The 473,980-nt window shown below is 48.9% G+C and overlaps 4 protein-coding genes across 11 annotated transcripts; all 4 read right to left on the reverse strand.

Annotated features, from left to right (window-relative positions):
* Positions 1-2,366: 2,366 nt before the first annotated feature.
* Positions 2,367-20,582, reverse strand: PARK7 (Parkinsonism associated deglycase). Its single transcript, XM_076072908.1, has 6 exons — positions 20,427-20,582; positions 17,112-17,213; positions 15,696-15,755; positions 14,311-14,380; positions 6,720-6,806; positions 2,367-4,422 (listed from the first exon to the last, which is right to left on the reverse strand). The coding sequence occupies exons 1-6, from the start codon at positions 20,514-20,516 to the stop codon at positions 4,262-4,264; spliced, it is 570 nt and encodes a 189-aa protein (XP_075929023.1). The 5' UTR covers positions 20,517-20,582; the 3' UTR covers positions 2,367-4,261.
* A 4,607-nt stretch (positions 20,583-25,189) lies between these two features.
* Positions 25,190-244,076, reverse strand: TTLL10 (tubulin tyrosine ligase like 10). Its single transcript, XM_076072790.1, has 15 exons — positions 239,335-244,076; positions 50,627-50,780; positions 47,759-47,965; positions 47,075-47,264; positions 44,093-44,890; positions 37,550-38,323; positions 36,675-36,793; positions 35,680-35,800; positions 35,124-35,209; positions 34,424-34,592; positions 33,360-33,531; positions 32,995-33,135; positions 32,502-32,618; positions 30,185-30,278; positions 25,190-29,593 (listed from the first exon to the last, which is right to left on the reverse strand). Exons 1-15 carry the CDS (start codon positions 239,533-239,535, stop codon positions 28,725-28,727), a joined length of 4,212 nt encoding a protein of 1,403 aa, XP_075928905.1. The 5' UTR covers positions 239,536-244,076; the 3' UTR covers positions 25,190-28,724.
* Positions 244,077-246,555: 2,479 nt separating this feature from the next.
* Positions 246,556-335,008, reverse strand: LOC103091722 (tyrosine-protein phosphatase non-receptor type 11). The gene is made up of 16 exons (XM_032968302.2): positions 334,714-335,008; positions 303,884-304,006; positions 296,564-296,758; positions 286,969-287,161; positions 285,627-285,743; positions 285,000-285,113; positions 280,240-280,336; positions 276,089-276,168; positions 274,697-274,855; positions 273,864-273,995; positions 271,737-271,891; positions 269,793-269,860; positions 268,240-268,391; positions 267,525-267,634; positions 266,104-266,203; positions 246,556-264,550 (listed from the first exon to the last, which is right to left on the reverse strand). Exons 1-15 carry the CDS (start codon positions 334,725-334,727, stop codon positions 266,125-266,127), a joined length of 1,788 nt encoding a protein of 595 aa, XP_032824193.2. The 5' UTR covers positions 334,728-335,008; the 3' UTR covers positions 246,556-264,550; positions 266,104-266,124.
* Positions 335,009-348,165: 13,157 nt separating this feature from the next.
* On the reverse strand, positions 348,166-459,853 carry LOC116950497 (agrin-like). Of its 8 annotated transcripts, none has more exons than XM_032968296.2 (40): positions 459,475-459,843; positions 457,925-458,186; positions 440,145-440,385; positions 407,782-407,826; positions 406,801-407,016; positions 404,582-404,827; positions 403,182-403,412; positions 402,383-402,589; positions 399,544-399,771; positions 397,524-397,727; positions 396,973-397,176; positions 396,302-396,453; positions 395,979-396,087; positions 394,507-394,596; positions 394,149-394,313; positions 391,817-391,960; positions 388,479-388,600; positions 387,260-387,365; positions 386,321-386,767; positions 385,954-386,073; positions 383,081-383,199; positions 382,383-382,488; positions 381,274-381,393; positions 377,665-377,820; positions 376,875-377,073; positions 374,494-374,709; positions 372,722-372,981; positions 371,883-372,017; positions 371,078-371,174; positions 370,309-370,473; positions 367,610-367,721; positions 366,217-366,228; positions 364,393-364,509; positions 363,311-363,503; positions 362,880-362,970; positions 356,261-356,284; positions 355,330-355,362; positions 354,522-354,746; positions 353,853-353,956; positions 348,166-352,921 (listed from the first exon to the last, which is right to left on the reverse strand). In XM_032968296.2, exons 2-40 carry the CDS (start codon positions 458,141-458,143, stop codon positions 352,764-352,766), a joined length of 6,138 nt encoding a protein of 2,045 aa, XP_032824187.2. In that variant the 5' UTR covers positions 458,144-458,186; positions 459,475-459,843; the 3' UTR covers positions 348,166-352,763. The 8 variants fall into 8 exon arrangements, 6 of the variants coding, with proteins under 6 accessions (XP_032824187.2, XP_032824184.2, XP_032824185.2 ...); XM_032968293.2 differs by having other exon boundaries at positions 459,459-459,843; XM_032968294.2 differs by lacking the exon at positions 459,475-459,843 and adding an exon at positions 458,852-459,153.
* Between the last annotated feature and the right edge of the window lie 14,127 nt (positions 459,854-473,980).

A 473,980-nucleotide genomic window follows, 5' to 3' on the forward strand; every position in this document is an offset into this window, starting at 1 on the left:
AAAACCCCGAAACAAGCATCGCAAGAACTGGGGACGGATATAGCTGAAGTCAGTGGAAGCAAGAGGACGTCCGAGCGAACGGTGAAACTGATGGGTGTCATTCTGGAGGCAGCGGAAGTAACAGAGAGAGAGAGACACACATAGGCACACAGAGAAACAACGCCTCTGTGTCGAGGCCTTAAATAGAGAGAGGGGGGGCAGTCTATGTGGCTCCGTGTCTGTGTTTTGTCTCTCTCTCAAATTTAGCAATCTTTGGAAGAACGTAATCAACCAGGTAGGGTGGTGACTGTTGTTAGCCGACTGTGTTGTATTGCATTATATTTCTAAGTTTCCTAGGTTTGTTTTCTCATTCATTCGTACCTGATGACGATTGCTTGTGTATTCTATTATTATATTTATTTTATTTCTACGTGACTTTACCGAAAGAACCAAAAAGTAAAAGCATGGTTGTGAAGAAAGGAATGGGACCCCTTTTGTCAAATGTTCACCTCTCTGCATAGCCCGGAGCCTGGACCCCTCTGGCATGAGGGTCCCTGTGCAGTGACACCATCTGGCACGGGGCCCCTGTGAAAGATGGAAGCATGTCATGCGGACCAGACAAAAGGCAGCTCTCCGATGTGTTTTCGAGTTGTATCGCGTGTTGCTCACCACGATGTCCAACAATTTTGCTCCACGCACGAGGGGCTTCTTCCTATGAAGCTAAACATTTTTTCTTTATATTACCAGGTAAGGCCCCACTGAGCTACGTAGCTCTTTTTTGGAAGCAACCTGGCCGCAAATGATAGCTTAACGAAGTGGTTTATCACGTGTAAATTTATAGCAGCCAAATACTCTAAACACGTGTGTTGATTCTAATTGTAGAGCGAAAACCTGGAGGACCTGGACAAAAATCCACGCGACCACGGGGAGAGAGACATGCAAACTACATATATACAGCAGGCGTTCGGGTCGGGATCGAATCCACGACCTCCTGTATACCAGGCGAGGTAGTTAACATCTCGCCACCGCGGCGACCCAATTCAAATCATTTGCTAAAGAAGCTACCAGCGCGTCAAGCAAAACGTCGGACATCGTGCCGAACAACACACGGAGACAAACTGAAAATGCAGGCGGTGAGCTACGCGGCACAACCGCAGCAATCCAGCCAAGTCGGACGTCCTGACGGGAGAAAACGGTGCAAGCACTCTCCGTCTACAAACCCCAGTTCTCTGCTGCAATGCAGCAACATAAACAGCGTGCGCCGTGCATTACGATGGGCGCAGCGTAGACACCCTCCCCCCCGCTACTCCCACCACGATGACAACACGCGAGTGAGTTTACGCTTCCGAGTAGATGCCGCATGATGAACGTGGCTCTATGCGGCATCGCCAGGATTTACGAGAGGCTGGCGCTTGCCAGACACCCCTGGACCCCCCCCCCCCACGTGTCTGCCTTGAGATCCACGGCTGAGAGAATTCCGCACGTCATAAGCGCGCCCACCCCCTCGTGAAAAGGGGACTCTCTCAAATATCCGCGGACGGATTACCCAGGTCGCGGATATAACCGTGACTCGCGAACGAATAAATGAGATGTCTTTACGAGCACTCCGATTCAGCTCTTCGTGGTTCCTTACTCGTCGTGGGTCGGTCATATTCGGTGCCCATGGCCATGGAAACACGTCGGCAAGTAACGTTTTTAAAAGACGCAGCAATGAAAACAGTCGGCGCAATCTAATGTCCCCGTTCCACGCAGCCAAATACTTTCGTATGCCAATTCACATAAATTTGTCAATTATCTGTTTTTGTTGTGTCCAACCCCTTCCCTCATTACCCCAGATTATTGCGAGTTGACTCCAGTCAAACGTTCTGTACGAGGACCCTCCTGAGGGAGTGTTAAGGGCCCGGTAAGATTCTGCTGGGCAAAGACTTGAATTCTATTATTTATTGATGCAATAAATGGCAGCTTGGGGTGCACTCTGAGCAAGTGGATGCATGTTGGCATCTCGACTGACATTGGTTTTTATAGATTTCCATACGGGTTTTATGCCAAAGCCAGGACAGCAGGTAAGGATGTAAAAAAAAAAACACAAAGCGCTGATGTTGCCTAACAAATATAACTGAACTGTTCACTATGCGCTAGCGATTCCTCTAAATGTTTTTGAAAGGTTCGCCCGTATGAATGTATAGGACGTCTTTCGCACCGTACATAGCCAACCGTGCTAACACGCCCCTGCTGGACATCTGTTCAAAGTTGGCACAGTTTATTCTAATGTAAGAAAATACAAATAAATCTTGATTTGAAGCTTTCGTGACTGCAGGAATCCATACTCTTTGGTTCTTTCAGTAAAGTCACGTGACTTGACCAAAAAAATAAAAAAAGGCGAGTAGTTTTTGTTGTTTTTGCACGACTCTTTATTCAGCTCAGTTTTTTGCTCAGCCAGAAAGACTTCCGGACTCGTCGGACAACAGATGCTGTGGGCTTTCATGAACATTTCCATGTGATTTGTTTTTTTTATTATTAAAAACATATATACGGGTGTACAGTGGATTTTTTTGTATACATTTATTTCTATACTTGTTTGTCATTTTCACACAGAGCCAGGTTCACATCGTGAAGCCAAAAGCAAAATAAGCCTTTTGGCTATTTGCCCCATTCTCGATGATAGGCACAAAAACAAGTACCTTAACCAAAAACAAGTACGACGTTCAGAGGAGCTTTCGCAGACGCGCAAATCTGGAGCTTGATGTCACTCTGAAAGCCAAAGGGGATGGCATAGCATTATCATTAACAGTTCACTAAATATTTGTGTCGGTTATCCAGCATTTTTATAACCACACACGTCTTGTGAAAGCCATAACCTTAGGGTGGGGGGGCATGGGGGCAAAATCCTCGCGTACATTTATATCACATTCATTGTTCATTTTAGTGCAATTTGAGGAACTTTCACGACAGTACCTGTGGGTATCGATCTTATCGTTAACGACAGTAGAATCGCTGGTGAATGCATTGGGGATTTCAGAGGCGCTCATAATGCATTCATAACATCTGAACTGGAATATCGCTGATAACAGTGCTTCACGATTTACGATGTCAAAACATTTCTTTAGATTGCCTATATCAGAGAGCGATTTGTAAATAAAAGACACCATCACGTTCGTCCATAACGATCCGATATCTTGCTAAAGTAGTGAATCAGTGGAATCACAATGTGGTTATCTTTATGGTTAAATCAACAGTACGACCAATCTTGGATTATTTATTGAAGTGTTACTACGGGTGATACAGGCGCGATAGCTGTGAGATGTGCATACAGCCACCAGTGTATTCATGCCTGTGGGTGCTAAACGTGTCTGTGTCACGCACAGTTGTATATATTTTTTTAGCTCCCTCCGGCTAATGACTATCAATGTGCCATAGCACGCGCCATAGCCATACCCCACTCATGTAGAATGGGGGGAATTTTTTTTACCGTTTATGAAAGGTTCTCCCGATGTTTTATGTTTACTTGGTACTCCAGTAAAACGTTTTCAGAACCTATATATTTTTATTATTATTCATTACATGATTGTGTCACTCCACTGCTGGATGAAGGCCCAGGACCGGTTCAGATATCGCTCGCCACTAATGTTGTCAGCCGGCAATCGAACTCGGGTGATCGGGCGTAGGGCACGCAATGGCTACGTACGGTGCGAAAGAAGATGAACGTATATACAAGCATACAATGCGTTTACCACTGTGTTTAGATTGCAGAATTTATACTCTAGGTAAGTTGCATTTATTGTTGAAAAATCGGCAGCAATTTTTGTTGTTGTTGTAATATACTACTCATATACACCAATGTCTTAGTATTTAATTATTTATTATAAGTGGCATGTTTACCTTTCCCATAAGTACGTTGAATTTCTTTACACTCCTATCAGTTTTTGTATTGTTGTAACTTTCTGACCCACCCCCTACTGGACATCTCCAAAAAAAGAGCTTCATGGCTCATCGGATTCCTCCTACAGTCTAAATAAAGATTCTGATTGTGATTCTGAAGTTAAAATGCTATTGCTGCTGCTGTTGACATCTACTTTCTACCGACACACTGTGATCCCGAACGCCACCAGCTTCGGTTAAACTGAAGTCGCCGCTGCTGTTGTTGTGGTCGTTGTTGTTACCGACATCACAGCTGCTCGTCACCACCAGGCAACGGCATCGCCCCGAACCGCCCGCCCGCCCGCCCCGGCTCTCGCCTCCCACCCAACGACGCTCGGCCCGGCGCCTCCGCGAGCCTCCGGCTCTAATCCTTGAGGACGAGCGGCGCCTTCACGGCGCTGGCGGCGTCGGCGCTCAGCAGCGCCTCGACGATGAAGAGCGCGAACTCGAAGCTGGTGCCGGGCCCGCGGCTCGTGATCACGTTGCCGTCCCGCTCCACGCGCGCCTCCGAGTACACGTAGTGGCCTGCGGGGCGAGAGGCACCCCTCCCGCACCAGGGAGTTCAGGTCTTTGACTATATTGTCTCTACTACCGGACCGTTTCTTTTTTTTCCCCAGTATCCCAAGATTGTGCGTGAGAACCGATTAGTTTATAAATAAGTTTAACACGTAGGCTTTCGCGTCCAATATCATCCATGTTTTTTTTTTTGGTTAGATCGCGTAAATATAAATGCGTCGTTAAAACCCGCCACACCCGACACGGCCAACTAGTAAGGGTTGTCACGTAAACAGAACGTGGCCAATTCGTCACGAGTACAGCACACCGGTGTGTTGGAGAGCAAAGCCACAACATTTTAAATCAGAGTACGACGTTCCGCCAGTAATTACAACGAGCTTCATCAGGTGACAGCTAATTGTAATTACTGGTGAAATGTCATACTCAGATTATAAATGTTGTGGATTAATCTCCAACACACCGGTGTGCTGTACTCGTAACGAATTGGCACGTTCTGTTTACGTGACAAACCTTACTAATTGGCTGTGTGGGGTGGTGGCGGGTTTAACGACACATTGATGTTTACGCGATCTAACCAAAAAAACCCTATGTTATATATTAGATTATATTTTTTGTAAATTATGTGCAACTGAAATGCAATGTTACTTTCAGGCTGATGGCACAGACAAACACAGTATGAAGGAGACAAAACAAAAACAAGATACAAATATGATGCCAAAACCAATACAAATAGGAATTCTGGAATTAAATCATGAGCCCGAATCATAACAATTCATACAATATCTGCGGGGAGTGGCACATTACACGCACACAAATAATAACCATTATTATACACATTGGGTTATGACTTTAATCAGCGCAGCCCAGCTCTAAACGCTACAATTGTGTACACGTGTGGCCACTCTTGCTGGGGCATACCGGGTCTCCGTCTAGTGCCGAGCGATACATTACTCATGAAGTGGGCTGACTCCACAAGTAACCACACACGGTGCATAATCATTTCATTCACAGCCCCTTTGCGAAATCACTGATAAGCGAGGGTTTCTCCACACCACTTCGGCCGTCAGGATTGTCTGACCGTACTTCACCGTGCTGGTCAGGGGGTGAGGGCGGGGAACGAGGGGCAGAGCCAGTACAGCAGTACAGCAGTACAGCCGGGGATCCAATTGAAGTCGTTGGGTTCATAATGCAGTTGCGCCACCCATCCTCACCGGCACACAGCGCAGGTATGATGTTTATTCACCTACAGCTTAGAGCTCAAGGAGACAATGCATAATAATTGTACAACCCTTGTCTATCCACTGCTGGATGGAGAACTCCACCAATGCGGTGTACATTTTAAGCGCTGTTTTGACCATATTTCACCACAAAATTAGGACTCACGATTCACTCCCCCTCGTTATTAAATTAAATGTTATGATGCAGGGTTGCGACAATTCGGTTGAGTATTTTACGTGTTTTTGCTGTGCAGAATGTAGCGGTCTATAGCGGTTTTACACGAGCCCATTCTATGCAAGGTAAAAAAAAATGGACTCTTACACAGGCGGTTTGACATATTTATCGTGAGAATCCATTTGAAAGCAATAAAATAAAATAAAAATTTTCGACAAATATTTTTACTCCTGGACCCCATTCTCCATTGCAAAAAGAATCCTGTGCTCCAAACTTCTAGGGGCCATTCCCCCAACTGCGAGCCGATGTCTCACAGACGCAGGAAATTCCCTTCAAGCACCTCCTGCCTCGCGACAGTTCAATCGCGACATAATCGGCGATAAAAGTCTAATTGTACCTCGATGTATACTTACATATTTTTGGCCGCCTTTGTCTCCCCAGGGACGATGTTTACACACCGCAGCCAGGTACTCATTTGAGGCCGAGGTGACTCACAGGAGGCCCAAGACCGGTTCAGATAATCGTCACTGGTGTTGGCCGTGAGCGGTAAACGAACGCGGGATGCTAGCTTCGTAGCGCAGCGTAGCTCACCGATGTCTCACAGACGCAGGAAATTCCCTTCAAGCAACTTCTGCTCTCGACATGAATCTCACGACAGTTCAATCGCCACGTAATCGGCGATAAAAATCAAATTGTACCTCGATGTATATTTGCACGTTTGGGGGGGGGGGGGGGGGGGGGAGGGGGTAACAAAATCCAACTCACTGTACGAGCATATTATAAGTGAAAAGACGTAAGAGACTGTGTCAATTTTGATCAGCTTGGCTGCTTCGGAGACAAACGATCAAATATGTAGGAAGTGGAGCGTGAAGTACGCACGCGTGCACACACGCTCACGTCGCCCCCACACTCACCGCCCTCCATCATCTTGTCCTTGGCGAGCGGGTGAGTGGTCACCTTGCTTCCAAACGCTATGCCGTGTGCTTTTAGTGCTGTGGGGCCTGCGGAGACACACAAGAGGAGCACCCCCCCCCCCCCCCACCAAGACTAAAACACTTCACTCGCACACAAAGACAAACAAAGATTCCCCGCGTAGCCTTTGACAGACGGTTGGGGCAAGTGCTGTTAGCGAGCACCTAGGAAGGCTGGCACAGCACATGAGGGAGACTGGTGAGTGGCAAACACCCCACGCCCGGGCCGCCTTTGTCTCCCTAGTGGCAGTCTCATTTGAGGTGGAGTTGACCTAGAGGAGGATCAGGACCGGTTCAGATAATCGTCACCAGTGTTGGCCATGGGTGGGAATCGAACCCGGGTTGCCGGGTTCAGAGCGCAGTGCGCTGACTGCTCAGCCACCGCTGCCTACTTGCACACCTGCACATGCGCGCGTATATACACATCCACAAAGATCCCCCGTTAAGCCTTGAACAGACTGTCGGGGCAAGTGCTGTTAGCGAGCACCTATGAAGGTCGGAACAGTACACGAGGAGGTGGGTGGCCAGCACCACACCCGACCGCCTTTGTCTCCCTAGTGGCGAAATTTACATACCGTCACCGGTACTCAATTGAGGCTGAGTCGACCTAGGGGAGGCCCAGGACTGGTTCAGACATTCATCACGGGAATCGAACCCGCGTCGCCGGGTTCGTAGTGCAGCGAGCTAACCGCTACACTACTGCTCCCCATATATACACACACACACACACGAACACACACGCACCTCACCAGCTATGTGAACCAAGCCATCGGGTATCACACACACGCAATGTGTGGCTGTTTCTAATGGCTTATACTGTCAAGTTACCATGTTCTCAGGGTTATAATACTAATTTCACTCATGCAATACTTAAAATTCCTCAGCAACTCAAAGCATCTTACATCACGTCTCATCTCAAACATTCAAAGGGCAACCCCAGTGGCAACTGTCCCTGTGCAGCATGAGGCGACCCAGCACCGGCCTGCAAGTGGGCATTAGTTTGCTAGTCGGGTGCAATGACTGCTTCATCTACTCCCAATCGAGTATTTTGCGGGGAATTTTTCTCGTCATATAATCATTTAATTTAAAATAGCGTCATTCATGCTAACTGAATCCACACAACAATTGCGTCCCCACGACCGATTTGGCAAAAATTTGGACCATGACACCAGCACACGATGGCCTACTCATTTCGAATGGCGTCACAGCATCTTTAAGGGTCACTGTGAAGCAGTACCCTAACTGTTAATACACACCGCAGTATTAACCAGGGTGACCTGCCGGATTCAAACGTCCGCATGAAACGGTGAATGCACTGCTGCCGGGGACCACGTCACCGCAAATCTCCGCAAGCGGTCTCCCTCTCCCAATACCGGCCCGCACTCCATCACGGCCTTTGTAAAGAGTGGTCTACTGCGCGTCAGTCATGCGAAATTGGGCTCGACACATTTATAAATGTTAGCCCTCTGGGAAGTGGCCGGGGTGGCTTAGAGGTCAGAGCACCGAGATGCAGTGCGGCCGCCTGTGACTTGACGGTCTCAGCCCAATCGGCAAAATTACCAGACACTTAAAAAAAAAAAATCGCATTCAATCTTATTCTGCAAGTTAGCGAAATTCCAGCTCTGCTAATTAAAAATAATGTTTTTTTTCTGTCATGCGGCGAACACTATTCTCAAATGCAGAGCCGGTGGGAAAGTACTGCCGAGTGCTGTGTAGTGGGGTCTCAGAAGCGGCTCTATGGCACCTGCTTCTGTGGGCCAATCTCTTAACATGGCGGGGTTTCTTCGCTGCTATGCGAGAAATCCGAGGGGACACTTTGTCCCGTGACGTGACACCAATCGCACAAGTCAGAAAAAAGTTGAGGAAAATACGAAAAGTAGAAATGTAGCCCCCCCCCCCCCCCTGTGCTTGACAAGGTCGATTTAGGAAAAAAGTACAAATGTGTGATTTATATGAGTGGTCAGTCATGACCGACTAAGACCATCAACTCCCTTCTCTGGAGAACCTGGTTTAATCATGGGTGACTGCTCATTTGGGTGACTGCCAAATTCAATGCCAGGATCTTAATGTGCTGACTCGGTGCTCCTACAAAGCCACGGTCAGCCCCTGGAGCCACACAGTCGCTTGTATCCAATTATTTTAAAAACCTCTACAGGACGCACAATTTGAAAGTGGTTTAGTTAATCACAGCGTTGCTCTGTGTTGTGTGGCTACAACTGAGATAGGAAGAGCGATGAGACGTAAGAAGAGAGGCAGGTGTCAAACTCACCAACTCTGTACTTGTTGTTACGGCAATTGATTTTCTTGTGATCAACAACTATCAATCGGTGGAGAGTAGCACTCAACCTGAGTGCTAAACACCACTAGGAATATGGAAAATAAACAGACATCTATTCATCCTTCCGCATTACATACAATGAGGGAAAAAAAGTATTTGATCCCCTGCTGATTTTGTACGTTTGCCCACTGACAAAGAAATGATCAGTCTATAATTTTAATGGTAGGTTTATTTGAACAGTGAGAGACAGAATAACAACAACAAAATCTGGAAAAACGTATGTCAAAAATGTTATAAATTGATTTGCATTTTAATGAGGGAAATAAGTATTTGACCCCTCTGCAAAACATGACTTAGTACTTAGTGGAAAAACCCTTGTTGGCAATCACAGAGGTCAGACGTTTCTTGTAGTTGGCCACCAGGTTTGCACACATCTCAGGAGGGATTTTGTCCCACTCCTCTTTGCAGATCTTCTCCAAGTCATTAAGGTTTCGAGGCTGACGTTTGGCAACTCGAACCTTCAGCTCCCTCCACAGATTTTCTGTGGGATTAAGGTCTGGAGACTGGCTAAGCCACTACAAGACCTTAATGTGCTTCTTCTTGAGCCACTCCTTTATTGCCTTGGCCGTGTGTTTTGGGTCATTGTCATGCTGGAATACCCATCCACGACCCATTTTCAATGGCCTGGCTGAGGGAAGCAGGTTCTCACGCAAGATTTGATGGTACATGGCCCCGTCCATCGTCCCTTTGATGCGGTGAAGTTATCCTGTCCCCTTAGCAGAAAAACACCCCCAAAGCATAATGTATCCACCTCCATGTTTGACGGTGGGGATGGTGTTCTTGGGGTCATAGGCAGCATTCCTCCTCCTCCAAACACGGCGAGTTGAGTTGATGCCAAAGAGCTCCATTTTGGTCTCATCTGGCCACAACACTTTCACCCAGTTGTCCGCTGGATCATTCAGATGTTCATTGGCAAACTTCAGACGGGCATGTATATGTGCTTTCTTGAGCAGGGGGACCTTGCGGGCGCTGCAGGATTTCAGTCCTTCATGGCGTAGTGTGTTACCAATTGTTTTCTTGGTGACTATGGTCCCAGCTGCCTTGAGATCATTGACAAGATCCTCCCGTGTAGTTCTCGGCTGATTCCTCACCGTTCTCATGATCATTGCAACTCCACGAGGTGAGATCTTGCATGGAGCCCCAGGCCAAGCGAGATTGACAGTTCTTTTGTGTTTCTTCCATTTGCGAATAATCGCACCAACTGTTGTCACCTTCTCACTAAGCTGCTTGGCAATGGTCTTGTAGCCCATTCCAGCCTTGTGTAGGTCTACAATCTTGTCCCTGACATCCTTGGAGAGCTCTTTGGTCTTGGCCATGGTGGAGAGTTTGGAATCTGATTGATTGCTTCTGTGGACAGGTGTCTTTTATACATGTAACACGCTGAGATTAGAAGCACTCCCTTTAAGAGTGTGCTCCTAATCTCAGCTCGTTACCTGTATAAAATACACCTGGGAGCCAGAAATCTTTCAGATTGAGAGGGGGTCAAATACTTATTTCCCTCATTAAAATGCAAATCAATTTATAACATTTTTGACATGCGTTTTTCTAGGTTTTGTTGTTGTTATTCTGTCTCTCACTGTTCAAATAAACCTACCATTAAAATTATAGACTGATCATTTATTTGTCAGTGGGCTCAAATACTTTTTTCCCTCACTGTATATTATTTATGTCCATCAGCCCATGCACCTTCCAAATCAACGTTAAACAGCGGCATGTGTTTAAACAAGCCAACTGTGAAACGAATTTTCTCCCAATTTTTTTTGCCCAAACATCATACAGACCTTAGAATTTGGTATCAGTAAGCCATGCGCTCAGAATTGTAGAGGTTTAAATCAGCATCTTCGGATGGATGAACAAACAAACAAGAGATATTTCCCAAACAAATTAACAAGTAGTCTTAAACATATATTCCATAGTGTCACACTCAGGTCACTGCTGAATGAAGGCCTCCCCACACACCATGTCAGTCACGGGGGGCTGATTGACCATAGTTCCCCACGCTGGCCGGTGCGGGCTGGTAAATGGACACACGCGGACTTTTTCAGATATTGCTCGCCACTGTAGGTTAGCCGTGGCCTGGAGTTAAGCCCAGGTCACTGAGTTCAAAGCCCAACGAGTTTACCGCCGGTCCACCGGATTTATATTATGCAATGAAATACCCAGTGGCTTTAAACTAAAAAAAACTAAACTATTTTTTTAATTTTAAGAGGTAAGGCCCACTTAGCTATATAACTCTTTTTCAGTAGTGACCTGGCCACAAATGACAGCTCAACGAAGTGGCTCATCATGTGTAAATTTATAGCAGCCAAATACTTAAAAAGAGTGTTGATTCTAAATGTGGAGGGAAAAAACGGAAAAAATCCATTCGACCATGGGGGGTGAACAAGCAAACTTCAAATATCTGGGTCGGGATGAAACCACGACTTCTTGTATACCAGGCGAGGTAGTTAACATATCCTAGCTACCATGGCGCCCCTTTAAAAATCATATCACCATGAGACACTGAAGCCAAACTTAAGTCCAAGCCAGTGAGAACTGCGGACATCCGGCCTGCATGAATATCTCGCTATGCTTTATAATTATTTTAGGCTCCAACAACCATTTCCATTACAAGCTGCCTTGGTAATTCCCAGCTTGGCAGGTACCTTTGCGCATTCAGCCAGCTGCCGAAAATATTTTGTATTGCTTTCACTGCAATATTTTTTACATTATGCTGCGTATACTGAGCCAAAATTAATTATTGTGCTTTCCAGATGGTGTAATGGTTAGCGCAACTAAAACTTGCATTCCAGAGGTCACCGGTTCGATCTCACAGCGAGGCAGCTGAAATAACGGGCAGATTATTTACATCCCCCCCCACCCCCCGCCTCTGTCCACCCAGAGGTCGCACGTAGGCGGGGTAAAGTTTGGGCAATCCCATGTCTTCCGAGAAGAAGTCTCGCTTGCATTTGGAAGAGTAGGCCAAGATACCGTCTTGAGGGGCTCTCGAAGAGCTGTCTCTAGCGGAGGCCCCTCCACCAGCAGTGGCTTGAGCAAGAAATTGCCGCACGGCAAAAGCCATGCTGCTAGCATGCGAGCACCTAGATATTATTTATTTCATTTACTTATGTATTTTTAATATTGGCAGCAAACACAAGATGGTGCAGCCCGCACCATGCATGCTCAGCCGCACTTGTATGCCTGATGTTGATTTTGGCTACACGGTTACCAGCTAAATTTCGATTTAAAGCTTTCGTGACTGCAACGATTCATCTTCTTTGGTTCTTTCGGTAAAGTCACGTAGAATGAGAATAAAATAATAAATTGATAAAATAAAATAACACAATAAAATTCTCACGACGTTTCGGCCACAACACAAGCGGCCTTCATCAGGTGAAGGGACGAGACTGTCTGGAGGACATCGCTGGAGCGAACACAGCCAAGCTCAGATCGCGACCTTGGATGAACTCGTTCGTCTGAACGGGGCTCGTAGCTATCCGTGGTGCTAAAAGTTGAGGGTAAGAATCCACCCATTTTTTCGCCATATAGCATTGTGATATATAACGACTTATTGTTGGTAGCTAAGCTGATTGGAGAATATATAGAGTTTATTGCTAACATTGAGGTAATTTATATTTTAGTTTTTTATTGGTTAACTATATAGTATTCATTATACAGTGTAGTGTATACCCAGTTACTGTTAATAGTTCAGCTTATTGAAGAATATATTGAGTACATTTATTCTGTGGATGTGTATGCTTTGACTTTAACATAGCCATTTCTGTGACCAGTCACAAGCTAATCACTCATCTATTTCAATGCTAAATTCTATGCTAATTCCGTTGTCAAGGGGTGCCTCTGTGGATGTGTATGCTTTAACTTTAACATAGCCATTTCTGTGACCAGTCACAAGCTAATCACTCAGCTATTTCAATGCTAAATTCTATGCTAATTCCTTTGTCAAGGCGCTCTGTTTCTGCTCACACAGCTTAAAGGTCGCGGCCTGAGCTTGGCTGTGTTCGCTCCAGCGCTGTCCTCCAGACAGTCTCGTCCCTTCACCTGATGAAGGCCGCTTGTGTTGTGGCCGAAACGTCGTGAGAATTTTATTGTGTTATTTTATTTTATCAATTTATTATTTTATTTTCATTCTACGTGACTTTACCGAAAGAACCCAAGAAGGTTACCAGCTACTCATTTGAAGTTGAGTTGACGGATGAGAAACCCACGCCAGGCTCTGATACAAAATTTGCGAAAGGATTGTGCTTCGTGGCACATGGTGCCAACCCAGGATCGTGGTAGAATACACAGGACCACAATGTGTCCCACTTCAGTCTCATTACGTTCATACACAAAGATAAAGATCACCAGTGTAGCTTTCAACAGCCTGGGTGCCGCGGTGGGAGATGTTAACTACCTCGTATGATATACAGGAGGACGAGCGTTCGATACCGACCCCTGACGCCTGTATATTTCGAGTTTGCATGTTCTCTCCGTGGTCGCGTTGATTTTTCTCCAGGTCCTCCGTTTTTCCCTCCACATTGAGCGCTTAGAGGATTTGTCTGCTATAAATTTCCACATGGTGATAAGCCACTTCGTTGAGCTATTAATTGTGGCTCGGTCGCTTCTGACAAAAAAAGCACGATATAGTTTAGACTGTTGGGGCAGGACCATTAGCGAGCAGCAATCAAGGCCAGCGCGGCGCACAAGGGGGTTGGTGTGTAGGACCCACACCCAACAGCCCGCCTCCCTTATCCTGATGCTTACACACCGCAGCAGGTACTTAATTAAATGCCGAGTCGACCTACGGAAGGCTCGGGATCAGTTCAGGTATCATTTGCCACTGAAATGTTAAGCAAATAATGTGGCGGTACTTCGTTGGCAGTGGTGCATAAGCAGAGGAAAAAGAAACAAAAATAATCGACACATTTTGTTCACAACTTTGGCCTTAACCGGAAAAAGTATATTATATGGAACGTTTCCAGCCATGGCCCTTCTTCAAAGCACATAGAGGCCTGAGAGGTTGGCATCTCTGAGCTTATCGCAATGTTATTTGAGGCTGACAATTAATTACACCTAGGTCGCCGGTTTCGTAGCATAGCACACTAACCGTTGCTCCACTGGTCCCCACGCATTCACACTCACACATGCGCAGACACTCAACACATGCATAGCGTGTGTGCGTGTGTGGGTGGGCCAGCCGAAGCAAGACGTCATTACCTGCACAGATGGCAGCGATAAGTCCCTTCCTGTCCATCTGGGCTTGCAGAACCAATTTAACCGCCGCCGACTGCACACCACAAACTTAGTTTGCATCAACTCTCATCACCACCACCATCACCGCCATCATCATCATCATCAATGTCACCGTCATGATTGTCACCATCATTGCCCAATCACATAAGAGCACTTGCCAACCTCAGCCGTCCTTGGAAACAACCCAACATCAACATCAAATCGATTTGTTTTATCCACCATGACAGGGTGGAGAGGTGGCTGGGTTGGTGGGAATGAGAGAGGACATCAGACATTGGTTCTTGAAGCCATTCACACCACTCCCCCAGTCCAAGACCCTATGCTCGTCAATCAACGTGGCGTGAGCACACAGGTGAATGTGGAGAGAGTAAAAACTGGAATTTGGGAACCACTCCACGGCCACCCGTATTGGAGGGGATAATTTAGAGCCCTATTGTCAATCCACTGCTGGATAAAGGCCTCCCCATGGGTGTTGTTTGACCATACTTCAACGCCCTGGTCACTGCGGGTTGGTTAAGGTGGGAAATGGCCCAGGACCGGTTCACATACCACTCAAGCTGATGTCAGCCATAGCCGGGAATCGAACACAGGTTGCCGGGTTCATTGCGCATTGCGCTAACCCACTGGTAGCCCATTAGCGCAACCGTTATATTTGCAGTGCGGTATCAGGTCCACAGGCCATGCTTGTATAGGCAAGCAGAGCAAGTGAACAACTATTATTGTCAGCGTGACAACACTGGCGTGTGGCAGGCTGCTTAGGCACCCTGAGGAGTCACCCTGGTCTCCCTGGCGCTACACCACTGCCCAGTGGCTCCTGCACTGCACTGCGAATACCAGTGGCATGGGTTTGCTTACCGGAAAGGGTTGCGCTATGCCAGAGCAAAGTGTGAAATCCACTTTCCGTGGGGCTCATCTAGAAATTGCTCAATGTAAACTCTGTAGGCAGTCGGCATGTAACAATGCACGATTCATCGATTAACATCCATTTTCTCACACTCAAATCGTGCATATAAGACTCAATTATATTAAACGTGTAAGAGATTGCTTCGTAACATTGCATCTGTGTTGGGCATCAACCCTCCATTATGAGGATGACACGAGATAGATATAAATTGGTTCATTTGACCTCGCCCCCTCCTGCCTCCGCAGCAACTATAATTGCTCCCATTAACTACAATTAATATAAAGAAATCAATTCTCTAATTGGGACAATTATTCAAACCGTGGCGGGCGGGGGGAAAATCGTTACATAGCTAGTGCGGTGTGCAAAGGTTTTGCAACGGGAGAGACAAAAAGCGAAAATTATGCGCATGGAAGCGGTTGTTTTGACTCCCGTCGCTCCCTCTCACCTCCGCGAGATTCTGAGCTCCCAGGTTTCCCCCTGGCAGCACCACGACGTCATAGGGACCCTGCGGCAGCACAGCGACACAGAAACAACGGGCGGGTGACGACAGCCGATCGGGACGTCTGTGCAACAACATCTCATTCGGGCGAGACGCACTCACACCAATGATCAGAAACAGAAGTTTATTTCCCGAGTGAAGCCCGTTTGAGCTGAGAAGCTCTTTTTCAACGGCGACTTGGCCGTAGAGGCATTCAAAGCATTAAAACACATAATTATGTTGTGAAATGACATTCACACATACAATTTTTGTGGTTTTAATGGAGTCGGTTTAAATGAAGACAGAGATGCCAAGAGACGAAACTAGGCGGTTCCAAAACTTTGGGCCAGCCACATTATATTCCTGTGGTTCCACCAGCATGATGAGATGAAGACATTCGCATTTTTGACTTTCATAAAAATAAAAGTACACCACCCTGTGTAAAAAAAAAAACACGGCCATGGAAGACGGCTTCACAGAACTACTTCTGAAGGCACTTCCAATGAATCTCTTTATCCACATTAGGGGGCACGCATTATACATGCCCAACAAAGAGTGTTTGCCGCGTGATTTTGAGGGTGTTCCAGACTGCAGGGACAGTAGAGTAGTAGGCGCTACCTTCCATTGAGCACGTATGAAAATATATGTACAGTCGAGTACAATGGAGAAGGGAGAGCTAGGCAGGGGCGGTTCCATTTGGAGGAATCGCAACGAATCTGGCCAGATTTAGGCTATCCAAGGAGTCAGCAACCAAAATAAGAAGAGCGATTTTTTTGTATTTGGTAATATTTCAAGAGCCGCCAATGCATGTGAATGAGACGGTCCTTAATAAACAAATTCCCCTGCACCACCAATGAACACGTTTGGCTACGTACGGTGCGAAAGAAGTTCAACATATGTTACGAAGCGGTCCTTGGAGAGCTGCGTGTGGCTCCGAAGCTGCAGGTTGCCGACCGCTGGGCAATCTGATTCTTTAAGTAATCGAATATGCTCCAATGATTACTCAACGCAATTGGATAAAATGAAACAGTCGAAAATAAACGTTTCACCTCTGTTCTCACGTGTGCTGCTGGATGGGAGGTGACGGACGGGGCTAGGTGACATCACCGGCATCATCAGCCGCGTCACGCTGGGCGGAACTCATGAGGGGGTTTCCCACCTTCAGCAGGGCAGGATGTGGGGGCGGCCATCATTTGTGAAGGGGCCCAATTAACGGACCGCAACCTTTGTATTGATAAAGCAACGTAAATCGACTCATCGTTCCAGCTCAACAGCTAGCGCCCCCGGCCAACACGGCCCGGGCTTGCGTGGCCCTCCCAACGGAAGGCCACGGGTGACGGTGGAAGTCAAGTGAAGAACATCGTGGGAACAGAGAGAAAGCACCTCGGCCATTGCCTTCTCCAGGCTGGTGTCCGGACAGATGACGACGTCACGGCTGCACTGCACCGGCTCGGGCCCCGCCAGCCCGGCCAGCGTTACCTTAATCTGACATAAAGGGGGGGGGGGGGGAGAGAGGAAAGTGTTACGGTCGATCATCGATTATCCAGCGAGTAATTATCCGGTTTCCAACATTATCCGCCGGTCCCGGGTCGATCTGGCGAAACCGGCCAAGACGCTCCCAAGGCTGTACCAGTGCGGCGATCGCCAGAACACATGTTGTTGAAACGAGAGCGTAGTACGTACATCACCCCATGTAGAGTCTTTGATACTGCAGTGGTAACTACGGTACAGTAAATACAGTAATTTTTTACAGTATGATACGTTTTCGTCTATTTGTATCTTTATTTATATCAATTTCACACAGCAAACAAATTTAAAACACGAAAAAACGTATACACATCTAAAAACATTTCTATTTTAAATAATGATGTGATTATCCGCCGATTTTGAAAATCTGGCACCCCTTTCCACCCCGGATAATATAATCGATGGTCTACTGTAATCTGATCATTTTTCGTTTCAGTTGTAGTCTTAAGTCTCGTTGACGACATCCTGTGGAATTTCACTCACGTCATAAAGTCTGCGTGTTTCATTTTAAAGGGATAAAAAACTTTGTTAAACAACCTTGATTATTAAATGTTTGCATTAATTGCCAAGGAATATCTTCCCCACACCTTCGATTAGCATGATTGGCTATGTATGGATGCGAAATAAGTTCAACACACAATGTTACCAGGTCAACCAATGAGTGAGCTCAGTGAAGCATGTTATATGCATATGTAGCCAATTACCACGTTTGGTTTCCTGCAGTCTCCAATAGCCCGTTACTTATTTATCTTAAGACTGCATTTCAATTGCCGGCACATTAATCTCATCTTGTCAGTCTTACTTTGGTTTATGGTGGGCAGTCGTAGTCATCGTCGCACTCGATGATTTTTATTCACTCAAATTCACCGTTGAAAAAAATGCAGAACGCTTAGTTAACAAATATTTTCCTCATCAAATTGGTGTACATAATTAACAGTAGCGAGGGGAGGGAGGGTCAAGGGGGGAGAAGAGCAGAGAAGGGCACGTGAGGGCAGTGGCATTCCGCTACCGCTCAGAATAACACACGTCAGGGCAGAGCTGGCTCGACCAACCACATGACAGCGTGCTGCTTGGAAAAGGAATTCCAACTTTGCGGGCGGCGCCAATGGTGGCGATGGATCCTAATTTTAGTCAGCGGGGTGTGAGCGAGGTCTTGTAAGAGGCGGATGCATTGAGCAAGGAAGAGCGTAGCAAGCGGATTTTTTTCAGGAAGCAATGCATTTCAGGAGAAATTTTGAGCTTTTTAAAAATTGTCACTTTTCCCCCAATTTTATCCAGACTGCATGAGACAAAGTCTCGATGCGGACCTCTCGCAAAGCAGGGCAACCCTTCATGTCAGAGAACAGCGCCGCGGAAGCGGACATCACAGAGTTACCTCCGAGATCCCTGCAGGTGCATTCTGGTCCGCAAAGTAGAGAGCGGGCAGGACTTTTCCACCCGCTCTGCATGTGCGAGTGAGGTTCGCCACATGTCAAATGGATATTTAATTGCTCTTCCCGCGGTCGCGTGGATTTTTTCTTCCGGGTCCTCCGGTTTTTCCCTCCACATTTAGACACATGCATTTACATTATTGAAATGGTTTTGCTGCTATAAATTTCCACTTGATTACGCCAATTCTTTGAGCTATCATTTGTGGCCAGGTCGCTTATGAAAAATAAGCCAAAAGCTCAGTGGGCCTTACCTCGTAAGTTTAGTTTTATTTGACCCACCCATACTGGACATCTGTGAAAAAGAGCTTCATAGCTCATCGGATTCATCCAGTTTAAATAAGGATTGCGATTTGTTTACCTCTCCTATACTTTGCACTCTTATCGTGTTTTTGCACTGTCTGTTGTTGTAACGTTCTGACCTGTCCCAACTGGACATCTGCGAAAAAGAGCTTCATAGCTCATCGGATTTATCCAGGATAAAGAAATATATCTGATCCCGATTTTGAGACGATTGCCCAGCCACCTCTCTCGCATCTCCCTCCTCCCTCGCCTCTCACGTCTCCACTCGGCTATCTCACGCCACCCACTGGCCACCCTCACGCATTTCCCAACTTCCGACGAAAGATCCCAGAAAAGATTTCAAAATGTTTTGGGCATTGGACCGGCTCAATGTCGCAGGCATATCGTCTCGGGGTTGGTTTTTTTCTTGTACGCGTATATAAAAATAGTACTTACATCGCTCTACAAATATAGCGCGGGGTTGGCTGCGCAGTGTGGGCGAGAAGTCCCTGAACCCCTTTACCAACTATCCTAAACTAAAATCCTGTTTCGATTTAAAGCTTTCGTGACTGCAATGATTCATCTTCTTTGGTTCTCATTCTACGTGACTTTACCGAAAGAACCAAAGAAGATAAAATCCTGTTTTATATTTTACCAGGCAATGCCCCATTGAGAAACAGTGTACAGCTCTTTTTCAGAAGCGACCTGGCCACAAATGATAGCTCAACGAATTGGCTTATCACGTGGAAATGTATAGTAGCCAAACACTCTTAAAAACGCGTGATGTTGGTGATAAATGTGGAGGCGGGGGGGAAAACCGGAGGACCTGGAGAAAAATCCACGCTAACACGGGGTGAGAGAGACACGCAAAACTCCAAATATACAGCAGCAGCAGGCGTCAAGACATCGAACCTATGGCCTCCTTAGACCGGGGGCGAGGTAGTTAACGTCTCGCCACCGTGCAGTAATAATAAACGCATTTTAAGACGAGGTTATTGAGGCTTCCCGTCCACCGTGCAGTGGACAGTTCCTGCGGAGTTTCTGGATAACCCCATCAGCCGTGATCGATCCACTGCTGGACGATGAAGGACTCCCCAATCCTGGACGAAATGCGTTCAAACGGCAGCCTCTCTTAAAACGCACGCCGCTTAAGCGTCGCGCTGCATTGCAACGTTCCGTCAATGCAAGTTTAAGAAAATAGAAAACGTATAAAACGTGAACAAAAATTGTTTTTTTTTTTTAAAGGTCGTGCGCCGATCTACACGTGGGGCCAACACTCGCCCGCCGGCGTCCCCCCACCACCGCGACTCACCCCCGCGGAGTTTCTAGGCGACACCGAGGCCTCGCCATAGGCCGTAGGTGGGCAATTCGCAAGCGGGTACATTAGCGTCGTTGCCCGCCGCGCTTTGTAATATGCTAACAGCGCAACAATGCAACAAAACAACGGTGTGGGGGGGTTTACCCCGGCTCGCCGCAGCACGTCTGTCGGGATGACGGTCTCCATCTCCTCAGCTCCCTTCGCCAGGATCACGAGCGCTCGCTTCGCCGCCATTGCTGATGCGTGCAATCGATGGATCGATCCGAGTTGCACCCGAATCGGTGCGCGTGCAGAATGTCAAAGTCTCTTGTGTCAAATGTCGATTTAAAGCTTTCGTGACTGCAAGGATTCATCTTCTTTGGTTCTTTCGGTAAAGTCACGTAGAATGAGAATAAAATAATAAATTGATAAAATAAAATAACACAATAAAATTCTCACGACGTTTCGGCCACAACACAAGTGGCCTTCATCAGGTGAAGGGACGAGACTGTCTGGAGGACAGTGAAGTGTTTAGAATGTCAAAGTCTCTGTGTCAGTGAAGTGTTTAAAATATCAAAGTCTCTGGGTCAGTGAATTGTTTAAAATGTCAAAGTCTCTGTGTCAGTGAAGTGTTTAAAATGTAAAAGTCTCTGTGTCAGTGAAGTGTTTAAAATATCAAAGTCTCTGGGTCAGTGAAGTGTTTAAAATGTCAAAGTCTCTGTGTCAGTGAAGTGTTTAAAATGTAAAAGTCTATGTGTCAGTGAAGTGTTTAAAATATCAAAGTCTCTGTGTCAGTCAAGTGTTTAAAATATCAAAGTCTCTGGGTCAGTGAAGTGTTTAAAATGTCAAAGTCTCTGTGTCAGTGAAGTGTTTAAAATGTCAAAGTCTCTGTCAGTGCAGTGTTAAAATATCAAAGTCTCTGTGTCAGTGAAGTGTTTAAAATGTCAAAGTGTCTTGTGTCAGTGAAGTGTTTAAAATGTCAAAGTGTCTGTGTCAGTGAAGTTTTAAAATGTCAAAGTCTCTGTGTCAGTGAAGTGTTTAAAATGTCAAAGTCTCTGTGTCAGTGAAGTGTTTAAAATGTCAAAGTCTCTGTGTCAGTGAAGTGTTTAAAATGTTAAAGTCTCTGTGTTAGTGAAGTGTTTAAAATGTCAAAGTCTCTCGATGTCAGTGAAGTGTTTAAAATGTCAAAATCTCTGTGTCAGTGAAGTGTTTAAAATGTCAAAGTCTCTGTGTCAGTGAAGTGTTTAAAATGTCAAAGTATCTGTATCAGTGGAGTGTTTAAAATGTCAAAATCTCTGTGTCAGTGAAGTGTTTAAAATGTCAAAGTCTCTGTGTCAGTGAAGTGTTTAAAATGTTAAAGTCTCTGTGTTAGTGAAGTGTTTAAAATGTCAAAGTCTCTCTATGTCAGTGAAGTGTTTAAAATGTCAAAATTTCTGTGTCAGTGAAGTGTTTAAAATGTCAAAGTCTCTGTGTCAGTGAAGTGTTTAAAATGTCAAAGTCTCTTGTGTCAGTGAAGTTTTTAAAATGTCAAAGTATCTGTATCAGTGGAGTGTTTAAAATGTCAAAATCTCTGTGTCAGTGAAGTGTTTAAAATGTCAAAGTCTCTCTATGTCAGTGAAGTGTTTAAGTGTCAAAGTCTCTGTATCAGTGAAGTGTTTAAAATGTCACTGATTCTGTGTCAGTGAAGTGTTTAAGTGTCAAAGTCTCTGTGTCAATGAAATGTTTAAGTGTCAAAGTCTCTGTGTCAATGAAATGATTAAGTGTTAAAGTCTCTGTGTCAATGAAATGTTTAAGTGTCAAAGCCTCTGTGTCAATTAAATGTTTAAGTGTCAAAGTCTCTGTGTCAATGAAATGTTTAAGTGTCAAAGTCTCTGTGTCAATGAAATGATTAAGTGTTAAAGTCTCTGTGTCAATTAAATGTGTAAGTGTCAAAGTCTCTGTGTCAATTAAATGTTTGTGTCAAAGTATCTGTGGCAATGCATAGTTAAGTGTCAGAGTCTACGTGTAAAATTTCCAAGTCTCTGTGTCAATGAAATGTTTAAGTGTCAAAGTCTCTGTGTCAATGAAACGTGTAAAATGTAAAAGTCTCTGTTTAAAATGTCAAAGTCTCCGTGTCAATGAAACGTGTAAAATGTAAAAGTTTCTGTTTAAAATGTCAAAGTCTCCGTGTCAATGAAACGTGTAAAATGCAAAAGTCTCTGTTTAAAATGTCAAAGTCTCCGTGTCAATGAAACGTGTAAAATGTCAAAGTCTCTGTTTAAAATGTTAAAGTCTCTGTGCCAATGAAACGTTTAAGTGTCAAACTCTCCGTTTAACTGTAAAACTCTCCGTGCAATAAAACATTTAAACGTCAAATTCTCCGTGCCAATAACACGCTTAAAGTGTCAAACTCTCCGTTTTAAATGCCCAACTCTCCGTGCCAATGAAACGCACTGAAAACCGTGCGCGGTGCCGCACCGCAAAAGTCGCGCGCGCATCGCGAAGCGCCGCAGATTAAAATGCCGATGTTCAGAATCAGAAACATTGCTTTGACACTGAAGGAGTCCGAAAACCTATAAACGCTATTTTTTTTTTACACAGATTGTTCCATTGAGGTGCGGGTAAGAACGTTACGACAAACACTGCATAAAACCCCACGACAGAAGTGCAGGATATAGGTCAGGCCAGCAAATCACAAAAACATTTTTAAAAATTCTTTATTTTACCAGGTAAAGCCCACTGAGTTATTCACTTATATTTCAGGAGCGACCTGGCCACAAATTATAGTGCAACAAAGTCGCTCATCATGTGCAATTTTACGGCAGCCAAATAATCTAAATGTTGGAAACATTTTTATAATTTTGCACGAAAACTGCTGTTAGCGAGCACCCATGAAGGCCGGAACGGCACACGAGGGGGTTGGTGGCCAGCACCACGCCCCGGCCGCCTTTGTCTCCCCAGTGCACATGTGTACACACCTTCCTTCCTTCCTTCGGGGTTGTCCATCGTATCCGATGATGACCTTCCTCCTCCGCCTCTATTTATGGGATTTTGCGTGACTGTAGAGTCAAATCCTCGACCCACAGCGTCCGCTACAGGCGGAGCAGGTGAAGTCGCTGACTTGCACGTGTAGGTGTGGTTCTGGCTCCACCTCTCTCAAGACGGCTTCTCCGGAGCTCACTTTGGTCCCCTTCGAGTTGCGACGCTCCCCGCTGGCAGAGCTGGCGCCAGGCGGAGAGTCCTGCTGGGTAGGGCTCAGGCTGCACTCTTTTACGGCCGTCTTCAGTCGACCCATGTGGCGCCTTTTCTGGCCACCAGGTACTCAGTCAAGGCTGAGTCGACCTAGTGGATGCCCAGTACCAATTTAAATATTCGCCACCGTTTTAGACTCTCGCACGCGCGCGCGCGACAATAAACACACGCGAGTTTGGGACGATCAAAAATTGGCTCAGTTTTAATTTAATCTCGCAAACCGAGCTTATTACACATTGATAAATTGTCCCGCATAGCAACACTGCTACAGAAGCACCAGGGGTCACACGGGAAGCACCGCTGCCATAGCGCGAGCACCTGGATTAGAATGCAAGTACATCAACAAGAACCACCAAAATAGAGGGGGGGGGGGTTTGGGGGGATTAGATCGCGTAAATATAAATGTGTCCTTCAACCCGCCACCATCCGACACAGCGAATTCGTAAGGTTTGTCACGTTAAACAAAATGTGCCAATTCGTTATCAGTTCAGCACACCGGTGTGTTGGAGAGTAAACACACTTTAACGTTCACAATAAAGTACCGTGACGTTTCGCAGGTAATTACAACAACCAGCATGATCAGGCGACAGCCAGAATTAGCGGGTTCAACGACACATTTATATTTACGCGATGTCACCCCCCAAAAAAAACCTCTATTGTGGATAATATTGGTCGCGAAACCCTACATGTTAAGCAACAACAACAAAAACCTCTCCAAGCCGGACTCGAGTAAGCCAAATTTTGGGGGAAGCCGGAAAACCCAGTAAGCATCAAAAGTTGGGGACGATGTTGAGCCGATGTTGAGCCACCGTTTGTCCAACAGATCCCACCACACATGTCCAACGCTGGCCCCCACGTTGCAATAAAGCAATGTTCTCATTTAAATAAACTAAAACGCTCGGTAGTATCCGTCCGGTCCGCGTTTGTAGCTCAACGCTAATCACATGTAGGACATTCAAAATGAGCTTTTTTCATCTCAAAATAAATGTAAGAGAGCTGTCCCCGATCGTCGCTAATAAATTAAAGGTTGACGTGCACGTTTTGTTCCCGAGCTCTAAATGAATGTTGCTAGGAATAATCAAATACAAATCCTCGCCCCCCTCCCCACACCCACCACAATTTAGTCCGGCTTGGAGATCTGCCACAGGTCCTGGCTTATAGCATCACACAGGCATCTCAGCCGGGTGATAATACACACACGCCTGGATTGCAACACACGAATGCGGCTCATTACTTGGGCACGCGGATTACAGCAATAACATCTGGATTACAAGAGGCACTTTCACCTGAGTTGTGACACAAACGATTTCATAATTTCCCATCGAAGAGGTATGACGACCAAAATTGTTCGCTAACAGCACAGGGCAACCAACGAAGTACTCCGAGGTCAAGGGTCATTTCCCTGGGGGCGATTGGGCTTTTTGCCAGTGTAGCTCCCACGCTTTGGAACGCTTCGCCTTTGCTATGGAGACAATCAGAATCGTTGGATATATTTCAGTCTGTCTTTGAAAACTCACCTCTTTAAACTGGCCTTTAACCCCCCCCTAGTTCTGGCCGCTAACCATGGTTCTATACTCTTTGGTTCTATTGGGTAAAGTCACGTAGGTGAAAATAAAATAACAAAAAATCACGACGTTTCGGTCACAACACAAGCGGCCTTCATCAGGTGAAGGGACGTGACTGTCTGGAGGACAGCGCTGTCCTCCAGACAGTCACGTCCCTTCACCTGATGAAGGCCGCTTGTGTTGTGGCCGAAACGTCGTGATTTTTTGTTATTTTATTTTCACCTACGTGACTTTACCCAATAGAACCAAAGAGTATGGATCCTAGCAGTCACGAAAGCTTTAAATCTAGAACCATGGTTCTGTTTTTTTTTTCCTGCTTTCCATTCTTGGACGCATTGGGTTCTACGGACGAAATGCAATGAAAATAAGAATCATAATAATTATGTAAATATCCACTATCGATCCAGTTAAAGGCGCAGCTCTGCAATTGCTTGCTCACGCCACTGCTGGCGGAAGGGGCCACCACTTAAGAGGGAGCTCTAGAGTCCCCCCCACCCCCCCCCCCCAGGGTATTTGGCCTACTCTTCCACACAGATCAGACTTCTCGGAATAGGTGAGAGTATCCACACTTTGACCCCACCACGATTGCCGAACGTCTTCGCCGTGGTGCACCCAATTATTCAGTTATTAAACTGCCGGGCGGACAGAGGCAGGTGGGAGGGTAGTGAGGAAGCTTGCACCGTTTGTTTCAACTGCCACGCCAGGAGATCGAACCGGCGACCTCTTTCATTGCAAGTCCAGCGTGGTCACCATCGCACCACGGCAACAGCAGCAGCAGCAGTGGCATACTCCGGTTTATGAACGATTCGTGAACATTATATTCTGTTACATTTTGGCTAACGGAGCAAACCAAACTTTATAAACGTGACAGAACAACCCCCCCCCCCCAAGAAACAATACAAACGAGACGGTAAAACATATAAAAGCAACAATCAATCCTTCATGGGAACTCACGTGTGCTGAATAGCGACAATCCGTTGACTCGCTGGGCAGCGTAAATTGTTAGGAGTCTCACTCCATCCTGGAACGTGTTTAATCTGGCTTCTTATCCGACCTACATTTCATTGCATCTCAACTTGATTACTGCAGCTCTCTCCCCTGCGGCATCCTAAAATCCCTCATCTCAAAACCGCTCGGAGTTTGCTGTGTTTGGAACTCTGGCTCGTTGTGATGAAACATAAGGACGCAAAGACGAGCCCAGCCGGGCCGGCGGTCCACCCGTGGCTTCAGGACGAGGAGAGTCATCGTGCCAGCCACGGGGTTTTCAAGTCTCGGTGTTCGTGACGTGTGCAGGGTGGACTCGCTGAAGGAAGTGAAACGCGCTGGCAGTGGCATCGTCAGTTCTTTCTGACGTAGAGACCCACAGACTCACATCGAGACCCACAGACTCACATCGAGACATACAGACTCACATAGAGACCGATACACTTGCACAGAGACCCATAGATTCGATAAAGACCCATAGACTCACATAAAGACCGAATACACTTGCACAGAGACCCATACTTACATACAGACCTACAGACTCACATCGAGACCCACAGACTCACGTCGAGACCCACAGACTCACATCGAGACCCACAGACACATCGAGACCCACAGACTCACATCGAGACCCCCAGACTCACATCGAGACCCACAGACTCACATCGAGGCCCACAGACTCACATAGAGACCGATACACTTGCACAGAGACCCATAGATTCGATAAAGACCCATAGACTTACATAAAGACCGAATACACTTGCACAGAGACCCATACTTACATATAGACCTATAGACTCACATCGAGACCCACAGACTCACATAGAGACCGATACACTTGCACAGAGACCCATAGATTCGATAAAGACCCATAGACTCACATAAAGACCGAATACACTTGCACAGAGACCCATAGACTCACACAGAAACCGAAAGACTCACATAGGGACACAAAGACTCATAGATACTCATAGACTCACATAGAGACCCATAGACTCACACAGAGACTCATAGACTCATAGAAACCCATAGAATCACAGAGAGACCGAAGCTAAAACAGAAATCCATGGACTCACACAAAGACCCACAGATCCATAGCGACACGGAGACTAACGTAGAGACCCAGTGCTGGTGCACCACCAAAGACAAAGAAGACCCCCCCGTATAGCCTTAACAGATTGTTGGGGCAAGTGCTGTTAGCGAGCACTGGTGCACCACCACCACCACCATTTGCGTTCCCATTATCAGCGAATCCACCTGCACGCGTTAGCATCCGACGCTGGGAAAAACGCGAGGCGGAGTGAGTTGCCTGCTACTCGGGCTGGATCAATCCCCGCGCATCTGGAAACGCCCGCGCGTCGCACCCTGGACATTGTAACACCGCCTCCTACACATTCTAACAGGCCTCATTGAAATAAATTAACAATACACACACACGCGCGCGCTACATATCAATTAAGCGCTATTGCTGTTATAATTCTATCAATTGGCGATTAGTCCATTGAATTTCGACCAGGACCACACTTTTTGGTCAATTACTCCGTTAATATAATTAGTTGCAACTCTAGCGGATATACAAAGACAAACGATCCCCCGTAGAGCCAACTTAAGCCGTTGGAACAAGTGCTGTTAGCGAGCACCTGCGAATGTACACCCACACATCCACACACACTCACACCAACAAACATACCACGTTCCCACGTGTAGCCAACATAGACTGTTGGGGAAAGTGCTGTTAGTGAGCACCTATTAAGGCTGGCACGGTGCACGAGACGGTGGTGTAGACAGCACCATACCCACCCGCCTTTGTTTACATGAAGCACCAGGTACTCATTTGAGGCTGAGTCGCCCTAGGTGAGGCCCAGGATTGGTTAAGGTATCAATCGCCACGTTAGCCATGGCCGCGAATCGAACTCTGGTCACCGGGTTTGTAGTGCAGATTGGAAACCACTGCACCACCACCTCAACACATCAATAAACCTTCACAAAGATCCCCATTATAACCTAAATAGACTGTTGGGGAATGTGCTGTTAGCGAGCACCTATGAAGGCCTGCACAACACAAAAGGGGGTGGGTGGCCAGCACCATTCCCGGTCACATTTGTCTCCCCAATGCTATTGTTTACACTCCACACCAGGTACTCATTAAGGCTGAGTCGACCTAGGGGAGGCTCAAGACTGGTTCAGATATTCATCACTGATGGCTGTAAGCGGGAATCGAAAGTGGGTCGCTGGGTTCGGAGCGCAGTGCACAAACCACTGCACCGCCACTCCCCCACCTAAACACAAAGCTCCCTCGAATAGCTTTCAACAGACTATTGGGGCAAGTGCTGTTAGCGAACACCCTAACCCCGACACACAAAGACTCCCCGTATAGGCTTAAAAGACTGTAGGGCAAAGTGCTGCTTGCGAACACCTATGAACAGCCCTAACAAAGACACCAACACACACATGCACCTACAATCTTGATATGGCTACTGTAATAATAATAATAATCATGGCTTATATATAAAAGAAAAAGATTTGCAGGACGCAGAAATTCGTAGACTTTTTCTTTTTAAATCGAGTTGCAGCTTCCCGGGAAGGCTCAAGGCAGAGGCCATGCGGCTGCGATGATCCGGGGTGGCTCGGAAGCCACCGCGGTGACCGTTCGCACTTCCCCGATCGTCGCGAATTCTCGAGGTCAAGCTCCTCGCTCTGACAGCTGCTTCTTCGCGGTGGTGCCAGACGAGGCGTCGTCGGGCGATGGAAGCGGAGGGAGCCTCTGCGAGTCGACCTCCTCCTGCTCCTCCTCCTCCTCCGCCTCCTCCTCCTCCGCCTTCCGCACGGGGAGGCTCAACGCCGTCTTCCAAGTGGCGGAGGCCTCGTGCGGGAGCGACGTCGTCAGGACGGAGATGGTGGCGGCGAGGGCAGCCACGGACCGGACGCCACCGCGCGCGCTCAATGACGAGAGCGAGGCCGCCGGCGCCCTGGACCTCAGCGTGAGAGCCCAGCGATGGTGCCGGGGGCCGGGCGGTGTGGGTCGCGGCGCAGCGGCGCTCTTGAGCGGCCGACGTGCCGACTTCGAGCACCCCACGCGTCGCGTAATGGCTCCCAAGGTGCCGCCCCCTCCCTCCTTCTCCTCCGCTTCGTCTTCCTCGTCATCCTCCCTGTCTTCATCATCGTCATCCTCCACTCCCTGAGGTCTCAGACTCAGCTTCTGCAGCGGAGGTGCCGCCACCTTTGCGATGGAGATGTTGTAGCGAATTCTCGGCTTCGGCGTGCGCGGTTCGGGAAGCGCAAAGTTTCGTGCCGCCGATTTTGTCGCACGACGCTGCTGCTGCTGCTGCTGCTGTTGATGCTGCTGCTGCTGCTGCTGATTTTGCTGATGCTGCTGCTTTTGGCGAGGCACCAGCAGGCCGAGGTTTAGGTAGGGCCTTGACGACGGCCAGCTCGGGCGCGAGTGCGGGTCGCTGGGATCCCCGTTGTAGAGCAGCGTGAAGTCTCGGCGAGTCTGCAGCGGCATGACGCGCTGGCCTCGGCGCACCTTCTCAAACGTCTCCAACGCCAGGTCTAGGGGCACGTCGACAATGTCCACATTTTAAACATCACACAGAAATTGGTAATTTTGGGAACGACTATCGGATTGTATCTGTGAAACACAGCAGCGTCTTAATTCGGGGTGATAGCCTGCGCTACAAGAACGGTGGAATTAAACGCTACGCAAAAGTAAATAGTGAACCATTATTAATTAAAAGTCCACATTAACCGTATCGTTCGTTTTGCAATCACAAAGCCATGGGAATCTGACATCGCGATAATCGCCATATCGTGAACACGTACACAATATCGTATCATGAAAAAAAATCACATCATGGCAATTCGGGGTGGAATGATTAATCAGCGTTTGTAACGATGCATGAACCCAATCCGGCTCGCGATTCCACTCAAGCACCGATTCCTCTTTACCCGTCGCGGCGATCGTCGTTGGCCACCAGCGGCAACAAGGATCACGCCCGGAGGGCATCACGTGTGACAGGCGACGAAAACGCCATCGGATTCTCATCGCGCGCAGTTAGCTGACACTCGCGTAAGTTGGCTGGCACACCGACGCCGAACGGCAACGCATCGACGCGCCGTTTCCTCCTTCGCAGGTGCACGTACCCAGGGTCTCGTTGACCACCTGCGGGATGACCTCCTTGAGCACCATGCAGTTGGTCTGCAGCGCGGGGTTACAGTTCATCTCCAGCAGCCATACCTGCCGGTGGGGTGGGGGGGGGGTATGATGGGAAAAAATTAGTGGGTGGGGAGGTAGCGCGGGGCAGCAGTGTCGAGGTGGAAGGAATGAAAGTCGAGCAGAGGTCTGGGTTAGAGCACCATGTTGCAATGGACAGCGGTACATATGTTTAACTTCTTTCGCACCGTACAGTGAGGGAAAAAAGTGTTTGATCCCCTGCTTATTTTGTACGTTTGGCCACTGACGAAGAAATGATCAGTCTATAATTTTAATGGTAGGTTTATTTCAACAATGAGAGACAGAATAACAAAAAAAATCCAGAAAAACGCATGTCAAAAATGTTATAAATTGATTCGCATTTTAATGAGGGAAATAAGTATTTGACCCCTCTGCAAAACATGATTTAGTACTTGGTGGAAAAACCCTTGTTGGCAATCACAGAGGTCAGACGTTTCTTGTAGTTGGCTACCAGGTTTGCACACATCTCAAGAGGAATTTTGTCCCACTCCTCTTTGCAGATCTTCTCCAAGTCATTAAGGTTTCGAGGCTAACGTTTGGCAACTCGAACCTTCAGCTCCCTCCACAGATTTTCTATGGGATTAAGGTCTGGAGACTGGCTAGGCCACTCCAGGACCTTAATGTGCTTCTTCTTGAGCCACTCCTTTGTTGCCTTGGCCGTGTGTTTTGGGTCATTGTCATGCTGGAATACCCATCCACGACCCATTTTCAATGCCCTGGCTGAGGGAAGGAGGTTCTCACCCAAAATTTGACGGTACATGGCCCCGTCCATCGTCCCTTTGATGCGGTGAAGTTGTCCTGTCCCCTTAGCAGAAAAACACCCCCAAAGCATAATGTTTACACCTCCATGTTTGACGATGGGGATGGTGTTCTTGGGGTCATAGGCAGCAGTCCTCCTCCAAACACGGCAAGTTGAGTTGATGCTAAAGAGCTCCATTTTGGTCTCATCTGACCACAACACTTTCACCCAGTTGTCCTCTGAATCATTCAGATGTTCATTGGCAAACTTCAGACGGGCATGTATATGTGCTTTCTTGAGCAGGGGGACCTTGCGGGCGCTGCAGGATTTCAGTCCTTCACGGCGTAGTGTGTTACCAATTGTTTTCTTGGTGACTATGGTCCCAGCTGCCTTGAGATCATTGACAAGATCCTCCCGTGTAGTTCTGGGCTGATTCCTCACCGTTCTCATGGTCATTGCAACTCCACGAGGTGAGATCTTGCATGGAGCCCCAGGCCGAGGGATATTGACAGTTCTTTTGTGTTTCTTCTATTTGCAAATAATCGCACCAACTGTTGTCACCTTCTCACCAAGCTGCTTGGCAATGGTCGTGCAGCCCATTCCAGCCTTGTGTAGGTCTACAATCTTGTCCCTGACATCCTTGGAGAGCTCTTTGGTCTTGGCCATGGTGGAGAGTTTGGAATCTGGTTGATTGATTGCTTCTGTGGACAGGTGTCTTTTATACAGGTAACAAGCTGAGATTAGGAGCACTCCCTTTAAGAGTGTGCTCCTAATCTCAGCTCTTTACCTGTATAAAAGACACCTGGGAGCCAGAAATCTTTCTGATTGAGAGGGGGTCAAATACTTATTCCCCTCATTAAAATGCAAATCAATTTATAACATTTTTGACATGCGTTTTTCTGGATTTTTTATTGTTATTCTGTCTCTCACTGTTCAAATAAACCTACCATTAAAATTATAGACTGATCATTTCTTTGTCAGTGGGCAAACGTACAAAATCAGCAGGTGATCAAAAACTTTTTCCCTCACTCTATGTAGCCAACCGTGGCAATCGGAGGTGCGGTTAGTGTGCTGTCAAGGCTAACCACATAGCCTGGGACCGGTTCAAACTTCACCTGTTCTCATCAGTAGTAATGTTTTGCCGTTCGACCCTATGGTACAGGGCAGGCAGCCCCGTGTCTGTTCACTGATGGCTCTACCCCGTGGCAGTGACGCTCCTACGTGATATTGTGTACGGAGGAGCGGGGGCAGAATGCACCGCTAGAAGGGATGATGAGACTAACGGTGGAGCGGCAGCCAAAGGAGAGAACACACCCACGGAGATGGAGCGATGAAATCAGCTCGTTGTGCAGACAAGTGGCGGATTCCAGGAGCGGGCAATTGCCCTCATCGCTCCATCCCTCCCTGCTCTCGGATAGTTTATAGATCCGCCTTTGTGTGCAGGACGAGATGCGATCCACCAACCCCACCCCGCCTGGCCACGGTACCTTGAAGTCCTCGTCGATGAGGAAGTCGCAGCCGATGAGGTCAAAGAGGCCGAGTTTGCCCTCCAGCTTGGATTTGGTGGCCAGGAAGCAGTGGGTCATCACCTGCTGCATGCGCTTCTGTTGTGGCATGGGGTTTGACAGGTAGGGGGGGGGGGGTTGGAGTGAGATGAACCACACCAGGCCTAGTGTTCAGGCCTAGTGTCAAGCTTAGCATTAGGCCTAGTGTCAGGGCTAGTGTTAAGCTTGGCGTCAGGCCTAGTGTCAGGGCTAGTCTTAAGCTTAGCATCAGGCCTAGTATTCAGACCTAGTGTCAAGCTTAGCGTCAGGCCTAGGGCCAGGGCTAGTGTCAAGCTTAGTATCAAGCCTAGTATCAAGCTTAGCGTCAGACCTAGTATTAGGGCTAATGTCAAGCTGAGCGTCAGGCCTAGTGTTAGGCTTAGCATTAGCTCGAGTGTCAGGGTGAGTGGTAGGGCGATTGTCACCGGGCCCTCACAGTGAAGGTGGTGAGGACCCAGTCCTTGGGCAGCCCCTTGTGTGGGGCGCAGTGCTCGTTGACATGGTCGTTGAAGCGGCTCATGGTCCACACAGTCTCCTCCTTCACCTCCTGGTACACGGGGCTCTTCTTCTGCATGTACTGCCAGGGGCCGGGGGTCACGCTTTACAAATTAGGGGCCAAGCCAACTGAGCAAAAACAAATTATATTTTGCTGGCCACCCACCCTGTGATAGGTGGCCACCCACTCCCGGCATAGATGCGCCGCGCCGGCCTTCATTGGCGCTTGCTAACAGCACTCGCCCCAACAGCCTTGTGAAGGGTCACGCGTGCGTACGCGCGTCGTGCGTGCGTGCGTGAGCTCACCTGGTTGGTGAGGTGTGCCGTGAGGTCGTTGGACTCGGGACTGTAGCTCTGGCAGCTGAGCCGCGCATACCCGTGGCGGAACAGGACGATGGGCGGTGCCGCGCTGGCGATGAGCATGTAGGAGCGCACGTCAAACTTGCGTCCGTCCAGTAGCAGCGGGTTCGTCACGTACCTGCGGGCGGCAAAACCGACCCCCGACCCCCGACCCCCAGCCACCACGCACGTTCGACACAATAATCTCATCAATCTTTAATAATCCATCTGCTTTTAATGCTGTTTTTTTTCGTGTTTTAGTTTGTTGTCCTTCCCCCCCGCACACTACGACTATGCACGGTTGCCTACTTACGATGCAAAATAAATTCAATGTGCATACGTTGAATTTATTTCGCATCGTTTAGTACGTTTGGTTTTCCAGCCATTGTCACTGGCGCGAGTCCGTCGATCGCGGATGGGCCTCATCGCCCATCTTCGGACCCTGGTGGAAGACGGTCATCATCCGCGACTGCGAGGGATTGCCAAAGGAGGAGTTTACGGAGCAAGGCGCTGCTGTGTTTCACAGACACAGTCTACAGTAGTTCGACAGTCGAGGGCGATGATCCTCTGTGTATGTGTGTGTGGTGTGAGATCCCAATTGAGTGACTGGCGGTGTAATCACTCGAATTTGGCAACTTCGAACCGTTTCGAATTACACCGTGAGACCTTTAATGACCACCGCGAAGCAGGCTCGGTATTTTACGTCTCAAAGCAATCCCAGCGGTATTAAGCCGGGAGACCTGCCGGATTCAAACCGCGAACAACGCTGAGGTGGCCGGGTTAGGGTTAGAGGTCAGAGACATTGAGTTGACTCTGCTGAGGCTGTCACTTTAAGTGTGAATGAAGAATGACTTCCAAAGTAGTTCTGAGACATCATCTTCCGCTTGTCGGTATGCTGACAACGCCCAAGTCGACCGAGCTCCACGTTTGACCGACCACTCTCACGTCTTTGTGGTGCGTGAGCTCGCAATGGGTGTGAGTGGTGAGCGAGTGGCGAGCGTGTGACGAGTAGTGAGCGAACGAGCGCTCACCTCTGCACGATGCGGGCCTGCGGCACGTGGGCGCGCGGCGTGCGGGGCCCCGCGTCGGCGTCGAGGAGCAGCCGCTCGCGCAGCGCCGCCACGTCGCCTGCCGAGCGCAGCAGGAAGATCCCGCGGCCCTGGTTGAGGCCTGTCGGCTTGCAGATCCACTTCTCCCCCTCTGCTCGCCCCGCATACCCGTGGAGTGGGTAATGAGAGCGGGCGGTTTGTACGAGCCGCGCGAGCCCCGCCGGGAGATGCGGCTCCCCGCCGGGCCGACCTCTACCTGCTGGCGGTGCCGCACCTGGCTTTTGTTCCCACGGGGGCGAGGAGCGGACGACGTCGACCGCACGTCGACCGCCTCCGGCATGGCACGGCACCATCCGTTCGGGCGGCCGCTTCGTCGGACCAGTTGCGACGCGCCAGCCTGACCACGTCGGGACCGAATCTCCCCGACTTTACCGGGCCCCGCTGCCCTGGGTTCCAACTGAGCTCTGTGCTGCACGATTCAAATCACTCCGCTAAATTCACAAAGCACTCTTTCAGCAAATGCCTCTCCTGCTAAGCGTTTGAGGTCCGCATGCGCCGTGACCTGCGCTCCTCTGTCAGACACGATTTGGACATCTGGACATTTGTGAAAAAGAGCTTTATAGATCATAAGATTCCTGATGATCAGCTCGGGCTTCCAAACGCGACGCAGCGCAGCGCTCACCCTGGTAGGAGTCGAAAAACTCGTCCCGCTCCCCACGCACGTCGAGGCGCAGCGTGTGCGGGAAGAAGTCGTCCATCTTCAGCATCCTGCAATCGCCAGACCAGTCGCCAGACCAATTAGCAACCGACCAGTCAACTAATTGAGTAACCAATTCATCAAACAATCACCGAGCAATCGACCAAGTCATCAACAAACTAATAAACCAAGCAAACAGTCAATCAACCAATCACTAATCAATCAAGACCAATCAATCAATTAATAAAGCAACCCAATCACATAGATCTCACATTGCCTCATATGGACCTCACATGGACTTCACATGGACTCACGTGGGTCTCCTGTGGACCTCACACGGACCTCACATGGACCTCACGTGGACTCACATCGGCCTCCCAAGGACTTGCATAGACCTCACACGGACTTCACATGGACCTCACATGGACTCACATCGGCCTCCCAAGGACTTGCATAGACCTCACATGGACTTCACATGGACTCACGTGGGTCTCGTGTGGACTCACATGGACCTCACAAAGACCCACGCGAGTGGGCTCACCTGGGCTGGGAGGTGACTTGCAGCTTGCTGATGATGCGCTCGTAGTCCCGCAGGCTGCACAGGAGGCCGATCTTGCTGGTGAGCACCTTGTTGTTCTGGATTTGGTAGAGCAGCTGCTGCCCTGTGGGCGCAACGATACAGCGCGATGATACAGTGCGACGATACAGCTCGGTGATACAGTGCGACGATACAGCGCGATGATACAGTGCGACAATACAGCGCGATGATACAGTGCGACGATACAGCGCGATGATACAATGCGACGATACAGCACAATGATACAGTGCAAGGATACAGCACGGTGATACAGTGCGACGATACAGCGCGATGATACAGTGCGACGATACAGCGCGATGCCACGCGGCTTCACGTCATGCACGCACCTTGCAGAGTGCAGTGCAGCACAGTCCGTCGTTCTACTGTATGGAGAGTCCTCGCTTAACGCGCGGTGTTCGCACGTTAACTCGTTTTCGCTACAACGCGGTTCTTCCATGAGGGAACACTTTTTCACACAACGTGGAACGCGCGCCGTTATAACGCGAAACGCACACCCCGTTATAACGCGGTTTCTGAGCGGTCGATGACGAACTACTTTCTTGAGCTGCGTGGCTGAGCGATTCAATACAGTACGCGGAATGATGCAGTAATGCGGCGGTGTAACCTCAGTTATTTGTTTCGCCATCTCGTGGTTGTGCGTACGTCGTGTTTCGCCACACTTTATCGTTACATTATGGGGAAGTCGTTTTTCGCTTCACGCGCCACTTTTCAGGAACGCGCCTATCACGTTAAACGAGGACTTACCGTATACTGGTCCGGAGTTGTGCGGAGTGTTGTGGCATGGAATGGGGTGGTGTGACGCGATACGTAGTGGCGTGACGCAGAGTGGTGTGACGCGGTATGGAGTGGTGTGACGTGGTACGGAGTGCTGTGACGCAGAGTGGTGTGACACGGTGCGGCGTGGTGTGACGTGGCGTGGAGTGAGCGTGGCATCGCACCCTCGCGGAAGGCCGTGTATGCGGAGCGGGACTTGAGCTCGCACCACTTGAGGCGGTAGTCCTCCCTCGTGCGGTCCAACGTCCTCTCCCAGCCTCGCCTCAAGCAGTACTCGCTCACCCTGCCCCACGCACACAAAGACAAAGACTCCTCCGTGTAGCCTTTACCAGCCTATTGCGGCAAGTGCTGTTAGCGAGCGGTACCCACGAAGGCGAGTGGCGCATGAGGGGACGGGTGGCCAGCACCACGCCTGGTCGCCTCTGCCAACCCAGTACTTATGTTTACACACCGCACGAGGTATTCATTTAAGGGCCAGGTTCAAATATTTCCCACTGCTATTGGCCGTGAGCGGATATTCAAATCAGGTCCCCGGATTTGTAGTGCAACCAGTGCCGGATTAAGCTAGTGCGGGGCCTGTAGCATATGTTATAAAGGGTCCCTAAATTAAAAGCACATAAATATTAAAACACACATTTTTTGCATTAACCACAATACCTGCAGTACGCCCCTTTTGGCGTCATGTGGTCGAGCACCAATTGGGTCGAGGCTCAAAAGAAAGCCGTCCCTTGGTGTGGACCAATCAGTTTCAAGGACAATGCATATATTATCATAGTGTGTTGTTTGTTTGAATTTTGACTGCAGGTATTGTGGTTAATGCAGACATGAATCCTTGTAAAAAGGTTTCAGTTTTGTTGCCAGAAAAAAAAGGGGGAAAACCCTGTTATTACATTTTGGTACTGGCAAAGGAGGTCTAATGATGAGGGTTAAGAGTGTTAGGGCCAGAGCATCGGGGTTAGACTTAGAGTTAGCAGCATGTCTAATACGAGTGCTCAGGTCAGGGCCAGTATCCATGGTAACGGAAGTGCCAGGTGCTCACAGGGCCGCTCCGTTGTTCCCTCCGATGTAGAAGAAGGGTCCGGAGCTCCGCGTGTCTCCCAGGCGACCAGGGCGGCCCCCCTCGCCTCCTTGACGGCCCCCCTTTCCTCCTCCCTGACTCCCTCCCTTCCCGCCCTGACCTCCTCCTTCGCCACCCTGGCGGGTCCCCTTCCCTCCTTGAGCCCCTTCGTTGTCTCCCTGTTTCTCCCCCTCTCCTTGATCAGTCCCCCGTTCTCCAGGAGTGCCCTCTCCTCCAAGAGTCCCCTCTCCCCCACGGCCTCCTCCTCCTCCTCCTGCAAGAACAATTCCCTCCCCCGCTGCTCGCCGAAGCCTCTTCTCTGCTCTCCGCGGGCCCCGCCGTGCCCCAGGGTGTTCCGGCCCCCCCGTGGACCCCTCCCCACACGGGTCGTCCCCGTGGGCGCCGACCTCCGCCACCCGACGAGCGTAGACCACGGCGCCACCTGATCCCGTGCCACGCACAGACACACACACGGGCGGCCTTACAATACGGATGCGCAACTGCGCAGGCGTCGAAGATCTCTTTTTTTTTTCCACTGCAAAACCGAGCTGCGCCAGGGCAGGCAGCCCCGCCGCGGCAGCCTTCCGAGGCAGCCTGGCGCGGCTCAAGGGGTGCCGGTTTGTTTTTTCCACTGCAGAAGCCGCGCCGCCGACGTCACTCGCAATCGAACGAGTCGGGACGCGGCGAAGCCGTGTCCTCACGGCGTACTGATTGATGTCACACAAAGCGAACACGTCATTAGGCCCGCTGCTGGCCCTGCTTGGCCCCCGAGCCAGAGTAAATAGTCTTGTTAGGCGAGAGTATCACGGTTTGGTTCTGGCTCAGTACGACAACTAGCATGTGGAAAATCGCCCGGACCGTGATGGTCCCCGTGCTGGCTCTGTTGTGGTCATGCCAGTTGAGGAGCGTAAAAGCGACCGCTTCTGAAGATGTCGTTTGGCACTCCTTAACGGGCACAAACCAAGTGTCAGCGTCGCACTAATCGTCTCCTCGGGGGGAACATTTTTAACCCGACAACAAAACACTTGTTTCTTTTGCGCGCTCTGTCACTTCACATGCTCACGTGCGCACGCCGCCAGACAGCTTACACAGGAAGCAGCCTATAAGGCCACGGTCTGCTCGTACGACTCCAGGTGCAATCGATGCCGGCAATCATCACCGGCAATGCATCGACCGCGAGCGCCGATGGTAACTTCGGTGGGTTAACGGAATGGAGAGACAGAATTCTCTCTGGGAAACCAAAGTAAACATGGATCAAAAGTGTGTATGTATGCTGAACAATGATTGGTCTACAGGTTGTATACGAACCAGATAATTCGGTATAGGATAGGCCTAGTAGTTGATATGGTGATTAGGGATGAGTAGGCCTAGTACTAGTTTCTAGGTGATTAGGGATGGGTAGGCCTAGTACTAGTTGCTAGGTGATGAGGGATGGGGTAAGCCGAGTACGAGTTGCTAGGTGATTGGTGGTGGGGTAGGTCTAGTACAAGTGACTATTTAGGTAACAGCCATTCCCTTATGCAGGCGATTACCAGTCAGTTAGCCAGTCACTCACTCAACACAATACAATATATTACTTATCAGAAAAGCAATCAGAATGTCTTCTGTTGCGTTTGTCCAGATCCCACTCATTAATGGATTTTGAAGCAGTCAGTTTTTGTCAGGTGCAGAAAGAGTGACGTCGTCAGGCAGCACAGTCACGTGCGCTCCGTCTCTGATCTGATTGAAGGTTACCTCCCCCGTTGCCCACTAGGGGGCAACAATGAAGATTGCCGGCGACGATTGCCATCGAATTGCCCTCGTGCACCATGGCCTGAGCTGCTCACCTGTCACGAACTATTATGAACACTTACCAGACATACAACAAAGACAAAGGCCCGTCGCTTATTAACCTCCGATTAGCATGGTTGGCTATGTACGATGCGAAATAAGTTCAACATAAATACATTTGCAGACTCTCGGGGCAAGTGCTGTTAGCGAGCACCTATTAAGGCCGGCATTGGCACACGAGGGGATGGGTGGCCAGCACCACGCCTGGCTGCCTTTGTCTCCCTAGAGGCTATGTCTACACCCCTCACCAGGTATTCATTTGAGGCTGAGTCGACCCAGGAAAGGCGGCAGGACCAGTTCAGATAATCGTCACTGGTGTTGGCCGTGAACAGGAATCGAACTCGGGTGGACGGGCTCGTAACGTGGCGCAGCGCTAACCGCTACACTACCTACAAACACATCCACACACGTGCACACGCTAATCCAGCGGTTCTGAACTCCTGGGCCGCAAAATCTTTTCACGGATGGCACAGACTGCGGCATGGATACCGTGCAGGAGAAGTGTTAACTGCACGCGTGGAATGTAAAGTGCCACGTGAAACTAAAAAAAACATTACTAACACAAAACACCATTACACTAGAAAAATATATTTTTTTATTTTACCAGATAAGGCCCACTGAGATATATAGCTCTTTTTCAGAAGCGACCTGGCCATCACAAATGATAGCTCCAGTGCTCTTCGTGTGGAATTTTATAGCAGCCAAAATGATCTACAACGTGAAACAACGTGGGAAACGAATACCATTACGAACACCACGTTGGCTAGAGGCGATCCCTGTCTCTGGTGTAGCTTTAGTAACCTGGAGAGGTCGGGAGGCACGAGGGGCTTGGGGGGGACCCGTCGCTGGGAGGGATGATGACCGATGGTCAATAATATGAAATGGAGCGGGCAGCTGAGAAACGGGATGCTTCCGAGAGATCTCGTCCACCGAAGAGACGGAGCGATGAAATCAGTTCGTGTCCAGGTGCTCAGATGGATTAAAACATCGCAGGATCGTGATAGGAGGCGGTGTCTTAGGGGAGGCCTTCATCCAGCAGCGATTTGACCATGGCTGATGGTGAGGCTTTACCCTTTCTGGCATGAATACAGGAGGTGTTAAGATGTTCAAACATCCAAATTGATCCCTATTACAAGGGATCAAAGTCTGCATGAACCACACATAATTATGGTAAAAAAAAAAACAATTATGCTTTCATCATGTACGCATTGTCCGTGAAACCGATTGGCTCTGTCTCACCGGCGCTATAGAGCAAAGGCCGACAAACGGCGACCAGTGCAAGGACAATGCCATCGCCATAGGATGCATGCTTCGGGTTAAGCAGTTATATCTACAGTGAGGGAAAAAAAGTATTTGGTCCCCTGCTGATTTTGTACGTTTGCCCACTGACAAAGAAATGATCAGTCTATAATTTTAATGGTAGGTTTATTTGAACAGTGAGAGACAGAATAACAACAACAAAATCCAGAAAAACGCATGTCAAAAATGTTATAAATTGATTTGCATTTTAATGAGGGAAATAAGTATTTGACCCCCTCTCAATCAGAAAGATTTCTGGCTCCCAGGTGTCTTTTAGACAGGTAACGAGCTGAGATTAGGAGCACACTCTTAACGGGAGTGCTCCTAATCTCAGCTCGTTACCTGTATAAAAGACACCTTCCACAGAAGCAATCAATGAATCAGATTACAAACTCTCCACCATGGCCAAGACCAAAGAGCTCTCCAAGGATGTCAGGGACAAGATTGTAGACCTACACAAGGCTGGAATGGGCTACAAGACCATTGCCAAGCAGCTTGGTGAGAAGGTGACAACAGTTGGTGCGATTATTCGCAAATGGAAGAAACACAAAAGAACTGTCAATCTCCCTCGGCCTGGAGCTCCATGCAAGATCTCACCTCGTGGAGTTGCAATGATCATGAGAACGGTGAGGAATCCGCCCAGAACTACACGGGAGGATCTTGTCAATGATCTCAAGGCAACTGGGACCATAGTCACCAAGAAAACAATTGGTAACACACTACGCCGTGAAGGACTGAAATCCTGCAGCGCCCGCAAGGTCCCCCTGCTCAAGAAAGCACATATACATGCCCGTATAAATGAACATCTGAATGATTCAGAGGACAACTGGGTGAAAGTGTTGTGGTCAGATGAGACCAAAATTGAGCTCTTTGAATCAACTCAACTCGCCGTGTTTGGAGGAGGAGGAATGCTGCCTATGACCCCAAGAACACCATCCCCACCGTAAAACATGGAGGTGGAAACATTATGCTTTGGGGGTGTTTTTCTGCTAAGGGGACAGGACAACTTTACTGCATCAAAGGGACGATGGACGGGGCCATGTAACGTAACATCTTGGATGAGAACCTCCTTCCCTCAGCCAGGGCATTGAAAATGGGTCGTGGATGGGTATTCCAGCATGACAATGACCCAAAACAAACGGCCAAGGCAACAAAGGAGTGGCTCAAGAAGAAGCACATTAAGGTCCTGGAGTGGCCTAGCCAGTCTCCAGACCTTAATCCTATAGAAAATCTGTGGAGGGAGCTGAAGGTTCGAGTTGCCAAACGTCAGCCTCGAAACCTTAATGACTTGGAGAAGATCTGCAAAGAGGAGTGGGACAAAATCCCTCCTGAGATGTGTGCAAACCTGGTGGCCAACTACAAGAAACATCTGACCTCTGTGATTGCCAACAAGGGTTTTGCCACCAAGTACTAAGTCATGTTTTGCAGAGGGGTCAAATACTTATTTCCCTCATTAAAATGCAAATCAATTTATAACATTTTCGACATGCGTTTTTCTGGATTTTTGGTGTTGTTATTCTGTCTCTCACTGTTCAAATAAACCTACCATTAAAATTACAGACTGATCATTTCTTTGTCAGTGGGCAAACATACAAAATCAGCAGGGGATCAAATACTTTTTTTCCTCTCTGTATGGGACCTTTTGCCAGTGTCAACATAGTGACTGATAAAAAGTACAACTGTTGTTAAGTTGCGTACGAGGAAAAAAGTCTTAAACAAATACAAAAATACGTTTTTTGTTTTATAATTTAACTATTTAATCGACACATGAAAAGATATCATTGTAGATCCAAATGTGAAAAAACACTGCGAATTAAAAACAGGAGCCAGCGTTGGTTTCTTTACGTTTATTGAAGTTTTACAAACGCACTACGGACGTCAGCACGTAGCGCGTGTAATAGCGAGAGTCCGTTCGTCGTCGAGCGGATGACATTGTTATTATGATTATTTTAGCGTTTGACTCTTTTCAACTTTTGGATCTACAATGGGTCGCTTCAATGTCACGCAGACAGCTCGCACACCTGGCCTCCAGGTTGTAACCTCGCCGCACACGTGCACACAACGGCCTCACGGGTTGACGCTGGACGGATGACGATTGATGGTGATGATTACCATGGTCGCGATGATGATTATGATGCTGATGGTTACGATGGTCGCGATGGCTATGATGGTGATGGTTATGATTATGATCATTACGATGTTGACGGTGAAGATGGCGCTGTGTGGTGGATGCTGGCCAGGCTACGAACTCGCAGTATAGCCAACCGGTAGCCGTGCTGCTGTGCCACATCAACCGAACCCGGCTACTCGCCAAAAAGGGCACTTAGATTCATCGATGCGAGTTCCACGTGGCGCACCATTGTTGTCTGTGACGTCAGGATCTCACCAACAAGAACAATGCATCTCTCTCTCTTTTACGATCAGAGGAAACAAGAAGATGCTCGGCGTAGTCGGCACTTTGCTTCGGTCATCATTTCGTTTTTTTCAATGCTTTGCTTTATGTAACCACCCCCCCCCCTTTTTTTAGATGAAAGATTTCACAAAAAATTTCACGCTCTGCTCTCCTTACCCCTCCCATCTCTCTCTACCCCCTCTCTCTACCCCACCCCCCCCCCCCTCTCTCTCTACCCCCTATCTCCCTACTCCATGTCTATGTTCCCCCTATGTTTTCTATGTAATATTTGTAATATTATTATTTGTTTCTCTCTCGCACCCTTTATCCAGCCGAGCCACATCACGCAGCTCCAATCACCAAGAAACTATCGATTCTGAATATATTTTTTTCTGTAAAATTGATTGGAAGCTCATCAGACAGAAAGTGCATGTAGGCTAGATACGAACACGAGTAATATAACAACAATACAACTATGCAGAAACTGACTCATTGGTAGGTTGCCACCTCTCTGGGTTTTTACCTGGGTATGGCGTGGGTTTGTATGTATGTTGAACTTCTTTCCCACCGTACGTAGCCAACCATGTGGACAGCCCAGGAATAGGCGTCTGTATTTTTGTGGGGGCAGGGATTAATTTGGTGCCGGTACTGCAATGAACTTGATTGCAGTTTCATTGCAGAGTGCTGATAATAGACGACGTTCTGGCTGGGAAACATGTCCACGTTTTGGCCCGCGTACGTATATGTATGCTGAACTTCTTTCGCACCGTACGTAGCCAACCCTGCTAATCGGAGGTGCGGGGGGACGGGGAAAAAAAGGTGGTGACTGTGCAGCAAGAGGCGCGGTGTGTGTGACCCATCCCGCCTTGCGCCGTCACGTGGCGTCGCTCAGACCGCCGACGGAGCCGATGGTCGACGCGCACCGCGCGAGGGCCCGTCTAGAAATCGCCGCTCCTGCGCGTCGCGACCACGATCGTCCCTCGGGCCGCGCGGCCCGCGGTCACAGAACGACGAAGAACAAAACGACGAGCGCCTCGAGCGTCAACGCCAGGGCCAGCGTGACGGTGGCCAATCCGAACTCGTCACCTGGGAGCCCCGTGCGGCCGCCCCCTGCGGCCTCCGCGGCCCCCTGCGGCCACCCCGGCGTCTCGCCCTCCTCCTCTGCCGCCCGCGCCCCTCCGCCCACCGCCGCCATGGCCGCCACCGTCTCCCACGTTCGCCGGCTCGCGCGGACCCCCCGCGCGTCTCGCCGGCTCCGCGTCGCCGATTCTCTGCCGCCGTCGACGTCGCCGCCGCCGCCGCCGCCTTCACCGGCGCCGGCACGCCGAGCGGGCACCGGCGCCGCGGACGGCTCGCAGGTTGATGCCCGCTGATGCCGCCGCCGTCTCTCCCGCGAGGACCCCACCAACGTCTGCTGCTTCTCCGCGGAGACTTCCTGGAGCGGCAGCAGAGCGGAGGAAAAATCCTGGAGGCCGGAGGAGGACTCCTCCTCCTCCTCGTCGTCGTCGTCGTCGCCGTCGTCGTTGTTGTTGTTGTTGTTGCTGTTGCCGTGCGGCGGAGAATCCGCTGGTTTCGTCGTGACGAGCCATTGGTCATGCGACGGTGGTGGTGGTGGTGGTAGTGGTGGTGGTGGTGAATTCTCGACCCCGCGATGTTGTTGTTGTTGTTGTTGTTTTTGTTGTGGCCCTCTCTGGGCCACGTGGCCCACGTCCTCGCGCTCCGCGCCGTCGTCTGGGCAGAAGATTGACTTGGGGCCGGGAAAGTCTCGGCGACAGCGACCCCACGCGTGCTCGCTGCAGTGGCTGCAAAACCAACGACACAAATAAACAACAACGACGACACTGGTTTGTCATTTATATGCATTCATTAATCGCCCCCCCCACTTCATGCAAGAAGGGCACACAAATGACGTCATCACATCTATCTATTTAAGGAACGAAACAGGAGGATTTCTCCACAAATCTGGCTGTCGCCTGATGAAGCTAGTTGTAATTACTGGCAAAACATCGTACTCAGATGGTAAATGTTGTGGCTTTGCTCTCCAACACACCGGTGTGCTGTACTAGTGTAGTGACGTGTATGGAGTCACTGTAGTGTAGCGCTAGTACCGACAGAAGAGTGGTACTGTACGTGTTGAGTCTCTCTCTAGCACCGGAGTGAGTACAGCACGGAAGGGCTCCCTAGGGGGCATAGTCCTGGTGACAGTGAGAGAGAGAGGTCGGGTGAGGACAGGACACTCTGGGTCAATCCGAGAGGGCACATGACCGGACGAGGTGGCAAGGGGGGCCCAAAAGGGGGGTGAGAGGGACACGTGATGTAGGGGCCAGAGTCTTCAGGAAGGATCAGGAAGGGGGCGTGGCCAAGGGCGGAGCCCGGCCACACCGCGGCCCATAAAGGCCGAGTCCTGAGCCCCTGAGGAATGGAATCCGCCGGCCACATCTTCGATCTTCGGGATTCGCGCAAGACATCGGGGGCCAGGCAGCGTGTTAGTTGAACTGGCCGGCTATATAGTATTCCGTGAGGGGTTATGTAGTTACCCGTGGTGGTCACCACCCTATGTCGTTATCCTGTTGAATGGTTCTGTAGTTACCCTGTTGGGTCCGGCATAAACGTGTTGCCTCCAAGTTTGAGTGTGCGCCTCAGTGGAACCCACTGCACTAGTGACGAATTGGCACGTTCTGTTCACGTGACAAACCTTACTAATTGGTTTTGTCGGGTGGTGGCAGGCTTATCGACACTTTTATATATTTATGGGATCTAACCCAAAAAAACCTCTATTATGAATTTCAACGACTGTTAAAACCTCTATTATGGATTTCAACGACTGTTAAAACCTCTATTATGGATTTCAACGACTGTTAAAACATCTATTATGGATTTCAACAACTGTTAAAACGTCCCCGCAGTTCTCTCCGGGTCCCACCGTGTGTCCGGTCCAAGTCTCCGACTATGAGCACAGTCGGCTCTCCTGTGCGGCTCTGAAGAAGGGCCGTCGTCCGAAACGTCACGGACGAACGCGTGCGTTCTGATCGACCGAGGCTCGATCGGCGATAACGGCAGTGGCGACGTCGCCCATCGAGCCGCTTCAGGAAACTGATTTCCCAAAATTTCTGCTCTGGGAGCGAAACGTCGGACAAAATCCAGCCGAGTGCTGATGAACCCCCACTACACCCCCCCCCCACCCCCGACGCTGTGGCGATTCGATCCATTGCAGCCCTGTCGCACAGCGCCTGGCATCATAACATCGCTGTCAACCAATCTCGGTTTACCCTGTATTCTTGTTACATTGAAATTGAGTTGTTCAGGTCCATACGGCGTACAGCGGTTTCACTACGGGCAACAACAACAATAACATTGTCTATTTGTGTTTCTCCCTTGTGATGGGACTTTGTAGGATGCACGTTGAGATTTATAAGGGCACGGGGTGACCAATTAGGTCTGAATTGGTCTGTAATAATGGTAGGGCATTAATATGGGGTTGACAGGTATGTAGTGGTGAGTGTAGTAGTGGTGAGTGTACAAGTGGTGAATGTAGTGGTGAGTGTAGTAGTGAGTGTACTCGTGATGAGTGTACTAGTGGTGAGTGTAGTGGTGAGTGTACAAGTGGTGAATGTAGTGGTGAGTGTAGTAGTGAGTGTACTCGTGATGAGTGTACTAGTGGTGAGTGTAGTGGTGAGTGTAGTAGTGAGTGTACTAGTGATGAGTGTACTAGTGGTGAGTGTCGTAGTGACGATTGTCCATTTGTTTGTCTTTCTCCGTCGTGATGAGATTTTGTAGGATACACGTTGAGATGTATAAGGGCACAGGGTGTGTGTGTGTGTGTAATAAGGTCGGCAGCACTGATAAGTGGTTGACAACTATGACATCAGCCCCCCGCCCACCAACACAAACAATCGGTGCGATGTGAATGAACGAATCGGTGGGGATGACTGCGAGGGGGGTGGGGGGTTGTCGTCCTCTACCCCCCCCCACCCCGTGACGCGCACCTGACGCACACTCCCTGCAGCCACGTGCTGATGGAGCGGAAGTGATAGCGCGCGTCGCCGTACGCCGCCGAGTCGAAGCGGTAGGAGGGGAACTCCTGCACGTGGCCGCGACGCCAGCGGGCAGCCACCGTCCGCTCGCCGTCGCCCGCCCACACCTCCACGTGCACCACGCCGTGCGGGTGCCGCTTGGCTGCGCACGCACAAAGGCAAAGGTCTCCCGTGTAGCCTCGACAGACTGTTGGGGGCAAGTGCTGCTAGCGAGTACGCCCCTATGAAGGCCGGCACGGCACACGGGGGCGGGGGGGGGGGGTGGTGGATGGCCAGCAACCATGCCCGGCCGCCTTTGTCTCCGCAATGGCGATGTTTACACACCGCACCCAGGTACTCATTCGAGGCTGAGTCGATGTAGGGGAGGCCCAAGACCGGTTCGGATAATCGTCACCGGTGTTGGCCGTGAGCGGGAATCGAACCCGGGCGGCTCCGGGTTCGTTCGTGCAGCGCGGCGCTGACCGCCACACCGCCGCTCCCCGCCAGGCAAACATCCGCACACCTGCACACACGCTGATCCAGCGAATCGCAACACGCGCGCGCACACCTGCGCACACCAAGACGAACATTCCTCCCATGTAGCCTCAGCAGACCGTCCCCCCGGGTCCCGGGTCCGCTCGTCCCGCCGCCCCGTACCCGTGGGGTCGAAGTAGGTGGCGGTGGTGAAGACGAGGTCACCGGGCTGCATGTCGGCGGGGCCGCTCACGTCGATGGGCAGCGTGTCGTACAGGTAGGCCTGGTTCCACGGCCCCACCGAGAAGCCCAGCTCGGCGCGAAGGTCCATCAGCGCCCGCCGCACCAGCCCGCAGCGGTCGAGGAAGAGTGGGGACTCGAACTCGGGGCCTGCAGTGGGTACGGAGGGCGCGGGGCCAGCGAGCGGCGACTTCTCGAGCGTATCGTAACGCGGGGAGGGCTTTTCGGCGGCGGTCGGGCCAGGTTAAGCGAGGATAGAGATATGCGGCAGAAATGGAGATGCCGAGAAACGCGGAACTTAGAGAGGGCAGGTTCCGAACACTCCGGGGGCAGCGGCTTACGTCGGATGCTTTCGAGCCAAATTGTGCGCGAGAATCTTGGGAGAGCTGTTTCGCGGGCGCCGCGCTGTTTCGTTTAGCACGGCCGCGTGCGTGGATGAAATTACATTGCCATTTTATATACACAGTGTGTATAATTGTATATACACACCGATACGTGCAGAATCAGTGAGTGTACGTTTGGATTAATGGTCCAGACTCGAGACCCTTCAAAGCCACGCAGCTCACAACATTCAGCAGGGTGTGGCGCTATAAACTTAAATGTATTATACACTTTTACTGGTAGGAACCTCCTGGTGACACTAGCCCACAGGGGATTATTGTGTCCATCCGTCCGTCGTGCATCCAAAAATGGGAGGGGTGGGGCTGGGTGGAGAGGGGAGGGTGGGGAGGGGCTGGGTGGGGAGGGAGGGGCTGGGTGGGGAGGGGCTGGGTGGGAAGGGAGGGGCTGGGTGGGGAGGGGCTGGGTGGGGAGGGTGGGGCTGGGTGGGGGGTGGGAGGGGTGGGGCTGGGAGGGGAGGGGCTGATCACCCCGTGGTGCCCTTATAAAACTCAACGTTTAACCTACTCACGCCGGCTTGTGCCCACCCCCACAGTCGGGCATATTTGCGGAATACACCACGTGGTGCCGCCGTGGACCCTGGCCATTGACCGAGCAACCCAACGTTCCTACCAGCTCCCTCAGCAGGAATGTGTTTCCATTAGAGGCTCAATTTGGGTTAGATCGCATACAATATAAATGTGTCGTTAACCTTCCGCCATCCGGCACAGCCGATTAGTAAGGTTTGCAACGTAAACAAAACGTGCTACTTCGCTACTCGTACAGCGCTAACCGGTTGTGTGCTGGAGAGTAAACCCACCACGACATTTTACAATTCGAGTCCCGTCACGTTTCGCCGGTAATCACAACAATCAGCATCAACAGGCGACAGCCAGAACTGTGGGAAAATCCTCCTGCGGTTTCGGTCTTAAATCGAGAGGGTGAATGTGATGTCGTCACTTGTGAACCAATCAGGTGCGAAGACCAGAGGAGGGAGTTCAATGCATTCATTCTTGATTTGAAGCTTTTCGTGACTGCAGGAATCCATACTCTTTGGTTCTTTCGGTAAAGTAACGTAGGTAGAAAATGAAATAAATCACGACGTTACGGGCGCAACACAAGCGTCCGTCATCAGGTGGGAAAGGATGCGCTGGAAACGTCGTTATTTATTTAATTTAATTTAATACCTACGTGACTTTACCGAAATAACCAAAGAGTAACGTATTCATGTAAACTACAATGGATATATGAACCTTGTGGCGGTACCCCAGGGTACCATAGTACGCCGGGCTCTAGCATAATGTCCGTGATGCAGTGACTTTTAGTCTGCTGATGGTCGGCGATGCGGCAATCGACTCATCTCGACGAGCTGTACTCACGATGCACCGCTACAGTGCGTCCTCCCTGCGTTTCGACATCGCGAAGTGTGGCACTGATGTCGGATTGATTCGTACCCCAGTCGCGGAGTGAAGAACACCCCTGGGAAAAAAAAGTGTCCTAGAAATAAAATATTTAATTGCCTCGGCCAGTTTGTATTATTTGGTACCCCGGGGTACCTCCATAAGGATGATATACACTTTTTATATTTTTTTTACCAGATAAGGCCCACTGAGCTATATGGCTATTTTTCAGAAGCGACCTGGCCACAAATGATAGCTCAACAAAGTGGCTTATCACGTGGACATTTATAGTAGGCAAATACTCTAAATATTGAGGGGAAAACCGAAGGACTCGGAGAAAAATCCGCGCGAGAGAGACACGCAAACTGCAAATATACAGCAGCAGGCGTCAGGGTCGGGATCGAACCCATGAACCTCCTGTAGAGCAGGCGAGGTTGTTAACATCTCCTAGCCACTGTGATGATGATGAGAGAGAGACACGCAAACTCCAAATATACAGCAGGCGTCAGGGTTTGGATCGAACCCACGACCTCCTGTATACCAGGCGAGGTAGTTAACATCTCAGCATTGCGGCGCCCTGATGTGACACAAAGACAAAGACCCCCCATATAGCCTTAACAGACTGTAGGGGCAAGTGCTGTTAGTGAGCACCTATGAAGGCCAGAACGGTACACGAGGGGGTGGGTGGCCAGCACCACGCCCGACCGCCTTTGTATCCCTAGTGCCGATGTTTACACACCGCACCAGGTACTCATTTGAGGCTGAGTCGACCTAGTGGAGGCCCAGGACCGGTTCAGATAATCGTCACTGGGTGTCGGCCGTGAGCGGGAATCGAACCCGTGTCGCCGGGTTCATAGCGCAGCGCGCTAACCGCTACACCATCGCTCACAACAACAACAACAACCGCCATTCGCCACTAAGTGGCGGTGACGTCACCACGACGCTTGTGCCAGGCTATGTGCACCGCTCACACACACACGCACACACGCACGCACGCGCGCGTGGGTGCGGGTTGGCCTGAGCGGGTACCCACTGCCGGGCCGGTGGTGCCTCTGCGCGTAGGGGATGCCCGTGTAGGAGCGCACGCGCTCCACGAACAGCGACCGCAGCCACGATTCGCGCTCGGGGTCCCCGCACGGTCCCGGGACCCTCGCGGGCATCGGCGCTCCCAGCAGACGCAGCTCTGCCTGCGTGGGGTTGGGGGGGGGAGGTGCAAGGGATGGAGGTGACATTGAGGGAGGGGAGGGGAGGGGGGGCAGGGAGACAAGGTCACCGGTCAGCATCAGCTCCAGGCACCGTTTTGAGTTGGCCGTTGCACAAACGCCAGAGTCGAAAATTCTCCTTTCGCACGTTCGCAAGTCGATTTGTTCGTAAGTCCAAGTCGATTCCAATCACGTTGTACGGCGTGTACACTAAACGCGGGGAATGGCTTTAAAAAGTTGTATAATCTGTCGACGTGGACGCCACTGGTTCTTCGTATTCTGCAAGTGTAGATGCCACTGGTTCTTCACGTTCTGCAGATGCAGATGCCACTGGTTCTTCACGTTCTGCAGATGTAGATGCCCCTGGTTCTTCACGTTCTGCAGCTGTAGATGCCACTGGTTCTTCGTGTTCTGCAGATGTAGATGCCACTGGTTCTTCGTGTTCTGTAGATGTAGATGCCACTGGTTCTTCACGTTCTGCAGATGAGGATGCCACTGGTTCTTCACGTTCTGCAGATGTAGATGCCACTGGTTCTTCGTGTTCTGTAGATGTAGATGCCACTGGTTCTTCACGTTCTGCAGATGAGGATGCCACTGGTTCTTCATGTTCTGCAGATGTAGATGCCACTGGTTCTTCGTGTTCTGTAGATGTAGATGCCACTGGTTCTTCACGTTCTGCAGATGTAGATGCCACTGGTTCTTCGTGTTCTGCAGATGTAGATGCCACTGGTTCTTCGTGTTCTGCAGATGAGGATGCCACTGGTTCTTCACGTTCTGCAGATGTAGATGCCACTGGTTCTTCACGTTCTGCAGATGAGGATGCCACTGGTTCTTCATGTTCTGCAGATGTAGATGCCACTGGTTCTTCGTGTTCTGCAGATGTAGATGCCACTGGTTCTTCTTGTTCTGCAGATGTAGATGCCACTGGTTCTTCACGTTCTGCAGATGTAGATGCCACTGGTTCTTCGTGTTCTGCAGATGAGGATGCCACTGGTTCTTCACGTTCTGCAGATGTAGATACCACTGGTTCTTCGTGTTCTGCTTATGTAGATGCCACTGGTTCTTCGTGCTCTGCAGATGTAGATGCCACTGGTTCTTCACGTTCTGCAGATGAGGATGCCACTGGTTCTTCATGTTCTGCAGATGTAGATGCCACTGGTTCTTCGTGTTCTGTAGATGTAGATGCCACTGGTTCTTCACGTTCTGCAGATGTAGATGCCACTGGTTCTTCGTGTTCTGCAGATGTAGATGCCACTGGTTCTTCGTGTTCTGCAGATGAGGATGCCACTGGTTCTTCACGTTCTGCAGATGTAGATGCCACTGGTTCTTCACGTTCTGCAGATGAGGATGCCACTGGTTCTTCATGTTCTGCAGATGTAGATGCCACTGGTTCTTCGTGTTCTGCAGATGTAGATGCCACTGGTTCTTCTTGTTCTGCAGATGTAGATGCCACTGGTTCTTCACGTTCTGCAGATGTAGATGCCACTGGTTCTTCGTGTTCTGCAGATGAGGATGCCACTGGTTCTTCACGTTCTGCAGATGTAGATACCACTGGTTCTTCGTGTTCTGCTTATGTAGATGCCACTGGTTCTTCGTGCTCTGCAGATGTAGATGCCACTGGTTCTTCGTGTTCTGCAGATGAGGATGCCACTGGTTCTTCGTGTTCTGCAGATGTAGATGCCACTGGTTCTTCGTGTTCTGCAGATGAGGATGCCACTGGTTCTTCGTGTGGCGTCGACATGACATCCGGGCAGGTTCGTTCCTATCTCTGAAAGTTGGTACGTCGAATGTCCGTGAGTAGAGGAGTCCCTGTGTGCCGAACTTCTTTTGCACCGTACGCAGCAAACCGTCACGGTATCTTAGCGTCCAGACGAGGTCATCTCCCGAGCAGGGGCTGTTCATCGCACGCGTCTCCTACCTTCGCGGCGTTATTGTGGGGAGTGGCTTTTCAATTCGTAATTTTTCATCTCTTTGTGATTTGCTCACCTCGCCCCCCTCCCCACCATCACCGCTCCCCCCCTCCACCACCACCACCACCGCCGGCGTGGCTCCATTAGAGGTGCAGGGCGTGGGGGGCCATGCCAGCTTCTCACGGCGGGGGCGGGGCGGGGGGCCGGCACCCCCACGCGCAGCCGGCCCCGCGTGCGACTCAACGCAGCTGCAGCGACAACGCCGCGCGCGCTCTGACCACTGAACCCCCCCCTCCCTCCACCCCTCCCTCCACCCCTCCCTCCCACCACCCCCCTCCCTCCACCCCCCCTCCCACCACCCCCCTCCCTCCACCCCCCCTCCCACCCCCCCCTCCCTCCACCTCCCCTCCACCCCTCCCTCCACCCCCCTCCACCCCTCCCTCCACCCCTCCCCCCCTCCCTCCAACTTTGTCAAACCAACTTGCAACTCGAGATATCGCGAGATTCATTTATTTATTATCCTTCCCCGCCCCCCAAAGACAAAGATCCCCCGTGTAGCCTCAACAGACTGTTGGGGCAAGTGCTGTTAGCAAGGCCCAAAGACAAAGATCCCCCGTATAGCCTCAACAGACTATTGGGCAAGTGCTGTTAGCAAGGCCCAAAGGCAAAGATCCCCCGTGTAGCCTCAACAGACTATTGGGCAAGTGCTGTTAGCAAGGCCCAAAGGCAAAGATCCCCCGTATAGCCTCAACAGACTGTTGGAGCAAGTGCTGTTAGCGAGAAGCAGCACCTATGAAGGTACGACAGACGAAGAGGTGAGGCTGGCCAGCACCACGCCCGGCCGCCTTTGTCTCCCGAGTGACGACGCTTACGCCACACCGCGCACCGGGTACTGATTTTGAGGCCGAGTCGACCTAGGGGAGGTCCAGCACCCGCTCAAACATTCGCCCCCTGTTATTGATGGTGAGCGCGAATCGAACTCGGGTCACCGGGTTCGTAGCGCAGCGCGTCAACCACCACCCCCACCACCAACCCTCCCATCATGATGTCACGTTCCTCTCTCTCTCTCTCTACCCCGATGGGCTCCCTCCACCCGGCAAACAAACGCAGGAGACAACTTCGGACAGCAGCGGATGCTGCAGCTGCTTATTTCGCATGGTGGCGACACTCGCGCGCACGCTCTCGCGGTCCCGACACAAAGGACAAAGATCCCCCGTATAGCCTTGGCAGACTGTGGGGGCAAGTTCTCTTAGCGAGGTCCAAAGATAAAGATCCCCCGTATAGCCCGGGCAGACTATGGGGGCAAGTGCTCTTAGCGAGATCCAAAGACAAAGATCCCCCGTATAGCCCGGGCAGACTGTGGGTGGCAAGTGCTCTTATCGAGGTCCAAAGACAAAGATCCCCCGTATAGCCTGGGCAGACTGTGCGGGCAAGTGCTCTTAGCGAGGTCCAAAGATAAAGATCCCCCGTATAGCCCGGGCAGACTGTGGGTGGCAAGTGCTCTTATCGAGGTCCAAAGACAAAGATCCCCCGTAAAGCCTGGGCAGACTATGCGGGCAAGTGCTCTTAGCGAGGTCCAAAGATAAAGATGCCCCGTATAGCCTGGGCAGACTGTGGGTGGCAAGTGATCTTAGCGAGGTCCAAAGACAAAGATTCCCTGTATAGCCTGGGCAGACTGTGCGGGCAAGTGCTCTTAGCGAGGTCCAAAGATAAAGATCCCCCGTATAGCCCGGGCAGACTGTGGGGGCAAGCGCTCTTAGCGAGGTCCAAAGACAAAGATCCCCCGTATAGCCTGAACGGACTGTGGGGGCAAGTGCTGTTAGCGCGTAGCACCTATGAAGGCCGGCACGGCGCACGAGGTGATGGGTGACCAGTACCACGCCCGGCCGCCTTCGTCTCCCCGGTGGCGATGATGTTTAAGGCTGAGTCGACCTAGGGGAAGTGTAGAGCAGGTTGACGATGCCAATTGGGAACGACGATTCGCATCCATGGGCAGGAATTGAACTCGGCTTGCGAGCGCCGCGTCGTACATACACGCACGCGTGAAACAAAGATACCCCGTGTAGCCCACACAAGGCTATCGACGCTAGTGCTGTTTGCGAATGCCTATTAAGGTGAAGACGGCGCACTAGGAGGTAGTAGTTTTTTTTCCGGCCCCAAGCCCGGCCACCTTTGTCTCCCCAGTGCTGATTAGCGGGGGGCGGGGGGGGGGGGTGAGTTGACTGCAGTTGAGGTCTGGGATCCGTGGCTTCATGGGCCCGGAATCGATCCCAAGTCACCAGGTTCGTCCGTGCAGTGCGCTCACCCCCCCCCCCCCCCCCCACAGACAAAGATAAAAAGACAAAGATCCCCCGTATAGCCTTAACAGACGGTTAGGGCAAGTGCTGTTAGCGAGCACCTACGAAGGCCGGCACGGCAACACGAGGGGGTGGGTGGCCAGCACCACGCCCGGCCGCCTTTGTCTCGCCTGTGGCGATGTTTACACACCAGGTTCGTAGTGCAGCGTGCTAACCGCTACACCACCGCTCCCCCCCACAGACACACACAGGGACACGCATCTCACACGGTGTCAGGTTCAATGCTTGGGGTGGTGTTGGGTCTAAGGGTGTTGGTGTGTTAGGTCGGTTAGGGCCCGTGTTAGGTATCATAGCAACAGTGCTAGTGTGACTGTAGGTGTAATGATTAGGGTCAGTATTAGTGTGACTGTAGGTGTAATGGTTAGGGTCAGTGTTAGAGTCACTGTAGGTGTAATGGTTAGGGTCAGTATTAGTGTGACTGTAGGTGTAATGGTTAGGGTCAGTGTTAGTGTGACTGTAGGTGTAATGGTTAGGGTCAGTGTTAGGGTGACTGTAGGTGTAATGGTTAGGGTCAGTGTTAGGGTGACTGTAGGTGTAATGGTTAGGGTCAGTGTTAGGGTGACTGTAGGTGTAATGGTTAGGGTCAGTGTTAGTGTGACTGTAGGTGTAATGGTTAGGGTCAGTATTAGTGTGACTGTAGGTGTAATGGTTAGGGTCAGTGTTAGTGTGACTGTAGGTGTAATGGTTAGGGTCAGTGTTAGTGTGACTGTAGGTGTAATGGTTAGGGTCAGTGTTAGGGTGACTGTAGGTGTAATGGTTAGGGTCAGTGTTAGGGTGACTGTAGGTGTAATGGTTAGGGTCAGTGTTAGGGTGACTGTAGGTGTAATGGTTAGGGTCAGTGTTAGTGTGACTGTAGGTGTAATGGTTAGGGTCAGTATTAGTGTGACTGTAGGTGTAATGGTTAGGGTCAGTGTTAGGGTGACTGTAGGTGTAATGGTTAGGGTCAGTGTTAGTGTGACTGTAGGTGTAATGGTTAGGGTCAGTATTAGTGTGACTGTAGGTGTAATGGTTAGGGTCAGTGTAAGGGTGACTGTAGGTGTAATGGTTAGCGTCAGTGTTAGAGTGACTATAGGTGTAATGGTTAGCGTCAGTGTTAGTGTGATTGTAGGTGTAATGGTTAGGGTCAGTGTTAGTGTGACTGTAAGTGTAATGGTTAGGGTTATTGTGAGAGTGACTGTAGGTGTAATGGTTAGGGTCAATGTTAGTGTGACTGTAGGCGTAATGGTTAGGGTCAGTGTTAGTGTGACTGTAGGTGTAATGGTTAGGATCAGTGTTAGTGTGACTGTAGGTGTAATGGTTAGGGTCAGTGTTAGGGTCACTGTAAGTGTAATGGTTAGGGTCAGTGTTAGTGTGACTGTAGGTGTAATGGTTAGGGTCAGTGTTAGTGTGACTGTAGGTGTAATGGTTAGGATCAGTGTTAGTGTGACTGTAGGTGTAATGGTTTGGGTCAGTGTTAGAGTCACTGTAGGTGTAATGGTTAGGGTCAGTGTTAGGGTCACTGTAAGTGTAATGGTTAGGGTCACTGTTAGAGTCACTGTAGGTGTAATGGTTAGGGTCAGTGTTAGTGTGACTGTAGGTGTAATGGTTTGGGTCAGTGTTAGAGTCACTGTAGGTGTAATGGTTAGGGTCAGTGTTAGGGTCACTGTAAGTGTAATGGTTAGGGTCACTGTTAGAGTCACTGTAGGTGTAATGGTTAGGGTCAGTGTTAGTGTGACTGTAGGTGTAATGGTTAGTATCAGTGTTAGGGTCACTGTAAGTGTAATGGTTAGGGTCAGTGTTAGTGTGACTGTAGGTGTAATGGTTAGGGTCAGTGTTAGGGTCACTGTAAGTGTAATGGTTAGGGTCAGTGTTAGGGTCACTGTAAGTGTAATGGTTAGGGTCAGTGTTAGAGTCACTGTAGGTGTAATGGTTAGGGTCAGTGTTAGGGTCACTGTAGGTGTAATGGTTAGGGTCAGTGTTAGGGTCACTGTAGGTGTAATGGTTAGGGTCAGTGTTAGAGTCACTGTAGGTGTAACAGGTCGCGTGCGAGAGAGCGGTGATGCAGAAGTCGCTGTCTGCGGTGATCGTAATGAGCCACAACTCACCAGCGACAGTTCCATATCACCAGCTCACCTGCCGGCATTGGCAGCAGTAGCTACACAACATGTTGCCTGTGAGATTATAATGAACAAAAAATCTCCATCCGTAGCGGTGACCAGAAGATGGGTGCCACTCAAAGCAAAGAGCATAACTCTGGCGTCCCTACAGAGAAAGAGAGGCGGAGGGCAGACAGAGAGACAGACAGAGAGACAGACAGAGAGACAGAAGAGAGACAGAGAGACAGAGAGACAGAAGAGAGACAGAGAGAGAGACAGAGAGACAGACAGAGAGACAGAAGAGAGATAGACAGAGAGACAGAAGAGAGACAGAGGAGAGACAGAGGAGAGACAGACAGAGAGACAGAAGAGAGACAGACAGAGAGGCAGAGAGACAGACAGAGAGGCAGACAGATAGACAGACGAGAGACAGAGATACAGAGGAGAGACAGAAGAGAGACAGAAGAGAGACAGACAGAGAGACAGACAGATAGACAGAAGAGAGACAGACAGAGAGACAGACAGAGAGACAGAAGAGAGACAGACAGAGAGACAGACAGAGAAACAAAAGAGAGACAGAAGAGAGACAGACAGAGAGACAGAGGAGAGACAAAAGAGACAGAAGAGAGACAGACAGAGAGACAGACAAAGAGGCAGAGAGACAAAAGAGAGACAGAAGAGAGACAGAAGAAAGACAGAGGAGAGACAGACAGAGAAACAAAAGAGAGACAGACAGAGAAACAAAAGAGAGACAGAAGAGAGACAGACAGAGAAACAAAAGAGAGACAGAAGAGAGACAGACAGAGAGACAGAGGAGAGACAAAAGAGAGACAGACAGAGAGACAGACAGAGAGGCAGAGAAACAGACAGAGAGACAGACAGAGATACAGAGGAGAGACAGAAGAGAGACAAAAGAGAAACAAACAGAGAGACAAAAGAGAGACAAAGGAGAGACAAAAGAGAGACAAAGGAGAGACAGAGGAGAGACAGAGGAGAGCTGCAACTCCAGGCCCCGACAAAGCCGTGACTCTGCCCCTCCGTCTCGTCACGAACGTCGCTTTGTGCGACGACTCCCCTGCAGTGGCTCAGTTTTGTTCTCTCTCTTGCCGATTCTGCCTGCTGCAACCAGTTCACAATCCTGGGGCCACCGCCGAGTGAGACAGAAAATGTTCAGTGGGCATCACCAAAGCTGACATTTTTGTCCCCTGCTGGCCAAACCCGTGGCCCTCTCGCTTACGGACGACCTCTGGAGCGAGCCCGTCCCGTGCAAAGTTTGACTTTGTGTGGGAGGAGGAAGGGGGGGGGGTGTGCTTGGCACGATTAAGCTCTGCACAGATGGATTCAAGAAATCGCCCGCTAACGCGCTGCCACATACTGGCCACGGGCAGCTCGCCGTCCGTGCGTAGAAAACGCGGCGCGTCCCCGGAGCAGTCTGGGATCCGAGCACGATGCGCTGGCTCAAATCTAACGCGTTATTGTATGTACGTACGCACGCACGTTGAACTTCTTTCGCACCGTACGTAGCCAACCCGCGGGCCGGGGGGGGGTGGGGGAGATACAACGAACTGCACACGCAAAAAAATCAGTTCGTAAGAAATTAGTTTGTCAATCCAAACGACTTCAGAGTGCACAGCACCCAGTGGCTTCCCGGTATCGGATACGGAAGAGCGTTCCAGACGGCCGCAGAAGCGTGCCTGAAAGCGCCGCGATGACGCGGGTCGAACGTCTTTGTTCGACGTTTTTTACCGATTTTGGCTGCCCAAAACTCAGTGCAGATCGCGCGCCACGCCCAAGCGGATGGGGTCATGGTGGTTTTAAAATAAAAAAATATATATATTTATAAACGTCCGCGCGAGTTCTAAATATGTAAAAAAACAATCCCTCCGACGTGAAGGCCACAGCGCGTTGAGTGAATGTTGTGTGTCTGTGTGTCTACTTGACACGCAGTCGGCTTTCGCGACCAATATCATCCATGACACGGGTTTTTAGTTAGGGTGGGATCGCGTGTCTCTCTATGTTGGGAACGGCGGTGTAGCGGTTAGCGCCACGAAACCCAACGACCCGAGTTCGATTCCCGCTCACGACCAACACCAGTGATGATTATCTGAACCGGTCCTGGGCCTCTTCTAGGTCGACTCAGCCTCAAACGAGTACCTGGTGCGGTGTGTAAACATCACCACTGGGGAGAACAAAGTCGATCGGGCGTGGTGCTGGCCACCCACCCCCTCGTGTACCGTGCAAGGCCTTCACAGGTGCTGCTCGCTAACAGCACTTGCCCCTACAGTCTGTTGAGGCTACACGGGGGGATCTTTGTCTTGTTTGTGTGCGTGCGCAAAATGTTCACCTCCTCGGCGACGCAGCCGTCAAGCGCAGCGGGGGGGCTAGGGGGAAGTGGGCCTAGGGTGGCGATTGCCTCCCACACAGAGGCAGGTGAGACACGTTGGCAGGTATGCAAAGTACAAAGACAAAGATCCCTCCCCCCGGTGTAGCCTCGGGGGCAAGTGCTGTTAGCGAGGACATCCCATCGGCAGCACAGCCGTCTATGATCGCATAAACTAAACGAACTCAACTTTTTATCTTACCAGGTAAGGCCCCACTGAGATATGGATAGCTCGTTTTGTTTTCTGAAGCGACCTAGCATGAAGATGATAGCTCAACGAAGTGGCTTATCGTCGTGTGGACATTCATAGCATGAGCCAAGTACTTCGAAAGGCGTGATGATGTTGATTCTAAAATGTGGAAGGGAAACACCGGGAGACGACCCGGGGAAAAATCCACGCGACCACGGGGAGAGAGACACGCAAATTCCAAATATACAGCAGCAGGCCTCAGGGTCGGGATCGAACCCACGACCTCATATCTACCACTCATTACATTACAAAGCGCTTGCCACAAATGAACCACAAAGCCTCGCTGGATCTCGTCAAGGAGCGTAAACCATCGGGCCAGCTCCGGTCATCCTCACAGCGGCGGCGGCGGCTCTTGGCTTTGGCCATTCGGCAAAGACGGCGGCCACCGGATCGCGTGGCGCTTTCGGATGCGCTTCTGCAGGCCGTCTGGAACGCACCTTCCGATATTCGGAAGCCACTGGAGCTTTTAAATGATCTCGATTGAAAAACGGATTTCTCCATATCAACTGCTTTAATGTGTATTCTTAGCTCTTTCGGTAAAGTCACGTTGAAGGGAAACAATAAAATAATAAAATATATAAAACAATAAAAATTTCTCACGACGTTTCGACCATAACACAAACGGTCCCTTCAACGTGACTTTACCGAAAGAGCTAAGAATATGAATTACTGCAGTCACGAAAGCTTTAAATGCTTTAATGTGCTTCTTGTTTCATGTCCCCCCCCTGCCGCCCGGCACCTCCGATTAGCACGGATTAGGTGCGAAATAACTTCAACATACAGTAGTGCAATACATGAATACAAGAAACGGTTTCGACATGAGGCGTCTCGTCGACACAGATCAGGGTTCTGCTCTGCTCAGTGTTTAACGAAGTCAAAAGGGGTGATCACCCTCCTTCCCTGTTACTTCAGCTGGTTTCAGCCGAGCCAAGGCGCACAGTCGCTCGTTCGCGCACGAACTATTACAGCGCGCACGCACAGGTGAAACCACTCCAGTGACGTGCGGTGAGGTCAATGGCTGGGCAGGTACTGGATAGTGTCAGAGCCAGATTCACACACGGAGGGGGGCGTGGCCTCACGGAGGGGGGCGTGGCCTCACGGACGGGGGGCGTGTTAGAGACGTCCCCCTCAGTGAGGCAGATGTGATAGCTGCCTCCCCTGGTGCTTTTTCATTGCAGTTTCATGACGAGACCGGCGAGCCTAAATATATTTATACACATACGTGAAGTAAGTTACCTGGAGTATGGAAGACGAGGATATGAAATGAAGGGGTCTACAAACATTACATTGGTGACATACTGAGATAGTAACAGGCACGCGCTTATTGCCCGCGCTCCACCCAGGTACTGAGGGGTTGCGCAATCAGAGGGGAGGCTGACCTCGTCGCTGCCTCACCTCTCGTCTCTTCCTGTATTTACAGCGGAGCTCCGCAAATTTTTGGCGGTTTGGACGATAAAAAAAAGATTGTAATCGTACAGAAATGACATTTATAACACATATCAGTGGAAAAAAATCTTCATATTTATTTCATTTGATTATTCTTTTTTTTTACTTTTCGTAACAGCTATTTTCATTGGAGTACGACAGGTGAGGTCCCTGCCTCCCCTTGCCTCCCCTGACCCGCACGTCCCTGAACCACGCGGCATGTAAGAGGGCCCTTGTCGGGACTCGGAAGCCTAAGCGGGGGGTCTGATGAGAAACTGGGTGCCGAGCCCTGAATGTGCGTGCACCTGGGGGCTCGCCACGTGGTGTAGGTGCGGGCCTGGTGAAGGTGGTGCGCCGGGTGTAGACCACCACCACCACCACCCCCCACCGCTGGTGCGATGTCTACACACACACATATCGTTGTTTACACACCGCACCAGGTTACTCGTTTGAGGCTGAGTCGATCTAGGGGAGGCCCAGGACCGGTTCGGATATTTCGTCACCGATGTTGGCCGTGAGCGGTAATCGAACTCGGGTCGACGAGTTCGCAGCGCAGCGCTGCGCTACCCGCTACACTACCGCGCCCCACAAAAACCGCAGTTCGCCACGAGGCGGCGGTGCCGTCACCACGGCGCTTGTGCCAGGCTAGGTGCACAAACACAGATTCACACACGCAGATTTACTGCCATACACCTGCCCACTGACACATTCACACACACAGCAATTCACACTCACCTACACACATATTCACACAGCCACAAAGATATTAACTGTCTCACGCACCTGATCACTCACACTCACACAAAGTGATTCACTCTTACACACAACTCACACAGTAACTTACACTCTTACACAAAGTGATTCACTCTTACACCACACAGTAACTCACACTCTCACACAAAGTGATTCACTCTCACAAAACACACAACTCACAGCTGCCCACTCACTCACACACAGTAACTCACACTCTCACACAAAGTGATTCACTCTCACACAACACACAACTCACACCTGCCCACTCACACACAGTAACTCACACTCTCACACAAAGTGATTCACTCTTACACAACACACACAGTAACTCACACTCTCACACAAAGTGATTCACTCTTACACAACACACACAGTAACTCACACTCTCACACAAAGTGATTCACTCTTACACAACACACACACAGTAACTCACACTCTCACACAAAGTGATTCACTCTTACACAACACACACATTAACTCACACAAAGTGATTCACTCTTACACAACACACACACCTGCCCACGCACACAGTATCTCACACTCTCACACGCACAGTAACTCACAATCTCACACAACACACAGTAATTCACACTCTCACACAAAGTGATTCACTCTTACACAACACACACACAGTAACTCACACTCTCACACAAAGTGATTCACTCTTACACACCACACACATACACACATTAACTCACACAAAGTGATTCACTCTTACACACAACTCACACAGTAACTTACACTCTTACACAAAGTGATTCACTCTTACACCACACACACCTGCTCACTCACGCAACACACAGTAACTCAAACTCTTATACAACACACAGTAACTCACACTCTCACACAAAGTGATTCACTCTTACACCACACACAACACACAGTAACTCACCCTCTCACACAAAGTGATTCACTCTCATACAAGACACAACTCACACCTGCCCACTCACTCACACACAGTAACTCACACTCTCATACAAAGTGATTCACTCTTACACAACACACACACCTGCCCACGCACACAGTAACTCACACTCTCTCACACACAGTAATTCACACTCTCACACACACAGTAATTCACACTCTCACACAACACACAGTAATTCACACTCTCACACAAAGTGATTCACTCTTACACAACACACACACAGTAACTCACACTCTCACACAACATACAGCAATTCACACTCTCACACAAAGTGATTCACTCTTACACAACACACACACAGTAACTCACACTCTCACACAAAGTGATTCACTCTTACACAACACACAACTCACACCTGCCCACTCACTCACACACAGTAACTCACACTCTCACACAAAGTGATTCACTCTTACACAACACACACAGTAACTCACACTCTCACACAAAGTGATTCACTCTTACACGACACACAATTCACACCTGCCCACTCACACACAGTAACTCACACTCTCACACAAAGTGATTCACTCTTACACAACACACACATAGTAACTCACACTCTCACACAAAGTGATTCACTCTTACACAACACACACAGTAACTCACACTCTCACACACAAAGTAACTCACAATCTCACACAACACACAGTAATTCACACTCGCACACAAAGTGATTCACTCTTACACAACACACACACAGTAACTCACACTCACACAAAGTGATTCACTCTTACACCACACACAACACACAGTAACTCACACTCACACAAAGTGATTCACTCTCACACAACTCACACCTGCCCACTCACTCACACACAGTAACTCACACTCTCATACAAAGTGATTCACTCTCACACAACACACAGTAACTCACACTCTCACACAAAGTGATTCACTCTCACACAACACACAGTAACTCACACTCTTACACAAAGTGATTCACTCTTACACAACACACACACCTGCCCACGCACACAGTAACTCACACTCACACACACAGTAACTCACAATCTCACACAACACACAGTAATTCACACTCACACAAAGTGATTCACTCTTACACAACACACAATTCACACCTGCCCACTCACTCACACACAGTAACTCACACTCTCACACAAAGTGATTCACTCTTACACCACACACAACACACAGTAACTCACACTCTCACACAAAGTGATTCACTCTTACACCACACACAACACACAGTAACTCACACTCACACAAAGTGATTCACTCTCACACAACACACAACTCACACCTGCCCACTCACTCACACACAGCAACTCACACTCTCATACAAAGTGATCCACTCTTACACAACACACACACAGTAACTCACACTCTCATACAAAGTGATTCACTCTCACACAACACACAGTAACTCACACTCTCACACAAAGTGATTCACTCTTACACCACACACAACTCACACCTGCCCACTCACACACAGTAACTCACACTCTCATACAAAGTGATTCACTCTTACACCACACACAACACACAGTAACTCACACTCACACAAAGTGATTCACTCTCACACAACACACAACTCACACCTGCCCACTCACTCACACACAGTAACTCATACTCTCACACAAAGTGATCCACTCTCACACAACACACACACAGTAACTCACACTGTCACACAAAGTGATTCACTCTTACACAACTCACACCTGCGCACTCACTCACACACAGTAACTCACACTCTCAAACAAAGTGATTCACTCTTACACAACACACACACAGTAACTCACACTCTCACACAAAGTGATTCACTCTTACACAACACACACATTAACTCACACAAAGTGATTCACTCTTACACAACACACACACACCTGCCCACGCACACAGTAACTCACACTCTCACACACACAGTAACTCACACTCTCACACAAACAGTAATTCACACTCTCACACAACACACAGTAACTCACACTCTCACACAAACAGTAATTCACACTCTCACACAACACACAGTAATTCACACTCTCACACAAAGTGATTCACTCTTACACAACACACACACAGTAACTCACACTCTCACACAAAGTGATTCACTCCACCACAACACACACACACAGTAACTCACACTCACGCAAAGTGATTCACTCTCACACAACACACACACACAGTAACTCACACTCACACAAAGTGATTCACTCTTGCACAACACACACATTAACTCACACAAAGTGATTCACTCTTACACAACACACACACAGTAACTCACACCCTCACACAAAGTGATTCACTCTTACACCACACACAATACACAGTAACTCACACTCACACAAAGTGATTCACTCTCACACAACACACAACTCACACCTGCCCACTCACTCACACACAGCAACTCACACTCTCATACAAAGTCATCCACTCTTACACAACACACACACACAGTAACTCACACTCTCACCACCCCTTACGAAGGAGCACCCCCCCCTCTACCCCCCAGAGCGTGCGAGGCGACACGCGACACGCGTGGTGCGAGCGAGCGAGTGAGCTGGGAGCAGGGAGGGCAGCACCAGAGCCTCGTAATCACCGTCACTCGCCACGTGGCCTCCACTTACAGCCACCCCCCCCCCCCCCCGCGTGGAGGCTGAAGGGGAGGGGGGGGGCACGAGGCGGGGCGGCCGCAAACAAAGAGCGGAGGATGTCCCCCCTCCCCTCGACCCCTCCCCCCGCCCCTCCACCCCCTCCACCCCCTCCCCTCGACCCCTCCCCCCGCCCCTCCACCCCCTCCCCTCGACCCCTCCCCTCCACCCCCTCCCCTCCTCCCCCTCCCATCGACCCCTCCCCTCGACCCCTCCCCGCTCCTCTCCTCCCCCAGCACCAATTAACATTTTAGCTCCCCATACTTTACACCACCTCTCTCTACAATAGCGCGTGAATTACCCCCCACCCTCTCTCTACAATAGCGCGTTAATTACCCCCCACCCTCTCTCTACAATAGCGCGTTAATTAACCCCCTCCCCTCTCTCTACAATAGCGCGTTAATTAACCCCCTCCCCTCTCTCTACAATAGCGCGTTAATTACCCCCCACCCTCTCTCTACAATAGCGCGTTAATTACCCCCCTCCCCTCTCTCTACAATAGCGCGTTAATTAACCCCCTCCCCTCTCTCTACAATAGCGCGTTAATTAACCCCCCTCCCCTCTCTCTACAATAGCGCGTTAATTAACCCCCCACCTCTCTCTACAATAGCGCGTTAATTACCCCCCTCCCCTCTCTCTACAATAGCGCGTTAATTAACCCCCCACCTCTCTCTACAATAGCGCGTTAATTACCCCCCTCCCCTCTCTCTACAATAGCGCGTTAATTAACCCCCTCCCCTCTCTCTACAATAGCGCGTTAATTACCCCCCTCCCCTCTCTCTACAATAGCGCGTTAATTAACCCCCCACCTCTCTCTACAATAGCGCGTTAATTAACCCCCTCCCCTCTCTCTACAATAGCGCGTTAATTACCCCCCTCCCCTCTCTCTACAATAGCGCGTTAATTAACCCCCACCCCACCTCTCTCTACAATAGCGCGTTAATTAACCCCCTCCCCTCTCTCTACAATAGCGCGTTAATTAACCCCCTCCCCCCACCTCTCTCTACAATAGCGCGTTAATTAACCCCTCCCTCACCTCTCTCTACAATAGCGCGTTAATTAACCCCCACCCCTCTCTCTACAATAGCGCGTTAATTAACCCCCCCCCATCTCTCTACAATAGCGCGTTAATTAACCCCCCACCCTCTCTCTACAATAGCGCGTTAATTACCCCCCTCCCCTCTCTCTACAATAGCGCGTTAATTAACCCCCTCCCCTCTCTCTACAATAGCGCGTTAATTAACCCCCTCCCCTCTCTCTACAAAAGCGCGTTAATTACCCCCCTCCCCTCTCTCTACAATAGCGCGTTAATTAACCCCCACCCCTCTCTCTACAATAGCGCGTTAATTACCCCCCTCCCCTCTCTCTACAATAGCGCGTTAATTAACCCCCACCCCTCTCTCTACAATAGCGCGTTAATTACCCCCCTCCCCTCTCTCTACAATAGCGCGTTAATTACCCCCCCTCCCCTCTCTCTACAATAGCGCGTTAATTAACCCCCCCCCCACCTCTCTCTACAATAGCGCGTTAATTAACCCCCCTCCCCTCTCTCTACAATAGCGCGTTAATTACCCCCCCCACCTCTCTCTACAATAGCGCGTTAATTAACCCCCCCTCCCCTCTCTCTACAATAGCGCGTTAATTAACCCCCTCCCCTCTCTCTACAATAGCGCGTTAATTAACCCCCTCCCCTCTCTCTACAATAGCGCGTTAATTAACCCCCCTCCCCTCTCTCTACAATAGCGCGTTAATTAACCCCCCCTCCCTCTCTCTACAATAGCGCGTTAATTAACCCCCCCCCACCTCTCTCTACAATAGCGCGTTAATTAACCCCCTCCCCTCTCTCTACAATAGCGCGTTAATTAACCCCCCTCCCCTCTCTCTACAATAGCGCGTTAATTACCCCCCTCCCCTCTCTCTACAATAGCGCGTTAATTAACCCCCCACCTCTCTCTACAATAGCGCGTTAATTAACCCCCTCCCCTCTCTCTACAATAGCGCGTTAATTACCACCCTCCCCTCTCTCTACAATAGCGCGTTAATTAACCCCCCTCCCCTCTCTCTACAATAGCGCGTTAATTAACCCCCTCCCCTCTCTCTACAATAGCGCGTTAATTAACCCCCCTCCCCTCTCTCTACAATAGCGCGTTAATTAACCCCCCCTCCCCTCTCTCTACAATAGCGCGTTAATTACCCCCCTCCCCTCTCTCTACAATAGCGCGTTAATTAACCCCCCCTCCCCTCTCTCTACAATAGCGCGTTAATTACCCCCCTCCCCTCTCTCTACAATAGCGCGTTAATTAACCCCCTCCCCTCTCTCTACAATAGCGCGTTAATTAACCCCCTCCCCTCTCTCTACAATAGCGCGTTAATTAACCCCCCTCCCCTCTCTCTACAATAGCGCGTTAATTAACCCCCCCTCCCTCTCTCTACAATAGCGCGTTAATTAACCCCCCCCCCCACCTCTCTCTACAATAGCGCGTTAATTAACCCCCCTCCCCTCTCTCTACAATAGCGCGTTAATTAACCCCCCCCCCACCTCTCTCTACAATAGCGCGTTAATTACCCCCCCACCTCTCTCTACAATAGCGCGTTAATTAACCCCCCCTCCCCTCTCTCTACAATAGCGCGTTAATTAACCCCCTCCCCTCTCTCTACAATAGCGCGTTAATTAACCCCCTCCCCTCTCTCTACAATAGCGCGTTAATTAACCCCCCTCCCCTCTCTCTACAATAGCGCGTTAATTAACCCCCCCTCCCTCTCTCTACAATAGCGCGTTAATTAACCCCCCCCCCCCACCTCTCTCTACAATAGCGCGTTAATTAACCCCCCTCCCCTCTCTCTACAATAGCGCGTTAATTAACCCCCTCCCCTCTCTCTACAATAGCGCGTTAATTAACCCCCTCCCCTCTCTCTACAATAGCGCGTTAATTAACCCCCCTCCCCTCTCTCTACAATAGCGCGTTAATTACCCCCCCACCTCTCTCTACAATAGCGCGTTAATTAACCCCCTCCCCTCTCTCTACAATAGCGCGTTAATTAACCCCCTCCCCTCTCTCTACAATAGCGCGTTAATTAACCCCCCTCCCCTCTCTCTACAATAGCGCGTTAATTAACCCCCCTCCCCTCTCTCTACAATAGCGCGTTAATTAACCCCCTCCCCTCTCTCTACAATAGCGCGTTAATTAACCCCCCTCCCCTCTCTCTACAATAGCGCGTTAATTAACCCCCCCTCCCTCTCTCTACAATAGCGCGTTAATTAACCCCCCCCCCCCACCTCTCTCTACAATAGCGCGTTAATTACCCCCCCCCACCTCTCTCCGCCCGAGCCTGTCATCAGCGAAGCTCACCGACTCAGACAGCAGCGAACATTGATGACTCGTCCATGAGGTTTCCCGCGCTCTCTGCGGAAGTCGTAGGAGTGGTAGATGCGTTCCAAATAATAATAATAATGACAATAATAATGACAATAATAATGATAATAATGGGGCGCGCAAAGCGAAACCCCCACAAAAGAGACAGCTGCCTGTCGAGTAGCGCACAGGGAACACACACAGTACACACACACACACAGTACACATAGTACACACACACAGTACACACAGTACACACACACACAGTACACACTCACACAGGGAACACACACAGTACACCCACAGTACACACACACACAGTACACACACCACACACAGTAGACACACACACACAGTACACACACACACAGGGAACACACACAGTACACCCACAGTACACACACACACAGTACACACACACACAGTACACACACACACACAGTACACATAGTACACACACAGTACACACAGTACACACACACAGTACACACACACAGTACACACACACAGTACACACAGTACACACACACAGTACACACAGTACACACACACAGTACACACACCACACACACAGTACACATAGTACACACACAGTACACACACACAGTACACACAGTACACACACCACACACACACAGTACACACACAGTACACATAGTACACACACAGTACACACAGTAAACACACACAGTACACACATAGTACACACACACCACACAGTGCGCACACACCCACAGTACACACACCCACAGTACACACACAGTACACACACACCACACAGTACACACACCCACAGTACACACAGTACACACACAGTACACACACACAGTACACACACAGTACACACACACAAACAGTACACACAGTACACACACATACACAGTACACACAGTACACACACACACCACACACACACAGTACACACACACAGTACACACACCACACAGTACACACACACAGTACACACAGTACACCACACACACACAGTACACACTCACAGTACACACATAGTACACACACACCACACACACAGTATACACAGTACACACAGTACACACACAGTACACACACCACACACAGTACACACAGTATACACAGTGCACACACAGTACACACCGCACAGTACACACAATACACACACATAGTGCACACACACAGTGTACACACAGTACACACACAGTACACACCACACAGTACACACCACACAGTACACACACATAGTGCACACACACATAGTGCACACACACAGTACACACCACACAGTACACACACACAGTACACACACACAGTACACACAGTACACACACACACAGTACACACCACACAGTACACACACAGTACACACACAGTACACAAACACAGTGCACACACATAGTACACACGCACTTATATGGGACTCTCGTTTTTAACGGAAAAAGTACGGATAATAATGCACTGTAACATGCTAACAAATGTAATGTTAACAGCTTCAATAAGTCAAAGAGCCTCCCCACTTGTTCGCCACCGCTGTCAACGCGTGGCCTGGAATCTTCTCCAGGTGACCTCCAGAGCTGGGAGGCAGCGGCACGTGTCACGTGGCGTCGTGGCAAAGTCTCAGAGGTGTTCACGGTTTTAACACCGCGAAATCGCACAAACGTAGAACCCGCGAAGAGCGAGGGAGCCCCGCATTTCCCGCCTTGCGCACAGTGGCAGCAGGCAATGCGTTCAGGCGGAGCTCGATGCCAAACGTCGAAGTCCTGCTGCTGGTAGCCACGACGAGAGGGCTTGATCAGAGAAAGAGAGAGAGATAGAGAGTTCGTGTCGTGTCCGCTGTTCCGTCTCCTCCGTTGAAGGAGTTTCAGGCCGAAGTGACTTTCCTCTGTAGGTCCATAGCCCCGGGTTGCATGGCCCACAGTCTCGCAGCTGTGGATTGTCTTTAATGCATCTCGACGGGTCTCTGTGAATCTCTATGAATCTCGATGAGTGTCTGTGAATTTTCCATGTGTCGCATTGAGTCTATGCGTCTGTATGTGTTTCTATATATATGCGTGTCTTTCTACGTGTATCTATGCGTCTCTACGTATCTCGATGTGTCTCTATGAGTCTATGCGTCTCTATGTGTTTCTATATATATGCGTGTCTTTCTCCGTGTATCTATGGGTCTCGACGTATCTCAATGTGTCTCTATGGGTTTACTGTGTGGTTCCATAGCTCGGGTTGCATGGCCCACAGTCTCGCAGCTGTGGCTTGTCTTTAATGCAAATCTCTATGCGTCTCGTTGAGTCTCTATATGTCTCTGGGTCTCTATGCATCTCTATCTTTTTGCGGAAGGCGATACGTTCATGAGCTGAATGCCAATGTTGAGGTCTGCTGCTGCTGCTGGGCACAAGGAGAGGGCTTCACGGAGCGCACACTCCGGTGATTTAGCATATTAGTCAGGACAAAAACCCGCTCGATAGTTGTGTCTGTTTAACCGCTGCCTCTTGGGGGTGGCCACATATTTTTTTCCAACTCTTCTCACTCCTGAGTTGGTGGCCTGAACAGCTACAAGAACAACGACTGTAGTCGACGCGGCCATGAGCGTTCAACTCTTGGGCCAGTCGCCTGGGCAAGGCTGGAGGGAGAACATTATCCGCGCAATGTGGTGTGCACACGGGGGCATGCGGGCAGGCGACGCGTAAGGATGGGGGGAGTTGGTGGTCTGGTGGTTGGTGTGATGCCGAGGATAACCAGACAGCCCGGGACTGGTTCAAACTCCACCTGTTGTCGTCGGTGGCAATGTTCCTGCCGTTCGACCCAATGGTACAGGGCAGCCAGCTCTGATGTCCGTACACTGATGGGATTTACCCCGTGGCAGTGGAACAAACCTGTCAACCCCTTATATATTTTTTTTACCTTATTACAGACCAATTCACACCTTGTTGGTCACCCCGTGCCCCTTAAAAATCTCAACGTCCATCCTACAAAGTCCCATCACAAGGGAGAAACACAACACAAATAGACAATAGTTTTCGTTGTTGCCAGTATTGAAACGGCTGCACGCCGTATGGACTTGAAAACTCGATTTCCCTGACACAAGAATACGGAGTATAAACCGGATGGGTTGACAGGGTATGGTGGCGCTCCACATGCTAAGCCACTTTTGTTGTGCAATCATTTGCGGCCAGATCGCGTATGAAAAAGAAGCGAATAGCCCAGTGGGGTTTACCTGGTGAGATAAAACATAGTTTAGTTCTATGCTATTTGTGTTAATGTTTTTTAGTGATTTGGTTACCTTTCCTATACTGTGCACTCCGGTCGTGTGCTTGTGTACTGTTTGTCGTCTGTTTATTTGTCGTTTTGTACCGTTCATAGTTTTGTACTGTTTATACTGTTTTGCACTGTACTGTTTGTACTGTATTATTTGTACGGTATTGTTTTGTACTATACTGTTTTGTGGTGTTTGTACTGTTTTGTACTGTACTGTTTTCACAGTTTGTACTGATTGTCGTTTTGTATTGTTTGTCGTAAGTCACGTTATGACCCGCCCCTACTGGACATCTGTGAAAAAGAGCTTTATAGCTCATCGGATTCCTCCACTATAAATAAATATTCCGATGACATGGTGCAGTCAAAACCAGTTAAAATCCTGGTCGGAGTGGTTAATGCGGCCCATCATCGCCATCATCATCCCTCTGAGAGGGGGGGGGGAGGTCTATCAAATAAGTCCCGCTTTTGTTAGGACAGGGATATCCTGGCTCCCGCCACAGGAACGTGGAATCTCCACTTACTGGGTGCGCAGAAGGAACGAGCACTGCCCTCAATCTTGGGAATTTTCTGTAGTTTTCCATGCGCAATAACTGCTGACCGGGCTGAGACCTGCGCTTAGGGGCCGTCCATAAATGACGTCACGCGATTTTGGACGATTTTTGACCCCGCCCCCCTTCGTCACACGGCGTCACGAAAAAATCAGACCCCCCCCCTCAAATATGACGTCACAAAGCTCTGCCCCCCCTCCCAAAAAATAAAACACGCTTCAAATCGCTTTAAACTATTGTCGTTGTAGTGCATATTTAATGTGGCGCTGCACTCTGATGTTGGAGGAGAAAAAATTATGAAAAAGTCTATTTAATTCAGTAGAACGTGTTGTCTATATTTATTTAAAGTTGCGCATTTTGATGTGACGTCACATTTCTCAAACCCCCCCCCCCCTCCTAGTCACACATCGTCACAAATGTCTGACCCCCCCCCTCCCCCTTAGGTGTGTGACGTCATTTATGGATGGCCACTTAGATCGTTGGCCGGGGTTCATCACAGGCTGCGGTTGAGACCCGGAGTCAAATCCAGCCTCCCGACACGGCTGGCCGGGCGGCCTCTCTGCCCTGTGAGACTATCGGGGCACCACCCCAAACCTCTTTCACCTTCGAGAGAGTTCTAAACGCGAGGATGTTTACCACGTGATTGTGTTCCGCCGCCCCCCCGCCCCGCCACCCCGGGGTAATATTTGCGTATCATGTCTGGGATATTTACCGACAAGCATCAGCCCTGATAAAGCAGTGGCAGGCCAATGGTTATGACACGTGCAGTTATCCGACTCTCAGATAGATAGCTGTGGTATCTCAGCTGGCTTGTGGTATCTCTAGAGAGGCTATCATACCCCGCTCCAACGCCCCACCCTGTTATTATTAAGGCAGTATAAAAAAATACATGTACATGTATAGAGAGTGTACAGTACTCAAGTTCAGTGAGCCGGGTCACCAACGACTGGCATAGAGACCCATACGCCTTCTATGGAGACCCGTAATCTTACAGATGGACGAAGAGACTCTAACAAAGATCCAAAGACTTGGAAAGAGACCCGCGGACTCATAGAGAAACCCAATCGACTTACAACGAGGCACATAGGCCCACAGGGACCCAGGGACTCATTCATTATGGAGACCCGTGGACTCATAGAGACCCAATCGACTTACGAGACCCGTAGGCCCAGAGAGACCCATGGACTAATTCATTATAGAGACCCGTGGACTTCGACCGAGAAGCGTCATCTTTTTTTGTATTTAAAGCTTTCGTGACTGCAGGGATTCATATTCTTGGTTCTTTCGGTAAAGTCACGTAGAAGGGAAACAATAAAATAATTATTTTATAATTGTTTTATAATGATTTTATTGTTTCCCTTCTACGTGACTTTACCGAAAGAACCAAGAATAAGCGTCATCTTACACAGGGACTACAAACAGAACCCATGGCAGGCAGCCCGTGCCACCACAGCATGTGCTGCCTCCCTGCCACCGTTCACCACTCCTTCAGCAAAACCTGCCAGACCAGCCAGCCCACACCACGCCACTCACTCACTGTGTGTGTGTGCGCATGTCTCATTCAGAGGGAGCGGTGGCGCAGTGGTTAGCGCACCGGCGCCACGAAACCGGCCCGCGCACGTCCGATTCTAAGCTCGCGATCAATAATAACAGTGGCATCCCCTAGGTCGACTCAGCCTTCAACGAGTATGCACTTTGTGCCGTGTGCAAAGAAGAGCATTGGGGAGACAAAGGCGGCCGGGCGTGTTTGCTGGCCAACCCCGTCACGTACTGTGTAATTCATAGGTGCTCGCTAACAACATCATTTACCCCAACAAATGAGTGCCACGCTGACGAGATGTTAACTACCTCGCCTGGTTTACAGGAGGTCGTGGATTTAATAACAACGCTGACGCCCGCTGGATATTTGGAGTTCTCGCCGTGGTCGCTGTGGATTTTTTTTCTCACTCCGGGCCCTCCGCTTTTCCCCCTCCACATTTTCGAATGAACATCACGAGCTAAGAGCATTTGGCTGCCGCTATAAATGTCCACGTTGACGACGAGCCACTTTGTTCGAGCTATCATTTGCGGCCAGGTGGCTTCTGAATAGCTCGATGGGCCTTACCTGGTAAAGTTACAAAAAAAATCCTTATATTTTGATTTAAAGCTTTTGTGACTGCAGTAATTCATATTCTTAGCTTTTTCGGTAAAGTCACGTTAAAGGGAAACACCTGATGATGACCGTTTGTGTTATGGTCGAAACGTCGTGAGAATTTTTATTGTTTTATATATATGTATTTTATTATTTTATTGTTTCCCTTTAACGTGACCTTACCGAAAGAGCTAAGAATAAAAATCGTTATAGTTTCAAAAGTTAGCAACAAAATAGTTAAGGCTATACGGGGGGGGGGGGGGGGGGAGGGGGGGGGGGCATTCCCAACCATCTCCCTTCGTCAACCGGCGCATGACCAGCGTGGCAGCGAGGGTGAAGTATGGACAAACAACAACCTACCCACTGCTTCACCTGCCGGGCCGGCTAAGGGGGCTAAGGGGCTGCACGTGGCAGTGGTATTGCTCACCCACGACAGCACGCAGGGGGGGGGTGGGGGGCAACCAGAATCTTTGTTTATCCCGGAGAAATCCGATGAGCTGCGAAGCTCGTTTTCACAGACGTCCAGCAGGCGCGGGTCAGAAAGTTACAACAACAAATACAATAATAAGCGACAGGGGTTCAAAGTTTAGGAAAGGTGAGAAAATCACTAAATAATAAATGCGGAAAATAGATGCAAGTACAGTGCATAAGTTCAAATTTCATAAGTACACCAATACCCAAGCCTGCGATTAAAATAATCGGATCCATGCGGCGATTTGCAGGCGTCGTGAGCGACCGAGGCTCCGGAGGAAACAAAAATACGGGCGGGGGAATCGTCAATGTATGAACTTCTTTCGCACCGCACGTAGTCAACCGTGCTCATCGGATGTGCGGGTGGGAAGGAGAGCAAACTGAACAATTTACAAAAAAAAGCAGTTTCTTAAATGAGTTTTTTTCAACCTATGAGTCAAGCTGCTGGAATGGCTACGAGAGAGAGAGAGACACGCCACGTGGGTGAGACCCAGAGGCGATGGTTTTCAATTGACACGGCCGCTTTTTGGTGCTTTCATCTTCTGCTGCTAGGGTTGGGTTTCTCTGTGTCTCTCTCCCTCCCCGAGCCTCTGCCTTCTCCGTCATCCACGACGACGACGAGGACGACGAGGTGGAGGAGGAGGGTGGTGGATGGAGGTGGAACCCCGTGGAAGCGGCTCCACGGTGGGGGGAGTCCCCGAGACGCAAAAAAAAAGTCGCGCGTCTCCTCCGCACGCAGCGCCAGGACGACAAATATAACAACAGCAGCGATGATGATGATACTGCGCATGCGCCTGCGCCGACACCACCCGGGGGCTCTTTGCGCCAGTGCAGCTCCGAGGCTCAATCCGAGCCGCTGGGAGATGTCTTTAAGCCCCGTCTCTTTAAATCAGCAAAGACAAAGGTCCCCCGTGTAGCCTTAACAGACCGTATGGGGCAAGTGCTGTTAGCGAGCAGCACCAATAAAGTCGGAACGGCACACGAGGGGGTTGGGTGGCCAGCACCACGCCCGGCCGCCTTTGTCTCCCCAGGTTCTCATTTGAGGCTGAGTCAAACCTAGGGGAGGCCTAGGTCCGGTTTGAGGCTGAGTCAAACCTAGGGGAGGCCTAGGTCCGGTTCAGATAATCGTCGCTGGTGTTGGCCGTGAGCGGGAATCGATCCCGGGTCGCCTGGTTCATAGCGCAGCGTAGCGCTAACCACTACACTACCGCTTCCCATTTTAAATCAGCACCCTCCAACGCCTAACCTCCCCTCTCCCTCCGCCTCGTTAAACGAAACTATTTGTTTTTATTTGACAAGGTTAAGGCCCACTGAGCTATGAACTTCCTTTTTACAAGCGATTTGGCCACCACAACTCGTTGCTTTACAAAAAGAGAGTGGCTTCATCGTCACCGCGTGGAAATTTATATCGAGCAAAAAAAAAATACACCCGATACGCGTGATGCTGATTCTCAATGTGTTGGAGGGGAGAAATCGGGGGACACGGAGAAAAATCCACGCGACCACGGGGAGAACTGCGAACTCCAAATATATATAGCAGCAAGCGTCAGGATCGAAGCCACGACCTCCCTTGTATACCAGGCGAGGGAGTTTATATCTCACCATTGCGGCGCCCCTACTTGTTCTGGGCGATGGCCCTGCAAGTTTTCTTCGTGTCCTAGCTTTTCACACAAGGCGCGCATGGGTGCAATCTGCGGACGAAGCGCGCAACTTTACCAATGCGAATTACTACAATTGTTATCCGTTTTCTTGTTTTTTTTCTCGGTGAAGTCACGTAGATAGAAAATAAAAATTAAATAATGAAATAAAAAAACTTTATCCGACGAAATAGATTTAAAATCGGATGAAACATTCGCAACGAAACTTCGTTTTGTGTGCTCCGTTTCACCAGCCGCCCAACACCTCCCGTCCAGCGGCACACAATCCAGGCTCGACCATTCGGCGAGATTGTGGGGCGCCTTTTACGTGAGTTTGAGCTTGGGCCGAGGCTAAACGAACGCCTGGACTTATTTTTTTTTTAAAGCAGTGAAAGCATATCGAGACAGAAAAAGTCTTGGCTAAGGGAGACGTGGGGTAAAGATCTACCTGGCGGTCGATCGAAGGATAACACTCAGCCTACCACTCGCCCACCTTCATATTTTATATAGAGTTGTTGTTGTTGTTGCTGTTGTTTTTACTACAATCGCCGTGGAACCACAAAACTGTCAGGCATCAGCAGCAGCAGCGAGGCGGTTAGCCAACAACGGCGCTACCAACAACTGCCCAAGCTCCTGCAGTCCTCTGTATATATGTTAAGATGTTTTTTTCTTAATCCTACATTCCCTTCATATTTACCCAAAGCCCAGGCACAACGCCATGCCTCCCACTCTGTACAGTTTTGTAAGAAACCGCCGTTGGTGGAGCTACGGATAGATTCGTATCGATGAACACGCTGATGCTGCCCAGCACCCTAGACGTCGTGGAATCGCGCGTCAACACGCGTCTTGTTGAAATCGCGTGGCTTTGCGTGCGCGCAATGGCTCGGCTGCTCCCTCCAGCCGCTAGAGGTCGCTAGACCCAACATAAAATACACACAAAAATAGATGATTTAATCGATCATTTTCTTTGATCGCAAGAGGGCGAAACGCTAATAATGATACCCAACCTCGTAAACTCGAACGATATACCGAGGCCTTCATGTCAACCGGCTCCGTCCGGGTTGACAAAATCTCAAATATTTGCACACCCGGCACACCACGTCCAGTATACATCTCGCTCTGGCTGTGACTACTTCCAGTCTACCGTGCCAGGCACACAACACGCAGTGTCTTTCCGACGGGACGCGTGCCATCTACATCGCAGTCAACCCACACGGTTTATACCCCGTATTCTTGTACAGGGACATTGCGTTTTCAGGTCCACACCAAGGTCTGAATTGGTCTGTAATAAGGTAGGGCACTGATAAGGGGTTGACGTGTATGATTATATACAGAGACCCATCGAGATCCATAGAGATGGATAGAGACCTATAGATACATAGAGACCCACAGAGACCCACGTAGATACAGAGACCCATAGATAGAGCGTAGCCTTCAACCCATCACGGTTTACCCACCCGTATTCTTGTACAGGAAAATTCAGCCGTTTCACTACGGGCAACAACAACAACATTGTCTATTTGTGTTTCTCCCTTGTGATGGGACTTTGTAGGATGAACATTGAGATGTATAAGAGTCACGGGGTGACCAATAAGGTGTTAGTTGGTCTGTAATGAGGTAGGCGGCACTGACACGGGGTTGTCAGCTTTGCATTTACCTCTATCCTATCGCAACAAACGAGCTTCAATATATTCGCTGAAGCCCCTGGCACAGAGCTGTAATCACCGTGTGCTCGATCACCTTCCCGTATTAGCAGCTGCGGGGCGCAACACTCGCTCCTTCAAGTCCCAAACTCAGAACATTTCACCGTGACGATTCACGTTCACGATTCTCATTCAAGTCCGATCGCATCCATCGATGGCGCGTTTTGTGTCGACCGCCTCGCGTGTTTTTTGTTGTTGTCGTTTTCCTTCCGTCTCCTCCCTTGTTTATTTCCGGCAGCCCAACGAAATGTAACATTTTTGTAAAAAAAAAAACCCCACCATCACCCAAATCAATTGGCATTATTTGTCCGTGGTGTGACAACGTCGCTTCGATCGGCGCTGCCGGGTGGTGGGGAGGCCGAGAGGAGTCAAAGTGCAACGGTTCAAACGAACCACAACTACCGCGCTCGTCTCGCAAGGGATCCGTAAATCATGATCGCGCGACACTCCGGTGTCATCCTCGCCGCAGCAGCAGCAGCAGCGGATTTTGGCTCGGCCATCGAGCAAAAACGGAGGTCACCGCACCGCGCGGCGCTTTGAGATGCGCTTCTGCGGCCGTCTGGAACGCTCTTCCTTCCGATGATATGGGAAAGCCACTGGAGCTGTGTACTTTGAATGAATCTAGATTGAAAACTAATTTCTTTAGAACTGCTTTTTGTGTTGAGGTTGTTTCCCCGTCCCCCCCCCCGCTCCCCGCCTGCTCACCTCCGATTAGCACGGTTGGCTACGTACGGTGTGAAAGAAGTTACATACAAAGTGATAGCTCGACATTTATATTATACACTGCATGACGACCAATCCTGTGTATACATCAATGGCGATTCACGTACATTGGTCGTGGAAGCCTACGTATGATACTAATTTGCATATCATTTGCAACGAATTAATGAAAACATTTTAAAACATAATAATTAGCGAGTGAGGCAGCCGCCAATGGAGGGAACACGCCAGAGATGACGTCTCAACTGCGGAGGTGGAGCGATTAGATACGACGCCTTGTGCGCTGCTAGCGTGCTGCAGCTGCTGCAGCTGCTGCAGCTGCTGCAGGTGCTGCAGCTGCTGCAGGTCCTGCAGCTGCTGCAGGTGCTGCAGCTGCTGCAGCTGCTGCAGGTTGCAGCCACAGCGGGTACGTTGAGAGACGGAGCGGCGGGGGCGTGGCGTGGGCGGGGCGTCACCTAGCAGTTGATAGCTCATGGATGATGGTGGTGGTGGTGGTGGCGATGCTGCACATCATCACGTTATGTGTCTCGCGGCCGGATGCCAATGTTGAGGTGTGCCAGCCACGACGAGAGGGCTTCAGTGTCGCGAGTCGGACCACACACGTGTCCAGAGCGGTGTGCTGGGCACAGGAGTCATCTCAGTCAGTCGACCCGTGACCTCCTGCCAGCGGGCGTACGACACTTCACGTGGCCTTAACGTGCACCTAGCCTGGCACAAGCGCCGTGGTGACGCCACCGCCACTTAGTGGCGAATGGCGGTTGTTGCTGCTGCTGTTGTTCTTCACTAATTTTCAGAGGGAGGGGGGTGGGGCAGCACATTCGCCGATAAGACATCGTCAGTATGTGAGGGCCGTCGCACATGATGAAACCATTGGGGGTTTGACAGCAGCACGACGACGCTGATGATGATGATGGGGTGGTTGTCACTCGTTGTGTGTTGTCAGGGGCCGCACTAAAGGCCGCCTGGGGCCGCAAAGTGGCCCCTGGGCCTTGCAGTGAACAACGCCGCTTCAGATGATAATCAAAACCCTTCTTACTGGCGTGTGACAGAATTCAGAATCAGAATTTGTACTTAGACTGGTTAGAATTCGATGAGCTATAAAGCGCTTTTTCACAGATTGTTCAGTTGGGGCGGGTCAGTACGTTACATACAACAAACAATACACGGTAAAGTATGAAACAGGAGCATATTGTGTGCGAGTGTGTAGGTGTGGGGAGCGGTGGTGTAGCGGTTAGCGCGCTGCGCTATGAACCTGGCGACCCGGGTACAATTCCCGCTCACGGCCAACACCAGTGACGATTATCTGAACCGGCCCTGGGCCTCCCCTAGGTCGACTCAGCCTTAAATGAGTACCTGGTGCGGTGTGTAAATATCGCCACTGGGGATACAATGCGGTCGGGCGTGGTGCTGGGCACCCACCCCCTCGTGTACCGTTCTGGCCTTCATAGGTGCTCGCAAACAGCACTTGCCCCTACAGTCTGTTAAGGCTATACGGGGGATATTTATCTTTGTGTAGGTGTGTGTTGAGTGTATGTATGTATGTGTGTAGGAGAGCGGTAGTGGAGCGGTGAGCGCGCTGCGCTACGAACCTGGCGACCCGGGTTGGATTTCCGCTCACGGTCAACACCCAGCGACGATTATCTGAACCAGTCCTGGGCCTCCCCTAGGTCGACTCAGCCTTAAACGAGTACCTGGTGTGATGTGTCAGCATCGGGAGACAAAGGCGGCCGGGCGTGGTGTTGACCACCCACCCCCTCGTGTGCCGTTCCCGCCTTCGTAGGTGCTCGCTAACAGCACTTGCCCCAACAGTCTGTTACAGGCTACACGGGGGATCTTTGTCTTTGCACTTGCAAGATTCAGTCAACCCACGGCACCGGGGTCTGTCCCGCGAACCTGGCGCGAGCAGCGAGCCTCCCACACTCCACGTGGCCTCGACGTGCACCCAGCCTGGCACAAGCGCCGTGGTGACGTCGCCGCAACTGAGTGGCGCCTCGTGTCAATCGTTGTTGTTGTTGTTGCGATGTTGTCGTGACAGCCGACGACGTACGCGGTCGACTTGCATCGATTGCGAAAAACACGAATTGGCGAAGAGGTTTTTAAATAATTGTCTTTTAATCATATCCAGCGAGTGTAAACGACATTATGTCACCGTCGTACGAAGTTATTGTCCTTAAGCGAATGGTGGAACGATCGTCAAGAAGAATAAGAGTAATAACTTGATTTGAAGCTTTCGTGACTGCAGGAATTACTCTTTCGTTCTTTCGGTAAAGTCACGTAGATAGGTTCAAAGAAAATAACAACAACAAAAAAACGACGACGTTTTGATCGCAACACGAGCGCGGTCGTCATCAGGAAAAACGTTTTGACGACGACCGATCGTGTTGCGATCGAAACGTCGTAGTTTTTTGTTGTTGTTATTTTCTTTGAACCTATCGACGTGACTTTACCGAAAGACCCCAAAGAATATGAATTCCTGCAGTCACGGAAGCTTCAAGTCAAACGGTTTCTATTTGGTGTTTGAACATCTTAACACCTTCTGTTTTATTGCCAGAAAGGGGTAAAACATATTCTTATTTATTTTGCATCGTAACATTGGGGGGAAAACGCCATGCCGGGGAGGAATGTGAAACGCGTGCGATAGGAACGGAACGTCCCAACCCGAGAGACGGAGCGATGAAATGGGCTCACGTGTAGAGCAGGCGCTGGACGGATTCATCGCAGGATGGATCGGGAGAGGCGGCGTCGGATTGAGGGAGGAGGCCTTCATCTAGCAGCGGATTGATCATGGCCGATGCTGGTGGTGGTGAGCGGTGGTGCAGCGGTTAGCGCGCTGCGCTACGAACCTCGAGACCTGGGAGGACCGTCCATAAATGACGTCACGCGATTTTGGACGATTTTTTAACTATTGGACGATTTTTTTTTTTAACTATTGTCATTGTAGTGCGTATTGAATGTGGCGCTGCACTCTGATGTTGTAGGAGAAAACATTTATGAAAAAGTATTTAATTAAGTAGAACGTGTTGTCTATATTTATTTAAAGTTGCTCATTTTGATGTGACGTCACATTTCTCAAACCCCCACCCCCTCGTCACACATCGTCACAAATGTCTGACCCCCCCCCACTCCCCTAGGTGCGTGATGTCATTTATGGACGGCCCCTGGGTTCGATTCCCGCTCAGGGCCAACAACAGTGACGATTATCTGAACCGGTCCTGGGCCTCCCCTAGGTCGAATCATCCTAAAACGAGTATCACGCCCGGCCGCTTTTGGGGAGACAAAGGCAGCCAGGCGTGGTGCTGGCCACCCACCCCCTCGTGTACCGTGGCGGCCTTCATAGGTGCTCCCTAACAGCACTTGCCCCAACAGTCTGTTTAGGCTATACGGGGGGTCTTTGTCCTGGTGACGACTGGCAGAAACCAAACGCGTGTAACGCCCACGTCGCCAATTCACGAATCCCATTCACAATTGTCTCAACGTGCAGGTGTCTTCTGCTCCTTGCATAACAGGCCGTATATTTGTATTTAACGAATTTGACGTTTGTTTAACAATTATTTATAATACTGCACTGTATTGTGTGTACAATGCACAGCATTGGTGGCTGAAGCAAGGGTCATTGCCCGAAACGTCAGCCGATTATGCATTTTGATTCTCTGCGGGGGCTGCCTTGTGAGCAGCAGGTGATGACATTGCGGCAAAATTCGTTGTACTGTACTATGCTCCCCGCATCTAACATGGATGGGCCACTGTGCTAGCGTCCAGTGGAGGGCCATGGATGGGCCACTGTGATGGCATTCAGGAGGGGTCATGGATGGGCCACTGTGATAGCGTTCAGTGGAGGGGTCATGGATGGGCCACTGTGATAACATTCAGTGGAGGGGTCATGGATGGGCCACTGTGATAGCATTCAGGAGGTGTCGTGAATGGGCCACTGTGATAGCGTTCAGTGGAGGGCCGTGAATGGGCCACTGTCATAGTGTTCAGAAGAGGGGCCATCGATGGGCCACTATGCTAGTATTCAGTGGAGGGGTCATGGATGGGCCACTGTGATAGCGTCCAGTGGAGGGGTCATGGATGGGCCACTGTGCTAGCATTCAGTGGAGGGCCATGGATGGGCCACTGTGCTAGCATTCAGTGCAGGGGCCATGGATGGGCCACTGTGATAGCGTTCAGTGGAGGGGCCATGGATGGGCCACTGTGATAGCGTCCAGTGGAGGGGTCATGGATGGGCCACTGTGATAGCGTTCAGTGGAGGGGTCATGGATGGGCCACTGTGCTAGCATTCAGTGGAGGGGCCATGGATGGGCCACTGTGATAGCGTCCAGTGGAGGGGTCATGGATGGGCCACTGTGATAGCGTTCAGTGGAGGGGTCATGGATGGGCCACTGTGCTAGCGTCCAGTGGAGGCCCATGGATGGGCCACTGTGATAGCGTCCAGTGGAGGGGTTATGGATGGGCCACTGTGATAGCGTCCAGTGGAGGGGTTATGGATGGGCCACTGTGATAGCGTCCAGTGGAGGGGTTATGGATGGGCCACTGTGATAGCGTCCAGTGGAGGGGTCATGGATGGGCCACTGTGATAGCGTTCAGTGGAGGGCCGTGAATGGGCCACTGTGATAGCGTTCAGTGGAGGGCCGTGAATGGGCCACTGTGATAGCGTTCAGTGGAGGGCCGTGAATGGGCCACTGTGATAGCATTCAGTGGAGGGCCGTGAATGGGCCACTGTCATAGTGTTCAGAAGAGGGGCCATCGATGGGCCACTATGCTAGCATTCAGTGGAGGGGTCATGAATGGGCCACTGTGATAGCGTCCAGTGGAGGGGTCATGAATGGGCCACTGTGATAGAGTCCAGTGGAGGGGTCATGGATGGGCCACTGTGATAGCGTCCAGTGGAGGGGCCATGGGCGAGGCTGGCAGGGGAGTGGGGGGCAGGCGTAGGGATCTGGGGAGAAGGCGGGGGAAGGTGATGGGGGCCAGTCGAGAGTTATGTATAGTGGCTAGTGCGGCCTAATAGGAGTAATGTGACGGCACCACGACCACCGTTACTACCACCACAAGACGTTTATACCACCAATAAACGGAGTCAATCCACGCCGACCCCACAAGCCTCAAGTTTTACCACCCACTCTCACAGAGGGCCCCATGAAAGACTGCAGGCAATAAAAACCAAAGTCCACGTCAACCAACCACCTGTTACACCTATGGGTGTTTAAAATTAATTATGTAATACGAATCTAACGCATTCGTTAACAAAGACTGCTCTAAAAGTAAAAAAAAATAGGAGACGTTTTGGGTAACATCCCCTTTTTCATAGCATTGTACGAAACGTTGTGTGTGTGTATATATATTCGTATTTAGGGCAGTGTTGACAAAATGCGTTGAGCAGGAGCGTCACTAAACACTTCGATTTTTTTTAAACAAAAATATCATTCTCTGGATTATAAGGCGCACTTTGCCCTAGGTATTTAAATAAAATTGTAAAAAGTTAGGAGGGGGGGGGGAGTGCATCTTAAAATCCGGTAGGTGTTTGTGCGTCCAGTTTCTGTCCAGAGTCTGCTCAGGCGGGGGTATGGAGCTTCGTCTCTCGTGACGAGATCTGGATCACCGGGCACAAGTTTGAGCGCGTCTTACTTTCCGGTACGTCTTGTAGTCGAGGAAATAATATTATGAAGAGCTCGGTGGATACTTTCCATCCATTTTGAATTCACCATTCAAAAAGGCCTTCCAACCGATGTTCGTTGCATTTTTGTAATTTTTAAAACCATACTTCACCACGCTGGTCGTTGGGGGTGGGCCCAGGACAAATCTTTTGGCTCCAGGACCGGTTCATCAGGTTCGGCTCAGGGTGGTCGACAAACTTGCGGCTCTTTAAGGAACGATTCGTGACCGTTGTTTAGTTAAGGACCACCAGCTTCGTATTCACCGGCATTGTTATTGCAGATCTTGAAAACAAAATTAAGAGTTTCATTTTTTTTCATTTCCCGAATTCGAGAAATGCTCTTCTCGTTATTTCGTTTGCCAACTCCCGACGGGTGAGCGTCACTCGCCACTGATGTCAGCCGCGAATCGAACTTTGCGTAATGGGGTGGGGATACGCGGTCGTGACTTAAAAAAAGCTTGACCAAATAAAATAAGCGGCCAGAGTCAATGCGTTTGCTTGTGCAGATGGATGACGGTCTGCGTGCTATTAGCGAACGCACACACACAGTACACACACCGTACACACACACAGTACACACAGTACACACACACACACAAAGGGCGATGATTGATTGAGCCGACTTTATTTCACCAGGTGAGAAACCATTGCGACAGCAGTCACGTCTCTATTTTTGTAAAGCGGGGGGGAGGAGGGAAGGGAGGAACTCGAGTCAACACGAGATTCGCTCTCTCACTTTCATTTTCTCGGTACCAGCCGCGTTCTTTCTCAAAGACGTTCGACAATCTTTGATCTATCTTCTTTGGTTCTTTCGGTAAAGTCACGTAGAATGAGGATAAAATAATAAATTGATAATAAAATAACACAATAATATTCTCACGACGTTTCGGCCACAACACAAGCGGCCTTCATCAGGTGAAGGGACGAGACTGTCTGGTAGGACAGCGCTGGAGTGTTTAATCTTTGATCTTTTCGTCCATTTAGCGCTCTGTCCGTCACGTACCGTGTAACGTTTTAATTCGCCGTCTTCTCTGGCTCATTGTGATACTCGTAATTTCACCACTCATAATTGTTTCATTGAAATCAACGTACAGGAACACACAAAATTAGAGCTAAAGGCGCAGCCCTGCAATTTCCTTGCTTCCGCCACTGCTAGCACAATGGGGCCTCCACCACCGGAGGGAGCTGTGGAGAGGTAGGTACTGCTCACTAACAGGACTTGCCCCAACAGCCTGTTCAGGCTATGCGGGGAATCTTTGTCTTTGTGTAGATCAGCGCTTTTCATTGCAGGGCCCGCTGGCCACTGGCGACCCTCTGGTGGCCCTTTAGCGCAGCCCCCCGACAAGACCCGATGTGACATCACCCCCCCCCCTTGCAGGCGGTGTGGCGGCCCTCACACTGACGATGTCTTATCGGCGAAAGTGCCCCCCCCCCGCCCCCATTGAAAATGAGTGAAGATCGCTTGCGTAGATTAAGCGCAATCGTCACGAATCTCACGACAGCGCAACAACGTGGGACTCTCTCCGCTGAACAAGCGGCAGAGTCTCTCTGCTCGTTCACGCTGCCCAGAGATGGTTGTTGAAGGCTACCGGGCAAGCAATTGAAAACGTAACGGATGACCCATCTTACCGATGGCAGACCGTCTCGCATGGACTGGTCGGCTCAATAACGCCACGTACGTAACCGCCTACGTTTCTCATCATCTCTAGGACGTATACACTTACAGGCGTTTGGACAAAGCTGTGGCTCAATCACCCGTAAGATTACTAATAATAATAACCACAGGTCTTCCGTGAATGAGCATAGACTGCGCGCGTTCTCTCGTGTATCTTGTTGCTGTGTAACGTTGCTCAGTCGTCTTTGGTGGACTCGGCACACCGCCGGCGACATTACCAGACAGTATTAGATAGGATCAGCAGAGGAATCTAAGCTTGCCTGGTAAGGATCGCCGGCAGCACGCAAACGTATTTGGTATTCTCCCAGCGCGACTGCCACAATAGGACAGCAGTTGGTCGAGACCGGTTCTTGTTCTGGTCTTGGAAGAAGAGTGCGTCTGTGTGTGTCTGTGTGTCTGTGTGTCGGTGTGTCGGTGTGTGCACTGGGGAGACAAAGGCGTCCGGGCGTGGTGCTGGCTACCCACCCCCTCCCTCGTGTGCCGTTCTGGCCCTTCATTAGGTGCTGCTCACCAACAGCACTTGCCCCAACAGTCTGGGTCTGTCCCGTAACCTCCAGCCAGCGAGCCCTCGACAACTCGCGGCCTCAGAAGTGCAGCAGCAGCAGCAACAACAGGCGCGCGTGTCGCCTTTAAACAGGAGAAAACATTATATAAGGAGGCGACGTTTCGGCCAGATGACCTTCACAGGGCATAAATAAAACGGACGGAAGATGCGAGTCTTCAGCGAGGGGCTTGAACGGGGAGAGACACCAAGCAAATGTACGGATGTCGACGAGAACATTCCAGACCCCCTGAGCACAGCAACACAAGCAGAGACCCCCCCACCCACCACCCACAGGTTTCTTAAGTTTAAATCGGGCGGAATTACGTCTTGGCTATGAGAAAATAGGACACGAGGAGGAAAGAGAGTATAGAGCAAGATGAGTGGGGAGGTCAGGGGGCCGCACCAAAGGCCACCAGGGGCCGTTGCCTGTGGCCCGCTGGGGGCCCTGCGATGAAGAACCCTGCTCACGATACGTGGAGGGGGCTCCACTCGCTCTCAGGGTCACCCAACGAGCCATCGGTCAGAAAGGGCCCGGGCTGACGCGCTTGGCTGCCTTTGTTCCTATAAAAGCGGAGAGGCCATCTCGAGTCGACACATTGTGCACAAGTCTGTATACCGTGTACAAGTTTGTGTTAAAGCGCCAGTCACGCTTACTTCGCTAAAGGCCCCGGGCAGGTCGGAACAACAGAGGGATGCTGCTGCTGCTGCTGTGTGTAGCACACGCCTCTAGGTGCGCGCTAAAAGCACTTGCCACAACAGTCTATAAAGGCTATACGGGGGGGGAGGGGGTTCTTTGTCTTTGTAGCACACGCCGAGACGACGCCACGCCACACGCGGTGGCACAGTTGAGTGGACCCATCGATTAAAAGTCGATTGCTTACCTATTGCCCAAACAACAAGAGGCGAGACTGGGGGGAGGGGGTTGGGGGTTAAACCAAACAGAGCGAGAGAGCGGTGGGGGAAGGTCCAATATTTAGAGCGAGAGTCAACAAAGACCGCAGATTAATTAGGCGGAAAGACGGCTAAAGACACACATTAGACAAGGACACAGCCTTTAAAAAAAACACAACACACACAAACGCAAGCAACGTGCGCAAAAAAAAAAAGATACAACTTAAAAAAAAGCGATCAGTGTTTGTTGTAGTTTGGATGCTAATTTGGGGAGTTTGGCGAGATGTTAAGGAGGCGGCCAACGAGTTGACGAATACGAAGACAAAGAACCCCACCTACCCAGCCGCCCGTCACATCGCCGTCGCCTCCCAAGAGATTGTTGGGGCAAAAGCGCAGCTGGCGAGGAGCGCCCGTGACGGCAGGCGCGGCGCACGAGAAGATTGGGGCGGTCAGCATCGTGCCCGTATTAAAGACTAAAGACACATTGCTCGCGGGAACTAATACATTGTATACGTTCCATCAAGGCCCTCGAGATCTTTCCCATCACCAGCTGCTCAGCACTCCCAGGCCTAGGCTGCGCTCTTTTGTCTGATAGGTGCTTTTGTGAGCGTGGCACCCACGCTACGGAACGCCTCGCCACTTGAAATCAGGGCAATCCGAGTCGGTAGGTAGATTTAAGTCTGCTTTGAAACCGCATCTCTTTAAAGTGGCCTCCCCCCTCTTTAGTTTGGTCGGTTGCCCTGGCTTCCGATTTGGTTTCCCGCTTTTCATGCGTTGCGCACTGAGATCCAAGGATGGAATGCCGCATTACACAATTATTACTACTACTACACAAAGACAAAGACCTCCCCCGTACGGCCCCGTTTGGTAAAATCCACTGCTGGATGAGCACCCCACCCCACTACAGCGTACGAGGAAGGGTTGTTTGACCATTCTTCACCGCGCCCGTCGGCGGTGATGTCATTGGTTAAGTTGTGGAGGAACACAGACGGGGGGGGGGGGATATGGATAGATCGTTTAATGTTCCACCACACAAGTAAAAATGTAACGCGACACAAAATGTAACGCAGTGTACCGTGCGGTAAATGTATCGTGAACGGAGTGCGACTTCCGGTAATGCAACGCAACAGCAAAACGTAACTTGCGGGGCGGCGATCTTTTGACAAACCCGAGAAACATCATTACCAGACAGTGTTAGAGCGCACGGAAGCAAAATCTACCACTGTCAGGTAAGACGCGTCTCAAGCGTCCGATTCAAAACCATCTCCACTCTCCTCGTTCGGCATGCAGATCCTCCGGCATGCAGTCTGGAGCAGGTCGGGGTTTGGTCCTCGTCAATGCGTCTTCGTCGTTGTTCACCGTCAATGCACCACGGAGCTCGATTGTAAACTAGTCTGGGTTGAGCCGGCTACACTCGGGATTTTTCCGGGTATAACAAATGAGCATTGAATTGCATCTTCAGCAACATAATTATCATCATTTCAAATCTTCAGATTCATCATCATTTTCACTACACTTCAATCCCGACCACGGGAAACTCACGTGAGACAATCGCTGTTGTTGATGTTCAATTCTCACCCCGGTGTTGTCGAGTTTCTCGTCAAACGTGCAACGCACCACGTTAAATAATTATGCAGATTGTACGTTATCAGCTTGGTAACTGCGCTATTATTGTACACGCCGATAGTTCACAAGTACAGGTGTACGAGCATGCGTGCACATTACATACCGCGTTGGACGCACACTCACAGGCGCCTCTGTGTGTGTGTGTGCGCGGCTGTGTCAGTGCCAGAAGCGTTGACAGTGGACGGACAACATCGTGGTCGAAGGACCTGCTGATAAGAACGCACGCGCTATTGGACGGAGCGACGGACCGATAAAGAGACACGGACGAACGAACGGAACCGAGCGACTGATCTTATTACGGACCCCAAAAACAAGCTAACGTTCGTAAACTAGCTCGAGATTGACAACTCATTGCCTTAGAACGACTTTTTGTGTTCAGTTTGTCGTCCTTCCCCCGCACCTCCGATGGGCGCGGTTGGCTACGCACGGTGGTGCGAAAGAAGTTCAACATACACACGTAATGGCGACGTTTCAGTCAATGACCCATCTTTATAGCACAGGCCATGCTTCTTCGTAGCACGTGGTATGAAGGGCCAATGGCTGAAACGTATATGTAGTATATATATTTTTTATCCGTAGTATATATTTATTTTGAAAAGGCCACAACGTGTTGTTATTGACGAGTTGTTTGTTGTTGTTTGCGCACCACTGCCAACGCAGCAGTAGCTGCATCGACGAATTAATGGATAATTGCGGACCAATCAAAAGAGACGGTGAAGAGAGTTGCAACAAAGAACCCCCATATAGATCTCACGAGACTGCGGGGGCACGTGCTGTTCGCGAGCACCTATGAAGGCCGGTACGGCACACGAGCGGGTCCCGGTGGCCAACACCACGCCCGGCCGTCTTTGTCTCCCCAGTGGCAGTGTTTGCACACCGCATCGGGTACTCATTTGAGGCCGAGTCGACCTAGGGGAGGCCCAGAACCGGTGCAGATAATCGTCAATGGGTGTTGGCCGTGAGCGGGAGTCGAACTGGGGTCACCGGGTTTGTAGCGCAGCGCGTTAAACCACTACACCACCGCTCCCCACTAAAGTCACGTAGAGTACTTACATAGACAAGCGCGTGTGTACGTGTTAATAATCTCTTTTTAAACAATTATTTAAAAACTCAAAAAACAAATACATAACCCCCCAACACCCAACCGCTTAAGATAAACATCTGATGAAGGGACCATGAGCGGTTGGGATAAAACTGGCCACTGACGCTAGCCGTGAAATCTGCAATGAGGTCGCCAGGTTCACTGGAGTGGAACAAAGAAAGACAAAGATCCCTCGTGTAGCCTTAACAGACGGTGAGGGCAAGTGCTGTCAGCGAGTAGCACCCTATGAAGGCCGGCACGGCACACGAGGGGGTGGGGGTTGGCCAGCACCACGCCCGGCCGCCTTTGTCTCCCCGGTGGCGATGTTCACACACCGCACCAGGATACCCATTTGAGGCCGAGTCGACCTGAACTGGACCACCGCTCCCATCACACGCACGCGCGCACACATCCATTATCATACCGAGGACGAGTGTTAGCAGACGTGGGATTGTTACTACAAAATAACACCCACAATACAACTTCATAACCACGTCAACGGTGGGGGTTTGTCCTAACCTGCCGTCATAGGAACGGTGAATTTCCACCCAGGCATTTGAACAGAGGATACAAACGGACGGACTATTGACATTTGTTATCAGGGTCAGCAGTATCTCTCTCTCTCTCTCGTCGTGCCCTTCACCTTATCTGCTTGCGTATCTTAGCCTATCTGTTGTTATGTGCCGGGCCGGCCTTCAATTCGGTGCCAACAGCACTTGTCCCAACAGCCCGCGTGGGTTACACGGGGAGGGAACTTTGCCTTTGTTATCTATCAGTGCGCGCGATTAAATAACTTACACATGTACGCCTTTATCCCAATTCGCGTCGCTTAATACAATTAAACGTTGTTTGGGGAAAATATTTAACAAAAACAATGAAGTTATCAAATGTGACATTTTAACAGATAACCCCGCGTGTTTACAAGCCGGTTATAATTTGCCGAACAAAAGGCAATGGGGATATTTGCAAGGGAAATGCGATTTTCACGTGTGGTGTTTTGACAAGACGGAAAATAAGTAATAAAATAACGCCATGAAACATCACGGCGCACTTAGTCCACTAGTGGCCGCTTCAGTAAAACCCATCGTCTTATGTGAAACGAACAGTGAATCCGCATATCCTATTAGTTTTTCTTCACGATTATAATAAATATTCAAGGTTAATTACACGCAATTAAATTGTGAATAAATAAATAAAATCCGACGAGGCCATTCCACGGATGAAGGCGCGGTCACTCAATCACCATCTGGCCCCGACTCGCTGGCCGAAACGTCTAACCCGGTTGTAGTACGAACGAGGAACAACGCAAGGGCACAGAGCTCCACTCGATCTCACCTGTCCAGCCTGCCGGGAGACGTCTCATCCTCCAGGACACACAGACAGAGTAGACATGGAGAAGAACACACAGACACAGAGGACACATCCAGGAGATAGACGCACAGGCAAAGCCACAGAGAGACAGACACAGACGCGGAGACAGGCAACCACAGATACTGCAGTCGCACAGACGACGAGAGACACAGAGAGAGAGAGAGAGCGAGAGACGTGGAGGCAGGGATACTCAAGAGGCAAGACACGGAAAGAGAGCGAGAGACTCTGAGACAGAGACGCGCGGAGACAGAGAGACACGAAGACAAGACACACGCGGAGACGGAGAGACACGAGGAGACGGAGAGACACGAGGAGACGGAGAGACGGGGCGAGGAGACGGAGAGACACGAGGAGACGGAGAGACACGAGGAGACGGAGAGACGGGGCGAGGAGAGGCGCGCCACTGAGTGTGCCCTGGCCAGGTGAGCGCCGCCCGTTCACCTGCGAATTCCGCGACGAGGCGGCGAATGTCGGCAACGCCCCGCGCAAATATGCCGCGTAGCCTCCCCTCCTCGCTCTCCTCTCTCCCTCGCCTTCACCTCCACCCATCTCATGTCTATCCCCTCCTCTACTCCTCCTTTTTCTGTGTCCCAAACTACCCCCCCACCACCACCACCACCCATCTCTCTTTCTTCACTCACCTGAACTCCCCGACCTTAAAATTAAAGTGCCGTCATAGCCGAACCGCCCCCAACACCCCCCCCCCCCACCACCACCCCCCACGGTCACGAAATGTCAACCGACATCTTTTCAATTTCTCGGCTTTTGTTTAATTTTCTCGCCCACTCCCCTCCCCGTGCGTCTATTTATTTATTTATGGTCACTCGCTCGCCCTCTCTCTCGCTCTCTCTGTGGAGTTTGTCGGAGTGTTTCGCAACACGGCAACACCGCGCCACGCCTTGACGGATTGTGCAAGCGTGGGCATAGGTGTGGCGACACACGTACAAAGACAAAGACACCCACACCCCCGGTATAGCCTCAACGTACTCGAGGGGCAAGTGCTATGAGGGAGTTAAGCAGCGTGCACCTATGAAGGCCGGCACGGCACACGAGGGGGTGGATGACCAGCAGCATGCCCGCGCACGCAGATTTAACACCACGCACACGCAATGGCAGGCACACACGACGCACCACGCGATGTCACTTACTCTTTGCGTACAATGGACACACCGCAGGAAACACAAACACACAAAAGCCTTGACAGACTGTTGGGGCAAATGCTGTTAGCGGAGATACCTATGAAGGCCGGCACGGTACACCAAGGGGTGGGTGGCCAGCATCACGCCCGGACGCCTTTGTCTCCCCTGTGGCGATGCTCACTGCAACACCGCACCGGGTACTCATTTGAGGCCGAGTCGACACAAACGTACAGACGCTACGACACACAACCAGCTCAGGCAGTCGCGTGCCGTGCCCTTGTGGTTGACGGTCACGTCACCCTGCCAGTGACGTCTCACCCTGCCAGTGACGTCTCACCCTGCCAGTGACGTCTCACCCTCGCAGTCACGCGAACGCGTTTCGCTCAAACTGCTTCTCCGACCGTTTACCCCACGTTGCCATTCAATTTTTTTTGCCATTTCACAAAAAGTTTAGTTCACGATCAAATCGAGCCATGGAAAGGTGGAGGTAGCCACAGTCCCGTTCCCTCGCCCCCACCCCTAGCCGTCCCCCTCCCTCCCCCTCCCGCAGTCTGTCCCCTTTATTCGTGGCTACAAAAAACAGGCAACTACAAAGCTCAAAACGCGGCGTTTGTACTTTCTGATCGGCTCAGGCTGCGAGTCCGGAGCTGCGGTGCGACTCTTGAAAGCTTCGGCCAATGAGAAGAGGGGAAAAGATAATCTAAAGTTGTGGCGTCTCACCACCGCCTGTGGCGTCACCCCCCATTCGTCGTTTTCATTGGCCGAGCGAATGATGGGGGTGGACTAAGTTTGTCCGACACTGCGTGCCCTCACCTAGTAAGCGCTTTATAGATTATATAATTTATTTTTTGTTGAGTTACATTTTTTGTATCCAGGAGAGAGCACTTTAACGAATTAGCATTCTACGGGGTCACGCTAAGCGACGTCTGCCCTCGACTTCATAATGGAAGGGTCGACGGAGCGACGTCACCGCAGCGGCAATTCGGCACGATGGGGTGGCAATTCAATGCACTAGTGGATTGTTTTTTTTCTTGTCCAATCTCAAAACTTGACGGATACAAAAAAATGTAGCGGCCTCTAGTGGCTGCGGGAGGTCACGCGAAACCCAACGCGGACGAGAAGAATCCAAAGAGTAATCGGTCAGTCGAGTGATCTTTCTATCGCAGGGATAAAAAAATAGTAATAATCTACCACTCATCTCGAAACTTTGCGAGTAAAATCTTGTGATCGTTCATGAATGTTTAGCGAGATAAAGTAAACCTTGCCAACTGTGCTCAAGTTTAGCGTCATGTTTCCCTCACCCCTTTCACAAAAATGGAATGTTCCACGCCTTTCCACGTGGCACTGTTAACCCCCCCCCCCGCCAGACGTTTCCATCTGAAACTTTCAACATCTCCCGCACCCCCCTCCTCCGCCCACTCATCTCGATCTTCCACCTCCCATTGTCTCCCTTTAATCTTTTCCCACATCTCCTCACATCGCACGCGGCTTTCCCTCCACGTGCCTTCGCCCGTCTACCATTTTCTCTCTCTCGCGTCCTGTCCCACCGTCCCGTAACTTGTAAACCACCTCACCCCCGCGGCTCCCATGGCCTCAAGCTCTCAATGTCCATCGAAAGAAATGTCAAATCAAACAGGTTCTGTGTGCGTCTCCGCAGACGGCTCGATGAATTTTGCTCGCCGCGATCTTGCACCATACAACGTACGGCAGTTTGCTGCCAGTTTTATTATTTGTTTATTACCCCCCCTCCTCCTCTCCTTTTACTCAAACATTTAAAAAAAAACCTTTACGGGCCGCTCGTTGACCCGCTCCGAATGCGTTATCCCAAAGCTGCCGAACCACCACCATCGGCAGTTCCACACTTTACAAAAAAACTTCGCAGCGATGTCAGTTTTTTTCGAAAGTAGATAAGCAGATATAATGTCATTCACATATAATCTCGTCTCTCCACATACTTACAAAATTATATTTTAAAAAGACTTACACAACCCCATTGCGACCTTTTCCAAGAGTGCACAATATTAGGAGCATTGATTTCAATACAAGCAAAAACTCTGGATGCCCGGTTTTGACAAACTGTCTTCATCAGCAGAGTCGAGCTTTGTTCAATAAATTACTGTTGGACTGCCAGATGCTTATGATAGGCAACCAGTTTGGGACATTTCACCATCTCATCCGCAGTCAGGCTTTCTGGAATCAATTGTGAGTGAACTGCCAGATGGTTATAGGCACATGGGATCCCATTTCGACGCAAAGTTCCTTAAATACACAAAGTATGTAAAAAAAACCACAACAATTTAAATCGCACAGTAGTAGCCATAGAAACGTGTGATACAACACAAATGTTCCACGCAAACGTCGCGTGGAACCTGTGAAAGGCCCCGACGCATAGAGGCTCGTTTTGCAAATGGCGGAAACCCTTTGTTCTCGCGCCACACAAAAGCATCACGAGACTCCCATAGCAACCGCCGGCCAATCGCAGAGCTCCCCCTCGCCATCGCGGCGAACGGGCTCCAGCCAATCGCGTGGCGGGGACAAAGGTTCGCGCGAGCCGTTCAAATCGTTCTGCCGTGTTGAATGAGGCTCTAAAAAAAAAGGTGCCAAAGGCGCAGCCCCTGCCATTTGCTTGCTCATGCCAACGGCTCTTTCAAAATCGGAGGATACTCCGAGAGCCTCCCCTCGGCGGACATTCGCCTCGAATCTTCTACGACGAGGAAGACTCTCGTTTCTCTACCCCTTCCTGCGTACCGAATGGCCGGGGGCGTTCAGCAGCCCTGCACGCCATTGTCGCGAGGGCTCTCTGTTGGCCACGAGAGGGCTTCACGGGAGACTTGAAGAAAAGGTGGCAGCTTGAGAATTTAAAATCAAATGACGAAGAACGCCAGCCCTCCCCCCCCGTCGCCGTCCTCTCTCCACCTGACCATCCCCCCCCCCTCGCCCTCCTCGGAGACTCCTGACTAAAAATGGGACAGCGGGCTCCCTTTTACCTGTAGGCTACTCCCCAACCACCACCACCTGTCAGATGGTACCGCTGCATTGGGGAGTATCCGGCACAAATGGCTAGGTCGGATCGTACGAGTCTCGTGGCGCGCGCTCTGTAAAAACAGACCTGCAGCTGCGTTACATTTTTTTGATTATAATAAAATAATCAAAGCAATTAAATGTACGAAGAGGGGAAAATAAAAAGCATCTCACTCCCCCCCCACACACCCAGACTTCCTCCCACCATTGCCGTTGGACATTCTTCGCAAGTGATTGTTGTAATCTCAGGTTCACGTCGGTTCTTTTCACGAGCCGACATGCGGATCGCCTTTTTTTTTTTACACCCACTGAGCACCTCGATGTCGTCGGCAAGGCCCGCGGGCCTTTTGATCCAATGCCACTTGAGGAGGGAGGAGGGCCTCGTCGTCCAAACTCTGGCGACGAGGCTTAATTATTGCGATTCGATTCAAGAATGGTCTGTTCCTGCGTGTCTCGTTTTAACCGTCTCGTTTGTAAAATTGTCTTTAAAAAAAAGTCCAGTCTCGTTTTGTATACAGCCATTCGCATCTATGTAAAGTTAAAATAGCATTTTCGTACCGTTAGCACGTATCGCCAAACACACACACACCGGTTCTTTCACACGTGATTCCATGCGTGTACCGCGAGCCTCAAGCATCAATATTAACCTACGACCGATTAATCGATAAGAGCCCTACCACCAAACAATTTACCTGGGAAACCCTTCTGCAGATTAATCGCCTGTGTCATAGAAGTGCTCAAATCAAAATTGTTGCTTTTTTTGACTGGGACCATTATACATCAGAATATTTATCCCTGGCGGATAAAAATCCCGTGAAGGAGACAGCTAATTAAGTTACGCCATGAGCAATTTTAACAATGGGTTGCAAATGGGAGGGGGGAGGGGGGTCTCTATTGCAACGTTCTTGAGTAGAATTGTCATACAGAGATAAATGGGAGACTACGATTGGCAGTGTGTTGGGAAAGGATGCGTGGATCATAGGGAGAGATTGCTTATTAATCTTTTAGTCTCTCCCCCTGTAACTTGTCCAACGTGTGTACAATCTGGTGCCACTGTATACAATAAATAATTTCCGTACAGATAGCACTGTACGCGTCTGTAGACGGGTTGGCACGCAAATTTAAAGCAGTGGTAGTAGAAAAAAAACCTAAGGCATTGAATGCACTTTGACCTCTACCATTGTGAAAAAAAAGTTTTTAAAATCAGACTTGACACAATCTGCCACAAAAGCCAGGCAAGCGGCTTGCTTTAATAGCTGGTGGGGCTTTTGGCTCGCTCGGTTTGGAATGTTGTTCCAAACTAAACTAAACCTCGGCTACCATGAGCCACAATCTATCCCATTGCCGAAACCCACCACCGGAGCCGTCGCCATTCACCGGCTGTCACGCACACGCCACGATCCACAGAGCCCCATGAAGTGCAGGCCGACCAGATCCCTCCATTGCTGCATCTTTACAGGAGACGTGCGCCATTGACCAGCGTGGTGAAAAATGTACGCTCTAAACGACCACCACGACTAGACAAAGCTTGTGGTGCAAAGTCTCTCATCCAGCAGCGGATAGCTGACAGGGCTGTAAGTCCCACAGCTAGCCGTGTTTACGACTTATGGGTTGCCATCTCTGGGAGGTACAAAAAACACAACCCTGGACGTTTCACGGGAAGAACAATGATGATCTCACGAATGCGAAAGATTTGGAGATCTACTTGTAAAGCCTTGGAGTGGTGCGTTAGTCGTAATAATCATCATCAGTACGTACCTAACAAACCACCGGGACTTTTCAATGTCCCGGAAAAAAAGACTTCAGAATTCCCAGAACAACTTTGACAAGAAAGACCATTTCAGGAAAACCAGGGACGGGTGGTAAACCATTGTTCTGACCAAATTAAGTCCGTTTCTTCATCGCCGTACCACCTTGCAGCTCTCCTACACCACCCCCTCCCTTCGCCTATCCTCCCTACCTCCCATGACAAGGTGAGCCCATCGCAGCTAACGAGCAAAGCGAGGGTTCGTGTCCCGGAGTCGCGCCCGTGACCTTTAACGGAGCGTAACTGCATAGCGAAAGAATGCGGCCGGGCAGAGTCGGCACAGTGGGCGAGGGTGGGGGCGGGAAGGGCAGGGGTGGGGGGCCGGATGGGGGATGGTGCTGGGTAGGCGGGGGGGGGGGGTCACCAGTGCAGGTATAGACACAGCAACCACCTTTGTGCGGCAAACCCCAAAAAATCTGGAGCCAGGAACCGCCCCATTCAGCTCAGGTGACGGCTTAAAATTGAGCGTTTTGTCTTACAGAGGACCTCACCAAACCCAGCCCCCCCACCACCACCACCACCCCTTTTCTCCATGTCCCTTTCTGCCTCATTCATCAGTCCTCTGGACCCACAAAGCTGGTATTGCGGTGGTTTAAAAAGTAAAAAAAAGACGCATTTCTCTCTCGTATCACACGGCCACCGAGGTTTTATGTTTTAAACAATTAGCTTTGGCAGAGGCTCGCCATTTATAGTTCACCCACACCACGTGTTGTGCACCGTGCAAATGCGTACCGCACGTTACACATTACGTAATTAAATACGATTCGTTAATAATAAACTTACACTCCCCCCCCCACCGCTCCTTATAATCCACTGCTGGATGAAGGCCTCCCCCCAGTGACTGCCGTGACGGCCAGAATCGAACCCAGATCGCCAGATTAATAATGCCGAATGCGCTAACCACTGCCCCACCGTTCCCTCCACCCAGGTGCGAGCAGATGTCAAAATATAAAGATCCCCCGTATAGCCTCAACGAACTGACGGGGCAAGTGCTGTTAGCGAGCAACTATTAAGGCCGGTACGGCACACGAGGGGGGGGGGGTGGGTGGGCAACACCAGGCCCAGCCGCCTTTGTCTCCCCAGCGACGACGCTTACACCGCACCAGGTACTCATTTGAGGCCGAGTCGACCTAGGGGAGGCCCCGAACCGCTTCAGATAATCGTCACCGGTGTTGGCCGTGAGCGGGAATCGAACTGGGGTCGCCGGGTTCGTAGCGCAGCGCGCTAACCACTACACTACCGCTCCTCACAACCAGCACGACACACACACATCTATATATTTTCTCGTTGCCTCCACCTGCCCGCCCACCCCCGCCACCCCACAATCAAACAGTCCCCAACCCCACTGCCCCCAACCCATAAAAGGTGATTGCACAAGAGTCTGAAATGGCAGCGGCAGTCAATAAAGTTGTGATTTATGGTCCAGGCTTTTACGGTGTCCCGACCGCGCAAAGTCCGAGGGCGATAATCCAGGCGGCGGAGAGTGGAAAGGTGGAGAGAGAGAGAGAAAGGGCATCGCACACCTCGGTGATAAGACGGGGGGGTGAGGGGGCTGAGGGTCAGCTGACACCCACCGGGACCCAACGGTTTTCCAAGCCGCGCGCACACACCAAAAAAACCCCTGCGATTGGCTTCGCGGTTTGTCCCCAAGAAAACTAACATCCATTGTCATCGATTTAAATCGAGGACGCACGCAAGCCTGCCCTCTCTGCCTGGTCCCGTCCGATTAGGATGAATAAATCACGACGAGACCGAGAACTGCAACGGGGCGATGTGCACGAACGATGTGCACGCTCGATCGAGGCGACACGTTTGCACGGGTCTCGTCTCGAGTCTCGTCTCGTGTCTCTCTCTCTCTGTTGCTTGCGTCACTTGCACATTAAAAACGGGGCCTTACTCGCACCCGTGCCTAACTCGTCCATTTCTTTTTTTTAACGTGGCGCCACTTGCTCTCAAATAAAATGCTCCGTTAAAATGTTTTATTATTATTATTTCGCGCGTTTCATTGACGACCGTCAAATCAACCGCGTTAAGTTGCACAATATTCCTTAAATGTTTGAGTCTTTGTTTTTTTGTTCCCGCCGCTGCCGCTGCCATGCTAGGGCGCCACGGATTCTCCTCCCGTTGTAAAATAGCCGAGGCAGAAAGTCGCGACACCACGGGGAACCCGTTCTGTCGTCCGCCTAGAAAAATATAAAAAAAAAAACTCAACTTAAAAAGAAACGGGCAGCAAACGGAATGGATGACGAATGAACGTGGCGGCCTTTCGGCGCGGCGAGTAAAAACCGCCACGTTCCATCTCAAAGTGTAAACTTCCTTTTCATTTCACCCCTCTGGCCGACCAATCACTATTTGATGAATAACGCTTATTTAACGTCAACATTCATTCAACCTCTCCCGCCCCCCCCCCCCCCCCCCGATATAAATGTGTTTAAACCGTTTCGAAACATCGGCGGGGTGCTGGTGGCGGGGTGCTGGTGGTGGGGTGCTGTAGTGTAACATAGCGAGAGAACATCCACACGAGCCCAGCAGGCGTCCGTCGCCAGCGTCTTTGCGCCAACGCGGCCACGACAAAAAAAAAATCGCGGCCGCCGTGCGCGGCATCGAGGGTGGCACCTCCCCTCGGCTGCGGGTTTTGTGGGCATTCGCCGAAAACCCCGCTGCCGCAAGGCTCCCGGTGCGGAACGTCGGACGCCGGGCCGAACAATGCGCGGCGCGGGAGGTCGCTGCGCAGTAAAACCGCGACAACCGACGCAAGTTGGAGTCATCATCATCATCGTCGTCGATTAGCCATGGTCAATCCACTGCTAGATGAAGACCTCCCCAACATAATCAAAGATCCCCACCGATTAGTGCTTTTAGAGAGTTGCGCCTACGATGGCTGGCACGGCACACGAGGCGGTGGAGCCGGCCAGCACCGCCTACGTCTCTCCCCAGCGGCGATGTTTTACACACCGCACCGGGTACTCATTTGAGGCCGAGTCAAATGGAGCGGAGGCCCAGGACAAGTTCGAAATATTCTCCACACCATCGCCACCTCCTCACACAGGCAGCGGACATGGAGGTGTTGTTGTTGTTGCGGCTACTACAAAACAGACCCGGCAAATAATAACATCTTTATGGAGAAAAAAAATGCAGGACTGAGCGAATGAGGTGCGCTGGGCTGGTCGTCGTTGTTGTTGTCGATTGTTGTTGATGGGTGGGCGGCCACCATCATTACCAGGCAGTATTAGAATTCAGTTTGACCCAATACCACCAGGTAAGATGGCAGCAGCTCCCCTGGTTTCCCCCCTCCCCAGGCCGACGAGCCACCCCACCCCTCCTTAACTCATGTCGGAGGTGGTGAGATCGTGGACCCCCCCCACACACACCCCACCGAGGTAAAGGTGCAGCCCCTGCAACAGCCACAGGGCAGGGCACTCCCCCAACTAACTCGTCCACGCTGTGGGGTCGAAGTCTCGGAAGAGACACGACATATATACACACACACCGACTGCCACCGCTCCGTCGCACGTATACACTTACGTGCACGCACACTTGGGCACGTGCACGCACTGAGGTGGGAGTGCCCACAATATACCCCACCGCACGCGAGCTGGCCGGATGAATAACCGTGGTCCAACCCATTTATACGGCTGGGTGGACACAGGCGAGTGGAGGGGTAGGAGGGTGGGAGGAGGAGGAGGGGTGGGAGGTACTAACAAACTTGCCCCATTGTTTCGTCAACCGCCAAGAGCCAGAAGAGGTGGTGGTGGTGGGGGGGGGAACTCAGACTTCCAAAGCTCAGGGATACGTGGACACCTGGTTTCATCACAGGTGACAGCCACTTTTGACATTAACCTCACGAGCCACCCACCGGGCATCGACCTATCGACCTCTACCACCTTGCACGCGGGCTGACATCGGCTCGCGACAAGTACAACAAACACGAGGGTGGTGGTGGTGTGTGTGTGTGGGGGGGGGGGGGGGCGTCTCCGTCAGTCCCCCGGGGTTTTGTAACTGGGCTACGTTAGGGGTTCCGGGGCTAGATGTGCACCGGTGATGGAACGGTCGCCAAGCATGTCCCCCCCACACACACACACACACCTTTATTTTATCATCTTGGGAAGAAGCGGTTTTTTCCCCCTCTTTCTTTCCTTAACCGGAAAAATAAAATCTGTTTTACCAGCGACGCCTGGCCATCGCTGGTTGGGCGAAGAGCCACTCGGGCAGTCAACGTCCCCCGTTTCACCGGGCGAGGGCTCACAGACGCCGTGGACACACGACTCGTTACGAACCTGGACACAATTTTTGTTCAGGGTGCTTGGCTGTATACATGAAGACATTTACATTGCGTTTAATAACACCACTTCATCCTCACGTCTACCTGAAAAGCTAACGCTGGAATGAACGTTGCCATTCAAAGCGTGGGATCTATTTTTTTTATTCACACCGTTTCGAAACCGCAATTCTCCTGCAGCACTCAGTCCCCTATGACACTTAAAAACGGAGGCAAACACGGCAAAAGCAGTAAAAGCCGTTTGTGTTCCGTTTCTTGTCATTTTCCCCGCACCTCCGCAAAATAAGTTCAACATACAAATCTCATGCAAGTTCACTTGCATGAGATTTGTATGTTGAATCCAGACAGAGGGAGGGTGGGTGCAACTTCCCACACCTCAAAAAAGACGAAATGTTCACACCATGGACACCCAAAGGACATTTAAAATTCTCAAGATGGAAATTTGGCCAGGTTACTTGACAAACCCACATTTAACGCGATGGAGTTGTTTTGCATCGCCTCGTCATTTGGCGATTGGGCGGCCGAGACCATAAACTCACGAGAGAACCCGGCTTCAATTCATCCGAAACGTCGTTTAAAACATCACGATTAGGCGGTGCCGTCTGAAGCCACCGCGGAACCAACTCGAGGCGGCAGCGGCCACCATCTCAATGCGCGACACGTTTGCTCCTCTCACTCCGTAGCTACTCGCAGGACCCGCAGGGATCATGGGACACACGCAAGGGGTGGGAGGTGGTGGGGGGGGGGTGGTGGTTCGGCGAGTAGGGGGCGGCTGGAGCCAGACACGGTCGCGCTGTCGCTGGAATTTTGTTTAGTCGCCGACAGCGACTGCCTTGAGGTGGCCTTTACCAGATGCCAATCTCCATCTCGCACCCTGCCCCACCGCGCACCCTGCCCACCGAACCACCCCATCGGCGTCCAAGATGCGTGGGATGTCAGCGGCTGTTAAGGGGGGGGGAGGGGGACGGTCGGCCTTGTGCGCAAGTGTCCCCATGCAATTTTAATGACCGACAAAATACAAGCCACGCGCATATGCGCGCGTGGCTTTTCTTGTTCACAGGGTGGCTAAGTACAGGGCCCGAAGGACCAAACTGCCAAGGGACCAGCAATAAAACAGCACTATTCAGGGATGTAGTTGACCAAGCGGTGTGGTGGTGGGTGGGTGGGGGTTAAAGTTTCATGAATTCAGCGAGGTGATAAGAACTTGAGAAAATGAGAGCACTGGCAGGTAGGAATGTCTGCGACCAACGTACGAAGCACCGCCCGCGTAAGCTCGCCCGCATCCGTTGAGGCTATAAGGGGGGGGGGGAATGGAAGTCCAAAGAAGGCAACTCGCCCGAGAGGACGTCTACTCCGCGAGTGGTGCGGGCCCAGGGAATGAGGTGGCATCGTTACGTCGCGAGACTGACGGACGGCAATGGCTTGCGGGAAGGGGCCTTCATCATCCAGCAATGGAGAAACAATGGCTGGCGGTGACGATCTGACCTGTACAGTGTTAACTTAGAGCTATTTTTCTTTTTTGAACAGTGGTATTTGGAGTTTTAGTTATTTTACAACGCTTTGTGGCACAACTTCTGGCTTGTCGTGACAATTTCTCGATGACAACCGTAATTTTTTTTAGTCTAAAAATTTCACCCGCCAATTTTTTCCCCCCCAATAGTCACTCATCGGCCACACAAACAGACACACAGACACAACTTTGCAAATGCGAGGCAAAAATCTTGAAGACCTCGCCATCCCCGACCAATGGAGAATCACCCGCATTATAGTTGCATTTGAACGTCAGTTGAGGCGGTAACACCTTGCCCTTCCTACACCGCCCCCACCCTCAAGTCACCCCTCTATCGCACGCCCCCCCCCCCTTCCCACAAGCAAGTGTGCGACTTGAGACGAGCCCAACCAAATTACGTGGGCGGGGAGACGTGGCCAATGGCGAGGCTGCACGTGCAGGAGACGTGAGCCCGGAATGTTCCATTGTTCAAAAGACGTGGAGAAGGGGGGGGAAGCCAGCAAGGTAAGAAGGGGGGATTTAGAGGTTGCGCTTAAATATATCTGGGGGGGGCTATCTAACAATGCATCTATTAAAATAGATTAATATGCTGATGAAACTATTAAACTATTCTTAAACAATTTTTAAAAATGTATAGCAGGTAAGGCCCACGGAGCTTTATAGCTGTTTTTTCATAAGCGACTTGGCCACAAATTATGGTTTAACGAAGTGGAAATTCAGAGCAGTAGCCCAAAACGCACGTTTCGAAACGTGGAGGGAAAACGGAGGACGCGGAGATAAAATCCACGTGACGACGGGGAGAGAGACAAGCAAACTTCAAATATACAGCAGGCATCGTCAGGGTCGAGATCGAGCCCACGACCTCCTGCATACCGAGCGAGGTAGTTAACATCTCACCACGGGGAGAGAGAGCGAGAGACACGCAAAGTCAAAATATACAGCAGGCATCGTCAGGGTCGGGATCGAGCCCACGACCTCCTGTAGACCTGGCGAGGTTGTTAACATTTCGCGACAGCAGCACGATTCCGCCTCCAAATTCTATACACTCATAAAATCGTCAGTGTACATATATTATTCGATTCGTATACATGGATATATAAATGTGTTCACGTGACACCCTCTGCAGCCACGACACCCAACTGCTTGCCACCTATCGCAGTGTGGAATCGTGAGATGCGGGTTTTTAGTTGGGTATCGAATCGGTATTTCACAAAGTCTAACATTGTATTGTAATCCATTCAGGTTGTCGTGCAAACAAATATCGTAATAAAGTATACACACACACACGTGCACAAAATCGTCCTGACGCTGATATAGAAAAAATGGGACGTAATTTTCACTCCATCTGGGGGGGGTCTGTAAAATCGGTTCCACTCGGGAGAGGCCGCCACGACAGATGATGATTAATAAACGCGCGTACGGGGATAATCGAGTTCTTAATCGAATCGCATGACGATCAAGATAATTGGTGGGTGGTGTGGAACAATTAATCATTAAACCACACAGCGGTAGCCTTCCAGTCCAGCAGTGGATTGAGGCTGGATAATGCCGATACGGCGTATTAGCATAGAATTCGAACAACATTGGAGTGACATTCATATACATCTACAAAATATGGTGGTACTGTATAGTTAAAACACTCGAGTTTACTACACACCGTGCCAGGTGATCATATTTTCAGGCAGAGTCAACCTAGGAGAGACCCAGGACAGGTTCAGACGAGCGTCACCGCCGGTGTTGGTGACCGTGAGCGAGAATCGAACTCGGGGGGGGGGGGGGTTTCCGCCGGGTTCGTGGCGCTGCGCCGCGCTAACCGCTGCGCCACCGCTCCCCCCACGTGTTCCACCACGCACCAAGCCAGAGGGCTCCGCTGGGCGCGCTGACTCCGAAGATTTCGCGGCACAATCCTGGCGTGGCTTTTAATTGTGTTTGTTTGTCGGTTAAAAGTTTCGCAAGCAAATCGCCTCCATCATAAAAAAAGCAGACACAAAACTAACGGTTGTTACTTTAAAAAGAAATCCAACGTAAAGACTGACCCTATTCGTTTTAAACGCTTTCGCATCGTACGAAGAAATCTTTCCGTGTCATTATTTTTTCGGTTGAAAAATCACGACGGCACCCACCCCACCCGCCCCTTCCGGGAAGGTGAGCGCCGCGAATCCTCGCGCCCCGCACGGGGGACCCTCAAGGACATTGTGCAACTGGTTTTTTTCGAGAAGAACAGAAAAAAATGGCAAGATTAACTTTCCCACGGCCCTGCTCCCTCCTCCATCTACTTACATCGGCTGCGCCCTCCCTCCATCTCCTCCTTCTCCACCCATCCATCGGCTGTGCCCTCTTCATCCCCTGCACCCATCCATCGGCTGGGACCTCCCCCTCTTCCTCCTCCCTTCACCCATCCACCCACGCAAAACGTACCTCTCCCTCTATGTCGGGGCCCCCAAATGCAACAAACTGAAAAAAAACCGTGTCATTCCCGCTCAGGGATTGGTCCGAATCCGTGGCCAACCGGGAGCGCCGCGCCCATCACCTGCGCCGCATGGACGCGCGCACTGGCTCCATTTTGTGAGCAGTGCATGGGGAAAAAAAAGTGGCCACCTTTGTGTTGTGCGTGGAGCCGAATTCTTGTAACCGATATGTTGCACAGACAGCACCCGCCGCCCCCACCTCCCTCTCTCTCTCTCTCTCCCGTGTGCCGCCCCCACCACCACCACGACCATTAACGGCCAAACCTCTGAGCTCAGACAGTGCCACGGGGACACATCGATACGACTGCACGGACTGCACCTTTTACCCAGAAAATGCCTCACCAGGGAGGGGTACTCTGCTGTGACAGTTGGGATGTTTGATCAGTTCCATTTTTGAGAAATGCTCCTAAAAGCTGCTCTTCGGGAGACATCCCCAAATAATCCAATATTTAGGCAAAAAAAGTACGAAACACATTCGTCAAAAGTCAAGATAACTGGATGGGTGATGGCCTTACCTTGTCCCGACTTTACCCAACAATTCAAAGACGATCCCCCTCTCCCGTGAGGCTTGCAGATTACAACACTCCAAACCGTGAACCGCATAAACTTCGCATCAACTTTGAATGTGGCGAATATCTACAATTCACCAAACTCAGACAGAGCGAGCGAATGGCTAAACCACAACAAGCGACTCTCTCCCAAACGGTTGCGCTACGCGAGCCATTGAATTTGAAAAGCCTCACACGGTGCCTCGAAAGAACACGCGTGGCCCATGCAGGTAACTGGGTGGACAGGCCTTGCCCCTTACCCCAAAGAAGGCATCACGGAGTCGCAAGGCCTACACTGTCAGGAGGGTATCTGCTGTGACAGTTGGGACGTTTGGCCAATCCCATTTTTTTTAAGCAACCAAAAAAAAACTGAACGCATTCGTATTTAAAAAAAAAAATGTGCTAGTGTATATTTAACAAAAATTATTAAAACATACATATATTTTAAAGCATATAATATTGTCCTTGTGCACCGCTGCCAATGCAGCAGAATTGCCAAACTTTTTCAAATATATATAGCGAGCGCCTAGTAGCGCTGGATGAGTTGCAGAAAAGTACGCGAAGGTGGAGGATGGTGGGGACGAATCCCACGCACGTTGTGTGCGTCCATCGACCGACCCATCGATGGCGCTCACGCGAGTTCGCTACACTCACTGCAACGCGAACTCATTTTGGAGGGGGAGTTGACCCGCAGGGAAAGTCCTTTGCCAGGGGTCAGGATCCCAAGTGCGTCGCGATCCGACAGTTCGTCACAATTTGGCATCGTGGTTCGGATTGAGGATTTTTAAATGGAGGATGAACAGCAAAACGGACACGAATTTTCTCTCTCCCGAGGTTCCCTCGTCGTGGCCAGCAGCCCTCGACGTTGGCATTTAGCTCCTCCTGAACGCATTGCCACCCATGGTGGGCAACAATAAAACGTTGCGGTGAAAGTTGCGCCTCCAGCGGCTGCAGGGGTCACGTGGGAACCCCGTTCGGGGCCGCAAGAGGAATCGGTTCGCAATGCACATCGATTAGATCAGTCATACCGTGAGCATAAGAATGGACTCCAGTAATCGATTAATTGATCGCGATATATGGATACAATTTCACATCCGATGAGTCTAAATCTTGACATAGAACACACACATTACATACAGACAAAGACCCCCCCTCCCATCGCTTTAACAGACTGTTGGGACAAGCGCTGTTAGCAACCACCTAGGAAGAACTGCATGGTACACGAGGGGGTGGGTGGCCAGCACCACGCCCGACCACCGCCTTTTGCGCTCTACACACCACACCAGGTTCTCATTTTAGGCCGAGTAGACCTAGGGACAGCACACATCGAGTCGAATCAATGATTGGCCCACTCCAGGGAACTGGTCCGTCCCCGTCCATTCGTCTAAACTGTAGAGTCTTAAGTAACAGACTCCCGATAGCAAGCTACGAATGAACGAATGACCTCTGACTCTCAAGGTCAAAAACAAACCACGACTGGAAATGGTTGGGCTTTTCGGGCATTTATGAAATCATTCGCTTGAAATGTATCTAACAAAAATGTTTCGGTCTAAAACTTTGGGAGTCGTTAGTTTCGTAAAAGTAAAATATGAAGTGAACCCCTTCGAACGAACGTGGCTGAGCAACTAACTCGTCTCTGTTGGAAATTTTAACTGGGAAAGTTGCACGGGCCTTGTTCTGCTCAAGTTAACACGTGGTAAGATTCTATAAATATGAATTAAACTTTTATTTCTAGTTTACCAGGTAAGGCCCACTGAGCTATAGAGCTTTTTTTCAGAAGCAACCTGGCCACAATTAATAGCTCAACAAAGTGGCTTATCGCGTTGCGACTTTAAAGCAGCCAAATACTCTGAACGCACGTTTCTACATATGTATACGCGGTATCGGACGTGTTAATAATGTACGAGATTTAATTAATGCACTGCATCCTCCGTATATGTTGTTAATACCAACAGCTAAGGTTTACAAGCAAAAAAAACACCCACTAACGCACGCGATAGCCATAGCGATTTGCTTAACCAAAACTTAAAAAAAAATCAAATCTCCCCACCTCCCCCACCACCCCACCCAACTCGCCCCCCCCCACCCACCAGCCAATCGTAATATGCAAATAAGGCAGCAGCGTTAGTCATAAAAGGGGGTCGTCGTAAAATGACGGAAAGCAACCGAACGACCACCCCACCCCCACCCCGAAGATAACCGTTAGCGAGACAACCCGAGGTCACCGGTTGACACCTGCGTGTGTGCGTGACATCCACGTACACACGCGCGCGGTGTGTGTGTGGGGTCCAAAATCCAAACCCCCCCCACCACCACCCACCAACCCACCCCTTAATTAACCCTGCTACGTCCAATCCCTCGCTGCCTCTTTATCACAGCCCCCCCCCCACCCACCCTCTGGCTTATCTGCACGCATTGACCACCCAATCGGTGTGGGCGACGTGGTTGGGTACCTGACCCGGGGCTAGGAGGGCATAGTGAGAAATTGGGTTACATCGATGGAACCGTCATGCTATGAAGGGTAATTTTCCCCGAAACGTGGGGAGCTGTAGTGTAGTGGTTAGCGCTACGAACCCGGCGACCCGAGTTAGATTCCCGCTCACGGGCCAACACCAGTGACGATTATCTGAACCGGTCATGAGCATCCCCCCCTAGGTCGACTCGGCCTCAAAGGAGTACCTGGTGCAATGTGTAAACATCGCCACTATGGAGACAAAGGCGGTCGGGCGTGGTGCTGGCCATCCACCCCCTCGTGTGCCTTTCCGGCCTTCAGCGGGGCTACTCGCTAACAGCCCTTGCCCCTACAGTCTGTTAAAGGCTATACGGGGAATCTTTGTCTCGTCACGTATTATATATGTATTTATTTCAAATCCACAGTGTTGTTGCCAAGCGCGTTAGGTCGTGTGTTCACGTTCTATTATTACAGGTAGGTGGCGAATCGCCGGTTGTAATTGATTATTACGCTTACGATAAACGACTGACATTATTCTTATTACTATTGCTTATGGTGAACCATGCAAATTGAAATTTTCTTGCAATGGCATCTCCGGGGGGGGGGGGGAGGGGTAACGCAACGAACGATGCAGAATAATAAAAAGAGACTAAATGGAACCAGGACGCAAGCAAACCCCAGGCAGGCGAGTCGTTACAATTTTTTTTTTAACGAGCAAAAAAAACTCCAATTGGCGATTTACGGCAAACCCGTTGAAATTAATTCACGGCCATCGCCAACGATATGCAAATGGGTAATCGTAAACATGGTCACGGAGCTGCAATGAGACGGAAGCAACGGAGCGGTGACGAGGAGGCAGAGCGGATTCCCTAGGCAGTGCGGCCGAGGTCGTACAAACCGAGGCCAAGCACCAAGAGCAAAGTTCTCGAGTAACACACACGCTTCCGCGACAAATATCACCCATGATAAGCTTTTTCTGGGGTTAGATCGCGTAAACATAAATGGTGAAACGAATTGGCATGTTCTGTTTACGTGGCCATCCTTACTAATTGGCTGTGTCGGGGTGGTGGCGGGTTTAATGACACATTTATATATTTACGCGGCTTAACCCCCCCACCCCCGCCCAAAAAAAAAAAACTACATTATGGATATATATGCATTCCGCCTGGCGAGCACATCTATTCTTGAAAATAAACAAAAAAACTCAACGACATTCGTCCAATAAACAACCGTGGGCGTTACAAATAATATATACAATAATATACGCACGCGACGTTTCGGGCAGATGCCCATTTCTTCGACAACTCGTTCGCCACGCACGCAAGCACGTGGCCGAAGCGCGTCACGGAGGAGGGACGGCGAACCTGACGCAGGCGGGCGTGACCAATCACCAACGCCCGCCGACACGTGGCAGCCTCCGAGACACACGATTGACGTTTAATTTAGCGAGTGAGCGAGCTGTGACTCGTGTTGCCAACTTTGTACTTTCCCCTCCTTAAATCGCAACTGTGGCGCGGCAGCAGCAGCATCATCATCATCATCGTGAGGATGTCAATCGCGTTAACGCCGCGCCCAAGCAGGCGGAGACCCTCCCTCTCGTGCTCTCTCTCTCAGGGCTCCCTCGCAAATGAAGCCAGCGCTAACCTCTCGATGGGATGGCAATTATTGTTCACGTGGAGAGAGAGAGGGGGGGGAGATACAAGAATTGATAAATGAATGCATGCACGCATGAGCCTTATGATTAATGCACTCAGAAATGCGCCCCCGATATCCGGACACATCTCGGAAGCTAAACAGGGTTCAGAGTGGATAGCGCGTGGGTGGGTGATCGCCACCACCACCACCATCACCCTGCAAAATGCAGGTGCTGTAGGATGCTGCCGGAGGGAGTAGCGCAGCTAAACCGACTATTCGACTGGACAATGCTCCAACGTCTACAGAGTATTACTCACTACTCCCTGCCTTCGATCCACACCGACCAGAGTGATGTTTGATCAAAGGACCTCCAACGAACCGCACATGGCATGGTGGAAGGCCTTCCTTAACAAAAGAGCTCTACATGTACACACACAGGTGCAAATGAATGAAATGAATGACTTAAATGAATGAATGGAGGGGATGTACCCGCTCGCTTATCCCGCATTGGCCTACTGACGACACAAAAAAACCGCCCGACACAAAACAAAAAGATTCCCAACGGTCGCCTCCAACTCAAAGGTGGGCCCCGGTTTAAATTCCTAGCAAATGGGTAGGTTGGTGGGTGGGTGGGTGGAGGAAGAATGGTGGGGGGGGGGGCGGCGCTTCAGAACAGTACTATCTACGCCCCCCACCTCAACTCCTACCCACCAACCCGACCATCCTCCACCCCCCCCCCCTAACAGAGTAGAAAGCTGCTCTCCTCAATCTAGGCTACAGGTGTGCCACATCGACATACGTGGTGCACAGGAGGTAGTAAAATCACAATGTCACGCCACCAAATACGTACGCAGAGCGAACGAAAGAGAGATCAGTTAAACTTTAGAGACCAGTAAAAAAAAAAGGTGGAGAGTGCTTAACCAACCACACTACGAACTCACGGTGGTCCGAGTTTGATTCCCTTTGCCCGGCCACGGCTAACATCAGTGGCGAGCGAGATCTGCACCGGTCCCAGATTCCTCCACCGCCACAAAAAACGACATTCAACGAGGCAAATCAGCACTGACCGGCGTGATGAAGTATGGTCCCAAAAAAAAAAAGCCATCGCCGATGGGGCGGCCTTAATCCAGCAGTGCATTGACAACAGCTGTAGATTAGTGGTATTGCTATAATTATGCGATTAAAATTCTACACTCAAGTCGTCCACAGAACCCTGCCCCCACCACCAACCTGACAGCAAATTGGCAGAAAAAATGCTGATGAGCAAGTTTTGCCTCCTTTGCTGCGAGCAACGCAGCCTCGCCCCGACTCTCACGACACTCGCTCCCGCCCCTGGAGCAGTCAGAATATTTAATTATACTGGAGGAATCCGACGAGCTATAAAGCTCTTTCACGGACGTCCAGTAGTGGTAGGTCAGAAGGTTACAAACAAATAACAAAAAAAGTCAGGAGCGCAAATTATAGGAAAGGCTTAACACACAAATAAAACAAGTGTTTTTTCGTACGTCCAATGAGATATTAACTTATTTTTTAAGAAGCGACCTGGCCACAAATGACAGCTCAATGGAGTGTCTCACCAAGTGGACATTTAATCGCAGTGAAATAACCGAGACAATCAGAACCGGGTTCTCAATCCCAATCACGTAATCATCAGCATAATCACTGTCGGTGAGCGCAACACCAAATTGCACAATTCATCACCGAGTCTGAATTTTAAGACCAGAAATCCCGCTCGGGTCACGGTGGGAAGAAGTCCACCGCTCCCGGCCCAAAACAGCCCCCATCTAAAAGGGGGATGCGGCGGTCATACAACTCACCGTTCATCATCACCACCACCACCACCACGATCCATGGGCAGATAGCCCGTAGGTGTCCACCGCACATTTCGTAAATTGTCCTGTGCCAATGCTCAAGTAGTGCGCCACATCTTTCCAGCACCAATCTCTCACGATGTCGCCGTCGTGGTGGTCAAGCTATGATCTTGCGAGATCTTCCTCTCTTTCCGGTTCCTTACATTTTTTTCCCCCCAAACAACAAAACACTTTTAAACGGTCCTGTTGTTGTCCATCCTTACACGTGTGCCAGTTTCCTTCTCGTCGCTGCCTGCAAATCAGGTCTTCTACAGCTCACCAGTATTAAATAATCTCAATCTATGACTTCGCTATGATAACTTTGAAAGTGGAGTGAGGGAGGGAGGATAAGTCCCCCTGCAGCTACAGGGCCGAGCCCAAATCTTATTGACGCAAGGGTTTTACTTGCTGCTGGCTTTTGACGAGATTTTCCAGCCTCTTGTGCGTATCGAATGCTGCTGCGCTCTAGTTGCTCTGCCTTGCTTGTGTACCTATTTGCTTTCGTTAAATCCAGAGTCTACGTCGGCCAAAAATAAATAAATATATACCAGTGAAATAACCGAGTTAAAAATAAGAGGAGCTGTGTCCGTCCAGTCTCTTCTCGCCTGGGTAAGAAAAAAAAAACGACAAGATATTTAAAATTAAATCATCACCTTACGGAACCCTACATCCAAGCAGCAGTATTCAGGTTCACGAAAGATCGTGGGCGGTTTGGGGAACGAGGGTTTCATCCAGCAGTGGACCGATCATGGCTGATGATGATGATGGCGGTGATTGCTACTACGTAACATGGTCGAGGTCGCGCCGTCCAGAAATATGATGGCAGATTTTTTTTTGCTGCCAAAATAAAATAAACGGGAGTCGCAAGAAAAATGAGAAACCATATACGAATGAAAGCCCTGCGCAGTAACTCGGCAACAACGCGCGCACAAGTTCGACTCCCATAAACCAGTCTTCTTTTTTTTTTGGCTTGATTTAAAGCCGTCAGCAGTGTTTTTCCGTTCTCTTTTTTTCTTCTCCTGATCGAGTTTAATTTAAAGCGGCCAACCCCTAAAACAAATAATAGCTCTGTAGCGTGCGTCAGCCGCCGCCTCTCCTCGTGGCCCCAAGGGAACTGTGATGTCACTGGGGCTGGGCGCGCAGACAGGTAAAGGTTGCGGGGGCGGGGGGAGAAACTCGTACGTTTTGACTTAAAACTTTCCTGACTGCAAGAATTCATATTCTTTGCTTATTTCGGTAAAGTCACGTAGATAGAAAAATAAAGTGAATAAAAAAATTATAAATAATAAAGTGAATGTGTTTTTTTTATTCACTTTATTTGTATTGTAATTTTTTTTCTATCTACGTGACTTTACCAAAAGAACCAACTAATATAAACTCACACGTGGCGCTCATGCACACCCACCTCATACCAGTCTACAACATACCTACTCGCACAGTCTACAACAAAGACTCCCCCCCCCCCCCCCCGTAAATCCTTTTAAGACTATTAGGGCAAGTGCTGTTCGCGAGCAGCGCCTATGAGGGCCGGCACGGCACACGAGGGGGTGGGTGATCCAGCACCACGCCCGGCCGCCTTTGTCTCCCCGGTGGCGATGTTTAACTACACACCGCACCAGGCACTCGACTCGACAGAACATCCATCCGCAGGTGACGATGTGAGTCACAGAGGGGGGCGGGGTGAGGGAGGCGCCTTCGTCTAATAGTGGATTGAGGAAGGGTTTCGCGGTCGATCGATTGTACGACACCGATTGATTGTGACGCTGCTGCAACGTTGCAGCGTCGCGACACGAGACTCTGGCGGGGGGGGGAGGGGGGTTAGTCACGCGGGGAGGGCCAAACTGCCGCGAGTAAACAGTCGACTGGGGGAGGGGGGGGGACACTTCAGAATGTTGAGAATCAGAATATGTATTTATACTGGCGACGAGCTATGAAGCGCTTTTTCACAGACGTCCGGCAGTGGCCACACACGGTAAGAACGTCACGACGACAAACAATACAACAACTAAAAAAACACGACGGTAGTACGTACAAAGCACAATACATCCCAACAGATCATCAAAACACGTACGAATAAAAAAAACAAAACCCATCCTCCATCATACCAGACAAAAGCCCACGTGGCCCATTAACGTATTTTGTTCTAGAAGCGACCTGCCCGCCACAAAAAAACGATGGCCCCAAAACAGAAGCCGACGCGACGAGACGAGTCACGTGCTCACGGCGAGCGAGCAGAGCTCGCCCCAACACGCGCTCGGGTGGCGTGCACCGCGCCCGACCGCCTTGGTCTCCACCGTGTCCGAGGCCGAGTCCACCATGGGGGAAGGCCCAGGAGTCTGTTGGGATAATTATCGTCGCCGGCGTTGGTTGTGCGTGGCCCTGAGCAAGATCCCACGCTAGAACCCAAATGGCTGGGGGGCTTTAAAGCACAGCAACAGCGGCAGAAAACTTGCAATAGCACCGGTGAGCCTTAAAATAATACATAGGCGACGTTTTGGGCAATGGTCCTTCCTCGGAGCACATGGATTGTGTGATTTGAGGAGGGGGGAAAAAAACCCCCATTGGCAGTGGTGCACACGTAACAGTAAAACTCAAACACGTAGCACACACGCATCCATTACACACTTTGCGCATCCAATGTAGCGTGTACAAACGTGTAATAGCTAGTCATATTAACATACACATTACCAGCTCACATCTATGAATAACAATGTTAACGTTACAATAACCGTAGTGTCATGTGTGCGTGTGCATTGGCGCGTTTTACAAACGATTGTGCACATTACAAACATAATTAACAATATTCGGCTCCAGTGAATCTGCAATAATGTATTTGCATACACTATACATACAAGTTCGTTCATATTCATACTATATGTTTGATTACACGCATTTACGAATATTAGCGTTTCATATTGTATATACAGTACGTGTAAACGAATATGTGATATATTAATATAACATTCGTTAATGATTAATATACTACATATATACTATTCTTAGCTCTTTCGGTAAAGTCGCGTTGAAGGGAAACAATAAAATATATATATATAAAACAATAAAAATTCTCACGACGTTTCGACCATAACACCGAAAGAGCTAAGAATATGAATTACTGCAGCCACGAATGCTTTACATCAAAATGTACAATATACTGTATCCGTTGTTCCAATGAACGAGACTGCACACATAACATGAACCAATATATATAATAATTTCATACAACACTATCTAATAATTGTGCATTAATGTAGTATGAACTTACGTAGTATACTCGATATAGAAAAAGGGATTTGAGAAAATAATTTTAACTTGTATTGTAAACATACTTCACGCTTTGCGGCACGCAGACAGTTGCATTATTATTTAATAATATATTCATCACTATCACCGTATAATTAAAATTTATGCTGCATGGATATGTCACAGAAGTGATTACACACACATTCGTTAAAATAATGCAAATAGAAACTTTATGCTATTGACATCACAAGGGGTAGGGTTTCAGGCAGCTCATATAAATATTCACAATAAACGCAGAGTTCAAACAAAACCAGAACAATAGCCTGAGCAAGAGTGATTTTGCTCGACAGCGGACGTGCAGAGCAGGTGACCCTACCTCGGGATTGACAAGATTAGCCCTCAAGTGGCACTGCATTCGCGACTCCAGCATTTTTGTGCGGCCTAAATAACAGCGACTTGTGCGTTATTTAAATAATCCAATTAGTGGGGGGTTATTATCGATCAATGAATGCACTCGTAGCGGCCATGGAAATAAATGGGTGCTGGAACCGATAAAGTTTCGCTAGACCCGATGTGGAGGCTTCCCCCATGGTCGACTACTTTTGTTTGTTATAAATCCAGGACCGGTTGAGTGTCACCATCACGATCTCTGGAGGTTGGTCAAACACCCGGATATCATTGTCCGGTATTTACCAATCGTGCCCGAATCTCTGTGTTTGTTATTGCTGCTGCTGCTGCTGCTGTTCGAGTGAAGTTAATGCACGGGGTGGGGGAGGGGTGGAGGCTTGCGAGTGATCGGGACACGCACAGAGGTCGCCAAGTTGCAGCTACCTTGGGGGCAAAATGAAAACAAAACTAAAATAAATCCGAACCCCATCTCTCATCCACCCCCCCCCCTCCTCGCACAGACAAAGATCCCCCGAATAGCCCTTGGGGCAAGTGCTGACAAGCGAGTCGCACCCATATAAAAAGGCCGGGACGGTACACGAGGTGCATGGGGGCGTGGCCAGAACCACGTCCGGCCGCCTTTGTCTCCCCAGTGCTGATTTTTTTTACACAGCGACAGGCGCGGCGGTGCGTTGCCGTTGCCCCCCCCGCAAACGAAACCGGAAGCATCACATCTGACACCGAGGCCGAAGCGCGCCGCCCCCCAAAGCACGGCGCCCAGGGCAATCGCCCCGAAAAATCACCGTATACCCGAGGGACGGCTCTACCGCCAGGTACCGATTTTACGGCTGAGTCGAACTCGGGGAGACGACACCGGCACGGTTTAACCAGTCGCTGCCACCTGTTGGTTTTGGCCGCCAGGGTTCGTGGCGCAGTGCGCGGACTGCTGCGCCGCCGCTCCCCAAAACAAAAGCACGAAACAACACCTCCACAAAAAAAGCTTGCAGCGTCAGAGCAACAACAACACCGACCAAAAAACCGACAATGATTTGTCCAAAACTTCGAGGATTTGCGAGGGCACGGTGGGCTCCAATTGTGAGCCGTCCACCTCCAAACCTCTCTCTCTCTCTCCGGCTTCAACAAAGCACTCGACAAACCAGCCCCTGAAATCAATTCCCGAGACTCTTGAGGATCAACACAAAGATCCCCCCCACTTCCTCCTCCTCCTCCTCCACTCGCTCCCTACCCCCAAACGGTTCGTGGAGACCCCTGCGGGGCTGTGTTCACACACAGCGCAAGAAATACCGCCGTAGTAGGTCGGGGTTAGGGGTAGGGGGTAAATCGATAGCAGAGGTTAGCGAGTGGGGTTATATGGTCAGAGGAGCGGTTAGTTTCGACGTACAGTGACATATCCGCGCGAGGGGGTAAAAGCGGGTACCGGTACGTTCGATGCACGTGGATATCGAGAGCACAAGACTGGGTCTCGGGGTAAGCTAAACACGTTTATTTTTTATTTTTTACCAGGTAAAGGCCCAGCGAGCTATTAGCTTCCTTTTCAGAAGCGAGATGGCCACAAATAAAAAGCTCAACGAAGTGGCTTATCCACATCATTTGGGCGGTTCTTAAGAACTAAACTACCCCGAACACGTTCCACGTCGTCACACCCCTGAAGCTAAGCAAGGCCCGCGCCAGAGCCGTGGTGTGGATGTACGGGGAATAATAGGTGGTATAGGTTTCGCCGTACGTGCAATGGTTCTTGAGCGTGACCACATTACCACTCGCGCCTTAACCCAACACCTGTCCACACATCCTCTCGAAACCCCCATGCACTGCCTTCCTCGCTTTACCCCTAAACCCTGACACACTTTACCACCCAAAACCTTACAAACAACAAAAACCCACCCCAGCTAGAAGTGGTCCCCCCACGTTAACCCTCTAACCCTCCCAATGCAACCTCTGCAATGAACCTCGTCCATCACAACCGAAGTCGAAATCGGCGACGTCGATATCGCCCCTAGAGGACGGCGATCGGTTTGGTGTTTGGGGTGACGTGGCAGGCGAGGGCCCATCGCGAGAGCGGGCTACCTCCAACACTATGGACCGTGGAGTCAACCCATAGGCGATACACAGACTCGTAGCGATGCATAGAGACCCATGCAGATGTACGGAGATACATTGACAGGCCACGGCTGTGGGATTGTGGCAACGGCAACACATTCTATGGGCCAGAGAGACTCATGGCCAAAACACAAATATTCATAGACATCCATGGAGATACATTCAAGACGAACATTAGTGCGATTGCGGCCATGCAGCCCACACTACGGACCGCATTGTAAACCCAATGCGCTCCTTCAACGGAGGAGGAACAGCGGAGACGACACGAGCTCTCTCAGTCTCTGCTGTAGCCTTCTCGTCGTGGCGAGCAGCAGCAGCAGCAGCGGCAGGACCTCTGCATTGGCACCGGGATCCTGAACGTGTCGCTCGGGTGCCATCGCGCGCAATAACGTAACAGAGGCAGGGCAACGAAACCCCACTCGCAACGCACCGAAGTTTACGAAACCAAATTCAGCATAACCAATTGACCGCAACGTTATCCTTGAACAGTAATCCCTACTCGACGGCTACATTACTGGCAACCCTACAGAACCACTAACCCCTAAGCTCACTCCGCAATAATGACCACAACATAGCCCCCCACCCCCGCCCCCCATTAATCCTATACCCCCCCCCCCCCCCTTGACACTGCTCGCCCGGTTCCTACGCAAACACAAACCCCGATTTATACTCATAATCCTAATCCAGTGGAGTTTGTATTTCCATCAAGCAATCTCGCACACATGCCCACGTAATTTACGCAGATAGCACACAGACGAAGAGCGCCCCGTAGGACCTGGAACAGGTTGTTTGGGGGGGGAGTTGCTGAGCGAGTCGCACGTTGTGGGCGTGGCCAGAACCACGCCCGGCCGCCTTCGTCTCCCCAGGGGTCATGATCAATAACGTATAGCGAGTGATGTAGGTGTAGTGATGTAGGTGTAGTGATGTAACACGTAGGCTTTCGCGACCAACATTATTCATAATAAAAGGTTTTTGAACGTGACACTTTTTTGCTGATTGGCCGTGTCGGGTGGTGGAGGGTTACGACACATTTATAAATAACGCGATCTAATCCAAAAACCTTCATTATGAAGGTGTAGCGATGTAGGTGTAGCGAATGGTGTAAGTGTAGCGAGTGTAGGTGAAATGAGTGGTGTAGGTGTAGCGATGTAGGTGTAGCGATGTAGGTGTAGCGAGTGGTGTAGGTGTAGCGAGTGGTGTAGGTGTAGCGAGTGGTGTAGGTGTAGCGAGTGGTGTAGGTGTAGCGAGTGGTGTAGGTGTAGCGAGTGGTGTAGGTGTAGCGAGTGGTGTAGGTACAGGGAGTGGTGTAGGTGCAGGGAGTGGTGTAGGTGTAGCGAGTGGTGTAGGTGTAGCGAGTGGTGTATGTACAGCGAGTGGTGTATGTACTGCGAGTGGTGTAGGTACAGCGAGTGGTGTAGGTACAGCGAGTGGTGTAGGTGTAGCGAGTGGTGTAGGTGTAGCGAGTGGTGTATGTACAGCGAGTGGTGTAGGTGTAGCGAGTGGTGTAGGTGTAGCGAGTGGTGTAGGTGTAGCGAGTGGTGTAGGTGTAGCGATGTAGGTGTAGCGATGTAGGTGTAGCGATGTAGGTGTAGCGAATGGTGTAAGTGTAGCGAGTGTAGGTGAAATGAGTGGTGTAGGTGTAGCGATGTAGGTGTAGCGAGTGGTGTAGGTGTAGCGAGTGGTGTAGGTGTAGCGAGTGGTGTAGGTGTAGCGAGTGGTGTAGGTGTAGCGAGTGGTGTAGGTGTAGCGAGTGGTGTAGGTGTAGCGAGTGGTGTAGGTGTAGCGAGTGGTGTAGGTGTAGCGAGTGGTGTAGGTGTAGCGAGTGGTGTAGGTGTAGCGAGTGGTGTAGGTGTAGCGAGTGGTGTAGGTACAGCGAGTGGTGTAGGTACAGCGAGTGGTGTAGGTGCAGGGAGTGGTGTAGGTGTAGCGAGTGGTGTAGGTGTAGCGAGTGGTGTATGTACAGCGAGTGGTGTATGTACTGCGAGTGGTGTAGGTACAGCGAGTGGTGTAGGTACAGCGAGTGGTGTAGGTGTAGCGAGTGGTGTAGGTGTAGCGAGTGGTGTAGGTGTAGCGAGTGGTGTAGGTGTAGCGAGTGGTGTAGGTGTAGCGAGTGGTGTAGGTGTAGCGAGTGGTGTATGTACAGCGAGTGGTGTATGTACAGCGAGTGGTGTAGGTGTAGCGAGTGGTGTAGGTGTAGCGAGTGGTGTATGTACAGCAAGTGGTGTAGGTGTAGCGAGTGGTGTAGGTGTAGCGAGTGGTGTAGGTGTAGCGAGTGGTGTATGTACAGCGAGTGGTGTAGGTGTAGCGAGTGGTGTAGGTGTAGCGAGTGGTGTATGTACAGCGAGTGGTGTATGTACAGCGAGTGGTGTAGGTGTAGCGAGTGGTGTAGGTGTAGCGAGTGGTGTATGTACAGCGAGTGGTGTAGGTGTAGCGAGTGGTGTAGGTGTAGCGAGTGGTGTAGGTGTAGCGAGTGGTGTATGTACAGCGAGTGGTGTAGGTGTAGCGAGTGGTGTAGCGAGTGGTGTAGGTACAGCGAGTGGTGTAGGTGTAGCTATGTAGGTGTAGCTATGTAGGTGTAGCTATGTAGGTGTAGCGAATGGTGTAGGTGTAGCGAGTGTAGGTGAAACGAGTGGTGTAGGTGTAGCGAGTGGTGTAGGTGTAGCGAGTGGTGTAGGTGTAGCGAGTGGTGTAGGTGTAGCGAGTGGTGTAGGTGTAGCGAGTGGTGTAGGTGTAGCGAGTGGTGTAGGTGCAGCGAGTGGTGTAGGTGTAGCGAGTGGTGTAGGTGTAGCGAGTGGTGTAGGTGCAGCGAGTGGTGTAGGTGCAGCGAGTGGTGTAGGTGCAGCGAGTGGTGTAGGTGCAGCGAGTGGTGTAGGTGTAGCGAGTGGTGTAGGTGTAGCGAGTGGTGTAGGTGTAGCGAGTGGTGTAGGTGTAGCGAGTGGTGTAGGTGTAGCGAGTGGTGTAGGTGTAGCGAGTGGTGTAGGTGTAGCGAGTGGTGTAGGTGTAGCGAGTGGTGTATGTACAGCGAGTGGTGTAGGTGTAGCGAGTGGTGTAGGTGTAGCGAGTGGTGTAGGTGTAGCGAGTGGTGTAGGTGTAGCGAGTGGTGTAGGTGTAGCGAGTGGTGTATGTACAGCGAGTGGTGTAGGTACAGCGAGTGGTGTAGGTGTAGCGAGTGGTGTAGGTGTAGCGAGTGGTGTAGCTGTAGCGAGTGGTGTATGTACAGCGAGTGGTGTAGGTGTAGCGAGTGGTGTAGGTGTAGCGAGTGGTGTAGGTGTAGCGAGTGGTGTAGGTGTAGCGAGTGGTGTAGGTGTAGCGAGTGGTGTAGGTACAAGGAGTGACGAGGCGGTTGCAGGAAGCGCGCGAGGTTGATCAGCGACTGATCGGTCGGGGAGCGGCGGGAGCGTTGGGGGGAGAGGAGAGGGGGGAGCAAGGACGGTGAGAGGGGGGGGGGGCACACCTGGGCGCCGCACACATTCCTGAGGGTGAAGGAGGAGATGGAGGAGGTGAAGGAGGAGATGGAGGTGGTGAAGGAGGAGATGGAGGAGCGAGGGAGGGAGGAGGCGGCCCCCTGCACCCCAGCGCCTCGCCCCCCCCCCGCCCCGCGTGGAGCCACGGGCTCGGTGGGGGTCGCCCGAGCCTCAATCCTCGACAACGCTGCCCCGCCCCCCACTACGAGACACGAAAACCCCAGTCGACGTTTAGAGCAATGGCCCTTATCTATATTTAACTGGAGCGATGCAACTAGTTTAACTCGTTTTTTGTTTTCTTTACGTTACATGGTAAGGGCCCGGGCTGAGCTATTTCGTTCTTTTTCAGAAGCGACCTGGCCACAATTGATCAGCTCATACCAAGTGGATTGTCACGTGGACATTTACAGCAGAAGCGAAACACTCTGAACGCGCGTGGATTCCAATTGTGGAGAGAAACAACGGAGGACCCGGAGAAAATCCACGCGACCTACTGGGAGGGAGAGAGAGAGACACGCAAACTCCATATTTTGGTCATTCTAGATTTGAAGTTACGTAGGTGAAAAATAAATAAAATAAAAATAAATAGGGTTGTGATCGAATCCACAACCTGGTGTAGACCAGGCGAGGTAGTTAACATCTCGCCACCGTGCCGCCTTTGCCCCCCCACCCCCCCCCCCGTACTATATTTTAGTTTCCTTGTAAGGAAGTTTTATCAAAGTGCACGGAGAGAAGAGAGATTGTATGTTGGTGTAGCGGTCAGCGCGCTGCGCTACGAACCCGGCCACCCGGGTTCCATTTACGCTCACGGCCAACGCCAGTGACTATTATCTGAACCGGTCCTGGGCCTCCCCTAGATCGACTCGGCCTCAAACGAGTAACCTGGGTTGCCGTGTGTAAAAGATCGCCAATGGAGAGTCTGTGGTGGTGTAGGCCAGGAGGCCTTCACAGCCCTTGACCCCTACAGTCCGTTAAAGGTTATACGGGAGATCTTTGTCTTTGCCGCTTTGTGCAACCGACTGCCAAAGCGACACCGTACCAAAAAAGCTTTCGCTTCGTAGATTCCAACAGCGCGCTCGCTCGCTCCCTCCTGCCGACGATGACACCCAGAGTCAAAACCCAGTCCGGATTTGCCCGCCCCCCCACCACCACCCCCCCACCACCACCCCCCCCCCACCACCACCACCCTGCTTTTAAAACAAATGCTGAAAAAGTAAATGACCAACGAGCACCATCCAGCAGTGGATTGACAGAGCATGGCAATTACGATTATTAATGTACTGTATATGGTACAGTACTGCATGTAATTAGTTTGACTGATCGCTTCCCCGCCACCCCCAAACCCCCTGCCTGCATCCACGAGAGGCCGCTACATTACCTACGTTTAATAATCAACAATAATAATCAATTCTCTTGAACATTACTGAACGCTGGATTGCGAATAAGTGGTGGTGGGGGGGGGAGGTGAAGAGGTGGAGGGTGGGGCGAGGAGGAGGGCTTCAGAATGGGGGAGGGACTGTGGTGGAGGAGGGGAGGGAACCTCGAGGGGACGCCTGAGGGTGAAGTATGGTCCATGATACACGCACGCGCCAAGGGGCTTCAAAGCCTTTACAACCATCCCCATTGTTAACGATCAATGAGTTAGTCGTGCTGTGAAGAAGGGCTATTTCCCGAAACGTCGTATAGATTTCATACGTGTGTATGTACATATATAAAATGTCCACGTTGACGAATTTATCGAGTTTGACGAGTGGTTGTCCGTTGACGGTCAGTGTTTCTCTGGTATCGGGCACGCGGAGCAACAACGAACTCGTGCCGGATAAGACGCACGTGGTGCATGTAAAAAAAATAAAATTACTCTGCACGGTTAGACATCGTTAAGACCACCACACGACTAAACGTGTCTCTCTAACACAGGAGTCTCTTTGCGTCTACACTGTCCAAGAGGTTCGGGTTGCATGGGCCACAAATCCCACTCCACTCACCACCGTGGGCTTGGCTTTAAAGTGTCCACCGCATAATGACGATAGAATAACTGCGTCGTTATTTCTCGTATAAAGGTTGGAAAGGAAATATATATTTATTTCTTTGAACCTATCTACGTGACTTTGCCGAAAGACCCAATGACTACGAATTCCTGCAGTCACGAAAGCTTCAAGTCGAGACGGCACGTCGATCGTATCAAGACGGAGATATGCACCGTCTATAAAAAAGTGTCAAAGGAAACGAGGTACGATTTGTAGCAAGTTAAAAATCGCCACACGTGCGTGACAATCCACACACACACACAACGTATCGAGGCTGTGTCACGAAAGCAGGATGTAATTAATTATTCATAACCACCTGTTTTTTTTGTGGGGTTAGATCGCTTAAATATAAAAGGTGTCGTTAAACCCGCCACCATCACCACACACACACACATTTATATTTAAGCGATCGAATCCAAACAAAATCCCCCTGGACAACGCATAATATTGGTCGCGAAAGGCTCCTACGTTTTAAAACTAATTAATTATTATTTGCACCAAATTATTCACGGTAAAGCGATGGTGCATCTTGTCAGCGCGTGCGCCACCGATGTTCGGCGCGCGAAATATATATATAAAAAAAAGATATAATATATTTTAAAATATATCAAAATATATATATATATATTAAAATAATATATATAAACAAACAAATCACTCCCCCGGGGGCTCATTCGCGGCATCCAACAATACCAACGAGAAGATCCGTGTTTGTTCGTATTGGGTAAAAAAAAAATGTCTCAATATTTCAAGATCCGCACAAATGCACCGCGTGGGCGAGCCAAAGAGACGATGGCTCCTTACTAAATAAGCGCCACAAAAGCTGCGCTTTGAAGAGCCGCACAAAAGTTGCAGTCCCTTTGCGCAAACCACTGCTCCACCCCACGAGTAGACCCGTAAGTATACAACAAAGACGACGGGGGGGGGCAAAGCGTGGTGAAGTATGGTCAAACCCCTACCCACCCCCCCCCCCCGCCACCCCCGGGACCCACACATTTATCTACGAGTGATACTAAAAATAAACCCCTGTTAATTCTTAACTTAAAGCTCTCGCGGCTGCAGGAATAGATCGTCTATAGGTCTTTCGGTAAAGACACGTGTAAAAAAATAATCACGACGTTACTATCGCAACGCAAGCAAATCGTCTTCAGGTAATTATTTACGCGTTGAAAAATCGTAAATAGCATTGAAATTAACATTCTAACATTGCGTGATAATTCATTCCTTATTATCTTACCAATATCTTACCAATGCAAGGTAATTACTGCATAAACCATCACCCATTATTGTTAGTTACCATTGTAAGCACCGCAAGTTATTAACGGGAAGACGGTTTATACGAAAACTAAATTGCGTTCGGCATGTTAACTTAGTCAATACAATTTTGCTGTGTTCAATTATCAAGTTCAACGGCTAACACGTGTCACACAAGATTATGTAATTGAGCTATCCTGTGACGTTCATAAAAAAACACGATGTCACTATACATAGTACATCTAATTCTCCCCCAGGGTTAATATATAGGAACCCGTTCGATACAACGAACAACCTTTGTGCAAAACACAACGTTAATCTAAACCCCCGCCGAATACAATAAACACGTGGGCACGGTTACAATATATTACTTAAAATATATACGTCTTGCAGAAACATTTTTTGTGCCTGTTATTATACAGTACTAATGAATATATAGGTGTACAATAATTCTTAGCATGCTGTTTATTTCAATTGTTAGCAAGTGTATGTATACATGTGCGTGTATATGTATATATATATGTGCGCGTGCATATGTGTATATGTATATATGCGAGTGTATGTATATATGTATGTGTATGTATATATGTATGTGTATGTATATATGTATGTGTGCAGCACGGTCACTTAGTGGCGAATGGCGGGTATTGGTATTGGCAGCACCTGCCACATTCCTAACAGCACTTGCCCCAAGCATGCTAAGATGCTATACGGGTGATCTTTGCCTTAAATATGTACGGCACGTGTCAAGTTTTTTTGAGCGCGCGGTTCCGGAATTACAGGCACTCCATTAACACAGCACTCATCATTAAATACATTTTTATAAAAAAATATATAAAACACGTACAATACGTGTTATCGTTACTACACAGGTGGGATTGTCGAGAACAGGACGTATTTAATCGTAAAACAGAGCCCATTGAAACGCAGCATTCTTGGAGTAACTCCGTTGCCGTGCAAACCTCTCGCCATCTTTAACACAAACACTCCACACTGCCTTGGCAGGGCATGCCCATTGTGAGCACCACGCTCATCAGGACGATAATAACAGCAAGATTTATTATTATATAATTACTGTAATAATAATTAAGGACTTACAGAAATTGCTCAAGTGTGCCGTGTTGCTCAACATGGCGAAGGGGTTGTTTGTCCATACTTCACCAATAGCGTGTAACCACAATAGGTTCGTGGATAATCAACGCGCCACTGATGTTAGCCGCCGCGGGGTCATTTGTCGCAGCGACGGTGCCCAACCACTGCGCCACCGCTCCCACCACCCCCGCACGTCGACTGCGACGATGCAACAAAGACAAAGGCTCAAGCCGTATAGCCTCCAACAGGCTTGTCGGGGCAAGTGCTGCTCGCTAACAGTACTTGCCCCCACAGTCTAAGGCTACACGGGGGCTCTTTGTCTGTCTTATGTATGAATGTATGTATACATACATACGAACATACGATGGAGGTGGATTATATTTAACAAAGAATATTCACGGAAAAAAATATATATAAATTATGTCTATGTATGGCCACGTGTAAACAATGTGAAATGTAATTTACAGACTAAAGTAAAAAAAAAACATGTCACAATGTTACGGGGCTACACAGATCGATACTGCAGTCAATACATATCTACGTATGGACGTACACACATGAAACACGTGTGTGTACGTATTAAGGTACATCACACAAGATAAAAAAAACACATTGTACGTATAGACAACGCACGGATAAAGTAATTTAAAATAACGTTATTACAATTATTATTTATAAATCATATATGGGATAAATAACATTTAATAAATTAACGTAACATAAATATCATATATAACATCATTAATACTCGTAACTTTAAACATAACATTGGGACAAACGGTGCGCCTCAATACATGTAAAAGCACCAGCCTCTAAAGTAATTTAACATTATTTAAAAAAACGTATTTAATAGCATAGACGGATATTATTGAGCGATGTCAATTCTCAACCAATGTTCTCCAAGTCTCCTCCATCATAATTTAACGACGGGACATTTAAAATATTACATTTAATTTACTAATGGCCGCGATTATCAAAATAGACATTCTATAATTGATATTGAAATTTCGATTTTATTTATAGACGTACAAATTGACAAGTCTTTAGAGTTAATTGTCCGTCGATTGAGGTGTGGCATCCGCGTTCATTAGAGAACACAGCGGGGGGGAGGGGGGTCGTTCGCATCCCACTCCAGAGTGCGTGCGCCGCGTGTGAAGGTCTACAGCGAGTGGAGGAGACTCGCCTCCCACTCCAGAAGCAGGCAACACTGCTGACGCATCGTGACAAGAGACTTCTGCATCGCCAGAGAATCGCCGCGCTCACATGGAATACGTCTGGAGTGGACCAACGTGCCCATTGCGCACCCGCCCAGTCTAGAGTGCCAAGGCCGTCTATAGCAGACGAATCGTCTATAGCAGACGAATCGTTCCACAGCGCAAGACTGCAACGACTAAGGTCTATGTAGCACGGCGGACGAAACGAGTCTACAAGCACACGAGCCTATATCGAGAGCGCAATGTTCTAAACTACTAGATACGAGCACACAAGTCCTCATATATATATACCACGTAGTACATAGGTTTAGACCGCAAGTCTATGCTCAATATTACTATGGTATACAAGTTGCGCGCATGTCTATAGCACACGGGCAGAGAGGGCGAACGCACAAGCACACAGGTCTGCATTACATAATCAGGCCTTCATCCAGCAGTGGATTGACCATGTCTGCCGATTATGACAGTATACCAGCACATCGGGATAACGTATGCATGCAAATTGGTCTACATTCACACTGGCATCCGCATCTAGTGCACGACTATAGCACATACGACGACATAGGCATGCGAATGTACTACACAAGTCTAGATTAAATTCGTCTGTAGTACCTAGAACTTCGTACAGATGCATGCATTCGATTAACAGGTCTATAGAGCTGGACTATACGAGCATCCATGCATATTGTGCACAGGCCTAGATCACACAAGTGTAACGTACACAGGTCTAGATCATACAAGTTGAATGTAAATAGGTCTAGCTAATTTAGGTACGCAAGTCTGTTAGCACACAGGTCTAGAGTACACACACACACACCTATAGAGTACGGGAAAGCATCCACGTGCGTGCATATGGTGCACAGGTGTATATTGTACAAGCTTATAGCGCATCGCTGTAGGTTATGTAAGCACACGGACATAGCGAGTGCACAGGTGTATAGTGCGAGTCTAGAGCACGGGACTGGACCTCGCATCGTCCCGCAGGTTTGTGATGGTGCCTGCTCGTGTACGTGTCGGTGTGCGTGGCGAGTGTTGTGGCGCGTGTCTGTGCGCGTGTCGTGGCGAGTGCCGGCCGAGAGACGCCACGGACTCGAGCCGAGAGAGGCAGAGGTTTACCTGTGGCGATCGCTCACCTGGGAGTCCGCTTCAGGTGCAGCCCCGCGAGCTGATCATTAACCACGACATGAAACAACAACAACAACCACCACCACCACCACAACCGCTCTCGCCCGCAAGCCCGTGGGACTGCAGCCGTTAACGTACCCCCTTTACAACAACTTTCAACAAAATCCATCTACCCAAAGTGATTAAAAAAAAACGGACAAACCTCACCGCGGTAACGCTACCTTTGCTACCGACTTCAGTCGCTTACAAACAAAACAAAAATCTAACAACAAAAAAAATATATGCGTAAAAGTTACTACTTATTTTCTCTCTCCCTCTCTCTTCCTCTTCGCTCGGTCGCGTTTCTTTGTTCAGTCGATGCCACACCGAACATTTTCCAGTCGCAACGCCCCCTGAGCAAGCGCCCGCCATTTCACACACGCACCACCCAATCCGCCCTTCACCTCCAACGCTACATAGATTCAACAAACGAAAAAAAAACCCCCTAAAATGCCACTGCGAACGGACACCACATCCCGGAGGCGGGCATCCCGGTTCGAATCCGTGTTTACGTGTCAGCCAGCTAAAAGCCGAGGCTAACCCGGCCCAGTCAAGGTTTGGCCCTCTACCGATTAGGTCGGGGCCTTGACAACGGTCCGGTGCGATGCGGTTCGGCCACGAAACCCAGGCCAAGCGACAGAGAGTGAGAGAGAGAGAGTAAGAGCTATGAACATTGAGCACAGGCGGACCCAGTGTTTCACGCAGAGAGCCCAGCTCTTTGTAAGCTTTTATCCGCTCCTCGAGGTGCACCGGGCGGGGCCAGACCGCCCGTCATTGGCTGTCCTCACCTGTCAACGTCTACAGCGCTCATTGGGCGCGCGCCTCTAGCGACGATGACGGTGGGAGCCGCCGCTGGAGGTGCGGGGCAGGTACGACAGGTGAGGAAGGGGTTGTGGCGGTGGAGTGCCGAGGGGGGGGGAGGGCGGTGGTGGTGGTGGGTGTGGTAGCCAGATTGGCCCGCCCGCCCACCTGCACGTCTGTGTGTGTGCGCGCGCGCGATGCACAATACGAGCGGTGGTGCAGTGGTTAGCGCGCTGCAGCTGCGAACCTGGCCAGCAGAGTTCGATTCCCGCTCGCGGCCACCAACACCAGCGTGGCGGTTTATCTGGAGCGGTTCCGGGTGCTGAGGCCCTTCCCTAGGTCGACTCGGCCTCAAACGGGTGCCCGGTGCGCCGTGCATAAACATCGTCACGAGGGAGACAAAGGCGGCCGGGCGCGGTGCTGGCCACCCACCTCCTCGTGTGCCGGCGCGGGCCTTCGTAGATGCTCCTCGCTAACAACACTCGCCCCTACAGTGCGTTAAGGCTACCGCCGGGGATCATTGTCTTTGTGTATAATGGGGTCGCGTGTTAGAGGTGTGGCGTGGAACATTCAAAAGGACAACGTTGGGTTTGCAAACGAGACGGCAGGGCTTCGCAGGGTCATGAGGCCTAAATGTGTTTTTTTTTGGGGGGGGGGGGGGGGGAAGGTGACATCTGTCGTGGTGGTTGTCATCGTTGTTTGTAAGAAGGAGACATTTTAAAATAACATCAAAATGCGTTTATATAGCGCGACCACGAGAAGCCGGGGGAACACAGCGAAATCGAATTTACGCCGTGAGCAATTGAAACAATCAGGATGCCGCGACTGGGAGGAGTTGTCTCGAATGGGACGTTCTTGAGTTTAAAGACCCCGGACACAGGAGACAAGTGGAAAGGAAGGCCGCAATCGACGACGTCTTTGACGACAGTGCCGTGACTCGTAACACCAAAGAAAGACAACGATGAATCGTCGCACCCCGATAGCAATGTCTCGCGTCCACCTCGAAGCGATGTCCCCGCAACGACGGCCACCGTGAGGCCGATACGAGCGCCGCCAATGAATACGCCGCTCACATCTCGCCTCGGTATCTCAAGAGCGTCAACTTCGCGACGGGCGATGTTGTGACCCTGCTGTTAGTTGAAGTGCTTTCGGGTTTTTTGCCGGGGGCCGCGTGTATGTAGGTGGAACTTCTTTCGCACCGTACGTAGTCGACCGTGCTAACCGGAGGTGCTGGGGGGGTTGGGGAACAACAAACTAGATACACAAAAAGCAGTTCTGAAGTGCATTTGGCAATCTAGATGTTTAAAAGCGCATGGTTCCCGTGGCTTCCTAATATCGGAAGGAAGAGCGTTCCAGACGGCCGCGGAAGCGCTTCTGAAAGCGCGCGACGCGGTGGCCACTGCCTTTGTTCGACGGCTGAGCCAAAGTCCGCCGCTGCTGCTGCTGCTGCGAGGATGAACGGAGTGTCGCGTGACGATACCATGCTCCTTGACCAGATCAGCAAGGTATTGTTGTTCATTTGATGTCCGACGTTTCGCTCCACGTGCCGGAAGCAACCGCTTCTTTAGGGACTGAGTCCGAGCAGCGAAACCTACTCCCTCGAATTATATAACGTCGCTGGCGGCTGCTGCTGCTGGTGGTGCTGTCTGTCTGCTGAAACGTCGAACATCAACAATGACCCTGCACGCGGTGTGCAACCCGGCAACACGCCAGGCAGACTGTGCGCCTGCACAACCGCGACAACCCATCAAGGTACTGTAGCAAGCATTTGCTTCGAGGTGTTGTACAGAACGTGAACATACGTAAATAAAATCAACATTTTCCTATCGCAGACAAAATTCTGTTCAATCCTATACAACAGACCAAGGCAGGTGAGCACATTTCATTAATTTGATAACGTAAATTAACATTAACAACTCGTCGCTCTGTAGGCCCGATTCCGAATGAGTGCTCCCACGTGGGAATTGTTATTCAAGGGCGAACCCTGGCACCAGTTTCGACGCCGTTGAGTCTCATCAGCACGGCGTGGCCACGTAAATCAACAACCACCTAGTATCCCACGCGCGTGTTATGTTGTTGCGAGCCTTGGAGTGTTTTTTGACTTCACGACGTCTCATCAGCATTGCTGTGGCGTCTAACTAAAGGGCACCAATGTTCGCGCAGTACTATCTGCCCGGTTTCGCTTAAACCGAGTGTCATCAGCAAGGCGCGTAGTCTCCCACGAGCGTGCCCCCACGAAAACGCCAACCAGCACGCGCCTCTTGTGCACTGGCTTTGACTTGACCGCGGCTCGTCAGCAAGGTGTGGCCCACAACCAACAATCCTGATGTGTTTTTGTTGTTTTATTGGCCGTGTTCGGACACGTGCAAAAAAACGTGTTGGCAGATGTTCCTGTGGAGACTTTTCTGCGCGATTAAAAGGGTCATAATAACATAACTCTTATACGTAATTATAATAATTTAATTAATGTTATCATACGACTTATCATACTGTCATTTATATTCTTAGCTCTTTCGGTAAAGTCACGTTGAAGGGAAACAATAAAATAATAAAGTATATATAAAAAATAAAAATTCTCACGACGTTTCGACCATAACGACCGTTTGTGTTATGGTCGAAACGTCGTGAGAATTTTTATTGTTTTATATATATTGTATTATTTTATTGTTTCCCTTCAACGTGACTTTACCGAAAGAGCTAAGAATATGAATTACTGCAGTCACGAAAGCTTTAAATCAAAATTTATACTGTCATTTGTAAGCGTAAGCCATCGCGCACCAATGTGAGAATACGATTTTCTGTAATTTTTTAAATATACCCGCGATCAATTGCAATACAACATATATACAAAGTAAAGTGGTGGTGCACATTAAATATCCTGCACGTGAATATTTATGGCCTGCACACTGCTGAAGCGAGAATGAATCTCACTCTGTACAACAAAAATATCGATAATCGAAACAAGGCGATGGTGAATATCAATGGTTCTCACGTGGTTAAATAAAGGGAAATCGTTTGAATAATTGGTGGGCGGGGTGAGGGGATAAGCGTGGGGGGGGGGGACAGTGGCGAAGCATTTAACGCAGTGCTGCTACAAACGCGGGCACCTAAGTTGGACTTTGGGGCACGGCTAACATCAGTGGCAAGAAAGCAATGTGTGACCCTGGTGTGCGTTCCCACCCGGCCACCCACGCCCACGCCCATTCTCTCCGTCATGAATCATCGACGAGGTCTGCACGTGGTTGACTAAAGGACACTACGTTGAATCACAAAATAACGGGCCCTACACGGCACCACACGCACGGTCACGATTAAAGAACAAAATGGATTTGAAACGCACGCGATGGCAAATGCGTTCTTTGTGAGCTGCAGTGACGATGTCCGATCCGATTAGCGTTTTTTTTTTGTTGGGGGCGCGCTCGTGGGAGGCTACGCGACTTGCTGATGACACTCGGTTTAAGCAAAACCGGGCAGAGTATTGCGCGAACGTTGGTGCTCTTTAGTTGATCTCCCGAGCCGTGGCGCAGGGGTGGTGAGCGCCAATTTCGCTTACGGGCACAAATTAGACCTCCGATGTTCGATTTTTCCCAGACGCGGCGAACATCCGTAGCGAAGCGCCGTCCGATTAGGTGCGGGCCCACCCATCCACCCAGCCCCCCCGCCATCCCCCCAAAATCACATTCCACCTACCGCCCATTTTCTTCATCTGTGAAAAAAAGAGCTTCATAGCTCATCGGATTCCTCCAGTATAAATAAACATTCTGATTCTGAAACCGAACTGACCAGCGTGGTGAAGTATGGTCAAACAATCCCCCATATGACCAAGACAGCGTGGGTGAAGGATTTCATCTCGCATTTGATCGATAAAAGGATTATCCACGAACATTACTGAAAAACACGGGGATTTGTCTCAGTTAACATGAATGAACACACCTCTAAATTTCACCGTATTATCTCTGCCGCTCATTCGAATTATACATCGTGTTCATCCACATCACGGATACGTAAATGCATATTTAAAGAGAACAATATTGCCGCTCGGGGCGAACACAAAAAAATATTTACACGCGCGGAATAATTTTTGTAATAAAAAAAAAATTAATGGCGCGGCGAGTGAAGCGAACACGGATTCATCGATGAGGACAAAAAACTTTTTTTTGTACCCTTTCTGGCAACGATGTGTTAAGATGTTTAAATACCAAATAGACACCTATTATCAGGCATCGAGTCCGCATTAACCGCACATCACAGTTGTGGTCAAATGTGCAAACAAACGTGCTTCGATAAATGTATTCACCGTCCTTGAAATTGACTGGCTTATACACAAGAGGCAGCCACCTTTAATGTCTTGTCTCACCGGTGCTTGGAAGCAAAGGATTTTTAAAAGGCGAACGGTACAATGACGATGCAAACGCCGAAGCATTAATAGCTCGGGTTAAGCAGCTATATCTATAAAAATCATTTTTCCCCCCAGTATCAAGATGATGGAACAATAAAAGGCAGGAATAATAATAATAACAACAAAACAGGAGATGTGAATATGTTCAAACATGCATAATGGCAAAAAGGGCCCCATAGATAAGAGTCTAATGGTTGTCTTCGCGTGATTCCTGGCGTTCTCTTACCCGGAGATAGCCCTCATCGACGGGCAGACTCAAGACCATTTTGCAGGAGGGCGATGGGGGGGGGGTAAATTCCATTCATGAGTTACAGTGAGGGAAAAAAGTATTTGAACCCCTGCTGAATTTGTACGTTTGCCCAATGACAAAGAAATGATCAGTCTATAATTTTAATGGTAGGTTTATTTGAACAGTGAGAGACAGAATAACAACAACAAAATCGAGAAAAACGCATGTCAAAAATGTTATATATTGATTTGCATTTAAATGAGGGAAATAAGTATTTGACCCCCTCTCAATCATAAAGATTTCTGGCTCCTAGGTGTCTTTTATACAGGTAACGAGCTGAGATTAGGAGCACACTCTTAAAAGGGAGTGCTCCTAATCTCAGCGTGTTACCTGTATAAAAGACACCTGTCCACAGAAGCAATCAATCAATCAGATTCCAAACTCTCCACCATGGCCAAGACCAAGAGCTCTCCAAGGATGTCAGGGACAAGATTGTAGACCTACACAAGGCTGGAATGGGCTACAAGACCATTGTCAAGCAGCTTGGTGAGAAGGTGACAACAGTTGGTGCGATTATTCGCAAATGGAAGAAACACAAAATACTGTCAATCTCCCTCGGCCTGGGGCTCCATTCAAGATCTCACCTCGTGGAGTTGCAATGATCATGAGAACGGTGAGGAATCAGCCCGGAACTACACGGGAGGATCTTGTCAATGATCTCAAGGCAGCTGGGACCATAGTCACCAAGAAAACAATTGGTAACACACTATGCCGTGAAGGACTGAAATCCTGCAGCGCCCGCAAGGTCCCCCTGCTCAATAAAGCACATATACATGCCCGTCTGAAGTTTGCCAATGAACATCTGAATGATTCAGAGGACAACTGGGTGAAAGTGTTGTGGTCAGATGAGGTCAAAATGGAGCTCTTTGGCATCAACTCAACTCGCCGTGTTTGGAGGAGGAATGCTGCCTATGACCCCAAGAACACCATCCCCACCGTCAAACATGGAGGTGGAAACATCATGCTTTGGGGGCGTTTTTCTGCTAAGGGGACAGGACAACTTCACCGCGTCAAAGGGGCGATGGATGGGGCCATGTACCGTCAAATCTTGGGTGAGAACCTCCTTCCCTCAGCCAGGGCATTGAAAATAGGTCGTGGATTGGTATGCCAGCATGACAATGACCCAAAACACACGGCCAAGGCAACAAAGGAGTGGCTCAAGAAGAAGTACATTAAGGTCCTGGAGTGGCCTAGCCAGTCTCCAGACCTTAATCCCATAGAAAATCTGTGGAGGGAGCTGAAGGTTCGAGTTGCCAAACATCAGCCTCGAAACCTTAATGACTTGGAGAAGATCCGCAAAGAGGAGTGGGACAAAATCCCTCCTGAGATGTGTGCAAACCTGGTGGCCAACTACAAGAAACGTCTGACTTCTGTGATTGCCAACAAGGGTTTTGCCACCAAGTACTAAGTCATGTTTTCCAGAGGGATCAAATACTTATTTCCCTCATTAAAATGCAAATCAATTTATAACATTATTGACATGCGTTTTTATGGATTTTGTTGTTGTCATTCTGTCTCTCACTGTTCAAATAAACCTACCATTAAGATTATAGACTGATCATTTCTTTGTCAGTGGGCAAACGTGCAAAATCAGCAGGGGATCAAATACTTCTTTCCCTCACTGTATCTAGCTTCGTTGCCGTAGGAAACCCGGACAGGGTAGCCACCCACCTACCCACCTACGGGGGGGGGGGGGCGAGATGACACACTCAGCAGTGCCATCTCCCGGCAACAACGCTCCCACCCCCGTGCCTTCGACACCTGTCAAGCCCAGGTGGACACCCATCCAAAGCACTAAACAGGCTCAACCGTAACTTAGCTTTTCTAGATTTGAAGCTTTCGTGACTGCAAGGATCCATACTCTTTGGTTCTATTCGGTAAAGTCACGTAGGTAAAAAAAATAAAACAACAGAAATTACGACGTTTCGGCCACAACACAAGCGGCCTTCATCAGGTGAAGGGAGCAGACTGTCTCGAAGACTGCGCTGGAGTGAAACTGAGCCAAGCTACAGACTACGATCAATTCCTTTGTCAAGGCACCTTAATCCCTCTCACACAGTTTAAAGGTGCACTGCCGTGGCCGATCACTGTGCTACACCTTTCATCATGCTAAGTCCGCCAATCAAATGCTAATTTTTGATGCTAATTCCTTTGTCGAGGCACCTTAATCCCTCTCACACAGCTTAAAGGTCGCGGTCTGAGCTTGGCTCTGTTTCACTCCAGCGCTGTCTTCGAGACAGGCTGGTCCCTTCACCTGATGAAGGCCGCTTGTGTTGTGGCCGAAACGTCGTGATTTTTGTTGTTTCATTTTTTTACCTACGTGACTTTACCGAATAGAACCAAAGAGTACGTAACTTAGCTGTAGCAAGTTCCCACCAACATCGGGCGAGTGAAGGGTTATTTTAAACTATTAAAACACAAAACGATCAACTATTTATTTTTGTATTTTTCCAGGTGAGATCCACTGAGCTGCATAGCTCTTTTTTTCAGGAGCGAACCTGCCCACAACTGACAGCTCAACGAAGTGGCTCGTCGTCACGTGGAAATGTGCTATAGCCGCCACATACTTCTCAAAGCGTGATGCCGATTCTAAATGTGGAGGGGAGGGGGGAAACAAAAATCAAAGGACCCGGAGACAAAACCCACGCAGCCACGGAGAGAGACACCGCAAACTCACAATATACATCCATAAGAGGTTTTTTTGGTTCATAATCCATAAGAGATTTTTTTTTGGTTCACAATCCATAAGATCTTTTTTTGGGTTCATAATCCACAATAGATGTTTTTTCGGTGAGATTGCGTAAATATAAATGCGTCGTTAAAACCCGCCACCACCCGACACAGCCAACTAGTAAGGTTTGTCACGTAAACAGAACGTGGCCAATTCGTCACTCGTACAGCAACACCGGTGTGTTGGAGAGCAAAGCCACGACTTTTAGAATCTGAGCACGACGTTTCGCCAATAATTACGACTAGCTTCATCAGGCCGAAAGACAGATTTGTGGAGAAGTCCTCCCGTTTCGCTCCTTATATAGCAGGCGCATTGTAATCTGGTCGTGAAAGTGTAAGAGTCATCGTCCACGCCCTGCGCAGCGTGTTCGTGTAACGGGTGTGAAGGAAACGGCGGTGTACGACACACGGGTAGGGGTGTAATGTTCGATGTTACACCTCTTCGAATATTCATCATCATCGTCGTCGTCGTCGTCGTCATCATCATCAGCTCTTGGGCCAGGGTTGAGCTCAAGAACCTTGGACTCAAGACGAAACGCACTGATGTCATCGCTGATATATATCTACACAAAAATATTTGTAAGTCTACGAAGAAATGCTACGGGCGAGCACCTATAAAGGAGGCCGACACGACACGCGAGGAGCTGGGTAGCCAATACCACACCCGGCCGCCTTTGTCTTCCGCAGTGCCGATTTGCACACACAGCACCGGGTACTCATTTAATGCTGAATCGATCTAGGGGAGCCCCAGGACCGGTTCGGAGACAAAGGCGGCCGAACACCGCAACGGTGCACCACCTTGACCCAAAATCATGTTAAGACTATACCGGGGACCTTTGCCTTTGTATGTGTGGAGTGGTGGCGCTGTGGTTAGGGCACCGCGCTACCAACCCGGCAAGTGATATTCGCACTCTTTGGCTCTTTTGGTAAAGTCCACCATCAGGTGGAAAAGCGCCCGAAACGTCGTGATTTATTTTACTTTACCGACAGAACCAAAGAGTATGGAAAGCTTCAAATCAAGATTTGTCTTGATTGAAGCTTTCGATGCTGCCGATGCATATGCACACACACGTCTTCACACACACGTCTTCACACACGTATACATAACGTACACACACACACACGTATATGCGCGCATGCACACGCAGTGTTAGCGAGCACCTATTACTACTCTAATTGATGGTCGGCGCAATAGAGGGTGATGTTGACAGCTTCACACATGCGCACATGTATATATACACTCACTCACACACACACAACACACACGCGCATATATATATACAAAGACAAAGATCCCCCGTATAGCTTCACAGACTGTTGGGGAAAGTGCTGTTTGCGAACACCTATGAAGGCCGGAAAGGCACACGAGGGGGGTGGGTGGCCAGCGCCACGCCCAGCCGCCTTTGTCTCCCCAGTGGCGATATTTTTACGCACCACACCAGGTACTAATTTGAGGCTGAGTCGACCTAGGGGAGGCCCAGGACCGGTTCAGATAATCGTCACTGATATTGCCCGTGAGCGAGAATCGAACTCGGGTCGCCAGGTTCGTAGCGCAGCGCGCTAACCACTACACTACCGCTCCCCACACACAGACACACACACAGATACACACACAAGTCAAGCGCTGTTAGCGAGAACCTATTAAGGTTGCAATTTTCCATTCAGGGTGGAGCTGCTAGCCCCAAAGGTAAAGATCCCCCGTATAGCCTTAACAGACTGTTGGTGCAAGTGCTGTTAGCGAATAGTGGCACGGCACACGAGGAGGGGGTGGGTGGCCGGAACCACGCCAGGGCCGCCTTTGTCTCCCCAGTGGCGATGTCTACACACCGCACCGGGCACTCGCTTGAGGCTGCGTCGACAAATGTTAGGCTCAGGACTGGTTCAGATAATCGCCACTGCTTTTGGTGGCCGTGAGCGGGAATCGAACCCGCACAAAGAGCGTCCACGAAGTCTTGGGGCATGGAGACTGTTGGGGTTCGGACTGAACGATTTGGGGAAAATATCTAATTGCGATTTTTCTGACAGATATTGCGATTTGATTTGCGATTAACATTTTTTTTAAAGTCAAGCTTCAGTTCAATATTCACTGTGTAATAGATTTAAAACACGTTACCACATGATACCATCAAAACATCAAACTGCTCGACGTATTCTAATGCAAGGATGAGAACTTAAAATATATGAATTGCTTCCAACATGTATTTATTAAAAATGTTTTAATTGAAATAGTGCAATCAAACATAGAACAATTGTTAAGTTAAATAAATAAAGTTACAATAATAATAATAAAAAAAAACAATTCCAATAAAGTACTAGGACTTTTCAAATCGCAAAAAAATCGCAGCCTTTGCGATTTTGCTAATCGCATTGTTTCAAATTGCGATTTCGACTTGAAATCGATTAATCGTTTAGCCCTAGTTGGGATCGTGTGCTGTTAGCGAGCACCCATCACACGATCGACATTTGAGTCAGAAGGGAAGGTCTTTTTCACAGCTTTCCAGCCCCAAGCCGGAGTGAGCAATCGCGGATCACTCAAGGGGCAGTTAATTACACAAGTCCTGCGTATATCTTTTAAACAGCCATACGTGAACCCGATCATATATAAACGCGAACAAATCAACAAAGCAATACCGTACAGCGACACAAATATAACGGCACTCGTTCAAAAATCATCCAACGGACGAACGCGCCCCGGTCAAAACATAGTTTCAGGGCACATTCGCAGGTGACAATCGCAGGCCACAATTGCCAATGCGGCTGTATAGTTGACGCTGAGTATGGAGTTGATAATAACACGGTGCAACACGATTTTTTGTCCCTGGGTAGTAAAGTGTTATTTTCTAATTGCTTATGCCTAAAAAGTGTAGAAAATGGCTATTATTATTCACCACAAACTTTGCCTTCGTGACCAGGACTTTATGCGAAGGAAAGACACAAATTTCGCCCCGTTTTCTCATTGAAAATAGGTAAATGTCTAAATATCGCTGCCCCGGTCACAAAAGCAAAGTTTGTGGAGAATAATAATAATAATAAGCCATTTTCTGTACTTTTGAGGCATAAAAAAAATTAGGAAATAACACTAACTACCCAGGGACAACATGTTTTGTTTGTTACACAGTGTTATCATTGTGTTTATTTGTCACTGAGTCTCGATAGTCATTTTCACGAGGATCCTCGCATCGGCATCGTTTGGCCCAATTCCCATGTGTTGAGAGCAGCGAGGTGGGGAAAACTCGCACGGAGGGAAGAGGACTGCAATGTCCGCACAGCCGGGTTCACGAACCCACGTGCAGTGGCGCCGTCTCATGGCCATTTTTTGTTTACCATTTAAAAACAAAACTGCCTCGCCGAGTCTTAAGACAGCCCTGCGTTGCAATGTTTGGCCAACTTACTGCCATTGAAATGAGCGGTGTTTTGTGAACGGTGTGTCTGGTGCGAGGCGCGCGCAGATGGGTCAGGGGCCCATTGTCGATACCTGCCGTGTCCTGGCGACGATTTCGTAGGCCCACATAGGTTTGCGTTTGTGGAGCTTCACAAATCTCTGCGTGATCCACCAACCCTTACCTCCAGGCACTGGGTCATGTGGTGTAGCTAGTAGACGACCCGTTAACCACGTGGTGTAGCTAGTAGCCGACTCGTTAACCACGTGGTGTAGCTCTTAGCCGACTAGTTAACCACGTGGTGTAGATAGTAGCCGGCTCGTTAACCACGTGGTGTAGCTCTTAGCCGACTAGTTAACCACGTGGTGTAGCTAGTAGCCGACTCGTTAACCACGTGGTGTAGCTCGTAGCCGACTCGTTAACCACGTGGTGTAGCTCTTAGCCGACTCGTTAACCACGTGGTGTAGCTAGTAGCCGTCTCGTTAACCACGTGGTGTAGCTAGTAGCCGGCTCGTTAACCACGTGGTGTAGCTCTTAGCCGACTAGTTAACCACGTGGTGTAGCTAGTAGCCGCCTCGTTAACCACGTGGTGTAGCTGGTAGCCGCCTCGTTAACCACGTGGTGTAGCTAGTAGCCGTCTCGTTAACCACGTGGTGTAGCTAGTAGCCGTCTCGTTAACCACGTGGTGTAGCTAGTAGCCGCCTCGTTAACCACGTGGTGTAGCTGGTAGCCGCCTCGTTAACCACGTGGTGTAGCTAGTAGCCGGCTCGTTAACCACGTGGTGTAGCTAGTAGCCGCCTTGTTAACCACGTGGTGTAGCTAGTAGCCGACCTGCTGCCGGGCGTGCCTGCTGTGTGCGTCTCCGTGGCGATGCTGCGATCTCGGGGAATAGCTCGGCCATAGCCCCCCGCCCCAAACACCCCCCCCCCCCCACGACGTGAGCGCACGAATCCAGTCAGACCGGATCCCCCTCCCCGCTGCCGGTGTCCCTCCATCTCCCTCCCTCCCTCTCATACCCTCTCCCTCCCTATCCCACCCTCTCCTCCCTATCCCCCCTCTCCCCCTATCCCTCCCTCTCCCCCTATCCCTCCCTCTCCCCTATCCCTCCCTCTCCCCTATCCCTCCCTCTCCCCCTATCCCTCCCTCCCCCCTATCCCTCCCTCTCCCCCTATCCCTCCCTCTCCCCCTATCCCTCCCTCTCCCTCTATCCTTCCCTATCTCTCCCTCCCACCCTCTCACTCCCTATCCCCCTATCCCTCCCTATCCCCCTATCCCTCCCTATCCCTCCCTATCCCTCCCTATCCCTTCCTATCCCCCTATCCCTCCCTATCCCCCTATCCCTCCCTATCCCCCTATCCCTCCCTATCCCTCCCTCTCCTCCCTATCCCTCCCTCTCCTCCCTATCCCTCCCTCTCCTCCCTATCCCTCCCTCTCCTCCCTATCCCTCCCTCTCCTCCCTATCCCTCCCTCTCCTCCCTATCCCTCCCTCTCCTCCCTATCCCTCCCTCTCCTCCCTATCCCTCCCTCTCCCCCTATCCCTCCCTCTCCCCCTATCCCTCCCTCTCCCCCTATCCCTCCCTCTCCCCCTATCCCTCCCTCTCCCCCTATCCCTCCCTCTCCCCCTATCCCTCCCTCTCCCCCTATCCCTCCCTCTCCCCCTATCCCTCCCTCTCCCTCTATCCTTCCCTAGCCCTCCCTCTCCCTCCCACCCTCTCATACCCTCTCCCTCCCTATCCCCCTTTCCTTCCCTAGCCCTCCCTCTCCCCCTATCCCTCCCTCTCTCTCAACCTCCCTCTCCCTCCCTCCCATCACGGTGGTCGACACGGCCAGGTGATGGCGAGATGAGAAGCCCCCGCCGCGCCCTCTATCGCCGGATGTCGTCCTCCTGGCACAGCGAGAGACAAGTTGTGTGACGACCCCCCACATCGCTGGCATCGTGAATGGTCGCGTGGGCTAGTGAGACGTTAACTACCTCGCCTGGTGTACAGGAGGTCGTGGGTTCGATCCCGACCTTGGACGCCTGCTATATATTTGGAGTTTGCGGGTCTCTCTCTCATCATCATCACGGTGGCTAGGAGATGTTAACTACCTCGCCTGGTATATAGGAGGTCGTGGGTTCAATCCTGAACCTGACGCCTGCTGTTGTATATCTGGAGTTTGCGGATCTCTCATCATCATCACGGTGGCTAGGAGATGTTAACTACCTCGCCTGGTGTACAGGAGGTCGTGGGTTCGATCCTGAACCTGACGCCTGCTGCTGTATATTTAGAGTTTGCGTGTCTGCGTGGATTTTTCTCCGGGTCCTCCCGTGTTCAGAGTATTTGGCTGCTATAAGTGATGATGAGCTACTTCGTTGAGCAATGATTTCTGATAAAGAGCTATGTAGCTAAGTCTGCCTTAACGAGTTAATCGTTTCTTTATAGCTATTATCATCATCATCATTATTACAGTCGTCGTGATCGACATGAATAACCATTGTCATCATCATCGTCCTGATAATTTTCATCAGAATTATCATCCGTCATCGTGATCGCGAAGATTGTTATCATCATCATTCTTTAACGTCATCCACACGATCGTCATCACAATAATTGCCAAGGACGTAACACCCAAGATCATCGTCATCACTTCCCATGACTGTTATCATAATGGTCACCCACCATCGTGATGATCAAGGTCACCACACGGTTCGCGTCATCAGCATCCATGACAATTATCATGACCATAATCATGATCACAAATATCAACGTACAAAACGGTTATTATGATGATCGTAATTATAAACATGATCTTCAACGTGATCGTGATTACGGCCATCGCGATCAACATGATTGGCATCCATTGTCATCACGATCATCACGATGACGATCATGATTACGATCATTATCATGATCACATGAACATTCTGATAATCATCATAATCACCATCATCCGTAATAATAAATAATTTGTATTATCACAATCACAATGAACCATCATCATAATCATTACGATCATCATTGTGCTCTTACACATGACAGTTTAATCACAACGTTAATAATCACAATACCAATAGATTAATGCGTTACGCATGATTAAATAATACCCATATAAAGTGTACTATTACTGCATAGTACATCATTGTGTTGTATTAACCCCGAGATATTTACGACTATAATGAGCCAACAATGTCTGTGTGTCCCGCACGTGACGTCACTCCACGTCGACCAGCCCCCCTCATTAACAATCATGAACAGGTGACATCCTCCACATGGACACCCCCTCATTAAAAATCGTGAGCGGGTGACGTCACTCCACATCGAACAGCCCCCCACATTAATAATCATGAATAGGTGACGTCTTCCAAATGGACACCCCCCCTCCATTAATATTAATGAGCGGGTGACGTCACTCCACATGGGGCGAGGCGCCTCCTCCCCCCTCTTCAGCGTCAACTGACAACCCTCACTACAAAGGCAGAACCCTCACGTCACGTGATCTCCGTAACGCTGTTGAGACATCGAAGTAAAAAGGACGTCATGATGAACAAGGGTTTATAACCTTTTAAATGAATTAAGTCTGTGTCACCGCGCCCTTACAAACGTCACGTGATCTCCGTAGCGCTATTGAGACATCGAAGTAAAAAGGACGTCATGATGAACAAGGGTTTATAACCTTTTAAATGAATTAAGTCTGTGTCACCGCGCCCTTACAAACGTCACGTGATCTCCGTAGCGCTATTGGGACATTGAAGTAAAAAGGACGTCATGATGAACAAGGGATTGTAACCTTGAAATGAAATCGGTCTATGTCACCGCGCCCCCTTACAAATTGCACACCAATGGATGCAATGAATATATCACGTCGCGTTCTGCTTTTCGCTCGCAACTTTCAGATTTACTGCAATACACCCGTCCTTGGACGGGCAAACAATTCTAGTAGACATATGACCATTAACAATCGGTGCCAGTTTTAATAAATAATCGGAATAATTCGTGGGACGATTGATAACCGCCGGAACCCGCAACGGCGTGAGGCTTGAGGGTTCTCATCCTGCAGTGGATTGAGCAAAGAGCGTTGTACGTGTACATCAGCAGCAGCAGCAGCGTTGTCATTGCCGATATTTTTTTCCAACTTGGGACATGTCAGTTCATCACGCAGGCCGTCGCGACTAATATTATCCACAAGAAAGGGCTTTTTTTTGGTTAGTGCACGTAAATGTGACGTGTAATAATAGGGTGTTTTAGATTTAAAGCTTTCGTGACTGCAAGGATCCATACTCTTTGGTTCTATTCGGTAAAGTCACGTAGGTAAATAATAAAACAACAATAATCACGACGTTTCGGCCACAACACAAGCGGCCTTCATCAGGTGAAGGGACGAGCCTGTCTGGAGGACAGCGCTGGAGTGGAAGAAGCCACGCTTAGATCACGACCTTTAAGCTGTGTGAGAAGATAAAGAAGACCAAGCGCCTTGACAAAGGAATTCGCATATAATTTAGCATTGAAATGGCTCATTGAAATAGCTAAGTTAAAGTATACACATCCGCAGAGGTGCCCCTTGACAAAGGAATTAGCATAGAATTTAGCATTTAAATAGTTTAGTGATTAGCTAGTAACTGGTCACAGAAATAGCTATGTTAAAGTCAGAGTATATACATTCACCGAGGCACCTAGTACTCAAACAGGAGAATTTAGCGAAACACAACCACGCTCAGACATCGGACCTGTGTGCGAGCAAAGAGGTGGTGTATGTGCCGGTGGACTTGCAGTTTGGCGAGGGGGAAGGGGGGAGGGGGATTTTACCTATTGATGGTGTGAAAATGGGAATTTATAAGAGCTGCGAAAGTTTGGGGTACCACTACTCGAAAAATATACTGTACCATTGAAATTAGTTTAATGTTTAGTTCGATTTAGAACATCTTTCCAATGGTTGCTTAATTTGAAACCATCCTCTCGGTTGAAATTGTGTCTGTGTTTGTAGATCTGAATTGCTACATCGGTGAGACAAAGCGACATGTCTCTGACCGAATTCGCGAGCACAAATCAGATTTGAAACACGGCAAAACTAATTCTTCTGCCGTAGCTGATCACTGTTACAACGCTGTGGGGGATCACGATATAATTTTTTCCGATACCAAGGTTCTTTGCAAACCCACGGGCTTTTATCAGAGATTTGTTCATGAAGCAATTCAGATCTACAAACACAGACACAATTTCAACCGAGAGGATGGTTTCAAATTAAGCAACCATTGGAAAGATGTTCTAAATCGAACTAAACATTAAACTAATTTCAATGGTACAGTATATTTTTCGAGTAGTGGTACCCCAAACTTTCGCAGCTCTTATAAATTCCCATTTTCACACCATCAACAGGTAAAATCCCCCTCCCTCCTTCCCCCCCCCCCCTCGCCAAACTGCAAGTCCACCGGCACGTACACCACCTCTTTGCTCACACACAGGTCCGATGTCTGAGCGTGGTTGTGTTTCGCTAAATTCTCCTGTTTGAGTACTAGGTGCCTCGGTGAATGTATATACTCTGACTTTAACATAGCTATTTCTGTGACCAGTTACTAGCTAATCACTAAACTATTTAAATGCTAAATTCGATGCTAATTCCTTTGTCAAGGGGCACCTCTGCGGATGTGTATACTTTAACTTAGCTATTTCAATGAGCCATTTCAATGCTAAATTATATGCGAATTCCTTTGTCAAGGCGCTTGGTCTTCTTTATCTTCTCACACAGCTTAAAGGTCGTGATCTAAGCGTGGCTTCTTCCACTCCAGCGCTGTCCTCCAGACAGGCTCGTCCCTTCACCTGATGAAGGCCGCTTGTGTTGTGGCCGAAACGTCGTGATTATTGTTGTTTTATTATTTACCTACGTGACTTTACCGAATAGAACCAAAGAGTATGAATAGGGTGTTTCCCCTTTTTCTCCGGCAACAAAACTGAAACCTTTTTGCGAGGAATCATGTGTGCATTAACCACAATACTTGTGGTCAAAATGCAAACCAAACTGTTTCAGTTTCAAGGACAATGCATATATTATCAGCGTGTTTTTTGTTTGCATTTTGACCACAAGTATTGTGGTTAATGCAGTAACATGATTCCTTGTTAAAAAGGTTTCAGTTTTGTTGCCAGAAAAAAGGGGGAAAACCCCTATTATTATATTTTGATACTGCTAAAGGAGGTCTAATGAAATATAAAGTGTGTCGATAAACTCGCCACCACCCGACACGCAGCCAATTAGTAAGGTTCCGTGCCACGTAAACGCAACGTGCCAATTGCGTTACTAATTCGGCACACACCGGCTGTGTGCCGGAGAGCAAACCCGCCACGACATTTTACAATTCGAGTACCCGTGCTGTTTCGCCGGCAAATTACAACAACCAGCATAATCAGGCGACAGCCAGAACTGTGGAGAAGTCCTCCTCCTGTTTCGGTCTTAAACAGTCGCGAGTTCGAATTCCCCGGCCAAACGCCGTACTTTCGTAACTGCAGGAATGCATACTCTTTGGTTCTTTCGGTAAAGTTACGTAGGTAGGTATGTCGTACTTGATGTTTGCAAACGCCGTGGGGTTTCCTCTCCAACGCGCGACCGGTGTCTGCCGAGCCTGTGACGAATTGGCCACGTTTTGTGAAGGTGACAAACCTCACCGATTGGCTGTGTCGGGTGCTGGCTGGTTCGACGACGCATTCATATTTACGCGATCGAACCCAAACAACAGCTCCACTATGGATCTGGTCCATGTTGCATGTAAATGGGTGCACCTGAAGCCACTAGAGGCCGCTACATGCACCACCACAATGTATCGCTATAGCGTACGCATTGGAGGGGAGCGGAGTGATTCGATATTCAGTGAGGGGAAAAAAGTCTTTGATCCCATGCTGATTTTGTACGTTTGCCCACTGACAAAGAAATGATCAGTCTATAATGTTAATGGTAGGTTTATTTGAACAGTGAGAGACAGAATGACAACAACAAAAATGCAGAAAAACGCATGTCAAAAATGTTATAAATTGATTTGCATTTTAATGAGGGAAATAAGTATTTGACCCCCTCTCAGTCAGAAAGATTTCTGGCTCCCAGGTGTCTTTTATTCAGGTAATGAGCTGAGATTAGGAGCACACTTTTAAAGGGAGTGCTCCTAATCCCAGGTTGTTACCTGTATAAAAGACACCTGTCCACAGAAGTAATCAATCAATCAGGTTCCAAACTGTTCACCATGGCCAAGACCAAAGAGCTCTCCAAGGATGTCAGGGACAAGATTGTAGACCTACACAAGGCTGGAATGGGCTACAAGACCATTGCCAAGCAGCTTGGTGAGAAGGTGACAACAGTTGGTGCGATTATTCGCAAATGGAAGAAACACAAAAGAACTGTCAATCTCCCTCGGCCTGGGGTTCCATACAAGATCTCACCTCGTGGAGTTGCAATGATCATGAGAACGGTGAGGAATCAGCCCAGAACTACACGGGAGGATCTTGTCAATGATCTCAAGGCAGCTGGGACCATAGTCACCAAGAAAACAATTGGTAACACACTACGCCGTGAAGGACTGAAATCCTGCAGCGCCCGCAAGGTCCCCCTGCTCAAGAAAGTACATATACATGCCCGTCTGAAGTTTGCCAATGAACATCTGAATGATTCAGAGGACAACTGGGTGAAAGTGTTGTGGTCAGATGAGACCAAAATGGAGCTCTTTGGCATCAACTCAACTCGCCGTGTTTGGAGGAGGAGGAATGCTGCCTATGACCCCAAGAACAGCATCCCCACCGTCAAACATGGAGGTGGAAACATTATGCTTTGGGGGTGTTTTTCTGCTAAGGGGACAGGACAACTTCACCGCATCAAAGGGACGATGGACGGAGCCATGTACCGTCAAATCATGGGTGAGAACCTCCTTCCCTCAGCCAGGGCATTGAAAATGGGTCATGGATGGGTATTCCAGTATGACAATGACCCAAAACACACGGCCAAGGCAACAAAGGAGCGGCTCAAGAAGAAGCACATTAAGGTCCTGGAGTGGTCTAGCCAGTCTCCAGACCTTAATCCCATAGAAAATCTGTGGAGGGAGCTGAAGGTTCGAGTTGCCAAACGTCAGCCTCGAAACCTTAATGACTTGGAGAAGATCTGCAAAGAGGAGTGGGACAAAATCCCTCCTGAGATGTGTGCAAACCTGGTGGCCAACTACAAGAAACGTCTGACCTCTGTGATTGCCAACAAAGGTTTTGCCACCAAGTACTAAGTCATGTTTTTCAGAGGGGTCAAATACTTATTTCCCTCATTAAAATGCAAATCAATTTATAACATTTTTGACATGCGTATTTCTGGATTTTTTTGTTGTTATTCGGTCTCTCACTGTTCAAAGAAACCTACCATTAAAATTATAGACTGATAATTTCTTTGTCAGTGGGCAAATGTACAAAATCAGCAGGGGATCAAATACATTTTTCCCTCACTGTAATATGCATCTTCGGTGTAATGTAATGTCACGAACTCACACGCACTGAGAGTCGTAACCACACAGTCGTCTCGTCCCCGAAATATGAACAGATGCAACAACACAAATTATAAATATAATTAATATTAATAAGTATAAGCATACAGGCATCACAATGATAATCACAACAAATATTACAAGAAATGTATTTCATTATACGTAATTATCATAATAAGTATGAATAATTATTGTAAAAAAGTACGAATGTATGACTGTCATGAGAATAATAATAATGTATAACTATTGTTGTCGAAGTCGGGCGGAGCGCGGCCCAACGCGAACTCGTCCCCAGGCAGAGCCCCTGGGAATGGCGCAGTGCAAACCTGGTGACGGTGATGGTGATGATGGTGATGATGATGGTGATGATGGTGATGGTGATGATGATTGTGATGGTGACGGTGATGGTGATGATGATGGTGATGATGATGGTGATGATGATGGTGATGATGATGGTGATGATGGGTCATGATGATGGTGATGATGATGGTGATGATGATTGTGATGGTGACAGCGATGGTGACGGTGATGGTGACGGTGATGGTGACGGTGATGGTGATGATGATGGTGATGATGGTGATGATGGTGACAGCGATGGTGACAGTGATGGTGACGGTGATGTGCATCACAGCGCATGTCAGTAGCAGTCGCGATGGAGAAAACGATAAGAGGTGACTCAACGTGTCGTAGTAGACTTTGATTTCAATCAGCTGAGTAATTTTTCCTTATTGTTATTGGAACCCCAGTGACTCGACTAACGTGTCTGTAAATTCGAATTTTACGTAATGATGTGTTTATTTCGAAATGCCGATTATATGACGCCTGTGTTTGGCGTGACAGTGTGTCGTGATACAGTTTAATATCGCAGCACTGACATAATTCACGTAACAAACACATTTTTTTTGGCCTGACGTGCATCAATTCACCTAGGTGTAGTTACTAATGTATAGGGCAACATTCCCAACATCAGCGACTCAACAATACAATGACATAATCTGCATATTCGGGGACTAGTACAATGTACATGATTACATCGACGATATTTATTCGCATGCCGACGACACCTGCGTGGCGTCGCTTGTGTCGAAGCTTTTGCACGTACACGTGTTAAATTTCTTTCGCGCCGTATGTAGCCGACCCTGGTCCATGGGTTCAACGTGGTCTGCCCTGCCACGAGAGGCCGCTACTATCTAAGTACAAACGCCGAAATGGAATCTACGAGAATAAAATCCATTCGCGACCCCTGGATCGTGACGAATGAGTCACGGTGGGAGGGGGTGGATCACTGCACCACCTTACGGTATTACATTGGGCTCTCCCATCATCGCCTGCTCCAGCAACCCCGCTACGACGATGCAAGCCCGACAACGAGACGACATCACTGCGGAAACATGTCGGGGGCCAGGGCTCGTCAGCGAGCGCCTATTGAGGCCGGCAGGACAAACAGTCGGGGGGTGGTGTGGCTAATAAGGGCGCGCCACGGTGGCGAGGAGATGTTAACTACCTCGCCTGGTCTACAGGAGGTCGTGGGTTCGATCCCGACCCTGACACCTGCTGCTGTATATTTGGAGTTTGCGTGTTTTTCTCTCATCATCATCATCACGGTGGCGAGGAGATGTTAACTACCTCGCCTGGTCTACAGGAGGTCGTGGGTTCGATCCCGACCCTGACACCTGCTGCTGTATATTTGGAGTTTGCGTGTTTTTCTCTCATCATCATCATCATCACGGTGGCTAGGAGATGTTAACTAAATCGCCTGGTCTACAGGAGGTCGTGGGTTCTTCTACGGGTCCTCCGGTTTTCCCCTCCACATTTAAGAATCAACATCACGCGTTAAGAGCATTTTTTGCTGCTATAAATGTCCACGTGATATAGCCACTTCGTTCAGCTATCATTTGTGGCCAGGTCGCTTCTGAAAGAAAAAAAAACGAACGCTTTCTAGCTCAGTGGGGCCGTACCCGGTAAAAAGTGTATAGCTTAAATAGTTGTTAATACAGAACGCACGCCCAAGAGCAAGCCTTAGTCTCCCGGTGTTTATCGCTCTTCGTGTTGCCCTCGACGCCGCCTGCAGAACCCATCATCACAGCCCATCATCGCAGCCCATCATCACAACCCATCATCACAGCCCATCATCACAACCCATCATCACAACCCATCATCACAACCCATCATCACAACCCATCATCACAGCCCATCATCACAACCCATCATTACAACCCGTACATGAACTCAAATCTGTCCCACCCCCCCTGCCCCCCGGACATCCGGCGAGACCACCACGACCGAAACAAATCCGCCAATGTCCCCAAGGGCCACTTTAGTTCCTCTAACTCCCTCCCGTATGCTTGGAAGTGCCTCCTTATTGCTACAAAAAAAAACCCAAATCCATTGGTTAAAACTTTGTTTGGTGAAAACTAGTTCCGCGTTGCTATTCGCATCGACAGCTTGCATCCTTCCCTGTGCCCCCTCCTACCCCGACTTGCGTCCCCATTGGACCAAAACTCGGAGCTTACTCGCACCTCCACCTTATTTTTTTCCGGCACCTCGTGCTCCCAAATACGCTCGCACTGTTTTTTTTTCTACTTGCGTGTGTCTACGTCACTGTTTTAGACTAGAGTACAGAGTTCACTCGCACCTGCACCTTACTAAAACGATCGCGCTTACTTTGCACCTTACTAAAAAAATCGTTCACCAGCATCTTAGAAAAAATTTGAGCTTACTTTCAGATTACAAAAAATAGAGCTTACTTTCACGTTACCAAAAATAGAGCTTACTTGCACATTACAAAAAAATAGAGCTTACTTGCACATTACAAAAAAATAGAGCTTACTTTCACGTTACAAAAAATAGAGCTTACTTTCACGTTACCAAAAAAGAGCTTACTTTCACATTACAAAAAATAGAGCTTACTTTCACATTACAAAAAATAGAGCTTACTTGCACATTACAAAAAAATAGAGCTTACTTTCACGTTACCAAAAAAAGAGCTTACTTTCACATTACAAAAAATAGAGCTTACTTGCACATTACAAAAAATAAAGCTTACTTGCACATTACAAAAAATAGAGCTTACTTTCACATTACAAAAAAATAGAGCTTACTTTCACATTACAAAAAATAGAGCTTACTTTCACGTTACCAAAAATAGAGCTTACTTTCACGTTACCAAAAATAGAGCTTACTTTCACATTACAAAAAATAGAGCTTACTGCACATTACCAAAAATAGAGCTTACTTGCACATTACAAAAAATAGAGCTTACTTTCACGTTACCAAAAATAGAGCTTACTGCACATTACCAAAAATAGAGCTTACTTGCACATTACAAAAAATAGAGCTTACTTGCACATTACCAAAAATAGAGCTTACTGCACATTACCAAAAATAGAGCTTACTGCACATTACCAAAAATAGAGCTTACTTGCACATTACCAAAAATAGAGCTTACTGCACATTACCAAAAATAGAGCTTACTTTCACATTACAAAAAATAGAGCTTACTGCACATTACCAAAAATAGAGCTTACTTGCACATTACCAAAAATAGAGCTTACTGCACATTACCAAAAATAGAGCTTACTTGCACATTACAAAAAATAGAGCTTACTTTCACATTACAAAAAATAGAGCTTACTGCACATTACCAAAAATAGAGCTTACTGCACATTACCAAAAATAGAGCTTACTTGCACTTTACAAAAAATAGAGCTTACTGCACATTACCAAAAATAGAGCTTACTTTCACATTACCAAAAATAGAGCTTACTGCACATTACCAAAAATAGAGCTTACTTTCACCCGCACCTTACAAGAAATGGAGCTTACTTGCACCTTACTAAAAAATATATAGAGCTTAGTCTGCACCTTACAAAAAATAGAGCTTACTTTCACATTACTCAAAAATATATAGCTCGTTTTGCACCTTCACTTTACAAAATAATAGCTCATTTGCACCTTAAAATAGAGCTTACATGCACCTTACACAACAATATTGAACTTACTCTGCACCTTACTAAAATAAATAGATCGCTTACTTTCACCTTACTAAAAATTACAGCGCTTGTGCCTGCAGCTAACCCTAGCACCTCTTGCTCTCATATTATATTTGCAGTATTTTTTGTTGTATATTTGCACGTGCTGCGTTTGTTAGCTGTGCAATGTTGCTCAACCGCACAATGACGCTGGTTTGTTGTTGTTGTTTGTTGTTGTTGTTGCTGTCGTGCTCACGAACCGCCACTGATCTCTTTCTCACTCTCTCTCTCTCTCGCCCTTGCTAAATATCCGTGCAACAACCGGCTAAACGGGACCCACCCGTGTCACAAATGCACTGAAACCTAAGAAGAGGCGTTCACCCTCTCTGGCAATAAAACACGAGTTGTTTACAGACGTTCAAACACCGAGTATATATTTTTTGCAAGGATAGCCCTTGTCTCACTACTGCTGGTAAGACTAGGCCATAGAGAAGACTGCTCGCTGTGGTGTAGGCCATCAGTTTCAAAGACAATGCCCATTTATTATCAGAGCGTGCTAGTTTGCATGATCACCACGGGTACCGTGTACGGTTAATGCAGTAACTCGATTCTTTGAAAAAGAGATGTTCTATTTGGTGTTTGAACATCCTGCACACCTGTTGCATTGCCAGAAAAGGGTAACACCTATTCTTATTTTCCACACGTTGATATTGGTAACAACAAAAAAAGGGTGCCACCATAAAAAAAACTGAAACCTACATTGTTTAGGCTGAGTCGACCTAGGCGAGGCACCTGCAGGAGGTGAACCACTCCCACGTGGGTGAAACAGGCGACGCGAGTCACGAACATCAACTTCAATTGACATTTTTTTTTATGTGTCAAAAATGGGAGCGGCTCGGGCAGGAAGTTCCAGTTTTTTCTCCTTCATGACGATGATGATCATGAGAATGTCAACCCGCGTCTCCCCAACCCACCCACGCTCACCCCACCCAAACACCCACCAGCTTCACGCACTCGATCATCGAATTCACCTCCCACCAGCTTACCGGCCCACCTCACTAAATACTACTCACTCACTCACCGGCTCACCCACAGACTCACTCACTCACTCACCTGCTCACCCACCTACTCACTCACTCACTCACCTGCTCACCCACAGACTCACTCACCGGCTCACCCACAGACTCACTCACCTGCTCACCCACCTACTCACTCACTCACCTGCTCACCCACCCACTCACCTGCTCACCCACCGATTCACCCACCGGCTCACCCACCGACTCACTCACCTGCTCACCCACCTACTCACTCACTCACTCACCTGCTCACCCACCTACTCACTCACGCACCTGCTCACCCACCTACTCACTCACTCACCTGCTCACCCACCCACTCACCTGCTCACCCACCGACTCACTCACCTGCTCACCCACCGACTCACTCACCGGCTCACCCACAGACTCACTCACCTGCTCACCCACCTACTCACTCACTCACTCACCTGCTCACCCACCTACTCACTCACTCACTCACGCACCTGCTCACCCACCTACTCACTCACTCACCTGCTCACCCACCCACTCACCTGCTCACCCACCGATTCACCCACCGGCTCACCCACCGACTCACTCACCTGCTCACCCACCGACTCACTCACCTGCTCACCCACCGATTCACTCACCGGCTCACCCACCTACTCACTCACCTGCTCACCCACCGACTCACCCACCTGCTCACCCACCTACTCACTCACTCACTCACCTGCTCACTCACCGGCTCGCCCACCTACTCAATCACTCACCTGCTCACCCACCTACTCACCCACTTACTCACTCACTCACCTGCTCACCCACCGATTCACTCACCGGCTCACCCACAGACTCACTCACCTGCTCACCCACCTAGTCACTCACCTTCTTACCCACCTACTCACTCACTCACTCACCTGCGCACCCACCCACTCACCTGCTCACCCACCGATTCACCCACCGGCTCACCCACCGACTCACTCACCTGCTCACCCACCGACTCACTCACCTGCTCACCCACAGATTCACTCACCGGCTCACCCACCTACTCACTCACCTGCTCACCCACCGACTCACCCACCTGCTCACCCACCTACTCACTCACTCACCTGCTCACTCACCGACTCACCCACCTGCTCACTCACCTACTCACTCACTCACCTGCTCACTCACCGGCTCGCCCACCTACTCAATCACTCACCTGCTCACCCACCTACTCAACCACCTACTCACCCACTCACCTGCTCACCCACCGATTCACCCACCGGCTCACCCACCGACTCACTCACCTGCTCACCCACCGACTCACTCACCTGCTCACCCACAGATTCACTCACCGGCTCACCCACCTACTCACTCACCTGCTCACCCACCTACTCACTCACTCACCTGCTCACTCACCGACTCACCCACCTGCTCACCCACCTACTCACTCACTCACCTGCTCACTCACCTGCTCACCCACCTATTCACCCACCTACTCACCCACTCACCTGCTCACCCACCGATTCACTCACCGGCTCACCCACCGACTCACTCACCTGCTCACCCACCTACTCACTCACTCTCCTGCTTACCCACCTACTCACTCACTCACCTGCTCACCCACCGACTTACTCACCTGCTCACCCACCTACTCACTCACTCTCCTGCTCACCCACCTACTCACTCACTCTCCTGCTCACCCACCTACTCACTCACTCTCCTGCTCACCCACCTACTCACTCACTCACCTGCTCACCCACCGACTCACCCACCTGCTCACCCACCTACTCACTCACTCACCTGCTCACCCACCGACTCACCCACCTGCTCACCCACCTACTCACTCACTCACCTGCTCACTCACCGGCTCGCCCACCTACTCAATCACTCACCTGCTCACCCACCTACTCACCCACTTACTCACTCACTCACCTGCTCACCCACCGATTCACTCACCGGCTCACCCACAGACTCACTCACCTGCTCACCCACCTAGTCACTCACCTGCTCACCCACCTACTCACTCACTCACTCACCTGCGCACCCACCCACTCACCTGCTCACCCACCGATTCACCCACCGGCTCACCCACCGACTCACTCACCTGCTCACCCACCGACTCACTCACCTGCTCACCCACAGATTCACTCACCGGCTCACCCACCTACTCACTCACCTGCTCACCCACCGACTCACCCACCTGCTCACCCATCTACTCACTCACTCACCTGCTCACTCACCGACTCACCCACCTGCTCACTCACCTACTCACTCACTCACCTGCTCACTCACCGGCTCGCCCACCTACTCAATCACTCACCTGCTCACTCACCTACTCACCCACCTACTCACCCACTCACCTGCTCACCCACCGATTCACCCACCGGCTCACCCACCGACTCACTCACCTGCTCACCCACCGACTCACTCACCTGCTCACCCACAGATTCACTCACCGGCTCACCCACCTACTCACTCACCTGCTCACCCACCTACTCACTCACTCACCTGCTCACTCACCGACTCACCCACCTGCTCACCCACCTACTCACTCACTCACCTGCTCACTCACCTGCTCACCCACCTACTCACCCACCTACTCACCCACTCACCTGCTCACCCACCGATTCACTCACCGGCTCACCCACCGACTCACTCACCTGCTCACCCACCTACTCACTCACTCACCTGCTCACCCACCGACTTACTCACCTGCTCACCCACCTACTCACTCACTCTCCTGCTCACCCACCGACTTACTCACCTGCTCATCCACCTACTCACTCACTCACCTGCTCACCCACCTACTCACTCACTCACCTGCTCACCCACCGATTCACTCACCTGCTCACCCACCTACTCACCCACCGATTAACTCACTCACCTGCTCACCCACCGATTAACTCACTCACCTGCTCACCCACCGACTCACTCACTGGCTCACCCACCTACTCACTCACTCACTCACCTGCTCACCCACCGATTCACTCACCTGTTCACCCACTGATTCACTCACCGGCTCACCCACCTACTCACTCACTCACCGGCTCACCCACCTACTTACTCACCTGCTCACCCACCTACTCACTCACTCACCTGCTCACCCACCTACTCACTCACCTGCTCACCCACCTACTCACTCACTCACCGGCTCACCCACCGACTCACTCACCTACTCACTCACCTGCTCACCCACCGATTCACTCACTCACCGGCTCACCCACCGACTCACTCACCTGCTCACCCACCTACTCACTCACCTGGTCACCCACCGACTCACTCACCGGCTCACCCACCTACTCACTCACTCACCTGCTCACTCACCTGCTCACTCACCGACTCACTCATTTACCTGCTCACCCACCGACTCACTCACCGGCTCACCCACCTACTCACTCACTCACCTGCTCACCCACCGACTCACCCACCGGCTCACCCACCTACTCACTCACTCACTCAACTGCTCACCCACCGACTCACCCACCGGCTCACCCACCTACTCACTCACTCACCTGCTCACCCACCTACTCACTCACCTGCTCACCCACCTACTCACTCACCTGCTCACCCACCTACTCACTCACCTGCTCACCCACCTACTCACTCACCTGCTCACCCACGTACTCACTCACCGGCTCACCCACCTAATCACTCACCTGCTCACCCACCTAAGCGCCTCCCCGCTCACACGCCAGCTCACTTGCTTATTCGACTAGCGCATCCAGCTCACCACCTCACCCCAAACACTCAAATCACCCTAGATGGAGCAGCGGTTGTAGCAGTAGCAGCAGTGGCTGTAGCAGCAGCATCAGCGGCTGTAGCAGCAGCAACAGCAGCAACAGTGGCTGTTACAGCAGCGGCTGTAGCAGCAGCAGCAGTAGCAGCAGTGGCTGTAGCAGCAGCAGTAGCAGCAGTGGCTGTAGCAGCAGCAGTGGCTGTAGCAGCAGCAGTAGCAGCAGTGGCTGTAGCAGCAGCAGTGGCAGTAGCAGCAGCAGTGGCTGTAGCAGCAGCAGTGGCTGTAGCAGCAGCAGTGGCTGTAGCAGCAGCAGTGGCTGTAGCAGCAGCAGTGGCTGTAGCAGCAGCAGTGGCTGTAGCAGCAGCAGTGGCTGTTACAGCAGTGGCTGTTACAGCAGTGGCTGTTGCAGCAGTGGCTGTTGCAGCAGTGGCTGTTGCAGCAGTGGCTGTTACAGCAGTGGCTGTTACAGCAGTGGCTGTAGCAGCAGCAGTGGCTGTAGCAGCAGCAGTGGCTGTAGCAGCAGTGGTTGTAGCAGCAGCAGTGGCTGTAGCAGCAGCAGTAGCAGCAGTGGCTGTTACAGCAGCGGCTGCACTCAGGGGCACCTTTAAGTGGTGACATTTTAATGAACCAACCCGGACATACAATACATTAACAATTTATGAATTACTTTGAAGTTAACTCGTTCTGCTTGTATTCATTTGCTGTTAAACTGCAGCGACGGGTCCCTGAGTGTTTACCGGTTGCTCACAGTGTAGGGGCATGGACGCAGAGAAGAATAGGAATGAGGGGAACCTTAGTGAGTAGGTGAGTGAGTGGGTGAGTAGGTGAGTGAGTGAGTTGGTGAGTAGGTGAGTGTGTGGGTGCGTAGGTGAGTGACTGAGTGAGTGAGTAGGTGAGTGAGTGGGTGGTGACAGGGTGCCACTCAATACACACAGGGTCACAGTAGAGGCATAGACGCAGAGAAGAATAGGAGGGATGGCATCCTGGGTCAGTGAGTGAGTGAGTAGGTGAGTGAGTAGGTGAGTGAGTGAATAGGTGAGTGGGTGAGTGAGTAGGTGAGTGAGTAGGTGAGTGAGTGGGGGAGTGAGTGAGTGGATGAGTGAGTATGAGAGTGAGTAGGTGAGTGGGTGAGTGAGTAGGTGAGTGAGTAGGTGAGTGAGTGAATAGGTGAGTGAGTGGGGGAGTGAGTAGGTGAGTGAGTAGGTGAGTAAGTGGGGGAGTGAGTGAGTGGATGAGTGAGTAGGCGAGTGCGTCGGTGAGTGAGTAGGTGAGTGCGTCGGTGAGTGAGTAGGTGAGTGGGTGAGTGAGTGGGTGAGTGAGTAGGTGAGTGAGCCGGTGAGTCGGTGAGTCGGTGAGTCGGTGAGTGGGTGAGCGAGTGGCTGAGTGAGCGAGTGGGTGAGTGAGTGAGTGGGTGAGTGGATGAGTGAGTGGGTGAGTAAGTAGGTGAGTGGTGGCGGGGTGTCACTCAATACAACAGCACCGAGTCACTTCACTTGAGAACTCCTGTTTCACCCCAGGTGGCTTAAAACCCGGCTTGGAACCCAGGTATATCAGCGGTAGCAGCTCAGCGCTCTGACCTCTGGGCCATCAAGCCACCACAGGGCCCCCCACCGCTTTGTTCGCATGGCAACGCGGCGACGACAGCACTCTGTGTGCTGGGGGACGTGAGACACGCACGGGTTTAATCGCTCGTGTTTGTTAAAAAGTGTGCAATGACACGCACTCTTACGGAGCGACAAAAAAAAGTGTTTCCTTGGTGATAAATGTACGCGTAATTTAAGACGCGCAACTCCCCTCCCCTCCCTGCACCCTCAATCACACGGGTGTTCAACGCTGCTCGTACGTTGCGGTGCTTTTGGAAATTCCACGTTCCTATGGAATGGGCACAGTCTGCCCACGTTTTTAGATATTCGCCACTGACCTTTAACAAGACCGGGAATCTAACGAAGGTGGCCGGGGTTTGAAGTGCAGTCCGCTAACTACATACCTGTCAACCCCTTATCAGCACCCTAGCTTATTACAGACCAACTCAGACCTTATTGGTCACTCCGTGTCCCTTATTAAACTCAACGTTCACCCTACAAAGTCCCATCACAAGGGAGAAACACAAACAAATAGACAATGTTGTTTTCTTTGGTTCTTTCGGTAAAATCACGTAGAATGAGAATAAAATAATACATTGATAAAATAAAATAACACAATAATATTATTCTCATTCTACGTGACTTTACCGAAAGAACCAAAGAAGATGAATCATTGCAGTCACGAAAGCTTTAAATCGAAATGTTGTTGTTGTTATTGTTGCCCGTAGTGAAACGGCTGCACGCCGTCTGGACCTGAACGCCTCAATGTCCCTGAACAACTCGATGTCCCTGTACAAGAACACGGGCTATAAACCACGTGGGTTGTTGACACGTGACGTGACTACGACGCGCAATTCCGCACTCCACCCGACGAACGTGCACACACACACGCGCCACGCATGTCGACGATGACGTCTCCATCTGTCAATCCACTGCTGGATGAAGGCCTCCCCCACAGCCGCCTCCCTTTGCAGGGGGCTCGGTTTGCTTGGCCATGCCTCGCCACGATGGGCGCCGCGTGTCGGTGAGCCGTGGCGTGCTGGCAACACCAAACACAAAGACCCCCCCCCCCGGAAATCGAACTTCGGTCCGCCGGGTTCATCGTGCAATGCGCTAACCACTGCACCACCACTGCCACTACGCACAGTGCACACGTGTACACAATGCACACACGTGTACACAATGCACACACGTGTACACAACGCACACAAGTACACAATGCACACACGTACACAATGCACACACACGTGTACACAATGGACACACGTGTACACAATGCACACACTGTACACAATGCACACGTGTACATAATGCACACACGTGTACACAATGCACACACGTGTACACAACGCACACACGTACACAATGCACACACGTGTACACAATGCACACGTGTACACAATGCACACATGTACACAATGCACAGGTATACACAATGCACACACGTACACAATGCACAGTGTACACAACGCACACACGTACATAACGCGCACACGTACACAGTGCACACACGTACACAATGCACACACGTGTACACAATGCACACGCGCACACAATGCACACGCGCACACAATGCACACGTGTACACAACGCACACAAGTACACAATGCACACACGTACACAATGCACACACGTACACAATGCACACACACGTGTACACAATGCACACACGCACAGCCTTCAATAAATCAACCACTCGAATGTAATCCAGCTAACGAAAGAATACTGTTTGGCTTTACACGGCGTAATGTACACACACAATAACCCTGCCCTACACAAACCTTTAATAACGTGTGTGTTTGAGTCCATATGTGTGTGCGTGTAGGTCGATGTGTGTGTGTGGGTTGATGTCTGTGTGTGGGTCTAAGTCGATGTGTGTGTGCGTGTGTCTTTTTCGCCCGGGCAACGCCGGGTACTTCCCGCTAGTAACCGAATAAAACCCTCAGCAAATAGAACTGAGTACATAAAACATCATGGGGCCTCCTTTGCCAGTACCAAACATACGAGAATAGGTTTTCCCCTTTTATTCTGGTAACAAAACAGCCGTGTTAAAATGTTAAAACACCAAACTGAAACCTTTTACAAGGAATCGTGTCTGTATTAACCACAATACTTGTGGTCAGAATGCAAACAAACAAAAAATACTCTGATAATAAATGCATTGTCTTTGAAACTGACTGGTCCACACCAGAGACATACAACTAAAAAAGGGTAACATCATTGTACAAGGCACGCGACCTGCACAGACGTTTTTATACTAAACCCAAAATAGTCAACCGGCTGAAGAATCAATGATGTCCATTCATAATGTGTATATCATTATCATCGCCGTAATAATATGGGGGGGGGGAAGGTAGCAATCGACGAGCGGAATATGTCAATTAATCCTGAACCGCAGCATATGTAGTACAGCACAGGTTCCACTTGCTGCGCTGTTATATTCTAAACGAACACGACGTATAACACAGGGACATCTGGGTATTATAGAACACGTGAATATCCACACCACCGTGAGACCGATAGCTCCCCCCCCCACGCCCGCAAGCTGATGTATAACGTCACGTACAACATTTATATATCGGCGCTCACGACTGTGCCACAAGGCGCACGTTTAAACATCGGCCACACGCCACTCCGCCCAAACACAACCAGCGCTTGCTATACATTTTTTTTTAAATTAAAGTGGGCGTTAAAACAACAACACGTTAACACATATAATGACGTTTTTTTTTCCGTCATCCCCTTTTAACCCCCCCTCCCCCCTCTCCCTCTCCTCCCCATCCTCTTTCTCCTCCTCCCATTCAATTGTGGCAGCGGGGATGTCAAGGTGTGCCGTGACAGACGCTGACAAGCCAGATGCTTTGTAATTAAAAGGCAATTGCTGATCGGGTTTCAGCCGCTCCACCAACACCTGCCACCGCACTCGCCCAACGCAACACCCCGGTCGGACAGCACCCACGCGGGCACGCATCGCCGTCACCAGGGCCCCACGTGCTCCGATTCTGTCCCTTGTCCGCACCTGCACCCGCCTCTCTCTGCCGGGCATCCCGGCTGCATCACGATGCAATGGCGATTCATCAATTGACATTGATCCTTGCCATCACCCCGCCTCCCCCCCCGTCAAATTTTTCGCGTGCTATCGGCGTCGCATCACGAGACGAAGAATCCATTGGGAACTCTCGCAGAGCAACTGCCCGGGCCTTCGTCTTCAGGGGGGGCGGTGCGCGGAAGCGGACCGCAGAGAGCTGCATCTGAGATCCCTTCAAATAATAATAATAAATAACAATAATACATTTTATTTGTGAGCGCTTTTCTGAATACTCAAAGACACTTTACATAAAATCATAAAAGCAGCAAAAACAACATCAAATGGTAATAAACACCAAAAACACATCAAACTTAGCTAAACATTAAAAGCAATTTTGAAAAGGTCAGTTTTTCAAGTGACCTCTGTTTCACACAGGAGCGGGCAGCTCTCTCCCACCTGCTCTACCATTGATAGCAACGTTCGTCACACGACAAAGCAACTCATTTGTTTACTCTTAATGCTGGAATGTATATGAATTAAGTGCAAAAACAAATTGAATGCGATGGGGTTCTTTTTTTTTCTTCCAAACAGTCATTTGTGACCGGGCTGAGCTCAGCGAATCCCTATACGTGCGAGTGTGGTTATGTTCAAAGGAGGCTGTAACCTGGTCTCAAACCCAGGTGGCCAGCGGTGCCGACTCAGTACTCTGACCTCTTGAGCCATCAGGTCAACTCAGTGTCCGTTCTGAGGGCTAACCATGGATGCACGGAACAACGCGTGCGGGCCAATCGGTGTCTTTGAGCTTTGTCCGAACGGCATGAAAATTGCATGCAAATAGCATGGCGATATGACACACAAAGGTTGATGGAGTAAACACATCTACGAATCGGACATTAATAAAACAAGGCATCTGGGCAGGATGGTATGAGAATCAACAGAATATGTATTTATACTGGAGGAATCCGATGAGTTATAAAGCTCTTTTTTTACAGATGTCCAGCAGGGGCGAGTCAGAACGTTACAACAACAAACAGTACAAAACACGATCGGAGAGCAAAGTCTAGGAAAGGCAAACAGATCACTTGAAAACATACAAATAAACTAAATAATTAGTTTTATCTTATCAGGTAAAAGCCCACTGAAGTATTAACTTATTTTTCACAAGCGACCTGGCCACAAATAATAGCTCAACAGAGTGGCTTATCACGTGGGAATGTCAAGCAGCAACATCATCCAAATAATCTCGATGCATGCTCATACATTCATGGGAACGTTTCTCCCGCTACTCGAATCATCTTTGGTCTCAGCCCGATCACGAACGACCATGATTGCGTGGGACAGAGGTCGCTTGAGTGGATCTCAGAGGATTGCTCTACGATGTCCGCTTCTGCGAACCGTTCTCATCCTGAACACGGTCCTGGTGTGACTTGTGCGAAATGCAGCCACCACAGAGTATGACATAGCACACTGATCGCCAATATATTTAGCTGTGTTTTCTTTGTCGTAATTACTCTCAGCAAAAAAAATATCATTATTCACAAACTGCACTTAGGTAAATGATCGTTCTTGCGGTGACAGTGGCGATCACAATTAATTCCTCCAGTTGTATTTGAACGATTTATTCACGTCGAAGACAACGACAATCCTACTAACAACTACTACTACTACTGCCGCGACCACAACTGCAAAATGACGCATCCATTGTTCTGGGTTATCGGCACGCGAATTGACGACAGCTGTCACGACGTAATGACGGGCTGACGACATCACGTGAACACGACTGCCATCCACAACCACAGTGGGCCCTGGCGAAAGGCGGCGGCGACCACCGAATCCGCGAACCCGAGACGCGCTGGGATAGGCCCGTGCGCAATTGTTTGTTCACAGGCGGATACCGTGTGTGATAAATACATACATACATTTACATTTTGGTTCCTTTAAATTGGCTTTTTAATACAGATTTTACTTCCAAAAATTAAAAAAAACACTGCGAGCATATGCCCGCTAAAAAAATAAAAAGACGTGTGTGCTGGTTTTGGAGTATGCCTGCGATGGGCACGGTTGGCTTCGTACGGCGCGAACGAAGCGCAACATACATACAGCACACACATCTTCGGAGAGCACGGGAAGATAAGGCGATACGGAGAAATGCGTATGTATGAACACAAAACCACGTCTTGGGTCTCTGAATCCCGTCGGCGCGTTCGGGCCTCGTTTAACGCTCGCGTGGGGCGCCGTGAGTGCCAGGTGACACACCACGACGAAGATGACGGCGATAAACGGGAAAAATACGGTAGACACGAGACAAAGAGAAGGGTCGACTAGTGGCCATGCATTCTGACAATTCATCGATTCACCAACGCAGGTTTATTCGCGAGATCCCTGTCACGCATCTCCCTCCTCCTCTTGAACACACTCACAGCATCTCCCTTGTCCATGTGTTTATTATTTATATTTAATGACTTGCTTCGTTTTCCAATATTTTGGACTCCTCTCGCGTGTGTTGTACCGTTTGTTGTTGTGACTTTCTGACCAGCCCCTACTGGACCATCTGTGAAAAAAAGAGCTTCATAGCTCATCGGATTTTTCCAGTCCAAATACAAATTATGATTCTGACCATTGGTCTCTTGCATACTGGGCGATACATACATAGTTGCCCCATTCACTTTATACATGTATAGTAACCCCACTCACTGTATACATGTATAGTTGCCCCAATCACTGTATACATGTTCAATTGACCCACTCACTGTATACATGTATAGTTGCCCACTCACTGTATACATGTATAGTAACCCCTCACTGTATACATGTATAGTAACCCCACTCACTGTATACATGTATAGTTACTCCACTCACTTTATACATGTATAGTAACCCCACTCACTTTATACATGTATAGTAACCCCACTCACTTTATACATGCATAGTTACTCCACTTACTTTATACATGTACAGTTGATCCAATATATTTATACATGCATAGTTGCCCCACTCACTTCATACATGTATTGTTTACACAATATATTTATACATGTATAGTTGTCCCACTCACTGTATACATATATAGTTGCCCCACTCACTGTATACATGTATTGTTTACACAATATATTTATACATGTATAGTTGCCCCACTCACTTTATGCATGTATTGTTTACACAATATATTTATACATGTATAGTTGCCCCACTCACTGTATACATGTATAGTTGCCCCACTCACTTTATATCGACAAGTTACACAACAAAGCCACCGTTTATTTTAAAGACTCCGCGTGTATCCCACCAATCTGAATGTTCGTATTATTGTTGTTGGTAGTGGTGGTGTACACTCAGCAATCGCTTCCACAGCATCAAACAAATGATTTGGTGCTGCTGCTGCTGCTGCTTTGGCAATGGTGCATAAACAAGCAACAGCAACAACAACAACCTCAACGCATTCCTCAATAACAACAACAATGTGTGGCGTTAACAGAAACATCTACAATCGGCGACGTTTCGGGCAACAACCCTTCTACACAATATTCATATTGGCAAGAGAGAGGGGGTAGAGAGAGAGAGAGGGAAGGGGTAAGAAGGAGGAGAGCAGAGCGTGAAATATTTCGTAAAAAAAAGAGAGAGCAAGAGGGTCAAATGGGGTATCTATAAACGGATCGCCCTTAAGTACCTCCGATCAGCACGGTTCTTCGCACGTGCGGTGCGAAAGAAGTTCAATGTACACACACACATATACCACCCGCTCGTATGCGCCATGGCGGCCCTAAATAGGTGCTCTCTATTTAATTATGTAAGAACTTAATGTCTATTTAATTGTAAATGTAATTATATTTTTAAGGCCATAGTGTTATTGACGAATGTGTTAGTTTTTAAAATTGTTAATTGTGCACCAATGTGAACGCAGCAGCGTCGCCAAATAAGTCATATACAGTATATAAAGTGTATATACAGTATACATGTTATCCACTATCAGTATATAAAGTATACAGTGTATACATTTAACACGCAGGCTTTCGCGACCAATATCATCCATAGAGGGGTGTTTTTGGGGGGTTAGATCGCGTAAAAATGTGTCGTTAAATCCACCACCACCCGACACAGCCAACTAGTAAGGTTTGTCACGTAAACAGAACGTGGCCAATTCGTCACTAGTACAGCAACACCGGTGTGTTGGAGAGCCTAGCCACAACATTTACAATCTGAGTACGACGTTTCGCCAGTAATTACAACTAGCTTCATCAAACCTCTATTATGAGTGTCTACATCATTTGGTGATACAAGCAGAGTCTGTCTACAAATACCACAATCCGGACAACTGCACAAGTCCCGGGCAATCATTAACGAGTTACAAATACATACAAACAATAAAATCTAACTATACCGTGAATCAACGCGAACTGTCTTCGATGCAGAGCGCGCTGCGTTCCCGCTTCTGGGGCCGTCTGGAACGCTCTTCCTTCCGATATCAGGAAGCCACTGGAGCTATGCACTTCTAAATTGTCTAAATTCAAAACTCATTTCTTTAGAACTGTTTTTTTGTGTTTAGTTTGTTGTCCTACCCCGCCGCACCTCCGATTAGCACGGTTGGCTACGTACGGTGCGAAATAAGTTCAACAACCTTACAAAGACACCCCGTATAGCCTTAACCAGACTGTTGGGGCAAGTGCTGTTAGCGAGCACCTATGAAGGCCGGAACAGCACACGAGGGGGTGAGTGGCCAGCCGCACGCCCGGACGCCTTTTGTCTTCCCATTGGCGATGTTTACACACCGCGCCAGGTACTCATTTGAGTCTGAGTCGACCCAAGAGAGACCCACCACCCGTTCAGACAAGCGTCACTGGTGTTGGCCGTGAGCGGGTTCGTAGCGTGCAGCGTGGCGCTGACCGCTGCACTGCCGCTCACGTAGACTTAAGCGCGAACGTGAGAATCGAATCATCGCTTCAGGGCCGAAATCCTCGGCAGATCACCGCCTCGACATCCCACGCCTCTCCCGAACGCGCACCCTACCCCCCTCCTCCTCCTGCTGCTGCTGCTCTGCCCTTGCAGTCCGACGCCCACGCCATTCTCTTGCATGCGCCGGGCTGCCTCGCAGCAACAGTGGGAATGCGTGACAGCGATTGAGGGTGCTTTCGGGGATCACGAAGGGGCGATTGTGGGGAGGGACGGGAAGGAGTGGAGGGGCGAAGGAAGAGGATGGGGACTACATCTGGGTATGCAATACACAAACCGGGCAACAGACACACACACACACAGGGCTCAATTGCAGCCGGGTCTGCAAAAATATTTACGGACCCGAGACACCACATCCAGTATACATCTCGGCGCTATCGCTGTGTGGGCTGTATCGGGCATACCTACGTTGCGATCTGCCAGCCACTCGCAAGATGCTGAGTGAGAAAGTAATGCAGATAACCCACCACCCACCACCCCCCTAACGACACAAACAAATTTTTCGATTTAAAGCTTTCGCGACTGCAAGGATTCATCTTCTTTGGTTCTTTCGGTAAAGTCACGTAGAATGAGAATAAAATAATAAATTGATAAAATAAAATAACACAATAAAATTCTCACGACGTTTCGGCCACAACACAAGCGGCCTTCATCAGGTGACGGGACGAGACTGTCTCGTCTCTTCAAACACAGCCTGCATCGGAGACTTTCACGCGACGTGCAAACCGTTTAGTCCAGGGGCCGGTAATGAGAACAACAAGAAGAGCCATTTTTTGTTGTAATTCGGATTTTTTGTTTCTCCCAGAGCCACCAAGCACGTGGAATACGAGACGGTGGACCTTAACAACTAAATACATATCGCCACGAAGCAGTCCCTTCATGAGAGCCGCGTGCGGCTCCGGATCCGCAAGTTGCCGACCCCTGGTTTAGGCGGAGCGAATGAAAAACGATGATTCATCGATGATTGTTGATGTTGAAATTCGTTCGCGCCGTACGCAGCCAAACCGCGCTATTTGGAGGTGCGGGGAAGGACAACAAAGCGAACACAAAAAGCAGTTTTGAAGAAATTCGTTTTCAATCTAGATGTAGAAAATGTTTCTGCTGTTGGCATAATTGTTCGATATCTTTGTTTTAATTGAAAGGGTAGTCCCCTCCCCTCCCTCCCTCCCCTCTCTCCATCCCTCCCTCTCCTCCTCTTCCACCACCTCCACCATAATTCCCTGGGCTCATTCTGTGCGACTAAACGTCCGTGCAATCTGATCTCCTGCCATGGCCCTGCGTCAACACGGTACTGAATCATGAATACAGTTGGTCGTCTAAGTTGTATCTGAAATAAAAAAAAAACCGATGTGATGCATATGTACGTGTATTATATATAGACAATATAAACATGCACATTCAGCCGTGTCTGCAAAATATACAAAAGGTATTGTCTACGAATGGCAGCCATACAAGTTCAATTCCGGACGAATATCTGAACTGGTCCTGGGCACCCCGTAGGCCTGCTTGACTTTAAACGAGTACCAGGTGTGGAGTGTAACCATCGGCACTGGGGAAACAAACACGGCCGGCCGAACGTACCAGACCTTAATAGGTGCTCTCTAACAGCACTTGCCTCAACAGCCTGTGTAGGTTACAGAGGGATCTTTGTCTTTGCTTGCAGTGAGTGGTGAGTTGTCGCTGTTTGTGTGAGCGTCAGGCTTTGTTGATTTGAGTGACAGTTAAAGAGCCGCTGCGTGTGGTGTCGTTGTCTTTGTGTGCATTGAGTCGGGAGCGGTAGTGCAGTGGTGAGCGTGCTGCGTTACCAACCCCGCGACCCGAGAACGAGAGGGGAGAGGTAGGAGAGTGCGTGGAGGGGAGTAGAGTGAGATGAGAGGGAGAGGTAGGAGAGTGCGTGGAGGGGAGTGGAGTGAGATGACAGGGGAGAGGTAGGAGAGTGCGTGGAGGGGAGTCGAGTGAGATGAGAGGGGAGAGGTAGGAGACTGCGTGGAGGGGAGTAGAGTGAAATGAGAGGGAGAGGTAGGAGGGTGTGTGGAGGGGAGTAGAGTGAGATGAGAGGGGACAGGCAGGAGAGTGCGTGGAGGAGAGGAGAGTGAGATGAGAGGGGACAGGCAAGAGAGTGCGTGGAGGAGAGTAGAGTGAGATGAGAGGGGACAGGTAGGAGAGGTAGGCAGGTGCCAGACCGTGGAGGATCTTGGAGACTGTGTGATCTTGGAATTGATCAATTCATCATCGTCGTTGTCATTATTATGATTATTGGACGGCAGCTGCACATGAATGTGGTCAAAATAAACAGGCGGCCGTCCACCTGCGATCAAACCAAGCACAGGTGCCTCTCTGTTTGCCGAATGAAAGCGCTCTCTGCCAATATCAACAGCGTAAACATCAGCCCGGCAGATGAACACATGAGCTCATCTCGAGTCCAGCAACTCATTTGACAAGTTATTCCAGTCGGCAATGTGGGTGGGAGAGTGTCGCCCCATAGTGTACTGTATGGATATCAGAGGTCACTTGAATAAGGAGGAGGGGGGAGGGAGGGAGGGAGGAGGGAGGCATAGGAGGGAGGCATAGGAGGGGGGTGCGGGGGGAGGAGGAGGGAGGAGGAGGGGGGGGGGGATGTGGAAGAGGGAGGAGGGGGCAGGAGGGGAGGGGGGAGAAGGAGACATCTCAGGGGTAGCTCCGTGATATCCACTTCCGCGGCCCATTCTCTAACACGGAGGAGGATTGCTCCACCGCTCTGCGAGAGATCCGAATGCATAAAATAAATAAATAAAATGCTTCAAGAATATAAGTACAAATTGCATAAGCATATAAACATCTATTTTTACTTATTCGCTGTAATGAGTTTTATAGATATCAATACTTTGTATCGACTTATGCAGGAAAAAAGGCAAATGAAGACAAAGATCTCTCCCCCCGCCCCCCCCCCGTGTAGCCTTGCCGGACTTTTGGGGCAAGCGCTGCTAGCGAGTAGCACCTCCTGTGAAGGTCGGAACGGCACGCCAACGGTGGCCAGCACCAACCACACCGGCCAGTGTGTGCGCGCCCAAGCTGTACTGTACTGTGCGTTGAACTTCTTTCGCGCCGCACGTAGCCAACCGTGCCGATCCAACGCGCCGAGCTCGAACCTAAGCGACGGAATCACCTCTGCGGGTGGCAGATGGATCCTTAACATCGTAGAATCACGACAGGCGGTGGCGGCTTAGTGGGGGCGGTGGTGGTGGGGGGGGGGGGGGTCGGTCGGCGTTCATCCAGCAGTGGATTGACCAAACTAAAAACAAGTGGGGGGAGGGGGGGGGGGCTGTAGCGTGGCGTCACAAATCCCGCACGGCTGCGACAGCCGACGCGCTCCCTGCATAGAACATCGAAGCCCCCCGCCCGTCCGTCACGAGAGGATAATTCATCACGGATCGTTGACCCGACGCTGCGCTCGTAACGCGACACTTGCTTGCGCTGGGGTTTTTTTTCGTAGGGGTTTTTTTTCTCTTTACGTTCTGGTTTTTTTGTACCCCCCCCCCCCCTTCTCCCCCTCTCCTCCCTCCCCCCCAGTTGCACAACCACGCGGCCACGCGGCCACGCGGCCACGCAGGGCGCGCGGTTTCGCCCTCCGCCCGTTTGTGGGTCACAGCCGCTCGCTCAGCGCGGCCGTGGAGTCCGGGGAGCGACGCCACTGCCGCTGTCGCTTGCTGCCCGCTGCTGGAACTAAATAAATAAGTCGCGATTAAAGAGAAAGGAGGGCCAGGAGGGCCAGGGGGGGGGGGGGAGAGGGCAAGATGACCACCGCACAGCCGCTGGCACGGATGCTGTCGATGCCAATCCGAAACACGTCGGCACATTCGATGTGATAGAGAAGCCGCGCGCTCGCACTGCCGCGAGCTGTCGGTGGCGCCGGGATACGTGCAGGGTGGCCCAAGAGTCAGGTCGCCACAGGTTTAGCGCATTCATTTGAACGCGTCTCGAAGCGTTGGTTTCGTTGTATTATAACGCAACGTTTGAAACGACTTTCCACGAAGATGATGGCAAAAAATAATGCGGGATGTGTTAAGATGTTCAAACACCGAGTAGACAGATTGCAAGCCACCAACCCTAAATAAACCACACATCATGCTTGTGTAAAGGTGTTAACTACGCGCTGTTGCGTAACCTGCATTGCCACCAGGGCAGTGCAGCATTACCCCTGGGTACAACGGTTGGGGTCAGTCGAGGTGAAACGGATCGTAGCCAGGGTTTGGTACGAACCAATTAGACGGTTCCACGTGGGAATGTATGATTGGTTCTACCTGGCCACGAAGGAGTATAAGACGGGTGACCCAACGGACCTCGGGGAATTCTCTCCCTGCACGAAGACAGAAGAGTGGGCTGAAGCCTAGCTAGGACCCTGGATCAGCCTTCCAGCCCTTCTAAGGGCTAAGGCTCGGCATACCCAGTGGTCAGGACCCACCGGGCCAGCAGTGGGTCAGATAGCCTCCCCTAGGTCCTATCCGGAGGACTAGGATAGCAGTAGACGTGTGAGTCCCGCCAAGTCCGGAGGCTGTACCTCCTTAGGTATCAAGGAGGTTAGCGGTAGACGTGAGTCCCGCCAAGTCCGGAGGTTGTACCTCCTTAGGTATCAAGGAGGTTAGCGGTAGATGTGTGAGTCCCGCCAAGTCCGGAGGCTGTACCTCCCTAGGGTATCGGGTGAGGGGACCGAATATCCCTCTGTGTGTGTTAAGCATTGTATAAGGAAATAATACAATAAACAGAGTGTGCCTCCTAAAGAAGTCTGCTCGTCCTTACAACACTACAACTGGTGTCAGAAGTGGTTGGAAATGGAAACCAGAAGTTCAGCCCACGCGCGGAGCCAGAACGAAGATAACGCTGTCTCACCTGCAAGCACCGCCAGCTCCGCTGAAAATGCTGCCGCGTTGACGGCCGCCCCGCCACCGGTTGAGCAGCCAGTCGCTCCCCCTGCCATGGGGGACAGACTCAGCACACGGCAGCACACGGCCGTCTCGTTCAACTCCTACATGCCGCGGCCTCCATTCTCGAAGAGATCAACTTGGAGGTCGCGGGCAGGCCGAGTCAACCGCCGGCAGACGTTCCCGCCATTGTCTGGGGCGGACATTTTGATTTTCCCGCCGGAAAACCACGTGATCCCGCCAGAAGCGGAAGCCAGGGGCATCCTGGGAATGCGGGGGGCCAATCACAACCCGCAACGTCATCAGCACGCGACGCTGCGAATTCAAGTTCCTCAGCGGACGCCGCATCATCACTGTACTGACACAGTACAGTAGACTATCGGCCGGGAAATCGCCGATCTCCGGCTCGAGACGGTGCAAGCTGAGGGGGAGACGACGGCCGCCCTCCAACAACGCCTGCCGATCTTCCGAGAATTCACATCTGAAGGGGGCGACTGGGCGGCGTTCCAGCGTCGCTTCCTGAGCCACCAAGAGACGGTGGGCTGGTCGGACGCACAGGCGCTCCGAGCGCTACCGGCCACTCTGGACGACGACGCTCTCGCCTCGCTCCTCACCATCCCCAGGCACAAAAGGGCGACTCTTCAATCGGCCCTCCGACGGATGTCCGACGTCTACGGGCCTCCATCCGACGTCTGCAGCCCATTTTACGACAGGCGACGCCACCCTAAAGAGTCTCCGTTGGCATTCCGGACCGCTCTACTGGCGATGGCAAGAGCGGGTTACCCTCGCATGGACGACGAGGCCATCGACGCCATCGTTCTCCAGAAGATGCTGGAGCTGGCGCGCGAGCTTCGCATCGTCATCCAAGCGGTGGACAACGACAGTATGTGCTCGCTACGAGCCGCTCGGTGCATCCACACACATCTGCTGCTCCACACGGAATCGACCATCGCCGCCTCGGCTTCGACGTCGGAGCCTGCCAGCAGGGACGCTGAGTTCTCCCCCGACCGGGCCTTCATGGCGACCAGGTCAACGGGCCGGCGATCATCCGACCACGCTGGTCGCCGCAACGACCAGCAGCGGGGACGGCCTTCTCCACGCGGCAACATAACGTGCTTCAACTGTGGCCGACGAGGCCACATCTCCTCTGACTGCCGTGCGCCTCGACGACGCCCCTCCGCATCCCGGGGCCAGGACTACAGGACGTCCACGGCATCGCGGCAAAACCAGGCAAGTTGCGACGCCTCTCACGCTCGGCCCTCATTCACTCCATACACACCGCAACGCACCATAAGGGCTCGCGATTTGGCATGTGATGGGGGGTATTCTGGCGTTTGTTCGCGGCCACTCGGACCTGGGCAGTGGTCTAAGTTGGCCCATAGGGTAGTCGCGGCGACGGCAGGTTCGTCCGTGGTTGTCGGATCAATCGAGGGTGTGGAATTTCGCGTGTTGGTCGATACTGGTGCGTCGGCTACGATCATTTCGGATTTGATTTACAATATACTGCCCGTACGATGCCGCCCCTTGGAACGGGTTTCTATCCCGTGTTTCGCCGCTAATGGTAATTTGCTGGGCATTATCGGGCAAATTCGGGCTCAAAATTCGATTGGAGACATTAAATTGGCAGGGCCTATTTTGGTCTCTTCTTCCCTCGCCGTGCCGTGTTTGTTAGGCACTGATTTTCTCACGAAAATGCCTATTAAGATCCTTGTAGATCAAGGCTGCATCGAACTCCCGTCGGGTCGACGGATGGCGTTCTTGCCCACACTCTCACATCCGCGCATGGCTAGTGCCTCGGTGCAGGCGTTTGTCGCGAGCACAATCCGCATTCCGCCAGGGACACAAATGCTCGTGCCCTTGCAACTTAAAAAAACGCTAGCCCCGTAGGCCTCGGCACATGGCATTTTGCTGGGGCCTTCAAACGCAGCTGCTAAGGGGTTAGATTTGGTGGTTGCACAGACTCCCGTAGCAGCCGACAGTGAGTCGTTCTTGCAGGTTTTGAATGTCAGATTGTCCACAACTGTCATTCCGCAAGGAACTGCGCTCGCTCACGCGACCCCGGTGCCGTTGGGGACCGGAGTCGCGGGACACGTGCGTGACACGCCGCAGGTCCCACCTCCTTCCGAATCGGATGAGAGATGGTTGGACGCGCTCTGCACAGACACGGGTGATCTGTCTCGTTCGCAGCGAATTAAATTGCGCGCTCTTCTGCGAGATTTTTCCGATGTCTTCAGTAAATCTAAATTTAATATTGGCTGCACCAAGCTGCTGCGTCACCACATTGATACTGGTGACGCTGCCCCGATTCGACAAAACCCGTTTCGGCTTAGCCCGGCGGAGAAACAGCATGTTAAATCAGCTGTGGATGACATGCTGGAGGCCGATATAATGTCTCCCTCCACTAGTCCCTGGGGTGCTCCAATAGTGCTGGTCAAAAAGCATGATGGCAGTCTCCGTTTTTGCGTTGATTTTCGGCGCCTAAATAAAATCTCGGTAGCGGACGCCTACCCTCTCCCTCGTATGGACGAGTCATTGGATGCCCTGGCAGGGGCGCACTATTTCTCCACCTTGGACCTTCTGTCGGGGTTTTGGCAACTCCCCCTCGACGAAGTGTCAAAACCTAAGACTGCTTTTCGGACACCACAGGGCCTTTTCGAGTTTAATAGATTGCCCATGGGTCTCCACTCGGCCCCAGCGACGTTCCAGAGGCTCATGGAGCTGGTCCTCACTGGGCTCCAGTGGGACTCATGTCTCATTTATCTTGACGTCATCATCTTTAGCCGCACGTTCGGTGAACACATCGAACGGTTGCGTGCTGTCTTCTTGAAAATGCGGGCCGCTAACTTAAAATTCAAGCCGCAGAAGTGTCACCTTCTGTGTGAGTCTGTGCGCTATCTGGGCCACATAGTTAGCCGCTCGGGCATCTCTACCGACCCTGAAAAAACGAAATGTGTTCAACATTGGCCGACCCCTACATCTGCGGGCGATGTTCGTAGTTTTATTGGTTTTGCGTCATACTACCGCCGGTTTGTTGCTGGCTTCGCGACGATTGCCAAGCCGCTCCATGCCCTTACGTCAAAAGGGGTGGCGTTTCATTGGGGGGACGCAGAACAGGCCGCGTTCGACTCCTTGCGGAATGCGCTCGTGACGGCACCGTCCCTTGCGTACCGATTTTTCCGTGCCATTCGTGTTGGACACCGACACTAGCAATACGGGGATTGGGGGTGTTCTGTCCCAAAAAGTTGATGGCATTGAAAGGGTTGTTGTCTATGGTAGCAGAGTCTTGTCTCTTGCTGAACAAAGATACTGTGTGACCAGACGTGAGCTGCTGGCCATTGTTTTTTTTATTCAGCAATACAGGCCGTACCTGTATGGTCAGCATTTTACCGTGCGATCTGATCATTCGGCTTTACAGTACGCTCTGCGGGTTGACCAACCGTCCGGGCAGCTTTCTCGGTGGCTCGAAGTCCTTCAGGACTACGATTTCAATGTCACTTACCGTAGGGGTGCACAACACACGAATGCCGATGCGTTGTCTCGCCTCCCGCTGGCTCAAAAATGTGTGTGTTTTTTGGGCTCGGGCCGTTGTAAGCCGCCACTGCCTGCACAGGTCGCACCTCTCACAACGGTGTCAGCCGCACTTCCCGCCGCCTCAGCGCCAATGTTGGATCATGCAGATCCAATGGCCAGTGACGATTTGCTGGGGCTAACTTTGGCCGAATGGGGTCAGCACCAGAGCGATGACATGTCGTTACTGAGGTTGTGTCGCCACGCGAATAATGCGGCTCCAAGACAGGGCAAATTTAATTCATTCGTCAAGAAGCACGGCTTGTTGATGCATTGGGATGCTGACTCGTGTCAACATAAAATCGTCGTGCCGTCCGCCTTGCGATGCAAAGCCGTATGGGCGGCGCATGAGCGTTTATTGCACCTGGGTGTTCATAAGACCATTGGGTTGTTGCGGTTGCAATTTTTCTGGCCGGGCATGCTGCGCGACGTCACTGACATTTTGCTGGGATGCACCCAATGTCTGCAACGTAAACCGCCGGCTAAACCGGCATGTCCACCCCTGCAACCCATTTCGGTCTCTCGTATGAGTTGGTGGCTCTCGATATTTTGGGCCCTTTTCCTACTACGCCACGGGGTAATAAGTACCTTCTGGTTGGGGTAGAGTATTTTACACGGTGGCCTATGGCCTGGGCCCTCCCCAACCAGTCGGCGGCAGCCATTGTGGACGCCTTTGTTCAGGGCTACATCCTGGACAAGGGCGCACCAGAACGGTTGCTGACCGATCAGGGAAGAAATTTTTCGGGAGCCTTGCTGAATGATGTGTGCTGCCTGTTGGGCACTAAGAAAGTGCGCACTTCGCCCTACCATCCCCAGACCGACGGCATGGTGGAGTGCCTTCATAGAACTCTCACCGCTATGTTATGCCATCAGGTCGATGAATTCCACCTCGATTGGGACTTGCAGGTTCCGGGGGTCCTCGCCGCATACCGTATGGCACCTCACGCGGCGACGGGATTTTCCCCGTTCTTTCTAATGTACGGCAGGGATGCCTTTCCTCCCACCGACGTTCGGCTGGAAATCGAACAGCCACCGCAAAAGTCAAAGCTCATTGACCACTTGCGATTCAACCTCCGTAAGTTGGCCGAGGCACGGGAGGCCGCTATTGAAAATTCGGCTTCTCGCCAATGGGTGAATTTGCGACTGCGTGACCCTCGGACGTACACGCATCGGTGGGCACCGGGAGACAGGGCATGGCTCCACTGCCCCCAGGTGTCGGTGTCCACGTCGGCCAAACTCCTCAGACCATGGCGAGGCCCGGTTGAGGTAGTGGAAGGCCTGCGTCCCCCAATGTGTTAAAATTCGCTGGAGATGACGTCGCTGGTGCGTTCACCCCTCTCGGTTGAAACCCTTCGTCACGCCACGCATCCCACCACAACACACACGACACGGGGGCCGAGTGTGCGACGCGTCCGACAAGCCAGATGTTGCCCCATTGGTGCCTAATCCACAGCGCAGGCTTGTCATTCCTCCTGCAGATGACACGGGAGTGACGGCTCCATGCAGGCCACGTTCGGCCTCAATGGACCGTGGAGCAGCAGGTGTCCCCGTGGAGATGCCTAAAGGCCCACCGGATGCTCTTGCTCATCCTCCTCCTTCCCTTGTGCCACCGACAAAGCCTGCCATCCCCTACGATGGTCCCGCGAAACACACGCGCGTGAAATCTCGCCGGTTGTTATGATGTTCTTTGGCATGTCTAGTGCCTTGTACATACGTTATGTTATTAAGGGAGGCATTTATAGGGGTTTTATTGTTCTTGTTGTTCGTGAGGCACACTCACAATTCTTCTACCGTTGGTAATTTCGGAGTTTCCCATTGTTGCAGCCAGGATGGCTGGAGCTTCCGAAGGAGGGGGTGATGTAGAGGTGTTAACTACGTGCTGTTGCGTAACCTGCATTGCCACCAGGGCAGTGCAGCATTACCCCTGGGTACAACGGTTGGGGTCAGTCGAGGTGAAACGGATCGTAGCCAGGGTTTGGTACGAACCAATCAGACGGTTCCACGTGGGAATGTATGATTGGTTCTACCTGGCCACGAAGGAGTATAAGACGGGTGACCCAACGGACCTCGGGGAATTCTCTCCCTGCACGAAGACAGAAGACTGGGCTGAAGCCTAGCTAGGACCCTGGACCAGCCTTCCAGCCCTTCTAAGGGCTAAAGCTTGGCATACCCAGTGGTCAGGACCCACCGGGCCATTAGTGGGTCAGATAGCCTCCCCTAGGTCCTAGCCGGAGGACTAGGATAGCAGTAGACGTGTGAGTCCCGCCAAGTCCGGAGGTTGTACCTCCTTAGGTATCAAGGAGGTTAGCGGTAGATGTGTGAGTCCCGCCAAGTCTGGAGGCTGTAGCTCCCTAGGGTATCGGGTGAGGGGACCGAATATCCCTCTGTGTGTGTTAAGCATTGTATAAGGAAATAATACAATAAACAGAGTGTGCCTCCTAAAGAAGTCTGCTCGTCCTTAGAACACTACACTTGTGGTAACACGTGCAAACACACATAGAGCTCAGGTGAGGTTCAACGAAGCGGCTTATCACGTGGAGATTTATAGCAGCCAAATACTCATGATTCTAAATGTGGAGAGAAAAACCGGAGGACCTGGAGAAAAATTCACGCGACCACGGGGAGAGAGAGAGAGAAAAAACATGCAAACTCCAAATATACAGCAGCAATCGTTAAAGTCGGGATCGAACCCATGACCTCCTGTAGACCAGGCGAGGTAATTAACATATCCTAGCCACCGTGACGATGATGATGATGATGATGAGAGAGAGAGACGCAGACTCCAAATATACAGGAGGCGTCAGGGTCGGGATTGAACCCACGACCTCCTTTAGTCCAGGCGAGGCAGTTAACATCTCTGCGCCGCTGCACAGTGCTCGCTGGCTCTCCTAGAGAGAGCTGGAGGAACCACAGACGGCGAGCCGCTGTGCGTAGCGTGCTCGGCGTCGAGGTGTCGCGTCGCAACTCGCGACGCGGTGCCAAGAGAGCAATTGCAATAAAGCCGGGAAACTGAAAAGGAAGGAAAAGAATCACAAAACGTGCCGAGGACTGACGGCGTGGATAAGCCAGAGCGTTCAGCCTGTGCAGGGCGACTGTGCGCGGTGTTTTCAGGCCGACTCGAGTGTAAAATATTCAACGCACGTCTGTAATCCGGCACTGGGGCAGGCAGGCAGCCCGGGTAAATCATTCAGACATGATTTTTCCGTGAGAAGCCATCCCTCCACCTCCAGAACTACGGGATCACCGTAGAGCAGAGGTCCCCAACATTTTTAGCACCCCCCCCCCGCGCTCCCCCCCGTTGTTTGGATGTTTGAGTTGATATTTCTTATATGTCTACTACGGCGGTGGAGGTAAGGTGTGAGTGCTCCCAGCTCTTCTCAGACGCCTGGACAGCTTTTGTAGAGAAGGCCAAATCGCCTACGGGTACAGGCAGGCCCTTCCGTGAGCAGTGGCATGTTCCTCTCGCTTAAAGATCACCATCAAAACGTGTTTATCATCATTATTGTTTATTATTGTTATTTTGAGCCAACGTGAGCGACTGGCAGGTAGAAAAGGACAGAGATCGGAATCTTGATTTAGACTGGAGAAATGGAATCTGATGAGCTATGAAGCTCTTTTTCACAGATGTCCAGTAGGGTGCGGGTCAGAAAGTTGCAAGAACGGACAATGCAAACAAAAACCCCGATAGGAGTGCAAAGTGTCGGAGAAGGTGAGCGGCTCACGCAAAAAAAAAAAAAAGTTTTAAAGACGAAATCGCTAAAGCATTTCAATTCCTGCCGACTTTTCAACACTAAAAGCAAGCTTGGGCAAGGCAGCTAAACAACAACAACAGTCCCAGAACCACAGCAAGACAACAACACACGGTCCCTTAATATACCGCGGAGCAGTTTTATTCTTAGTTGCGACTCATCGGTTCAGTGCAGCCGTCACAATGCTCACCCGCTGCACTCTCGCCTACGGTAAAGTTGTTGACGTTTCTCCCTTCGAAATAGTCACCTGCAGTGCCTCGCGTGGAATCTCGTCGTAGAATTCAACCGAACCAAAGCGTCCCACCCACCCCCCCCCCCGAGCGGGGGGACATTCGCGAGACAAAGTCCGGAGGCTCTCGCCATGGTGGAGAGTTTGGAATCTGATTGATTGATTGCGTCTGTGGACAGGTGCCTTTTATATAGGTAACAAGCTGAGATTAGGAGCACTCGCTTTAAGAGTGTGCTCCTAATCTCAGCTCGTTACCTGTATAAAAGACACCTGGGAGCCAGAAATCTTTATGATTGAGAGGGGGTCAAATACTTATTTTCCTCATTAAAATGCAAATCGATTTATAACATTTTTGACATGCGTTTTTCTGGATTTTGTTGTTGTTATTCAGTCTCTCACTGTTCAAATAAACCTACCATTAAAATTATAGACTGATCATTTCTTTTTCAGTGGGCAAACGTACAAAATCAGCAGGGGATCAAATACTTTTTTCCCCTCACTGTATGTGTGTTCAACTTATTTCGCACCGCACGTAGCCAACCGTGCTGATGGGAGGCTGCGGGGCGGGGGGGGACGGAAGGACAACAAACCACACACACGACAAAGCAGCTCTAAAGAAATTAGTGTTCAATCCGGGTGATTTAAAAGTGGAACTCTCGAATAACTTCCTAGTATCAGAAGGAAGATCGTTGCAGACGGCCGCAGAAGCGCACCTGAAAGCGCGCGATCCGGCTCCCGTCTTTGTGTGGCAGATGCGACTTCCTTTATTTTCCCGCTGTCTACAATAAATATGTATTCAGTGTGAAATGAAAGGCCCTGGTTTGTTCAAATAACGTAGGTTTTTTATTTCTTGTTGGGTAAGATTGCGTTAAATGTGCCGTAAACCCACCTCCACCCGACACTAGGCAATTAGTAAGATTTGTCACGTGAACAAAAAAAACCTTCAGCACAGCGGTTGTGTGTCGGAGAGCAAACTCACAACATTTACAATACGAGTCACACGCTCCGACTGGTGATTACAACCAGCTTCAAACAACTTTACGTTCCCGAAATACACTAAGAATGTATGTATATTTCTCGAATTACGACGAATAATATTGGTCGCGAAAGCCTATGCGGTGATAATCGCCCCGGTTTCTACCGCCGTACAAAGTCAGCTACGTCGAAACGCGGAGACCCAGCATCGACGAGAACGCGACTGGGAACAAAAATTCTCAACAAAAAAAACCGAGCCGAGGTTTTTTTTAAAAAAATAGAAAGTCCAATCGTTTCAGGTGAAACACCTAAACTCGCCACGTCGGCCTTCGCTCAGGTGACATCATCGTCATCTTTGTCGTCGTCGTCGTCGCTGGGTTACGCCACCTCCCCCTCTCCTCTTCCCCCTCCTTGCCCCTGCTCGCCGTGACTGCACCCACTTCGGCGTCGAAAAAAAAATGAAACTTCACGTGGGAAGCGCAAAAAACTGCGCGCGCGCACACGCACGCACGCGCCAGTGAACGAATCCCGAAGCACCCCCTAGGTCGACTCGGCCTCAAACGTGTCCGTGATCGCAGTGCGTAAAACATGTTCAAGCTGAACTACTTTCGCACCGTACGGTAGCCGCCAACCGTACGAATCGAAGGGCAATAAACTAAACGCGATAAGCAATTCCAACGAAGATGAGTGTGAAATCGACACCAGTTCGTGGCGGAGACAAAGGCTCGATGGGGCGTGGTGCTCCAGACACTCACCACATCCCCGTCGGTGCTGCGACTCACTCGCTAACAGCACTAGCCCCAACAGTCGGTTAAGGCTACATACTGGGTGATCTTTGTCCTTGACACAAAGAGCCCACTGTTAGCGAGCACCTATGAAGGCCGGCACGGCACACGAGGGGGTTGGGGTGGCCATCAGCACTCCCGGCCGCCTTAGTCTCCCTCGTGGCGATTTTTGCACACCGCACCGGGTACCAATTTGAGGCTGAGTCGACCTAGTCAAGGCCCAGGAACCGATTCAGATAATCGTCACCGGTATTGGCCGTGAGCGGGAATCGAACTCCCGGTCGCCAGGTTCGTAGAGCAGCGTAGCGCTAACCACTACACTACCGCCACCCCCCACCCCCACACATACACACACAGACACGTGTGTTATTCCGCACACGTTCTAGAGAACGGGTTCGGCCCGTCTGCCTTGCCCGCCCGTCACACACACACGCGCGCGCTCACACAATGATGGGCGCGGTGGCGTCGCGTCGATTGTTCGGATTTTGGTGACCTCTGCTGCTGCCCGCATTCGCGTTGCCTGCTGGGAGACAAAAGAGGACTCCCCCCCCACCCCCCCCGCTGCACGGGCGGGCTTCCGCCAAAGATGATTTATGACAGAGACGAGGTTATGGGTGGGGAGAACCCACAGGAGACGGAAGACAAGAATCATCTAAAAAAACGAGGATGATGATGATGACACCAGACCCAGCATGTGTCTACGTTGAACGTCGTTCGCACCATAGGTGGCCAACCGTGCTAATCGGAGGCGCGAGGGAAGGACAACAAACCACGGGTCTCTGTGTGATCAGAACGATGGGTCTCTGTGTGATTCTATGGGTCTCTGTGTGATGAGAACGATGGGTCTCTGTGTGATGAGTCGATGGGTCTCTGTGTGAGTCGACGAGTCTCTGTGTGAGTCAGTGGGTCTCTTTGTGATGAGTCGATGGGTCTCTGTGAGTCGATGGGTCTCTGCGTGAGTCTATGGGTCTCTGTGTGAGTCTATGGGTCTCTGTGTAATGAGTCGATGGGTCTTTGTGTGATGAGTCGATGGGTCTCTGTGTAATGAGTCGATGGGTCTCTGTGTGATGAGTCTACGGGTCTCTTTGTGATGAGTCTATGGGTCTCTGTGTGAGTCGATGGGTCTCTGCGTGAGTCTATGGGTCTCTGTGTGAGTCTATGGGTCTCTGTGTGATGATTCGAAGGGTCTTTGTGTGAGTCTGTGGGTCTCTTTGTGATGAGTCTATGGGTCTCTGCGTGAGTCTATGGGTCTCTGTGTGAGTCTATGGGTCTCTGTGTGATGATTCGATGGGTATTTGTGTGATGAGTCGATGGGTCTCTGTGTAATGAGTCGATGGGTCTCTGTGTGATGAGTCTACGGGTCTCTGTGTGATGAGTCTATGGGTCTCTGTGTGAGTCTATGGGTCTCTGTGTGAGTCTATGAGTCTCTGTGTGAGTCTGTGGGTCTCTTTGTGATGAGTCTATGGGTCTCTGTGTGATGAGTCGGTGGGTCTCTGTGTGATGAGTCAATGGGTCTCTGTGTGATGAGTCTATGGGTCTCTGTGTGATGAGTCTATGGATCTCTGCTCTTTGAGTATATGGATCTTTGTGTGTGTCGATGGGTCTGTGAGTCGATTGGTCTCTGTGTGAATCTATATATGTACGTTGAACTTCTTTCGCACCGTACGTAGTCAAACTTGACAATCGGAGGTGCATTACCGGCACGTCGTGATTAAACACCGCGGAGCGATGCAGCAGCAGCAGCAGCAGCAGGGGAATGTAAATCTTGTTTTCGTAGTGGCGAGGGATATACTCAAGACCCACCAAGTTGGCAGGCTGTAGACACGAATGTCTATGCCGTGGAGAAACAGCAACGGCGCTGTTGTTCACAAACCGGCGATCCGAGGACAATTCCTGGCAACCATGACCAACGCCGCCACCACCAGCCCGTACTGACTGGAGTGGTGAAGTATGGTCAAACAACCCCCGTGACTGGACGCGGCGTGGCGAGGTCTTCATTCATTCGCTGCACGGATGATGGGACCGTTCAGTCGCCAGTTTCCCGGCTGCTTTACACGGGAGATACGTGGTGCGTGAGCCCAGCAGCAGCAGCAGCAAAAACAAAGACAACAAGACATCGCTGTTGTAGGGAAGAAGTACTGGGTCCCCAATGAACTCCGCAACAATTACCAAACGAGGTATTTAATGGTTGTCGACGAAGCACACGATAATCAACAAAACGGCGAACACGACGAGCCAGAGGTGCCAGAGAGAAGTCAGGTACAGGTGGTACAGGTGCTAAGCAGTCTCTCTATTTTAGTCTAACAGTGGCAACATAAATAAATACACGGGAGAGACAGAGCCATAGTCCATGACTACCTTCGCGATTACCACTTGATTCGAGGAGGCCTATCAGGTCATTCACTCGCATATGGCCGTACAAATAATGGGTGACTGCTCGTGCTTTTCGGTACCAATTTGAGCTGTGGCCCCATAGACTGATGAACAGACATAAGAGCCAGGCGAGTTTTACAAAGTAAGAGATCGTGTGTGTATGTACACGTACGCTGAACCTCCTTCACATCGTACGTAGCCCAACCCCGCGCTAATGGGAGGTGCGGGAGAGAAGTGCATTGGCAGCGCCTTTCAAAGGCGCACGGATCCAGGTGATGTTGAGTCGAGCGCACACCTGAGCCCCCCCCCCCCCACCCACCCACCTCTGGGTCCCTCGCGAGCGGCCACGTCGCCACGGCAACGCAGCGAGGTGCTAATCCCGCGGGACCACCCACCCACCCACCCCGGCCCGCGCGCCCTTCCTCGCACCCCCGCCAATTAGCGGCCGGTCGCTCGCTAACGACGCGCGCCTCACTAACGAGACCCTCACGTGGCCCTCTTGCCCTCCCCACCACCACCACCACCGCCGCCGCCGGACCGGCGAGACCCCCCCGCCCCCCCTGCCCCCCCCCCGCCCCCCCCCCCGCCCTGCCTGGCTGAGTCGGCGTGGGAGGTACCCCCCCCCCTCCCTCCCCGTGTGGTCCCACGCTGCTCACTCATGCCCCTGCTTGCCTGCCCACTGAGCGCTAAAACGAGCAGCGGTGATGGTGGTGGTGCCGAGGGGGGGTGGGGAGGGGGTGGAGACAAAGGCGGCCGGGCGTGGTGCTGTGGCCGCCCAAGCCTCTTCCTAGTGTGCCTTCATAGGCGCCGGCCTTCATAGGCGCCGCAGCTGCTTACTCGCTATCAGCACTTGCCCCAACAGTCTGTTAAGGCTACACGGGGGATCTTTGTCTTTGGTGGGGGAGGGGGGGGGCATGCACGTTGAGTGAGAGGTGATGCGCTGGTTTCAAACATCAGCATCGTCATCATCCAGGTCAATCCACTGCTGGATGAAGGCCAGCCCAAGGTGCTACCACCTGAGTCAAACAAAACAAAGAATCATGTGACCTCCTTTGCCAGTACCAAAATATGAGAACAGGTTTTCCCCTTTTTTTCTGGCAACAATACAGGTGTTGAGATGTTAAAACACCAAACTGAAACCTTTTACAAGGAATCATGTCTGCATTAACCACAATACTTGTGGTCAGAATGCCAACAAAAAACACTGATAATATATTGGCATTGTCTTTGAAACTGATTGATCCACACCAGAGACAGCTTTCTTTTGAGCCTAGTCTCAAAACGGTGTTAGACCAGAGGACGCCACAAGGCGTACAGCACAAAGACAAGGTTTCAGTTTGGTGTTTTAACATCTCAACATCTGTTTTGTTACCAGAAAAAAGGGGAAAACCTATTCCCAATACAAAGAATTACTCTTTAGTGCTTTCGGTAAAGTCACGTAGACATAAATTAAATAAAATAATAATAGAATTTAATTTCTAAATGATAATATATTTTAAATAATAATAGAATTAAATTTAATTTATTTCAACGTGACTTTACCGAAAGAACCAAAGAGTAATTCCTGCAGTCACGAAAGCTTCGAATCTAATACAAAGAATATCAATAGCAACGCTCTTCAATATGAGCAGTTCAGTCGGTTTACTTTTAGACACGAGTGAACGTTTTTTTTTCCTTCAAGGGAAAACTATTTGAATACGTGTTGTTATTGTTGTTATTGTTGAGGAATACTGGTCTTCAGTATGTCTGTTGTCTGCTGTTGTCTTGGGCCACCATCGGAGATCAGGCTGACAGCGTGCAACACAATGACTGACATGTTCAATCTCTTGTCGTCTAAACATATGCCATCATCCTTGGGCTGGCCTGTCAATGTACAGTGAGGGAACAAAGTATTTGATCCCCTGCTGATTTTGTACGTTTGCCCACTGACAAAGTAATTATCAGTCTATAATTTTAACGGTAGGTTTATTTGAACAGTGAGAGACAGAATAACAACAAAATCCAGAAAAAACGCATGTCAAAAATGTTATAAATTGATTTGCATTTTAATGAGGGAAATAAGTATTTGACCCCTCTGCAAAATATGACTTAGCACTTGATGGCAACACCCTTGTTGGCAATCACAGAGGTCAGACGTTTCTTGTAGTTGGCCACCAGGTTTGCACACATCTCAGGAGGGATTTTGTCCCACTCTTCTTTGCAGACCTTCTCCAAGTCATTAAGGTTTCGAGGCTGACGTTTGGCAACTCGAACCTTCAGCTCACTCCACAGATTTTCTATGGGATTAAGGTCTGGAGACTGGCTAGGCCACTCCAGGACCTTAATGTGCTTCTTCTTTAGCCACTCCTTTGTTGCCTTGGCCGTGTGTTTTGGGTCATTGTCATGCTGGAATACCCATCTATGACCCATTTTAAATGCCCTGGCTGAGGGAAGGAGGTTCTGACCCAAGATTTGACGGTACATGGCCCCGTCCATCGTCCCTTTGATGCGGTGAAGTTGTCCTGTCCCCTTAGCAGAAAAATACCCCCAAAGCATAATGTTTCCACCTCCATGTTTGACGGTGGGGATGGTGTTCTTGGGGTCATAAGCAGCATTCCTCCTCCTCCAAACACAGTGAGTTGAGTTGATGCCAAAGAGCTCCATTTTGGTCTCATCTGACCACAACACTTTCACCCAGTTGTCCTCTGAATCATTCAGATGTTCATTGGCAAACTTCAGACGGGCATGTATATGTGCTTTCTTGAGCAGGGGGACCTTGCGGGCGCTGCAGGATTTCAATCCTTCACGGCGTAGTGTGTTACCAATTGTTTTCTTGGTGACTATGGTCCCAGCTGCCTTCAGCTCATTGACAAGAGCCTCCCGTGTAGTTCTGGGCTGATTTCTCACCGTCCTCATGGTCATTGCAACTCCACGAGGTGGAGATCTTGCATGGAGCCCCAGGCCGAGGGAGATTGACAGTTCTTTTGTGTTTCTTCCATTTGCGAATAATCGCACCAACTGTTGTCACCTTCTCACCAAGCTGCTTGGCCATGGTCTTGTAGCCCATTCCAGCCTTGTGTAGGTCTACAATCTTGTCCCTGATATCCTTGGAGAGCTCTTTGGTCTTGGCCATGGTGGAGAGTTTGGAATATGATTGATTGCTTCTGTGGACAGGTGCCTTTTATACAGGTAACAAGCTGAGATTAGGAGCACTCCCTTTAAGAGTGTGCTCCTAATCTCAGCTCGTTGCCTATATAAAAGACACCTGGGAGCCAGAAATCTTTCCGATTGAGAGGGGGTCAAATACTTATTTCCCTCATTAAAATGCCAATCAATTTATAACATTTTTGACATGCGTTTTTCTGGATTTTTTTGTTGTTATTCTGTCTCTCACTGTTCAAATAAACCTACCATTAAAATTATAGATTTCTTTGTCAGTGGGCAAACGTACAAAATCAGCAGGGGATCAAATACTTTTTTCCCTCGCTGTATCGATTGTCTAAAAGCCCAACTCACAGACTGGCCTGCCAGTCTCTCGTCGAAACTCTCCATCACAATGCGGTCCCATCAACCAATCGATTGCTCAAGGACTTCATAAACAAAAACAACTTCGGAAGCAGGCAATATTTTCCAAAGATCGTACATCTGGTCTTTCAATCTGTTCTCTTCGTGATGTCATCGAAGACTGGTCTCTAAGTCAACGAGAACACCTTCCACACACCCTCGTGCTCATAAACAAACCCACGGTAATTAACCTGAATATGGCGCCACGGTGGTGAGATGTTAACTACCTCGCGTGGTATGCAGGAGGTCGTGGGTTAGATCCCCACCCTGACGCCTGCTGCTGTATATTTGGAGTTTGCGTGTCTCTCTCATCATCATCATCACGGTGGCTAGGAGATGTTAACTACCTCGCCTGGTATGCAGGAGGTCATGGGTTAGATCCCGACTCTGACGCCTGCTGCTGTATATTTGGAGTTTGCGTGTCTCTCTCATCATCATCATCATCACGGTGGCTAGGAGATGTTAACTACCTCGCCTGGTATACAGGAGGTCGTGGGTTAGATCCCGACCCTGACGCCTGCTGCTGTATATTTGGAGTTTGCGTGTCTCTCTCTCTCTCTCTCCGTGGTTGCGTGGATTTTTCTCCAGGTCCTCCGGTTTTCCCTCCACGTTCAGAATCAACGTCACGCGTTTAGAGAATGTGGCTGCTATACATTTCCACGCGATAAGCCACTTCCTTGAGCTGCCATTTGTGGCCAGGTCGCTTCTGAAAAAGAGCCAGAGAGCTCAGTGGGGCCTTTACCTGGTAAAATAAAACAAAACAGAATCTGTTTGGACAGTACAGTAGAATGCGCAAGCGTCCGCTGGTCGCACTCCGCACCTCACCCACAGTGCGTGTCGCACGGACAACCAACTTCGAGGACGTTCCCGCAAAAAAAGTGTCGCCCTTTCCCAATGAACAACATTGTATACTCTTTGGTTCTTTCGGTAAAGTCACGTAGGTAGAAAAATTAAATAAAAGAAAAAAATAATATTTCGTCAGGATCAACTTGTTTTATTTTTCTACCCACGTGACTTTACCGAAAGAACCAAAGAGTATGGACTCCTGCAGTCACGAAAGCTTCAAATCAAGATTGAACAACATTTTGCTGGCGAAACGCTTAAAAACCGTAACGTCCAGTACAAACCAAGGAAGGGGTGGGGGTGGTGGTGCCACCATCGACCGAAAGAGTGACTCGCGTCTTATTGGGGAAAATCGTCCGCAAGCGAGCGCGAATCCCCGTTGAATTTACGCTAAAAAAAAAAACGTTCCGCAAGACGCCACCGTCCCCTTGCACTGACGACGCCTGCGGCTTGACCGCGGCGACGTCACCCCACAGGGGGCAAATAACGCTCCGATGTCGTCGCTTCTATAATGCCGAATCCTCGGGGGGGGGGGAGGGGGGGGGGCGCGTGTGCAAGGTCTGTGTCCCGTGCAAATGCGCGGGTGGTGTTCGCTTGTTCAAATTCTGTTCAGGATCAACTTGGCATCATCATCATCATTACATCATTACATCATCATCATTACACACTCTGGACTTTGTCCGATGAGCCCACCACCTCGTCAGGTGCCAACCTATAGACGTCCACAATTAGCCGTTTGAATTGCGATGATTCCCTTGGTACATTCATAAACCGAGAACGTTTGCGAAATATTCCAGCACACGTTTGCGCATCTGCACAGGAATTCCTCGACGAGTTTGCAAGAAAAGACACAAAAAAAATTAGCTCTACAGATCTTTTTCAGAAGCGACCCGTCCACAAATGATGGCTCAACCGAGTGGCACGTCACGTGGACATTTATAGCAGCAGCCAAATACTCTAAACGCAGATTGCTTCTTAAATGTGTGACTTCCTCCATCCAGGGATTTTCTTAAACATCAGGATTTGTCTTTCAGAATTTAATTTATAATTTAATATTTTTCTTTAAAAAAAAAATCTCATTTGTACCACCCCGTATATGCATTTTCTTGTTTTCTCGTCCGTCTCGTTTGCACTGTGTGTTTTGCTCCACGAGCCCCATGCCGTGAACGCATCGTTCCCAAATGTTCATGCAAATTTTACTTTGATGATGTCACATTGGCCCCAGAGCAACGTGGGCATACTATTTGCACAACGTAAATCATCACGTCTTGTACCCACGATTCAGTGTAAATGGTGATTATATATTTTTTAAGCATACCTACAAGCGATGCGAATTTCTACTCACGTCCCAACTGTGCTCAATCCGCTGCTGAATGAAGGACTAACTCCCAAATCCGCAGCTCCATCTCTTGTGACACTGCAACGTAATAATCAACCTAGCACCTACACACAAGCTGACCTTTGCCTTACATGTATAGGCAATGTGTGGAGCAAGCAGATACGGACCAATATATATGGATTTGACCCTATATGCTTATACAGTTATCTCCATGAAGAAACAATTACAAGTGACCTCCAGGTTAACTGCAAACGTGGGCTGCTTGGAAAATATAGATACTTGCACAAGCGACTTAATGCACGTATTGTGAGCCAGAGGATCGATATCTATCGATGAATCATAGCCCTACTTCGACGTATTCTAAAATGAGGGCTCAGTTCGATATAAACCTTATAGAGTATTTACAGAAATTAGTTGGCATTGGCAGTGGTGTACAAGCGTAATAAATAACAAGAACACAAAAACAACACGTTCGTCAAAAATAGTGGCCTTAAAAGGGAAAATATACAATAGGCAACGTTTCGGTGAATGGCCCATGGTCATGTTGATGTGCTATGAAAAAGGGCCATTACCCCAAAGCGGTCGCCTATTGTGTTTTACGTTTCCTTATGAAGGCCACGGCGTTATTGACAAAATGTGTCTGCGTTCTTTGTTGTTTGTGCTTGAGCAACCTCTGCCAATGCACTTCTTCACAGCACATAACAACATAACTAATGTTGCTCCAGACGTCACCTAATATACATGTTTCTTCCTTTTAAAGATCACAATGTTAACGGCGAGCGTATTTGAGCCTTTCGGTAAAGTCACGTAGGTATAAAGTAAAATCAATCACGACGTTTCGGGCGCAACACAAGCGTCCGTCATCAGGTGGGAGAGCCATGGTCTGCTGCTGAGGCAGACTGTTTTAAAAGGTCTGAAATGGGTGTAGCCCAAGGGTCATAAAGAAGTGGCAGTGATGTTAATGTGAGAGATTAGCGTGATGTTAACGTGATAAATTAGCGTGTAACTGTAAGATAGAAGAGCGGCCTCCTAAAGAAGGGCACGGAAGTGGCTATGTTAATGTGAGAGATTGGCATGATGTTAATGTGAGACATTAGCATGATGTTAATGTGAGAGATTAGCATGATGTTAATGTGAGAGATTAGCATGATGTTCATGTGAGACATTAGCATGATGTTAATGTGAGAGATTAGCATGATGTTCATGTGAGACATTAGCATGATGTTAATGTGAGAGATTAGCATGATGTTAACGTGAGAGATTAGCATGATGTTAATGTGAGAGATTAGCATGATGTTCATGTGAGAGATTAGCATGATGTTAATGTGAGAGATTAGCATGATGTTCATGTGAGAGATTAGCATTATGTTAATGTGAGACATTAGCATTATGTTAATGTGAAATCGAAGAGTGGTGCAATCCAAAGCAGCACTTCGGTGCCCTCGTCGAGGAGGCCGCTCTCCTATCTTACAGTTGCACGCTAATTTCTCACATTAACATAACTAGCCCCGCCCACTTCTTTATAACCCTTGGGCTACACCCATTTCAAACCGTTTTAAAACAGCCTGCCTCAGCAGCAGACCATGGCTTTCCCACCTGATGACGGACGCTTGTGTTGCGCCCGAAACGTCGTGATTTATTTTATTTTATACCTACGCAACTTGACCGAAAGAAGCAGAGCATGGAGTCCTGCAGTCACAAAAGCTTCAAATCAAGATTGCATTTGAGCCTTTTGTTATATTCAGAGATGATGTGAGCACCAGGAAGAAGAAGAAGAAGAAGACGAAGAAGAAGATGCGGATGCAGACGCACACACGACCGCATCGTACGGGTTTCTCTCGCTTTACGAGGTCGTAGATGCGTTCCAAAACAAACCAAAATAAACAGGCGCGCAAAGCGAAACGTCGCGGCGTGAGGCCGCACAGTCACCACACAGGCACCGCACGAGGTGACAGCTACACATTGCTGTCCCCGCGTCCGACCGCATAGGCAACGATACGTGAAATGTGCACAAAGCGAACCCGCGTGACGCGAGTGGAACGTGCACGAGTGTGAGACAAAGCAAAGGCGATCTCCACGTTCGTTGAGCAAAATAGTTCGACGGTTGAGTTTGCAAGTGCGCGTTTTGAAGTCAATGTTAATTTTTTTTCTTCATAAAAGCTGGTACGGGCGTTCGTGAGTACGGTGTTCGTAAGTCGATCACTCTCTGTACAAAGAATTGACCTGGATCCTACATAATGGCATTTGGGTGGCATGTCTTCCTTTGCAGTGGAGGGAATGTTTTTGCAATGGGGACTCCCAGCTGGATAGTAAAACGGCACTGCGACTGAACCTGGCTATGTACGGCAAGGGCTGGAGTTTTACGGTAAAAACACACACACACACAACCAAGTGAGGATTCGTGAGTAATCGAAGACCACCATCTTCAACTCAACCGTGACGTACATGTAAAATTAAATAATTAAGTGTGAAATCTTCACACTTCTTCACTTTTACCACTGCTAATGTCTGGACTCATCACATTTAAATTCGGCACAAATTAGCGGTGGAAGTATTCACGCCTCCCCTCCCCCGCCACCATCTTCTCCCCCCCCACCTCCCACAACCCAGACCCCACTGCGATTTGATGAGTCGTCATTATCCAACTGAATCACGTTTTTGTTTTAACACTGCACTGAATATTGGCAAGTGCCTCCCGTGGCTGGCGGGTGACTGACCAAAACCACCACGTGTGTGTACATATGTTTGGCACCGTACGTAGCCGACCTCGATAATCGGAGGTGCGGGGGAAGGACAAACAAACTAAACAAAAAAAAAGCAGTTCCTAAGAAATTAGTTTTAAATCCAGATGATTTAAAAGTGCATAGCTCCAGTGGCTTCCTAATATCGGAAGGAAGAACGTTCCAGACGGCTGCAGCAGCGCGTCTGAACGTGCGTGCGATGCGGTGGCCGCCGTCTGTGTTCGATGGCCGAGCCAAAAGCCGCTGCTGCTGCGAGGATGACCGGAGTGTCGCGTGATGATGGTTCATGCTCTTTGACGGGATCAGCGAGGTAACTGTGGTTCATTTGTGGCAAGCACTTTGCGTGTAATCAGTGCGACCGTATATTGTATTCTATATGAAATATATAGTGAGCCACAATCCTTTTTCCACTGCTGGTCGGCGGCCTTATGCGGAGAGACAGGCACGCGAAGGCGACATTGTCTGCTTATTTATTTAGGATAACGGTAGGTGACTCAACTTATATTGCAGATATGTATTACGATGCACATAAGGCCAGGTTCTACTGCTTAATGTGAAGCACAGTGAGTGGAAGTGGCGAGCCCCACACACGGGCTCATACTCGGACAGGCAGAGACCCCACTGCAACAGCTCCGAATGTCCCGAGCATCTCCATTATATATGGTCCGAGGCCACGCCCCCATTCCTGAACCTTCTCTCTGGTCCTAGACCACTCGTTCTACCAGCTGACTCGACTGTCTTCTTATGTCACCTGGCCACGCTCCGAGTCCATTCGCACTGCAGGCTGACTCACCTGTCATTATCTCCCGTGGCCACTTGCCCATTCGCACTGCAGGCTGACTTCCTCTCATTCCCTCCCGTCGCCACTAGTCCTTTCGCACTGCAAGCTGACTCCCCAGTCATTACCTCCCGTGGCCACTAGTCCATTCGCACTGCAGGCTGACTCCCCGGTCATTAGCTCCCGTGGCCACTCGCCTATTCGCACTGCAGGCTGACTCCCCTGGCATTATCTCCTGTGGCCACTAGCCCATTCGCACAGCAGGCTGACTCCCCGGTCATTACCTCCTGTTGCCACTAGCCCATTCGCACTGCAGGCTGACTCCTCGGTCATTACCTCCCGTGGCCACTAGTCCATTCGCACTGCAGGCTGACTCCCCGGTCATTACCTCTCGTGGCCACTAGCCCATTCGCACTGCAGGCTGACTCCTCGGTCATTACCTCCCGTGGCCACTCGCCCATTCGCCCTGCAGGCTGACTTCCCTGTCATTCCCTCCCGTCGCCACTAGTCCTTTTGCACTGCAAGCTGACTCCCCAGTCATTACCTCCCGTGGCCACTAGTCCATTCGCACTGCAGGCTGACTTCCCTGTCATTACCTCCCGTGGCCACTAGTCCTTTCGCACTGCAAGCTGACTCCCCGGTCATTACCTCCCGTGGCCACTAGTCCATTCGCACTGTAGGCTGACTCCCTGGTTATTACCTCCCGTGGCCACTAGTCCATTCACACTGCAGGCTGACTCCCTGGTCATTACTCCCGTGGCCACTAGCCCATTCTCACTGCAGGCTGACTCCCCTGGCATTACCTCCTGTGGCTACTAGTCCATTCGCACTGCAGGCTGACTCCCCGGTCATTACCTCCCGTGGCCACTAGTCCATTCGCACTGCAGGCTGACTCCTCTGGCATTACCTCCTGTGGCCACTAGCCCATTCACACTGCAGGCTGACTCCCCTGGCATTACCTCCCGTGGCCACTAGTCCATTCGCACTGCAGGCTGACTCCCCTGTCATTACCTCCCGTGGCCACTAGTCCATTCGCACTGCAGGCTGACTCCCCGGTCATTACCTCCCGTGGCCACTAGTCCATTCGCACTGCAGGCTGACTCTACTGTCATTACACTACGAAGATGCGTTCAGGATCACGATTTGATTCCACGAATATATTTCATATACGTTTATGTGTTAACAATTTGGTGAATGGTAGCGGCCGCTAGTGACTTGCAAGGGAGTGGTACGAACCCACGACATGCACTGTACATTTGCTAATGTATAAAATATAACAAAGAAACACGCCGATTATTTCACACGTGATTAGACGCCGTTCATCGGGAACCGAATAATTGATACGAATCGATATTAATCTACGGATCGTTACACCTCTGTTAGAAAGTGCAGTATCCAGGTGACCAGCACAGCTGCAGTATAACAAATACCACGCTGCATGTTTGTACAGAGACAATGCAGTCTCTATGGGTGCAGCTCATTGTTTGTAAGCTATGTAAATAGCGTGCGCGCGTGTGCGGTTGCATTGCGTGATATGCTACAACCTGTCAATCATAACAGCCTGTGACCAAACCACGCGAAGACTGCCCAATCCACTCGACTCTATTAACGAACTATTCGCTTTTTAATTAATAAAGAATTAAAGCTTTCGTGACTGCATAAATTACTCATTGTTTTTTTTCGGTAAAGTCACGTATGCAGCAATACCATAAAATTGTATTAAACGTCGTGATTGATTTGTTTTAATATAATTTTATGGTATTCCTACATACCTGACTTTACCGGAAAAAAACAATGAGTAACTTTTTTTTATTTTTTCATTTTACCAGGTAAGACCCACTGAGCTGCATCGCTCTTTTAAAAAAGCGACCAGGCCACAAACAGCATCAGACCTTGACATTGGTATTCGGCTTCCTCGACGCATTGCCGCCATGTATGTTGAACTTCTTTCGCACCGTACGTAGCCAACCGTACTAGTCTGCACGTCCATAATCATCAGGAACGCACCCTGATCTGGCCGAATTATGGAAGCTAGCCAAGCAGGTTAGCACCTGGATAGTAACTGCGATGGGCGACTAACAACGTAGAATCACGGTGTTGCAGTTGGTGAGCAGTAACAACAATCTCCGTTGTTGTACCGTACTTGTATGCTCCCATGTCTATGCCCCGTGCCGTTTTCACTACCACCCCCCCCCCCCCCCCCCTTAAGTGTCCAGCGCGGTGAAGTATAGTAAAACAACCTCCACGACCCACAGGGCTATGGGGAGGCTGTCATTTAGCAGTGGACTGACAACCAGGGCTGTACCGGGTACAAAAACAAAGACCCCTGTATAATCTTCTATGGATTGTCAGAGTAAGTGTTCTGATCGAACGCTTATCAAGCGCATTAAGGGAGTGAGCCCGGCCGCCTTTGTCTCCCCAGTTGATGTTTGGTTGTTTATACTCCGGAGCAGCTGAGTCGACCTAAACGAATCTCGGCACTGGTTCAGATATCACTCGCCATTGATGTTAGACCATGACCGAGAAATGAATTAGGGTCGCCAGCATCGCAGTGCCACCCATCTACCCATATGTACACACAAAACAAAGACACACACACACGTATCCTGTAAGTGTGTGACACATGTACAAAGATAAAGTACCCCCGTATAGCCTTAATGGCCTGCTGGGGCAAGTGCTGTTAGCCAGCACCTATGAAGGCCGGAAAGGCACACGAGGGGATGGTCGCGCCACCACCACTACCACCACCACCCTCCTCCTCCTTCTCGTCTCAATCACATTTCCCCCTTTTCAACCGAGACCTGAGCACGCTCGAGGGTTGTCTCCAATTGGAATAGCCCCACGGTGTGACCTTGTTTAAAGAACGGGGACAGCCAGCGGGGGGGGGGGGGCAGCATACAACACCTGGCAGGGGGGTGGGGTCCCACGGGATGTTGAACAAACTTTAGACCAGAGGTCGACAACCAAAATAACAACGAGAGCGATTAGAAAACCAACAAAATTCGAATTCGATAAACTAAAAAGCCTGCAATGTTTCAAGAGCCGCAATGCGTGTGAACAGGAGACGGCGGGTCCTTAATAAATTACGTCACTTAACAGTTCCTTAAATGAGCCGCAGGTTGCCGACCCCTGCCCATGGTGAACTGGACTTCCATGGTGAACTGGATTTCCATGGTGAACTGGACTTCTATGATGAGCTGAACTTCAATGGTGAACTGGACTTCCATGGTGAACTGGATTTCCATGGTGAACTGGACTTCTATGATGAACTGAACTTCAATGGTGAACTGGACTTCCATGGTGAACTGGACATCGATGGTGAACTGGACTTCTATGATGAACTGGACTTCTATGGTGAACTGGACTTCTATGGTGAACTGGACTTCTATGGTGAACTGAACTTCCATGGTGAACAGGACTTCGATGGTAAAACTGGACAACGATGGTAAACTGGACTTCCATTGTGAACTGAACTTCTATGGTGAACTGGACTTCCATAGTAAACTGGACTACGATTGTAAACTGGACTTCTATGGTGAACTGAAATTCCATTGTGAACTCAACTTCCATGGTGAACTGGACTTCGATGGTGAACTGGACTTCCATAGTAAACTGGACTTCCGTAGTAAACTGGACTTCCATTGTAAACTAGACTTCTATGGTGAACTGAAATTCCATTGTGAACTCAACTTCCATGGTGAACTGGACTTCGATGGTGAACTGGACTTCCATAGTAAAATGGACTTCCATAGTAAACTGGACGTCCATTGTGAACTCAACTTACATGGTGAACTGGACTTCGATGGTGAACTGGGCTTCCATAGTAAACTTGATTTCTATAGTAAACTGGACTTCTAGTAAACTGGACTTCCATTGTGAACTGGACTTCGATGGTGAACTGGACTTCCATAATAAACTGGACGTCCATTGTGAACTCAACTTACATGGTGAACTGGACTTCGATGGTGAACTGGGCTTCCATAGTAAACTTGATTTCCATAGTAAACTGGACTTCCATTGTGAACTGGACTTCGATGGTGAACTGGACTTCCATAATAAACTGGACGTCCATTGTGAACTCAACTTACATGGTGAACTGGACTTCGATGGTGAACTGGGCTTCCATAGTAAACTTGATTTCCATAGTAAACTGGACTTCCATTGTGAACTCGACTTCGATGGTGAACTGGACTTCTATGATGAACTGGACTTCTATGGTGAACTGAACTTCCATGGTGAACTGAACTTCCATGGTGAACAGGACTTCGATGCTAAACTGGACAACGATGGTGAACTGGACTTCGATGGTGAACTGGGCTTCCATAGTAAACTTGATTTCCATAGTAAACTGGACTTCCATTGTGAACTCGACTTCGATGGTGAACTGGACTTCCATAATAAACTGGACGTCCATTATGAACTCAACTTACATGGTGAACTGGACTTCGATGGTGAACTGGACTTCCATAGTAAACTGGACTTCCATTGTGAACTCCACTTACATGGTGAACTGGACTTCGATGGTGAACTGGACTTCCATAGTAAACTGGACTTCCATTGTGAACTCCACTTACATGGTGAACTGGACTCCCATGGTCAGGGGTCGGCAGGCAAAATAACAAGAGCAGCCGTGTTTTTTTCTTCTTCTAATTTCAAGAGCGGCACGCGGCTCCTGTTTTAGACGAACAATAAATGCAACTGCGGCTGTGGCGTGTACTACAACTTACTGATGCGTCTCTTTAGACTTCTCGGATTGCACTGCCGCGTGTTTGTGGGGCGCCACGTCTGACGTTTGGCACCACGTGGCTGGCAGATTCCTAAGCTTTAAAAAAAAAACGATTGCCGAAGAAACTTCCCGGGCACGTGGAGCGAAACGTCGGACAACAAATGCGCAGTGGAACCCGCCAGGCCACGAGAACATCGGCCGAGCTCACGAGCGACGGATGCTGCGATCTCCTTTGCATGGCTCGCGGTCCCTGTTGCGCATTAGGAATGTCTGACAAAACCACCCGTCGCTTAATTACGCACCAGTGCTTGGATATTCTGCAGCCCCCACTCTTTTTCAGCAGGATCCTGCCAAGCAGTTGTTTTGCAGTCGGTGGTAATGCTGCTGCTGCTGCTGTGTAATGACAATTGAATAACGTGGGTGTGTTTTATTGGGGCACGATGATGTGTTCGCCAAGACCGGGGTATTTTTTTGGCTATGGGATGGAAACCGCAGAACCTGGAGGAAAACCCAAGCACAACAAACTCTACACAGAAAAAGGTGCCCGAGTTGGGAGTCGAACCCAGGTGGCCTTCTTCTCGTGAGGGACGAGTGGTGTTACCACTGCGCTTTACCCTACTTTGACGGTGACCCAAGACGAGAGGACCGCAATGCACTTCTTCAGGAACCGCTGATGATGTTTTTTTTCTTGTTGAATAATGCACATAGGCTGCGTGTGTTTACACGGTTTGTCTGTGCTGGTGGCGGTGGTGCTGACTGTGGTTGCGCTAATGGTGCTGCTGGTGCTGTTGAAAGCGGTTGTGCCGATTGTGCTGCTGGTGGTGGCAATGGTGCTGTTGTTTAGAGTGGTTGAGCTGGTGGTTGTGTTGAGAGTGGTTGCATTGCTGATGGTGTTGAGAGTGGTTGAGCTGGTGGTTGTGTTGAGAGTGGTTGAGCTGGTGGTTGTGTTGAGAGTGGTTGCACTGCTGAAGGTGTTGAGAGTGGTTGAGCTGGTGGTTGTGTTGAGAGTGGTTGCACTGCTGAAGGTGTTCAGAGTGGTTGAGCTGGTGGTTGTGTTGAGAGTGGTTGAGCTGGTGGTTGTGTTGAGAGTGGTTGAGCTGGTGGTTGTGTTGAGAGTGGTTGCACTGCTGATGGTGGAGGTTGTGCTGATGCTGGTGGTCGATTCGACATTCGTCGTGTTGATGACGCCGAGTGATGTCAACCACATCGAGTGGCCGGCGAACGTTTCGTGGCCGGCGAACGTTTCGTGGCCGGCGAACGTTTCGTGGCCGCGACGGCGCCGATCGCGGTGGGCTAGCGGCAGCGTCGCTTAACGGTGCTGGCGGTGGAGCTGACGGGAGTTGCCGTGACTGGGGAGGGTCGCTTTGCTGCTCTGGGGGCCCACGGGGCCACCCTCCCACACCCCCCACTAAGAGGGGCCCTGCCCAGGGAGCGGAGATGACGCAGGTGAATGGTCCCTCGAGACCCCCCCCCACACACACAGCCACAGGGCCCTGGCCGCTAATGCCTGGATTATGACGGTCACCGTGGCAACAAATTGCACGACCCCCCCTCCCTCCTCTCCCCCACCGAGAAGGTGCCCAGGAGGATCTGCAAGGGGCACAAGGACGGTGCCTCTAGAAATCCTCGGAAGTTCCCTCATTATCCACGCCGCGGTGGCAAAGATGTTAACTACCTCGCCTGGTATGCAGGAGGTCGTGGTTTCAATTCCGACCCTGACGCCTGCTCTATATTTGGAATGTGCGTGTTCTCCCCGTAGTCACGCGCTTTGTGTATTTGGCTGCTTTACGTTTCCACGCGATGAGCCCCACTTTGTCGAGTTATCATTCATGATGGCCAGGTCGCTTCTTGAGAAAGAGCTACACAGCGCAGTGGGGCCTTAGCTGGTAAAATAAAATAATACAATTTATATTTTAATCATATCCAGCAGTACTTTACTGTTAACGTCTAAATAGAGATTGTTTTTTGTTTAAATCACCAACCATTTTGTGGATCGCCAGTAGAACGGAGTAGCCGCTGACACAGCGAGAGGAATATACTTGACGTGGTGTGCCGGGTATGGAGATATCCTATGGGTCGTTCGTTCAGCTTTCACAGACCCCAGACGAAATTAAGGCATGTGTGCAACGACGATCAATCGATTCGCCGATCACAACGTGGCATCCTTACGCTAAAGGAGTTTCTGTTGTTGTCTGTACAAATGATGTGCTATGGCCATGTTGAGACTCGTGTAACACAGTGAGATGACATGGGGGTGGGGGGGAATGAAAATAAAATATCAATTGACAATAAATATCAACATATTTTTCAATAACACTGCCTTAAGCATAAATCATTCACGTGCTATGATGAAGGACCATTGCCTAAAACGTCACTTATTACGTCATTTTCCTTTTAAGACCACACAATGTTGATGTTGACAGATGCGTTGTTGTTGTCGTGATGTTTGTGCACCACTGCCAACACAGTAGCAACAGCATCACCAACAAACATGTATTTACTCTATACATTGGTTTACACTCTTAACATGTACAATATCACACCATTTAAAGTGCTTTTCTTTCTTTCAAAAACTGATAGAATACATCCGAAATAAATTTTAGTTGCGGTAAATTTAAAACAACATTCCATCTGTGTTGCGTACTCACTAAAATACATTTCGAATGTACTTTATTTATATACAGAATGCATGTAAACTACACTAACACTCCCATTATCCAGAGTGTTCAGTTCGACTCATCATCCTATAACCCGCAAACGTGCGGATAATAGGGAGAGCACTTTTTAAAAAGTGCAACCAAAACAGATAAAGAGGGGGAAAGAAACATGAAAAAGAACAAATTAGCACCAACATAAACATTCGCGTCGTTGTAGAGAATATAAATAACAAAATGTATAAGCAGGCAACACGTCTCCTTCGCATGTACAATTTTGCTGATGAGACACAGCAAGTTGAAACTGGTCCATAATGTTGCTTTTCTTGAATAAATTATGCTTAAATTAAGCACTCCCAGAAGGCCGTGCGGCTGCTGGGGTATATAAAAGCAATTCACAAGTGCAATCTTACACTATGAAGCCAGCCAATGTCTCTGCCTTCCCTCTCTTTGCTCTGCAGAAGGCCCATTGTCCAAAACATCAGCCTGTTAATATACCTAATATATTTTTTACGTACTTTCTAATATGCAGGAGGTCGGGGGTTCTATTCCGACCCTAACGCCCGCTGTCTATTTGGAGTTTGCACGATCTATTCCCCGTGGTCGCGTGGATTTTTTTCTCAGGGTCCTCCGGTTTCCACATTTAGAAACATGGGTTTAGATTATTGAGATCATTTGGCTAATATAAATGTGCACATGATAAGCCACTTCATTGAGCTATCATTTGTGACCAGGTCACTTTTTAAAAAGAAGCAAATAGCTCAATGGGCTTTACCTGGTAAAATAAAAAAAGAGTTTGTTGAATTTTGTGATTTACTAACCTTCACTATACTTTGAGGTTTTTTTTGCATCGTTTGTTTTTGGAACTTTATGACCAACCGCTTATGAACCATCTGTGAATAAAAGAGCTTCATAGCTCATCGGATTCCTCCAGTATAAATATAGATTCTCATTCTGAAATCCACTCCTGGACGAATGCCTCCCCAAATCTGTGTCGGTCACGGGCGTTATTCGACCGCACTTCATGGGTTGACGAAGGAGGATGCCCAGGACCGGTTTGGGATATCACTGACACGCCGATGGCGTTAGCCGTGGCCGGGAATCGAACTCGGGGCACTGCGCAGTGTGCGGATTCATCTCAGCAGCACGTACGCGTGCGTGCGTGCGTACATTTACAGATTACTTACACAAGTTTTGGGAATTTCTTTAAATACCACGGTTGTTTGGCCACAGGCCTAAAGGTCCGAAATGCCACGCAGCCAGCAACAAACGTGCCGTACAAAAACGACCATCGACGCGATTAAGGTGTGCATTTTTCACAAAGGCACATACACACACACACGGCAAATATTAGACAGTCACGTTGAAGGGAAACAACAAAATAATAAAGTATATATAAAACAATAAAAAAATTCTCACGACGTTTCGACCATAACTCAAACGGTCATCTTCAGGTGTGTTGGTTTGCATAAATTTGATTTTTAAACAGCGCATTTATTTATTTATAAAAAAAAAACGTTAGCGCCACGCGCAACGATTAGGCAGGTTATTTATTTTTATTTAAAAAAAACAAAAAAATTCGTCTCCCCCCTCCTCTTTTCAGAATATAGATGGACTAGTCCTGGGTAAACTGCCAAATCGTTGCGCGTGGCGCTAACGTTTTTTTTATAAATAAATAAATGCGCCGTTTAAAAATAAATTTATGCAAACCAACACACCTGATGATGACCGTTTGAGTTATGGTCGAAACGTCGTGAGAATTTTTTTAATTGTTTTATATATATATTATTATTTTGTTGTTTCCCTTCAACGTGACTTTACCAAAAAAACTAAGAATATGAATTACTGCAGTCACGAAAGCTTTAAATCAAAATTTAAATATTAGACAGGTCGCGTTCGTCCGATTTATTTTTTTTGGTCGAACCGGGTGGGAACTCAAAAAACCCCAGGATGAGTCTCATGTTTTTGCCCAAGAGTGGCCCCGTGTCACCAAATACAAAATGCCGTAAACAAACGAACAAAAAAAATACACCGAAAACAAAACCACGTGGCACAGATATCACGGTGCCGTGAAACCCGTGCCTCACGGTGAGCGACGGTCGTTGCTGTTTGTTGTTGTCGGAGTGGCGGTTATCTCTCGAATTCAACCTGAAAAAGCAAAGGAGGTTTAGCCGTGTGGATTAAAGTGCGCGTGCGGAATTTCGGCATGTCCTGTCCTCCCCGGGCCCGCCATTCGTACAAAAAAAAAAGAAAGCCAGGTCGGCCTGTCATTCGAATCCTGGAAAAACATCTTTTATGAATTCATCTGAAAATTCTCATGTTTCTCATTCGACCTCATAGTGCCATTATTCCGCAGTCGCGCCGTCGAAATTTTGCGAACCGCTACCTCCACTATGACCCATTCTGAGAGGTTCCGTTTTAAAAGGTGCCGGTGAATCACCTTAAATCAGCGCCCTCCAGTGCGAGGCCACCACAGGACACTGGCGGGCCCCCGGTGGCCTTTAGTACGGCACCTCGACAATGCACAACGAGCGACAACGCACAACGAGCGACAACACTGCCCATCGTCATCATCATCAGCGTGCTGCTGTCAAACCCCACAATGATTTCAAATGTGTGGAGGCCCTCACACCGATGGTGTCTTCTCAGAGACAGTGCCGCCCCCCCCCCCCCGCCCGCCACCCCCCTCTGAAAATTAGTGAAGAACGCGAGGCCAATACTATAAACGCGATTGACCATTGGTTTCCTTTTGAGGTAAACCGTCGTGCGGGTATAGGGTAAATTTTTAACTAAAAACCCTCCACAACCCAGCGACAGTGCCAATCAATTTTGATTTAAAGCTTTCGTGACTGCAGGGATTCATATTCTTGGTTCTTTCGGTAAAGTCACCACGTAGAAGGGAAACAATAAAAGAATAAAAATATAAAACAATAAAATTCTCACGACGTTTCGACTGCAACACAAGCAATCATCATCAGGTGTGAAAACCACAGCAAGAAAATTTGAAAAAAGTGGCGTTTTTTTTTTACGTTAGCACCACGGAGAGCGATTTGACAGTTTGTTCAGATGGACGAGTCCATCTATGTTCGGAAAAGAGGAGGGGGGAGACGAAAAATAATGGATGCGGTCTGAAAGCCACCTTAAGCGTGATCAATCAATTAAGACCCGAAATGGTTTATCAAATCCTTCCAATGATTGCTAAGCCAGAATCTATCTTCTCGGTTCAAATTGTCTCTATGTTTGTATATGTGGATAGCCTCATGAACGAATCTCTCATTGTAGCCAGATGGCTTGCAAAGAACCTCTGTCTTGGAGAAGTCAATGTCACGTGAACCTACTGAATTATAACAGTGATCTGCCACGGCCGAGGTGTTGGTCCTACCGTGTGGTTTTCACACCTGAGGATGATTGCTTGTGTTACAGTCGAAACGTCGTGAGAATTTTATTGTTTCATATTTTTATTATTTTATTGTTTCCCTTCTACGTGACTTTACCGAAAGAACCAAGAGTATACAGTGCCAATCAAGTCCATAATAGAGGTTTTTGGTTTAGATCGCGTAAATATATAAATGTGTCGTTAAAACCCGCCACCACTCGACACAGCCAAGGGTTGTCACGTAAACAGAACGTGCCAACTCGTTACTGATACAGCACACTGGTGTATATGAGAGCCAAACAACAACATTTACAATCTGAGTATGACGTTTTGCCAGTAACTACAACTAGCTTCATCAGGCGACAGCCAGATGTGTGGAGAAGTCCACCTGTTTCGTTCCTTAAATAGAAGCGTAGATGTGGTGACAAGTTGTCACGTGATTGGCAAATATGCCAACCGGTTTGGCTGATGAGCACGTCCGGACGAGGAGGATGAGGAAATGTTGCAGGCAACGTTTTTTTGACAAATGGCTCTGGTGGGTGGTGGAGGGTGTCATAGCTATACACTGACATCATAACCTACACGAACCAACTCCAAAGGAAACCGATTGCGTATCGTAATAATTGGTCGTGCAAACCTACGCGTGAAGTTAAAATAAAGCAAGTTTCGCTGGCGATTACAACCGGCATCATCAGGCGTTTGCCAGAAGTGGGGTTTGCTCTCCAACACACAACCGGTGGTACTGAAGCACCGTGGAAATACACGTGCACGTTCTGTTCATGTGACGCACACATCTAACCCAACAAACATGATCATAAGTAATATACGTATGTGTGTACGTTGAATTTCTTTCGCAGCAGCGTACGCAGCCAACCGTGCCTATCAGAGGTGCGTTGGAAGGACAACAAACTGAACACAAAAAGCAGCTCTGAAGAAAGAGTCTTCAATCGAGATGATTTCAAAGTGCATAGCTCCAGTGGCTTCCTCATATTGGAAGGAAGAGTGTTCCAGACGCTCGCACAAGCGCATTTGAAAGTGCATGGTCCAGTGACGACTCAGAGAGTCATTCCCTCTCTCTTTCTCTCTCTATGAGTCGTCCCCTCTCTCTTTCTCTCTCTCTCTCTGAGTCATTCCCTCTCTCTCTGAGTCATTCCCTCTGTCTTTCTTTCTCTGAGTCATCCCCTCTCTCTCTCTCTGAGTCATTCCCTCTCTCTCTTTCTGAATCACCCCCTCTCTCTCTTTCTGAATCACCCCCTCTCTCTCTCTGAGTCATTCCCTCTCTCTTTCTCTCTCTCTGAGGCGTCCCCCCTCTCTCTCTCTGAGTCACCCCCTATCTTTCTCTTTCTGTGTTATTCCCTCTCTTTTTTATTTCTCCCTGAGTCATTCCCTCTCTCTTTCTCTCTCTCTGAGTCATCCCCCCTCTCTCTGAGTCATTCCCTCTCTTTCTCTCTCTGAGTCATTCCCTCTCTCTTTCTCTCTCTCTGAGTCGTCCCACCTCTCTTTCTCTCTCTCTGAGTCATTCCCTCTCTTTCTCTCTCTCTGAGTCATGCCCTCTCTCTTTCTCTCTCTCTGAGTCGTCCCCCCTCTCTCTCTGAGTCATGCCCTCTCTTTCTCTCTCTTTCTGAATCACCCTCTCTCTCTCTCTGAGTCATTCCCTTTCTCTTTCTCTCTCTCTCTCTCTCTGAGGCGTCCCCCCCCCTCTCTCTCTCTGAGTCACCCCCTATCTTTCTCTTTCTCTCTGAGTTATCCCCTCTCTTTTTATTTCTCTCTGAGTCATTACCTCTCTCTCTCTCTCTCTGAGTCATTCCCTTTCTCTTTCTCTCCCTCTCTCTGAGGCGTCCCCCCCCCCCCTCTCTCTCTCTGAGTCACCCCCTATCTTTCTCTTTCTCTCTGAGTTATTCCCTCTCTTTGTATTTCTCTCTGAGTCATTCCCTCTCTCTCTCTCTGAATCGCCCCCCCGCCCCTCTCTCTGAGTCGTCTCCTCTCTCTAAGTCGTAGTGCATCTGCGGACGTAACGATGACTCCCATAACTTTTACCGGCCCCTTTCAGCTCCCTTGCTGCCGTGCTTCGGTGGGGGGGTCATTAATTTTACCCTTCAGCAAAAAAATAAAAATAAACCACTCGGCAAAGAGCTCGCGCGTGAGGCCAGCAGGGAGTGTTAGCGGCGATGCGATTTCGGCGCTGCGAATTGGAACACCCCCCCCCACCGCCCGCCCGCCCGGGGGGAATTTCGGTCAAAAAATAGAACGAATAAATGAACGAACGACTCTCGCGAACACTCCGCGAAGGACAACGGGCCGCGAACGGACCCGAGTCTGGCTCTTATAACAAGTCATAGCTCAAATAATAATAATGCTAACAACAATAATCGTTTTGTAGAGCTTTTGTGAATCCGCTGTTGGATGAATGTCACCCAAGGCCAAATCGTTCATGCGGGGGGGGGGGGGGGGCAGCCCAGGGCTGGTTCAGATTTCACTCTCGACTGATGTTAGCCATGGCCGAGACTCAACCTGAGGCCGCCGGTTGTTGTAACAAAGAGTTTATCTTCTCTCTGTCTCGTTCCGGCAGAGAGCTGTTGTTGCGACGTTTCTTCATTTTTTTGCACGTCGATGAAAACTGAGGCACATCGATAAGAAACGCGCGTGAGAGGAGAGAACGCACGCACTCCATAGTGACATCAACTTAAAATTTAAACAACGATTTTTTTTATTTTACCAGGTAAGGCCCACTTGAGCTATTAGCTATTTTTTCATAAAGGATCTGGCCAGCAAATGATAGCCCAAAGAAGTGTGGCTGATCGCGTGGAAATGTCAAGCAGCCAAATACTCTAAACGCGTGCTGCCGATTCTAAATGTGGAGGGAAACACCAGAGAACTCCTAATTTTACAGGTGTGAGGGTCGGGACTGAACCCACGACCTCCTGTATACCAGGCGAGGTAGTTAACATCTCCTAGCCACCGTCGAGTCCCCTTCTCCCACACCTCCGATTAGCAAAGTTCGCTACGTGCGGTGCGAAAGAAGTTCAACACAAAGACAAAGATCCCCCGTATAGCCTTAACAGACTGTAGGGGAAAGTGCTGTTAGCAAGCACCTATGAAGGCCGGAACGGCACACGAGGGGGTGGGTGGCCAGAACAACGCCCGACCGCCTTTGTCTCCCTAGTGGCGATGTTTACACACCGCACCAGGTACTCATTTGAGGCTGAGTCGACCTAGGGGAGGCCTAGGACCAGTTCCGATAATCGTCACTGGTATTGGCCGTGAGCGGGAATTGAACTCGTGTCGCCGGGTTCATAACACAGCGCGCTAACCGCTACACTATCGCTCCCCAACACACGCACACACACACACACCGACACACACACACATACAATGACAGGCCGGCCTCCTGCCGGCTTCCCCTGCTGCCCTGGACAGAGGTCGACGTCTCACACGGGGTGACACGTGACCCACCGCACGAGCGTGCGGAAACACGACCCTGCACGAGCAGCATGCAACGCGTACGACCAACAATAGGGGGGACCAGGTGGAAGGAGCGGGTTCGGTGACCATACTTTACCATGTCCCAGACATTGCAGACTGGCGAACGGAGGAGAGGGGGGGGGGGCACGCTGGACCGGTTTGAATATCACTCGCGCCAATTTTGTGTTAGAAATCTGATTCAGGATCGTCAGCGGTCGCCGCCGCCACCTCCACCGCCGTTGCCCCGCGTCCTCGTCGCGTTCTCGTCGCGTCCTCGTCGCGTGAACGTCGCGTGAACGTCGCTGCGTGTCCGAAAGGGCGGACACAGCGCCACGCGGGCAGGGGGTGACGACGGGCGGCAGGAGATGGATGCGGTTCATTGACCCCTCCGGGCACGTTCCGTTCGCAGGGCAGATTGGTCGCCCTGTCAACGTCGTTCGGGGTACTCGTTATGTTCCGTGCAACGTCAGCTTACGCAGCTGTCGCTTTCCTTTTGATAATTTAACTCATCACGATCATGATGATCACGATGACCATGATGATGCTGGGTGAAGGAGGTGTTGGCGCAGCGGTTAGCTGCCGCTGCGTCATAAAGCCAGCGAGTCGAGAGTTCGAGTCGAGAGTTCGACTCTGGCTCACCGCTCAACAATCACTGCCACGGGCTAACGCGTTGCCCAACCGTGACTGACCGGCGCGGTGAAGTATGGCCAAGCAGCTCCTCGTGGGCCGAGTCGACGTGGTGGAGGGCTTCGTCCAGCAGTGGAGTGACAACGGGCAATTACAATCAGCGTTACATGATCACAAACCGACGATGATCGTCAATCTGCCCATTCATCGTTGCGTCTACCCATTCATGGACACGCCGTGGCCACGGAATCGCCTCGTCCATCGCGGTGCAACTCGGCGATGTGGCGCTGCTGCCACCGGCTCGGCTGGCAGCCTTGGGCGCGAGGGGTGGCACGAGGAGGCACATGAACGGGGTCAATGCCCACGCGGAAGTGGGGGGCATTGAGTCGCGGTGGTTGGCACGAGACCTGGCGCAACCAATTAAATAACCCCCCCCCCCCAACCCCGGTACAATTTCCCATCTCCCCCCCTCCCCCCCCCCTTCTCTCACTTCGGAGAACTTGGGCCCACCCGGTCCACATGCCACGGTGCAGTTGCACCGCCTGCACACTCCTCGATCGCGACGCTCCAAGCCAACTCAGCCTCACGGTGCCCGCCGCCCCGTGCCAGATATTTTTTTTTGTGGCTGATGTTTCTGCGACGAGGAAGGGTCATTGCCCGAAACGTCAACTATACTTTTGTCTCCACTAGTGGCGATATACAGGATTACACATCGCACAAAGTACCCATTTGAGACTGAGTCGACACACAGTATGACCTTGACAGCGAGCACCTATGAAGGCCGGCACGGGACACGAGAAGGTGGGTGGCCAGCACCACGGCCGACCGCCTTTGTCTCCCGAGTGAAAATATTTACACACTGCACGAGGCACTCATTTGAGGCTGAACCGACCTAGGGGTGACTCAGGGCCGGTTCAGATAATCGTCACTGGTGTTGGCCGTGAGCGGGATTCCAACTGGGGACGCTCGGCTCGTAGCGCAGCGAGATCATCCATCTACGCCCCTCCAGTCGACATAAACAAAGATCCCCGCATAGCCTTAACAGGCTGTCGGGGCAAGTGCTGTTAGTTAGCACCTATAAAGGCCGGCACGGCACACGAGGAGGTGGGTGGCCAACACCACGCCAGGCCGCCTTTGTTTCCCCAGTGGCGATGTTTACACACATCGTACCCGGTACTCATTGTCGAGGCTGAGCCGACCTAGGGGAGGCCCACGACCGGTTCAGATAATCGTCACCGGTGTTGGCCGTGAGCGGCAATTGAACCCGGATCGCCGGGTTCGTAGCGCGGCGTGGCGCTAACCTTAACAACAACAACAACAACCGCCATTCGCCACTAAGTGGCGGTGACGTCACCACGACGCTTGTGCCAGGCTATGTGCACCCTGAGGCCACGTGAAGTGTCGAACGCCCGCTGGCAGGTGGTCACGGGGCAGACCCAGGTGCCACGGGTCGACTGACTGAGATGACTGGCTGATGCACCACCTGTGCCCCCTACTGTGCCAACCTGCTGTGCTTTAGCCACCCGGTGCTCCGCTCGCTGTTGTGAGCGTCGCTCCTCCGCCCTCCGTTGTTGTTGGAGGGCGACTGCCTCCAACTGCCCAGTAGCATCCTTCACGAGCCTCCTCCACAGAGGCCGATCTTGACACCGCTGGTACCAGTCATCGGCAAGTCCACTCAGCTCCACGTCCTCCTGTACCACATCACTCCATCTCTTCTCTAGCCCGTGCCGCGCCCGCTTAGCCCCCTCAATCCGGCCAAACAAAAGCTGTTTCGGCATGCGGTGGCTGGGCATGCGGGCTACATGACCCAGCCATCGCAGCCTTGCCTGTCGGAGGAGCTCACCGATGGGACCCTGCCCAGATCTTTCAAGGATTTGTGAGCTCCTCACACAATCCAGTCTGGTTAAACCCAGGATGGATCGTAGGCAGGCCAGCCTAAATGTTTCTAACCGGCGAAGATGTTCCATTAGGGGGGTCCACGTTTCGCAAGCGTAGAGAAGGGAGGGAATGACCGTGGCCGAGAAGACCTGAAGCTTAGTGCGGAGCGACAGACCAGGTAGCTTCCACACAGCGTTACGCAACCGATGAAAAGATATTGCCGCTCGACTGATTCGGAGTGAGACCTCTGCTGTTACCATCGACACACACACACGTACACACGCACGCACGTACGTAGCAAGTACCACGTGCGGTGTCGGTGGCCTCAGCAGTTAATCGCGATGTCATTAGGCGCAGACTTCACGTGGGCTTTTTTTTGCGCACGCGCGCGTGCGCGTGCGTGCGCGTGCGTGCGCGTGTTTCGCCTTGCGTCAACAACGACGGCGCTCGCTCGGGCTGACTTCGTGCAGCGGGCGAGGCTCCTCGCTCAGTGGGTGGAACGGTTGCGTTGTTGGATGGCTCCTGCGGTGTCTGTGCAGCCCTCAGGGCTGGGGAAAACGGTGGTGTAGCGGTTAGCGCGCTGCGCTACTGAAACCCGGCGACCCGGGTTCGATTCCCTTGCTCACGTCGAACACCCGGCGGCGATGAATCTGAGCCGGTTTCTGGGCCTCGCCTAGGTCGACTCGGCCTCAAACCACTACCTGCTGAGGTGTGTGAACATCGCCACTGGGGAGACAAAGGCGACCGGGCGTGGTGCTGGCCACCCACCCCCTCGTGTGCCGTGTCGTGCCGGGCTTCATGGGTGATGTTCGCTAACAGCACTTGCCCCAACAGTCTGTTCAGGCTATACGGGGGGGGGGGGGGGTGGTCTTTATCTTTGGGGGTATCCGTGCATCCCTGAGGGCACCTGTGGGGGGAGTGGTGGTGGGGGGGGAGTGGTGGGTGGGGGTGTAGGAAGCAGAGCCAGGCGGTGGTGGGTGGGGGGCCTCAATAAACAAGGCGGCAATGGCAGCAGCAAGTAAAGACCACACCCTGCAATTATGCTTGTTTTTACAGACTGATAACCTGAGCGCCACACCTGTTCTTACCGCCTGCCACCACCACCCCCACCACCACCAACAACCACAAAGACAAAGATCCCCCGTGGAGCCTCTAACAGACCGATGGGACAAGTGCGGTTGTTGGCGAGTCGCAGCACCTGTTCACAGCCGGAGCCGTGGCTCACGAGCAGCTTGGAGGGGTGGCTATAGCGTCAATCCCGGCCGCCTTTGTCTCCCGAGCGGCGATGTTTACACATCGTGCCAGCTCTTCGTTTGAGTTCAGTTCAGTTTATTTTTGTTCAGCTTATTTATTTTGGTATAGCCCTGTGAGACATTCGGCTCTTGAATCGGGTGCAACCACAACAAACAAAAAAAAACACGAACAAGAAAAACATCTTAAAGTGACCTATGTCGACCTAGGGGAGGCCCAGGATCGGTTCAGATGATCGTCACCGGTGTTGCCCCGTGAGCGGGAATCGAACTTACCTGGTTCGTAGCGCAGCGTGTTCACCACGACACTCCAACCAACAGCCACAATGACAAACCCCTGTTCGTCACGAAGTAGCGGCGAGGTCATCGCGTCACCACGGCAAGAAGTGTCGAAGACTCGCTGGAAGGTCAAGGAACAGACCCAGGTGGTGGCATGGGTCGACTGACTGAGATGACCGGCAGATTGCACCACATGTGCTCCCACTGTGCCAAATTGCTGCGTTTTAGCCGCCCGGCGCTCCTCCGCTCGTTGTTGTGAGCATCGCTCCTCCACCCTGTGTTGTTGTTGTTGGAGGGCGACTGCCTTTAACTAACTAACCCATTCGCGTCGTTCACGAGTCTTCTCTACAGAGGCCGATCTTAATATCGCAAGGTACCGTTTTTCAGCTCCGGATCCTTCTGCACCACATCATCTCTTCTCCAACCCGTGCCGTGCCCGTTTAGCCCCATCTACCTGGCCAAACAGAAGCTGCTTGTGCATGCGGTAGCTGGGCATGCGGGCCACATGACACAGACAACGCAGCCTGCCTGCCGGAGGAGCTCACTGATGTGACTGGGTCCAGATCTTTTAAATGATCTGTGAGCTTCTCACATAATACAGTGTGGTTCAGCCCAGGATGGACCGTAGGCAGGCCAGCCTGAATGTGTCAAACCGGTGCAGATGTTCCTTCAGAGGGTCCAAGTTTCGCAAGCATAGAGAAGGGAGGGCATGGCTATGTCCGAGAAGGAACCAGAGCTTCGTATGGAGCGACAGATTAGGCAGCTTCCACAGGGCAGCGTTACGCAGCTGATGAAACGATAATTCCGCTAGAGTGATTCGGAGTGAGACCTCTGCGGCCAAACCGGAGCTCGTCATAAGCTCACTGCTCTGTGCATACAAGACAAAGGCAGCCCTTGTTAGCGAGCACCTACGGAGGCGGATGAGTAGCCAGCACACGAGGGGGTGGGTAGCCAGCATCACACCCGGCCGCTTTTATCAACGTAGTGGCGATGTTCACACACCACACCAGGTACACATTTGAAACTGAGTCGACCGAAGGGAGACCCAGGATCGGTTCAGATAATTGTTCCTGGTGTTGGTGGCCGTGTGTGGGAGTCGAACTCGGGTCGCCGGGTTTCATAGCTCGCCGTGCTAACCGCTGACCTACCGCTTCCCCAACGTAAGTATGTTGTATGTTGAACTTCTTTCCCATCGTACGTAGCCAACCGTGCTAACCGGAGGTGCGGGGTAGGACAACAACCTAAACACAAAAGGGTTGTTCTAAAGGAATGAGTTTTCAATCTCGATGATGATTTAAAAGTGGATAGCTCCAGTGGCTTCCTAATATCGGAAGGAAGAGCGTTCCAGACGGCCGCAGAAAAGCGTCTGAAAGCGCGCGATGCATGTGACCGTCTTTGTTCGATGGCCAGCCAGAACGATAGAAGACACACACACACATACGCAGCAGCAGCAGCCACCAGACATGACCCCCCCCCCCCCTACCGAGGGCGTGAGTTGCTGCTGCTGCTGCCACTGCTGCCCTACAGTGGCGCATGGCCATGTTGCTGCGTGCGAAGCTCGACTCGGGTATTGAACTCCGCTTCATCGAGGTCCCCTACGCGCACCTTCACGGGACCGTGCCCGCACGCTCCCCGTGACCTCTGAGAGATTCATATCGCGATTCCCTCCACCATCACCCAACACCCCCTATCACCCCTCCACCTCCTCCATCACCCCCCCACCACCCAACCACCCCCATCACCCCCCCCCACCACCCAACCTCCCCAATTACCCCACCCCCCACTCCCCTATACGCGACGTGTAACACGCCCCCATGCTTTGTTTACGGGCTATACACTGGCTCAGAGATTTGTACTTTTTTCCTTGCAGGCGATTGGCTGCGCTCTTCTTTTAAAAAAAAAATAACTCTCTCTCACCTGAAGACGAGTGCTTGTGCTGCGATCGAAACGTCGCGATATTTCTTAAAATAATTTTTCTATCTACTTGGCTTTACCGAAAGACCCATAGAATATGTATTCCTGCAGTCACGAAAGCTTTAAGTCAAAAGGGACGAATCTCTCTGTCTCTCTCGTCCTTTCGGGGTGCCTCGTCCCCCCGTCCCCCTTCTTCTCGCCCATACCTGCTCAATGCATGCGGGAAAAAAATAGATGAATTAGATTAATTATCCGACGTCGCTCGTGTCGTTTGCGAAAAACATGTAGCTCGAGTAGGTTTCATTTGAGCGATTCCAGGGAGACCGCCACTCAGCTAAGCTCCTCTCGTCCGCGGATCATTGTGGATGATAGGATGCATGTGCCACCATCGTCATTTTATAGAAACATCGGGGGGAGGGAGCGGGGCATGGATACGTGGATAACAAGAGGAGGGATTTTTTTTCACCCCAGCAGATTTATTATGCGTGCAGATAATCGGGATAGCGGGTATTTAAGGACTGGGATGAGAAGGATTTCAGCGTCCTCTGTTAAGACCTGACAGGCGCAATGGCCAACAAAGTGAGCGTGATAAATAAGACCATCTGTAAGACAAAAATGAAATCTGCACAGCCCTTGACCCACCGGTCTACATAGGTTACATGTGGCGATCACGCGCTGTAGAAAAAACGCAAATATCCCTCCGCGTAGCCTTCGACAGACGCTTCGGGGCAAGCGTTGTTAGCGAGCACCTATGGAGGCGTTGTTGCGGCCAACGCCAACACCCAGTCGCATTTGTCTTCCTAGTGCCGTTTTAACGCACTGCGGCAGGTTGCTCACTTAAGGCTGAGTCGACCTAGGCGAAGGCCCAGAACCGGTTCAAATTACTCGCCGCCACTGTCATCGGCCGTGAGCGGGAATGGAACTCGGGGTTGCCGGGTCCGCAAGCGCAGTGCGCTCGCCACCGCTCCCCACTGTATTTACTAAATACACGCAGACAAAGCGCGCACACACACACACACAACGACAACAACGACACACACACACAACACAGGCATAAGCCTGTTCTCTGCGGCCCGGGATTACGATGACTAACATCTCATCAATGGCGCAAATCCCCTCTTTGCTCCACTAATTATCACAGGCCGGGCTGACGCTAACGCGGAGCGCAAGCGACTGTAGCCACCGCCACGCCCGTACACTCAGGCCCGGCACTGGCCATAGGGGCAGCAGGCCAAAGGGCAAATGCCCAGTGGGCCGGTCCATTCTGGGGGCCGTTGGGCCGGTCTGCGTGGGCAAATTGCAAATTTGATGAGAGTAATTTTTTTTTAAAATTCAAATATGTTATTACCTTTAATGCGTCACGCTTCTTTGCTTATTTACGCTCTCATTAAGGCATTAAGTCCCCAGATATTCGGCAGCCCCAAAGATTCTTCCTCACCGGCCCATTTGTGTTTCATTCTTTTTTGGACCCAAAACCCAAAATGGGCCCAATGAGGATCGCGTGGAAATGTGGGGCCCGATGCGATCACAAATGCCTGGGCCGATTTGTCGTCCCAGTCCCCTTCACTGCGGCCTATACTCACGACCAAACCGGACAGAGGAGGCCCCCCGTGCATCCCCTCCCCCCACTCGCCCACAGCCGCCTGCCCCCCCTTGCCCAGCACAGAGGCTGCATTCACCTTGGCGGTGGCGGCGGTGTCAGTGCAGTGGCTCAGGAATGTTAATCGGGTAGAAATGTCGGTCACTTCACTTTGCTCATAAACGCAAGGAGAGGCGCCCTTCTCCCCCCCCTACCTTCCCCCCACCACCACGTCCCCCCAATCCCCCCACCACGTCCCCCCCCCACGTTGCCCCCCCCCACCACACCCCCCTACCACTCCCCAAACCTTCCGCCTCCACCACGTCCCCCCCACCTTTCCCCCCCCACCTTCCCCCCCCACCTTCCCCCCCCACCTTTCCCTCCCCACCACGTCCCCCCCACCCCCCACCACGTCTCCCCCACCTTTCCCCCCACCCCCCACCTTTCCTCCTCCTCACCTTTCCCTCCCCACCACGTCCCCCCACCACGTCCCCCCCACCTTTCCCCCCACTCCCCACCACGTCCCCCCCACCTTTCCTCCCACCCACGTCCCCCCACACCTTCTCCCCCCCCCCACCTTCCTCCCCACCACCATTTCCCTTAAAGGCAACGATACACCACCCGGCCATTGACGCCGCACACTCAGCACCGACTCGATTGTTGTTTGCGATGAGCAACATTTCGTTCGATTGCGATGTGGCCCTGTACTCGCAATGGGATATCCGAGTACTCCGAGCAAGTAGTGGCTACGCGGTTTGACATTCCAGAATGTGTGTTTATCCTGGAGAAATCCGATGAGCTGTGAAGCTCTTTGTTTTTCACCGACGTCCAGGAGATCTGCCACTCATGAGGTGTGCGCGAGTTCAACTCGACGTTGTGAAACGATAGGCCTTAATTCGGACTATGTGCAATCCATCTGAAGCTCCTGCACAAAAAAATTACCACGGCCAGCACGTGGTGCGAAACGTCGGACCATCGTGCCGAACGACACGTGGCACAGCCTGAAAAACCACCCCGAGAGCTAAAAAGCCAATAATCGATTCGTTTTCATAATCGATTTAATAATTCGTTTTCATAATCGAGCTCTCGATAGATGCAATTGCATCGTTTGCATGAGAGCAGGTTGTTCAGGAATTATGGGAATGGCATGCAAATGAGGTGCCCATATTCCATACATGTACGGGCTAATGCAGTGAACAACAACATTTGACAAAATTTAACAAAATTGAGAAACAATCCTAAACGATACGGTCAGAATGAGACCAAATTGTTGGAATCCATCGAATCGCTGAGGAGTGCATCCGAGTAATGCCTACGCAACACATTAACACAACGAACAAACACTCTTGATATGGCACACGAAGACTGGGCATATATATACACAACGCTTACTTATTTACAAAATGATGGCTTAATAATATACAGCCCACTGTTATTCCACTCGCACATGAAGGCCTACCCATGCCACGATGGGGTTATTGTACCGCCCTTTCTCCATGCTGGTTACGGCGGTGGAGAGTGGGGGGAGTGGGGGAGTGGGGGAGTGGGGAAGTGGGAGGGGGGTTTGAGGTTCAGGTAACAACACCCGTCACTTGTGTTAGCCCTGGCCGGGAATTAAACTCAGGTGGGGCCACGACTTCATAGCGCCGCGCGCTAACCACCGTGCCACCGCTCCGCCCGATACGTACACGCTGTGAGAAGCGTTTCGGGTGCCATTTATTGTGCCGGAGTTCAAATGCCAGATTGACAAAAAAAATCAACACGTTGACATTTTCGGTCATGTCATGCCTGTCCTTTGCTGTATGTTGTCTGTGACCTACAAGGGAGCGGTGGCGCAGTGGTTAACGCGCTGCGCTACGAACCCGGCGACCCGAGTTCGATGTCCAGCTCACGGCCAACGCCGGTGACGATTATCTGAATCGGTCCTGGGCAACCGCTAGGCCGACTCGGCCTCAAAAGAGTACCTGGTGCGGTGTGTATAAATCGCCAAGTAGGGAGACAAAGGCGGCCGGGCGTGGTTGCTGGCCACCCACCACCCTCGTGTGCCGCGCCGGCCTTCGTATGTGCTCGCTGACAGCACTTGCCCCGACAATCCGTTAAAGGCTACACGGGGAACCTTTGTTGTCTATAACCAAACTACCTCGAACGCGTCCGATCTCGTGAGAAATGTGAAGCTAAGAAAAACTTGAGCCTGGACTGTACTTTGATGGGTGTTATAGGCTGCTGCTGCTGCTGCTGTGGCGAATCGTTGTGACCAGTTCAGGTCAGTGCAGTCAACCCCATTGTTGTATTGTACTGTCACGCACTTCACTGTGCTCCCACGTCTACGCTCCCGACATCATTCACCAACCCCCGCGCACGGACGTGGGGAAGTATGGTCAAACGGTACGGAGAGAGGCTTGCAAGCCAGCAGTGGAGTGACACAAGCGATGCACTCGCTTGTACATTGTGCATTCAAGCTCAACTGGTAGTGTTTGTAATCTCACGCAACGGGGCAAACACCCAGGCACAGTCACCATAATTATTTTCCTAAACACACACACATATTGGCAGCTGAACAAACAGGTGACATTCGTCATCCGTGCCTCGGGGCATGGAGCGCCACGGTAGCGAGATGTTAACTCCCTCGCTCAGTATACAGGAGGTCGGTGTGTGTGTGTGTGGGTTGAGCATGCGGTCCATGCTACGCCGTTCCGCTTTGTGCGCCTTTTTCTTTTTGGAACGTATCTACTACCGCATAAAGCGAGAGAAGCCTATGCTCGAATGGGTGACCCACCAATGCTTAGCCAGGTTGCTGCAGAGGTTGCGAGGTGCTTGGGAAAATGGCAGTGCAGCAGTGGATTGATTGATGATCAACTCTGCGGTCATTCTGTTGTCATCTCTCCTCGTGTGTGGGCGGGTTTCTTACTAGGAGCGCCACGGTGGCTAGGAGATGTTAACTACCTAGCCTGGTATGCAGGAGGTCGTGGGTTCGACCCCGACCCTGACGCCTGCTATATATTTGGAGTTTGCGTGTCTCTCTCTCTCCTCGTGGTCGGGTTGATTTTTGTCCGGGTTCTCCGGGTGTTCTCTGCACATGCAGAATCGACATGCGTTGAAAGTATATGGCTGACATAAATGTCCACATGATGATACGTCGCTATGTTGAGTTATCATTTGTGGCCAGGTCGCTTCTACAAAAGACCTATATAGCTTAGTGGGCCTTACCTGGTAAAATCAAATAAAATGTTTAAAAAGTTAGACATCTGCGAAACACACCCTAACAACGCCGAATCAAAATGTCAGTGTCCCCACGCTCACGTAAGCCCTTTGGACGATGTTCATTCCCGCAGGCTGTCTCACCGAGCCGAACGTATGCACATTCCACATTACTGTAGGTTACTTGAAATAAACCCTTCTGGCACGCAGCCTCTCAAGGTAGTACTTATATTTGGTATTCCTCTCTCTGCCGGGTGACCCGCGAGAAGTTAGAGATATAATTGGTGATTTACGCAGTGATTACAAGGGTTAAACAACACGTGTCAACCCAGCAGCATTTATTTAACACGCCTGACTCTGCTGACGAGGCCGAGGTGAGCGAAGCCAAACCAGCTTGTGCTCGCTTAAACAAGTCCTGCTGGATAATATTGTTCTGGAAAAGCCAAGAGTCCTGTCGGAGTTCTTCTTCATAATAGATTGGTGTTTTTGTTTATAATAGATTGGAGTTCTGTTTTACAATAGATTGGAGTCTTGCTTTATAATATATTGGAGTTTTTTTTATTTTATAATAGATTGGAGTTTTGCTTGATAATAGTTTGGAGTTCTGTTTTACAATAGATGAGACTTTTACTTTACACTAGATTGCAGTTTTGCTTCATAATAGATTGGAGTTCTGCTTTATAATAGATTGGAGTTCTGCTTTACAATAAATTGGAGTCTTGATTTATAATAAATTGGAGTTTTGCTTGATCATAGATTGGAATTCTACTTTATAATAGATTGTAGTTTTGCTTCATAATATATTGGAGTTCTGCTCTATAATAGAATGGAGTTCTGCTCTATAATACCCTCTTGTACTACTAGGGTTACGGTTAGAAGCTAGGATGAGAGTTTGGGATTTGTAGTGCCAAAAAGGTTGGAAAAATCGGTGCCATCCGTCGGTCTCGGCAAGCCGATGACGTCAGCACCGAGGACATCCGTCGACCACCAGTCGACTGGGAGTCGTGCGTCACGAGGGGCTACCCAGTGAACACGGAAACGTTGGGCCGACGTTGGGCTAACGTCGACCCAACGTCGGCCCAACGTTGGGTAAAGACACGCATTCCAGAGCCACGCGGTGATGCCACGCAAACAGTCAAACAGCGGAGGAAGCCAGAGTTTTTTCTTTCCGCTCAACGTTCGTGAAACGTTTATTCCTCATTCCCTGCAGCCTCGTCGTCACTCAACAACAACAACAACAAACTTACTTCTTCCTCGGCCATGGATTTCCTCACCTAAATATCCATAGTCTAAACTCGAACGACACTCGCCAATTGTCATGGCAGAGCAGCCATGAGAAGACTTGTTTATGCACTCCAAAATAGATCTTGGCGATGATGATGAAAATAAATAAGGCTGTGCTTGACCCTGTGTCTGGAATCAAACTCACGTGGCTTAAGGTTTAGGAGACTTAAAAAAAACACCTCCCAGTAGCGTGCTGTAAAGAGTAGGCGGTACTTTATAAAAGCCAGCGACTCAAAAACATAATCCGGAGGGGTGTCGGATATCTGCGCTATCGGATGAAACACACAAAAAAGCAGGGGGGGGGGAAATAAAAGTAATAATTTAAAGGAGAAGCCGCCTTTACGGAAGTTCGACGACGAGAAGAACAGGTTTGGCGCACGCGTGGAGCGAGTACAGTCATATCTCGTGTCGACGACTTCCCCCCACCCCGCTCACCAGCACGGACAACCTCCCCCTACGCCCTCGCCCGCCCGCTCATTCAGCATCTCACGCCACCACAAAGGCCCCCCCCCCCCCTCTCGTATAGTATGAGCAGACTTCTGGGGCAAGTGCTGTTAGCGAGTAGCATCCACGAAGATCAAGTCCCCCCCCCTCCACCCCGGCCCCGATCAAGCTCTGCGGTTCTCTATAGGAACCCCCGTGAAAAAACGAGCTTTATAACTCATCGGATTCCTGCGGTATAAATACAGATTCTTGTTCTATACGGTCAGGTATTTATGGCCAATTAATGATAATTTTACACGTGGGAGGAAACCGGAGCACCCGGAGAAAACACACGCGTGCAGGCGAGGGGGCGACGCTCGATCCCCATTGAGACGGAACAGATGGAGGGTACACCTTTGTTTCGCTCTACCGCCGTCTCCTGGACAGCCGGGGGTATGGCACCTCCTCGACACCCACGGGAAGGGAGTCTCGCAACAACATTCGTGCGGTGATCCACCAATCCTCGCTTGCGCCTCCACAGTGCTGGATGACGTAGAGGCAACCACGTGCTGCGTAGCAACCACGTGATGTCGGTATTCCTCCTGAGTCTTCCGCTGAGAGATAGTCTTGGCACATTGTTTTATATGCACTATATGCAAACCACCCCCCCCCCACCCCCAACGTTTATATATTCATTGGTGTTCGTTTGCGTTCGCTGTTATCACCCAACAGGCTCAAGCAACGAGAGACTCGGGGGGGGAGGGGCGACATTATCGTCCGAGACAGAGATTTGATCTCGGTCGCGTAAGCCCGGCTCGAGAGTCGAACCCACATGTTTCGTCAGACTGTGGGCGGCTCGGCGCTTTGACAAGGACACTGCCCCCATCCCGTTCCCCTACCCCCTGGAGCCACCCGGCCACCTTAGCTCCACGTTTTTGTTCGAGAACAATTCGGCTGGGCGTGGCTGTAATCGAGTCCGAGGTGAGAGAGAGAGAGAAAGATAAAAGAACACACCCGGGCAGATTTTTGTTGTTGTTGTTGTGCTTTAACAACAACCACAAAAAAGCAGCCCAACCTGAGCGACATTGGGGGTCTTCACTCGCCACTCAATTCGTCGCCGTGCGTGGACACCTGCCGCAGCGGCGAGGCGGCCATGTGCTGCTAAGACCCAGTCAGTGGTGCTGGCGGTGGTAGTGGTGGTGCTGGCGGTGGTGCTGGTGCTTCTGGTGGTGGTGGTGCTGGCGGTGGTGCTGGCGGTGGTAGTGGTGGTGCTGGCGGTGGTGCTGGTGGTGGTAGTGGTGGTGCTTCTGGTGGTGGTGGTGGTAGTGGTGCTGGCGGTGGTGCTGGCGGTGGTGCTGGTGGTGGTAGTGGTGGTGGTAGTGGTGCTTCTCGTGGTGGTGCTGGTGGTGGTAGTGGTGCTTCTCGTGGTAATGGTGGTGGTGCTGGTGGTGCTTCTAGTGGTGGTGGTGCTGCTTGTGGTGCTGGTAGTGGTGCTTCTAGTGGTGCTGGTGGTAGTAGTGGTGGTAGTGGTGCTTCTAATGGTGCTGGTGGTGGTGATGCTGCTGGTGGTGGTGCTTCTAGTGGTGCTGGTGCTGCTTGTGGTGCTGGTAGTGGTGCTTCTAGTGGTGGTGGTGCTGCTGCTGGCCGATTTCTGTGCCCCAAGCAGAAATTATGCATGCACTTTTAAGTGAGATGACATGTGAGATGTAGACAAAACATCGAGATGTATTCGTGAGACGAGGAGATGTGGATGAGACATCATATCGAGTAAAATGAGACAGACAAGAGATAACGATGGAGTTAGACGAGAGAAAGGAGAAGTACAGACAGCCTCGGGGTGGGAGATTAGGATTTAAATATGAGCTTGATATTTGATTCACCCATATTTGACCAACCATCCGGGGACTCCTTGAGCTACCTGGGGCCTTCAATATTTGCTCATCTACCCCCCCCCTCCGCTCGCTCCCACCTCCCCCGATTTCGAGTGGGAACATTATGCCAGTGACAGCTGTGAAGGTGACGACGGCGATTGCGGCAATAAGGGCAGTCGCGGCAGTCCGTGGGCAAGGTGGTGGGTTTTATTTCACCGGGCGAGAACGCGTTGAGACGTCGCCTTACCTTTTCTGCAAGGTGGCCTGGGCTAATGAGGGGTTAAACAACGGCAACGGCTCTGAATGTAGCTCGCACTGGGAGTATAGTGTAGTCGTATACGGATGAGGTGGTGGCGGTGGTGACCGGGATGGGCTCGGGAATGCTAATTCGCGATGGACAAACAAATGCGGTTTATCGCACATGACGGTTTTATTCGTACGAAAAAACAACCCAATATCGTTCTGTGTTCACGTGTGTGTGTGTTGTTGTTGTTGATATAATGTGCGCATTTGTGCTCGAAACTGATTGGCCGACACGGTGCTAGAGCCTCCCTCGCGGCCTCGTCTCTCGCGGGTGCTCTCGACCAAAGAACGCCAAAAAGGCGACCGGTCCAAGGTCGATGCAAACGCCGAAGCGTTAATAGCTCGGGGTGTTAAGCAGCTACATTCACGGGGCCCCTTTTTGTTTCCGGTATCGAGATGGTAGAACAACACAGAGTGTTCAGGTGTTGTAAGACGCATCTGTTACACATCACGTAGCACTGCAGCCATCTACGACAACCGGTTTATGCACGGCGTTTGATCGCCCGTCCAAGCACTAATCCAGGCTCAAGCCTTGCTTAACTTCGGAGACGTGACGAAAATCGGGTGCGTTGCGGGCGATTTGCTCGTAGGCAAAGCGAACTTTTAAAATGTGTAAATTGCAACAGCGCACTTGTGTTTTGCTTTGTACATTGTTTTTGTTGTTGTTGCTATAAGCAGAACGAATACATTATAAGAAGGTCGCACTCATTACACACAAAGTGTTTGCCACAAATAAACCACAGTTACCTCGCCGACCTCGTCAAGGAGCATGAACCATCATCACGCGACACTCCGGTCATCCTCGCAGCAGCAGCAGCGGCTTGTGGCTCGGCCATCGAACAAAGACGGCGGTCACCGCATAGCGCGATCTCAGATGCGCTTCTGCGGCCGTCTGGAACGCTCTGCCTTCCGATAAATAAGCCGCTGGGAGCTATGCACTTTAAAATAATCTCGCTTGAAAACGAATTTCTATTAGAACTTTTGTATTTAGTTTGTCCTTTCCCCCGCACCTCCGATGAGCACGGTTGGCTACGCACGGTGCGAAAGAAGTTCAACGTACCATAACGACGAAGCGACAACGTTGCGTTCCCGACGCCTGAACACACCTCGGGAGGGGAGGGACGGTGGGTGGTCCGTCCGCCGAGAAGGGAGCGATGGAGTCCGCTCGCGAGCACGAACTCCGCGCATCGCTCGTTCGTTACGTCGCGAGATGGACAAAGGATGACAATTTACCGTGTGAGACCTGGGTGTGCGACCTGGGGGGGAGGGGGGGGGGTGCTTCGTCCAGCAGTGGAGAGATAGATCGTGGCCGATGATGTCAATGATAATTTAACACGTAGGCTTTCGCGACCAATATCATCCACAATAGGTTTTTTTTTTGGGTTACCAAAGAAAAAAAAACACTCTATTACGGACAATGATGATGATAATTACGAATTAAAAGGACGACGATGCCCCCAAACCGTGCCACTGTACCGCGATGAAGAGACCAACTCGGAGCCATCACTTTTTGTTGTTGTTGTTGTTGTTGTTTTTTGTTTGGCTGCGCGCGCGCGTGAAGGTAGCAACTATCGCGCGTGGCGGTGGCGTCAGCCCGGACCACCAGCAACGGCCTGGGCCGCTTCGGAGGATAGGGCAGAACGATTAATCGATTTCAGATCGAAATCGCAATTTGAAAAAATGCGATTGGCAAATCGCAAAGGCTGCGATTTTTTTGCGATTTGAAAAGTCCTATTACTTTCGTATTGGAATTGTTTTATTATTTTTAATATTACAACTTTATTTAACTTAACAATTATTGTTCTATGTTTGGTTGTTCTATTTCAATTAAAAACATTTTAATAAATACATGTTGGAAGCAATTAACAGTTTTTAAATTCTCATTCTTGTATTATAATATATAGAGCAGTTGATATTTTTTTATGGCATCATGTGGTAATGCTCCATAACATGTTTTAAATCTATTCCACAGTGAATATTGAACCGAAGCTTGACTTTAAAAAATGTAATCGCAATATTTGTCGGAAAAATCGCAATTAGATATTTTCCCCAAATCGTTCGGCCCTATTCGGAGGGCGTCGGCCACCCACCCCGCCAATGATCGGTCGGTCACACAGACTCGCAGGTTGCCTCCTCAACGCCAGGATGCACTCGACTGGCAATCAATAGCCCCGTAGGTGCCCCCACTGCACATTTCGTCATTTGGTTTCACTTTGCCGCCCTGTCTTGTGCCAAATGCTCAAGTGGAGGCCACGCCTTTCTGGCACCAATCTCTCACGATGTCGTCGCCAAGACGTGTCTCTGTTCGGTCTTCCTCTCTTTCCGGCTCCCTTCCATTGTTCCAAACAACAACAACAACAACAACACTTTTAATGTTCTTGTTGTTTTCCATCCTACACGTGTTTCCAAATAGTGGCACTTTCCTTTTCAACACTGCCTGCAACGGCTCTTCTTCTACGTGTTTTGTTTTTACTTTGACGTTGGTCATCATTCTTTGGGTCCAGTTCACGTGCAGTGTCCTCCTGTGGCAATACATTTGGAATGCCAAATATCCCATCTCTGTCAGTCTTTTTCAATGTCCAAGTCTCGCAGGCATACAACACAAAGACAAAGATCCCCCGTATATACTGTAACAGACTTAAGGGGCAAGTGCTGTTCGCGAGCACTTACAAAGGCCAGCACGGCACACGAGGGGGTGGGTGGCCAACACCACGCAGGGCCGCCTTTGTCCCCCCAGTGGCAATGTTTACACAACGCACCAGGTACTCATTTAAGGCTGAGTAGACATAGGGGAGGTTCAGAACCAGTTCAGATAATCCTCACTTGGTGTTGGCCGGGTTTGTAGCGCTGACCGCCACACCACCGCTCCCCAGGCATACGAAACCGCGCACTCTTACGATGTTCAGCTTGGTGGTAAGGAAGTAGGAGGACAAAATATTCACATCCTCCTCCTCTGCTGCTGCCCCCCACACCACCTCGTTGCCACCCCCCCCACCCCGCAGAATGAAACTTAAACTCCCCCCCCCCCTATTCAAGTCCAGACTCGAAGCCTTATCCTTTCCTTACTCTGCCCTATGGCTGACCGTCTCTCTTTGTCTTTACAAAAGAAAACATTGCCATGTGGTTGTTGACAAATGCGATCTCAGCCGAGCGGGAAGAGGGTGATTGATGGTTGCTGAGATCATAAGGCAATAGGCATGCCATTTGTGTAAATGATCGACATGAAGCTCGTGAGGATACAATGCATTTGAGAGAGAAAAACAATAATATACGGAGCAAGACGCAACTTCGACTATTATGACAATGCCCTTTCGCACGCCCTGGCAATCGTGACTTGAAGTTATATTTAGCATATTGTATTAAAGTGAAGAAATGCGTAGGAAAGGTGACTCATTCATCGTTTACATGCACTCGAACCTCGTCCCGTGCTGACGTGTTCTTGCCACGTTTAGAACCGAGATGTTGGGCGAAAGATTCCAACACACGTGTATGTATCTGCACGTCTTATATATCCACAGGAAAGCCTCGCCGAGTCTCCGAAGAGAAAAGTTAAACAAACAAAAGTTTTTTTTTATTTTACCAAGTAAGGCCCCACTGAACTACGTAGCTCTTTTTTCAGAAGCGACCTGGCCACAAATGATTGCTCAACGAAGTGGCTTATCATCACGTGTAAATGTACAGCAGTTAAATACTCTAATCGCGTGTTTATAAATGTGGAGGGATACACCAGTGGACTCGGAGTAAAATCCACGCGACCACGGCGAGAAAGAGAGACACGCGCAAACTCCAAATATACAGCAGGGTGCAGGGTCGGGATCGAACACACGACCTCTTGCATATAAGGCGAGGTAGTTAACATCTCGCCAGCGTAGCACGCCTAAGAAGAACCCCCCCCCCCCACACACACACACGAGGAGGGATGACAATAGAAGGTTCGCAGAGTTAAACATCAATCAATCCACTGCTGCAATGCCATCTCCCACGCACATTCGCAGCCTCGACATGCACCTGACGAAGCACTGGTGGGTCACAGGTTGTCCACCTGCTGGACGAACCACGCATCGTGCGGTAGTAGATGCGTTCCAAAAAAGAAAAAAATACGCGCAAAGCAAAACGGCGTAGCATGGACCACACTACACACACACACACAATGTTGTCCCACGTGCAACCGCATAGCCCTATGCGGAGTGAATTCAAACCGCATGTGGCGAATTTTGAGTAGAATTACGCGCAAAATCGCACAATCCGAACCCGCATAGAGCGAGGGGAAACCTGTACGTAAGAAGCTGGTGATTCGCTCATAGGGTTTTTCGCTTTCGCGTCATTGTCCGTAGCGTGTGCCACGCTGCGTCAGTACGGAGACCGGATTGTCTCCAGGGTGAATTGCGGCTGGCCGTTTACAAAATCACCCTCGCCTTGAATCGAGAACTCCCCCCCCACCCACCCCACCCCCTGTCATCCCGCCAATCTCGCACCCGTCTCTCTTTCTCACCTCGTTTTACCTGCTCACCTTGAGGCTCTCCCCTCCTCCACTCCTTGCTTCCCCCCCCCCCCCCCCCAATAAAAAAGTGTGTGCACTGTGGGGCGACTCTCTCGCAGCGTGACAGAGTCGCAATCGGCCCACGTGATGGCATCACCGCGCGTTCCTCTTCCGAGTCTCTGGGTGCGATTTCAAGCGTGCGGCTCTCCTCGGCTTTCGGTGTTGCAATGACCGTGCCTCTCTGATCCACGTGTGCCTCTCTGATCCACGTGTGCCTCTCTGATCCACGTGTGCCTCTCTGATCCACGTGTGCCTCTCTGATCCACGTGTGCCTCTCTGATCCACGTGCGCCTCTCTGATCCACGTGCGCCTCTCTGATCCACGTGTGCTATGTGTGGGTGTGATCGAGAGCTTTATGACCAAGGCACCGTTGGTACTTTTGTAAAAAAATAAAAAAACACGTGGGCTCCCGCGACCGATATGATTCCGATTACTGTAATTTATTATCGGGCGCACATTGATGAGATCACACCGACTTAATGATCGAGGCGCAAGACTTGAGGGCGTTTTCACAATTCTGCCAACTGCCTGATAACGCCGGTTGCAACTACCAGCAAAAACTACGTATGGCGAACATATTTTGCACCCTACAGATCGCTCTCCAACACACCAGCGGAGTGCTGCTCCAAGCGGTCTGTTCACGTGACAACTTTCGCTAATCAGCTGCCGGGTGGAGGGAGGCTGTTACGACACCTGACCCAGCAAATCAATTATGAATCGCGTCGCTATGTTGATTCTATTGTCACGTCCAGTTCACATCGACTCTTAAGAAAAATAAAAACAACACTCTTGAGTGGGGACCGGGCAGAACCACGTCACCAGAAGGGATGACTGGAGGGCCGGCGGTGGTGACTGACGATGGGCACCGGCAGCTGATCGAGGGGAACCGCGTCCACAGAAAAGGACAAAGGGGGTGAGATGAACTCGCGTCCAGGAGCTAGGTGACTTGTCGCACTCCGTGGTGGACCGCAAGGATACCACAACGGCTTGCTGGGCAACAAAACAATAACTCCTGCTGCTGTTGCTGCTGCTGAAGATGATGGTGGTGGTGGTGATGATGACGGTGACATCACGTGCCGCACGGCAGCTTGCGTGATCGCGTGAACCTTTGCGAGTCCACCCGCTGGGACGTCGCGTCCCTCGGAGCGTGCTTTGTGAGGGCGCTGCAGCAGTTGGCCCGGCAACAGCGCAGCCCTTTTTGAATGGCACGACTCGGAGCAGAGGTGTGAATACACCTCTGGGTGGCGGTCATTTCTCTTGCAGCGACCCCTAGCGTGCGGTTAACCTCAGGTCAGGTTAACTCTACCACGAAGTAGCAGTCCCCCCCCCCCCCAGTGATAGGGCGGCGTGGGGGAGGAATAGGATTAGCTGGCAGACTTCTCAAGTTCATGATACCCCAGGCAATATTTGAGCAACGGTCACTGGCAATCTTCACCGGCGACACATTTGCTACGAACAACTAAAGGCCAATCTTGAACTGAAGGCCACTCATACAGCGCATCGCGTCGACCACGGTTCTTCAACTATATTTTCCGTCGGGCCGCGTGACAAAACTCGGGTGAGCTGCTGGCCACGTGTTGCCACGTGTCATTGTAACGTCTTAACCCTACAGCGAGTTCCTCAACTATGGTCGTTGTGACGTCACGCGGCATTGTGACATCATAATGCCGAGTGCGTGTGGCCGCCGATCTGTTAACTCATACTCTGCGGGTCGCTCTCTTGTTTAGCTCTCTTTCGCCTCACTCATTTGTACCGCTCTCTCTCTCTCTACGGCTCGGCAGAACCACGTTTCTCAGCGGGCCACTAGATGAGCCCAAGGCTCACCAGCCAGTGTACTCATTGACATCTTTTTCTATCTGTACGGGGGGAGGGGGGATAGAGCGTTGTCCCCTCGCGCACCCGTGGGTTTTCTTCGGTTTCCTCCCGCTTGCATAGTAAACAACTCACCGTTACCTGGCCGACAACGTCGTTCAGGACCCTGGTGAAAAGGAGGCCTGCAACTCAGTTGCGGCCCTCCTGCGTAAGTGTGGAAGAAGAAGAAGACGAACAAAGGCTAGACAGTCGGGTCGTCACGAGGAAACGGCCGGAAATCTGTGATAAAACAGCCTCATACAAGGTCATCGGGTTCCTCCAGCATAAGTAAATATTCCGACTCTGAAATGAGGTGGCGGAACCCTCGTTAAGTGAGCGCGAAGGGTCCCCCCCCCCCCTGTTCACTGCCCACACTCGTGCCCCACGCATCCATCGCCAGGGTTACCCGAGTCAAGCACTACTCACCTGCGCGCGCCCTCAATATCGCCACCCCCCCACAACCACCCCCGCGCTGACAAAGCAGTTCGGGAACGTGATCACGTTCGGCTGGCGAGACACGCGGGCGTCTCCACCTGGGGGCGAGGGAAAACGATCCCTCGGTGCGGCATTGTTTGACGCTGTCATGACCACACTTTTGTCGAGCAACAACAACAGAAAAAAACTCGATCGCCCGCTGCCCCTGTGTGTGTACGTGTGTTTAATTTCGTGGGAGCGGTAGTGCAGCGGTTAGCGCACCGGTCTACGAACCCGGCGACCCGCTTTCGATTCCCGCTCACAGCCACCAACACCGGTGACGATTATCTGAACCGGTCCTGGGCCTCCCCTAGGTCGACTCAGCCTCAAATGAGTAACTGGTGCGAGGCGTAAACATCGCCACTGGGAAGATAAAGGCGGCTGGGGGTGGTGCTGGCCACCCACCACATTATGTGCCGTGCCTGCCTTTATAGTTGCTCGCTCACAGCACTTGCCCCAACAAGCCTGTTGAAGCTACACGGGGGATCTTTATCTTTGTGTTTCATTTCCCAGCTCAGGCGATTGTTTTGCGTGTGCGTGCAAATGGGGAGCGGTGGCGCAGCGGTTAGGGTGCCGCGCCACGAACCCGGCGACATGAGTTCAATTGCCGCCCTGCGGCCAACATCAGCGGCAAATATCTGAACTGGTCCTGAGGCCTCCCCTAGGTAGACTCAGCCCTAAATTAGTACCTAGCGCATGGTGTTTAAGCATCAGCGCTGGGGAGACCAAGGCGACTGGGCATTGTGCTGGCTGCCTATTGTCTCGTTTACCATTCCAGCCTTCATAAGTGTTCGCTAACAGCACTTACCCCAACAAGCCTGTTAAAGCTATACAGGGGATCTTTATCTTTGTGTTTAATTTTCCAGCTCAGGCTACAGGAAACACCGACCTCTGTTTGCCTGCGTTGCTGTATCCGCACGCCAAATAACAAACAAAACAATAGCTTGCCGCAGTGCAAATATCGTTAATTGTATTTTTGAATAGAAGCTTCGAGCACGTTGAACGCAGGTGCACGCCGAGGATGCTGGTTAAAAAAAAAAAAACATCCTGGACGGGTAGGGGTAAGAAATATATTCGCGTAACGATTCACACCGCCGGCGATTTGATGACATTTCTCAATATTGCGGGCAGTGATTTTGATTCCAGAATCCCATCTTGAATTGGCTGTGCAGCTTAGAGGTCACAGCCCTGACCCCAGTACCATTGGGATCCTGAACTTGAAACCAGGCAGCATACCCGTCATTTAAAGCGAGTTCTCAAACGTAGCGGGGTGATGGTCTCAGCCCGGGCAACTGCTCCTGTGTGAAAATCGTATATAAGATGTAGTTTTGTACTTAATTTGACTACATGTCAGTTCTGAAATGTATAATATCAGTTTGTTATTTGACAAACTTTACAACAAAAACAAAAAGTGCAAGAGCCATTTATTTTGCCATGTCGGGTGGCGGAAGGCATACGACACACATTGGCATTGCACTCACGTGGCGATGCGACCTCAAAAACTAATTATGAATCATTCACACCGCGAAGGAAAAGCAGACGTGCTTGGGCAGACATACGTTGCTGGCAGGGCGGCCAATGGCCAACGGTCGAGACGGGTGATAGAGCGGCAGCTAAAGGAGTGAAAACCAACACGACGAGCCTGTCCGCTCGTGGGGGCGGTCGCGATACGGCAGACCTTGCACCAGGCCTGGCACTCCTCCTCGGAGCGGGCCAACGAGAGCGGGGGCAGTCACGGGCACGGGGTCTGGTGAGATTACGGCTTATCAAGTGCAGAGGCTCCAGAGCGGTGGAGCCTCCATGGTCCTTTCGGACGCTCGTGGGCACAGGAGTGTAGACACGGATAAAGTGGCCGTGGAAATGCGACCATCGGGGCACGCGGCAAGTTTAGATCAGCCAGCTTGCCAACAGGCGATGTACATCGCGGGGCAAGCATCGAACCGGTTTAAGTGGCATTGCACCGCGGCGTACAAACCACTTGTACACTGCTTTCTTCTGCGCCGTAAGAAAAGGAGAGATTCTGAGAAAGCGCACGAAAAAAACGGTAAGAAAAGGAAGAAAAATCACGCTTATTCGTGGATTCTCAAACGCTTTCCAACGTGCGTCCGCTCTCGCAAGTGTTTCATCGGCAGTGACCCTTCTGAGCCGCTCAAGGACGCGAAGCCGCACGGCGGGGCGACGTGAGATGCCGCGGGATAACGCCACGCGTCGTGACATCAAGGACAGGTGACGGCAGAATCACCTTGGCCGAAAGGGCTAATCCCGTTTTTCGCTGCGATTTTGTCACCAAGCTTTGGGCAACACTTTTATCGAATTAGCCTCATTTGCTGTTTCTGTCGGGTTATTCCTTCAAAGTTGCATTTGCACATTCTATAAGGCTCACAGTTTTAAGGTAGATTCAAAGATGCGCGAAGGGAGCCAGAAAAATTATCCAAGCTCTGCGGGCCCTACATTGGGATGTTTGGCCAAACTGAATTAATGTGTTGAGCAAAACCGGAGCGCCCGGAAAAAAAAAACCCACGCGGGTGAGTGGGCAACCCTATACACCATGTATAAGTGAGGGAAAAAAGTATTTGATCCCCTGCTGATTTTGTACGTTTGCCCACTGACAAAGAAATGATCAGTCTAAAATTGTAATGGTATGTTTATTTGAACAGTGAGAGACAGAATAACAACAAAAAAATCCAGAAAAACGCATGTCAAAAATGTTATAAATTGATTTGCATTTTAATGAGGGAAATAAGTATTTGACCCCCTCTCAATCAGAAAGATTTCTGGCTCCCAGGTGTCTGTTATACAGGTAACGAGCTGAGATTAGGAGCACACTCTTAAAGGGAGTGCTCCTAATCTCAGCTTGTTACCTGTATAAAAGGCACCTGTCCACAGAAGCAATCAATCAGATTCCAAACTCTCCGCCATGGCCAAGACCGAAGAGCTCTCCAAGGATGTCAGGGACAAGATTGTAGACCTACACAAGGCTGGAATGGGCTACAAGACCATTGCCAAGCAGCTTGGTGAGAAGGTGACAACAGTTGGTGCGATTATTCGCAAACGGAAGAAACACAAAAGAACTGTCAATCTCCCTTGGCCTGGGGCTCCATGCAAGATCTCACCTCGTGGAGTTTCAATGATCATGAAAACGGTGAGGAATCAGCCCAGAACTACATGGGAGGATCTTGTCAATGATGTCAAGGCAGCTGGGACCATAGTCACCAAGAAAACAATTGGTAACACACTACGCCGTGAAGGACTGAAATCCTGCAGCGCCCGCAAGGTCCCCCTGCTCAAGAAAGCACATACACATGCCCGTCTGAAGTTTGCCAATGAACATCTGAATGATTCAGAGGACAACTGGGTGAAAGTGTTGTGGTCAGATGAGACCAAAATGGAGCTCTTTGGCATCAACTCAACTCGCCGTGTTTGGAGGAGGAATGCTGCCTATGACCCCAAGAACACCATCCCCACCGTCAAACATGGAGGTGGAAACATTATGCTTTGGGGGTGTTTTTCTGCTAAGGGGACAGAAAAACTTCACCGCATCAAAGGGACGATGGACGGGGCCATGTACCGTCAAATCTTGGGTGAGAACCTCCTTCCCTCATCCAGGGCATTGAAAATGGGTCGTGGATGGGTATTCCAGCATGACAATGACCCAAAACACACGACCAAGGTAACAAAGGAGTGGCTCAAGAAGAAGCACATTAAGATCCTGGAGTAGTCTAGCCAGTCTCCGGACCTTAATCCCATAGAAAATCTGTGGAGGGAGCTGAAGGTTCGAGTTGCCAAACGTCAGCCTCGAAATCTTAATGACTTGGAGAAGATCTGCAAAGAGGAGTGGGACAAAATCCCTCCTGAGATGTGTGCAACTACAAGAAACGTCTGACCTCTGTGATTGCCAACAAGGGTTTTGCCACCAAGTACAAAGTTATGTATTGCAGAGGGGTCAAATACTCATTTCCCTCATTAAAATGCAAATCAATTTATAACATTTTTGACATGCGTTTTTCTGGATTTTTTGGTTGTTATTCTGTCTCTCACTGTTCAAATAAACCTACCATTAAAATTATAGACTGATCATTTCTTTGTCAGTGGGCAAACGTACAAAATCAGCAGGGGATCAAATACTTTTTTCCCTCACTGTAGATGGAACAGATGGAGAGTAGTCCACACTTTTCTGCACCTCCTTCTCCTGGGAGAGCAAGGGTATGTCTAACTTCTTTCTCATGCACCAGTGATCTTGAGTAACAGCACATTTTGAAGTATCAATGCAGGCTATAAATTAGTCCATGGGCCACAGCAGAAATCGGTACCACCTAAGGTAGCAGCACATGTTGAATATTACCCACTTATTTACACGGCCAATAAGCGGTAATGGCTTGATAACCCAACTCGTTTCAAACGTTGATCACACAATTCACCGTTATTGGCCACAAGGAGAAATTTAAAATGCTAGACTTAGTCCACCTAAAGTGGTACCGACGAGTGAGAGACGCCTGGTCTGGGACACGTGGACTGACCAAGTTTGACCAAATCAGTCTTCCTCGAAAACACTTAATATCAGAAGGCACACACCCCAGAAATGCACCATACACAGTACTGTATATATATATTTTTTTAAACCAGAAAATAACGTTCACCGACAACGAACGAACGCATGCACCCCGCGATTGACGGCTTTTCCCAGCTCTCAGACTCGGGCGCACAATGGGGAAGAAGTCTGAGCCCTTTAGGATCGACGGATGACCTCACTCGCTCATTAATATCTGCCAGATATCAGACACTGGGGCATCTTGTTTCACGTTTGTTTTGCGTGTGGCGCAGCGGCTAGGGTGCCGCGCCACGAACCCGGCGACACGAGTTCGATTGCCGTCCCGCGGCCAACATCGGCGGCAAATATCTGAACCGGTCCTGATGCCTCCCCTAGGTAGACTCAGCCTTAAACGAGTACCCTGGTGCATGTGTTTAAGCATCAGCGCTTGTGCTGGCCACGTATTGCCTCGTTAACCGTTCCGGCCTTCACAAGTGCTCGCTCACAGCACTTGCTCCAACAGCTTGTTCGCGCTGCACAGGGGACCTTTGTGTGAGTGAGTGAGCGAAAGCATCATCGCGAACACGTTAGAAGCGGAAACAAGAACTAGAGGTGGAATATCCGATTACCGCCTCCGAGCAATCGATTGTTGTACTCCACCGATGATCGGTTTGATTGCGTGACCAATCGGATAAAACGAAAATAATCGGGGCTGAAGTAAGCGTCTCGCCTCGGCGTTATGTACTCTGTGTATGTTGAACTTCTTTCGCACCGTACGTAGCCAACCGTGCGAATCGGAGGTGCCTCCGTGTGCCACTGGACAGGTGGTGATGGCGGGTGGGGCTCGGTGCGGGTGGGTTTGGGGCCGTCCATAAATGACGTCACGCGATTTTTGACGATTTTTGACCCCCCCTCGTCACACGTCGTCACAAAAAGTCAGACCCCCCCTCAAATATGACGTCACAAAGCTCTGCCCCCCCCCCCCAAAAAAAACATGCTTCAAATCGCTTTAAACTATTGTTGTTGTAGTGCGTATTTAATGTGGCACTGCACTGATGTTGTAGGAGAAAACATTTATTAAAAAGTAAATTTAATTAAGGAGAACGTGCTGTCTATATTTATTTAAAGTTGCGCATTTTGATGTGACGTCACATTTCTCACCCCCCCCCCCCTCGTCACACATCGTCACAAATGTCTGACCCCCCCTGGTTGCGTGACGTAATTTATGGACGGCCCCTTTGCCGCTTTCAGGAGGCATGATGTTGGGCAGCCGACCACGTGTGAACGCATTACGTAGACTGTCACATGGCAAGTCTTTCACGCGCAATGGGATGGAACAATGTATTGTGAGCTTGATGATCGATGTTAATCGCGTTGTTAAACCCCTTACATTGAATTACCCTCACCAACAATCATCACGTCTTCTTCAGGGCTTGCTTTTCACTTTGACACAGCACGGTCAGCCAGTTAGGACTGTAATTCAGATAGTAACAATACATTAGCCTTTCTCGATAAGGGAGAAATGCTCATAAAATATAAAGGTGTCAGATGTACTTGAACTATCATCCACGCTCGGGTGGTGGAGGTTATATTTGATGTTTGTGCCGCGGTGACGAGATGTTAACTACCTCGCTTGGTATACATGAGTTCGTGGGTTCGATCTTGACACCTGCTGTATATTTGGAGTTTGCGTGTCCTTCTACATGTGGTCGCGTGGATTTTCTCCGGGCCCTCCGGTTCATCCCCTCCACATTTAGAATCAACATCACGCGTTTAGAGTATTTGGCTGCTATAAATGTCCACATGATGATAAGCTACTTCGTTGGGCTATCATTTGTGACGGCCAGGTCGCTTTGAAAAAGAGCTACGTAGCTCAGTGGGCCTTACCTGGTAAAATAAAAACAGTCAAACCATGAATTTATTTTAAAAAGAAAAGGTAAAAGTTAAAGGTGCAGCCCTGCAATGTCTTGCAAACCGCCCCTGCTGGGGAGCTCAAGAGGGGAATTTTGGGCCAAGTCTTCCACGCTGACCAGATATCGTGTTATCCCACCACACGCGACTTGACGATTGACTTAACTGTGGTTGTATGTACGTAATTATACTGTTGGGTGGACAGCAATGGGAGTGGGGGGCACGAGGGGGCAGGGGTTGTGGGTAGGAGGCGTGTCCCTTTGTTTCAACTGCCCCTCCCGGAGAAATAACAGGCGAGCTCTCGAATGCAAGCCCAGTGTAGAAGTTACACATTTATTTCTGAAAGTCAATCTTCTTTCCCTTTCATAGGGACATCAAAGCCACCACAATTTCACTTTCCAGGTGATCTGTTACGGTGGCCGCAACTCACTTTGATAGATCAGATCCCATTGGCGCGGGATCTGCCAGAGGACAATACCCAAGTTTCAGTGTGCGTACGATAGCACGCAACTTGACACTCCCTATGAAAAGTAATCAAGGTAGCCCATATGAAACAACTTACATTTTTAAAATATATATTTATAACAAGTTAGCGTATTTTTACTTCTTTCGGTAAAGTCACGTAGAAGGGAAACAATAAAATAAAAATAAAACAATAAAATTCTCACGACGTTTCGACTGCAACACAAGCAATCATCATCAGGTGTGAAAACCACGGCAAGAAAATTTGAAAAAAGTGGCGTTTTTTTTAACGTTAGCACCACGGAGAGCGATTTGGCAGATATTCAGATGGACGAGTCCATCTATCTTCGGAAAAGAGGAGGGGGAGACGAAAATAGATGCGGTTTGAAAGCCACCGTAAGCGTGAACAATCAAGACCCGAAATGGTTTATCAAATCCTTCCAATGATTGTTAAGCCAGAATCCATCTTCTCGGTTGAAATTGTCTCTGTGTTTGTATATGGGGATAGCCTCATGAACGAATCTCTCATGGTAGCCAGATGGCTTGCAAAGAACCTCTGTCTTGGAGAAGTCAATGTCATGTGAGCCTACTGAATTATAACAGTGATCTTCCACAGCCGAGGTGTGGGTCCTACTGTGTTTTAGGTCTTATGTTAGCGTGTTAAATAGTTGGGCAATAAACAATATATACAGTGAGGGGAAAAAGTATTTGATCCCCTGCTGATTTTGTACGTTTGCCCACTGACAAAGAAATGATCAGTCTATAATTTTAATGGTAGGTTTTTGAACACTGAGAGACAGAATAACAACAAAAAATTCCAGAAAAACGCATGTTAAAATGTTATAAATTGATTTGCATTTTAATGAGGGAAATAAGTATTTGACCCCTCTGCAAAACATGACTTAGTACTTGGTGGCAAAACCCATTTTAATGAGGGAAATAAGTATTTGACCCCTCTGCAAAACATGACTTAGTACTTGGTGGCAAAACCCATATTGGCAATCATAGAGGTCAGACGTTTCTTGTAGTTGGCCACCAGGTTTGCACACATCTCAGGAGGGATTTTGTCCCACTACTCTTTGCAGATCTTCTCCAAGTCATTAAGGTTTCGAGGCTGACGTTTGGCAACTCAAACCTTCAGCTCCCTCCACAGAGTTTCTATGGGATTAAGGTCTGGAGACTGGCTAGGCCACTCCAGGACCTTAATGTGCTTCTTCTTGAGCCACTCCTTTGTTACCTTGGCCGTGTGTTTTGAGTAATTGTCATGCTGGAATACCCATCCACGACCCATTTTCAATGCCCTGGCTGAGGGAAGGAGGTTCTCACCCAAGATTTGACGGTATATGGCCCCACCCATCGTCACTTTGATGCGGTGAAGTTGTCCTGTCCCCTTAGCAGAAAAACACCCCCAAAGCATAATGTTTCCACCTCCATGTTTGACGGTGGGGATGGTGTTCTTGGGGTCATCGGCAGCATTCCTCCTCCTCCAAGCACGGCGAGTTGAGTTGATGCCAAAGAGCTCCATTTTGGTCTCATCTGACCACAACACTTTCACCCAGTTGTCCTCTGAATCATTCAGATGTTCATTGGTAAACTTCAGACGGGCATGTATGTGCTTTCTTGAGCAGGGGGACCTTGCGGGCGCTGCAGAATTTCAGTCATTCACGGCGTAGTGTGTTACCAATTGTTTTCTTGGTAACTATGGTCCCAGCTGCCTTGAGATCATTGACAAGATCCTCCCGTGTAGTTCTGGGCTGATTCCTCACCGTTCTCATGATCATTGCAACTCCACGAGGTGAGATTTTGCATGGAGCCCCAGGCCGAGGGAGATTGACAGTTCTTTGTGTCTCTTCCATTTGCGAATAATCGCACCAACTGTTGTCACCTTCTCACCAAGCTGCTTGGCAATGGTCTTGTAGCCCAGTCTTGGCCATGGTGGAGAGTTTGGAATCTGATTGATTGCTTCTGTGGACAGGTGCCTTTTATACAGGTAACTAGCTGAGATTAGGAGCACTCCCTTTAAGAGTGTGCTCCTAATCTCAACTCGTTACCTGTATAAAAGACACCTGGGAGCCAGAAATCTTTCTGATTGAGAGGGGGTCAAATACTTATTTCCCTCATTAAAATGCAAATCAATTTATAACATTTTTGACATGCGTTTTTCTGGATTTTTGTTGTTGTTATTCTGTCTCTCACTGTTCAAATAAACCTACCATTAAAATTATAGACTGATCATTTCTTTGTCAGTGGGCAAACGTACAAAATCAGCAGGGAATCAAATACTTTTTTTCCTCACTGTATGCCACGTGTTTTTAACGTATGCAATGACTTGCATGGCAAAAGCCAAAGTGATTTCCTGGCTCATATGAGCATTTGGAGTGTTCGGTGAAGCGACCAAGATATTGCAAATGGACAGACATGCTGACCAGATTATAAGCCACCAACACCACCACCACCACAAGATAATCTTTAATAGTCAAAAATGAGAACTGTGGGCAAACGTTAACCAGGCTGAAAGCGACGCAATTAAAAGGGAAAACTTTGCTCTGCCTTAAAAACAAAACTACAACCTTCTTACTCCAACAGATGGTCGTAATAATAGTTGATGTATGTTGAACTTCTTTCGCACCGTACGTAGACAAACCTGTAACACGTGCAGCATTCGTTCACTCTCAGAGAGAGACAGAGAGAGGATGACGACTCAAGAGCCGCGGGAGGGAGCTACTGACAAGGCAACAACCAGCCAGGCGGTGAACCGGTGCCAACAATTGCCCAAGCTCTGCGCTCCTCTACACCTTAAGGCGTTATTAGCCAACTGAACCACGCGTGCGAGGAGGAAGCACGCTATTTAGTGCAGACGGAACAGGTGGAGTCAACATTTTCACTGTAATGTCTTATTTGTGTCTTTGTATTTATGTCTGTCTCCGTGTGTGCTTATGTATGTTTTATGTATGTGTACGTGCGTTCATGTATTTGTATGTTTGTCCATGTGAATGTATGTCTATGTGTTTGTTTATGTATATGTTTATGGCTATGTTTATGTGTATGTATGTGTTTATGTCCGTGTACATGCATGTTTACGTGCGTATTTACGTATATGTCTTTATGTGTTTAACGTCTCTGCGTGCATGTATGTCTATGTATGTGTGTGCCTATGTCTATGTGAGTGTTTATGTCTGTCTTTGGTCATGTCTTTGTGTTTATGTATGTCAGTGTATATATATGAGTATTTATGTCTATGTGTTTACGTCTATGCATGTGTCTATGTTAGTATTTACAGTATGTCTAAGTATGTATTTATGTCCGTGTGTGCATGTATGTTTGTGTGTTTATGTATACGTGTTTATGTCTTTGTATGTGTCTGTGTGTTTATGTCTGTGTGTACATGTATGTGTGTGCATGTCTTTGTGAGTGTTTATGTCTATGTATGTCTACGTGAGTGTGTTTATGTCTATGTGTGCATGTATGTGTGTGTGTGCATGTCTATGTGAGTGTTTATGTCTTTGTATGTGTCTGTGTGTTTATGTCTGTGTGTACATGTATGTGTGCATGTCTTTGTGAGTGTTTATGTCTATGTATGTCTATGTAAGTGTGTTTATGTCTATGTGTACATGTATGTGTGTGTGCATGTCTATGTGAGTGTTTATGTCTATGTAAGTGTGTTTATGTCTATGTGTGCATGTATGTGTGTGTGTGCATGTCTATGTGAGTGTTTATGTCTGTGTGTTTATGTCTATGTGTGCATGTATGAGTGTCTACGTGTCTGTGTGTGCCCGCCCTACCTTCCTCTTCTCCCTGAACTGGCGGAACGCGCTCTGCAGATCCACGTTCTCTTTATTCTGTCCACCACAGGACTCTGCATGTTCACCACCACCATCACCACCGTCGCTATGGCCTCGGTAACTCGATGACTTCGCCGTGGACGCCGTGAACGCCGACCCGTGTTGCCCACTCCTCCCGACCCCGCTCAGCTCCAATGCCATGCCCCCCCCGGGGCCAAAGTAGGGAAAGAGCCCAACCCGACTCACTTCATCCACCCACCCACACAACTCCCGGCGGACGTCGCAACCGCCCTGCGGCCTAGCGCAGGCTCCCGGGGCTAATTTCTAGGCAACGCGTAAACAAGTGCCGCGAGCCGGTGTGGGGGGAGGCGTTCGTGAACGGCGCTTTTCGTGACGCGAGATTGGCGCGTCGCGTGGTTGCGTCGGGGCTGCCCTCGGGTTAACGAGTAACCGGGGGCGGCGGGGGGGGGGGGGACTGCCGCGACTTTCTTGCCCGCGACTCTCCAAAGCCGCTTGGAAAAAGCTCCTAAAGTTGCTATATGGTTTAAAAAAAATGTTTTTGAAAGTGGCTTCCCTGGCAACGGCGCACCAACAATTGCCGTTGCTATGCGCGGGTGACACCGCGCGCTCGTCCAATTGGCTCGGGGGCCGCGGGCCCTCCGGCCAATGGGGATGCAGGGATGAGGTGTGGGGGGGGGCAACGCGGAAGCGGGAAGCGGCTCGGCGTGAGGCGCACGTGGGCAGCAGTAGGACCGCGGGTTATCGATGTGGGTGCAGTTCAGTCTGGAGTCACAGGGACAATAATACACACAAAAAGGCAATAATAACGCTTTTTAATCACAGAGCAACGTGCTCAATGTGTCCACCGTTGTTCCTGGTACACGACTCCTCGAAGGTCCACTGCGTGTTTTTTTTTTATATTGTATGAATCCCGTTTTCCTAAACTTTGTAACCAGTTTGCTAACGCAGCTCTGTGTTATTGGCTCGCGGTCTGGATGCAGTCTGTTACATTCAACAGCGGCGACCTCTGTCTCCGATTTCCTACGAGTAGAATTATCTGGACTCGTTCTTCCTTACTACTCAAACATTTTTGGCCTGCAGAAACAAAACATGAATTGAGGTTTTTTCCCCTATGACCCCAGATGTGTTTTTATATATAATTGTGTCGTTAAACCCCACCACCACCCCACACAGCCGACAACCGCACTCAACAGGAGGAGGATTTCTCCACAACTCTGGCCGTTGCTTGATGACACGCTCGGGTTGTAATCAGTGCCGGATGCTCGTAGCACAAGTAGCTACATATGCAGTAGCTACACGTGTAATAGCTAAATATGTAGTAGCTACGGGCCCCGCACTTTCAAGGGCCCCGCGCTAAATGCTTTCACGCTATCAATTCCGGTTCAGTGAATCTACACTTGCTAGATTACTACAGTACTATACTGCCTTCAACTTTTATGAATTACTGGGTGTTTAAGGTTATCGATTTGTCGTATTATCTGGCTGTATAGCAAATAAATATATATAATTTACTATGCAAGTTAAAAATGTGTTTTAATGTTGATGGGTTTTTTTTATTTAGGGCCCCTTTATAACATATTCCTACAAGCCTCGCATTAGCTGAATCCGGCACTGGTTGTAATCGCTGGCGAAACGTCGGACTCGAATTGTTAAATGAACCTTAATATGGCGCACAATGTCCGTGATGCAGTCACTTTTAGTCTGTGTTGATGGTCGGCGAAGCGGCAATCGACTAATCTCGACGAGTTGTAAACGATGCACTATTCAGAGTTTAAATTTTGGATAGCGGATTTTTGTATGCTGATGCTTGGCGTTTCGACATCGCAGAGTGGCACTGATTTCGGATTGATTGGTCACCCCGATCGCGGAGTTAAGTAACACCCCTGGAAAAAATAGTGTCCCAGAAATAAAATATTTAATTGCCTCGGCCAATTTGTATTATTTGGTACCCCGGGGTACCGCCATAAGAATCAAATGTTGTGGTGTGCTGTACTAGTAACGGATCCGCGTCTTCTGTTTACGTAACACAACCTTACTAATTGGCTGTGGCGGGTTTAACGAAACATTTATATTTACGCGCTCTAACACAAAAAAAACCTCTTATTATGAACTGCACGCTTAGAACCTTTAGCCTGGAGAAATCCGATGAGCTATGAAGCTCTTTTTTTCTATAGATGTCCAATTGCTTATATATAGTTTATATATATAAACTGTATAATTTATATAGTTTTTGGCTTCTCAGCAGAGGACAGTGCAGCAACAACACAGTTTTGCGCTCGACGAACTGCATGTTTTATATTTCTGGAGCCCAGTACAGACCACAAATGCGACGGAGGCGGGGGGGGGTACAGAAACGTCGTGGACATTAAGTCCCAAACGCTGTGCTCGTGAGTTTAGAGGTGGGGGAGGGAGATTGGGGCGTCTATGTATGAACTTCTTTCGCACCGCACGTAGCCAACCGTGCTAATCGGAGGTGGGAGATTATCTCAATGAGCGTCTCTCACTGAGATGTTCGGAGTATGTTGATATATACACATTGCATGTTTATGTAATGACCGAAAAATTACCCCAAGCCGAATGCAGCCTAACGGGTATTTAAAAATAAACAACGGCCTCCGATTGTAAGAAAGAGGCCTCCACGGTGATTGGTCGGGAGGCAGACTTAAAGGGATTGGAGAACAAGGGGGTTACACGGGAAAACAAAAATAATAAAGAAAAAACCGCCACTTTTTTCAAAAATGTTCTTGCTGTGGTTTTCACACCCGATGATGATTCCTTGTGTTGCAATCGAAACGTCGTGAGAATTGTATTGTTTTATTTTGATTATTTTATTATTTCCCTTTCTACGTGACTTTACCAAAAGAACCAAGAATATGAATCCCTGCAGCCACGAAAGCTTTAAATCGAAAAATAATCCGTTACAGGGAAAGGACAGTGATTAGCTAGAGGTAAAAACAAGGACGAGAAGATCTTGACTTAAAGCTTTCGTGACTGCAGGAATTCATATTCTTTGGGTCTTTCGGTAAAGTCACGTAGATAGGTTCAAAGAAAATAAACCTATCTTCTTTGGTTCTTTCGGTAAAGTCACGTAGAATGAGAATAAAATAATAAATTGATAAAATAAAATAACACAATAATATTTTATCAATTTATTATTTTATTCTCATTCTACGTGACTTTACCGAAAGAACCAAAGAAGATGAATCATTGCAGTCACGAAAGCTTTAAATCGAAAAATAAACCTATCTACGTGACTTTACGGAAAGACCCAAAGCATAAGGACAAGAGAAAGGGGCTGAGGGAGATATAAGGGGGCAGCACGAGGAGTGAGGACGTTGGGAAGAAAGATACAAGCTGGGAGACAAGAACGAAGCTTAGGGTCCCTTATTGTTGGAAGTCTTAAAATAAAAGTGGCTCTTCATACGTGTCGTCGAGTCGCTACATATATATTGTAACCGATGAATCGATGCCTAGGAACGAGCATAACCCCGTAGTTACGTCGCGATGCTTGTTTGCCACGAGGTCGAGTGCTCCTATAAATTTGAGACGAGTTGTGAAACTCCACACTCGAAGCAGCAGCAGCAGCAGCTCTGCTTAATGTTCCGAGTCGGCTCCACAGTAGGTGACGGGCGTTGCCTTTCACACCCGTGAAAGGATATATAAGCCCTGGATGTTATTTATTCATCCCGCTTTGTTTTCAGGCGAGAAGGCGTACTCGGGACACGTCTTTTGCAAACGGATACCTTGCGATGAACACACGACCCCGGCCGGTGATTTGTGAAGGAGCAAAAGTGGTTGCAAAGATAAGGGTACGCGATCTTCAGAATGCGGCCGAAAGGGTTTTTTTTTTAATGGTTACGCGGAGATACGGAACGGGTCATTCGTAAGAAGAGCACGCAAGTCGCAGACGTATTAAATGGCACGTCCGTTCCTCTCACTGGTGTGAGAGGAGTTTGTTTTTAATTTCTAGTTAAGACGTCCATAGTACATAGTGATGGTTGCCTATGAAAAAAAAAATGTCCCTGTTTTTTTATCCCATGTAGCCCCTGTAGTAACTCTCCCCTCCCCATGTAACGTTTTCATGAACGTCGTATCAACCCGTTCCGTGAAGTCCCTGTAAACCCTTCGCATGTAATGTATTCGTTACCGATGGGACTGTGGCAGATGGTCAGGACTCAGTAACCGTGGAGAGGCGACGGAAAATGGAGAGAAGCTGACCATCGCGGAGATGGAGCGATAAGGTCACGCTCGTGTGCCGTGCGAAAGATCGAATAAAAACTAAAACTTTATTTTTTTTATATTTTACTAGGTAAGCCCCCCCTGGACTCGACAACTCTTCGTTAGAAGCGGCCTGGCCACAAATGGTAGCGCAACGAAGTGGCACATCGTGTGGAAATTTATAGCAGTAGCCAAATACTCTAAACACACCCTTCTCAATGTGAAGGGAAAAACCGGAGGACCCGGAGAAAAATCCACGTGACCACGGGGAGAACATGCAAACTCCAAATATACAGCAGGAGTCAGGGTTGGGATCGAACCCACGATCTCCTGCAGACCAGGTAAGGTACTTAACATCTCGTCACCGAGGCCTTGAGAGATGGCGACGGCGTGGGAAGGCAATCACCCAGCGGTTATAATGGCGGGTTTACTTTTGGCTGCTGTTTTCTCTGTTGACTGCTACATGATACTTTTAAAAATGAGACGTTTCCCCTCCTGGTTAATTATTTCCCCCCCCCCCCCCCCCCAAATAAACTGGATTAATTGAATTGCAGCTGCCATCTGAATTTATAACCTTGGAACTTGGCAGTGCTCGCCCAATTGCTCTGACATGGGCAATATTAGTAGTTCCGAAACCACCTTGTTCTGCTTAAAAAAATCATAAAGCGAACATAACACAAGCTGACGCCTGTGACCTCAGCGTTCGCTCGAGTACGCCCAATTACAAAATAATATTTCCATGATGCAAACCGCCGTGTGGAAACCCAAGACAATGTGAAAATACAAGTCAAACTGCATGTTTGCATAGCTGACTTTCCTAATCTTCTGAGGTCTGAAATTCTGTGGAGGGCAAATACACGCTGATTTTCACCCGAAGCGCCGTAGCGTGTCGCAGGGTCTGGAGTACACAGTTTAGATTGTTTGGCCGCTATAAATTTCCACATGGCAAGCCACTTCGTTGAGCTATCATTTGTGGCCAGGTTGCTTCTGAAAAAGCTCATTGCTGAGTGGGGGCTTTACCTGGCAAAATAAAAAGTTAAGGATTTTAGTTATTTGTTTACCTTTCCTATACTTTGTGAAAGAGATGAACAGCACATCAGGTTGCTCCTGCAGTATAAATAAAGATTCTGATCATGAAAAATGTGCCGATACGTTTGACCAAAGGCAGCCCCGACTGCAGTGCATCCTACCCAATGGGGATCTTGTTCTCATCCACAGCGTGGATGCACCTAACTGTTCAATAGCCAAAGTTCAGCTTAGTTCAGAGCTGTAGCAGACGGTACGGCCAGCGTGACGGGATCACTTGAGTGTCCCATCAGCATCGCGTCACGCGCATCCATTCAAATCTCCCAAAGAGCAGTGCATCCAGTCGTGTTAAGAGAATGCCAAAAGGAATCGGATTTCACAGAGCTGCCTCCGAGATCACTTCATGTGACCTCTGGTCTGCTTTCATGGTTTTATTTTGGTGATTTCGAAAAAGTTTTTGGGTTTGGACATGTTTGTTTTGTTGTAGTACGGAGTTAGACTGATGGCCTTAATCCAAGTTGTCTTGTGGTTATTGTTGTTTGACTTGCATCCCACTGGGATTTTTGCACACAGCGTTGGTGTGCGGTGCTTTTTCTGGAATATTTTGCTGTTTTCTTCCTGGATTTTCTGTTTGCACAGTCACATAGTCACTTTAAGATGTGTTCTTGTTCATGTTTTTGTTTTGTTGCGGTTGCACCCGATTCAAGAGCCGAATAGCTCACAGGGCTATACCAAAATAAATGAAACTGACAAACTGAAACTGGTCTACACAGTCGGGGGCACCACATTCACGCCTGCTCTGTACATGATAGTAGTCGTACCAATATTCAATATTCCGAGTTGGGATTCATCCAGATTGAATATGACGGTTTATTTGCGTGGGGACATTAGTGACCATGCAAAGATCGTGAATTTGCTACACTCGGGAACCCAGTTGAATTACAAGTGGCTGGATTCGAACCCAGGATTTCATCGGTGTCAGCTTGGCGTGATTACCCGAGCCATCCGCGCCACCTCTCAGGATCCCCTTTGTCGGGTGGTTGGCAGTGCCACTTTTTTTTCCTTTAAGATTGGTCGGCAGCAGTAGTGAATTGGACAGGACTTCTCGACACCAGAAAGTGTGATGGGAAGAAGATGCAACTCGAACCTTTTGGGCGTATCCTCAAGATTATCTGGTACTGGGATATCTGGCCTATCAGGTTCACTATTCAGATGTCCCCACGGGACGGTGTTATAGCGTGAAGGTGGAAGAGGCCTTCTAGTCGTACAGAGGCCACAAGTCATCGGGACCACCCTGTACAATAAAGATTTAGACTCAAGCAGCTGTCCCGAGATTGAGATTCAGGTCAGCAACGCTTGGCCTCCCCTGGCGAGTGTGGAAACTGGTGCCCCAGTTTTAAACCGATGTGTCGTTTCCATGGGGCACATAACGCAAATTTTAACTCGAGTTACCGTGTATATGTATATATTTTTTAAACTCAAGTTGATGGTCGCGAATTAAAACTGAATCCGTTGATTTTCTGGGCTGATCGTGTGTCACAGCGCTGGCCTGATCTCCCCGTCAGAGAGGAATATGTGCCCAACCACGTAAATCATGGGATGGTGCAGGTGATGGGGAACATTTAATTTAACATTCACAAGTTAACGTTTTTTTTTGCCAGCAACCCTGTTCTTGTGACCTTTGATGAGGAAGCATTTCTGAGAAAGTCTTACTTGGACGTACTTTGAGGAAATACCTGCCCATCTCACTTCCAAGCCTGGAGTAACTCGAAAATTCATGGAAACGCCACTTTTTGTTTTGGCAACCAACTCGAGTTGTCTTCTAACTCTGGTATCTGGAAGGAATCAAGTGAATTCAGGCTAACATAAAGTTGGCTCGGTTTGTGTAAGATGAAGACCGTGGACACCATCCTAAGGGCAAGGGATTGCATCAATCACAGACAAATAAACAATCTGTACGCTCAACAAGTTAGTAGTTTATTTAGCTATTTATGCAACACCTTTGTACAGGGTATACCTCCGTTAGGGCTGAACACAGCCCTTTCACAAGAACAAACTTTTTCTCTTACAGACTTTCCGGGGGGGGGGGGGGGGGGAAACAAAACACTACTTGGACACTGAAAACTCTTGGCAAAAATTGGGCCATTCCATTACAAAAAGGTTCCACGCGTTGGAACACTGCGAGCGCGTGCGCGTACGTACGTACGCGGGTGCACGAGGCCACAATAGCCCCACCAAAGTCCAAGCCGTACACGCGCGCACCCCAACGTCTTTCGTGCGCGACAAGTCTGACACGCGCCAAAAAAAATACAATCCCACGAAACCAGACGCACAGTTGCACTCGCCACTTATTCGTAACGTCCCAATCTTCCCACTTTTTTGTTTGCCAACACCTAAGAGTCTTAACTCAGTGCAATATCACGGGAGCAAAGGGGGACAATGGCGATGGGAACATGCCAGGATTGTTTGGTCTTCGAAAGTGCAAACGTTTTGGCACGGTTTTTTTTTTCTCACGCAGATATGTCCTGCTGCCGCGGCGACCGGATTTCAGTGGTTGACCGATATTGCATACTTTGTCCAAGGATAAATTCGCGCAGGTGGTCAGTGTTGCCAGAACCGGATGGAAAACACAGACCACCCTCCCACCTCCCCTCCTATTTCAGGTCAACTTCATCCGCATCAGACACTGCCTTTTAAAACAAGTGGGGGCAAACTTGGGGGATAAAAAAAACACTTTTCCACGCACACGGCAGGCACAGCCAAAGTGGGCCAAACAACTCCATTCTGCGTCTTAAAAAAACAACATTGTTAGTCCATCAGCCTACTTACCTGGCTTCCAGACCAATCAAGCTTATTTTTTTTTATCATGCGGCATGTGTCAAAGTGAGCAAATGGGGACCGGTTTTGATATTTATGGGTCTCGTAAGCAGTCAAGACTTGTCGAACAAATGCTGCTGGGTTACCAGATGTCATTGTCAAAAGCACCCCAAATAAAATGTGGGACCCTGATCAACTTCAATCACCCAAAGAGTCAAACCCGATCTGGATCGCCGTACTGGGTCACTTTGGTATGGCAGGGAACTCGGGATACTGCGGAGATAATCCATTAAAATAAAAAAGGTCCTTATTTGCACAATGAGGTGCCCCGTGCGTGCGTGCCTTTGCAGCCACAAAACACAAACACGAACGTGTTTTCACATGCCTAAGGGCATCAAAGAATAAAACCCAAAAGCCCCGTGGACGCTGGTGTGTGTACACATGCACAGCAGTGTGATTCTTGGCCAGCAGAATGGTTTTAAAAGGGGGTCACTAAAGGACACAGACGGTTGAGGTTCTCTGTTACAGCCGAAATGGCAACCTATTATTATAATTAAGGATACTCATTTAAAAATTTGAACGCGTCGCTGAACAGTTATTTCGCTCGCTCCCGAAGAGAGAGAGAGAACGATTCGGATGCACGGGGAGGAATCATAGCCGAGAGGGGAATTAAGCAGCCAGGCAGTGAACCGGTACCAAATCCCCCCCCGCCCCGCAAGCTCTGCGGTTCTCTGTCTATTAGGGTGTTATCAGCCAATTAACAAGCGTTTATACACGTCTTAAGAGTTGCAGGGACCATGCTGTACAACCGAATCCGAACTTGTACACAGCTGCCAGGGATGGTAGCACGGGCCACACTGCACCGATGAGCCCTAACTAATAACGGCAAAAACAGCGCAACCGTAAAAAAAAAAAAACCCCGACACGAAAATTGTGACCATCAGCGGGGGCTTGATTCACGTGTGTGGAAAACCGCCACCCCCCCCCCCCCCCCACATCTGTAGCTTCACAACGGAAGGCTGAATTGAAAATTTGAGGGGGAAATTTCGCCGATTTTCATTCCAAATATTGGTGGACAGTGGTTTCTCCACCAACGCGTGAATGGACCCTTGAATGTTTTGCCGAATAGAAAATAAAATGGAAAACCCGGAGGTCAAAACTGGCACGGCTGTGCACGTGCGATATAACACGCCAACGTAATGTGTGGCTATTGCATGGTCCTCCCATGATGATCTTGTGGCTCGTCTGCTGGTAAATTCTCGTGTTACTTGACAATTCTGTATTTGCCTTGCGCACACATTCCCTCCGCCCGTCCACCCACTCCACAGATGAGGCTTATCAACCACGGAAGGAAATGCGTTCGCGTGAAATACCATTTGGATAGATGGAAGACAAGCAGCGTCCTTTCACGTGTTCATAGAGAGCCATTACAAACACAGTCAGGGGATTGTATTATTATTATTGTTGCGGCGTTATCTCTAGCTCTGCGGGCCTGGGGGTCACCGAACACAACGCTAAGGCCGGTAACGTCATCGCACTAGAATGCTGCGGAAATCGCGTGCGCATGCTGGAGCGTGTGGGGCATTACACGTGCGTTTATGTCGTGGTCAGGGTTGGTGGATCACGGAAAGATTCATGGAAGAACTCCCTCGACCGATGTGGTGGCCAGGGGACGACGGTTAAGTAAATAAAATTGGATCCTTTTGTGGACTGGTAAATTTAGCGATCAATTGAACCCCATGAAAATCAAACGGCGACTGTGGAGGACTGGGGGAGGAGGACGCTAGGTTGATGGTGGTGGCGTCGTCGAGATATAGGTGCAAGAAAGGTTGCTCGTGGAATCGGGGGGGGGGGGGGGGTGATGGAGAGGGCGCAGAGAGAGTGTGGCCAAGCAAGCAGGGGATGGGGGTCCCAGAGTGAGTGGAAGATGACGCGGGGGATTTACAGGAGTGACCGGACATCTCAAAAAAGAGCTTTATAGCTCATCGGATTCCTCCAGTATCCATACATATTCTGATTCTGACCATGGTGAGTGGTGGGGCACGCCTGAGGTGAGAAAGAGAGAGGGTGGAATAGAGCTGCATGCAGCTGTGCCGCAGAGAGTGGGGGGCAGGGCGTCGGGGTCGTGCCGCCATCATCATCATCATCCACGATTCATCCACTGCTGGATGTAAGCCCTCCCCGAATCCGTGACCGTCTCTCAGAGCAGCGCCGCGATGCATAGCCATCAATCACAGCGTAACAAAAAGAAACAGGGAATATTATCGCGCGCACGGCCGACCGAAACAGTTGAGCGGCGTTTGTATTCCCATTGGTCAGCGCAACGAGGGCCCGACTGAAGTCAGCAGTTTCACAATTGAAGGGCTGACCGACACCGCGGTGGGCAGTGGTTTTTGTTGTTGTCGTTTTGCTTCACGCCGTTTAAGGGTGCTCAGCGACTCGGGACGTCGATTTCGAACGTTCACCGCGGAGGTGCTGCGTTGACCCGGCTTCTATCCAGTGCCGGGATTATTATCCTAGTAGTAAAAGGTAGCACAAGCTACGGGCCCCGCACTTTCAAGGGCCCCGCTCTAAATGCTTTCAAGCTATCATTTCCGGTTCAGTGATTTTGCACTTGCTCTATTACTATAGTACTATACCGCCTTCAACTTTCATGAATGAAGGTCAGCGATTTGTCGTATTATCTGGCTGTATAGCAAGTAAAAAAATGTGTGTCTAATCTCCACATCACACTACAGGCTCCGCACAAGCTTAAACTGGCACTGCTTCTATCAGCTTGCGCGCGTCGCGTGTGATGGACACAAAACATGGGACGGGCGGCACCGTCTCCCCCACCCTGCACCCAGGCCAATGGCCCAACAATTCCCAATTCAACGCGTACTTCCAATGTTTGTATTCGTTTTGTTCCACTCGAGACCTCAATCTATATCAACGCCACCCCCATCTGTCGCATTCACACCTTCACGTCTCTCGACAGGGACAACCTGCATCAAGCGATCCCTATCGTTCCCTCTCGCAACTCCGTGGTGGAAATGGGAATTTCTGCGACGCATTTGCTTGTAAATTAACGCTCTTGAAAAATTCATGGTTCGTAAAAAATACTATGTTTTAAAGCACAATTTTAAATCCAGTCGATACACTATTTTGCAATGATGCATCATCATCATCGTTGTCAAGATCGTCACCGCTATCATTCCATTTGTTTTCTTGCCTTTTTCTACATTTATAGACAACTGCACTGTTCATCTTGCCATTAACACAACAGTAACCCTCATACGGGCCAATAAACTATTTACACCGAAACAATTTTTTGGTTCCTGGGTCGTGTTATTTCCTAATTTTTTATGCCTCAAAAGTACATACATGGCTGTTATTCCCCATAAAACTTTGCTTTTGTGACCAGGACAGTGATATTTTGAAATTAACCTATTTTCCAGAACATTCCAGATAGATTCAGTGCTGAGTAAACTTGAAGAAACTTCTAGAACATTCCAGTAATAAATAATAGAAAAATACAGGGGCCTTAAGCCCACCAGTTCATTTTAGTTCCAGCTGCCTAAGTGGATACATATCTGCATTTTTCTGAGATGGCATCAAGAGGCTGTAAGCATCCGGCAGACGCATGTTGCTATGTCTGCGGCCAATTTATCAAGACAAGAGCAAAAAAGTACTCTGTGGAAGCATCTGCTAAGATGTGTGAGGCCTACAAGGCATATTTCGGCATGCCTGTTGGGGATCAATACAAACTCTGGGCACCTCATTTCACCTGCGAATAATGCAACAAAACTCTGGAAGGTAAAATGGACAATTGTTGCTGGGAATTTTACGTTATAAAATTTGTTAAAATTAAGAATACATAGTAAAAGATTATTATTTTTCACAATTTTCAATGTTATTGAAAAAAGATATCATTTTTGAAAAATGTTGCGAGAATCTCTTACACATTAGTCATGGGTGAAATAAATGTATTTTTGTAGGATGGTACAGACGGGAAAAGAGAGCCACGAAGTTCGCTATCCCAAGAATGTGGCAGGAACCCACTGACCACTCAAGCAACTGCTACTTCTACATGGTGGACGCTTCCAAACGTTCGACTGGCAAGAACGCACCTGCTATCACATATCCGGACCTTCCTTCATCCATCGCCCCGGTGCCACACTGCCATGAGCTCCCCGTACCCACTCCTCCGGAGAGAGAGCAGCCGTCTTTAGAAGAGAGCAGCAAGTCAGAGAGCGAGGAAGACGTTGTAGATCCAGATGACAAGTTCAGAGGTGGAGCTGAGGAGAGAAACCCATACTACCCCAACCAAAAAGACCTCAACGACTTGATCAGAGATGTGGGTCTCACCAAGTCCAATGCCGAGCTTTTGACGTCAAGGCTTAAGCAGTGGAACTTGTTGGATGAAGGTGTGCAAGTCACAGATCAGAGGATGCGTCACCAACCTTTTTGCAGCTTCTCCACCCATCAAGATGGGCTCTGCTTCTGCCACAATGTGACCAGTCTGTTCGAGGCAATCGAAATAGCCTGTAACCAGAATTAGTGGCACCTCTTCACTGACAGCTCATCCAGGAGACTCAAAGCCGTGCTGCACCATAATGGTAACAAGTACCCGTCTCTTCCCCTGGCTCACTTGGTGCACCTCAAAGAGGATTACAACAGCATCAAGACCTTGCTGGATGCCTTGAAGTATGATGAGTACGGCTGGGAGGTCATTGGAGACTTAAAAATGGTGGCATTCTTGATGGGTCTCCAAGGCGGTTTTACCAAGTTTCCCTGCTATCTTTGCCTTTGAGACAGCAGGGACACCAAGGTGCACTACCACAGGTGGGACTGGCCACAGCGAACCGAGTTCTCTGTGGGGAGGGACAACGTCAAGTGGGAGCCACTGATGTACCCTCGGAAGGTGCTGATGCCACCACTGCACATCAAATTGGGCCTAATTAAACAATTTGTCAGAGCTGTAGCCTTCAAGTACCTTCAAGACTTCTTCCCTAAGCTGTCTGAGGCAAAGGTCAAAGCCTGTGTCTTCGTTGGACCACAGATAAAGAAGATCCTGGAGTGCAATTAATTCCCCAAGAAGCTCACTAGTAAGGAGAAAGCGGTTTGGAACAGCTTTGTCGCAGTGGTTCGTGGCTTCCTGGGCAATCACAAGGTCTAAAACGATGTAGAGCTGGTTGAGACTCTGGTGAAGAACTACGGCATAATGGGCTGTAGGATGTCCATCAAAGTCCATATCCTTGATGCTCATCTTGATAAATTCAAGAACATGGGAGCGTACTCGGAGGAGCAAGGCGAGTGCTTCTACCAGAATATACTGGACTTTGAATGCTGCTACCAAGGACAGTATAACAAGAACAAAATGGGAGACTACATTTGGGAGCTGATTCGTGAAAGTGATTTACAGTATAATCGTTAATCTCGAAAAACTACTCGCTTCTAAATCTTTTGTAGTAATTTTTGTATTACTTTAGTATAAATACATGTTGATTTGTATTCATATGGTTTTTTTCTGACTTTAAGTGAACGAAAATACACAAATTCGCCCGTTTTCTCATTGAAAATAGGTAAATTTCAAAATATCACTGTCCTGGTCACAAAAGAAAAGTTTGTGGGGAATAATATCCATTTTCTATACTTTTTAGGCATAAGCAATTAGGAAATAATTCTTACTACCGTGGAACAAAAATTGTGTAACATAGTGTTATTAGTCTTAGATGATCACTTTATAGTGAAATATCAATGGGTTATTATATTCAATGACAACAAATAAGTCATAATTCTAAGATACAGTTGTGAACTTTCCTTCCGTTAGATTTTAAAGGGGCCAGAATTCACCCAACAAAGTAGCTGTGTTTTTTTCAAATTTTCTTGTTGTGGTTTTCACACCTGATGATGTTTGCTAGTGTTGCAGTCGAAACGTCGTGAGAATTTTATTGTTTTATATTTTATTATTTTATTGTTTCCTTTCCACGTGACTTTACCGAAAGAACCAATAATATAGCTGTCACATGGTGTTTATTTACACTCGGGAGAGTTTGACTCATTACCACAACCCAGCTTGGTGACAACAAAAACCAGAAACACTGAGATAATATAACGCAATTCACACTCAGTTGTCAACATGTCTTCTCACCTATATATTTTTAGAAGCCCAAAGTATATTCCAGTGGGAATTAATGGTGCCAGAACTGGAGACACTGATTAACAGGAACACGCACACACGTGGTAAAGCCCTTTGTCAATCCACTGCTGGATGACACGCCGCTCGATGCCGTCACCATCTTGCACCGTGTCGTGATGCGGCGATCCCGGTATTTAAATATCATAACTATTTGTAATAGAAATGTGGGTACTGGATCTGACCAAGTTTATTCGGTTGTGATCTCATTTCTTTTGCACTGATTTTTGGTTTTAGTTTGTTGTCCTTTCCCGGCACTTCCGATTAGTGCGAATGGATACGTACGGTGCAAAATAATTTCAACATACATGTGTCATTAACTAAAGGAAAGCTCCATTAAGTGCCGTTTTTTTTTAGGGACGTACGTGCCACCCCCCCTGACGGTTGTCGCCTGGTATACAGATCGTGGGTTCGATCCTGACCCTGACGCCTGTCTACTTGCAATCTGCATGTTCTTTCCGTGGTCATGTGAATTTTTCTCCGGGTCCTCCGCTTCTTCCCTCCACATTTTGAATGAACATCACGCGTTTTAGAGTATTTGGCTGCTATAAATGTACACATGACGACAAGCCACTTCGTTGAGCTACCATTTGTGATAGCCAGGTCGCTTCTGAAAAAGAGCTATGTAGCTCAGTGGGGCCTTACCTGGTAAAATTAAAAAGTATAGTTTTAGTTTGAACGCGCCAAATTTATTACACTTCGCCCCCCAAAATATTATGCCGTCACTGCGGGAAATGTCACAGGAACGGTGCGGCCACGGGGCACGCCCAAAGGACTTGCCTTTTTGTTCCGCACAAGATTGCGTTACATACATTTGAGTGCGTTTTCTCAATTGGTTTAGCTTCAATCGGTAAAAAAAAAAAAGACAAAAAAAAACCCCCCCAAATTTATTCCAACGTCTCAAGACGAAGACTTCGGATCTCTCCCAGAGCGGTGCAATCACCGTTTCTTTTTTTTGCAAGCGGCCCCCCACGGAAGGGGATGCCAGATAACTACTTCCGAGCCGAGAAATAACCATCACCGTGGCAGTTAAAACCAAATTGGTTTTTCATCGGTGGTGTGTTCAATTGGGCAATTGCTAACGATCTGTCGACCGCGTCTCTCGTGCAAACACAGCTGCCGCCAGTCTGCTGGCTACGGCAGTGACAATCGCTCGTTCAACGTAGATTCCCGTTGAAAAAAAATAACACTGCCGCGCACGTGCGCGCGCGTGCACAAACACGAAGTGCGAAAGAAAATCAACAACGGCGAACAGCAGTAACATCCAACTCGCGTGTCTGATAATCAAACATGTTGGGGGGGGGGGGGGAAAGACAAAATCAATAGCAGTTTCTCTTTCTCTCTCCCCCGTTTCGTTGTCACGCCACAAATCAAGAGCTTGCGATTACCGTAGTAACATTTCTCTGTATGTTTTAGATTACAATATATAACCTGTAATAAGTAATATAATTAATCTAGCGCTTACGATATACTGCTACGACATCTACAAAGTACATTTTTTTAAAATTCAAAGTTAATTCATAAAGTCAAGTTTATATCATGGTGGGCTTTGAGGTGGATTATGGGGGGCCGAGGGACAATGGGGGGTGTGGGGATGGCAAGGGGTGTTGGGGGGGGGGCGAGAATGCGGAAGAGGGTGGACAGACAGGTTCAATAGTTACAGCTCAGGCATATATAGAACGATCGTCATGCTAAACTCTTAAGATTTTCTTTTTAAACATCGTCCAACAATGACTTTTTAAAAAATATTAAATCGTCAAGTCTCTTTTATTTCCGCGGCCGTGTAAGCTGTGAAATATTTTTTTCTTTTCAAGTTTAGGATTTTTTGAAAGTTTTTGTTTTTACCCGTCCTGTACAGCGTTATTTTTCAGTCGATTCGTTATTTCAGCCCCAAAAAAAAGTGGTGTTAATGCAAATATCGAAGGCGGGGATCGATTCCGGCGTCGGTGAAAGGTGTTCGCTAGTGGTGTTAACGATACATCGAATATATCGAATGTATCGGTTCATTAGGATTCCTAACCTCACGATAACGAGTGTCCAATCACGTGTGTAAGAAATTACTTTTTGTTGTTGCCGCCGATTCGTGTTAAGAATGCTCCAGGTAACGGATTCTTGCCACTAGAGGCGCTACCATCCACCGCTATGTAAAAAAAAATGCATTCGTGAATGGAATCAGGACGAGGAGGTTTGGAAGCACGGGGTTGTACAAATGACTTACATGACCTCATCGTTGTTCTATCAGAACCGATTTGGCATTTTCAAATAGTTCAGTAGAATATTAACAGAACAGTCGCAGGCTGAGAATGATTAACTTTCACCAAAATCTTCATGAGCATTACCATCATGATTTTAAAAAAACACGCCACAACCATGAAAGTTAGTTTTTTTTCTTCCAGAACAGAGAGCAACATAAGGGGAGAATTCATCATTGATTGTTTTTTGTTGGGTCAGATCACACGAGTAAACTACCAATGTGTGTCATGCACCCTCATCCACCCAACGCAGGGTGTAACAACGCTACGCTGCGGTGTGCAAGCAACAATAGCTGGGTGGGTAATGGATCGGTTTTCATCAGTAGACGAACGCAACACACGAGATATGCTCTCAAGCCTGGGTTTCTCCAACCACTTACCAGTGGGGGTCCCTAAAACATATCAATAGTGCAGTTGTTTATTGACAGGATGAATAAATAAAAGGGCACTTCATTCACCAACGCTGGAACAGAGCCCCCATAATCAATTCCAGCTTTTGCGCATCGCACAGTCAGACGTATTAAACCGCAATCTTGAATACATCGTTCAAAAAAAATAATGTTTACACGCGCAATATAAATGTTTTGTTTTGTGTTTGTAATTTAGCATGAGATCGCGCTACTTCAAATGACCCTCCAATCAGCGTGCAAAGAGTGGTCTGTAAACGATTTTTTTTGTCAAAATTCATTTCAAGTCAAAGATGGCATTTAAAAACACAGATGGGACAACTTTTTTTACACCCACACAGACCTAGACGCGTCCCCGTACGGCGCAGCCACCTCCCCGATTTAGGCATCTCTCTCAGCGCGAGCGAAAGCTCCACACAACCCGCCCCCACGTGCTCATTAAAGTGACAAAGCATTAACAAAAATCCCCCAACATTCATTAGCGCCAGTCACCCCCGAGGCTCCAATCACTTTTCGACGATGTAAATGCAATTGTGTTTGTGGCCACGTGGAATTGTGTGTGTGTGAATATTACACACACACAATGCCACGTGTATATTATACACACACACACAAAGAACCTTGTCATTGTGCGCGTGCCTCTATATCAACAACAATTATCATAGCCACTGCGATGACATATCCTACAATTAGTGGAACATTACTTCTACTATTTCTTATATTAGGGCCATCACAAACAACTTTGAGACCTACGCCACAGATCAACGAACGCACATTTATAATCCAGCCGATGTAGAGAGCAACGTGGCTCCTGTCACATCTGTTGCAGAACTGCACCGTCTTACGGTGACCGTGCGCACACAGTGCAAGGTTTGTGACGGCGGGAGACACGGGAGACAGAAATGAAGGGGGGCTGAGCCGGGTTTAAAAATTCATCGCTCTTCACAACGGCTGGGTCGTGGAACTCGTCGCCCGCGATTGGTGGGGGCGAGCAAGCTGAAAGTTCCGTCGACGGTACCCGTCGATCGATCGGAAACATAATTCACGTGAATCGGTGAAAAGAATCGAGCGACAAACTGGATTAATTCTGAGAGCCCGAACATCAGCCTTTGTGCGCAGAGTCGTCTGCTGTATTGCAGGCACGCACAGCGTTCGATGAACAGAACCGCACGGGAAGGTGAACGCTTGCTTTGCTGATGAAGATCAAATTTAAGGCATGGGAAAACAAAAAACAAGATTCGACAATTCAAAGAGTCGGTCAAAAACGTTTTGAGAACACGATTTCGAATGTTCGAATATAGTTAATTCCAAATTAATGAAAATAATTACATATGGCCCTCTCGTCGTCCACTGCTGGATCATGGCCTCCCCAAGTCGTGGCGGTCGTGGGGGTTGTTTGACCATACTTCACGGCGCTGCTCAGTGCGAGTTGGTGAAGGAAGGGGAAGCAGGGAGGTGGGGACCCTAGGATCAGTTTCAGGTATCGCCGGATTCACCGCGCAGTGCCACGATCCACTTCGTCACCGCCCCACCCCAAATCCAACGAATTCACTTGTTTTGGCGCCACGGTGGCTAGGAGATGTTAACTACCTTGCCTGGTATACAGGAGGTCGTGGGTTCGATTCTAACCCCGACACCTTGCTGTATATGTTTGGAGTTTGCATGTCCTCGCGGTTGCGTCCTAAGATTTTTCCTTCCACATTTAGAATCAACTTCACGCGTTCAGAGGGCAGCATTTGGCTCCTGCTATAAATGTCCTCACGACGATAAGCCACTTCGTTGAGCTATCATTTGTGATCAAGGTCGCTCAATGGGCCTTTCCTGCTAAAATAAAAAAAGTGTAATTAAATGATCGATTCATTCGAGTTGGGGGTCCAGCCTTGGGTGTCCGGGTGACTCGGGAAGGCTGTGGGGGGGGGGGGGGGGGTTATACCAAAGTCATCGCTGAAACAGCAGCAGTGCTGAGCCAACGCTGAAGTAACACAACCGCATGTTCCAATTCCGAGCAGCTGCTCGTGGGCTTGGCCACGTCCTCACCCGGAGTCGTCGAGTTGGGTAAGGTGGAATCAGCACGGTCGCCATGACGACACAACCCCTACCCCCCCCCGCCTCCTATCCAATCGCATGATAAATAAATAAGCCAAGTTTTCCCACTTTAATTTGGTCTAAGCAGTCTCCGATGGCATTAATTGGTTGACGAGTCTGGGTGGAAAAATTGTCCCCTCGAAATATCGCACGAATATCAAACACGGTCTGGTCTGGTGCCCCGGGCGGCCACGGAGGTCCCTCCCGGGGACACCGAGCCGTCTGCGGTGGAGCCATCACCGTGGTGGTCCCATGGGGTCGCCCCCGGGTGCAGATGTTCTCTGCCGTCAGTGACGGGGGGGGGGGGGTTCAAGAGCGGAGACCACCTTGTGGCCACGCGGTACGAATCCCAATGTAAAATTTGGACTGGCATCTGCTGTTAATTCTCTTGTCGCACGCGATGGCTTGAAAACCCACTTGAGATCGAAGATTCCAAATTCCCTTTGGAACTGCTTTTAGAGCTGACGTATGTTGTCCCTTCCCCAGCACCTACGACTGGCACGGTTGGCTACGTACGGCGCGAACGAAGTTTAACTTACATGGCGGCAACACGTCGAGGAGCCGAATACCAATGTCGAGGTCTGCTGCTGGCCACGACGAGAGGGCCCTTCAGCAGATAGAGTATCGTTTTGCTGTTCCTCCTTTTACATTGAAGGAGCACAGGACTGGAGTATTTTACAGTATGGGTCCACAGTTTGGGTTGCATGGCCACAATCGCACTACTGTGGCTTGTCTTTTAAACTTTCCATTTATTAGGCTGATAATAAAATTGCTCTTCAAAACGTTTTGTTCTTAAAACATTTCAACCGCCTCTTTTGCACATCCACAATGTTGCTGTTATTGACACCGGCGTCACAATGAAGTTGAAATCACGAGCAGAGTTTAGGAGGGGATTACGGTGATGTTACACCAACATACAGGGGGTTGTATTCAATATATCTCACTCGCAAGATGCATCCGTTATAAACTTTTTAAAAGGTGATTTTGATTTCCTTGGACGTAAAGTGGAAAAAAAACATCACCCACTAACTACTCGCAAGTGAAATGCGGTCAACACACATGACCTGTGCACATTCGCCAAAGCGGAGTTTCTCAAAATCACCATCATTGTGCCCACAACCACCACCACCACCACCGCTGCCAACCCCAACTCCTGCAGTGACAGCTTTCTGCCATCACCAACCATCAGGAGCGTTCAGCGTGCAATGGCTTACTTTGCATATTAATTCAAAAAAGATTGGTAATTGTGAAGAGGCAGAGGCGTGGTGAGGTGTGCGTATTGTTGAGAGGACTAGAGTTGAGAAACGCTGCGCTGAGACAACCTAAAAGTGAGCCGCACGGAGCAGCACGGAGGATGGGATGTGCCAGCTCGCCGAGCATGAAACGTCCCACCCGTCGCCGCGACTAACATCGCCCGCCGCGCACACGCGTTACGCTCTGCAGCCGCAGAGTGCGTTCATCGGCGGCACGGTTGCCATTCGGATATCCGACAAAGAAGTGAAACCCCCCTTCGCCGTCAGAGAACGGCCCCCCCGAAGCGGATGTCACAGAGCTACCCACGCGTTCTGGCCACCGAGAGTAACGTTCGTTACGTGCCAGTCAAACTGGCGTTTTTAATTCTCCGAGGCGAGCTGTGGCCAAATTAAGCGCAGAATCACATTTAACGCGATGTGCAAGTTGCGTGCCATCATTGGTGACGGGCTGAGACCACCAACTCGCTGCACTTGAGAACCCAGTTGTAGTCGCAGGCAGCCCCGTCTGGATTCAAATTCGTAAGTTCAGGGGTGCCAGCTCAGTGGCCTTGACCTCTGAGCCACCAGGGGCCACCTTGCATTGGTGGACTTTTAAGCAACGGGGGCCACGATTCTAACGACGACGTGTTCGAAATGCCAAACCACTGGAAAAATAACACGGTGTAGTACTTTATGATGCGGTTACAGCCCTACAAGGTTTGAGAGTTTTGTTCTCAATCTCATCTTCACAAGAATGGGCCCTCTCCAGCTAGGGCACTCTACGCTCTGGCCCACTGGCAGACAACTCTTTTCTTAAAAAAATATTTGGCCGTCGCATTTGTCTCAAGCAAAACCTGAGCGCCGGTGATAATTTCCCGCAGAGACTCGGTGGTGGAGGCTTTCCTGGCAGACTTCTGGGCGATCCATCAGCAGATACCCCCGTTAAAACAATAATTATGGAGAAAACAACCCCCCTTTTCCAAAGCTTGTACACATTCCTCGGCACCAATCTGTCAACGGACGTATTCGGTCTTGTGATGCTCTCCCGCTATTAAGATACGGAGTTGTCGCTTTCACTATATGCGGTCAACCTGTTGAGAAGCAGGCGAGAGAGTAAATTATAAACCAGTAGGGTATCTACAAATGAATCGCCCTGTATTTAAAACTGAACGCGACTACTGTGACAGACGAGACAGGTTTAGGCGACGTTAATTATCACCAACAGTGGCACCACCACCACCATCGGGGTGGGTGGGCGGAGAAAAGTGGGGGTGTGGGTATGGTTGAGGCTACAGCGGTCGTTATGTGTAAAGCGTACAATATTCACCATGGGATTTTGGTAAAATGTTTTGCCAAGCCGGCTTCGGGCTGTTAAGAGGACACACGAGCGTGGATGCGTGCGTGCTCACTCTCGCTACCTGCAATTGCACACATTTTCAAGGTCAGACATTCTGCGTGTTGTCAGTGAAAACTTACATTTATGTTAAACATTTTTTTTTTTTATAAACTGGCCTCTTGTCTTTTTACCTCCATTTTTTTTTTTTTGCAAAACAGCCACTGCCCTATCTTCACCACACGCTAGAAAAATGCAAACAGGTAAATTGCCAAAATAAAATCAGTTTACAATCAGGGGTTCAATACACTTCTCAAATGCCCTTTTCTGTCCAATGCAAAACGCACCTCCAGAACTTGCCTTCAATCAGGATGTGGGGGAGGGGGAGGGTACCTCCTGAATTCATTACCAACAAAAGGTTTTGGCAACATCGTGGGCCAGGCACACACCAAAAGTGTATTCGCCACCCAGACATTTCTGAGTCTGAAACGGACTAAAGAACGTACGTTTCTCCACAAGAGCGCCTGCTGGAATTCCCTTGCGAGGTTCGCTAAAGTAACCAGGAGCCAGCCAGTTTGGTCGTGGCATTCTCTCCAGGTGTACGATTTTGGCAATGCCGCAATAAACAAAAAAAAGCACCTGCCCTCGCGTGTTGGCATTGTGGACACCCGCGAGCGGCGGCGGCTACGATTTTGGCACGGTAATTTATAGAGTCGAATTAAACGGCCGAGGTGCGGGGGAGAACAAAGCTGATCGACGCTGCAGGCAATCAAATAGAGTAGTTATTTATCACCGTGGCGCCAGCACCACCCACCAAGCCGCCACTGCAAACGCTGTTGGCCGATCTGCGATGAATGCCATACGTCCTCTGTACAGAAGATATTTTCAGCGCGTAACGTACGGCAGTCTCGAAAGGAAATAAAGGAAGCGCCCAATTGCAATGTGTTTTCCTATGGCCATTTTTACAATCGTTTCGGGACTTCATTCAAACTCACGATTTCTGTGACCTCCGTGCCAATCGTAGCCATACCCACCGGTGATGGCTGAGGTGCCGAGATCGCTAATTAAAAGCGGTACATGCCACGAAGTCCAAGCCACCTAACGACCAATGGGCCACGTGTTTCCAAACAGCCCCTAGTTAGTGCCGATTGGCTGTGAAACACCCGAGGCTCCCGTATTAGCGGTGTGTACCTGCCCGCCGTGGGTTGTCGTGACCGTGCCATCCACATCTACGATGGGTGTTCGGGTTGTTAGCGTCGAGTGTTGTCTGGCGCGACGTTCGGAGTTTTGCTCCACGTGCAAGGGACCTTTCTTCTGCTATGAAGGGCCATTGCCCTATAAGTCACCTATTACATTTTTTTTTCCATTGACGGCAGCGTTACTGACGAACGAACGTGTTCTGTTTTTGTTCTTCTATGCTTGTGTGCTCACTTGGCAATGCAGTATGACCAAAAAAATTCGCTGCTTGATTCAAGGACCGTATCTCACGGCACATGGAACGAAACGTCGGACGTCGTGCCGAACGCGACACGAGGTGCAAACCGAAGATACAATCGGAGAGCTGTACGGGGTGGGGGAGGGCGGGGGAGACGCGTAACGTCCAAAGGGATGAAATGTTAGGCATGATGGCAGAAAAAAACAACTTTAAATTCTAACTTGAAATGTTTCGCATAGCTTGTTATCTCAACACTGGAACATTGGGTATTTCAGTTGAAATACTAATAATCTCTGGACATATATGCTGCTTTCGGTCTTTTTTAGTGCTTAACAATTGCAATGACAATAAGAGCAATATTATAATAGTAGTATAACAGTCTGAATAAAATAAACACAAGGGATAGCCTACAATAGAAAATATATATTACCAAAAGCCGTCTTATTAAACTGTACTGTACTTAGCGTCACATCAAGGAAGGTTTCAGCTTTAAGTTCATAAAACATTGGTACGTAGATATATATATTTTTTTATTTTCCAGGAGAAGGTCCTCCAGTCCTGGGAATCAGCCCACCACACCGGACGGAAGTAGTGGCCACGCCTCGGAGTAAACCACAGGGGAATGTGCTTGCATCGTTACACTTTAACGGCCAAGGTGGAAAAACTCCACTCGATGGGATTGGAGGTCACTCCTCTGCGGCTGACCTCTCTGTCAGAAATATCTCCGCTTCATCGTCCCGCATTTCAGATTTCCTTCCCCTGTTTGCTTATGTCCAAAGCTTAACATTTTTCTCTTCTGCACTGACCACTGGATCTAGTCCCTCCAACGGGTGTCTACAGTCTCACAATTGCCACGTCACCACCTGCTGTTCCTCACTGCTCCGCATCTGAGCCATCAACCTGCTGCCTGCCCAGCAGGACGGGTCCAGAACGGGCACTCCCTTCGTCGCGTATCATCCCCTCCCCCCCCACGCCAAAGTCCAATAAACACAAAACATTTGTAACCAATAATAATAGTTATAAAAATAATTTAAAAAGCTGTAACCTTTCTCGATGGCTACGAAAAGTCGAGTTTCTAACACTGTCTGAAAACGGACGATGACGCATTTGCTCCGAACTAGGCAGGTGCTTTTTACACGCGCAAGCACTTGTTTGAAGCAAAAGCAAAAGAACGAACAAACTAAAACTAAAATAAACCTTTAAAAAAACCGACGATATTTTTTACGACTTAAATGCTAGATTCGAGATTAGGCCAAGGCCCCCCTAAAAACAAAAAAAAATTGAATAAAACAATACGAAATCCTTGAAAGTGTTCATGTCCACACACGTTTTTTTAAGTAGCGCATTCATAAAATGATATACCTTTTAGTCAACTTGAAGATGTGCAATGTGTTTTTTTTTGCTGCCTCGTGCTGGAATATAAAGCAGACCATTACATACCAATATAAAATAATATAATAATCAAGCATCGTGTAAATTATACAACCCAAATTACCCGAACACCACACATTGTGCAAACACATTTAAGCGGATAAATGTATATTCTCATGTTCTTTTTTTTGTTTTCTATATATATGTAAAAACACTTTTATGTTTTCCTGTCCTCCCATAAATTTGTTTGCAAAGTGTTGTCAACGATCCGCGTGGGCGAGTGGGTGGATGGAAGTTTTTTTTGCATTAAAATACCCATTCTTTTGTGTATATATATAGCGACTGCTAAAACAGTAACGCGCTATTAATAAAGTAACGTTTTCCGTGTACTGCCGCGGTGTCGACTCATCCGCGTGACACATGGAGGAACGTCTCGCGTGTAAATTAACGACAGAAACAACACGGGGGGTGGAGGGAGGGATTGGTTTTGTTGGCGGTGGAATCTGTCGACCACGGGGGGAGGAGGGAGGGGGAGGCACTTCAGAAAAAAAATATCCCAACTTTTTTTTCGTGATATTTTTTCGCGACGGCTTCCATATTTTTATTTTCCCCGTGCTTTTTTTTCTTTCCGTGATTCAGTCGAAAAGAGCAAAACCACGGCCCCCTCTCCTCCCCCGCACAAAAAAAAAGCAGAAATTTCCTACCATCAGTCTGTGCTGTGCCATGCGATGAAACTCAATCTCGCTTCTGCGGGCGCACGCGCTTATCGGCTCACGTCAGAATAAAAACTGTTCCTTTACAAAGAAAAAATGTTTTCTCTCCTCCTTGAACCGGCACCCATCTTTAAAAACACACGCGCACGCAAAAACACAAATGATGCGTGTTTAGTTAACGACGAACCACAATCTTAAAATTAGCTGGAACAAGAAAGCCACCAATTTCTTTAAATGCCAGTATTATTTATATGTGTGTGTATATATTTTGATCAGATGTGTAAAAGTCCACACAACAAATAATCTTGATGTGTTTGTCTTTAGGTTCAATGCGAGGGCAATCATTGATAGTAATGACCGCAGACAACTTTGTATTACCATGCCAAAGGATCACAGAGTTCTGTTTAGCCAATGAAAATGTCGGTTTTTTTGTTTTAAACAGTATATTTCATAGAAGTATAAGTGGTCTGTAGAGTACACGACGTTTGGCAGCTAGGTGACCTCTGTCTGCGACCTGATTGGAAGTTTTCATTCCTGTTGCCAAACCATATTTGCCAATATTTGGGTAATAGGATCCTCCAATAGCACCCTTCACATCACCCTTTTGTTGTTCCACTGGTGGATGAGGGCCTCCCCATGCGGTGTGGGTTATCTAACCATACTCCCTGGGTGGTTTCAGTGTGGTATGGTGAAGGCGGGAGAGCATAAACATGGCAGCATAGAAGTATAATACAACAATGGATGTTGCAGGACTGTCCTATGCTGCCCAGAACGTGAACATTTACCATGTGCCATTGCGTGGCCTTACAAAGAAAACATTATGTAAATAGGTGACATTTCAGGCAATGGCCCTTCTTAATAATAATAATGCAATTTGTAACGCGCGCAAATTTGCGGACGGAATGGCCGCAACTCAAAGGTGCGGAGCCAAGCTCAGAGTGACTCGAAAGTCAGGTTGTAGAGGTGAGTTTTTAAGTGTCACTTGAAGGATATGATGGAGGTGGATGCTGCGAATGTGCAGAGGGGATTGCGTTCCAGACTGCGGGGGCAGCCACAGAGAAGCGGCGCATAACCATGACCGTCCTGGATCTTCATATGTAACCAAAACGGTTGAAAACACCGAAGCACTTTGAATAACATTTTGGTGATCATCACAAATGGCAACGCAAAGTTGCCAGTACACGTTCTGAATGTGGAAAGGTTGCGCTGTAAGACACAACGTGGGTATGCCATGACCATCAACCCCCCCAAAAAATACTTGGGTTTGCCATCAGTTTCGGTTTGATGCATGTTTCCACTGCACCAGAAAGAATATGTAAAACTGCAGAATGCTTTTGGACGATGGTGAGTCACTGATTAGGAGCTGGCATCGCATGCACAGATGGTATTTAACAAACTGTGTTTCATTAGGATACATATGATCAGTGATAACTGCCAAACAAAAGAAAATGATTGCTGGCGAAACAAGTAGGGCAGCATAGTTCGACGTAAATATCAGTCCCTTGTGCCACCTGGCCACTTCTGATGAGGTGAGAGCGTCGAATCAACAGGTCACCGAAACTCGAAGCTTCACCAGAAAGAACATTCTCGGGTAGCGAAACTGATCCAACCAATGCCCACGAGTCTGACCATCTTGTTTGCGCTGGCGACTCTGAGCGACGGCTCATCACCTGGCACCCACCTGCACCGAGACGCTCCGCCATCACAGCTTGCCGGAGGCCTTGCCAAGCGGCAGATTCGAGACGTTTTCATAGAGGCCAAGTCGCGCCGAGTCTTGGCTCCTGCGGCCGTTGCAAACGCGATGGCCGGGGAGGGGGAAATTAGATTACAACACGGCGCGGCAGGACACGTGTGAAATGAAGCGTCTTGGAAGGAAAAAAGCGCGTACATTTGTGAAGCTCCACAAAAAAAAAACTCGCCAAACTGCCGGGTCGTCAGGAGATGGCAGTTTGTAGACCTCGCTGCATGGGCATTTCTGAGTTGTCCTCTCTCACTTATGGGGTTTTCTCTGGCTACATTGGCTTTAACCTGTAAGAAGAACACTACACATTTAAACACGTAGGCTTTCACAATTAATGTTTTGGTTGTAACTACCAGCGAAACGTCGTAACGAATTGAAAAACATCGTGCGTTGCTCTCCAACAACACTACCAGTGCTGCTGAAGCAGTAACAAAATGGCACGCTTGTTCACACGACGACTCCATGAATTGGCTGTGTCTGGTGGAGGAGGCTATACGACACGCAGTTTACTTCCGTGATCTTACCCAAAGAAAACAAATCAATTACGAATCAAGAGAAACACCATTTAAAAAAAAACGATTTGTCCAAACACCCCAATGCAGGACCCTCCTGATGAGAGTGCGGAGCGTTCCCTGCATCGTCATATTGCACCGTATCCCGCAAAAACAAATCCTCCACACCAGTGAATCGGACAGTGTACCCACTACTAACCACTGTGTAAACACACGTGGCGCTCCATCAGCGTGCGGTGTCGTTACTCCGTGGGATTTTCGCGAATGTGGCTACATTGCTATGTGATGTGTTTTTGGGTTGTTGTAATTATTATGAATCTGCTTGTTAGCCCTGGCACAGTCTCACCGAGTCTCCAGATTCTTTTTCAGGAGGGTCCTGCCAAGTTTACGCAGTAGGAACCGATTTCGCTGTGTGTAACCTCAAATGAGCAATTTTGCAGCTAATTGTTTAGCATAATGGATGTTAGGAGAACACCAGATAGAGTGTATGGAATATATATATTTTTATAGCTATGGCAGGTTACTGGAAAACCCAGAGAATACCCATGCAGAACAGGGGGAGGGATAAACACATTCCACGCAGTAAAGCGCCCGAGTCAGGAATCAAATCCAGGTCGTTTTGGCTGTGATAGACGAGTCTTACCCACTGGAGCGCCACCCTGCCACGTGTTCCTTTGATGGCCCCCCAGACAAGAGGACAGTTTGGGAACCAAACTATCTTTTCACAGAACCCCCCCCCCCCCAAATGAGAATATGTGGAGCCCAGCAGAGAGGGTAGGGGGGGGGGGGGGTTGGGGAGTAATTAATCCAGCAGTGAATAGATCATGGCGACAACGACGACGGACTTACGAGAGCGACACTCGGCCCGGTGTGAGGGGCGTCATGTTCCCCTCGCCGCCCCCGAAGTCGGCGGCGGAATACTGGATGTTGGTGTACTCCACTCCCTTCTTCTTTATCTTCTGCTGAGAAAGGTCGGCACGGTTACCAGGCAGCATAGAATCAATCATCTCGCGCGTAATGACGGTTTGGAGTTCCCTTCCTCGAGCCGTCTGTGCTGTCGGCTCCCCGCCCCCCCCTCCACTGCCCAGGCTTAAGATCTTCCTTTTCCCCCCAGCTCCGCCTTTGGCTGTCGCTTTCGCTCTATAACAATAACCACGCCAAGCTATTATTCTGTACAGCCTCCTGAGATGCGGTCGCGCGTTGCGGCGCCACATAAAAAGGCGCGTTTCTTTATTGTCTTGGGAAAAAAGTGATCCACTCGTCGAGCCGTGCGCGCGAGAAACGATTCGTTTTACAGCTCGCTCAAATTACACCCGCGTTTTTTTCATGCAAACTGTGCATGCGGGCGAACGGAGGGCGCACGCCTGCAAGAGAGACGGAACAAAACGAGAAAACGATCCAGCTGAAACCTGCGCGCAAAAAAAAACTGACGAGAAAAACCTCGGAGAGATTCTCGATTAAAATCCGGACCAGCCCCCTGCGCCTCCCCCCCCCCACCCCCCCCCGAGTCATGGCAAGTTACAGCAATGACAGCGCGGATTATTTCGCTGCACGAGTTACTTGCCTGCTCCTCGGCTAGCCTCTTCTGCACCGTCTCGATGTACTGCTGCACCGCCATATAGACAAACTTGTACTGCGCCTCCGTCTGCACCATGCCCGACCGCTGCGCCCGCACCATCTGGATGGTCTTGGGAATGTCGATGTCGCAGTCGAGCCCTGGGCAGGGAAAGGAAATCGAGCAATGAGACGTCGATGAGTGGCCATGCACGTGTGGCAAAATCGCATCACTGTTGCACTGCTTAGCCCGGCTGGCTACGTACGGTGCGAAATAAGTTCAACATACAGATATTACATACATGCGTACCTTTGCCAGTCTCCACTACAACTCACAGTGCCTTCTAAACGGGACTGCAATTTACACATCAAAGTCTAGCACAGGGAAATGCGATTCACTCTTATAGAGATCTATTAAAAGGGGCAAAAATTTACTTAACCCCAGAAGTTGACGCCACAAAACGAATCCTGAAGTGTCGTGAACAGACTTCTTTATTCACACAAGGCACACAAACATTGTTTGTTACATGTCACTCAGAAATGTGTTCATGTCACTCAGAAATGTGTTTTTTAGTGTGATAGCTAAAATTAGCCAAAGTTGTGCAAACAAAAACATTTACTTTGCAGTAATTACTGATTTGGCCGAGTCAATCAACACACTACATACTTGAAAACCAGATTTTTAAAAAATAAAACCGATATTCATCAGGTAAAGCCCACCGAGCACATTAGCTCTTTTTCACAGGTGAGCTGGCCACAAGTCATCGTGGCTCATATCGCCATTACATGTGGGGATTTATAGTGGCGGTCAAACAATCTAAACGCATGTTTATAAATGCGGAAGACAAACTGTAGGAACCCGGAGAACAATCCACTTGACCACCACGGGGAGAGGGAAAGAACACATGGACTCCAAATATACATAATAAAGGTTTTTTGGTATTCTTAGCTCTTTCGGTAAAGTCACGTTGAAGGGAAACAATAAAATAAGAATATGAATTACTGCAGTTACGAAAGCTTTAAATCAAAATTTAAGGTTTTTTGGGTTAGATCGCGTAAGTATAAATGTGTCGTAAGCCTCCACCACCCGACACAGCCAGTAAGGTTTGTCACGTAAACAACGCGCCAATTAGTTGACTTCAGCCCACTGGTGTATTAGAGAGTAAATCCACATTTTTCGCTGGTAACTACATACAGCATCATCGGGCGATTTGCCAGGATAGCGAAGCCATCCACCTGCTTCCGGTCTTAAATAGAGCAGGACGACGTCATAACTGAACCCAATCAGAGATCAGAGGCGGAGGAGGGGTGGGGGTTATTGTAATTACATGATAGATTAGTAATCAGTTAATTGGCATGTGTTTCCTCTGCAAGGAATGATAGTTGTCAGATGTATTACTTAAACATACAACTCGTTGGGGTACCAAGTTCAGGTACACCAACGAGTTAATTTGTTCAGTGGTGCTGGTTTAAATGTAATAGATCACACGGCTCTCTCGTGAGAAGGCACCATGTCGAGTGGGGTGCCCGGAAGAGCAGGCCACGACGTCGCGGCGCGCGAACCTTTCTGGCGGATGATGTCGATGAGGATGTCGATGACGATGAACGTGCCCGTTCTGCCAATCCCAGCGCTACAATAAAAGTTGCAGAAGTTAGACGGCGAGCACCGTGAATTGTTTACCCGAAGATGTGTCTTGTGCGTGCGTCACACACTGAAAGAAATCAGAGAGGGCTTTGCCCATTTCTGGCGATAAAACAAGAATTGTTAAAATGTTCAAACATCAAATACAGAATTGTGGCAAAACATGTAAACAAATATGCTCCCCGGGTTACGGAAGCGTTAGAGGTTCCAGAGAACGATCCATAACCAGAATTTTCTGTACGTCAGAAACTGAACAATTTTTCCCCAAAATCAATGATAAAATCCTTTAGTTGTACAACCCCTCCTACCCTTTTCTCTCTCAGTACCGTATCGCACTGACGTCCGGTTTTCGATCGCTACCCATATCGTATCGCTGTACATACCCTCTGCACTTCCTACGATTCTTTCATTTCATTGAATATCTACCCTAACACTTACCCATTGTTAAACTGATGGAACATATACTGTCTCAATTCGTCAAATTTCGTATTAATTTTAACAGAAAGCAGTCACTCCCAAATGTTTACCGTGCATTCGGCTAGGCCTAGACTTTACAAAGACAAAGATCCCCCGTATAGCCTTAACATACTGTAGGGGCAAGTGCTGTTAGCGAGCACATATGAAGGCCGGATCGGTACACGAGGGGGTGGGTGGCCAGCACCACGCCCGACCGCCTTTGTCTCCCTAGTGGCAATGTTTACACACCACACCAGGTACTCATTTGAGGCTGAGTCGACCTAGGGGAGGCCCGGGACCGGTTCAGATAATCGTCACTGGTGTTGGCCGTGAGCGGGAATCGAACCCGTGTCGCCAGGTTCTTAGCGCAGCGCGCTAACCGCTACACTATCCTCTTTGGTTCTATTCGGTAAAGTCATGTAGGTAAAAATAACAAAAAATCACGACGTTTCGGCCACAACACAAGCGGCCTTCATCAGGTGAAGGGACGAGACTGTCTGCAGGACAGCGCTGGAGTGAAAAAAGCCACACTATCGCTCCCCACTACACACGCACACACAAAGGTGGACTAGGCTCGTCTACACACATACACACGCACGCACACAGATGCACACAGTTCATGCAGTGAATAACTCATGAAGTAAACATAAAATCAAGAAAACTAGCAATAGAAACATGGGTAAAATAGATAGTTCTAAGCATAGAAAATAATCAATCAAGCAATGCTACAAGAGGAAAAGAATTACGGAACGCAAAGAAAAAATCCATTTACTTTAATCCTAGTGACGCTCGGGCTCAGTGAAGGCGGCTCTCTGCGGTATTCATCCGCGCTGCACTATTTACGCTTACGTAATTAACGCAAACATTTCCGCATATAGGTTTTTTTTTATATATATACGATTCATGGGACAATTGACGTCAAGTCGGATTTCCGTAAGCCGGGGTCCTTCCGTAACCCGGGGACTGCCTGCATATGCATTGTCTTGAAAATATATACGCATTGTCGCGTATCATACGCGCAAAATACTGAGACTCGCTCAGCCCTTTGTCAATTCACTGCTGTCAATGTGACCATTGCTTCGTGATGCTGGTCAGTGTGTGGGTCGGAGGCGGGCCCAGGATGAGTTCAGATATCACACTCGTCACTGACGTTAGCCGTGGCCGGGAATCAATCTCAAGCTATCCCGATTCACAGTGCAGTGTGCTAACCACTGCTCCATTTCTATATCCATGAATGAATTAAAATAATTTTTACTTACGATTATACTTCCTTTGAAAGTGTTAACCTTCATCATGAGGATTATTATAATTCACATCATACACATGCATTGACTCTCCAAAGCGGCAGAACCGTCACAGGCCTGCTACAGAAGTCACACACGCACACGCGCGTGTGTGTGTGCAGGCACCTGCAGTGGACGACTATGGGCCCCTCCTCGGAGATGCCCTCCTGGCGGCGGTTGACCTCGTCGAGGAAGCTGAGGACCCCTCCTGGCTCGTTGGGGACCCCGTGGTCGGGCCACGCCTTGAAGTGGTACTGCCACACGACGCGCGTGTCATCCAGCTGCGGAGTGGACACACGCGCAGCGGAAAGAGACTGTGAGGACCAAGTGTCAGCAAACGAGCGGCATGGACGGACACGTGTCAATGCAAGATACAGAGGCCCCGCAACACCTCAGGCAAATGATCGCGATCACTCAAGGACGGCTGCTGCTGCAACTTATCACTTGTGTAGTGACTTGTAACGTCACTGCCGTGTGAGTCTGTACACACACATGACGTCACTACGTGTGGATGTGGGAATGACGTCACGGTCGGGTCGGGGAGTCTGGAGGCCGTCGCGGTCAGTGCCACGGGGGTTGTGTGAGTCCGTGGCACTCTGGATGAACCCGGCCGGACACGTGACCGGATCAAGGTGGGGGCCGGGGACCCCAGGGGGACCTTGGGGGCCACGTGCCAGAAGCAGAGCCTTCTCGAGGGTACGCGAAGGTGGGCGTGGCCTGGGTGTGACCTGGCCACGCCGAGGCGCGTGTAAGCGGGCTCCGCACGAGGTGCGAGGCTGCTCGGGTCCGGGATGAAGACGCCTCATGAAGAGTGAAGTCAAGCCTCCAGTCAGCGTGGCCAAGCAGTAGCCCTCCTGGCTTGGCCACCGCCAGTCCTATCAGAGTGTCAGTGCTAGAGAGAATAGGTCGGTGGTCACCACCCTGTGTGTACTGTTAAGACTTAACCGTTGTGTTAGCTAATAAATAGTGTTGCCTCCCTATTACAACAGTGTGTGCGCCTCTATCGAACAGTTTCACTTGTAACGATTCATGGACTGTATGCCTGTATGTTGAATTTCTTTCGCACCATACGTAGCCAACCGTGCTAATCGGAGGTGCGGGGAAGGACAGACTAAACACAAAAAGCAGTTGTAAAGAAATTAGTTTTCAATCTAGATAATTTATTGCGAGGCGTACGAGACACGAATATAATTGGCTGCGTAAAATACGTTATTTTCGATTCTGCATGTGTTTTATCATAGAGACGTACAACGCAGCAAATAAGGCATCGAAATAAATTGAAAAAAGTAATTGAAAGAACCAAAGAGTAATTCCTGCAGTCACGAAAGCTTCGAATCTAGTTTGAACCACCTCCACGGGGAGGATTTGCCGTGCTTGTTTGTTTCACACTTAACTTCTAATTTAGCAATTCTTGGAAGAACATAATCAATCAGGCGATGCGTTAACTGTGTGCTAACTGACTCTCTGTGTTGCATTGCATTATACTTCCTAATTTGACTAAATTTGCTTTCTACCATGCTTGTTCCATGCTTGTTTATTAAGTCCATTCTGTCCTCCGGCCGCTACGGGCAGGAATTCCACACAACTCCCCCTCTGCCCCAAACCCCCTCCCCCCTCTCTCTCTATTTAAGGCCTCGACACAGAGACGTTGTCTTTCTGTGGGCCTATGTGTGTGTCTCTCTCTGATCGTCTCTGTGCGAGTATCTCTCTGCTTGTGTCTGTCTGTGTGTCTCCGTGTCTATGTTTTATCTCTCTCTCAAATTTAGCAAAATATTTGGAAGAACGTAATCAACCAGGTGGGGTGCTGACTGTTGTGTTGGCCGACGTTCTGTGTTGTATTGCATTATATTTCCAAGTTTACTATGTTTGTTTTCTCATTCATTTGTACCTGATGATGGTTGCTTGTGTTGCAATCGAAACGTCGTATTCTATTAATTAATTACATTTCTTTCCACGTGACTTTACCGAAAGAACCAAAGAGTAATTGATACGCGATGGACAATCTCACGGAATTAGCGATTACAATCGTAACATAAGTACGGGTGAAACCCGAAGATTGAAACCTTCAGAAAGTACAATCGCGAAGAAGCCGTAAGAAGGGGAACAATAACATAAAAAACGATGAAACCTGAAAATGAATTCCAGAACGTCAAACCTTGGAGCGGCAAAAACACAGTCGAGTGCAGAATGCTGAAATCTGCGAGGCAACGTGCCGGTGAACCGGCCGCTCGCCCACCCACCCCCGCCACTCACGTGCTCGACGTGTGTGAGCTCCAGCTGGCGCAGCATGTGGTCGTGCAGCGAGAGCTCGCGCACGTTGTACACGCGCAGGTAGCCGTAGTCCTTGGTGCAGCTCTCCTCCGGCCAGTAGCGCACGCACTTGTTCTGCAACCACACGAGTGTTCGTGTCAGAGACATTGTGATGGAAGACTGGCCGGGAGGTAGGGGAGACTGGCCGGGAGACGAGGGGAGACTGGCCGGGAGACGAGGGGAGACTGGTCGGGAGGGAGGGGGAGACTGGCCGGGAGGGAGGAGGGAGACTGGCCGGGAGGGAGGGGAGACTGGCCGGGAGAGGGGAGATTGGCCGGGAGGGGAGACTGGCCGGGAGAGGGGAGACTGGCCGGGAGGGAGGGGGAGACTGGCCGGGAGGGAGGGGAGACTGGCCGGGAGGGAGGGGGAGACTGGCCGGGAGGGAGGAGAGACTGCCCGGGAGGGAGGAGAGACTGCCCGGGAGGGATAGGAGACTGGCCGGGAGAGGGGAGATTGGCCGGGAGGGGAGACTGGCCGGGAGAGGGGAGACTGGCCGGGAGGGAGGGGGAGACTGCATGGGAGGGAGTGGAGACTGGCCGGGAAGGGAGGGAGAGACTGGCCGGGAGGGAGGGGGAGACTGGCCAGGAGGGAGGGGAGACTGGCCGGGAGGGAGGGGAGACTGGCCGGGAGGGGAGGGGAGACTGGCCGGGAGGGAGGAGGGAGACTGGCCGGGAGGGGAGGGGAGACTGGCCGGGAGTGACGGGAGACTGGCCGGGAGGGGAGGGGGAGACTGGCCGGGTGGAAATGGGATAGCGGTGAGGAGGGAGGGGACATACCCGGCTGCGCTCCACCTCCTTGGTCGTCATGACGATGACACGCGAGTTCTCCTGGTACACCATCCTCCAAAAGTCCACGATGGTGTTCTGTAGGCAGCCCTGCGTTGCTACGTACCGTTTCGGCGCTTTGCTGCCCACTCGCCCATTGTCGATGTCTGCCTGCTCACAGAAAGACAATGATCCCCCGTGTAGCCTTAACAGACCGTTGAGGCGAGCGCTATTTGCGAGCACCTATTAAGGCCGGAAAGACACATGATGGGGTGGGCTGGCCAGCACCACGCCCGACCGCCTTTGTCTCCCTATTGGCGATTTTTTTACACACCACGCCAGGAACTCATTTGAGGCAGAGTCGACCGGTTCAGATAATCGTCACTGGTGTTGGCCCATCATCGGGAATCAAACTCGGGTCGCCGGGTTCGTGGCACGGTGCGCGCTGCACTCCGCTCCCCGCAAACGCAGACACACACGCACACTCGTGAGCACACATACCCACGCACGGATATGCGTGTGCTGACACAAGCCAAAGATACCACGTGGCCCCCCACACCACGGGCTGTTGTTAGCGAGCTCCTACGAAGGTTGACACCGCGCACAAAAGGGGGTGAGAGGGAGGTGTGGCTAGCGCTGTGGCCAGTCGCGATTGTGTCCTCAGTGCTCATGATTACATACCGCCTTAGGTACTCATTTAAGGCGGATTTAGACCTATAGGAGGCACTACGACTGGTTCAGAGAATCACCGCTGATATTAGTCCTGGCCATAAATTGAATGTTTTTGGGCGATTTGTTTGCCTTCTTTGTAGTTTGCACTGCTATCGTGTCTTCATATCGTTTGTTGTTCCAACGTTCTGAACCGCCCCTCCTGGACATCTGTGAAAAAGAGTTTTATAGCTCATCGGATTCCTCCAGCAAAATTAAATAGAGTAAAACCTTGGATTGCGAGCATAATTCGTTCCGGAAACGTGTTTGTAATACAAAGCACTCGTACATCAAAGCACTCGTATATCAGTTGTGATCACGTGACGCCCGGCAGACAAAGCGTATACGTACTGCTCGTAATGCAAGACCTCACTTGTTTATCAAATTCGTATTTAACATTTTTGCTCGTCTTGCAAAACACTCGCAGACCAAGCTACTCGCAATCCAAGGTTATACTGTACTCCGATTCTGAACTCAAGGACCACGTAATTTAACAAAGATCTTCACGATCGGAACGACATGCCCAAAACTCCAGCATCCATCCATCCAAATGAAAAAAAAAAGGTCATCCCACAAATGAGAATTCTAATAGCGCAGGAATACACGTGGGGGCAGGCTGGCCGACGTGGCTGTGCCGCGTGGTTTGTGTTATTTATAGAGACTTGTTTTTGCTGGACCTTTCCCCGGGAGACTCACTGTGATGACGTTGGCGTTGATGTAGTCGGAGCCAGGAATGGACTGATCACCATCCTTCAGAATCACCCTGTTGTGATCGACTGAAAAACATAACGGAAACGACAACAATGACGAGACTCTCCCGTGGCACCCACCTAGAAAAAAACAATCGTTGCGTGGCACAGAGGCAGGTTGCTAAATGTTAAGAATATTGCAGTCCAGTGAATGGCGATGAGATTTAAAAAGCTACAATGCCCTTTGAACCTATGTTGCAATTAACCCTTTCCCATTCCAACGATGTACGTGTCCGTCGTAAGTTTTTCTTCCGATTCCGTTCCGATGATGTACGTGTACGTCATAGGAAAGGATCGTACGTCATCGGAACGGAATCAGACGAAAAAATGAAGTAACTTTATCAGTGCCGAGGCTCCCACGAGGCCATTCGGGAGGGCGTGTGGCAGTCTGGCGCCAGCTATCGTAGAGTGTGGTTGTGTCCCGATAGTTCTCTGCCGTGAGTAAAATGTCTTTAAAAAAAGTAACGGTGCTATGCCTCTCTAAATACAATTAACGCTAACCACTTGCGCCTTTCGGGATTCAGCGATGAACTGGACCCACTCAGCATTGTGCAGACATCTTGGAATGGGAAAGGGTTAATTGAATATTGCTGTTTTGGTACGAGGGCATTCAGGGCTACATAGTGGGCCAGTAAAATGCATGAGCAAAAACCAATGTTGTGCTGTATATCCACACCCTCCACACGTATGCTTCCAGCCTTCTCTTAATCTCACACTGACCAACATGGTCAAGTCTGGTCAAATAACCCCCACAACCTGCACAGGACTGGATTATACAAAAGGGACAGTGCGTAGCAGTTACTAGTATTTCGTGTGATTTTACATTGTTTAATTTTGAGTTGGAGGTGGCTGAATTTTACACTATAGATAACCAGAAAATTGCACGTGGGCGATGCTTCCTATTACAGATTAGCAGCACACGCAATGATATTTGCTACCATGGGTAAACATTACCCCCATGATATTATTGTTTCGCAACTTACGAAAATAATATATTTCCTACTACAGATAAGCACACACCAAGCAGAACAGAGTGCACAGAATTACCGCAGCAAACATTGTAAAAGATTGTTTATCGAAACCTTAAGATTAAACAGATTGCATTCATGCCAAAAATGTTGTCATCTCGGTCACACATGCAGCGTTAGCTTATGAGATAGCACTATCGGTGTCGACAGAATGATGGAATAACATTGACAGGTTGGCCTATGTCTACGTTAACAGATGAAAATTGAAAGATTTACAAACGGAGATACACAGACTGGTAAGCCCGATGGACAAGCAGAAATCCATACAATGAACATACCTACAGATGTAAAGACATTTACACGTATACATATACTCAATTACAGAATGGCAGATGGATAGAGAAGACTGATAGGCTGCCAGACTTGCACAGATAGACAGACAACAGACATGTGTTCCCCACCCAGCCCTGGGTAAAATTGACAAGTTATAATACTATAAGGCTTCTCACTTTATAAAAGAAAACCAGAGGAACATTCACAATCAACTGGTATCAGTTGTTGTTGCTACGGCTACCACGGGTGGCGAGCGACATCTGAACGGGTTCCTGGGTTACCCCCCCCCACCCCATTCGCAAACTCGCACGGAGCAGCGCGGTGAAGTACGGTCAAACAAAGGCCAAGACCAACATAGCTCGGCGGCGGTGGGGAGTTGCCCTTCCATCCAGCAATAGATTGACAAACAGCTGTAGGAGGTTTACAACACAGCATCGGTGTGGTGTCACGAGCCTCCCTTTGCCCGGCGAAGGAGTCTCACTCCCAAGAAAAACACGACTTTCCAGAAAAAAACACAACAGCAAGACTGGGCATGAGTGTAGATCTGGTGATCTCAGCGTCATTTCCCCATGCTGCGTTATCAGCATTTCACCGCACCAGTTCACTGCTTTATCCTGTGTGTGTTTGTGTGTATATATTTACGTGGGAGCGGTAGTGTAGCGGTTAGCTATGCTGCACTACAAATCCGGCGACCAGAGTTCGATTCCCACTCACGGCCAACACCAGTGACGACTATCTGAACCGGTCATGGGCCTCCCATTGGTCGACTCAGCCTCAAATGAGTACCTGGTGTGGTGTAAACATCGTAACTGGGGAATCAAAGGCGGTCGGGCGTGGTGATGGCCACCCACCCCCTCGTGTACCGTTCTAGCCTTCATAAGTGCTCGCTAACAGCACTTGTCCCATCAGTCTGTTAAGGCTATACGGGGCGTCTTTGTCTTTTCTGTATATATATAAATTTAAACCTATGCTAAGGTGAAGTGGCACATGACTTGTGCTTGCCAGCGATGACACTAATGACTTCACTCGCCTGAGACAAAATTACCCCGCATTCACGAAGTCTCAGAATACGCGAAGCAGGGTTTAGCCCAATTAGTCTTTTGGACGGGAAGACAAACCAGGGCTTGCAAGGTGTCGTAGGGTAGGGATGTTAAGTGGCCAGGAGTTAGCAGTGTCGGGTGTAAAACACTCATGTGCATGAGTATTCTCTGGCCTCTCCGGTTGCCTCCTACTCCACAACCAATACATAATAAATCTTTCTACGTGGCTTTACCGAAAGAACCAATAATATGAATCCCTGCAGTCACGAAAGCTTTAAATCGAAAAATAATCAGTTACAGGGGAAGGACAGTGATTGGCTAGAGGTAAAAACAAGGACGAGAAGATCTTGACTTAAAGCTTTCGTGACCGCAGGAATTCAAAGAATATGAATACATAATAAACAATGCATACGGAGATGTAGCAGCTGTCTCGGCACTAAGTGGCCCTCTGTGCGTACAGGGTATGGAGGGGGTCTTGGAGACAGAGGGTTATACAGGCACACAGGTCAAAAACTGACAAGTGTGGAGAGAGGTGCCTGGTGAGAATTTCAGAAAATCTAACTCGTGGCTCGGTAACACAAAATAGAGCCTTCATGTTGACTGTTCAAAAAAAACATACCAGTGGGCATAGAAGTTTAAAACTGGGATCTTGACTGTGAAGACGGGCAGCCAATATCAAACTTCAAAAGATTAGTGTGGCCAGGAGGGGGGGGGGGGGGGGGGTTCTTTCTGTGGGCCAATAACATCGTGTGACCGAGACGAGTCATCGACACCGAGCTTCTGGGCTTCAATCGCAGGCTTTCAGCCGGCTGCGATTCAACCGGGTTCTCAAGTGCAGCGAGTGAGTTGACGTGAAATATCCAACAAATGAATAAAAAAAAAAAAACGCCCCGTTAAATATGTTCCAACGTACTTTGGCGCATTTCTTTCCGAGGACTAAAACATTCAGTTTGATATCCAAGTGAAAAAAAAAAAACCATTACCCCGTATTCTTGTACAAGGAAATTGAGTTTTCAGGTCCATACGGCGTACAGTCGTTTCAATACAGGCAAAAAAGAGAAATGTTCTGTCTATTTGTTTGTGTTTCTCCCTTGTGATAAGACTTTGTAGGATGAACATTGAGATTTATAAAAGCACGGGGTGACCAATAAGATCTGAATTGGTCTGTAATAAGGTATGGCACTAAGAAGGGGCTTCGAGGTATGTGATTGCCCGAAACGTCACCTATTATCATTTTTTTTCCTTTTAAGACCACAGTGTTATTGACGAACGCGTTGATTTGAGATATATATAAAAACAAGACGTACCTTATAAGAGTGTGAACAGAGACAAAAAGACGAAAACAATATAGTCTTGAATCGATTGGCAACCGCCAATCGTGACAATTCATCAACTCGCAATCGATGGAGGCGGCGATACTCGCGAAGTGCGCCAAGGGCGAACTTGGTCCCGAGTGCACGGATGTGCAGAGACGGCACCCCCGCGGATCCCAGTCAGTGAGACACTCGGGTGGCTAAGAAGCATGGATGGATGGGGGAAGACCTGCAGATCTGCTGCTGCTGCTGCTGCTGCTGACGACATTACTTGCCGCTGGAGGAATTGCCTCAAGCAGTGACGCAGCAACAAATGTGTGCCAACGTGACGCCAATCAAGCCGATTGCTCAGCAGCTCGAGCGTGCCTCTGGGACGCGGTGGACACGAGAGAGGGTTGGGGGCGGGGGGAATTCCGCGCTGGGCTCGCTAAAGCCCACGCTTACACGGCAGGATGTTCTTGTAGCGGTTCTTGGCTTTGCTCTCCGGCCTCTGCCCCTCTTTGCGGCTATAGAGAAGTTTGCATTCCTGCTGCTGCAGGGCCTGGGGAGAGGGGGGGGCGACAAAGACAAGCGACGATAAGGAGACCTAACACGTTGGTTTGCACTGGTGTGGCGTGATGAGCATGAACTCTGGTGCAAGGGGTTGAAACGGGGCACCCAGTTTGGTTGCTGTTGCGACGGCGTTTTGTTGTTGTTTACACCTTGTGTTTTTATGGCATTCTTTGTTTCGTGTATTCAAAACTTTTTCCTTCGGGTTTTCATTTACTCAAGAATTGTTATAAATAGGACGTATCCCTTATATATATACAATTATTGTACGGCACTGCGAGATGCAATTGGCGTGAATGATGCCGTATAAAATGAAATGTATCATTTATTGGTACAATTTTCACCCTTTCTTTGTAGCACAGCACCTGGGGGGCCTCTCCAGCACAGTTGCACCACCTGTATGCTCAGTAGATGTGCCACAGAGCTCGCCGTTGGCATGGTCAGATGACGGGCTGTGTAGATACGAAGAGCGAAACAGAAATTCTACTGAAGGGTACCGTTTATAGTTATGGTCAACCTGCTCCGACCCCTCTCGGCTCACTCTGTCTTTCACCTCTGTTCGATTTTTTTCCCCGGCCCTTTAAACAAACCAATTCCTCTCCTTGTTCCAAGTCATCAAGGCTGAAGACTTGTATCTGTTCGTCCATATAGGGCGCCACGGTGGCAAGATGTTAACTACCTCACCTGGTATACAGGAGGTCGTAGGTTCGACCCCGACGCCTGTATATTTGAAGTTTGCATGTCTTTCACCCCGTGGTCGCGTGGACTTTTCTCCGGGTCCTCCGGTTTTTCCCTCCACATTTAGAAACATGCGTTCAGAGTAATTGGCTGCTATAAATTTCCATGTAATAAGCCACTTCGTTGGGCTATCATTTGTGGCAAGGTTGCTTCTAAAAAAAGAGCTATATAGCTCAGTGGGCCTTACCAGATAAAATAAAAAAGTTTATAATTGTTTAGTTTATATAACAATCCTTTGTCAATCCACTGCTGGATAAAGGCCTCCACAACCCTTTGCGGGTCTTGTGGGATTGTTTGGCCATGCTGGTCGTTGTGGATTGGTGGCATACACCCGAGCGAACAGAAGTACAGTACACAATATTTTTTTTTACACTGCCCTCTGCTGCCAACAGTGTTGTAAACCCACTTAGGAGGCATCGCAATCCGAAATCACGCCACATTGTGAATTACATTTTTTGGAAGGCCAAAAGGCAAATTGTGAATGAATGCGAGCACTGTGTCTTAATATCGGGCATGCCCTGACAGCTCCCATGTGTGACCGGCAGTGTCAATCGCACATTAATTCACAGCGGTTTCGTTTTGTTCATCGCTCATTAATGATTCACGACGGCAAGAGGAGGGAGAAGAGCTCGCAAAGTCGTGGGGGATGTGGTGGAATAAACAACGGTGGTGGGTGGCTATAGCCAAGGCTTCTGAGTGCTCTCCTGTGTCTGTCTTGTCTCTTTAGAAGCCGTGTGCTCTTCAAGAGACGGGAACGACTGGGGCCGGTGCAGAACCGTTCCGTACGCGGCCGACGGCGAGGCGCTCTACCCCGACCACCCCACACCCGTGCCAAGGATTCCACGGTGCAGCCAACGCATGGGCCAAAACTAATAAAAGGCAGCTGATGGCAGCATGTGATGCCTTCACTGCCCTCCCATGCCCCCATTGTTTGCCCCAACACGAAGTGGCATTCATCGTTGTCGACCATTATAAATCCACTGCTGGATTGGGGGGGGCCTCTCCAAGGCATCGCAATCTTTTACGGTCTCACGACATAACAATCCAGAGCGCCTGCACACCAGCCGAGTTCATCGTTCCGTCTCTGCGGTAGATTCAAGAGCCGAATGGCTCACAGGGCTATACCAAATAAATGAAACTAACTTAAACTAAACTATGTCCTCTCAGGCGTGTTCGTTCCTGCAACTGTCACTCCGTCGTTATTCCCAACCACCGGGCCACCAACCCTTCTATAGCGACAAATCCCGCCATCGATCACTTACTTTTCTAAAAAATCCTTAACCTCAATGTCGTCTAATTAATTTGTTCCTCTCTCTATCTCCATGGCATTACAAGCGCGCATCTAGCCATGCTTCTCTCTGTACTTTTTGGCAGCCGCAGTTGCCTCTGTGTAGCCAGGTAAGCGCATGTCGGGGACAACGAGTGAGTCACATGCTGTTGCTGCTTATCGCTGAAAAGCGGTGGGAAACCTGCTTAAATGGGCAGGAAATTGTGGGGAAGAGAGAAAAAAAATCTGCCGTTTTTTCCTCCCCCCCCCCCCAGTTACTTATTGGAGTAAACTGCCTTTCATTCAACGGGTGATTTGGATCGTGACTCATGGCAAAGGAGGAAAGGAGCAAACACAAAGGCCCACAGAAAACAGGTGCAACATTAGAGAGCAGCACACAAAACGTGGAAGCCAGGAAGGACTATGAAAACAAAAACAAGTGAGGACGTGCAAAAACATACCAACTGTGCAAGCTCATGTTGAAGAAATCCAAGTTTCATCCCAACTGTTCAATCCGAGATGTTGAATTTAAAACCAAAAGTAGACACGGGAAGCATTCAATGATGCCACTTAAGTTAAAATAATTTGATTAGTGAATTACACACCTAAATACAGTATTTCTGATTGGCAAACATCACCAGTAGAAACTGCCTGAGCAAATATTCAAGGCTCCGGTGGGCATATCCAGGAAAAGTGGGAAAGTCAACGCTTTCCAACGGAGTTCAAATCATTTAACGACTGGACATCTGTGAAAAAGGACGTTATAGCTCATGGGATTGCTCCAGAATAAATAATTATTCTGATCCATGGGTTTGCTCTTTACATCGGAGGTGGGGGTGGGGTACAAAAACTGCCACAGGGATCATTCAATGTGAACCAAACTGCAGTATATGGTTCTGTTGCTTTTCGGGATTTACCACTTTAATAAAATACAACCAAATCTGCTAAAGTTTCGTCCAAAACTTGGGAGACAAGAACCAAATCTAACACATAGTTTTTTTCCCCAACTTATTGTTTTTTAAAAGCTACCTCATGTTCTTGGGTCTTTCGGTAAAGTCACGTAGATAGGTTCAAAGAAAATGCCAAAGAAAACACAAAAAACGACGACGTTTCGATCGCAACACAAGCTGTCGTCTTTTTTTTTTTTCCCCCGATGACGAACGCTTGTGTTGCGATCGAAACGTCGTCGTTTTTTGTCACAAAAGCTTTAAGTCAAAAGCTAACTCGTCGTACGTTTGCCTACGCCCCCCCCCCCCCACCCATCGTTCACTGCTGCAAACGCCCCCCCGGGCTCGCTGTCGGTAAAGCTTGAGAGCACCCTCGCGACCCGGCGACTGCGAGCATGGGCTTGCGGTGCCGTACTTATCGCCCATCTTATCCACTCTTCCGCAAGCGCCCGGGGACTGCGCGCGCATTGGCGGAGGGGTAACCGACGGGGGAAAAGCGCACGCAAACGCTCGGCTCTCTTTCTCTCTCTCAACCCGGCTACTGCTGAGGCAGCTCGATGGCTAGCCGCCCACACTCAGGGCTTGTTGTTGTTGTTGTCGTCGTCGTCCGATTAACGCGGTTGGTTACGTACGGTGCGGAAGACGTGGAACGTACCAAACGTACATACGTTGCTGTTTCCATATTGTAAAGGCACAAGTCAATTGTGCCTTTACAATAGCAGTTTGAAAGAGCTTGTCGGTCAACCCTGTTTGTCACCGTCAAGTGTGGCGGCTGTGCACGCGAAAGGCCCCTTTGTCAATTCACTCCTGGACGAGGGTTTCTCCCCAAGCCGTGAAGTTTCTCAGAGGTTATTTTATCGTACATTGGCCGGCAGAGACGAGCGCATAGACGAGTGTTCTTTACTAATTTTCAGAGGGGGGGGGGGGGGGCACTTTCACCGATAAGATATCATAAGTGTGTGAAGGCCGCCACACATTTGAAACCATTGGGGTTTGACAGCACGATGATGGAGGGGTGTTTTCACATTTTTGTATTGTCGGCGGCCGCACGTCATCAGGGGCCGCACTCAAGGCCATGTGGGGCCGCCAGTGGCCCATGGGTCTTGCAATGAAGAACACGGACATAAGACATGGTACAGTTAGAATGATGGATTTTCCTACACCGTCTGACAAATTAAACCCCCGCCCCCCCCGTGCCAGCCCACAACAATCTAGTCGCCCATCGAAGCAATATCCAGGCTCAAAATCTTGCTCAGCTTGCCGGGATCTGGACGAGATTGGGTGCTGTCCAGGAGATTTTGAGCTGCTTCATATTTTGGCCAAAAAAATTACAAATAGTACGGGAATATACGTATGTATATATATTTAACTTCTTTTTGAACCGTACGTAGCCAACCGTGTTAATTAAAAGTGCAGGGGAAGGACAAACTAAAAAAGCAGTTAGAAAAAAAACGAGTTGTCAATCTAGACTTAAAAGTGCATAGGCTCCAGTGGCTTCCTAATAACGGAAAGGACAAGCATTCCAGACGGCCGCAGAAGCGCATCTGAAAGCGCGCGATGCAGTGACCATCTTTATTCGATGGTCAGCCAAAGGCGGCTGCGAGGATGACCGGAGTTCGTGTGATAGTTTATTACTCTTTGACGAGATCAGCAAGGTATCATAACACGGCACGGGGGTTTTCACACGGACTCCGGAATCTCACCTCAAATTCTTCCCAGAAGCCCTGCTTTGACTTGTCCATGCTGTCAGCGGTCTTGCTCAGCTCCTTGACACGGTGCTCGATGCTCGAAGCGCTAATTCGGGTGGCGTTGAACGGCTGCCTCGGCGCAGAGGGTGAGAAATATACCATCGGAATAATCGTCATCCAAGTGCGGCAAGTCCTCGTTTAACGCACCAGGAGATGCATCTTTGGAAAGTGCCGCGCGAAGCAAAAAACGCATTCAGTGGAAACGATTTCCCCATATCAGATAAGGCCTACTTGAGCTGTAGAGCTCTATTTCAGGACTGATCTCGCCACAAATGATAGCTCAACGAAGTGGCTTATCATGTGGAGGGAAAAACAGGAGGAGCCGGAGAAAAATCCACGGGACCACGGGGAGCAAGACACGCAAACTCCAAATATACAGCCATCATCACGGTCGGGATTGAACCCACGAACTCATGCATACCAGGGGAGGTCTATTTACCTATTATCTAGAGACCTTATCAGAGACTGGGCCCATCATCCTCCTGTGTGAACAGAACCACGTAACGTGGGATAGAGCAGGCCTTCCTGGACTGGACGCGAGCCGCACGAGCACAGAGAGCGGGATGACACTTCGGCACCCACCTGCTTGAGGTGCACCACCGTCCCAGAGGTCTCCACCATGGGGTTCTTCTTGTAGTGCTCCACCAGGTCGGTGAGGGAGTCGAACTTGTCACCACCACCCACGTCGTACTTGCCGTCCTAAGCATAGGGGGGCGGGGGAAAGGTCAAAATAGAGGTTAGGTGACAGATTTACTTAGGAAAGCAATGAATAAATAGAGGACGGTTTTGTATTGGCTATATTTAATTTTATTACTCTTTATTTTTACATTATGAGACCTCCTTTGCCAGTAACAAGATATAGGAATAGGTTTTACCCTTTTAACTGGCACAAAAACTGACACCTTTATTCAAGGAATCATGTTTGCAATAACCACAACACAAGCAGTCAAAATGCAAACAAAAAACACAACTCTGATAATAATATGCACTGTCCTTGAACTGTCCTTGAACATGATGCCTTGAATAAAGGTGTCAGTTTTTGTGCCAGTTAAAAGGGTAAAACCTATTCCTATATCTTGTTACTAGCAAAGGAGGTCTCATAATGTAAATGCTCACCCCGAGCGCTCAATACTCTGATAGTGCGCTGTTTTTGAGTTGTACGCCTTTTGGCGTCTTCTGGTCCAACACCAATGGAGACTAGGCTTTAAGAAAAGCCGTCTCGGGTGTGGACCAATCAAATTCAAGGACAGTGCATATTATTATCAGAGTTGTCTCTTTTGTTTGCATTTTGACTGCTTGTGTTGTGGTTATTGCAAACATGATGCCTTGAATAAAGGTGTCAGTTTTTTTGTGCCAGTTAAAAGGGTAAAACCTATTCCTTTATTACTCTTGTTACGACTTCGCTTGTTTAACCAGGATTGCCACACTCAGTCTCAATACATCTTTTAGGAGGGCCCTGCCAGGTTGTTATATGTAATTTGAGTAATTTGAGATGTTTGGCCAAAACAAGTTACATTGAGTGCACCTCCGATTAGCACGGTTGGCTACGTATGGTGCGAAAGGAGTTCAACAGACCATACACATATCTTGTTTTATTTAATCTATGGGAGGAAACCGGAGTACAAGGAGGAAACCCACGCAGAACATGGGGAGAGAGAACGGGACAACGTCACACAGAATGTTTCATCACTAATATTGACGTGCTAAACAGAGCCACGCTGTGTCCTCTTCCCCTCGGCTACAGCTCCTCCACACATTACGACAAAGCCTCCTTGTATCCTGTCCCATCAGCTACAGTTCCTCCACACACTCAAGAGGCTGCTCCATTCCGACTTGCCATCTGCCACTTTCCGTGACGGCTGCAACATTGTTTATCGCCGCGCCTCCGAATTTAGCAAGACGCCGTCCTCCACCCACGTCGCACCTGGAATCGAATCATGATGTGCGTGATCTTGGGCCGAATCTCGTTGTTGTCGAGGCGGTCCTCGCTCGTGCGCACCGACAGCACGAAGTCTCCGGGCTTGCTTTGACTCTCGCGCACCAGGAAGCTGCCCGCACGCCCCTTCTCCGTCAGCAGCTTCTCGGCATCGCGCCCACTGATATGACCGTGGAACCAACTGCTCACGCAGAGTGCCAAGGTGAGGAGGGCAGCACGAAGATGGATGGGGCCACGGTTAGAATCAATCATCGTCGTCGTCGTTAGCATCTTCATTATCATCAGCCGTTGTCTATGCGCTGTGGGATGAAGGCATCTACAAATCTGTATCTTCTTTTTATCATCGTCATCATCAGCTGCAGTAAATCCATTGCTTGGTGAAGGCCTCCTCAAGCCCATCTCTAGCACCCTTACCCAAGATTCACCATAACCCAATGTCCAGCTCATCTCATCGTCATCGATGTTCTTCGCACTTTCGGATGAAGGCCTCCTCACGCCATCGCCGCTACAATATATTTCACTCCTGAAAATGTATCGATCTCATGGCACCATCTCCATGGTGATTGGGCCCCTCTCCTTTGGCTGCCATTTTTTCGCCGGTCTTGTCTATTGGCCATCGTCCAATACAGCGATACAGGAGTCGAACGCGTTAATGAATTGGCCGTCCATCTGTCTCTAACTGGGAAAGGGGACACAATCACTCCTGTAAACATGATCCAATGTAAATGTACAGTTTCGTAAAAAGTTGCATCACTCTTGGGATTAACCCCATTCAAAACCGGCCACATTGATCAAAGGAATTGTCCATGCACTCCCTGGCAGAACCGCTATCCAAGCCCCATCGTGGTCTAGAGACGTACCGCTTGGAGCGATCACTACCATTATGAACAAAGCAGGCAGAAAAACTAAAATAAAATAACTATCGGTACCGAGGTTTCCACTCGGCCATGAGGGAGGGCATGTGGTACAGTTTGGCGCCAGGTATAATAGAGTGTGGTCGTATCGCTACACTTCTCTGCGGTGAATACAATGTCTTTAAAATCAACGGCGCTGTGCATCTCTAAATAAAATTAACGCCGAGCCGCTTACATATTCCAAGATTCAGCGGTGAATGGGACCCACCCTGCAACTTGCAGACGTCTCAGAACGGGAAAGGGTTAATCGCTCATGAATCACTCCCGAGGACAAACGGCATTTTTGGAGAGCATTACACAAGCTATGGATAAGCATGGTTTTTCTTTGTTGTTATTGATCCAAGAGGGATGATGGCCATTGACCCTTACGACCTTCGAATGATAGAGCCACTCAGCTGGATTGCATTAAGGTAGAGAATAAATTATATTACCTCGGCTACCTGACTTAAAAAAAAGCGAAGCCTCTTCAACCAATGCTACTGGGTATCAACATTTGACATTATGGTCAGGAGCCGCATAAAAACCTATTACGTTGTTCGCATACATAAGACGTGCACCAAAATTCCAACGGGCGATATTAAAAAAAAAAATCGTAATATATATTACATCGGTAAAGTTACGATGCGCGGGCAAGAGCAAAATCAATTGGAGGCAAATAAACTTAACTGCCGTTGAATTTCCGCAAAGCTCATTTTCAGTAGGACTGATTTACGGGTCAATATGAGCGGCAGTACGTTTTTACAAGACGAACAGTGCAGGGAAGGAGCAGATAGGCCAGGCCAGGCCATGAAGCAAGCCCACACGAACAGAGCCCATGGGTTATTGTGAGGACCACATACGTTTGCATGAAAATCGATTAAAAACGTTCTCAAGCGTAAAAAAAGTTTCATCGTCTCGTCCCAGTCCCCGATGACTGGACAAAAAAAAGCAGGTGTGTTATATTCACTTGGATCAGCTCAGGATATATATATATAAAAATACTGGTTGATAGGCATGCGTAAAAACTGCACGCCCAAGGGAGACGTGAAACGGCACCATCCAACGTTAAAAAAGAGGTCTACTGAAGTTGACTCCACAAGTAGTTCTGTGGTATCAGAAATTCTGAAGCCATCTCATGACGTAACAATGCAAAGTTCTGTTGGAAAAAAACGTCTGCAAGGAACGTTTCTTAACCTGATGACGTGAAATTACTCCAGCAAAATTATAATTGGCGATAACATTTTGCAAATATATTCTCGGTTCTTTCGGTAAAGTCACGTAGAAGGGAAACAATAAATTAATAAAAAATATAAAACAATAAAATTGTCACGACGTTTCGACTGCAACACAAGCAATCATCATCAGGTGTGAAAACCACAACAAGAAATGTTGCAGTCGAAACGTCGTGAGAATTTTATTGTTGTGAAAACCACAACAAGAAATTTCTTGTTGTGGTTTTCACACCTGATGATGATTGCTTGTGTTGCAGTCGAAACGTCCTGAGAATTTTATTGTTTTATATTTTTATTATTTTATTGTTTCCCTTCTACGTGACTTTACCGAAAGAACCAAGAATATGAATCCCTGCAGTCACGAAAGTTTTAAATCAACATTTTGCAAACCTCAAGGTGAAAACTGAATGTGGGAGAACATTTAATAGGCAGTGTGTGTGTGTGTAACGACACACTTAATTATCATGGGCTTAATAAATAGCGTACATGTTCTCTTGCATGTTTAATAACACTAATAATATTTGTGCTTAAAATTAAATAAATTCACGTCAAACGAGGACCTGCATCGTAAAGTGACGTTCATTGCCGGTAATAAATTGATTCAAGCAAGCGTGACTGCTAATGAGACACTGAAATTCGAAACTGGTCCAGAGTTTGCTAGTCTTGAATCAATGCTGCCGAAATTATGCGTTCCCACAAAACCGTGCAGTCGATGCGTTCTGTAATTTATTTTTTTAATGTGGAGAGATGGATGGTATGAAGGAGACATTTGATGCTTAGGTATTATTTTGCATTTATATGGCTCTTAAATGCCTTGGCATCTCAACGCGCCTAATATGCCATCCCATCTCAAATATTTGTAGGGGACCAAAGCAGATATGACAATCTACCCATGTGTGAATTAAGTCGTCCACATATCTTCATTACACGTTTGGCAGGTAGTTATATACCAGCTGTACATTTTATGCACATCAGAGATTATCTCGCCATGTATAGAGGAGTACTGTGAGTAACCATGAGGGGGCGAACAGAAGGAGGTGTGAGCGGGTTGACAGTCAAGGATGACGTAACGTCACGGATGGTGTAAGAGGTAGCTTCGGGAACAAAGGCGGGTCCGAGCTGGGGGGAGGAGCCACCCGAGGGGTTCTCAAGGGGGACCCCGTGACGGAGGCGGGGTTGTTGTGGGAAGCCAAGGTAAGGATCGGCTGATGGGAGTCTCTCCCTCCTCGTCGCGGAGCGGTGTTGGCTGAACCCCCGCTCCGGGCAGACGAGTGGGAGAGCCAAGCGGATAGCCGAGGATAGGGTCCAGAGAGTTCAGTAAGGTTCGGCTAGGAGAGGGTTCCTCTCTCCTCGTCGCGGAAGCAGTGTTGGCTGAACCCCCGCTCCGGAAGACGAGTGAGAGAGCCCCAAAGGACAGCCGAGGGCAGGACCCAAATAGTATTCAGTGTCCGGGGTAAAGGACCTAGATAGAGCGCACCTACACTGGTGTGAGCGTAGTGTCGAGTGTGACAGTGGCTTAATAAACGGCAACAGCCCTTATAGTCAGTTTAACACGTAGGCCTTCGCGACCAATATTATTATGAGCCCTTATAGTATTACTCATCCCCGCGTGGTTCTACTGCACAACATGTATGGATGCATTTGCCAAGACAAGTTCAAACACATTTGGCATGTAGGTCTGCATTTAATAATGTACAAAGATGATTAGTTTCAGCCAGTGTAAATTATGATACTGGACTACATAAAACTTACATTCGTCAATAACTCTGCCTTAAAAGGAGAAATATTAGGCCACATTTCAGGCATTGGCCCTACTTTCATTGCGCATAAATGTTACTGGACTATAGATGTTATCAGTGTGGTGGGTATTCTATGTGCGACGTAAGTTACTTCGCAAAAGTTGAGATGTTAAAGTTTGGCGTTCAGAGATGGGCGTTTCATTCATGTCTGTGTACCTACATGGATCAGAAACAGAGGCTTTAACGAATCACACAAGAAGCTTATGCTCTTCGAGGGGTAGGTTAGCACCCATAGAATTCTAGGAATCTCACGGCTTCATGCCGTAATCAACATGGCAATATTGGATTATAAACATAGCAAGGAAGCATTGTAGAGGTCATCAGGGAGAGGAGGTTGAGTGATGAAGATGTTCACGTTGCTTTTATTAATAATTTCATAAAGAATAATCCGACATTCTCCAGATGATACGACGCTCGGGAAAGAAAGATGCAACCTGTGTGTTGGTGCATCGCTCAAACGTTGTGAAACTCCCTTCCCCTGTGTGTGTCGAGAGAAGGGAGTACAGCAAAAATGTGGACTCCACCTGTTTCGTCTGTATGGGATAGAGTGTTTCCCCCTCACATGCGTGGTTTTTACCCCGGCTGCTCTGGTTGCCTCCAACATAGAAAGCACTCACGAATTGGATTGATGACACTTAATACATAGAGGACTGCGGAGCTTTGGCAATTGGTGACACCGGCTATCACATAGCTGCCTTCCAGGCTGTGTGGTTCCTCAAGCCTGCGAGTCGTTCTCGCTCTTAGAGAGCGATTGAATGCTGTGTGCACGTTAAAAGTTTAAATAATTCTAATTGTAAAGTTATACGAAAATGTTTTGTTACAACACGGCTGCATGCCGTAATCAACAAACAATTGTTGTAACTTTCTGACCATCCCCACTAACTGGACATCTGTGAAAAAAAGCTTCATAGCTCATCGGATTTCTCCAGGATAAATAAAGATTCTGATTCAGACGTACCTATTGGATTACAATACAGCTTTTCTCGAAAATTCAGGGAATAAATTGCACCTTATAGTCTGGGCAACAGGGTAATTTTATATGCGTGTATATATAGCTTTACACAATGAAAGCCTCGTCAAATTCCAAGGGGGAAAAAAAGAGATGTGTGTTCGAGTAGAGGAGGCAAGTTACAACATTGACAAGCACCGAAGGAGTGAAGCTTCGACTCTCCTGCGAGAAGACGAGGCGCGTCGGCACGGCGAGAGAGGGGAGACTTGAATCTCGATGCAATCCACAGCGAACAACACGGTGGCTATCTCGGCGAATTGAAATACTAATTTCTTCGGAACCCCTTTTTGCGTTAAGTTTGCTGTCCTTTCCCCCGCACCTCCAACTTAGTACGGTTGGCTACGTACGGTGCAAAAGAAGTTGTACATACAAACGAAACACGCTCGGGCCAATTCATCTCACGGTGTCTCTCGCAAAGGGGTTTGGTTTTCCATGCAGCCCTAAACGACTTTTACTTGATTCATCGATTGGCTGGATGCTGTGACCGAACAGATTAACGCGCTCACTTTCCACGGCAAGGTCGCTGCAGTTTGTGAACGCGTCCGTGTGGGAACCTTTTGAACGCGATCCCCTCTTACTTTTATTCGGATGCTCCGGTTTCCTTCCAAAGGCAATTTGCTCCCGAGAGATAAGCGCGATGAAGAAGGACCACTGCCCGAAATGTCTCCGATTTCATATTTATATATATATTCTTTAAAGGCAGTGTTGTTAACAGTTGTGATGAGGTTTATTTATTCCGCTTGTGTACCACTGCCAACATAACAGCATCAGCAAATCATTTGTTTCATTCAAGAGGTAGACTGGTAAAAACAAACATTAAAAAGCATGACCCCTTCTGAAAGGGAACCTTAAGAGTAAGTCAGTTTTTTTTTTCTCTCCTGAATAAACAGTATATGCTATTAGATTACTTAAGCACTCAACACAAATGAAATTAACAGATAAGTAATGAAATGAAATAGAGTACGTGTCACCGTAATAAGAGCTCCATTTTTGAACGGACCACATCTGTTCTTCGATCACGGGTGACTGACACTGATCGGGAATCTAAAATTACTTCATTCTTTCTTTGCCCTTCCCTTCTCATGAAATCAGTGCTAATGGGGCCAGACAACCTTCTAAACAAGAAAGTACAAAAAGCCGAGCTGACACGCAGCGGGTTGACTCGGTAGGTTAACCTTGCACGTACTGACCGATAACATTTCCATTTCATTAATGAACACGAGCGGTATTGAATGTTTTCAAGCGTCACGCTGTGCGGCGATGTTTAACGTTACGAAGTCAGGCATGCAAAATTGAATTTAAATATGATATGTTTAATTGTTACGCTATACCGTTTTGAAAAATCACTCCCCGCCTTACTCTCGCTTGCATCCAGAGGTACACACACACACACACATCATCCTGTTGCATTTCCCAACAGGAAGCGCTTTCACTTGAGATCCGAGCTCCCGTTAACAAGCTGATGATGCTGGGTGTAGTCTCCAGTGAAACGTCGGTAACCGTTTATGAATGTTGTGAGATTCCTCTCCAACGGTATCACCAGTGGTGCCTCCTTGAGGGTTTTACGACACATGCTTTTTTACACGACCTAACCCATAAGAAAACAATTAATGAATGAACATTTTTTTATTTGTTCCAAAAGCTTGCCGTCCGACTTTTCGTCAGTTCATATTTATCTTTGGGAGCAAACTCTCCAAGCTTATTTTTTTCGTTCCTCAATAATTTCCCACGCATTTTTCAAGCTGAATTCGACTACGGAAACCATTGCACGCCTAGTTTATAACATTTTAAAATTCCGACGAAAAAAAATGCATTCGCTTTCACAAGTTTCGACTCCAGCCAAGATTATGCATGGTCTTGCAACACGGCATCAGGTGCGGCTCTTGAATATTTAAAAAAAAAATCCATGCAGCTACAGCATCACAAAAAACGCAGGCGTGCAGGACAGGACTACAGCAGTTCATCGTGTAATTTCCCTTCAGGTTTTTACGGCTTATTTCGGTGGATTAATGACCCGGCGCAGCCATCAGCAAAAGACGGACAGCCTAATTCTGCTCTTTATTTCACCGTATATCATAGCCCGCCTGCGTTATAAAGTGCACCGGGGAGGAGGGGGGGGTGGACGAGCCCGTGCCTTGCTAGGCACTCGCATGCACGCACGCAATGAACCCATTGCCCTCGCACGTCGAAGAGTGCTGAAGAAAACAACAAAAAACCCAATACCCAGCAGCTGTCCAACCCCTGATACGTATTCCAAACAGTAGAAACTCCTGCCACTGGGAATTAACCATGGGAATTCCTGCTTGCTCCCCCCCCCCCCTGTGCTGTGATGCAGGAGTCGCGACCCCAGGGAGAGGGGCCGAGGGCCGATTGCCACGTCAGTCGGTCAATCACGACGTCAAACAGAAGAGGTCAGCGGGGAATTTCCGCAGCCTGACGCGTGCGGTCCCATGCCGTGAAGTGGACTTAAAGACAACTGCAACCCTACTGCAGCTGTTATCCGAAAGGCATTTCAGTAGTCATGTTTATTAATTACTCCGATAGAATAACAAGGGCAGCTGTGCGGACTGGCTCGGGAAAGTTTCACCCACCACCACCCCGGCAGCCCCCTTCATTACTTTTATCGTTTTCTTGACAGGCCGCCTTCCATGTTCAGGACATTCCAACGAATCCTCAGCACTGCGAATACTATTTGGTTTGTCGTAGCTTGGCTAACGCAGCTCATGGCAACACACAGATCAAAGCACACGGAACAAGCGTATTTCTCCTTAGTTGTTCTAACATAACGAGATACAAACCAATGGACGTGTTCTTGCCTGCCCAGCGCACGCGCAAGCTCTCCTGCTGCGAGTTTGGCTGCAAGACCATGTGGTTTCTCAACTGTCATACTGCGCGTGGAAATCCTTTTATAGACTAAAAAAGATGTAACTAACATATAGCATTTTATCCATCCACTTCTAAATTAGGGCCTCCCCACTCCTTTTGGTCGTGGTTTTTTTTTTACCACACTTCATTACCCTGGAGAGTGCAGGTTCGTGCAAAGGGTGTACAGCACTGGTAAGGCTAATCGCTCGTGGCTGGTATTCGCCGTGGCCCAGAATCAAATGGAGATCACTGGGTCCAAAGCATAATACGCTAACCAATGCGCCACCGCTCCATCTCCTATTCTGTGAAAATACAACTAACAATAACAGCTGGTATTCTTGGTTCTTTCGGTAAAGTCACGTAGAAGGGAAACAATAAAATAATAAAAATATAAAACAATTAAATTGTCACGACGTTTCGACTGCCTGTGTTGCAGTCGACAATAAACTTCTCACGACGTTTCGACTGCTTATGTTGCAGTCGAAACGTCGTGATAATTTTGTTGTTTTATATTTTTATTATGTTATTGTTTCCCTTCTACGCGACTTTACCGAAAGAACCAAGGATATGAATCCCTGCAGTCACAAAAGCTTTAAATAAAAAAATAACTGCTGGTGTTTGGCACCATGCCTCGTACAGTTTTTGGCTTTATAGCAAAAAGTGCTTTACCAACGCAAGAAACCAATAACCGGTAGCGTCTCTTTGTGGGGAAAAAAAAAAAACTACAATCGTGCCCGTGTCGACGCAACCCAGGAAAACAAATAGCTCTTATCGTGCAGATAAATCCCTCGGCAACGCACGCAGGTTCAAAACGTCACATTCAATGTTCGCAAAAAGTAAGTGGGCTTGTGTGGGGCACGTCACTAGAAGGGATGATGGCCGGTGGTTGAGACTAAAAACAGTGGCAGGCCAAAGGCAGAAAAATCCATTGAGAGAGAGAATGTCCTCCGCACAGATGGAGCGATGAGATCGGCTCGTGTGCAGGTGCTAGAAAGATCGTTACATTTTAGGAGCATGAGAGAGAGAGAGCGGCAGCATGGGGAGGCTTTCATTCAGGAGAGGATGGATCACGGCGAATGATGATGACGATGAAATAAAATAACTTGGATTATGTTTCCTAGAGTGTTGAATATTGGTTAGACACTTCATAACTGCTGTTTCTCGCAGATGAATGAAATTTCCATCAAGATCATCAATAGATACAAGTACTGGCTAATACGTTGTTTTGAGCCACCAACTACTTAAAATTATAACTCTTTATTGGGTGACCCAAAACCACCACTATTGAGATACAGGTTTAAATCTAAATAGCCAACCATAATTAAATTGGGTTCTCAGGTATAGCGAGTTCGTGGCCTCAGCCTGGTCACCAGTGAGTGCGTAAAATTACCTTTACATTAAGCTTGTTTTTCACTTAATTTGGCTAAATTCCAGCTCTGACAATGAAAACAACATCGGTTTGACTACCACGCGACAAACGCATCTCTACGCAAGCAGGGGCGTGAGAAAACGTGTCAACTCCTAGTTTGCGGATATAAAAAAAGGGTCACTTGAAGGGGATCTCACAAACACTCTGTACACCCCCCCCCCTTCCACGGCGCCATCCTCTTAACAGATGTGGCGATACCCTGGTTTGGCAAGAGACGCGAACAGACGCTTAAGCCTCATGACTGCAAAGTCGGCACAAAGATCAGAATATAAAAATGGGGAAAAATGTTTCGTCCCGCCACCCCCTCCCCCGGCCTGCGTCGACTTCCGTCGGCATTGTGTGGGCCTCCGCCATACCGCTCAGACGTGGGGTCGGCGCAGTTGAGCGGGAACCGCAGCTCGATGATGTCTCCGTTCTTCTCGCGCAGCTGACCCTGGTAATCCGTGTAGTACTGCACGAGTTCGGCGAGTGTTGCGAACTTCTCACCGCCGTACAGGTCGTAGTAGTCGCCCGTGTTCTGGATCTTGATGTGCGTCACCTCGCCGTTCCGCCTGCAATCCGTCCGTCAAAGAGATGAGGATTTGTTTACGCTTACTGATGCGGTCGGCGGTGGCGGCCGCGAGACGCTTGACGAATGCGCGAAATACGAATCACATCCGAGGAAGATACGGGGGGGGGGGGGGGGTGGGGGGAGGAGAGGGGAAAGAAAAATAAGGAAAGACGACAAATACAGCAATGGTAGATAAAAGACGAGCAATACAGAGACAAACAGCGGACTTGTGCACAAAAAGTAGGGTAACAGAGAGCCACCACCAACCACAACCCACCATCATCATCTAAACACCTCACCCCTACCAGTACCATCACCCACTACCACCAGCTAAAACCCACCAAATGACCACTGCTTACCATCGCCAACCACCCAATCACCGCTACCATCCCATCACCACTACTACTCACCGCCACTAACCACAAACCACCCGCCCACCATCCAAAAACCTCCCCCGACACATTATTACCCAGCACTTGCAATCGCAACCTCACACAGCTGCACTGCAAAGGTAGAAAGCATAGGGATGCCGTGGTGGCAATAAGTTAACTGCCTCACCTGGAATACAGGAGGTAGTTGGTTCGATCCCAACCCTGACGCCTGTTGTATGTCTGGAGTTCTCCCCGTGTTTGCATGCATTTTTCTCCGGGTCCTCCGGATTTTCCCTCTACATTTTCTAGGCATTTCCACGTGACGATAAACCACTGTGATGAGCTATCATTTGTGGTCATGCCGCTTCTGAAAAATAAATTTTCATCATTTATTTAATAAAAATTATAAGTGTACTGGAACACCTAAACGTGTCCCAACATCTCAATCATTGAGTGCCCTGCTTCGAGATGATTGACCAATTATTTAGTTTGTGCTTCAGTGCTGGGCCAAGTGACACCAGGTTAGAGAAGGAATACGCAATGCAAAAAAAACGTTGGTAAGTCTCGATCTGTCCGTAGGCTTTGTGTTCCATTTTTAAGTTTAGTTAAAAAGAAACCAAACTTTAGAAAAAACAAGTCAACCGCTGCCCTCCGTAGGATTCTAGCGACGTAAATGCATTGGCGCTGTGTTAAAACATACGAGGATGACGTCGCAGCAACATCGAGAGTGCCATAATAGTGCATTTGACGGTTTGAATTTATCCTGTTTGTTACACGCATGGTCTCGTTTAGGCAGTTTGCTGGCCAATTAACAAGGGAGATCCGTGGTGCTTCGTGGGCACATCAGCAACAACAAGAAAACAAAGACTAAAACCATCAATATTGCAGAGGAGTACAGGGGTTCTTACAGGAACCCTTACAGTCTTGTTCTTTCTCACCAACAATGATTCAAAGTTAAGTTGGACAGCCTGGGATACGCACCTTAACCCTTTTCCGTTCCGAGACGTCTGCAAGTTGCAGGATAGGCCCTGTTCACTGCTGAATCTCGGAACGTGCGAAGAGGCTGAGCATTAATTGTATTTAGAGGCGGAGTGCCATTGTTTTTAAAGACACTGTAATCATGGTAGAGAACTGTAGCGACAAGACCGTACTCTATGTTAGCTGGCGCCAAACTGTGCCACATGCCCTGCCACATGGCCTTGTGGGAGCCTCGGTACCGATAAGGTAATTTCATTTTTTCTTCCGGTTCTGAATCGGAAGAAAAACCTATGACGTATATGTACATGATTAAAATGAGAAAGGGTTAAGTAGTTATCGGGACGATGGGAGTTCAGCAATCATTATCTTGAATCTACCTTTAAGAACTCAATTTATTTATAAATTCAATTATGGTTCCTTGGGCTTGTAGTGTTTAGCGATTGGGCTAAGGCGACCTCAATGCTTTCGTAAAGTACATAAAAGCACAGCTGTATTACATTGCAATAATACAAAGACAATTAATGAGTCATTCACAATTTACAAGAGAGCCAGGATACTGATAATTATCATCATCATTTAAATCGATCGCTCATTATTGTCGTTGGCCGCTTGATGTTTTGGGCCCTTTGGGCCTGTGCTCAGTAACTGTGGAGAGAAAAAAAAGCTCTTCAGGGTCATAAGAACAAAACCCTACAAGGTAAAACCACTCCACATGGAGTAGAGACATGAACAGTGTTGTTGTTGTGTGTTTATTATGAACAGTTTGAGAATCACAATCAGGCCAACTGGCAATGTTTCCAAAGCTAGAGCATTGACAGTGCTACTTAAACATAGACATAAAAATACACGGGAAATGGCTTATTGACAATAAAAAAACATGTTATATACTCCGAGCTACCAACTTGATCGACGCTGCTATTTAACCAATTGTATCGCAATTGAGCTCTTGGCCTCATCTTACGAGACCAATCCATTCAGAACTCTTGCAAGGCACTGTGTCCCCAGCGCATGGTAGATTTTGGCCAACGGAACGTGATGTCACCGAACCATTCTGAAATTCCTTCAAGCGACCTTTTCTTATCTACACACTATGGAGGAGATCACTTTCCCACACACGCCCTTCAACACAGAAATGTTCATTGCAAGGCTACCTAAACTGGTACTTAAAACTTTTCGGATCTAGGAAATCAGCTAAATTTCGTTAAAACCAAAAAGTTCATGCTTTTTTTCCCCTCACGAGGAATGAATTCATTGGTGACTGGGCTGAGACCATCACCCCACTCCACTTGAGAACCCAGTTTTATTGCAGGAGGCCGAAACCCAGATTTGAACCCAAGATTTCGGCCGTGCCAGCTCAGTCCTCTGACCCACTGAGCCACCCCAATAGACACAGTACAGACGGTCCCCACTTTTGTGACAACGCATTCCTGTAAAATTCCCGTCATGAGAATTGGATCGTCGTAAATCAGACCCTATTTTACCATAGACAGTAAAAACAATAGAAACATCACTTGCCACACCAAGTAACAGCAGAAACCAGATTGACTCTGTTCAAATGTGTTGTGTTGGAAGATGCGCTGTCAAACAATTTTCCTGCGTCGCAAACCGATTCGTGGTGGCGTTATATAAACAATGTAAATGTGGATCGTGTATATCAGACTGTCCCACGTAAACTGGAGACCACCTGTATTTGAAAGCGAAGTAGCAAATTCATTTTCAGGCCATGTGTGCAACATTGACCCTTGCACCAAAACTCCACTTGGCAATATCGTGAAAGTGATTTATACAGTACGAGACATATGAAACAGGTTAATGACGGATTCTAAGAAATCCTGTGCGCTTGCCATTGACAGCTGGCAAACATAGCACTTGGCAATCCCAAATTCTCATTTTCCAAAAACACTTCACAATATCCACTGTAAGCAGATTAAAAGCTTTGGATTTATATCACCGGTGAAGCGTATTCATGAGTGCTTTCCAGGAACTGTACACTAGCAAAAACACACACACTCACACCCCCACACTGAGACAAAGATCACAATTTAGCCCACGGAAAGCCTGCATTGAACACTTAGGCTAAAAGTGTACACGAGGGGGTGGTGCTGTCAGCACCACGCATGCCTTGCCACCTTCGTCTCCCCAAAGCTGGCGTTAAAGACCACACTAACAACCACGGTAACGAGATGTTAACTACCTTGCCTAGTATACAGGAGGTAGTGGGTTCAATCCCGACCCCGACGCCTGTGTATTTGGAGTATGCATGTTCTCCCCGTGCCTAGATGGATTTTTCTCCGGGTCCTCCGGTTTTCCCCTCCACATTTAGAATCAACGTGCGTTTAGAGTATTTGGCTGCTATAAATTTCCTCGTGATAAGCCACTTCGTTGGGCTGCCATTTGTGAAAGCCAGGTCGCTTCTGAAAAAGAGCTACGGTATAGAGCTCAGTGGGCCTTAGCTGGTAAAATACAAATACTTTTAAATAGTCTACTACCGCGCGCCGAGCTGATCGAGAGACTCTGGGCCAAGAACAAATAAAAATCGCCACTGGCGCTGCACACCATGGGGAGGAAAATGATCACAAATCACCAGAATTGTAGAGCGAAGTGCTCACTTACTCAGCCAACGCCGATAATTTATACGAGTGGTGGTCGGAATTTACTACATTCCGTTATGAACCCGAGGAGCCTGGGATTGATTTACAACCGTACACTGTACTGTACATGCATGCGACTCGCTGAAGTTGACTTGATTCAGCCTAAACCGAGTACCTGGTGCTGCGTGATAAGTATTATCAGCGATGGGTGGACAATGAGAGCACAGCGATGGTGAGACATGCATCGTAATTAAATCTTAACTTAAAGCTTTCGTGACTGCTGGAATTCATGTTCTCTGGGTCTTTCGGTAGAGCCACGTAGATAGAAAAATAATAATAAAAAAATAAAAAAATATCACGACGTTTCGATCGCAACACGAGCAATCGTCATCAGGTGAAAAAATATAGCGGGAGAGCTACTGAGGCAGGAAAAAATATATACCGGGAGCGCTGCAAAGGCAGGGTGTTATAAAAGGTTTGAGATGGGTGTAGCCTAAGGGTCATAAGCAAAGTGGGCGGGACTAGAGATGAAATTTGCATGTAAATGTAAGATCGGAGAGCTCAGCTACCTCCATGACGACGAAGCTGTGGAGGTGGCCATTGTATTTTGAGAGAATAGCATGTTTTCGGTTTTCCTACATTGACATGCTAATCTCTCACAATACAATGGCCACCTCCACAGCTTCGTTGTCGTGGTGGAGCTCAGCTCTCTGATCTTACATTTACATGCAAATTTCATCTCTAGCCCCGCCCACTTCGCTTATGACCCTTAGGCTACACCCATCTCAAACCTTTATAACACCCTGCCTCAGCAGCGCTCCCACTATATATTTTTTTCCTGCCTCAGTAGCTCTCCCGCTATATTTTTTCACCTGATGACGATTGCATGTGTTGCGATCAAAAAGTCGTGATATTTTTTATTATTAGATATTTATTTTTCTATCTACGTGGCTTTACCGTAAGACCCAGAGAATATGCATAGTAGTTGCCATACAATCTACTTGGACGTGCAACACCACTAACTATTTTGAGAACAACATTGGCCCTGAGTCTTGGTGAATAGAATATATGTAAAAACTCAAATATCCACTTGTGGTCTCAAGAGACCATACAGTAAAGCTGTTTTAGCAAGTACCTATGGCCAGCAAGGCACATGAAGGGTTGGTATGGCATGTGTCAAGTCCAACATTTGCTTGGACACGCTAGTCACTCTTTATGAAACTGGGTAGGAACCCAGGGGAGACCCAGGTAAGGTTTAGATATCACATGCCACTAATATTATTACCACATAATACATGATACCCAAACATTTAACATGTCACTCAAATCATAGTGAGGTGCGTGAAACCAGTTCCACTGTTCACAGTTTTATGCAAGCAAAGAAAAGATCCCCCGCATAGCCTTAACGGACTGTTGGGGCAAGTGCTGTTAGTGAGCAGCACCTATGAAGGCCGGCACGGCACACGAGGGGGTGGGTGGCCAGCACCACGCCCGGACGCCTTTGTCTCCCCAATGGCGATGCTTACACATGACAGCAGGTACTCATTTGAGACCAAGCTGACCTAGGTGAGGCCCGAGACCGGTTGGCATAATCGTCACTGGTATCAGTCACGAGCAGGCATTGAACTAGTGTCAATGAGTTTTAGTGCGGATCGCTAACCGCAACACTCGGCTCCACACCATGCAAACAAATGCGGACACACATACACACACACACACAAGAGACAGGCACAGGTACATCCTTACACGCAATTGAAATGGGAGAGATTTAAATGGGAGAGATAAAAATAGCGCAACATAGCCTGTACAATGAATGGATTAGGTCCTGATTAACGCCATGAACAGAGCCAACGTTCGCCGCCATGTGCCTTCTTTACGGTGGGCCTCGCGCGTAATGCACACCGTCACGTGGCAATACTGTGCGTAAAAATACACGTGCGAGATTTTACGAACCTGGTATTAAGAGACGCCGACATCAATATTGAAGACGCGCTCGGCACAGAGCCACGCGCGCGCCCCCCCCCCCCCCCCACCTCCCCGCGTGCTTGCGAATTCACGGCGCTGCCAATCCATGGATTAAAGTCACCCATTCAAATACGTGGCTTGCGCGAGCACTGCTCCGGTTTGTCACAGATTACAGGGATTCATATTCTTGGTTCTTTCGGTAAAGTCACGTAGAAGGGAAACAATAAAACAATAAAAACATAAAATAATAAAATTCTCACGACGTTTCGACTGCAAAACAAGCAATCATCATCACATGCCACTAATATTATTATTGTGGATCCAGGACGGTTTTTTTTTCTCCACTTGATGATGATTGCTTGTGTTGCAGTCAAAACGTCGCGAGAATTTTGTTGTTTTATGTTTTTATTGTTTTGTTGTTTCCCTTTTACGTGACTTTACCGAAAGATCCAAGAATATTAATCCCTGCAGTCACGAAAGCTTTAAATCAAAAGATTACCGGGAGTCGACCCGGATTACTCTGGCGCAAGAGGGCTTGGGCACGTCATGATAGTGCGCGTGCGTCAATAGACAAAGTTTACAGTTGGACTGTGTAATGAATAGAGTGTTACATTTTAGGACCGTGGGGGTGTGTGTGGATCCAGGACGTTTTTTTTTTTCCACCGTGAGCGGGAAGGGGAAGCACCATGTGTTTGGGAAGATGGGAAGATGCAAAAGAAGGAGGGAGGGAGGGACCAGTGGGGATATAAACAAAAACAGAGGCGAGATGGAGGAAAGGAGAGTCTCGGAGAAGGGAGTGAGAGAATTAGAGAGTGAGAGGTCAGCGAGAACTACAGGCAGGATGGAGAGATGGAAAGATCGGAGGAGAGAGGTCAGAAGAGGAAGCAGATTAAGCGATGAGATACAAGTGGAGTGTTGAGCATAATAAGGGTGGAGAGATTGCAGGAGAGGAGAGGAAATGAGTGCAAGTGCGAAGGGAGGGGAGGAGCGGGTGGGAAAGAGGGGCGGAGAGAGGGAACGGGAGAGGTGGCAGAAGGAAAGGAGGGAGAGGAGAGAGGCGAGAAGAGAGGGGGAAGGGCAGAGAGAGGTGGGGGAGGGGAGGAACCCACGTGGTGTACACATGTAGAACCCTTGCCAATCTGCTGCTGGATGAAGGCCTCCCCCACTCCGTCCAATGGGGTCGGGGGGAATAATTGAGCATACTTCACCACCCGAACCCACCTGACGGAGAGTGTGAAATCTCCGGGGTTGCTCTTGCTGGGTCGGGCAAGGAAGCTGCCGTCCACGCCACGCGTCATTAGCAGATGTTCCGCCTCGATCCCTGAAATGTTGGGGTGGAACCATCTGTGGTGGCAGCACAGAGCACACAACAGGGAGGAAGAAAGTGGAACAGGTCAATACTCTGCAGGCAGCGCATTTGGAGCGGGGAAAAAAATACAAGAACAGAAAATATCTAACTGAACTCTCTCCAAATGTTTATTACGATCGAGCTACCTGTGGAGCCTCTAACCAAGTCACCCCAGCGGGTTTGATCTAGCCACTGCTGCATCAATGCCTCCCCTCCAAGCCATCACTATTCTCTCCTGATCCCGCGATGCAATAAGTAAACTGTATAGTGCATCTGGACGCGGCTGAATCCACCTACGTGGAGGAAAAATGCCTCTCCAGAGTGTCCACTCCCTTGGGCTGCCACTGTCATTTAGTCTTGACCACGAACCCGACTGTCACAGTTGATGTATCAGTAGGCGATAAAAAAAAAGACACTGCAGGATACAAATACAGTAAAACCTTGGATTGCGAGTAACTTGATCTGCGAGTGTTTTCAAGACAAGCAAAATTTTTAAATATTAGTTTGATAAACGAGCGAGGTCTTGCAATACTAGTACGTATACGCTTTGTTTGCCGAGCGTCACGTGATCACAACTGATATACGAGTGCTTTGATATACGAGTGCTTTGATATACGAGTGCTTTGGATTACAAACACGTTTCCGGAACGAATTATGCTCGCAATCCAAGGTTTTACTGTATGGCTTTTCACTTAAATCAGGCTCGCCAAGCTGCGAGCATTTAAGTTTACAAATGCCAGGAAATTGACATGTGGAGAAACACTCTGTATGGGATGACCATCTCTCCTACAACTTGCCAACAACGTTCTCACTCAGGTGAGCCGGCGCTTATGCGGGGTAGGTTTCTTGCGACATGCACGTTTGTAGTTTTATGCTCAAATTGTGTTGCAGCGAGTTTGCCGAGATGGCTCGGGGGGGGGGGGGGGGGGTGTCCGTCCAGAGCACATTCAGATCTTGGGTTGAGATCCTGGTTTTCAAATACGGGTTTTAGCCACCGGTAATTAAACTGGGTTCTCAAGTGTAGCGGGGTGATGATGGTCACAACCCAGTTCCTAATGACTGCGTAACACAATCAAAATCAAATTGTCGCAGACCAGCTCCGAGGATTCAGTTTGTTGTTCTTCTCCGGCACCTCCGATTAGCATGGTTGGCTATGTGCGGTGCGAAAGAAGTTCAAAGTACATACGTACATGTTAAATATATTTTAGAATTGCATGCGGTAACCAATCGTGGCAAGGGACAAAAAAAGGTAGCTTGGATATAAAGATACCGAGAGGGCACAGACTGAAATAAAGAGCGGTCTCGAAATCATGTGGATCATACACATACACAAAAGATGTACCTTCTTTTGCATGAGCACTTTCTGCATTACCAATCATCTGGTGTGTGCAGTATGCATTGGATTACCAATCATCTGGTGTGTGCAGTATGCATTGGAGAGCATCAATATCTGAATTAGAAGGCAGGTAAAACATGGAAAGGTGGACCATGGAGGGCCACACAAGCAAGTCGAGTTTGGGAAACTTTCCTGAAACTAAACCAAACTACGGGTGGGTACGATAGACACAAAAGCTATCATCTAATTACTACAACAGATCATAAAAGTACAGTAGCTTGAACTATGTCAAGAATGTATTATACAAGTGTCATCATCCCTCTAAGCCTCCGAATGTGCGCCATAGTAATGGGGGAGCGCACGCAGCATTGGGATTTCATACCTGACCTCATTGGTCACCCCGTGCCCTTATACATCTCAACGTTCATCCTACAAAGTCCCATCACAAAGACGCATTTTCTTTGGTGCACGAATTGAAACGGCTGTACGCCGTATGGACCTGAAAACTCAATTTCCCCTGTGCAGGAATACTGGGTAAACCGTGTGGGTCGACAGGTTATGGGATTTTGGAGTCCCAGGTGTCCCAGGATTTGGCAGTCCCAGGTGTTCACCAACACGGAGGCTGTGATCGTTTAGAATGTTTCTCTCATGAATGCGTTGTTGAAGATCACTCAAGTTCTTTTTGTCTTAAAAACACAAGTATTTAAGGAACTTGTTAGCAAAATGTGAACCTTGCCGTTCAAATTTCCGTTCAATTATAATTCATTATGGATATTACCTTTATAGACAAGTCTGTAGAATTGAAGGCGATAAACAAACATGGTTTTGCACTTACAATCAGGTTTAATTGCCAAATCTGCCCAAAAAACACAAAGCTAATACACATTCCTTCATAAACAATGCATTCAACATGACGGAGCTGCCCTGCCTGAAAAATATCGAACGCATTTTTTTGTTTGAAAATTGTTATCGAACAATGTGTGATTGCAGCAATTCAGCTCGTAACACAAACAGAACCTGATAGTTCTTTTTTCCCCCCTCCTCGTTGAACCCCGGATAAATGTTTTGACAAGTGTATCCTCAACTCACTCCGTTCTACTCGCACTACCGAGAGGTTAAAATTACACGTTCGCTCGCCCACCAGCTCGCCGTTTATGGGGGGGGGTTTACAATTCAGCTCATTGCACAATGCCGCACCCGACGCCCGCGCGGAACAAACGTGTGATAAATTGTAGGGGCCGAAGAGAAAAAAAAATAAGGCTTGGCTTTGTCCCGCCGAGGGCAGGATATGATTAAGCCGATGTGCGTTGGACCAAAAAAAAAAAACCCCCCCCCCCCAAACTCAATGGCGGTGTTTGTGTCGGAGACATAACCGGGTGCTGAACCCGGCCCCCCGCTTTGTGTTGTGCTACGTGCTTCCTTCCTCGACATTGTCGGCCCCTCCCGCCCCCCCACCCCCACTCCCACCCCACCCAAACGGCAGGCCCCCGCTGAGCGTGGCGAGCTGCGTGCGTGCGCTCACACTCGCCGCGCTCACGCAAAGGAGCCTCACCTCATCCTGGCACGGGGGGGGGGCCCCCCCCCCCCCTATCCGACGCGTCACGGTTATTGTTCGGCGAGCTTGTTTGCCGCCGCCGCGGCTGCCACTGGGCGCTGAATATCCGAGCGGGAAAATGTATTACACGAAAAACGCAGCGCGATTCCCCATTAACGGCGACGATTGTGCGGAGGGACCCCCCCTGTAGCGGTTAAAGGGATGTTGCTTTACATTTTTTTATTTTAATTTATCCTGGGTATGACTTTACACTGCATATACTAAGAATTCGTCAGAATAATCTTTTTTTGTAGAAAATGTATTTAAAAAATGTATACAGCATTTGGAGGGAATTTATGAGGCTAATTCATTCAAGGGAGATTTTCAAGCCACCATTGCATTAAGTCCTCCCGTCAGCATGAGGGTAATTTGTTGACTGTACCAACCCAGTCAGTAAGAGTATCCCATAAACAGTGTCAAGGATTTTGATTTAAAGCTTTCGTGACTGCAGTAATTCATATTCTTAGTTCTTTGTTTCCCTTCAACGTGACTTTACCGATAGAACTAAGAATATATAGTGTCAAGGATGCCAAAGGAACACCACCTTGACCGTCCTTCCCGAGTAAGGGAGGTGAAGAAGGAGAAGTGGGATCGGACAGGATGGAGGGCGATTAAGCGATGACCCTGCCACCGGGCAGAGAGCTTGCTATTGTTCATTAATAAGATCAGCCACCAAGGACAAGGTATGCGAGATGGCAAGTGTAGGTGTGGCAGAACAAAAATGCGTGTTAACCTTGGACCTAGAAACGAAGCTCAATTAGCTATCGCTTGCGTGCAGTAAATTGCGTGCAGACAGTTGACTGAACCGCGATTAACCAGTCTACAGCTCAGTACTCAACAAACTCGGCTCTCTATTACAAAACAAAATCTGACAGCTTCTACGCGACGCTTTTTATTTTTTGATTTAAAGCTTTCGTGACTACAGAAATTCATATTCTTAGTTCTTTCGGTAAAGTCACGTTGAAGGGAAACAACAAAATAATAATATATATAAAACAATAAAACATTCTCACGACGTTTCGACCATAACACAAACGGTCGTCTTCAGGTGTGTTGGTTTGCATAAATTTATTTTTAAAAAACGGAGCATTTATTTATTTATAAAAAACGTTAGCGCCACGCGCAGCGATTTGGCAGTTTATTTAGGACTAGTCCATCTATATTCTGAAAAGAGGAGGGGGGAGACGAATTTTTTTTTTATGTATGCTGTCTGAAAGCCACTGTAAGCGTGAACAATCAATTAAGACCTGAAATGGTTTATCAAATCTTTCCAATGATTGCTAAGATAGAATCCATCTTCTCGGTTGAAATTGTCTCTGTGCTTGTATATGTGGATAGCCTCATGAACGAATCTCTCATGGTAGCCAGATGGCTTACAAAGAACCTCTGTCTTGGAAAAGTCAATGGCATGTGAGCCTACTGAATTATAACAATGATCTGCCACAAAGCAGACCTTAAACACGGTAGGACCAACACCTCGGCCGTGGCAGATCATTGTTATAATTCAGTAGGCTCACATGACATTGACTTTTCCAAGACAGAGGTTCTTTGTAAGCCATCTGGCTACCATGAGAGATTCGTTCATGAGGCTATCCACATATACAAGCACAGAGACAATTTCAACCGAGAAGATGGATTCTATCTTAGCAATCATTGGAAAGATTTGATAAACCATTTCAGGTCTTAATTGATTGTTCACGCTTACAGTGGCTTTCAGACAGCATACATAAAAAAAAATTCGTCTCCCCCCTCCTCTTTTCAGAATATAGATGGACTAGTCCTAAATAAACTGCCAAATCGCTGCGCGTGGCGCTAACGGGTTTTTAATAAATAAATAAATGCGGCGTTTTAAAAATAAATTTATGCAAACCAACACACCTGAAGACGACCGTTTGTGTTATGGTCGAAACGTCGTGAGAATTTTTTATTGTTTAATATATATTTTATTATTTTGCTTTTTATTTTGTTCACGTTTTTTATGTTTTTACATTATCTGGAAAAGCGGGGCGGGCGAGGAATGCATCTGCGTCCGCTGTGGTCCGACGAGCGTAGACGCTAGGAAGGTGATGACGGATGCTTTTGTGGAGCCCACGCTGCTGTGAACGTGCGTGTTGAGTTGGTACGTGCATCCTGTTGGAGATGGCTGGGTCTCTCTCAGGGCCCCCCCCCCACCGCTCCAGCCAGTGGTCACTATCATTGACAAAGAATGTAAATATTCTTGGTTCTTTCGGTAAAGTCACCACGTCGAAGGGAAACAATAAAATGATAAAAATATAAAACAACAAAATTCTCACGACGTTTCGACTGCAACACAAGCAATCATAATCAGGTGTGAAAACCACAGCAAGAAAATTTGAAAAAAGTGGCGTTTTTTTTCCGTTAGCACAAAAAAAATACCACTTTTTTTCAAATTTTCTTGTGCGCACCGTTCGCATCCCCCCCCCCCTTCTCCCGATGTCAAGTCCAAGCAATGCCACGTGCTCGCATGCTACGGCTGGGCCAAGAATCTTTGGAAGCTGGCATGTTTTCGCTTGCCAATTGTTCCAACAGACGTGAATGCACCTCTGTAAGTTTGACGAGCCAGTGCTTTTTGGGATCCTGGTTTAGAGCCCTCGGGGCAAAGAGTGAAATCTGACTGCCGCTTCCCTGGTCTGGACAGGTTCTCATGCGCAGCTGGTTTGAAGGTCTCCACCCATTCATTTGTTTGTGACTGTACATTCGTGATGCAACGACCATACGCACATTGCTTTAACTACCACATATATAGAGTAGAGACCAGGTACAAGGACATCCCCTTTGGGAGAAAGTCCAGCTGTGCTTATATTTGGAGTGTGCGTCTATCAGAAGTTGCCCTTCATCTTCCCCCTCCCAGTGTAGTGTAAACGTGTATATTGCTTATATAAGAACAGTGCTAATACAAGAACGGTGCTTATTGCCAGCTTTAACTGTATACAACCACTCTCATCTGGGTTGAAATTAAGCGTGTTTTCTAATGCCCATGCACCCTAATAAATTCACTCTAATTTCACTATCAGTACTCTTGCATTCTTCCTATTATCAGAGTCATTGTGCTAGAAAAAGTGACATTAAATAATTGGGTTTTTTTTCCATCAATGAAGTTTCAAATCCCTTAAGTGGTGGATTAATCATATTTGATAATAATGATGATGATGACGACTCTACCTTCGTCATCCCTACACCAGGTCTCCTTCTTCATAAGCCAAGGTGGGTTCGGTGACTATTTGCACATTTGCCTGTAATCCACCGGGTGTGGAGGGGCCGAGGGTTTGCGGATCACGCAAAAATGTTGCGATACTCCTTTCTCGTGGGAGTCGAGGAGGTGGCCAAAGCACCGGCTCGCCAACGAGAAAGCAGAGCAGCAAGTGGACTCATTGTTGCCATCTGTTTCCATCTGTACGGGGATAGTTCTGCCCCCCCCCCCCCCCCACTTGTACATGTGTGGATTTTCTCTGGGTGCTCCGGTTTAATAAACACCCGTCATTAAATTGGCTGAAAACATATTAAAATTAAAACCAAATGCAGGATCCTCTTGAAAAAAAAGAGTCCTTTGACACTAGTTTTCTAGGATAAGTAAATTATTATTATTATTGATAAGTAAAAGAGACACTGGTTTTCTCATTATGGTTCCAGCTGGTTTAAATTAAGTTTACAACAAAGGCCATGTGGCCAGATCGCTGAAACGACCCCGTAAGCTTTTGGAAAAGACAGGAAGGCACAGCTATAAGATGATGGATTATGCTTCAGTGGAGCAAAATTGAAAGGAAGACATGGTTTTCAGGTCTCCTAAGTTCCCCTTTCCTGCGATGACTTGTTTTTTTAAACGTTCCCACTCGTGTACACGAGTTATTCTCACTTGAGTTGCAGTTATTTTCTCAATGTTTCTGAATGTTAACGTCATGTTTTTTTGATGGTTAAGTTACTGATAATGCCACACATTAATAGGAAGCCACTGGACATATGCACTTTTAAATCTAAATTTAAAACTCATTTCTTTTGAAATGTTTTTGGCGTCTTCTGGTCCAACACCAGTGGAGACTAGGCTCTAAGAAAAGACGTCTCGGGTGTGGACCAATCAAATTCAAGGACAGTGCATATTATGATCAGAGTTGTCTCTTTTGTTTGCATTTTGACTGCTTGTGCTGTGGTTATTGCAAACATGATGCCTTGAATAAAGGTGTCAGTTTTTTGTGCCAGTTAAAAGGGTAAAACCTATTACTATATGTTTTGTGTTTATTCTAGATTTGAAGCTTTCGTGACTGTAAGGATTCACAGTCATTGTTTTTTTCGGTAAAGTCACGTAGGTAAGAAATAAACAAAATAAATTTAAACTAAATTAAATCACAACGTTTTGGGCGCAACACAAGCGTGTAGCTTTCGCTCCGTTGTCCCCACCTGAAAAAGGATGCTTGTGTTGTGCCCGAAACGTCGTGATTTAATTTAGTTTTCATTTATTTCTTACCTACGTGACTTTATCGAAAAAACCAAAGTGCATGTTTTGTGTTTAGTTTATTGTTCTTCCCCCACACCTCCAATGAGCACGGTTGGCTACGTACAGCACAAAAAAACCTTATACATACATACAGTAAATACATTAATTCATTTCGTCATAAAAAACCCAAACATTCCTTTATAACACCACGGCCCTGGACATGTGAGAAAAAGAGCTTCATAGCTCATCAGATTGCTCCAATATAAATAAAGATTCTGAATTCATATGTTTTAGCATTACCATTCATTTACAATGTTAAGTGAAGAATCAGTGACATCTTCATCCTGATTTAAAGCTTTCGTGACTGCAGTAATTCATATTCTTAGTTTTTTCGGTAAAGTCACGTTGAAGAGAAACAACAAAATAACAAAATATATATAAAACAATAAAAATTCTCACGACGTTTCGACCATAACTCAAACGGTCATCATCAGGTGTGTCGGTTTGCATAAATTTATTTTGAAAACGGCATATTTATTTATTTATATAAAATAACGTTTGCGTCACGCGCAACGATTGGCTGTTTGCCAGGACTAGTCCATCTATTTTTTGAAAAGAGGAGGGGGGAGACGAAATTTGTTTTTATGTATGCTGTCTGAAAGCCACTGTAAGCGTGAACAATCAATCAAGAACTGAAATGATTTATCAAATCTTTCCAATGATTGCTAAGATAGAATCCATCTTCTCGGTTGAAATTGTCTCTGTGTTTGTATATGTGGATAGCCTCATGAACGAATCTCTCATGGAAGCCAGATGGCTTACAAAGAACCTCCGTCTTGGAAAAGTCAATGGCATGTGAGCCTACTGAATTAGAACAATGATCTGCTACGGCCGAGGTGTTGGTCCTACCGTGTTTAAGGTCTGCTTTATGTTCACGAATGCGGTCCGAGATATGGCGTTTGGTTTCTCCAATGTAACTACTACCACAGAGGCAACTTAGTTTGTAGACACCAGGGTATTGTATGTCCGGAATCACATCTTTTACAGATGGAACCAGATCACGGATTTTATGTAATGTGTTGAAACGGACCTGGATCTTGTGTTTATTCAAGATTTTGGAGATCTTTTTTGTGATCCCAGCAATGTAGGGTAAAGTGATGGTTTTGAAAGGCTCCTCAAGAGGGTTCTTCTTCATGGTTTGAGTGATAGCTTTGCGGATTGTATAGTCGGAGTAACCATTAGCCCTAAGAGCTTGGTGTACGTGCTTGAGTTCACTGCTTATGTGTTCCTGGTCGGATATGCATTGGGCTCTATGATACAGAGTCTTGATGAGAGAATTCTTCTGTGATGGATGGTGGTGGGAATCCGGTTTCAGATAAGCATCCGTATGGGTAGCTTTCCTGTAGACAGAGTGGCTCATTGAACCATCAGGTCTCTTTTTAATTAGGACATCCAAAAAAGGTATCTTGCCATCTATTTCGACTTCCATGGTAAATCTGATGGCTGGGTGTATGGAATTGATGTGGTCGAAGAATTGGTCTAGAGCAGGCCGGCCATGTGGCCAGATGACAAAAGTGTCATCCACGTACCTCTTCCATAAGGTTGGGCGCAGAGTGGCAGTCTGGATGGCGTCAGTCTCAAATTTCTCCATGAAAATGTTAGCTATAACTGGAGAAAGGGGGGAGCCCATTGGGGTGCCCTCAGTTTGTTTGTAGAAAGTTCCATTCCAAGTGAAGTATGTATTGGTTAAACAGTGTCTCACCAGGGGGGGTACCTCAGTGTTTAGTCCTTGATGAACCAAGTCTTCAATGATTGCAATGGTGTCAGGTACAGGAACCTTGGTGAATAAGGAAACTACATCAAAACTGACAAGCAGGTCGTCTGGGGACAGGGAAATACCCTTGATTGTTGATACCAGGTGAGTAGAATTTTGTACCGCAGAGGTGGTCTTTCCAGTGAAAGGACGCAGGATTTCAGACAAAAAACGAGCTAGTTTGTAGGTGGGGGAGCTGATAGTAGAGACTATGGGACGAAGAGGTGTATCAACTTTATGTATTTTTGGTAAGCCGTATAATCTTGGTGGCCTGGCAGCAGAAGGTTTCAATGAAAACTGTTTAGATTGATCAATTAATGCGGTTGAATCAGAGATCCCACCAACAGCCTCGTCACACAAACCAACAAAATAATTTCTGATTCAACCGCATTAATTGATCAATCTAAACAGTTTTCATTGAAACCTTCTGCTGCCAGGCCACCAAGATTATACGGCTTACCAAAAATACATAAAGTTGATACACCTCTTCGTCCCATAGTCTCTACTATCAGCTCCCCCACCTACAAACTAGCTCGTTTTTTGTCTGAAATCCTGCGTCCTTTCACTGGAAAGACCACCTCTGCGGTACAAAATTCTACTCACCTGGTATCAACAATCAAGGGTATTTCCCTGTCCCCAGACGACCTGCTTGTCAGTTTTGATGTAGTTTCCTTATTCACCAAGGTTCCTGTACCTGACACCATTGCAATCATTGAAGACTTGGTTCATCAAGGACTAAACACTGAGGTACCCCCCCTGGTGAGACACTGTTTAACCAATACATACTTCACTTGGAATGGAACTTTCTACAAACAAACTGAGGGCACCCCAATGGGCTCCCCCCTTTCTCCAGTTATAGCTAACATTTTCATGGAGAAATTTGAGACTGACGCCATCCAGACTGCCACTCTGCGCCCAACCTTATGGAAGAGGTACGTGGATGACACTTTTGTCATCTGGCCACATGGCCGGCCTGCTCTAGACCAATTCTTCGACCACATCAATTCCATACACCCAGCCATCAGATTTACCATGGAAGTCGAAATAGATGGCAAGATACCTTTTTTGGATGTCCTAATTAAAAAGAGACCTGATGGTTCAATGAGCCACTCTGTCTACAGGAAAGCTACCCATACGGATGCTTATCTGAAACCGGATTCCCACCACCATCCATCACAGAAGAATTCTCTCATCAAGACTCTGTATCATAGAGCCCAATGCATATCCGACCAGGAACACATAAGCAGTGAACTCAAGCACGTACACCAAGCTCTTAGGGCTAATGGTTACTCCGACTATACAATCTGCAAAGCTATCACTCAAACCATGAAGAAGAACCCTCTTGAGGAGCCTTTCAAAACCATCACTTTACCCTACATTGCTGGGATCACAAAAAAGATCTCCAAAATCTTGAATAAACACAAGATCCAGGTCCGTTTCAACACATTACATAAAATCCGTGATCTGGTTCCGTCTGTAAAAGATGTGATTCCGGACATACAATACCCTGGTGTCTACAAACTAAGTTGCCTCTGTGGTAGTAGTTACATTCGAGAAACCAAACGCCATATCTCGGACCGCATTCGTGAACATAAAGCAGACCTTAAACACGGTAGGACCAACACCTCGGCCGTAGCAGATCATTGTTCTAATTCAGTAGGCTCACATGCCATTGACTTTTCCAAGACGGAGGTTCTTTGTAAGCCATCTGGCTTCCATGAGAGATTCGTTCATGAGGCTATCCACATATACAAACACAGAGACAATTTCAACCGAGAAGATGGATTCTATCTTAGCAATCATTGGAAAGATTTGATAAATCATTTCAGTTCTTGATTGATTGTTCACGCTTACAGTGGCTTTCAGACAGCATACATAAAAACAAATTTCGTCTCCCCCCTCCTCTTTTCAAAAAATAGATGGACTAGTCCTGGCAAACAGCCAATCGTTGCGCGTGACGCAAACGTTATTTTATATAAATAAATAAATATGCCGTTTTCAAAATAAATTTATGCAAACCGACACACCTGATGATGACCGTTTGAGTTATGGTCGAAACGTCGTGAGAATTTTTATTGTTTTATATATATTTTGTTATTTTGTTGTTTCTCTTCAACGTGACTTTACCGAAAAAACTAAGAATATCTTCATCCTGGTTTGTGACAATGTCAAAATGCTGCGTGGTGAACCCTTCCACCCCTCGTAAAGAAAATATATAACAACTATTCTTTAAAAAACATCAAGTGCAAATATTTTTTACTCCAGATACGATATATGATTTTAAAAAAAATTTGGTGATACTGCGGTGTTGGCAGTGGTGCGCAGATAACAACAACAAAAAAACCTTGCATTTGTCAATAACAACACTGCATTAAAATGAAAAAGATATAATAGACGACGTTTCGGGCAGGCACCCTGTCTCCATAGCACATAGTTAGTTAATATCACACAAATAATTGATGTGCTCTGAAGGAGGGTTGTTGCCTGAAACGTCAACCACTCTATATTGCAGTTTAAGGCCACAGCAGTGTTATGGACCGGTGTGCGTCAAATTTTCTGCACACATAAGATCACTGCAAAGTCTTGCGGCTAGTAAATGATGCAGTACGTTACACGGGAGCTATTTTTGATGGCACAATTAAACCTATTTTTATGCAGCTTCGAAAAGGCTCAGAACAACCTCTTGATGCAGCGGAGCACGTTGCGGACATCAATAACAGATCACCGACAGAAGCGAGGGCGAAGCTGCAAATGACGACGACATAAGTGGCGCGGCCCTTCGAGTACTGAACGGCCGAGACCGACTCTGCAAAAATGGACCGACGACTCCGAATGTCGAGTTGTCATGAGCGAAGCTCACAGTGAAAGCAGCATCAAAAAAGTACCATCCGCATGGACCCCATGCACGCCACACAGAATCCCTCCGCTTTTTCCGATAGATGTCTCACAGCTTGGGCCAACACATTGTCGGTATTTTCCGGTGAATCACGGGATGCACGATAATGCAACAATTCTCACTGAAGCACACTCAAGTAAAAACAAAACAATGTAAGTGTGTGCCATTGTTCATGACGAATCAGAAATGTTGGACTGAAAACGAATTTCTTTAGAACTGCTTTTTGTGTTTCGTTTGTTGTCCTTACGCCTTCCCCCACACCGCCGTGCACGGTGCGGTGCGAAATAATTTCAACATGCTTACGTACGTTCCTGTTGACTGAAAGGTTAGAGCTATACGTCACGTCAAATTAAGAGACTTGACAATACTTGATTAACTGCAGCACTAGTCACCGTGGGGTTTCCACTCCGATGTTTGGGAAACAACTCGGCTTTATTCGAAACCAGAATGTATTCGTACGGGTTGAGTAACTTACCGTTTTACAGCATTAAATACTTTCTCTTTAATGGCTATTGCTCACGTCATGTGCTGCAAAGTACATGTTATTTTTACAGGAGCGTTCTCAATTCTAACTGTGTGATGTGATGGAATCCGTCACGTGCAGCCGATTTGGCTCAAAACCTATTCAACGACTCCATAATGCATTAATTAGAATAAATATGAGGGTCGTATATTACTTTTGACCATGTTCGCGAATGAGAATATTTTTGTTGCAAGAACATTTTTACCCGTCGCACTGATTTACCCGAAGCTCTTTTATTCTGATCGGCACTTATTCAAATAAAAAAAGGTGAATTGGAAAACCTGATCAGTGTAGAGCACTTGCTTCCTCATTTGCGTCAAAGAATATGGGATTCCGGCCTAGCATTCACACAATGGACACTCCTGCGGAAAATTACAAACCCAACGCATTAAAATGCTACCTTTTCCGTTAAAAGGCAGTGCTAGTTCGAAAAATGTGGTGGAATTTCCCGGCCCACTCGTCCAAAATTTTTTTTTTAAGCCGTTTCTCTTTTAAACATTTTTTTTTATAAAAGCGTGTATACGTTAAGTACAGCTTGCCTAAGTCGCCTAATTCAGACGCGGAATAAAATAAATGGCAAGCGACTAAACATAGCTCGTGACGTCAGCGGCTGGTGTGAGTTGTCCCATCGAGGTATCATAGTCCCCGAATTAGGATTTTCCGGAGGGTTGTGCAAAAGCTTGAGAGATCGGGGGAGATACGAATGAAACTCTCGCCCGGCAATCCGTTAACCTTTTCACCGGAAAAATTGTTTAAGCTACACTATGTCTGCCCATGTGAATGAAAAAAATCTTTCCCCATCTGAAAATTCTGAAAAACATAGTTAAGTCCAGCTTTAATCCAAGGCAAGCTGGATGATGATAGATTATAGGAATTGTTCATATTCAAACGTTAATTTTAGGGGTCGTTTTTTTAAGGCTAAAAAGTAGTTGACAGAAACTCAGTGGCTAACAATCGCAAGCAATATATTAAAGGTATTTAACATGTCTTGTTATAGGCATTAGCAAGCATTCAATGACCCACAAATACATTTCGATTAGCAGGGATTCATATTCTTGGTTCTTTCGGTAAAGCCACGTAGAAGGGAAACGTCATACAAATAAAACAATCAAATTTGCACGACGTTTCGATTGCAACACAAGCAATCATCATCAGGTGTGAAAACCACAGCAAGAACATTAAAAAAGTGGCGGTGCTAACGTTAAGAAAAAAACGCCACTTTTTAAAAAAATTCTTGCTGTGGTTTTTCACACCTGATGATGATTGCTTGTGTTGCAGTCGAAACGTCGTGATCATTTTATCGTTTAATATCCGTATTATTTAATTATTTCCCTTCTATGCGACTTTACCAAAAGAGCCAAGAATATGAGCCGCAAATACTTTAACGACGTGAGGGTTCTAAAACAGACACATTGAGTAACACAAAAGACAAACTTAAGGATCCTAACGCGACGGAGGGTCCCATATCGGAAGGAAGTGCCAGACCCTCTGTGATCGTCACGCACCCTCTAATGAGCCAAGAGTTCTGGAAAGCATGGAGTTGGCCGACTCTCCATGGTCCCAATGCTTTCTAAAGAGACAGGAATTAATTCACTGAATAATGTAAACTGCTTCTAGATTTTAAGTTTTCGCGACTGAAATGAGCCATATACTCTTTGGTTCTTTCAGTAAAGTCACGTAGGTCAAAAAAGAAAATAAAGTTAATCAAATCACGACGTTTCGTTAGCAACACAATCCTCCATGGGGATAGTCAAAGCAAGAAGTAAATTACTTCTTGTTGTGACTATCCCACCTGATGACAGAGGCCTATGTTGCTTCCGAAACGTCGTGATTTGATTAACTTTATTACATTTTTTTACCTACGTAACGTAACTACGTACGGTGTGGCCGATGGTTTCTGAAAATATTCTAACCGGAATAAGTAATATTTAAAAACACTTTTTTTAAACACTCTTTTATGAAATGTACTAGTAATGAAAGAACTCCACAACTTCAGGAAGTGGCCCCGAAGCTTGCCATAACGTAAGGGACCGTGGCCAATTACAGCCAACGTCAGTTGACCGTGGACAATTAGACCCAAGCCGAAACATAACATATAAAAATGAACGTTTAAAAAAATGTATATATGTTTTTATGATAAAATATAGTATTGTCATTAGTATGACATAAGTATACCAAGTTTGCAGTCGATAGCACATTGGGAAGTGGATTCAAATTTAGTTACAAGATTTGACAAAAGAGTGAGTTAAATAAAAGCGTGTAAAATATTTTTAAAAAACACACTTTAATGAAATGTACGACTCAAGGAAGTGGCCCCGAAGCTTGCCATAACGTAAGGGACCGTGGTCATTTACAGGCAACGTCAGTTTACCGTGGACAATTAGAGCCAAGCCGAAACATAATATATCAAAAAGAATGTTTAAAAATATGCTTTTTTTATTTTTTTATGATAGAATCTAGTATTGTTATCAGTATGACATAAGTATACCAAGTTTGCAGTCGATACTACATTGGAAAGTGGGTTAAAATTGAGTTACAAATTTGAGGATACAACAACAACAGAGTCAGTTAATAAAAAGCGTGTAAAAAATTAGAAAGAAAGAGATTTTCAGAGGACTTCACTTGATCGCTATCACGAAGGAATTGGCCCAGCACCAGTTCAGATATCACTCATCACTGTTAGCCATGGCCAGTAATTGAAATTATGTCGCCAGGTCGATAAACCGCAGTGCGTAAACAACTGTGCCACTGCAACCTCAACTCGGCACCGACCGGTGTGGTGAAGTATGGTCAAAACCCCATGACTGCAGCAGTGTGGGAGGTGGGGAGGCTTCAGCAGTCGATTGATGAAGGGCTGCAACTTAGCATTCAATTAATAACCAATCGAGATCTTAACAATTTGTCCCAGCTTTATATTCTTGCTCATCATTATTAAATTCCCCATTGGTATAAAAAAGTTGCCGAACAATGTTTGAATGCAATTTGCCAGATCCACGAATCAATTAAACCAACTGACTCTTTGTATTTGGCGTGTTCTATGCAGAAACATGCCTCTAACGTGATCGACAGGGTGTGCTTTTCGCTAAACATTTCGCTAAACATGCGACGGTAGCCCAAGAGCAGAATTGAGATTTTTCACGCGGAAAGAGGTCTTGCGGAATCGCAACGACCCATACAATACCAATAATGACAAGGGTTGGGCTGTTTCATGTCACAAGAAAATACACGCTTAAAAAAAATCAAGGATTGTTAAGAGTTGAATCAATTTTGTAAAGAGTTTCAACTACGGCCATCGCTAACGGCTCGAATGAATCATTTTGGTCAATGACTGTAATTGTCAACCTTTAAAAAAAGGGAATTTTCTTTTTTGGTGACGATTTGAGTTTCGGGGACTCATTTTGACGGTTAGCAGAAAGGGCAGTGTGCCAATATTTTACAGCACTACCCTATCTTCAAGGCTGCCCTGCCAATGCTGCAGTTCTTTGGCGGAAATGGGGTATTCTGTCAACTTTATCATGGCATGCCCGAGCGATGACAAATTCGTCAACAGAGGGACCCGGTTGCCAAAGAGGAACGTTGCGATTAAATGAGCCATTCATTAAAATCGCTTCTTACATCTCTGGTAAATGAAGTGTGCGTGCAAGAATCGATTGTGCAGGGTTGTCCATAAAAACGTATCATCCATCATTAAATAATTATAAAATAGAAACCAGTTTAGCGCTTGATCGATAAAACTATACACACTAACACACTTGCAACACACATGGTCGAGTGAAGTTTTTTTTTTTATCGTATTAGGATCATCCTGCTAAAGCTTTAGATGCCTGCTATGGCATTGGTGACACACACACACCATATCAATATTTAACAGCCGCCCAGGTGTTTGGTAACATCCTGTATATGCATGTCTTGAATGTTTCTATTACTTGGCATTGAAGCTGACTTAGAGCTTTTTGGGTTTTTTTTTTCCAGCACAGATTACTTTACTTCACAACCCCATCCCTGACATTCATAACAATGACAATTCATTGAATTACAGGAGCAGGTGAGATTGTTACATCTCCATGACTGAAACGACCATCAAACCCTATGTTTGTCAAACACGCTATTTTAACTTTTGATCTGAGTGTAATAGCCCATTAACAGAACACTGAAAATTGGCTGCAAAATCCATTATCCTATTTAGGTATCGAACCTACAAGCCTGTCACTAAGAACGGTGCAAAACTCACTATCCTATCACTAATACTGGATATATAGAGAATTTTAATCCAACTGGGTGTTGGACTCCACCATTCTATGCTTGTGTAGTCAGTAACACTTTTACTGGTAGGAACCTCCTGGTTACACCAGCCCACAGGGGATTATTGTGTCCGTCCGTCTTGCATTCAAAAAATGGTAGGGGTGGGGCTGGGTGGAGAGGGGCTGGGTGGGGAGGGGAGGGTGGGGAGGGAGGGGCTGGGCGGGGAGGGTGGGGAGGGGCTGGGTGGGGAGGGTGGGACTGGGTGGGGGGTGGGGAGGGGCTGGTCACCCCGTGGTGCCCTTATAAAACTCAACGTTTAACCTACTCACGCCAGCTTGTGCCGGCCCTCACAGTCGGGCATATTTGAAGAATACACCACGTGGTGGTGCCGCCGTTGACCCTGGCCATTGACCGAGCAACCCAACGTTCCTACCAGCTCCCTCCGCAGGAATGTGTTTATGTGGCCACTTTGCTATTTTTTTTAGCTAATACTTGCAAATTAATATCATTCTTTTCTAGATTTAAAGCTTTCGTGACTGCAAGGATCCATACTCTTAGGTTCTATTCGGTAAAGTCACATAGGTAAAAAATAAAACAAAAATCACGACGTTTCGGCCACAACACACGCGGCCTTCATCAGGTGAAGGGACCAGGCTGTCTCGAGGACAGCGCTGGAGTGAAACACAGCCACGCTCAGACCAGCATTTGATTGGCCGACTTAGCATGATGCTAAGGAATTAGCATAAAAAATTGCATTTGATTGGCCGACTTAGCATGATGCTAAGTCGGCCAATCAAATGCTAATTTTTATGCTAATTCCTTTGTCAAGGCACCTTGTTCCTCGCACACAGCTTAAAGGTCGTGGTCTGAGCGTGGCTGTGTTTCACTCCAGCGCTGTCCTCGAGACAGCCTGATCCCTTCACCTGATGAAGGCCGCTTGTGTTGTGGCCGAAACGTCGTGATTTTTGTTGTTTTATTTTTTACCTACGTGACTTTACCGAATAGAACCAAAGAGTAATATCATTCTTTGTCAAGTTAATTAATCAGACTTATCAGATGTGCTTTTGTCTCCAAACTACATCAAAGTAATATACATTTTTTTGGTTACATTGCGTTAATATTAATGTCGTTAAATCCGCCACCACCCGACACAGCCAATTAGTAATGTTTGTCACGTAAACAGAACATTCCAATTCGTTACTAGTACAGCACACTGGTGTGTTGGAGAGCAAATCCACAACATTTACAATCTGAGTATGACGTTTTGCCAGTAATTACAACTAGCATCATCAGCGGACAGCCAGATTTGTGGAGAAATCCTTCTGTTTCATTCCTTAAATAGAGGGACAGGTGTTCAATCACAGTAGTGAGATTTATATTAAATCCTAGATTACAATGTTGTACAATAATGTAATGTATTGTTCAGCAGACATGGAAACCTATTGCCCTAAATTATACCCCACTTGGCCATATGGTTTGTTTGACCTAACCCGAGCATACTGGTCACAGCGGGTTGATGGAGAGCTCAAGGCTAATTCAGAACATCATTCGTCAAAGACATTAGTCATCGCCGGGAACTGGACTCGGGTCATCGCATTCGGAGCACAACGCACGCAGCAATGCGCCCGCCACTCCGCCAAATTAAGTTAATATTTAAATTGTCAAATTCTTGAGAGCAGAACGCTGCGCATTGATAAAACAAATCTAGGCAGCCGAAGGGGGCTGGCTTGAGTCGTTGAACGCGTAACTGATGGCAATCACAACATGTTGAGCTTATCCACCTTTGATTGTAATAATAGGGTTTTCCCCCTTTTTATCTGGCAACATAACTGAAACCTTTTTTACAAGGATTCATGTCTGCATTAACCACAATACCTGCAGTTAAAATGCAAACAAAAAACATACTATGATAATATGATGCATTGTCCTTGCAACTGATTGGTCCACACCAAGGGACGGCTTTCTTCTTAGCCTCGACCCAATTGGTGCTCGACCACATGACGCCAGAAGGCGTACAGCTCAAAGACAATGCACTATCAAAGTAATGAGGGCTCGGGGTGAGCATTTTGACTGCAGGTACTGTGGTTAATGCAGACATGAATCCTTGTAAAAAGGATTCAGTTTTGTTGCCAGAAAAAAGGGGAAAACCCCTATTATTATATTTTGGTACTGGCAAAGGAGGTCTAATGATGTAGATGCTCACCCCGAGCCCTCATTACTTTGATAATGCATTGTCTTTGAGCTGTACGCCTTTTGGTGTCATCTGGCCGAGTACCAATTGGGTCGAGGCTCAAGAGAAAGCCGTCCCTCGGTGTGGACCAATCAGTTTCAAGGACAATGCATATATTATCACAGTATGTTTTTTGTTTGCATTTTGACTGCAGGTATTGTGGTTAATGCAGACATGAATCCTGGTAAAAAGGTTTCAGTTTTGTTGCCAGAAAAAAGGGGAAAACCCCTATTATTATATTTTGGTACTGGCAAAGGAGGTCTAATGATGTAGATGCTCACCTTTGACTGCTTGAGGGATTGGTTGCTGCTCATGAAGCATACAGGGACCACTGTCCATCAGAGTGAATTCAAACCTTTTTCTACATGACCACAAACTACGGATAATAGTGCATTCATCAGTTAAAATTCACTGACAATATTTGCATCACATTATCAATGTTTTTACATTAGTATATATTGTACTTAATGGGTTCTTGCTACTACCTCCAGCAGAAATAGGCCACTACATCCACGACAATGGTAAAAAGTAAATAAATCACTACTTTAATCAAATCGATAACCTAGATCATGACATATGATCACATTTCAAGCAGACTAATGTTCACACCCCTCCTGCCAACAACACTACCAGCAAACATGGAACGTTGGGCCAACTTTGGTCAAAACGTTCCAACCACATGCCAAAGCAAGTCGAACGCTGCCATGTTTACTGCTATAAAGAAACAGAACTATGCGATTAAGATTAGTGGTTGTATGTTTACTTGAAACAAGTACCAATACCTTGGAAAGAGCAGCACAAGAGTTTGTAAATACAGTGATACCTCGATATACGAAGTAGATGCGTTAATCAGTATGTTGAGACTTCGTATATTGAATAACTTATAGCATTAGTACTAAGAGGATGCGTTCCCAGGCTTCGTAACTCACGCTATAAACACTTTATAACGTGCCAATTCATATTGTAAACACAATTCATGTTGAAAATATGATATTTTATACTGTACAGTATTAGAATAAAAAACTGACAAATAAAAGAAACGGTAAAGAAACGTAATTGTATTATTATATAGCACTAGAGCAATTAATTTGTTTATAAATGTCGGTGCATTTATTCATTATTTTACATAATTTTTAGTTTTCTGTGTAAAATAATGATGACAAATCCAAAATTCGTTATACAAAATCTGTTGATTATCGAATATATGCATATCGAGGTATCACGACTGCTAAGTGCAATGTATTTTCATCACGACGTTTACTAAACCAACCCAAAGGCTCTTTTCAGAGCCACCCACCTCTCCTAAACTGCTTGCGCGCCAGTGTTACCAAACCGTTCACGAAAGATATACTTTCTAAATGGGTTGTTGCGCGCCAATTCCTCGTGAGCGTGGACCGGGCTCGAGGTGCCGTCTGCTGCCGCTCTGTGCTCGGTTAAGATGTTTTCTTGTTCATGTTTTTTGTTTGTTGCGGTTGCACCCGATTCAAGAGCCGAACGGCTCACAGGGCTATACCAAATAAATGAAACTGAAACCAACCGCCATCTCTCCCAGGAACTCATTTCTGAAGAGTTCTTTGGCTCAAAAATATACAGAAGCATGTGGGCTGTGCAAGTCCATCAGTCCAAAGAATGTGTGCAATGTCGAAGAAGCTTTACTTAAAGACAGATACATCTCATGGCAGTCAAGCTACTTGCAGAGCTAAAATCTCAGCTTAATTCAAGGGTTCTCATCGTCGTCGTCATCGTCAATACATACATGGCCTTTATTACCAAGGAAAGCCTGACTTTGTCTCAAGCCTTTTTCAGGAGGGTCCTGCGTCGGGTGTTTGCCCAATACCACTGAACAGAATCAAAATCTGAATATTCATACTGGAGGAATCCGATGAGCTATAAAGCTCTTTTTTCACAGATATTCAGTAGGGGCACGTGGTAATAACGTTACAAACAGTACTAAAACACGACAGTAGCGCAAAGTACAAGAAAATTAAACTCACCCAAAAAACATATAAATAAAACTAAACCTTCCCCATCCTACCGGGAAAAGCCCACCGAGGTATTAACTTATTATACAGACGCGAGCTGGCCACAAATGACAACTCAACGAAGTGGCTTATCAAATGTAAATTGACGGCAGCTAAATAATCTAAATGCGTGTTGCTAAATGTGGAGGGAAACCCCGTTGGGTTTGTGGGAGTAAACCTGAATACTTGGACAAAACCCACCAAGCATAAAAGGGGGATACACACACACATCTCCACACAGATAGATTCAGGAATGCATTGCTGGACTGCAATCCTGGGTAACTCACATTGACGGCAACCTGGCGCAGCGAAAAAGTCTACAAAGTGCCGAATTCTACTCAAAGATTAAAAAGGGTATGCAATTATATTTACAACTCAACAAAGGCCACTGCAATGGTCTTGTTAACGGATGTAAGGTATTCCCAAGGGCAAAACAGCGTGTGATCATGTGCTCAAACGGTGGGCATTTGTGCCAGTTGATATTGCGCGGCCACGTGGCCGATTCCGTCAGTGTCTTTTACAACGCGTGGTGAGAAGGGGGGAAAAAATAAAATCTATGCAAATGTACGGCGAGACTTAATGAAGCGATTGAAAGCAGCCACCGTGGGTCTGTGGGGGTAATACCGGGCCAGAGCACCGAGCTGTCATGACCACCGAGGTCGTGAATTCAAAACCGGGCAGCCACCCGTGAATAAACCGGGTTTTCAAGAGCAGTAAGTTTATGGTCTCGGTCCGGTGACAATTAAATGAACTAAAAAAATTTTTGGGTGTTTTTCCCCACTTCATCTGGATTTTTGAGCAAAATATATTTTTTTCTCGCAAATGTTTTCACTTTAATTGACATGCAACAAAACACTCTTTAAATTTCGATTTAAAGCTTTCGTGACTGCAAGGATTCATCTTCTTTGGTTCTTTCGGTAAAGTCACGTAGAATGAGAATAAAATAATAAATTGATGAAATAAAATAACACAATAAAATTCTCACGACGTTTCGGCCACAATACAAGTGGCCTTCTTCAGGTGAAAGGAACAGACCTGTCGGGACGACAGAGCTTCAATGAACGTTGTTAAGATTTGTAGCGTCTTTAAACCAGCTTAACACAGGGTGGTGCACTGTTAGCTGTGACAATTCAAAGGGAGAATGGGACTGTCTAATGTTGATGAAAACACAATCGGAATTGATATATCTTAACAGATACAGAAAACCCAAGGATAAGTTGATGATGCAACACATTTTCATTGCTACACGAATTCATGTTGAAAGTTTTATTTTAAATGGTTGACATAGCCGCAGGTATTCATGTTCTTGGTTCTTTCGGTAAAGTCACGTAGAAGGGAAACAATAAAATAATAAAAATATAAAACAATATTTTTATTATAAAACAAAAATATAAAAGAATATTTTTTTATTATTTTATTGTTTCACTTCTACGTGACTTTACCGAAAGAATCAAGAATATGAATCCCTGCAGTCACGAAAACTTTAAATCAAAATATAGCCGCAGGTGTCAATTATGTACCCACACATACATATTGTCCTATGTACGATTTAAATGCTTTGGTTTAGGTCATCATTGTACATTATCTATCAACTGCTGTATTAACCCGCCCCCTCACCAAACATTGTAAGTCATCCCTCGTGGTCCTGCGTTGCCAAAATTCATCTCCGCTCCTGCGTGTGAGCTGATACAGCTGCCCCATCTTTGCGTTTCCCCTCCCATTCCATGACCAGTCTCATCCATTCGTTATCGTCCTAGCCATGCCCACCACTTCGCTTTTAAAAAAAAAAACAGTCAAAAAACGATGTCTCGAAATTGCCTTTGTACTCTGACGAATGTATTCCTCTTTCTCAGGGTAATTTCCAAAATGCATATTTCATGCATCTTTCTGTACGTCTCAGCGTTTGTTCCATGTTCCTTATCGGTCCATGTTTCCGATCTGTATGGACCTTCCCCCCCCCCTTTAAAACCAATTTGCTGTGTAACTCAGGAGGTTTGTAATACAAGCTCCATACAAAAAACACGTATTCTTATAATACAGTTCTTTCAAATATTTACCCAGAAAAGCCTGACTGAATTTAAAGAATATATTTAAAAAGGGTCTGGTTTGTAGTTATGTTTGGCCAAATCCTATTAAATTATTTTTGTATTTTACATATGGGAGGAAACTAGAGCACCCTGATAAAACCCACACATGGGGAAACTACTTCATCTACACTCTACAGAAAGTCTGTTGGAATCTACTTTCTGTACTGCCTCTCAAAGGCGCACATTCACTGCATTTCAAGCGTTAAGCATCTCATATTAAGAACAGGACTCACATCACTGTGTGACCCATTCATCCTGAACCCTTTCGATGTTTTCCTATTTTATACTCTTATGGCTTTCTTACCCGTGAAAGTCTCACCGAGCCTCATGACTTTTTCGGCAGGCCCCTGCCAATTGTAACCCCCTGCCAGTACGGAGTGATTATGGGATTATATAGTAAAATTCAACAATTTGCGGTGTAATTTTTACAATTGGACAACTTTGCACAATGACGCCGGCACACAATGGCCTACCCTTGCAAATCACGTCACGGGATCTTTAACGGTCCAATGTGAAACAGACGACGTGTATTTTGTGGTTAATAACACCCACGGTATGAACGAGGATGGCCAATGGGAGTCCGACGCATATGAACCTATACAAAAAGGAGTGAACGCGCTGCGATGAGGCAACGTAACCACCCAAATTAAGCGATTGAAAGTGCGGATTGCCACTTGTACCATGTCCGAGTGTGTCGTAAATCACTACAGTTTTAATTTTAACATTTACAATTGTGGATACAACATCGGTACACAATTGCATACTATTGGTTGGGAAATACGTCATAGGATCTCTTTAATGTCTGCTTTAGAAAAACAAAAATCCATAAATGGGCATTTAACACCACCCTGATTCATGAGAAATAATAAAATACTGAGTAACAATATTGTAAACAAGCAACTTATCTTTCGAACGAGGGACTAACTCATCAACTGATGCAACGTGGTCCAGAAGTGCTATGTGGTCAATGCTGAATTGCAAAACACTGCATTGTAATAATTGTCCCAGCTCAATCGTGGCTTTTAAGGTCAAACATTGCACATCTGGATCTTTCCGAGCCAGTGCTGTACAGACTACATTCCTATGTTGGATATCAGTATATTATTAATCACTCTTGAATGTACAAAAAGTGCTTCCTGCCAAACATCCCAAGGAGGACCCTCCTGGCAATGAACCTTGAGATTCAGTGAACTGCTCTAAATACGATACTGTGGTGTTACTACTCTATTATGCAAGTAAAACTGTAGTAAAATACATACACACCCAATAAAAAATTGTATACTTTTGTTTGTATGCATGTTGAACTTCTTTCGCACCGTATGTAGCCAACCATGCGCTAATCAGAGGACAAGAAAGAAACAGAAAAAATCAGTACTAAAGAAATGAGTTTTCAATTTAGATTTAAAAGTGCATAGCTCCAGTGGCTTCCTAATATCGGAAGGAGCGTTCCAGACGGCCGCAGAAGCGCATCTGAAATCGTGAGATGCAGTGGCCATCTTAGTTTAGGTATTACAATACCTAAACTTAACACAAAAATGCAATTAAGGATATTTGATTTCCATATAAAATGTTGTATATACATAGTCAATTACCAATATTGTATCACACTTTATCGACTGTATAATTTGTATAGCTCAGTGCCGAAAAACCGCACGTGTACTATACTCTCGTGCGTAGCATGTTAAGTGTGTGATCACGACAGCAGCGCAAAATCGCGGTCTTAACCGCCACACTGTTTCACGCTGTTTTCAAAGTGAAGTAATGGACAACTCCAAATGACGATTTTCTTCACGAGCTGTGAGCACCAGTGATCGACATTTTTGAGAGGCACCGCGAGATGTCATTGCGTGCCATTTCGAACCACATTTCTCAAGTGGTGGATACCGAGATTTGTCTTTCATACACAACTACAATAGACCTGGAAAAACAATGTACATGTAGCGTGCCTTTCTGATAAATCCCCACCATATGGGTCATGGGGGTTATTTGATTACATGTGTGGGTTGCTGAAGGCCGGGAGAATAAAATGTGGGAACATAGAAGCATAGTGCAACAATAGATATTGCTGCACTGCCCTCTGCCGCTCACCACTTCGCCTCGCAGCACCTATGACAATCCGTTCTACCTGGGGGTGGCCCATCCAAGCATCATTCGGGCTCATACCTTTCCAGCTTTTTGTTTTGCGTGAACCATAACGATATATGACAAAAGTTATCTACATTTTTAGTCAATTGATAACCACCATGTTCTAATGCGCCCAATATCATCAGATTTCGAAATCTAAGCAGAGTTAGTGTAAGACAAAGCACTTAGTCTACTATAAAAGGTGTTGACCATCTCATGTATAACCTTGACTTAAAAAAACTGACCAAAAATGTTCACCATTCTAATCTCATGTTTTATAAATGTCGAAACCTGTCCCATCACTCTGTTTTAAGTTAACTTAAATTATAAAAAAATAAAGATAGAAATTGAAGTCATTTACACTTAAATATACAATTACAGTGCATTGCTGTGGAGCCTTTACACCACGCCCTACAGGAAAACTTAGAATGCATAGGAATTTCTGAAAGCCCTTTTTCCACATATTATGAACACTTTCGATTTAAAGCTTTCGTGACTGCAAGGATTCATCTTCTTTGGTTCTTTCGGTAAAGTCACGTAGAATGAGAATAAAATAATAAATTGATAAAATAAAATAACACAATAATATTCTCACGACGTTTCGGCCACAACACAAGCGGCCGAAACGTCGTGAGAATATTATTGTGTTATTTTATTTATTATTTTATTCTCATTCTACGTGACTTTACCGAAAGAACCAAAGAAGATGTGAACTTTGTCAATCATGCCCTTTGCTGGATGAAGGCCTCCCCCATGCTGCGTTTGTCACGGGGACTGTTTGACCACAGTTGACCACAGTTGACCACACTGGGTCAGTGAGTTTGTGAAGATGTGTGGCACACCAAGACTGGTTCGGATATTAGTCGCCAGCGATGTCAGTAAATGGGCACTAAATGCAGGTCCCCCGGGGATTCACTGAGACATGCACTAACCACTGCACCACCATTCTACCATTTGAATTGATCTATTTTACACGCTTTTATTTAACTCGCTCCAGCGCTGTCCTACCAGACAGTCTCGTCCCCTTCACCTGATGAAGGCCGCTTGTGTTGTGGCCGAAACGTCGTGAGAATATTGTTATTTTATTTTATCAATTTATTATTTTATTCTCGTTCTACGTGACTTTACCGAAAGAACCAAAGAAGATCACTGTCTGTTGTTGTTGTCGTCGTATCCTCAAATCTTGTAACTCAATTTTAACCCACTTCCCAATGTGCTACCGACTGCACAATTCGTATACTTACGTCTTACCGATGACAATACTAGATTCTATCATAAAAAAATAAAAATATATTTTCAAACCATCTTTTTTTAATCTTATGTTTCGGCTTGGGTCTAATCGTCCACGCTCAACTGACGTTGGCCGTAAATCACCACGGTTCCGTACGTCGTGGCAAGCTTCGGGGGCCACTTCCTGGAGTCGTGGAGTTCTGCCATTACTCGCACGGTACATTTCATTAAAGCGTGTTTTAAAAAAAATAATTTTGAAATATTACTTATTTTAATGGCTTCATTAATTTCCTTGAGCAAAACCATGCGAGGGTCCAGTGACATTCACATCTTGCTCGCAAAAGCAAAAGGGATCCGAGATGAAATGCAGAGGTCGGAGTACTTCGTATAATCGCTACAAATACAACTGGTATTCATGCAAATAGTGCACCGCATTGGAAATAAAGTGTAATGGTGTAATACTATTTAATTTAAGTGTCATCATTTTGTTGTAAGTGCAACATAACTGACCAAAACAGCATTAAGCATTCTAACGTTCCAAGATAAAACATCAAGCGTGCAAAAAAAATGCGCGTTTCAACGCAATGTGAAGCACAACTCCATAAATCCGCGCATTTGTGGTGCCGCCGCAGCGGAGCCGCTCCAGCGGAGCCGTGCCCACCGCCGCGACGCCGTCACCGATGCCTCGGATTTGCCGCCACCCTCCTGGGGCCGGTGCCTTCTCAGACGTCCGCGTTTTGCCCACTTCACAGTCGCGAGGCCGCCGCAGCAGAGCCGCTCTGCTGAGGCCGTGCCCACCGCCGTGAAGCCGCCACCGGGGGATGCCGACGCGGTGCACCCTCGCCACCCCCCCACCCCCCCCGCACGAACGCACACACGCCCCACGTAGAACCGGGAGGGGAGGTCACCCGGCCGGTAGGTTTTTTCCAGAAGTCCCTAATGGGATCGAACTTCATGGTTTCCTGCGGCCGAGAAATTGGGCGATCTTCCCCCTGTAGCTGACATGCACTGCGGCGCCGTGACCTAATATTAAAGTTGCATGGTCACGGCAAGGGCCATGCACTGCGAGTGGAACCACACACGCACAAGCACGGGTCAGTGGACTGGTAGCGGGAGAACAGAGAGCGGACGTCGGAGAGATCACTGCGGCGACATCACCCGAGCTGGGATCCGGGTATCGAAAAGGCGGGAAAATCCGAGCCTCTGATTGGACGGGAGGCCAAGGGAGCGAAACGGCGAAATTCCTTTGTTGTAGGTGGGATAAAGGGAGGGGGATTCAGGTAGCAAGGGCAGTTCTTCTTCAAAAATCATCGCGGTCCACGCAGGAGGGGAGTCAGCCGTTCGAGACGTCCGCGTGACGAACTTCAGCGCAGCCAGGCTCAACCCTCTACTGATCGCTTTGCTACAGTACAGTTCCAGCGCAGCAGAGTGGAAGTACACGTGAGTAAGACAAAGAGGTAAGTTTGGGCTACTTGATCGAGGGTAGAAAGCAGAGCGATAGGCAGAGGAAATACAGTCTAGGATCCCAAGGGGAATAGGCCGACATCCACTGACCCACACAATTACGCGTAGCTTAACGGGTTGCTCGCAGGTAAATAAAATAACTGGTAGGGGAATAAACTGTTTCGTGTGGTCCTTTGGAGGGTGAAGAGGAGGGTGGAGAGTGTTTTGTGTTTGGTGTCCGTACCTGTACGATCGTTTACAGTATTGTTCAGCGCGCGCGTACCTACACGACTATTTTCGGTGGTGCCCAGCGCTCGCGTACCTGCGCAATCGCCTACAGTAGCGCTTTGCGCTCGCGCGCCTGTGTGACGGGGGTTGCGGGGTGGCGGTCGCGCACCCACGCGATTGTCTAATAGCGAGGTAGCGAATTAAGCGCCTGGCGTGCGCGAATACGCAGCTGTGTAAACAGCCCGTTAAATCGGAGCAAAGTAATCGCGGCGTGTTTGTTTTTGCTTAAGCGCGTGGAGCGTGGGTGGGAGGGAATCCCACGGGGGCGCGCCCGCGCCTGTTTATTCCCGTGCAGGACGGGGTTTTACTTTGCGAGCGCGCTCCACCGCGGCACGCCGCCGTTGAACAGTGTAGCGCATCGCAAGCGCAAAGCGTACGAGCCGCTAATTAAAGCTACGCAAACGCGGTCGACATCCCAGGCAGAGTTACAGGGGGGCGAGACATTGGGGGTCGGTAGTCTGGACCTGACAGAGCAGCCGGGGGGTAGCGGTATGAGTGGAACGGGGGAGTCGGTGGGCAACGGCCCCGACAATTCAGTGATGGTGGGATACGGTGGCCCCCACACATTCCTGAAATTCGCGGTTCGCGAATCCTCCGGAGCCCAGCTAATTATTCCTCCTGTATACCGCGAAATACCGCGTCGACTATACATTAAAAAATATATATAGCGGAACGACCTATACGGTGTCGCAGATGACAGCATCCGAGAAATGCCACTCTCCCCCCCCCCCCCATATCCAGGCAGATTAATGGAGTTCTGAAGCATGTAAATGTTGTCAACCCACTTTCTGGATGAGGGCCTTACCACACCGTGCAGATCGCGGAGGTTATTAGACCATACTTCACCACGCTAGTCGGCGCGGGTTTGTCAAGGCATTGAAGTGACGGCTAACAAGTTGAGAGTTCAACAATGGATTTTGTGGCACGGGCCTCTGCTGTTAACCGCGTCGCCACGCACCCTATCACAAGCAGCTGTGCATGTTGGTCACCCAGCCACGCACCATCGGGGTTAAACCATGTTTTAGTACATGCAATTCAACGTAACTAAGCTCGAGTATGGGTGCAGGGAGAAAGTGCAAAGGTTGCCCATCTGACAATTTTCCAAAAACATTGCCCATGCGTGCCATAGCCAGTGATACATTTGTGAAGGCGAATGCCACTATGGTGGAGGGATAGATTTAAAACAAAAAACCCAAAACACACGTCTACAAATGAAAACAACAAAAAAAATGTTCTCATACGTCGTGCTGTACACGCTGTCCAGGGCAACAGAGGATGGCGTTAATCGTAATAATAAGCAGCATTTGGACTTGAAAATGGTCCTTGTTGCAGAGATTGCGTAATTGTAAAAGTCCAGTTATCTTTTACCAATCACACTACACTTTTAAACGAGTACATCAGCTGACAAAAAACCACACATGACTAATTCCACCACAGATACAACGGGCTGACATTTAGTAAAACTGTATATTGTGTTAATTTGCTAACCGCTGTACAATCTAAAATGTTTATAACCCAAAACTTGACGTCACATTTTAAGTGACTTTAATCCCAACCAAAGGGCACTCTGTCGCATAACTTAAGACACCTAACGGTACGTCTATTGCGATATAACATGTTTAAACACTGCAGCATATTGTGCAACAAACAAAATATGTACAACTGGCATGTTTTTTTTGTTAGAGACAAAAGTTGTTCCGAGTAACGCGACCCCCCCCCCCCCATCGCCGCCCGCCTCTCGACGGGGCGAGGAAGCCCTCAGCCCCGTGCCAAAATCTAGGCAAGACCGAGGCGCCCCAACAGCACACTAGGCCCAGCCTCGGCCAATCATTAACGACGCAAACGTTGTTTTTTTTTGTGGTAATATATAACATCACACAGCGCGCAATGCAGCCCATTCCGTCTCGATCGTTTTACGTTGCATATGCATTAAAAAAGCGTAGTGTTACAGCGATGTTATCGTGAGTAGACACGAGACCCGGGAGGGGAGGGGAGAGAGGCCTTCATCTAGCAGTGTACTGAGCATGACCGACAACATTTAGATGCTTCAGAGAGAGAGAGATTGGTTCGAACTTCCCCATCCACCCTTCCAGCAGTCGACTTGAACCACCGCGACTCCGATGAGGGAACATTTTCGATGCGCCACGCGCTTGGGGACAAGGCTTCATCCCGTAGTAGATTGACCATGACTGATGATCATGATGATGATGATTACGGACGATAAGAGGACGACGAAACTCGTGAAGCCTCCCTTCCAGCAGTGGATCGACCACGGCTGAATGATGATGAGAAAAGTGCTTGAGGTCTTCATCCAGCAGTGGATTGACCACGGCTGATGATGATGATGATAATGACGATGATGACGGAGCACAGGCTGGATGGATGGATGTTAAGAGTTTCAACTCCATCCCTCTCATCCTCCTCACCTTCTCGAAGTCATGTCTGGGGGCAGAGATGTCTCCTTCTCTCCTCTCTCTCGCTCTCCGTGCGTGTATTTGTTTTACTAACGTCCCCTCGGCTCGTTCTGCCGTGGCCCCTTTACCGCCGCCGCCGCCACCACCACCACCGGCTTCTTGCTGTTTCTGTCGCTGCTGATAAAATTGCGTGGCCGTCGCTGGATGGCGAGAGGAGTGGTGGGAAAGTGGTGGCCGGTGGTTGGGTGCTGGTTGTGGGCTCTGCCACTTGCAGCGCTCTCCTCTCTCTCGACTCGCAGCAGCACCCCCAACTACCCAACCCCCCACCCCCAACTACCCAACCCCCCACCCCCAACTACCCAACCCCCCACCCCAACTACCCAACCCCCCACCCCCAACTACCCAACCCCCCACCCCCAACTACCCAACCCCCCACCCCCAACTACCCAACCCCCCCACCCCCAACTACCCAACCCCCCACCCCCAACTACCCAACCCCCCCACCCCCAACTACCCAACCCCCCCACCCCCAACTACCCAACCCCCCACCCCCAACCACCCCCTACCCAACCACCCCCTACCCAACCACCACCCCCAACTACCCAACCACCCCCTACCCAACCACCCCCTACCCCCCCCCTACCCCACCACCACCACCCCCTACCCAACCACCACCCCCCCTACCCAACCACCACCACCCCCTACCCAACCCCCCACCCCCTACCCAACCACCCCCCCTACCCAACCACCCCCCCCTACCCAACCACCACCCCCCCAACCACCCCTACTCAACCACCACCCCCTACCCAACCACCACCCCCCCCTACCCAACCACCACCCCCCCCCAACCACCACCCCCAACCACCCCTACCCAACCACCACCCCCAACTACCCAACCACCCCCTACCCAACCACCCCCTACCCCCCCCCTACCCAACCACCACCCCCCCCTACCCAACCACCACCCCCCCCAACCACCACCCCCAACCACCCCCCCAACCACCCCTCCCAACCACCACCCCCTACTCAACCACCACCCCCCCTACCCAACCACCACCCCCCCTTACCCAACCCCCCACCCCCTACTCAACCACCACCCCCCCCTACCACCCCCCCAACCACCCCTCCTACTCAACCACCACCCCCCTACTCAACCACCACCCCCCCTACTCAACCACCACTCTCCCCCAATCCAACCATCACCCCCCCCTACCCAACCACCACCCCCCCTACTCAACCACCACTCTCCCCCCAACCCAACCACCCCCCCAACCACCACCCCCCTACCCAACCATCACCCCCCCCCCCCCCCAGCTTGAATAATGACCGCGGTGAACACCACCCAACGCTTACCATGTTAGAGGGGTTTTTTATTTTTTGAACCTGCACGTTGAGAGTTGCTGCGAGGCTGTTGCCAGATCAGAGGGGAGGTTTTTTTTTGGTTGTGTTTTTTTTCACCAGTAATTTTATTTTGATTGATATTGCGTTTTGGTTTTGGTAGCTTTTTTTTTCATGGCAAATTTATTTGCTGTTAACCCTCCACCATGCCGACAAGATTTTCACCTTTACAAATATATTATTTATACGTGGCCAAGTATTGATGCATTTCAAACAGTACTATACAATTTTTATTTTACTGCTATTAGCTCTTTTTTTCAGAAGCGGCCTGGCCACAAATGATAGCACGAAGTAGCTTATTCTCATGTGGAAATGTATAGCAGCCAAATACTCTAAACACATGATTTTAAATGTGGAAGGAAACACGGGAGGATCAGGAGAAAAATCCACGCGACCACGGGGAGAGAGACACACCAAATATAGTCCAGATATGCAGTGGTCAGGGTCGGGATCGCACACCTGTCAGCGCACTACCTTATTACAGACCAATTCAGACCTTATTGGTCACCCCGTGCCCTTATAAATCTCAACGTTCATCCTACAAAGTCCCATCACAAGGGAGAAACACAATTTTGTTGTTGTTGTTAACCGTATTGAAACGGCTGTACGCCGTATGGACCTGAAAACTCAATTTCCATTTACATGAATACGGGGTAAACCATATGGGTTGACACGGTATGGGATAGAAACCACGATCTCCTGTATACCACGCGAGGGAGTTAACATCTCACCAGCGCGGTTCCCCAACGGGAGCGTGAAGCTACCTCCTCCTCTCTGGTAGCTTAAAAATGTTAGACAAGTATCTTTGTAAACGTGACAATCTTGTCAAGTGGTTTGGTGTGGGGGGTGTTAATGACAAAAACATTCGCGTAAAAAAGGTGATTCATGACCGGAAATAAAATGCAGGTCGCTTAAGTTCACAGCGCCGTGTGATAATATAACCACTGCGCGAACCACTCCCTTCCCTGCCCTAACACACAATGCCATGAAATGCACAAAGCTCAGGGAAATTTCCACTGTGGTGTGCGTGTGTGGGTGGGTTGGCATATATAATAACTAGAAGGAAGCGGTGGTGGTGTGATTAGCGCGCAATCCGCTACAAATCTGGCTACCCGAGTCCGATTGCCGGCTGTAGCCAATGCCAAGATCGGCAACGAGTGATATAATTGAACCGATCTTGGGGGGCCCTCTTCTTCACAAACCCGTGGATCGACAGAGGCCCGTAAATTATTAAGAAATTACGCACAAAGAATGGTACGGGGATCTCTGCGATGGGGAAAAAGAAACGGTGCAAGCGAGACAGAAAAAAACGATAAATAACACGAATAACGAGGCAATACTTGCAGATGGTCGAATCAAATCGTGGAGGTGCATGGTGACAATTTATGGGATTTCCACGGGATTAAATTGATAGATGCCTAATATTATAATTGTCTCCAATTATAATATTGTCTAGAAATTATAATATTACTAGCCTATAGCCCGGCCAAGGACGGGTGTATATTGCAGTTCATCTGAAATATTAAATCGAAAATAATGACCTGCTCATGATTACAGTGTAACATTTTTTTTTGTTCCTGGGTAGTAAGGGTTATTTCCTAATTGCTTATGCCTCAAAAGTACAGAAAATGGCTATTATTCCCCATGAACTTTGCTTTTGTGACCAGGACAGTGATATTTTGAAATTAACCTATTTTCCAGAACATTCCAGATAGATTCAGTGCTTAGTACACTTGGAGTAACTTCGAGAACATTCTAGAACCTTCCAGTAATATAAATAGTATAAATACAGGGGCCTTAAGCCCACCAGTTCAGATTAGCTCCAGCTGCAAAAGTGGATACATATCTGCATTTTTCTGAGATGGCATCAAGAGGCTACAAGCATCCGGCAGACGCATGTTGCTTTGTCTGCGGCCAATTTATCAAGACAAGAGCGAAATAGTACTCTGTGGAAGCATCTGCTAAGATGTGTGAGGCCGACAAGGCATATTTTCGCATGCCTGTTGGGGATCAATACAAACTCTGGGCACCTCATTTCACCTGCGAATAATGCAAAAAAAAACTCTGGAAGGTAAGATGGACAATTGTTGCTCAAAATTTTATGTTATAAAATTTGTTACAATTTTTAAAATTGTAAAAGTTTTAAATTTTAAAATGTTTTACAGTTTTCAATGTTATTGAAAAAGTATATCATATATGAAAAATGTTGCGAGAATCTCTTACACATTAGTCATGGGTGAAATAAATGTATTTTTGTAGGATGGTACAGAGGGGAAAAGAGAGCCATGAAGTTCGCTATCCCAATAATTTGGCGGGAACCCACTGACCACTCAAGCAACTGCTACTTCTACATGGTGGACCCTTCCAAACGTCGGACTGGCAAGAATGCACCTGCTATCACGTATCCGGACCTTCCTTCATCCATCGCCGTGGTGCCACACTGCCATGAGCTCCCCGTACCCACTCCTCCGGAGAGAGAGCAGCCGTTTTTAGAAGAGAGCAGCAAGTCAGTAGACGTTGTAGATCCAGATGACAATTTCCAAGGTGGAGCTGAGGAGAGAAACCCATACTACCCCAACCAAAAAGACCTCAAAGACTTGATCAGAGATCTTGGTCTCACCAAGTCCAATGCCGAGCTTTTGACGTCTAGGCTCAAGCAGTGGAACTTGTTGGATAAAAGTGTGCAAGTCACAGATCAGAGGAAGCGTCACCAACCTTTTTGCAGCTTTTACACCCGTCAAGATGGGCTTTGCTTCTGCCACAATGTGACCAGTCTGTTCGAGGCAATCGGAATCGCCTGTAACCAGAATGAGTGTCGCCTCTTCATTGACAGCTCATCCAGGAACCTCAAAGCCGTGCTGCTCCATAATGGTGTTGAGGAGTAGCCTGATGGCGTCATGTGACGGGGATTGTAAAGGGGTACTTAAGGGGGACCCCGTGACGTAACGGGGGTCGTTGTGGGAGCCCGGGCTAAGGAGCAGCTAAGGGGGGGTCTCTCCCGCTCGTGACCGGACGAAGTTGGCTTCACCCCCGTCCCGAGTTCGACAAGTGGGAGAGTCGTCGGGATAACCGAGGAGAAGGCTCGAGGAAGTCCGTGAGAGCCGGCTAGGGAGAAGTGGGGTGCTGCTCTCACTCGGTCGGACGGAGTTGGCTGAACCCCCGTTCCGACTCGGGTGAGAGAGCCCAAGGGAATAGCCGAGGCTAGGGACAAGAGTAGAGCCGAGGTCCAAGGGAAGGGCCGAGGGTAGTGTGCACCTACCTCTGGTGTGAGTTAGTGTGTTTAATGACAGTATTAATAAACCGGCGTAAGCCCTTACCTGAAACTCCGAGTCCGCGTGGTTCTCGGTGCACCGCAAAGAGGATTACAACAGCATCAAGACGTTGCTGGACGCCTTGAAGTATCATGAGTATGGCTGGGAGGTCATCGGAGACTTCAAAATGGTGGCATTCCTGATGGCTCTCCATGGCGATTTTACCAAGTTTCCTTGCTATCTTTGCCTTTGGGACAGCAGGGACACCAAGGCGCACTACTACAGCCGGGACTGGCCACAGCGAACCGAGTTCTCTGTGGGGAGGAACAACGTCAAGTGGGAGCCACTGCTGGACCCCCAGAAGGTGCTGATGCCACCACTGCACATCAAATTGGGCCTAATGAAACAATTTGTCAGAGCTGTAGATAAGGAGTCGGCAGCCTTCATGTACCTTCAAGACTTATTCCCTAAGCTGTCTGAGGCAAAGGTCAAAGCCGGTGTCTTCGTCGGACCACAGATAAAGAAGATCCTGGAGTGCAATTAATTCCCCAAGAAGCTCACTAGTAAGGAGAAAGCGGCTTGGAACAGCTTTGTCGCAGTGGTTCGTGGCTTCCTGGGCAATCACAAGGTCTAAAACTATGTGGAGCTGGTTGAGACTCTGGTGAAGAACTACGGCACAATGGGCTGTCGGATGTCCCTCAAAGTCCAAATCCTTGCTGCTCATCGTGATACATTTAAGGAGAACATGGGATCAGCCCGTTCTGAGACCATCAATTCGCCGCATATCAAAGCATCCAATTTAATCGTGGGCGGCTGTTGCGGATTCAAACGCAGGATATAAACAGGGCTAAGCCGGGATAATGTTTGGATGGGTGACCACTACGCATAAAACAGGTTATCAGGCTGCTGTGGGGCCGTCCATAAATGACGTCACACGATTTTGGACGATTTCTGACCCCCCCCCCCCCTCGTTACACGGTGTCACAAAAAGTCAGACCACCCCTCTATGACGTGACAAAGCTCTGCCCCCTCCCCCCCCAAAAAATGCTTCAAATCGCTTTAAACTATTGTCATTGTAGTGCGTATTTAATGTGGCGCTGCACTCTGATGTCGTAAGAGAAAACATTTATTAAAAAGCCTATTTAATTAAGTAGAACGTGTTGTCTATATTTATTTAAAGTTGCGCATTTTGATGTGACGTCACATTTCTCAAACACCCCCCCCCCTGGTTACACATCGTCACGTCTGACCCCCCCCCCAGGTGCGTGACGTCATTTATGGACGGCCCCTGTTGGCATATCATTTATTTGCCGTGCTGTAATTCAAGATGCGCTTCTGCGGCCGTCTGGAACGCTCTTCCTTGCGATATTAGGAAGCCACTGGAGCTGTGCACGTCTCAATCTAAATTGAAAACTCATTCACTCGAGAACGGTGTTTGTGCGTTCAGATTGTTGTCGTTCCCCCGTGCCTCCGATTAACAACGGTTGGCTACGTACGGTGCGAGAAAAGTTCAACATACGTACATATCCCTTTCCGTCTTCCACAAGCCGTCCCATCGATGTTACCCATTGTCACCACGAGGCCACTCGTCGTGCCAACGCGTAGAGATCGTCGATTAAAAGGCGCTTTATAAGTGGAACTAGCTTTACTACCCGGCTTCGCCCGGGACTTGGATTCACCAATTCCGGCCGCCTTTGTCTCCTCAGTGGCGATGTTCACGCACCACACCAGTTACTCGTTTGAGGCTGAGTCGACCTAGGGGAGGCCCAGGACCGGTTGAAATAATCGTCACCGGTGGTGGCCGTGAGCGGGAATCGAACTCAGGTCACCGGGTCAATAGCGCAGCGCGCTAACCACTACACTACAATGCGTTACGCTTCCACGTGCGCGGGTCACATGACAGATTTGACGTCACAGCTCACTTGCCGTGCAAAAAAATTATGCATTATTGAGCTCCCCCCCCCCTCCAAAAAAGTGTATTTTTATAATGTTTGCATGGTGTACAGTCTGGAAAGTACCCACATGGCAAATTTCAAGTTTGTTGCATGTCGGCAAGTACGCTAAACATTTTGAACAGACACACATAATCACAACTTTGCCTTTTATATATATGGAGATTCATGGGCCGTCCATAAATGACGTCACACGATTTTGGACGATTTTTGACCCCCCCCCCCCTCGTCGCACGGTGTCACATAAAGTCAGACCCCCACTCAAATATGACGTTACAAAGCTCTGCCCCCCCCAAACCATATTTCCATTTTGAAAATAAAACATGTTTCAAATCGCTTTAAACTATTGTCATTGTAGTGCGTATTTAATGTGGCGCTGCACTCTGATGTAGGAGTGTTGTTAGAACAATTCGTGTTGTTACAACAATTCTATATTTATATTCTTAGTTTTTTCGGTAAAGTCACGTTGAAGAGAAAAACAACAAAATAACAAAATATATATAAAACAATAAAAAATTCTCACGACGTTTCGACCATAACTCAAACGGTCATCATCAGGTGTGTCGGTTTGCATAAATTTATTTTGAAAACGGCATGTTTATTTATATATATAAAAAAATAACGTTTGCGTCACGCGCAACGATGGCAGTTTGCCAGGACTAGTCCATCTATTTTTTGAAAAGAGGAGGGGGGAGACGAAATTTGTTTTTATGTATGCTGTCTGAAAGGCACTGTAAGCGTGAACAATCAATCAAGAACTGAAATGATTTATCAAATCTTTCCAATGATTGCTAAGATAGAATCCATCTTCTCGGTTGAAATTGTCTCTGTGTTTGTATATGTGGATAGCCTCATGAACGAATCTCTCATGGAAGCCAGATGGCTTACAAAGAACCTCCGTCTTGGAAAAGTCAATGGCATGTGAGCCTACTGAATTAGAACAATGATCTGCTACGGCCGAGGTGTTGGTCCTACCGTGTTTAAGGTCTGCTTTATGTTCACGAATGCGGTCCGAGATATGGCGTTTGGTTTCTCCAATGTAACTACTACCACAGAGGCAACTTAGTTTGTAGACACCAGGGTATTGTATGTCCGGAATCACATCTTTTACAGACGGAACCAGATCACGGATTTTATGTAATGTGTTGAAACGGACCTGGATCTTGTGTTTATTCAAGATTTTGGAGATCTTTTTTGTGATCCCAGCAATGTAGGGTAAAGTGATGGTTTTGAAAGGCTCCTCAAGAGGGTTCTTCTTCATGGTTTGAGTGATAGCTTTGCGGATTGTATAGTCGGAGTAACCATTAGCCCTAAGAGCTTGGTGTACGTGCTTGAGTTCACTGCTTATGTGTTCCTGGTCGGATATGCATTGGGCTCTATAATACAGAGTCTTGATGAGAGAATTCTTCTGTGATGGATGGTGGTGGGAATCCGGTTTCAGATAAGCATCCGTATGGGTAGCTTTCCTGTAGACAGAGTGGCTCATTGAACCATCAGGTCTCTTTTTAATTAGGACATCCAAAAAAGGTATCTTGCCATCTATTTCGACTTCCATGGTAAATCTGATGGCTGGGTGTATGGAATTGATGTGGTCGAAGAATTGGTCTAGAGCAGGCCGGCCATGTGGCCAGATGACAAAAGTGTCATCCACGTACCTCTTCCATAAGGTTGGGCGCAGAGTGGCAGTCTGGATGGCGTCAGTCTCAAATTTCTCCATGAAAATGTTAGCTATAACTGGAGAAAGGGGGGAGCCCATTGGGGTGCCCTCAGTTTGTTTGTAGAAAGTTCCATTCCAAGTGAAGTATGTATTGGTTAAACAGTGTCTCACCAGGGGGGGTACCTCAGTGTTTAGTCCTTGATGAACCAAGTCTTCAATGATTGCAATGGTGTCAGGTACAGGAACCTTGGTGAATAAGGAAACTACATCAAAACTGACAAGCAGGTCGTCTGGGGACAGGGAAATACCCTTGATTGTTGATACCAGGTGAGTAGAATTTTGTACCGCAGAGGTGGTCTTTCCAGTGAAAGGACGCAGGATTTCAGACAAAAAAAACGAGCTAGTTTGTAGGTGGGGGAGCTGATAGTAGAGACTATGGGACGAAGAGGTGTATCAACTTTATGTATTTTTGGTAAGCCGTATAATCTTGGTGGCCTGGCAGCAGAAGGTTTCAACGAAAACTGTTTAGATTGATCAATTAATGCGGTTGAATCAACAGCCTCGTCACACAAACCAACAAAATAATTTCGGATTCAACCGCATTAATTGATCAATCTAAACAGTTTTCGTTGAAACCTTCTGCTGCCAGGCCACCAAGATTATACGGCTTACCAAAAATACATAAAGTTGATACACCTCTTCGTCCCATAGTCTCTACTATCAGCTCCCCCACCTACAAACTAGCTCGTTTTTTTTGTCTGAAATCCTGCGTCCTTTCACTGGAAAGACCACCTCTGCGGTACAAAATTCTACTCACCTGGTATCAACAATCAAGGGTATTTCCCTGTCCCCAGACGACCTGCTTGTCAGTTTTGATGTAGTTTCCTTATTCACCAAGGTTCCTGTACCTGACACCATTGCAATCATTGAAGACTTGGTTCATCAAGGACTAAACACTGAGGTACCCCCCCTGGTGAGACACTGTTTAACCAATACATACTTCACTTGGAATGGAACTTTCTACAAACAAACTGAGGGCACCCCAATGGGCTCGCTCCCCCCTTTCTCCAGTTATAGCTAACATTTTCATGGAGAAATTTGAGACTGACGCCATCCAGACTGCCACTCTGCGCCCAACCTTATGGAAGAGGTACGTGGATGACACTTTTGTCATCTGGCCACATGGCCGGCCTGCTCTAGACCAATTCTTCGACCACATCAATTCCATACACCCAGCCATCAGATTTACCATGGAAGTCGAAATAGATGGCAAGATACCTTTTTTGGATGTCCTAATTAAAAAGAGACCTGATGGTTCAATGAGCCACTCTGTCTACAGGAAAGCTACCCATACGGATGCTTATCTGAAACCGGATTCCCACCACCATCCATCACAGAAGAATTCTCTCATCAAGACTCTGTATCATAGAGCCCAATGCATATCCGACCAGGAACACATAAGCAGTGAACTCAAGCACGTACACCAAGCTCTTAGGGCTAATGGTTACTCCGACTATACAATCCGCAAAGCTATCACTCAAACCATGAAGAAGAACCCTCTTGAGGAGCCTTTCAAAACCATCACTTTACCCTACATTGCTGGGATCACAAAAAAGATCTCCAAAATCTTGAATAAACACAAGATCCAGGTCCGTTTCAACACATTACATAAAATCCGTGATCTGGTTCCGTCTGTAAAAGATGTGATTCCGGACATACAATACCCTGGTGTCTACAAACTAAGTTGCCTCTGTGGTAGTAGTTACATTGGAGAAACCAAACGCCATATCTCGGACCGCATTCGTGAACATAAAGCAGACCTTAAACACGGTAGGACCAACACCTCGGCCGTAGCAGATCATTGTTCTAATTCAGTAGGCTCACATGCCATTGACTTTTCCAAGACGGAGGTTCTTTGTAAGCCATCTGGCTTCCATGAGAGATTCGTTCATGAGGCTATCCACATATACAAACACAGAGACAATTTCAACCGAGAAGATGGATTCTATCTTAGCAATCATTGGAAAGATTTGATAAATCATTTCAGTTCTTGATTGATTGTTCACGCTTACAGTGCCTTTCAGACAGCATACATAAAAACAAATTTCGTCTCCCCCCTCCTCTTTTCAAAAAATAGATGGACTAGTCCTGGCAAACTGCCATCGTTGCGCGTGACGCAAACGTTATTTTTTTATATATATAAATAAACATGCCGTTTTCAAAATAAATTTATGCAAACCGACACACCTGATGATGACCGTTTGAGTTATGGTCGAAACGTCGTGAGAATTTTTTATTGTTTTATATATATTTTGTTATTTTGTTGTTTTTCTCTTCAACGTGACTTTACCGAAAAAACTAAGAATATGAATTACTGCAGTCACGAAAGCTTTAAATCAAAATTCTATATTTATTTAAAGTTGCGCATTTTGATGTGACGTCACATTTCTCAAACCCCCACCCCTCGTCAAACATCGTCACAAATGTCTGCCCCCCCCCCAGGTGCGTGACGTCATTTATGGACGGCCCCAAATATTAAATGCTTATCGTGTGCCTGCAGTTACTTATTAATGGTTGCTTCAGACCCGTTCGGTCTGCAAGTTACACGTGCACATAATGTTGTGGTTCAGCAGAAAATCGCGTGAAAGTCACGGAAGTTGCGTTAGAAGGTGCGATTTAATTACGTACCGAAAAAAATTCACTAAATCTACCAACACAATAATGGATGAAAAATGCCCTCCATTTACGCGTAGAGGATGACCCCGAGAAAAGTAATCTTATACCCTAACGTGAATGGATCCATCCAGTCACGTTGGGAAATCTTGTCACTTATCAATCAATCCACTGTGACTGTATTGGTGTTACACCACTGCCAACAACACATCGGCACCATCAAATAATCGTGCGTGCCCCCTGCCACGACATCAGACGCCTCCGTGTGGGCATATTAATGTCGTACGACATACAAACCTGCCTCTCATAAACTAAAAACTATTTTTAATTTGACCAGGTAAGGCCCACTGAGCTATATAGCTTTTTTTCTGAAGCGACTTGACCACAAATGATCCCTCAACGAAGTGGCTTATCATCATGTGGAAATTTATAGCAGCCAAATAGACTTGATTTGAAGCTTTCGTGACTGCAGGCATTACTCTTTGATTTTTTGGTAAAGTCACGAATAAATAAGAAATAATAAAATAAAATAATAACGTACGACGTTTCGGTTGCAACACAAGTAGCCATCATCAGGTACAGAAGAGCTAAATTTGGGAGAGAGGGGAAACACATAACCTCAGATGTATATACAGACACCCAAGTAGGGGTAACTGACACAGATACAACAGGGGACACAGAGAGAGAAGCACACCAGACAAACAGGGTTTAGCAAAATTTTTGGAACCATGTAAAGCAACACAGACGGTCGGTCAAAACACAATTAACGCGTAGTCCGGTTGACCACGTTATTTCAAAGATTGCTAAATTGCAAGTTAAGTATGAAACTCAAAATACAGACCACACACACACACAGGCATCCATGCTAAACCCTGTTTGTCTGGTATGCTTCTCTCTTTGTGTCCCCTGTTGTATCTGTGTTAGTTCCCCCTACTTGGGTGTCTGTATATACATCTGAGGTTATGTGTTTCCCCTCTCTCCCAAATTGAGCTCTTCTGTACCTGATGATGGCTGCTTGTGTTGCAACCGAAACGTCGTACGCTATTATGTTATTTTATTATTTCTTATTTATACGTGACTTTACCGAAAAAAACTACGAGTAGCAGCCAAATACTTTAAACGCGTGACGTTGATTCTAAACGTAGAGGGAAAAACCGGAGCGCCCATAAAAAAAAAAATCAACGCGACCACGGAGAGAACATGCAAACTCCAAATATACAGGCATCAGGGTCGAGATCGAGCCAACAACCTCCTGTATGCCAGGCGAGGTAGTTAACATCTCGCCAGGTCACCTGTAGTTCTGGGATATCTCCTTCCACGAGCTGTCTTCTAACACGTGGTGGATGCACCGGTCTGAAATAATTCCGATAGGATTCTTCATCACCATAACTTGATGTGTGGAGCAAGAAATAACGCTCACAGTTTCCTGTACATAAACCGACTTGCTGTACGTACTGCCCTCTACATGTATTATGTTATCCAACTCGTGCCGAATATTATAATTAAACTGTTTTACCCTAAACCAAGCTAAAAAAAACCTCTGCCAGCTCATATCTACAAGATAAGCATTTTTGTTTTTAGGGTGTCATATTCCTTTACGCAACGGTAATTTTTCATTCCGTTCGTTCGTTTCTCAGTCCGCTTGTCCTGGTGAGGGTCATAGCTACAGACTCGAGCTCTTCCCGGGGAATTCCCAGGTGTTCGCATGAATGATAAACATTAATGATTTAAGACGAAACATAATTTTCATTCGCTGAGAATTTAAGTCACTCAGACACAATGGACTGCGCCAGCTCCCTCTCTGGACGAGGCACTTAACCTTTGCCCTTTCAGTCTGGCGCGACAAGTTTAGCTTGGCAGTAGCTGGTGCAGCCTTTCGATCGTGGCCACGAGATCGATTGCAAGGGCGCTCTTTAAATTAAATGCCTCTTACGGTGACCCCGGCCATCCCCACCGACCCCATCGGCCCCATGAGACCCGGTCGCGTATTTATAGAACCCTGTGTGGTGCACACATTTAATCTACAACTCAAAGGGACCGCTTAATAATTCAAAAAGGGCACGCGTACATCACGACTACAATGTTAAATTGCCGTCCTTCCTGCTAGCGTGAAAATATGGGGCGATGCACGTCGGGGTTCGTTGACTCGAACCAGTGGCAGAAATTCCAGATTCCTGTAGAGGGGTGCCGGGGGGTTGTTATCGTGTTGGGGGCCCCTCTTGTCTATTTAATTCCTTCCCTTGACTCTTTTACCACGGCCACCACCACCACCACCCAAAATGGATGCCGAACTCTCTGTTGTAATTCGCCTTGGAAATTTAAGTTTTAGTTTTGTATGTATGTTGAAATTCTTACACACCGTACGTAGTCAACCGTGCTAATCGGATGCGCTACATACGGAATTGTGAAGATAAAAAAAAAACATTTAATTTCTCGCACATAACTCCGAGGGATATATAATATACAATCGCATATTGTATTACAAAAAAACCAGAGACACGTTTGAGACAACAAAAACCACAGGTAGACCGGACACAATAGAGGGCCTATATGTTATGGAAAGGTCCTTCTGTATTCACGAATGCCTCCTCCACATACACGCGCGCACAGCGAGCCCAATGGCCCAATGGGCTCGCTCGTACAGCGGAACATTTACACATTCATTAATCATGCACGGAGAAGGTTTGTACACAATTTCACCAAGCGGAAAGAACCCCCACTCCTAAGGGTTAGTTACTAATTCAAGCCTAAATGTCGCACCGTGTCCTCAAATGACAACAACAAACGAACACCAACAAAAATATCATCGCCGTGTATTAAATTAATTCTTACACACTGGCATCGGTAAAGTTAATGATTTTATAATCCGCGTGTATCGCATTTTCCACGATGGGTGATCCATTATTCACTCAGTAAGCTTGAAGTCTATTTTTAAAAGTCAAGTTTAACCAATTCCTTTTTCCGAGTTCTCGCGCGTGCGCAGAAATTTTAGAGCCACTGGGAAGATTATTTTAACTCTACTCGACAAAAGTAGCCTGCTGGCAACCTACTTGCTGTTACCACCCGTGTCTATTCTTCCCTGCGGGTTAGCATCCCACTAGAGTCACGGTTCCAATTTTTGTGCGATCCCACGAACCTCGGATTCAAGTTGCTGGTTTACAGCGGTGCAAGACAGCACCGTCGGCACCCATCCCAACAAAAAAGTGTCGCCTACAAAATGATGCTTGTTACTTGGGCCAAAATTCCTATCTCCTACACCAACATTCGTGGCGTTTACTCTGACTGCTGGTCACATAGACCTGCAGTCTGACCTGTCAACGTGCTCCATGCAAGCTAAATTGGTATACGAACGCTTGCAACGAGTCGCATTAATTTAATTCGTTTTTGTTGTAGTTGTTGTTTTAAAACAAGGTCTCAACAGTCCGAACAGTCCATGCCACTTTGCCCATCACAGGGAGCAACTTCTCCGTATTCAAACCGCCTCTGCGAACCATTCTGTACCACGTCGTTACTCATTAGACAGGGCACTCTACCAATCCATTGGTGGCAAACGCACACCTTTCATACCACAGATACAGTGCGGGTGTTGACCTATGACGTTAATGTGATATTTATATCTGCGTACATAAATGAATACGTAGATGTATTTCTTTTAAAAAAAAGTATCTTGTTATACCCGCACACCAGCGTCTATATTCTTGACCTGTGAACTTTGAAGGGCATTCTTTAGGCTGGCTAAACCCCCCCCCCCCCAAAGGTGAGTTCTCTGGTCCATTTAAAGTTAATTTAAAGCATCAATAAAAAAAAATCATATACAAAAAGTTAAAAAAATAAATATACTGTAATGCAAGCATGAAAAATGGCATTTATACTCAATCAAAATTAAACCACATTCAATATAACATGGAAATAATTTTCATTGTTCGCTTTTCACGAAAAACAACGATGCACCCTTTTCTAGTTGCAACTCACGTCGGACGGCTCAAGATACGCAGCCTATGCGTGTCTACAACACACCGCTCGTTATTTTGACTTGCTCTCCTTCGCAGTTGGCTGAGCACAGACCCAAAGTCCTGACAACACGGCAACAGACAAGGCAACTAAAACTCAGAAGGATAATCATACAGATAAGAATGAAGCACGTTTGTTGCAACGAGCAAGGCTATACAAAATTCGGAAATGAGATGATGGGAGGGAGTTTGAGCAGGGCAGGGAGGGAATAAAAATAAATGTTGCGTGACGCATCTTTGTGTCTGAACAAAGTATGGGCGAGATTAAACAATCTGCCGGCACGATGTTGATGCGTACCATAATCGAACGATTTTTTTTTTCTCATCTTACACAGGAATGAGCCTCAAAGATGATTGTCTGGAAATATTATTGCCGGGTCTATTTGACGTTGGCTTTTTTTTTCGCACTCGGGAGGAAATTCGTGTTCATGGGTAAAAAAAGCTACACACGGAGACGCTTAAACTATGCTGTCAGGAACCCGCTTGCTGCACTGCCCAGATTAGTTCGGAAATGGCTTAAGATTGCTTGAATGCCTCCGCTGAATGTCACGTTGGTTTAACGTGTGGTCGACGGTCTTAGGCGGTGTTTCCGCAATTGTATGCCGGGCGTTCTTTGAATTTTCACTTGTACAAGCTAAATCTTGACTTAAAGCTTTCGTGACTGCAGGAATTTATATTATTTGGGTCTTTCGGTAAAGTCACGTAGATAGGTTCAAAGAAAATAACAAAAAAACAACGAACCTATCTACGTGACTTTACCGAAAGACCCAAAGAATTTGTACAAGCTAGTTTAACACGTTGTGGGCTTTCGCAACGAATATCATCAATAATATTTTTTTGGGGTTAGATCTTGTAAAATATGTGTCGTTAAACCCGCCACCACCCGACAGCCAATTAGTAAGATTTGTCACGTAAACAGAACATGCCAATTCGTTTCTAGTGCAGCACACTGGGGTCTTGGAGAGCAAATCCACAACATTTACAATCTCATTGGTTCCCATTATTTAAGATGCCTCAAGAAAAGTCACGTGACCTTTTTTCAGGCGTTTTCATGAAACAATACTTAAATATTCTTGAATACTTTCGCTTTTCGATTTAAAGGTTTATAATAGAGGATGTATTGTGATTTTTCGCTGCATCCAAGTTTGGTATCCATGAAGGTTTGTTTCCCCCACAAAGGCAGTGAATGTTTAGGTGACAAACACACCCGCCGAGCGGTTTATGGGCAACAAAGCGCGTGGAACAGAATAAGCACAGTGAGTTTGGCCCAGTAATTTTCTTTTTCCAGCATTTATCAGTTTCCACAAATCTCCCAATGTTTTGGCAGCGTTTAATGTCACCCCGCAAATTCGTCAGGTCACGTCTCTCTTAAATGTCTCTCTCAAAGCACTAGTATCCTCCCCTTCCTGGATTCCAAGTCACAAAGAACATCTTACTGCAATTTAGGTTTGATGCATTTCCACCTGCGGCCACAGAGGATCATGAACGGAGGTCCAGCAAGTCCTGCCAAATGTAAGTGGCCAAACAAACATCGAAGACACACGGCAGCGGCCTATTTGGCCGAGGAAAACAGAGCACTATACTTGGAGAACAGAGAATGTGGATAACTCAAGCGGTGATGGTTTAGCTGCTATTGGACTGATCAATGGGCACTGCGGTGGCGAGATGTTAACTTCCTTGCCTGGCATACAGGAGATCGTAGATTCGATCCTGACCATGATGCCTGTATATTTGGAGTTTGCATGTTCTCCCCGTGGTCATGTGGATTTTTCTCCGCGTTCTCCGGTTTTTCCCTCCATATTCAAGATACATGCGTTTCGAGTATTTGGCTGATATAATTTTCCACGTAGCCAGGTCGCTTCTGAAAAACAGCTATATAGCTCAGTGGGCCTTACCTGATCAAATAAAAAAAATCAGTTTTAGTTTATAGTTTAGTTGAGGTAAAGGACCTCGCGCCATGAGACCTTTAGTCGATATGAGCAGCACCGATTCTTCTCTCAAATGTGAACGATAGGCCTCCAAAGTGAAGCTGCCCAAAGGAAATAGCGCCACCATCACTGATACTATACAATACAATTTGCAATAAAATTTGGATTGGCCTGGCGTCAAAATGCGACCGCATCTCAGGACCACTGTTAAAGCATTCATAGTAAGAGGTTGACGATGGATAATGTAAAAAAAAGAATGAATAAAATTAAGTCACCACATTATTCCACAACGAAAAACGAATTTGAAGACATTTCGTATTTCAAGAGTGCAAATAAAGCACAACATTCCGAGGCGACCTGCACAAGTTAAAGTTGGACAGTTATTTTAAACCAATGTTTTCTCTTTAAAGTGCCAAATTACATTTCTAAACGTCACAAAATGGTACGATAGCCTTTGGAAAAGATCGGTGACTTTACGCAGTGGAATTTTTTTCATCACAATGATGATAAAAATAAATGTCGACTACGATGTTAAACATTAAATCTTTGATAACACTTATATCAATTGCCGATTACACAATACTGTAATTATGAGTCATTATATTTTTTATTTATTAATATAATAACCTGTCTGAACATGACCAAACCTTGCAGACGCATTTAATAAAATACCATATATTCACTCGTTTCGGTTCAAGCGGTAACTTTGCCGCAAGCCTTGAAGCCAAGAGGCTCCCTTAAAGCTGCACATACATCTGTAGTGTCCTCCCTCCTATTTCCCCACGAAGAAAACATTAACCGACAGCGGAAGTCACGGCGCGTCGCAAAAAACCACGGCTCACGTGTTGGTGAACCCCAAGAAAAAGCCGCCCTGCAAACGGGCCACAACAACCGCAGGGCTGCGCGAATCGCCTCGGTGGCCGCTCCGACGCGACGTGACGATGCTTTCAAACGAACGCACGACAAAAGCGCAAGCTCTTTCACGGCCGCGCCGCCTCCCCCGTCCTCTCCCTTGCCCGTCAAAACCGTCGCGTCAAGCTCGGCATCGGTTCGAGCGAGAGTCGCATCGGAATCAACGGCGGGGGACGAAGCTTCGCGAGGTCGAGGCGCCGAGGAACGGCGCGGCGCCCTGGTGACCGCGGTGGCAATGGCGGTGGTAGCAGCGGAGGTGGCAGTCCGTGGACGGCGGTTGCTCACTTCCCCGTGCAGTGCGAGATCTTGGGCTTGTTGACGGCGTCCGCCTCGATGTGCAGCTCCTTGAGGTCGACCACCATGTCGCGGATGCAGCCCACGAAGCCTGTGCTGTAGGCCTTGGGCAGACGCAGGTTCTGGGGAGGCTTCCTCATGCCGCCTGCGTCGGTGGGTCGTGGAATTAATAATTATTATCAATGAACTACTTTATTATTAAATAATCATCAGTACGTTAGTGATCATTTATGAGGGCCCATGCCATGCAGGTCATTTTGACCATACTTCACGCTGGTTCGTGTGGGTTGGTGAAACGGTGAGCGCCCAGGACCCAATCAGGTACCACTCGCCTGCTGATTTCGGCCATGGGTCGGGAATCACCCACTCCCACCAAATATTCTTAGTTCTAGTAAAGCATTACGAATAATTTGAAGCCCTTTGTCAAGATACCCGCTTGATCTAGGCATGCTCACTTCTCGTGGGGGCGCACATGGGGTGGGGGTTGTTTTTTTTCTGCCACGCCGGTCACAGCGAGAGTCGGCATTTACTACAATGCCCAGGAAAGAAATCAGCTCGATTTTCAAATCAGATCACGACCGTGAATCACAGACAGATCCTCGAACGTCAAAAGGGAGGTACATTTGTTACACGCCGAAACCAAACGGTCACGACGTTATACCCGCTTGTAATTTCAATCAGTTCGACATGAAGTTAAGGCGGCCGTAGAACCAGGAGGCGAGATGTTAACTACCTCGACTGGTATGTAACAGATCGTGGGTTGGATCCCTACCATGATGCTTGCTGTATATTTGGAGTTTGTGTGCCTCTCTCCCCCGTGGTGGCATGGATTTTTCACCGGGTTCTCCAGTTTTTCATTTCGCATTCAGAATCAACGTGCGTTTTGAGCATTTGGCTGCTATACATTTCCACGTGATAAGCCACTTTATTAAGCTATCGTTTGCGGCCAGGTCGCTTCTGGAAAGGAACTACATAGCTCAATGGGCCTTAGCTAGTAAAATAAAAAGTTTGGTTTTAGTTTAGCTTCGGAGGCATCACCGTCCTTAGGCTATTCATGGTGCGTGCTGCGCACTCACCCAGCCAAAAGGTGCCGTCCGTGTCAAGCAGCGTGGCTTTGAACGGCGACGTGGCCATCACCGCCGCCTCGTTGTCCACCTGCAGGGAGCCCTCACGCTTGTCCCTGCCCCGCGTACGCACAGGAAACTCATCAGAAAAGATAACCAGTAATAATGAACAATTATGATAATAGCCCCTTGATTAATTTCATACAGCCTTGTCATCGTCATTCGTGCAAATGGCATCTCTCACAATCACATCTCTTCTATCGTAGGGCTTCTGATGCCGACGCAGAGCAACAACTACAATTTCACATTCAGGTGGTCAAACCAGACAACCGCGTCAGGAGCAGCGGAGTGAATCGCCGCGATGTTCCTTTCGTATTTGCGGATCGGGGGATTGCGTGGTTATACGTTGTACGGTCTGTTCCGGACGACCACAATCACACACTACCGGAGGGTTTTCATTTTTCCATTTGTGCATCACGATCGGCGAGCAGGAACCACAGACACGAGCTGGAGGGCTGCCGGTCGGCGAGCCGGCGCCACCGACAATTGCTGGTCTCGTGATGTCGGCGCCGACTTCGCGATCGGAATGCGCCCGAGAAAGGAACACAAAATGATAAAGAAGCCCCCCCCCCCCCCCCCCAAAAAAAGGACCACACGTGAACCCGGATCAAATCACAATACCTGACGGCCTTGATCCGCACCCATCTGCTGGTGTTCACCATGACGGTGGAGGTGAGGGTCACGGATCGCGAGCCCAGGTCGTAGGTCATCTGGATGTAGCCATTGACGATGGCGATGGCCAGATAGTCGGCGCGCTCCGTCCCCTTCCCCACCCACAGGATGAGGCCTTGCGTCGCGTCCGTACGCACGCTCATCTCGAAGTAGTTTGATTTCTGGGCCTTGTCACTGGAGGAAGGGGGTTCATGCATGGGGGGGGGGGGGGGGGGGGATTGAGTTTTGAATCGCGTTCACGAATTTATTCGTGAAAAGGAGTTCGTCAAAACTGTGGCTGTTTTTGTGGAGGTTTCCGTTGGTACGGAAATGGCCAAACATTAACACATTTCGACCAACAGCAATCAGGGTTGATTGATGACCCAGCACTCGCCGATTTACTTTGGTCACTCACTAGTGGTCAGTCACTTCCTTATAACTATTCTGGTGCTATTACCATGGTTACCATCAACTTCATTCGTCGATTCCTCCACGCATGTTCAGGGCTCAGTCCACCAGACTGACATTTTCACAGTGGGGGGAAACGTCTGGAACCAGCCCGACTGGCTGCCTTGTTACCAGTCACTTTCGGAGGGAAAGTCCAACTATAAATGACACAAACCGCATGCATTCATCGCATGCGGTACTTTTGTTGGTTGAAATCAAAGTAGATGACGGCGGTGATGATGGCGGATGATGATTATGATGACAGCGGTGGTGACAGGAAATGACACGGTCATGCGAATGGGACGGGCGCCAAGGTGGGGAGCTAACTCACCTCTGGTCTGCTGCATAGTCCGTGAAATCGAGACTTAAGAGGAAAGAGAGAAATTATTGATTTGAAGCTTTCGTGATGCATCAGAGAGCCGGACAAGCGAGGCTTGTCCGGCTCTCTGATGCGTCTGCCGGTCGTGCCACGTGCCGCCCGCCGTATTGTTCCGACGTTTCGCCCCGCGTGCTGGGAGCTTCTTCAGGAACTGAATTCCGATGAAGCCGAAGAAAACTAAACTTATTAAACTAAAATTAGTTTTTACTTTACCAGGTAAGGCCCACTGAGCTATATAACGCTCTTTTTCAGAAGCGACCTGGCCACATATTATAGCCTCAACAAAATGGCTTTTCGTTTGGAAATTTAGAGCAGCCAAATACTCTGAACGCACGTTGATTCTAAATGTGGAGGGGAAAACCGGAGGACCCGGAGAAAAAATCCGCGCAGCCACGGAGAGAGCGCAAACTCTACATATCACAGGCGTCAGGGTCGAGAGAGAGAGAGAGAGATAACATCTCGCCACCCCGGCGCCCATTTGGTAGCTTTATCCCAACACGTGTTGCTGTGATGTGGATGTTGTTACGTACGCGCCCAGCTTGCTCATGCTCATCGCTCCGGAATAATTTCTCTCTCCTCTGTGGTACTTTCGGAAAAGTCATCACACGTAGGTAGAAAAAAGAATAGATCACGACGTTTCGATCGCAACACAAGCACTCGTCATCAGGTGAAACAACCACGGCAAGAAAACTGCTGACGACGATTGCTTGTGTTGCGATCGAAACGTCGTGATCTATTATTTTTTCTACCTACGTGATGACTTTACCGAGTTTTTTTGAGCCACGGAACTGAGAATTCCGCGATGAGCAAAACCGCGCTTTGTCGTGCGTGCGCGCGGGCAGGCGTGCATTGGCGTGAGTCGGCGATGGTGAGGGATACTCACTCGGGGACCTCGTTCATCGCGTGGCTTGCGTGCGGAGAAAGAGACAACGGGGCAATATCATTACCGGGTCAGGTGATAGGCCCGACCGTTTATTTTCCGCAGGAGAGTGGTAAGAACCCTGGGTGGGCCGAGTGCTTTTGATATTAAAATCAGAATCTTCCTTTTTAGACTGGAGGAGGAATCCAACGAGCTATGGAATCTCTTTTTCGCAGATGTCTAGTCGGGGGCAACTCATAAAGTTACAACAACAAAACGACGCAAAAATACGATAGCAGTGCAAAGTATAGGAAATGTAAGCAAATCGCTACAAACATGCGTAAAGCGTAGGAAGTACACCAGACAAAATTGTATAAGTACACCAATTTCCAAGCTCGGGAAAGGCAGCAAAACAACGAGCAAGGACGGTCCCAGACCACACCAAGACAATGTCACAGTCCCTCAATAAAAAAAAAATCAGACGGAGTGGCACCAAATATAAAATTGCGCTCCCGTGTAGCCTGTAGCACATCTAGCGATAAACGCGTTTTGCTGGGTGTACGAGTGTGAATAATAATAATTATTATATCTAAACTAGCCTTTTGCCCGTCCTAGGACAGAAGCTGTAATATTTACGAAAAAAATTGAGCCGAGTAATAATAGTATCTTGTGTAAATTTAATGGCAGTGAATCTTGCACGAGAGAATGTCATCAAACACTACACTGCATTTCACTGCAGCACTGTACTTAACTGACGTTAAATTGAAGATGCACATTCACGTTTTCTTGTGTGATTATAAATATTTATAGGAATTGTTGCACGTAAAATTTTTTTTCTTAACTTAAAAAAATTAAAACCTCGGTATATGATATTTTGCGTGAATCTCTTGTGCTGTATTAATGGCAGCGATTACTGCACAAAACTACGTCATGAAACATCTCACTTCATGTCACTGTAGCACTGCATTTACAGTGAGGGAAAAAAGTATTTGATTCCCTGCTGATTTTGTACGGTTGCCCACTGACAAAGAAATGATCAGTCTACAATTTTAATGGTAGGTTTATTTGAACAGTGAGAGACAGAATAACAATAAGAAAATCCAGAAAAACGCACGTCAAAAATGTTATAAATTGATTGGCATTTTAATGAGGGAAATAAGTATTTGACCCCCTCTCAATCAGAAAGATTTCTGGCTACCAGGTGTCTTTTATACAGGTAACGAGCTGAGATTAGAAGCACACTCTTAAAGGGAGTGCTCCTAATCTCAGCTTGTTACCTGTATAAAAGACACCTGTCCACAGAAGTAATCAATCAGATTCCAAACTCTCCACCATGGCCAAGACCAAAGAGCTCTCCAAGGATGTCAGGGACAAGATTGTAGACCTACACAAGGCTGGAATGGGCTACAAGACCATTGCCAAGCAGCTTGGTGAGCAGGTGACAACATTTGGTGCGATTATTCGCAAATGGAAGAAACACAAAAGAACTGTCAATCTCCCTTGGCCTGGGGCTCCATGTAAGATCTCACCTCGTGGAGTTGCAATGATCATGAGAACTGTGAGGAATCAGCCCAGAACTACACGGGAGGATCTTGTCAATGATCTCAAGGCAGCTGGGACCATAGTCACCAAGAAAACAATTGGTAACACACTACGCCGTGAAGGACTGAAATCCTGCAGCACCCGCAAGGTCCCCCTGCTCAAGAAAGCACATATACATGCCCGTCTGAAGTTTGCCAATGAACATCTGAATGATTCAGAGGACAACTGGGTGAAAGTGTTGTGGTCATATGAGACCAAAATGGAGCTCTTTGGCATCAACTCAACTCGCTGTGTTTGAAGGAGGAGGAATGCTGCCTATGACCCCAAGAACACCATCCCCACCGTCAAACATGGAGGTGGAAACATTATGCTTTGGGGGTGTTTTTCTGCTAAGGGGACAGGACAACTTCACCGCATCAAAGGGACGATAGATGGGGCCATGTACCGTCAAATCTTGGGTGAGAACCTCCTTCCCTCAGCCAGGGCATTGAAAATGGGTCGTGGATGGGTATTCCAGCATGACAATGACCCAAAACACACGGCCAAGGCAACAAAGGAGTGGCTCAAGAAGAAGCACATTAAGGTCCTGGAGTGGCCTAGCCAGTCTCCAGACCTTAATCCCATAGAAAATCTGTGGAGGGAGCTGAAGGTTTGAGTTGCCAAACGTCAGCCTCGAAACCTTAATGACTTGGAGAAGATCTGCAAAGAGGAGTGGGACAAAATCCCTCCTGAGATGTGTACAAACCTGGTGGCCAACTACAAGAAACGTCTGACCTCTGTGATTGCCAACAAGGGTTTTGCCACCAAGTACTAAGTCATGTTTTGCAGAGGGGTCAAATACTTATTTCCCTCATTAAAATGCAAATCAATTCATAACATTTTTGACATGCGTTTTTCTGGATTTTTTTGTTGTTATTCTGTCTCTCACTGTTCAAATAAACCTACCATTAAAATTATAGACTGATCATTTCTTTGTCAGTGGGCAAACGTACAAAATCAGCAGGGGATCAAATACTTATTTCCCTCACTGTAACTCACCTTCAATTCATTCAAAATCAAAAAAGCCTTAACTGGTTGTGGTTGTTTCCAACCACAACCAGTTAAGGCTCACGCAGTCCCCCTGCCCCCTCCCTCTCCCTCCCACTTCTAGCCCCGCCCACTTCCCCCCCCCCCAGCCTCACTCTTCTCCCCCTAGCGCTCACGCAGCCCCCCTGCCCCCCCCCTCTCTTCCACTCCTGATGAAGATTGCTTGTGTTGCGATCGAAACGTCGTTAGTTGTTTTATTTTATTTCTACCTACGTGACTTTACCGAAATGACCAAAGAGTATAATCATTTTAGTTTTATGTTACAGCACTGTGAGATAGTTTGACGCGAAAAGCGTTTTATAATGTGAATATTATTATTATTATATTATGGCAGGGTTCTGTATCTATATTTTCCCGCAGGCCACGTAATAATAACACCAGTGTGTGCTGCCGGCCGCGTGACATCACACAGCATCTTGACGTCATATCGTGGCGTGTACAGAACATTATGACGTCACCATGTCATAACGTTCTGGATACGTACCCACAAATCTATACTATCCTCTTCTTTGGTTCTTTCGGTAAAGTCACGTAGAATGAGAATAAAATAATAAATTGATAAAATAAAATAACACAATAAAATTCTCACGACGTTTCGGCCACAACACAAGCGGCCTTCATCAGGTGAAGGGACGAGACTGTCTGGAGGACATCGCTGGAGCGAAAAAGCCACGCTCAGATCGCGACCTTTAAGCTGTGTGAGAAGAAACAGAGCGCCTTGACAAAGGGATTAGCATAGAATTTAGCATTGAAATAGCTGAGTGATTAGCTTGTGACTGGTCACAGAAATGGCTATGTTAAAGTCAAAGCATACACATCCACAGAGGCACCCCTTGACAAAGGAATTAGCATAGAATTTAGCATTGAAATAGCTGAGTGATTAGCTTGTGACTGGTCACAGAAATGGCTATGTTAAAGTCAAAGCCTACATATCTACAGAGGCACCTAGTGCAAATCAAACAGGAGAATTTAGCATTGAAATAACTGAGGGATTAGCTTGTGACTGGTCATAGAAATAGTTATGTTAAAGTCAAAGCATACACATCCACAGAGGCACTCCTTGACAAAGGAATTAGCATAGAATTTAGCATTGAAATAGCTGAGTGATTAGCTTGTGACTGGGCACAGAAATGGCTATGTTAAAGTCAAAGCATACACATCCACAGAGGCACTCCTTGACAAAGGAATTAGCATAGAATTTAGCATTGAAATAACTGAGTGATTAGCTTGTGACTGGTCACAGAAATGGCTATGTTAAAGTCAGAGTCTACACATCTGAGCTATTAACAGTAACTGGGTATACACTACACTATATAATGAATACTATATAGTAAACCAATAAAAAACTAAAATATAAATTACCTCAATGTTATCAATAAACTCTATATATTCTCCAATCAGCTAAGCTACCAACAATAAGTCGTTATATATCACAATGCTATATGGCGAAAAAATGGGTGGATTCTTACCCTCAACTTTAGCACCACGGATAGCTACGGGCCCCGTTCAGACGGACAAGTTCATCCATGGTCGGAACGGAGGAGGGGGAGAGAGACAGCTGCGAGGCGCTGTTATACTCCATGTTGTAAACCATACCATTAACCGTGGTGTGAGAGGTATTAAGAGTCAATGCTAAATTCTCCTGTTTGATTTGTACTAGGTGCCTCTGTGAATGTGTATGCTTTGACTTTAACATAGCCATTTCTGTGACCAGTCAAACTAATCACTCAGCTATTTCAATGCTAAATTCTATGCTAATTCCTTTGTCAAGGGGTGCCTCTGTGGATGTGTATGCTTTGACTTTAACATGGCCATTTCTGTGACCAGTCACAAGCTAATCACTCAGCTATTTCAATGCTAAATTCTATGCTAATTCCTTTGTCAAGGCGCTCTGTTTCTTCTCACACAGCTTAAAGGCCGCGGTCTGAGCTTGGCTGTGTTCGCTCCAGCGCTGTCCTCCAGACAGTCCCTTCACCTGATGAAGGCCGCTTGTGTTGTGGCCGAAACGTCGTGAGAATTTTATTGTTATTTTATTTGATCAATTTATTATTTTATTCTCATTCTACGTGACTTTACCGAAAGAACCAAAGAAGATGAATCCTTGCAGTCACGAAAGCTTTAAATCGAAACTATACTATCTTGTCTCCAGGTCTCTCATCGCTAGCTCTGGTTCGTATATATGTGGAACTTCTTTCGTACCTTACGTAACTAGCCATGCTCATCGGAGGTTGCGGGGGAAGGACAACAAACTGAACACAAAAAGCTGTTCTAAAGAAATGAGTTTTCAATTTAGATTTCAAAGTGAGTTCCTAATATCGGAAGGAGAAGCGTTCTAGACGGCCCCAGAAGTGCATCTGAAAGTGTGCGATGCGGTGACTGTCTTCGTTCGATGGCGAGTCATAAGCCGCTGTGAGGACGACCGGAGTTCGCGTGATGGTTTATGCCCCTTGACGAGCTCAGCGAGTTATCGTGGTTCACTTTGTGGCAAGCACTTTGTGTGTGATGAGTGCAACCTTACAATTCTTTATTTTTATCTCCCCGATCTGCACATGTCAACACGTCTTTCTCATATCTATATCGTTGTACTTATTGTATTATTATTATTCTCATCTCGATATCGTCGCACTAATCTGTAATATCTTTTAAGTGCCACCGGGGCAAACTGCTCGGTGGCTATCTCCAAGAGCTTTCGTGGGCCAAACTGGCGGCCCCCACGCGGTGCCACCAGTTTGACAAATCCTGCGCCGATGACGAGCCCAGAGAACGTGTGTCGCATCAGTCGAGTCACAAAGACGCGCCGAAAGATCGCCGTCCTTTTTTAACGTGGATAAAAAAAAAACGATGTCCTGTGCAGATGAGTGCATAAATGTAAATTTTGATTTAAAGCTTTCGTGACTGCAGTAATTCATATTCTTAGCTCTTTCGGTAAAGTCACGTTAAAGGGAAACAATAAAATAATAAAATATATAGAAAACAATAAAAAATTCTCACGACGTTTCGACCATAACACAAACGGTCATCGTCAGGTGTTTCCCTTTAATGTGACTTTACCGAAAGAGCTAAGAATATGCATAAATGTAGTTTGCAGTAAACATAAACACCACGAACACGTTGCACGTGACATAACACGTTGCATGTAACATGTTAGCGGGATGACGCGGTGTGTGTGTACGAGAGTGGCCTTAACGTGCACATAACCTGGCACAGGCGCCGTGGTGATGTCACCGCCGCTTAGTGGCGAATGGCGGTTGTTATTGTTGTTGTACGAGAGTGCACATATTTGTATTCAGTCGCAAGCAAAACTGGAGTTTGGAGATACTCACGGCTCTAGATTTGAAGCTTTCGTGACTGCAAGGATCCATACTCTTTGGTTCTATTCGGTAAAGTCACGTAGGTAAAAAATAAAACAACAAAAATCACGACGTTTCGGCCACAACACAAGTAGCCTTCTTCAGGTGAAGGAACAGAACTGTCGGGACGACAGAGCTTCAATGAACACTGCTAAGATTCGTAGCGTCTTTTCTCTCACTTCTCTCACCCAGCTTAAAAGACGCTACAAATCTTAGCGTTCATTGAAGCTCTGTCGTCCCGACAGTTCTGTTCCTTCACCTGAAGAAGGCTACTTGTGTTGTGGCCGAAACGTCGTGATTTTTGTTGTTTTATTTTTTACCTACGTGACTTTACCGAATAGAACCAAAGAGTATACTCACGGCTGTAAATTAAGATTCAACATTCCCCATGACAGGGACATGTACACCCTTAACATGAAAGTGCTGTATAACAATTAGTATGTAGATGCTACAATGACAGTAAATTCTTCATGATTTTCAACCAGCGTAAATTCCTCTCAAGCCGCCGTAGAATTTGTAACAGGGGCTCAGCAAAACCACGGTGGGAACACAGCCGGAACCGGTGCCGACAATCGCCCAAGGTCTGCGGTCCGATACTGGGATGTTTGGCCAATTCTATTCACGAGTGTTTATCGGTAGTGTGGGACGTGTTGAGACGGTTATACCTTTTGGCGTTGGTGCTTTGATATTCGATGAAGGTTTTCCCATTGAAAGCCACGGCCTCGTCCAAAGCTACTGCAGCGCGATCGGTGGGGGCTGCAACATAGACAAAGATCCCCCATATAGCCTTTAACAGACTGTTGGGGCAAGTGCAGTTAGCGAGTGCCTGAAGGCCAGGCACGGCACATGTTGGGGTGGGTGGCCAGCACCACGCGCGGCTGTCTTTGTATGTCTACCCAATGGTGATGTTCACACATTGCGCCAGATAATTAATAGATAGGAAGGCAAAAAGAGAGACAGTCAGACATATTAACGGATCAACAGACAAACGTATAGACAGACAGACAAACAAGAAGAGAGACAGATAGTACACTCACACACAGACAGAGAGGGAAGGCAAATAGATGGACAGTTCCGGACGGACAGAGGGCTTCACCTGTCTCGCATCTCCTGCCGGAGAAGCCGCGGGGGCAGCTGCAGTCGTAGCGGAAGCGGTCGGGCACACACGTCCCTCCGTTCTGGCAATATTTATGGCCGGAGGTGCACGGGTGTTCCCTGAACGTGGTGACATCCAGCAAGAAGCGCGAGCTCACCACGTCCAACAGCACGTTAAAACCGCTCACCGAGAACTGCGTGGTCAGGGGAGGCCGGGAGAAACATTCAGACCCGCGAGAGCGTTCGTGGTTTCAAACAAGCCCATCTTCGGGCTTTCGCGTGCCACGCTCCGATGCCACGCACGTGCCCGCCGTGAGAAAGCGATCGTTTACGATGACGGACGCAAACTGCGCGTGGAAAACGGAGCTGCTAACGTGACGCTTAAGATAACGGGAGCAGACGGAACTCGCGTATAAGTGAAGCGGGCGGCATTGACGAGTCGGCGCCGAGTGAGACGGAGAACAATCGACGGCAAGTTCCACAATTTTCGGACGCACATTTCGGACGCTTAAAAAGTGACGCGCGGTCGTTATCATGGTTAGCGTGACCACGTTCGGAGCACGAAGCGCCGGTGGCTTCGGTTGCACGTGGCCTGTAATCCAGCGCTGTAGAGGTGGTGCGGGAGGGTTGGCGGATCGCACACACATTTGTGAAACCCCCAAACCCGCTGGGCTGCGAGGTAACAGTCTCCTGGCTTGGCACGGTATGATAGCAGTACAGCAAGTGGATTGATTTCTATCTGTATTCCATCTGTACGGGGAGGGAGTGTTGGCACCTCGCAATTGTTTTTTGGCGTGGGTTTTTTTTCCCCCGGGTACTCCACTTTCCTCCCACGTCTATAAACGGCCATGAATGGAGTTGGCGGAACATTCCAACGTAGGGCCACAGAGCTTGGGCAATTGTTTGGCGCCGGTACTGGCCGCCTTCCCGCCGGACTGCGGTTTCTCCATGACGAAGACAGCGCGTGTGACGAAACTGCGTATCTGTCCGTTGATTTCTTTATTGTCATATTTATTTATTCTTGGGCCGCAGCAGGTGGACGCATGCGCCCTGACATAGAAGGGGCAGGGCCAAGGTGGACACCTTCTGGATGGCCCCGTCCAGGCCGGAGGTGATGGCGGCGGCTCGTGCGGTGCGGGTGTAGTCCGGAACGCCGCCCAGGAAAAGCGCCCCCCGCAGGTCCAGGCTCAGATGGTTCCCCTGGAGAGGCAAAGCACGGGCGGTCGGGCGAGTGAGCGAGTGAATGGGTGACTCAATGAGTGAGTGAGCGAGCGAATGGGTGAGCCAATGAGTGAGTGAGCGAGCGAATGGGTGAGCCAGTGAGCGTGTGAGCGTGTGAGCGAGTAAATGAGTGAGTCAGTGAGTGTGTGAGTGAGCGAATGGGTGAGTCAATGAGTAAGTGAGCGAGTGAATGGGTGAGTCAATGAGTGAGCGAGCGAGTGAATGGGTGAGTCAATGAGTGAGTGAGCGAGTGAATGGGTGAGTCAATGAGTGAGCGAGTGAATTGGTGAGTCAGTGAGTGAGCGAGCGAGTGAATGGGTGAGTCAATGAGTGAGCGAGTGAATGGGTGAGTCAATGAGTGAGCGAGTGAATGGGTGAGTCAATGAGTGAGTGAGCGAGTGAATGGGTGAGTCAATAAGTGAGTGAGCGAACGGGTGAGTCAATGAGTGAGTGAGCGAGTGAATGGGTGAGTCAATGAGTGAGTGAGCGAGTAAATGGGTGAGTCAATGAGTGAGTGAGCGAGTGAATGGGTGAGTCAATGAGTGAGTAAGCGAGTAAATGGGTGAGTCAATGAGTGAGTGAGTGAGCGAGTGAACGAGCGAATGGGTGAGCCAATGAGTGAGTGGTTGGGTGAGTGAGCGAACGAGTGGGTGATTCCGTGAGTGGGTGGGTGAGTGAGAAAGTGAGTGAACGTGTGAGTGAGTGGGCAAGCAAGTGGGTGAGTGAGTGAGCGAACGAGTGGGTGATTCAGTGAGTGGGTGGGTGAGCGAGCAGGTGAGTGAACGTGTGAGTGAGTGGGCAAGCAAGTGGGTGAGTGAGTGAGGGAACGAGTGGGTGATTCAGTGAGTGGGTGGGTGAGCGAGCAGGTGAGTGAACGTGTGAGTGAGTGAGTGGGCAAGCAAGTGGGTGAGTGAGTGAGTGAACGAGTGGGTGATTCAGTGAGTAGGTGGGTGAGCGAGCTGGTGAGTGCATGTGTGAGTGAGTGGGCAAGCAAGTGGGTGAGTGAGTGAACGAGTGGGTGATTCAGTGAGTGGGTGGGTGAGCGAGCAGGTGAGTGCACGTGTGAGTGAGTGGGCAAGCAAGTGGGTGAGTGAGTGAGCGAACGAGTGGGTGATTCAGTGAGTGGGTGGGTGAGCGAGCAGGTGAGTGAACGTGTGAGTGAGTGGGCAAGCAAGTGGGTGAGTGAGTGAGTGAACGAGTGGGTGATTCAGTGAGTGGGTGGGTGAGCGAGCAGGTGAGTGCACGTGTGAGTGAGTGGGCAAGCAAGTGGGTGAGTGAGTGAGCGAACGAGTGGGTGATTCAGTGAGTGGGTGGGTGAGCGAGCAGGTGAGTAAGCGAGCTCAATAAACTCAGAATCACTTTTTGGGCAAGTCAAAAAAGTGCTTATCAATAGCGAGACTCATCCCCACCATAGGAAAGTCGAATTTCCACCACTGGCTCTGCAGGGTTGCAAACAGGAGAAAGGCACCACTTCCAACAATACTCATTTGAGTAGGAAATTACTGGTTTGTTTTTACTCTTGCAAATATACACAATACGTGATCAATACTGTACGTATTTTGACTGTACGATTATGAATATCAGCCATTAAACACAATTTTGTGTGTATCCCGGACTCTTATCAAATAAACCCCGCAAAGCATCTCGAGACAACTTCACAGCGCAGCGGCACATCGAGCAAGTTACCTTTCGCGATTTCTCAAATCCAAGGCGGGCGTTGAACGAGACAATCGGTACGGCAACGTTAAGTGAACATTCGTTTCTGCCCCAGTGTGTGGGCGTCAAGACCGTCCGTCGTGTCAATTAGTGGAGGCTTCAACGGCCATACGCAATTTTTGTGCTTTTATCTCCATATATATAAAAAAGGCAAAGTTGTGAATGTGTGTGTCTGTTCAAAATGTTTAGTGTACTTCCCGACATGCAACAAACTGAAAATTTGCCATGTGGGTACTTTCCAGACTGTACACCATGCAAACATTATAAAAATACACTTTTTTTTTGGGGGGGGGGGGGGGAGCTCAATAATGCATAATGTTTTTGCACGGCAAGTGAGCTGTGACGTCAAATCTGTCACGTGACCCGCGCATGTGGAAGCGTAACGCATTGTAGTGTAGTGGTTAGCGCGTTGCGCTACGAACCCGGCGACCCGAGTTCGATTCCCGCTCACGGCCAACACCGGTGACGATTATTACAACCGGTCCTGGGCCTCCCCTAGGTCGACTCGGCCTCAAACGAGTAACTGGTCTGCTGTGTCAACATTGCCACTGGGGGGACAAAGGCGGCCGGGCGTGGTGAATCCAAGTCCCGGGCGAAGCCGGGTAGTCCAGCTAGTCAAAAATAAAAGCATGTTTTGGCTGTGAGTTAGTTGGGCAATTCTTATTTTTTTTATTTGCATGCTGCAGGGTACTGTACCAACCCTTAACACTGAAGTTCATACGCATGGGCCAGCAATCTAGTTGCTACTCTGTCATCCACAGGTAAGTTCCCTAGTGCTGTAGTAGGTGGGGAAGACTCACAGGTATGACCTCGGGGAGATCCACCAACCCTGCACGCTGCATTATTTTTTAATCATTCGAAATTTTGCATCACCAAAGCGCCCAATGAGTTTTCAGACCCCGCAGCAATGATTTTCACAAAAAGCATTATCAAATCGATTTTTCAAATATATTATTTCATTAGCATTTTCCGGTGAGGGTCTACCAGACTTGTCTTATCCACACTGTGTTCATCCACCACACTGCAGGTCAGAACAAACTCACTCGCCCTCTCACCTGGTCACTCGTCCACTCACTCACACGCGCGTGTCTGTGACGAGCGGTAGCGTCGTGGTTACCGCACTGCAGGTACAAACCCCGTGGCCCGAGTTCGATTCCCGCTCGCGGCCAAAACCAGTGACGATTACCTAAACCGCTCCTGGGCCTCTCGAAGGTTGACTCAGCCTCAAATTGGTACCTGCTGCAGTGTCTAAACATCAGCACTGGGGAGACAAAGGCCACACGGGGGACCTTTGCCTCTGTGCAAGCATGTGTGCCCCTGTGTGCGCGTGCATGCGTCAACATCGGACGACAGGTGTCCTTACGGGAGCCTCCCCCAGGACCTTGGAGTCACTGTTGATCTTCATGAAGCCCTTCCGCCCAGTCCGCGACACCGTCACCGTGTGCCAGAGGTTCAGCACCAGGGGCTTCGTGGACCTGGCCCCGCCGCGGACGACAACGGCAGCGGTCGCATTACACGTCAACAACTCTCCCGACCCCGATGGGTTGACCCGAGCGGTGTCATCATCATGGGCTGTCCCTCACAGTCGAGGATGATTGTCTTCTAGTAGAAAAGTAGGACTTTCTGTGGGTCCGAAGATGGCTGAAGAGATCGATCTGGGATTGACAGCTCGGGCACATGTGTCCAGAAAGAGTGGGTTGAGAAATATATATACTCGCCTTTTGCCCGTCCAAGGACAGGTGTATTTCAGTAAATCTGAAACTTGCAAGCGTAAATCAGACCCATTCCAGAATTGAAGCTTTCGTGACTGCAATGATCCATACTCTTTGGTTCTATTCGGTAAAGTCACGTAGGTAAAAAATAAAACAACAAAAATCACGACGTTTCGGCCACCACACAAGTGGCCTTCATCAGGTGAAGGGGACCGTACTGTCACGAAGACAGCGTTGGAGTGAAGACAGTCCAGCCCAGGTCGCGTCCTTTTAAGCTGTGTGGGAGGAAACAAAACGCTTTGACAAAGGAATTAGCATAAAATGACTGAAAAGCACAAGAGGACCGGCACGGAGGGGGGGAGGGGGTGTGAAGTAGAACGTAGAGGACCGGCACGGGGGGGGGGGGAGTTTACAAACATTAAACTAATTTTCAATGGTATATACCAAACTTTCATAGATGCTTATTTCACTTCACACCTACATTTGTAAACTCCACCCCCCCCCCCCGTGCCGGTCCTCTACGTTCCACTTCACACCCCCTCCCCCCCTCCGTGCCGGTCCTCTTGTGCATCACGGTCATTTTATGCTAATTCCTTTGTCAAAGCGTTTTGTTTCCTCCCACACAGCTTAAAAGGACGCGACCTGGGCTGGACTGTCTTCACTCCAACGCTGTCCTCATGACAGTACGGTCCCCTTCACCTGATGAAGGCCACTTGTGTTGTGGCCGAAACGTCGTGATTTTTGTTGTTTTATTTTTTACCTACGTGACTTTACCGAATAGAACCAAAGAGCATGTAAAAAAGACCGCGACGTGATATTCATTGCATTAATTCGTTGTGCAATTTGTAAGGCCGCGGTGACAGAGACTTATTTAATTTAAAGGTTATAATCCCTTGTTCATCATGACGTCATTTTACTTCTATGTCTCAACAGCGTTACGGAGATCGCGTGACGTGAGAGTTCTGCCTTTGTAGTGAGGGTTGCAAGTTCACGCTGAGGAGGGGGGGAGAGGTGCCGCGCCTCGCCCCCCCCCCATGTGGAGTGACGTCACCCGCTAATGAATATTAATGGTGGGGCGGTGTCCATTTGGAAGACGTCATCTGTTCATGATTATTAATGTGGGGGGCTGTTCGATGCGGAGTGACGTCACCTGCTCATGATTATTAATGGAGGGGGGGAGGTGCTACATGTTTAGTGACGTCACCCGCTCACGATTATTAATGAAGGGGTGTCCATGTGGAGGACGTAACCTGTTTGTGATTATTAATGAGGGGGGCTGGCCGACGTGCAGTGACGTCACGCACGGGACACACAGACATTCTTGGCTCATTATAGTCGTAAATTGTTTACATTGTAGGAGCACGAGAGATGGTGGCAACAGCAGCGGCGGGGATGGCACAGGGAGGCCCTCATCCTTCAGTAGACTGATCATGGCTGCTGGCAACGACAATGACGATGCCGAATGATAAGAAATCGTTCGTTTTTTTGTCGCAAGTGCAGATTTATTTCGGGCGAGATGGCTTAGCGGACAACACCGGAGTCTAATGGCAACATCGCGTTGCTCGTGTGGCTATCGCGACGCGAGTTGTTCACTTGAGGCTCAGTGGGGGCGGAGACGAGGGCTCGGCGGATATTGGGACCGCGAGTAACTTCTGTGTCAAACTTCCGAGCAACAAGACGGGGGCTTGGTGTGACTCACCCAAAAGGTACTGAGCATCATTGTCATCATCATCATCGACATCATCCATTTTTATTCATCAAGCACAATCATCATGAACACTGCGTGCATGTTATTTTTTTACTACGCTCATGTACCCAGGAAAGCCTCATTGACTCTTTTTCATGAGGCTCCTGCCAAGTGTTCAAAGTCGTGGGGCGACGATTGCACCGATGAATCCCAATTGAGTACTTCACCGGAACAATTATTTGCCAAATCTGGAAAATTTGTACCGTAACGCCGGCGCACGATGGCTTGTTCTTTTGTCCGACGCCACGCGACCTTTCAACATCCATCGTGAAATGGACGGAGCGTGGTATGTTTGCGGTAAAAGCACGTGGACAATAATAACCAGGTCAGCCGCTGAGAATCGAACTGCGAACCTCCGCAATGAGGGGCAACGCGCCATGGCTGGGCTACCACTGGGCCACCGCGAGGCCATTATTGGGCCATGGCTGGGCCTTGGCTGGGCCAGCGCTGGGCCAAAGCTGGGCCGCTACTGGGCCACTATTGGACCACAGCTGAGCCACTACTGGGCCACAGCTGAGCTACAGCTGGGCCACTACTGGGCCACACCTGGTCGGCGGCTGGGCCACGGCTGGGCCGCCGCTAGCCTACCGCTGCCCTCCTCACCTTATGATTGCAGCACCCTTGCCCAGGTCATAGCGGAACTCCAAAGACCCCTTGGTTATCGCCAAGGAGATGAAATCCCCTCGGCCGTCTGACTTCTGCCCGTTGTAGAAAATCATCCCGTCGGACTTCTCCATCAGGAACACGACCTCCACTGTGATGTGGTTTCTAAAATGTCAACAAAATCGCAGCCAAATATAAATTAACACCGACACAACCTACTCTCGCAGGTGCATTGCACATATATTTTGTGCACTTCCCAAAGCTAATTATTCAAATGTAAGATGAAAAATATAGGCTTTTTATATTACCTGACTTGGCTCTACCTGAGAAAAATCTTAAATATCACTTGGTTTGATTGACATTCTTTTGGAAGGGCATATAAAAGATTCATCTTCTTTGGTTGTTTCGGTAAAGTCACGTGACTTTACCGAAAGAACCAAAGAAGATGAATCATTGCAGTCACGAAAGCTTTAAATCGAAACATATAAAAGATGTGGGTAAAAGAGACTCAAAAGAAGGAACTTCAGAAGTAGTTCTGTAATGTCTCCTTCCACCACGACTGTCGTCCAACATGGAGGGATTTGCGCTGCTCTTCGAGAGCCAAGAAAGTCTCCATCTCGACGGCGATTGAGATAACAAAAATTGCCAACAAGAATGAAATTCACTTCACTATGGTACAGTAGGAGGGGGTGCATTTAGTGTCCACGAGGAGGGGTGGGGGGGGGGTGGGCGATGAGGGGGGAGGGGGGGGCGAGGGGGGGGGTCTCACTTGGCGTTGGGCGCGAGCAGGTCCAGGCTCTTTATCTCAATGTATGACGTGAGGCCGTTGAAGTAAGGGATGAACGAGGGTCCCCTCAGGATCATCTCTGAACCACCACACCGCCACGCGGGTCAGGACAGCCACGACGTAGGACGGACGCAAACGTACACCACCGGCCGTCACGTTATTTTGCTCATTCACCCTTCCGTCCATTCAATCATTCATTCTTGTGCGTACTTTAATCTGTGTGGTGGGTCGCGTTCGCTCGTTTGTTACGTACGTCTCTTGTCGTTCAATCGCGGATGCTGTTTCTGTCATATTATTCCGGTTCTGAGATCTCTGTTGTTTTGACTACTCAAGATTATTTTACGACGGAGTGGCAGCCAAAGTCATGAGATCAGCTCGTGTGCAGGAGCCAAACGAATTGCTACATCGCGAGACCGTGAAAGATGGCAGTCCTCCATACATTAAGATGTTATTGGCCAATAATTTGAGTGTTCACATGCGGGAGGAAACCGAAGCGCCTGAAGAAAACCCATGCATGTGCGAGGGGGCAACACTCTATCCCATATGGACTGAACAGGCGAGGTCCACATTTGCTGCGCCGGCTTCTGCTGGCGAGCCAGGGCACGTACGGGCTTGCTCCCAACGCCCACTGGGGAGGCGATGTCCTCAACGGCTGCGCACGTGCGCGATCCGCCAACCCTCGCTGCTGGATTAAGGGCTGGCCACGTGCGGTGTACGCCACCGCCGCCCGGCAGATGCGCGACGCAAATTTGAAATCGTATTGGGTGGCAGCGCCCGCGCGACGCACTTTTCTCGCAGTTGGCACCCACGCGGTTGAACGGGCACTCGCACTTGTAGCTGTCATCAGGCAGCACGAGGCACTTGGAGTCCCCCTTGCAGGGGTTGGGCTTGCACGGCTGCAGCCGGCCAGTGCACGTGGCTCCTGAGAGAGAGAGGGGGAAACGAGCGGTGCCATCGAACCAACAGACAGTCGATGTATAAACAGGAACAACAACAACAAGAACGGACGCGGGCCTACGCAGGGACTCCCTGCACTCAAACGAGTGGCCGAAGGTGCCGGAGCTGGCGGTGGAAATTTCCCTGTTCCTATTGCGATGGTCGGTCGAGCGTTTATAGTTTTATTCTTATTCTTGGTTCTTTCGGTAAAGTCACGCATTTGTTATATTTCGTATTTGTTGTGCAAATCGTCGTCATCGTCGTTATCGTTCGTGCAAATGGAATCTTTCACAAACGCTGAGGAACCACGAACAAAGCGGGAAGTCAGCAGCAACAGCCACGTGGTTGAGCCGGCACTAACAATTGCCCAAGCTCTGTGGTCCTCTATATATCAAGATGTTTTCTTCCACTCAATTAGTGTTTATGTGTGTGGTTCATCCGGATGTGGTTCATCCCCACATCTCACCAGTGAGTGCTGGAAGGCGAGTTGGGGTTCAGGGTTAAGGGGGTTAAGGCAGGGGTCGGCAACCTGCAGCTCCGGAGCCGGATGTGACTCTTTGTGACTCTTTGTTCTATTTTACCAAATAAAGAAAAGGCTTTTATTGTTATTTTGGTTGCCGACCCCCTGGTTTAAGGGGTCTGGGTTCACGCCTCCTTCCCCCCCACCCCCCCACCCCCCAAACGTCTCACCGGTGTAGCCCGGTTCGCAGATGCATTGGAAGGGCTCGTACTCGTGCGACTCGCACATGCCAAAGTTGCTGCAGGGGTTCGGGACGCACGGGTCGGATCTGCACCCCACGACGCAGGTGCCGTACAGGACGCCGGGGCTTGTGAGGCCCTTGGCCGGCAAGCGGCCCGGCGGCCACGCCAGCGAGAACTTGAAGTCGTTGAGGCTCAGGTGGTTGATGCAGCCGATAAAGCTCCGCGTAGCGGTTGTCTGATCGACGATCCTGCAAGGTTGGGGGGGGGGGGGGGTGGTGGTGCAGGGCGAGAACATTGTTGTTAACTGTCCCCCTGCCCACGCTGATGGGTTCTGATTATGCCGATTGGCATAGTGGGTTTGGGAGCGGCGGTGTATTTACTTAATCCATAAGAGGATTTTGGGTTGTATCACATAAATGTCAGTAGACCCTGCACCATACGACACAGCCAATTAGTAAGGTTTGTCACGTGAACAAAACGTGCCAATTTGTTACTCGTACTGCAAACTGGTGTGCAGAACGTGGCTGCCTGTAATCCAGCCCTGTGGAGGCAGCAGTAGCGAGGGTTAGTGGATCACCGCCACACACAGCTGATGTTGTTGTGAAACTTTCGTGGGCGTCCACGAGGTGCCATACCGTGGGCTCGCCAGCAGAAGGCAGTACAACAAATATGGGCTCTACCTGTTCCATCTGTATGTATGTTGTATGTTGAACTTCTTTCACACCATACGTAGCCAACCGTGCTAATTGGAGTTGCGGGGGAAGGACAACAATCTAAACACAAAAAGCAGTTTTAAAGAAATTAGTTTTCAATCTAGATTTAAAAGTTCGTAGCTCTAGTGGCTATCCATACTTTTTTTTTGGGGGGGGGGGTTAGATGGCTTAAATATAAATGTGTCATTAAACACGCCACCACCCGATACAGCCAATTAGTAAGGTTTGTCACGTAAACAGAACATGCCAATCTTGATATGAAGCTTTCGTGCCTGCAGGAATCTGTACTCTTTGGTTCTTTCGGTAAAGTCACATAGGTATATAACATTCCAATTAGTTTGTTTACCTGATAGACCTCAATGATTGGCTGTTGGGTAGCAGTGGGTTTAACGACAAATATTTACGTGATATAACCCCCCAAAAAACCCTTCTATTATGGAAAGTTCAAAACGTTGGTTCAGCTGCCGCCATGGGTGGGAAGAAGCTCAAATGTTGTTCTACGATATCCGCTTCTGTGGGGGCCCGTCCCGGACGTATTACACCAAAAGCACAGTCGAGATTAAGATTGGAGAATTAAAGATGACCGATTTGTTTTTGTTTTACTGTGGAGGAGGTGGCAGGGTGAGATCCTGGGAATCAAATACGGGTTTCAACCGCAGCCTGTGATTCAAACGGGTTTTCAATTGTTGCGAGTTGATGGTCCCATTTCGGTCACTAATTGCTGTACAAAATTTGCATATGTTGGTTCTGTGCCGATTTACCAAACATTACCGGTCTGAGAATTAAGGCCGAGTCGACCTAGGGAAGGCCGAGGATGGGTTCAGGTAATCGTCACTCGGCGTTAGCCGTGAGCGGGAATTGATATCTGCTCGCCGGGCTTGTAGCACGGGGCGCGAACCGCCGCGCCACCGCACCCCACCACCACCGCCGCCGCCACCACCACGTCATTGTCTTCAAGCAAAACAACCCAGCAACTGTTTTTGACCTGTCGACCCGATGATCTCGCGGCATCACGAACCGCAAGAACCGCTCGCTGTGCATGCTCACCTGGGCCTGAGGTCGCGGGGCACCCCTCCCAGGTAGAAGGTGGAGTCGAGATTGAGGGTGTCCAGCGAGCCCGGGCTCTTGCCTATCACCGGCGGCTCGTTGTCCACCGACAGCAACGCGTTCCGATGCGTCCGCTCCACCCACACCTGGTGCCAATGGCCGGATAACACCTCCTGCCGGCTCATCAGCACTGCCGACCCCGAGCCTGCATTGAACCTAGCGGGTAGTAGTGGTGGCGGCGGCAACGAGATATATACATGTACTAGCGGGAAGTACCCGGCGTTGCCCAGGGGAAAAATAGATTTCAAAATTTCTCAAAACTTAAAAACATAACATATACATACACAAATACTAAGCTATTGTGAAAGCCCGGCTTTTGGTTTGTCTGTCCATTTGTCCATCAACAAAATGATAAGTAAAAAAAGTTATATAAAGTGGGGAGTAAATAGTTGATCTAAAAGGTTTCCGAAAATTGTCGACCGCCTCGCCACCCTCAAAAAATATTTTTACCCCCGCGTAGGCATATATTCCTAAACACCCTACATACAATAGAGTGAGTAGTATCTAGTGACTCTACAGTAGTATCTGACTCTATAGTAATAACTACTGACTGCAGTAGTATCTAATGACTATAGTAGTACCTACTGAATCTATAGTGGTATCTATTGACTCAATAGAAGTATCTACTGACTATAGTAGTAACTACTAACTCCATAGTAGTATCTGCTGACTCTATAGTAGTATCTGCTGACTCTATAGCAGTATCTGCATACTCTATAGCAGTTCTTGCAGACTCTGTAGTAGTATCTGCTGACTCTATAGCAGTATCTGCAGACTCTATAGCCAGTATCTACTGACTCTTTCATCGTATCTACCGACTCTGTAGCAGTATACAGGTAGTCCCCGACTTACAATGGTCCAACTTACGATATTTCGATCTTACGATGGCGATAGCAATATGACAAAATTGTAAAATCCTCTTTCGACAACTAAGTGAATGTAGCCGTCAACAACCCTAACATCGTTCAAGTATGCAGACGATGGACAGAATCTTGGTAACAGTAGAATATGATACATTACGATACGTTCAATGCATGTATGATAGGTTCATTTTAGCGTTACCACGATACAATACATACGTTCAATGCATGTTAAGAGTTTTTATAGCAGATAGGATTGTTTCCTGAAAAAAACTTTCTATGAAATTGCAATTCATATAGGTAGGCTAAGAATTTACCTTGTTTTTTACTTTAAATTTTACTGTGCAATTCAGTATTGTAATAAATACATACAGTATACAGTTTATACAGTACGGTACTGTAAATTGCTCTGTTTTGCTAAATTATCACCATTCATTAAGACTCCTGGGTAGGCTAGGCCATTTTCGACTTACGATATTTTCGACTCACGATGGGGTCGTCGTAACGAATCTCCATCGTAAGTCGGGGACTACCTGTATACTGACTCTAGTAGTAACTGCACCGATTGGGGTGGGAGGGGGAGAAGAGGACATGCACACAATAACCCTATTCTCTGCCCTTGGGCTCTTCAGTCTTCAGGAGGCTTCTTGTTTTCTACTGGACGACGACTGCCGGGACCGTCCAGAGGTCCGGCTTGTATACAGAGCCGTGGCCCGCTCCGCCCCGGCTACGCCTTCCTTCTCGAACCTTCGAGAAGGATCCGGGGATGATGTCATCCCCCAGCCCCCCTCCTGGGGTCTGGGGTCTGCCCTTTTACATACTTGTCCATAGGGTAACAGTTGGACCCTGGGTGCGTGCAGACTCTCAGCACTGGGCCCAGCTCCTCTGTTGCCCCCTATTGGCATGAGGCCGATATTGCCGGCTACCGCATGAGAACGGCGCATCTTGGCCCAATAACACCGTTACATATATAGATAACAAAGACAAAGGTCTCCCCGTATAGCCTGTACAGACAGTTGTGGCAAGTGCTGCAAGTGAGCACCGATGAAGGCTGGCACGGCACACGAGGGGGCGGGTGGCAGCGCTACGCCCGGGCGCCTTTGTCTCCCCAGTGGCGATAATCACACATTGCATCAGATACATAGTTAAGACTGAGTCGACCTAGGGGAGGACCATAACCGGTTCACACAATCATCACTGGTGTTCGCCATGAGCGGGAATCGAACTTGGGCCTCTGCCGGTTCGCGCTACTCGCTACACTACCACTTCCCACACGCGAACCAGGGCCTAACCTCTCGTAGGAAAAATAGAAGAACGTTATTGAACCTGTACTTGAGCAGAACGGTTGCAGGGAGTCAACAGCACAGGTGGCTGGGTGAAGGGCACTACATTGTGGAATTGTAGGGGGGTGGGGCTTGGCTAGGGGGGGAGAGGGGGGGGGGGGTGCTGCGGTATCCCCACCGGAACTCGACGTGGTCATCGACGAGCGCGAGCGAGATGAAATCTCGCCCGGACGCTTGTCCTGCGTAGAGGAGCAGGCCGTTTCCTTGGAAAGCAGTGAAGCCCAGCCTGAGGTGCGTCTCGTGGGACAGACGTATGCTGCCCAGGCCAAGCACCAAGTACGACATGCCAATGAACGACGGGTCGAAGTAGCTGATCTCTGAAAGTCGCGAGCGAGCGGGATTGGACGGGACAGGACGGGCGGCGGGGATGGGACAGCGAGGGGTTGTTACGTTTAGCACACAACTTGGAATAAACGATAGCAGCGTCGCCACTCCCCCCCTCCCCAGGCAGCAACCTCCTCGAGCCAGGATGCGGGCACCCCACTCGACGCACACGGGAAGGGAATCTGGCAAATACTCTTGCGGTGACTCACTGAGCCTCACCTCTGCCGTGCCGAATTACAGACATGTACAGCCACCACTGCGCGCTCGCATCATGAGCCTTAGAATCTGTTTCAATCGACGAACAGAGGCGCCATTGCACGCGCCCGGCACGCACGTTAAATCACCGCTGCGAGAAAATGTCTGTCCAACCAGGAATTCACATTCGTTTGCACCTTATAAATATTGGGACCCCCATCTAAAAATGTGCACCCCTTTATTTTTGTTATTGTTGTTGTGACGAAGTAACCCGAACCCGGGGGTACAAATATTTGTTCCTGTGGGGGGACCGATACTTGGGAGGGGGGGGGGGGGGCAGGGATCGATATTAGTTGACGCTGGCACTCGTGTGGGTGCGGGGACCGTACCCTTCTCGCACACCTTCCCCCATCGCCCCAGCGGGCAGCAACAGAAGAAATCCTTCTTCATGCGCACGCAACTGCCACCATGGAGGCAGGGGTTCTGGTCGCAGGGCACCTGGGCAGCTTTCGCCGTGACGCTCTTAGAGCTGTCCCTGTGGCTGCCTGATGAAAAAAGAAAAAAGTAAAAAACATGTATATGAATTTGAACACACGCAGTTTTTACGTTTAAATTATTTGTGCTTAACTTCTATGCTCACAAATGAGGAGTTAAATCTGTAACTGTCTGATTCATTTTTTAGCCCGCGTGTGTTTATGTCCCTGTTCGACCAACATTTCGAGCTTACTTGTGTTGAGGAGTTCCCGACGACGACTTGGAGACGGCTTGAAGGTACAGTGAGGGAAAAAAGTATTTGATCCCCTGCTGATTGTACGTTTGCCCACTGACAAATAAATGATCCGTCTATAATTTTAATGGTAGGTTTATTTGAACAGTGAGATACAGAATAACAACAACAAAATCCAGAAAAACGCATGTCAATAATGTTATAAATTGATTTGCATTTTAATGAGGGAAATAAGTATTTGACCCCCGCTCAATCAGAAAGATTTCTGGCTCCCATGTGTCTTTTATACAGGTAATGAGCTGAGATAAGGAGCACACTCTTAAAGGAAGTGCTCCTAATCTCAGCTTGTTACCTGTATAAAAGACACCTGTCCACAGAAGCAATCAATAAATCAGATTCCAAACTCTCCACCATGGCCAAGACCAAAGAGCTCTCCAAGGATATCAGGGACAATATTGTAGACCTACACAAGGCTGGAATGGGCTACAAGACCATTGCCAAGCAGCTTGGTGAGAAGGTGACAACAGTTGGTGCAATTATTCGCAAGAACACCATCCCCACCGTCAAACATGGAGGTGGAAACATTATACTTTGGGGGTGTTTTTCTGCTAAGGGGACAGGACAACTTCACAGCATCAAAGGGACGATGGACGGGGCCATGTTCCGTCAAATCTTGAGTGAGAACCTCCTTTCCTCAGCCAGGGCATTGAAAATGAGTCGTGGATGGGTATTCCAGCATGACAATGACCCAAAACACACGGCCAAGGCAACAAAGGAGTGGCTCAGGAAGAAGCACATTAAGGTCCTGGAGTGGCCTAGCCAGTCTCCAGACCTTAATCCCATAGAAAATCTGTGGAGGGAGCTGAAGGTTTGAGTTGTCAAACGTCAGCCTCGAAACCTTAATGACTTGGAGAAGATCTGCAAAGAGGAGTGGGACAAAATCCCTCCTGAGATGTGTACAAACCTGGTGGCCAACTACAAGAAACGTCTGACCTCTGTGATTGCCAACAAGGGTTTTGCCACCAAGTACTAAGTCATGTTTTGCAGAGGGGTCAAATACTTATTTCCCTCATTAAAATGCAAATCAATTCATAACATTTTTTGACATGCGTTTTTCAGGATTTTTTTGTTGTTATTCTGTCTCTCACTGTTCAAATAAACCTACCATTAAAATTATAGACTGATCATTTCTTTGTCAGTGGGCAAACGTACAAAATCAGCAGGGGATCAGATACTTTTTCCCTCACTGTAAGGGCTTTCACCAAAGGTTTATTATAGTATATTACAATTACACAAAGGGTGTGACAACTCCCAGGGGTTAGGGGTCCTACACTAAGTCCTAGCTCCGGTCTCTCTCCCTCGAGGCGGATGGGGGAATTTGCCAACCCCACCGACCGGTAAGAGCAGCACCTCCTACGGCTACCAGCGGCTTCACTCCAAACTCTTCACTCGATCCCTCTCTACCCCTGGTTCCCTCTCCACCCTTCTCACTCTACCCGTTCCCACAGTGACACCGCTTTCGTCACGGGGTCCCCCTTAAATACTAGAGGAGACATGACGTCATCGAGCCGCCCAGCATGCATGACGCCACGTTTGTGACGTCATCGCAACTGGGCGGCACACATGACGTCACGTCCCCCATTTTACTCCTCTACACTTGCACACGTACCCAACTTTTTCCGCCGCCTCTTGCCCTCACATATGTGCACCGTTTCATCTGCGACCATTCAACACCGCGCCTGTTAGTTGCACGGTCCTCCCCGGGGGGGACCCCTCTGTTGCTCGTTCTCCGCAACGTCGACGTTTCTTTGCCTTCGTTTTGTCGTCGCTCCTGTGCCTCGGCACAGCACTACGGATCTCCCGTGCAGTGTAGTTTGGGCGACGACTGGCTTGCCACGGTGAAAAAATAAGACGAGGTTTTACCGTTTCTGACAATACCTTTAGCAATGAATCAAGTGCTGCATTAACCAAACACAATACTTACTCTTTGGTTCTTTCGGTAAAGTCACGTAGAAAGAAATTACATTAAATAATAATAATAGAATACGACGTTTCGATTGCAACACAAGCAACCATCATCAGGTACAAATGAATGAGAAAACAAACATAGTAAACTTGGAAATATAATGCAATACAACACAGAGAGTTGGCGAACAAAACAGTCAACACCCCACCTGGTTGATTACAAAGAGTCATTCCTGCAGTCACGAAAGCTCCGAATCTAGTTTGAACCACCTCTACGGGGAGGGTTTGCCGTGCTTGTTTGTTTCACACTTAACTTCTAATTTAGCAATCTTTGGAAGAACGTAATCAACCAGGCTATGCGTTAACTGTGTGCTAACCGACTCTCTGTGTTGCATTGCATTACACTTCCTAATTTTATTAAATTTGCTTTCTACCGTGCTTGTTTATAAGTCCATTCTCTCCTCCGGCCGCTATGGGCGGTAATTCCACAAAACGCTCCGTGCTTGTGTCTTTAGAATTCCAGTGTCCAACTCGTCCGTCCCCTCTAGGCAGGAATTCCACACAACTCCCCCTCTGCCCTCGACACAGAGACGTTGTCTTTCTGTGTGCCTATGTGTGTGTCTCTCTCTGTTTGTCTCTGTGTGAGTCTCTCTCTACTTGTGTATCTGTCTGTGTGTCTCCATGTCTATGTTTAGTCTCTCTCTCAAATTTAGCAATTTTTGTGAGAATGTAATCAACCAGGTGGGGTGTTGACTGTTTTGTTGGCCGACTCTCTGTGTTGTATTGCATTATATTTCCAAGTTTACTATGTTTGTTTTCTCATTCATTTGTACCTGATGATGGTTGCTTGTGTTGCAATCGAAACGTCGTATCCTATTATTTAATTTCTTTCTACGTGACTTTACCGAAAGAACCAAAGAGTAATTCCTGCAGTCACGAAAGCTTCGAATCTAGTTTAAACACAATACTTGTGGTGAACATGCAAAAAGACACGGCCCTGATATTATTTGCATTGTCTTTGAAACTGATTGGTCTTCACCAGAGACAGCCTTATTTATGGCCTAGTCTCACCAGTGTCAGACCGGAGAACGCCAAAAGGTGGACAGAACAAAGACAATGCACGTATCGAAGCATTAAAAGCTTAAGGTGAGCAGTTATATCATGGGATCTTTTGCCAGGATCAAAGAATGAAAAAAAAAGAACAGGGTTTACCCTTTCTGGAAATAAAACGGGACCCACCTTCCGCTGCAACACATCAAACAAAACTCCCCAATCTCAAAACTCTTTCCTCTCCACCTCCACGTACCGTAATCCACAATCTTGATGTTTTTTTCCTCGGGCCGCTTCACGTTGATCGGCCTTTTCTTCGACGATATCAGCTGCTTGACGAGCGCTCTCTCGATGTCCCGTGGGGAGAACCGAGTTTCTGGAGAGATGGGAGAGGGGAGCGGCAGAGCGAGGGCCGTCAAAAAAACGGCGAGGGCGACTGGCACAGCCCGTGCGGGAGGAGCGCCCTCGCCGCTTTCGAGCCGGAGCTTGTGCACCAGGGGGAGGGGGGTGAGGTGGACTACGGCGGTGTTCTTCATCATCGCAAGGCCGTGCGGGCCCACCGGCAAAGCCACTGGTGGCCTTTAATTGGGCCCCCCGCCCTCCAACACCGCCCACCGTCATCATCGTTGTCGTCATCGTCGTGCTGTCAAACCCCCAATGGTTTAAAATGCATGGCGGCCCTCACTCACATCGATGATGTCTTATTGGTGAAAGTGCCCCCCCCCCCCCCCGCCTCTGAAAATTAGTGAAGAACACTGGACTACGGGATCGCAGGACACTTGAACTATTTAGTTATTTTTCTGAAGCGACCCCGACCGCAAAGGATAGCTCAATGAAGTGGCTTATCACAGGGAAATGTATTGCAGCCGAATACTCTAAACATGTGTTGATTCTAAATTTGGAGGGAAAGAACCAGACAAAAATCCACGCGACCAGGGGGAGAGAGACATGCAAAATCCAAATATACAGGCAAGGGCGACTGGCACGGCCCGTTAACTACCTCGCCTGGTACACAGGAGTTCGTGGAATCGAACCCATGAACTCCTGTATACCAGGCGAGGAAGTTAACATCTCGCCATTACGGTGCCCCACTGTGGTGAGATGAGGGGATGGCCACTTGAGGGGATGATCACAGCGATCACGATGTCGGGAGGCCGTCGTGCAGGAGTGGAGAGACAATGGCCGATGACAACGGATCAAACCCACGACCTCCTGTATACCAAGCGAGGTAGTTAACAACTCGCCACTGCAGGGCACTGCGGTGGAATGATGAGAGGATGGTCACGGCGTGGGGAGGCCATCCAATGGCAGCGGAGAGACAACGGCCGACGACGGTGACTCAGGCGAGGTCAGTGGCATACTCACGAGGGTCAAAGTGCATCTCCAAAGTGATGTGGCTGTCTTCCATGAGCTTCAACTGCATGGTCTTGAAGTCGTCCTTGACATCGGATGATGCTAAAAGGTTGTACAGCTGTGTGGTCGGGAGTGGCGGGAAGGGCAATACATCAGATTGGTTGAAGGCAGCAGGGCAAAGGTTAAATGTCCAAAACATATACAACTTTCGCTCCATGTCCCTGAAGCCAGTTCTACTAATTACCGCAAAATTACCTCAATATACCGCAGATTTACTGCGAATACAGCCAACTAACCGCAAATCCGCTGCAACGTTCCGCACTCTTCCGCAAATTTACCACAAGCTACCAAAAGTATAACGCGTGGGTTGCAGCCAATCAGAAGGCACGCTGATGAGCGCGTGGCAGGGGATGGCGGGACGGGGCACGCAAAAACCTAGTCTGAGGGTGGGGATGCACGGGGGAAGGGCGCAAGGCGGTGGGGCGGGGAGGGGGTGCATGGGGCGGTGAGGGGGTGCATGGGGTGGCTGTTGACGGTGGCCTAAGACAAGAGGGCCACAATACACTTGTTCAAGAACTGCCGACAGTTTTGGCACGATGCACACTGTGTGCCACCGCATGCCCCTGCGTGCACCCACATGTGCCTCCGTGTGTGCCCCCCCCCCCCCCGCGTGCGTGCCCCCCCCCCCCCCCGCATCGCTCCAAACGCACGGCGGTCTCGACGGAGGCGCGCAGCTCGGCGAACTGCTCGCTCGTCTCCTGCGTGAAGGCCGGCATTTTGGCGACGAGCGGAGTGTCCAGGACCAACACCGCAGCGAAGACTCGCGTGGCTGCTCGTGGTGTACCCGGAGGGGGGGATGGGGGAGGGGACGAGGCAACACGGGACGAGATGAGATACGGGGGGAGACAGCAACCTACGCAGACGTGTGGGTTTATTGTATTTCGTTATTGTTCGAATCGCTGAAATTTATTTTGCTGTTCTTGCTGTACGATATATATATTTTCTTTTAAACGGAGTGTTATTTTTTTATCACACTCAATCTGCCTCGTAACGTGAGCAATTGGCAGTTGAGCATCGTCCAAGTGAGTGTTTATATCTGTCTTATCAAAACGAAAGGCATATAAGGGTATATTGTGCTGCAGAAGGAAAGGAAAAAAGGGGCAATTGGAATTCATTTGAACACAAAAAGCACTTCGTTACGACAAACTGCTTCATACGCATCTTGCTAAATAAACCCGAACTAAGACAAGACTGCGCTACACGTATTCTATGGCTAAACCCACTGTGTGGCTCGTGAACGACGCTCGTTCTGGACCCGACGCGCATCTTACCTGCGTTTAAATACGGTGGGCCTGTAACGATTGTAACCGATCCATCGATTACAATCGATTATCACGCTCGCGACACACGCATCAAGTTGCACGCATATGAATCGACAATTTTGTTGGGGGGAGTGGATGGACGTTCATGGTGTCACCCTTCGGATAGACGTGTGGTAATCACCGCTCTGCGGAATTCATTTCGATGATAGATTCACTTGGCGAGTTTAGGTTACGTTATTTGGGAGACCTTGTGTTTGTACCCCCCATCCACCCTTTCCCCATCACCTTTGCTCCTTTTTCCCTCGCCTTCCATTCCCCTCATAAAAAGTCCATGCTCCCGCTTGCAGTCCCTACGTGAGTGGGGTGGCGTGCCCATTTCTCTCCATTTCCTCCACCCTTTCCATATTTATTTTTCTCGCTCTGTACCGGGCTCTTGTAAGTAAAAAAAAACATCTATATTTATTCGAGCAGCCATTGATTCTAGCGGTCATTTATTCGTGCGGCCATTTATTCGAGCGGCCATTATTAGTCATTGGAAAAACCGGGCCTGAAACGATCAAATTCGGAGCGATTTCGATTGCCCCGCGTCCCATCGGCAAGCGTTCGGCCCAACTGATGACCGCCGTTGGGGTTTGCCGATTGCGGTACGCAAAGAGCCAGTCGTTAAGTCCGTGCGGTGGGGTGGGTGCCTTCACAGTAAAAAAAACAGACGTTCTCAGAATTGCACATGAAGTTGAGTTCAAAGCACGACGACTAAGAAACGAGATTTCTAGGCGGCAAACTGGCTTGGTTGTGACCGCCTCAGGCTTGCTCCTTCCATCATGCTTCACAGGTGACACGACATCGCCAGGCCGCGCTGTATTCATGTACACGGCCTTGTCTTTGGCCACCAATTCAAAAGTCAACATTGTGGCCACATTATGTTTGACAGCAGCAGGACAATGAGACAATTAACTCTGGTTTAATCTTTGTTGGAAATCATGTTACATTGTCTAGCTTACCTTGTGCTTTCCATGTACGCATGGAACGTTGGGCCAATGTTGGCCCGACGGTTCCAACCGCATGTGAAAGTTGGCCCGACGTCGGTCCAACGATTCCAACCACATGCCAACATTGGCCAAACTTTGGCCTCTTGGTTCCAACAACATGGCAACAATGGCCCAACGTTAGTCCAACGGTTCCAACCACACCAAAAATCGCATGTCTACTGGGTTAGAGGTTGCACGTGGACCAACTTTCCCTGGTCACTGTGGGGACGGCTTGGCCATGCCTAAGAGCAATAATAAACCAACTCTGGACTCGGTTTAGGGTTTTTGTTTTGAAAAATGTAGAGGGAAATTAAAGGATTCTGCTGTAAGAAAAGACAGATACTTAGAGTATTGTTGTTGTTATTGGTTAGTAGCGGGAAAAGATGCTGATTTGAAGCGTATGGTCATAAAATACTGATGATGGTGGTAGTGGTATACAAGCAAGGTGTATTATGGGAAATTGGCGATAAATGGATGATGGAAAATGCCACGGTACCCGATGAGAAGACAAATGGATATGTATACGATATGGAATTTGAAACACTTATGGCAACTTGAAACAAATAAAGACCTTTACCTTTTGTCATCTGTATGCTTAGTTGTGGGAAAGACTTAACAGAACGTGTTAAAAGCGTAATATTAAAAAACATATTGTTTTCAAAAAAATGTTAAAAAGGTGTACATCTATTTTGTCTTCCCCCCCCCCACCCAATTTTATTCCATTGACTTGGACACAAAATGAAGGAGGGTTGACTAAGGAGGGTATATAAGAGGGAGCACAATCTGAGTTTGGGGCAGGAGGCTGGGACAAGACTGAGAGGTGACCAAGACGGAGTGCAGCTCGGTTGGGTTCAACGGAGCTGTACCGACTCCCTGAAAATAAAGACTTACCGTTGTTGAAATGGATGCCTCCCAGGGACTCCTTTACACATTTATAGCAGGGTTAAATAGATGAGCTTATCGCTAAATCATCTGGAATGTGCCTGATTTGTACAAGCAACGCAGCGTCTCTGCCGTGTCCCCGTCCACCACAAGCAAATAAGGCATTCGTCACTGAAACCATCTCCCCACTCAAATGCAACCCAGTAAACACGGAACGTTGGCCCAACGTTAGCCCAACGTTGGCGTGTTCACTGGTAGACTGTTCAGCAGAGTGGGAGTGTAAGAGGCTTCAGTTGGGCCCAGTCCATGTTTTGCACCATCACGTGGTGGGGTCTCCGGGGTGATACGCACGCGGGCAGCCGATTTTGTTGGCGTAGACGGCCGGGGTCCTTCCATCCAGGCAGCAGCCATGTTTGGTGTTCTCACAGCTGAACTTAAGCTCAGGGGCTATCTGCTCTTCTGCCTGCATGCCTGAAAAAAACAACGACATTCAAATCCACGGTAATTTAATAAAGTAAGCAATTAAATTAACCTGTAATACTTTTATGAGATATGATGGAGTGGCAAGCAAGCAGCAACAACGACGACAATCGACACCGTTGTCACCGTAGAACGCATTTACACAAACACACACCGTAGAATGTATTTCTACAAACACGCATCGTAGAACGTATTTACACAAACACGCACCATAGAACGTATTTCTACAAACACGCACCGTGAAAGTCGCCGCTGCCCTCGTTGTCTGAGCCGTCTCCGCTCTGCTCCTCGTCAGTGAGGCCAGCGAAGGGCGGCAGTGGCAACGGAATGCCCATGACCCCCGAACCGGCCTCCACCTGCCACGGGTCAATAAACCAGTCCTCCGTGGTCGTCGTCAGTTTTGCCTTCGTCACCACCGCCTTCGCCGTCGGCGTAGCCACAGTTTTCCTCGTCGTCGCCTCGACGGTCCCCTTTCGTGGCACCACCCCGGGCGGTTTCACCGCGGCGGGTGGCGGGACCGGCGGGGGTCTCGCCGGCGGCGTCACCGCCGGTGCGGGTTTCGGTGGAAACCACGGCAGGTTCTCGAGGAGGCCCTTGGGCGGAGGGACTGCCACCGTTGGTGGTCTCGCGCGGGGCATGATGGGCTGCAGCGAGGACAGCTTGATCTTGAACGGAGGGGGCGGCACTGAACAATAACAATAACGACGACGATTACAAACTTTGCTTTCGCGAGATTTTTCGGCACATCTAACCGATAGTCAATTTCAGTCGACGTTCACTGCAACGTGTAAGTATATATTGTCATTGTTTAGAATTTTCTAATTTTACATCGAGTGTTTATGTGTTGATGTGCGTTGACTGGCATATTTGTGGCAGAAAGGCGCTGCATGCATTAACTAAACAATTAACTTTTGTTTTTATTTTACCAGATAAGGCCCACTGAGCTATATAGCTCTTTTTCCAGCAGCGTGTTGTTTGTTGGTATGTTTGTTTTTGTTTTGTATTTTATGTTTGTTTTTGTTTTGATATGTTCGTGTTGTAGTTGTGTTGATATGTGTGTGTTATTGTTTGTTGATATGTTTGTGTTCCAGTTGTGTTGCTATGTTTGTTTGTTCATATGTTTGTGTTGCAGTTCTTGTTGTTTGTTATGTTTGTCATTGTTGTGCGTTGGCTTCACCGGCACACGGCCCGTCGTGCTCAACCGAGACGTCCTTGCCGAGCCGGCACGCGATCAGGCGCAGCTGACACCGGTTGGCGTAGGTCACCGCGTCCGATCCGCACACCTGCCCACCAAAAAACCCACAGCGACATTCGGCGCCTGACGGCCGATTTGGCCACCCCATTTTCTGGCTCAACCCCACGTGAGGGTTGAGTTTTGCCCCCAGACTCAAATCCCATTAACTTTGCCCGGTAACCGTTCACTCGCCAATCAATGCCCCTTGTTACCTGATCTCAAACCGGGGCTTCAAACCCTCACTTCAACCTCCACACTCCATCCACAAACTCAACCGCCAGATTCGGGCCCTACAACCTCGAGCCTACAGCCTATAATTAAAGGCGCAGCCCTGCGATTGCTCGCTCACGCCACTACCTCTCCGCTGCCAGAGGGAGCTCAGGAATGGTATTTGGGGCCTACTAGTCCGCACTCGTCAGACGCCTCGGAAGAGATTGGAGAGCCCACACTTTACACCACCGCACGTGACCCGCCAGCCGGCTGTGGTGAACTCGTTTTTCTACCGCTGGGTGGATGTGAGGGTTTAAGAGGCTTGAAACGTTGTTTGCACTGTCGCGCCGGGAGATCGAACCGGCGGCCTCTGGACTGCAAATCCGGTGCGCTGACCACTGAACCGCAGTGGCACACCCCCTCCCACCTTCACTGAACCGTCACGGCTCAAAGACGTTGTTACTTTAGTCGGTGAGGCGTCATCGAGCTACGCGGCTCTGTTACGAGGACAACCACAGCCCAGGACCGTCGGCTGCGGCGGCAGCTACTGGACACCGCAGGAGGAAAATGTGAAAACTGAAGAGAGCAACAAACTAAAAAAAAAAAATCTAGATTGAAAACGAATTTCTTTGGAACTGTTTTATTTTGCCGTCCTTCCCCCTCACCTACGATTGGCACGGTTGGCTACGTGTGATGCAAAAGAAGTTCCACGCCAGAACTTACCGCAAACTGGGTAAGCAATATAACAGAGACTCAACTCCCAGCACCGTAGAATCGTTCTCCAACAAGCCAACATTGCGAGGCGCTCCCACGGAATGAACTTTGTGGGCACAGTCACGCAGACTCAACCCTCGTGGCTTAGCTCTCCAGACTCACCTCTCCCATCACCCTCCCCCCCGCACCACCCCCGCACCCCCCCCCCCCACCCAACCCATACTTGACCGTCTCGTACCTGGCGCGCGGTGAGGAGGAGGTTGCAGTCGGTGGGACATTGGCACGTCGGCGTCCGTCCCCCGTCGACGCAGACGGCGCCGTAGCGGCACGTCACGCCGCTGCACGACCACGGCGCCGCGTCTGTCGGAGGAAGGGGGGCACGCGATGCCGCACGCACTGCATTGTGGGCCGACTGGTTTACGCACGTGCGTATGTTGAACTGTGCCAGTTGATGTGATTCGCCGTTGTTGTATTTTGCCAACGACAGCGACAAACGGAAGCACGACCTGTAGGAGCGACCCGCCACACATGGTCAGCATCGGTAGCCTGCGGCCATGGTTCACGGAGCAACAGAGAAACAAGAAGGAAGGAAAGGGGATGGATGAATATAATTTTATTATTATTGTGTTGTTATCACGATTGCTTACCCAGGAAAGCATCACTGAGTCTCAAGACTCTCTTTAAGGAGGGTCCTGCCAAGTTTTTGCAACAGGGGGTGACGTTGCCATTGTGTGCGATCCCAATCGAGTAATTCACGGCGTTATTATCCAGTTACACTGTGTGGCGTTTTTTAGCTGTGGGAGGATACCGGAGAAGTCAGAGGAAACTTAAACAGAGCAGGGAGAGAACATACAAACCATACACGGTGAGGCGCTCGAGTGCCGAATCGAACCCGGCAACTTCTTGCTGTGAGGCAGCACGCGTGTCGCCCGAATGCCCAAAATAAGGCAGACCGGCTCTTGATTAATTCCACGCTCTAGCACGTAGATTTCAGGCGTACTTTGCGAATTTAAAACCTCATTCTTACGCGCGAGATACGTGCAAAGGCACGGTGCATGTAGGGATCAATCATTTACGGCGTGTGCCAGAGAGATGTAAACGACGTGCCAACGTTATGTTCAAGCGACTGGCATGAACTAAAAAGCATACCAACGGGAGAGAGAAAGAAACGGAGAGCAATACAAACGATAAAGTACAAGCATGTCGAAAAAAATTACCGAGTGGGATAATTGGGCACGTCCACAGTTCCGGACGCGCGATTCAGACACTCTGAAGCAGTCTAACACGTAGGCTTTCGCGGCCAATATCATCCATAAGAGGTTTTTTTGGGGTTAGATCGCGTAAATGTATAAATGTGTCGTTAAAACCCGCCCGACACAGCCAGCAAGTAGGGGTTGTCACGTAAACAGAACATGCCAATTTGTCACTACACAGCGGTGTGTTGGAGAGCCAAGCCACGACATTTACAATCTGAATACGACGTTTCGCCAGTAATTACAACCAGCTTCATCAGGCGACAGCCAGATTTGTGGAGAAGTCCACCTGTTTCGTTCCTCAACTAGAGGCGTGGATGTGGTCACCACGCTTCTGCGCTCTTGCGCAAAGTGGGGGGGGGGGTTGTGGGGGAGATTAATGAGTCAACGTACAGGTGTGCGATCGTCGGTGTGACCACAAAGTTGAGCTCTTTTACTTCAGAATCGGAATCGTTGTTAACGCATGACGTCGGCCAATCGGCAACCGTGGTCATCAAAACCCCGCAGTGGTGTTGGACGTGCCCGGACGAACCGACTCGCTCACCCGCGCGGCTGCGATGGATGCAGGGTGGGCTGCGCTAACCCGATTTTCCGCGCACGCGCGCCAAAACCATCGGCTTGCTTCACGAATAAGCCATGTTTTTTGGTAAAACTGCGGATAGTTACCATTAAAAAAAGAAGAAAAATCTTCACCCGATATGAATCGCGCGAAGAGACATTTTTTGCAATGTGGAATTTGTGGAACTGCCCAAAGTTATTTACGCCCGCAACGGCAACGCAAGATCCGACCGTGCCCGTCCAGTGCTTTCCGAGCTGCATTGGCTCCCGGTTGCAGAACAAATACATTATAAATTTGCACTCATTATAAGTGCTTGCCACAAATGAACCATCACACCTTGCTGATCTCGTCAAAGGAGCATAAACCGTGACACGACACTCCGGTCATCCTCGCAGCAGCAGCTTTTGGCTAGCCATCGAACAAAGACGGTCACCGTATCGCGCGCTTTTAGATGTGCCTCGTTGTGGCCGTCTGAAACGCTCTACAAATATTAGGAAGCCACTGGAGCCTATGCACTTTTAAATCATATACATATAAAACCTAGGATTGCGAGTAACTTGGTCTGTAAGTGTTTTGCAAGATGAGCAAAAATTTTCAATAAATATTAATTTGATAAACGAGCAAGGTCTTGCAATATGAGTAGTACGCATACGCTTTGTCTGCCGAGCATCACGTGATCACAACTGATATACGAGTGCTTTGATATATGAGTGCTTTGGATTACAAACACGTTTCCGGAACGAATTATGCTCTCAATCTAAGGTTTTACTGTAGATTGAAAAGTTTTTTTTAGAACTGCTTTTTGTGTTTAGTTTGTTGTCCTTCTCCCACACCCCTGATTGGTACGGTTGGTTACGTACGGTGCGAAATAATTTCAACATACATATACACATTATTTGCACGATATCCACACCAGAACTTACTGCAAACTGGGTAAGAAATGAACAGTGCTTGAACAGAGACTCAACTCCCACCACCGTAGAAAATCTTCGGCAACCGAAACCCTAGCGATATCTCTTTAGAACTACTTTTTGTGCTTAGTTTGTTGTCCTTCCCCCGCACCTCTGATTAGCGCGGTTGGCTACATATGGTGCTAAAGAAGTTCAACATACATACACACAAAGTAGTTCAACATACATACACACACATACAGAAATTAAACATACATACACACACACAAAGAAGTTCAACATACATACACACAAAGTAGTTCAACATACATACACACGCATACAGAAATTAAACATACATACACACACACAAAGAAGTTCAACATATATACACACACACAAAGAAGTTCAACATACATACACACACATACAGAAATTAAACATACATACACACACACAAAGAAGTTCAACATACATACACACAAAGAAGTTCAACATACATACACACACATACAGAAATTAAACATACATACACACACAAAGAAGTTCAACATATATACACACACAAAGAAGTTCAACATACATACACACAAAGTAGTTCAACATACATACACACACATACATAAATTAAACATACATATATATATACACACACAAAGAAGTTCAACATACATACACACAAAGAAGTTCAACATACATACACACACATACAGAAATTAAACATACATACACACACACAAAGAAGTTCAACATATATACACACAAAGAAGTTCAACATACATACACACAAAGAAGTTCAACATATACATATACACACAAAGAAATTCAACGTACGTACATACATTTGGTCCCCCATGCCGCGCCCCGGTATTACCTTGCGAGCAGCCGGAGGGCCCTAGTGTCCATCCCTTGGGGCACATGTCGCACTTGACGCCGAAGACTCCATCCCGGCACGAGCACTGCCCCGTGGTCTGATGGCAAGCATCCTCCACCGAGCCGGCCGCACTGCAGCCGCACGCTGCTCACGAGCAGGTTAGGGTTGCATGGTTATTGTCGCAGGCTGTACAGTTATCACACGGATTCGGGTTGTTGTTCCAGTTATTGTATGTATGTGCAGTCTGCTCGCCTATAACGCCACGTGTGGTTTTCACAACGCGTTGAATGTATTAGGGGGGGGGGGGGGAGTACACAATTTTGATAATGCGAATGCGAATTGGATACGTGAATAGAACTATGTCGCGCGAGTAGGAATAAGCGGTTTTACGGCTGCCTTGGCGTAGCATCGCACAAGGCGGGATGCTGCTGGATGCTTCGAGATGCTACCCACGTGCCTCAGGCTTTGTTCGGCCTGCGTACGCATCTCACGCATTATCGCGGACTGTACTTTGCCCTATATTATATGATCCTTATGGCAGTACCCCGGGGTACCAAATAATACAAAATGGCCGAGGCAATTTAATATTTCATTTCTGGGACACTATTTTTTCCGGGAGTGGAGGGTGGGGGAGTAGAGTGAATCGTTACACCCCTGAGGATAGCGATTTTGTTCGGGTGTACTGTGGGCTACAGTGTTGCAAGAGTGTCGCTAAATGCCCTTTGAAAGATGAGTGAGGCTTACTGCCTGTTTGCCATAAACTGTGCGTGTGAAACGGAAGAAAAAGGATTATTTTGTTCTGTCTAATTTATTTCAAGGTCGTAGCGCCATATGATGAGATGAAGAAGCCATTTGGAAGTCTCACAGTAGAATTGTTTCGATTTAAAGCTTTCGTGACTGCAGGGATTCATAGTCTTGGTTCTTTCGGTAAAGTCACGTAGAAGGGAAATAAAAAAAAAATTCTCACGACGTTTAGATTGCAACACAAGCAATCATCATCAGGTGCGAAAACCACAGCAAGAAAATTTGAAAAAAGTGGCGTTTTTTTTCCTGAGAATTGTATTGTTTAATATTTTATTATTTTATTATTTCCCTTCTACGTGACTTTACCGAAAGAACCAAGAATATAAAAATAGTAGAATTGTTATTATTATTTTATACAAAATGTCTCACAAACTCGTGGTCGAACTCTCCCATACACCCTGCAATGAGTTTTTCCCATGAAAATCAAACCGATGTTTAAGCTTTCAATGCTTTGTGTATGGGTGCGTGTGTGTAGCCATGAGATTTTTTTCCCGTGACAGATCTGCTATTCAGCCAAATTAAATTGAACATTTTACCTGCAATTTTTAATACATATGCAGTGACTTCATAGATGTCACCATGCTGTGGGTACAGCACCGGCCCTAGCGGGCAGGGTGTGTGCCGACCCTAAGGGAAGGTCGGGTAAGGCCATGACAGTCTAGTTGACCCGGGTGGACACGTGACCAGTTAAGGCAACGGAGGGGCCCCCGAGGAGGGGGCTGTGAGGGGCACGCGATGGAACCGAGGTTCTTCGTGAAGGTTCTGGAAGGGAGGCGTGGCCAGTGGTGGAGCCGGCCACGCCGGAGAGAATACAAGCCGAATCCCAAGAGGGCTCTTGGCTGTCCATCCCGGGGAAGAAACCCTTCGTCTACGTTCTACGGTTCGCGAGTCTTCAAGCACGTGGTCCGGGCAGTAAGCTGTTAGCCCCGGCCCGCGTTAGCAGTTGTTACGGAGTTAGCCAGGGTGGTCACCACCCTAGGTCGTTGTGTTATGTTGTCCTGCTGTGTTCAAGAATAAAATACGCTCCCTCCAAGTTGAAGAGTACATCTCAGTTGAACCCACTACACATATATATCAATTGGTGACTGGGCTTAGAACATCAAATGCACTTGAGAACTTTGAATAGTGCATCGTGGACAGCTCGTCGAGATGAGTCGATTGCCGCATCGCCGACCATCAACAGACTAAAAATGACTGCATCACGGACATTATGCGAGAGCCGAGGTGCTATGGTACCCCGGGGTACCGCGATAAGGTTCATATATTATAATGTGATTTTTCCATAACGCGGTGTTCTTCAGGAACGTAACTACCGCGTTATAGGAGAACAGACTGTATACTGAACTTCTGTCGCACCGTACGTGATCGACCGTGCTAGACGGAGGTGCAGAGGAAGGACAACAAACTAAACACGAAAAAGCAGTTCTAAAGAAACATTTCTCGGGTTTAGGCTTTCGGTTGCTATAGGTTTTAGAGCAGGGGGGATTAGGGATATGTTCGGGCCCGGGCTAGGCTCTGCATGACTCACGCGTGCATCCGGCATGCTGCTCCGACACCATCCCCCGGAAATTCCAGAATCCGGGGAGACAGCGGTCACACTTGACCCCGCCGACCCCGGGCTGGCACACGCACTGACCACTTCCGGGGTCGCAGGTCGCACTCAGGGAGCCAATCCTGTTGCAGCCACATATCCCTTACGAGGGGAAAAACAGTGAACAGAGAATGGTTCACGGTGACCTTAAATCACATTACCATACGTATTTCCAACGTTGCGTCTGTCTTCATCATGGTACAGCAATCACTTGTGTAAGAATTAATGTAACAATGGCAGTGAAATTTGGCGTTTGTTGTTGTTTTTGCCGTTGGGAGGGAACACTAGGTGTTACCGGGACAGCCGCCGTAACCAATGCCCAGGGCGGCAGTGACGTTGTCTGGGCAGCATCCGTGCAGCGTCTCCTTGCAAGGCCTCGGCCCTTCTGCAAGACAAACAACGAACACGCGAGCACGTTCACACCCGCTCGTTAATCCACGTGCAATCGGTCCATGGTGTTGGGTGTCCGTTTTTCGAGCATTTGATGAGTTTTTTCTCTCGCCAAGGTTTAGCCACGCACTACTGCGGGTATCTTCAGGAGTGCAACGTACGTACACGTGCAAAGTGAACACGCGTGTAAAGTAGGCAAACGTGTAAGCTTTACTTCACGCAATGCTGAAAAATTACCTGAATATTGGGATCACGTTTAGCAATATTGCCCCTCTACTGCGGAAACGTGGCAGGACTCTCCCTGCAAAAGAGTCCTGAGACTCCGCTGAGCCTTTCCTGGGTAAAGGAGCATAATTGTTATATTTAACTAGCCTTTTGCCATCCAAGGACGGGTGTATTGAAGTAAATCTGAAACTTGCAAGCGAAAAGCAGACTGCGACATGATATTCATTGCATCCATTTGTGTGCAATTTGTGAGGCCGCGGTGACACAGACTTATTTCATTTAAAGGTTATAATCCCTTGTTCATCATGACGTACTTTTTACTTTGATGTCTCAATAACGTTATGGAGATCACGTGACGTGAGGGTTCTGCCTTTGTAGTGAGGGTTGTAAGTTGACGCCGAGGAGGGGGGAGGAGGCGCCTCGTCCCCCCATGTGGAGTGACGTCAGCCGCTCATTATTATTAATGGAGGGGGGGGTGTCCATTTGGAAGACGTCACCTCTTCATGATTATTAATGTGGGGGGCTGTTCGATGTGGAGTGCCATCACCTGGTCATGATTATTATTGGGGGGGGGGGTGCTACAAGTTTAGTGACGTCACCCGCTCACGATCATTAATGAGGGGGTGTCAATGTGGAGGACGTAACCTGTTCATGATTATTAATGAGGGGGGCTGGCCAACGTGCAATAGACGTCACGCGCGGGACACACAGACATTCTCGACGTGGACGCCACGCGCGTTGATAACGATAAAACTTTCCATTCCCTTCTCCGTTCACCTCCCTCCGTCACTACTGGGGCAAACGAGCGCAGTAGGAGTATCAGAATAATAATATTCCTGCACGCGTGTAACGTGCACACGCGTGTAACGTACACACGCGTGTCACACCGCACGTGCGCATAAACCTAAGCCGCTCAGGCGCGCAAACCGCACATGGCCGGCACGAGCCGCCATGTGTCGGTCACAGTGGGCGGAGTGATTGCTCCCTCACTATCTCCCTCGCAGCCTCCCCTCGTTCGCTCCCTCGCCTCGCTCCATCGCTCCCCTCACTCACTCCCTCTCCTCGCTCCCTCTCTCCCCTTGCTACCTTCCCTCCGACCCCTCCCCCCCCCCCCCCCCCCACCACGGTGTAAGCTCGAGAGGCCTCACTCACGCTTCCCACAAGGGCCGCTCTTGGCCACGTGGATGTCGCGCATCAGCTCGCACGCCGCCTTCTTCCTCTCGCAGTCGTTGCGGTACGTTTGCCCGTTGGAGCCGCACAGCTGTTGACGAGCGGGGGTTGTTTGGGGGTGGTGGCAGGGAGAGAGGAGGGGGGGTTCACAAACGTCTTTGTGTCTGTATCCAGGTGTGTCTGTGCGTGTACGTGTCCGTCTGTCCGTGTAAATCAATAGGTGCTTCTACTCGCTAACGGAACTGGCGCCCAACGGGCTGTTGAGGGCTACGTGCGCGAGATCGCTGCCCGTCTTGCCCGCTCACCGGCCGGTCGGGCACGAGGCCACAGAAGAGGGAGCAGACGCAGACGCCGTCCTCGTCGTCGCTGCTCCACTGCCCACCGAACTTCTGGCACCGCACCTCCCGGCAGTCGTCGCCGGAGCCGTCGCCCGAGCCCGACATGGCGCACAACTCGTCTGCAGGCGGCGGCGAAGGCGGTGCGGAGGGACACACGGAGGAAGGCAGATGGACACTTCGTGCATGGAGAAGGGGCGGGCTAGCCGCGAATTCCAAACGAGACGGCGCGGGAAACATCGCCCGTAGGATTTGTACGGAAATAATAAAAGCGTAAAAAAGTTATATTCGTGATCAAGTTACAACCCAAAGCCACGGGACGTTAATGCCACGTCGCAACACTTTGCGTTTTGGTTGCACGTGATGTTCGGAATCACGGGGACAGCCCTCCCCAACGGACATGCCGGCGACGTCGCAGCAAACCACGTCTGCCGTAGCGGCGGCCCCACCACAAGGGGCACCGAAACCGACGGACGCTACCTTCACGGGAAACAAAAAAAAACGCAGCTGGGACATTTTTTCACGTCCCGCAGGGGTCGATCACGGCTCCGGCGGTGGCGGTGGGCGGTGGGCGGAGAAAGGTGCGGGGGCGGGGGTTGGTGGAGGGTCGAACAGCGGATTAGCGCGCGGGGCGGTGTTACCGTCGCAGGGCCCGTATTTGACGATGGAGACGGAGACGGCGGTGGCGCAGGTGACGGCGCGCAACTCGCAGGGGTTGCCGTAGGAGATGCCGTCACTGCCGCACACCGGGGAGTAGCCCTGGGGGCCGCACTCAGGGCACGCGCACGCCCCGTTCACGCACACCCGGCCCAGCTTGCACACCTCGCCCGCGGCGCCGCAGGGCTCTGGTGACGCGCGCACGCGCACACACAAAGAACCGCCGGCTGTACGATATCCCTCAACGGACTGTCGGGGCGAGTGCTGTCAGCGAGCACCTGTAACACATGCCCGTGATGTACACACCTAATACACGCTCACACACACACAAACACACACGTGTACACGCTCACACGCACACACACACACACGCGTGTACACGCTCACACGCACGTGTGGCACATATCCACGAACGACTGCCCGAACGAACAAGCCACGACGTAAAAGACGGAACGCGCCCGTCAATGAGCAAAACAATCGCGCAATCGCGAGCAACACAGTCGTCGTCCGCACGAGGGCCGGCCCGCGGACTCACTGCAAGCGCCGGCGCTGGCCACGGAGACGTCGGCCTGCTGCTCGCACGCCCGCACGCGCAGCTCGCACTCGCTGCCGTACGTGTTGCCATCCGTGCCGCACACGGGCGCCGGCACGGGCGTGCAGGTGCGGGGGCAGAGGCAGCGCGGGCCCGACGGGCCCTCCTGGCACACGGCGCCCAGCCGGCACGCCGGCACACACCGGCCTGCGCACACGCACAAAGACAAAAAAAAAAGGACGAAGATCCCCCGGATAGCCTTAACAGACTGTTGGGGCTAGCGCTGTTAGCGAGTAGCACCTATGAAGGCCGGCACGACGTACGAGGGGGTGGGTGGCCGGCACCACGCCGGGCCGCCTTTGCCTCCCCAGTGGCGATGTTTACGCACAGGTACTCATTTTAGGCAACTTCGGGGCGGCCCAGGAACCAGTTCAAATATCCGTAACTGTTGTTAGTGGCCGTGAGGGGCAATCGAACTCAGGTTGCCGGATTCGCAGCGCGGCACGCTAACCGCTACACTACCGCTCCCCACACACGCTAATCGCTACACTACCGCTCCCCACACACAGACGCACGTGGATTTACCGCCGCAGATACCGAGGTCGAGCAGGGGCGCTATTGCTGTGATGCACCCACTGCCCCTGATACACCATACACTAGGGGGGGGACGGATCAACCTGCAATTCTAGCAGTAGTTTTATTTACTTAAGTTGCTTATTTTCCCAGGAGAGCCTCACCGAGACTCTTGTTCAGGAGGGTCCCGCCCAGTTATGTTCACAGTTGGGGTTTTAGCGTGTTGCTTCTGCTGCGTGTGATCCCAAGCGACAATGGGGGGGGGGGGGGCCGCAGTGGTCAGATGTTAACTCCCTCGCCTGGTATACAGGAGGTCGTGGGTTTGAACCCGACCCTGATGCCTGCATATTTGGAGTTTGCGTGTTCTTCCCTGTGGTCGCGTGGATTTTTCTCCGGGCCCTCCGGTTTTTCCCTCCACGTTTAGAATCAACATCACGCGTTTAGAGTATTTGGCTGCTATACATTTTCACGTGACGATAAGCATCTTCGTTGAGCTATAATTTGTGGCCAGGGGGCCGTCCATAAATGACGTCACGCGATTTTGAACGATTTTTTACCCCCCCCCCCCCATCGTCACACGGGGTCACAAAAAGTCAGACCCCCACTCAAATATGACGTCGCAAAGCTCTGCCCCCCCCCCAAAAAATAAAACACGCTTCAAATCGCTTTAAACTATTGTCATTGTAATGCGTATTTAATGTGCCGCTGATGCAGTAGGAGAAAACATTTATTAAAAGGTCTATTTAATTAAGTAGAACGTGTTGTCTATATTTATTTAAAGTTGCGCATTTTGATGTGACGTCACATTTCTCAAACCCCCTCCCCTCGTCACAAATATCTGACCCCCTGCCCCCTAGGTGCGTCACGTCATTTATGGACGGCCCCTAATGCTCCATCACATTTTAAGTCTATTACACAGTGAATATTGAACTGCAGCTTGACTTCAAATCAAATCGCAATCGATCTGTCAGAAAAATCGCAATTGGATATTTTCCCCAAATCATTCAGCCCCCTAGCCATGCGGTCCGTGCGTGACGGGGTGGTGTGGTGGCGGGGTGGTGGCCGGTGGTGGTGGTGGTGGGGTGGTGGTGGGGTAGCCGGTGGTGGCGGGGTGGTGGCCGGTGGTGGTGGCGGCGGGGTGGTGGTGGGGTGGTGGTGGGGTAGCCGGTGGTGGCGGGGTGGTGGCCGGTGGTGGTGGTGGTGGCGGGGTGGCCGGTGGTGGTGGTGGTGGCGGGGTGGTGGCCTGTGGTGGTGGTGGTGGTGGCCGATGGTGGTGGCGGGGGTGGCCGGTGGTGGTGGTGGCGGGGCGGTGGCCGGTGGTGGTGGTGGCGGGGTGGTGGCCGGTGGTGGTGGCCGGTGGTGGTGGTGGCGGGGTGGTGGCCGGTGGTGGCCTGTGGTGGTGGGGGCGGTGGCCGGTGGTGGTGGTGGTGGTGGCGGCGGGCCCTCTCACCGCAGGGCCCGCGTCTCGCCACCCTCACGTCGCCGCTGCGCAGCTCGCAGGCGGCCGAGCGAAGCGCGCAGTCGCTGGGGTAGGTGCGCCCGTCCGTGCCGCACACGGGGTCGTAGGGCACCTCGGGGCACGGCGCAGGGCACTCGCACAGCGCCGTGCCCTCGCGCACCGTGCACGAACTCCCGAAGTGGCACACGGCACCCGCGCAAGGGCTCGGCGTGGACGCGTCTACGGGGAGGGGACACGTGCGCGTGTGTGTGCGTGTGTACACACGGGTTTGATTGTACGTATGTGCTTAAGTGTATTCATGGGTGTGCGTGCATAAGTGTACGTGAGTTTGTGTGCGTGTACGTACAGGTTTGAGAGTGTGTGTGTGTGCTTGAATGTACGAAAGAACCAAGAATATGTACGTATGTGTTTAAGTGTATTCACGTGTGTGTGCAATAAGTGCGTGTGTTGCGTAAGTGTATTCAAACAAGTGTGTGTGCACGTGTATATATGCGTGCATGTGTGTGTACATACACACGTGAATATCCTGCGTGTGTGCGGATATGTACAGTATATGAATATCCAACTAAAAAGTTAGCAAAATCATTGCTATATCTTCAAGTATACAGTTGTGCCTTCCATTCAATCTCTTCTCCCCAGAAAATTAAGATAATCAGTAAGATTCAGGGTTGCAATTTAACACAAACAATGCAATAATCGATCATATTAAAAAAAAAAATTACAGTAAAATGTAGCGGCCTCTAGTGGCTGCAGGAACCACGAAAACTCATTAAAATACAGTATAAAGGAATTTTTTTAAAAGTCGAAACTTAAGAGACACAGTTTGACGCGCCGTATCACGTCGCTTGAGAATCGGCATCAATCGATGACCCTGCACGAACCGCTCTACCCCCGGGTTCTACGTGAAAGAGGATGTCCGAAACCTGGCCTCGGCATAGGAACGTGGAACTTCCACCAATGGCTCAAGACCAGCGAGGCTCATGATATACAACGTGGCAAGATCGACTTTCGCTCTGCACATTGAACAGCCCCTGTCTGTCCATCCAGTGCAGGATGAGGGCCTTCCCACTCTGTGCAGACTGTGCAGGGCTGTCTGACCATACTTCACCACGACGGTCAATGCAGGGAGCATAGGTGCTGGGGAAACTCTGCATGTTTCTGCACTGCCCTCTGCTGACACTGTTTTGACCGTGTATTTCTTTTCTTTTTTGGAGAAAATATTTTTTTTTTTAAAGTTTCAATAATTATAGTTTTTTACCTGTCGGGCACAGAACTCTCCAAAGACGGCAAGGGTTAGAAGGGAAAACCGGAAGGAAAGAGACAAACCTCAAGGGGGAAAAAAAACATTGTTTTTAAATCGGTAAAAGGGTTAAGAACGTTTGCAAGCAACACGAACGGACCACGTGATGAAGGGACACGGCAAGCGAGGGTTGCTGTGGTTACGGCATGCATCGGGCGCCATGACAACAACAAAAAGATGGCGGCATCATGTGATGGATGAGGTGCGATGCGATTGGTTGATGGGGTGACGATGATGACGCAGGGTTAAGAAAGGAGGCGGTTAGTTTTCAAGCGGCAAAATGTTATCCCCAAAAAAAAAAATCTGTAGTCGACTTGGGATATTTCAACATTTACTCACACAACTTTTCGTGACTGTGATAAATGTTTATCAAATAAAAAAAAAATCTTCATTGAGGCTGACATTTTCTGCCCAACGACCTCCATCATCTTTTTGAAGCAGACACTTCACAGCCTGGCTTAATTACAGGCGGCTGCTTGGATTGGGAATCGAGCATCTCAGCAGTGCCCGCTCAGAAATGATGCAACGTTGTGCAAACGTTGGCATGTGGTTGGAACCGTTGGGCTAACATTGGTTCAACTGTTTGTCCAACGTTGAGCCAAAATTGGTCCAACGTTGGGCCAACAATGGCATGTGATTGAAACCTTTCTACCAACGTTGGCATGTGGTTGGAACCGTTGGGTCAACGTTGGTCCAACGTTGGAATGTGATTGGAACCGTTGGAACAACGTTGGACCAACGTAGGCATGTGGTTGGAACCATTGGAACAACGTTGGACCAACGTTGACATGTGGTTGGAACCGTTGGAACAACGTTGGACCAACGTTGACATGTGGTTAGAACCGTTGGAAGAACGTTGGACCAACGTTGGCACGTGGTTGAAACCGTTGGGCCAACGTTTTGTGTTTACTGGGTAGCTCGGTGCTCTGACCTCTGAGCCACGAGGCCCCATCTGGAATTCGGGAAACCCTAAGTCGTGTCTTCTCTAAATCCTCTGGCAGCCCTGCCTCTGCGGTGTGACCCCGTTGAAAAGGGCAGCCCATCTTCACCTTGAATCTAGCGACGAAGACATAACGTTCTAGGAACGAGGCCATTATGCGGATTGAAGAAGAGTGATTTGAGACAAAGATGCATTAATGGTTCTGTATTTGGTTTAAAAATTATTGAAATTGCAGCCTTTGCCAAAACTCAATGGAGCTAAGACAGTCAATATTTAACAAACTTTAAACAAATGACAAATGCCAAACGGAACGAGTAACGATCATCGCACCATCTCCTCTCCTACAGGAATTTCCTCCATGCACTCCGGTTTCCACCCACGTGTGCAGTATAAATTTATAGCATTCATAGCATCAACAGCCAAACCTCCAAATATGGGACCGCAGAGCTTGGGCGATTGTTGTCGCTCGCTCAGGCTGCCTTCCTGCCTGTCTGTATTTCCCCACGCCGTCTAAATCACTTTCCCCCCACCCACCCAATCCCTTAGACAAGACTGCTGCCCCTCGCGCCCTCGTCCCACCCCCTGCGTACCGCAAGGCCCCTTGGCGATGGTCGGGAGATTCTGCTGCTCGAGGCACTCAGCCTTCTTCCTCTCGCAGTCGTTGGCGAAGGTTCGCTGCTCGCCGGCGCACACCGGGGCCCAGAGGCCCTCGCACACGAGGCGCTCGCACGAGCAGCGTGCCACGCCGTTCCGCACCGAGCACTCCGCGTTGAACTTGCACTTCTCCTTGCACTGGTCTGTGTGCGGCGGGGGGCGGCGGGAGGCGGGGGTGTGGGATGGGGGGGGGGGCATCAAATGCACTGTTTAGTCCATGGGCCAGAACAGAAATTAGTCCATGGGCAAGAACAAAAAATAGTCCATGGACCAGAGCAGAAATTGATTTCTGTCACTCGAGGCCATAGCACCTCGAGTGGCAGGTGATGTCACGTGTTGAAGGCTCACTGCTGTCAGTTCTCGGGATAGGCCCAGGTGCCGTGGGTTGACTGATGTGCCATCCTAGGTGCAGGAAGTCATGGGACAGACCCAGGTGCCGCGAGTTGACCGACCGGCAGATTCACCACCTGTGTTCCCCACCGCGGTCACCTCGCTGCGTTCTATACTGGGTATGGATGAAAAAGAGCTTCAGAGCTCAGGCGGATTCCTCCAGTCTAATTAAGATTCTGATTCTGATCCGCCCGGGGCTCCGCTCGTCGTTGCGAGCATCGCCCCTCCTCGGCCCCTCCACTATTATTTTTATCACTGCTGCCAGAGGGCGAATTGCCTCCAAATCACCCGACAGCGTCCCAGGGAACCTCGCCACTCGCCGTGGCCACGAAGGCGCCACTTTACCGGCGGGCGTGCAGGCCCCGTCGTGGAGTTTGGTGAGCGCCACTCCGCGTAGGGCAGCGGTGCGCACGAGCGCGCACTCGCTGGGGTAGGTGGCGCCGTCGTCGCCGCACGCGGACCCTCGCCCCGGCGGGCACAGCGCCGGGTCCGGGCTCACCACCGTGCGCCGCGTGCCCGCCTCCACGCGGCACAGCCGCCCGGCGTCCAAGAGGCGCCGCGTCGCCTTGCAAGCGTCTGGGGGGACGGGGGGCGACAGGGCAGGCGGAAGATGCACGGGAGGGGAGAGGCGGTCGCTGGGCAGGGCAGGACCATGCCGACATTGGATTGTGATGCAAGATCGGAATGGCAAACAGACAACCTGGATTCGCACCGCGCGCCGATGACTTAGCGACCGTCTCGGAGCCTACCTGATGGTAGCTGTCTCTTTGTGGCGTACGGTGCAGTAGAAAGACGAAACAAAGATCCCTCCCGTGTATCCTTAATAGACTGCTGGGGCAAGTGCTATTAGCGAGTATAACCATTGAAGACCGGCACGGCACACGATGGGGTAGGTGGCCAGCACCACGCCGGGCCGCCTTTGTCTCCCCAGTGACGATGTTTACACACCGAACCAGATACTCATTTGAGGCTGAGTCGACCTAGGCGAGGCCCAGGACCAGTTCAGATAATCGTCACCGATTTTGGCCGCGAGTGGGAATCGAACTCGCGGTCGCTGGCTTCGTAGCACAGCGCTACCCGCTGCACTGCACGCGCGCGTCTTTGCTGGCTCCCAACATTTACTGGCATCTGCTGCCACTACCCGGATCTCTCTCTCCTCTCCCCCTTGCTCTGCATGGGTTGCACTATCGCAGCAACATTGGCACCTACTGCTAAAAATTGGCAGGACTCTCCCGAAATTAGAATCTTGATGCTCAGTGAGGCTTTCATGGCTAAAACAAGCAGAATAATAATACATCTTGCAGTACGCTGGAAAACCCCAATCACCAGCAAAGCTTTCCGTGATTTAAACTATAAACATGATGCAAGGCCCACTGAGCTACATATATGGCTTTCTTTCAGCAGCGACCTGGCCAACAAATCATAGCCCAATGAAGTGGCTTATCACGTGGAAATTTATAGCAGTAGCCAAGTACTCTAAACGCACAATTCAATATGTGGATAGCAAAACCAGAGGACCCAGAGAAAAATCCACGCTACCACGGGGAGAACATGCAAACTCCAAATACACAGGTGTTAGGACTGGGATCGAACCCACGCCCTCCTGTATACCAGGCGAGGTAGTTAACATCTCGCCACCGCGGTATGGCCCAATCCTTCTGGTTTTTACGCGGTTTCACCCCGCACCACGATCGCTTCCCGCCTTCAAACAAAGCCTGGCGCAGGCCTCGGCGGCGGTCGCTCACCGCAGGGCCCGTCGAACACCTTGTAGACGTCCTTGCCGGTGCCGCAAGTCTGGCGGTTGAGCTCGCACTCGGACGGATAGTCCCGCCCGTCGCTGCCGCACACGGTGCCAGGCGAGGACGACGACGACGAGGAGGAGGAGGGGGGGCACTCCGTCGGGCAGACGCAGCGCGCCCGCTGCAGACTGGCGGACGCCACACACACGCTCCCGAAGCCGCAGCGCACGCCCTCGCACGGGTCCTTGGCGCCTGCGGACCAGACGGCAGTTGGCACGGTTGGCTACGTAGTGGTGTGAAAGACGTCCAACCGTCCGAGAGAATTTATCTATTCATCTAAATCAGCTCAAGCCTCCTGTAAATCACGTGACTTTTGCATAGCTACCAACCGCCCCCACCCTGAATGCCTCCACTGTAGCCACTGCCCACTGTGAAAACAGACGCAGCTGCCCACTTTCGTTCCCGACTTCTCTCTCCCTCTCTTCCCTCCCCTCTCATCATCGTCTAATCCCTGACATCTTGGCCCGGTCATTCCTTCTCCATTTCCTCCCCTGCACAGAAACAAAAAACTCCATTTACATATAAAAAAATATAATCTTCATTAAATCTAAATAAATATCGGTTTGACTGTCAAGCAAAACCAACATTCTCTTTTCGCAGTGTGTACAGGTAGGTTGTGCCCCAAATGTGACTTGACGGGTTCTCCAAAGCAGTACTGGAGTATCCCCTTCCGTGGGCCGTTCTATAAGCCACAGGGCGATTCACTGCTCTGTGAAATTTTCCTCACGGACACTTCATCTCGTGACTTGATAGCAAAAGCCCAGATGAATGCATCAGGAGTAGCGGAGCGGTGCATCATCGCTGCTGAGACGATGCCTCCTTCGTGTTTGTGAATCAGGCATGGAGCCTTCGTTATATGATCCACGTGTTTTGTTCTGGGTGACTGCAGCTGCACACTGCCGGAGAGTTTAAACATTTAACATTTGTGCAGCACGTGTCCACATCTGCTGCTACTGATGGTTTGTGTGGTGGATGCGGTTTAGGGTTGCGGCCCATGAGGTTCGTGGATAATCAAATCCAGGGACCTGCATTGGGTGCAGCACACCTGTATGAATACAACTGGAAAAAAACTCATCCCTTTTCAAACAGCCGAGCGTAAAGTGTGGCTGGAGTGTGAGAAGGGGTGGGTTCCCACCGCATTGCTCACAGCAATTAACCAAACGCAAGTGCCACTTACGTCCATGGCAAGGGCTCCGCGCGGGGAACAACGCATAAACACCGGCGAGTTTCCACAATTAAAACTTTACGAACGCCGCACACTGCGTATTTACAGGCCGGCAGTCAATCAGAGGGCGGGGGGGGGGGGGCGCGGAGCCCGGGGCAAGAGTTTTGAAAGGATTCTTCATCTCTTGACTCGGCGCTGACAGCACGACTACAAATGCGAAGGGGCGACTGCGTGACAGTGAGGTCAACTCGTTGAGCTGGCACTGCCGAGATCCAAGTTCAAGCCGGGTTCTCAAAGGGTAGTGAGTCCAATGGTCTCAGCCAGTCACCAATTACTCATACCGTGTCAAGCCACACGGTTTACCCCATATTCTTGTACAGAGAAGTTGAGTTTTCAGGTCCACATGGCGTACAGCCGTTTCAATACGGTCAAACATTTTTTTGTCTACTTATCTTTCTCCCTTGTCATGGGACTTTGTGGGATGAACGTTGACATTTATAAGGGCACGGGGTGACCAATAAGGTCTGAATTGGTCTGTAATAAGGTATGGACTGATAAAGGGTTGACAGGTATGAATTACTAGACCAAAAAAAACCCATCACATTAAATTTGGTTTCGCACTGAATTTTACGGCTGAATTCCAGCTGTGAGAATGAAATATACGGCTTTGACCGTCGGGTGACGAACAATTGCTCGCGTATATATGCAGAACGGGTGGGAAAGTGCCACCCCGTACTTGTGCAGACCAGCCATCACTTTGAAGGGGTACTCAGAGGCAAGCTCTGTGATATCCACATCCGCGGGCCGTTGTCTAAGACCGAGAGTTTCCCTGCTCTGCGAGTGCTCCGAACGGGTTCTACGCCTCGTGGCACGACGGCCGATAGCACGATCGAAATTAAAAAAAAAACCTTGGGAGAGAGAGAGAGAGAGAGAAAAAACATCCAAACAAAAACAAAACTGATCGGCAGAGCAGTTGGGCGACGAGCGGTGCGCGTCGTACCGCAGGGCCCGCGACCCATGACCTTGATGCGCCGCTGCATGGAGCACATGGCGTTCTCGAGCTCGCACTCGCTGCCGTAGGTGACGTGGTCCGAGCCGCACACGGGCGCCACTAGGCCCGTGCAGATGCGCGCCGAGCAGCGGCACACCCCGCGGCTCGCATTGCGGCCGTCGGCCTCGCACGTCGCCCCGAAGCCGCACAGCATGTCGCGGCAGCCTGCGGTGGGGGGGGGGGGGGGCGGGGCAGGGGTGGAGAGGGAGGGCGGGGGTGGCCGGGGGACGGGCGGCAGAGTCAACATTATTCGGAGAAACCGTGGGTTTCATAGCACAGCAAAACGTTGCGTACTTGAACGTCACACATTTACCACCCCGAAGCTGCAGAGCATGTCGGGGTAGCCTGTGCCCGCGGGGGGCAGGGGTGGAGACGGGCGGTGGGGGGGGGGGGCATGGTCGACAAATATTTCGGAATGACCATTGGTTTCATAGCACAGCCCAACGTTGGATACTCGAATGTCACACATTTACCATCCTGTACCAATGAACCTATGCCACCCCCCCCCCCCTCCAGTGTCGCAGGGTTGTGCGCGGTGTGAATGCACTTTCTACTCGTGCTCACGAATCCCGAAACCCGCGCACGTACAGCACTCAGGCGCGTCCCCAACCTCGCGTACGTTCGCCGACATCCAATGCGCAGCAAAGCACGCGTCCCCCACGCTCAAGGCGGTGTGCGCCTTATTTCTTGTTGAAGTCCAGTCACCTGATGTTTACACGCAAGCGACGGTGTAAGCCGTCACCTGCTCTCGGGTGTTCACAAATCGGGACCTTCTCCCACGTCCGCCTGTGCCCGAGCCTCCAGCGAGCGGGGATACGAGGCCTCCGGGGTTGATTGTGGAGTCGACGGAGGTTGCCGGTACGTTAAAAGCGCGCGCTGTGTATCTAGTCTCGGCGCCCATGGTTTCGCGAGCTTCGTGACATCACTCACCTTGCATGGGCGCTGAGAACGGTTTGTCATCCAGGGTCGACTCATCTGCAAGAAACAAACAACAATAAGTATTATGACGGGCAACCCCTTTTTTTTCTGGGATGGGGAACAGTCGAAGATGTAACAGAGGAATGGGAGCACAAGGTCAGGAGAAATGGGGAGATGGTAGAAAGAGGCTGGATCAGGACCTCGAAGCTGCTGCTGCTGAGTCTGTTTCCACAGGGGGCGGCAGCTGGTTGATGCGAGAGGTTCAGAGTGGGGGTGGCCACACAGAAGTCACGTGATTTAGGGGAGGCTTTAGCTGATTTAGATATATATGTAACAATCACAACCTTGAGTCAATGCACTGTGAATTAATTCCGTGTTGGTCTGGGGGGGGGGGGGGTGTTTCATCATACTTCACCACCCTAGTCAGTGAGCGTTGGTTAAGGCGGGAAGTGTAGATGCGGGGGACATGGATACATTACAGCAATGCATTTTGCTGTAGTGCCCTCTGCTGCCCACGACACAGTCCTGCGTGGGTTATTATGTGGCCATTACTCTACCAATGGGTTGGGAGTAGTGGCGCAGTGGTTAAGCTTTGTGCGCTAAGAAACCACCTGAGGCCTGATTTTGATTCCCGGCCACGAGCTATCGTCAATGACGAGTAGCACCTGAACATGGTTCTGAGCCACCAACCATCCGTGATGAAGTGCGGCCAAACAACTCTCAGAACTCCGTGTGGAGGCCCACATCCATTCAGCAGCGGATTGACGAATGCCTATAAGTGCTTATTTACGATGGTCATTTCTTTTATCACCACATTATAAATTTATAAAAAAAACACACACACAAACTGTCCTTCTGTCCGTGTACAGGCGCATGCACGGACACATCACCTTGCCAACTCTTTGGTGAAATTGCATTGGTGCACAAGCACAAATAACAAAACTGAACATCATTAGACCTCCTTTGCCAGTACCAAAATGTAATAATAGGGGTTTTCCCCTTTTTTCTGGCAACAAAACTGAAACCTTTTTACGAGGATTCATGTCTGCATTAACCACAATACCTGCAGTCAAAATGCAAACAAAAAACATACTATGATAATATATGCATTGTCCTTGCAACTGATTGGTCCACACCAAGGGACGGCTTTCTTTTTAGCCTCGACCCAATTGGTGCTCGACCACATGACGCCAATCAGTTTCAAGGACAATGCATATATTATCATAGTATGTTTTTTGTTTGCATTATGACTGCAGGTATTGTGGTTAATGCAGACATGAATCCTTGTAAAAAAAGGTTTCAGTTTTGTTGCCAGAAAAAAGGGGAAAAACCCTATTAAAACTGAACATGGTCGTTAATGGCACCGTGGCCTTAAAACCCAAAAAAACCCTACATTATTGGCGACGTTTCGGGCAGTGGCCATTTATTTGATATGGAGAAGAGCCATCATCAAATTGACTTATAATGTGTCATCACGTCGTGGACGCCTGCGATCAAATCACCCCGGATGTCGAAAGCTAAGCACGTTTGTGCCTGGTTGGTTCCTTGGAGAGGTGACGACTGTACTCGGGTTTGCTAGGTGTTGTAGGCGATTAGCACGGTTGGCTATGTACGGTGCAAAACAAGTTCAACATACACAACAACAACCGCCATTCGCCACTAAGCGGCGGTGAGGTCACCACAACGCTTGTGTCAGGCCATGTGCACCTTGAGGCCACGTGAAGTGTCGAACGCCCGCTGGCAGGTCAACATACACATATATACACACACACATACAACCAATACTAGAGAGATTAAAAACAACTCAAATGTGAAAACAGCGGTGTGGTTATCGGGTGTGCAGGCTGTGCAACTGCACCAGGGGCCCAAAGGGCCGGAAGGCCCAAAGGGCCGGAAGGGCCCAGAAGTTCAACAACATTGAAGTGTGGGCCAGGAGGTATACAGCACAATGCTGGGTTTTCTCCGGGTTTCTCCTGCCACACGAATACCAAACAACTCACGGATGCAATTCGCCAAAAGCCTCAATGTAGCAGGGGCATTCCGTCTTGAGACGCAGTGAGTTATTGTTTTTTCCCTTTCCCCGGGGTTAACTGATCGGCAGTAATTGGCAGTGGCGTGCAAAGTTTTTCAGGTAAACGTCAATTCCCGTGCCGCAAGGGAAAAAAGCCCGGGTTTAGGAGTTTTTATTTCGGCGGCGGCGGGGGGGGGGGATGCCTCATCTTGGGGAATGAATGAACGACGGTGATGTGGATCGGGACAATGAAATTTCGTGGGCAAAGTCCAGCCGTAGGGAGGAGGGAAAAGGGTTCACTTCGTGGGAGATGACATCTTGGGGGGGTGATGGGTGGGGGGTTAACGTGCCAAGATCGTGAAGTCATGGGCGAAGTCGAGCGTGAGGGCACTGTACCGTGTATGCGCGGGGATTGGTCGGACATAATGTAGAAAATTTCACAAGCGAAAATCGTGCTGCGCCACGCTCACTATGCCCCGTGGGAGTGGTACGGAATAAATGTCTCACAACCCGGAGGTCATGAGGTCAAATACCCCACACCCCCCCCCCCTCCAGTGGCCAAAGCTACGAATTGTGGGGGGGGGGGGCCCTTGACAGCCACCGTGAGATTCGCTTTCGACAACCGTGTAAACGAACAGCAGCACTTGTTTAAAACGCGGTTTAAATTCATTTTCATTTACGTTCCACGTTTTATTTTAATTTAATTAGAGCAGCAACGAGGTGTAGCGCACCGTGCGAGGCAAACCAAATATTGGGGGTCTCCCAACCGGACCGACTGCCGCGCCCCCAGGAGTTGATCACGTCGTTAACTACGCCACCGGTTACTTAATTTATTTTAACACCGGCATTTTTTTGTAATGTAATATTTTCTCTCTCTTGTTATCATTATTAACATCTCTATGGTTCTTCTTCCTGTAGGGGTCACCTCGAATCCGTCATCTACAAGAGGCGACCACCAAGAACCCCGAATGGACTTGAGACAAAGGACAACTGATGAATGTAAAATAGTACATCTGTAACCTTGAGAGTCATTTTAAAAGATCATTTAACTCATCATGCATTCACGGCGATGGAAGTCAGTTTGAACATGTGTTAATGCCAATGAAATATCCCTATGTAATTTCTTCAAATAAATATAATAACCCTATGCGTAAAAATATAATGCAGGTGTTGAGGTGTTCAATCACCATACTGACAACGATTGCAAGGCATCAAGTGGGCATCAACCACACATGCCTGTGGTAAAGCATGAAAACAAACATGCTTTGCTCATAATGTATGCATTGCCCTTGACATTGATTGGCCTACACCGAAGACAGCATCCTCTATGGCCTTGTCTCTGCACCAGTATTAAACCATCAACATTACAGAATGCGAACAGCACAAAGGCAATGCAAACGCCTATTTTTTAATGAACAAAAACTAAAAACGTAACTATTTTTTGCTTTATTTGTCAAAAGCGACCTGGCTATCACAAATGATAGCTCAACGAAGTAGCTTATCATCTTGTGGAAATGTATAGCATTGTGCATGTCTCTCTCCACGGGGAGAGAGACATGCACACTACAATTATGTAGACGTCAGGGTCGGGATCGAACCAAAGACCGTCCCACGGATAACCTGATGTGCCCTGACTTTTGGGCCACCCTGTATATTGCTCCTTTCGGGGCCGTGGTGCTCTTGACGAAGGTGCTATGGGTTGTTTTTCTTTCCCTCTGCCTCTGCAAAGGTTTTTTTTAACAAAGCACGTACTTACGGAGCCCTCGTTATCACTGGGCCAGAGTGGCAAATTGTGGGGAAACTTTGCGGTTGGCAAACGTAAAATAACATGAGAACCGCTACATGGAGGTGCTTCTTATCACTACGTTTCGCAATTCGCCAACGCCACTTTTATACACGCAACATACCGTAACGTACACACACAACGTGTATTACTGTGATGTATACTGTAGGAGTTTACGTACACTACGATTCTCTTTCATATTAATAATAATATTGTCCATTACCGGGCAAAGTCACACTTCACTCCGCTGGTCGGGGCTAGGGCCGGTTCAGATATCGCTCGCCACTGCCCCCCCCCCCCGTATAGTCTTAACAAGACTCACGGGGCACAAGTGCTGTTAGCGAGTAGCAGCCGCATCGATGGAGGCTGGTATGTGGCCTCCTCATCCACGCTGGGCTAGGCGTCTCGGAAGATGTCGGAGTACCCACACTTTACCCCGCCAACGCACGCCAAATCGTAGCCTCTGACCCATTAATACTACTGGGTGGACAGTAGAGTGGGGGGTGGGGGGAGGTGGAGATTATTTTATTGCCCCTCCGCGCCCCCCCCCCCGCCCCGGGAGATCGAAAGGCCAAGTGGTGACCTCTGCATCGCGAGTCGAGCGCGGTGACCATCTGCGCGCACGACAGCGTGCCCTGCGATGGAGTCATACTAATAAATAATCAGAAATAAATAAAGATCGCGGAACCGCGTGCAAATTCCAGACGCCCGCAAAAATGCAACTGAGCAGGTTTGCGAAGGTCGGGAGACTTAGAGAGTGAGGGAGAGGGCGAGAGGCAGGGGGGGACGTAGAGAGAGAGTAGGGAGAGGGGGGGGTAGAGAGAGGGGGGGGGGTAGAGAGATAGGGAAGGGGTATGGAGGAGGAGCAGAGCGTGCTTATTCGTGTTGATGTTTGTGTCTACGAAGAAAGTAGCACAGATTGATTTTGTTTCACAATGGGAAAATAGTTAAATATTTCATTTAAAAAAAGTGTGGGGGGTGGGGGGGGGAGCACATAAAGCAAAGCAATGGAAAAAAAAATAAAAAAAATAAATGATGAACGAAGCCAAGTGCCGACTACGCCGAGCATCTTGTTTCCCCTGATCGTAAAAAAGAGAGAGAGAGGACGAGAGATATCGCGGCACCGGCCCTCCTCCTCATCCCACCTCACAGTCGTCGCATCTCTCCGCGTCGAGTCCAAAAAAGACTTTGATGGGAGACCGCAGTGGCATCAGTTGAGTGTACAGTTACAGTTGCGCTCGTATGTTGATCTTCTTTCGCGTCGTACGTAGCCAACCGCGCTAAATCGGAGGTGCGGGGGAAGGACAACGAACTGAACACAAAAAAAACAGTTCTAAAGAAGCGAGTTTTCAATCGAGATGATTTAAAAGTACATAGCTCCAGTGGCCTCCTGATATCGGAAGGCGGCAGAAAGCGCGCCATGCGGTGACCTCCGTCTTTGTTCGACAGCTGAGCCAAAAGCCGCTGCTGCTGCTGCTGCGAGGATGACCGAGATCAGCGAAGTATTGTGGTTCATTTGTGGCGAGCGCTTTGTGTGTGTAATGAGTGCGACACCGAATGTCCCATACACGCTTTGATCAATCGTCTGGGGAAAAATACCTTAAATTACCTTAACCGCAAGCCCCCCAAACTGCAACTGCGATGCCCGAGCCTGCCGCGAGTACGCAGTGACCTGGGAACGTCAGATCGAGGCGCGGGCTCGAAATCTTTTACCCAAGAGCCTGATATGGCATGGAAGCGCTCGTTCAATTTAGTTTGCTTTAATTTACACGTCGAGATACAGAACGGAGGTCTATTTTCCATAATTGAGGTTTTTTGGGTTAGGTCGCGTGAGTACTAATGACACAGCCAATGAGTAAGGTTCGTCACGTAGACAAAATATGCCAATAAATATTCGAATTTGTATTTAGAGAGAGAGAGATGCAGAAAGCAGTTATGTTATTGGGATGTGCAATCGATAATACTGGCGTACAGTGTTACACTAAATTAATCACATTTTGAATTCCTCTTTGGCAGAAGGGGGCGGGCGTGGGGAGGGAGGGGGGGTTCCCCTTTCTGAAATATCGGTCCCGTTCTTTTTTTTTGTCGTTTAACATTCGGCTCGCGCTATCGGTGCCACGACACGAGATGAACGACCCCATTGCTCTGGAACGCTCCGCGCAAGACGGTGCCCCGCACGGAAGCGAGATCTCGCGCGGTTAACAGTGGCGTTCTCTCATTCCACCCGGGCAGCCGCCGAGAAAGAGGATCGGCGCACGCGACAGGCGAGGTTTTTGTTTTCTTTCTCAGAGATGGGCGAAGACGCCCGGGGCGGGCGCAGGACACGATGGCGGGACGACGTCGCTCGGCTGGCCTGGGAACGCCTGGGAATTCCCCCAGGAAGAGTTAGAGACTGTGTATAGCAGTGTATAGTGTAGTAGTGTATAGTGGTGTAGTGTATAGTGTAGTAGTGTATAGTGTAGTAGTGTATAGTGTAGTAGTGTGTAGTGTAGAAAGTAGTAGTGTATAGTGTAGGGTATAGTGTAGTAGTGTATAGTGTAGTAGTGTATAGTGGAGTAGTGTGTAGTGTAGTAGTGTATAGTGTAGTAGTGTATAGTGTAGTAGTGTATAGTTAGTGTATAGTTTAGGGTATGGTAATGTATAGTGTAGTGTATAGTTTAGGGTATGGTAATGTATAGTGTAGTGTATAGTAATGTATAGTGAATATTAATGTAGTGCTGGAGTCTGTCGCCAGGGAGAGGGAGGTGTGGACCGCCACTACTCAACACGCTGCTGTAGTGTATAGTGTAGTAGTGTATAGTTAGTGTATAGTTTAGGGTATGGTAATGTATAGTGTAATGTATAGTAATGTATAGTGAATATTAATGTAGTGCCGGAGTCTGTGGCCAGGGAGAGGGAGGTGTGGACCGCCACTACTCAACACGCTGCTGTAGTGTATAGTGTAGTAGTGTATAGTGTAGTGTATAGTGTATAGTGTAGTAGTGTATAGTGTAGTAGTGTATAGTAGTGTATAGTGTAGTAGTGTATAGTAGTGTATAGTGTAGTAATGTATAGTTTAGTGTATAGTGTAGTAGTGTATAGTAGTGTATAGTGTAGTAGTGTATCGTGTAGTGTATAGTGATGTAGTGCTGGAGTCTGTGGCCAGGGAGAGGGAGGTGTGGACCGCCACTACTCAACACGCTGCTGCCGCCGTGAGCCTCACCAGGACAAGCGAACTTGAAACTAAGGAAGAAGAGATGTAGTACAAAAAAATGTGCAGTTATCGGTGACCGAGTTGAAACCTTCAACCGGCTACACTTGAGAACCCGGTTTAATCGCGGGCAGCTGCCCGGATTTGAACTCAGCAGTACCAGCGGTCCTAGCGCAGCAATTTAACCTCTGACCTATAAGCTAGCTGGCCATCTCTGGTCACATTCTTTTGAGAAATATATATTTTCCCTGCCCACCTCCCACGTATTTTACAAACAGTATGCGAATCATTGATTAAGAGCTTCATTATTCTTAATAGTATTTTCCGTTTTATTGTGCATTCTTAAATATAGGTAATTGTTGTTAGAGCGATAAGTCAAAAAATATCGATAGCCTGAGCTCTCTGGCTGCCCGGGTGGAAAGTGGTGGTGCTGAGTCATTGCTGAATCCTGGCCCAGCCTTGCTCAACAACTCAACACACGATGAAAGCCGGAGTCAGGCTAATGCTCATCCAGCAGTGGATTGACACCACGAACGGACTGTGCACATCCACGCTCTGTTTCCGAGTGCAATCACAGTAATGGGTAAAAAAGGAATCTGTAAACACGCACGCGCACACACACGCGAGTACAATAGATTCAAGATTTACGTTCCAAATTCAATCAGCTGTCAACTTCAATCACGGCGCTTTCCCACGTTGCCAAAAAATATATATATGGTGAAATACTGCAGCGTCGGCGCACGGAGGTAACGTATGGCGCAGCCACTGGGAAAACGAACATACTTCGCTTGATGATGCCTTTCATTCACCCAGGAGACACTCAGTGCCAGTCTCAAGAATCACGTCCACCGCAGAGATGGAGCGATTAAATCGGTAGGCGTGCGGAAGCCAGATGGATTGTGGAATCGCAAGACTGCGAGAAAGTCTGCGATGACTCGGGGAGCCCTTCGTCCGGCGGTGCACAGACCACGACTCATGGTGGTGACGCACTTATTCAAATATGCAACGACCTGCAGATGCGTTGCATTGTTTTAACCTGGGTGTCGTAGCAGTGCGTGCTTGCAATCATCCAGCAGTGGACAGATCACGGGTACTGATGATGATGTCGTAGCAGTGCCTGTTTGTAGACCACGGCTGATGACGATGATGATGCTGAAGCGAGAGAGAGAGAGAGTAGGCTGGCGAAGTCTGAAATCCCACCGTCCACGTGGGCCGCATTCGAAGGAAAGAAACGAATTCACAGACGCGAACGTTTGGCCGCGGATCCATTGAACGCATGCCGCATAATAATGTCTGCTGTGTGTGTGTGGTTTTTTACGTGTTTTTGAAAATATAAAAAATATTTGTTTTTGGTAAATTCCCTCCGACGTGCACTTTGTCAGGCTGGCGCGCGCGCCGCGCACTTGCAGGGGGGTTGGTCGCTCGTCGCATCGATCACGGCGCCTCGTCGACACGGGCACACCCCGAGCACGCAATTCATCTCGGCGAGAAAAAAGGCACCCTGGTTCCCGTCGGGAGCACTCTGCGATATTAGAAAGAACAAAAATAAAACTTTAACGTAATTATTTTTCGGGCTCGCAGCTGGCGACCGGAGCAGGCGGGTAGAAGGGGGGTGGGGAAGAGGAGAGTTGGCAAGGAGAGCAAGGGGGGGGGCATCTTTAAGACTTGATTTTAAGCTTTCGTGACTCGATACTCTTTGGTTCTTTCGGTCAAGTCACGTAGGTATAAAATAAATCACGACGTTTCGGGCACAACACAAGCGTCCGTGCTTTCCCACCTGATGACGGACGCATGTGTTGCACCCGAAACGTCGTGATTTATTTTATTTTATACCGACGTGACTTTACCGAAAGAACCAAAGAATATCTTTAAAACTTTTCACCCATTCCCGGCGATAGCAACAACAAAACATATTCCGACTCAATGATGACTCAATGATGATTATTGTTGTTGTTACGTTTTGTCCGAATTCCGTAAAAACAAAACAAAAATCTCAAATATTACAAGAGCCGCAATGCACTGTGGGTGAATACGAGACAGCGGGTCCGTAATAAACAATGGCCACGAGGCTGTTCTTTAAAGAGCCGCACGCGGATCCGGAGTCGCTGGTTGCCGACCCCTGCCCAGAGTGAACTGGACTCCCATGGTGAACTGGACTCCCATGGTGAACTGGACTCCCATGGTGACCTGGACTTCCATGGTGAACTGGACTTCCATGGTGAACTGGACTCCCATGGTGAACTCGACTTCCATGGTGACCTGGACTTCCATGGTGAACTGAACTTCCATAGTGCACTGGACTTCCATGGTGAACTGGACTTCCATAGTGCACTGGACTCCCATGGTGAACTGGACTTCCATGGTGAACTGAACTTCCATAGTGCACTGGACTTCCATGGTGAACTGGAATTCCATAGTGCACTGGACTCCCATGGTGAACTGGACTTCCATGGTGACCTGGACTTTCATGGTAAACTGGACTTCCATAGTGCACTGGACTTCCATGGTGAACTGGACTTCCATGGTAAACTGGACTTCCATGGTGAACTGGACTTCCATGGTGACCTGGTCTCCCATGGTGAACTGAACTTCCATAGTGCACTGGACTTCCATGGTGAACTGGAATTCCATGGTGAACTGGGCTTCCATGGTGAACTGGACTTCCATAGTGAACTGGACTTTCACTGTAAACTGGACTTCCATGGTGAACTGGACTTCCATGGTGAACTGGACTTTCACTGTAAACTGGACTTCCATGGTGAAACTGGACTTCCATGGTGAACTGGGCTTCCATAGTGAACTGGACTTCCATGGTGACCTGGACTTCCATGGTGAACTGGACTTTCATGGTGAACTGGACTTTCATAGTGAACTGAACTTCCATAGTGAATTGGACTTCCATGGTGAACTGGACTCCCATGGTGAGCTGGGTTTCCATGGTGAACTAGACTTCCATAGTGAACTTAACTTCCATAGTGAACTGGACTTTCATGGTGAACTGGACTTCTATGATGAACTGGACTTCCACGGTCAGGGGTCGGCAAGCAAGGTAACAAGAGCAGCCGTGTTTTTTGTCCCTTCTTCTAACTTCAAGAGCTGCACTGCAGCCCTTAGAGAGCCGCTGCACGCGGCTGCCGGAGCCGCGTGCTGACAGCCCCTGCCCTCTAACCCCCTTGTTTCAGGAGAGGGTCCAAATGCAACGATCGGCGCCGTTTGCGGGCAGCAATGGCTCTTCCTTCATCGTGGCTCTTCCTTCATCGTGCAAACCCAATGGCCACCATGGCCCGCAGAGATGTGTTGCTTTTGATTTTGCGGATGGCGACGACTGATAGGCTGCGAATGGAACGTAACTAAAGACAAGCCACAGTGAGTGCCATTATGGTCATGCAACCCACAGACCCTGGAGCATATAGCAAACCGATAGAGACACGCAGATATACGTGGAGATTCGTAGAGTTGCATAGAAACTCAGAGATACATAGAGACTCATAGAGATACGGACACACAAACAGACACATCAAAGACAAGCCACAGTGAGTGTTGTGTGATTTGATCCCGGACACTGCGCTACCACTGGGAGGATTCCATCTTGTAAGATCGGATCGTGACATAGCACTCTCTGGCAAGACGACAGGCGGTGGTATTTGCTTTTACATTAACAGTGGCTGGTGTGTAGATGTCACAGTGATTCTGCAACATTGTTCTCCACTCCTTGAATCATTTTTTATAAACTGTAAACCTTTCTACTCGCCTCGCGAGTTCGCGTCGCTCATTTTGGTCGGAGTTTACTTGCCGCCGGGTCCTCAGGTTAAAGAGGCCCAACACATGCTCGCCGACCAGATTTTGAGTGTGGAGCGAGCAAATCCAGATTCGCTGGTTATCATACTTGGCGACTTTAACAAAGGTAATCTTAGCCACGAACTCCCCAAATACATACAATTCATTAAATGCCCTACCAGAGAAGGGAACACTCTGGATTACTGCTACACTACAGTCAATAGAGCCTACCACGCCGTCCCCCGAGCAGCAATGGGACACTCTGACCATGCCATGGTCCACCTAATTCCTGCATACAGGCAGAAACTAAAGCTCTGTAAACCTGCTGTGAGGACATCTAAACAGTGAACCAGTGAGGCTGTGGAGGATTTGCGGGCGTGCTTGGACTGTACTGATTGGAATATGTTCACGACCGCTACCAATAGTCTGGATGAACTCACAGAGGCTGTGACGTCATACATTAGCTTCTGTAAGGACTGCTGTATTCCAACACGTACCAAGGTGAACTTCAACAGCAACAAGCCCTGGTTCTCAGCAAAGCTCAGAAGGTTGAGGTTGGAGAAGGAGGAAGCATTTAGGAGTGGGGATAGAGACATATTCAAGGAGTCAAAGAACAGATTTAGCAAGGCGGTGAGAGAGGCTAAACGACTGTACTCAGAGAGACTATAACACCAGTTCTCTGCTAACAACTCTGCTTCTGTCTGGAGAGGGCTCAGGCAGATCACCAACTACAAGCCCAGAGCCCCCCACACCACTAACGACTCCCGCCTGGCCAACGACCTGAACGAGTTCTACTGCAGATTTGAATGACAATTGGACTGTCCTGAACTACCCCTTCCCACCAAAGAGGCCCCATCCCCCACCCTTACTACAGAGACGACTCTCTCCTTTCAGGAGGGAGAAGTTAATAGACTTTTCAAGAGGCAGAATCCACGCAAAGCAGCTGGGCCGGACTCTGTCTCTCCAGCCACCCTCAGGCACTGCGCTGACCAGCTGTCTCCGGTGTTCACCAACATCTTTAACACCTCCCTGGAGACATGTCATGTACCAGCCTGTCTCAAGTCCTCCACCATCATCCCTGTGCCCAAAAAGCTAAGGCCAACAGGACTAAATTATTGTAGACCGGTCGCCCTTATCTCTGTGGTAATGAAGTCTTTTGAGCGCCTGGTCCTGGCACACCTCAAAGCCACCACAGACCCTCTCCTGGATCCCCTTCAGTTTGCCTACAGAGCCAACAGGTCTGTGGACGACGCAGTTAACATGGCCCTCCACTTCACCCTACAGCATCTGGACTCCCCAGCATCCTACGCCAGGATCCTGTTAGTGGACTTCAGCTCTGCCTTCAACACCATCATCCCTGCCCTGCTTCAGGACAAGCTCTTACAGCTGAACATGCCCGACTCCACCTGCAGGTGGATCACAGACTTCCTGTCTGACAGGAAGCAGTGCGTTAAGCTGGGAACACAAGTCTCTGACTACAGGTCCATCAGCACCGGAACTCCTCAGGGCTGCTTCCTTTCCCCACTGCTCTTCTCCCTGTACACCAACAGCTGCACCTCTAATCATCTGTCCGTCAAACTTTGAAGTTTGCGGACAACACCACCCTCATTGGGCTGATCTCTGGTGGGGATGAGTCTGACTATAGGTGGGAAGATGACAACCTGGTGACCTGGTGTAGCCAGAACAACTTAGAGCTAAATGCTCTAAAGACAGTTGAGATGGTTGTGGACTTCAGGAAGAATACAGTCCCACTCACCCCCATCACCCTGTGCGACTCCCCAGTCAAAACTGTGGAGTCCTTCTGCTTCCTGGGCACTATTCTCTCCCGGGACCTCAAGTGGGAACTGAACATCAGCTCCCTCACCAAGGGAGCTCAACAGAGGATGTACTTCCTATGGTAGCTGAAGAAATTCAAGCTGCCAAAGACAATGATGGTGCACTTCTATACAGCAATCATTGAATCCATCCTCACCTCCTCCATAACCGTCTGGTACGCTGCTGCCACTGCCAAGGACAAGAGCAGACTGCAGCGTATCATCCACACTGCTGAGAACGTGCCTGCAATCTACCAACCCTCGAGGACCTGCACACCTCGAGGACCATGAGGCGAGCGAGGAAGATTGTGGCCGATTCCTCCCACCCTGGACACTCTCTGTTCCAGCTACTCTCCCTTCCGGCAGAAGGCTGCGGTCCATCAGGACCAAAACCTCACGCCACAAAAACAGTTTCTTCCCATCCGCTGCTGGCCTCTTCAACAAGGCCAAGGGCTTACACTGACATTTTATCTACAAAATGACACCTTGCCATATTTACACTATGTTACCCTATTGTATTTTTGTATTTTTAGATTGTATCTTATAGCTACTTTATATTCAACATTTATTCAAAATTTTACATACTTTAGCCCTTAGTGTTAGTTAGACTTTGTACCTTTAGTATAGTTACACTTGTATACCACTTATTTAAGATTTAAGATTCCTATATGTTGAATCTATGCACCTTCCTGCCAAAGTAAATTCCTTGTCTGTGCGAACTTTCATGGCGAATAAAACCCTTGCTGATTCTGATGCAGCCCAGAGCCTGGAGCATATAGCAAAGCCACAGAGACACACAGATATACGTGGAGATTCGTAGAGATACATAGAGATTCAGAGACTCATAGAGATATGTACAGACACAACGAGATGTTTCGAAGACAAGCCACAGGTGATTATGACCATGCAACCCAAATTATGGACCGTATCGTGAACCAATAGAGACAAATAAAGATGATTAGAAACCCATAGAGACGTGTGTATGTTGAACTTTTTTTTGCACCGTACGTAGCCATACGTTTTAATCGGAGGTGCGAGGGGAAGGACAGCAAACCAAACGCACAAAAGCAGTTATAGAGAGACACATAGAGACACATTAAAGACAAGGCACAGGAGTGCGATTGTTGCCATGCAACCCACACTACGGGCACACAGGAAAGCCACTGCCGTCCACGTTCCTTCAACGGAGGAAGAGGAGGAACAGCGGTTTGAAGTAATAATAATACTCTAATAAGAACTCCACTTTCATGTGGCACCGGTGCCTCCTTGCCGGGCTACACGAACGCACCGGCCCGCAGTGAACTCCACCGCTCACAAAAACGACGAAATGAGATTAAACACGCGAATAAGATAACAAAACAAAATTAATTCCTGCGAAACCAAAAAACATTACATTTCCCACGGCCTTCCTTATTGATTTGCAATAAAAACACGACGCTCTTCCATTAGCCTAATGATTGTTATTAATATTAACGTTATTTTTTTATTTCACAATTTAAGTTACGGAGGAGTGAGTGTCAAAGCCCTCCCTTCGTTTCTAAGAGACTTTCTCCCCAGTTTTGTTCCCGTGGGAGCTTCTAATGCCATACACGAGACAAGGAATCCACAATTCTGCCAAAATCTCCGGATGCTGCTGGATGTAATTATGTTGTGGATTTACTCTCCAACACACCGGTCGGCTGAAGTAGTAAACCAATTGGCACGTTTTGTTTTCGTTGACAAACCTAACTAATTGGCTGTGTCAGGTGGTGGCGTGTTAACGGCACATTGACACTCACGCGACCTAACCCAAAAACCTCCATTATGGAAAACAGACCTCCGTTCTGTATCTCCACGTGTAAATTCAAGCAAACAAACAAAATTAATGAGCGCTTCCATGCCATATCAGGCTCTTAGGTAAAGATTTCAAGCTGCGCCTCAATCTGACGTTCCCAGGTCACTGCGTACTCGCGGCAGGCTAGGGCATCGCATTTGCAGTTTGGGGGGCTTGCGCTTAAGGTAATTTAAGGTATTTTTCCCAGATGATTGATCAAAGCGTGTATGGGGCAGTCAGTGTCGCACTCATTACACACACAAAGCGCTCGACACAAATGAACCACAATAGTTCGCTGATCTCGTCAAGGAGCATAAACCATCATCACGCGACACTCCGGTCATCCTCGCAGCAGCAGCGGCTTTTGGCTCCGCCGTCGAACAAAGACAGAGGTCACCGCGGCAGGCTAGGGCATCGCAGTTGCAGTGGGCGGCGGGAAATTCGGAAAACTCTCAAACAGCGCGGTGCCTCGCCGCCGTGTGTTTTTTGAGAACGGCCCGCAGAAGGCGATATTGCAGAGCTGCCCCTGAAATCTCTTCAAGTCACTGACCTCTTACGGAAACATAACTTTGACGGCACGATGGCCGAACCGATATTTGTCATTGTCAGCGCGGGAGTTTAGACAACAATGTAATTGCAAAAAAACAACTTTAATATGATGGACTTTTTTGCTGTTGTGATCATTGGGGACTGGGCTGAGACCATGAACTCACGACACTGGAGAATCCGGTTTCATCGTGGGCAGCTGCCTGGTCATGAACCTAGGCTCTCAACGGTGCCAGCTCAGCAATCTGACCTCTGACCCACCTTCGTTAGTTATGATCGTATCGGTTTCTCCCGCGGGGTCACGTTCCTCATGCTGGACGTGTTTTTAAATACGAGTACAATACTAATGAACAGTGTCCGTATCTAAAAAGGAACAATTATTTATGGCCACCGCTGGCGTAAAACTGGGAATGTAACAAATCGCCGTCCGCGGATTGATGTGTGCGCGTGTGAGAATCAATTATTCACAATTTATGCAAATAAAACGATCGCGCTATACGATTGGTAGGGATGGAATCGAACGCGACTGCGCAGACGATACAGAACAAGGAAGATCAAATTCAAATGAGAAGGTTTAAAAAAAAACCCGAGATACTATTAGAATTGATTCTCAAATCGAACCATGACCCTGGGTCTAAATTTATCCACACAAAGAAGCCCCCTCGCCCCTTACAAGAATGCGTGACATCACGCAGCTCCAACGTGCCGTGCGCAACAAAGCCCCGACAAAAGCCGCCAAAAAGCCAAACTGATATATTTACGATTGTCAGAATTCAGTGGTGAACCCCAAACTAGGACGACCTCTTCAGAAATACAAGAGTGTCGGGAAAGATGCGCCGAAGCCATTTTTTTGGGTCGCCTGCGTTCCTCGGAGTGTTATCTCCCTCGAATTGGAAGTGAGGGGGCCAAGTCGATCGATGCGTCTCCCTAGTATCCGTGGGTCTCGCGCGGACAGATCAAAAACACACGTGGGTGTCTCATTCACTCGCTCGCAAACGGTCATGCCCGTCGTCCTTTTCAGCGACAACAAACTCCCCCGATGTTCCCGCCGCCAATCCGGGTAATGGGGGCTAATTGCACCCGCCAGATTAATATTTCGAACATTCGGTCAAGATGTCAGCCTGCCATGGCTTCTCAGTCTCGTTTAATTGAAGCGTCGGATCGATCCATCCATCTATTCTTTTGTAACGAAGCACATTTACCGACTGTATTTATATGCGTCGAGGTCAAGACGTCAGCCGAGGTCACCGTTACCTCGCCGTTGCTTCCTTTTGCCAGGCCCGGGCAACCGTTGCAATCGCCAACTGACCCCCGAGGTGCGTTATGTCGGGTTTCAATGATCATCATCAAACTTGATTTGAAGCTTTCGTGACTGGCAGGAATTAGTCTTGGGTTATTTTGGTAAAGTCACGTAAAAAGAAAATAAATTACATAATAAAGTACGATGTATCGATTGCAACATAAGCAACCGTCATCAGGTTGAACTACATTTAAGAGAGAGAGAGACGAAACACAGACACGTGTGGCTCGAGTCCTCGGCTCGCTGACCTTCTGGGTGCCCCCCTCTGATGCCCGTCTCGGTGACCTCCCCCACCCTGCAGACCCCCCACCCTACCCAACGGAACCCTCCATTTCCCAATGACGTCCTCACCGATTCCCCCGCCACGTTCTATTAAAGAACGTCCACGTTTGTTAATCCTTGCGCGCCGTGCAAGATGCCAACGCTCTCCGCGTCCGCCTGGGTTCAACGGTTCGGAATCTCACATTTCTACACCAGTTTAATTCCACACGCTTTGATTTAACCAGGAGCCACGCCTGCGGTTCTGTCTCGAGATTCAGAAATGTGTTAGATCCATAGGCCAGTGGTACATGAGCTAAATGGGGGAGCGGTGGCGCAGTGGTTAATGCATTGTGCTATAATAATAATAAAAAAGATAATTTACATGTATAAAGCACCTTTCTACAAGGTACTCAAAGTGTTTTACATCACAAAATAAAATAAATACTATGCCGAGTTATTCCTCCAACGGTGAGCTTGTGAGTAAGCGACTTTCAAGTAAGCATTTGGACGAGTTTGAGCGAGTGAGTTTCATTGACGGCGGCCACTCAGCGAATGTATACAGACAGTGGCGAGGAGTGTTCCACTCACCGGCCGCTGTGCCTGTGATGTATAACGTGTTTGTGTGTGTGTGGATGGTTCTCCACACACACACGCACACGTTCCACACGTTACGTGGCGATGTTGCTGCTGCTGTATTAGCAGTGGTGCACAGAGCACAAGTAATACACGAAAATAAACGCAACACTCGTGAATAACAAAACTGTGTTGTGGCCTTAAAATTAAAATATATTATAGGCAACGTTTCAGGCGAAGGCACCTACTTTAGAACGCATAATTAGAGAGGCGAGTAGAGAGGTAAGCGTGGAAAATAAAAGTTGTAGACTAGACTTTGCAACTTGGGGCCTGAGGAGAATGAATATTTTAAAGTGGCTTTCTCAGTTTAACACGTAGGCTTTCGCGACCAATATTTATTTACCTACTATAATCACCCAGAAATGTCTGTCCGTCCCACGTCACTCCACATGAGGCCCACCCCCCTCATTAATATTCATGAGTGGGTGGAGTTTTACCATAACGCAGAGGAAGGTCGAGCTGAATGAAACAATTTATTACGCAAAGTCGCTTCAAATATGACGTTTCTTTACAGAAAGTGACGGTAAAAAAATAAGTCTACGCAGCACAGTGCTACATCCGTGCGTGACGTCACTGCAAAAGAGCCCCCCCCCCCTCTTCATTAATATTCATGTCCGCGTGGAAATTTACACTAACGCACAAGAAGGTCGCGCACTCCACATTAACGGAGTGAAGAGAGTGGGTCTCGCCAGATGCAACTCGTGAAATCATGGTGGGGTGGCAGGGGGTGGATTCTACACAACACCGACCAGTGGTGCTTGATCAGGAGAAGCAAAGCACGTGGACCCATCTCCCGAGATGCCTTGCTAGCACAACAATGCCACTCCTAAGGATGCGCCAATGCCAACAACCAGAAGCGGTACATAAGTTTGACAGGAGACACGGCGAAGAAGGCGAGTCGAGGAACGTTGCAATTAGACCAAAGGATGAGAGGGGGGCAGGGAGTCAGAAAAACAGTATTTGGGCTGACGTAGTTTTTTCACAGAGAACTCGCCTCTGAAGCGGGGGGGGGGGTAATGATGAGTCTCTCCGGTGAAAGTGGGTTCCTGCGGATTGACCAAGCGCGGCGATTCATCCGCTACAAAGCGCTCGACCTGTCATATCAGATGAACAGCCCCCATGACAACCGACAAAGAGCTCGCGCCTCATCTGATACAGAGGCGCCTGCCGCGCTCCCTTACAGAGACACCCGCCTAAGCCACTGCGGTGATCCTTGACCTCGTCACGCGGAGGACCTTCTCGCCTCGTCTCGTGCAGAACAACCCTCGGCCCTCATCACGATCCACAGCCCTTGGGACTCAATTCCCACACGACTTGTGGCCCAATTGATGCAATCGACGCGAGCTCAAAACGGCCGACGTACGTCGGTGTGGGTCGACGCTGTCACAGGGCACGAATTAGTGGCAAGGGAGAATACAATAGTGGAGGGTGGGGGGATCCACCTGTAATTTGGAAAGCGGGTGACTGAAAATGAGAAAAACCTGCAGCAAACAAGGTGTCAATCACCATTAGTGTGGCCGGCTTCCTAAAAATAGGGATTCCCCCGTTGTGCGTAACTCGCCTGACCAAAAGTGCATGGTGCTTCAGATCAATGTTAACACGTGCATGGGACTATCGTTTTTAAGGGGAAAATAACTTATAATATAACACCGTAACATGATAAGATATCTAATGTTCATGGCTTCAAAAAGTCAAAGAGTCTCCCACTTGTTCGCCATCGTTGTCAACGCGTGCCTGGAATCTTCTCCAGGTGTTCTCTAGGGCCTGGATGGAGCACGTTTCTTGTGGCGTCGTAGGAATAAATTTTTTTATCGGAAGTGTTCACCTTTTTTTGAAGCACTTCGTATAATAGTGGCGGCGATAAAGGTGGGCCTCCTCGAGAAGTTGGCTCGAACGAAATTGTCACCGCAATGTCGTCCTTCTTTCTTCCCCACAACCCCCGGGCAAGAGCGCTTCACCGATCCCTCAAGGAACGATCCCACGCGAGGCCTTGCATCGCTACGCGTGGCAACCGTTTGGCAAACGAATGAGTCGGAATGCCCGGAGAAAACCCACCAACACCACCACCACCCACTCCCCTCACTCGTACGAGAGTAAGTGACGGCGAATCGCCACTGTCATCTGTCGGGTGCGCCTCGGCAGACGCACGCCCTACAAACACCTGGCCAAGGCCAGTCGGAGAGCCACCCACAAGCATTCCCCCGCGCTCAACCCTCTGCTCGAAGCTCTGTGAGGTTCCGCGTGACATTGGGTGCATTTTCAGGGTGACTTGTCAAAACAACTTTTTTTTATATCTAAATTTTGCCAACGTCAGAGGCCGATGACGTATGTATTCATTTTCCCAATGTGTCTTGCCAACATTTTTTACGATTCTTGCCCGGCGCTTTGGCGAGCGTTTGCAAAGTGATTCGTTTGCAAAGCGATTCGTTTGCAAAGTGATTCGTTTGCAAAGCGATTCGTCTCACGGGCACAACAGAGAAGCAATCCGGCAAATGCTCCCGCAGGCGCGTGGGGTGTGTGTGGGTTTTTTTGTTGTTTGTTAACGTCGGCATACACGCAAGTGTATTGCACATTAAATAATAATGGTGATAATTATCGTAATAATTTTCAGCTTTCGGTCATTGTAGTTGTTGGCACCATGCTTAAAAGTCGGTGATTTTGTGTGGCCTTGACAGAATGTATGTTGAACTTCTTTCACACCGTGCGTAAGCCAACCGTGCCAACCGTATTCTCCAGATGAAGTTGAATTAAATATCCCTACGCGCCCCCCGATTCTCGGGCCACACTGTATCCATCATCCTCTGTTCCTCCGCGTTTAAAAAAAAATAAAAATAAAGTTTGCGTCTCGTATTTGTACGATTGGGTAACGTCGAAGGATGCCAGGAATTCCTTGGAAAGTGGAGACGCGACCGGGCGGCGATCCTATCCGCCGCATTCCTGGCCCACCCTATCGTCTGCCGAGCGGAGGAGGGCGGCGCATTCTGGACACGAGAGCCCCACGCCACGCTCCCGTCGAGTCCGCCGCATCTCTCGGGAGGATGGCTAAGTAAAGAAAAATATAAAGTCACCAATAAAATCTCTGCCAGGTGGCCCCGGAAATTTTATCGGAACCAGTTGCAATCCTCACGCCTGGCGTTCACACTTTGCGGTCCGGTAACTCTGTGTTGTTATTGGGGTTGTTCCATCCCGGACCGGACAAACTTGACCTCCGCCCCCAGGCCCCACCGCCCCCCGCACACAGCAACGTGGAACTTTCTCACCGCTGGCTCTGCAGGGCTGCGATCGCGACATGATCACGAATGCAGCCGCAATGCTCGATTTGAGCATGCGAGCGTGTCGACTCTTTTTCTCCCTTCCTTTTAACCAAATCTCTTCAGGTATGACCACCGGACTACGACGGCGGCGGTGAGCGTATTCAAGCAGAAGTTCACAGAAGAGCTGTCGCGTGCGTGGTGGCGGTGGCGGAGCGGTTCGCGAACCCCCGGCTACCCGGGGGTTCGATGCACGCTCACGACCAATATCCGAACCGGTCGTGGGCCTCCCCTAGGTGGACTCATCCTCGAACTGGTCACTGCTGGTGCAGAGGGTAAACATCGCCACTTGGGAAGACAAGGGCGGGGCCGGGCGTGGTGCTGGGAACCCACCACGTCGTGTGCCACTGTGCCAGCCAACATTGGTGCTACTCGCTAACAGCGCTTGCCCCAACAGTCTGTTAAGGCTATACGGGGGATCTTTGTCTTTAGTGGGGGGCACCATGGCAGTGGGGGGGCACCATGGCAGTGGTGTCTCGCAGCGGGCGGTGAACTTGGTTTTGGCCAAAGGGATCATTCGGTCTTGGGGATGGTGGTGGAAGGCCCCAACCAAAGTGTAATACGCGTGTTGAACTTCTTTCGCGCCGTACGTAGCCAACCGTGCTAATCGGAGGTGCGGGGAGCAGGACAACAAACTGAACACAACAACAACAACAAGCGCTTGTTGTTGGAATTCGAAAAAAATTGGCTCTTCTTGTTATTTTGATTTCCAACGATGCAATGGCACTGTGTTGCATTTTTTTTTTAAAGGGGGTGGGGGGGGGTGGTGGCCCCGATTTCCACGCGGCCGTCTCGGTGTCAAGCCCGGGCCTGCCCCGTGCCTTCGCGTTGCCTCTCCATCGTGGTGGTTGGGTGGTGGGGGGGGGGCGGTGCCGTAGTCGGCTCCGCGCGCACAGCGAATCCCGTGTGGTCATTCGCAAGAGGAGGAGGCCGTTGCGTGCCGCCACAGGGCACACACACACACGTACGTACGTACGCGCGGCCCTCTATTTATCTCATTCTTCGTTCGAACTCAACCTGCTGCTGGATGAAGGGCTCCCCCATGCCGTGTGCGGGTCACGGGTGGATGCTTGGGCATGCGTCACCGCACTGGTCGGTGCGGGGTTGGCAAAGGGTGGAACCGTAGATGTTGGGAACAGAGTACAGCACAACGGTGGATTTTGCTTAATCGACAACGACGCTCCGCAGCAGCCTATGAGAGCTGCGTTACAGTGGTCGCCCATGCAAGCACTCTGACCAGGTGCAAACGCCCGCTTAGCTTGGGAATGACACCACAAAGACTCCACACTCGACAACACAGAGCACCTGACGGATTGAGGCGCAGTCCCGCGGCCACGCAGTACAAACAAACTCGCGGTTCCATCTCCACGTGAACCACCAGCCCTGCCTCAAAACTCTGGTTGAGGTCTCCCTGTCCCAGAGGTTGCATCGCCACCCTCTGCCTGGCTTTGGCTGCCCAAGAGCCTTGGGTCATCGTCGTCAGACTGTAACTCCCCTCCTCGCTCTCTCCGCTCCTCCGGCAGCCAGGGCTTTCTCTCAGTACCAATGATCGACCTTCGCTCAGCTGGAGGTCCCTCTTGCTCTCGTTCTCATCTGCCGCCGTCATCATCTGGAACTCAGCCGCCACCAGACATCGGTGCTGTCGACTCCCTGCCACCCCTATTCAAGTCCAGGCTCAGGGTTTTCCTTTTCTCCTCTGCCCTATGGCTGACCGCCTCTTCGCATACAATACTTTTTCATACTGAAGTATATTAGACAAAAAAAGTTTTGCTGGCTGGCTGGCTACCTGCTTGACGCGTGGGCTGGCAAGTACTGAGTGGTGACGTCACCCCGCATATCTGTGTGCTGACGTCAGGTACCCCGTCCTCTACCATGCCGCGTATCTCACTCCAAATCGCGGGCGGCGCTCAGATTAGCACGGGTGGCTACGTACAGTGTCAAAAAAGTTCAACACATATACAGAGTGCAAGTAAAAGAAAAACCTAAATTGTACCGGAAAGTATGACGCTCCACAAACTGGTGGTCAGCGTCTTATAATCCAGAGAATTTGGTATTTCTCGATTCCCTTTTCTATACCCCCCCACACACACACACCATGTACGTGCTTTTCGGCCAAAACACATCTCAACGCTGCGAAAATCACCTGCGAATAACTCGATTGGGATCACACACATGGCAGCGGCAGCAACGACACCATCACCTGCCTACTGCGAAAACTAAAACAACCAACCCCCACCCACCCACCCCCCCATAAAACTTGGCAGGAAACCTTCGGAGAAAAAAAGCAGTCTCGAGACTCGGCGATGCGTAAAAAGAGCCGCGGCTGCACGACATTCGCGATCCGCGCGGCGCGACACTGCTGACCGCGTACCCGGCGCGTCTCGCGGTGGCTTCGCGTCGCGGCCCTCTTCTGTGCGAAAAACCCCACGGCTGTCTCGTTACGCTTTCGCGACGCACAATTCGATTATTGCCGGATTCGCTCGGGGTTCCGCCGAAACGCTCACTGGCACGAACGCTCCCAAGCGCACGTGTCCTTTTAGACGCGCCATTTTTAATCGACGCTCCGTATTGCAGTATGCCGCACGTGCACACACACACACACACGCTGTACACACACACGCTGCACACACACACGCTGTATACATACACACACGCTGCACACACACACGCTGCACGTACACACACGCTGCACACACACACGCTGCACACACACACGCTGCACACACACACACACGCTGCACATACACACACGCTGTATACATACACACACGATGCACACACACACGCTGCACGTACACACACGCTGCACACACACGCTGCACACACACACACGCTGCACACACACACACACGCTGTACACACACGCTGCACACACACACACGCTGCACACACACACGCTGTACACACACACACGCTGTACACACACACACGCTGCACACACACACGCTGCACCAACACACTGCACACACACACACGCTGCACACACACACACGCTGCAAACATACACACACGCTGTACACACACGCACACACACGCGCTGCACACACACGCACGCTTACACAGAGGAAACGAGCGATATAAAATTAAAGGATCATTATTATTTACAGCCCCCTTGAGCCTATCGGTCAATGGGCTCGTTTGACCGTACTTCTTGAACCACGCTGGTTCAGTTGTGAGTTGACGAGGAGAGGGAGGCGGGGGTTGGGAGGGGTCGGTGGGGGTGGGGGAGTCGACAGGGCCGGTTCGCGTACCACCACTTCGCCACCGACCTTTAAGCCGTGGATGGGAGTCGAACTGAGGCGGCCAGGCTCAAATCGCGGTGCGCTAAACGCTGTGCCGCTGATCCACCCTCTCGTAGCATTCCATATTTATTACACGCGCATTATTCTGGGGAATGCACTCGTGGTTTTAGCTAATTGGCTTGTTACTTTCCAAGATATTCAAATGAGTTATTGTCAGAACACTTTTATTGATCATTAACGGTTGAATTGCCATTGGTAATCGTCACAAACACACACAGTGAGTGTGATTATTGCTATCCCATGAATGATGGATATGCTCTATCATGTATGACGACGCCGTAATGTCACGGCGACACGATTACAATCGCCGCCTACCGTTATCAGTGACATTTTTTCAAGAATAACAAATAACTAGTCATAGGTTTTTACCCTCTTATCTGGCACAAAAACTGACACCTTTATACAAGCGATCATGTTTGCAATAACCACAACACAAGTAGTCAAAATGCAAACAAAAAAGACAACTCTGATAATATGCACTGTCCTTGAATTTGAGTTGTACGCCTTTTGGCGTCTTCTGGTCCAACACCAGTGGAGACTGGGCTTTAAGAAAAGTCGTCTCGGGTGTGGACCAATCAATTTCAAGGACAGTGCATATTATTATCAGAGTTGTCTTTTTGTTTGCATTTTGACTACTTGTGTTGTGGTTATTGAAAACATGATCCCTTGTATAAAGGTGTCAGTTTTTGTGCCAGATAAAAGGGTAAAAACCTATGACTAAATCTTGTTACTGGCAAAGGAGGTCTCATAAAAAAGAACTAATTCAATATGAGCCCCTCCCGGTATACAGCATTTAACCGTGACCAAAGGAAGGGTGGCAACAGAAACTCCGTCTGACAAAAGTACTCAAATTAATTCTATTCACTTTTTTAAATGTTTCTATCTACGTGACTTCACCGAAAGAACCCAAGCATATTAATCTCCTGCAGTAACGGAAGTTTAAAGTCAAAATAAAAAAAAAAGTCCTCAAAGTCAACGCTCCTCCGGGCTTCAGAGGAGGGGGAAACAATTGGGGAGATGTTCTATACTCTGGGCTGTGTCGTGCCCAGCGACTGCTGAAAGCCACGAGAGCGAAGAGAGAGGGGGGGGGCGGGGCTTCTTGATGGGGCATCGTTGTTGGTCGGCGAATTCGCCTCGGATATCAACCCCTCCGTAGATGAAAACACATTAGCAGACAATCGGAGGTTTTGGATTTTTCGTGAGACTCAAGGAAGAGGTGAAGCACGTGCGACTAATCGCTTGAGTAAATATTTTATCCTCCAGTATAAAAAAAATATTATTGATTCTGCTTGCTCGTGCCACTGCTGGTAGAACGGCCCGGCACTTGAGGTAGCCATATAGACAGTGAACTCCGGGAGAGGACTTGGCCTACTCTTTCACGCTGGCCACACGTCTTGGAAGAGGCGTAGCTGCACCTTGCCTCACCAAACGCAATTGTGGTGGTAACCCGTTCATTTTGCTGGGTGGACAGAGGTGGGATGGAAATTGATAAGCCACTTCGTTGGGCTATCATTTGTGGCCAGGTCGCTTCTCAAAAGGAGCCACGTAGTTTAGTGGGCCTTAGCTGGCAAAAATAAAAAATAGTTCATAGTTAATAATTAGTGCGATTGATACAGCCTCTCGGGTTATTATGAGTGGCAGATTTTAACATGATAAGCCACTTCGTTGGGCTATCATTTGTGGCCAGGTCGCTTCTCAAAAGGAGCCATATAGCTCAGTGGGCCTTAGCTGGCAACATTTAAAAAAAAATAATTAGTGTGATCGGTACAGCCTCTCGGGTTATTATGAGTGGCAGATGAGAGGAGGTTGTTCACAGCTCGACGCGTACTGGATTGGAGCTCCGACGGGCGACGAGCTTGCACCGTCACGCGGGGCCCTGGCGCTAGGGAAGGGGAGCCAACGCAATGTGATGAAGTCTGACCGCCTGGCCCTGTTCTTGACAACAAATGCACGTGAAGGATGGTGACCCGGTTTGACTCGACAGGCTCCTGAGTTTTAAGAGCCCCGTGTGCGTGTTGGTGTGTAGGCACGCGCACGTATAGGAGTGGTGGTCCGGTGGTTAGCACACTGCACGACAAACCCGGTGACCCGAGTTCAATTCCCTACTCACAACCGAAAATAACAGTGGCGAATATTTGAACCGGTCCTGAGCTTCCCCTAGGTCAACGTAGCCTCAAATGAGTACCTGGTGCAGTGTGTAACCATCGCCACTGGAGAGACAAAGGCGGCCGGGCGTGTTGCTATCCACCTACCCCCTTCGTGTGTCGTCCAGGCCTTTCATCGGTGCTCGCTAACAGCACTTGGCTCAACAGTCTGGAACAGGCTATACGGGGGATATTTGTCTTTGTGCGTGGATATACGTGTGTGTGCGTGTTGGGGAGCGGTGGTGTAGCGGTTAGCGCGCTGCGCTATGAACCCGGCGACCCGGGTTCGATTGCCGCTCACGGCCAACACCAGCGACGATTATCTGAACTGGTCCTGGGCCTCCCCTAGATCGACTCAGCCTCAAATGAATATTTGGTGCGGTGTGTGAACATCTCCACTGGGGAGATAAAGGCGGTCGGGCGTGGTGCTGGCCACCCGTGTACCGTTGCGGCCTTCATAGGTGCTCGCTAACAGCACTTGCCCCTACAGTCTGTTAAGACTACACGGGGGATCTTTGTCGTTGTGCGTGTTTGTCAGACGAGCACGTGTCACGGGAATCTTCCGATCGTTTCGGAGATAACGTCAAGCGGGCCAAATGTCACTCGCGAAGGTACGCGCTGGAAAATAGCGAGAGAAAAAAAGCGCGCACGTGTCAATGCCGTGCTTTGTCCAACCTCGAGAAAGGACGAGGCAGCCGAAGATGTCTATATTAGCGAGCTCCACTTGCGACGTGTCGCTCACAGTCACCGCCCTCCTGTGCTCTCTGCCCCCGGAGATCCGTGACTCAAGTTCCCTCTGTCCCCTGCGATGCCCCCCCCCCCCCCACCCATCTCCACAACCCCCGCCCGTCACATCGCAACGCCGCACTCCACGCTCGGCTGCTCGAGTCGAGGCGCGACTCGAAGGGGAATCGAGGTGGCGTCCCTTCGCATTCCTCGCCGTAGCCCGAAAGGGGGTGGGGTGAGGTGGGGGAGTGGGGGGGGTGCGATGTTGTTATTATGTTGTTTCTGTAAATTACGCAATTCACAGGGTTAACAAACAAAACCATTATTCTCTTTACAAATCCGTGACGTCGGCATGCATGGCCTACTTGTTATTTTATTATTTTCCTCCGATCAACTTCACAGGATGCCATCGACGTCCACCGTGAAGCAGACGGCGTGTAGCGGTAACTCTACGGCCAACGCAGCGCGCAGTATTAACCAGGGCGGCCGCCGGGGCTCGAAAGTGCGCAACGAGCGGCCTATGCGCTACCCGCTCGACCACGACGCCTCCCCAATAAAAAAAAAATAATATCGGGAGGAGGAGGAGGAGGATGTTCACGCGTCCCCTTGTCGATGTTCGCACGGTTCCAAAGCCCCAGCCGTGTGTCATCGCCGTGATAAGCGCGGTCGCGTGCAGGCACACACACGCACACCCGCACGGGAGGCAGACATCCTCGACGCTTCTCTTCCCACGTGTAAAACTAAAGCTGAAACGATTTCTTTGTTTTACTTCACAAGGGAAAAGCCCCCCTGAGCTCGATAGCGCTTTTTTTCTTTCTTTCTTTCTCAGAAGCGACCCGGCCACGTATGAAAGCTTAACGAAGTGGCTCATCGTGTTGACATTTCTCGCAGCCAAATGCTCTTAACGCGTGATGTTAATTCCAAATGTGGAGGGGGAAAACCGGAGGGCCCGTAGAAAAAAATCCACGCGACCACGGAGGAGAGAGAGAGTGACGCAAACTCCAAATATACAGCAGCAGGCGTCAGAGTCGGCATCAAACCCGCGACCTCCTGTAGACCAGGCGAGGTAGTTGACACGGTGGCGGCAGCAAGATGTTCAGGAGCTGAATGCCAACATCGAGGTCCTGCTGCTGCTGCTGGCCACGGCGAGAGGGCTTCAGCGGAGAGATTTCGTGTCGTGTCGCTGTTCCCCCTCCTCCACTGAAGGCGCGAACACAGCAGTGGTTTACTTTGATGGGTCCACGGCGTGGGCTGCATGGCCACAGTCCCGATTCTGTGGCTTGTATTTCCTGTTTCTCTGTGGGTCTCTATGTACCTCTGCAGATCAATGTCGAGGTCTGCTGGCCACCTACGAGAGGGCTTCGGGAGAGAGGGTTCGTGTAATTCTGCTGTTCCTCTGATGGTAGCGCTGACTGCAGTGGTGTACGATGTGGTCAACAGTGTGGGTTTCGTGGCCACAATCGCACTGCTCTGGCTGTTTCTTTGATTTTCCATTCATGAAGGCGGATGCGGTACAGCATCGACCTGCTGCTGATGTTCTGATGCGGGTTGATGGTCACACCGGTGTCTTTGAGGAGGAGGAGGAATATTAAAGCCAGGAGGCGCGACGATGTTTTGGGTCCCAGATGAGGAAGTGTTAACTCTCGACGTCCGCCCTGTGCTTCTCTATGGGTCTCTGTTCGTACAGCAGCGACGTTCTTCTGGACCTTGACGAGATTCTAGGATGACGACGGCGACACCAGCAGCAGCAACGTGGTCCCAGAAAGGCGATCGGGACTTGAGTCTGCGGCGAGGTGACATTGTCGAGGTCTTGGTTGATGACGGGTAGGAGCTTGTCGTTGGAAAGAGAACGGGTAAACTCGCTCGCGGTTCGCATCTCTCTGCGGCTGTTACAGCCATGCTGACTGTTGGGGAAAGCGCCGTCAGCGAGCGCCTACGAAAGCCGGCTTGGTGCTCAGATGGCAGCACCGAACACTTTACCCAAGCGCCACGCGACCTGTCAATCAACTGCGCGGATTGAGGCGGTGATTTTTTTTTTTTGGGGGGGGGGGGGGGGACGAGGTGGGTGATTTGGGGAGGGATTTGAGAAAATCTTTGTTTCCACTGCAGCGTGCCACGACCGTTACACAAGGGCAGGGCCCACTAAGTGGATACAACACTGCGAGCACTCCGACCATTCATTATTATTATAGATTCACGTTCTTCCCTTGAGCCCATTCTTCTTGTTACTTTTGTCCACGTGCAGAGGGATAAACCGTGTTTCCCGTAAGCCCCTTGGGGGGGGGGGGGAGCTGGCAGGGGGCGGGGGGGCTATGGCAGTAACTAACAGCACGGGACCCATTTGCGAAATTGATCTCCGTCTAATTGAGCCCCCTTCTGGGACAAGAAAAATGCCACCATTCTAGTCGCAAGCACTGAATTAAATTATATGCTCAACTGACCCCCCGCGGGAGGCAAAGACATTGACAATGCTCACGTGTGTGTGTGCCTGTGTGTGTGTCTGTGTGTGTGTAGGGCAGCGGTTAGTACGCTGCGCTATGAACCTGGCGACCCTGGTTCGATTCCCGCTCATGGCCAACACCAGTGACAGCGATTATATTATCTGAACCGGTCCTGGGCCTCCCCTAGGTCGACTCAGCCTCAAATGAGTACCTGGTGCAGTATGTAAAAAAATCATCGCCACTGGGGAGACAAAGTCGGCCGGGAGTGGTGCAGGCCACCCATCCCCTCGTGTGCCGTGCTGGCCTTCATAGGTGCTCTCTAACAGCACTTGCCCCCACAGTCTGTTACAGGCTATACGGGGGATCTTTTTGTGCAAAGACAAAGATCCCCCGTGTAGCCTGCACAGGCTGCTGGGACTGTTTCACAAAAGTTCATATTGTGAGCACCTATGAAGGGGGTGGGTGGCCAGCACCACACCCGGCGGCCTTTGTCTCTCCAGTGCTGATATTCACACCGCACCAGGTGTCGAACTAGGGGAGGGCCAAGGCCAGTTCAAATGTTCGTCACCATCGTCGGTCGCGAGCGGGAATCGAACTCGGTTCGCCGGGTTCCTAGCGCGGCGTGCTCACTACTACACTTCCACTCCCCACGCAACCAGACGCACGCGCTCGATTAGCCGATCGTACAAATGCCGAAGGCCCGCGCGGTGACAAGCCCCCGGCGGCCGTCACTAGGGCTGCCCCTTTTTCCCCAGAATTCCCCTGGACACGATGATCGCGGTGTCTTGTGGGATGGTGGGATTTGTCGTGGAGGATCGTGTGATGCCATTCCACGGGGGGTCCCCGCAGGGGTTTGACGACATCTCGCCCCCTTGGGCTGCCACAATATGTTTTTCTAACCCCCCCCCCCAATGTGGGGGTGGGGGCGGGCAGGGGGTGGGGGGGGGATGTCACCACTTGCCAGCTTAAGTAAAATGTAAAAAAATGTTATTACATGAAACCAAAACGTTTCGTTAAACCCGCCAGCACCCGACACAGCCAATTCGAATTTTTTTTTGTCACGTAACAAAAAACACGCGCCAATTAGTTACGAGTTCATTAACCCCCCGCTCCCCCCACTTTAAGCAAGATGAACACACAAGCGTGGTCACCACATCTACGCCTCTACTTAAGGAACGAATCAGGTGGACTTCTCCACAAGTCTGGCTGTCGCCTGATGAAGCTGGTTGTAATTACTGGCGAAACGTCGAAATATTGAAAATGTTGTGCCTTGGCTCTCCAACACACGGGTGTGCTGTACGAGTAACGAATTGGCACGTTCGGTTTACGTGACAAACCTTACTAATGGACTGTGTCGAGTGGTGGCGGGGTTAACGACACATTTATATTTGCGCGATCTTCCAAAACGGAAACCTCTATTATGGATAATATCAGTCGCGAAAGTTTAACACGTAGGCTTTCGCGACCAATATTATTCATAATAAAGGTTTTTGGGTTAGATCGCGTTTATTTATAAATGTGTCGTAACCCTCCACCACCCGACACGGCCAATCAGCAAAAAAAGTGTCACGTTGACAAAAGACAAATAATTCACTACTTTAGCCCACCGGTGTGTTGAAGACTGAATCCACAACATTTACAGTTTGAGTACGACGTTTCGCTGGTAAATACATCCAGCATCATCGGGCAATTCGCCAGAATGGTAAAGCCCTCGCTTGCTCCCGGTTTTATATTGAGCAGCAGGGTGACGTCATCACTTAACTCATATCAGGAGCTTTACGTGTTAAACTGACCGTGGAATTGTATTCGGAACGGTAGCTGACTTTGCCCGTTTTTGCGATTGGCTTAGCATCACACATTCCAAGGGAGGCAAATTACTTGGTTCACCGATGATGGGGTCGTGTATATGTCAGTGCTAAGCACGATACTTTAACCAGTGTAGACAACTGAGACTGACCCTGCCACCCTATGAGTCAAACCAATCCGATTTGTCAATTGTTGGGAGGCAAATTCAAGCACTTCGGTTTTCACGATTCTCCACTTACAATCGTAGACTCGGCTCTATTCGTGCAGAAACTAATCTGCTTAACTCTTCTAGAACACCATTGGCATTCACGTCAAGCACTTAGTCACGATAAATCTGAACGTGACATTAAAGCCAGTTTGAATATAATAACGTTACAACAATGCCTACTTGAATAGGTGTGCTGGTGAAGCATCTTATTATTATTATTACAGAGCCTTAAAGGTTAGGTTGGTGGAACACGTAGGGATGTGGATCCTGCGTCGTGGTTCGAGCAATAGCCACGGCTATGAATCTGTGTGTGTTAGTGTGTGTGCGAGAGATTCTCGGCAATTATTCGGTAGCGAAGCAGACGAGACGCAAGCCACCCGTGTTCAAGTCCAAGCTCACCACCTTCCGTTCCTGTTCAATCGCCGGCTGTCTCGGCTCCCTGAAACGGTCCTTAAATGCGACCTCTTGCGCCGCCTTCTATACCCCACAGTCGTAGGTGACCACGAGTGGCTAGGCCCATCGAGGCTTCGCCCAGTAAAAAATAATTTCCCGTCCTGCGTTCAAACGCGGCGTGTGCAGTGGGACCTAAACCTCCCCCCCCTAGCCGGAGTCGGGGAGGGAGCGCGAGGAGACGGCTTGTAGGGCACGGCGAGCGCGACGAACAGAATCGTCGAATTTGTCGAATTTACTTCGACGATTAACATCCATGAACGAGGCAGCGCAAAGTCGCCAAACTAGCAGAGCACGCAGGAGAGTGATGCGATCGGTGAACCCTGACTCCTGGGCGTATCGGGCACATTACCATAGCAGATTGATAATAATAATAATTACACACGATTATTTTTTTTAAATGCTCAAACACCTTTGCCACGTGAGGTATGGCTGCCATTGATTCACCATCAAAAAATAATCATAGTATTCGTTTATACTGGAAGAATCTGATGAGCTATAAATATATTTTTCACACATGTCCAGAAGGGGCAGGTCGGAACGTTACAACGAAAATGACAAAAAGACGATAGGAGTGCAAAGTACAGGAAAGGTAAATATCTCACTTAAAAAAAAATACACGAATAAAACTAAACGAATTTTTATCTTACCAGGTAAAGCCCACTGAGCTATTAGCTTCTTTTTCAAAAGCAACCTGGCCGCAAGCAATGGCTCGAGGCTCATCGCGTGGGCATTTATAAGGCAGAAAAAATAAAGTAAACATTTATCTCGACGCACGTTCACGTTACTATGGGAAATGGAACATAACCGGCGGAACCGACATTCTCCTTCGACGCCGCCACAGCGGCGCGCAACCTACCCACGGTGTTCTCGAGGGCCTCCAGGTTGGCCATGCTGACGCGGATGACGCTGGACGCCAGAGAGAGGGCCCCGCCGGGCCCCAGCGCCAGCAGGAAGACGCGCGTATCGCCGGGAGACACGCGCGCGTTGCACACGGGAGCGCCGTCACCGAATCCCTCGACGCTAACGCGCGGACGCTCGGCCCCCGTCACGGAGGCCGGCAGCAGCTCGCGGCCCTTGATGAAGCGCCATACGCGGATCTGGGGGGGGGGGGGGGGGGGCGGGTGGGTGTGGGGGTGATGGGGGGGGGGGGGTCACATGGTCAAGGGTCAAAAGGTGGCTAGCGGTCGTCGTATTCGCCTTTTTCCCCACTGGCACATCTGACCCGAGCTGGCGCAGGGGCGCCGCGGTGGCGAGATGTTGATTACCTCGCTTGATACGCAGGAGTTTGTGGGTTTGATCCCGACGCTGACGCCTGTTTTACATTTGCGGTTTGCATGTCTCTCTCCCCGTGGTACACGTTGATTTTTCTCCGGGTCCTCCGGTTTTTCCGTCCACTTTAAGAATCAGCATGCGTTTAGAGTATTTGGCAGCTATACGTTTCCCACTTGATGAGCCAATTTTGTCGAGCTATCATTTGTGGCCAGGCCGCTTCTGAAAAAGAGCTATAAAATAATTCAGTGGGCCTTACCTGATAAAAATACGAAGAGTTTAGTTGTAGTCTATTCCGTGTGATTTGGCTCAGTGGGAGGTCGCTCCTTCTCATCTGCCCCCTGACAGCCCCGAACTCCCTTCACCCAGCCGTCCGCGCTGTCGACTCCCTGCACCTGTTCAGGTCCACACTCAAGACGTTCCTTTTATTTTTTACTTTTCCTATGATCTACTGTTTGGCTGGTTCTTTGTCTCTCTCGCTCTCTCTATAAAAAAATAAACAGGACCACTGATTCGGACAGCGTCTGGAGCTGTGGTCACAATTAGGCTCTGCAATATACAGTAAATCCAAATTGATATTTTGACATAAATTAATAGCTCGTGGATTTTCCCTTAATCCCAAATTAAGAATCTAAAAGAGTTATATATTGTTATTCTTGGAAATGTGTGTTACCAGTCACGTGTTTAAACCGGACAAATTTGTTCTCTGGTTAATCCACAATCCACGTGATCGCCTCTACAGTACAGTAGTCGCTATATCTTTACAACAGTGGGCGGAGTTTGATTGATGATGGTTGGCGTGGCTCTGCTATCATCCACTTAGTGGGCCAAGTCTCCTGCTGGCTGTGAGCAATAGTGTGATTATCACTAAGCACGCGCATCAATATGGCGATTCTTTACTGCAAATTTTTGCTTTGTTCATTGACAAACTAAATTTTCTTTAACGTAAATATAATTTATACCCATATTTGTGGTTTTTTTTGGCATAGAGATCTGCAGAAAATTTATACTTTTTGGATTATCGGCGAATTTGAATTATCCATGTCCGCCCTCCCCATTATTCGCGCGGATATCACTATGTAGCACAATTTTTGTTCCTGGGTAGTAAGTGTTATTTCGTATTTGCTTATGCCTAAAATGTATAGAAAATGGCTATTATTCCCCACAAACTTTGCTTTTGTGACCAGGACAGTGATATTTTGAAATTTACCTATTTTCAATGATAAAACGGGCGAATTTGTGGCTTTTCGTTCATATAAAGTCAGAAGAAAACATCATATGAATACAAATTTTCATGTATTCATATTAAAGTAATACAAAAATGACTACAAAAGATTTAGACACCAAGGCGCACTACCACAGGCGGGACTGGCCACAGCGGACCGAGTTCTCTGTGGGGAAGAACAACGTCAAGTGGGAGCCACTGGTGGACCCCCAGAAGGTGCTGATGCCATTTTTTGTACTTTTGAGGCATACGCAATTATGAATAACACTTACTACCCAGGAACAAAATTAATGTTACACGGTGTAATAATCTAGAGTCTGCTGTAACTATGAAAATTTCAGGGTTTTCCCCTCGAACGGTTTCATTTTTCCGGCTACACCACCCCACCCAAACATTCTCACTCTGCAACCTGTGTCTCACACCCCCACCGCTCACCCACCCCTCCCCTCCCCACCACGACTTTGGTTTGCCCATCCAAGCACGCAAAAAAGAAACTATCGCTTTGAAAGCAAGTAAATAAATATACAACTACCTCCTGTTGCAACAAGAAGAATGAAAGCACGGCTACCATTGTACAGTTGAGTTTGCCAGAGGGAGCGAACACGATCAATCTCGCAGGAATGTGTGTTTTTTTTGTTACGTGGCTTGCTGTGGAAAGAATCGGCCCCCCCCCCTCCAGAAAAGTTCGCCAAAGAAAGAAATACTCACAAGCGAAAAAAAGTGCCTAGCGAAATCACACGTTCAGTCACGGCGTAAACGTGACCGCGGTGATTTCAAAACCAACATTTGGCTCTTAAAAACGTTTGCTTGGTAAAGGCCGTGAACGACGAGTATAAGCTCAGTGAAAGTGGAGGGAACCGGTTAGTGCGCTGTGAAAGATATTTCCCCGTGTTCGACTCCTGCCCACGGCTAACATCGGTGCCGAGTGACCTTGTGATATTTAAACACTGACACCGATACCGCTAGCCCAGACCTCCACCAACCCCCTTTGACCAGTGCGGTGAAGTATGGTCAAACAAATCCCCGTGAGTGCCATTGCGTGGGGTGGCCTTCATCTATCGGTCGATAAACAAAGAGCGGAACATTACGATTGTGTTATAATTTTTATTAAAGAATCAGCAAACTTTCCCTGCGATGTGGATAACGTAGCACAAGGCTCGTTGCACACGGTACTGATCGCAATTCGAATAATGATAACTAGCCTACAGCCCGTCCAAGGACAGGGGGCATTGCAGTAAATCTGAAATATGAAATCGAAAATGTTTCGCTCGCGATTATTATTGAGGGTGGCGGGGGGGGGATGCTCCATGTGGAGTGACGTCACATGCTCATGATTATTAATGAGGGGTGCTCCATGTGGAGTGACGTCACCCGCTCCTGATTAATTATCAGAGAGGGGGGGGTGCTCCATGCGGAGTGACGTCACCCGCTCATGATTATTAATGATAGCGTTACGGAGTTAAGCGTCACATCAGGGTTCTGGATTTTTATATTATTTAGAAATAATATTAATAATGAGAAAGAAGAAAACTGTATAATACAGTACGTGCTTCCACGGATGCGCTGATTGTGGAAACATTTACGCAGTCATTTCACTCCAAGGAGACCATACACAGGAGTGTGTTCACCTCCACAATGCTGTGAATACTTACAAAAAAAATCTCCCGTCTAGAAATCCAACGGGAGACAACCTTCACGCACTGTACGAATACATTCCTGAGCGTGAGTTATTAAGAGTCTTCATCATGATAACAATGTACACAGCCCATTGTCCGTCCACCGCTGGACAATGAAGGTCTTTGCCACACTGTGTGGGTCGTGGACGTTGATTGGGGGCTAAGGGTGGTTGCAGGGCCGGATCATGGTCCTGTGAGGCCCCTGGTCACGTGTCCTTTGGAGCCCCCCACCACCCCCCTCCCCGCTTTCCTATATTGGTGTCTTTCTTGCATTCCTCCTCGCAAAATCATCCACTAGATCGTCAACATCTCGCTGTCTGACAAGGCTCTGGCTCTATTGACATAAGTGACAATGAGCTGAGACGGATTTGGCAACACGCTACTCCGCAGCTCATTTTTGGACTTCTCCCTCCCCTCAAGTGTCACACCTGGCTCTGAGCTCTCATCTGCAAATGTCTTGCATTTCCTCTTTCGCTGAAGATCGTGCTTATATGACTAAGATACACCTGTCACATTTAAGGCTGCCCTTTCAAAAGCTTAAAACTGGTCTCGCTGTCCCACCGCAAAATTCCTCAACGAAGACAAAAGCTGTGCTGCTACAGAGATGTCAATGTCACTTTTCTGTAGGTGCATGCTTGTAGCATGGAACCGGTCAAGTATGACGTCCCGGAAATGTGCCCTGAACACCATCTCTAAGGTGTCCAATTTAGCACGTAGTCCAGCGGCCTCAAATCGAGTTTCTCTTTTCTCATTATCATCATTGCACACACCACCGAAGGCCTCTCTCATGTGGGTGTAATTTCTCCACAGTGCCTTGGTTGACTCTGCCCAAGCACTCCACCGAGTACTGGACAGCGATTTTAATGTCGGTCTGACGTCTGTGTTCCGAAAGACTTTCCCCCATCTGTGTGTGGATGAACAGCAAAATGTGTACAGTGACTGCAACATGTAAAAAAACTCGTCAGCCTCTGGGCTACTGCCATTTAAGGTGTTAACACCAACTAAGTTTAGTGAGTGTGCTGCGCAAGGCACATACTCTATGAAAAGGTTTTTTTTTGTTTTAGGTGGGCCTATAGACCATTGTATTTTCCTGACATTGTCATATGACTGACCTCTACAGTGGGAGAGGTCCAAGCCAAGGCCCTCCACCATCAAAGTCACACAGTCTACTAAACTTTCGCCAGTGTGGCTCTCAGTTGGCTCAAAGCCCAGGAATCGCTCCACCACATCCCCGCTGCTGTTAACAAACCGGAATATGAACGTCAATTGGTCCACATGTGACAGGTCTGGGGTGGAGTCAACAATTATTGAAAAATATTTGGCATTCCGAATCTCATCTGCTATTGTTTGGCGAGTTTTGTGACCCATTAGCTCAATGAGTTCTTCACGTATTGTCGATGACAAATAGGACAATGTGCCTCTTCCTTCTCCGCCAAACTTTTTAATATGTTCAGCTAAGAATGGGTCAAATTGTGATAGAAATTCTTAGATGCCAAGGAAATTACCGTTATGGGTCGACCCAAACCGTTCACGATCTCCCCTAAACGCGAGTCCTATTTCAACCAAGAACTTGATCACTGCTACAAGTCTTTTCAAAATGTCCCTCCAGTATTTACATTCCCCATAAAGTTGCTGCATGAGATCTGCATATATAACACTCCCCTTTGTCCGCTGGTGTAAGGCAAGCACGCATGATCTGTGCTCTGCACTTTTAAAAGGCTGTTAGAAAATAGCCCTTAGGAGGGATTGTTGAAATAGCCTTTAAAAGACGAACTCCTCTGCCGTGGCAGATCACTGTTACAATTCAGTGGGCTCACATGACATTGACTTCTCCAAGACGGAGGTTCTTTGCAAACCAACTGGCTACCATGAGAGATTCGTTCATGAGGCCATTCACATATACAAGCACAGAGACAATTTCAACCGAGAAGATGGATTCAGGCTTAGTAACCACTGGAAAGATGTGTTAAATCATTTCTGTTCTTAATTAATTGTAATTTTACGATGACCTTCAGACCGCAGCTCTTTTGCCAGCATTGCCTCTTAATACCTCTCACACCACGGTTAATGGTATGGTTTACAACATGGAGTATACTAGGGCTTCGCAGCTGTCTCTCTCCCCCTCCTCTGTTCCGACCATGGACGAACTCGTCCGTCTGAACGGGGCCCGTAGCTATCCGTGGTACGGAAATTTGAGGGTAAGAATCCACCCATTTTTTCGCCATATAGCATTGTGATATATAACGACTTATGGTTGGTAGCTTAGCTGATTGGAGAATATAGAGTTTATTGATAACATGAAGGTAATTTATATTTTAGTTTTTATTGGTTCACTATATAGTACTGTGAATAGCTCAGATGTGTAGGCATTTCTGTGACCAGTCACTAGCAAATCACCCAGTTATTTCAATGCTAAATTCGCCTAGTTATTTCAATGCTAAATTCTCCTGTTTTGATTTGTACTAAGTGCCTCGGTGAATGTGTATGCTCTGACTTCAACGTAACTATTTCTGTAGCAGTTACAAGCGAATGCCTTAATTTAGCTATTTCAATGCTAAATTCTATGCTAATTCCTTTTAACAATGGGTGCCTCTGCGGATGTGTATGCTTTAACTTTTAACATAGCTATTTCTGTGACCAGTCACAAGCTAATCATTCAGCCTTTTCAATGCTAAATTTTATGCTAATTCCTTCATCAAGGCTCTTTGTTCCTCTCACACAGCTTAAAAGCCGTGATCTGAACGTGGCTCTCTCACTCCAGCGCTGTCCTACCAGACAGTCTCGCTCCCTTCACCTGATGAAGGCCGTTTGTGTTGTGGCCGAAACGTCGTGAGAATATTATTGTGTTATTTGATTTTATCAATTTATTATTTTATTCTCATTCTACGTGACTTTACCGAAAGAACCAAAGAAGATGAATCATTGCAGTCACGAAAGCTTTAAATCGAAATTTAAAAAAGGCTGTTGTTTTAGAAAAAGATTTTAAAAAGTCTCTGAATATATTACTGTGGCATACCAAGTGGCTTTGCCTACCAAGAAATGTCCTATATACCTGCCTGACACAGAGAGAATTATGTTGCTTGAATTTCAAAAAAAGAATTTTCACTGGCTGAACAACCAACAAAGGTTTCTGATAAGTCAGTGAAATGACTTGGTGGAGACTATGCACATAGGCCACACCCCATCGATGGGGAGGGGAAAACCGCTCGTAACAGCTGTCGACGATTTGCATGTCAACGTGAGCATTATCTACTTCTGTGGATCTAAAAACAGACGGCCTATGGAAAAAATGAATGGGGGTTTCCTTAATCTTTAAGTATGGAAAAATACTAAACACAAATAAAACTTAAGTTGTTTTTGAATCGTACCGGGTATATGGGGAGCGCCAGTGTAGCCGCGCGGTTAGCGCACCGCGCTACGAACCCGGCTAGTGACCTGAGTTCAATTCCTGCTCGAGGCCACCAACACCGCTGTCGATTAACCGAACGGATCCTGCGGACCTCCCGTCGTGTCGACTTTGCCTCAAATGAGCAGCTGGTGCGATATGTAACATACAAGATAGCCATCGCCACTGAGTAGTAAGACAAAGGCGCTACTCGCGAACAGCGCTTGCCTCCAAAAGATCTGTCAAGGCCGCAACGGGGGATCTTATGTCTTCGCTTAGTAGTAGTTGTAATTCATCGCGGAGGTGAGTGCACATTTAATGCGCGTGTGGTCGGGGTTCTGAAACTCCAAACACGGAGCGTGGGGAGGCTGGTGGCACACGTTGGGATGGGACTACGATTTAAACGACAACAACGACAACAACGAGAAAAAACGCGACATAAAAAAAAGGCGGAGTGATGACCAAACCGAAGTTCACGAACACAGAACCCACGACGTTTTACTTGATCGACAAAACAACAACAAGAAAACCCAGACCAATTTGTGCAATAAGATTAACGGTTTAACCAACAACAGCAAACGTCAAACGTAAACCGCATGGCAACTCAGCTAGCCTGGCTCAAGCGATGGGTGTGAAAGGCGTCAAATTTGACTTGACATATATCCAACCCCTCCCGCCCTCCAGAAAGAAATGTTTAGGATGTTTGCCGCGCTCTGCCACGTTGGCGCTCACCTGTGCACACAAAACCACAGAGAATGCGCGCTCGCACCACGCGTGCAAAGACAAAGATCCCCCGTATAGCCTGAACAGACTGTCAGGGGCAAGTGCTGTTAACGAGGAGCACTTATGAAGGCCGGCAAGGCACACGCGGGCGTGCGTTGCCAGCAGCACACCACACCGGGCTGGCTTAATCTTTCCTCGCGACGATGTTTACACACCACAACCAGATACTCATTTGAGGCTGAGTCAACCTACGGGAGGCCCAGGACTGGTTGAGATAACCGTCACCGGTGTGGGCCGTGAGATGGATTTGAACTCGGGTGAGAGAGGCCGGATTCAGAGCGCACGCGCACGGGCACATACATGCACACACACGGGCACACACGCGCACACACACATGCACACACACATGCACACATGCACACACACATGCACACATGCACACATACGCGCACATACATGCACACACACACATGCACACACACATGCACACATGCACACACACGGTGCACCCGTGTACGCAAGCGAATACCCTAGCCTCGAGCTGGTGCCTGGTAAATGCCACGGCGCACTTTGGCGTACACGCGATGCCCTCGCCACGGTGTGATTATAATCCGTGGCGATTTAATATCTGAAGCGATCCTATTGCGTCCCCCCCCCCATCCCTCCAGTTCAACCCTCATTAACCAACGTGGGGATGTATGGTTAAACAGACCCCACGCGGCCTCGAATGGTCTCGGGAGTGTTTACAAAACTTCCCCCGCCCGGGACGGATTTGGCGACCCAGTTATCAGAGCTTGCCGTCTGCCGGAACGTGGATTTGACTTGGTTTCGAAGTCCCCCATTTCAACTGCCAGTGTCACACCACAACCCGCTGGCCATGGCCATGTAGTCCAGCGGTAGAGCCTCGCGATTGTAGAGAGGATCCCGAGTTCAAAATCCCGGTATGTGGTTCGACTCGACCCATCATCCCTCCAGGGTCAATCAAACCAGTACCACTTGGTAGCAGAGTGTGGTAAGGGGCCATCCATTGAGCAGGTACGCAAAAATCCTGTCAAAACCTGACCCCTGCCCCCCCTCCCTGTACGCACGCGGGCTTTTTACCCCCCCCCCCCACCTGCGCACGTACAGCCTGACGCACCAACCCCCCCCCCCGAATCCGATAGAACGGCTGATATTTAATCCACGCAGAAACGATCGAGGATGAATTATATTAACGTGTTTAAGTAAACAGACAGTCCACCGTCGGACTATCTAACTCATTTGAAGGTCAATGTAGACAAATTATTATCGAGGCTTCACTCCCCCCCCCCCCTTCGTTTCCTATGCGTACATTGTCAGTAGACCCCCCCCCCCCCCATACGCAAGCGTACGCATTTGGGTTAACCCCCCCTCCCCCCTCCATGCGTACTCAATGGATGGCCCCTAAGCGCTATGCCACTGTACAAAGACAAATAACTCACCCCCCTCCGTGTAGCCTTAACGGACTTTTGGAGCAAGTGCTGTTAGCGAGCGGCAATGAAGGCTGTCACGGCACACTAAGGCGTGGGTGGCCAGCACCACGCCCGGCCGCCTTTGTCTCCTGAGTGGCGATGTTTATACGCCGCACCAGGAGGCCAAGGACTGGCTCAGATAGCTGTCGCCGGTGGTGGCCGTGAGCATGATGACAAAGCTCTTTGTAGAGACATCAACAACGGTGGTTGCCCACTGCAAAGTCTCGCCCCTCGCCCACAGGAACGTGGAATTTCCACCACTGCCTCAGTGCTGTTAGCGGGTCACGGGCGTCGCCCCGGGGCTACCCCAGTCGCCCTGACTTGCGTGAGAGGCGAAGGGAGTTTTGTTTCTCTGTCTGTCATCGGCCTCTTTCACCTGCTTAAATGAACGTTCGCCGGGGCTAATTTGCCCGGACGGGCGTGCGAACGCCAAACGGACGATTTCCATTCGGTGAGCTCGTGGGTGGCTGCGATAAGCAACCAGCCGTCGCCTTCTCACGCAGTGCACCTCCGACACCACGGCTGCTGGGTCGCACGTATGTCGAACTACTTTATTAGATCTCTCATGCTCACATCTCCGTTGCATTGCACCTCTCATGCCTTTGGATTGCACCTCTCACGCTCGCAGGCGCTTCGGATTACACCCGTGGGGTTGCACTCCCTCGTCGAGGAGGCCGCTCTTCTCCTTCTTTTCTACAGTGACATGCTAATCTCTCACGTTAACATAATGCCAATCTCTCACATTAACATCATGCTAATCTCTCACATTAACATAGCCACTTTCCTGCCCTTCTTTAGGAGGCCGCTCTTCTATCTTACAGTTACACGCTAATTTCTCACGTTAACATCACGCTAATTTCTCACATTAACATCACTAGCCCCGGCCACTTCTTTATGACCCTTGAGCTAAACCCATTTCAGACCTTTTTAAAACAGTCTGCCTCAGCAGCAGATCATGCTCTCCCACCTGATGATGGACGCTTGTGTTGCGCCCGAAACGTCGTGATTTATTCTATTTTATACCTACGTGACTTTACCGAAAGAACCAAAGAGTATGCTTTCACGCCGCACGCAGCCAACCGCGCTGAAACGGAGGTGCGGGCAGAGGCACCCTTGCAAGTGTAAAGCATTGTTATTATTATTGCTGCTGCTGCTGCCTTGGAACTGCGCGCAAATTATTAAGGCCTTGGCTGAATTTAAACGAAGGGAAATTCGGGGTTCATCCCGCTGGAGGTTTTGTCAAAGTCATCCTCGCAGCGGCAGCGGCTTTTGGCTCGGCCATCGAACAAAGACGGTGGCCACCACATAGCGCGGCGCTTTCAGACGCGGTTCTGTGGCCGTCTGGAACGCTCTTCCTTCCGAAATAAGGAAGCCACTGGAGCTATGCACTTTTAAATAATCTAGATTTAAAACTCATCTTCTTAAGAACTACAGTACTTTTTTTGTGTTTAGTTTGTTGTCCTTCCCCCGTACCTCCCATTAGCACGGTTGGCTACGTACGGTGCAAAAGAAGTTCAACGTACATACATATATACACACACACACACATGTACAACCAATACTAGAGAGTTAACTAAAACAACTCAAATGTGAAAACAGCGGTGTGGTTATTGAGTGTGCAGGCTGTGCAACTGCACCAGGGACACAGAGGCCCTGAGAGACCCAACGGGCTTATGGAAGGTCCGGGAGTTGAACTTTGACCTCCGTGCTTGGGAGGTGCGCTGCTCTCCGCGAGCGCACTGCGTCGCGGGCAACGCGGCAGGGCACGCCGTGAGAAATTAAAGCGGAAGAGTTTGTTGTAGAGGAGGAGAGACGCACGGATCTGGTACTCGGGGGGGGGGGGAGGGGAGTGGTGGGGTTGGTGGAATGCGTACGTGAAACGAGGCCTGCAAGGGGCAGGGCTGAGATTCCACTTGAGGGATTGTCCTCGTGGCCAGGGGCCAAGTGCGAGTGACTGCACTCATCCGAACCAATTACGCTCAGCGTCCTCTCACGCAGTCGAGCGGGTTACGCGTGGAGATACATCTCGACTTGAAGCTTTCGTGACTGCAGGAATTCATATTCTTTGGCTCTTTCGGTAAAGTCACGTAGGTAAGTGAAAAATTTTATTAAAAAAAAAATAAACGAAAAACCATTACGTTCCGATCACAACACAAAACGATCGCTTGTGTTGTGATCGAAATGTCGTTGTTTTGTGTTATTTTATTATTATTAATTTTGAACCTATCTACGTGACTTTTCCGAAAGACCCACAGAATATGAGATTCATCCTCTCCTGTGACCGACGGTGCCTTATTTAAACCGGGGCGAGATGCCGTAGAGCTGAATGATGTAAAACGTACAGCCCTTGATCGATCAGCTGCTGGATGACGGCGTTCCCGATTCTGCTCAGTCACGGCGGCCGTCTGGAATGCTCTAGCTTCCGAAATTAGCAATCCACTGGAGCTATGCACTTTTTAAACTAGATTGAAGAGTCGTTTCTTTAGAACTGCTGTTTTGTGCTCAGTTTGTTGTCCTACCCCCCTCCCGCACCTCCGGTTAGCACGGTTGACTACTTACGGTGCTAGAGAAGTTCAACATACATACAACATACAAACAACATACATACATGCATGGGGGCTGTCTGTCCGTGCTTGACCGCGCTAGTCAGTGCCAGGATTGCAATCGGGGCACCCAGGACTGATTTGGATGTCGGTCACCGATGTTTCGCCGGGGCTGGGAATTTGCCTCCCGGGGTTCAAATCGCAATGTGCCGACCATTGGCGCCACCACTCCGTTTCCATGCGCACACAACGGGACGCTTCTATTCGTCGGCGACTGTTCACGGTGATGGCGCTCAACTGTTCTCTGCTGGAGAACTTGCACAAAAGACAAGATGAATGATCTGCACCATGTCTGATGGATTTGGATTTTAAAGTATGCAGCAGCGGGCTAATTAAAGGTAGTGCTTTACAGTAGCCCGTACACAAGGGGACGAGTGGACAAAAAAAGGCAAAGATCCCCCGTTAAGCCTTTAGCAGGCTGCTGGGGCAAGTGCTGTTGGTGAGCAGCTATGCCTTTGTCTCTTGATTTCTGATGTCTTTTTTCACACACTTTCACCAGGTACAGTTCGTCATCTAAGGCTGAGTCGACCTAGTGGGGTTAGTGGGGAGGTGGGGGGGGGGGGGAGACCCAGGACCAGTGTAGACATAATCATCACCGACGTTGGCCGTGAGCGGGAATCGAACTCGGGTGGCCAGGTTCGTAGCGCGGTGCAGTCCTAACCACGACACTACCGCTCCCCAATGAAGGGCAGAACACACACACGCACATGCGTGCCCCGCCTTGCGGCCCATGTAATCACGGTGATGTATGGCCCGACACTGGCGCTGTGAGTGATCCCACAGGGACAGCTTAAAGCAAACGTCAACTTTATATCCACGTCGTAGCGAGTCGACCGATTGGAGTCTCCTGCCCCTCCACCCCTTCACGACACCTCGATTCCACAATCGAGGTGTCGTGATTCCGCTCGACGATGGATGCGGGTTTCATTTTCAACGGCGCGGTGGTGAACGGTGCCGGTTCGGTCACCGGTGGCCAGGGGAATTGTTGCGCCTCTCCACCTCCTACCAGACTTAGCAACTTGCCGTAAACTCGTCTACCTTTACAAATAATAATTCTTCTTTTTTTAAAAGTACATTCTCACTGATTTATCATACAAAAAAGAACCTTCTTTAAAAAGTATTTCTTATTATTTTTGTACTTGGGGCAAGTGCCGTGGGTTAGCACCGATTCAGCCTGGCACAGCAAGCAAGAAGGGGTGGATGGCCAGCACCTACGATTCGCACGGCTGGCTACGTACGGTGCGAAAGAAGTTCAGCACACATACACACACACACTTGGTTAGCCAGGAAAAAAGTCTCACTGACTTGTGAGTCTCATGATCTTTTTTTTCAGGAGGGTCCTGCCCGTGGCTTCCACGGTAGCGGGCAACTGTTGTCGCGACACCAGCACGGGACATCTCGCCACGGTGGCGAGGAGATGTTGACTACCTCGCCTGGTATCCAGGAGGTCGTGGGTTCGATCTCGACCCTGACGATGCCTGCTGCCGTATATTTGGAGTTTGCGTGTCTCTCTCTCTCATCATCATCACGGTGGCGAGGAGATGTTAACAACCTCGCCTGGTATACAGGAGGTTGTGGGTTCGATCCCAACCTTGACACCTGCTGCTGTATATTTGGAGTTTCTCTCTCCGCATGGTCGCGTGGATTTTTCTCTCTGTCTTCCGGTTAAATTTTCCCCTCCACATTTAGAAACCTTGCGTTTAGAGCAGTGGTTCTTAACCTTTACCCCTTTAGTTCTGAATCGTGTAAAAAAATGTACAATGCTAATAAATACATGAGGGTTTGATGAAACAAAGTGTTGTCACTTTCGTGGCCATGCTTAATTTGCATTGCGATTATGTACCTTCGAAAAGAGATCTGTCCGTGTCTCGCACCCCTGTGTATGTATTCGATTGATTATCGAGAGGCAGGGTGGGTGGGGGTCTGTGTGACCATACATCCCCACGCTGATTAGTGAGGGTTGAACTGGAAGGGGGGGGGGGCGCGCGGTGTGGGTGCAATAGAATCGGTTCAGATATCAATTCGCCATCGACGACTGTCAGCCGTGACTGGGAATCGAACTCGGGGGGGCGAGGTTCACGGCGCAGCTGGGTCACCGGGACGCAAATCCTTCGCCCCGGCGAGCGGCAAAAAACGAATCGCGACCCTTATCCTGGGCCTAATAAAAGTGGCCCAAACTCCGACCAACACGCGTCGGGGCCCTGTTGCTGTTTGTCGAGCAAGAACCCTAACACACGCACGGTGGCGGGGCGTGGCATACGCGAGCCAAGGCAACGCTTGAGGGCTCCAAGTGGTTCAGGGGGGGGCCTTAGATTCGTGAGAGCACGGACGCCACAGATCCCAATAGAAGCCACAGCTGGGCCCGCTCACCCTGGAGCCAAAGGCGGCGGTGGACGTGTGTGTATGTGTGTGGGGAGACGCGTGTCCAGGTGTGTGTCGACTCGGCCTCAACTGAGTACCTGGCGCGGTGTGTAAACAAACGCCGCTGGGGAGACAAAGGCGACCGGGCGTGGTCCTGGCCACCCACTCCCTCGTGTGCTGTGCCGGCCTTCATAGGTACTGCTGCTCGCTAACAGCACTTGCCCCAACAGTCTGTTAAGGCTATAAATGGGATTTTTTTATATATATAGCAGGGGTGGGGAACGTCCAGCCCGCGGGCCGTATAAGGCCCGGGGAATCATTTGGTGTGGCCCTGCCAAGGTAATCGCAGGCGGGACTCGAAATTAAATAAATCTAGGAGCAAAGCTGGAAAAGCAGCTGCGAGTAGCAACGTCGTCAATTCCGGCTAACATCATCACACGCCTCACCAAAGAGAAGCAGTTCAAGCCATCACATTATGGGGTGAGTTAATTAAATGTGTGACCAAATATAACGGTCTAATTTTAAGTTGATAATGTTGTATGGCCCGCGAATGATGTTATAAATATCCAAATGGCCCTTGGCAGAAAAATAAAGTTCCCCACCCCTGGTGTATAGGTACACATTCGTGTGTTTGTGTATTTTTTTTGTCTACAGTTTATGATCGACAGGCCCAAAGGGCTTAAACGTTATACGTTCAGCAATGAGCAGCACTCTATAAGTGAAAATATACCTTGACTTGAGCAGGGTTATAGGAGCTTGCGGAAAAGAGGCGGGGGAAGGGGGGAATTGCAAAGTGGAGCAGTGAGAAGGGAGCAGCAGCAGAGAGAGAGAGAGAGAAACGTTGTGACCTGCAGTGTGGTGGTTGGACACAGTGTGGTGAGCTGGTGAGTGAGTGGGTAGGAGAGTGGGTGAATGAGTGAGTGGGTCAGTGAACGAGTAAGTCAACGGGTGAACGAGCGAGTGGGTGGGCGAGTGAGCGAATGATCGGGTTAGTGAGTTGTGAGTTGTCCTGCGGTGTGGTGAGTGGATGAGTGAGCGAGCGAGCGAGTGGGTGGGGCAGTGAATGAGTGAGTGAACGGTTGAGTGAGCGAACGAGTGAGTGGGTGAGTGAGAGAATTAGTGGGCGAATGATCGGGTTAGTGAGTTGTAAGTTGTCCTGCGGTGTGGTGAGTAGATGAGTGAATGAGCGAGTGAGTCGGTGACTGAGTTGTGCGTTGTCCTGCGGTGTGGTGAATGGATGAGTGAGTGAGCTGTTGTGGCCAGCGGTGTGGTGGTTGAACCCGGTGGGCGAGATGAGACAGTCGGTCTGGTGGACACAGAGTCATCAACGCAGGTGAATCGAGGAATGAAAGAGTGAAGTTCACGGGAATAGTAAATCGCGGAAGTGGCGACGGACGAGTGACAGGGAGGTGGCCGATTGCCGGTGAGCGAGTGAGTGACTGGAGTGAGATTAGGGTGTCTGGGTGTGTGTACACAACAGAGGGTTTACCCCATGCGGACGTTCATGGTGAACACCTCATTTGAGACCCCAAACATCGCAACCCTCCCAGCTTGAACGTTCCTCATCCCTCTCCTCGAAGGCACCGGTGGTGTGACCATAAACCGCATGACAACATCAACAGCAGGCCGACGGTGCACCCCATCTCCTTCGTGAATGGAAAATTAAAGACTCAATATTCATGACACTTTCATTTTAGGTAGCGCCATTCGCGCTAATAGCACCCTTATAACGCCATACGTTAATTTCACATAAGGACCAACATCCCATGTACAGCCACGACCAAGCAAATTTAAACCCTGCGACGAACAGACAGCAGCGCGATTTTGGGCCGTGCAACGCACCCTATGGACCCGTATATTAAACACATAGAGACAACATAGAGATGCATAGAGATACATAGAGACCTTATCGTAAACTGACTGTGGCCTGCACTCCTTCGGTGGAAGAGGAGGAACAGCGACACGACACGAACTTTCTCTCTGCTGAAGCCCTCTCGTCGTGGCTAGCAGCAGCGCCTCGACATTGGCATTCGGCCCCTGAACGTATCGCCATCCGCAAGAAGATAGAGATACACAGAGATACATAGAGACCCATAGATATAAATAGAGACCCAGAGATATATAGAGACCCGTAGAGAATTTTGACTTAAAACTTTCGTGACTGCAGGAATTCATACTCTTTGGTTCTATCGGTAAAGTCACGCAGATAGAAAAAATAATAAAAATAAAAACCACGACGTTTCGATCGCAACATCATCCTGATGACGACCGCTTGTGTTGCCATCGAAACGACGTTGTTTTTATTTTTATTATAACTTTTTCTCTATCTAAGTAACTTTACCGAAAGAACAAAAGAATATGGAGACCCATAGAGACTCAATGAGACGCATAGAGAGATACATTAAAGACAAGCCACAGCAGAGTGATTGTGGGCCATGCAATTCGAGCTATGAACCCGCACAGTAAACCCATAGAGACACATAGAGATACAGAGACTCACAGAGATACGTAGCGATTCACAGAGACCCATGAGAGATACATTAAAGACAAACCACAGCAGTGTGATTGTGGGCCATGCAACTCGAGCTATGGACCCGCACAGTAAACCCATAGAGACACATAGAGATACAGAGACTCACAGAGATACGTAGCGATTCACAGAGACCCATGTGAGATACATTAAAGACAAGCCACAGCAGTGTAATTGTGGGCCATGCAACCCGAGCTATGGACCCGCACAGTAAACCCATAGAGACACATAGAGATGCATAGACTCATAGAGACGCGGAGAAAGATACACACATATATAGAAACACATAGAGATACAGAGACTCACAGAGATACGTAGAGATTCACAGAGACCCATGTGAGATACATTAAAGACAAGCCACAGCAGTGCGACTGTGGGCCATGCAACCCGAGCTCAGCAGGACCCACACAGTAAACCCATTTTGATCTGCGCTCCTTCAACGGAGGAGGAGGAACAGCGACACGACACGAACTCTCTCTCTCTCTCTGCTGAAGCTCTCTCGTCGCTGAACGTATTGCCACTGCCATCATGCGCAATAACTAAAAAAAAGACTGAACTCTTTTTTTTTATTTCACCAGGTAAGGTCCCACTGAGCTGTTGTGTAACTCTTGTTCAGAAGCGACCTGGCAATCACAAATGATAGCTCAACCAAGTGGCTTATCATCGTCGCGTGGAAATGTTTAACAGCCAAGTACTCTGAAAGACACACGTTGATTCTAAGTGCGGAGGGAAAAAAACCGCAGGATGCGGAGAAAAATCCACGCGACCACGGGGAGAGGGAAGGACATGAAGACTCCAAATATACAGCAGGCGTCAGGGTCGGGATCAAAACTCCTGTATACCAGGCGAGGTAGTTAACATCTCGCCACCGATGCGTCTCATCCTGCAGGCAAGTCAAGGAATGGAACGCGTCCAAGAGGATGCCTACGTGCTGCAGCTGGATGGATTGTTACATCGCAAGATCGTGAGAAGTAGCCCCAAGGCTTTGGGGAGGCCCTTCATCCACAAATGGTTTTAACAAGGCTGATGATGACGATGATTACGCCGATGAAGTTCAAATTGGGTGAGGATGGGTATGGAGATTTTTTTTTAAAACTACATCTTTTACGCGTTGGCTCATCTGCTGTGAGCTTGTAGCTTTTTTTTGGTCTCATCTCCCAGGAGTGCGTCAGGGTCGTGATCAAAACTCCTGCATACCAGGCGAGGTAGTTAACATCTCGCCACCGTGCCGCCCTCTGATGAGACCGGACTCCACGACAACCACCACCAACCACACTCCCAAAACTGACACCACGCACAGACCCTCCTCCTCTTCCTCCTCCTCGTCTCTCTCTTTCCCTCTCTCAGGCGCGCGACCGGGATCCGCTCGCTCACCCTGCAGCCAAAGGTTCGCTGCGCCGGCCTCTCGTTGAAGAAGTCCTCCACCGTGCCCGTGAGCACCACGGTGGCCGTGCGTTGTCTCCGCTGCAGGGTGCCCTCGTAGCACGGCTGCTGTTGCTGCTGCTGCTGCTCAGCCGAGGACATCGTCAGCAGGAGCAACGGGAGCAGCAACAACGGCAGCTGCTGCAGCGCAGGCGGTGACGCTGCGGGCATGGTTGAGCGGTCGTTTTGCAGGAGATGGGAGACTCGGCGACTCCTAATAAAGACACAGACAAAGGTCGCCCGTATAGATTTGAGCAGGACTGCTGTTGGTGGGGCAAGTGCTGTTCGCGAGTGGCACCATAATGAAGGCCGGCATGGTGGTCAACACCACGTCCGGCCGCCTTTGTTTCCCCAGTGGCCATGTTTACACATCGTCACCAGGTACTCATTGAGCGGTTCAAACAATCATTGCTGGTGCCGAACTCGTGTGGCCGGGTTCGTAGCGCAGTGCGCTACCGCTCCCCATACACACAATCATATACATACTTACACAACATACACACCTATATTCAATCATCCCCTGCAAAGCCACCGTTGACTGTTGGGGCAAGTGCATTCAGAGAACACACGCCTCGACACATACCGATACACAAAGACAAAGTTACCCCGTGTAGCCTTAACAGACTGTTGGAGCAAGTGCTGTTAGCCAGCACCTATGAAGGCCGGCATGGCACACGAGGGGGTGGGTGGCCAACACCACGCCCGGCCGCCTTTGCCTCCTTAGTGGCGATGTTTACCGATAATTATCGTCACTGGTGTTTGCCGTGAGTGGGATTCGAACCTGGGTCACCAGGTTCGTAGAGCAGCGCGCTAACCGCTACACAAACGCTCCCCACAGATAATAGTAACAGATAATAGTACACACACACACCTACATACCTGTGCGCGCACGTTGCGTTGAGCAGTTCCGCCCGTTCCTTCTCCCTCGCTTCTCTCCGCTTCGCCTCTCTTGCCCCTCTCCTGCTCAGCTGTGCGCGCGCGCCCGGTCTACCTGTCCGCGTCTGGTCTACCTGTCCGCGTCTGGTCTACCTGTCCGCGTCTGGTCTACCTGTCCGCGTCTGGTCTACCTGTCCGCGTCTGGTCTACCTGTCCGCGTCTGGTCTACCTGTCCGCCTGGTCTACCCTGCGTACCTACAGCCTTCTGGCACCACCCCCCTCCGAGACACGCGTCACTGTCGCCCCCCCTCCCCCCCACACACCGCTCACACCTTGCCTCCCTACCGACTACTCCTAGCGGCAGGCGTCTGCCTCCCCACCCACCCTTACCCACTCAGCGACTCGCCAGCAAAACCAACTCCCAACGTCAGTCTAAGCAAGACCCCCCCCCCCTCCACCTCCCTCCCCCTCCCCCCCTGGCTGTCAATCAAGCCGCTAGCAGAGTGAAAGTCTCCCTCCCTCTCCAAAGACGTGGGTCACTGCGGTTTGGCGAGGGTTCGGTGGTGAAGGTTTTGTGGGTTGGGGGGGAGAGAAATCCCAGGGACCTTACCCGCTGCAGATCTCACCGATGTTGGAGGCGCGTCCGGGCACAATCGAACAGATTCAGCGGATCGGCAGCACAACGCCAACTGCGCTACCCGCGACACCACTCGCGATCCACGCTTCGCCCGTGACCGGGTCGAAACGTTGTCCGAGAGTCCGTTGCGTTCTGTTGCGCGATGACGCTCGCGTAATGTCAACGAATTCAAGCGAAGGGAATCCTGCGTTGTATCTGATCCCTGGTGTTAGAAATAAAACAAAACCAAGCAAAACAAAGCCACCCTTCGTCCGTGCACCGCGAGAACTGCGCTCTGGATCCAGCCGCATCAGCCCCCTCGCTTATATATGCAGCTGCCATCTCGTATCGCGGGCTGGATTGCAAATGAGAGAGGGGGGGGGGACCCTCCAATTTAATCAGCTGAGCGGTTCTGTCTCCCTGCGACTGTGTGTTTGTCTCCTCGTGTGTCCGGGTGGCTGGCTGGCTGGGTGGCTGGCTGGCTGGCTTGCCTCGCCCAACTCCATCCCAGGCCTAACTTACTTACAGTGAGGGAAAAAAGTATTTGATCCCCTGCTGATTTTGTACGTTTGCCCACTGACAACGAAATGATCAGTCTATAATTTTAATGGTAGGTTTATTTGAACAGTGAGAGACAGAATGACAACAACAAAATATCCAGAAAATCGCATGTCAAAAACGTAAAAAAATTATTTGCATTTTAATGAGGGAAATAAGTATTTGACCCCTCTGCACAATATGACTTAGTACTTGGTGGCAAAACCCTTGTTGGCAATCACAGAGGTCAGACGTTTCTTGTAGTTGGCCACCAGGTTTGCACACATTTCAGGAGGGATTTTATCCCACTTCTCTTTGCAGATCTTCTCCAAGTCATTAAGGTTTCGAGGCTGACGTTTGGCAACTCGAACATTCAGCCCCCTCCACAGATTTTCTATGGGATTAAGGTCTGGAGACTGGCTAGGCCACTCCAGGACCTTAATGTGCTTCTTCTTGAGCCACTCCTTTGTTGCCTTGGCCGTGTGTTTTGGGTTATTGTCATGCTGGAATACCCATCCACGACCCATTTTCAATGGCCTGGCTGAGGGAAGGAGGTTCTCACCCAAGATTTGACGGTACATGGCCCCGTCCATCGTCCCTTTGATGCGGTGAAGTTGTCCTGTCCCCTTCGCAGAAAAACACCCCCAAAGCATAATGTTTCCACCTCCATGTTTGACGGTGGGGATGGTGTTCTTGGGGTCATAGGCAGCAGTCCTCCTCCTCCAAACACGGCAAGTTGAGTTGATGCCAAAGAGCTCCATTTTGGTCTCATCTGACCACAACACTTTCATCCAGTTGTCCTCTGAATCATTCAGATGTTCATTGGCAAACTTCAGACGGGCATGTATATGTGCTTTCTTGAGCAGGGGGACCTTGCGGGCGCTGCAGGATTTCAGTCCTTCACGGCGTAGTGTGTTACCAATTGTTTTCTTGTTGACTATGGTCCCAGTTGCCTTGAGATAATTGGCAAGATCCTCCAGTGTAGTTCTGGGCGGATTCCTCACCATTCTCATGATCATTGCAACTCCACGAGGTGAGATCTTGCATGGAGCCCCAGGCCGAGGGAGATTGACAGTTCTTTTGTGTTTCTTCCATTTGCGAATAATCGCACCAACTGTTGTCACCTTCTCACCAAGCTGCTTGGCAATGGTCTTGTAGCCCATTCCAGCCTTGTGTAGGTCTACAATCTTGTCCCTGACATCCTTGGAGAGCTCTTTGGTCTTGGCCATGGTGGAGAGTTTGGAATCTGATTGATTGATTGCTTCTGTGGACAGGTGCCTTTTATACAGGTAACAAGCTGAGATTAGGAGCACTCCCTTCAAGAGTGTGCTCCTAATCTCAGCTCGTTACCTGTATATAAGACACCTGGGAGCCAGAAATCTTTATGATTGAGAGGCGATCAAATACTTATTTCCATCATTAAAATGCAAATCAATTTATAACATTTTTGACATGCGTTTTTCTGGATTTTTGTTGTTGTTATTCTGTCTCTCACTGTTCAAATAAACCTACAATTAAAATTATAGACTGATCATTTCTTTGTCAGTGGGCAAACGTACAAAATCAGCAGGGGATCAAATACTTTTTTTCCCTCACTGTAAGTCAACTATGCCCAGTGTTGTTTGTTAAGTTTCGCCGGGTTTTTGTTCTTATTCTTCTTCCCATCATTATCATAATGCAGGGTGCTTCAAAGCAAAATGTGAACACTTCTGAGAATTTGCAATAAATGTTGCTGCTTCCGGGCTCTGGAGATCACCTGGAGAAGATTCCAGGCCACGCGTTGACAACGATGCCGAACAAGTGGGGACTCTTTGACCTTTTGAAGCTGTTAACATTACATTTTGTTAGCATGTTACAGTGTATTATTATCCGTAATTTTTCTATTAAAACGATAGTCCCAAAACAGTGTTAACATTTTTTTGAAGCACTCCTGTAGTTTAGCACGTGGACTGTCGCGACCAATGTTACCCGCGATCTAACCCAAAAACCTCCTTTATGGATAATCACAATATACGCCACACTTTTCTGGAACGCTGCTGTCATCAACGTGCAAAAACAATTGGAGGGGGAAAAATAAAGACAAAGCCGTCACATTCTAGAGCTTACACAGTCGGGGTTGGGGGGCTAGGCACGTGGGGCCTCCGGATCCGAGGGGCCCCCTCAAAGGGTTGACGGAGTCTGGTCCCTCAAGGCGAGGTCTCACCGGGCATTTTTTGCCCCAGGCATTCAAAAACCTTTTGGGACGAGTCTGCTCAAGTGACAGTCGTCTGCTCAGGCCTCGCGCATGCGAGTGCGTGTCACGACGCGCCCTCTTACTGCCCGGTACTTCCTGTGTAATCATCATGATCATGATCGTCATCATCATCAGCCATGGTCAATCCACTGCTGGATGAAGGGCCTCCCAAAGCCGTCGCCATTCCACTCACGACCCCGCCGTGTGATAACCTCCATCCGGCACCCACCGTCACCGTCGCTCCATCTCCTCCGGACGTCTCTGAAAAAGTGCCTTGTAAGCTCATCGAATTCCTCCAGGAATAAATAAGGATTCTGATTCTTATCTCCTCGGTGGGCGATCTTCTCGTGCGCGTTCCACCCCATGGCCGAACCCTCGATCTTTACTGATGGTCACCTTCCATCATCCCTCACACAAGCGACGTCCCCACCCAAGCTCACATTCCTTGGCTGTCCGAAGGATATCCCTAACCTGCGTGCGTTCTCAAATTCACACCTTCATCTCCGTCTCGTCTCGTGTCTCGCGGACACAAGCCGTCCGAATTTCTTCCCAGCATGGCCCTGAACCCCCACCTGGTGGTCTCTCGCCACCACAAGTCAATCTCGCGATTGTGTCCGGCTGAGCCCGCCACCTTGAGGGCCCTGAAGGACCATTCTGTGTGTGTTCGTGCGTGTGGTCTTTAGAAGCCTTGAGACACATGCGTAGTGGGTTCACTTGAGAGACACACTGATTCAGGAGGCAACACGTTTATTCTACAACCACAACAGGGTAACTACAGAAATGGGTCAGGTCAGTCGGCACACTGCCTGACCCAGACGCAGCACGGCGGGTTCCATTCCAGCAGACAGCCCCGATGCAGCCCCAGGAACTCCCTTTTATGTCCCTCAGCGTGGCCCTGCTCCCCCTTCGGACTCGCCCCCATCCAGAACCTACTAGAAGGTTCTGGATCGCCTTCTACGTGTCCCCTGCCTGGCTCCGCCCTCGGCTACACCCCCTTCTGGAACTCACTAGAAGGTTGTGGGCCCTACAACACGTGTCCCCTTCGTCACCTTTGGCCTACATCCCATCACGTGCCCCTGCCGGCCAATCGGGCTACTACGTCCTCAATTGCCCCCTACTCTGCCAGCCCCAGAGACCTCCTCCATGACATCATCATATACTCTGCTGGCAGAGAGCGCTACTATACCCACTATTCCTCTCTCTGTCAATAGATGGCGCTAGGCACTGCAGTGACCCATTATATGTCACTACACATGTTTAAAGTGTGTCACAGAGTGGGCAGTCATGGGAGTCGTTTGACCATACTTCACCACGCTGGTTGGTGAACGGGGGTGGTGGGGGGTATGGGAGTGGGCGGGAGTGGGGGCTTCCAGAATCGGTTCAGATATCACTTGCCACTGATGTTAGCCGTGATCGGGAACCAAACTCAGGCCACCGGGCTCGCAGCGCATTGCACTAACCATTGTCCTACCGCTCCACCCCGTGTCATATAGGCACAGCTATTGGTCGTTTCTATTTAAAAATAAATACAAATACGGGTCTATAAAACAGAGGGGGTTTGGAGGAGTCTCGCGGGAGCGGTAGTATAGGAGGCGTGCGATTGGATTGGCAAGGACGGACACTGGGAGAGAGGAGACCCGGCCGCAAAAGACAGAATTCGAACTCGCAAATGCACGCAAATAAAAAAAAACCAATAGGGCTCACGAGGGGATGGGCGCATTTTCAAAGCCAATTAGCCAGAGTGCCGCAAAGCAGCCTTGGCAATATCAATTAGCTTATGGCATCTGGCACAGGCTGTGTCGGGCGTTTCCGTACTGCGGCGGTGGTGCACACGGAGATTCTTTTGTAAACCAGCCAAGCCCAGCTTCGACAATGGTGCTGTAACATCCCGTCACTGAACAGCATCCCGCCGTGCCAGCACGCAACGTGGATACTGCCAACTCACCGCCGTGCTGTGCCGATGAGCCCGAAAGGAGGGGGACGCTCGCGTAAGAAGCGATCGGGCGGCTGAAGCGGCCAGGAGACGCAGGCGGCTGCAACGGCTGAGGGCCTGGGTTTGAATCCAGGTTTCAGCTGCCCCGTGATTAAGCTGGGTTCTGAAGGGGAGCGAGTTGACGGTCTCAGTCCGGTCACCGATGAATGCATAAAATAACAATCACATTCAATTTGGTTCCGCGCGGTACTAGGTTTGGATAAATGACCATGCGCAGGATTAAAAAATATATATATATATATCGGTTCGACTGCCATGTGGTGAACCGTACTCCCAGTGGCAGGGCAGGAGATTTTGAAGGGGTCTCAGACGTAGCTCAGTGATATCCGCTTCCGTGGGGCCGTTGTTCAAATCGCGAAAAAATGGGTTACACTGCCCTGTGAGGGATCCGAATTTAATTCCTCGTCTCACGACGCGACGCCGACAAGCAAAGCGAGGATAAACGTTTGGGGAAAGAGTTGAACAATGAGCACGAGGACGAAAGCCTAGTACCGGACATTTGCGAGCGTCACCGTGCCGATGTAAATATATATAGAGCCACGCTCTCGGCTGTGGAACGCCCAAATGACTTTGCTTTTAACCAGGCCCCTTGCCGTGGGATTAGACGTGTCAATGTTCATAGGAGGAGCGCTTCCTTCATTGAATACCGATGGAAAAACAGCGGAAAACGAGGACTACAGATACGCGAATACGATCGGTTCCAGATAAGGAGATTGAATTAATGTTATTATAATGAATATATATTTTAATTATTATGCTTGCTAAACCAGGGAAGCCTTACTGAGTCTCAAGACTGGGTCTTGCCAAGTTGTCACTGTGGCGGGGTGCTGCTGCTGTTGTTTGTAACCCCACTTGACCAATTTGCAGGGATTTTTTCAGAATTGGGATCCTTTTGCCAATACCACTTCCATCGTACGTGGGAGGAAATTTGGAGAACGCGAGGAAACCCATGCGAAACAAGTGGAGACTACACAAATTTCACACAGAAAGGCGCCTCAGTTGGGAATCGAACCCAGGTTCCTTCCTACTGCGAGGCACAAGTGTCACCACCGCGCGTGAGAGTAGTGGTAAAAAAAAAGCGTTCACTGCTCTAAACGTACGGCGCGAATGAAGTTCAACCAAGATACAAATTGTAAGTGCACGTATTGCCTCTGCGTTTCAGCACAAGTCGATGACTGCATTGCATCCTCCTCCGCCAGCTGCTGCCCGTGCTAGTGGTCAGGGTAGTGTTTGTGTCGGGGCTCAACCACAAAGGCGATAACGCAATGAACAGACGAGCTAAAACGCCATCTGTCAACAGGTGGTGGTCACATCGTAGACGCAAAGCAGCTCCACAACACCGCGCACGTGACCGTATGTGAGCAGCATTGGCGTGCGACTTTTAATGTCATCATCGTCATCATCACCAGCCATGATCTATCCACCGTTGCACGAAAGCCTCTCCAAGCTTTCGCCATCTTTGCGCATCTGCGGCCGTCTGGAACGCTCTTCCTTCCGATATTTTGAAGCCACTGGAGCTATGCACTTTGAAATCTAGATTGAAAACTAATTTCATGAGAACTGCTCCTTGTGTTTCGTTTGTTGTCCTTCCCCCCCCGCACGATTGTCTACGTACTGTGACGAAGAAGTTCAACGTACGTACATCACTCACGGTCTTGTGATTCAACGACACATGGAGTGACGGCACACGAGCCGATTTCATCGCTCCATCTGCCTCTCGTCGAAAGTGTTCACTCCTTTAGCTGCCACTCCGTCGTTAGTCTCGACCACTGGCCATCATTTAGTAATGTACAGCCCTTTGTTTATGCATTGCCGAGCGGAGGCTTCCCCGTGCCTTGTCACCATGGGGGTTTGTCTGACCATACTTCACCATGCTGTTTTAGAGTATTTGGATGCTATACATTTCCACATGATAAGCCACTTCATTGGGATACCATTTGTGGCCAGGTTACTTGTGAAAAGGAGCTATATAGCTCAGTGGGCTTTTCCTGCTAAAATAAAAAAAATGGTTTCGTTTAGATATATATATGAAAACAAATGCTCAGTTTGGTCGGTGTGTGCGGGTTCGTGAAGGAACAGATTCCGATTTCACGCGACACTGAATGTTGGCCGTGGCCGGGACTCAAACTCAGTTTGCTGGATTCAGAGCCCAAAACACTGTGTGTGTGTGTGCGCGCAAGTGCCGCCACCCTGCTATGTGGACCAGGCGTCATTGAAGGTATCTCAAGAGGTAGCTCTATGGTATCCGCTTCAGTGGGCCGTTCTCTATAACACCAACGGCTTCCCATGACGCCGATGGCACAATCGGGATTAAAATTCGGGGAAACTTACAACAAATGCTTGCAGTGGACAACACCCAGCTGTGGGTATGTTGAACTTCTTTCCCACCATACGTAGCCAACCGTGCTAATCGGGGGGGGGGGGGGCGTGGGCGGAGGGTGCGGGGGGGATGGGGGGGGGCGAAGAGAATGGGGCGGGGGCGGCGGGGGGACGGGGCGGCAGGGGAGGGACGGGGTGGGGGGCGAAGAGAACGGGGGGGGGGGGGACGGGGTGGGGCGGGGGGTGTGGCCTTGCATTTGACAAAGCAACGCGACCACTTTCAGAAGCCTCCCTTCCTCGCGATGAATGCGCAGCAATTTGGAAGATAAAAAAAAGCAAAATTCAGCACAAAAAAAAGGAAGCCAGCTCAGCAGATTCCTCCTCCGCCTCCTCCCCCACCACCACATCGCGGTCTCTGTCCAGCCCCCACAGTCCAATTGTAGGAGAGAGATTCGTCGGAATAGCACGCACACGGCGATTTCAGTCATTTACCGGGGAAGAAGAGGGGGAGGAAAAAAAAACCGATGCGCGTTTTGCGCAGCGGCGCAAACCGCTTGGCAACTGAAAGGCGGAGAGGCGACGTTGAGAGGAAGGGAGAAAAAAAACAACCCCAAGAAGGCCGCACAACGGAAGGCGAAATATGTAACCTTGCTTTTGTGTCCGCAGCACGTGTGGACAAGGGGTTATTATAGCGTCGTACGTTTCCATAGCCAGCGGTCGTTTAGAGTATTAATTTGAATTTGCGATGTCACTGCATTCCATCCATCACCAGCGAGGATTGTTAAATATCTTCATAAAATCATTAAGTAGATTAACGGCAGAATGGAAATTTAATAGTTTGCCTTTTAGCTTAATTACCTAGTGCCCGAGGAAATTGACGATGGCGAAAGATTTGCTCACACGTGGGGGGTAGGGGAGGTCGGTTGTAAGTGGTGGGGCCGACGATTCGCGAACCGTGCGAGTAACTCGGTCACCCGAGTTCGACTCCTGAGCATGACCAACATCAGTCACGACCGATATCAGATCCTGGTCCTGGACAATCCACGACTTTTCCAACCCACGCCGCTGTTCCAGATTGGTTGAAGTATGGGGGAGGAGGGGGTGGCTGTATCCAGTAATAGACTGGCAAAGGGTTTTTAAATTTAATAAAAACATTCTCTATTACTGGAATAGTGAGAACATTAACGGCAAGAAACTGCAAATGATTGCTGTAATGCACACCCTTGAATAGAGCAAGTGTCGTCTGATTTCTAGTGGAGCTTTACTGCCCTCTGCTGATCTGATGGACTTTACCCAATAGAACCAAAGAGAATGTCCTCTTTGGTTCTATTGGGTAAAGTCACGTACCTACGTGACTTTACCCAATAGAACCAAAGAGAATGGATCCTTGCAGTCACGAAAGCTTTAAATCTAGAACTGATGGACATTGCCAGCATTTGGAACTCCCAGAGCCAGAGATGGTCCAGCGGATTGCGGCGTTCTTCATTGCAAGGTCCCCGCGAGTCAGTGGCGACCCCTGGTGGCCTTCAGTGCGACCTCCGACGAGTGACAACACCACCCCAATCATACTCTTTGGTTCTTACGGTAAAAAAAATGTGTTTTTCTACCTACGTGACTTTACCGAAAGAATTAAAGAGTATGGATTCCTGCAGTCACGAAAGCTTCAAATCAAGATATTACCACCCCATCATCATCATCGAGCTGTCAAACCTCCAATGGTTTCAAATGTGTAGCAGCCCTCACAGACTGCTGATGTCTTATCGGCGAAAGTGCACCCCCCCCCTCTCTGAAAATCAGCGAAGAACAATGACTTAGTGAGCTAACTACTGTGCAGCCCCGTGACCCCAAACATTTGTCCGAAATCAGTGTTTTCAATAATCATTCGTAGTGGCAATATTATAAACGCCAATTATTTCCACAAAACGACGCACCGAGTCTGAAGACTCTTCGTGAGGAGGGCAACCGGCCACACATTTGGGATGTTTGGTTCATGCCATGAATGAGAGCGTGGTGCTGGCCACTCAGCCTCCTTCGTGTGCCGTGCAGGCCTTCAAAGGTGCTCGCTAACAGCACTTGCCCCAACAGCCTGTTACAAGACATATGGGGGATCTTTTGTCTTTTTTTGTGATAGGTTTAAAGGTGAAGCGGTGGCACCGCTCGTATCAGTGGCGAAGTATATCAAAACTGACACTGCCCTCTGCGCTTTCAGCAACTCGCACTCAACAGTGTGGTGAAGTAAGGTAAAACAAAACAACACCCACAATCTAGATTTGAAGTTTTCGTGACTGCAGGGATCCATACTCTTTGGTTCTTTCGGTAAAGTCATAACAAGGTAATACCGATCGCATTTACACTCACATCTGCTGCTGTCACTTCTCCTAACGCTAAACGGATCTTGTTTAAAGCCAGCCTATCGCTAATCTCAGAGAGAATACGATTGCTCCGATTTGAACTTGATAATTTATACAAGACTCTCTTACAATCACACTTAAAATTAACATATAAAATGTCCACTTCTGATTGGGACCATATAGATAACATGACAGTCTCCTCTGCTAATTCAACGTCAACCAAATGTAAAGTTAACTTGATCGCTAAATTCAACCTCCTGTTAAAAAAGAAGCCAGATCCACACGTCAAAAAGTGAGATGTTAACAAAATTGTCATCAATCAGAGTAACATCCCAATTTCCGACAGCCTAAAATCGGTACTAGCTAAAGGGTTGAATTTCGCAGTCACCCCTAAACATATCCCAGTGGATGATATAATCTCCCAGGTCGACGTAGCCCTCAAAGGCTTGGGACACATCGCAACAGACGTTGCTAGATCTGAAATTGCCACCATCCTTAAAAATGCTAAGAAACCCATTAGTAACATCAGCAAAGACGAGTGCGCTCTGAACTCGCAAAATTGAAAACGAGAGATGACATAGTCATCCTCTCGGCCGACAAGGGCAAAGCTACTGTCATCATGGATAAACCACATACAACAACAAAATCCAGGACCTTCTTAATGATGGCAATTACAACAAAATAAGCAAAGATCCTACTAACAGCCATGCTAAAAAAACCAACAATATCATGACCAATAATAAAGTATTAAAGCTTTCGTGACTGCATAAAATTACTCATTGTTTTTTTCGGTAAAGTCACATATGTAGAAATACAATAAAATGATATTAAAACAAAAAACAATCACGACGTTTCGATCACAACGCAAGCAATCTTCATTAGGTGTCAAGAACAAAACACGGAGGTAAATACAACAACAAGATGAGAGACGAGAATTCAATAAAGCTGGAAAAAACATTATGTGAAGCACATCGAGTCAGGCCAACAACACAGTAAGACACTTTCTGGTGGACCACGAATTTCAGTAGAGTGTTAAATTTCGTGTTCAACCTTTGGATTACACATACCAGCATAGATAGAATGAAAAATACGAGGTACAAGGTCAGTAGAAATACATATACAAGTCCACCAAGAGGAAAGGAGGGAGGAAAGACGGACAGGGAGGCAGAGAGAGGGGGGAGGGCGGAGGGATGAACAGAAGCTTAAATAGGAAATACGGTTGGAGGGGGGGAGGGGCCAGAGCGAGAGCGGCAGCTCAAACACGCACATCTTACACATACAAAACGGCAGCTCAAAAAAGGACCACCTCTTGTAAATACAAAACGGCAGCTCAAAAAGGGCACATCTTACACATAATTACAATGGTAACTTCCCCGTAGAAGTGTGATAATAAAGTATTAAAGCTTTCGTGAATGCATTAAATTACTCATTGGTTTTTTCGGTAACTCAGCTCACTTGGTCTCTCTAATCAAGGGGATTTCACTGTCCCCAGATGATTTTCTCGTCAGCTTTGATGTATCTTCTTTGGTTCTTTCAGTAAAGTCACGTAGAATGAGAATAAAATAATAAAATAACACGATAAAATTCTCACGACGTTTCGGCCACAACGCAAGCGGCCGTTTTCAGGTGAAAGGTACAGAACTGTCGGGACGACAGAGCTTCAATGAACGATGTTAAGATTCGTAGCGACTTTTAAGCTGGTTGGGAGAAGTGAGACACCTTGACAAAGGGGTTTACATATCAAATAGCTGAGGGATTAGCTTGTGACTGGTCACGGAAATGGCTATGTTTAAGTCAAAACCTACACATCCACAGAGGCAACTAATAATTTAGCATTGAAATAGCTAAGGGATTAGCTTGTGACTGGTCACAGGAATGGCTATGTTAAAGTCAAAACCTACACATCCACAGAGGCAACTAGTAATTTAGCATTGAAATAGCTAAGGGATTAGCTTGTGCAAATAGCTAAGGGATTAGCTTGTGACTGGTCACGGAAATGGCTATGTTAAAGTCAAAACCTACACATCCATAGAGGCAACTAGTAATTTAGCATTGGAATAGCTAAGGGATTAGCTTGTGACTGGTCACAGAAATAGATGTTAAAGTAAAGGCCTACACATCCACAGAGCTTCAATGAACGCTGTTAAGATTCGTAGCGACTTTTAAGCTGGTTGGGAGAAGTGAGGCACCTTGACAAAGGGGTTTACATATCAAATAGCTGAGGGATTAGCTTGTGACTGGTCACGGAAATGGCTATGTTAAAGTCAAAACCTACACATCTAGAGAGGCAACTAGTAATTTAGCATTGAAATAGCTAAGGGATTAGCTTATGACTGGTCACAGAAACAGATGTTAAAGTCAAAGCCTACACATCCACAGAGGCACCTCGTACATGGACGCCAAAGGGGGCTGCAACAACTCAACTGTCATACAGCAAAGCGATGTGAAAAACCGAATTCTAAATTACATCAATATAATAAATGTACTCAATATATTCTTCAATAAGCTGAGCTATTAACATTAACTGGGTATACACTACAATATATAATGAATATCATATAGTAAACCAATAAAAACTAAAATATAAACTACCTCAATGTTATATCAAAATGTTATACTGGTAGGAACGAAGTTGTAAACTGAGTGTACCAGCCTGCAATAGATTAATGTGTCCGTCCGTCCGTCCCCTTTCAATACTTTAACGAAGTGAAATCTCGTGCTGTTGGGTGTAATCAGCAATAGACAGCGCAGAGACTTGTCCTACCAGCCCACCCTGCAGGGACCTGTTATGGTGAAAAAAACGGGTTGATTCTTACCTTCCACTTCAGCACCACGGACAGCTACGTTCAGACGGACGAGTCCATCCATGGTTGGAGCGGAGCAGGCAGGAGGGGAGAAACAGCTGCGAGGCGCTGTTATACTCCATGTAATAAACTACACCATTAACCGTGGTGTGAGAGTTTTTAAGAGTCATTGCCAGCAAAAGAGCTGCGGTCTGAAGGTCCTCCTAAAATACAATTATTTAAGAACCGAAATGGTTTAAAACATCTTTCCAATGGTTTCTAAGCCAGAATCCATCTTCTCGGTTGAAATTGTCTCTGTGTTTGTATATGTGGATGGCCTCATGAACGAATCTCTCATGGTAGCCGGTTGGTTTGCAAAGAACCTCTGTCTTGGAGAAGTCAATGTCATGTGAACTCACTGAATTATAACAGTGATCTGCCACGGCAGAGGAGTTCGTTCTACCGTGTTTCAAGTCTGCTTTATGTTCGCGGAGGCGGTCCGAGATATGTCGTTTGGTTTCTCCAATGTAGCTACTACCACAGAGGCACTTTAGTTTATAAACGCCCGGGTACTGTATGTCTGGAACAGCATCTTTTACAGATGGAACCAGATCACGGATTTTATGTAGTGTTGAATCGGACCTGGATCTTGTGTTTATTCAGGATTTTGGAGATCTTTTAGTGACCCCTGCAATGGAGGGTAAGGTGATGGTTTTGAGTGGCTCCGCAAGAGGATCCTTCTTCCTGACTGGAGTGATGGCTTTGCGGATTGTGTAGTCGGAGTAACCATTAGCTCTGAGAGCCTGGTGTACGTGCTTGAGTTCACTGGTAATGTGTTCTGGTCGGAAATGCATTGGGCTCTATGGTATAGAGTCTTGATGAGTGAGTTCTTCTGGGATGGATGGTGGTGGGAATCCAGTTTCAAGTAGGCATCTGCATGGGTAGCTTTCCTGTAGACAGAGTGGCTCATTGAACCATCAGGTCTCCTTTTAATTAAGACATCCAAAAAGGGTAGTTTGCCATCTTTTTCGACCTCCATGGTAAATCTGATGGCTGGGTGTATGGAATTGATGTGGTCGCGGAATTGGTCTAGAGCAGGCTGGCCATGTGGCCAGATGACAAAAGTGTCATCCACGTACCTCTTCCATAAGGTCGGGCGTAGAGTGGCAGTCTGGTTGGCGTCAGTTTCGAATTTTTCCATGAATACGTTGGCTACAACCGGAGATAGGGGGGAGCCCATTGGGGTGCCCTCAGTTTGTTTGTAGAAAGTTCCATTCCAGGTGAAGTATGTGTTGGTTAAGCTATGTCTCACCAGGGGGGTACATCAGTGTGCAGTCCTTGATGAACCAGGTCTTCAATGATAGCGATGGTGTCAGGTACCGGAACTTTGGTGAACAAGGACACCACGTCAAAACTGACAAGCAGGTCGTCTGGGGACAGGGAAATGCCTTTGTTTGTCGATATCAGGTGAGTGGAATTTAGTACCGCAGAGGTGGTTTTTCCAGTGAAAGGTCGCAGTATATCAGCAAGAAAACGTGCCAGTTTATAGGTGGGGGAGTTGATAGTAGAGATGATGGGACGAAGGGGTGTATCTTCTTTGTGTATCTTTGGGAGGCCATATCATCTTGGTGGTCTGGCAGCAGAGGGTTTCTCACACCACGGTTAATGGTATGGTTTATAACATGGAGTATAACAGCGCCTCGCAGCTGTTTCTCCCCTCCTTCCTCCTCCGCTCCAACCATGGATGGACTCGTCCGTCTGAACGTAGCTGTCCGTGGTGCTGAAGTGGAAGGTAAGAATCCACCCGTTTTTTCACCATATAACATTGTGATATAACATTGAGGTAGTTTATATTTTAGTTTTTATTGGTTTACTATATGATATTCATTATATATTGTAGTGTATACCCGGTTAATGTTAATAGCTCAGCTTATTGAAGAATATATTGAGTACATTTATTATATTGATGTCATTTAGAATTCGGCTTTTCACATCGCTTTACTGTATGACAGTTGAGTTGTTGCAGCCCCCTTTGGCGTCCATGTACGAGGTGCCTCTGTGGATGTGTAGGCTTTGACTTCAACATAGCCATTTCCATGACCAGTCACAAGCTAATCCCTCAGCTATTTGATATGTAAACCCCTTTGTCAAGGTGCCTCACTTCTCCCAACCAGCTTAAAAGTCGCTACGAATCTTAACAGCGTTCATTGAAGCTCTGTGGATGTGTAGGCCTTTACTTTAACATCTATTTCTGTGACCAGTCACAAGCTAATCCCTTAGCTATTTCAATGCTAAATTAC

Source organism: Petromyzon marinus, chromosome 39 (genome assembly GCF_048934315.1).
Source record: "Petromyzon marinus isolate PM22_M1 ecotype Great Lakes invasive population chromosome 39, UKy_Petmar_22M1.pri1.0, whole genome shotgun sequence".
In the NCBI taxonomy this organism is placed as follows: domain Eukaryota; kingdom Metazoa; phylum Chordata; class Hyperoartia; order Petromyzontiformes; family Petromyzontidae; genus Petromyzon; species Petromyzon marinus.

Excerpts from the sequence above, each read along its gene's own strand:
- LOC116950497 (XM_032968296.2), bottom strand. The coding sequence starts at position 458,143 with ATGCCCGCAGCGTCACCGCCTGCGCTGCAGCAGCTGCCGTTGTTGCTG. Across the intron at positions 396,454-396,972 it reads CAAATACGGGCCCTGCGACG|ACGAGTTGTGCGCCATGTCG; the intron begins GTAACACCGCCC and ends CGCCGCCTGCAG. Across the intron at positions 377,821-381,273 it reads CATCAAGATTGTGGATTACG|GCAGCCACAGGGACAGCTCT; the intron begins GTACGTGGAGGT and ends TTTTTTCATCAG.
- TTLL10 (XM_076072790.1), bottom strand. The coding sequence starts at position 239,535 with ATGGCATTGGAGCTGAGCGGGGTCGGGAGGAGTGGGCAACACGGGTCG. Across the intron at positions 35,801-36,674 it reads ATACACGGCCTTCCGCGAGG|GGCAGCAGCTGCTCTACCAA; the intron begins GTGCGATGCCAC and ends TTGCGCCCACAG. Across the intron at positions 34,593-35,123 it reads GTTTTTCGACTCCTACCAGG|AGGGGGAGAAGTGGATCTGC; the intron begins GTGAGCGCTGCG and ends CGGGGCGAGCAG.
- PARK7 (XM_076072908.1), bottom strand. The coding sequence starts at position 20,516 with ATGGCGGCGAAGCGAGCGCTCGTGATCCTGGCGAAGGGAGCTGAGGAG. Across the intron at positions 15,756-17,111 it reads TGGAGAAGGCAATGGCCGAG|GGTCCCTATGACGTCGTGGT; the intron begins GTGCTTTCTCTC and ends GTGCTGCCGCAG. Across the intron at positions 6,807-14,310 it reads TATCGCTGCCATCTGTGCAG|GCCCCACAGCACTAAAAGCA; the intron begins GTAATGACGTCT and ends GTGTCTCCGCAG.
- LOC103091722 (XM_032968302.2), bottom strand. Across the intron at positions 274,856-276,088 it reads TCAACGCCAACGTCATCACA|GCAGACATCGACAATGGGCG; the intron begins GTGAGTCTCCCG and ends TTCTGTGAGCAG. Across the intron at positions 273,996-274,696 it reads AGGAGGTGGAGCGCAGCCGG|AACAAGTGCGTGCGCTACTG; the intron begins GTATGTCCCCTC and ends GTGTGGTTGCAG.